Source organism: Pelophylax lessonae, assembly GCF_965119305.1.
Source record: "Pelophylax lessonae genome assembly, chromosome: 4".
Lineage (NCBI taxonomy): Eukaryota > Metazoa > Chordata > Amphibia > Anura > Ranidae > Pelophylax > Pelophylax lessonae.
In genome coordinates, this window is record NC_138771.1 from 249,961,579 (window position 1) to 250,536,792 (window position 575,214).

General features: G+C 44.9%; 1 protein-coding gene across 1 annotated transcript; it reads left to right on the forward strand.

Annotated features, from left to right (window-relative positions):
- Positions 1 to 189,312: 189,312 nt before the first annotated feature.
- On the forward strand, positions 189,313 to 487,145 carry PPP1R12A (protein phosphatase 1 regulatory subunit 12A). Its single transcript, XM_082254983.1, has 27 exons — positions 189,313 to 189,848; positions 256,535 to 256,665; positions 273,343 to 273,461; positions 297,982 to 298,141; positions 306,140 to 306,284; positions 316,435 to 316,509; positions 329,317 to 329,396; positions 330,183 to 330,340; positions 350,813 to 350,925; positions 366,269 to 366,385; positions 366,830 to 367,045; positions 367,319 to 367,413; positions 391,048 to 391,161; positions 393,289 to 393,447; positions 405,140 to 405,298; positions 411,448 to 411,538; positions 412,852 to 413,031; positions 413,929 to 414,097; positions 414,318 to 414,436; positions 419,365 to 419,430; positions 436,524 to 436,540; positions 444,026 to 444,155; positions 454,993 to 455,097; positions 456,444 to 456,491; positions 475,767 to 475,817; positions 479,876 to 480,033; positions 484,984 to 487,145. The coding sequence occupies exons 1-26, from the start codon at positions 189,612 to 189,614 to the stop codon at positions 480,008 to 480,010; spliced, it is 3,189 nt and encodes a 1,062-aa protein (XP_082111109.1). The 5' UTR covers positions 189,313 to 189,611; the 3' UTR covers positions 480,011 to 480,033; positions 484,984 to 487,145.
- Positions 487,146 to 575,214: the final 88,069 nt, after the last annotated feature.

Consider the following 575,214-nt stretch of genomic DNA (forward strand, 5'->3'; position numbering starts at 1 on the left):
TGTTCACTGTACCCCCCAAAGATTGTGTTCACTGCACCCCACAAAGATTCTGTTCACTGTACCCCACAAAGATTGTGTTCACTGCACCCCAAAAAGATTGTGTTCACTGTACCCCCCCAAAGATTGTGTTCACTGCACCCCACAAAGATTCTGTTCACTGCACCCCACAAAGGATTTTGTTCACTGCACCCCAAAAAGATTGTGTTCACTGCACCCCAAAAAGGATTTTGATCACTGCACCCCAAAAAGGATGTTGTTCACTGCACCCCAAAAAGGATGTTGTTCACTCCACCCCAAAATGATTGTGTTCACTGCACCCCACAAAGATTGTGTTCACTGCACCCCAAAAAGATTGTGTTCACTGCACCCCAAAAAGGATTTTGTTCACTGCACCCCAAAAAGGATTTTGTTCACTGCACCCCAAAAAGGATGTTGTTCACTCCACCCCAAAAAGATTGTGTTCACTGCACCCCAAAAAGATTGTGTTCACTGCACCCCACAAAGGATTTTGTTCACTGCACCCCAAAAAGATTGTGTTCACTGCACCCCAAAAAGGATGTTGTTCACTGCACCCCAAAAAGGATTTTGTTCACTGCACCCCAAAAAGATTGTGTTCACTGCACCCCACAAAGGATTTTGTTCACTGCACCCCACAAAGATTGTGTTCACTGCACACCAAAAAGGATTGTGTTCACTGCACCCCAAAAAGATTTTGTTCACTGCACCCCAAAAAGATTGTGTTCACTGCAGCCCAAAAAGATTGTGTTCACTGCAGCCCAAAAAGATTGTGTTCACTGCAGCCCAAAAAGATTGTGTTCACTGCAGCTCACACACAGAAAAATGGATGTGGATCACTGACACCTGCCTATCTCCAATCCCACACCACACAGCAATATCGATTGTAGTTTGTAGAACACAGTTTCCCTAAAATTCAGCAGACTCTGTCCCTAACAGGATTGAGAAGAGATCGTAGATCAGGATTGAGTGCAGATTCACCCCACCCCCCACACAGCAATATCGATTGTAGTTTGTAGAAGACACTGACCCTATAATTCAGCAGACTCTATCCCTAAAATGCCTACAACTCGCCCTGCCTAAACACTCCGACCTGTCCCTCAATTCTATCCGGACACAAATGGTTTTTTCCTGCCTATCTTTCCCTAATCAGCAGCCAGCACATTGATGTGTGCTCTGTCCCTTAGCTAAGCAGCAGAATGACGCTGCTGCGGCGGCTGCCTCGAACTTATAAAGACTTGGTCACATGCTTCAGACGGCCAATCACAGCTACTAAGACATTTGCAGGCATGGCTGGGATGGCTTAAGGCACACCAGTTAAACGATTGTTGATTGGCTGTTGAAAGCCCGCCATGAAAAGAGCGCCAAAGCATGCAAAACCCGGAAATAAAACGACCGAACACGGATTTTTACCCGAACATACAGTAAAGTGTCCGTGTCCGTGTTCGGGTAAAAAAAATCCAATTATTCGGTACGAACACGAATAATACAGTCCGTGTTCGCTCAACACTAGTGGGGAGTATTTACACTTGGCACTTTATGTACATTTATACTTTGTGACACGTTTGTACAAAAAATTATTGCACATTATTGATTTTTCTTGATGGTATCACCTTCATTGAATAGGAACATTCACTAAGGAATACCGTAATTTATAGAAGCTACTTACTCAATATCTATTATTATATTATACACTTTATCGCACAAAAAAGAATATTTATTTCTTCGGTGGAAGGTTAACCACTGAAGCACTGATCACCTTATCACCGCTAATTTTTGCACTAATATTTTTTATACAATTTTGTATTTATTCTATATGTTTTTTATGAGCGACTGTTTTAATTGTTTGCACACATATTGATGTTCACACATATCAAAGGAAACACACACATTTTCCAGTATCAGTTTTATTTCCAAATACAGTTGTAATATCATCCAGGTGTGGGGAGAACACACCACGATAGCACGCCCCTAAAGAGTAGCGCCATTGCCCTTATACACCCCCTTATTGGCTCTCCTCGCCTCACACTGTCAGAGTGCTCCCCCATAAAGAGGAGTCTAGGACAGGTAATCGGGGCACTGATCATCAGTGCTCTGATTACAGAAAAGTTAAAAAACAGTGCCCATTAGTGCCCACCATCAGTGTCCACAATCAGTGCCGATAGTGCTGCCAGTCAGTGCCCATTAGTGCCTGCTAATATGTGCTGCCCTTCAGTGCCCTTCAGTGCCACCCATCAGTGCCGCCCATCAGTGCAACCTCTCAGTGCAACCTCTCAGTGCCCATCAGTGCCGCCTATCAGTGCTCATCATTGCCGCCTATCAGTGCCACCTATCAGTGCCCATCAGGGCGGTATATTAGTACCTCCACATCAGTGCCCATAAGTGAGACCTATCAGTGCCCATCAGTGAGGCCTCATCAGCGCACATCAGTGAAGAAGGAGAAAAAATACTTATTTTCAAAATGTACTGACAGAAACTAAGAAAAACTTTTTTGTTTTCAAAATTCTCTGTTTTTTTTTTTTTTTGTAAGAAATAAAAAACCCAGTGGTGATTAAATACAAACAAAATAAAGCTCTATGTGTGTGAAAAAAAATGATAAAAATTTCATATGGGTACCGCGCAATTGTCATTCAAAATGTGACAGCGCTGAAAGCTGAAAATTGGCCTGGGCAGGAAGGGGGTAAAGGGCACTGTATTGAAGTGGTTAAATATTGTGCCTGGGGGGTCCCTTTAATTGTGTGATGTCAGAAAGGGGTAGTGCCTATAAAAGAGCGGTCAAAGCTGAAGAACAGCATGCGGCAGGACACCTCAAGAGGCAAAGCGTTTTTGAAATTTTTTGTATTTTTCGGATCGTCGGGCATCATAATTGACGATGGAGTTACATTGGGGGACACAATTATTTTATTTTTAAATATAGGATTTGTCAAAAATTGCATTGTGTGGTTTTTTTTTTTGTACACTTTTTTGGTGAATGGGTAGGGGTATGATGTGCCTGAAACCCATTCGCATGGGGGGGGCAGAATCTGGGGGCCCTTTTGGTAAAGAGGGCTTCCAGTTTCCGATAAGCCCCCCACCAGCAGACTCCCACAACCACAGCCCAGGGTTCATGGGAAGAGGCCCTTGTCCCCATCAACATGGGGACAAGGTGCTTTGGGGGACACCCCAAAGCACCCTTCCCATGTTGAGAGCAAGTGGCCTGATATGGTTCAGGTGGAGGGGGCACTCACTCATTCCCCCCCTTCTCTGGCATGCCAGGCTGCTGATAAGGGGCTGGTATGGATATAAAAAAAAAATAATAATAATAATAATTTTGGCATGGAGTTCCCCTTAAAATCTGTACCAGACCCAAAGGGCCTGGTATAGATTTTGGGGTGGGACCCCATGCTGTTTTTTTTTTTATTCTGTCATAGAGTCCCCTTTACCACTTAAATACAGAGCACTTTCACCCCCTTCCTGCCTAGACCAATTTTCAGCTTTCAGTGCTCATTGGCATCTATAGGAAATATTGGTCAGCTTGGCATGGCCTTGCTCCCTGTCTTTAACATTTGAGTTTTTATGGGAAATATTGGACAGCTTGACATGGCACTGCTCCCTGTCTTTAATATTGACGTCTTTAATACTGGCGTCAGCGAACACACGAACAGCTGATGTTCAAGTCGAACTTATGTTCAACTCAAACATAAAGCCTATCCCTAGTGGTTGGTGCAAACTGAAGACAGCGTTTCAGGAAATGAGCCTCATGCAACCTGTAAAACATAGCGGGAAATGTTATGTTTGGAGGTTTATTTGCTATTTCAGGCCATGGGCAGCTTGCAGTCATTGAATCCTCTGTATTTCTGTAGAGAATTGAAATGTGCTTGATGAAAATGTAAAGCCATCTGTCTGAAAGATGAACTGGAAATTGATTTTTGAAGCAATAATTACATGAATCACATTGGCAAATCCACTAAGAAATGGCTCAAAGTGAAACAAGGATTGGAATCCCACTGAAATGTTGTAGAGGGATTAGAAATGGGTAATTCATGTAAGGAAACCCACAAACATCTTGCAACTAAAAAACTATTTCATGGATGAGTGGTCAAACTTTTTATCGATTTGATGTCAGAGAGTGGTGGACAGTTTTCAAAATTCCTTTCAAAAGTAATTTCTACTACAGGAGCCAATACCAGCTTCTGAGGCCAAGGGTGTGCTTATTTTTCCTGCAGTACAATTCATTTATTGATATTTTCATTAAATAAATTTAAAAAAAGGCAAATCTTCCTTGTGTTTCCATTTAACTATATTACTTTTATCTGTAGGCAGTTTTATTGAAGATCTAATGTTGGCCCTTTTGCCCTCGCAAACTGCCACTGTCCATTTATGGCCTGTCCACTCCCCTATTTTCTTGGAGGACATACTGGTGTGTCCCCTGTGAACTGAGCTTCTGTGTGTGCCTGCACATATGCACAGTCCTGTGACCACACTGTGATTGGAGACAATGAATCACAAGAAAAGCCATGAGAGTGACTCTGTACAATGTAATCGTTGTAACCAATCACAAAATATACAGTGCCTTGAAAATGTGTTCATACCCTTTGAATTTTTCCACATTTTGTTTTGTTACAACCTAAAAAACGTAAATGTATTTTATTCATATTTTATGTGATAGACCAACACAAAGTGGCACATAATAAATATCCGAAAAGTGTGGTGTGCAATTGTATTCAGCCCTCCTGAGTCAATACTTTGTAGAACCACCTTACGCTGCATTTACAACTGCAAGTCTTTTTGGATAGGTCTCTACCAGCTTTGCTTGAGAGTGTAATTTTTGTCTTTTCCAGAGAGTGACATTTTTGTCCCATTCTTCTTTGCAAAATAGCTCAAGCTCTGTCAGAATGGATGGAGAGCGTCTGTGAACAGCAATTTTCAAGTCTTGCCACAGATTCTCAATTGGATTTAGGTCTGGACTTTGACTGGGCTATTCTAAGGCATGAATAGGCTTTGATCTAAACCATTCCATTGTAGCTCTGGCTATATGTTTCAGGATCGTTGTTCTGCTGGAAGGTGAACCTCCGCCCCAGTCCCAAGTCTTTTGCAGACTCTAACAAGATTTATTCTAGGATTGACCTATATTTGGCTCCATCCATCTTCCCATCAACTCTGACCAGCTTCCCTGTCCCTGCTGAAGAAAAGCATCCCCACATCTGTGAACAGCAATTTTCAAGTCTTGCCACAGATTCTCATTTGGATTTACTTTTGGACTTTGACTGGGCTATTCTAACACATGAATATGCTTTGATCTAAACCATTCCAATGTAGCTCTGGCTGTATGTTTAGGGTCGTTGTTCTGCTGGAAGGTGAACCTCCACCCCAGTCTCAAGTCTTTTGCAGACTCTAACAAGATTTCTTCTAAGATTGCCCTATATTTGGCTCAATCCATCTTCCCATCAACTCTGACCAGCTTCCCTGTCCCTGCTGAAGAAAAGCATTCCCACATCATGATGCTGCCACCACCATGTTTCACAGTGGGGATGGTGTGTTCACGGTGATGTGTAATGTTAGTTTTCCGCTACACATAACATTTTGCTTTTAGGCCAAAAATTTTAATTTTGGTTTAATCTGACCAGAGCACCTTCTTCCACATGTTTGCTGTGTCCCCCACATGGCTTCTTGCAAACTGCAAACAGGACTTCTTATGGCTTTCCTTCAACAATGGCTTTTTTTCTTGCCACTCTTCCATATAGGCCAGATTTGTGGAGTGCACTACTAATAGTTATCCCATGGACAGATTATCCCACCTGAGCTGTGGATCTCTGAAGCTCCTCCAAAGTTACCATGGGCCTCTTGGATGCTTCTCTGAGTAATGCTCTCCTCGCCCAGCCTGTCAGTTTAGGTGGATGGCCATGTCTTGTTAGGTTTCCAGTTGTACCATACTCTTTTCATCTTCAGATGATAGATAGAACAGTGCTCCGTGAGATGTAAGCTCATTTTCCTTCCACTTCAGAATTATGTTCCATTTTGTGTCACATAAAATCCCAACAAAATAAATTTGTTTTTGGTTGTAACATGACAAAATGTGGAAAATATCAAGGGGTATGAATACTTTTTCAAGGCACTTTGCTCTCAGACATTGGCTGGAGAGGAAAATAAGTCTCCTAACGAATAGCCAGCACCACTGCAATACAGTACAGTACATAAAAAAAATGCACCCCGCTGATGTCATTCACCCCTCCACAGTATATGCCAGTCCCATCCTGTGTGATCTGACCTATATATTAACACCTCACTTCCATAATCTCTACATTAACCCCCTTCATCGCCATGCTCTGATTGTTTGTGACCCATATATAACCTCTTCAGCTTCTGATCCCTCAATGTATGACCTGTTGCTTAATGTGTCTAGTATACTATTGCCAAGTGCCATGTTTTAACCCCCTCAATATTGGCATGTTTCTTCAATTTCAAAAAAAATTTGGTACAAAATCAGATCACCTTGGGTGTCTACTTTCCAAAATGAAGGCATTTCCTAGGTGTTTGTACTGTCCTGGCATATTTATTTGCTATGTTTTAAAAAAAAAAATGTCTTTCATCCAGTAAAAACTCCAATAAAAAAAACTCCAATGACTATTAAATACCACCAAAATAAAGCTCTATCGGTCTAAAAAATTAATTAAAAAAATAATTTTAGTACAATGTTGCATCACTAAGCAATTTTCAGTCAAAATATTCCAGCACTGCAAAAATGCACTGGAAATGAAGGGGGTGAAACATGCCGGTTCTGAAAAAGTCAACTATTTAGATAGAGTAAACGTATTCTTTCCCATAAAATATGTAAAACCATTATTAGTTGTATATTATACACCCATGTATCTCTAGTTACCCAGATGCAAGTAGAGGTTGCTGAGTAGAGATACATGGGTTTATAATATACAAATATAAAGGCCCAGTTGAAGCCTTTGCACAATTCTTTAACCAGTTCCATACCGGGCCATTGTAAAATGACGCCGACAGGAAGCTTTTGTCGATCAAGGATGAGGCTCGTCCCTCGGACTGAGCCCATCCCTGATCAAGGTAAACAGCCAATGAAATTGGCTGTTTACCATGTGATCGGCTGTGTCAATCACAGCTGATCACATGAGCGGCTCCAGCGCAAGCCGCACGTTCTCTCCGCAATGCGTGCATCCCTCGGACAGAGCCCATCCCCGATCTAGGTAAAGAGCCAATGAAATTGGATTTTTACCACATGACCGGCTGTCAATCACAGCCGGTCACAGAATGTCAACAGAGAACACGGTAACTAGCTGTTACCGTGTTCTCCTCCTCACACGCTGATCCTGTGTGAGGAGGAGATTGTGGTAACAGCTAGTTACCCATCATAGTGCACCCTTAAACACACTAATTGCCCCCACCAATAAAGAGGACCTGTCACTAGCCCATCAAAGTACCTGTCACCAGCCCATCAGAGTACTCGAGTACCTGTCACCAGCCTATCAGGTACTCAGTTGACAGGTACTCGGGTACTCTGATGGGCTGGTGACAGGTACTCGGGTACTCTGATGGGCTGGTGACAGGTACTCGGGTACTCTGATGGGCTGGTGACAGGTATTCGGGTACTCTGATGACAGGTACTTGGGTACTCTGATGACAGGTACTTGGGTACTCTGATCATGAGTACCTGTCATCGGAGTACCCGAGTACCTGTCACCGGAGTACCCAAGTACCTGTCATCTGAGTACCCAAGTACCTGTCATCGGAGTACCCGAGTGCCTGTCACCAGCCCATCAGGTACTCTGATGACAGGTACACAAGTACTCTGATGAGCTGGTGACAGGTACTCGGGTATTCTGATGGGCTGGTGACAGGTACTCGGGTACTCTGATGGGCTGGTGACAGGTACTCGGGTACTCCGATGACAGGTACTCGGGTACTTTGAGTACCTGTCATCGGAGTACCCAAATACCTGTCATCAGAGTACCCGAGTACCTGTCATCGGAGTACCCAAATACCTGCCATCAGAGTACCCGAGTGCCTGCCATCAGAGTACCCGAGTACCTGTCATCAGAGTACCCGAGTACCTGTCATCAGAGTACCCGAGTACCTGTCATTAGAGTACCCGAGTACCTGTCTCCAGCCCAGAGTGCCCGAGTACTTAACTGCACCCCATCAGATTACCCGAGTACTTGTCTGTAGCCCATCAGAATACCTGGGTACCTCTCTGAAGCTCATCAGAGTACCCGAGTACCTTTCTGAAGCCGATCAGTGTACCTGAGTACCTGTCTGCAGACCATCAGAGTACCTGAGTACCTATCTGCAGCCCATGCCTCTTACTAAATACCCTGGAATGTCTACTTTCCAAAAATGGGTCATTTGGGGGGTATTTGTACTGTCCTGACATTTCAGGGTCTCAAGAAATGAGATAGGCCATCGGTACATCAGGTGTGATCAATTTTCAATGTTTGGCACCATAGCTTGTAGACTCTATAACTTTCACACAGACTAAATAATAACCACTAATTTGGGTTATTTTTACCAAAAATATGTAGAAGTATAAATTTTGGCCCAAATTTATGAAAAAAATTACTTATTTGCAAAATTTTATAATAGAAACTAAAACAAAAAATTTGTTTTTTTCAAAATTTTCGCTCTTTTTTTACATATATCGCAAAAAATAAAAAACCCAGTGGTGATTAAATACTACAAAAAGAAAGCTCTATTTGTGTGAAAAAAAAATGATAAAAAATTTGATTGGGTACAGCGTTGTATGACTAATGACTGATTGTATGAGTAATTATCATTCAAAATGTGAGAGCGCTGAAAGCTGAAAATTGGTCTGGGCAGGAAGGGGTGTAACTGCACTGTATGGAAGTGGTTAATAAACAATGCTCATGTTCCTGGAGCAGTTTGTTAGGTACCTGTTAGGTAAAGTCCGAAGTGGAGTTTGAGTGCTGAGGATTCAGGCAAAAACGTAGTCAGGGATCAGGCCGGCAACAGATCGGGCAAAGCGATATCCAAACGTAAGCCAAAGAATGGTCAGGCAAGCAGAAGTCATACACAAGCTGGCGGTGAAGTAGAGATTCGGCAGGCTGAAGAGGGGTCAAGAATATAGGCAAAAGTTCATACATGAAAGTCTATCGAAGAGCAAGCAGCACACCCAGGAACAGGAAGATATTCCAAACAAACGGGCATTGAGGAACAGGAAGTGCTGCTTTTTGAAAGCTGAGTAAATTGTACATTGAAGTAGAGATTCAGCAGGCTGAAGAGGGGTCAAGAATATAGGCAAAAGTTCATACACGAAAGTCTATCGAAGAGCAAGCAGCACACCCAGGAACAGGAAGATATTCCAAACAAACGGGCATTGAGGAACAGGAAGTGCTGCTTTTTGAAAGCTGAGTAAATTGTACATTGATCACAGCTGGTTAAATTGTACATTGTTTGCAGCTGGCAGCAGGTGGAGCTAGTGAGTCCAAAAGTAAAGCATCAGGCTGGAAAATCACTGCACAAACTCCAGAGCTTCTCTGTGGCACAACAGATAAGACTGCAAGCCACGGAACAGGGAAGCTCCCGGTTCAAGGACACCCAGGTACATGACATAGTTAAGTTGATTAAAGTACTGTGCAGAGAAAGTGTCAGGCTGCTAGAGACCTGGAGAGGCCTCTATAAATTAAGCCCCACATGGGCAAAATGTGTTAGGGGGGTTCTTCTACGGGTGAAGAACCGAGATGAAGCCAATCCTAATCATCTTTTACTATTTTAAATTTACAGTCTGCTGATCCTGTGTGCAACCGGGTGCCATTTTCTTGTAGTCATGAAGACTGCAGCATACATTGTAGTACTTTGACATTTCTGTTGTCCTGCACCGAATAGAAGTTATGCTGAACCCTTGTGTATGACATATGCAGTATTTGTTATTGAACCAAAAGTTTGCTTGGCTGCCAGGTAGTTAATAAACATCGTAGAGATGCCCTATACAGCAAAATACCTGGGATTTACAGGTATATGTTTATTTCATTTAAGCCTCCTCTATGTTTAATTCCTTTAACTTAGGTAATTAGATGAATAGAAAAGAATATGCCAAGATGTAGGAATCAAGTCTTTATTCATTTCTAATGTGCTGTTATCTGAACATCTTACTATTAAATCATGTATGCTCATCTGCATGCACGCAATCTTGTAAAGTAGAAGTTATTTAAGAATGATAAGCTTAATATATATTCAAAGCCCAAGTTATTAGCAGGGTATGGTACTGAGATTTTCTGGCAGTGTTGTCATGGAGTTTATTGGGTTGGTATTAAGCTTACATTGTATTTATGTAAGAATATTTTTTAATCTTCTAAATAAAATGTGAACATTATAATCATTAAAGGTTTATGTGCTTCTATTGCACTTGGTAATTTGTAAATGGGGGTTTTGGTTTGTTTTCAGGACTTACAGGACAAGACATCACAGTAAGTAGACTGCTTTAACATTGTAAGAGACATCATCCAATCTTTCTGTGCTATTGAAAATAAATTACCCTAAAGGTGCTAGGGAAAAATATCAATTGTAACCGCACATAGTGTAACTATCTATATATAAATATTACCTTAAATCAAATAAATTCATCGAAATGTATCCTTAATAAATAAACATGTGCTTAAATAGTAATTCAACAAACAAAATCCTCATCAAAACATGTGCATAAGTAATAATCAATCATCCAATTATTATATTTAGTCTGTGCTGTAAAATATGTGTATATATGTACAGTACTGTGTGTAAAAAAAATACCTACAATAAAAAAAAAAAAAACCACTTTTAATAATAAGTCTAGTTAGTATAGACTTAGAACAGGGCCCCTGAGAGCAGAGGATATCCCCTTCCTGGGAAATTAACCAGTAATCTAAATAAAGTAATTGGGAGTTGAGAAGCTACTGCACCCAGCATATAACATTAACCACAAGTATATAGACACACACCAGTGTGGAAGTAATACAAACTTTATATGAAAGACTAGTGCGTACATCCACTCTACAAACATTTGCTATCAGCAAATAAACCCAACAGGTGTCCTGGTAGAGTTGTGCATATATACTGAAACCTGGTTATACTCTTATTTAGCAAAGATACCACCAGATGAAGGTTGCAGCAAAATTCAGTAGCAGGAGCCTCTGGGAGATGTTCACAGGTGGGACAGCTGTTCTGACTCTGAAAAGCTGAAGACTGGGTCAGTGGTGAGGATGATGTCCAAGCAGAATTTAATGAGCCTGGTATACAGTTTCTTACTGACGAAGTCTGTGGTGTGACACAGGAAATCAGTGTCAGCCTATCCACTCTGCCTCTCAGTCACTAACAGTTTATAATCTGTCATGCAACCAGACCTCTAGCTACCTATGGGCCTTTGGATGCATAACCTGGCTTTACCCTATGCTGTTTACTGAGCCTTGACCAAAAGCTAGCTAGACAATCCCAGACCAGAAGGGTCAGCAATTGATGAAGGTTACAGGAGCTGCATATAAACTTTTTTTTCTTTTAAAAAGGTTTTCCTAATTATATACTGCAAGGTGACCAATACCTAAATACAATAGCACAGACCTGACTATCTGGCAATGTGCGTGTGAAATAAAAACAATATAGCAGGGGTATTTCTGTCACAAGGTTTCAGATACACAAGAAGCTGCAATTTAACTATCAAAACAAAGCAACACTTGCCTAATAGTCTCTGCTTCTGGTCTGTATGAAATACAAAATACAACAGCAGCAGCTGCTGCTGCACAGATCATGAGGTCCAAATTCTGTATCTACTACCTGGAAACTCTACTTTTACAGATCTGTCCTCCAATATGGGATTTCTGAATCAGCTAGCAGGGACAGGAAGTACCTGTCTGATTCCAACTAATTGTGATAATCACCAAGAACAGCTATTTACAAATACGCACCCTAGAGGGAAGCAGCTCCCTACACATGTATTGCTAAAGAACTGCGCTATGGACTACAGTTATTATATTTACAAGAAGAGGGTTGCTTGAGGAAATAAGTCCTTCTGAGTTACTTTTTTCATCTACAATAATTTTTATGGGAAAGCAAACAAACACCTGTGTACTGTACATAAGCTCTGAGCAAAATTCTTCTGTTTTCTTACCAGATGCAAACTCTATGGCATGCTGTCATATTTATTGCAATAGTCAGTAAACAGCAGTGGGCTGTGCACATAGCCTTTCAAATAATACTTCACCCTGGGGGGGGGGGGGAGTTATTAACAGACTCTTCTGCTGTACCAGTTAAAGCAAACAAAATGCCACTATCAAACATTTAACAATAATGTTCCTGGAACCACTTTTAAACATTTTTGTCAGTAAAAGTCCTGGCGGCACTCTTAAACATTTAACAGTAAAGGTTCTGTAAGGAACACAAATGCCTGCTATTACCTTTGTAAGTAGAAAAATCTGTTTTGTAAACCACTAAGGTCCTGCTTTTATCTACTACCAAGTATGACAGCAGTGGTGTCAGATCCTTGTCATTGGTCCAATTTCACCACACAACCACCATAACGTGGCCATTCAAAACACTCTGTCTCATCCAAAAGCTCACAAGACCACTATCTATGTGTCTTTTTAAAGTGCATGTTTGTGCTTTTTTTGGAAACCCAAACTGTACAGTAATCACTGAAACAGATCTGACTGTTAAAGAAATGTCTGTAATACCCACTGTCACACAGACAGGGACAATGTAGTGCTTCATAATATAATAACACTATCCTAGCTGTCCAAACATCCTTTAGAATTCCATTGAAATTGGTGAACTACTTCTGATGACGTCAGTGAGACAAAATGCATAGGACAAAGCCAAAGCCACAATGCACTGGACAAAGTCACAAATGTGTAACGTCATCCCCGAGAGGTGGCTTGCATATTTGTTTAGAAACTGCAGTGGTCCTCACATCGATTTGGTTGTATGATTCTGAGTGCTGGGTGATAGCATTACACCAAATGATTGAGTGTTTTGTGCTATTTTATAAGCATTTAATAAATACACGTTGAAGTATAATTGTCTGGGAGTGTTGTGTGGAGCCTTTGACTGAATTTTCCTTTGTGGATCCGAGATATCGGGCCAGTTTATATACAACAATCGTTGTTTGACCAACTTATTAGTTTAGATGGTCAAAAACAAAAGGTGTGTGGTTCACTGATTGGGGTGGTTCATGAAAAGGTCTTATGAACTTCAGAAAGGAGCAAGCTTCCAATATATCACTGTGGGGTGGACGTATTGCACTTATTAGGCTGCACATTGCCCCTGCATACGTTTTTGGTTTCATGCGGGTTAGCTGTGATTTTCTATAGACTTCTACGATTTCCCACAATTTTGGTGAGGTTTCAGAAAGCGCACCTAAGATGCAGCCTGCAGGAGTTTTAGGGTGCTTCCTGAAACTGCATTAAAACCGCAGGAGCTCATTGAAGTCTATGGCAAAGCGCAGCTAATATGCACGAAAATCGTTGGTTAATTGCGCTTTAGCAAAAGCCCAGCATAGCAGTCTGAAGCCACCCTTAATGTGGTGGACTTTGATTTATACATGTTGCACATGATTTACATAAATTTAATAACTTTGCACTATCTTTGGACAGGCCGCCCTTTCATTAATGTATGAGTTTTGGTACATTCATTAATTAGAGATTTATGTATGGATTTGCACTGATTTTCAATTTATTGTATTTACACATATTTTTAATATGGTAAATATAGAAGTAATTATACTGATTTGAGGAAGATTGGTATAATTAGTATTGTCTAATATATTTCCTATTTTTACTCATATGAATTTTATTTTATTTAGTGTCGTTTTTTTAGTGTATGGCATTATGTTCTATACGTCTGACCACTGCAGTCTATAGCAAGATCAATTAAGGCAGCTCCCCCTAATAGTTGTGATACAAATAAACCAACATGTTACCGACAAACTACCCCATTTCTAACCAAAGTTCCCGATAGTGCTTATCACCTTTTTGAACTTTCAGTTTACGTTCACTCTTCATCCCAGCTCATTACAGGCATGGAATGTCCAGACAGGTTCATATTTCATTATACTTTAACATTACTTATTAGCAAATAATCCTTTCTTCACAAAGAGGCATTTCCAACATGGTAGCTTTCAAAAGAGAAAACATATTTTAGAATTGCTAGTACTCAGGTGTCATGGGTGCTCAGGTAGTCTACCAAAAAGGTGCAAACTATGCCTTGTGCATCCCCAGAAGGCTCTACTGAACCAAGGGCAAAGTCCTTAACAGCATGGGTTCTTGCAGCATTTTTAAGGATATATTCTGGTACACATAGGTGGCCCCCCAATAAAGAAACTCTTATGTAAGCTATACCTGCACCTACATCATGACTCCTGGTCTCACTTATTTCCTGTGAAAAAAATTCTACTCTGTTGGGAAGCAGACTTGCTCCCTTGTATAGGCAGCCATGAGGACAAAACTCACAGCTTCATATGGAGGGGACTGTTTCCTCTGCTTTCCCATCCAGGACTCTTCTGCTGTGATGCAGAGGTATTTATATATTATTTATATATCATGTTCATGCCAAAATGGCCACTAAAAACGTGCAAGAGCTTTGTGTCCAATTGTGACATGTCCATAGCCCAGGGTAGAGAAATATTAGTCCTTAAGAAAGCTCCTTCAGACAAAGTGATAATTGTTATAGTGATAGACAAAATTATCCTCTGTGGTAGGGTTTATGTGTGTCTGTGAAATTTTCACCTGTGGCTCATAAAACTACAGAATACCTTGTGGGTACAAGGACTGTGTCTTATGTATGTAGTATATACAGTGAATATGTCTGAACTCTATTTAATTATTTCCCTGTGAGCTGCACCCAGTATTCAGCGCAATGTGGCGGTACCCTATATTTTCCATGGGTGATGCGTGAATTTATGTTTGTACATGCATGGGGGAAAGGTCTCAAAACATTTTTTTTTTTTTGGGGGGGGGCGTGGGGTTTAAGTGCTTGGGTGTAACTTTAGTACTAAACTTTTTCCTTCATCACATAGGGATTGAAAAGTCCCCTATGTGATGATTTTTGGTTGCAGTTTCTCTTTAAAGAGGCATCTGGGGTCCAAAATACCCTGATGTCTCACCATTACAGGCTTTGGAAAGTGAAAGGGGATCCGGAAATTACATTTTACATGTCGCTTCTGGATCAGAAAGAAGAAGGGGAAGATAATGGAGGGATTTTGCTCAGCTCCCTCCTCTTTACCCTACAACACTTGCCACGCCAGTCCCAGGTGCTGTCGATGGGCACAGGGAGACCAGGATACATGACAGGGGCATGTGCAGGCTGGTGGCCCTTACCAGGGGTGTTTTCGAAGCGATCAGGCAGCTGCTGGATTTCTTCCATATGACAGCTGGCAGCTGACTTGTCAGATATAAACACACTTGCAGTGGCTGCTGCAGCAGTGTGTGTAAAGCCCCTCCACTGTTAGGTCCGTATTATGCATGTACTTGGCAGTAAGTGGGTTAAGTCACACCCTATATTCCAGTGTATTTAACCACGTCCACTTTTCGCCACATGCCACAGGTCCTTTTTTTCCCAAGGTGTCCTTTATTCTCAAGCTCTAAAGTTGCGATGTATACTGTTAGCCACAAACTGACATGACTAGTTGGCTTGAACGTGGAAATTACTTGTTTGTTTTATGCTATGAACTTGCCGAACAAAGCCCTCCTGCATTGCAACTGTGTTTGCTGCCTTGCTGAAAAAAAGTGCAGGACAAACCTGCTTGGACTGTTCCTGGATATCCCGGTTTCATGTGTGGTTTACTGCTGTCAATATCAGTTAAGCCTCTCCTCTTTAACATCTTGCCACCCACGTAACGCATATATGTTGCGGCAAAAAAGTGGTTGTAAAGTCAGAAGGCTTTTTATGTTAATGCATTCTATGCATTAAGATAAAAAGCCTTATGTGTGCAGCAGCCTCCCTCAGCCCCCCCCCCCCCATACTTACCTAAACCCATCTTGATTCAGCGATGTTGCAGGAGTGTCTCGGCTGCCTAGTACTCTCCCTCTTCATAGGCTGAGATGACAGCATGGCACCATTGGCTCCCGCTGCTGTCAATCAAAGTCAGTGAGCCAATGAGGATAGAAAAGGGGCGGAGCCAGGTCACTGCTCCGTGTCTGAATAGATGCACGAAGCTGCAGGTTGGCTTGGGTGCCCCCATAGCAAGCTGCTTGCTGCTTGCTGTGGGGGCACTCAACAGGAAGAGGGACCCGAGAAGTGGAGGATCTGGGCTGCTCTGTGCAAAACCACTGTATGGAGCAGGTAAGTATGACATGTTTGTTATTTTTACCAAAAAAAACCCCAAAACTTTAGTATCACTTCATTGCCTACATGCCACACATATGTGTCCATGGTAGGGTTGTCACCTCATCCCTTTAAAACAGGACACACATTAATTACACAGGTTCTGTGGCTGATTGAGGTGGTAATTAAACTCACTTGATGCCTTATGTGCATTCTATCAGCCTCAAGACCTGTGTAATTAATATGCCAGGAATAAAAGGATGAGGTGGTAACCCTAGTCCATGGGTGGCAGAGCTTTCTGTGCTCTGAGCATGCTGCCAGCATTGTGACTGAGCTGTCAAAGACAGCTTTTGGTTTGTACTAATGATCAGGATCCTGGTCCTCCCTGGGAGTACAGACCCCGTGAAAGGGACGCCATGAGCTGGGCAGGAAAGGGTTAAACAAGGTATAAAGAAACAATATACATAGAAAGGTTACTAGCTGGTATGTGTTTAAATGTGGTTTGGGGGCCTAGAGTTGCTATGCTGCCTTGGGCCTGGTGTGTGGTCTTAACCTGGCTCTGACAACACCTCTATAGCGTAGGTGTGTATTGAAAGATAGATATTGCAAGAGTCAGTTCCAATTTACTATATTCCTTTTTATTTATATACCAACAAATAGGACATATGTAATGAAGCTTTAAAAATGACATTAGATGATGCAGCTACATTGCTTACTGAAAAACCACCAGGGGGCACTGCTATAATAGAATATATCACTGAAGGTAAAACTAAGGTTTTCCAACAGAGGGTGATGCTATAATACAATATAATGCACAGATAGTACATGATTAGCATGTACATTGTCTGTTCGCTAGTAACACCAGCTTATTGATCATATTTCAAACAGCAGGAATGAGAACAGCGATGTGATCATAACACTTTACAGAATCACATTTCATTTTTTTCAATTAGCGGGATAATGGGCACCCATAATGTTTTTAAATATTTTAATTGCTTTAAAATTTATTTGAGGGTCTAGGGAATTATTTTTATTAATAATCACTCTTTACTCATGATACACATGGTTCATCTGTGAATTTTAGCCAGTGGCTGAATAGCCGTATGCGATTCCACTGTTACCTCATTGTAATCTGGCTGCTGCAAATCTCTCTGCAAGTCCTCAGCACCTGTTTCTCTGAACTGTTTCCGTTCCATAAGCATGAAGCCGAATAAAGGGTGCCTAACACATAATTTCCTGAACAATATTATATTATTATTCACATTCTTTTTCTGAGCTTTGTCTTATGTGTTTAATACACAAAACAGGGGTAAAGATAAAGCAAGGCATTCATTCTCAGCATACAGTAAGGTTTCAATCTACATTTTCTACCTGCTAGTTGCAATAAAAAATGAGCTTTTGGCAATAGTTCTATGCTTCTTTACAGCAGTTTTGAAGTGGCGTGATCATCTTGGCTCTCTATTGCTTAATCTGTTTGAATTGGGCTCTGGAACAGCTCTGTGGACACCCATGCGATCTGATTCTGGTGTGGCCAAAAAAAGGGGTCCTGCACATTTTTGGTGTGAATTCAGAGCGATTTGAGCCATACAGAATAATGGCTCAAATCGCACTGCTGAAGATTCGCATGTGATTTGAACAGGAACCGCATAGTGTGAACCAGGGCTCAGTTCTCTTTGTTAATGACAGGGTTGTGCAACTGCTCCATAATTTACTGTCTTCACTGTGCATGCAGCTCCTAAATTCAGTTGTAAACTAGTTTTGAACACCGTCCTAGGAAAAAATTCAAGGTTTAGAAGCTGGGGTTCTTTGTATGTTAACCACTTCTGGACCGGAAGGATTTGCCCCCTTAATGACCAGACCATATTTTGCGATTCGGTACTGCGTTACTTTAACGGACAATTGAGCGGTCGTGCAAATAAATAAATTTGATATCCTTTTTTTCCCACAAATAGAGCTTTCTTTTGGTGGTATTTGATCACCTGTGCAATTTTTATTTCTTGCACTATAAACAAAAAAAGAGCGACAATTCTGAAAAGAAAAAAAACAATATTTTTCACATTCTGCTATATAACATTCCCCAAAAAAAAAAAAAAAAATTAAAAATCAAATTGTTTTACCACTTTAGGTCAATTTGTTTTCTGCTGCATATTTTTGGTAAAAAAAAAAAAATCGCAATAAGCGTATTTTAAATGGTTTGCGCAAAAGTTATCGCATCTACTAACTATGGGAAAAATGTATCTCATTTTTATTTTTTATTTTTTTTTACTAGTAATGGCGACGATCTGTGATTTTTTGCGGGACTGTGACATTGCAGCGGACAGATCGGACCCCTGACTGACATTTTTGACACTTTTAGGGGGACCAGGGACCAGGGACATTACTACAGTAATCATTGCTAAAAATATGCACTGTTACTGTAATAATGACACTGGCAGGGAAGAGGTTAACAGTGTGGGTGATAAAGGGCGTTATATGTGTACCTAGGGGCGTGTTTCTACCTGTGGGGGGGCGAGGCTTGTGAAATGATCACTGTGACCTGTGTTCCTATATAGCAGGATGTGTTTACAACAGCTGATCATTCTTCTCTCTCAGTGGGGAACGATCGTGGGTGTCAGGCGGCCCCGTGCATAGGCTTCCCCGCTGTGGGGATGGGAGCGTGCCCTCGCCCCCTAGCCGCAGGCGCGTGACTGACGTATACCTACGTTGGTTTGCGCAGGAGCTGCTGCCTGTCGCAGTATAACTGCGGCGGGCGGTCGGCAACCAGTTATTAAAAATAAGACTCAGCCTGTCCTTAAGACAGACTCGCTATCCCATTGATAAGAAAAGTCAGCCATGAGGCCTTATCCTGCGAAGGTAACAAATATAAAAAAAATAATTTATGATTTTTGTACTAGCATACAAATTATGCTAATAAGGGTGTAAGTTTGGAGGAAGTAATGACTTCTTTTATAAGAGCGTAAGAAGCTTCTACAACATATTTCTAAGAAATATGTACTTGAAAAGTGTGCAAGTTGTCATTGCAGAGGAGCTCCTCCCGGCAGATGGCTTTGGCGGAACGTCTCTCCTCCACATGCAGCAAATCACAGCAGCTACTGTGTGGGGCTATGACTTTGTGACAAGAACAGGGGCATGTCAGTTCACAGAGGAACTACAGGGTGAATGTTGGGAGGACCTCATGGGAGGACCTCATGACCATACCTGCTTCACTTAGGAGTTGCTGCCCTGTTTGCCCTCTTTGTAATGAGGGTCAATGTGATCTGGTAAGAGGCTTCATGATTGGGTGCTGGTGATGGTTCCTCCACTACTTGTAGAAGATTTTTCAATTATTTGGACACTCTTTTTGCTTTCACTCCTTTGAGATATGGACACTGACCTTCTGTTATGTGTTTAGCGTTACACCTATTTTACTGTTTGATTGATCTTTTATTATATTCAGGATCTTGTGTTGGCTGCTTACCAGGGTTCATGGGGATTAAGTTTGGCGCAGTATATTATAATTTATACTATCAGTTGCTAGCACTTAGACAGGCCATACATTGTGAAAATGTCTTTCCTTCAACCATGCCGTTGCACATCGCTATTGTGTTCTGCCGGCGGGGAACATGATAAGCCCTCCCCATCGGCAGAATACTGCTGGCAGTTATAGTCGCCTGCAGTGATCAGGCAAACATAACCTGACAGGCTGGTTATACTGAAGTCAATTAATGGTTGGACTTCAGCACAACCTGCCTGCCCATACATGGATCTATCTATGGGCAGGCTGGTTGTACTGAAGTCGATCTATCAATCGACTTCAGTACAACTAGCCTGTCAGGGTTTTTAATCCTCCCTATGGTCGTCTTTGGAAAACCAATACCTTTGCCCTGCAGCTGAAAATAAAATCTGCTGTCTGTTTTTGCTAACAGGCGACAGCCCTTGCATTTCTGTAATTATAGTTGACAGTGGTTGCTGCCTGTCTACTGTCAATACTCTTTTTGAAAGTCCAGGGCTGCTAAGACTGGTTCCTTATACAAAGTCTTCTTTACTTAGCTGAATGCTGCTTCTGCTTCAGCATTCCAGTGTATGATGGTGGACGCTTTTCTCTTTGTTAGATTTGTCAAGGGGTTTGCCAACCTGGCAAAGTTGGGGACAAATCTCCTATAATATCCCACAATCCAGAGGGAATGATACCATTTTCAGATGGTTCCACCTTATTTAGCTGGGTTTTGATGGCAATTCTACCTACCACTACCTCCCCTCCACTCTAGTCTCTCTTTTTTCAGAGTTCATCATGTGCCCCACCTTCAGAAGGGCATTTAGTAGAATTTGGTTAGATGCTCTCTGAAAGATAGCTGAGGCCTTGTGAAACCCAAATGGCACTCTGGATATGTAAAACAACCTCTCCAGTTGAACAAATGCGTTTTTTTTCTCCTTAGCCCCTTTGGAAAGTGGGATTTGCCAATAACCCTTTAATAAATTGCGGGGGGTAATATATCTGGCTAAAAATTACCTTTTAATTATTTTTAACATGTTCCCCAACCTATAGCAATGCGGTATCATATCCCAACACTACGAAAGTATAAAAAATCACAGGAAAGAAAAGGGGAAACAGGACTTTAAGGTACCAGATAACAGAAAAAGTTAACAAGAAATATATAACATTTACAGATTTTTATTTAATATTATACCAATAAAAAGTTCTTAAAGCTGTATTGCATGTACAAACATTAAAACACTTTCATAGAAACATACAGTATAAAGATAGTTCTATATATGATATTTTTTTCACATCAAAGACACACAAGAGAACCCCAGCATGTTTCAACTTGTAAACAGCGTGTGTCTTCCCCAGGGTTTTTTGTTCTCTGTGGTAATTTCTGCTATATATATATATATATATATATATATATATATATATATCTCAATACAGTATATATCCTAATACAATAGTCTATAAAATACAATCAGACGTCCCTCCAAGGGGCACATAATTGAGCATTTCTTAACTCGCATCCAATATTAAGCAACAAAAAAACAAATATGGAACAGACCGGAGTTCTAAATAATTTAAAACATTCACTGATCTAGAAAAAATCCATACATTTAAAGATCCATAATTAGGCACAGATGTAGTTGCCATACCTGACCCTATAGAAAAGAATTTATCTCAGACTAACCTGAATTAGGTAAGTCACTGCGTGTCCAAAATAGGGATCAATTTTAGCCATTAATCTAGTTGGTCAGAGGATTTTCTGACATAAGTTATGTCTGAGTCAGAAAAAGCAAATCAAAATGACTGCATCAAATATCGGAGAAAAAAAAAAAACAAAACAAAGGGGAACACCACAATAAAATAAGGGGAAAATGTCAGGTGATAAACAGCCTATATAGGAAAAAAAGGGACTTTTTACTTTACCTGAAAAATTGAATTCTAAACAGATGATATCCAATTTTCGGTGTAAGAGAACTACAGCAACAGGTGTGTTTGGATCTCCTGAGGATACGTTACCCCAGCAAATGAACCCCCCAATAAGCAAGCCCTTAAATAGCAGATAAGGGCGGCCCCAGGGAAGCTGGGTGGATCCTTTCTCAATTGGGCAGATAGAATGTAGAAGGGAGTATAAAAATAAATTCAAAATATGGAAAAATTACCGTGCTAGCATCCAAAAAGGAAGGGACAGCAGCTTGCATTACACTTGAAGCAGTGCAAACAATATGTGGATATAGAAAAAATGTGCAGCGCTCATAGATAACTGGCATGTGATAACCAGTGAAAAACTCAACATTGTGAAGAGTACATATACAAACAAGTACATCATGATAAAAAAGTGAGTGAGAACAAAAAGTCCTTTTGAATGGGGTGAATATGAAAAAATTCTTCAAACGTGTGTTCCAGGGGTGAATAGATGAAAATTTGCTGCGACACCATCCACCACCAATATATACAGTATCTCACAAAAGTGAGTACACCCCTCACATTTTTGTAAATATTTTATTATATCTTTTAATGTGACAACACTGAAGAAATTACACTCAGCTTGTATAACAGTGTAAACGTGCTGTCCCCTCAAAATAACTCAGCACACAGCCATTAATGTCTAAACCGCTGGAAACACAAGTGAGTACACCCCTAAGTGACAATGTCCGAATTGGGCCCAATTAGCCATTTTCCCTCCCCAGTGTTATGTGACTCATTAGTATTACTAGGTCTCAGGTACGAATGGGGAGCAGGTGTGTTAAATTTGGTGTTATCGCTCTTATTCTGTCATACTGGTCATTGGAAGTTCAACATGGCACCTCATGGCAAAGAACTCTCTGAGGATCTGAAAAAAAGAATTGGTGCTCTACATAAAGATGGCCTAGGCTATAAAAAAATTGCCAAGACCCTGAAACTGAGCTGCAGCAAGCTGAGTTGCCAAGACCATACAGCGGTTTAACAGGACAGGTTCCACTCAGAACAGGCCTCGCCATGGTCAAGAAGTTGAGTGCAGGTGCTCAGCGTCATATCCAGAGGTTGTCTCTGGAAAATAGAAGTATGAGTGCTGCCAGCATTGCTGCAGAGGTTGAAGGGGTGGGAGATCAGCTTGTCAGTGCTCTGACCATACGCCGCACACTGCATCAAATTGGTCTGCATGGCTGTTGTCCCAGAAGGAAGCCTCTTCTAAAGATGATGCACAAGAAAGCCCGCAAACAGTTTGCTGAAGACAAGCAGACTAAGGACATGGATTACTGGAACCATGTCCTGTGGTCTGAGGAGACTAAGATAAACTTATTTGGTTTAGATTGTGTCAAGCGTGTGTGGCAGCAACCAGGTAAGGAGTCAAAGGCAAGTGTGTCTTACCTACAGTCAAGCATGGTGGTGGGAGTGTCATGGTCTGAGGCTGCAGGAATGCTGCTGGCACTGGGGAGCTACAGTTCATTGAGGGAAGCATGAATGTCAACATGTACTGTGACACACTGATCAGAGCATAATCCCCTCCCTTTGGAGACTGGGCTGCAGGGCAGTATTTCAACATGATAATGACTCCAAACACACCTCCAAGACCATTGTCTTGCTAAAAAAAGCTCAGGGTAAAGGTGATGGACTGGCCAAGCATGTCTCCAGACCTAAACCCTATTGAGCATCAGTAGGGCATCCTCAAACAGGAGTTCGAGGAGCGTAAGGTCTCTAACATCAACTAGCTCTGTGATGTCATCATGGAGGGGTGGAAGAGGACTCCAGTGACAACCTGTGAAGCACTGGTGAACTCCATTCCCAAGAGGGTTAAGGCAGTGCGGTAAAAAACTGGTGGCCACACAAAATATTGACACTTTGGGCCCAATTTGGACACTTTGACTTAGGGGTGTACTCACTTTTGTTGCTAGTGGTTTAGACATTATTGGCTGTGTGTTGAGTTATTTTGAGGGGACAGTGAATTTACAATAGTCGCAATATCCACATCGAAAAGTGCCTGTAGGGCGTGCTCCACATGGATGCAATTCCTGATGTCTATCAAAATGACTGGATGTGAGACTATCCCTAAGTGAGCGGCTCTTCCTAAAGGTGATCAGAACGCTAGGATCAATAAAGTGTTTGATGGTAGTATCCTGAGCAAGCAGATGCCAGTGCCTCTGCAAGATTGCCCTAATATCCTCACTCTGTTAAATATCATAATCGGTCTAATTTTAATATCCTCAGGCAGATGTGTCCCCATGGAATAATAAAGTTCACGTGGGCTTTCTAGTGCTTTTATATGCCAATTTCAGTGCCTTATGGCTGTATCCTCTCTTTAGAAATCTATCTCTCAATGCGTCTGCCTGCATTTTAAAGTCCTTAATGCTAGTACAGTTTCTCCGGATATGTAAGTACTGTGCCACCGATATCCCTTTAATTAGGTGTCTAGAATAAGCGCTCTCTACATGCAGAAGGGAATTCCCTACTGTAGGCTTCCTATATAGATCTGTTGCAATGGAACCATCAGGATGTTTGATAATTGTCAAATCTAAAAAGTGTAGTGATTTGGCATCAGCATTGAAGGTTAATCGCAGATTAAATTAATTGGTATTCGATCTTTAGAAACTCGATTAGCAAAACTTCTGATCCTGAAAAAAAAATCAGGACATCATTGATATACCTTCGCCACAAGGAAATATTGCGCAAGTAGATCGACAATTCCTCAGACCCAAAAATTGACTGCTCCCACTCCCCTAGGTATAAGTTGGCATAGGAGGGGGCACAGGTAGTACCCATAGCCACCCCCTGTACCTGAAAGTTGTAGGAGCAGTCAAACATACATGCATTATGCGTAAGTATGAATTCTAATAGTTCCAGTACAAACGCATTATAGTCCTGGCATACGTTACTTCTTTCATCCAGAAATCTTGAAATTGTAATAAGGCCCAATTGATGAAGTATAATTGAGTATAAAGCTTCCCCAACTATTGATACCAGTAGTTTGTTGGTCTCTACATGTGGACCATCTAGAATCGTTAAGATTTTAATTTTAAGGAGGAACCTAAAGATGGCACCAGCAAAAGGTCGGAAGTAGGCTTGAGGAATTCCCCATCCACATGCAACGTCGGGTGAATTTGTTTCTTTACTAGCCACCTGGCTGCCCCACCCCAGCCCCACTGGTCACCCACCTTGTTTGGACCGGGAGCAGCTTGTGGCCCCCTTATACTGTGGAACCCTGGATCTTTGGTCCCGAGGGAGCCAAGCCTGTGCAGCCGGAGGAGGAAGGAGATCTGGGCAGCCACTGGAGGAGAGCTCAGGAGGGGAGGAGTGCACCAGACCCACCAGAGCTGAGAGCAGGTGCCAAGGACAAGCGTGTGTCGCAAAGGCGCCTTGGCAGAGTTATTGAGGGAGGAGAGGATAACCGCAGCTCAGAACCTCCTAGCGGCCGGCTCAGGGCCAGTCGAATGGAGCCAGCCCCCCCCCGAAGGAGAGCGTGGAGGCTTCAGGGTCATAGCCTCAGGAGTGCAACAGAGGGGGCAGCTATGAAGAAAACTAAAAGCCAAATGCCACAAGGGAACCATCCTCCATGCACCACCCACAATATAGTTAGCCCGTGGGGGCATAGGTCTCGCTCCTCAACAGTCCTATGATCAGTATACAAACAAAGAGTACCCTTGGGATTATTCTGAGTGGAGTGGGAAATTTAGTTGACTTGTTCCAGTTTCTACATTGGGTTCTTCATTATTCAATAGGACCTCAAAATCAACTGCCCTCTTGTGCTAATTCGTTGAGTGTCTTGAGTGCTCTACATTCAGAAGGGGTAAATTCACGCCTTTTGAATCTCACTGCATCACCCAAATACTTTGAGCCATCAAACTGGTGCTTGAAATTTAACTTGCATGTAAACAGATTTAGATCTTTCACAACTTCAAAATGATCCTGTCACAAGTTAGCCTATAGTTTTGTCTGTATATTCTTACCTCCTTGCTGCAGTGCTTCTGTTTGTCTCCCTTCACATGTGGTGTTTGGGCTTCTCTGTTTCCTTTGGGCGTCGCCTGCTCCACTGTGGGTTATATCCTGTTTCTGTCAATTACTTCCTGGGTCACCTCCCTGTTTGCTTTCCTATATATACACAGGCTCAGTGCACTGTTCCGTGCTTGAGCAACATCCCTGTTCTCTGAGCTCCCATCCGTGTATCCCTTGGCTATTGTATCTGATCTCCTGTGTACCGACCCGGCTTTGTTTCTCCGTCTACGTTTGTCTGCTGCCTGTCCTGACCTCGGCTTGTCTCTTGGATCTCCTTATAGTCTCCTGTTTACCCTGCACACGCCAGCGGTCTCCACATTCTCAGCTGGGCCTACCTGGGGGCCGCGACCTGGTTCCAGTCTGCTGCAAGTCCATCCCCACCATCAGGGGCAAGGGTGAAGAAGCAGGCTGGGGCTTAGACTCCGCGCCCTGGGGAATCCTGAGCTGGGGATCTATAAGGGCTCACTACCACAGACCCGTGACAGATCCACATTGAATCCAGGGCAAAAATGTAATTCTAACCCTAACAATGCAAGCTCATTAGAGGGGGAGCTCATAAGGGGTCAGGTTAATGACCTGAAAATTGTTGTCATTTAGTGATCCAACCGGGTCACATACTGGTCCATCTTCTCTTGTACTGTATTCATCTAAAGGACTCTGTCTGTTGGAGGCAGTTTTAAAAAATCCTCATCCGTACAGTTTGGTTGTGACAGATGGCTCCTAGAACCCTGTTCTTCCTTCTTTCTTACAGACCAATCACCACTTCCCACACCCGTGTGCTTGAGTATCCTACCTGGATGTCCATCCCCCGAGGGAGGATCTTTATGTTTAGTAGGGAGAGGGGTACAATTATGATCACCACATGACCCTGAAAAGACAATACTGATGATACAGATGAATAATCAGAAAAATCGCTCTCAGATTTGTCATCAGCCTTATATGTATATGCTGTATTTCTCCTTGCATTATGCCATTTGTACCCCCGCCCCATCTGAAAAGCTATTGGGTCCTTTGTTAATTTCTTATCCTTGTTCTGTATTATCTGTTGAATATATCTTTCAAATTTTTTTTGCGTTTCGCATTTTCATTTTAATAGATAAGGGAATCCAAATAGTTTCCCAACTTGTTGGAAAATTAATTACATTTCCTTGTCAGGTCTGGAAACTTCTCCCTCATAATAGTGTTTCAAAATGCTCAACATGCTTAGAGAGCAAGCTGTCAGATTTTGTTCCCATTTGTCCTTCAATTCCTGTGGAGGATTCTGGACTGTGGAAAAAACCTGTATACGTAGTCCAAGGGGAACAACTTTGGCCTCAAGGTAATGTTGAAAATTAACACTGTGCCTATAAAATCTAGATTTTTTTTTCCAATCGTTTTTAATGTTGTGCAAGGTAAGTAACGATTTCATTGTCACTCTTGGAAGAGCCTGTTGCACTGGCTTTGATATGATCGGCAAAACCAGTCCAACCTATGCCCAAAAGTTCAGTCATATTTGACCAAAAACTCAGTTGTACAGTAGGGCTAGTCAGAAAATAAGTGGCATATACTCAAGATGAACGAAGTAAGATGAAAACAAAAATCAATAAAAATTATGATAATATTCTAACACTAATCTGTACACCATCGGGTGTTTTCCACCTTAAAATTAATCAAGGAAGTGTAAAAAGATATGGTATCTAGTAGAGATCATATAGAGGTGCTATAAACAGCCCAATACCAGGGGGGCACCAACCCAACAATTCAGAGAACAAGAAGGAACATAGAAAGCAATGGGTGTTTAGCTGGTGAACCCTCGGTATTTGAATCAACTCCACATCAATACAAAGCAATATCCAAAAAAATGTATTATTACAAACACATCAATTAATAGGCGGCAAACCTTTGCACTAACCCATTGGTTTGCAAAGGATACACAACAGTCATTAAGTGTTATATTTTAAATAGTTTGCAAAACTCTCTTATAACTTTAGACATAGAGGTTTCTTGCTCGGTCAGGATCTCTGATTGGAGCTCTGTTCTTGTGAACATTTGCATCTCCTGTGATATAACCCGGATGTTGGGTGGCAAAGTCAAGAACTTCTAAAATACTATTGGTGTCTCTTAATTTACTTAACTAAGGGGGCCACCAAGTCCATAGCTATGTGATCAAAGGATACCTAATTATAGAAGCCTCCTAATATACCCCAGAGCAGTAGAAACATTTCCATACTCCTGGTGGAGATCAGAGTGTGGTCCCTTAGAAAATTAAGTGTGATTCAGGGGAGGAGGCCTGAGTTTCTAGTTCCACAAACACCACCAATGGATCTGGGTCAGTTCTCCTGAGTTGTGGAATTAGATTTCCTCATATAGTTCCTTATTGTTGGAGGCTTCCAGGAGCTTCAGCTTTTATTCAAGTCCCAAAACACAGAGCAGTCTCGCTTCATCAAAGGTTTATGTCGCAGCCCAACCTTTAATGAGGCAGTCCCCACTGTTCTCCAGGTATCTGCTTTCCCTGTAACTCTTCAGTTTGGAGAAGGATAACAACCCTCCCACACTCAAGGAGTGCGACAACTTCCTTTTCATTAACTCGTACCACACAGTCATTCTGGTTTACTTTCTCAGCAGTACATGCTGTATACTCATACACAGACCATCATCAGCCCAAGTCATATTTCATCTACTTATGACCCAGTTGCTGAATGCTCCATCAAAAAAACCTAGTGGTGCTCTCTATTACCCAACCAGTTTTTGGGAGAGTTAGGTGATGGAGTGCTCTTTGAGGCAGTTTTACGCCACTGGGCAGACAGACTATAGTCCTCCGCTGATAGCTTAGGGTCAGAATGCACCTCCTTGCTCTGAATGGTTCTCTAGTAGAAAAAGGCTTCCCTAAGAAGCCCTATGTGCAATAAATTATTGGACTCACAATTGGTCTGGCACTCTTCATGCTATCTGTTTTTTCCTCTGAATGTGTACATAACACAGATCCAAAAGCCAGTACACACATCTGGGGGCATCAATGAAGTATGACAAGTGGGTAGAAATTAAACAGCTTTGTTGTACATTGTTTTTTTCTACCTGATATTGGTAATTATTTAATTTATATTTTTAAACCTGAACCTGAGAGTGCTTGCAGTTTGGTTTCTTTGAAACAATCACTTATGGCTGGAAGTGTTGCTTGCACATATAATTATGGCCTGAGCCATGCAATTTGTTACATTGTATAGTGAAAATGTCTCCTTGTTCAGCTGCCACAGGCTTGGCTCATTGAAGCACACACCTTCTGTTTGGCTACTGTGCTGCAAACATAATCTCTGACCTATTTATCTTGCTCAAGATAGAGGCAGTAAAACATCTGCAGTATGACATTGCAAGTCTTACATTCATAAGTGCTGATCAAATTCAGAATTGAAAGCCATTATGCTTTTACAAGGAAATATCAATGATTTTTTTACTGAAAATATTTTGCTGATGCTTGGAAAGCTTTAGTAATAATGCCTGGATACATTTTGTCCTGGTCATTATTTTCTCTAACAAAGAGAGTCAAGCTTCAATTCCCAGACACTTTTGCTTTTTTTTATTTTTATTTTTTACAAGACCAAGTGAAGAGACTCATCAATGATCATCTCTAAGCTAATATTATTAATGAAGCCAGCAAAGCTTCAGCGCAACAATGCACTTGGACCTTGACATTTTTCTTGATAGGTAACATGGAAGGGTTAACTTTGACTTTATATTCTTTTATTGTCTTCATGGGAGATGCAGCCATGTCTGATTGACATTAGTGGTGAGCTGAACAGCCCCAGGTTCGGTACGCACCAGAACACCGCGAACATGTGAAAAGGTTGTTAGAAAAATGTGAACTCCATTGAAGTCTATGGGACTCGAACATGAAAAATCAAAAGTCCTCATTTTAAAGGCTTAAATGCAAGTTATTGCCCAAAAAAAAGTGTATGGGTGTCTTGGGACTGCCCTGGGGGACATGTATCGATGCAAAATTTTTTTTTAAAAAACTATCGTTTTTACAGGTGCAGTGATTTTTAATGATGCTTAAAGTGAAACAATAAAAATTAAAAACTCCTTTAAAAAGCTTGCCTGTAAAGTGGCGCATTTGTCTGTAGCCTGCTGCAGCAATACTGACATTTCTAAAGGAAAAAATGTCATTTAAACTTACTCGCGGCTGTAATGTATTGTCGGCTTCCTGCAATACAGATAAAAAAACATGAAAAAACGGCATGGGGTCCTCCCCAAGTTCATACCAGGCCCTTATGGGTCTGGCATGGAATTGAAGGGAAACCCCAGGCCAAAATTGGAAAAAAAAACGGCGTGGGGTCCCCCCCAAAATCCCTATCCCCTTATCCAAGCAAGCAGCCTTGCTAGACAGGATAAGGGGGGGACAAGCGAGCACCCCCTCTCCTGAAGCATACCAGGCCAATTGCCCTCAACATGGGGAGGGTGCTTTGGGGTGCCCCCCAAAGCACCTTGTCTCCATGTTGATGGGGAAAAGGGCCTCTTCCCGACAACCCTGGGATGTGATTGTGGGGGTCTGCGGGTGGAGGGCTTATCAGAATCTGGAAGCCCCCTTAAACAAGGGGGCCCCCAGATCCCGGCCCCCCCCCCCCATATGTGAATGGATATCAGGTACATCGTACCCCTACCCATTCACCAAAAAAGTGTACAAAAAAAATAAAGACAAAAGCAAGTTTTTGACAAGTCCTTTATTAAAAAATAAAAATAAAAAAATAGTGCCCCCCAATGTAAATCTATCATCAATCACATCGCCCGCTGCCGCACCCGAAAAATAGAAAAAAAATAAAAAGAAGCTCCTGCCTCTTCAGTTGTCTCCCGTGTAATGAGCTGTTTGAGTTCGACAGCTCTTTTATAGGAATCTGGCGTCACGAGTGCCCTGTAATGCACTGCTCAGGTGCAGTGAATAAATTACTGACGTCATGTCACAGCTCCAGTAGCTCATTACGCCGGAGGCGTCTGAAGAGGCGGGAGTGTTTTTTTTTGGGGGGGGGGTTTCTTCTATTTTTTGAGTGCAGCTGGTGGCGTGATTGACGATGGATTCACATCGGGTTACACTATTTTTTTATTTTTTTTAATCAAGGACTTGTCAAAAACTGGCTTTTGTCTTTCTTTTTTGTACACTTTCTTGGTGAATGGGTAGGGGTACGATGTACCTGATATCCATTCACATAGGGGGTGCCGGGTTCTGGGGGCCCCCTTGTTAAAGGAGGCTTCCAGATTCTGATAAGCCCCCACCCGCAGACCCCCACAACCACAGCTTAGGGTTGTCGGGAAGAGGTCTTTGTCCCCATCAACCTCAGGCACCCCAAATCCCCCTCCCCATGTTGAGGGCAAGTGGCCTGGTATGGTTAAGGAGCCCCCTCTTAAAATCCGTACCAGACATATACACTACACTGCCTGATCTATTACTAGATACAATGCACAATCCACTAACTACCTGCCTAATCTCACTCCTATCTCGCCTAACACACTATACACGGCTGCAGTATAAGCAGCAGCTTTATATAGTGTGGAGCGTGGACTTAGCCCCTGAACCATGACTGGCTAAAGGCACCCTGCCTTTGGCCAATTTACAGACATTGTGCTGTCATTGGCCAAAGCATACAGGTCATGTGCATTCTTTGGCCAATCATCAGACAATCAGTAATTTATTCACTGCACAAGCGAAGTGCATTATGGGGCACTTAGCGGCGTGCCCCATTTATTAGTGTGTTCAGCGAACACATGAATGCCGATGTTCGAGTTGAACTTACGTTCGACTCGAACTCGAAGCTCATCCCTAATTGACATGCAAATCTCTCGGCGAAGCGCTCCGTCCGTCCTTGCCCTTCCCCTACGCGTGACGACACAAGGGACCACGTGTCTTCCTCAGGGTGATTTTCCCCCTGAGGGAAGACACGTAGGGGAAGGGCAAGGACGGACGGAGCGCTTCGCCGAGAGATTTGCGAGACTGTCAGGCTGTTGGACTGAATCCACTGCAGAGGATAGGACACAGCTGCAGCGTCTCTCACTATACCACAACGGTACTTTAAAGATTGTTACACCTGGATGGCTTTTTAAAGGTGCATGGATGCACCAAAGCATGTGAGTGCATTACCACATTTTTAATAAAATTAAAAGGTTTTTAAAAGGTATAAGCACCATTGTGAGCTTTTATATTTTTCATGATATGCTGATTACTACGGAGAAAGTGGCTGATATATGGGATATGATCACCTGGAGGCGTTAACCATTTGATATCCAGCATTTGAGCCCAATTGAATCTAACATAAGGTGAGCGCCCAATCACAAGGAGGTGCACGATTAGGAGTGAGTTGTGACACCCCGGTCACTCACCTGGTTTGGGGACACCGCCACGAATTAGTGGCTTGAGCACTTAGAACACACATAGAAGATGTATTTGCACAGATTGTCACAAAATACTTTATTGGACACTTGATTGCTATTTGCCGCATGGACTTATATATTTATTATTTTACCACAGATACTGCTTATCATTTATAGCACTTTATATATTGTATGGATTGATATGCAGTACATTTAGGCACAAGGATTTATTTTGATACACACTTGTCATTTAGCACTTTGCACTTTTTTCTAGCACAATTCATATTCATTTCTAGGAATCGCACTGTACACAACTATATGTATTTTTTTTTACCTTTCATCATTGGATTTTATTTATGATACAGCATTTTAAGATTATGAAATTGGAATCTTTTGCTTGAGGGATATACACATACATATTTATATTATTTTTAGGAATCGCACTGTACACAACTATATATTTTTTTTTTTTTTTTATATATATATATACTTTTCATCATTGGATCTTATTTTTGATACAGCATTTTAAGATTATGAAATTGGAATCTTTTGCTTGAGGGTTAGACACAAATATATATTTCTATAATTTTTTTTTTTTTTTTGCTACATATTTTTAATTTTTACACATTTGGATAGATTTTTATTTTGCGTAACACTAATTATATATTTTAAAAAAAGTTATGGACTGTTCTTTGGCTGTGCGGGGTGAGGAATCCCTTTCTACTTGCGGCTCCTTAGGGGGTGCGCCACAGTAGTAATAAAGAACAACAACGTATACTGTTTATTCTGTCCAACAACAATGATAAATTACTTCTTTTTTTTTATTCTTTGAACCACTTGACGACCGCCCACCGCAAATTTACTGCAGCAGGCGGCCGCTCCTGGGCAAACCGACGTAGTACTACGTGTATATATATGGTATGGTTCCTGTGCTATCGTGGATTCTGCTTGTAACCTTGATGATGCACCACGGAAACTGATACTATAAAACAGTTGTGGATATAAATTAAATGGGGGTTGTAGTGCGCTTCAAAGGTGTGAAAAAAACGATTTAAAGTGCTTGTGTGTAGTTAACGATTCAAAATAAATAATATTACAAATGTGTACTATATGTCCGTTTCACATAATTCAGCTGTATCTCTGATTTTTATATGTACTTCACTTTGTGTAGATATTGTTTCCAATGCGGTTATATAGCATATCACTGTGCTTCTTATAAGTGCTATTTTAAAAGTGCTCCGTGCTTTTAGTGTAGGTCACAATAAATTATAGATATAAATTTTGCTAGACAATTCATGAACAATGTCTCAAATATGTGAAAATAGACGAATACATATATCCTAGATTATCCAGTCCAAACAATCATATAACATAAAACTATACTTCTTATAGGTGCTATTAAAGTGCTCAGTGCTTGTAGTGATATTCCTCATAAAAATATAAATATATAAATATGACTAGACGATTCATAAAACAATGTATCAAATATGTGCAAATAAGCAAAACCACATATCTTTAAAACTTCCAGTCCAAATAGTGCATATAACCAATCTTCAATAAAAAAGCTGCTTCAAATTACTTAATATATAACAACAAAATTGTGAATAACGGTGAATAAGTGGTGTGACTTCTTTTCCTCCACCTTGTGCCACTTCTAGGTGTGCTAAATTCTCACCTCAATTGTGAGGGTAATACGCCTGTATTATGTGTCTGGGAAGGTAATGGTTCCTAATCCTCCTTTGCTCCAGCGTGGTATCTTGTTGACAGCGGGTCCTTCCAGGGGGATCCTGTATATATTCCCGGTCTCTTATAATCACTTAGGGCTCCTTTAGATGGTATCCTTCGGGTACGGTCTCCTTAGTCTATGCCTCCTCCTCAAGGGCTCATTAAAAGGATAGGACCATCATGGTGCAGTATTATAAACTTTTATTTAAACAATAATGTAGCAAACTTACAGTTAAGACTCTTAGTTCCAGCATCCAAACAATAAACAACGCTATGGGAGCTCTGTCCCATCTCACACGTCACTTCCGGATTCTGGGTTCCTCCTACGCGTTACGTCACAAGGTCACGTGACTTCCTCAGGGAAGTCAAAACAATAAAAATTACATAACTTTTTCCCGTAATAAGTAAACGCAATAACCTCTGTGCAAACCAATCAAAATACGCTTTTTGCGATTTTTTTTTTACCAAAAATATGTAGCAAAAAAACAAATTGGCCTAAAATGTTAAAAAAACTTTGATTTTTTAAATTTTTGGGGGGGAATGTTATATAGCAGAATGTGAAAAATATTGTTTTTTTTTTTTCAAAATTGTCGCACTTTTTTGTTTATAGCGCAAAAAATTAAAATCGCACAGGTGATCAAATACCACCAAAAGAAAGCTCTATTTGTGGGGAAAAAAGGATGTTAATTTTATTTGAGTACAGCCTCGCACGACTGCGCAATTGTCCGTTAAAGTAACGCAGTGCAGAATCGCAAAATAGGGCTGGTCATTAAGCAGCAAAATCCTCCGGGGCTAAAGTGGTAAATTGTAGTAGCAGACTGTGCCATTGAATGCCTTTAAAGTGAATATGCATTGTAGTTTAGAAGGTTTTAACCACTTCCCGCCCGCCCTATTGCAAAATGACGGCGGGAATGTGGTTGAGTTATCCTGACCGGACGTCATATGACGGCGGCCAGGATAACAAGCTGCTGCGCGCTCCTGAGAGCGCGCACCGCAGCGATCGGGCATGTAATGTGTCCCTCGGACACAGCGCATACCCGATCAGGGTAAACAGCCAATAAAATTGGCTGTTTACCACGTGATCGGCTGTGTCCAATCACAGCCGGTCACAATAACATTGCAGGAGCCGGCGGTTAGGATGACAGGCTGCTGCGCGCTCCCGAGAGCGCGCACCGCAGCGATCGGGCATGTAATGTGTCCCTCGGACACAGCGCATACCCGATCAGGGTAAACAGCCAATAAAATTGGCTGTTTACCACGTGATCGGCTGTGTCCAATCACAGCCGGTCACAACAATAACAATGGAAAGCTGATAGTACTGATCTAAGCTGTTCTCCTCACACACACCGATCGTGTGAGGAGAATAGCAGAGATCAGTGATCAGTGAGTACATTTACTGTGTAATTGTAGTAAAAAGTGCACTACACAGCCCCCCCCCCCCCAATAAAGAGGACCTGTCACCAGTGTCACTCACAGCCCATCTGGATCTGTCAGAACATCTGGATCTGTTGATCTGTCATCATATCTGGAACATCTAAAAACCCGCCAGTACCCATCAGTACCACCAGTACCCGCCAGTACCCACCAGTACCCACCAGTACCCACCAGTACCCGCCAGTACCCGCCAGTACCCGCCAGTACCGCCAATACCGCCAGTACCCACCAGTACCGCCAATACCGCCAATACCGTCAATACCCACCAGTACCGCCAATACCCACCAGTACCGCCAATACCCACCAGTACTGTCAGTACCGCCAGGACCCATCAGTACCAATCAGTACCGCCAGTACCAATCAGTACCGCCAGTACCAATCAGTACCGCCAGTATGGCCAAAAGGTTTTTCACAGCACAGGAGGCATTTGAAATGATAGCCGAGTCAGGTGATGAGAGCGCCGGGGAGCTCGCATCATCCGATACTGGTTCGGAATATGAGCCAGTGGAGGATAGTGGATCGGACCTTGAATCCGAGGAGGAAACAGTCCGTCCTCCTAAAAGGATAAGGAGAGTAAGCCCAGAACACTTTCCGTCATCTAGCAGCACCAACACCGCCGCAGCTAGACCCCAAGAAGAGGAGCCCAGTACCAGCACTGGAATAACTAGTGCAACCCGAAGAAGCCGGGCCCAAACCAACCTTCCCGATGCCCTGGCAAACCCCGTATGGTTGCCTGCCAGCTCAGGAACAGCGATAATCCCCCCTTTCACCGCACAGCCAGGTGTGCAGCCCAACACTTCAAATTTTTCGCTATTGGATTATTTTTATTTGTTTTTTCCCCAAGACTTGCTGGAGTACATTGTGGACCAAACCAACATTTACGCAGGTCAATTTATTGCCTCCAACCCCGATTCTTCCTATGCCCGCCCGTTCAATTGGCGCCGTCTTACAGTGGACGAATTCAAAATATTTTTGGGACTTACACTCAACATGGGGCTTTCTAAGAAGAATGAAGTCCATGCCTATTGGTCCAGCCACCCCATCCACCACATGCCTCTTTTTTCCGCTGTCATGTCAAGATCAAGGTATGACATGATCATGCGCTTCCTCCATTTTAGTGACAATTCACAGTGCCCTCCCCGAGATCATCCCAACCACGACAAATTATATAAATTGCGCCCCCTAATAAATTATTTTTTACAAAAATTTGCTGAAGTGTATGTCCCAGACAAAAACATCTGTGTGGATGAATCCCTGATCCATTATACTGGCCGGCTGCACTTCAAGCAATATATCCCAAATAAGAGAGCCAGGTATGGGGTGAAGATGAACAAATTATGCGAGAGAGCCACTGGGTATGTCTACGCCTTTCGTGTCTATGAAGGCAAAGACTCCCAGCTCCAGCCCCCCGAATGCCCAACATACATCGGAACCAGTGGGAAAATTGTCTGGGACCTGGCATACCCCCTGTTCAAAAAAGGGTACCATCTTTATGTGGATAATTATTACACCAGTCTTCCCCTTTTTCGCCACCTATACCTGGAAAAAACCCTGGCCTGTGGTACTAGCAGAAAAAATCGGAAGGGATTCCCACAACCTCTGGTCCAAAAAAACCTTCAACCGGGGGAAAGCGCATTTATGAGGAATGAGGAAGTGTTGGCCATGAAGTGGAGGGACAAGAAAGATGTCTACATCTTGTCCACCATCCACAATGACACCGTGGTGGAGATTCCCCGAAGACGTGGCCCCATTACAAAGCCTGAATGCGTCCACGAATACAATTTGTTCATGGGGGGGGGTGGATTTAAATGACCAGATGCTGCAGCCCTATTTATCAACCAGAAGGTCCCGTTACTGGTACAAAAAAGTTGCATTTTACCTATTTCATTTGGCCATGTACAATTCCTTTGTCTGCCATCAAAAAACACCCGGAAACCCACACCTCCACTACCTCAAGTACATTGAAGAAATCATCACTGCCCTAATATACCAACGAGGACCGGCCCCAGCAAGCATTCGCTCAGATAGTGTGAGTAGACTTCACGAGCAACATTTTCCCTATAGTATTCCCCCCACAGAATCAGGAAGAAGGCGCCAAAAGAGATGTCGTGTGTGCAGCAGTAATAGAATTCGAAGAGACACAAGTTATCATTGTCCCGATTGTCCCTCCCAACCTGGCCTATGCATTGGAGATTGTTTCAAAATCTACCATACAGCCATAAGATTTTAGATCCCCTTAATTTTAAGACTGCCATTTCCCTTTTTGAAATACCCTTCCAGATCACCATGCTACCATGTTTCTACGTTACCAGACCCTGGCCTGTTTACCGACGATGAATTTGCCTGCCGCTTTGAAAACCAAGTTTCTGAAATCCATGTGTACCGACCTCAGCCTGTTTACCAACGATGCCTTTGCCTGCCGATTTAAACCAAATTTCTGACTTCCAAGTGTACCGACCCGGCCTGCTAATCAACCACGCTTTTTGCCTGCCACTTGGACTGATCTTTTGCCCTTCTACTTCAGTAGACAGGGGTCTCACATATATGTGAGGGGCTTCAGAAGAGAGTTAGGAGTATGGAAAAACCGTTTTTGGTTTTCTGTGTTCCCATAACAGGGTCTGGAGTCCGGAGGCTTCAAAGCGATTTGGGTGGGAGAAGCCTCTACCCCTGTCCCCATTCTTTCCTGACAGAGGCCTAAGCGTGATGTTCCTTCCTGCTGCCTGGATCAATATTTTGTGGGGTTGAACATAACGCTGCATATAATGACCCAGGGCTTTATAGACCACATCTCTGCCTGCTACCTGGACCAATGCTTGGCTGTGCTGACACTATCCCTGCTTGCTGCCTGTAATGACTATGGACAGTATCCCTGCTTGCTGCCTGTAATGACTATGCACAGTACTCCTGCCTGCTGCCTGTAATGACTATGGACAGTATTTCTGCCTGCTGCCTGTCCGATTGCTTTTGCTGTCACGGACCACATCCCTGCCTTCTACCTGGATGCTCTCCTCTGTGGACCACTACTACAACCACAGGTAATCATTTATTTACCCTTTGCTCAGCAGAATATATTTTGGGGTGTAATTGGTATGTACATGCTATGTGTTAGAAATATGAAGGGCCTTCAAAAATGTAATAGGTTGTCAGGAAATTAGATGTAAAATGCATGCTCCTAGAACGTCTGAAGGTGTCTACTTGGATGTTGGGTCTCGGTTTATGGCCAGGCGGTGTAAAAGTCCCACACATATGGTATCGCCATACTCAGGAAGAGTGGCAGAATGTATTTTGGGGTGTCATTTTTGCTATGTACATGCTATGTGCTAGAAATATCCTATAAATTGACAACTTTGTGTAAAAAAAATAAGTTTTCTTTTTTTTTCCCACATTTTCCAAAAACTTGTGGAAAAAAATGACATGTTCAAAAGACTCACAATGCCTCATAGAATATACGTTGGAGTGTTTTCTTTCCAAAATGGGGTCATTTTGTGGGCAATTTCATTGTCTTGGTGCTCCAGGGCCTTCAAAAGTGTGATAGGTAGTCAGAACATTATGTGTGTAATTTATGCTCCTAGAATGCCTGGCGGTGCTACTTGGATGTTGAGTTTCGTTATGTGGCCAGGCTGTGTAAAAGTCTCACATATGTGGTATCGCCATACTCAGGAGGAGTGGCAGAATGTATTTTGAGGTGTCATTTTTGCTATGTACATGCTATGTGTTGGAAATATCTTATAATTGGACAACTTTGTGTAAAAAAAATGCGTTTTCATTTTTTTTCCACATTTTCCGAAAGATTCGGGAAAAAAATGACATGTTCAAAAGACTCATTATGCCTCATAGATTATACGTTGGGGTGTTTGCTTTCCAAAATGGGGTCATTTAGTGGTCTTTTTCAATGTGCTGGTGCTCCAGGGCCTTCAAAAGTGTAATAGGTGGTTGAGAAATGAAAAGTGTATTTTATGCTCCGAGAACGCCTGGAGGTGCTACTTCAATGTTGGACTTCTGTATGTGGCCTGACTGTAAAAAAGTCTCACACATGTGGTATCGCCATACTCAGGAGGAGTGGCAGAATGTATTTTGAGGTGTCATTTTTGCTATGTACATGCTATGTGTTGGAAATATCTTATAAATGGACAACTTTGTGAAAAAAAAATGCATTTTCATTTTTTTTCCACATTTTCCGAAAGATTCTGGAAAAAAATGACATGTTCAAAAGACTCATTATGCCTCATAGATTATACGTTGGGGTGTTTGCTTTCCAAAATGGGGTCATTTAGTGGGCTTTTTCAATGTGCTGGTGCTCCAGGGCCTTCAAAAGTGTTATAGGTGGTTGAGAAATGAAAAGTGTATTTTATGCTCCGAGAACGCCTGGAGGTGCTACTTCAATGTTGGACTTCTGTATGTGGCCTGGCTGTAAAAAAGTCTCACACATGTGGTATCGCCATACTCAGGAGGAGTGGCAGAATGTATTTTGAGGTGTCATTTTTGCTATGTACATGCTATGTGTTGGAAATATCTTATAAATGGACAACTTTGTGTAAAAAAAATGCGTTTTCATTTTTTTTCCACATTTTCCGAAAGATTCTGGAAAAAAATGACATGTTCAAAAGACTCATTATGCCTCATAGATTATACGTTGGGGTGTTTGCTTTCCAAAATGGGGTCATTTAGTGGGCTTTTTCAATGTGCTGGTGCTCCAGGGCCTTCAAAAGTGTAATAGGTGGTTGAGAAATGAAAAGTGTATTTTATGCTCCGAGAACGCCTGGAGGTGCTACTTCAATGTTGGACCTCTGTATGTGGCCTGGCTGTAAAAAAGTCTCACACATGTGGTATCGCCATACTCAGGAGGAGTGGCACAATGTATTTTGAGGTGTCATTTTTGCTATGTACATGCTATGTGTTAAAAATATCCTATAAATTGACAACTTTGTGTAAAAAAAATAGGTTTTCATTTTTTTCCCACGTTTTCCAAAAACTGGTGGAAAAAAATGACATGTTCAAAAGACTCACAATGCCTCATAGAATATAAGTTGGAGTGTTTTCTTTCCAAAATGGGGTCATTTTGTGGGCAATTCCATTGTCCTGGCCAGTCAGGGCCTTCAAAAGTGTGATATGTAGTCAGAAAGTTATAAGTGTATTTATGCTCCTAGAACGCTTGAAGGAGCTCCCTGGACGTTGGGTCTCTGTATGTGGCCAGGCTGTGTAAAAGTCTCACACATGTGGTATTGCCATACTCAGGAGGAGTGGCAGAATGTATTTTGGGGTGTCATTTTTGCTGTGTACATGCTAGGTATTAGAAATAGTTTATAAATTGACAACTTTGTGGGAAAAAAAAAGAAAAAACAATTTTTTTCTTCATTTTCCCAAGAATTGTGGGAAAAAATTAAAACTTAAAAAAACTCACCATGCCTCTTACTAAATACGTTGGACTGTCTACTTTCCAAAAAGGGGTCATTTGGGGGGTATTTGTACTGTTCTGACATTTTAGGGCCTCAAGAAAGGAGATAGGCCGTTAGTACATCAGGTGTGATCAATTTTCAGGAATTGGTACCATAGCTTCTAGACTCAATAACTTTCACACAGACTAAATAATATACACTAATATGGGTTATTTTTACTAGAGATAAGTAGCAGTATACATTTTGGCCAAAATGTATGAAGAAAAATTAATTTTTTGCAAAATTTTTTAATGGAAACTAAAAAAAAGTGTTTTTTTTGCAAAATTTTTGCTCTTTTTCTGCTTATATCACAAAAATTAAAAAACCCAGTTGTGATCAAATACCACCAAAAGAAAGCTCTATTTGTGTGAAAAAAATGATAAAAATTTTGTTTGGTTACAGTGTAGCATGACTGAGCAATTGTCATTCAAAGTGTGAGAGCGCTGAAAGCTGAAAATTGGTCTGGGCGGGAAGGTGTTTAACTGCCCTGTATTAAAGTGGTTAAAGTATATTTCTAGCCCAAATCTTTTTTTGATGTTTTGAATAGAACAGGAATACCCCTGTCATGTATTTGCATATGCTGTCTGTGCCCCATTGGGGAAATTTACCTTCAATTTCTGTCCTTATGACACAAATTGAGGTGACGTGAAATTTCTTTAAAGTGAGGAGTCCTGTTCTGGTAACAACTTTAAAATTCTGGATTACCCATCATCTTCTCTCCTAGTGATAGAGGCTTTAAAATCTGCTTGTGGTTCCTTCAATTTGATCTGAAATGTTGACATATTTTCTAAGAACATTGTCGCTAAATTGTACTCTGGGTCAACTTTCATGATGAAATCAGAATGGAGGTTCCACAGAGGAAGTTGTATACAGCATGTGTGTGCCAATTCAAAGAGGCTGTGGGGGTCGAAAGAAAAGAAGACTAACTACAGCACATGTAACCTGCCGTCCCCAAAAATGATCTATTACACATTTATATTTTATTACCCACCTTGCCTCCTCTATTAGTCAGAGCTAATGTTTTCCTGTGGTCCTACTGCACCCTGGAAAACATCTGTCTTGAATCAGGTAACGGCTCCTTTGATGTTCCATAAAACTTTAAATATCTCTCAATTTTAAAAGGAAAATCTTTTCCATTGGCCTGTCTGGTCCTAGTCTAAAGGTCCATAAAGGCTGGAAATTCATGTAAATGAACCAGGGTATTGAATTTGAAAAAGGGCTTGATTACACAAATACACACCACGACACACCCAAGGTCTGGCAGATGAGCATGACAACAATGACATTTTTCAGAGCAGTGCATGCTAGAAAGAAACAAATCACAGATTTGAATCCAGATGGCTTCTTGTCAAAGATTCGCACTCTCATCATGCTGCAGTTTTGAGACCTGTGTCTCAAAACGTAAAGGGTTTTATGGTAAGTCAAAATTCCTGTTTTCTTATTGTTCCCTAAGACCCCGTTCAGACTTGCTGGGGCGACCTGTGCAACCTCGGCGCGACATGCACGGACTTCATATCATTGAATTCAATGCAGGTCACCTCCAGGTCGCCCCAAAGTAGTACAGGACCCTTTTTCTAAGTCGGAGCGACTTGTGTCGCTCCTATTAGAACGGGTCCTGTGCTAATCAATGGCAGGCGACCCACCGCGACTTGTCAGGCGACCAAGTCGCCTGACAAGTCGCGCTAGTGTGAATGGGGTCTAAAGGATACAGAGTAGAAGTAATTCTATGATGTATTTGGCATTCAAAACAATTCAACTGACTGGTGGGCAAAACAGCAATCAAAACACCAACAGACCCACAACAATAGGGTAAACTGATCAGCTACTTGCAGCTGAAAAAACTGCCTGAAAGACCTTATGTCCAAAGCCTTCATTAGCAGAGGCACAAGCATCCAGCTGGTAAAACTTGGAGAACATGTGAACAGGTGACCAGGTGGTAGCCTTGAAAATCCCAAGAGGCACATTCTAATCTGGTCAAGTGTGCCTTGATAGGAAAAGGGTGGGAGTCTTGTGCTAGGAGACCCATCCTTGATCCACAAGCCCACCGATACAGTAGTGCAGGGCAGCTGGAAAGAGTTTGAATTGTTGGTCCATGGTTATGTCTACTGTCTAGCACTCCTGGATTAATGAGGAATGATCCAGGAGCTCTAGACATATCCTTGGATCAGACACCCAAGGTCTGGCAGATGAGCATGACAACAATGACATTTTTCAGAGCAGTGCATGCTAGAAAGAAGAAGTCTTTGGAAAAGGCTTCCAGTGTTTAATTCGAAGAATCTTAAAAAAAAAAAGAATGTCTGCAACAGGAACAGTCAGCGTTTTGTTATGGCAAGAAATGGCCAGGTCTACAACAAGAACAGTGCATTTCCAAAGAAAACTTGGGAGGAATAAATAGTTTCTCTGGACTAGATCAGTCACCCTACAAAACCAGTTGCAGTAGCAAGAATACTGGGAAGTTTTAACAGGCTGGGGATGCTTAAAGAACCCATATTGGTAACTTTAGTCAGAAGCAGTTTGCTCTAGTTCTAATCATGTGCACACCATGGGACTGAAAAGGTATCATTAAGACTAGAAGTTATTTCAGTAGACTAATGGGCCATACACACTATAAGATTTTCTGAAGACTTTTTCCTTCAGACTTACCAAAACCATATAATATGAGGTCAAACCTAAACACTTTCAATTTGTATGCAATCTGGCAGGCCCTTGCAGTACATAGAAAAGGTAAATCTGAAGGAAAAAGTCTTCAGAAAATCTTATAGTGTGTATGGCCCTTTAGGCTACTCAGGCACAACTCATCCAAAAGGATAGGTTATATTCCTCATCATCCTCAGCTGATGGCCACAGAAGCAACTGCAGCTCTAGGCAATGAGAAATGGATTTTTAAGGAAAGGTTGTAGAAGTTCTGAGTAGGCTAACAGCACATATAGCTCCCAAATTCTGACATAGCTGCGGAAGGAGAGGAGGGAGCTATGCCCGAAGAAGCTAATGAAGACTCAAGTAGGAGTGTAAGAACTCAAGTAGGAAACAGTTATCCAGGCTATTGGTGTCAGGTCCTTCAGGAGGAACACTGCAAGCGGTCCTGGAGCTGTTAGTGTATCATGAGCTTGAAAGCCCCACAGGATTGCTTCCCTTGCGCTTATGATCTGCCGTAGTGATAGTATGGGAAGCAAGACTATTTTAACAACAAGTGATACCAGACCAGCTGCAGAAGCAGGAGAGGTTAATGGCCTTTTGTGACCAAGTCCCTGTAAGGTAGTGACTAGATACACCCAGCACCTTGCAGGGAGTCAGTGGTGGTTCCCCTCACACAGAGAGAGGTAGAAGGAGTGCATGTGCATAAAAAGCTGTGTGAAATTGTTGGAGTATTGTGAGTTTCATTTCCTTTTTGTATTGACTAATAATAAATAAACTTCAAATGTAAAAAAAAAGCTGTGTGCTTTTGACACAACATGTAACTGACCAGGGTGCATACACAGGCCAGTATGGGGCAGAGAACTTCAATTTGCATGCAGCTCCTTGAGAAAAAAATGAGCAAAGTGTATAAGAGTATTTTAATGTACAGAGTGTCTAAAGCACATGAATGTGTCACATCTCACAGTGCTCCAAGTTAACTTCAAAGGGGGAGCCACAGTAACACATACCCTGCCACACACAAACAGTACTAATATCAGTGCCTAATCAGAACCCAGTGAAAAATGTACATACTTTACCCCTCCACTGGGCATACTCCCCAGGGAGTCTTCAGAAACAGGATTCCAATTAACAGGTGTGTCATGACCCTGGACCTGTAAAGTGCTCTGCAGCTAACTAACACAATACACCACATATCTGGAGAGTATTATATCAAAAAAATCTTCCTCACACAGCAACAGTAAATGGTTACACGTAAGTGTATGGCTTTGTTGTCTTTATACAAGTGAACAATTAATATGTTAACATTTAACTGGAAACTTTCTACCTACAGTATATTGCGATCACTAACAATAACAGCTAATTGACTTTACCAATGGGCAGCAGAGGGTTACAGAAACATTCCCAAAATAGATGCATGGAGGCAAGTGATAACCTGAAGGAGCTGACAGTGGATGGACAAGTTTTATCTGCTGCCAGATGGCACATTATTTTAAAAAGTGAGTGGGATAAATCTATTTTGGTAAGTCCCTTTCTATTTAAAGTAAGCAGAAGTCATTCATTTCTCTAACACATCTAAGCTAAGCCCATGTCTGGTTTCCACGTGACTATTTAAATGATTACATTTATGTTTCATATTCACATTGAAAGCTGACAATGGGGAGGTGATTCATTTATAAATTTTATGCAATTTTTAATATCCATCAGTTTTAAACATTTAAAACATTTTTTTTGTTTTTGTGTTATTTAAAAAAATCTATCTAGATCTATTAAGATGAAGCAGTGGATTTTGTTAATTATAGCTGAGGCTCAAAGAGGTGTGACTTTCACCTGTGCCATGGTCCAGGTTTACAGGTTTGCCTTTTCCTAAACGATGGCAGTCTTTTTCATGTCATCATCCATGCTCATCCTTAGAATCTAATTTTACAATGCTTCACTCTGACAGAGAGCAGTTAAAATGAAGGCCGGGTTACCTTGTATGTACGGCCACGGCTTCTAGCCTAGGGTCCAGTGCATTCCTGTTCACCGGTTCAGGTGAGATTCAGGTCTGAATTTTTTGCCTGAATTTGCACCTGCACGGGACCCAAAAACGCAAAGAATCCTTTTGGAATTCGCACTGCGGCCACCCCAGGACTTGTGTGATCCGGCTGCATTGAGAAAACCGCATCCAATTTGTACATATGTGAACCCAGCCTCATGGAAATTTATGAAACAGAAATGGGCAGTTGGCCACTTATAAAGGCCCAGCTTTGTTCCCCTAACTTCCCCCCCTGGCCCAAATGCCATCCCTACTCTGATCCTGATGATCACACAGGCTATACAGTATGGTTGCTATTTTTTTTATATCTATCTATTCCAAGTCTTTAGGACTGCAGAGTCAGCAGGGTCCTGTTTACCTTTTTTTTGGGGTTTAGTGATACTCAATGATGTTGACAACAGGTGGCAAACACAAGGCCCACGGGCCAAATCCGGCCCGCCAGGCCTTTTCATGCGGCCCACGGCTGCCTGCCATCTCTGTGTCACTGTCCGCAAAAAATACTTCCTCCGGCACCCTCTTAGCGCATGCGCGGCCGGTCTCCAAGGAGACATCTCACGCCTCCTCTCCTGGCGGCGCCGCTGTGTTTGTGCGCATGCACGGCCGGCTGGCCGGGCATGCACACTGCTCAATCTGCCGGAGCCGCTAGGACAGAGGGAGCATGAGATGTCGCCTTGGAGACCGGCCAGCCAATCTCCTGCTCTCTCTCCTCAGTCCCTCTAGCGGCGCCGGCTATTAGTGTCAGTGCCTTTTTTTTTTTCCTGTCAGCTAGCTGCACCCTGAGAGTGGGCTTTTTGCCCAATACACAGGCAGGGCTTGTACCAGAGCAGGGACAGATAGTAAGGTAGGCTTACAGATGTGAGAGTTTTTTTTTTTCTGGGGGGACCAGGGGGGGGGGGGTGGTGAGGGCTGTGGAGGCAGGTGGGAGGATGGGAGCAGAGCACACTCCTGAGCCCCGCACGCCAAAACTCTGCACACAACCCCGCACTCCATGCGCAGCGCACTCCTGAACCCCGCACTCCGTACCCAGCGCACACCAAAACTCTGCACGCAACCCCGCACTCCATGCGCAGCGCACTCCTGAACCCCGCACTCCGTACCCAGCGCACGCCAAAACTACAGATACCACCGGCCCCTTGAGGGCAACTATACTGCTGATGCGGCCCCCGATGAATTTGGGTTTGACCATACATTGTAGAGAGTGGCACTGACATAATGAGGTCATCACTGTTTTCTGCGCCATTACACAAATGCAAGGTGCTGTGGTGATGCCTGCTAGGGGACAGGGTCGTTCCTTGCTCTTCTGCACAGTGACATTGAGCATCATTTCACTTGAAACATTAAAGAAGCAGAGAAAAGACACAACTCTGGAGTGAAGGTAAGTATTGCTGCCTGAGCCAGGTTTTTTTTTTTTTTTTTTGCACAGGCTGCAGGACCTTCTTAAAAAAAAAAAACAAATGTAGCCCATTCTTAGACTTTAAAGAAACATGTACTGGGAGAAAAATGTAGACTCTCAGTGCTTACATCTTTTCTAAAAATGTTAGCAGTTTCAGTATTTTCTAAGCCACAAACCCAGAACAAGTCTGCACAACTGGAATTCAAGCATCACTCTAAAGGCCCGTACACACGTACCGATCGTCGGCATACAAACGTCGGTGGACGAAGGATCTGCCGATTGTACGCGTGTTAGTATGGTGCCTCCGACAGATGTCTGCGCACAATCCGCGGACAAAAGTCTTTCGTGCAAACATGAAAATATTTGTATGCCGACACCAGAACGGACGATTGTTCGCCTGTCAGTACACAATTCGGCCGACAGACCGCAGATTTGCAAGACTGGGCATGCTCAGAAAATAGAAAACACAGGGAAAGTTAACCATTACATGACATCACTTCTGCAGTCGGCGGACAAAATTCTTGTGCTGTCCTTGTGCTGTCTTTGCACTTTTCAGCAGACACCGACATCCCGGGGAGAAAAGAGGAACATTTGTAAGCCGACCATCGGTACGTGTGTACGGGGCTTAACTTCACAGTCTGCATACTTTTCCCAGGTCTGTGAGTGTTTAGTGAAACCAGAGGCAGCCAGGTAACTAAACTTTCAGAAGGCTCAGAATGATAGCCCCCATATTTCTGACAGCTACTCTTAAGAGGTCTGTACCAACATACAACAGAAATCAACTAGTAACTGTCTATTTCTCAATTTCGAAAATAAAGTACAATTATTGCACAATGTCCTTATTCAGCAACCATCACAGTGAGATAGTGAGCGCTTGTTGCAACATATAAACCACAAAAACCTATTTAGTACGCTGTGCATGATGCAAAATTTAGAACCAAGCATAAATAATAGTAAGCAAGCAACACTAGTAAAATCTAATGCTACCATTTTTTTACAGAAAAAAGGAGCATTCTTACATTTGTAGAAAAAATGTCCCTATGCCTAACCCAATGGAGAGACTATTGGAATTGGGGATTTTGAAGTCCCTCAAAATAGTGAACCTCGTATCACAATATTAAAAAAATCCACATTTGAATTTATGCAAATTAAAAAAATGATCTCCGTAGAAAATATTATATCATCACTATAGACATATAATACAACCGTCTCAACATCAATGGACAATAAGGGATACAATATCTCAGAAAAGTGAGTACACCCCTCACATTTTTGTAAATATTTTATTATATCTTTTCATGTGACAACGCTAAAGAAATGGCACACACTTTGCTACTATGTAAAGTAGTGAGTATACAGCTTGTATAACAGTGTAAATTTCCTGTCCGCTCAAAATAACTCAACACACAGCCATTAATGTCTAAACCGCTGGAAACTAAAGTGAGTACACCCCTAAGGGAAAATGTCCAAATTGGGCCCAAAAAGCCATTTTCCCTCCCCGGTGTCATGTGACTCATTTGTTTTACAAGGTCTCAGGTGTGAATGGGGAGCAAGTGTGTTAAATTTTGTATTATCACTCTCACTCTCTCATAGTGGTCACTGGAGGTTCAACATGGCACCTCATGGCAAAAAACTCTGAGGATCTGGAAAAAAGAATTGTTGCTCTACATAAAGATGTCCTAGGCTATAAGAAGATTGCCAAGTGTAACGCTCCTGCGTTTCATGTATGGTGTGGATTTTCAGCTGCAGAAATATTCCACTTCAGTAGTCATGTAAGAGAGATGCTGAGATACCATTCCCAACCTCAATGACTCATCATGTGTGGAAGGTCTTAATTCAGCTAGTAAATACACACACTCAACAAGCTGGTTCCTAGAGTGACTTTATGTATGTAGTAACACAGTGATGAAGATTTAAGAGACAGGTTGAGTGGAGGTGGTAGGTGACAGACACTTGAAGGTAAGACAGTAGCAGATGGATGCAGGTAGGTTTAGCAATCATGTATGGTAGCAGATGACAGAGTAGCAGGTGGACATACAAGAGAGATCAACCCAGTGCAGGAATAAGTAGCAGTAGTCTTAAGAGTTAGCAATCTAGATATGCAGATGTGATAAATAGTCTTTACTATGCAGAGCTAGATAGTGTAAGCTTAGTATAAGTTTATAGAGGGTTCCCCTGCGGGGTACTTAGCACTAATAGCAATACAGCCGAAGGTTGGTTCAGGAGGAGCGGATGATCCGGAAGCGGGATACAGGGATCAGCGCAGCGAGGTTCCGTCAGCGAGGTATGCTTGCAAGCACGAAAGCTTCAAGCCAAGTTAGCATCCAGGTAAGGGTGTTTGAACGAACACATGTGAGTGAGAACTGGCGATTTAAATAGCCATCTAGTCCGGCGCTGAGTGATGACAGCTTCAGTCTTAAAGGTGTATGCGCACCTTTCCAAAAGAGAATGGTGGGGCGCATACACTTGTGAAAAGAGTAATTTAGGGTACCAAAGGTACCGGAACATTACACCAAGACCCTGAAATTGAACTGCAGCACAGTGGCTAAGACCATACAGCGGTTTAACAGGACAGGGGTGGAGGTCAGCCTGTCAGTGCTCAGACCATACGCTTCATCAAATTGGTCTGAAAATTGGTCTGCATGGCTGTCGTCACAGAAGGAAGCCTCTTCCAAAGATGATGCACAAGAAAGCCCGCAAACAGTCTGCTGAAGACAAGCAGACTAAGGACATGGATTACTGGAACCATGTCCTGTGGTCTGATGAGACCAAGATAAACTTGTGTGTGGTGGCAACCAGATGAGGAGTACAAAGACAAGTGTGTCTTGCCTACTGTCAAGCATGGTGGTGGGAGTGTAATGGTCTGGGGCTGCAAGAATGCTGCCAGCACTTGGGAGCTACAGTTCATTGAGGGAACCATGAATGCCAACATGCACTGAGACATACTGAAGCAGAGCATTATCTCCTCACTTCAGAGACTGAGCCACAGGGCAGTCTTCCAACATAATGAACCCAAACATACCTCCAAGATGACCACTGCCTTACTAAAGAAGCTGAGGGTAAAGGTGATGGACTGGCCAAGCATATCTCCAGACTTAAACCCTATTGAGCATCTGTGGGGCATCCTCAAATGGAAGGTGGAGGACTGCAAGGTCCCTAACATCCACCAGCTCCGTGAAATTGTCATGGAGGAGTTAAAGAGGACTCCAGTGGCAACCTGTGAAGCTCTGGTGAACTCCATGCTCAAATGGGTTAAGGCAGTGATGGGAAATAATGGTGGCCACATAAAAAATTGACCCCTTTGCCCAATTTGGACATTGTCACTTAGGGGGGTACTCATTTTGAGGGGACAGCAAATTTACACTGTTATACAAGCTGTGCACTCACTACTTTACATTGTAGCAAATTATCATTTGTCACATGAAAAGATATAATAAAATATTTACAAAAATGTGAGGGGTGTAATCACTTTTGTGAAATACTGTATATGGTTCATGCGTTACGAAAAGGAGGGGCTTCTTTAGGATCCACTGGTCAGTAGTTTTAGATCTTTTAGCTGATAAGTAATACAAACAGTGTGTGAATACCAAAAAAGTAGAAAGATGCATCATTACATAGAAAGATATCATGTATAAGACATGTCCTATTATGCAAAAAGTAAAAACAAAATCATATATCTAAAGAGATCTGACTGACTGAGAAACAAAAAATAAAAAAATACATCCGCATCTCATCCCCCCCCCCCCAAAAAAAAATTCTGAAATATATGGAAGATGTCACAGTGGATCCTGAAGACTGCCCCCTTTCGGGCAAAACGCATCGATCAATATTTCTCCTATTGTCCATTGATGTACAATGTGATGATTCTCTATGGAGATCTTGTTTTAACTTTGTGTATATAAAAATTTGGATATTTTTTATATTATAAAATCCCCATTTCCCATAGTCTCTTCATTTGTGGAGGCATGGGGACTATTTTTCTGCAAATTCCTGCTTCATACAGGGGATGGTGCAAGATTTTTTTAGGCAAGGTCCCCCCATCTAAGACCTACTTTTGAGCAATCTTACATATTAAAGGCCCAATTAAATCATAACTACTGCCAGAAATATATCAGGGCATATAGGATGTTTGTGAAGTCATCTAAGCTTTGAAGTAGTTTCTGTAAGCCCTGCACTGCGTCTGCTGTTTGGACCCCTCTACCATGACCAACATCCTATTTTTGTCATAAGTTAGTATTTTTTTCCAAGTGCTAGATAACAGCTCATTTACTAGAAGGTAGATGCATCAGCTTAAACATCATAGAATGGCTGCTTTATGAGATTATTTTGTGAAGGAAATGAGTCTCTGGGGTTAACTGGTCAAATTCAGGTCATATTGGACTGGAGTGCCTAAAGGACAATTAACTCCATATTAAAGTGGCTGTAAAAGCAGAAGGTTTTTTATCTTAATGCATTCAATGCAATAGGATAAAAGGCCTTCTGTGTACAGCAGCCCCCCTCATACTTACCCGAGGCTCATCTAGATCCTGCTATGTTGCAGGAGTGTCTTTGCTGCCCAGGACCCCCATTGGCTCCCACTGCTGTCAATCAAAGTCAGTTAGCCAATGAGGACAGAAAGGAGCGAAAAGGGATGGGGCTGGGCCATGGCTCTGTGTCTAAATGGATACAGGGAGCTGTGGCTTGGCTTGGGTGCCCCCCATCACAAGCTGCTTGCTGTGGGGGCACTCTTCAGGAGGGAGGGGCCAGGAGCACCAAAGAGGAACCCAAATAGAGGAGGATCTGAGCTGCTCTATGTAAAACCACTGCACAGAGCAGGTAAGTATAACATTTTTGTTATTTTAAATAAAAAAACACGAGACTTTAGTATAACTTTAAAACACTGAAAATATTGAATACTGAACACACTGCTGAAAATATTACCCACAGAGATTTTACACAATATACAACAGTGTTTGTTCATCTCACTGTCAGTGAACACCAAGCAATGTAATCATTATATTCAACATCCATTAAATACATTGTATTACCAACTTAGAAAAAGAATGACATATATAGGCAATGCTGTTTACAAAGTTAAGTACCAAATAGTGTTTGCATTAAGAGCTAAAATCAGTAAAGTAGTGACTTACAGGATATCAGATGTGACTGCTTCGAATGAGTAGAAGATCATGATTGCACTTTTCTTTCACTTGAATTTTATATTATTTTTATAGAAATGACAAGAAAAAGTAAACTGTTTTGTATCCAAAAGTGTGTGCAAAAATATAAACAAGTACAAAAGAAGTTCCCCTCCGCAAATTTATAATATTCAACAATACCACAGGGGTTAAGGACCATTGGTCCCAAGCAATATCATACCAGTATATCATCAATTATCAGAGCCCTGCCTGGAAATGCCATGCACTTTGTTTTGTAAAAAAGCCTTTCAACTAGGGGCCCTAAGGCCCTGTTCACACCTGAGCCTTTTTCAGCTCAAAAACGCTCATCTGTGAAAATCCAAAACGCCCAACAATCAAAATCACATTCATTTCAGTGGCCCCTGTTTACATCTGAGCGTTTTGTCCCCTGAAGCAAAACGCCTGTTGCTTAAACGTACAGGAGCTTCTTTTTGGGCTGATCAAGAGCTATTCTGGTCCCATAGGAATGCATTAAAACGCAGTTATCGGCGTTTCACAGGCGTTTTTTAAACACCCAGGTGGGCTCCACCCCTTTTAACACACCCGTTTTTTTAAAAAACGCCCAAAAACGCTCATGAAATGCCCTAAAAAATGCTCATAAAATGCCCAAAAAACGCTTGAAGAGAAGCCTTCAAAAATGCCTGAAAACGATACGCCCAGGTGTGAATGCAGCCTTAAGTTATGGGGAGCAATGCAGTCATCCATAGGACCAAAAAGAAGTACCGCTCTTGCTAAAAGGCAAAAAGACAAAAAGAGAAAAGAGCAGTGCTTTACAGTAGTGGGGAGAGTCCAGAAAGAGATTGGAAACCTGGAAGGCCATTTCTGCCCCGGAGGATCATTGTAGGTATGTTGACCCATAATGTTGGATTACAATTCTAGAAAGAGTGTAGGTGGTTGCATTAAAGGGAAATAATCTAGCTAGGGCTGCCAAATGCGTAAAAATTTGTCATGTGTGTCAGTTAATATCGCAGTCATTTTCTCGTTCACCAGAATACCATGCACCTGGCTTTTCACCTCGTTGAAGTTGAGAATTGGCAACTTCCACGCTTTTGCAATCATCTGTTTCATGGCAGAAAATATGTGTCACTAGTTTACGCTCTCATTTAGTAGTGCCTTCTATCAGTTTGTGTAAGAGCGCTTCCCAAGGATCTTTGCGCAGATTTACATGTAACACTGAATTGACCATGTTATAGACTCGAATCCACAGGTGCTTAATCTTAGAGCACGTCCACTATATGCGCTTTATGTCTCCTAGGTCTGAGCACCCCCTAAAGCATGTAGAGGGGTAGGAGGGAATGCATTTTGCAATTCTAGCCGGGGTAAAGTATCACCGAGACAGAACTTTGAAAGAGTTTTCTAAAGCTATAACATTGCAGGAAGAGTGGAATAATGCCTATGACTGCGCTTTGCATACATGATAATACATGCTGTATGTTCTTTCAGGAATAGTTTTCAGCCAGTGAGGGCTCTCACTAAGTATTATTATTGTTATACAGGATTTATATAGCGCCAACAGTTTACGCAGTGCTTTACTATATAAAAATGAGACAATACAGTTATAATACAATAAAATACAAGAGGATTAAGAAGCCCTGCTCAGAAGAGTTTATAATCTAAAAGGGTGGGGCAGGTGGTACAAAAGGTTGTAACTTTGGGGAATGAGCTGATGGAAGAGGTAAAAGTTTAGTTGGAGGAGTGATAGGCTTCCCTGAAGAGAGCAGCAAGAGTAGAAGATAGCCAGAGACAGGTTGAGGTAGAGCGTTACAGAGGATAGTAGAGGCTCTGGAGAAATCCTGGAGACGAACATGGAAGGAGGAGACAAGGGAGCTTGAGAGTAGGAGGTCTTGAGAGGAGCGGAGAGCACGGTTTGTGTGATATTTGGAAACCAGATTGGTGATGTAGCTCGGGGCAGATTTGTGAATGGCTTTGTATGTTGTGGCTAGTATTTTGAATTTAATTTGCTTGGCAATTGGGAGCCAGTAAAGGGATTGGCAGAGAGGGGTGGCAGATACTGGGCAGTTGGTAAGGTGGATAAGCCTGGCAGCAGCATTCATGATAGACTGAAGAGGGGAAAGCCTATGGAGAAGTAGGCCTATGAGAAGGGAGTTGCAATAGTCGGGGCGAGATATAACAAGGGAGTGAATGAGTAGCTTGGTGGTTTCATTTGTTAAAAAGGAGCGAATTTTAGAGATGTTACGGAGGTGAACTCTACACGCTTTTGACAACGCTTGGATTTGGGGCTGAAAGGACAGGTCAGTCTAGGATTACAACTAGTATCCTGACACGAGGGGAGGGATTGATGGTTGCATTACTGATTTTGATGGAAAAGTCATGGAGGGTGGCATGGACAGGAGGGAGGGGAAAAATATTATGAGCTCAGTTTTAGAGAGATTTAGTTTAAGGAAGTGGTTTGACATCAATGCTGATATGTCAGTTAGTAAGTGTAACGCTCCTGCGTTTTACGTATGATGTGGATTTTCAGCTGCAGAAATATTCCACTTCAGTAGTCATGTAGAGAAACGCTGAGACACCATTCCCAACTCTCAATGACTCATCATGTGTGGATGATCTCAATTCAGCAAGTAAATACACACACTCAATAAGATGTTTCCTAGAGTGACTTATGTATATAGTAACACAGTGATGATAGGCTGAAGAGACAGGTTGGGTAGAGATGGTAGATGACAGACACTTGAAAGGAAATGTTCTTGAAAGTAAGATAGTAGCAGATGGGATGCAGATAGGTTTAGCAATCATGTATGGTAGCAGATGACAGAGTAGCAGGTGGACATACAAGAGAGATCAACCCAGTGCAAGAACAGGTGGTAGGAAGGCTCAAGAGCTAGCAATCTTAGATAATGCAGATGTAGTAATAGTCCTTAGTATGCAGAGCTAGATAGTGTAAGCTTTAGTATAAAGGTTATAGAGGTTTCCCCTGTGGGGTACTTATCACTAATAGCAATGTAGCAGAGGAGAGGTTCGGCAAGAGCGGATGATCCGGTAGCGGGATACAGGGATCAGCGCAGCGTGGTTCCGACAGCGAGGTATGCTTGCAAGCATGAGAGCTTCACGACAGGTTAGCATCAAGGCACAAAGCAGTTTGAACGAACACATGTGAGTGAGAGCCAGCGATCTAAATAGCCATCCAGTCCGGCGCTCAGTGATGACAGCATCAGTCTTAAAGGTGTATGCGCACCTTACCAAAAGAGAATGGTGGGGCGCATACACTTATGAAAGAGTAATTAGGGTACCCAAAGGTACCAGAACATTACAGTAAGTTAGTAATGCTTGAGGAGACGGAAGGAGTGAGGTGAGAAGTAGATGGATAGATTTGGGTGAAATCGTTGCATAGATAGTATTGGAAGCCGTAAAGTGACCAAGAGAGGAGGTGTAGATAGACAAGAGGTCCAAGAACAGAGCCTTGGGGGACCCCCACAGAAAGGGGAAATGGAGAGGAAGGATCGCTGTGATAGGTAGAAGGAGAACCAGGATAGAGCAGAATATTGGAGGCCAAGGGAACAGATTTTATTGAGAAGGAGCGGGTGGTCAATAGTATCAAAGGCCACAGAGAGGTCAAGTAATATGAGTAACATGAGTATGGAGTAGTGGTCATTGTTTTTTGCCATCTTTCCAGAGTGGAGCAGAGTTCTTGTTAGATCTTCATACAGATTTTGTTATCCTGCTTTAGTTAAACTGTGGCCGTGAAATTGTGCAACACTTGTGACTGAGACACTCAGGAAAGAGACATGGGGGTCTGCGCCTCCCCATAGGCCGCTTTCAATTTATAGGGAGATTGAGTAGGCAAGCATTTGTCAATTGATCAATATAGGATCTGATTTGAGGCAACTGAATATGGGAGGGGAGATGGACAATACCAGACTAGCCACATACACAGGCAAGGGTCGTAAAAGGTAATTGAGTCAAATTCAGTTAAGAATCAATCAGTTATGTTGCTAATGCAGTGTATTTGTTATAGAGCTAGCATTCAATATATTCGTATAAAGAGGATATTACCAAATAAAAAGTAGTGTTAGAGTCAGGCAGAGCAAGATGTGCATATGGATTGTAGAAGACATTTGCCAAAAAATTAGGAGCGGTGTCAGAGTCTGGCAGAGCAGGGTGTACATATGGATAGTAGAAGACATTTACCAAAAATGTAAGAGCAGTGTCAGAGTCTGGCAGAGCAGGGTAGCAGGGTGTACATATGGATAGTAAAAGACATTTACCAAAAAATAAAGAGCAGTGTCAGAGTCTGGCAGAGAAGGGTAGCAGAGTGTACATATGTATAGCACCCTCCTAGGTAGGTGCTAGGAAAACCTATAAGAGGGGGGGGGCTGCCTGCTTATCAGGGGGGCCTGGTTGTTCAGCTAGGCTGTCATGTGTTGCCAGGTGTGCCTGTTGAGCTTGGGGAGTCTCCCCACTGTGTCTAATGAGGGCTCTCATTGGAAAGTGGAGGAAATCTGGCCAATAGCACATCAGGGCTTGTATCTATCCCAGAGGGCAGAATCTGCCGCAATGCATCCTGGGAAGGGCTATAAATCTGAGGGGAGCACATGACAGGGTGGAGTGAAGGTGTCCTTGGCGGTCAGCCTGAAGGACAGAAGGTTGAGCTAAGCTGCAGACAGGGATCCAGGAAAGCAGTGTCGTGAGTACTATAAACTGCCCAGGGGTCTGCCTAGGATAGGGGACCACTCCTCGAGGGTCGGAGGGATCCAGGAGCCAGCTAACCAGTAAATGGGGCTTGGAAAGGGGGTGCCAGTGCTTAAGCCCTGAAGATAAGTGTGTGTGAAAGAGAGTGCCGGTGTGGGCCCTAAAGTGTTAAGCAATGCATCAGTCTTACAAGTAGCTACCTCAGTGAAGAGGGGTAAAGGAAGCTTCAACTAGGACTTTGTGCCGCAAGTGTCAGAAGTCAGTTTAGTGCTAACAGACAGCAAGTCAGCGTTAACCAGCGTCATCCGGCATTGACTGGCATCCAGCCAGCGTCAAGTCAGCGCTAATAGGTGTTTTTCAGTTGTCCCACTAAAGTTGTGCATAGTTGAGCCAGAGGAGTATCCCACTCATCCCTTCTCCCATTCAAAGTTCACATAAAACCGAAAAAACCCAAAGATACTGGACTGTTCCTTGTCTCAGTGCTCACACTTGGAGAACATGCTTAAATGTGCTGTTGTTGTTAAGCGGACCCAAAACCAGCAAAACGGCTGGGAATCCTAGTACATATGGATAGTAGAAGACATTTACCTGTAATAAATCAGAGAAGATATGATCAGAATTGACAGCTGTGGTGGTGAAATTATGCAACACTCGTGCTTGAGACACTCAGGAAAGAGACAGGAACATGGATAGAAGAAGTCTGTTTTTTGTTTTTTTTTTTATCATATTTTTATTGAAATTTTTCTTTACAAGAAAAAGCAATAACAAACATAAAATTGATAACATTGTAGGTAACAAGACAGCGCTCACCATATAAAGTAAAGGAATTGTCCACCAAACTATATGAAGGAGCAAGGTCTGTTTTGGGGGGGGGGGGGGAGATTATTATTATAATGTACATGTTATTGTACTAGGCCTTGTCCCAGATGGTCACTATAACTTAAGACTGTTCTAATTCTGTCAGTAAAAAAAGTAAATCTAAGGAACGGAAACAGTGGGGGTTGCCCAATGTCTCCAGCTGTGTTTAATAGAAGTTAGGGAGATAACAGTAAGTCTTTTGACTTATCCTCCCAGATGTTATCTTTGCATGCTGGTAATGGTGGTATGTTGGCTAGATTGTTTCAGAACACATTATGGGTGTGCTGATGCAAATGGAATGATGTTTTAAAGAGATCCATGCCAAAAAAATAAATAAAACTGCAGCCCCCTTAAAAGAAGCACCATAAACAAATTATATGGTCACAGCACACACTTTACTATTATAACATAAAGCACTACATTAGCAATACAAACAATAGTTATTCTTATTATAATACATGATTTATATAGTGCCAACAGTTTGCGCAGTGCTTTACAACACAAGGGCAGACAATACAGTTACAGTACAATTCAAAACGGGAGGAATCAGAGGGCCCTGCTCGTTAGCAATTTTTGACAATGCAATATAAGCTTACAGTACTTGAAAAATCTCCTTTTATGTTGTGAGTTCTGCCTGTCTGCTGGTCATTTCTTTCCACATCTTCCTGGATCCCCTGCATGCTTTACAGCTTCTGCTCTGCTGTTTTTTGATTCCTGTTCTGAATTCGCCTCCTGAAACGCTATCTCTCATTACATCTGTAGTTCAGAATGCTCTGTGAATTATGTGACACAGCAGTGCCTATGCCAGGGCATTGTGAATTCAAGGAAATGTGTGGGGAGCTTCACAAAATATATGATGGATATTTTTGCCGCATTTGGAACAGGGTGAGCCTATAGAAATCAAAAGCCGGCACACGATCGCTCCTTCTTATGATTTTTTTTTTTTTGCACTGAAGCAGTTACAACATCTTGGAAATGCTAACGCGTTTCGGCCTAAGCCTTCCTCATAGCACACAAAAAATGTAGTAAAATAAATTTTATATAGAGGCACACAACACCTGGTGACCAGGGGCGATACAATCTTAATTAAAATCAATTGTAAACACCAGGGGAAGAAGAGAAGCCAGAGAAACCAAAGAAAAAGGGAAATATACACACTGTGGAAGCTAGACAACATTAACCACATATATGCTGAGACTAAACTAAACTGATCACTTCAAAAACAGGTTAATGCCCATTCTGCTGGAGAGAAAAAGACAAAAAGGCAGCCTCTACAAACAAATGTTTTGTCCCCTCCTAGCTAATGTCCATTCTGCTATTCATTATGCTTGGAAAATATGGCGAGCCTCCCTTAGTTACTATGCAGTCACCAAATTACTTATACAGCTCATGCGTCAGCTCATTTCCACCCTCCTCCATCTATTGCTTTTAGAGATATCGTCACAATGTGTATGAAGACGTGAATTGCTAAAGTGACCATATGCACTGTGACTGTGCTTTTATAGTTATTTATTGCTAATGTGAACATGTACTGTAGATCATTTATTTGGACTTATTCATATATTTTATAATAGGCTATATTCCTAAATCCAAATAAATATCTACATGTTCACGTTAATAATAAATAAATTTAAAAGCACAGTCACAGTGCATATGGTCACTTCATACACATTATGATGATATCTCCAATAGCAACCTAATATCCTAGTGACAATCTTATCTCTGCTCACAGTACAAGCAAAGTCCCGGCCTTGCATCACTGTTTAAGCCAGGGACATTTTATCCCAGCATCCTCTTCTGCATTTGTGGTCATGGCAGTGAACATTAACACCCCTCCACCCGCATTGGTAGTCACACGGATGTTACACTTTGATGCTGTTGACCACCTATTTAATGCCGCTGACCACCTATTAACCCACCCAATGTGGGTTGGTTAATAGTACTGACAACAGTGCTGGGGGTTATAATTGCATCCACTGACACCAGTGCTGGGAGGTATTAATGTATTCACGGAACCAGTGCTGGGGGTCAATATTGCCTTCACTGAGACCAATGCTAGGGGTTATTATTGCGCCTACTGACACAAATGCTGGGGGTTATTAATGCGTCCACTGACACCAATGTTGGGTTTATTCATGAGTCCACTGACACCAATGTTAGGGGATAAAGGTACTTGTGTCCACCAATTCCAATGCTGGGGGTTATTATTTTGTCTGCTGACACCAATGCTGGAGGTTATTATTGCATCCACTGACTCCAATTCTGGGGGGGGGGGGGGTTATTATTGCACTCACTGGCACCAATATTAAGGGTTATTATTGTGTCCACTCAAACCAATGTGTGTTTTTATTGCATCTACTGACACCAATGCTAGGGGGTTATTATTACTGACACTGACACCAATGCTACAGGTTATTTTTGCATCCACTGACACCATTGTTGGAGGTTATTGTAATCTTCATTGTAACTTCTCCAGTGAGCATTGCGATACACTGCAAATAATACAGTAGGTGTGTTCTATATTGCATTCGATTTGCACTGCACTGCAATTGTGCAGCCCTATACGATTTTCAAGTTGACCACCACTGTTCTACAGTGCTCAGTTTACTGTAATTCCCAATATTCAGAGCTGACTGGAGAACCCAGAGCCAGAGAGGGGATGAGTGTGTGGGGGAGCCAACTAACTCTGCAAGCAGTTCGTAGACACTGGAGCTGTGTTCTGCTGCAGCCTGCCTTACTTGTTTCATCTGTGCATTCCACTGTCCATTGGCTTCTGCAGTGTTGGAACTCGCAATTTATAGTATAGTTTCAGGTATGGCTATAATATACATAGCTAGATTGTTCCAGCATGGTCCAATGTAACTACATATGTATATACCCTATCAATGTGTTTAAGTTTGAGTAAGAGATTGGAGACATGCAAAAGGAGATGGTCCGAGACTGCGGACATGGTACAGGAGATAGTCAGAGACTGAGGTCAGGATACAAGAGATGGTCAGAGACTACAGACCTAATACAAGAGAAATCAGAGAGTGAGGACATGATACAAGAGATGGTCAGAGACTAATGACGGGATACTAGAGATGGTCAGAGACTGCAGACAACATACAGGAGATGGTCAGAGACTGAGGACATGATACAGGAGATGGTCAGAGACTGAGGACATGATACAGGAGATGGTCAGAGACTGAGGACATGATACAAGAGATGGTCAGAGACTGAAGACATGATACAAGAGATGGTCAGAGACTACAGACATGATACAGGAGATGGCCAGAGACTACAGACATGATACAGGAGATGATCAGAGACTGCAGACATGATACAAGAGATGGTCAGGGACTGAGGACATGATACAAGAGATGGTCAGAGACTACAGACATGATACAGTAGATGGCCAGAGACTACAGACATGATACAGGAGATGGTCAGAGACTGAGGACATGATACAAGAGATGGTCAGAGACTGAGGACATGATACAAGAGATGGTCAGAGACTACAGACATTATACAAGAGATGGTCAGACACTGCAGACGTGATACAAGAGATGATCAGAGACTGCGGACGTAAAACAAGAGATGATCAGAGACTGCGGACATAATACAGTAGATGGTCAGACACTGCAGATGTGATACAAGAGATTGTCAGAGACTGCGGACGTGATACAAGAGATGGTCAGAGACTGCGGACATGATCCAAGAGATGGTCAGAGGCTGAGGACATGATCCAAGAGATGGTCAGAGACTGAGGACATGATCCAAGAGATGGTCAGAGACTGAGGACATGATACAAGAGATGGTCAGAGACTGCAGACATGATAGAAGATAGAAGAGCACTAGGGGGGCCAGAGAACTCAGGGCAAGCAGAGAGCACTGGAGGAGCTGAGAGGGCGGGGGGGGGACTGGAGAGAATTAATAGGGGTTTGAAAAGCATTGCAGGGGGGTTGGAGAGCACTGGGGGGGACAGTGAAAAACAGGGGGATGGAGAGCACAGGGGAGGGGGGAACTGGAAATGACTGAGGGGGGGGAGCCAGGGAGCACAGGGGGGTGGAGAGCACTGGGGAAGCCAGAGAGCATAGGGGGAATATGAAAAGCACTGTGGCGAGCTGAAGAGCACCGGGGGGGGGGTCTAAAGAGCACCGGGGGGGCTAAAGAGCACTGGGGGGGCTAAAGAGCATGGGGGGGCTAAAGAGCACAGGGGGGGTGGCTAAGGAGCACTGGGGGGGCCAAGAGCACTGGGGGGGGTTAAGAGCAGGGGGGGTTAAGAGCACGAGGGGGGTGTTAAGAGCAGGAGGGTGTTAAGAGCAGGGGGGTGTTAAGAGCACTGGGGGGGTTTAAGAGCAGGGGGGTGTTAAGAGCAGGGGGGGTGTTAAGAGCACTGGGGGGTGTTAAGAGCACTGGGGGGTGTTAAGAGCAGGGGGTGTTAAGAGCACTGGGGGGTGTTAAGAGCAGGGGGTGTTGAGAGCAGGGGGGTGTTGAGAGCACTGGGGGGGGTTTGTGTTAAGAGCACTGAGGGGGGAGGGGGCTGGAGAGCACTAGGGGGCCAGCAAAAGAAGTTGAATAGGAGAGGGGATTGGACAGCTGCATATTGATGAATTGATATTTCCATATTCCTCCTGCTGGCGCTGAATGGCTGATTCTCCTCTCCCTCCTACAGGTTTTCATCGGCAGCAGGAGGAATATGGAAAGATCAATTCATCTATATGCAGCTGTCTCATCCCCTCTCCTATTTAACTTCTTTTGCTGGACCCCTAGTGCTCTCCAGCACCCTCCCCTCCCCCCCTCAGTGCTCTTAACACAACCCCCCCCCCAGTGCTCTTAACACCCCCCCAGGAGGGAGAGGAGAATCAGCCATTCAGCGGCTGCAGGAGGAATACAGAATGATGAATTCCTCTATATGCAGCTGTGCCATCCCCTCTCCTATCCAGTCACACACACACTAGGCTGCTCACCTTCTTCCCGCCGGCCGCCGCCCCCGCAAGCAGCGCGGATTGAAGGAGCTGCCACTGCAGCTGCCTTCACACTGAGATGCGGGCCGGCCAGACACCCCCCCCAGTGCGTGGCACCCAGGGCGGGCCACCCCCCGTTGGTACGCCACTGTCCTATCTGACTGATGCCCCTGGAAGCTGGAAATCACTGAAATAGACACCAACTACCTCCTGTTCTCCACTTGCTTCTGGGTCCTGTGCTGCTGCACTGATGATATCAACATCCGGCCTCCCCACCTTGTCCATGTAGAGAATGCATTTTTTCAGAAAATACAAGGCATTCTCCTAATGGTGCCCGTTCAGACTGGCTTTCCTCATGTGGTCAGAATTTAGCAGGTCTTACTCTGCACGGGACCCTGAAATCTGAGATCACTGGAATAGTGGTGTCTGTTTCAGTGATTTCCAGCTTCCAGGGGCATTGACCAGGTATGGTATATGCATAGGTATGTTCGTCCAAGCTGGCTGATCGAAAAAAAAAAAATTAACTGTCTATGGCAGCTATAAGCTAGAGTTACAAAAATTCAGCCCAGCGCTCACTCCGAATGGGAAGACTGGCGTGCTGCTCTCCTCAGGCAGGGAACTCCAATACGGGTACATAGAAAAGAAAGAAAGAGGAGGCGCAAACACCTAGTGCATTACCCGTGGTCAATTTGCAAATTGTTTAATAAAAAAAGCTGAGCTCTGAGGAAGGGGGCCTGACCCCCGAAACGCGTTAACGGTCCTGACTGAAGGATGTGTCCCAGTTCACACATGGTGGATTCTTGTAACATGTTTTTATCTTTACGTCTGTGAGTATGCATTTGGCATTTTTTATTAAACAATTTGCAAATTGACCACGGGTAATGCACTAGGTGTTTGCGCCTCCTCTTTCTTTCTTTTCTATAAGCTAGAGTTAGGTGAATTGAAATTCAACCGGTTCAGCAGGGACTGGCTGGATTTTGATCTATGTGTGGTTGCTCCCATTCAACATACACTAAGTTTGCAAAAGTATTGGGATGCCTGCCTTTACACCCACATGAACTTTAATGGCATCCCAGTCTTAGTCTGTAGGGTTCAATATTGAGTTAGCCCAACCTTTGCAGCTATAACTTGGGTTGAGCGAACACGAACTGTATTATTCGTGTTCGTACCGAATAATTGGATTTTTGTTACCCGAACACGGACCCGAAAACTTTACTGTATATTCGGGTAAAAATCTGTGTTCGGTCGTTTTATTTCCGGGTTTTGCATGCTTTGGCGCGCTTTTCATGGCGGGCTTTCAACAGCCAATCAACAAGCGTTTAACTGGTGTGCCTAAGCCATCCCAGCCATGCCTAGAAATGTATCAGTAGCTGTGATTGGCCGTCTGAAGCATGTGACCAAGTCTTTATAAGTTTGAGGCAGCGCCGCTGCGGCGTCATTCTGCTGTTTAGTTCAGGGAGAGAGCACACATCAACGTGCTGGCTGCTGATTAGGGACAGACAGGAAAAAAAAAACATTTGTGTCCGGATAGAATTGAGGGACAGGTCGGAGTGTGTCAGGCAGGGCGAGTTGTAGGCATTTTAGGGAGAGAGTCTGCTGATTTTTAGGGTCAGTGTGTTCTACAAACTACAATCGATATTGCTGTGTGGGGTGGGGTTTGCAGTGACCGATCTACGATCTTATCAATCCTTTTAGGGAGAGAGTCTGCTGATTTTTAGGGTCAGTGTGTTCTACAAACTACAATCGATATTGCTGTGTGGGGGGGGGTTTGCAGTCACCCGATCTACGATCTTATCAATCCTTTTAGGGACAGAGTCTGCTGATTTTTAGGGTCAGACAGTGTGTTCTACAAACTACAATCAATATTGCTGTGTGGTGTGGGATAGGAGATAGGCAGGTGTCAGTGGTCCACATCCATTTTGCTGTGTGTGGGTTGCAGTGAACACAATCTTTTTGGGGTGCAGTGAACACAATCTTTTTGGGGTGCAGTGAACACAATCTTTTTGGGGTGCAGTGAACACAATCTTTTTTGCCCACTGAGGAGGAGGGAGAAAAGTATTTTTCTATCAGGCACTGTGTGCAGCATTTTTCCTTCAGCTGGGCTGTGCTGAGTGACTGATCATACACTGCTGTGTTCAGTTCACATGTGCTATTGAGTGGTTTCAAAAATCATACACTTTTTTTCTATTCCACTATTCAATATACAGCCTTGGGTTAAAAAAAATTAAATTGTGGCCTGCAGCAGAGCTGAATGATATTTGGGGTTTTTGGGGTTCATCTCATACTTCTGAAGATTTGAGGGTGCTGCCTGTTCCATACTCCTCCTACTCCTCATCCAGCCTTTTAGGGGTACAAACAATAGTAATTGGGGCCTAGTGTGGTTTTGTACGTGTGAGATACATACACTTTTTTTGATCATATTTTCTATTCCGCTATTCAATAAAAACCTTTGGGGATCAGTTAAATTGCGGGATAGTCTGTGTTGGTACGTGTGAGATCCACCTTTCCAAGTTTTTGGGGTTCATCTCATACTTCTGAAGATTTGAGGGTGCTGCCTGTTCCATACTCCTCCTACTCCTCATCCAGCCTTTTAGGGGTACAAACAATAGTAATTGGGGCCTAGTGTGGTTTTGTACGTGTGAGATACATACACTTTTTTTGATCATATTTTCTATTCCGCTATTCAATAAAAACCTTTGGGGATCAGTTAAATTGCGGGATAGTCTGTTTTGGTACGTGTGAGATCCACCTTTCCAAGTTTTTGGGGTTCATCTCATACTTCTGAAGATTTGAGGGTGCTGCCTGTTCCATACTCCTCCTACTCCTCATCCAGCCTTTTAGGGGTACAAACAATAGTAATTGGGGCCTAGTGTGGTTTTGTACGTGTGAGATACATACACTTTTTTTGATCATATTTTCTATTCCGCTATTCAATAAAAACCTTTGGGGATCAGTTAAATTGCGGGATAGTCTGTGTTGGTACGTGTGAGATCCACCTTTCCAAGTTTTTGGGGTTCATCTCATACTTCTGAAGATTTGAGGGTGCTGCCTGTTCCATACTCCTCCTACTCCTCATCCAGCCTTTTAGGGGTACAAACAATAGTAATTGGGGCCTAGTGTGGTTTTGTACGTGTGAGATACATACACTTTTTTTGATCATATTTTCTATTCCGCTATTCAATAAAAACCTTTGGGGATCAGTTAAATTGCGGGATAGTCTGTGTTGGTACGTGTGAGATCCACCTTTCCAAGTTTTTGGGGTTCATCTCATACTTCTGAAGATTTGAGGGTGCTGCCTGTTCCATACTCCTCCTACTCCTCATCCAGCCTTTTAGGGGTACAAACAATAGTAATTGGGGCCTAGTGTGGTTTTGTACGTGTGAGATACATACACATTTTTTGATCATATTTTCTATTCCGCTATTCAATAAAAACCTTTGGGGATCAGTTAAATTGCGGGATAGTCTGTGTTGGTACATGTGAGATCCACCTTTCCAAGTTTTTGGGGTTCATCTCATACTTCTGAAGATTTGAGGGTGCTGCCTGTTCCATACTCCTCCTACTCCTCATCCTGCCTTTAGAGGTACAAACAATAGTAATTGGGGCCTAGTGTGCTTCTGTACGTGTGAGATACATACACTTTTTTTGATCATATTTCCTATTCCGCTATTCAATAAAAACCTTTGGGGATCAATTAAATTGCGGGAAAGTCTGTGTTGGTACGTGTGAGATCCACCTTTCCAAGTTTTTGGGGTTCATCTCATACTTCTGAAGATTTGAGGGTGCTGCCTGTTCCATACTCCTCCTCCTCCTCATCCTGCCTTTAGGGGTACAAACAATAGTAATTGGGGCCTAGTGTGCTTCTGTACGTGTGAGATACATACAATTTTTTTGATCATATTTCCTATTCCGCTATTCAATAAAAACCTTTGGGGATCAATTAAATTGCGGGATAGTCTGTGTTGGTACATGTGAGATCCACCTTTCCAAGTTTTTGGGGTTCATCTCATACTTCTGAAGATTTGAGGGTGTACAAACAATAGTAATTGGGGCCTAGTGTGGTTGTGTACGTGTGATATACATACACTTTTTTTGATCATATTTTCTATTCCGCTATTTAATCAAAACCTTTGGGTTTTGCGTGATAGTCTGTGTCGGTACGTGTGAGATACACCTTTCCAATTTTTTGGGCGCATCTCATACTGCCGAGGATTTGAGGGTGCTTCAGTCTGCCTCCTGCCTGTTCCGAACTCCTCCTACTCCTCATCCTGCCTTTAGGGTAGAAAAAATTGTAATCGGGGCCTAGTTTGTGTTTGTACGTGTGAGATACACCGTTTTGTAAAATTTGTCCTATTCCGCTATTCAATATACACCCTTTTGGAGTGTAAAAAATTAAATTACGGCATAGTCTGTATCGGTACGTGTGAGATACACCTTTTAAATTAGTTTGGCGCATCTCCTTCCCCCGCCAAGGATTGCAGGGCGCTTCAGTTTGCCTCCTGTTCCCAACTCCTCCTACTCCTCTTCCTCATCCTCCCTTTGGGGTACAAAAAAATTTAATCGGGCCTAGTCTGTGTTTGTACGTGTGAGATACACCGTTTTTTATCCTATTCCGCTATTCAATATACACCCTTTTGGGGTAAAAAACATTAAATTGCGGCATAGTTTGCATATTTGACTGTGAGATACACCCGTGCGATGCTGTTGTTGTTTTGTTCCGCTATTCAATAAATACCTTTCTAGGGCAAGATCTTAAATTACAGAAATATGAGGAGAACGTCAAATTGGGGCCGTGGCCTGGGTCGTGGTGCTGCTGGTAGAGCTCCTGTTGCAAGGAGAGGACGTGGTCGATCTGTGCCAGCTACACGCACAAGTGTAACACCTTCCTCAAGTGTTAGTAGGCGACAGAACCTGCATCAGTATTTGGTAGGGCATCATACTCCTCTAGAAGTGATGAGGCCAGAACACAGAGAGGCGATAGTAGATTGGTTTGCTGCTGACAGTGCCTCCAGTTCCTTCACATTGTCTCCCACCCAGTCTACTGCAGAAAGGTCAGAGTTGGCACCTGCAGCCGATGTCTGAGCCCCAAGCCATACAGCAGTCTCTTGTTCTTTTTGAGGACTCTGTCAGCAGGGTTTCCCAAGGCCATCCACCTAGCCCTGCCCCAGAAGTGGAAGAGATTGAGTGCAGCGATGCCCAAACACTTATTTCTCAAGATGAGTACATGCAAGGACCATCGCAGCACGTCTCTGATGATGACGAAACGCAGGTGCCAACTGCTGCGGCGTTCAGCATTGTGGAGACCGACAAGGAGGGCAGGGGTGAAGACTGGGTGGAAGATGATGTGGAGGACGATGAGGTCCTCGACCCCACATGGAATGAACGTCATGCAGGTGACCTGAGTAGTTTGGAGGAAGAGGCGGTGGTCGCACAGAGCCACCAGCACAGCAGAAGAGGGAGCAGGGTGCAGAAGCGGAGCGCCCATGCCCTAGACACTACGCCTGCTACTGCCCAACGCAGCAAGGGAACAAGCGCACCAAAGTCAGCTCAAAGGAGTTCTCTAGCGTGGAAGTTCTTTATAAAATGTGTTGATGACAGGACACGAGTGGTTTGCACCCTGTACAATCAGAGCCTGAAGCGAGGCATAAACCTTCTCAACCTGAGCACAACCTGCAAGTTCAGGCATCTAAGTGCAAAGCACGAGCTGCAGTGGAGTAGACACCTTCAAAACCAAGAAACGTCTCTGGCTCATCCTGCTTCCTCTTCTGCTGCAGTCTCGGCCGCTCCAGCCACATCTGTAGTGATACCGGCACCTGCCACCCCGCAAACAGAGGATCTGTCAGCAACACCACCACCTGGGTCACCAACCATCTCCACAATGTCTCGTGGAAGCGTTCAGCTTTCCATCTCCCAAACACTTGAGAGGAAGAGGAAGTACCCCCCTACCCACCCACGATCCCTGGCCTTTGAAATGCTGTCATTCCGTCTGGTGGAGACGCACAGTTTTAAAAACCTTATGTCGGTGGCTGTCCCACAGTATGTCGTGCCCAGCCGCCACTACTTTTCCAAGCCATCCCTTCCCTGCACAACCAAGTGGGGGAAAAAATCAGGTGTGCACTGCGCAACGCCATCTGTGCCAAGGTCCACCTAACTACCGATACGTGGACCAGTAAGCACGGTCAGGGGCGTTATATCTCCCTAACGGCACACTGGGTAAATGCAGTGGCGGATGGGCCTGAGGCGGATAGCAATTTGGCGCATGTCCTTCCAACACCGAGGATTGCAGGACGCTTCAGTTTGCCTCCTGTTCCTAACTCCTCCTACTCCGCTTCCTCATCCTCTACCGCCTCCTCATCTGGACAGTGTAACACCTTCACCACCAACTTCAGCACGGCCAGGGGTAAACGACAGCAGGCAGTTTTAAAACTTGCCTGTTTGGGGGACAAATCACACACCGTGCAGGAGTTGTGGAGGAGCATGAAACAGCAGACAAATGAGTGGTTGCTGCCAGCGAGCCTCAAGCCCGGCCTGGTGGTATGCGATAATGGGCGAAATCTCATCGCAGCTCTGGGCCTAGCCGGTTTAACGCACATCCCTTGCCTGTCGCATGTGCTGAATTTGGTGGTGCAGAGGTTCCTTAAAAACTACCCCGATATGTCAGAGCTGCTGCAGAAAGTGCGGGCCGTCTGTGCGCACTTTCGGCGTTCTCACCCTGCTGCTGCTCGTCTGTCAGCGCTGCAGCGTAACTTCGGCCTTCCCACTCACCGCCTCATATGTGACGTGCCCACAAGGTGGAACTCCACCTTGCACATGCTGGAAAGACTGTGCGAGCAGCAGCAGGCCATAGTGGAGTCTCAGCTGCAGCACGCACGCGTGAGTCGCTCTGCGGAACAGCACCACTTCACCACCAATAACTGGGCCTCCATGCGAGACCTGTGTGCCTTGTTGCGCTGTTTTGAGTACTCCACCAACATGGCCAGTGCCCTTGACGCCGTTCTCAGCTTAACTATCCCACTTCTATGCCTCCTTGAAAAAACTATTCGGGCGATGATGGAAGAGGATGTGGCACAGGATGAGGAGGAGGAGGAGGAGGAGGATGAAGAGGTAACATTTCCAAGGCTTTCAGGGCAGTCATTCGCAAGGGGCTCCGAGGGTGGGTTCCTGCACACACAAACGCCAGGGACACAATTGTCCAGCAGGGGCACAGTTCTGGAGGATGAGGAGGATGAGGAGGAGGAGCTGGAGGAGGAGATGGAAGCATGTTCACAGCAGGGTGGCACCCAGGCCAGCTCATGGCCATCACTGGTGCGTGGCTGGGGGGATACAGAGGACACAGACGATACACCTCCCACAGAGGACAGCCTTTCGTTGCCTCTGGGCAGCCTGGCACACATGAGCGATTACATGCTGCAGTGTCTCCACAACGACCGCCGAGTTGCCCACATTCTAACTTGTGCTGATTACTGGGTGGCCACGCTGCTGGATCCCTGTTACAAGGACAACGTACCGTCCTTAATTCACTCACTGGAGCGCGATCGCAAGATGGGCGAGTACAAGCGCCCGATGGTAGACGCGATGCTGCTGGCATTCCCACCTGACAGCGGGGCCACAGTGGAAGCACAAGGCAGAGGAGGAGGAGGAGGAAGAGGTCGCCAACGTAACCAGGGCACCGCCAGCACCTCAGAAGGCAGGGTTAGCATGGCCGAAATGTGGAAAAGCTTTGTCAGCACGCCACAACAAACAGCAGCACCAGCAGCTCATATGGAACGTCTTAGCAGGAGGCAGCATTTCACCAACATGGTGGAGCAGTATGTGTGCACACGCCTACATGTAGTGAATGACGGGTCTGCCCCCTTCAACTTCTGGGTCTCCAAATTGGGCACATGGCCTGAGCTTGCCCTTTACGCCTTGGAGGTGCTGGCGTGCCCTGCAGCCAGTGTATTATCTGAACGGGTATTTAGCACAGCTGGGGGCGTTATCACAGACAAGCGCAGCCGCCTGTCCAGAGACAATGAGGACAAGCTCACGTTCATTAAAATGAACCAGGCATGGATCCCACGGGACTTTTCCGTACCTTGTGCAGAATATTGATGGATACCAACCTTACCCACCCATTGTTCCATTTTTGCTCTTTCTCACTCTTTTGGGGTGTACCCTCATTTAAAATTTGTGAAAAGAAGCAGTGTTGGCTACCTCGTCCTCCTCCTCCACCGCCGCTTCCACCTACACCGCCCATAGGTGTGCGCAGCCTATTGCATTAGGGTGTGCACCCCAAAGTTTAAATACACATGCATGTGTTTGCCTACATGTACATGGCCCCGATACATTACTCTCCCTGCTGGCAAAGTGAAATAGAGCAGAGCAGGTCAGAGGGAGATCTTTCCCATCTCCTCACTGGCAAACAGAGCGATAATGCTAATGTGCCCTAGGTGATTAGGGTGTGCCCAGGTACACCTGGCACACCCTGTGCGCACGCCTATGACACCGCCACATCCACCACCACCTCAACCTCCCTCCTACTCCATATGGGCCTCGTCCTTCAGAGATGAACATTGTTTTATTTTTCTGTTTTTTTTTGTTGTTTTAAGTTATTTCCCTATCCACATTTGTTTGCAGAGCACTTGCCATGCTCTTAACTACATTTTGCTGCCATTTGCAGCACTCTAGCCCTTTCCATTGGTGTTTTAGAGCCATTTTAGTGCCTGGAAGTTCGGGTCCCCATTGACTTCAATGGGGTTCGGTGTCCGGGAAAAGTTCGGCAAAAGTCCGGGACACGGACCCGGACTTTTTTTTAAAGTTCGCCCGAACCCGCCGAACACGGACATCCAGGTGTCCGCTCAACTCTAGCTATAACAGCTTCAACTTTTCTGGGAAGGCTGTCCACAAGGTTTAGGAGTGTGTCTATGGGAATGTTTGACCATTCTTCCAGAAGGGCATTTTTGAGGTCAGGCATGGATGTGAAGGAGAAGGTCTGGCTCACAGTCCCCGCTCTTATTCATCCAAAAGGTGTTCTATTGGGTTTTCTGGGGTTAATACTGTGTAATAAGATATCAGACACACTATTTTTAATCTTCTATGTAATATACACTGCCTGGCCAAAAAAAAAAGTTGCCTCAAAATAAAAGGTTATACATTCTAATATTTAGTTGGCTTTGATTACAGCACGCATTCGCTGTGGCAATGTTTCGATAAGCTTCTGCAATATCACAAGATTTATTTCCATCCAGTGTTGCATTCATTTTTCACCAAGATCTTGTATTGATGATGGGAGAGTCCGACCACTGCTCAAAGCCTTCTCCAGCACATCCCAAAAATTCTCAATGGAATTAAGTTCTGGACTCTGTGGTGGCCAAACCATGTTTGAAAAGGACGTCTCATGCTCCCTGAACCACTCTTTCACAATTTGAGCCAGATGACCCCTGGCATTGTCATCTTGGAATATGCCCGGGCCATCAGGGAAGAAAGAATCCATTGATGGAATAACCTGGTCATTCAGTATATTCAGGTAGTCAGCTGACCTCATTCTTTGGACACATGCAGTAACTATCCAATTGGATAGTTACTGCATGCTTAGTTTAGTTAGTTGCTTAGTTAATTCCAGATGGCAACTTTTTTTTTGGCCAGAGCAGTGTATTTTTGTACTTTTTATCTGGGACATGCTTTGTGCATTAAATTGTATATTCAAACATAACTAAAAAAGCTCTAGCCAACAAGTACCAATATTATATTCACGGACCTGTTGAATTGCTACCTGATATTTACCACAATACATTACAGTTATTATATGTTGGAAAATTTCTTTCAAACCAAGGTTTTCCAGAATCATTATTAAAGGTGCTATGTTTGAATATACAGTTTAATGCACGAAGCATGTCCCAGATAACAAGTACAAAAATACACTGCCTGGCCAAAAAAATAAGTCGCCACCTGGAATTAACTAAGCAACTAACTAAACTAAGCATGGAGTAACTATCCTATTGGATAGTTACTGCATGTGCCCAAAGAATGAGGTCAGCTGACTACCTGAATATACTGAATGACCAGGTTATTCCATCAATGGATTTTTTCTTCACTGATGGCATGGGCATATTCCAAGATGACAATGCCAGGATTCATCAGGCTCAAATTACCTAATGGGTGGTTTAATTACCTAATGGGTGGATGTATATGAGATTTATAACACAGAAAGCAAAATAAAGAGCTTCAGTATATAAAAAGTATTTTGCTTAATTTTTTTTATTTTCTAGATTTCCTGAATAGATTGTGAAGTGCTATAGGTTTCGTAAGGTTTCTATGGATATTTTTTACACTTTGGTAAGGTTACCAGACATTTAAAACATGTACAATTTTTAGATGCATTTTATCGTTTTGATTTCAGTGTTTAAAAACTTTGCAATGTGAGTAGAAATTTTGTACATGAAAAGAAAACATTGTGGAATGTGTCTGTTTCTATCACTAGTTACACTGAATGGTCTAATTATCAGCAGAGAAACTCAAATGCCATTTCTCGGCAGATAATCTGCAGGTACACAGTCACCTTGAACTGGACATGCACGCCCATATTACCTTAATGGTATGCTAACAGTCTTACTTAAATAGATTTGTAAAGGGTAGGTGATTCAGGAGAAGCATTCATGGTAAATTCATGGTAAATAACTTTACCAAGCTTTGTACAAGAAATATAATTTTTAGTACTTTTATAAAAAAAAAAAAAGGATAATTTTTATTGAGCTATCTGGGTCTCCAGATGGAAGAAAAAATGGGTTATCATAGCATTATGGAAACCTTAAAAAAAAACATATTTAATTGCACTGTCCGCAAAGCATGTTTTTTTTTTTTCAATCAAATCATACATGTAAACAGATATATAATAAACTTTATGGAATGACGTCACGTATGAGGCCCTTCCAACCACGTTTCTCTGTAACAAGCGTTGTCTTGGAAACTGAGGCTCCCTAGACGAAGCATGTTACAGAGAAACATGTTGGGAGCAGACTTACACGTGACGTCAGTGCCGGGACAAGGCCATCCAGCTCCCTGGGCAAAGATGGCAAACTGCACCCCCCCCCCCCTCCCAATGTGTATTCACAGTTCACATCTCGGTGTCACTGTGACACCTGCTGGTAGTGAAGACAGCTTATCTGTCTTCCTGTCTCCAGTCATGTTATTTGTCACATGATAGGGCAGTCTATCCCTACTCCCTAGTGGTGGCCCTGTGCTGAGACTGAGGTGTGTTCTCAGCAGGCATGCTCTTTGTTCTGCCCACTGTAGGTATATGTGGGGGCAAGGTGTTGCCTCCTCACCACCTGTTTTACACCCCCTCATGCTGCAATACTGCACTGCAACTGTGTGCATTGCAGACAGTTCCTGGGAGGTTGCAGTGTTGCCCCATTCACTTGAACAGGTTGCCTTCAGCTGATGGTAGTGCATGCTGAAAGTGATGGATGGTATAATTCCTGCCACAGTTGCAAATCAAAATATTGCAGCAGTGGCATCTGTACACCTCCAGCTGCTGCCTCTGCAGCTTAAATGGGGGAGTGATGGGGATCTGTAAAATGAGGGTCAACAGCACGTTTTATTGCCCGCCAATCGCAAGTGTAAATGAGCCCAAGGCAAGGTTCACACTGTTGCGGGTAGTTGCATGTGCAAGACAGCGTGTAAATGGCACCTATTCCTGCACCCACAACCACCGGCAGGCAAAATCCCCTGTTCTTTTACAGATGTGCAAAGCTGCCATTAATTCTTATTGGCACCCCCACACCTCTGAAAATGCAGCACATTTTTTGGTGCGGGAGATCGCATGGTGCTTTGAGGTTGCATTTTCATAAAGGTACAGGGACCTTTTTTCCTGTGTTTCCTGCAGGTACAGCAGCCCATTTAAATGAATGAGCTGCTGTGTCTGCGCAAATGCGAATCACAGCAAACGCATTAGTATGAACCCGTTTTACAGGCGTTTTTTGTGCAGGCATTTTTAGATTGAATAGAGACCAATGGAAAACGCCTGTAATCTGCCCAAAAAGAAGCTCATGTACTTTTTTGAGCGTTGGGCGTTTTGCTCACGGCGTCAAAACGCTCAGATGTAAACAGGGGCTATTGGAATAAAAAAGGATTTGTCTTGTTGGGCGTTTTGAGAGCTGATCCTAGAGCAGAAAAACACCCCCAAAACGCCTACATGTGAACGAAGCCTTAGTTTTGCCGGGGATGTAGTCCCAACAATTTCTGCATCTTCTGCCAGCTTCTATCCCCACCCACTGGCCCGCCCACCACCTGTTACACTTCCCTAGACCATGTTCTACAGGTCTGATAGGAGGTGGGCAGGGACAGAAGATGCAGAATATTCCAGGACTCAACCTGGACAGAGCTAAGAATTCTAAAGCAATGCAGGTGGTGGGCGGGCTGGCGGTCAGGGACAGAAGCAGACAGAAGATGTCGAGACTAAACTTGAGCAGATCTAAGCATACAAAAGCCTTACAAGTGGTGCGCGGGCTGGTGGGTGGGGGCAGAAGCCGACAGCTTTGATCCTGTCAGTAAGATGCAGGAGGAGCTGAAGTGTCCACTGCACCACCCCTCAACACTGCTCTCAGGGCAGGTTCCCAGTCGCCACCCCCCCCCCCCCTTGTACCGGCCCTGCGTGATGTCATTTGGTAATCCAGGTTATAGCTCGGATATGCTGGCCATTTTTTGAATACACGCTGTCTAAGAATTTGCACTGTGTAGGGTTCTTTTTTAATTTTTTAATAAATTAGTTTTGGTAAAATTATTACACTATGTGGTCCTCCTGTCGCTCTTAAATTCCTTCTTCTGAGCCTATTTACCTTAGGAGACTGAGGAGTTTTATCTTTTTGGATCATGCCACATTTAGCTGCTAGGCAGCAAGGCAATGTTGGATCTGCTTATAGGATCATATCATCTGGTAAGAAGTCCTATTAACTGTTTGTGATGAAGAGGCACTGTGAGCTCTTTCTTACGGTGAAGTATTCTGATTTTTTTTTCACACTAAGAGAAGAATACCAAGGACTATGTCTTTAGTACTATTGTTTGCACTTTGTTTGAACATTTTGTTGCTTCATGGACGTTTTTTGCACTTTGTTTGTTGCACTTTGCCCTTTTTTTGTCTATTAATGAATTTTATCAAGTTTATTATATATCTGTTTACATGTATGATTTGATAGAAAGAAAGGTTTTTTGGACAGTGCACTTAAATATGTTTTTTTTATAGGGTTTCAATAATGCTATGATACCCATTTTTTTTCTCTTCCATCTGGAGACTCAGAAAACTCATTTAAAATGATCATTTTTTTATAAAAGCACTAAAAGTTATATTTCTTGTACAAAGCATGGGGAAGTTAGTGTTTATCATCATATTTTACACAGCAAGCGGACGAATATGTTTTGGTTTTGGGGATTATAAAACCATACTTCTGTTTTATCATGCTAACCATAACTAAATCCCACTGGTATACCCTGTTCCATTTTCTATAAACCCAAAGCTTACAAGGCTAGAGCCAGAGGACAGCAGCTGTTATTTCTGCACACTGTGCTGCTAACGGTATGTGAAGGAATGGAAGCACGTCTTAGCATCTTTGCTTGGGTTTCAGAGGACCTTGTTCAGGCGCTGTCTTCAGCACTGGTCATGTAACACAAAGCTAGGCCTTTGTTCACATTTCCTTTGCTAAAGGGGGTCAGATAATTTGACATCTGGTCCTCCACTTCAACAACTCTAGCAAATGTGTAGGCTTTTGGTTCTATGAGTGGCACTATAGGTAACATTCCAGAAAGACATCTTTGGTTATTAAAGTGATATTATGGGAACCTGTCACTGGATTTGATTGACAGCAGCAGGAGCCAATGGCTCCCTCTGCTTTCACTGAGTCCAGTGAGGAGAGAGAGAGTGAGAGAGAGAGAGAGCAACATTGCAGCTCTCGAGCATAGTCCTGAACTGAGATCAGGCTCAGGTAAGTATTTAGGGGGAGTGGTGGGAGCTGCACCTAAAACGTTTTTTACCTTAATGCAGAGAACCACAATAACTTTAATTTTACCAGCAACTTAGACCAAACTGTTGTACAGTTTTTTTACCTATTCAAGTTTACTTAGAGTATCTAACCATGAAGTGTAGGAGCAGTGGCAGATCCAGGGGGGGGGGGGGGGGGGCATCGAGGCAATTGACCACCCCCCCCAACCCCCCGAGAAAATAGTACCAGATTTAAGTTTACAGAGGCAATATCTAAATGCAGCTGCAGGTACTTTATTTCTGCTTCCCTGGCTCCCAGGAGACCTAAAATATAATCCCTGAGCCCCATCAGTTCATTTAGAGGGGCCCAGGATGCTGTTTCATAGAGAGAGTTTTTTTTTTTTTTAATTCCCTGCTCAGGTGGATTAATACCACCAGGAGCCGCACTTTGCGACAATAAAATGAAGGTTCCGGCCAGGCGGAGTGATATGAGTCAGCAGCCTCATCACTGCCTGACTCCTGCAGCCAATGGGTGCAGAGAGGAGAGGGCGGGCTCAGTCTGAGGGGGAATTAGCCGGAGACACAGCAGCGTGTGTCAGTGTGTGTGAACACACTGAGAGGGACAGGTCTTCACAGCAGGCTGGGGCGGTGAGGAAAACATCTAAACTGCAATGAATTCATTTGTCTCCAAAAAGGTACAGTAACATCCTTCACCTATGCCATGTCCTTGCTGCTGCCCAGCCACCATGAGGAATTATACAGCAGCTAAGTGTGTTTCATCATCATTATCATTATGTTAATCACACAGTACAGGGGCATTGAGCCACAGCACCTGTATTGTGTGATTATCATGATGATAATGATGATATAGCATGACAGTGAAAATAATCTTTCTGCCTCCTTTACACATGGTGTGCTGCAGACATGAGTCTAACATGCAGGGCTGTCATTTAATGGCTTTAGGATGCATAAAGTGTTGCATATATCCCTGTGCCGGCATCCCATTTATTTCTACTGAGACACACAGCCACTGTGTCCCAATATGTCATGCTTCCGGGTGTGCATGCAGGGTGCTTTCATGGACCTGCACCAGCATGTCATATCAGGACACTGCACAGCCATGTGTCAGAATACAAATAAATGGCATGCCGGCATGGGGATGCATGGAACACTTTAAAACAGTGTCACTGTTTTAACCACTTGCCGACCAGCCGCCACAGTTATATGGCGGCAGGTTCTCGCAAATTGTCGTACCTGTACGGTGGTGTGCGGGAGCGATCCTGAGGGGGCGCATGCCCACTTGCCAGCGGGGAAGCCGAGGCGCAGGGCCATCAGCCGCGATTGGCGCCGGGCACCCGCGATCGCTCCCTGTGAAGAGAGAATGACGGTCTGCAGTTGTAACCGCAGCAGACCGCTGTTGTCTCAGGAATCACTGCAGAGCTCCTGTGTTCCTCCTATTTAGGAACACAGGTCTCTGTGTTGATATTACAAGCCCGACCCCCCCCCCCACAGTTAGAAAGCACCCCCCAGGCTCACACTTAACCCTTTGATCGCCCCTGGGATAACGCCTTCCCTGCCAGTGTCATTAATACAGTAACAGTGCATATTTTTAGCAGTAGTAATGTCACTCACTGGTTCCCCCAAAAGTGTCAAAAATGTCAGTTAGGTGTCCGATCTGTCTGCTTCAATGTCGCAGTCACGCTAAAAATCCCTGATCGCCGCCATTACTAGTAAAAAAATAAAAATGACAGTGCCCCTCCCGAGATTAGACTCTGGATCCGCCCCTGTGTAGGAGTGTATGTATATTATCACTAAAGTCGGGTACACACATACTGAAACATCAGTGGATGACATGACTGATGTTTTGTTTATGTAGGACTTTGATTTATTTTATTTTTTTAAATCATTTTTTTTTTTAAATAAGTAACAATATGCACTTAGTATTCATTCACTTATCAGATTTTCATAAGTCTGTTTCTTAACAGCCCCTTATAGCTTTTCGGGGGACAGAATGTTAACAGGATGTGGGGATGAGGCCCTTGTCCCCTCAACATTGCAATGTAGGAGAGGATGCGTACCCAAGCTGCATGTTTAAATTAATTTTAAGGAGGGCTTCATGCCATTTTTTCTTTTTGTTTGTTATTTCCTAATGGGTCAAAAATGCCCTATATTCAGTCATGCAACCTGGGAAACCAGGAAATATGGGTAGTGAGTGTGCATACCCCCAACCTAAACTATACAAGGGCTCATGCCTTTAACATTGGAAGGGTACCTTTCAAGGCAGGATGACAAAGCCACCCCTGCAGGGCACCTAATCCCCAGTGTTAAAGCAACAGGGGTCTCATCCCCACATTCTGTATACTAAAAGAGGTGTAGGGGTTTGAAGGAGTCAACATATTAGAATCGTGAAGCCCTCTTGAAATAGGAAGGCCCTCAGACATCTGACCCCTTCGGGTGAGTGAGTATGGGGTACATAGTACCCTTTTTTACCCATTCACAAAAAACTCTAGTGCTAGTAAATTAGAGATGCCTGGTCACTGTTTGTAAATAAACACTTTAAATAGATTGAATCATAGTGCATTCACATCTTCACCAATGATATTTAAAGAATTTGTTTATTTTTTGTGTTGCTCATTAAGCTGCTTCTTTTTAATTTTTTTTTTTTTTTTGCTATTTACTTGACCCACATTGTACCACATTAGCCATCAATTAACGGAGAAATGTATGAAACTTTCTGTGCTACATCAATCGCACACACTACAGAAAAGAAACACTTAAACATACAGTATGTGCTAAATCCTCAGGTGCTACATTAAAATGTGCCAAGCCCTCCTGATACAAATGTTTAACATAGAAATAATAGATAGATCCTTTCTATATAATTAAATCAATACACCCCACCACCACTAGTGATGGAGTAAGGTGAAGGGTTTAATATTGAAGATTCACTGAATACAAGAATGACTATTTTGATCTGGGCAGTTTTGGCATTGCAACGCTTGCTACTAATCTTGCTCTAGGGAGGCTTAATCTTGAAATGAGAAAATAACTTTTTTGAATTAACATATTAATAGATTTTCTTAAATTCATTTTTTGGTAAAATTTTGTAATTTTTTTCAAATAATCAAGAAATTTAGCAGATTTCCAACCAGTTTTGACAGGTATCCGCTCCCACTTCTAGGCGACTCAAACTGAAATTTTCCTCTCCTGCTTCCTCCCTGCAATCTTCTGGGACATGTTACAGGTCCCAGAAGATTGCTCCGGCCATTCAGGAGGCGCAGTCGGGTGCCCACACTAGTGATGCCGGCACCGTCGGGAGGAGAGGGAGAGGAGCAAGGCTTCAGGCGGCCATATCGCTGGACCATGAGACAGGTGAGTGTGTGTTTATTAAAAGTCAGCAGCTACACTTTTTGTAGTTACTGACTTTTAATAAACACAGAAAGTTGGAATTCCGATTTACTATCACTAGTTGTGGTGGGAAAATGTGGACTTTAGCCTATAAAGGGTATCACCACACTTCAAACTTTCTGTATTAAATACTAGCAAGACTTCTAAGATAGCATGAAAGTGGAAATTACAAGCAGCACACAATAGAGAAGAAAGGACTGGGGTAAGGCAAGGAGATGAGTGATATTATGCTACCTGTTCAAATGCAAACTAAAGAAAAGAAGCAACAAGTAAACAACAGCCTGAGAAGCTGTGACTCAGGAGTTAGGGCTTATAAGGTGAAGATTGTGTAGTTGGGCATTTATGTAAGTATCCAGCCTAGACTATATTACTCCCAAATGCTGCACCTGGGAAGATTATCTTACTTACCTACCCAGCCCTGGCTACTCAGCACTTCGTCCAATCATATATACATGATTAGATGTTTGAGCATAGATACATTTCATGTCATCTCACTTTAATAAATCAGGTCCTTCATATGATAATTTGCACTTTGGTAGGCAAAGAACAGTTTGTAACCCATTGGAATGAGCAATGATTTCTTATTGTTCTGCTTGTTCCAGACTGATAAAAGGTCAACTTATGATCTGCTGCACTTTCCACATCAGCTCAACTCTTTGTAATTGTCTTCTCTGCATGCAATATTTGTATTTCCTCCCTATGTAATCTTGTGGTGTACTGAAGCAGCAAATGTAAATTACTTTTTTTTTTATTTACTTAAGTCAGTAAACATAATTCAAAAACTTTAAACATAATTCACATAATTTAAGGGTTGAATAGAATACATTTAAAGTGTCAGTAAACTTAAAACAATATACACTGATGGAAGAAAGTATTTGATCCCCTGCTGATTTTTGGAAGACCAAGAAATTGGTCTTTGGGTGTCTGTGGCGCCTTCACACCATAACCCTACAGAGGTACTCTTGATGAAAGCAAGAACTGCCTTGCTGTCAAAAATTGAAATGATATTCACCTGTCAAACAGGTGCGGAAAAAAAGGTCTTTGGGTGTTAATCGTGCCATTGAAACCTACACCAAAAAAGTTCTTCCAGATTAAATCTGGCAACCTAGAAGTCTTGCAGAGATACCACATTCCAAAACACTTAATCAGTGACATCAGCATCAGGGGCTTCATAGCTGCTGGTAACCTAGGACTGATTCATTTTAATAAATGTTAGATGGTCCACAAAGTCTATTCTATCTGGCATTCTATTATTGGTAACAAAACCTCCAGCACCACTGAATGCCCGTTTGGAAAGCACACTGGATGCAGGGCAGCCCGCCAGCTCAATCTCATACTGAGCCAGTTCTGGCCAGTGGTCTTTTCTCATGACCCAGTAACCCAGTGGATCGACAACTGGAAAGCTCTCCATCTCTGTTTTCGCTCCTAGATAATCGTCCACCATATGATGCAGACGCTGCTGATGGGATCTGAAAACTGAAAGCCCTGGGCAGCGAGGGCTAAAAAAAATTTGAAATGCATCACTTAGGCGGTCCCCTTCTCCACCGCTCCTCTCTTGACCAACAGAAGCCTCAAAACTACATTTTCCATGACACTGTAACCTACCAGAGTCAGGAAAAGCATTAGATAAACTTCTCTTTAACGTGTCCTCAAGAGATGTAATCTTCTGCACCCTCTGTGGGGAAAGGATGAGTTCTGACACTTTCACATTAAACTGAAGAATGGCACATGTGTCAACTTTCCCTGTATAAGAGTGGACAAGAGGTTGGTGCCATTATCACACCCCACCATTCCTGGCTCCAGCTGGCATGGCGTGAACCACCTCTGGGCCTGCCCCTGCAGAGCTGAAAGAATCTCTGCTCCTGTGTGGTTCCTGTCCCCTAGACACATCAACTGAAGCACTGCATGGCACCTTTTAGCCTGACTTATTGAATAGCCCCTTGAATGCTTAGGGGGTACTTCTGGTTCGTAGGACAATTCAGCAGAGGAGGGCATGGAGGAGGAGGAGGAGGAGGAGGGAGTAGAGCTGACAAATCTCGCATCATCACCATGAGCTGTATGGAGATGTGGCAGCACAACAAGCTACAGCACTGAGCCCTGTCCTGCATCCTTCTGAATTGCAAGCAGAGTTATTCAGCTGCTGTGAATAAAATATAGCGTCCCTGACCATACTTACTGGACCACGTGTCAGCAGCATTGTGGAATTTGGGGCTTACTGCCTTGCCCAACGATGCCACAACTAGGGATGATCGAACGGTTCGGGTCGACCATCGGTTCGACCCGAACATTGGATGTTCGATATTCGGCCGAATACCGAACTTTTTGCGGCAAAAGTTCGGTATTCGGCCACCAGAACCGCCCAAAATGCACTGGGACAGGAACTGGGTTTTAAAAGCCCGTGATTGGCCCAGAAACGTCTGCAAAAGCCAATGAGGGGGCAGGAGTCTCCTAGGAACGTGATTGGAGTGACTACGGGGACCAGAGGCCAATCAGGAGTGAATACGCCCCACACTATATAAGATGGCCCCGCCTAACCCCTAGCACAGTTATCCAGAGCCTGTTGAAGAGAGTTGAAGCAGTTCTGTCTGACTCCTGCTTGCTACACTACATTTCCTATATATCGAGTGGTTCTAAAGCTCCATATAGCAGAATTGTATTTAGCTTACAGCCAGTGTAGTTAGATACAGCGATTGTGCTGGTTCTTAGAGTTACAAAAAAAAAAAAAAAACTTAAGGGACAGTGTCAGTCTTCTGCTGTATGGAGCTTTCTATTTAGTGGAAAGGGATATCTAGTGTAGTTAGGGAACTTTGTACTACATTAGTTAGATTTGAAAATTTTGTTTCTGTAGGGAAAGTGTGAGGGTTCTGTTTAGTGAGCACGTGGCACAGTGCTGCTCTATCACAGCAGGTGTACGTGCTTGCTAGGCAGCAAACTACAGTGACAACTTAACGCCTGTTGTTCAAAGCGTTAGGTGCACTGTACAAAAGCCTTTGCAACTGTGCGTGACACGCAACTGCTGTGCTGTATCCAGCGACAACTGTGGGTCGCATAGCAGTGTGCGTTTTTCACCGCACACAGATGCCAACGCATCAGTGACAACCTAACGCCTGTTGTTCAAAGCGTTAGGTCCACTGTGCAAAAGCCTTTGCAACTGTGCGTGACACATCTGCTGTGCTGTATCCAGCGACAACTGTGGGTCGCATAGCAGTGTGCGTTTTTCACCGCACACAGTTGCCAACGCATCAGTGACAACCTAACGCCTGTTGTTCAAAGCGTTAGGTCCACTGTGCAAGAGCCTTTGCAACTGTGCGTGACACATCTGCTGTGCTGTATCCAGCGACAACTGTGGGTCGCATAGCAGTGTGCGTTTTTCACCGCACACAGTTGCCAACACATCAGTGACAACCTAACGCCTGTTGTTCAAAGCGTTAGGTCCACTGTGCAAAAGCCTTTGCAACTGTGCGTGACACATCTGCTGTGCTGTATCCAGCGACAACTGTGGGTCGCATAGCAGTGTGCGTTTTTCACCGCACACAGTTGCCAACGCATCAGTGACAACCTAACGCCTGTTGTTCAAAGCGTTAGGTCCACTGTGCAAAAGGCTTTGCTACTGTGCGTGACACATCTGCTGTGCTGTATCCAGCGACAACTGTGGGTCGCATAGCAGTGTGCGTTTTTCACCGCACACAGTTGCCAACGCATCAGTGACAACCTAACGCCTGTTGTTCAAAGCGTTAGGTCCACTGTGCAAAAGGCTTTGCTACTGTGCGTGACACATCTGCTGTGCTGTATCCAGCGACAACTGTGGGTCGCATAGCAGTGTGCGTTTTTCACCGCACACAGTTGCCAACGCATCAGTGAGAAATATGCCTGGTAGACCAAGAAAAGGCATACGTGGCCCTGCTGCGGAAAGGGGCACAGCTTCTAGGGTGTCTAGAGGCAGGGGTGGACGTGGTGGTCAGTCCTCAGCCAGGCCACCATTTGGATTGTTCTCCGGCAGTGGCCAAGCTATACGTCCACAGTATGTACAGGAGGTGGTGGACTATATGAACAAACCCTCATCATCGGCATCATCTGCAACTACAGTGACCCAGGCAGAGAAAAGTGGTCAGTCTTCTGCAGTTGTCAGAACAAATACAGATGAGTCCATGTCCACCTCATGTCCTCCCTTAGACCCAACTTCAGACATGGCAGAGGAGTCAGCTGAGCTGGTTGACCACAGTGTCGGCCATCTACTCCAGCCTGATGCTCAGTCCTTTATGGAGTCTGATGTTGGGTCTGAGTTTGAGGAGGAGGCAGAGCAAACAAGAGGGGAGAGCAGACGGCCCGCTCCATCTAAGGCCGCACCTGTTGTCTCCCAGGCCAGGCCTGATGCTCAGTCTTTGATAGAACCAGATGTTGGGTCTGAGTTTGAGGAGGAGGCAGAGCAAACAAGAGGGGAGAGCAGACGGCCCGCTCCATCTAAGGCCGCACCTGTTGTCTCCCAGGCCAGGCCTGATGCTCAGTCTTTGATGGAGTCAGATGTTGGGTCTGAGGTTGAGGAGGAGGCAGAGCAAGCAAGAGGGGAGAGCAGACGGCCTACTCCATCTAAGGCCGCACCTGTTGTCTCCCGGGCCACTATACACACCTCATCTTGCTGGGCCTTTTTTGAGACATCCCATGCAGATAAAACAGTTGCGATCTGCAAGATTTGTAAGAAGGGTATAAAACGTGGCAAAAATGTCAACCACCTGGGTACAAGCTGCCTAAACAGGCATTTGACAACCCACCACTCGGCCCATTGGCAGGAGCATTTAAAGAACCCACAAAAGGGCCAAAGATCGGTCAGTCGGCCTCCTAGTTCTCCTCGCGCTCCTCCTCATGCTCCACCTGCTCCACCTGCACATCAGTCTGTTCCTGGCCCTGCTATAGTCACTCGTCACCTGTTGGCAGCCTCCACTGGCAGGGATGATGATATAGCAGGCAGTGTCGCATCTACCTCCAGCACACCACCAGCTGTAACATCTAGACGCCAAATTTCGATTCCACACATGCTGGAACGAAAAAAAATGTATACTCCCCGCCACCCACATGCCCAGCGTCTAAACAGTAGTTTGGCTAAACTACTGGCTCTGCAACTATTACCATTTAACCTGGTAGAGTCTGCTCCCTTCCGTGACTTCGCAAAATGTGCAGTTCCACAGTGGCAGGTGCCAAGTCGGCATTACTTTTCCCGTAAGGCCCTGCCATCCCTATACCAACATGTGGAAGGCAATGTAGTGTCGTCCCTGGCCAAGTCAGTCAGCCGTAAGATACACTTGACGGCTGACACTTGGTCAAGCAAACATGGGCAGGGACGGTACATTTCTGTCACTGCTCACTGGGTGACACTGCTTGCCAGCGGAAGGGATTGTAGCCAGGGCTCGGTGCTGCAGCCAGTGTTGCCCCCACGTCTGCAAACAGCTGGTGGTGTTGCTGATCCGGGTAGATCGATCACTTCTACCCCCTCCTGCTCCTCCTCCTCTACCTCCTCCATGCCCTCCTCTGCAGAATGGTCCTTTGAATATGATGAGGTACCACGTAAACGTTCAAAGGGCCATTCTATGTCTCAGGCCAAAAGGTGTCAGGCTGCAGCTTGTGTGTCTAGGGGACAGGCAGCACACTGCCCCTCAGATTCTTGGGGCTCTGCAGGCACAGGCCCAGAGGTGGTTGACACCACGCCAGCTGCAGCCAGGGATGGTGGTTACTGATAATGGGTCAAACCTCCTAGCCGCCCTTCGTCAGGGAAAGTTAACCCATGTGCCATGCCTGGCGCATGTCCTGAATCTCGTGGTACAGCGGTTTTTGAACTCGTACCCGGGAATGCAGGATGTGCTAAGGATGGCAAGAAGGGTGTGCAGTCACTTCAGGCGGTCGTACAGTGCCACTGCACGTTTGGCCGAAGTGCAGCGCGAGTTTCACCTGCCGGTACACCGCCTCATCTGTGACATGCCCACCCGCTGGAACTCCACCTTGGCTATGCTGCAGCGCCTGTACATGCAGCAGAGGGCCCTCAATGAATACCTATGCGAGTACGGCACCAGCACTGGCTCTGCGCGCCTGGGCTTCTTTTCACCACGGCAGTGGCTTTTGATTAAGGATGCATACGCTGTCCTCTCGCCATTTGAGGAGGCCACAAGGATGGTCAGCCGGGACAGCGCATGCATCAGTGACACCCTACCGGTACTGTTTTTGTTGGAGCACACTCTGCATGGCATTATGGACAGGGCACTGGAGGCAGAGCAGCAGGAGGAAGAGGAGGACTTCCCTGCCTCTCAAGGCCCCCTTTATCCTGAGAATCCTGACCCCATTATGCCTAGCTCCCAGAGGCCCGAGCAGGATCCAGGGGTGGAAGAGGAGGAGGAGGACGATTCTGCGGGAACTTTTGCAGGGTTTGAGGAGGAGGAGGAGGAAGACATGCGGCAATCTGCAAGGCCTAGTTTGACTCCCTCGGGACACTTTGGAGTAGTACGTGGCTGGGAGGAGGAGGAGCCCGTTGAAGATAATGTCGTTATGAGTGACCCCGAGGAGTCAGCTTCTCAGGCCTTCGCTAATTTGCGACGCATGGGAAACATCATGCTCCAGAGCCTGCGAAAGGACCCCAGAATCAAGGCCATTAAAGAGACTAACCACTATTGGTTGGCCACCCTACTTGACCCCCGGTACAAGTGTAAAGTCTCGGAGCTTTTCCCATCCACCCAGAGAGTCCCCAGGATCAAATCCCTTGAGGACAGTCTCAAGAGGAATCTGGTGAACATGTTCCCCGACTCCCGTAGGGTGCAGGGGCGGGGACAACCTACCATGGATTCTACTGGTGGTCACGAGAGGAGCGTTGGAGAAGGCGTGCGGTTGACGGATGCCTTTCGGTCTTTTTTTAGTCCTCACCGCCCAGGCCTCTCAGCTGCCACATCGCATCGACACCGTCTGCATCACATGGTGGACGATTACGTGAGGGCACAAAGTGACACAGAGGGCTTTTCATGTGACGAATCCGATCCACTGGCATACTGGGTCTTAAGATTAGACCACTGGCCAGAACTGGCCCAGTATGCCATGGAGTTGTTGGCCTGCCCTGCTTCCAGTGTCCTATCGGAACGGGCATTCAGCGCAGCAGGAGGATTCGTCACAGACCATCGAACGAGACTCTCCACCGACTCAGTCGACCGTTTGACATTCATTAAGATGAATCAGTCGTGGATATCAAGCTTTGATGCACCTGATGCAGACCTTGTAGACTAGGCTATCGTTGTGATGTGGCAGTTGAGCCTCAGTTTAAGCCTGGACCATGGTGCCACCCTCAAACCCTCCTCTCATTCTCTTTACGTTCACAGAACCTCATTTTGGCTATGACAAAAACGACAATGTTTGCGCACCTGTTCCACAGGTGCACACCTTTACAATTTTTGGGCCTCCTTCAACACCAGCTCTTTGGGGTTAAGGTGGGGAGGCTATGCTAAAACAAAAACTACAATGTTTGCGCACCTGTTCCACAGGTGCACACCTTTACAATTTTTGGGCCTCCTTCAACACCAGCTCTTTGGGGTTAAGGTGGGGAGGCTATGCTAAAACAAAAACGACAATGTTTGCGCACCTGTTCCACAGGTGCACACCTTTACAATTTTTGGGCCTCCTTCAACACCAGCTCTTTGGGGTTAAGGTGGGGAGGCTATGCTAAAACAAAAACTACAATGTTTGCGCACCTGTTCCACAGGTGCACACCTTTACAATTTTTGGGCCTCCTTCAACACCAGCTCTTTGGGGGTTAGGGTGGGGAGGCTATGCTAAAACAAAAACTACAATGTTTGCGCACCTGTTCCACAGGTGCACACCTTTACAATTTTTGGGCCTCCTTCAACGCCAGCTCTTTGGGGTTAAGGTGGGGAGGCTATGCTAAAACAAAAACTACAATGTTTGCGCACCTGTTCCACAGGGGCACACCTTTACAATTTTTGGGCCTCCTTCAACACCAGCTCTTTGGGGGTTAGGGTGGGGAGGCTATGCTAAAACAAAAACTACAATGTTTGCGCACCTGTTCCACAGGGGCACACCTTTACAATTTTTGGGCCTCCTTCAACACCAGCTCTTTGGGGTTAAGGTGGGGAGGCTATGCTAAAACAAAAACTACAATGTTTGCGCACCTGTTCCACAGGTGCACACCTTTACAATTTTTGGGCCTCCTTCAACACCAACTCTTTGGGGGTTAGGGTGGGGAGGCTATGCTAAAACAAAAACTACAATGTTTGCGCACCTGTTCCACAGGTGCACACCTTTACAATTTTTGGGCCTCCTTCAACGCCAGCTCTTTGGGGTTAAGGTGGGGAGGCTATGCTAAAACAAAAACTACAATGTTTGCGCACCTGTTCCACAGGGGCACACCTTTACAATTTTTGGGCCTCCTTCAACACCAGCTCTTTGGGGTTAAGGTGGGGAGGCTATGCTAAACAAAAACTACCATGTTTGCGAACCTGTTCCACAGGTGCACACCTTTACAATTTTTGGGCCTCCTTCAAAGCCAGCTCTTTGGGGTTATGGTGGGGAGGCTCCGCCAACACCAAAACTACCATGTTTGCGCACCTGTTCCACATGTGCACACCTTCATAATTTTTACGCCTTCTTCAACACCAGCTCTTTGGGCTTACAGTGGTATGGCTCCGCCAACACCCAAACAACAATTTTTGCGCACCTGTCACACAGATGCATATCATTGTAATTTTTTTCCTTACAAAGGCAATTATTGCTTTCATTACCAGCACTTTCATAGGGATATGGTGTCAAGGCATCGTCCGCACCACCAAATGCCCAATTTTTAAGCATCCTTTACTTCTATTCAAAGTCAAGAGACAACAGTATTCATCCAAAACATCTCTAATCTTGTTCACTCTGCACTACATTGTGGCCCCTACCCCTAACCCTCAATGTATCCGTGCATATATGTCTGTTTCTTGTGAGATTTCAAGTTAAAGTGCACCAAACACCATTTTACATGAAATAAAGTGCATCTACATACATCTTTGGACTTCTTGAAACATTTGGTAATAATAGCCCCATTGTGGAAATACACCCGTTAATTATATGCACATTTAAAGAGACAGCACCTTTTTCCAAAAAAACCTCTAATCTTGTTCCCAGTGCACTGCATTATGTCCCCATCATACACATTGGCTGAGCCGTTGATTAGGAGCAAAAGAAAGGTGCGGTTAAGCAAAAAAGTCATTTTTGAAGGTTTAGTATGCTGTAATTCTGGTTCTGGACATGCTACAGAGCTGAAACTTCACAGATACACCTTTTAGAACCCCCAGACACTAAATCCAAAGAAATCTCTTTTTTTTTTTTTTTTTTTTTTTTTTAATTTTTTCAATAATTGGCTATCTATCAAAAACGACAATTTTTAAGAACTTTTTTTTGTGTGATTAATAGTCCCTGGGGCATGACCCAGAACCCTAGGCACTTTTTAGGGGCATTTATTGGGTTTTAGGGCTTAAAAATGGTGTTTTTTGATTACAGAAGTTCGGGTCCCATTGATTTCAATGGGGTTCTGAAATCCGAACCGAACTTTCGTGAAGTTCGGGTGTTCTGGTCGAACCGAACTTTTCAAAAGTTCGATCATCCCTAGCCACAACATTGCCTTCCATGTGATGGTACAGAGCTGGAATGGCCTTATGTGAAAAGAAATACTGACTGGAGCAGAATCCACCAGACAGAAAGGCAGGCGGCTAATGTAAACAAAGCATTCTCCCTGGTGTAACAACAGAGATCATACGATCCTGCTATGTAGGATCGTATGTCTCTGTGGTTACATGAAAAGCCACACCCCCTTTACAGTTAGAAGCACGCCCCTAGGGACACATTTAACCTCTGCATCTCTAATAAAGTTAACCCGTTCCCTGCCAGTGTAATTTTTACAGTAACAGTGCATATGTATAGCACTGATTACTGCAGTAATGTCACTGGTACCCCCAAAAGTGTCAAAAATGTCAGTCAAGGGTCCGATCTGTCCGCCGCAATGTCGCAGTCCCGCAAAAAAAAAAAAAAAATTGCAGATCGCCGACATTACTCGTTTAAAAAAAAAAAAACAATAAAAATTACCTAAATCTTTCCCTTAGTTAGTAAACGCAATAACTTTTGCGCAAGCCAATCAAAATACGCTTATTGCAATTTTTTTTTTACCAAAAATATGTAGCAGAAAACAAATTGGCCTAAAATGTTAAAAAATTTCGATTTTTACATTTTGTTTCGGGAATTTCATATAAAAAATGTGGAAAATATTGTTATTTTTTCAAAATGTTCGCTCTTTTTTTTGTTTATAGCGCAAAAAGTAAAAATTGCACAGGTGATCAAATAGCAACAAAAGAAGGCTCTGTTTTTGGGAAAAAAAAGACGTCAATTTCGTTTAGGTACAGCGTCGCACGACCGCGCAATTGTCCGTTAAATTCACGCAGTGCCGAATCGCAAAATAGGGCCTGGTCAGGAAGGGGGTAAAATCTTCCGGGGCTGAAGTGGTTAATAGGGTGGCTGCTCTCTACTCTTCCATGATGACTGCCTCGTTGGGGTTATTCCTCACCCTTACTTTCTTCCTCTGCTTTATCCGGCACCCAAGTCGTGTCCTATTCATTATCATCTCCTTCATCCTCATTACCACTGGAGACAACTTGGCAATACGCTGCAGCTGGGGGAACATGACTGCCAATCAGTGTTCTCCCCTCTCTGTAGGCTCAAGTTCCTACCTTCTTCAACCTCAGAACCAACATCTGAATCAAGTAATGACTGTGCATCGTCAAAGAGCAAGTGGTCAACGCTGTGTTCAAATAACTCAGTTGACTCATTCATGCCTGATGCTGGGGCTATGGCAAGAAAAGCTGTGGACAAGGAGGCAGATTTAGCCACTCTGGCAGCTGCAGTGGACTGCGCACTAGTCTCTGCTTGGGTGACGAAGGATGAGGATGGTTTAGTAAGCCAGTCCACCACCTCCTCTGCATGCTGTGACTGGATAGCATGGGCAACATCACAAAACAGAGGAAATTATGCTCTGCCTGAGAACTGACCACATTCACCTTTGCCTGTGGACACATACGCTCAGGCCTGGACTGGCCATAAGGCAAACCGTGCAGCTGCCCGGTGGGCTGGAGCCAACCGTCCCATGGTCTGTTGAGCAGCCTGAGACACTGTTATGGCCGCACAAAGGTAGGTAAGCGGCAACCGTGGCCTGGACAGGATTAACACAGACAGCGGCCTCCGCTTACCTCCCATAACAGTGTCTCCTCCAGCAGAATGAGGTTGATGGCTGCAGGGCTGAGCTGTGTATCTCTCTCACACACAGCTCAGCCTCAGAGCCGGTGCTGACAGTTCCCCCACCACCCCCTCTCCACATGGATGTGAGAGGGGAGAGAGAGCTTATCTGCTTCTCCTCCTCTTGCCCCTCTCCTCTTGGGTTTGCCACTCCCTGGGGATGTGGGGCCGGGAAGCTTAAACACAGAAGAGAAAGGCTGCAGACAGCCTGTGCCTAAGCCTCTAACCTGGGATGAGTAAGCTCACCCTCTCTCCTGCCTCTCAGTATATAAAATTAATTTAAGGAGTGCTCTGTGGACTCTGATGCAAAGGGGGGCTTTGGTGAGCAGAGACCCCCTTACATCAGAGTTCCTCTATACACTGGAGCATTTCCCCTTAAATCAGAGTTCCCCTTTACAATCAAGTCCACAGAGCTCCCCCTTACAGTGTAAATGGAAATTCTGCAGACTCTAAGGGGGTCTGTGCGGACTCTGATGTAAGGAGGGGGCTCTGTGTGAACTCTGATGTAAGGTGGCTCTGTGCAGACTCTGATATAAGGGGTGTTTTGCGGACTCTGATGTAAGAGGGGGCTCTGTGGACTCTGATGTAAGGGGGGACTCTGCAGACTCTGATGTAAGGGGGGGCTCTGTGGACTCTGATGTAAGAGAGGCTCTATGGACTTTGATTTAGGGGGGGCTGTGCAGACTCTGATGTAAGGGAGCAGGGGGCGGGAGGAGCTGGAGATCTGCACAGTGAGCAGAGATTAAAAGGGGGGGCATGATGGTTAGGGGCACTGTAATGGGGGGCTATGATTGCTAGGGTCACTGTAATCATTTCAGTGCCCCCTTACAGTGCAGGTCCCTTTATATCACAGTGTCCCCTGTACATTAAAGTGTGGAGGACCAACTCTGAATATCCTGTCACCAGCCCCCACAAATGCCTAATTCTCCCCCCCCCTCAGGTCCCTGGAAAAACTGGCTGCTCAGCCTAAAATGCCCGGGCCTACTTTTTGTCCCAGTCTGGGCCTGCCTATATACTACCTTCTGAGGAATTAACATTGCGAGGTCGCATATGCATTGACATCATCAGGAGGATTATTCCTCTACAAACGCAACTGACCACACTAGAGATAGGTGGTCACGCAGTGTGGTAAGTGTACATCTATGTGGGGCACGTTGAGCACGGAATCAAGCACTGAAAATTGTCCTTAGAGCACAAGCACTTTATCACGGGATTGAACAATTGAATTTATTGATTTTTAATGGACTATGATTCACTATATGGAGTATTAATATAGCGCGTTGTCCTTTTCTGTATTCATTGACTGTATTGCTAGATTGAGTATAATTACACTGCAGCTAATACTAAACATTTGTAGTGCACATATACTGTATAGAATTTTTTTTGTATGGCCAATCCTTTTCCATTGGTACAAAGTCTGTTGTTTTAATTTGATAAATAATATTTTATTACATCATCCTCAGCATATTTGACTATTTTCTGCCTATTTAAATATATGTATAGTATACTTTCTTTTATTTTTATTGCATAACACTAAGATCTTTTCATACACTGTGTACTTTAGCAAACCTACAAAATGTCATGCTTGCAAAAGTCAAAACTTAGCTTTCCCTTGTTTGATATTTTTCCAGAGCTAGCAGAAGGAAGACAACTTGACTATGATATCATTATTTCCAGGAACAAGTCCAAGACACCAGATTGTCTTTTGTTTTTTCCAAGTGACATAAAGCATTTGTAGTTATGCACTAGAAGTATGAAAAGAAACTCCGTATTGTGGTGGCATTGTCTTTTGCGTCACTTATAGCATTCACTGATGCATTTTTTCCATAGTAAAGCTGAGTACATCATATTTATCCGTTCATGATGTTGTCATGTACAGCAAAGGCAAACAACAATAAAAATCGTCCAAGGAAATACAATGTAGTAGTTGTTTTTCTTTCTCTTTCAATACATTAAAAAATGTATTCATGAAATTGCAGAGAGGGCTCACATTTACCATAATGTAATTTCCTTGACAAAAACCATGCTATCTGACTAATTTTAGTCAAATTAGTACAGATTAAATTACAAACTAGGGATGCATCAATATATTTGCGGCCAAAAAATGATCGGTTAAAAATAGGGTTATCAGCATTTTGCTGATAAACAAAAAAGGTCCTGATAATGGCCACTGAAAAATGCAATTTTCATAGGTCATGTGACAAAAACTGCATCAAAAACGCAACACGGGTGCATTTTTTATGCATTTTTGCTGCGTTTTCAATGCATTTCAAGAAGGAGGTGCGTTAAACCACAACGGAAGTGCTACAAACCAGTGTGGAGACATACAAAGAATTTAAAGGACTGCATTTTTCTTGAGTTTTTCTTGACGCAAAAGCACTTCAAAATCTGTTAAATAAAAAGTTGAACATAATACAATTATATAAAAACGTCATTTTGATTTCAATTTCTTTTTTCGGCCAAGTGAATCCTGAATTTTCGCTTTCGGTTTTGGTCTTGAATTTTCATTTCTGTGCATCATTAGTACAAATCATTACTTCTTGAGTTCTCATACATGAAGTCTATTGCATTCAGCATCTCTCCAGCCTGAAATGTGAGATAACTAGTGATGACTGAATTGCTTATACGTCAGTTTTTGATTAACCGTACTTTAATGTAAATGTTCCTGATCTGTCCTGAATCCTGCATTTTAGGAAATCATTCATGGATTGAATATTTTACAAATTTTCATGCAAATGTTGCATTTTATTGCTGAATTTCAGTAATTACTAAAGATAACATGTGACAACTGGCTTCACTGAGCAGCACAACAGGTATAAACACATTGTAAAACATCTCATGTGTGCTTCCAACCGATGACACCTTACTACACACCATCCTGAGTATCAACTAGTTTCCAGGGAATCCAATACTTGAATCCAACCTGAGCACATTCATTATAGTCTTAGAGTTTCAGGGATGGAGTCTTTCAGGTCTCAGTGACACCTGTTTTCCACACTTGTGGCTGTTTTACCACAAAAAATTCTAAAATTCTACAATTACAACTCCCCGCCATTGTTTTCTTATGAACGAGCCTCATATAGGGTATCAAAAATTGGGTGGACAAGCAGAAGCTTCAGATTTTGTTATTAAGAGGATTACGTGCAATGCCATGTGATTGACTTTAAGTGACACCTCCCATACCCCTGATGAAGGAGAGTGTATTCACAGTCCATCGTAATATATATACATTGTGCCGTGTGAACCTTGTCGTGTATTTTTTTTTATATATTTAATAACCAATTTTTTAACATGTATTAATAAAATATACAATTTTTTATAAAAAAAAATTTCATTTGTATGATGAAACATAAAAGTCCCCAAAAAGTCCCAATATTCAGGGGAACAATTTTGTTGAACTACTTTACTAAACTTTGCTTTATTCGTAAACATCAAAATATCATTCTGAAGAAAAAGAGGTCAATCAACTTTGTTTGTATGCAACAAATGAAAGGTGGATTTCTTGCCTACACATCTCATCCAACCTGCCTGGGTTCATGCGGACAAGTAGTAGGCCACATCATCACAGATACAGCTCTCTATCTCTCTTCACTAGCATTCTCTTTTTCTTCTAAGATGAACCCAGGCTTAAAGTGATATTAAGCTCAAAACAAGCATTTATTATATTGCAGCTTACTATTTCTTAGATGTGATGGCCATATTAGTTTTCTTTTTTAGGCTCTGTTTTGTTTAAATTTTACCTGGTGATCCTACCAGAAAGTCTGATGTTTCACAACAGAACAAGCTGTCCTGAGGATGTAGTAGTTTTAGGGTTGAGATAAACCATTTCCTGCTGACAGGGATGCTTACGATGATCAGCTTTTATTTTTTTATGTAAAACCTTTATCCCAAAAGGAAAAAAAAAAATAGTTGCTGTAACTCCTGGAGATTGGTTGAAGTCTAAAAAAAAGAAAAAGAAAACGAATGCAGCCACCACATCTAATGATTAGTAAGCTGCAATATATTACATTTTTGGTTTTGGGTTTAATACCAATCCCAAAGTTTAACTTTATCTACAGTTATCCTTATGGCATTCCCAAAACTTCATTTTAAAAGGGATGCTGTTTATTATAAATACCTTACTTTAAGCTTCAATAGTTGACTTTAATTATGCTGTATGACTTTTTTAAAAGAGTTATCATGCTGCTTCTTGGATGGATTTCTTTTTACCCCACAAAGTTGTGTCACCTCCTTTACAATGTAACAGCCTTCTGCATGTTCATCTTCCAGAAAGCCATCCTACCTAGAATGACGTAAGAAGCACTATGGGGAAGAAAAACGTTTTTGCTGCATACAAAAGAGGTGTGTTTGGACGGGGTAGGGGTTGAACAACATAGGTGACCATTGCAGCTCTTCTAAAAAAAAGCACCCCGCTCACAGACAGTGTGGGGCTACCTGAGCCATTTTAGAAAAGTATCATTAAACCAGAAAAGAAAAGTGAGGAAGACATTTTAATGTAGTAAATTTCAGTGGATGCAGCTTATACATACAGCGGGGCTGCTCATTTACTCATTACCAAGTGTCACTAAGGCTGGGTTCACACTGGTGCGATCACAGACCTCGTATTTGATGTCTGTGCGATACAGCCATACAGCTGAATTTGCACTGCATTCAGATGAAAATAGTACAGGACCCTTTTTTGATCCACACAGGAATCGAATCGCATGGGTGTGCACACCCGTGCAATTGGATTCCTGTACCATTTCACAGTTCGCACTGCGATCTGTGAACAGATCTGGGGATCTGGGGGTGTCAATAACTTTACATTGATGTCAGTGTGAACCGCCTGCAATTCAGGAGCCATGTGGGAACCCGCACAGGGATCCAGGGTTTCCCGCATTGCACCAGTTGGAACCCAGCCCAAAGGGAAAGCTTTTTTTTTATCATTTTGCATAGAGTAAGGGAGGGTTATAACCCCTGTCAATCTGTGTTCCATTGGGGAGATTACCTTTTACTTTCTGTTACATATCAAAAATAGGGAGTGAGAAGAAATCCCTCCTAACTGATGGAATCCCAGTGTGTCACCAGAACTAGTGTCCCCACTGAAGCATTTCTCCTCTACTCCTGTCCTGGTGTGAAACGCAACATTTTTTGGATTTTATATATATATATATCTTTTTAAACCAAAGAAGAGATCGGCACTCACGGGTCTTGAAAGGTGAATGGACAATGACTGTTTAATCAATGTTTCGAGGAATCCTGAGGAAGATGTGCCTCGTTGAAACGTCGATTAAACCAGCACTGTCCGTTCACCTTTCAAGACCCGTGAGTGCCGTTCTCTTCTTTGGTTTATATGCACTGTCTCTGCTGTGCACCGGGGCCCATTTTTTATCCCTGATTTGTGTGCGGTGGCAACCGTTGGATATTATATATATAGAGTGAGTCTCCTTAATAGAAGCAAAGACACCAATAAAACCTGACAAGAGTTCTTATCCCTCTGCACTTTCATTAATTGGCTTCAAGCCGCATCTATGAAGTAATACATTGGAAATATTATACTCATTACCTTCTGGGAGAGACTGCTTAAAGAGTAACTCCACTTTTGTTAAGAAAAAAACACTCCCCTCTGGGTGATCTCTGTACATTGCAAGGATTTTAGCAAACTTTGTTGAAGATTCCTACCTTTTGTAGGAATCCTACCTTTTGTAGGAACCTAGAGAAATTGTTGTTTGTTTGTCTGTGTCCAAGTGAATCTGTATGGGAGTGGTTTTATAATTATCAATCAGCTGATGCACTTCCGGGGCTCTAATAAGGAAAATTGAAGGGTCTGCCGCCTTTAGACATGATTTCCCTTAGGGAGTATTTCACCAAAAATGAAACTTTCATTGCAGGGGATGATCAAAATCGCATTAATATCCTAGTGCAGACTTCTAGGAAAATCCATAAGCCAATCACACAAGCAGGAAATGACAATTGTGTACTATCTGTGTACCATCTGTGTACAGAACACCTCCAGGTAGCAATAATGCATTGCCTTTAACAGAAAATACAGAGCTGCAGATTGAAAAGGATTAATTACTATATGACTATATGACTTGTGTCGCAATTGTGCATGCTTTATTATTTTGTTTTTATTTGCTAATTTTTTTCCCCACAAAAGTGGACATTAAACAAATTACTTAATTTCTGTCCAGTCAGGCAAGTCCCTGCCCTATGTAGTGGTTATTCGGTATAAAGAAAATTGTGCAATATGTTTGTAATGTGTATGACCATCTTATGAGTTATGTGGGCCCAAGGCAAATGCTATATTTGTGGTTGTCCAGTGCCCTGAATAATAGCAATTAATTGCATAATGAAAATTATTCTGAGCCAGGAGCTTTGTGTCATCTTCATAAGTTCAGCTTTGATTGCCTAAAAATGACAAATGGTAAAAGAATATGATATTATTTGGCTATATTATAATTTTTTTGGAATAATACATCTTGTTTGTCAGATTTTTAGTTCATTGTGGGCTAAGCAACATTTATTAATTGTTTTACTAAAAAGCAGCGTCCTACTTCCATATAGCTTGAACGAAAGAAAAGGTCTGAGCAGGTCACCTGACAACAGTAAACAAACAATACTGTTGCATTGTTATGTAGCCCGTCATTTCAAAAGTTTTCCAGTCTGGCCCCTTCGTCTCTTCTAACAACACTTAAACCAGAAACTTGTTGTCTAGGGGTCAAGTTTAACTCCTGCTTGTCAATTTTTTTCCCCTCAAAATTCAGATTCAGAACTTATGTTCCTGGTATTTCACCATGTATGCCTGATTTGTTTCTAATTTTTCAATTCAAAATGAAATAATACTCATCATAGTTAGTCTGGTTAAAAAAAAAAGACACAAGTCCATCTAGTTCAACCAATAAAAGGGGGAAAAAATAATACAATCTTATATACACAATCCTATGCCTACAGTTGATCCAGAGGAAGGCAAAAAAAACCAGCAAAGCATGATCCAATTTGCTCCAGCAAAGGGAAAAAATTAATTCCTGATCCCAAAAGGAGAAATCAGATATTCCCTGGATCAACTTTACCTGTAAAGCCCCGTACACACGTACCGATGGTCGGCATACAAATGTTCCTCTTTTCTCCCCGGGATGTCGGTGTCTGCTGAAAAGTGCAAAGACAGCACAAGGACAGCACAAGAATTTTGTCCGCCGACTGCAGAAGTGATGTCATGTAATGGTTAACTTTCCCTGTGTTTTCTATTTTCTGAGCATGCCCAGTCTTGCAAATCTGCGGTCTGTCGGCCGAATTCTGTACTGACAGGCGAACAATCGTCCGTTCTGGTGTCGGCATACAAAAATTTTCATGTTTGCAAGAAAGACTTTTGTCCGCGGATTGTGCGCAGACATCTGTCGGAGGCACCATACTAACACGCGTACAATCGGCAGATCCTTCGTCCACCGACGTTTGTATGCCGACGATCGGTACGTGTGTACGGGCCTTTAGTGTTATTGTCTAGTTATATTACGTGTATCTAGGAAATAATCTAGGCCTTTTTTAAAGAAATCCACTGAGCTGGCCAGAACTAGCTCTTGAGGGAGTCTATTTCACATTTTCATAGCTCTTACCGAGAAGAAACCTTTCCGTGTTTGGAGATGAAATCTCTTTTTCTATTCAGAGTGCCCCTCATTACCAAGTTCACTATATCGACCACTTATGTATTTATACATGTTGATTAGGAATGGGCTCTATGTTTGAGTCGAATGTAAGCAGTCGTGTATAATGTGTGTTAATGGTGATTAGGCAGGGTATTTAGTGGATCGTGTGTTCAGTCAGTTTAGTGCAGTCGGTGTAGTGTTGTGTTGTGATTCTTGTGAATAACATCGTGTAGTGGTGCCACTGAAGTGTTGGTGTGTACAACACTTTTTTTTTCATTGATTTTTTTGTTTTTTTTGCAGCATGAGGTTCTGTTGCTGCAATATTAGTACTCCCCCATCTGTTTCGCAGGTGCTATTCCTTCTGCATCATCAGTGGTTTTCTTTTTTTTTGTGGCGCAGCAGCACCTATAATATTTAGGGTATAATTGCTGTCCTGCCTTCTTTCTGCGTCGCAGGTGCTATTCCTTCTGCATCAGCAATGATTTTCTTTTTTTTGTGGCGCAGCAGTACTCATAATATTTAGGACATAATTGCTGTCCCTCCTTCTGCGCCGCAGATGTTATTCCTTCGGCGTCAGCAGTGTTTTTTTTTTTTAAATAAAGGACTTGTCAAAAACTATTTCCAGTGTTTCTTACCTTTTGACGCTTTTTTTGGTGAATGGGTAGGGATACGATGTACCTGATACCCATTCACATAGAGGAGGGGTGGGAAATGGGGGCACCCTTGTTAAAGGGGGCATCCAGATTCCGATAAGCCCCCCACCCACAGACCCCAACAACTACAGCCCAGGGTTGTGGGGCAGAGCTCCCCCTGCCCCAAAGCACCCACCCCCCCATGTTGAGGGCATGTAGCCTGGTATGGTTCAGGAGGGGGGACGCTTGCTCGTCCCCCCCTTTTCTGACCTGGCAGGCTGCATGCTTGGATAAGGGTCTGGTATGGATTTTGGGGGGGACCCTACGTGTTTCTTTTCTTTAATTTTAGCAACCCAAAGGGCCTGATATGGACTGAGGGGGGCCCTACGCTGTTTTTTTTTGTTTTTTTTATCTGTTGTTAGGGATCAAAGGGGTAAACAGTCAGCTCAGAGACAGTCCAGTAAAATTAAAATGTGCTTTTATTCAAAATGTGCTTTTATGCAAACAAACAGAAATAAACAACAGGCTTGTCTTGAAATACATTCCCATCCAGGAGTATAGTACAGTCTCTGCAACAAACAGGCTTATAGGCAATACTTCAGAGCTCTAACCAGAGCGACAGTCCTTTACAGAGGTTTTATCTCACCCAGCAGGTCACAATCCATAAGTGGAGCCTTCCACACAGCATGCTGATGTCTCTCTCTCTCTCTCTCTCTCTCAGCAAACAGCTCCACTGACACTTTCGGACCAGCTGATTAATAAGCTGGTCTGAAAGGAAAGTACCTGTCCCAGGCTGACCCTCTACACTGTATTGCAGAGAGCCAGCAATACATTACAGCCATGAGCAAGTTTAAATTAAATGTTTTCCTTTAGAAATGTCAGTATTGCTGCAGCAGGCTCTATACATCGTACTGTTGCACCAATTTACAAGCAGACCGAGGGGACCCCCCAGGCACAATATTTAAAGGAATTTTTCATTTTTATTGTTTCACTTTAAGCATCATTAAAATCACTGCTCCTTAAAAATCTATAATTTAAAAAAAAAAAATTTGCATTGGAACATGACCCCCAAGGCAGTACCCAGGTCTCCATACATCTTTTATGGCTATAACTTGTATATAAGCCTTTAAAATGAGGACTTTTGATTTTTCATGTCCATGTCCCAAAAACTTTAATAGAGTTTGCATGTTCGCTAGAACTTTTTCCATCTTTGAGATGTTCTGGTGAGAACTGAACAGGGGGGTGTTTGGCCCATCCCCAATGTTGATCATATCCCCCCTAATCTCCTCTTCTTAAGAGAGAATAAATTCAGTTCTTCTAATCTTTCCTCGTAGCTAAGCTCATCCATGACTCTTTTCCAGTTTGGTTGTCCTTCTCTGCACTTTCTACAGTTCCCCGATATCCTTTTTGTGAACTGATACCCAAAACTGAACTGCATATTCCAGATGAGGTCTTACTAATGATTTGTACAGGGGTAAAATGAAATCTCTCTCTCTATTGTCCATGCCTCTCTTAATACAAGAAAGGATTTTGATCACTTTGGAAACTGTAGCTTGGCATTGCATGCTATTGTTAAGCTTATGATCTACCAGAACACCCAGATCCTTCTTCACCAGTGACTCCTCCAGCTGTACTCCCCCTAGTATGTATGATGCAGGGCAGGAGCAGGGCCTATATGTAACACCTTTACGCTATCTGACTGCCGGAACACCGTTGTTTGGAGATTGCCTACTCAGGAAACCGCTCTGTGCATCTTTTAATGGGATTTTTTTGTGTAAAATATTTATGTGCACTTCTATTATTAAAGATACAGATTTTTTAAACATATTGCGCTATGAGATGTAATTTTCTTGCTTTGCATTACATTGCTGGGAGAGTCCGCATCAAGGGCATGGGGAGTGACAGGAAGACATCCTGGTTGTTTTAAATGTGGTGTTGACCATTTAACCACTTACCGACCGCCCGGCCCGCCGAAGTTTTGCGTTGGTCCTTTGACGCTAAATACCGGGGTTATGGCAGCAGATAGCACAGACAACAATAAAAACCTGGCTGGGGTCAGAAACCTTCTTCCCTCAAACAAAAAGAAAAATATTCAGGATCAAATTTTCCTTGTTTGGAAGTTTACAATTTTTAGTCTTTCTTGGCTTCTCCCAATTCTTTTCCATTGTTTGATGTTTCTAATAAAATTCTATAGACTTGTAGCTCTCAGCTTCCATTTATAGGCCATAATTCTTACTGTAAGAAGACCTAACTGTCAACTTCCATTCATATTCCATAGTTCCTACTGTTAAAGACTAATATTTTTATTAGAAATTCTGTAAGAACACTTTTTTTTTTGTTTACAAACTTTTTATTTTAAAATTAAAAATAATGGTACAAAAGAGCGATCAGATGCCATGAAAATGACATAGATATATAAGTGTCGGTTCACACTACCGCGACTTGTCAGGCGACTGGTCAGCCTGACAAGTCGCGGTCCATTCTGTGCTACGGGAACCGTTCTAATAGGAACGACTCAAGTCGCTCCGACTTGGAAAATAGTATCTGTACTACTTCGGGGCGACATCGGAGCGACTTGCATTGACTTCCTTTGTGTGAAGTCCGTGCAAGTCACGCCAAAGTCGCGGTGCACGCGACTTAACATGACGCCCCCGAAGTCATGCCGCGGTAGTGTGAACCGGCACTACAACATCACAGTAATATTGTAGAATAGGTGATACATGTGTAAAGAGCCATTCAATGTAAATGTTGTAGAAGTAGAATCACCAAAAAGGGATTGTCCAAATGACAAAAATCCAAGAGGTACATTAGAATAGAATAAGTATGGGCAATGATTATGCATCGTATAAGGTCTCCATACCATAAAAACCATCAGAAAACAGAAAACCCAAAAAACAATAAGAAATAAAAACAAAAAAAACCCTCACAGCAATTACATAAGGTCAGATTGTCATGAACCCTATACAAATTCAGAAGCAGTTAGAGCCACATTAATCTGAGTGGTGGTAAATGAACCATGGGTCCCATTTCGCATTTGGTTAATTCTTGCTCATTGTTCACAATCAATGAACATCAATAATTTGATATGTCATGCATTCTATACCAATTATGCACTGTATTGTACACAGTCCTCTTTTTTTTTTATAAAAAATAAACCTTCATTTATAGAAGATGTGACATCCTTAATGAGGTAAGTATGCACCTTTCATAAAACCGTGTCAAAATAATTTATTTTTTAACTTAAAAACAGCCCTTAGGTGCACAACACGTAATATATTTTGAAAAGAGCAATCCCCTTAAAACTGGTTGTCTAGTACTACATGTAGCCTTTGCTGAGTAATTACGTTATTCCAGACTTGCCTACAGCTTAGACTATTATCTCTTGACTTAATACTTTAGTCAAGCTTCCAATAGTAACATACCCTTTTACACTAATATTGAAAAATTCTTTGCTAGAGCTTTTATATCATGTCTGGTCTAAAACTGGATGAGGTCATAATATATGAACTCAAAAAAGGCTTGCAGGAACTCCAGTGGTTAAATCTTCCTACAAGAGCCTCAAAGATTGCAAGTAATTGGTATGTGCTATAATTACCCATAATCCTCGCATTATATATCCTAGCTATTATAAAATATTTCCATTTTATATTAAATGAATTTAACAGGCTATTGTTAACCATGATTTCATCTAGATTCTTTGTCATGTTTGATAAAAGCAGAACTGCTCATGCTGGAAAATATTTCAAACATTACAGCAGTAAAAATGTATAGTATGTATTTATGTAAAGTGAACAATACTTTTACATAGTAATTACACAATAAATCAGCGTAAAAATGCTTTGTTTTTAACAAATATAAATATTCTAACACAAAACTCTATGACCTTCACCAATTAGGAAAGGTCAGTAGAGAGTGACAGCATACTAAAGGCATTCCATGACCATATCACAAAATTGTTCTCTTTGCCAGCCGCATAGACATATGGCATTTAAAGTGTGATGTCATATGTTCCTCAAAATAAAACTGATATACTGTATGCCTCTATATATTCATAAGCCACTTAATACTTTACAACATTAACACCCTACAATTTTACAAAGCTACATTTTTTTAATTCCAATCCATATATCCAAAATGGCCTAGAGCACTACAACCCATAAATATATGGTGGAGAAAAGAAAACAGGCATAAAAGCAAGGCTGTTGTTTATACTGTAATGACCACTCTGGACAACATATATTTTTTCCTAATTTTCTTTCCCTGGCTTTCCATAAATGGTCCCTAATATTGAAAGGTCATGTACTGACATTATGTATCAGCGTATTTCACAGTAGAAGTTTAATGTATTTTGCAATCCTAGAAATATTGGTTAGTATATGAACCATTTATTAGCAAATACTGCTACAGATATGATTTTATTTCTGTATGCAAATGTATCTGGTATTGGACACTAGTGATGTCGCGAACATAAAATTCGCTGTTCACAAACGGCGAACGCGAACATCGGCGAATGTTCGCGAACCGGCGAACATTGCGAACTGCCATAGACTTTAATAGGCAGGCGAATTTTAAAACCCATAGGGACTCTTTCTGGCCACAATAGTAATGGAAAAGTTGTTTCAAGGGGACAAACACCTGGACTGTGGCATGCCGGAGAGGGATCACACAAAAAAAAGTTCTTAAAAATTTTAATTTTTTGATAGAGAGCCAATTATTGGAAAAATTAAAAAAAATAAAAATAAAACATTTCTTTGGATTTAGCATCTGGGGGGTCTAAAAAGTGTACCTGCGAAGTTTCAGCTCTGTAGCATGTCCGGAACCAGAAAAAATTACGAGATAGGGTTAGGGCTAGGGTTAGGGTTAGGGCTAGGGTTAGGGCTAGGGTTAGGGTTAGGGTTATTTTTATGGCTAGGCTTAGAGGGTTAGGGTTAAGGTTAGAGGGTTAGGGTTATGGTTAGAGGGTTAGGGTTAGTTTAGTGTTAGGGGCTAGGGTTAGGGTTACGGTGAGATACTTAGGGTTAGAGTTAGTAGCCCTACCCCTACCCCTCTAACTCTAACCCTAAGCACTAAAAATAACCCTAACCTTAGCCCTGGCCCTAACCCTAACCCTAGCCCTAACCCTAACCCTAGCCCTAACCCTAACCCTAACCCTAGCCCTAACCCTGATTCTATTTTTTTTTCTGGTTCTGGACATGCTACAGAGCTGAAACTTCACAGGTACACTTTTTAGACCCCCCAGACAATAAATCCAAAGAAATTTTTTTTTTAAGTTTTTTTTTTTTTTTTTTTTTTTAAGTTTTCCAATAATTGGCTCTCTATCAAAAATGACAATTTTTAAGAACTTTTTTTGTGTGATTTAGTGTCTAGGGGGTCTAAAAAGTGTACCTGTGAAGTTTCAGCTTTGTAGCATGTCCAGAACCAGAAAAAATATATAATTTTTCAGTAGAGCAGGGATGGTGGGAACCCCTTTTACACCTATATGATCTTTTTTTCCTGGTTCTGGACATGCTGCAGAGCTGAAACTTCACAGGTACACTTTTTAGACCCCCCAAACAATAAATCCAAAGACATTTTTTTTTTGTTAAGTTTTTTTTTTTTTTTTTCCAATAATTGGCTCTCTATCAAAAATTACAATTTTTAAGAACTTTTTTTGTGTGATTTAGTGTCTAGGGGGTCTAAAAAGTGTACCTGTGAAGTTTCAGCTCTGTAGCATGTCCTGAACCAGAAAAAAAAAAGATAATTTTTCAGTAGAGCAGGGATGGTGGGAACCCCTTTTACACCTATATGATCTTTTTTTTCTGGTTCTGGACATGCTACATATATATATATATATATATATATTAAAAAAATACTCAAATACCAGCCCTCAAAGGGGCTTTTGGGGACAATATATATATATATATAGATATATATATATATATCTATATATATATATATATATATATATATATATATATATATCACAGAACAAAAAAAATTACACAAATACCAGCCCTCAAAAGGGCTTTTGGGGACGATATATATATATATATATGTATATCCAAAAAAAACCTCAAATACCAGCCCTAGGAAGGGCTTTTTGGGGTGCTGTCCTTACAGCAGGAGTGTACCAAGAACACTGGCTAACAAGACCGGGAACTGTCCCCAGCTATAACAGCAGCAGCAGCAGCAGCACTTTCCCTGCTCTCAGTAACACAGAAATGATCTAAGATGGATGCTGCCCTTGCTTATTTATAGGAGGTGGGAGGGTGTGGGAGGGAGGTATGCTGATTGGCCTGGAATGTGTCTGCTGACTGTGATGTTCAGGGTCAAAGTTTGCCTCAATGATGATGTATAGGAGGCGGACCGAACATCGCATATGTTCGCCCGCAGCGGCGAACGCGAACATGCGAAGTTCGCCGGGAACTGTTCGCCGGCGAACAGTTCTGTACATCTCTATTGGACACCTAAATAAATGTATTTTTGGAACAAAAATCATGCCAACTTAGAATCAGCATGTATGCTCAGGGTTTTGAACTGATTCCTAGAAATGGTGGATTTTTGTTTGTACTTGCAACAATGAATTTTCCAGGACAAGCTTTCAGGACCTACTCTCTTCTCTAATGTCCAAGCAGGTACAAACATTTTTCAACATACAGTATATGATTCCTCAGTTCATGTTTATGGTATATGAAAGCTTTCAATAAGTATAGTAGGTTAGTACTGTCATACATGTTGGCAAACACAACCTCCACCATCAGGCCCAGACTGGGACAAAAAATAGGCATTTTAGGCCGAGCAGCTAATTTAAAAAAAAAAAAACTTACAAATAATGACAACTACTGGTTTTTCTATGTATTTTCTATGTATTTTAGTTATTTTAGTTATTTATCCTGCACATAATATTTATTGCAGTACATTCCTGTGCGAAATACATAAGGTGTCTCTGGGGTGTGATTTGAGCCATGGATTTGTATGGCTCAAATCACATTGCTTTTGCACCAAACTGGCGCATGACCCTTTTTTTGTCTGCACCATGATCGGATCGCATGGGTGTTCACACCCATAACAAACAAAATGGCCCCTGTACCCACCTGTAACTGGCCTTTACAGCAAGGAGCACATGGAAGGTCAATGCATGCAAGACAAAACCAGAAAAATTCCCAGCTCAACTCACCAACCAGTCTGATTACCAACTGAATTAACCTGTCTAACAGTATGTGTTAATATCAGCGGTTTAGTTAGCACACATTTGCAAATGCATGCATAAGCTGCAGGGCCACTTCATGGCACCCTATATTACCTGCAGTCCTAGCTCCTGTAGATCTATGAGAGTCTCTACAGTGGGAGCACATGCAATGTAATAGATAGATAGCGGGCAGGTGGGCCTGGAAGTAGCCCAACCCTCCTTAAAGGCACAGGGACACAATGGACGCCCAGCACATAGCACAATGGCAACAAAGCCATCCAGTGTGTCCCCTCTCCAGTATACATCAATAACAAACAAAATGGCCTCTGCCCCACCTATAACTGGCCTTCACAGCAAGGAGCACATGGAAGGGCAACGCATGCAAGACAAAACCAGAAAAATTCCCAGCTCAACTCACCAACCAGTCTGCTTACCAACTGAATTAACCTATCTAAAAGTATGCATTAAAACAGGGGTTTAGTTAGTTTGCCATGAATTGGCCCCGCATCTAGTGTGAACCTAGGCTAAGAGATAATAGGTAATTTTAGGGCACATTTAAAATATATTACCCAATTTATGGGTAAAATATAAAAGATGAGTTTGTGTCAAGTAAATAAATACCCAATGTGTCAAACCTTAAACATACGCATGCCCGAAAATAGCAACACATTGCAGTACCCTTTATTTTCTATAGGCAATGCTTTAAAAGATCATAAAGGTCATCAGTTCAGAGTTAACCATAAAGAATGATCCTAGAATTATTGCTCTCATTCCAGTGTGTAGGGCGATATGTTACTCGTGTAGTGCAATCCATGTTTTTGTGCACAAACGCCCCCAATATATGTATTTAGTTTCGTATGTAGAAATAGGGGCTGAAAACATTTTTTGAGGGGGATTTTATGTGCTTGGGTGGAACTTGAATGTTTTACACTTTCTAATTTTTTTTTAACCTAAACGGAAAAAGTCTCTTATGTGAAAAGACCCCTGATGTCTCACCAGTTCTCCAATGAAACTAATGCAGTGCAGATGGCACTAGTTTATTTCCTAACCATACTGGCAGGGGAAAGTGACCCCTGGGACCCAGGAGTAACATTTTACACCGCGCCTCCTGGTCCACTGGGACTAGGGTGTGCGGAAGCGATCCAAGGCTGCAGACATAGAATGTTTACAGATGACAGTGAGTTTATCAGCTGCCAGGAGTGTGTGTAACCTTCCCCCTTCCCAAGCTGTGACTGATAAAGTTTTTTAATTGGTGGCAGTGAAAGGGTTAAATCAGTCACAGCATTCACAGCTTGTGGGGTGGTAAAAATGCATGTTTTTTCTATTACCACCCCCCACCAACACATGTGTAAAAAAAGGCCTAAAGGAGAATCTCTCTGAGCTTTTGTGGTCATCATCTTTATAACAATGACGATGATACAATAGCTGCTGTATCATGACTGATGTGTTTGCATTTGACTTTACTCTTTAAAGCCTGTGTTGCCTCTGTGAACCTGACACCAGGATCTGGATCCTTATTCTGTGCCACACTGTTGATAGCTCCTGCCGATCGCTCACACACAAACACTCACTGTCGATTTGTCAATGCCGACTGTAGCCTGCCTACTCTACTTCACCCCAGCATTTACTTACTGAAGGAGGCAGGCAGCTAGCTAGTGATATAAATGAGTCAGTGACAGGCTGAGGGCCAGAACTTTCATTTTAGTATCGGCTTTTGTTAATCCACCTGCCAGTCAAAATTAATAAAAAAGTTCCCTCTCTGCTACAGCTTCCTGGGCCCCTCTGATAAACTGATGGGGCCCAGGTAAATATAATACATCTGAAATCAATAACCTTGGAGCCACAGGGAAGCATATACAGTATGTCACAAAAGTGAGTTCACCCCTCACATTTTTGTAAATATTTTACTATACTTTTTCATGTGACAACACTGAAGAAATTACACTGCTACAATGTAAAGTAGTGAGTGTAGAGCTTGTATAACAGTGTTAATTTGCTGTCCCCTCAAAATAACTCAACACACAGCCATTAATGGCTAAACCACTGGCAACAAAAGTGAGTACACCCCTAAGTGAAAATGTCCAAATAGGGCCCAAAGTGTTAATATTGTATGTGGCTACCATTATTTTTTTGCACTGGCTTAACCCTCTTGGGCATAAAGTTCACCAGCGCTTCACAGGTTGCCAATAGAATAGTTTTTCACTCCTCCACGATGACATCACGGAGCTGGTGGATGTTAAAAGCCCTGCGCTCCTCCACCTTCTTTTGAGGAGGCCCCACAGATGCTCAATAGGATTTAGGTCTGGAGACATACTTGGCCAGTCCATCACCTTTACCCTCAACTTCTTTAGCAAGGCAGTGGTCATCTTGGAGGTGTGTTTGGGGTCGTTATCATGTTGGATTACTGCCCTGCGGCCAGTCTCCGAAGGGAAGGGATCATGCTCTGCTTGAATATGTCACAGTACATGTTGGCATTCATGGTTCCCGCAATGAACTGTAGCTCCCCAGTGCCGGCAGCACTTATGCAGCCCCCTGACACTCCCAACACCATGCTTGACAGTAGGCAAGACACACTTGTCTTCGTACTCCTCAACTGGTTGCCGCCACACACTCTTGACACCATTTGAACCAAATAAGTTTATCTTGGTCTCATCAGACCACAGGACATGGTTCTAGTAATCAATGTCCTTAGTCTGCTTGTCTTCAGCAAAGTATTTGCAGGCTTTCTTGTGCATCATATTTAAAAGAGGCTTCCTTCTGGGACGACAGCCATGCAGACCAATTTGATGCAGTGTGCGGCGTATGGTCTGAGCACTGACAGGCTGACACCCCACCCCTTCAACCTCTGCAGAAATGCTGGCAGCACTCATACGTCTATTTCTCAAAGATAACCTCTGGAGTTGACACTGAGCATGTGCACTCAACTTCTTTGGTCGACCATGGCAAGGCCTGTTATAAGTGGAACCTGTCCATGGGCCCAGAGTGCCCTATGGCCAGTCTGGGCCTGTCCACCATGCTGCAACCTTGTTTCCAATGAAGTAAATGGATGTTACATAGTTAGTCAGGTTGAAAAAAGACACAAGTCCATCTGGTTCAACCAATAAAAAAACAAAAACAGTAAAGAAAACACAACCATACAATCCTATATACACAATCCTATACCCGCAGTTGATCCAAAGGAAGGGGAAAAAAACCCAGCAAAGCATGATCCAATTTGCTACAGCAGGGAAAACAATTTCTTCCTGATCCCCCAAGAGACAATCGGATATTCCCTGGATCATTTTTACCTATAAATATTAGTACCCAGTTATATTATTTACACCTAGGAAAGAATCCAGGCTTTTTTTAAAGCAATCTAGTGAGCTGGCCAGAACCACCTCTGGAGGGAGTCTATTCCACATTTTCATAGCTCTTACTGTGAAGAAACCTTTCCGTATTTGGAGACAAAATCGCTTTTCGTCTAGACATAAAGAGTGCCCCCTCTGTGATGACCTTAAAGTGAATAACTCAACATCAAGTTTACTATATGGACCCCTTTGTATTTATACATGTTGATCATATTCCCCTTTAATCTCCTCGTCTCAAGAGATTATATATAGTTCCTCTAATCTTTCCTCATAGCTGAGCTCCTCCATGCCTTTTATCAGTTTGGTTGCCCTTCTCTGCATTTTCTCCAGTTCCCCGATATGCTTTTTGAGAACTGGTGCCCAAAACTGAACTGCATATTCCAGATGAGGTATTACTAATGATTTGTACAGGGGAAAAATTATATATATATATATATATATCTCTGGAATCCATGCCTCTGTTAATACAAGAAAGGACTTTGCTTGCTTTGGAAACCACAGCTTGGCATTGCATGCTATTATTAAGCCTAGGATCTACCAGAACACCCAGATCCTTCTCCGCTATGGATTCCCCCAGTTCTACTCCCCCTAGTATGTATGATGCATGTATATTCTTAGCCCCCAAGTGCATAACTTTACATTTATCAACATTAAACCTAATTTTCCACATATTTGCCGAATGAAACAGTGCATTGAGCTCAAGTTGTAAGTTGCAGACATCCTGTAAGGAAGTTATTCGACTGCAATGCTTGGTGTTATCTGCAAAGACTTATATGGTACTTTTAATCCCAGACCCTATAAATTTATAAACATATTAAAAAGTAAGGGTCCCAACACTGAATCTTGGGGTACACCAAGTAAGAATTATCACCACTACTCTCTGAATTCCATCTTTTAGCCAATTTTCTATCCATTTACAAACTGATCTTTCCAAGCCTATAGACCTTACCTTACACATCAGCCGTGTGTGGGGAACTGTGTCAAACGCTTTTGCAAAATCCAAGTATACTATGTGTATAGCCACCCCTCTGTCCAAGGTTTTACTTATATCCTCATAAAAAGAAATCAAGTTTGTTTGACAACTTCTGTCTTTCATGAATCCGTGCTGTCTGTTGCTTAAAATATTTTTTTTCCAGCAAGAATTCATCTATGTGGTCTTTTATTAAACTCTCCAGTGTATTTCCGACTATAGAAGTTAAACTAACAGGTATAGTTACTTGGCAAAGACTTTGATCCCTTTTTAAATATAGGCACCACATTGGCCCTATGCTAATCCAGTGGTACTATTCCAGTCCTTAACGAGTCCCTAAATATTAGAAACAAAGGCTTTGAAATGACAGGGCTCAATTCTTTTAGGCTGTGTGGGTGGATGCCATCTGGTCCAGGCACTTTATCCACCTTTATTCTGTCTAAATATTTCTGGACCATATCACTTTTGAGCCATTGTGGATCATTTGGGGCTGTGGTGTCAATACCATCCTCATTATGGTCATGAGCTCCCCCATGCTCCTTTGTATACACAGAGCTGAAGAAAGTATTTAACTACTTCCCGCAAACCGACGTAGCTCTATGTCGGCTGCAAGAAGTGGTTGTACCGGGATGTTGTCTGCAGCTAGAAGCATCATCCCAGTACCATTTTTTAGAGCCGGCAGTCGGCTTTCAGGCGGTTTACGGCCGATGCAGCTCGGGAGCCGCTCAATCATTACCCCAGCGAATGGGAGGGGATGCCCCCCTCCCGCCGCCTTCCAAGGCTCTGCCCGGGTCTCCTGTCCCACCGGGAGACCCGAGCAACCAGCCAGCACATCCGCCGGCTGGTTGGAGTCCCGATCAAAGTAGGATTCGGCTTTGATCGGGTCTCCAATGATGTAATCCGGAAGCGGCGTCCATGACGTCACATTCGGGTTATTAGGCGGCTAAAAGCGCCAAATTTGAAAAGTGACAGTATTCAAAAATGCCATTTTCGACATTTTGAATACATTCAAGTGCAGTGGAGGGGTCTAGGGTCTTTTAGACCCCCCGATCGCTCCATAAAGAGTACCTGTCACTGCCTATTGCTGTCACAAGGGATGTTTACAGTGCTTGTGACAGCAATAAAAGTGATCAAATTTTTTTAAAAAAAAACCTGTGCTAAAATTAAAAAAATAAATAAAATAAATCGGAAAAACATTTTTTAAGCACCCCCCCCCCCCGTCGCCGTGAGCTCCCGCACGAAAGAAAAAGTATACGGAAGTCGCGCCCGCAAATTAAATCGCTGTTCATACCACACCTGTGAGGTATCGCCGCGATCGCTAGAGCAATAATTTTAAAAAAAGAGCTACTCTATAACTCTAAACTGATAACCGTTAAAAATGTTTAAAATGTTTCCTATGGAGAATTTAATTGACCAAAGTTTGTTGCCATTCCGCGGGTGTGTGCAATTTTAAACTGTAACATGTTAGGTATCTATTTACTTGGCGTGACATCATCTTTCACAATATACAAAAAAAATGGGTTAACTTTACTGTTTAGTTTTTTTTAAATGCAGTGAAATGCATTTTTCCAAAAAAATGGCGTTTGAAAGACCACTGCATAAATACCACGTGACAAAAAAAATACTCCAACGACCGCCATTTTATTCTACAGATTCTTTGCTAAAAATATATATATATATATATATATATATATATATATATATAATGTTTGGGGGTTCTAAGTAATTTTCTATCAAAAAATACTGATTTTAACTTGTAAACAACATGTGTCAGAAATAAGCTTGGTCCTTGAGTGGTTAATAAATGTGCCTTCTCTTTGTCCCCAGTCACCCACTCCAGAATATTTTGTATAGGGCCTACATGCTCAGACCTAACCTTTTTACTATTAATATATTTGAAGAATTTTTGGGGGTTTGTCCTACCATCTTTTGCAATCTGTCGTTTATTTTGAATATTTGCTTCCTTGATTTCCTTTTTACATATTCTGTTATATTCTTTGTAACAATTAAACAATGATAGTGTTCCTTCATTTTTATATTTTTTAAAAGCTCTTTTCTTATTATTTATAGCTTTTTTTAACTTTGGCCGTGAGCCACATAGGTTTTATTTTTAGACTTTTAAACGTATTGCCCATGGGAATATACTTTGCAGTGAGTTTTCATGCAGTCTTTTTGAAGAATTCCCATGTCTGTTCTGTGTTCATCGATGCCAATATTTCTTCCCAGTCTAAGTCTTGGAGAGCAGCCCTCATCCTTGGAATATTTTCTTTTTTAAAGTTAAGTGTTTTTATATTTCCTGCGACTTGTGAAGTTGTGAGTGACTTGCTCTGAGTGTACGTCAAAATTACCATTGACCATAGAAATGAGTCAATTGCATCCTTCAACCTTGAGTACATGTCTGAGCAGAAATGATGTACCGCAGCTCCTGCTATTGGGGCTTTGAAACTACCTACCAGTCAACTAGTCCAGTAATCCCCAACCCCCGGGCCGCGAACCGGTACCAATCCATGGATCAAATGGTACTGGTCCGCCCAAAGAACATTACATTATTTCCATTTTAGAAAAAAAAATTCAGAAAAGGGTGGACCCGGGGCGCAGAGCAGTGCGCCCTGAGCCCACCCATTTGTGTGACAATAGCGAATGAATATTTGCTATTGTCACACGGATCCTCCTCCTGGCCAATCAGGAAGCGGGTCCGAGACCCGTTTCCTGATTGGCCGAAAGGCAAACCCATGCCATTGGCCAAGGAGGAGGAGGAGGGAGGACTCGAGGAGATGCAGGGAGACGCGGGGGACTGAGGAGAAGCCGCCGCTACAAATCAGGTAAGTGCACTGGTCACTCTGCATTGATTGGGGGCACGCTGTTGCACTCTGCATTGTTTGGGGGCATGCTGTGGTCACTCTGCATTGATTGGGGGCCCGCTGTGGCACTCTGCATTGATGGGGGAACGCTATGGCACTCTGCATTGATTGGGGGCATGCTGTGGCACTCTGCATTGATGGGGGCACGCTGGTCACTCTGCATTAACGTCCCCCCACCCCCCCCCCCCCCAGCGGGACTTCCAATACTCGACCTTTGCCTCAAATGTGGCTTGCACAGATGGGCACAACATTGAGGTTAGAAAAGCTGATATATCAGCATAAGGGCAGCTTTTCCAAATTTGAGAAGGTATGGGGTAGTTGGGTGGCTTCTCCTGGTTTGGCCCCAGCTGATTTAGTAATGCACAGGTTATTGTTGGTAAATATATCACAAAAATGGATATGTTTAATTTAGCTGGTAATGGTATGGCTGAAATTTGCATGCCCTTGCTATCCAAATGTTTAATGCTTGTCTACCTGCTTTGTTATGGTGGCACTAGTATCCCGGTTGTGCACTGCCCTAAAAACGGCTCTAAAGGGCACTTAAAGCATCCCCGTGACGTGAACTACAATACTGGTATGCTGAATTGACATCTGATGTGAACTACATGTACTTTTAATATAAAAAGAAATGGAAAAAGTAATGATGTGCCGGGTGCCGAGCTGTATGTGTTTTATGTCCATGTATGCAAATGTTTAAACTAACAAGACAAAAAGATTTCCAAGCTCTCCTTACCAACCAATCTGCCACCAACCGAATTGACCTGTCCAACAGTAGGCGTTAAAAACAGGGGTTTAGTTGCACACATTTGCAAATACATGCGTAAGCCACAGAGCCCCGTCAAGGCACCCCATTATCTGTGGTCCTAACTCTAAATTCTGAGAGTCTACAACAATGGAAGCACATGCATTTAATGGACAGGTGTAGGACAGATATACCTGAAGGGAGCCCACCCCTTCTTAAAGGCACAGGGGCACACTGAACATCCAGCCTATTGCACAATGGCAGCAAAGATGTCAGTGCGTTGCCTGGTCAATATAGTCTAATGTTTAAACTAGTTGTGATGTATGGGTTTTGTAAAAACAATAGCCTGTGCGCATCTCTGTAAAAATGGACTAAAAAAGAGTATTTATGTGCAATTCTGCCGAATATGTTAGTGCGAAGAAATATGTATATATTATATTTTTGTAGCCTGGTCACAAGGCTGGAGTTGTTCTGTTATTAAAGTTTCTTCAAGTACTGACTTATTGAATTATGGGAGATGTAATTCTGGGAGGAGTAAGGGCCATGGAATGTCCGTGTGATTGAACTATTCTCCCAGGGAGCAGTGGGTCTCGCAGGGGCAGTTGGGAGTGTCTTTATAAAGGGGGTGGGACGAAGAGTCGCTCTATTGCCTTGAGGACAGTGCGCTGTGAGGAGGGAAAGAGCTGCTGCGGAGGGCAGAGAAGGATCTCGGTTGCTGACCGAGCGGAGGGACGCCCTGAGAGGGCGTGAGTGTTGCTGAGGAGAGCAGGACACTGACGATGTGGACTGCGGGACACAGAGCTCATCACATTGGGTGAGAGAAATCCAATTCAAAGTATTTATGTACTACTAGACTGAGCCAGGGCAGGCCTGCAGAGCAGTTCTAGCAGAAGGCCACACTTGTTCAAACGGTCACCACAGGACACTACAGTATTGAATAGTGTGTGGCGGATCAGAAGGCCTTGCCCCTCTTTTCAGTACTAGATTGGTTACCAGCTGTGGAGTACAGGAATCTATCTTCTCCCTTTCTGTTTGGATTACAGTTTATGGTTATTCCTGTGGTGGATCACAGGTAATTAATCACCTTTACCGTGGATTACAAATACTTTCACTGGATTGGTTGATGACACCTTTGCCGGCGAAGACTAGCAAGGCCTTGCTCATCCAGGAGACTCTTGCAATCTAATGTAAAGGGGGCCCCCTACAGAATCCAGAGTGCACTCTAATAGATAGTTCAGCTTCTGGACCTTCGAGTTAATAAGACAAGCCAGTAATAGTTGGAGTTACTTTTATTTATTGTACAGCATTGATTTGTGGTCACTCTTGCATTACATTTAAGGAGTAGTGTATTTAAAGATTACCAGTATCTATATTAATTCCACATTATATAACAATATATATATATATATGTTTGGATTGCCCTTTTATCCTGAGTGCTGAATCTTATTCAGTTCTAGATTGAGCATTCAGGATCTTTCTTATTATTGGTGTTCTTGTATTGACTGTTTTATTGAAACGCAAGTTAAAGATAAGTAAATCTGATTCTTTACTGCAAAATTGGTAGTGTGTTATCATTTACAATGACAGAACCTATAGTGTCAAGTGGGTTGGACAACACTCAGGGCAACAGAAGTGAGGAGGATGTGTGTACACTTAGCCACTCCCCAGGGGGCAGGGCTACATTTTTATATATAAATTCATTATCCTGTCATCTACACACACCAGTATACCATGATAGTACCTTGATCCATGTATGCAGCACTGGATATACCAGCCTACAGAAATTGACTGTAAAACTGTAATGAAATGGGCTCCCTCTGTTATTTTTGAGTGGAGAAGGTTGATTCCACTCAAGCACTAAATCTCCGGGCTACCAATGACAATAGGAACTGGTTCTTATAGGCACTGGTCACTATCTGAGTCTATACAGAGCTCCAAAGAAAGAGATAGGAACAGCTCACCATGTAAAAGCCTTGAAACAGTTTTTTAGTCTTCTAACACATGGACTGATCCATTCAATATACAGACCCCCTTCACTTGGTTAGGCACCTAAACTGGGTACACACTATAATTTTTTTTGTTCAACCCAGTGAGTTGAACGAAAAAGAAAACTGACAGCCCCAGTCAAAGCCGCTATACTAACTATGCAAAGTTAATATAGCGATCTCCCCCACTGAGATTGTGTTCTGAAAAAGGGATGGCCCCCCTCCCCACCAGAAAACTCCAGTCACCACTCTCTGCCATTGGTTGAAAGCTCTGATCGGGAGTCGGTCGGCTGCTGATTTCCAGCATGCCCATCTGACAGTAGCCAGCTTCTGTTGGACAAACCGACATACACACAGACCAAATGTCAGACGTTTTTTTTTTAACTGGTAAATGTCTTCTGACATTTGGCCCATGTGTACCTGGCTTTACTCATATCGTGTTCCACTCTGTCAGGAGCTTACTCCTATGAAAAAGCTACTGACCGAGTGAAACGTGTTAGGGTCTGTCTATCAGATAAATCCCTTTATGTGTTAGGCCTCTTTCACACGGTCCGCCTCCGTAGGCGGATCCGTGTTGCTCAGTGGGGATCGATCCGCGATCCCCGCTGAGCCGGCGGATGACAGCTCCGTCTCTGCTTGCAGAGCGGAGAGGGAGGTGTCTCAGCCCCCGCTGCCCTCTATGGGGGATCGGATGAGAGCGGACCGCCTGTCCACTCTCATCCGATCCGATCCGATCACTGAACGGATGGAAAAATAGGGTTTCCATCTGTCCAGATTTCATGGACAGGATCGGATACGGATGGCAGCCGGTGTCAGCGGAGGTGGCTCCGCTGACATCCGCTGCCCCATAGAGCTGCATGGAGGATACGATCAGATCCGCCTAAAAAACTGACAGGCGGATCTGATCGGATCGCCCGTGTGAAAGGGCCCTTAGAAGATTAAAAAAACAGTTTTGAGGCTTTTTCTTGGTGAACAGTTCCTCACTCTTTAGGACTGTTATTCCTATTTACTGTTTGTCCACAATAGTGTGATCATTAAATACAAGGCAGAAGATGTTTGTTGATATCTGTTGTAGAAAGGTTTCTCTTCTAGTGATGTTGGCTTACCTTTACATAACAGCTTCTAAATAAACTAAGTATGACCTTCATTTTCATTCTCACTTAGTTGTGAGTCATGAGAAAAATAGCAAACTCTATAAACAAGAAAACTATGTGACATAATCATCAAGCTATACTGTAATCATTCATCGGCAATACAATGACACTACGCATAAAAGGATTTATGGGGATTGATTTTATAAAGGCAAATAGGCTGTTCATTTTGCAAGTGAAGTTGCATTTTTGCAAGTGAATGTGCTTCAGAGCTTTGTGAATGAGGTCAATCTCTGCTGACTTCCATCATCCAATCATGTGCAAGCAAAAATGCTGTTTTTTATTTATTTTTTTCCTTTTTGCATGTAATTGGGTATTTTTTGCACATAATGGAGTTTTCTTTGCAAAGTGAAACTTCATTTCATTCACCAAACTCTGGGGCGAATTCCCTTGTGCAATTTCCCTTGTGAAGTGAATAGCCAGTTTACATTTATTAAATCAACCCCCTTTTTTGAAAAGATAGACTAAGGCTGGGTTCACACTGGTGCGAACACAGACATCGTATGTGATTTGCACCGCATTGCTGTGCAGATCACATGCGATGTCTGTGCAATGCAAATTCGGCCATACAGTTTATATGGCTGAATTTGCATCGCATTCGGACCAAAATGGTACAGGACCCTTTTTTTGGTCCGCACTGGAATCAGATCGCATAGGGGTTCAACTTGTATTCAGATACCATTTCACAGTTCGCACTGCAACCTGCAAACCGATCTAGGGGTGTCATTAACTTTACATTGACATCCGCAGCTGCTCGCAGTGGGCGGGTGTGATCTGCCTGCGAGCGACATGCGATGTGGGAACCCGCACTGAAATTGCGCTGGTCCCCCATCACACAAGTGTGAACCCAGCCTAATGGGCCATACACACTATACAATTGTCTTTAGATTTTTTCCTTTTGATTTACCAAAACCATATAATATGAGGTCAAATCTAAACACTTTCAATTTGTATGCAAGCAGGTAGGCCCTTGCACTACATAGTTAAAGGTAAATCTAAAGGAAATCTAACAACAAAAGTCGTATAGTGTGTATCCAGCTTTAGAGTACAATATACAAGCAAGATTGAATTTGTTGCTCTGTTTAGGGTTATGAAAAGCCTTCTTTGTGCCATACAATATTTATAGGGGCCTGAGTTACAGGATAAGTCATTACTAAATACCTTAGCATGAGTTACATGTTTTACAGCTCTATACTCACAGTCTATAGATCTGTAAATGTATCCAAGCAACAGCTCTTAACCTTTAAATGAGCTCTTACAAACTATTATTTTAATCTTCCTGTGATCTCTACAGAAAATATATACTGAAAGAAGTTCAAACAAGAACATGTTGCATGCATGTTTCAGCATATGCTCCATCTTGCATTTTCACTACAGTCTACTTGTATGGACTAGCATAAGAATCAGCAGCTCATATTTCAAGCTTCATATATGTATCATGTGCTAAACAGAATGTGGAGCAGATGCAGGTGAAAGGATTGTAAACGTAGCCTAAAGGGTCAGTTACACAAGTGGATTGCCCACACATGATCTGCATCCTTTCAGTTGCATAGATAGCAGACTAAAGCCCGATGCCAGAATCTTTTTGATTTTAAGTCATTTTGTTTCCATCTGTTCCAGGCCACTAAAATGTGAAGCACAAATAGAATTGGAAATTTGATGAGAACAAGGATAAAAACACTCTACAATAAATGATAACACACCCACTCTCTGCGTGACTCTGGGAATATGGCCACAGTTGTTTTATTCTGAAAAGCAACACAGCATTTGTAACAAAAATGAATATAATTACCTGTAAAAGCGTAAAATCTTACATTTTGTAAATTTATACTGTATGTACACCATATGACATACTCTAAGGCAATTATTATTTTGTTCTTTAAATGAAGCATCTGTGCAGCATGTGCACATTATGGTAAAGTAGGGATCAACCACTATCACAGTTCTATACAGAGCTCCCTTATCCATAACCGTTTTTTAACACTAATGTAACTTAACCACTTAAGCCCCGGAAGATTTTACCCCCTTCCTGACCAGGGCCTTTTTTGCGATTCGGCACTGTGTGATTTTAACGGACAATTGTGCGGTCGTGCGACGCTGTACCCAAATGAAATTGATGTCCTTTTTTTTCCCACAAACAGAGCTTTCTTTTGGTGGTATTTGATCACCTGTGCGATTTTTTGATCATGCGCTATAAAAAAAAAGAGCGACAATTTTGCAAAAATAACAATATTTTTCACATTTTTTATATGAAATTCCCCAAAATGTAAAAATCAAAATTTTTTTATCATTTTAGGCCAATTTGTTTTCTGCTACATATGTTTGGTAAAAAAAATCGCAAAAAGCGTATTTTGATTGGTTTGCGCAAAAGTTATTGTGTTTACAAACTAAGGGAAAGATTTTTGTAATTTTTATTGTTTTTTTTTTTTAACGAGTAATGGCGGCGATCTGCGCTTTTTTTTTGCGGGACTGCGACATTGCGGCGGACAATTCGGACCCTTGACTGACATTTTTGACACTTTTGGGGGTACCAGTGACCAGTGACTATACATATGCACTGTTACTGTAAAAATTACACTGGCAGGGAAGGGGTTAACTTTATAGGAGAGGGAGGGGTTAAGTGTGTCCCTAGGGGCATGCTTCCAACTGTGATTGGATGTGGCTGTGTGTGTAACAGCACAGATCAATGGTCCTACATAGCAGGACCGTATGATCTGTGCTTTTACACAGGGAAGAATGACAGGCGGCTTTGTTTACATTAGCAGCCTGCCTTTCTCCCTCTCCACCCGACGATCGCGAGTGACCGACGGACATCGGGTCTGCCGGTCACACGCCTGGGCTTCTTAGGGTACGAGCGGGGGCGGAATCGCGCCTCCGGCCATGCGCGCTCGCCCCCTATTGGCTCCCAGGCTAGTGACGTACCAGTACGTCACTTTGCCTGGGAGGGGCTGGCCGCCGCCGTATATAGTCGGGCGGTGGTCGGCAAGTGGTTAACAAAAAAAAAAAAAACATTCCACAGTAATATTTAGGCTACCAAAATTGGTGTGTATTGTAAATTGCCTCCAGTGTTGCTTCCGTTTCTTCTTGCCAGAGGCCACCATTTAGTTGAAGCCCAGAGCAATCAGCTTATTGTAAACTCTCCCCCTCTCCTTCAAGCGGAACTTTACCCATAACAACTTGATTCTTGTTGGAGGCTGCCATTTTACTGAAGCACAAAGCCCCCAAACAGCACTAAATCATAAAGTGGAGCTAAACCCATTGATTTAATGGTTTGAAAAAAACAGTTACATTCCTGGAGTGCCGGGGATTGCTAACTCACATTTGCTTGTGTCCTTAACCAAACTGCCAAATCATCAAATGACTGGTGTCATAACTGATCACATGTGCAGCACCATGGCAGTTGCAATTTAAACAGAAGCAGCGTCCTTGGCTCTAAAGGGTAGGGGGGTTTAATTTTTCATCAAGGCTGTCAGCAGTCCGGCCTCTACAAACTCAGCGGTGCCTATAAATGCCTAAAATGGAGAGCAACTGAGCATGTGCAGAGCAGATTGTATTAGTGGATTTTAAACAGTATAGACACTTATTTTTAATGTTTTACATAGCTATATCTGCAAAATGGGCCAGCCTGAAGGGATCTATCAGGACTTTATTTTCTGACTAAAGTTCCATTTTAAGGGTCGTACACACAGGCCGATTATCAGGCAGTGTGCACGGCAGGTGGTCCGACAGAAGCCGTTCCCTTGGCTTCTGTTGAAGGGGCATGACCGAAAAAGGTCTGCCAATCAGCATCAGTTGGCTGAGAGCACTGACCGATGTGTTCTGGTGGGGGCAGTCCCCCTGTCAGAACACAATAGCTTAGTGAGGGAGATCATTGCACTAACATCAAATTGTTAGTACAGCGGCTCCTCCCGCGCTCCTCAATTAATTTTTTCGTTCAGCCTGCTGGGTCGAAGAAAAAAAAAAACGAATAGTGTGTACTAGGCTTTAGTTGATTTACTAATATCGGAGAATCTGGTGCAGTTGTACATATTAATCAATCAGCTAACGGATTTTATTGTCAAAACTTAAATAAACAAGCTGAATTTGGAAGCTAATTGGCTACCATGCACCGCTGCACCAGATTCGGTGTGCTTCAGTTTCAGTAAATCTCCCCCTAAATGTCACTTTCTGCAACAAAAATGTGTGCTTTTCCCACCTTGATTTTATGTCATGGCTCAGGTAGAGAGGAAGGCTGCAGAAGCTTTACAACGCTAAGGTTCATAGGCTGCTGCCAAAGGAGAAAGGAGAGAATATTAGGTAGATAAGTAGATAAGATAACACACTATCCTTGTAAGTTTAAAGTTATACTAAAGTCTCCCTTTTTTTCCCCTAAACATAACAAACATGTTATACTTACCTGCCCTGTGCAGTGGTTTTCCACAGAGCAGCCTGGATCCTTCTCTTCTCGGGTCCCTTTTCCCTGCTCCTGGGCCCTCTCCGGTTGAGTGCCTCAGCTTGCTATGGGGCACCCTAGCTGCAGCTCTGTTTGTCCATTCATACATGGAGCCGCGGTTCTGACCTGCCCCTTCTCTCTCCCGATTGGCTGACTTTGATTCACAGCAGCAGGAGCCAATGGTGCCACTGCTGTGTCTCAGCCAATCAGGAGGGAGAGTGCCGGACCACCCAGGCACTCGTGCGCATAACTTCTGCCTTTACAACCACTTTAAGCTTTTGACCTGCCAAATTCCCAGTGGAATTTGACTAGTTGTCTTTCCTGCTCTTCTTTTCTATATCCCTAATCCATGTTTCCTCAGCACAGTCTGTGTTATTCCTGTTTTATCCTCCCCCTCAGCAGCAGTAATTTTTTAGGCTTTCAACAGATTCGCCTCTAGTGACTCACTGATTATTGGCACAGTGTCAAGAATGCAGGACAACTGAGGCTGTGCAGAGCAGGGTGAACTACTGGATTTTAAACAGTATAGGCACCAGTGGCGGCTGGTGCTCCATAAGTGGGGGGGGGGGGGCTGGGGGCGGCAGACAGACCCCCCCCAATCACTTCAGCCCACACCACCATATCCCCCTGTGCCAGTTTACTTACCTTGCTCTGCTGGATTGACAAGCAGCAGCTTCTCCCTCAGTCTCCATGTTCCCTCTCAGCGGCCATCTCCTCCCTCCTTCTTGGCCAAAAGGATGCCTTCTCCTTTCGGGAAACAGGTCTCAGGACCAGCTTCCTGATTGGCCGGGAGGAGAATCAGTGTGGCAATAGTGAATATTCATTCAATATTGTCACACAACTGGGTGGGCTCAGGGCGCAGTGCTCTGCACCCTGAGCCCATCCTTTTTTGAAGCCTATTAGAGCCTCTGGCTCTAATCACGTGCTTAAAAAAAACAAAAATCCCCCATTGGAATCCATGCATCCAGCGCCCTGCATGTAGATTAGGCCCCTAAGGTCCCTAATGGACGGGCCGCCACTGATAGGCACTTACTTTTAGTTTTACATAGCTATACCTGCAAATTAGTTCAGCCTGAAGTGATCTAGCAGGACTTATCCACTTTAAGATAAACCTGCTTTGTTGAAAATAATTTTGAGATTAACTATATGCATTGCATTGATTTTAGAACCTTTCATTGCTGATCTTTTTCCTCTCCTGTCTAGAAAAACCTTTGTAAGCCCTACTTTTTTCTTTCTCAAATTGACTGTTAAGTGGGAGAGCATGCCTTATAATCACCACCAAAGCAGTCTCAGTATTTCAATAAAGAAAGAAGTAGTTCTCCAACATCCCTTTCAGCATTCTTTGAAAATTATCTCACCAGAAATCATCAAAGTGTGTGATAGGGAACTTACTAAGGCCATAAACAGCTCAACGGCAGTCTGATTCAATCATTGTCTGCAATGTTTGCAAGAAGATTGTTGCCACTGCTGCTCTGCAATGGTGTTGATTTATTAAAGAGCAGAGGCTTTACTTAAAGCGTTACTAAACCCACAACAGTAAAATCAGTCTGTATATGCAATAAAGCATGCTTGTTATACTCACTGTGGAACCCAAAGGGTTAATGCTCTGCATTGTGTAAAAAGGCTGTTTGATCCTGTCTTCTCTGATCCTCCCCTCCTTCCACATTACTCAGTCCATCCCCTGATAGAACAGAGCCTTGGGGGCACTCTGCACATGGTCAGTTTAGTGTGTATTGCTAGAGAGTTTTTTTCCTGGGAGGGTGCATGTGATCAGCACAGGGCCAGATCAGCACTGTCCAGACAGAGGGTCAGAGGGGTCCTCCAACCTCATAGGACAGTCAGAGAAGAATGAAAACTAAAATCTTTAACCAGACACTCATTAAAGTCATAGGATTGCTATATACTGGTGATGAGAAAAGGTAAAAATAATTGCATTTCCATGTGCTGTGTACTGTGGGAGACCAGATATAGTCAATGCAGGGTCCTAGGTTTAGTAACACTTTAAAACAGGGCAAATATATATATATATATATATATATATATATATATATATGTGTGAAAAAAATTCCGCGCTATCCCTGTGTATTAACCACCTATTACTCAACTCTATATACAATATGAAGCAGCTAGCGCCATTATGCATCCAACTACCTGCACAAAATGCAATGAATATACATTGTCACAAAAAAAGTGCAACGCTCTCCTTCAATAAAGTGCATTCAAATTTATAGTGCATACATAAATATCTGAAAACAGTGTAAAAATCATCAATATAAAATAAATTAATTAATAATGTGAGTCCATATTTTCTTTTAAATATATACACAATCCATTAATAAACGATTCAATGTCTGCGACGAAAGAGGGGTGCAGCCCCATACACCAGAAACTCTTCAGCAATTGCCTCTGATCACCACAGTGCTCTTTACCCCACCTATGGGTGTCTTCTCACCTGCTTGAATGGACCTCACTAATTAAAGGAGGTCTATATGCGCTTTGCAGTGTTATAAGTGGCACCGCTCCAACTGGCCATACACTCAAAATCCATGGCTCTCAGCAGCTCTCAGCGTGGTGTCAATCATATAGGAGGCAAGAGGAAAGAACCATAGTGCAAATCGTTAATGAAAAGCATTTATTTCCGGGCCGGAGAGTACGTGTGACGTCATTGGGACTAGCTAGACGGGTGACACCGCCGCTAGAGATACCGACTCATGCTTTAATTTTTTAACCTCAATGTAAGTGTAACCTTGTTTTTAAATAAACGTCTGGCTGATTTACACTATGAGGCTTCTCCCTGTTTCATATACCATCTCTGGATGAGTGGAGCCTATCCCTGGAAGGTTTTGGAGATTCAGCTTTGAATTACCTACGTCTTTGGTCATGTCCTCATAAGCTGCTTTGATCTCTGTAATAGGGATCAACTGTATCTGGTAAGAGGCCAATTTATCTGGTTGAAGGACCACTTTTTTCAACTCTTGAGCACCGGTGAACATGGAGAGGAGTATTTGACTTTTATGCACCTTTTATCTGATATGTGCACTTTACAAAGCTGTGGACTTGATATATGAACTTTCATACAATGCACTGAGAGTTTGACAATTTTATTTATGCACATGTTTATATTATTGTTTATATATTGTTTTGTGCACCTTGTTGTGTACACTTATGATCAGAGTTTGACGCATGCATCACATGACGAGTCGACTCATTTACACTTTGTTTGATTCACTTTGATTGTTTTTCAATTCTTGTTATTGTAACAATTAGTTACAATTGTTCACAATCTTTTAGGAACAGCGAACCATTCATTTTTAGATTGTTTTTATTTGAGACATGTTCTTTAAAACAATGTACACTTTTCACAGTCTTTACTGTTTCAAAAGGACAGTGAAGCAGCATAGCGATACTCTCTTTATAAGTTCTTTAAAGCGGAACTAAACCCTTCTATCTATTACATCCAAGGAAACTGCCATCTTTGTCTCTGTTTGATCGATGGTTGCCATTGTGTTGCACATGTGATGAGCTACAACACCAACAATTTGATAGCTTGACAGTTTGGTTGCAAGAACAAGTAACTATGACAGTTATCATTCATAGTACGATTGTCACTGTTTTAGGAAACATTTAAATTGATAGGTTTATTAATTCCTTAAGCGGTAGTAAAGTTTCTGAATTAAAAAAAAAAATCTCCCAGCATGGTAATGTCATAATGTGCTAGTATGCATCATAAGGGTATGGTGGGAAGAAAATGGCGCTAAGTAGAAAGAGGTTTATGGAAATGGTCTTATAAATAGTTCCTGGAAAGGGTTTCAATAGAAACAGTGTATAGAAATTGTCAGGCATTTAAGATTCAACTGCAGCTATCCTCCCAAAAAAAAAAGATTGGAGAACCTTGTAGTCTGTGTGGAGAAGAGATTAGGGGAAGCACCACCATTTAAGTGCAATATGTTGTTATCAAGTAAAAATGAGTAGTCATAAAAGTATGCACTCACATTTTATTAGAGGGTTAAAAGCATGTGGTCCTGAGAAAGAAACCGCAGAGCTCGGCAGAGTCGCAGCTGGATCTCCAGGATCAGGCTGAGGAAGCCACTTGGAACATGGTATAGGGTGGCGGGGGATCAGCCATGAGGTGGAGAGGCAGCGATAGTCAGCTGGCAGGCTGAAGCAAGGGAGCAAAAGTCCAGGCATGCAGTGGCCAGCTGGCACGCTGGAGCAGAGGAGCTGAAGTCCAGGAGCGAGCCAGGGGTGGAGCCAACAGACCGATGCAGGCAAAGTCTGGATGGTTTGAGAAAGAGGCCGTCCTTGTTGCCCCGAAATGCATAGCCATGTCCCCACACCTTTCACGTCATCCTGTTGGACTTTGCCTGCATCAGTGTCTCGGCTCCATCATTGGCTTGCTCCCAGACTTTGGCTTTGACTTTTGACTTTCTTCTCCAGCGTTCCAGCTGGCCGCTGCATGCCCAGACTTTTGCTCCCTCGCTTCAACCTGCCAGCTGACTATCGCTGCCTCTCTGCCTCGTGGCTGATCCACCACCACCCACGGCGCCTCCACCACCAGACCTACACCAGCTTCCACAGCCTGATCCTGGAGATCCAGCCGTGACCCTGCTGAACTCTGCAGTCTCTCCCTCAGGACTACATGCTTTAAACCCTCTAATAAAACATGAGTGCATACTTTTATCACTACTAATTTTTACTTGATAACAACATATTGCACTTAGATGGTGGTTCTTCCCTTACCCTCTTCTCATCATAAGGGTATGCCTTTCCTTCAGATCGCATGCCTGTGATATAACTGACTGCTGCTCACTATCTAACTACTAATGTTGCACATTTAGGAGCTATTAATTAATTTTACCTACAGGTAAGCTTTATTATAAAGAAAAATTGTAAACAACTGCGCTAAACCAAAAATAAAAGCGGCAACTTCAAGTGTGACTATCACCTTAAAAACAATATATAAATATAAGTTGCGCTAAAATGTGAAAAACATATGTGATAATGTAAAAGTGTCCAAAATAAAGTCCATGTATGAGTGAACAGCACGTCTGGCGAAATTTTCTGTACAGGTACCGCTTACCAAAGGCAAATGATAAATAGGCCCAAAGAATCCAAGGGGTCCACAGGAACCAGATGTCAGACGGACTCCGTATTTTGAGTGGATCTCCTCAGTGTTGGGTGATCATGTGAAATCGAAAGGAAAATAAATTGAGCACATAGATCCCAACCGTGTCACCGAAGAGGGCTGACATACATATGCCCTTACCAGCTCCAAATGATGCAAAGCAGAGAGAATCCAATTCACCTAGGCACTTCCACTGAGGGCAAAGCTCCAGATGCTAGTGTCTAAACACTCCAGACCAGACGCTTCCAATGGGAACGCTGAATACAGGCTCAGCATACAGATAGTAACAGCCGTAAATTGAAAGAGAGGTAGACCGTAGCGTAAAACCCACGGACAATTTATTAAAAAACAAAGGGCAAACACTTACAAACATAAAGATCAGAACAGCCAAACGGAAAAATGTAGGGAGCCGCCGGCCGGACGGCTCTGCTCGCCCGCTCCTTCGTAGGACTGTAGCGTATAGGTGACGTCAGCACGCCGTGACCTGACGCGTCAAGGTCACGGCGTGCTGACGTCACCTATACGCTACAGTCCTACGAAGGAGCGGGCGAGCAGAGCCGTCCGGCCGGCGGCTCCCTACATTTTTCCGTTTGGCTGTTCTGATCTTTATGTTTGTAAGTGTTTGCCCTTTGTTTTTTAATAAATTGTCCGTGGGTTTTACGCTATGGTCTACCTCTCTTTCAATTTACGGCTGTTACCATCTGTATGCTGAGCCTGTATTCAGCGTTCCCATTGGAAGCGTCTGGTCTGGAGTGTTTAGACACTAGCATCTGGAGCTTTGCCCTCAGTGGAAGTGCCTAGGTGAATTGGATTCTCTCTGCTTTGCATCATTTGGAGCTGGTAAGGGCATATGTATGTCAGCCCTCTTCGGTGACACGGTTGGGATCTATGTGCTCAATTTATTTTCCTTTCGATTTCACATGATCACCCAACACTGAGGAGATCCACTCAAAATACGGAGTCCGTCTGACATCTGGTTCCTGTGGACCCCTTGGATTCTTTGGGCCTATTTATCATTTGCCTTTGGTAAGCGGTACCTGTACAGAAAATTTCGCCAGACGTGCTGTTCACTCATACATGGACTTTATTTTGGACACTTAAGCTTTATTATAAACTTACCCGTAGGTAAAAATAGGTAAAAAGAGTTTACTACCACTTTAATAAAGGCCAATCATTTAATTCATTTCTTTTTTCTTTTTTTCAAATTTTTATTTTCTTTTCAAATTGCTTTATTAATGTTTAGACAAATGAAAAGCAATGCAGGTACAGTAAATGGGTCATAAATGGGCAAAAGGAAACACCAGCATAGAAAAGTGATGATAAAAAAGTAGTGCATAAATCAAATTCAGGTATAACACTAGCTGGAAATGGTTATCATGAAGCTACTGTAAATGAGGCTGCAGGAGTGGCTATTTAAAAATAAAGATGAAGAAGTTATGGTAGGGTGCCAACCTCACAGCCTTGGAATTAGATAGGCACCAGCTGTGACGATACTGTATTTTAAATAATTTCATTAAAGGTTATCACTGGTAAATTCTTTAAATTAATTTGTGGTAGTATGAATACAAATGCGACATGAGGTACAGTTTTTGCTACAGCATGTGCATAACCCCCTCTGGCCACTGTGATTACCTAAAGGGGGCATTTGGGGGCTTTCAAAGCATGGCTCATCTGCCTAGTTTTACCGCCCCCAACCAGCCCCCTTTCCCGCTACTGGCCATAAGGTTAACTGAGACTTTACTGAAAAGCTCATTGTTTTTGAAGCAACATCTGTAATAGTCATTCCATTTATTACAGTTAAAAATCAATATTTCTATTCCACTTCTCATATAGAGCCCTTTTATTACTATTTTTTTTAACAGACAGCTTTTATCAGCTAGATAGTAGTTTATATGAAAAGACCATGCACGTTGGGAATAGTTAAAAAGTACGGTTAAAAAAAAAAACAAAAAAAACAACCAAACAAGTTAGCAGTGGCTGTGGTGTGTCTGAAACCCACGGCTTTGCAGGTATAGTGGAATGGACCCTTAAACACAGCAGGATGGCAACTGTGGTATGCTTCTAACCTCCATCCATGGGCAGAGTGTAATAGAGCATTAAACACTAGAGCACAGAATGATAGTGACGGCTGTGTGCCTCAAACCCATGATACGTATTCTGAATTCCCCCTGCCCTTTGTGGATTGGGCAATCCTGTTTCAAATGTAAAGAAAAAGAAGGCAGGTTGGCATTTTTTTTTTTTTTTGACTGAGATGATGTAGCCCACAAAACCTTGCAAACAGTACATATGCACCTTTTATTTCCATTTCAGGTCATTCTTAGTGGCAGTTGACGCTAGCAGCAACCCTTGCCCCTATGAAAAGCCTACTGTAGTGCAACGCTTTTAAGAGGAAAATTGACAAGCGGCTGGTATATCGCCTGTTTTATCCCTTTAAAGCCCACACCACTGGATTGCAGCCGTGTGCAAAACATCATGACCAGGACATGTGTACTACCGCCAGGACCGCTGATAGGGGGGACCACCAGTTCTCCTGTAGGGGGCCTGGGCACACAGGGGGGCCCGGACAGCAGAGGGAATCAGTGCGGTCGGAGAGAGGGGCAATTACAGGATGTCCTGTGTGGCTCTCTGCAGCAGCTGAAAGCGCGCGACAGAGGGTGACACAGACACTGGGCCCCCTGCTGAAGCTGCTGGCTTCCCTGTTCCGTAAAAAAAAATAACAAATTGTAAAAAAAAAAAAATAAATAATAATAATAAAAAAATGTAAAATAAAATTTAAAGTAAAACATTTAAACATTTTCTTTTAATTATAAAATGTTTTTTCAAAAATGTAAAAAAAACTATTAAAAAAGGACTAATTCACACAGCTTCTTTGCTATCTTTGTGTCCTCTAAGATCTTTTTTAGTATATTTTTAGTGAAAATGTTCTTTTGATATATTCGAGGGGGGCCCTGCCAGGTAGGCTATATGGGGCCCTGTGATTTCCATCAGCATCACTGACTACCGCCTCCAAATTCGGCCTTATTATAGGGGGGTCGTAAAGGCTTGGCTCAACTGCCTATTTTCAGCCTCCTTTGGTGTGAACTAGCTCAGTCATTTTTTCATAATGACATCTGTCATTTCCATTCAGTTTTTTATACCTAAAACTCACATTTATTGCGAGGCTGTCAATGCATAGGTGCTTAAGTCTTGTGTATAATCATATTTTAATTGTATAATTTATTTCAGATCACTTAATTTGAATTTATCACGTGCATTAAATCATTTTGTTCTAATTAACACTTCGGCAATATGCCAGTGTAACATACTGTTATCTCCTTGCTGTAAACTGTGCACCAAACATTGCATCCAAACTTCTGTCAAAAAAAGATTTATTTTTTCCAGTACTTGCTTTGTAGTAGTATGAACTATTGCACTTCTCTTTTAAGTTCACATTTAAATGTAATGGTCCATTGTTTTCAACAGCATTTTGAATAATGTCTAACTGTAAATATACTTTATGTTTTTGATGTTAAATACCTGGGTTATGGCAACAGCTAGCTAGAGGACCTTTCCTGCTTATTTCTATTACAAGGGATGTTTACATTCCTTGTAATAGGAATAAAAGTGATCAAAAAATAAATAAAAAAAAAAAAAGGAACAGTGTAAAAATAAAGAATAAAAAGTAAAATAAGAAAAAGGTATCTATTTACTCGGCGTTACATCATCTTTCCCATTATACAAAGAATTGAGCTAACTTTACTGTTTTTTTTTATTTTATTTTTTTTAATTCACTAAAGTTTATTTTTTCCAAAAAAACTGAGTTTGAAAAACTGCTGCGCAAATACAGTGTGACATAAAATATTGCAACAACTGCCATTTTATCCTCCAGGGTCTCTACTAAAAAAATATATAAATAATGTTTGGGGGTTCTAAGTAATTTTTTAGCAAAAAATACAGATATTTACTTGTAAACAACAAATGTCAGAAAAAGGCCTGGTCTTAAAATGATTGTAAAGGCAGAAGTTTTTTTTTATCTTAATGCATTGTATGCATTAAGATAAACGCCTTCTGTGTGCAGCAGCCACCCTCAGCCTCCCTAATACTTACCTGAGCCTATCTCAGTCCAGCAGTGCCCGGACAAGGTCATCCAGTGCCCAGGGCGAACATGACAAGCTGCGCCCTCCCCCCCCCCACCTTTAGATAGGGCTAATAATGGTGTAAGGTTTGTTGCAGGCAGTAAGGAGGCGATACCATGGCTCCTTACCTCCTGTCAAATGCTCTCTGAAAATAAATATAAATGCTGGTTGCTTTTCAGAGACCAAAACACGTGTGAAGAAGCCATTACTTATTTATTTTTTACAAATGTTTTACAACATATATGTATATCATTTTGAGAATTTATATATACAGTATATATATATTTTTTTACATTTTTAACTGCCCTGTTGGGGGGCTTTGATGAAATATCAGGGCTCTAAACAGACCCCAGATGTTTCACTTTTGAGTTCCAGTTCACATTTGTGCGATGCTGGAACGCTGCGAATATGTAGTGTGATCCCGCATCGCATCCGCACCTCTGGCAGTTCACACTGCCATATGCGATACGCAGGGGGTGGCAATTAAAAGTTAACGACACCCCCAATTGCGATCGCATATCGCAGTGCGATCTGCAAGTTCGCACAGAATCGGATTGCACTAGTGTGAACCACTATTCGATCCGATTCTGCTGCGGATAAAAAAAAGCCTCATGTGCGAGTTTAGTGTGGATGCGGTGCAAATTGAGCCATACAAAGTGTATGGTTGAAATTTGCACCGCACATGAGATCGCATGTAATTTAGGAGCAGTGCGATCACACTAATGTGAACCGGGGCTGAAACACTATGGGGTTTGGCGCATGTAAAAATGCATGTGTTAGAAGATGTGTGGGTGTGCCATTAACAATTAATGGCACTGTCGTACATCTACTAATAGACACTGACAGTATGTTTCTGTGTGTGTGTCAGGAAAGCCACAATTTTGCAAAGGTGTGAATAGCATTATAGTGGGCTCGCACTGGGGCTCTGCGGTTTGGCCACAGTGTAATTGTATGTGCATTTTACCTGGATTTTAGGTGCATTTCTATTGAATTCTATTACACAGTGTGTTTTATGCAGCATGCAAGACTTTGATGCGCTTTCATGAAAACGCACTTTGTAATAGAAATTCAATAGAAGTCCACCGAAAACCCAGGTAAAACACATATACAACCACACTGTGGCCAAACCGCAGTGCACAGGTTATTAGGGATAAGAAAGAGTGAATAGGCGGGGGGGGGGGGGTCTGGGTAGTAAGAATATGTGTTAATCAAGAGCAGAGTGAAGGACTGTAGAGAAAGTGCTAAAGCTGCATTTTGGGACAAGACAGGGTCATCTAAATGGCTGTGTGGAATGCCCAGAGCTGAGACCAAAGGCTGCAAGACATACAGTACAGATTTATGGAGGGGACAGCTGATAGAAGGTGAAGGGTTAATGTGAACAGGAGAGCAGAGCAGGAGAATTAGTGCTGACTTACAATTGTGTGAGGAAGGTAAAGAGACATGCTGAGCCGGACAAAGTACCAACAAGGAAGACTCAAGTGACCTGGCCGGGAAGGAGAACAAGCCTACAGGGGGGGGGGGGGGAGCTTGGAAGGAGATAGGGAGAGATAAGGCAGAGTGGAAGTGGTTGGAACGGAGGAGTCCGGAATCATACATTGTACAGTAACAGGAGGGAGAACAACATTTACTCCTGTTAGGCAGGAGAAGCGGAAAAAGCTCCCAGTGCAGCCCCCTCATCACAGATATGGACACCGCCCAGGACAGATGTCCCTCTCGCCCTCCCCTTTTACCGGGCCTGCTTTCCAGTGTTGCAGGAGAGACTCCGCTGCCCAGGACTCTCCTCCTCATTGGGCTGACACAGTGGCAAGCCGCTAATTGGCTCCCGCTGCTGTCATTCAAAGTCAGTGAGCCAATGAGGAGAGAGAGGGGATAGAACCTATCTGGGCTCTGTGTTTGAATGGACACACAGAGCTTCAGCTCGGGTGCCCCTATAGCAAACTGCTTGCTGTGGGGGCACTCGTCAGGAGGGAGAGGCCAGGAGAGCAGAAGAGGGACCCGAGAAGAGGAGGATCAGGGCTGCTCTATGCAAAACCAACTGCACAGAGGAGGTAAAAAATAAAATAAAACAAAAGAGACTTTTGTATCACTTTAAAGTGGTTTGGTGATTTTAACTGACTTCATTGACTTAATGTACTGGACCACAAGATATTTAAATCAAGCATTAAAGCAGAAAAAAGTTGTTAGAAAGGATTTGGATTGCAAAGAACAGTAGCTTAGAAAATAAATTATCTTAGGGATCTAAAATAGGAAATTGGTTACTAATCAATTTTACTCTTTAGAGCATTTTTATTAGGCTTGCTAATGATCCAAAATGGACCAAAAAAAAGGTGAATGTATGCTTTTTTGTAACTCAAAGCATGTATATTGGCAAAGTTTGTTGGGTGCCATTCAGAATGAATAGAACCTTGTTGCACCAATGCTCATAATGTGTGTTACTGTGCATCACAGTAATGCGAGTGTTACTGAACTGCATTCGTGTGGATTGGTCCTTACGATACCTTGTAAATAAAAAGAATAAAAAGTAATTACAGAGTCTTTTTAAAGTAACTTTTTTTACTTTATAAAAGTTGCAAGCAGTGACTAATAATAGTCAATCTCAACAACATCAAAAATAACAAACAATCACACATACACAAGTACTTATTGTACTCACATGATCCCTAGAATCATGTATGTATAAATAGAATATTGCATGTATAAGCTGAGTTAGGCCCCTTTCACACTTGTACGATCTGAAAGCCATGCGACTTTGCCGCGACTTTTACACGACTTGAAGCAATGCCTGTGTAATCTTGAGTTCTATGGACCTCAAGTCGCATCAAAGTCAGACCAAAGTAGTGCAGGGACTACTTTGAAGTTGCACAGATATGAACGTTACTCATTGGAAATATAGGGTATGACTTGTCGTGCGACTTTGCAGTCCCAAGTCGCAGGACAAGTTGCACAAGTGTGAAAGGGGCCTTAAATGTATTGTTTTAACACACAGCATTATACTGTATATGTACTGTTCTTCGAGCTGAAAAGAATGCCCTGCTCGACATGTTTTTCTCTTTGCTTGGACTGTGGTAAATAAAGATTAGTTCTTACCTATTCAGACTCCACTGTTGAGTCAGGGCAATTATGAAGTATGCTTCATCACACAATATAGGAGTATATAAGATTTTATAACCCAACACAGTACATGACTAAATTTGTATTAACATTGTTTATGGGCAATATAATTTCCATGTGCGGTTTCTGCTTATTAAATTGTTTGCTAGTATGTACTCTACAAATTAAATGGTAAAGCAAAAAACAAAATACCATTTAAACAAAAAAATCATATCTTTTATTTTAGTTAGACTTAGGAAGATGGGTTTGTGAGCTTTTTATTTCTGCCCATTGAGGAGATTTCACCTCTCTTCTTGTCCCTGTGATGAAAGAACTGAGGGGAACTGTCACTAAAGATAGGAAAATACAGACTGCTTACAGAAGTTCTTTACTTTCCCCACTTTACCGGAAAACTGTTTTGGTGCCATCTGTGTCACCATTGTAGAGATTTCTCCTTACTCCTTGTCCTAACGGGAGGGGGGGGGGGAGACCTCCCCAATGAGGACACAGACTGCAGGAAAAAAAAAAACACAAACCAGGTTCTATTCTTTCCCCGCTGTCAGGGTTGCCAAACGCTGTTTACTTTTTTTCTGACAAAACATGAAAAATTTACTGATAAGCACATTGTTTACTGACAGCCTGAAATATGACAGAAACTTCTATGAGAAACTATCAACCGATATTTAAAGGCTATATTCAACTGTCCATTTAATTTTTTTCCTACAGGAGCCTGCAAAGCATTGCACCCAAGATCAATGGATTGCAGGTGCAGTATCCAGCTCCTGTAGTTACTTCCTCCAGCTTTTTTAGTTTTAGGTAGAAATCTGGAGGAAGTGTCAAAAGACTACAAGTGCGTTGATCAGGGGGTGAGGATTGGAGTGCTTAGCAACATGTTACACCCTAACTGCGGGTGTAATGTATACCATGTTCCTAAAGATGAATTTGGCTTTTAAACAGTATAAACAATATGAAAATATTAACAATACTCATAACACTTTGACTGCCTGCATAAAAAGAACTTTGGGTGCCGCTCCAGGTTTCAATATTCAAATCCGATGACTCAAAATGGGGGACGGGGCTTGAAAAGAGCCCATCTCGGCTTAATGCAAACAGTAGAAGAGGAGAGAACCCCTGACCTCCATCAAAAAGCCCTGGGGATGGGGGAAAGGCATCGAGGGCATGGCCTGGATGGAGTTTAGCTGAGACAGATTTTACTCCTATGACTGTTGGGTCTTTATGGTATGCAGCGATTGGGGGTTCTCTCCTCTTCTTATGTATGTAAACTGCCTGGCTTTACAATTAAAAAGTAAACAGCATGACAAAATGTGAAAAAGACTAGGATTATGAAAGACAACGGGGCACCCAGCAACCTGGAAAAGAACAGAAAAATAAATTTGTGGCAAACAATGGACATGGTAAGTGGAAGGGTCTTAAAGAGTAGTTCCACCCAAAAGTGGAACTTCCGCTCATTTGCTTCTTCCCCCCCCCCCCTCCAGTGCCACATTTGGCACCTTTCAGGGGGGGGGGGGAACGGGTACCTGTTTTTGACAGGTACCCTTCCCCACTTCTGGGAGACGGCGCCATGGCGATGTCCCTCAGAAGTTTGGCCCCCTCCTCCTTCCCCCACCGCCGAGTCAATCTGAATGTGCTGCGCACTTCATGCATGCACAGTAGGGACCCGCCCGTGAAGCTGCAAGGCTTCACTGCCAGGTTCCTTTACCGGCAATGGCGGCGACAGCACCCGACAGCCAATGGAAACATCGGCTGCAGCGCCAACATCACGGGACTCCAGGACAGGTAAGTGTCCTAATATTAAAAGTCAGCAGCTACAGTATGTGTAGCTGCTGACTTTTAATTTTTGGAGGGGGAGGCTGGAACACTGCTTTAAATGGAGACTGAATAGAATGTGCACCTGCTGTATACACTGCACAGATATACCTCAGTCCTTGCACCAACAAAATACTAACAACTTTGCCACAACTGAGAGTCTCAAGGTCACAAATAAACCTCAGTACAAAGGATCATTTTTTTAACATTTCCATTACATATATTTTTATGCACACCAAAGGATGTTTCTGTTTTACTGAGCCTACCTTAGAGAAGAACTTCATTAAAACCAGCAACTTTTGAGACAACGAGCACCCTCATCAGCTCTATGTACAGCATTATGTATAAAGTACAGGAGTCAGGAGTAAGTAACAAACAAAACAACATATAAAATGTAGCAGTTAGGATAAGCACCACGTTCACATCAAAGTCCTCCTTTACATCAAAGTCCCCAGCATTCCTCCATTTCCCCTATAAATCAGAGTTTGCAGAGTTTCCTCTTGCTTCTCTGTCCCTAGAGTGCCAACTACAGCTTACACATCAAAAATGCAGTAAAAACACATCAAAAATGTATTGGAATGCATCAAAAATTAAAAATGCATGCAGAAACACACCTAGAATGCAGAAATTGTGGTGTACACCGGTTCTTAAAGGAGTTGTAAAGTCAGGAAGGTTTTTTTATCTTAATGCATTCTATACATTAGGATAAAAAGCCTTCTGTGTGTAGAAGCCCCCCCAGCACCCCTAATACTTACCTGTGCCCCCTCTCTATCCAGCAAGAGGGAGTGGCCGGGAACAGCAAACAGGAACCCAAGAAGAGGAGGATCTGGGTTGCTCTGTGTAAAAATAACTGCACAGAGGTAAGTAAAAAATGTTTGTTATTTATTTATCTATTTTTTTAAACGAGACTTTACAATCACTTTAAGCCTAAGTTCGCCTTAAGGAACATGATATATGGTACACCCATATTTAGGGCCCCCTGATCAGTCCTTTCTACCTGAAAAAGCTGGAGGAAGTGTCTAGAAGAGCCTGACACTGTACCCATGATCCACTGATCATGAGCAAAATGCTTTGTAGCTCCTGTAGGAAAAAACACTAAATGCACATTTGCCAAAATACAGTATGTGCATTTGCTATTTTTTACTTAAAGGTTAATTTAGCCTTTAAATATTGATTGTCCTAGTTTATAATAGGAGTTTCTGTGATGTTTCAAGTTGTCAGTAAAAAAATGTGCTCTGTCAGTAAATTTTTCATGTTTTGTCAGCAAACAAATGAATCCGTAGTTGAAAACCCTGATGCCTCCAGAGTTTCCCCTTACACATACTGTCCTCCACCATTAAAGGACCGCGAGCGGCTGGCAGGAAAACAATTTTTTAAAAATCCTTGTTGTTTGCTCTGAACTGTGCATGCACAAGTTCTGGCTGTAACGGATAAGCTGGCAACCCGACTGGGTACCTCCGTTGACGGATGCTCCTAGTGCTTCCCGAGGGTTCCAAGCACTCCACCAGACACCATAACCCCCTCAGACCCCACGAACTGCCACAGCTTGGTTGGGGTCTTGCTGTCTCCTACCCACCTTGGACCTATGACAAGGCTCCAGGTTCCAGTGGGTGAACCTCTCTTTCCCCTGAGAGTGGAACAGGAACAAGCTCTTACAAGACTATAAAACATGTAATTGCTGCGCTAAAATATAATAAAAATTCAGTATGCGAAAAGCAGCCAACACAAATCTTTGGAACAGAAAGATCAATAATAATAAAAATACAAATGTGGCGCTAATCTGGTAGCTATAATCAAAGAAATGTCCTTGATATGTGTGGATGAAAAAGCAACAGTTCAAATTCTTTCTCATGCATAAACAAAAAACTTCACAAAGAAGGGGAGAAATGTGAAGATCCTCAGCAAGGGAGACCACCACCAGGCACCCGCACACACTGATCCTTACCAGATCGCATTGACCCTCATTACAAAGGTCAAAAAACACCCATGGTACAAGCACTGGAAAGCCGGGATCATTCACTCCTCCTCCTAAGAAATCTTCCACCAAGCGGACAGTCCTTAGGTCCTTACAGGGTCCCCATGTGAGGAAACAAAATGCCAACACATAGTGTACACTGCTAAGAAGTTTATTGCTCCCCAAGGATAATAAATACACTTACAGGATAGCCGCACTTAGAGAGCGTTGCTTTATCCACCTCCGAGCGGTCGGGTGCTCGCGCATCCCACCAGAAATATGGCCGCCGTGTCTCTTCCTGGTGTGGCGTGCGTCGCCACAGGCTCCACCCAACGCGTTTCGTCAGAGTTGACGTCGTCTAGGGGTCTCTAAGTGCGGCTATCCTGTAAGTGTATTTATTATCCTTGGGGAGCAATAAGCTCTTACAAGAGCTTAGTGATTATTTAAGGGAGTATGAAGAGCATAGCAATCCCTTGTAGCAGATTCCCCCAATGAGAGACAGGACTCTAGATTGAGGGTGAAGTAGAACTCTATTGAACAGTCACACAGAATTTATATACAGCATGGACCTCCCCCTCCTGATCATATTACCACACACATGTTAAGGGTTGCATGATTACATTATCATATGCAGATGAAATTGTATACAGAAACAGAATTAACCTGAACTAATTATCTGGCCATCTGGACAGAACAATGTGAGGTCATTAACATTTAACAATGGGACAGGTAGACTTTAACACAATACACATTCCCTCTCAAAACAGACAATAGGACAAGACTGCAATGACAGTCTGTGTGTCTCCTCCATTGAAATACATGGAATACACATCAAGCAATGCTCTGACCATTTAGGAGTCACAGACTTCATGGCAACAAGCTATAGGTCTCACAGTGTAAAATGGGACCAAATCCTCAAATTTCAGCAGACATATTGCTGACAAATATTACTGTCCCACTTGAAGCAATCCAAACCATTAAGTATCTGTCTTTCACTCATAGTGACAGTTAGTACCGTCATACTGGCATCAGCTGATTAGTGAACTGCCAAGCTTGTCCTCAACTCATGCTGCAGGGCATATGAATGTAAACCACACCCAATGAGAACCATGCTAGATAGAAAAGATAACTTGCCACAAATTTGTGGCAGTGTTGAATTGTAAAGGCCCGTACACACGTACCGATCGTCGGCATACAAACGTCGGTGGACGAAGGATCTGCCGATTGTACGCGTGTTAGTATGGTGCCTCCGACAGATGTCTGCGCACAATCCGCGGACAAAAGTCTTTCTTGCAAACATGAAAATATTTGTATGCCGACACCAGAACGGACGATTGTTCGCCTGTCAGTACACAATTCTGCCGACACACAGCTACAAATCCCAACACGCATGATCAAACCAAATGAGTTCCCGGAAGAATTTTCTCTAGTAAACTCAACATTTTATTCAGAAAGAACTTTCGGCTCGCGGAAGTCCAAGAAATAGGTGAAATGCGGAGCACATGCTCATCTTGATAAATGTGAGAAGAAGGAAGATGCTGCTCATAATGCCATACTTTTCTAATAAAAAGGCATGTGTTCTGTTATGATGAAGATAATGTTTGTCTATTCTATCTGTTCTATCAAATTTTAGAATTAAATAATTTGAACTCTTCACCATTATTTTTGTATTTTCACACCAAAGATCTAACTATTGATATGACCCTTTATTCTTGTATGAATTAATGTCTAAAACATATTTTTCAGGTTATGCACAATATTAAACATGTTAACAAATTCAGATAGGCCATTTTTTATTTTCAATTTTCTTTATTTTTTGGATCTCAGCAAAAAAAAAACAAAGCAAACATCAATACTTTCCGTATAACTAAACATAAAAAAGGTCCATTTGGACAAAATTAAACTAGAAACTGGCAAACAGGGGTAAAATAAATAATAGGGGGTTACAAAAATTAAAGTTGCTGGTAACTGAAATCAGGTTGCCATGAGGGCAGGTTTGGATCCTGCTGGCCATATTGCCACTGGCCATGTGGCATTTGGCGAGGTGGTGGGTGTTGTGGAGGTGGAGGTGGAGGTGGAGGGCACGGGTGCTCCTGGCATGCATGGCTGTGCTCATTAAGTATGCCGTTTTCAGCCTTTTGCAGCACATCGAGGATGATTTTTCTGGCATACTGACACTGCCTGAGGTCCACCTTATCTAAAATTTTTGCCGTCATGTTGCCGAAGGACTCATTGGCCTCCGGTTTCCGACGTAGGGCTATGGTGGCCTCCTGGATAAACTCGTCGGTGATGTCATCCACGTGCTTCCTCTTTTGCCTCCGTTTGGCAGGAGGAGGTGGTGGTGGAAAGAGTTCCGCAGGCTCCTCAGGCTCCTCAGGCTCCGCAGGCTCCCCAGGCTCCTGGCTGCAACCTGGCTCCTCCTCAGTGACACTTCCCTGTTGATGAAATGAACAATTGATTAGAATGTTATAGTGTATATAAAAAGTCATGTTTGTTATATTATTGTGAACAAATAGCAGACTTTACATACAGTGGCATATCTAGGGTCTCCAGTGCCCTTGTTGAGGAGCTGTATTTGGCAACAACCCCCCCCCCCCCCCCCCCCCAAGATCAATGTAAAACTGTAACCCACCCCCCCAAAAAAAATTAAAGGGCATTAAAAGTTTCTAATTTGCCCCTTGTTTGCCCAGTGTAGAGCTCTCTAGTGGGCAATCATTGTCTCAGGTGTGAAAAAGAAAGAGAGGGTTGAGAGATAGAGAGAGTGAGAGAAAGAGGGGGTGTGAGAGAGAGAGGAGGGGGTTGCAGAGAGAGAGGGGCCTGAACTTGCAGAGGACTTGATGTAGGGCATTGAGGGTGAAGCAGTGCAGGGAAACAGGAATAAGGAAGCCACCTGCCTTGCTGACCCAGAGTGAGAGACCAGAGACATGGAAGCAAGGATGGATGGATCATTTGCAGGAGCTGTTAGTTTTGTATTAAAAAAGGTTGAGCCAGAGGAATGCTGAGGCTACAGCAGTGTTTGTTAGGACCAGAGGTGTGCTGGGGATGCAGCAGTGTTTGTAAGACCAGAGGTGTGCTGGGGATGCAGTGAGAGGCAGTCTCAGTCTCCTGGTCTTTTGGCTCAGCTGCTCTCAATGTTTTACACCTGCATGAAGCAGCTCTCAATGTTTTACACCTGCATGAATCCGCCTGCAAACTGGGGGTTCTGGGGTGTGCAGGCTGAGTGGATTGTTAAAATAAACAATAAAACAATGCCAATGTTTTTGTGACCCACCCCCCTTGGCCTGCGCCCCTGGCGGTTGCCTGTCATGCCAACCCCTTGCTATGCCCGTTTACCTAAAGGGTCAATTATGGTTTAGCTTCTAATTTTGTTACATGATTACATTTTAGCAGACAATATATTGTGAAATGCCATACCTGAGTAAAACTCTCCTCCAGGAAATCCTCATCCTGGCTTGGATCTACCGACACTGAGCCCTCTGCCGAAGTAGAAGGCAGTGTTGAAATTGACGGCCTGGATTCCATGGTGTCTGCCAGGAACCGCATGTTATCAAAGTACCACAGCCGTGGTACATATACATTCCGTGCCCCTGCTCCAGACTGGGTGGACTCCTCTATTTTTTTTAACTCCCGCCTGTAGGCAGTGCGAATACTGTTTATTTTTTTGCGGATATAAGTAAAATTTGCCCCAGGACAGACGGGCTTGTAGAAGGCCACCAAATGTTCCATGGCCTGTTTTCTGAGTTTTCTATTTTTATAATCTGCGGACTTGACTTGCCACAAACAGGGCAGTTGCCTGAATTCATCAATGAAACTGATGAGAAAGTTGTGGGTGGTGAAATTGTCCACCATATTGCAGGACAGTATATGCCTGCAAGACACAAAACAACACAAAACATATTAAAAGAGCATGTATTTTGGCACATAATAAAGATATTCCTAATAAAAGCTGTATAGGGCCCAAAACACACACTTTCTATTAAAAGAGTCGTACCTTTGTTTGTGGGGAAAAGTCGTGATTCGCCGCTCGATCGTGCTCCAACTCTCGATATGTCCGCTAGCGAATCGTTGGCCGAACGATCTGGCGTCCTTTAAATACAGCGCAGGCGTCAACTCCTCCTCCAGTGGCGGGCTTGTGCAGGGGTGTGTACGTGCCGAAGATCAGGCCTACATGCGACACTCACACCTGAGGCAGTGGAATAATCATTGTTTAATTACGAACCATGTCTCAACAATCTGGGAGCTCAATTAGTGGGGGCCGAAGTGATTGGGCCACCCGAAAATCAAGGGCTACACCCATGTCAAAGCCAGAAATGGTGGAGATGGTCTCCATTTTAGAAAAAATGGATTACGATGGAAAGTTGGCAAATTACGATCGGCCCAATGCCAGGAAAGATGGCATCATGGACAAGGTGGTGGCCTGTTTGGTCAAAAAATTCGGTGTCGAGCGATCGAAAGATCAGATTCGGAAACGGTGGTCTGACCTCAAACACCGTGAGCAGGATCAGCTTTCCCAAATCCATCGGATTTTGAAAAAAAGTAAGTTTTATTTTTTCTTTATTTTTTTAATCATGCAATATGTTTTTTATAATTTTGTGTATGTTGTATTAACATGTCTAGATTATAATGTCTATGTAAAAAGTTAGATTACTCATTTTAGTTGTCATGTCGTGATTTGATCGATCTATTGTTGATGTTTTAGTATATGACATTAAAAGTCAGGAAGCCATAGTTAAAAATATATGTATTGTGTTGCAACGAACGTTCTTTCCTGCACGAATCTTCTCAGCAAACATTCCTATTAATCACAGATTATTATTCAAACCTTTAAATAGGAGAAAAACGTAAACTCCGTGCCAAACTATGGGAAAGGAGGAGGAGAGGTCTGGCAGCTCCATCGGCAGTTGCCGAACAAGATGAGGACATGGGCACAGAAGGTGGCACAGATTCCACTAAAGGTAATTGGTTCCTATGCACTGTCAAACATTAATGTACCATATTTTTCGTAGATAACCATGTACATGTCTTCATATTTGTTACTAAAAGAGCTATCAAGCAGGGCACCATGTCCTAACAAATGTACCTCTTGTGACTTTTATGATATGGCCAATGTTTTGTATTATGTAGATGAAGACATTATTCCGGAAATAATCCTGGTGGAGCCAACAAGTGATGAGACACCAGAGCAACAAGAAGGTTGGTAGTCACAGATTTTTGTGTAGTGGGATCATAGAAATATGTGTATTTGCAATGATTGTTTAACCTTATATTCTTGTATTCCCTTACAAATTTACATTGCAGATGTTGCATCATGCCAGGATGTGGCATCCCCAGCCAGGTCAGAAGCCCGATCTCCTGGCAACTTGCCAAGCAGCATGGAAGCCAGTTCCGAAACTGTGGAGGAACCAGGACCAAGTGTCCAAGAGCCAATTGTGTGCCCACGTAGGTTTTTGCAGAATGATTTTTATCAGTGTTATTTTTAGCCTCCAATTTACAACACTAGTTCCCTATGGGAGCCTCTTTATTTGAATGGAAGTCGCACCGTAAGTCGGATCAGGATGCTCTGACTTGCGGGGCCACTTGCGTTGTGAAGATTTTTGAGGGGGAACTACACCAAAAAATTGAACAACCCACCGTGGGTGTCCCCCCAAGTTCACAACCAGGCCTTTTGTGTGTGGTATTGAGTTTGAGGGTATGCCCACAACAAAAAGACAGCGTGGGTTACCCCCAAAACCCCTACCAGACCCTTATACAAGCATGCAGCTTGTCAGGCCAGGAAAGAGAACGAGCAAGCGGACCAAACACCCCCTGGACCACAGCAGGACACATGCCCTCAACATGGGGGGGTTTTGTTGCTTTGGGCCAGGGGGCCTCTGCACCGCACACCCAAAAGCACCTTACTCCCATGTAGAGGAGGACAAGAGCCTCATCCCCACAACCCTGTCTGGTGGTTTTGGGGGGTCATGCGGCCAGGGGGTTCCTAGGACTTTGGAAGCAACCTTTAACAAAGGGTGGCCCCCAGATCCCAGACCCCAATCACTATGTGAATGGGTATGGGGTACATAGTACCCCTACACATTAACCACATAAATGGAAGTGTATGTGAATAACGACAGGAGACGTTTATGAAATGTTCTTAAAGATCTTCATCCGGTCTTCTCCACTCTGCTCTTTGGATCTTCTCCTCTCCAGTCTTCTGCTGTCCAATCTTCTGCTCTTATGTTGTCTGCTCTTTTGCCCTAGGCTCTTCTTCTTCCTCCTGTCCTCCTCCAATGCTGTTGCCGTGCATTCTGCCCGTCTCTGGTCTCTGCATCTTAATATATATACATTACAACCATGCCCTCACAATGACGTCATCATGCGTTCACACCCCTAATGAATATATAGTAAGCTCAGGAGACCGGCAGAATCATCAGCAACAGCATCGGAGGAGGACAGGAGGAAGAAGAAGAGCCTAGGGCAAAAGAGCATAAGAACAGGGTAGGTATTAACTCGAGAGGAATTTAAGATTACCTGGACACCAAATGTTTCTCTATTATTATGACCTCATGTAGGTGATTCACATTGACTCATTTTTTTTTATTTTTTACAGACCATGTTTTACATAGTTGCACATTAGCCAAATTGACCCGTGAGGCTCTCCAATGCTGCGCAGACCTGGAACAAATAAAGGAGACTGCAACGGCATTACAAATCAAAATGCGCAATTTTGTGGACATGATTGGCAAATTTTAAGCCACAATTTTACTAGGTTTTTAATGTTTGTATTGGGATGTTCCTGATGTTACAAATTTTTTATAATGTTTTAGGGCATTTTAATTACACTCAGATGTTAAAGAGTGTACCCAAGTTTGGGAAAAGCACTTTACAACACCCTAACCCTAACCCTAACCCTAACCCTAACCCTAACCCTAACCCTAACCCTGTGAATGTTTGATACTAAAACGTTTTTACATTCAACAATGTGTGTTCAATTCTTTATTAGACTTTCGTTGGGGGGTCGAGGTCTAAAGCTGTGTAAAGAAGCACTAAATGTATGATGGCTGTCCTATTCACATATTTACATGTTAATGAAAGCATTTTGGACACTGCCATATGCGAGTTGCTGGAGGTGTCAATGAAATGTTAAAGATACCCCCAGTTTTAACGCATATCACAGTGCGATCTGACATTTCACACAGGATCGGATCACACAAGTTTGAACGATTGTGCGATCCTATCCTGATGCGGCTGAATAAATGCATCATGTGCGACTTTTGTGCGAGTGCAGTGCGAATTGAGCCATACAAACTGTATAGCTGATTTTCGCATGAACATCTGATCGCATGTAATAAAGGAGCAGTGCGCTACGATATTACATGCCATCAGATGTGCAGTGTGAATTGAGACATACACTTTGTATGGCTACATTCGCACTGAACACGCATACAAGTCGCACATGACCCTTTATTTCTGATGTATCTGGATTGGATCGCACAGTGCTTAACACTTGTGGAATACAATCCTGTGCAAAAAGTAAGTGGCGGGTCACCCTTATGCAATGCTGGAAGGCTGCAAAGTCGCAGACTTCCCGCATCGCATAAGTGTGACTCAACACTCAAGGTACTAGCAGTCCTAGGATTCAATATGGCATTGATATTGCCAGTAGCAATCAGTGTAGGGAGATCAGTGTAATCTATAGTGTATTGCTTGTTCGTTGCTCTAGTTCACTTTCCATTACCTATATATATAACACTTTGAGATGAACAATGATCAAGTTTCACATAACACTGACATATCCTAACATTGGTGGGCAGTGAGAAGGATGTCATAAATGAACACAACATAACAGGTGTAGGTACTTTGTTAATACCCTAATGTATTATATGAAATATATAGTATGGGCAACTTCTGGACAATGAACACCAATGTAAGGTGACATTAGATGAACCTTGGGTGTGACCTAGTTCTCAATGTGACAGGGTTTGTGTACATTTTGTGGGGTGCAGAAGGCCCTTGTATTTACACCACTGGCTAAAAAATAACACATGGCCATCATCACTTTGGATCAGCTGGTGAGAGACTACAGTCAAGAAACACACTGATGAATGTATTAACCCTTCCAAAGTCACACATATATAACACATGATTAACCCAAATAATTGTGTTTGGCATATGTGCCCAAATGATTATAATCCACAATACAGAATCATTGCAATTTTTGTTTAATGTGTTGAAAAATAATATATCTCTGACATTTATCTTGTGTGTCCAATCTTTAACAAGATTAATGGGTGTGTGACAGTGATTGCTGCCAGGACACAGCTCCTCTCCCCACGAAATAGTCCAGATATTCCTGGCGGATCTGACGGGCCCTGTGTGATGCCAATGCTGACCGTCCAACTTCCATTGACGGCATGGACTCCACTTGGTTAGAAGGTTGGGCCTCTCCACTTGTACCTGGCATAGCAGGGTCAGTATCCAGTTGCTGCAATACATAATTTTGTGCATTCCTGCGTAGGAAGTTGTGCAAAATGCAGCAACACAAGACCACATTATCCACTTTGTACAGTGCCAGGTTTATGGACGTCAGGAATATCCGGAACCGGTTGGCCATTATCCCGAAGGCATTCTCCACAACTCTGCGAGCTCTGGACAACCGGTAGTTGTAAATCCTTTGGTCTGGGGTGAGGTTCCTCTGAGGGTAGGGCTTCATGAGATGCTCCCCAAGCGCAAAAGCCTCATCTGCGATAAACACAAAGCTCATACCCTCAACAGTTTGCTCCCTGGATGGCAGGTTCAGAGTGCCGTTCTTTAGACGACGAGCGAACTCCGTCTGATCAATAACTCCCCCATCCGAATTGCGGCCATTTTTGCCAATATCCAAAAAAATAAACTCATAGTTTGCATTAACTATGGCTAGCATGACTATACTAAAAAAACCTTTATAATTACAAAAAAATGTGCCGGAAATCGGAGGGGGGACAATGCGGACGTGCTTCCCATCAATAGCACCCCCACAATTGGGAAAATTCCACTTCTCCAGAAATTGATCAGAAATCTCCAGCCATTGCTCTGCGTTTGAAGGAAACTGTGGGGAAAAAAAAAAAAAAAAAAAATTAGTGCTTGAGCACATCACATTATTAATTACACACACAGTTGTCTGTTAAATGCTTATGCAACTTGCTAAAAAAATATACAACAGGAAGGCAAAGGTTTGGATATGGGGATGTAACATCTACATACATTTATTTTCAACCTCCTATTGTTCTTATATTGTAAAGGGCCATACACACTAGAAGATTCTCTGAAGACTTTTTCGTGCAGATTTACCTTTTCTATGTAGTGCAAGGGCCTACCAGATTGCATAGGATTTGAAAGTGTTTGTTGGACCTTATATTATTTGGTTTTGGTAAATCGGAAGGATAAATTGTTCTGACAATCTTCTAGTGTGTATGGCCCATTATACTCACCAGCTAGAGCTGAGATTTACAAACTACGGCCATCCAGCTGTTGCAGAACTACACATCCCATGAGGCCTTGTAATTCTCTGACATTCACAGACATGACTAGGCATGATGGAAATTGAAGTTCGTGAACAACTGGTGGGCCATAGTTTGAAGACCTCTGAACTTGAGCTTTGGTATATGCTGACTTTGAGATTTAGCATGTGGGTGGGGGATGGGTAAGTAAAACTGGGCATTTATACATCAATAAGGGCTTGTGGTCAGTGAAGGTTTTAACATCATTACATAAACATACAGAATCATAGGTGGGAATGGATGGACTGATGTATTTTAGATAAATCATTAACTAGGTACTAAAACATTGGCCAAGGAATAATTGTTTGAGGGAAAGCAATAAAATTAGATAAATTCGACATACTGTTAACAGGCAATGCGTTTAGGGACACATAGGAGAGAATGGTGGGGTGGTTAGTGGGTAATTTTACAAATGGTTAAAGATAATCTACATCTTTACTACTATGTGCATGCGGACAGAGGGTAGTTTACAAATAATGGCCTGTGTCAATTGCTGTACATCCAAAAACATCATAATTCAGGTGAAACTAGTAATACATGTAATGTAATGTAAAAAATCAAACATACCTTGATATAGTCCTTCTGCAAGACCTTGATGATGGCAGAGCAGGTCTCAGGGATGATGACTCCAAGAGCTTGGGGGGAGATGCCTGTGGTGAACTTCAGATCCTGCAGGCTTCTCCCTGTTGCAAGATACCTCAACGTCGCAATTAACCTTTGCTCAGGAGTAATTGCAAGCCGCATACAAGTATCCTGCTTCAGAATATAGGGGGACACCAGGGCAAGAAGACGGTAAAAGATGGGATCCGTCATCCTCAAATAATTCCTGAAGTCATCAGGATTATTTTCCTGGAGCTCCCTCAGCAAGGACATATGAGAAAATTGATCACGGTTAAGCAACCAATTTTTCGTCCAGGAGGTCCGCTTCTTCTTCCTATTGCTCGTACGTCGTCTCAGAGCCAAAACTCCAACACTAACGACAGCAACGGACGAATTCACGGTCGCCATAATAAATTCTCGAACGATGTCTCGGAAAATAGCGAAATGTCGTCAACCAAACAAATGCTACCGAAATCAGCGCGAGATGCCCAGAAGGGTCACGGCCAAACACTCACTTCCTCTTTTGTAGCGGCGAACGTGCGTGGAACGTAGTGACGTCATTTTCTGTCGGAAGACAAATGTCCTGGGCAAGTTTTGAGCACTTTTCAACAGACAAACAACAAACACACCAGCCGCGAACATTTGTAGGACGTTCCGTCGGCCGACGATCGGTACGTGTGTACGGGGCTTAAGTCTGTTAACTTGCTGCACATTTTCACTGGCAAGTTGTACACCTGCAGAGCACTTGAAGCACAAGTTCTAGTTGACATTTTTCCAGTTTTTAGAAAATTTGCATGGCAAGTCTCTTGAAAGAGCAAAGTTGCAGTGGTGATTCTACAGCAAGAGCTTTTCAAGTCACAGTGACCCCTGCGGGATGACTATTGCACAACATAACTGAACCAGAACTTGCAGCAGACTTACAGAATGTATGCAAAGAAAGTTGATCTGGAGTCATGCAATGTGGACTTGCTGCAATTGTCTGACAAGCTTGTGAAGCCTGGCAAGTCTAGCAATAGCTTAGCAAGTCATTATCAAACGTACAGCTCAAATGCTTGCTATCTGGGATGATGTCACTGCGCAGGTATTCAACCCAACCCGCTTATCCGCCCAATCTGAGGCCAGAGCTGGTACAAGGATTTTTGCCACCCTAGGCAAAATATAAATTGACGCCCCCCCCCCCTCCCTTATGCTCAGCCCACGATGTGACATCACAAACCCATATGATCTGCCCATATCATTACATCACATGTGTCCCACCCCTTCCTCAAAATTTAATTGAATGATCAATTTCTGATAACTACGGTCAGCTTTTCCCCTTAATGAGATAAGCAGCTTGCTGAACATTCATATGTATGTTGCATCCAGCAAGGGTATTTGACTGTAAGCAGTTGGTTGGTGCCTGCATGTCTGATGGTTCTCCTGAATCTATAGCACTTTTTTCCACAAAAAAAAAAAAAAAAAAGATCAGCTGTCTCCAAACTGGTCCACTTATAGTGCACTTGGTAGATTTTATGGAACTAAACAATTAAAAATCGAACTGTAAAACTTCTCCAACCTGGGTTATTTTCCAATGCTTCTTTCATTTTCTTGCACTCCCTGCCAGCTGCGGCTTCCTTTACGAGACTATTGACTACGTATGAAAAAGAGTGCTGGATTGAAGAGACATCCAGACAAGCCCTTTTCCTCTCTTACAAACTTTTACTCACAAAATCTTCAAAGACCCCCCTCCTTAGGTATCTAGATAAATTACCTCCACAAATGCTGGACCCCAGGCCAATTGTACATTTAATTAAGAGACTTAAGTGCCCCTCTCTCCATCCCACCCCACCCCCCAATCCCAAGTTGCTGAAGGGGTTAAAACCCCTTCAGTGACTTACCTCGGCGATGGGTCAGGGCAGGCTCTCTCTCCTACTCTCCTTTGCCGCACAGGGGAAACCTATTGCGCACGCGCACTAGACCTCCCCATAGGAAAGCATTATTCAATGCTTTACTATGGGGATTTCGGCGACGCTGGAGCCCTCAGCCCTGAGCCTTCACAACAACATTGTGGCTTACTGTGTAGCACTTAGGCCCAGGCGGCACAGGCACAGCATGAGGAGCGACGCCCGCACCTGCCAGCGGTCCATTAATTGATTGATTCCGGGTGCAGGAGCAGGATACTGGCGCTACCTGCTGAGTTGCGCTCTAGGCGGCTGCCTGGGTCGCCTTACTGGTAGCGCCGGCCCTGTCTGAGGCCAAGCCCAGCAGCTCTCTTATCAGCTGGCTCGGGGACTGTGCATGCGCAGTTCAGAGTCACCGACAAGGGTATTTTTTACAGGCACTTTTCTTCTGTTCATGAACATTTACTGACAAGAGAAAAGAGCCTGCTTTTTACAAACTGTCTGTAAATTTACAGACGGTTGGCAACACTGCCCACTGTGTCTAAAAAAAAAAAGAAAAAGACAATTTAATTTTAAGTGAAGAAGGGCCCAGACGTGGCCCAGACTTTTTTTTATCAAATGGTATACAACATAGATATGGACCACACAATGAAGATCACAGTTAATAACTGCCATTCAGGTTAGTGGGGAAAGAATTAAAGCGGTATTAAATCCCAACTTTTTTTAATTAACCAGGCCCCCATGTGGTTTATGTTATAATGTGCTAGTATGCACCTATGCACATATTAGCACATGACAGACTTACCTGCCAAACAAAACCCTCCAGAGCTGAGCGGTCACCGCTGCTGCTGCTGGCCACAGGTGCTTCCATCTTTGTTTGGTCTTCCTTTCAGTTTCGCTTTCTCCTGCCACTGGAATGGGCGGGCCACGAAGACCTCATACACATGGGAGTACATCATTATGGCACAGAGTGGTGCCATAAATGCATGCTGAGCTGTGCATGGGCAGCTCAGTGTACATTACAGCTGACAGGCAGGGGAAAGCAATTATGACAAAAGACATAGGGTCTCTTCTGTTATAGAAACTATACCTATTAGCAATTTTTTTAAAAATGAGACTTTAACCACTTCAGCCACAGAAGGTTTTACCCCTTAATGACCAGGCCATTTTTTGCGATAAGGCACTACGTTACTCTAACTGAAAATTGTGCAGTCATGCAAAGCTGTACCAAATACAATTGATGTCCTTTTTTTCCCCACAAATAGAGTTTTCTTTTGGTGGTATTTGATCACCTCTGCGGTTTTTATTTTTTGCACTACTGTATAAACAAAAACATTGTGATAATTTAAATAAAAAAAAAACAATATTTTTACTTTTTGCTATAAAACATCTAATAAAAAATGTAAAAAATCGAATTTCTTCATCAATTTAGGCCAATATGTATTCTGCTACATACTGTATATTTGGTAAAAAAAATCCCAATAAGTGTATATTAAATGGTTTGCGCAAAAGTTATTCTGACTACAATCTATGAGATATTTTTATGGCATTTTTATGACATTTTTATTTTTTTATTTTTATTTTTTACTTGTAACGGCGGCGATCAGCATTTTTTAGCGGGACTGCGACATTGCAGGGGACAAATTAGACACCTAATTGACACTTTTGACACTTTTTTGGGGACCAGTGACATTATTTTTAGTGATCAGTGCTAAAAAATATGCACTGTTACTGTACTAATGACACTGGCATGGAAGGGTTTAACATCGGGGGCGATCAAAGGGTTAAATCATGTGTTTGTAGGGGGTGCTTTCTAACTGTGTGGGGGGTTGCTCTGACTAGGGGAAGACAGAGATTCATGTTCCTTCTTAGCAGGAACACAAGATCTCTATCTTCTCCCCTGTCAGAACGGCAATCTGCCTTGTTTACATCGGCAGACCGCCATTCTGCCTCTCTCAGGAATGATCGTGGATGGCAAGCGGACATCGGGTTTGCTGGACCTGCTGATCGGCTCACCCTCTGGTCAATCAGTGCACGATTGCGCCTTCTGTAGCACACACACACGCCATCCAGTGGCTATTTCACGAAATGACATACAGGTACGTGATTTCGCGCAAAAGAGCCACTTTGCCGCAGTAAATGTACGTTAGGCAGTCGGCAAGTGGTTAATACCACTCTAAAAGGGAAGTTTTCCTTTAACTCTATTATTGGAAACATGCCTGTTTTCTGCTGGGCACTGGTTCAAACAAGATAAAGGGCAGGTATGTCTAAACTGGATTGACAATGTTGCTTCTGTGTGTCAATAGCTCCTAAAATTTTTTTTTTTACTATAAAATTAAAACAAAAAAGTAAAATAAAGTTAGGAAACATTTACCTAAATTCCCTACAATACACAAAGGCACATTTGCCGCTTTAGTTTTTGTAACCACTGATTCTTGTCTCTATTCACTTTATGTAAAATAAGCAAAACCGTCAACTAATCTTCAGCCATCTACAGGTACAGTATATTTTAAAAGTTCACTATATGACAAATTATATAGCACTGAGATGTTGACAGTGGGAGCTATGTATGAAAAGCTGAAGAGAAGAAAATGATAACAAATATGGAGTTGTTCATAGTGACGAATCTGAATTATTGTTGTATTATAATATAAAACATGATAGGTCACTATGGACAGCAGCTCTACTTTCAATCCCATGTTCTTTTTTTAAAATAGCCATCTGATTTTTTAATCTATATATATATTTGTACATGCTTCAAGAGTGTTAGTACATGTGAGGTGACACTAATATTTGATTGACAATCCTACTGCATATTGCAGATAGTTCTTGGACTTTAATCATTGTTTGCATGGAGACACATTTGTTGGTCCCCATTTATCTTCAGACCATACTTTAGACTGTCATCACCTGGCCTTTCCTAAAATGCTATGTCTATACTGTGCCAAATATACTGAATATATTGAGGGGCTTTCCACATGTCTAAATCTCAGGTTACTCTTTAAAGCAGAATCAAAGCTGAATTACACATAAAATTACAGGAAAATATTCGATTTCCCTATAAAATCCACAGTCATCATCCATAATTTCCTGCATAGATCTGTCCTAAAACAAATGTTTCATCAGTGTTATTTTCCTTTTACTGCAGCATACATACCTCTACTGTACATTCTTTTTACTGTACATTCTTTTCCACATGCTGTAACTATTCGAATGTTAATGTGTCAAGAAATTAAAAATTTCCACTACATCCATTACATCATTCTGTAGCTAAGCAACATATTTCTGTGACATTTCTAAACCTTTACAGTATAATTTATGCTGGGTTCTCTAACTATATCTGTCAGAGAACAGCTATTTGGCAGCTCAAGACAGGAGTGGGTGTAATACAGAATAGACCCTTATACTTCATGAAGAGCTATAACTGCAAGTAAGTACATAAGTGTGCTCAGCTAGTCCTATGGTGTTTTTAATCAAGACAACCACACAATACCAAAACATTGCACAAATTTCAGCCAACATTAAACTGCATCTTTCAGCAGCCAGAATAATGAAAAATGATTGGTTGCCAATGGTTATTACTCTTTTTATATTGTTCTTTGTCTTGAAATCAGTAGGGTTGGGCGCATGTGCGGAGGACTCCAAGATGGCATCTTAGTCTTGGAGCTCCGCACCGCTCCGGTCTTCTCTGATCCCCACCAAAGCCTGCAGAGCTCTAGCCCCTGACCCGCTCCACCAGTAATCGACCTGGGAACACCCAGCAAATAATCTGATGTCCGGAGGCTCTGCTAGGAGGAACCTATCCAGTCAGCTGGACCACATCACGCGGCAGGCCGGTCTATCCAAGATGGCGGCTACTACCACACGAGGCACAGACTGTGATACAGAGAAATCCATAGCTGACTAAGATGCCTCGAGCCCTGCAATACCTCCTATAGTACATGTCACAGTGAGTAATCAGCCCTAAGCTGCACCTTCCCCAGCATCTACTGAATCACTGATTACTTAGACCTTATCCTGACATCCATGAGTGACTTTCTGGTCACCCCAAATGCATGTGAGAAGGGGGCCGACAATCCCCATATCACCCCTACTGATTTCCCTTCCATGATAGCCGCTTTTTCCACAGCTGCACTGATCACCTCCTCTATCCATGCTGAACTGCAGCATTTGGGATCACAGATGGAAGTCATGGAAAAGAAGGCTGATCAATCTGTAGCCAGAATTAACCAAAATACTTCCATAAGACAGGATATCCAGGATCAGTTAGAAACTGCATTGACCAAAACAGATGACCTTGAAAACTGTTCAAGATGATACAACTTCGGAATCAGAGGACTCCCTGAATCAGTGAAAGAAGTTAATCATGCAATTTTGTTCCTTCATCAAGGATTTAATCCTAGACATCCCAGAACATCATTTTGAATTTGACAGAGTGCACAGAGTCTTGCAACCAATGCAATCTGATGGTCTACCGAGAGACATTATAGATAAATCCCAACTTTTCTCTGTCAAGGAAGAGGTGATGAAATTGTCCAGGAATTCAGATGGGTTCACTATTCAGGGACATTGGATGCAGGTCTTTTCGGGACCTCTCCCGTTTACCGTACAAAGACGTCGCTCTCTGAAACCCCTCCTTCAAGTTCTGGCTCAAAAGGACATAACATACATTTCCATTTCGCCTAAACTTTTCGTAACGGAACAAGGCCCACAGCTTTTCATCATTTTCAGAAGGTGAACGCCTGCCCCTACACCTGGGGCTGATTACCCAAGAGATCTCTCCGTCTTCCACTGCCAGAGGTCCCTTATCTGCCAAAAGGCCTTCTCCTCCTAGTCCACTTACTCCGGTTTTGCAGAAACAACAACCGAAGAGGTCAAGGTACTCTCAACCTCTCTGAGGAAGTCATTTGGATTAAGGACAACTGTTTTGCACTTTCTGGAACTCATCTTTCAGACGGCTTTCCTCTCCCCACAATTCATGCTAGCTTTTAGCATGAAGTTTCCTCTTTGTTTCCTGGGGACTCCTCCAAGTGGGGGGGGGGGTGGAGGGGAAGAGGGGCCTGGAATTTCTTTTTCCCAATGTTTGATGGGTTCAAAGTCTAATTTGTCTTAGTTATCAAGTTTTTTCTTATTCAAAGTCTAATTTGTCTTAAAGTTATCAAGGTTTTTCTTATTCCTTCCCTAGGGCATATTTGTTGTTAAGATACAGCTGGGATGTCATTCAGGATGGCTCCTAGTGTTCTTCCCTTTGGTGGGGCGAACTCTGAGACCCACTATACTCACTGGATACATTATTCTACGGAATATTATGATTGGCCCTGTGCATTTGCTTCTTTGATGCTCCAGGCGGGTAACAAAGAAACCTTTGCTGTCCGATTGCTTAACAATGAAGAGTGATAACATCACTCAGGCTAGTCAAAGTCCACGATTCACGGTGGGTGCTTAACCTCGGCTTGCCTCCAGGAGAAGCATGAAAGAAGAAAATGGTCTCACAACACCACAGAATCCAATGAAGAAAAGTTCCTTTATTCACAGCATGTAGCAGTCGTGTGAAATGCATTTACTTTCCTACCCTGCTGTACCTTGTACCAATTATGTGATAAAAGGAACTTTTCTTCATTGGATTCCGTGGTGGTGTGCGACCATTTTCTTCTTTCATGTCCGCTTGCTTGACAGGGGTTAAGGAGCAGCAACAATCGGTCAGGCTCTATTCCTTCCATGTTTTAAGGACCAGTGCTCTGTTTATTTGAAATTGTTTATTTTATGTCTAGGCGAGTAGCCTGAAGTGGATACATTGCACCTCCATCTGCCGCTGATGTGTTTATGTTTTACTCTTAGTGGCAGATAGATGTTCCCCAATTTTTAGGGATGTCACCATTCTTAGGTTTTTTTGGTGGAAAGTGGCTGGACCCTTCCTCACCTGGGTGGGTTGCTGGGTTTTTTGGTTTCATTGTTTCTCTAATTATTGTCTTGTAATCTTTTTCTTCCCCATCTTTACCTCTTTTCTTTTTCTTTCTCTAACCTCTCCCTTTCCTATGGTCTGCCTGGAACCCTCCCACATCGATTCGCAGGATTGAGACATTTGGAAAGGCTGTGTATGCACTGCTCAGCAGGGTGACCTGTCTCTAACTGGGTGAGATTTGTTTCTATTTTGAGTTGTCCAAACCTCCGATCCATGGCTAGTTCTAAACCTTCCAATATGATCATGCAGATTTTATCCCAAAATGTACAGGGTCCTAATTCCCCGGTAAAACAGCAGAAATTGTTTCAATTATATCATACCCTAAAGACAAATGTTATTCTCCTACAGGAAACTCATTTCCCAATCTCTTACAACCCCCTCCTTCCTTCACCAGAGCTTCCCCGAATTCTACCTAGCCAATGCCATAAACAAGACACGTGGAGTAGCAATTTGCTTTTCCAAAATACTCAGGGACCTGGAAGGTCATTACCTGTTGGTGGTGGGTACCATTGATGGAAAGGTCTATACATTTAAAACCATGACACAAACACTGAAGCTTTTTTTTACAGGGCACCATAATTTTTGGAGGCGACTCCAATATAGCATTTGATCTCTCATTAGATAACTCAAGTAAGGGGATCCCAAAATCAAAACGCCCACCCCCCCAGACAAAGCCTAAAAATAGCGAAGGTTCTTTACTCCCGTAGCATGATAGATATCTGGAGGGAATTAAAACCCCATGTCAGGGACTACATGCACTTCTCGGCCCCACATCACACGTACGCCAGGATAGACCAGGATAGATCTACCTCTTTTCCCCTAGCTATAACATCCAAAATTTGAGACACACCCTTATCAGACCACTTCATGCTGACACTTTCCCTCCTACACTCTTTATGGGAGGAAGGCCCATTCAAATGGCATCTCAATGAGGGCCTCCTGAGTGACCCTATACAATGTCCAATCCTAGAAAAAGCCCTAATGGAATATTTTACAGACAATGAAAATAACAGCGTTTTGCCAACAACACTTTGGGCAGCTCACAAAGCAGTGCTGAGAGGGAAACGCATTCAAATGTCTTCCCAACTGAAACGTGAACGCAGAGCTGAAATCCAGAAGCTGAATGAAGAATTCATCCTTTCCCAAAATTCGCACTTCATTGGGGAACTTAACTCAAACCCTATCCGTATCATGGAAACCTTTCAGACTTTCTATTCTAATTTGTATAACTCACAATCTTCTCTTGCCCCACATAAATTGGAGACTTTGCTGAGGGATCTCCCCCTACTCAAAATCACACAAACACATAGGGAACTCCGCAATAAACCTTTCACACCAGAGAAGATATTGGGGGCCATTAAATCTCTCAGACCAGGCTCAGCGCCTGGGCCTGACGGTTTTTCGGTCACCTATTATAAAAAATTTGGTCCCTCCTTGTCCCCCTATATGGCTTGATTTTTAAACTCCCTTTGAGATGGAAACCCCCTGGACAGTGATTTCAACTTAGCATATATCTCCATTATTCCCAAACCTAGGAAAGATGTAAGTGATGTTAGTAACTATCGTCTGATATCACTTATTAATAACGACCTCAAACTTATGATGAAAATTCTTGCATTGAGACTGTTTAACTTTATAGCAAAATATATTCACAAGGACCAGGTGGGTTTTATCCCTGGGAGGCAGGGCCCAGACCAAGTTAGGAGGGCCATAGATATAGTTTTGTTGCTACACTCTCGTTGGGATGGGGGCGCCCCACAGGAAGGCTTGTTTTTGTTCATTGACCTCCAAAAGGCCTTTGATTCCGTGTCTTGTCCCTACATTTTTGAAATACTAGGAAGATGGGGTTTCAGCTCTAAATTCTTGGGAATCATTCAGTCTCTTTACTTTGCTCCGAAAGCACAGGTCAATTTGATGGGTCATTATTCTAACTCTTTTGACATCAAAAAAGGGACCAGACAGGCCTGTCCCTTATCTCCTCTAATTTTCGCAATAGCTATTGAAACCTTAGCAATCGCTAATTAGATTGCACCCTGATATTAAGGGAGTCTTGTGTGGCCCCCAGGAACATAAATTAATGTTGTTCGTGGAAGACCTGCTGCTCTTTATCCCATCCCCCCTGATCTCCACCCCTAATGTATTTCCACAGCACCAAGACTTAAAAGTGAATGTCTCCAAGTCTGTAGCACTGAACATCTTGGTTCCTCTGCAGCTAGTAGACCAGTTGAGGCACCACTTCCCCTTCTCCTGGTCCTCTGACTCTATTACCTATTTGGGAATTAATCTTCCCCACAACATTGTCAAATTGTTCTCTGTTAATTATTCCCCCATGTTCCGGAAACTAGAGGAGGATTTAAAACAATGGGCAAAATGTGATCTATCCTGGCTGGGAAGGGCTAACTCTATCAAAATGGCTCTTCTACCACGTCTTCTGTACCTCCTCAGGTCCCTCCCCATTCCGGTAAAGAAAAACGCTACTTCTTAAATTTCAATTGAAAATCATCCACTTTGTCTGGGGGAGGAAGGGTTTTTGCTGCCCTAAAGAAGTCCTCTACTGACTGAAAAGTCAAGGGGGGCCGGGCCTACCCAAGTTATGGTAGTACTATCAGGCTGCGCAATTAGCTCAAATCTCCACAGTATACTCTAGGGGTCCCAAACCTGATTGGATTGCTATGGAAAGACAGGCAGTTTCCCTGCACACTATAGACTTTAAACTCTCCCTAAACGGAGACCCACAGTCCTCACCCCCCCCCCCCCACCTTTTCTCACTCCCTGGCATTGTGTTATGCTTTATATAAACAAGCTTCTTTATTCTCTAGTACCAAACCACTTTCCCACCTGTTCAATAACCTTTCCTTTCCCCCGGGTTTGAATATACAAGCCTTTCGTTGGTGGCTCAACAAAGGACTCTTCAGAAAAGGATACTTCTTTAACCCAATGGGTCCCATTTCTCTCGGATACTGTATGAGTAAACTCAAAATGCCTCCCATTCAGAAATTTAGACTGTCCCAGATATCACACTTCCTACACTCTATCTGGCTAGACAAACCTGAACCCCCAAACTTACAACCTATGAACAATGGCGTTCCAAAATTATGGATCAGAGGGGAAGCATCTCTACTATCTATTCTGCCCTGGCTGACAAGGCAGATAAACCATCCTATGCTCAGTCCTAGGAATCTGATTGGATATACAGTGGGACCCGGGCGACTGGTTCCAGTCACTCCAAGGCTCCTGTAAAGGTATCATGAACATTTCTCTAATAGAAGTGAATGTTAAAATATTCACTAGATGGTATTATGTCCACGTCAGATTAGCCAGGTTCTACCCAGATGCTTCTCCCCTGTGCTTCAGAAGGTATAATCTATTCTCCCCTGTGCTTCAGAGGGTGTAATCTAGTTGGCTCCATGTTTCACACATGGTGGTCTTACCCCCGTATTAGAGGCTATTGGAACAAATATCTCCACCTAATACGGCAAGTTACTGGGGTTGTTGTTCCCCAGGATCCCACTATAGCCCTCTTGAACCACAGGGTAGATAAAACCCCTAAACATACCCAGACCTTGATCTTCTTTATGTTTTTGGGAGCTAAAATTACAACAGTCAGGGCTTGGAAGAAGCCCTCAGTCTCAATATCAGCAACAAATCGAAAGTCTCCTGGATCATGTCCCAGGGACAACTTGTTGCTAAACTTCAGGATAGAGTGAGAAGGTTTGAAGCAGTCTGGGAAACTTGGGTGCTTTATGTTGGAGTACCCTTGTACCCGGACATGGAATTCCCCCAAATGGACTCTCCTGGCAGAGCTACTTCTCTTCCTTTTGCTTTTTGACTTTTCTTTCCATAAAAGCCACTTGGCTTCTCCCCTCTTTCATCTCTCTCTTCACTCTCCATCTATTCTTTTTGTTCCAATTGTGAAATCCTTTTTTCTGCAGCTCATGCTACCTAATGGAGTGCTCAGAAGGTTAAACACTTGTTTCCAAAGGCGAAACCTTTTTTTTCCTCTCATTTTCTTATATTTTGATAGACAAACACAAGTTTTTTTTAGACACGAGAGTGGTTCTTTGAATTTTCGTCTCCCTCTCTGTATAATACAAGTGGCCCTGGCTTTGAAATTAGCTAGACCGGTGGCTCTAGACAAGGGCCGGAGGAGGAGAAGCCTTCCAGGTCTCTAGATGCCCTTGATGGGGTCACAACATCCACAGTTTGATCCCATAGGGGTGGCGTACCTGACTCTCACCAGGTTGGAGGAGCCCTGGCGTTGCTCTCTTCCCCTAGCAGAAGGATCTCCTGGGCCTTCTACAACAAGAGGCTTAGAGGATGCAAGAAGCTTTTACTACTTGTTGTGTTCATCTGTTTAGTTTGAATTATACTCTCTCTGTCTCCATATATTTAAACAAATCACTCTAAAGGGTTTTGATTCTTTGCATTGTACCTGTTCATTTATACCTTTTGGCCTTGTCGGCTAATTTATTTTCTGTATGTCCTTTTTTATTACGATATTCAACAAACATATTAAAAAGAAATCAGTAGGGTTGATTTACCAAAGAAGTTGAGACTGTTCACTTAGCAAAGTGAATGTTCACTTCAAGTGTATGCTTGTAAATAAGGTGAACATATGTTTACTTTGAATTCATATTATTGCAAGGGAAATAATGAAACAAAACAAGATTTTTACAGTTGTTGTTAAAGGGGACAATTATTCAACCTATTTACTTAGCTTAGTGAATTTTTACTTTGCTAAGTGAACAGCCTCTTTTCCTTTAATATGTCGTCCCCAATGTGTATATTGTAGCATGAGGTCAAACAATTAAAAAGGGCAGCAACTGTCACACCTAAGAGAGTTTTTAGCCTGAGGGTCATCTGCAGATAAGTATGCAAAGTTAAGGAGGCAATATATTCAAAGTAACCCTGAATGAATAATAATATTAATAATCCTAATAATGTAATTATGCCTGCGCAAGTTTTTGTATAAATCGAATTATGCCTTGTTACACATGAAAATATTTCTAGAATGACAGTAATACATGAGTTACCGTTACTGAACTCTTTTTAAAAGTGTTAAAATGACTGACTTAAATATTTTCTGAATCAATGACCATGAACAATTTCACATCAAAACTTCTGATCTGTGCTTTGTCCCAGGTCAGTGGCCAAAAAACATATTAAAGCCAGAGGCTAAGCATGACTAACAGTGAACACTCTGGGTTCCTTTTAAGTTTATTATACAAAATAAATATTACATTGAAGATGAAAAAAACCTTAGAAATGTAACATTTCATAAAGTTAAAATATTGTAGCACAGACCTCAAACAATACTGGCTGTTTGATCCCAGGTTCCATTCTTTGGAAGGCACATGGCAGCCAAGCACCAGATATTTTGCAGTCTCTAGAGTCAGTAAGTAAGCTGGGCATGTCTTTCCATGGTTTATTTGCTGGCTTAACTTGGGTGCGGTGGGGTGAGCCTTGCAATAGTCCAAAACTAGCAAATGTTTAAAGAAGGACATTTGCAGCTACTCTGCATCTCCAGGATGTAGGCACCCTCTTAAATTGAGAAGATAGAGAACTGTAGGCAGGGGAACCTATCACTACACTATCATAAAATACAATTTTTGATTCATAATTGAAATTACACAGAGTGTCTACCTAAACCTTATCCATCCCACATGCATACAAGTGACTCCACATACTGTGGTATGTATACTTCTGCTTTCAGTCACCTTATTATGTGCACAGGACAGCTATTCTAGGCATTGCCATTAAACTTTCAGAGATTTAAATTCTCTGTTGCAGCTCAGCCCTATTTGATCCTAAATTGCCTAATAATGCAAAGTACAAAAATACAATTATATTGTAAAATCATTCTTCATATATCAAATGATTATTGTCTAATGAGATAATAAAATGTATCTTTAGCCAAAACATTTTTTTGTTTTGGATGGAGCAGGGAAGGGTAAAACCTCCCAGCAGATCTTTTTTTTTTTTTTTGCTGTCCGTGTACCATTCAACAGACAACAGATGCAACAGAAATGTAGAGGAAATCTCAGGAAGGTGCCAAATTAAGACATAAGTCAAAATTTAAAAATATTACAATTTTTTTTTAATTTGATACACTATGATTTAAAAGTGAATTTCCTATGTTTTTCTTTGAAACCTTTGATTGTGGGGAAAAACCTTTCATCCCCTCAACGACCTCTATCTATAAATATTGTCACAGACCATACCAATATACTTATATGCAGTGTGCCAAATATATTACATTCATTACATTAGTTTGCGTGGTCTACATCACATACAGTGGGTACATAGAAGTTAGTATTTGTATTCTCATACTGGGGAACCGTGAAGTGGCTCTGCATCTTACGCATGTATTTTCAAATGTGTGCAAACGAAACCCCTGTATTTAACACAAACTGTTAGACAGGACAATTCGGTTGTTTGCAGGTTGCTTGGTTGGTGAGTTGAGCTGGGAATTTTCTTTGGTTTTGTTTGACATGTGTTGCCCTTCTATGTGCTCCTTGCTGTGAAGGCCAGTTATAGATGGGGGCAGTGGCCATTTGTTTGTACTGTTGGAATGCTGGGGTGGGGGGAAGCAATGGACACCTTTACTGCCATTGTGCTATATGCTGGGTGTCCGGTGTGCCCTGTGCTTTTAGGAGGGGTGGGCTCCTTCCATGCTTACACATGTGTTTGCAAATATGTGCAAATTAAACCCCTGTTTTTAATGCAAACTGTTAGACAGGATAATTCATTTTTTTATAGGTTGTTTGGTGAGTTGAGCTGGGAATTTTCTTTGGTTTTGTTTGACATGCGTCACCCTGTGTTCCTTGCTGCGAAGGCAAGTTATAGGTGGGGGCAGTGACCATTTGTTTGTACTGTATTCTCATATTACCTCCTATGTACTTATGTGAAGTAGACCTACTGTATGTGAGAATATTTGTAATTAGGTGTACATTCAGAGGCGGAGGGATTTTTCCATAATCATAGGTTTAAGTGCATAAACTATCATTGTAGAGTTTTTTCAAATTTTTATTTTATATGTTTACATGTCTTAGGATGTGACAACATGGATACGAAGAGTATACAGGAGAATGAGCCAAAGGAGGAGTGGTCCAATGGGGCCCATATGAAAGTTTCCAGACAGTCACGTGATACAGCAGTTAAATGTTCCAACACTCATACATCAGTAGCAATGTCCCCATAGGGCTTGCTGTATGATGACTTGTTTGGCCTCCTCTGACTACCAGCAGACAGTCACTTATGGTACAGTTCACACATTCAGCCTTACTCCCAATGGCTTGTCACTCAATAAACAGTCCAGGGGTTTTGGTTTTTGGTATTTATTGTGGAACTTCGATGGGAGAAGTGAATGGTGGGATACTCCAACTGGAACTCTATACATTTGACGAGGACAATTCTCACTTGGCTCCACCAGGTTGCTTTTGGAAACTGTTACACTGATTTGACCATACTGCCATGTGTAAAGAAAGGGTTAAGTCTCCTTGCTCTCTCACCAGCAATAGACTTGGTGAACAACATTATCTTCAGGATACTCTCTAGCATCCCTTTACTGACACCCGTCCTCTGACTCTTCTAGCTGCAGGGATGTCCCCCCTGAGGTCAGGCCCCTTGACACAGACCTGTACCCACTGTATGCACAATCAGATCCTTCCAGTGTCTCCCTTCAGGTCAGCTTTACAGGACCTCCAGGTTCAGTTCCTCTCTAGCTCTTTAGGCCCTCAGGTCAACCACCTGAGGCCGCATGGCAACTTCTACAGAGGAGGTGGCAGCCGCCCCCTCCCTTCGTGATTTCACTCTCCAGCTGAAAGACCCTGAGAACATGTGCTCCTGGCATTTATACAGTATCCCAGGATGCACCAAGGCACTTTACCTGTGCCAATCACCAGGGCTGTACTAAATGCATATGCACTCATTCGTCAGGTTTCCTCCCACTGTCCAAAATACCTCCCTTTTAGACCAGTGTGAAACAATGCAGACAAACTGAGTTGCACCTGAGCACATTGAGCAGACCTCACTAGCACATCCTGCTCTCTGGTAAGCAGAGAACAATGTAGATTTACTTGGCAATTTTTCTGGTAAGCAGACAGGATCCAAAGCTTTACTATCTCTCTCTAGTACCTACCTAGGAGGGTGCTACACATCTGTGATGGTAGACAGGAGCTATGCATGCGAGGGAAGTTTAGTAGATAGTTAAATGTTGGGGAATAAGTCTCCTAGCTACTGTTAGAATGGAGGCTACAAGCTTTTTGGAGTTTCTAGATATGCCCAAAAAAGACAAGCCTAGGGGGTAGTGTAATGGGTCAAGAGGCAGATCATTGTAGATTCTGAAGCGCACTTTTAATTCATTGTGTATCAACTAGAATACAATTGTAATATTTTATTATTGGGACTTATGTCTTGATTTGGTACCTTAAAAGTCCCAATACTAAAATGTTAAGGATTATGTTTTAATATATGAATTTAGGGATGTGGTACTCCAGTCCCCTATCATATCAAAATGAAATGTACTATTAACTGGAAGATTATCATTTAATGTTGCTGGTGAATTTCAAAATTCCAGAACAAGTGATCACCTATTTACCAAAGAGATGATCTGAAAGGTCTCCCCTATTATGTTTAGATAATATGGATGCAATGCAGATGTTGCAGCTGGCATCCATGACATTAAGGCTTCTCCTCAGTAGCATAATAACAGCCATAGCAGCTCTCACAGCTGCTATGGGGCCTGGGGTAGGAGGGGCCCCATAAGGAAGTTCTGCTTTTCTTCCTCCTCCCCCCACTGCGCCACATACAAAGAACCCCCAACCCTCTGTCCCATATTTGACATTTTTTTGGGGGGACAGAGTACCTAGCTAATCGGAGCAGAAGTTTGCCTCCCCCCTTTTGTCTGTGGCCATCTGGGACTCGTCACAGGTCTCAGGAGGCTGCAGGACCATTCACAGCCAGCTTCCCACTGTTAACATGGTGGGGTTGGGGACCTGAAAACTGGCTGGCAAAAAAAAGACTTTACATTTTTTTGGAAATCTGACTGAAGCTCTACTTTAAGGATTGCAGAAGTTTCTGTTGACAATGCCTGTGCTTCCCCTGTGTCTATTCCAATCACGAAGAGTTAATGTCAGACATACAGCAGGAGGCGAGGAGGTCACTAGTCACAAACCCACTTTGCAGGCTGTGCAGTAAGGAGAATTTATTTAGCTGTTTTAGTACTGTAGATTTATTGCCCTCGGGGCATATGGTCATCCCAGCCAGCACTGAAGCTCACCCAGCATGCCTAATGCAGTCTTCTCCAGGCTGTAAAAAGATCCCAGAACGTCTCCTTAAACAACATACTGATAATACGATTATCGTACAATGTGTTATAATACGATCAAAATTTTTATGCTTGCACGACCGGATAATATCGGGCGTACTGTCGTGATCGCCTCTCGTAAGCTGTGTACTAACGATCAGATTATCGTCCGATCTTTTCGCAAGCGTTTTTTTTCGCCCGATTTTCGGATCGTGTGTACGGGGCATAAGACATGGTAGCTGTTTTATAGTTCTTCAAAAAAGCCCACAATTTAAAGATGTTTGTATTAGGATTATAGAATAATTGTGTGCAGGAGTACTGACAATAATGTCATAATATAAAATGTTGTGATGGCCATTATTATTGATATTACACCAACTCTTTCAACACCTGCTGTGGCAGTCGGAAAGGTGAAGGGGCTTAGAATGTACATTGACACCCTAATATCTGACATGCAAATAAAGTCTGGTGATCTAGTGAGTGACTGGTTAGGTGGAAAATGGTGGCTAAAAGAGAATTTCCTTCACTGCTGCCCACTCTTCCCTGACAACTTCTTTCCACGGCTCTGGTCCTTAGTAATGTACTGACTGTGATGACAGTTCTCCTGCTACCTGGTGGGGGGGTGGTTATCAAAATTTTGCTATGGAGTGCCATGATCTATGGTTACGCCCCTGCTTAACCATTGCTTCCCCACATCTTTTGTTTTTTTCTTCTTTTTATTGTTTCTCATTCTGAACGGGACAACAAACAAGCCTCACAAGTCTGTGCAGCCTTTGGAAGACCGGGATAATGAATTCACTGCCATTGACAGTTGCAAGGCTGTCCAATGAAATTACGAAAGATGAATGACTCCGTTTCAACCTGCTAATGTTCAGAATACAATGCAATCTACAATTAGGTACCCGCTGGTAAATGTTATTAGCTAAGCAGAGAACACATATGCATATTTCGCATGACATTTTAATAAAACTACTCTTTCATTTTAATCTGTTAAGAGAAAAAAATATATAACAGAAAAATACTTATGACGAATGTTTGTTCTTAGCTCACAATGATTCATAGTTGCCATGGAGCTTGCTTTGATTTATAATGAAAATCATTTCTGTAGGAGATAAAATTAACTATTTCATTCCACCAAAGAATGTAGCATTATAGGCCCCTTTCTCACGGCCATCCTCTGCTCCATGTCAACAAAGGATCTGTAAACAGATCTTGTGCTGAGTCACATCAGGATGGAACGGATGTCACTTTTGTGATATCTGTGTCCATTGCAATTTTTCTTCTAGCTTGTGATGGAGGAAAAACAGTCCCATGCAATCTCTATGGGTGGGCAGACGTGGGCTGATGTGCATCTGTTTGCATCAGTGTTCATCCAATCCATACTGTTTGCCTGCATTTTCTGTTTGTTTTTGTGGACCTAAATGGATTTGGATATGGGCAGATGTAAACGGACACACATTGGTTTACATTTACCCACCCATAGAGATAAAATTGTATTGTGTTCTATCCAGATTTGTATAAAAAAGCAGCAGAAGAAACAATTTTCTGAAAGGGGCCTGAAGCTGAAGTATGGGCAAAAGCTTTATTGGGGCATTAGCAAGGTACTAATAAAGTACCTCTTGCCATGTGTGCTCCACTGGAGGCTGCTGCATTTTTTTTTTTTTTTTTGGAAAAATGTTACTTACATGCAGCCTCTGATGGTGATGTCTCTGCTGAAGTTCCAGAGATTCAACTAACAGCCGGAGCTGGAGCACAGCGATCACAGCTAGTCGCTCAATATACAGCTCCTCTATTCAGAAACCATCATGTATTATTTTTAAAGGATGCAAGACATGAACCCCATGATCTCCCCAGTGGGTGGTGATTGATCTTTTGCAGTCATAGTAGAAGCTAGCAGCTTGTGTTGTTTGTCACTGAGCAAAGAGTCAGTGCAGACACAGCAGCCGCATCCATGGGCTGACACTCCACTCGGTGCCGGCAGGACAGTAATACACAACACAAGCTGCTAGCTATTGCTAGGACTGTAAAAGATGAATCCCCACCCCAACAGCACTATACAGGAAGTCCGACCATTTATACCTCTGCTTTGTCTGCACCTATAGAAAAAAAAATATAAAATATTATAAAACAGCGCTACCAGCCATGTGAAAATACTAAATAAACATCATTTACAAATCCATGATGTAATAAAGTGCACTAGTGACAAATATCTGAACCATTCATTAATACTGCTAATAATAATAAAGTGCCCTAGTGACAAAAATCTAATAACATACAGTCTTAATTAATAAGATTAGGACAATAAATATTCTAAAATGCAAAAAATAGGACAATAAATATTTTAAAGTGCTAAAAAATTTGTGCAATAAGTGCAAAAGTGCTAAATCCAGTGCAGTCCAAAAAAAAAAAAAAAAAAAAAAAAATATATATATATATATATATATATATATATATATAGTCCACTCAAATTAGATAATGTGCTGAATAAAGTGCTTGAAGTGCTCCACACAAGTGCCAGTGCTTCCAAATAGACCCTTTTGGGGATCCACTCACCAGACTTAGGATAAATCTGAGCCTCAAGTGTGCAGTGGTTTCCAAACAGATAGCCAGTAGGGATGGAGCCTCCAAATAAACCTCCAGCCTCTATGTAAAGTTTCTCCTCGATCAAATAATCAAAAAAGAGGGAAGGAGCCAGACATAGTGAAGCCCGTAGAGCATTTATTCAATAGAAGTAAATAAAAACTACTCACAAAGGTATAGCATGTACTAGCGTTTGATAATCACAACGATTCCGTCCACTTCCGGGTACGCTGCCGGCGTGCGCTCCATGGTGTATAGGAAGTGACATCGTGTGGTTCTCGTCTGCCAGGAAGTACGTCGACGCGTTTCGCCCGCCTACAATGGGCGTTATCAAAGACATCTCGTCATTTTCTTTATAGAAAAAAATAGGCACCCTACCTGTCTGGTATCTCTTTACAGCCAGCCAGCCAGCAACATCCAGCCTCCTCTGAGCAAACCCAGCCTAGAGTCTGTGTATATAGGGAATCCGACCCTATCCACTGTCACCACTGTCAACGGCCCTCTTTTTTGTGCCTATCTGTCACAACTCCTTCTTCTCTGTGCCTGGCTGTTACCACTCATTCTACTCTATTTTACTCAGTCCTTATTCTGTATTTGTCTTCTTGCTGGCAGCGTGGACAAACAGTGGTGGAAGAAAGAGGAAGACCAGATGCTGACCATGCTAGTTCAGCAACAGTAGCACAGTTAAGAATGGGACCAACTGCTCCATGCATTAGGTCCCCTATGGAATTCTATACGGTTTTACAATTTTGAATTTATTGCATGTGCAGGTAAACACCAATGCTAAGAAGCATTGCTGTTTACAAGAGTATGGCTGTGTACAGCCATTCATTTGTATGTTAGGCTTTACACGGCAAGTGCAGCTCACCAGGTGCAAGAAAACACTGGGAAATGTACTGAAAGTTCAAATGCAGCGCTAAAAGTGAGGCACATAAATGCTTATAGTCCAGAAAGAAAGATGACATCCTGTCACCAGCATTCATGTGAAATAATGGCACACAACATCAAAGTGTTCAACAGAGGCTGCTTACCAGACCTCCAATAATATGGAGCATGTAGAGAAACAAAGGGGTCAGCTGTGTTAAGAACAAAAGTTCATACAACTCCTCTCCACTTTTCTCCACCCCTCCTTACAGATGCCACTGATGTATGGAAATTGATGCCTAAGCCCTCATGGATGGGAGAGCCACCATCTGCAAAACAATGGAGTAATGATAGTGAAGTCCCGTTTAGAGGTTTATTAAAAATTTACTTACAAAAGTAAATATTGAATAAGCATCCAAAACTTTTGTGTAGGGTAGCCGCGCCTCAATGACATGCCGGTGTAATAGCGTCCCGCCTCTGGGAAATTTACGCTAAGCATAAAAAAATGCATATAACTTTCCGTGTGCATGAACCTTTAGGCCCCTTGCACAATAGGCGCTTGCCCTGTGTGTGTGTCCAATCCTGGCATTTTAAATTGATGCAGCCTGCCAAAGGAGAGGAGGAGGGATGCGAGGGAAGAGTAACAAGTACTGTTCAATTTTTTACCTTCATGCAGAGAATGCCTTAAGGTGAAAAAAATTGACTTTAGAACCACTTTAGGGACACCGCAGTGCACCCAAAAAAGGAGGCAAATTTATTTGCGAGATTTTGCTTCAGTTCCTGCTTTGCATAAATGTGAACAGAGTTTCAGTTGGATTCCAGCTTAAAAATACCTGGTTTCTAAGATTGAATGTTAACAGGCTGCCAAGATTCTGTTTCCTGGCACTTTGAAAACAAGTTTCTCCCCAATGTTTATAGATACAGAGGTGAATGAAGTTTGTTTAAGTGTTTTTACTTCCTGTTCAGAATACATAAATACTTTATTATGCATTAGCCTGGACACAGGTTCACTTTAGGAGAGAGCACAACTATTTTATGTCATTTGCAGCTGCCTCCTCTGACTCAAGCCTTGGATTGAGCTGTCACATAAGGGATGAGTCACTGAGTTACCGTTCTGTTGACTCATTCATCTAGCGCTATTATAAACAGGCTTTTTGCAATGAAGTGTTTAGCAGCAGATGTACAGCATGTAAAAATGGCCATGTAAACAAACTCACAGCCCTATTAGCAGCTTGAAATTGTTTACTTTTTAAGAATAAGCTGCCGGCTATATTGCAGAAGCAATCTGATGTCTATACAGCTGTTTTTATGGTGCCTTTTTATGTGCCCTCATCTGGATGCCCCTTTCTCCTCGGTTCCAGCCTTACCTGCTTCTCTGAGGAGCTCAGTACTGACAAAAAAAAATAAATCAGGATGGTGGGGGGGGGGGGGGTTATTAGAAAACATCCAGTCCTCCATTTCATCTGTGAAATATGAACTCAGCTCTGAGCACTTCTAGAAAGAGAACCAAATCTCCTGCGCTTGAGAGAAATGCGCGGCTGGATGTGGTAGTTTGTTCCGACTGGTTCAACCTCCACATCAGTTGTGCTGCCACTTAAAATAGGCTGCTCTGAGGAAGAGGGGACACACCTCGAAACACATCATCAGCTCCTTTGGGCTCTTTCACCTCACTATTGGCACTTGTCAACAGACCACGCTGGGTGGAGTACTAGGTGGACTGTATTTTGCTTGAAATGTTAATTTGTTTATGAGTATAATCTTATATAATTTTTTAACAATAAACTGTCGCAAAGGTAATGCGCTGGGCTGGTGTGCCCTCTGTTCCTTTTTGTTCCTTTCTTTACCGAGCAATTCTAGGTTTGGAGCCATCAGTTCCCAGCTAGACAGGTGAAGCAGTGGACTGAGGATGCAGTATCCTCAATCAAATTTACCTAAGTACTGGGTCTTCATTAAGAATACCTGTCACGCAAACTTGTGCTTTAGGGGCTTATTTGTCCCTAAAGCACTGAAAAATCAAAATGGTGCAAAAAGATAAAAATATATTATAAAATAAATGAAAAAAATGTTTTAAAGCCTCTCTCCCCCCTCATTCAAGCATGTATACACACAAGCATGTGTACATGGTGTATGTGTGTACATGAATAATGATTGTGCAACACGTGTATAGCCGTGCATGCCAGGATGGACATCACTAATGGTTAACTCTAACTTAATGAGCTCCGAAGGCCTTGCCTGTGTTTGTGTACACTAAAATTTATTTGAATTAATTTTTTACTAAATACATACTGTAGATTTGATAAATAGTTTATTCCAAATAATATGTATTTATTCTATGGGTTAGGGAAATATATGATGTTATTGGGTTTTAAGCATGTTTTTTTATGTAAAAAAATGTGCATTTAACATGTATGTAAAAAATGTTATCAAGTTTAATCTTAAAATAAATGCTAGCAAATATTTATTATTTCTGTTCTGAGAACAACTTCTATAGCTTTAAAACATTTTAATTGCAACTTCAAAAACCAAGAAAGTAATTACAGCTATCTGCACAGATTCACTTTAGAGCAAACCTGTGCTTTTCAGAAAACCACTGTCATCCCATCTAGGTTTCCAAGGGACTATTCTCACCCTAGCACAGGAAGTATGGTAATGCTAGGATTACCAAGTTAAAATAAAGTGTGAAAAAAGAAAACAAATCCCCCCCCCCAAAAATAAACAGTTTACTATGCTTCAGTTAGGAATGAACACAGTGAGTGATTGGTAACGATCATTTATTGTGTTCATTAAGGAAAGGAAGGGGCTGGTAAGCGTGACATATTTACCAGACCCTTCCCCCACTCTGCATGCTGAAGGATCCTATTATGTGCTTGCAGCTGACAATGGGAAAGAGAGGAGAAAAGCCAGCAGCACTGCAAGGGTGGGAGGCATGCAGGGGGGGCCTGGGTAGCAGGGGGAAATGTATGCTACCCAGGGAGGGTAATCAGTGCGGAGTGGGGGAATTACTGGAACCAATCCCCTGTATGGCTCGCTCTGCAGCAGCTGAAATCCGGCTGGAGAAAGAGGAGATGAAGCCAGCTTTCAGCTGCTGCAGAGGGAATCATTCCAGTAACTAACCCCCTTCCCGCTGTGCAAACCACCCACCCTGCCCACATCTGTTGCACCCAGCTGCCTGGGCCCCCCTGCTGGCCTAGGCTCTGTACAGGAGGACCGGTGGTACCCCTCTATCCATGGCCCTGCCTGCAAGTGCAAGTGCAAGTGAGTGACCTCAAATACAGACCTATTATAGAGTGGAAAAGGATTAGAACTCTTATCCCCTAGACATGTTTAAAGCTACTGAACATGGTGGCAGGGATTTCTGAATCTGGTGCATGCCATTTTACAGCGCCCATAGTGCCAGAAAAGTGTTGTAAGTGCTTTATTGAATTCCCATGTACAGTACTATGCAAACGTTTTAGGCAGGTGTGAAAAAAATGCTGTACATTAAGAATGCTTTCAGAAATTAATAGATTTTTTATCAATTAACAAAATGGAAAGTAGAAGAACAGAAGAGAAATCCAAATCAAATCAAAATTTGCAGTGACCACCCTTTGCCTTCAAAACAGCATCAATCCTTCAATTCTTCTAGGTACATTTGACCACAATTTTTGAAGGAACTTTGTTGGTAGGTTGTTCCAAACATCCTTGAGAACTAACCACAGATCTACTGTGGATGCAGGCTGCCCCATATTCTTCTGTCTCTTCAAGAGATTGTACCTTTAGAAAATAAATATGAACAAAGCATATCCCTCTATTGTGTTTGGACTTGTCTCAATTAAGAGCATTAAGTGTCATGTCTGTCTACTGCTTCATTCCTTTGCTATCTGCATGAGTCACTTTTGACAGATTTTCCTGATACCAAGAGAAAAAAGGTGACAGGGGAGGGACCTCCAGCTCGCAGCCTGTGATTGACGGCATCAGCTCTGTTCCTGTGTGCTGTGTAAAGAGGGAGGGGGGGGGTATTATCCCTTCCCTCCAATCAGCTCTCCTCATTGATCTCTGCAGTGTGTAATTTCAGCTTTGCACCCCATTTTTTGAAAGTGAACACAAACTTTACAAACCATGGAATTTGAACAGACGTACAATAGAAAAGACTGCATATAAACAGGTACAACTTAAGTAGAAGGATATGTTTCATCTCTGTGTATCACCTGAGGCTAGTCATGTCACTGGGTATATTCAAGGGTTTACAACTATTTTATGTATTCTCTGAATGCAAGTGGAAAATTTATGTAGGAAAAAAAACATTTGGCAAACAGGTAGGATTTAAGTGCAGGACATACATTACCAAGCTGGTAAGTATAACTCCTTTTTTATTTAAAAAAAAAAAAAATTGCCTTTAGCCCATGTTCACATTGGTCCGTTTTGACATGCGATTTGACATGTCAAATCGCAGCCAATTGCCGACAATGGCACCGTCCGAATCGGTGCGATGCCGGCTTTGCAGCGCCTCACCTATTCCCAAAAGTAGTTTCTGTACTACTTTTGGCCACTTCAGGGCGATTTCAGTAGACATCTGTGCAGGAACCCGCACAGGTGTCTGTAAAATCACCTCAAAGTCGGACTGAAAATGTCAGTTTAAAATCATGCAATGATTTTAAATCGGCTTCAGTGTGAACCTAGACTTAGGGCTAATTCACACCACATGCGTTCCAGTGCTTTTTGTTTTTTTTCTTCATCCAAAACAAATAAAAAGTAGGTTACATGGTTTTCAATGGCATAGTTCACACCAGTGCTTGCAGTTCCAGTGCATTCCAGTTCCAGAAAAAAAAATACACAAAATTGTACTAAAATGCGGTAAAACACATAAAAAACGCACCAGAATGCATCTACGTGTATCAAAAGTGCATTAAAAACACACCGGACCCCAGTACAGAAGAAAAAAAGCATCTGAAAATGTACATGCCGAAACGCATTCGTAACGGATCTGGAGGACGTTTTTGTGGTGTGAACTAGCCCTAAGAATCACTTTGAAGTAGAATTCCTGCCTAACCATAACTATTCTTAAAAAAAGGTCTATATATACTTACCTTTTTTCAGCCCACTCTGGCTCAGACACGTGATCCTGCATCTCCAGCTCCCCTGTGTCAGGAAGGGCTTTATAGCAGCTGGGAATTCTGGAAATAGTGACATCACCCAGACACCCATAGACACCCATAGCCCAGTCATTGTCAGAACTCCCTCCTCTCCCCCATAGACAACTGCTCACTGACACAGAGGATCATGTGAACACACCCGAGCAGGCTGAATAAAGGTAATGCCCCATACACACGTACCGATGGTCGGCATACAAATGTTCCTCTTTTCTCCCCGGGATGTCGGTGTCTGCTGAAAAGTGCAAAGACAGCACAAGGACAGCACAAGAATTTTGTCCGCCGACTGCAGAAGTGATGTCATGTAATGGTTAACTTTCCCTGTGTTTTCTATTTTCTGAGCATGCCCAGTCTTGCAAATCTGCGGTCTGTCGGCCGAATTGTGTACTGACAGGCGAACAATCGTCCGTTCTGGTGTCGGCATACAAATATTTTCATGTTTGCAAGAAAGACTTTTGTCCGCGGATTGTGCGCAGACATCTGTCGGAGGCACCATACTAACACGCGTACAATCGGCAGATCCTTCGTCCACCGACGTTTGTATGCCGACGATCGGTACGTGTGTACGGGCCTTAAGTATACACTTCTTTTTTCCATAGAGCATACAGGATAGGTATCAGAAGGGAGAGGGAACAGGTTTAAGAATAGTTAGAGTGGAGTAGAAATGTATTTATTTATTTATTTCAGGTACTTATATAGCGCTGTCAATTTACGCAGCACTTTACATATACATTGTACATTCACATCAGTCCCTGCCCTCAAGGAGCTTACAATCTAAATTCCACTTTAAACACTTGCTGACCAGCCACTTTAGTTATACGGCGGCAGGTCAGCAGGTTTCTGCGAAGCGTGTAGCTGTACGGTGGTTCGCGGAACCGATCCTGGAGGCACGTGTGCGCCGCTGGAGGCACGCGTGCGCGCGCCCTCTCGCCAGCGGGTAACCTGATTCACAGCGCCGGGCACCCGCGATTGCACCCTGTGAAGAGAGAACGGCGGTCTGCTGTTGTAAACACAGCAGACTGTTGTTCTCTCAGCTATCAACACAGAGCTCCTGTGTTCCTCCTATTTAGGAACACAGGTCTCTGTGTTGATTTCAGAAGCCCATCCCCTCTGCGGTTAGAAAACACCCCCTAGGCTCCCATTTAACCCTTTGATCACCCCTGGGTTAACCCCTTCCCTGCCAGTGTCATTATTGCAGTAACAGTGCATATTTCTAGCAATGATGACTGTAGTAATATTACTAAAGAAAAGAGATAGCCCTAATGGAACTTTATATGAGGTGAATACAATAGTCACTAGGAGTAAAAAAGTAGATTTTATTGTAAAATACAATGCATAATAAATATATATGTGTGCATGAACACAAGCATAATTGCAAGACATGTAAGGCAGATTGAACACATTGAAGAAGTAACAACATTGCAGCATATTGAACATAATAACAGCATATCAACATCAATGTAACATGACGATAAATAATTTGTAATGGAGACTCTACGCGTTTCGTGGGTCCTTATGCCCACTCATCAGGAGTATATAGATAAATCTGTATGAAAATAATGAAATAAGATGTCAATGTCCACTATGCATTATTTGGCCAGCAAATATGGAATTTCAAAAAATGAATAAAAATAAGAAATGTGTGTAGCCCAAATGGGGAAACCACACTTACTTCTGGCTAAATCAGACTGGAAAACACTACCATAGAGTGGGGGTATATTCGTCTGATCCGGGAGCTGAAGGGGCAAGGATATGCTGCACCACGGCGGAGAGCCAGGAGAGGAGACATATGTGGTTAGAAAAGGTGAATCAAGGTGGATGAAGTGACACTGGCTGGAAATATATAAATATGTATGAATAAATGAGTATATCGGTACATTTATATAAATGAATCAATCAGTATATCATAATATAAAGGTATGTACTGTATCACGAAGTGATACCACAAAGAAAGAAGAAGTATTTATATATGGAAAATGTATTCCAACAAAACCAGTGTCAGAATCAAAAAAAGGGAGAAAACAGGCAATTTGCCTGCTTTCATGCTGCTCATGCGTGAGATGCGCTGAATGTGCTGAATGGTCTGGCAGTCTTCTGGAACCCGTGACGTGTCCCAGAAGACTGCAGGGAGGGAGTGAGAGAGGAGAACTAGGTGATCTGAGCTGAAGTGGGAGCAGGTACATGTCAAAACTAGGTACTCGCGGGGGGGGGCGTGGTCGCCACGTAGCCGCATGGACGCTTGAGCTCGCAGCTCCGCCGGACCAGAGAGAATATCGAGCTCCATCGGCGCCCTGACATCGCCTAATACCGCTTCTCAAACCTTTATGGCACCTCTCTTGCTCCCTGTTACCGTAGCCATGGCCAAGAAGAAGAAGGATAGTGGACAGCCGAGACAACTGCAACACTTCTTCATGACCCAGGAAAAGCATCGAGGGCAAGATGGCGCCGACAGCAACTCCCTGGCCTCATCCAGCGGTGCTTCCAACTCTCCACACAGCCCTTCGCCTCCTCTCTCCCAGAAGGCGGGTCAGCCCCGATCTCCCTCGGCATCGACCCGCTGTTCAGAAGCTCGGCGAAGAGCAGGCCCAGACTGTCTGAGGATACGTCCGCAGCGGAGGTAAGCCATGGGGACTCATCCTCTCTGAATTCTACAAGGGAGCATACGGCAAATATTGACTCATTCCCTGCAAGTGACCGACCGGTCTCTGAGACGAAACTAAAAGACATGATGATGTCCTTACGGGCCTCCATGCATGCAGATTTAATGGAATGTGTCAGCTCCTTCAGAGTAGAGGAAATCGATAGACTTAAGAGTAAAATAGCGGACATGGAGGACTGCTCGCGGCGTAATAACGTCAAAATTCGGGGGGGGGTACCTGAATCGGTCCAGCCCAGTGACTTAGAGCAATACGCCCGAGACCTCATCCAAGCGGTCCTTCCATCCACCCCTTCTTCTGAATTGGTGATAGACCGCATACACCGCCTCCATAAGCCATCTCACCTATCTGAAGACATCCCTAGGGACGTCATTATGAGGGTTCACTTTACCATGTAAAAGATCACCTGATGTCAGCATTCCGGAAGATGACCCCCGTGCTAGATAAATATGCCAGGATCCAGCTTTTAGCTGATCTCTCACAACATACCTTGCAGAAACGGAGGAACCTCCAACCGCTTACTAAAGCGCTCAGGAACCATGCTATCACCTATAAATGGGGGTTCCCGGTCAAACTTACTGTGACTTACCATAACAGGGCACATGTTGTCACATCTCTGCAGGAAGGCTTGGATCTTCTACAATCCTGGGGCTTCCTCCCGACACAGGGCTCAGCTCCACCTGAACCCTCCAACCGTGTCTCCCCAATCCCGGAGGATTGGCAGACAGTTTCTTATGGGAAAAAAGTGAAGAAATACTCAAAGGGCTCGCCGCCTCAAAGCAACCTTCATTAATTCTCTCAGTGCGTCTGGCTACTCAGACCACTGTTCGTTCCTTACCCCTCAAACAAGATGTGCAGCAAGACTGCTTTCGAGTTCATTCTCTTTTTTTTAATGACTGTTTTTGTGTTTCTCACCTGTGCTCTTTTTCCCTCTGTTTTTTTATTTCCCTTGAGTTTCCTTGGTCAGTTCACCATCCGGATGCCTACACGTCATACCCTTCACCTTGACTCTCTGCAGCCTGGAAACCACCCGCCTCCTGGAGGTCATGAACGGTCTCCATCGAATTTTCTCCTGATGCATCATGCTACAGGTAAATTTATTGTTTCTTTGATACGCATACATGACTATTAAGATCACCTCCTTCAATGTCCGAGGCCTCAATCACCCGGCCAAACGGCATCTATGTGGAAAGAGGCATTGAAGCTCCAAAGCGATTTACTATGTATTCAGGAGACCCACCTACAGGTGCTATCTGCGCCCACCATTGCACATAGGAACTTTCCGCATGTTTTTTAGGCATCAGCCTCTCAGAAGCGTAAAGGAGTTCTAATTGCAGTTAGAGACTCTGTGGCATTCTCCTTAGTGGATCTTATTACCGACCAAATGGCCGCTACCTAATTTTGATTTGTGAGGTGAACAACATGCCACTTACAGTGATTAACGCTTATTCCCCCAATACACATTAGCTCCGCTTCTGGAGGAAGATGTTCCGCCTGATGTCTAAGCATGGGAAGGGCTCCACTGTAGTGTGTGGAGATTTCAACCTTACATCTGACCCTAAGCTGGACACCACTTCCACTCTCTGACGCTCTCCTGGTGCTTTACAACCTCTACTCCACTCGGTGGACATGTATGACTCTTGGAGGTGTCTCCACCCAGGAGAACGAGACTACTCCTATCACTCCCAACGCCATAATTCCTATTCCGGTAATGACATGATATTGGTTGATAAACACTTGCTACAACTTGTGCACACATCTGAGATCAACGCAATTACCTGGTCAGATCACGCCCTGGTTTCCGTGGTCTTGCATGAGTCGGGTTCCCCCGGCCCAGCCTACTTGTGGAGAGCGAACAGTCAGGTCCTGGACTCTCCTCGGCATACGTCATATATTGAACAATGTTTGAAAGACTATTTCATAACTAATGCCGGCTCTGTATCGGATCCAACAGTGGTCTGGTGCGCACATAAAGCTTTCATATGAGGAATCCTAATCCAATTGTGTGCTAGACTTAAAGCGGAGTTCCGGGCACAAAATCAATCTTTTTGTTTTGTGCCCGTCCGCTTGTTCTCATTCACCTGAAAAGGAATTGGATAGTTTTTTTTTTTTTTTTTTTTTTAATCACCTTGTAATTGGAGATCGAATATACTCACCTATTCTTTACTTCCTCCCTCTGCGCCGCGGCTCCGTCGTCACTTCCTGGCTTGCACTGATTCCTGGGAGCTGAACGTCATCGCTCCCAGGAATCAATGCGACGGCACCGGCCCCGCTCGTCACTTCCGGGGCGACGCCGCATTCCCTGCTAAACAGCTTCTGGGCATGCCCAGAAGCTGTGGAGGAATGCGGCGCCGCACCGGAAGTGACGAGAGGGGCCGGTGCAGGCGCATTCTGGGAGAAGAGGATGCGGAAGAAGATGCAGAAGAGGATCGCGCCGGCTTCAGCTGCCCACAAGAGAGATGGCAACGCTGTGGAAGAAATTTTATAAGTGAGTATTTCTTCTGGCAGGTAAGTGCGAACCGGGACAGATCAGAGGCTAGCCATTGTGGAATGTACTAGCCCTGACTGTCCCGGGGGTATGTTCATTAAAAAAAATTTTCTGTGCCCGGAACTCCGCTTTAAGAGGCAGAGGAGTCAGCGGCTCGACCACCTTTTAAATGAGATTAAGCGGCTAGAGCCCTTGAATAAATCCTCTCCTTCACTGACATTAGCTCTCTAGCTTAACCGCCTTAGGTCGGATCTAAGACAATTTTTAGTGGAACAACAGGATAAACTTTTCAGGGCCCTGAAGATTTCTCACTACTCAAATGGCAACAAGGCAGGCAAATTGTTAGCTAACAAGCTGAAAGCGAGACAGGTCAAAAACAAATTCGCATACTTACTGGACCCTACCACCAAGTCAAAACTTATGAACCCACAAGATATTGCTGACTCCTTTGCCAGCTATTACAGTTCCCTGTATAATTTGAAGGATGACCCCTCCAATGCCCAGCCCACCGATCAATCCATCTCTGATTTCTTGACTTCTATACATTTACCACAACTTACTCCTGCTCAACTTCAAGATCTAAATGCCCCTATCTCTCAACTGGAGATTGCAAAAGCCATACACACGTTGCCTAGTGGAAAATCTCCTGGTCCTGACAGCCTGCCTAACCTCTACTACAAGAAATTTGTGGATATACTAAGTCCACATCTGGCCTCGGTGTTTGAGACTGCTGTGTCCTCTGCCTCTCTGCCTACAGAAATGCTTCAGGCTTATGTTGTGACACTGCCTAAACCTGGGAAGGATCCCATGTCTCCTCCCAATTCTAGGCCTATATCTTTGTTGAATACAGATGTCAAGTTGTATGCTAAGGTTATTGCACTTACACCCTATCTTACCTGATTTGATCCAGGCAGACCAGACTGGGTTCGTGCGGGGCCGTCAGGCCTCGGACGCGACGAGGAGAGTAATTGGTATCATTGATAGAGCTGGGTCCGGACGGGTGCCTTCTCTGCTGCTGTCGTTGGATGCAGAGAAGGCTTTCGACCGGGTCCACTGGACCTATATGACCCAGGTGTTGATGAAGTTTGGCTTTAGAGGTCCTATCATCTCCACAATTCTGGTGCTGTACACGAACCCGTCCCCCAGGGTGTACACCTTCAATATGCTTTCCCAACCATTTGCCATTACCAACGGCATGAGGCAGGGCTGCCCGCTGTCCCCTTCTATTTTCAACTTACTAATCGAGCCACTCGCGGAGGCGGTTCGGTCCTCGGGGGACATCAGGGGCTTTCACATTGGTTCACGACATCATGTGGTCAATTTATTTGCAGACGATGTTATCATTTTCTTGACAGACCCTGCAAAATCCTTGGCTGCCACTCATGCGATACTACAATGCTTTAGCTTAATATCTTATTACAAGGTCAACTTCTCTAAGTCCCTGATCCTCCCGATGGCTGTCCCCCCAAATTTATGCCATACACTGCGCACGACATATCCCTACTCGTGGAAAACACATAGTATCCCCTATCTGGGTATTCACCTGACTCCCAAGGTTTCCCAATTGGCAGATGCCAACCTACCCCCCTTGATCACTAAAATGTCAAATGAATATCCAAAACTGAACTTACCTGGTCGGGCCGCCTTGCCTCGTTCAAAATGCTCCTCCTGCCCCAAATTCTTTACATATTTAGAACGCTACTAATTCCCATCCCGTGTAAATATATTCTACAGCTTCAGATTGCCCTCAAGGTTCTGGTGTGGAGAGGCAACGGCCCAGGAGCACTCATGCCCTCCTGGTCAGGCACTGGTCCGCAGGGGGAATGGGCATGGTAGATATTAGAGATTACCTGTTGGCCTCACAACTGGCCCAGTTGCATTCATGGGTGTCTCCTGCACACGTGACCACCTGGAGTACCATGGAGGCGGAATTCTGTGCCCCTTCGTCCCTGCGGTCGGTGCTCCTGGCTGATAGGTGGAGCCCCTTACCCTTACGGGACTTGCCACTGTCGATTCAGGCTTCCCTCCTGGCATGGAGGGAGTTTGCCTCTCTCGCACTCAAACCTCCACTGTTGTTAAAAGTACCCATCCCACTCCACGTCCTGGAACTGGTGTTACCCCATGCCTCTCTTCGGAGCTGGACTGCGAGGGGATTCTCCACAGTGGATGACCTTTTGTTTAAAGATTCCCTCAAACCATTCCCCCGGTTGCAGAAGGAATTTGGGCTTCCCCAACATGAGTATTATTTGTATATGCGGATTTCCCATCTGTTCCGTACTCTGCCATCCCCACATATCTACCTACCCTCGTCTGGTTGGTTGTTTCTATTGGGTGTCCCACGTTCAGCTAGAGGTACCTCTCTTTTTTATAACTGCGTACAGCAAAAACTGGTATTCAGTAAAACTCCCCCTTTGGAGAAATGGGAAGCGGACTTGGTGGAGACGTTTACTGATGAACAGTGGCGTACTGCACTCCGCTCCATCAGATATGCTTCCTCCTGCACGAATCACTGGGAACTTTCCCAAAAAATAAATTTACGCTGGTACCTTACCCCTTACCGCCTCTCTAAATTTGTGCCAAACTACTCGCCTTTGTGCTGGAGGGGCTGTGGAGAGGTGGCCCATCTCAAACATGTGTTTTGGTCATGCAAAAACTTGACTAGCTTCTGGAACAAGCTATTCTCTATTATCTCGGACATCACGGGCGTTCTTACCCGCCCCTCTCCAGCACTGGCGATTCTAAATGTGGGTATTGACCGCTCTCCTAGGGATTGTTGGCCTGTGGTCACACATATCCTTCTAGCTGCAAGAAACTTAATAACCCGACAGTGGAAAGTGGATGAGACACCTGGGGTGTCTGCAGTTCTAGACCTGGTTAAAACTAACCAGGCATATGAAGGTATCCTGGCTCGTAAAAAGCGGGTAGAGGACAAGAGTTTGATAAACAATAGATGTTATGGTGTTCATGGATATCTGATAATTGAAATGTGCACTTATGGCTTCCTCTGAGCTGACCTCCCCTTCCCTTCCTCCCCCCCTACTGTCTTATTCTCTTCTTTCTCACTTTCTACTTCCCACCTGCTTCAGCAGTAGTTATTTGACACGTTAGTCGTATCGAGACATGAGATTATTGTGTAATATTGTTTATCATCTCCCAGCCGGGTAACATGGTCCTTGTGCCACTCCTCTATTCCTCCTCTCCCCTGTATTTCCTCTCCCCCCTTCTTATTCCTCCCCTTCTTCTACTCACCTCTCTCCCCTCTTTCCCCTCCCCCTCCTCCTCCCTCCTACTCCCTTCCCCCTCCAGGTTTTCTCCCATTACCTCCCCCTCCCCCCTCCTATTCCTCTCCCCCCCCTCCTTCCCCCCCTATCTCCCTCCCTATCTCCCTCCCCTCCTTTCCCCTCCTTCCCTCCTCTTCTCTCTACCTTATCACTTTCCCTTCCCCCTCTCTCCCCTCCTTCCTCCCCTCCTATTCCCTCTTCTTCTCCGCTCTTCATGCTTCTTCCCCCTCTTCCTCTCTCCCCCCCCTCTATCCTCCCCCCTTCCCCTCCCTCCCCTCCCCTCTATCCTCCCCCCTTCCCCTCCCTCTTTATCTCTTATCTCCTTATCTCTCTTCTCCCTCCCCCCTCCTCCCTCCCCCCCTCCTCCACCTCCCCCCCCTCTTCCCCTCCTCCTTACCTTCCTCTCTCCTTCTCTTCTCTCCCCCTCCCCTCCATATGCCCCCTTTTAACTGCATCTTGGATACGGCCACCATGCATAGAGCTATGTCTGATACACTGTGTACCTACTGTACTGATGCTAATAGACCACGCAAGTTGTAACCTATTTTGTAACCGTTACTCTTCATTCTATATCTGTTATGTACTGTACCATTGTACTTTGTAAAACTTTCAATAAAAATTCAATGGAAAAAAAATAAATAATAGGTACTCGCCTCCCCCCCCCCCAAAAAAAAAAAATGACATGCCAAATGTGGCAGGGGAGGGGTTGAGGAATGCTTAAATTGGTACTTTAGTCAGAAAATGAAGTCCTGCTAGATAATTGGTCCCTTTTGTAGATATAGCTATGTAAAACATTAAAAATAAGTGCCTATACTATTTAAAATCCAGTAGTACACTGTCTCACCCTGCCCTGCACATGCTCAGTTGCTCTCCATTTCGAGGCATTTTTAGGCACTGCTAAGTCTGTAGAGGCCAATTTGCTGACAGCCTAAAAAGCTGAATTAAACCCTTCTATTCTTTACAGCCAATAATGCTGCTTCTGTTTGATCTGCAACTGCTATTGTGCTGCACATGTAATCAGTTATGACACCAGCCATTTGATGGTTTGACAGTGTGGTTACGGACACAAGCAAATGTGACAGCCATCCCAGCATTCCAGGAATGTAACTGTTTTTTGAAACAATTAAAGTGGAACTTTACCCATAACAACTTGATAAAAAAGAATGTTCTTTAGCAAGGAACATACATTACACATTAATAATTATGCTAACAGTTTCAACAGTTACATTCCTCAACCAAACTGTCAATTCATCAAATGGCTTGTGTCATAACTGATCACACGTGCAGCACCCTGGCAGTTGCAGATCAAACAGAAAAAGCTTCCTTGCCTGTAGGAGGAATTAACTCTGCTTTAAGGCTGTCAGCAGATCGGCCTCTACAAACTCACAGTGCCTAAAAATGCTTTAAATGGAATGCAACTGAGCATGTGCAGAGCAGGGTGAGAGAGTGGGGGAGATTTACTAAAAACAGAGCATGCAAAATGTGGTTCAGTTCTGCATAGAAACCAATCAGCTCCCCTGGTTTATTGTCGTAGCTTAACTGAACAAGCTGAAGTTAGATGAATGGCTACCGTGTACAACCCAGGGGCTCTGTGCTTTAACAAAATGGCAGCTTCCAGCAAGAAGAAACAGAAGCAATGCTGGAGACAATTTACAGCACTTACTAATGTTGGTAGTACATGGACATCCTCCTGTTCTCGGGCTGCCTGCGTGTCCCCTGGGGTGCCTGGGCGGCTCACTCTGTGATCACTGAGTCCTTGGGACTTGGCTGATCACAGATCGGGGTAAAAGGCCAATCACAGCGAACCCTTTACCACGTGATTAGCTGTCAGCCAATGACAGCGGATCATGTAAGTAAACGTAAGCCGGTCATCAGCTTTTTTTTTTTTTCTCACGCTGTCAACCGGCTTCAGTTAGAGGGACATTGGTCCCCCTAGGGCCTACCTGTGCTGCTAATTAGTGCCCTCCAGTGCTGCTAATCAGTGCCCAACAGTGCCATCTATCAGAGCCAATCATTAGTGCTAATCAGTGCCCACCAGGGCCACCTATCAGTGCTGCCAGACAGTGTCAATTAGTGCCTTATCATCAGTGTCACTTATCACTTATCAAAGAATCTTCTTGGCCATGGTGTACGATAGAAGCTGAATTTCATTCAATGATGCTTTCTATGCTCTGGGTTCTTGTAGTCATCACACAGTGTTTGTGTTTATATGTGATCACCAATTACCAATTGAAATATAAAGCTCCAAATAATCCTCTTCTCAATGAAAATTCACCAAAGTGCTCCAGCAACGTGAATACTTTACCACTCCCACTAGATTAAACTAACCAGATCAATAGGCTGGTCCGATTATAGACCAGCATACATGCCAAATCTTTCCAAATCATTGCTGAATGCGATCTTCCATAGCAGTCAGAATTCCATCTCAAACACCAATGAGGGAAATAAAAGAAGGAAGAAGGCTTCCATTGTGTAAAAAACGTACAGGTTTTTATTAAAATATATAAATATTCCACTCACATGTTTGTAGTGTATACCCAACACTAGGGAAAGCATGCTCAGCTGTGTTTGTCGTTCGCCTCTGGTCAGACCACAGACCCTGACCCGGCATATGTGGTGGTGTCAGAGCGCACTGCTCTGCAAATCACATGCAGTGTCTGTGCGATGCAAATTCAGCCATGCAGATTTTATGGCTGAATTCGCATTGCATTCGGACCAAAGTCGCACAGGACCCTTTTTTTTTGGTCCATACCAGAATCAGATCGCATGGGTGTTCACACCTATGCAATCCAATTCATGTCCAAACTGACAGTCCGCACTGCCATATGCGAACTGATCTGGGGGTGTCGTTAACTTGACACCCATAGTGATTTGCGTATGGCAGTGTGAACTGCCTGCGAGCTGAGTGCGATGCGGGAACCCGCAGTGGATTCGTAGGGTTCCCGCATCGCATATGTGTGAACCGGCCTTATAGGGGAAGTGAGAGGCTTGATCATCATCACCTGTGCATAATCTTTCACATTTATTCCAACAACTGTTTCTGTCAACTAAGCACCCATCCTCCTGAAGTTTGAAAACTTTAATACTTTTATTTTCACTTTAAGTTTAAAGCAGGTTTATCAATTCCAATTCAGAATGCCGCAATCACGACCAGCCTGCAAACAAGTGAATTATCCTAACAGTATCCGTTAAAAACAGGGGTTTAGTCTGCAGCAGAGTTGTATAAAGTACTCGAAACCCATACTTGAGTAAAAGTACAAGTGCTCGATCAAAAAGTGACTTGAGTAGAAGTGGAAGTGCTCGATCAAAAAGTGACTTCAGTAGAAGTACTAAAGTATTCAACATTTTTTGTACTTAAGTATTGCAAGTAGTTTTTTTTTAAAAATGTTGTTACTCAAGTACTGAAAGTAAAAGTACCAGTAGTTTTGAAAAAAAAATTGCTACTCAAGTACTGAAAGTAAAAGTACCAGTAGTTTTGAAAAAAAAATTGCTACTCAAGTACTGAAAGTAAAAGTACAAGTACTGTTATGTAGTTATTAAAGAAAGAAGTCAAAAGTTTGAAAATCGTATTGGTTTTTATTATTTCAAATGCAGCTTTTATTTATACATACAGTAGCATTTATTTTAGTATGCGCTGATAATACACATGTTTTGAGCTTCATGAAACCTGCCATCTACTGTTCTGGCAGTGGTAATTTTTATAATTGTAACGAGTAACTATGCAGCACAAAAAAAAAACAATATCGGAGTAGAAGTATTGAAATCATTGAAAAAATGTAGTGAAGTAAAAGTGGAAGTAGGAGAAAAAAATTATACTCCAGGAAAGTACAGATACCGCCTTTTGGTACTTAAGTACAGTAGTGAAGTAGTTCTACTTAGTTACTATACATCTCTGGTCTGCAGACATTTGCAAATACATGCGTAAGCTACAGAGCCCCACCAAGGCACCCTAGTATTTTCTGTAGTCCTGTCTGCCAAGTCTCAAAGTTTGGAGTTAGGGACTGCAAAAAATACTGGGGTGCCTTGGTGGGGCTCTGTAGCTTATGCATGTATTTGCAAATGTCTGCAGACTAAACCCCTGATTTTTTAACGCATATTGTTAGGATAATTCACTTGTTTGCAGGCTGGTTGTGATTGCGGCATTCTGAACTGGAATTGATAAACTTGCTTTAAATTTAAAGTGAAGATAAAATTAGCAGGATTGCCAGGTAAATCTATATTGTTCTCTGCCTACCAGAGAGCAGGATGTGCTAGTGAGGTCTGCTCAATGTGCTCAGGTGCAACTCAGTTCGTCTGAAGTGTTTCACACTGGTCCATCAGGGAGGCATATTGGACAGTGGGAGGAAACATGACAAATGAGTGCACAGGCATTTAGTACAGCCCTGGTGATTGGCAGAGGAAAGTGCATTGGTGCATGCTGGGATACTGTATAAATGCCAGGAGCACACATGCTTGGGGATTTTCAGCTGGAGAGCAGAGTCCTGGAGGGATGGGGCTGCTGCCTCTTCCTCTGTAGAAGTTGCCATGCTGCCTCAGGTGGTCGACGTGAGGGCCCAAAGAGCTAGAGAGGAACTGAACCCGGAGGTCCTGTAAAGCTGACTGGAAGGAAGACACTGGAAGGATCTGATTCTGTATACAGTAAGTAGAGATTTGTGTCAAGGGGCCTGACCTGAGGGGGGGGGGGCACCACTGCAGCTAGAAGAGTCAGTGGACGGGTGTCAGTAAAGGGGATGCTAGAGAGTATCCTGAGGATAATGTAGTTCACCAAGTCTATTGCTGGAGAAAGAGCAAGGAGACTTAACCCTTCCTATACATGTAGCAGTATGGTCAAGCAGTGTGACTGCTTCCATAAGCAACCTGATGAGCCCAAGTGAGAGCTGTCCTTATCATCTGTATATAGTTCAAGTTGGAGCATCCCACTATTCTCTTCTCCCATCCAAGTTCACAATAAATACTAAAAACCAATACCCCTGGACTGTGTAGTGAGTAAAAAGCCATTGGGAGTAAGGATTAAAGTGTAAACTCTACCCTAGGTGACTGTCTTCTGGTAATCAGAGGAGGCCCAACAAGTGACCATAAGGCAAGGCCTATGGGTACAGTGCTACATTAGTATACACTTTAGGATTGTATGATTTTGAACAATGGTGTTGGAGAAGACTCTTGAAAGTCCCTTGGATGGTAAGAATCAACCAAGAATATTCACTGGAAGGACAGTTTCTGAAGTTGAAACTCGAATACTTTGGCCATCTAATGCGAAGAGAGGACTCATTGGAAACTACCCTGATGCTGGAAAACACAAAAGGAAAAAGGAAAAGAGAACGACAGGAAACAAGATGGATAGATAGCATCATAAAAACGATGAACATGAAGTTAATCAAGCTCCGGGAGGCAGTGGAGGACAGAAAAGCCTGGCGCGCTATGGTCCATGAGGTCACTAAAGGCCTGTACACACGATAAGAAATTCGGAAGGGAAATTTTGTCCGACGACCGATCTGCCGATTTTCGGATTGTTAGTATGGTGCTTTCGACAGCCGACTCCTACTTTTTGGCTGACAAAATCCTGATGTGCAGGCATTAAAAATTTTGTCCTCCATCAACACATGTCTGATTTTCGTATCATTAGTACAGATTTAGACAGGGAAAAATCTTAAGAGCAAGACTGGGCATGCTCAGAGATGAAAGAACACATACAAAGCAATCCAACAGATGACATCACTTCTGAAGTAGAATTCTGTCGTACGGGAAAATTCGTATGAAAATAACCTCTTCACTTTCCACTTTAGACTAGCATGCCATAAAAAACGGACAACAGATTGTTCGATAATCTGATCGTTTGTACGGGGCTTAAGAGTCGAACACGACTAATCAACAAAAGGATTGTAACAGACCTAGGACACCTTTAGGTGCCCAAAGAGAATAGTAAAGTGGCACGCATAGTGCCCTCTCACCCTCCTGTCAGGCCCTGTGCCGAACCACATTCCTGTCTTTATAATTTTGGACAGTTTGGGTTTTAAATAACATGCCCAGGTTTCAGTCCACCTGATATAATTCGATATCCGGACTGTCCGGGTGAATCCAGTGGTGTATTTTGGTTTTGTGCTGCCCTAGGCAAGACTAAGATTTGGCGCCCCCATTCCCCTCCTATGTAAATTTGCCCACCCCTTCCTGTTTAACGGATGTGACTCCTCTCCACAATCGAAGGACTACAAGTCCCAGCAAGAATCCCTGAGATCTCATGAGAGGGGGTGGGCGAGAGAAGGGGGTGGGTGAGAGAGGGGGATGGCTAAGAGGGGATGGGTGAGAGAAGGGGATGGGCGAGAGAAGGGGGTGGGGGAGAGAAGGGGGTGGGTGAGAGAGGGGGATGGCTAAGAGGGGATGGGCGAGAGAAGGGGGTGGGTAAGTGACGTAACATCACTAGTTGCTAGACACCAGGGGGTTCTAGCAACCAGTGGCCAGTAGAGTCTCGGGTGGAGGCGGGGGTGGCTATTTTGCTGCCCCCCTGCAAAGTGCCGCCCTAGGCCTGGGCCTTGTTGGCCTAGGCCAAAATACAGCACTGGGTGAATCTTGAACAGGTGACAACCCTAACAAGGCGTCTGCGCATGTAGACAGGAAATGGCTGCAGGAGACTTGCAGCACTGCTAGGCAATAAAGGATGTGACACAAAGGTTAGTATTTTATTGAAAGACATGGCCATAGAAGCGGAATGTCATTCAATGATGCTTTCCATGTGCTGGCTTCTTGTAGTCATCACACAGTGTTTGTGTTTATATGTCATCATCACATGTTGTCTATAAAGTTTTCTTCTTTTTTTTATGATGGTTCTTCGCAGATTCCCAGCAGAGCAATCACCGTGTGCCTTGGAAAGCAGTGACGGAGTGTTCCCCGGGATCAGCTGGCTCTCCGCCCAGCACACAGACATCAAGCCGCTGCCTTCACTTACTACAAGTAACAACTCATCCACCTCCAAACAAGGCACGGATGACGCCAGGGCCGCCGCGGCCAATCGCGCCTCTCCTTCACCCACCAAAGCTCCTCCCAGAACCAGAGGCGGTGGCGGCGAGCCATTTCCCCACCGCTGTCCATAACCTCTCGAAGCTCCGGGCTCTCGCGAGAACATGCAGATGAGCGTCGCGGGCGCGCGTCGTGTGTGCGCAGCCGGTCGGGGCCTGCAGACGTCTGTGTGACAGTGAAGAGAAGTTGGGTGTGGGCCCCCCGGGAGCAGGCCGAGACACAGCCTCTAAGGGGACGGAAGGAGCCTCCTGGGAAAGGCCTAGGCCACACGGGGAGGAACTGAGGAGAGCTTCGGAGAAGGGAGGGCAGCACCCGGGGGGAGGGAATGAAGATGGCGGACGCCAAGCAGAAGAGGAACGAGCAGCTCAAGCGCTGGATAGGCTCGGAAACCGACTCTGAGCCGGACGTCGTGAAGCGGAAGAAGACCAAGGTGAAGTTCGATGACGGGGCCGTGTTTCTGGCCGCCTGCTCCAGCGGGGACAGCGAGGAGGTGCTCAAGCTGCTGGACCGGGGGGCTGACATCAACTATGCTAATGTGGACGGACTCACCGCCCTGCACCAGGTACAGCTCTGTCACCCTTCACCGAGGCCTGCTGTCTACTCATTGCACGACACACAGAGCCTGCCATGTCACTGGAAACCAAACACATCCCTCTTCTCACACTGCTACCTGGGCAGTTATAGTGGATAGTCACAGGAAGGCTTAGTTTACCCTTGGGGGGGGGGGGGGGGCAACAAAGTAGTGAGATAAGCCCTACTTTTACACCCCCCCCCCCATTAAGTTGCAAAGTAGTCAGATCGTGATATACACATGCTTGCAGTGTAGCAAAAATGATCACAAAATTGCATTCAGCGGAAATGTGTGGCTAGGACTCCCAAATTGCGCCAGCACCCCATGGATCTTCCAATGTTTCACTAACCCCCCCTCATCACCTGACACTTGCACCCCCTTTTTGCCCAGGCCGATTTTCAGCTTTCAGTGCTGTCATACTTTGACAATTACTCAGTCATGCAGCACTGTACCCAGATGACATTTTTATTTATTTTTTTTTTTTTTTGAGACCGAGCTTGATTAGATCATGACAGTAGAAAAGTTCAATGTTAAGTCCTGCCCGCCCCCTCTGAAACGTTGACTTTTCCCACTGTGATGTGATCATCTTGAATAAAGCATTATGTATTTGAAGATCCATGGGAGGTGCTGGTAATATATATGTCAATGATGTTACATACAATACTAAAATGTAGCTATGGATTTTTTTTCAAGGGATGTATTTATATAAAACATGAAGTTTATTATACATCCAATATTATTATACAAGATTAATATAACACTAGCTGTTTATGCAGCACTTCTCAATGTAGAGGGGGGGCAGTACATTTACAATACAGTTCTTCACATTGTAAAGCGCTGCGCAAACTGTTGGCGCTATATAAATCCTGTATAATAATAATAATACAGAAGGAATAGGAAGGCCACTGCTCAGGGAGCTTATAACACAAGGACAGATGACATCTAACTCAGTGTTTCTCAACCAGGGTTCCTCCAGAGGTTGCTTGGGGTATCTTGAGTAATTTCTGCCTCTCAGATAGGTTCCCACTTCCTCCAGATGTTGCCAGGGGTTTCTTGAGCAATTTCTGACTCTCAGATAAGTTCCCACTGACACCATTGATCTTTTTAGCTATCTGGAAGAAGGTAATTCTTCCCAATGTCCACAAGTGTAAGGAGCATTCATCCCACTGACCATCACACTAATGTGTCATGAGTTGTAATCTAGTCATTTTATAGCAGGGGTTCTCTGAGACCTGAAAATTTTCAAGGGTTCCTCTGTGTTGAAAAGGTTGAGTGGCTGTTCTGACATATCTAAAGCTGGATACACACACTACAACTTTTTGTTGTTTGATTTCCTTTAGATTTACCTTTACTTTGTAGTGCAAGGGCCTGCCTGATTGCATACAAATTAAGTGTTTAGGTTTGCCCTCATATTATATGGTTTTGTTAAATCTAAAGACAATTGTACAGTTTGTATGGCACATTAGGGTTCGCACATTCATTCACATGTGAATTATTTGGATGTAAACAATGTGTGAACTCTTACAGTGGACGTATATGTCCTTGTTTTATATTGGATGTATAAGAAACGTCATGTTTATGTAGAGCTGCACGATTAATCCTTAAAAAATTGCGATCTCGATTCACCCCCCCCCCCCCCATCTAAAAACGGCATGTCCTCGATTATAAGGGCCGGTTCACACTATAGCGAGTGCGGCGATCGCATGTAATTTGGAGTGCACTGCTCCTTCATTACATGCGATCGGATGTGCGGATGCGAATTCAGCCATACACTTTGTATGGCTGAATTCGCACTGTATCCGCACAAAAGACACTCAGGACCCTTTTTTCCAGCCGCATCAGGATCGGATCGCACGGTGGTTTACACTTGTGCGATCACATCCTGTGCGAACTGTCAGATCGCACTGTGATATGCGATCAAACAGGGGTGTCAACATTTCATTGACACCCCCTGCGTATCGCATATGGAAGTGTGAACTGCCAGATTCGCGTTTGCGAAGCGGGAACAGGCTGCGAATTCGCAGCCTTCCCGCATCGCACAAGTGTAAACCGGGACTTGGAGCCCATTCACATTAGCGCGACTTGTCAGCCTGACAAGTCGCGGTATGTCACGGTCCATTGATTAGCACAGGACCCATTCTAATAGGAGCGACACAAGTCGCTCCGACTTAGAAAAATGGGGCCTGTACTACTTTGGGGCGACCTCGGAGTGACTTGCATAGACTTCCATTATGTGAAGTCTCTGCAAGTCGTGCCGAAGTCGCGGTGCACGCGACTTCACAGGTCGCCCCCCCAAAGTCGTGTCGCGCTAGTCTGAATGGGCTCTTATAGAGCGGTTCTCTGCTCACTCAGCTGAAAAAAAAAAAAAAAAGCCTCCAGTGTTTATCAACATTAGGCCTACTGGATAACTATAAACACAATGTTTTACAATGTATCATTTCCTCCTTTTGGATCTAAAGAATGAACTTCCATCTGTGAGGGCACTTTAACCTTTTTAAAGACTAGGCCTTTTTCTGACACTTGTTGCTTACAGGTTAAAATCAGTATGTTTTGCTAGAAAATTACTTGGCATCCCCAAACATACATATATTTAGCAGAGACCCTAGAGAGTAAAATGGCAATCGTTGCAATCTTTTGTGTCACTGTATTTGCGCAGAAGTCTTTCGAACGCAGTTTTTTTTTTTTTGGAAAAAATACACTTTAATGAGTTTAAAAAAAAAACAAAAAAAAAACGAAATATTAAAGTTAGCCCAATTTTTATGTATAATGTAAAAGATGATTTTACGCAGAGAATCGTGCTCTTTATTCGAAGCAAAAAAAATAGTTGATTCACATTTTATCTAGAATCGTGCAGCTCTACGTTTATATGTACATGTATGTAGTGCTCTTTATATGTTCCTTTAAAAGTCCATGGCTACGTTTTAGTATTGTATGCAATTCAAGTGAGTAGATGAGGGCATATAGCACACTGAACCTAAACATACCAGTGTTCAATAGTTCCATGATGTTACCTGCTGGCTGTTGCTGCAGCAACCATCTACCACTGGAACGTGCACAGTAGGAATGCTGTTCCCAGTTGCAGGGACATACCCCAGCATCTGCAGTCACAAGGGTAACTCAGATCAACATCTGGCTTGTCAAGTTATGAGTAAAGTCTATGTATAGTCATAGCATTTTTTTTTTTTTGTATAAAGCAGGGAATTTCCTGCTAGGTTGCTGTCTGTGATTGAGTGGGGAAATGTCCCATCATCTGTCCCAGAGATGCAGCGCCAATTAGGCCTCGATGCATGCTGTGTGCAGGACAGCCCATTCTTTTCAGTGGGCTGCTCTACCTGCAGGGAAAGAAATATTGGCACCCTGTGCTTCACATTTCTCTGCATTCCCAATACACAGAGATGTGAACCTGGCCTTAAAGGCAATCTAATCACCAGAACAGGTGTCCCAATTGGGAGATTTCCCATTACCTCTTGTTCTAGGGACAACTTCAAAATTTTGGATTTCTTTTTCTTTTTTTTTTTTTTTTGGTGACAATGATCTCCCTTGCAAATAGTTTAATTTGTATAGTGGATATCTCCCTAAAGACTTAAACCACTTAGGAGGTGAGGCAGCCATCTTGGGTGCATTCAGTTTAGCCAGGTAACCTTTCAGGATGTCTTTTTTTGAAATGTGGCGGGAAACAGGACAGCACAGGGAGAACCTGCAAACTCCATGCAGATAATGTCCTTAACCACAAGGACCCTAGCTCAGCCAGGCAGAAGTGTTAACCACTAAGCCATGGTGCTGCTATAGAGGTCAATCTTTCCATTGGAGAGACATGACAAAATTACAGAAGGTCTAACTCTTCCCTTCCGATGGAGTTGGACCTGATTTAGGTCAGATTCAATCAAATTGCCAGGGCATAAAATTACCAATGGCGCCAGCCATGAGATGTATTTATGAATTTGTGTCAGATCGATCAATCAAATCCTCAGATTGCATGGGGATAACGGATCTAATCGATTGTAATCATATCTTCCAACTACTGATCAAAATGCACTTCTTCGTGTGGCACATTGATCTAATGGATTGTCACCTAGAAGTAGATGCTCCTATCTGGAGAGATCAATTGGAAAATCAATTCATCATTTAGCAAAGAGTTTGCCACCATTGCTTGTGTGGCTATAAATGCAGGGGTATGTTCTGACACTATAGATGCCACTTGTTCTGTAAGTTTGAAGACCTTTTTCCTTTCATCCAAGTCTAGATGAATATGACATAGCAGGTCATGCTACATAGTTGTAGCATGAGCTGCATAAAAAACAACCTGTGGCACATTGCATACATTTTTTACAGTAAGCTTAGCAGTTCATTGTCACTTTAGATTCTGTGAACCCTTCTAAGAAATGTCATCCTAGGCGTGGTATGTTTACAAATAGTTTTTCCGTGTAATGTAGTTGAATGCTTTGGTTGGGGGTGTGTGATTTTTATCGGCCCACTTTATTTTCCTTAGTTCTTTGACACCCTGTTGTGATAATAGTTTTAACAAGTCCAGAAATAAGTGCCTAATGCTAGATGGAAGTAGAGAAATTGGCAGCTGGCTCCCAACTTGTTGGTTTCAGTTGCATTTCTGTTTGCTTAACGTATCACACAAGTGAATTTTGTGGTTTGTAATTTGTGTGGTCATTTGTGTTTTGATGAACCTGTATAATTAGGGCATCATTTCTTTTTACAGGTAGTGTAATGGTTAGTTGCTACACACGGTGTGTCTTATTATTTATTTATTTTTTACAAATGCTTTTCTGCTTGATGACATTTGGGCAGTATATTTGCTATCTTCCTTTTAACGTACAAAGAAATTAAGCTGCAGTATGTTGATGAGATGTTAAAACATTACAGTACACATTAACCCCCTTAAGAAATTTTTCCATTACACAGAACTTTCATTCAGACTGCATGCCAGTAAATTGTTATAGCAAACGTTGAATAGTATTTTCACTGTTCAAGGGTCTAAAAACATTGTCATACTTGTCTAAACTTGTGGTCCTAATGCTGCAATATATTTGGTTTTCTAGGCTCCAATGCATAGAAGAGTTGTTTAAAAATGTTAGCAATCAAATTTTCCTCAAAATGAATGTGTTGTGTATGTTATGTTTGTAACTTGCTGATTGGAATCTCTGTGTTGGCCAAATAAGGGCAGGTTAGCAATAGGAGATAATGCATGAGGTGCTGAGCACTTGCGAGAGCCAGGCTCCTGTTGCATTACAGATATTTGCTCAGTGACTTTGATTAGGACTGTAAAAATGTTTCGAATTTTTTTTTTTTTCATTTTTGGTATTGCCTACATTCTGAACTTTATTTTAGAAGGTTTCACTCACACACAATCTTCTGAAGGAAACATTCTCCTTTACATGTATCTAGTGCACTGTAGTTGCTGACTGGGTGCTGTAAACTTTCTAAAGGTTGGTTTTATATAGTAATTCCTTTATATTAAAGTCTCAAAGAAACGGTCTCTTCAAGGAAACGGGTTATAAGAGAAGCATTAATGCTGCCATTGTCGCCTTCTCAAAAGGTGCACGTGAGTCATGTGGACAAAAAATGATTCGAAGGTAAGAGCTTTGGTGAAAAAAGCACCTATGTTGGTCTTCAAAGTAATTTTGATTTGGGCAGAACTTAGTGGAGTTCCACCCAAAAGTGCGACTCGCAGTAGTGATGCCGGAAAGAACCAAGGCTTTGGGCGGCTGCATCTCTGGATCGTGGGACAGGTGAATGTGTGTTAAAGGTCAGCAGCTAAACTTTTTGTAGTGGCTGACATTTATTAAACACAGAAATGGCTGGAACTCTGCTTTAAGACCCAATATACATCCTAGTTCTGTAATGCAATGGGGATCGAACAAGACACGGGTTGTTTTGAATTCTAACCAAGGTACTTGCAGGTACCACAAGATGCCTGCCCTTCAGCACTATTACCTTAGAAAAAGTTTAGGCAATGTCGGGTTCATTTTGGTGAATACGTCCATGTTATAGGGCAGGGGGTCTCTAGATTATGGCCTTCCAGTTCCGGAACTAGAATTCTCATCATGACTAGTCATGTCTTTGAATGTCAGCGTTTTACAATGCCTCATGGGATATGTAGTTCTGGAACAGCTGGAGGGCTGTAGTTTGGAGATACCTGTTATATGTACCAGATGTCAATTGTATAGAAATTAAATTCTGTTTAAATGACAGCAGCTCTCGCTGGTCCCCCCTGGCTTTTATATAGCTGTCTTCTACTGTGACATTGATGTCAGCTGTAGAAACCAGGCACTACTGCATGGGACCCAGGAGGTAATTTCTCAAACTGGTCTTTTTTTTTTTTTTTTTTTTTTTTTTTTTAGAAGACATCAGGGAAGGAACCATACTCGCCAACAGAGTATTCTGTTTCTACTTTACATGAATGTGTTTGAAACTTGTTGATGTGACAAGGTCATTTTTATGTGCTTTTCCTGGTGTGAGATATAATCTTTCGTTAGAAAGTTTAGTGAACAGTTGGAGGAACTGGGGAAGATGATGCAATAGATTGGGGCACAAGCTTGTAATCTTGGCCTGGATGCATTTGCACTATGAGCCAGATATAGAAGGGAAGGAAGTGCAGCATGTTCCTGGGCTTATCACTGGGTGAACGGTCTGGCTCTTGGTTAATATCTTGTCTTTGGGTTGTCTTATTTTTTTGAGCATTGTATATGTTCATGTGCCAAATAAAATGTTTTTGCTCCCACTGACATTGGTACGTGTTATACTTTTGTGGTGGTTTCCCCAGTATATCAAAATGGTCATTTGCTGAGAACCAGCAGAGTCAAAACTTTAAGTCTGGGGCCAGACTATGGGCATTCATGTATTTACATATTTTTAACAAGCCCTCACTGATTTCTGTAGCTGCAGGTACTGTGGAATTGTTCATCCTCAAAGCTTACCGCAGAAGCGCTGAAGTCCTCCAAGTAATTTCTTTTAGGGTGAGCTTAGCTACTGCAAGAGTGCTTTGAATGACACTATTGCTTATGCTGGGAGATTTAAAGAATAAAGTGGTATTAACCTTCCTGGCGGTATTCCCGAGTGTGGCTCGGGGGTTAATTTTTAGTACCAAAAGCGGTAACCCAAAGCCACACTCGAGATTACCCCAGAACGTTACTCACCTTCCCTGCTTTCCCCCACCGTCCTCCCCGGCATCCTCAGTCTCTCCCCGCTCTGTGCTAGGCCGATTGCCGGCACTTGCCTTCCGGTTCCCTCCCTGCGAGCGTTGCAATGCAGGGGGTTGGAACCGGCGGCAAATTCTAAAGTGTAAAAACACTAAATGACATGACACAAAGCTGTGATCCTAATGGATTACACTGTATCATGCCATTTCACCTGGTGACTTTTCCAGTGCCCTGCCTGTGCTTTTCCAGTTCTTTGTGCCTGGAAAATAGAGAACGACCATGGCGTCCAAAAAGCTTTTTGCGCAAAAGCGCTTTTAGATGAACTGGATAACAGCGACAGTGAAACTGAGTTACTTGAAAAAAATGAGCGATAGCGATTCATGGGAAAATTTTTCATCAGGTACGGAAGTGATGACAGCGACGATTCTGATGTCTTTCTGGCACATAGCTTGTGGAATTTGGGAAGTATATCAAATGATTCTTCACAATTTCTAACGGAGCTATGTGCCAGAAAGAGACAGAATCTTCGCTGTCGTCACTTTCCGTACCTGATGATGAATTTTCCCACAAATCGCTATCGCACAGTTCTTCAAGTAACTCCATTACGCTGTCGCTGTTTTCCAGTTAGTCTAAAATCGCTTTTGCGCAAAAATAATGCTTTTTGGACGCCATGGTCGTTTTCTATTTTCCAGGCACAAAAAACTGGAAAAGTACAGGCAGGGCACTGGAAAAGTCACCAGGTGAAATCCTGTGGTGAAATTGCACGATACAGTGTAATTCATTAGGATCACAGCTTTGTGTCATGCCATTTAGTGTATTTACATTTTGAATTTTCTGCCGGTTCTACCCGTTGTGTCGCAACGCTCGCAGGGAAGGGAACCAGAAGACCGGTGCCGGCATCGGCCGAGCACACAGCAGGAGGATGGCGGGGGGATGACGGCGGGGGGTCGCAGGGGAAGGTGAGTTTTAAAATGTAAAACAGATTTCTATGCAAAACAATGTACCGCTTTTAGCACCTAAAATCTGAAATAATCATACCGCCAGGGAGGTTAAAGCAGCGTTCCACCTGTTTTTGTGTTTATTAAAAGTCAGCAGCTACAAAAAGTTAAGCTGTTGACTTTTAATAAACGCTCACCTGTCCCACGATCCAGCAATGTGGCTGGCGGGAGCCTTGGTTCTCTCCCTCTTCTCCCCGCGGTGTCGGCATCACTAGTGTGGGCACCCGGCTGTGACAGCTTGCGGTATCCCAACCGGGTGCGCACTGTGCATGCGCAAGTAGCGCTGCGCATCCTGAGTGGACAGACAATCTTCTTGGGTCTGTGATGGGTCAAGAAGATGGGAAGGAGAGTAGGAACTTCCGCTTGAGCTGCGTAGGTGGCCCGAGTGGAAGTGTGAGCGGGGTACCTGTCAAATGTAGGTACCTGCTCCCCCCCCCCCCCCCCCCAAAAAAAAAATAAAAATACATGCCAAATGTGGCATGTCAGGGGGTCAGGAGTCCTTAAAGCGTAAGTTCCACTTTTGGGTGGAACTCCTCTTTTAAAGGTTACCTTTTTATTTTTAATAACAAACATGTAATTCGTACCTTCTCTGTGCAGTGGTTTGCCCAGAGCAGCCCCAATCCTCCTCTTCCCCCGCAATTACTCCTGGCTCCTCCCCCTTGACCAATGCCCCTAATAGCAAGCCGCTTCCTATGGGGGTACTGGTGTGTGCCCTGCTCGCTCCCGAGGCCTGCTCTCTGCGTCCATTAGACAGAGCTGCGGCTCGGCCCTGTCCCCCGTTCTTTCCTCATTGGCTGTGATTGACAGCAGTGGCAGCCAATGGCTCCTGCTGCTGTCTCAGTTGGCAGTGCAGGGGAGTGGTATCAGGCTGGCCGCCCCGCCACTCCTGGCCCTGGGACAGCCCTGCCAGCATACTCTGCAGTTAAGAAAAATCCACCGCCAGCCCCTTTTTATAGATCCTTCCTACATTATATTGCATCACGTCACTGTCATTTTAAAAGCAGTGCCTCAAAATAAATGTAAGCTTCCTTCTGTGTCCGATCTCCTCCTCCTGAGTAGCTTAAGACTGGAGGAGGACAGCGATCACATGACCGGCCATTAAACGTCACAGGAGAGCGGTCACATGATTGGATATGAAAGAACGGCGCTAACCAGGTATTTAGAGGCATAGCTTTACATGCTTGTTCGTTGATTCATCTGCAATACAAGCTGGTATCAATTTGTTCATCTGCTGCTTGATGTTGCTATATCTCTGCCTTATGTGACCACTCTGAGGGTCATATACGTCCGGTAAGCTGCTTGAAGTCCCACAGGGTAACTGCTGTGTTTCAACTGCTCTTTCACACTGGTGTTGGACATCTTTTCTATATACATTTCATATGGACTTTATTTATTTTATTTATTCAGTTTTCTATCAGTTGTTGGATGAATTTTAATGTTCATATTTGTATTGGGGCTATCTTATATTTTTATAAATTAACAATGACACTGACACAATGTAGGAAGTATCTATGAAAAGGGGCGAACAGTGATTTTTTTTCTTTTTTACTTTAGAGTACGCTGGCAGGGCTGTCCTAGGACACTGGGTTTCTCCTGGGAGTGCAGGGGAGCTGTGCAGTTTAAAGGGGGGTTATAATAAAAGGGGGCAAGAGGAAGAGGCGGCCGGCCATCCATCACAGCCCCGGAGGGGGGTTTCCTTTAAAATCCATCTAAAATCTCACAATTTACAATTGTAATTTATTATAATTTGCTACATTTTAGTCCTGTTATCTTCCGGCCCCGGGTGAGGGTCGGGGCTGTGTTGCGGATCCCAGGTTCCGGGGCTGCGATGGATGGCCGGCCGCCTCTTCCTCTTGCCTGTCTCTGCTTCCGCATCCAGGCAGAGGGCGGATCGTCACGCCCTCCATCGGCGCCATGCCGGATATGCCAGATGCGTGGCGCCCTATGGCGTCATATCACCATGGCAACTCCGTTGCTTTCCACCTACGTCAGGGGCGATTTGTACACACCCATGTCCGGTCTGACTGACCGGATGTGGGAGGTACATCTTTCGCCTATATATATCTGATGTTAGCATGGCGTTGGCGTGGACTCATCTCTACATATCGGGGCATATAGCTTTGGAATCGGTTCATCTTGATTCTCACCGCTACTACTTCACACCTGACTACTTCACAACTCTGGTAATACGTTTATTTATTCTTTCTACTCACTCTTTATTCTTTATCTCCAGTTATATATGCACTGATATTAATAACTCTGGTAATATGGTTATTCTTCTTATTCACTCCTCAATTTCAGCTATATATGCACAGTCATTAGTATCACATTTTCGGCTGTTATAAGCATGTCATGTTCCTTAAGACAATTTTTGTATTTCACCTATTCATTCCCTCTACTTCTCCTTTCTCCACACTCACTGTATATCAAGTACCTCTTTGGGTCTTAATTATGGTTCTTTACATTCTACGTGCACTATTTCACTTACACTTTGGTATTTCATACTAAGATGGCATTCTATGGCTGTATTCCTGGCATCTATTTCTGGGCTAAATTATCTTACTGGTCCTCTTGAATAATTAATCTCCTTCCATATATGGATATACCTATACATATATACCTATACATATATACATTTTTATCCTTTTATCTTTTTGACCCCAGTGTGCCCTTTGTGCCATATCTTGGATTGCTGCAAATTCTTGGAGTGCGATTTTCCAAATTTCTTCCTATTCCAGGCAGCCCCCTATGTTGGCTCTGTCCATGCCTCAAACATATTATATTACTCAAGGTAGTGTGGTTTTTCTACCATTTTTTTTTTTCTCCCTTTATTGTTTCAATGCATTACAATGAAACCCTGCCCCAACTATTTACTATTTTTATTACAATTACCAGTTTCACATATGCAACCTGCAATTAGGGTCCTTTCACACGGCCGCTCCGTGTGAAAGGTCCGCTGCGGGACTTTTTTTTTTTTTTTTTCCACGGAGCGGATGACATTTCTGTTTCTGACATTTTCCGTTTGCGGATGATATGCGGACATAATGTAAGTATATGGCACTGCGGATGTCAGCGGATGACACCGCTGACATCCGATTTTCCTTCCTTTCCGTTTTTTACACGGAAGAAAAAATGGGGTTCTGTTCCATTCGTAAAAACGGAACAGAACTGAAAGGAGGAAAATCGGGTGTCAGCGGATGGTATTCTGCTGGCACCCGCAGTGCCATTCACTTACATTATGTCCGCAAACGGATGGGATGATTTGCGGACACACGGAGCGGCCGTGTGAAAGGACCCTTAAGCTCCTGATGAATGGACGGAGGTCCAAGAAACGCGTCAAGCCTAAAATAACTCGTATGTATTTTCAAGTCTGATCAAGTAAAGAATGTTAACCTACAAGGAGCATGATGTCAATATAAATTGGTTATACTTTTTAGAGATCCTAATGTGATCCATGTGAAATTGTATTTACTTTTATCTAATGTGAATCTTACCAAGTTTTTGTATGTCAATCCTCTGTATGTGTTTTCATAGGTTGTATATGTGACTCTTTTTAATAAATTAATTATTTATTTTTCATACAACCCAGTTGCTCTCACTCAAAGTCCCACTTTTTATCCTTGATTTTTTCCTGGATGTTTTCTTGCATATGCATATAGGGATGGAGGCAACTGGACGGATAAAGGGTGGCAGACCATATTTCCTTTTGTACTGTTTTTTGGTAGATGATCAGAGCTGGTAATGATTCTACCCTGCACATGGTAATTTCACCTGAAATTAGGCGTTATCCCTCATCTTGCTCTAAAAAAAACAAAAAAAAAAAACATGTGAGCGTTATCTCCATTATGCCATGTTGTAGATATTACATTGTCACATAAGGCTTCATTTGTGTATAGCCTGTTGCCTTTGCACGTTTTTTCACTGTACATGGTAATTATACAGATACCTCCACTTCCCTGTCTATCCCAGTAGCACAGTAGCTTGATCATCTTCCTGCTTTTCTTGACACAGCACCAGGTAACATTAGCTTACCTTAAAGCATGGGTGCTCAACCTGTGTCCCTCCAGCTGTTGGAACTACAAGTCCCATCATGCCTCTGCCTTTGGGAGTCATGCTTGTAACTGTCAGCTTTGCAATGTTCATGGGATTTGTAGTTCCACAACAGCTGCAAGGCCACAGATTGAGCACCCATGGCTTTGAGTAATCTGTGGGTATGCACTCCTGGATGGCTGTAAAGATTACATGATGAGATGTTGGTTTAGAGCACAGGTGTTAAACACAAGGCCCGCGGGCCGAATGCGGCCCCCCAAGCCATGTCGTGTGGCCCTCGCACCTCTCCTGCAGCTGCAGCACCCCCCTTGTCTCTGCCCCCACCTTGTCTCTGTAGTCAGCAGCCAGAACAGAACTCCTATGCCAGATCCGGCAACCCCTCTGTGCAGCTGCAGAAAGGCTCGTCTTTGATCACCCCCACATCCAGCAGCCTGCACCAGAGAGGAGGGAAGAACTACTCCTACAGTTCCTGCACCTTCTGTGCAGCCACAACACCACCTTTCCATTGCCTCCCCTGGTCTGTAAGGGGGTGCATTGACGTAAGGAAGGGTGGGTGACTCTTGACTTCTGATGGTGGGGGGCTCTTGACATCTCATGTAAGGGTGTAGGGGCGTGGGGTGCTCTGGACATCTGATCCTACAGATAAAACTGGCCCTTTGGGGGCAACCATAATGCTGATGCGGCCCGCGATGAAATTGAGTTTGACACCCCTGGTTTAGAGGGATGGATGGCAGATAAGAAATGTGAAGGAGGCTAAGAAATCTCTGCATCTTTGGAAACTAATAATTATAAGGTAAACATGGCAGTTCTGTTAGAACATCAGTGCCTTTTTGACATACTAGACTCCTAAAAAGTTTTGAAGAATTTCTCTTTGCAAACTAATCCAAACAAAAAATGTAGGAATTGTATGCAAAATCCCTAAAGCTCTGTACGCATGTCGAATGGCATGGGCCAGTTCAATAGAAACTGGCTGACATTCGGGCCGTGTGTACTGCAGCCGGTCCGACAGAAGCTGGCTTCTTTCGAAGGGGCATGACCGAAAAGGGTCTGCTGACTGGCTCGTGATCAGCCCTCTCAGCCATGACCGGAGTATTCTGGCGGGGTGGGCTGCCCCCATATCGGAACACAATAGAAAAGCGGGGGAGATTGCTGTACTAACATCAGATAGTTAGTACAGTCGCTCCGACCTGAGCGGGGTTTTTTTTCTGTTCAGCCAGGTGGGTTGAACGAAAAAAAAAAAAAAAAAACTTGTACTGTGTACTAGGCTTTAGAATTAAATTGCTTACTCACTCCTATCCAGAAATCCAAAGTACAGGTGTGTGTGCTGGGGGGGAAGATGATTGGTTGCTCTGCACAGCTGCTGCAGATTCTTCTCCACTTTTAGTAAACTCCCCTCACTGTCTGGTATTGGCCTTCAGTATACAATAAGTCATTAATGCATTTAGTGCCGGTTCACACTAATACAACTTGTCAGGTGGCTTGGTCAGCCTGGCAAGTCGTGCAACGTCGCTCCCATAGTGTAGTACAGGACCGGTTCTAATAGGAGCGACACAAGTCGCTCCGACTTAGAAAAAGGGTCCTGTACTACTTCGGGGTGACCTGGAGGCGACTTGCATTGACATTCATTTTATCCGTGCAAGTCGCGCCGAAGTCGTGCGGCACGCGACTTCACAGGTCGCCCCCTAAGTAGGAGCGACCTAGTGTGAACCGCCACTTACAGTAGGTACTGATATCTCAAGGAGTCCTAACCTAAATGGCTATCATTGATGATCCTCTCATAATGGTGTTTTCAGCTGAATTTGATTCAGGTTGACATTGTTTTAATTTGTATGATGCGTAGGTTGCATATAGTGAAGTTGCCTGGAGCATACATGGGATCTTAGTTCTAGAGATGTGTAATGTAAGGCATTGGTGTATAAATATGGGAGTTGTCCTTGCTGAATTGTTAATAAAGGTACATTTGCCTGTGCAAGTTTATTTTTTGGCTTGATGACTTGAAACAAACATGCATGCCTGGTGCCCCAGTACTTTACTGCTAATTCCATATCAATGATATCAATGACTAAGTAGTGAAATGAAGATAAGTGCTCCGAGTCTGCAGCTTCATTAAGAAAATGGCAATGACACCTGCCATATATCTATCATGGCAGGTTCCTATGCAAATCTCCTATAAACGTTGAGGCAGCCCTACCCCCTTCTTTCTCACATGTTCAAAGGGGCAAAGGGAAAGTCGAGATTTATTTAGAATTTCATCTGCTATTAGACCTTATACATTTCAATCTACTGATCCACAGGTTTGCCATCCTATGTTCTTTAAAAATTTCATAAGTTTTGTGATAGGTTTAAAGGGAATACTTTTAATTTTTCTGTGTTCTTGGCTACTTTTTTTTTTGTGCTGCCGTCTCTGAGCCTATTGACAGCGTGGTACGGCCCCACTCCCTCCTCACATTTTATTATTGGCTATCAATCTGCCCTGTGAGGAAAAAGAGAGGGGAGAGCGATGCAAATACCTGGATCGAAATCCGCCTTAGGGCTCAGAATGCACTAGGGTAAAAACCTTTAGGCTTTAGAACCACTTTAAATTGTAAGGAAACTTCCAAAAATATCTTATGAAAGTTTCCTAACACTTCTCTCCCTTCTCAGCTGCTGACTTGCTGACTTACTGGGTTCTAGAATAAAGTCTCCCCGCAGCTTACCTGTGGATGGCCTGTTTTCTTCTTGCACTTCTCAGACAATGGAACCAAGCAGGAAGATGTATCTTGTTTGGGGGCTGTATTCCAGAACTTGCTAATTCTGCATCTAAGAAGAGAGGAGGGTTGACTACATCTGTGCAGTACATTGTAAAGTACACCTGTCATCTGCTGTTATCTGCCTCCTTAAAATTCTAGATGCATCTTATAGCACTTTTCCACTGCAAGAACCAGCTCGGCTCCACTCGTCACTGCTTGGCTCGGTTTGCTTTTCCACTGCGTGGTACGAGTCGGCACCTTTCGGCACTGTATAGGCTCTACTCGGCTCGGTTTGCTTTTCCACTAAAGTAGTAAGTGGGTAGGATTACAACAATTCTCTGACCAATCAGTGGCTAGTAGTGACAAACAATCAAGGCTGCATGGGAAGGATTGTGGGATATGGTATCGGTATGGAATGCTTGGAACCACAACCGAGGTGGTACTGTTTAAGCGAGCCGTACCAAGTAGTGGAAAAGCACTGCCGTACCAAACTGAACTGTTCTAACACGTACCATGCAGTGGGAAAGCGCCGAAGCGAGCCAAACGGATCCGTTCCATGCAGTGAAAAAGCGCCATTTCTATCTGCTTTTGCTAATTTTAGACTGTGTTCACACCATGTGCAGAGACATCAGTTTTTCTACTACACGTTCTGCAAGGGCACAGAAAAAAAAGTTCACACCACACCACTGGTATCATGCAGATTTTTTTTCTGCACAGGAATCGGCAACGTGTGTACAGTTTTCTGCGTGGACAAAAAACTGACAACACTGTGGTGTGAACAGGGCACATAACTGATGCATGTGAAAACTGATGTCAACATGTATAAAAGTTTACTGAAATAAGCGTGAAAACTGAGGTAAACTCGAAGTAAAATCTGTGTGATTTCCCCATCAGTTTTCATGCACATATGGTGTGATTGAGTCAGAGGCCTAAAAGGAGCATGGAGAAAAGTGGGGAAAAAAAAGTTAATCAATCAGACTAGAAGTCAAAGTATCTATACGGCAAGTAATTGGCATTTTCAGAAGTGTTGGTCTAAAATGGAACTCTACAGATTTTTATCTTGGCAGACTTCTTTATTTATCTTGTTTTATTGGGGGGAGGGGGAGAATCATGTTTACAGAACCTTATTGCTGAAGCTAATTTTTTTTTTTTTTTTAAAGGTTTTACTTTTTTATTGTACAAAACATTTCAGCAAAAGTATTAAATAGAAAAAGAACGAATAGTCCAGTCTTTGTATATAATTCATAATGGAAGGATCCAAGAATGGGGGATCCAACATAATCCTATATAGCAACAGAGGTCCCGTAGACTGGACATGTTATCCACCATTAACATTACATTATGGCAAGGTGTATGTCGTGCTTTTTCATTCATATTATCTCGTCGCGGTCTATGTTGGCAGGCTGGCTCTTGTCCTTCTCTCAAATGTTACTGTATGGATATTGTGTTAAGCTAGCCATACAAGGCTAGATCTTTCTAAAATTCCTGTTCAGGAACTTACAGTTCTGGTTACTGTAGTATTTAAGCAGCTGCAGTACCTGCGTCTGGCTGGATAGTCACTGTTGGACCAATTATCTGATCCTACAGTTGAGTTTTTCCGAGCTGGGTGGTGCCAACAAGACCATCCATAACTCAGATTTCATCATTCTTAATTTGCCAAAATTTGTGCCAATGGCTGCAGAGGAAATTATGTGTATTTTAATAGTCAAGAAGTCTCCCTGCTGTCGGATTTAAAAAAATGCAATAGAGAGGGTTCCCCATCGACCTTGAATGTGTGGATGGGGAAGTTGGTTCAGCTTGCTGGCTGAATAGAAACAAAAGCTGAACCGTGCATGGCCAGCAGCTTTAGCCTTTTGTCTACCATGGCAAACACTATAGCTGAATGGCTACAATCCAAAATTATATCTATTTTCCACAGCTTTTCCAACTACATATTTTCTCTACATGGCATTCCGATCTGTCAGCCTCAGCTATCACATGGTGTACAATTTGGCTAGAAAATGTTACTGTTCCAGTAAAACCTATCCAGAAAGACAATAGTTCTTACGCTTTCTGGACCTACAAATAAAGTGGTGGTAAAGAGTTTTTCCTCTTTCTTTCATTGATGGACACAGCTCCTGGTATTCAGAACCATTGGGTTATACTGCCCCCTACAGGAGACGGACACTAGGCAGGAAAGAATTCTGGCTACACCCATGGGCAGTCCCAGGGGATATACTCCCCTCTCTATGCTATAGCCGCTCAGTTTTTTTACTGCCTAGTCAGGAATAAGGACCTACACCCTGTTCGAAATTATTATGCAAATTATATTTTTCTCATTTACCTAAATAATTGATGTAAATAACAGTCAGCATAATTCACATGTTATCAACTTAAGAGTACTACTATTAAGAGTACAATTCAAATTTAATTGACCAAACCTAACAGTATTTTTTTTAAACATAAGCTTGGCAGAGTTCTTCCTTCTGTAACAGGGAAGAAAGTCGTCAGTCAGAAACTCCACATACTTTGCAGAGGTTATCTTTACATCTTCGGGAACCCTAAAGGGGCCGACCAGCTCTTCCCATGATTCTGGCCCAAAACATGACCCCCACCACTGCCTTGCTGACGTCGCAGCCTTGTTGGAACTGGGTGGCCGTCCACCAACCATTCACTACACTATCTGGACCAGCCAGGGTTGCACAGCACTCATCAGTGAACAGGACTGTTTGAAAATTAGTCTTAATGTATTTTTTCTGCCCAATGCAGCTGTTTCTGCTTGTGAGCACTGGTTAGTGGTGGCCGAATAGAAGATTTATGCACAGTTGCAAGACTCTGGAGGATTCTACACCTTGATGTCCGTGGGACTCCAGAGGCACCAGCAGCTTCAAATATCTGTTTGCTGCTATGTAATGGTATTTTAGCAGATGCTCTCTTGATCCGATGCATGGATCTGGCAGAAATCTTCTTCAATGTGCCTTTATCTGCACAAACCCGTCTGTGCTCTGAATCAGCCACGAATCTCTTAATAGTGCGATGATCACGCTTAAGTTTTCGTGAAATATCTGTTTTCATACCTCGTCCAAGGCATTGAACTATTTCACTCTTTTCGGCAGCAGAGATCCTTTTTCTTCCCCATATTGCATGAAAATGGTGCTCTGCTTAATATTGGGGAACACCCTCCTTTAGTAATTTTTCCTTAAATTGGGCTCACCTGGCAATCTAATTATCACAGGTGTCAGAGATTGTTTTCAGTGATCAAAAGAGCCCTGAAACATAATGCCATCCATGAGTTAAACTGAAAAACAAAATATTTAATGTTTGTGACACTTAAATATAATTTGCATAATAATTGGAACAATTTGCATAATAATTTGGAACAGTGTATAGTTCCTTGCTGGGATCTTTGGTCCTGGCAAATTTTATTTATTTTTTTTCTTTTAGTTAGAAATTATTTCTCCTGGATTTTTCCTGTGAGATCTACAATCAACTGCCGGACTGGGCAGTGGGCTGGATAATCTAGATCAAGTGGTCACCAGTCTGGCCAGCGAGCGTGTACAGACCTCACCCCTGCGCTAGGCAGGCCGTGAAATGGCCCCACTGGACAGGGGCCGGCCTGCTCAGCTGTCCCATGGCCAGGTGTGTTGTTCCCTCATTATCCCATTTACAAGGGGCAGATAAAAGGTCCAGAGTTATTTTAAGTGTGCTATTTGCATTTGGAATCTGTTGCTTTCAACTCTCAATATATCCAAAGAGCTGTCACTATCAGTGAAGCAAGCCATCATTAGGCTGAAAAAACAAAACAAACCCATCAGAGAGATGGCAAAAACATTAGGTGTGGCCAAATCAACTGTTTGAAACATCCTTAAAAATGCACCGGTGAGCTCAGCAACACCAAAAGACCTGGAAGACCACGGAAAACAACTGTGGTGGATGACCGAAGAATTCTTTCCCTTGTTAAAGAAAACACCCTTCACAACAGTTGGCCAGATCAAGAACACTCTCCAGGAGGTAGATGTATGCGTGTCAGTCAACAATCAGAAGAAGACTTCACCAGAGTGAATACAGAGGGTTCACCACAAGATGTAAACCGTTGGTGAGCCTCAAAAACAGGAAGGCCAGATTAGAGTTTGCCAAACATCTAAAAAAAAGCCTTCACACTTCTGGAACAACATCCTATGGACAGATGAGACCAAGATCAACTTGAGTGATGGCAAGCGAGTATGGAGAAGGAAAGGAACTGCTCATGATCCAAAGCATACCACCTCTTCAGTAAAGCATGGTGGTGGTAGTGTCATGGCGTGGGCATCTATGGCTGCCAATGGAACTGGTTCTCTTGTATTTATTGATGTGACTGCTGATAAAAGCAGCAGGATGAATTCTGAAGTGTTTTTCGGGCAATATTATCTGCTCATATTCTGCCAAATGCTTCAGAACTCATTGGACGGTGCTTCACAGTGCAGATGGGACAATGACCCGAAGCATACTGCGAAAGCAACCAAAGAGTTTAAGGGAAAGAAGTGGAATGTTATGCAATGGCCAAGTCAATCACCTGACCTGAGTCAGATTGAGCATGCATTTCACTTGCTGAAGGGAAAATGCTCCAAGAACAAGCAGGAACTGAAGACAGTTGCAGTAGAGGCCTGACAGAGCATCACCAGGGATGAAACCCAGGGTCTGGTGATGTATATGCGTTCCAGACTTCAGGCTGTAATTTGACTGCAAAGGATTTGCAACCAAGTATTAAAAAGTGAGTTTGATTTATGATTATGTTAATCTGTCCTATTACTTTTGGTCCCTTTAAAAAGTGGCAGGAACATATACAAACAGTTGTAATTCCTACACCGTTCACCTGATTTTGGATGTAAATACCCTCAAAGCTGAAAGTCTGCAGTGAAAGCACATCTTGTTTGTTTCAATTCAAATCCATTGTGGTGATGTATAGAGCCAAAAAGATTAGAATTGTGGCGATGTCCCAATATTTATGGACCTGACTGTATATGTACCATATGTATATAGTGTTCAGATCACATTAACTGCTGGCAGACTGGGAGAGGCATTTTTGACAGAAGAAACCACCAAGGGCCTCATTTTTCTCAGGGGGGCGGAATTTATCCGCCGGTCCCCCGCTGAGCAGGCGGATTTCAACTGTGTCTCCGCGCTGTGTGCGGAGACACAGCTGTTAGGTCCCGCTGTTCTCTATGGGGGAATCGGATGAGAACGGACTGTCTGTCCGTTCTCATCCGATCCGCTGGACGGATGGAAAATAGGGTTTCCATCCGTCCAGATTTGACTGATCGGATGTCAGCGGACATGTCTCCCCTGACATCCGATGCACCATGGAGATACATGAGGCATCCGTTCAGATCCGCCAAAAAAAACGGACAGGCAGATCTGAACGGTCCGCCTGTGTGAAAGGGGCCTGAAGAGTACACATTATATTTTTTGGACATATTTCTTCATCTAAATACATGATGTACATATTTCCACCAGATTTTCTTATACTCTTACTAGATGCTTTTATTAGCCATATACCTTGTCTGGTTTTATCCCTTATCATTTGGTGGCAATTTTATATTTTAAACCAGTAATTTTAATGGTCTTTTATATTCTAAAATGTGGAATAATTCTTATAAATTACTGGAGTTTAATGAATGACTGGAGTTTTTTAGTTCTAACATAACGTATTTTAAGAACTGGTAAATGAGTTACAATTCTGAAGAATTAGGTTAGGATTGCTATCCTATGATATTGTTTTGAATAAACTTGATTTTATCCTATTTGATGCATCTTTAGAACTCAACTACTGTATTATGGGTCTTGAGTAAAATGATATCTTATGAGATGTTCAGATTGAGCTTCATCCTTTTTTTGATCTCCGTTCTGGCGATCCTCCATAATAATGTTGCCGCAATTTTTAAATGTAGTGTTATTAGAGTATGACTTAACTAGTATTACATGGACAATGGACATTCTCCACTAGATTTGATTTTAACTCAGTGCTTTTTTGATAACAGTAGTTTTTTATATATGCATGACTAATTTTTCTTACATTTTTTTTTTTTTACATACCCTTTTGATGGTTTTAGAAATTTTTTTAAGGTTTACTTGTGTATTGTTACATAGTAGTTGAGGTTGAATAAAGACAGAAGTCCATCTAGTTCAACCTGTGTAGGTGTGTATGGCCGTAATCTCTCATTACCCCTTAATGTTCTTATCCTTGATGTACGGCAAAGAGTCTTTTGAAAGTAACCATACTTCCTTCAGCAACCACCTCTTGTGGTAGAGAATTCCACAATCTTGTAGCCCTAACAGTAAAGAACCCCCTGCGTTGCCTGAGGTTAAAGCGCTTCTCCTCTAATCACATTGTATGCCCTCGAGTCCTCATGCAATCCTTGCGACTGAATATTTTTTTTTCTATGCTGAGATCACCATTGAGGTATTTTATAAATTGCTATCATGTCCCCTCTCAGGCGTCTTCTCCAGGGAGAATAAATCAAGCGATTGCAGATGCTCTTCATAATTAAGGACCTTCAATCCCCTAATTAGTTTAGTTGCCCTTCTCTGGACTCTCTCCAGCTCCAACACATTCCTCCTGAGGACTGGCGACCAGAACTGGACAGAATACTCCAGATGCGGTCGGACCAGAGTTTTATAAAGTGGTAGGTTTATAGTTGGTCCCCAAGTGCAAAATCTTACACTTCTCCACATTAAACCTCTTTTGTCATGTCGTTGCCCACTCTGTTATATTCAGGTCATTCCGTAGGATATCTGCTTCATGCTGTGCAGTTATTGCACTGCCCAATTTTGTGTCATCTGCAAAAACTGATATAGAACGAATGATCCCATCCTTAATGCTGTTGATGAATAAATTGAACAAGGTTGGTCCCAGGACTGAGCTTTGGGGGACCCCACTTACCACCCCAGACCAGTCTCAGTATGTGCTATTATTACCACCCTTTGGACACGCCCTTTTAGCCAGTTCCGTATCCAAGAGCAAACCTTGTGGTCGATGCCTGCAGACCTTATTTTATAAATGAAGCGCTTGTGGGGAACTGTATCAAAGGCCTTAGCTAAATCCAGGTACACCACATCCACTGGTCTCCCCCCCTATCACAGCTCATTTCCTCGTAGAATGTTAAGAGATTGGTTTGACAAGAACACCCATTTGTAAACCCGTGCTGATTACTGCTGCTGATGTCTCTAGCAAACTCTACCATATAGTCCCTTATCATCTCCTCCAGAAGTTTACCTACTATCGATGTCAGACTGACTGGCCTATAATTTCCCGGGACATGCCTCTGCCCTTTTTTGAATATCGGTATCACGTTAGCTTTCCTCCAATCCCCTGGTACATTTCCTGTCATAATACTGTCAGCAAAGATCAGGAACAGTGGTCTAGATATAGTTTTACAAAGTTCTTTGAGTACTGTGTATGTGGAAAGAAAAAAAAAAAATTATTTATTTTATATTTATATATTGATAGAGAAATAGAGAGATTAGTGTGTGTATCATTTATTTACGGTTGAGGTTACCCTAGCCCAGTGATGGCGAACCTTGGCACCCCAGATGTTTTGGAACTACTTTTCCCATGATGCTCAACTACACTGCCGAGTGCATGAGCTTCATGGGAAATGTAGTTCCAAAACATCTGGGGTGCCAAGGTTCGCCATCACTGCCCTAGCCACTTCCCACCCGCCCTATAGGCAAATTAGGGCGGGAAGGTGGTTACATTATCCTGACTGGGGGGCGCGCAGAGCGGCGTTAGGTGATGCGGCGTGTCACTCTGACACATCGCATCTCCGATCTTGGTAAAGAGCCTACTCACGTAGGCTCTTTACCTTATGACCAGCTGTGTCCAATCACAGCTGGTCACATAGTAAATAGGTAGTGCCGTTGATCGGCTTTCCTCAGTTCTTGCCTGACAGGCACGAGTAGAGGAGAGCCGATCTGCGGCTCTCCTGACGGGGGGGGGTTTCTGTGCTTGTAAAGCATTGATTACCAGTGCAGACCCTTGGGGGGGGGGGGGGTGCCACTAGAACCACCAGGTATGCGCACCCAAGACTCCAGGGATGCCCACCCAAGACTCCAGGGGTTGCAATCGGGGCTCAGGGAGCCCGCCAGTGCCCTCCCCATCAGTGCCACCCACCAGTGCCTATTATTGCCGCCTATCAGTGCTGCCGCCTATCAGTACCCATCAGTGCTGCATATCAGTGCGACCTCATCAGTGCTCATCAGTGCATGGAAAAAAACGTATCCATTTACAAAATTTTATAATGTAAACAAAAAAACTTTTTTTTTTTTTCAAACTTTTCGGTCTTTATTTGTCTAGCAAAAAAGAAAAAAACCTTGCGGTGATAAAATACCACCAAAAGAAAGCTTTGTGGGAAAAAAATTACATAAATTTGGTTAAGGTACAGTGATGCATGACTGCGCAATTGTCATTCAAAATGCAACAACGCTAAAAGCTGAAAATTGGCCTGGGCAGGAAGGTGACACAGATGCCTTGCAACTTCTACCTCTGTTTGGTCTGATGCTCTACTAGCACTCTGTTGCTCGGTACGTTGAGCTGCAATGAAAAGGGGAAAAAAAAACTTAAGATATTTAAAGGCTTAACTTTGTTTTCACGTTCTATAATCTGTAAGTCCATAAAGCGACAGTTTGCATTTAGGCTACATTCACATCTAGGCCTTGCTAGTTTTTTCCAGGTGTTTTTGTTACATCGATTACATCATTTGTTATGTTTTAATATTTTTTCATCTGCTTCCTGGGTGAATTTAAGTACCGTAGTTTGTCGCCATTCTATTGGTGTGCACAATTTTAAACCGTAACATGTTAGGTATCTATTTACTCGGCGTGACATCTTTCACAATATACAAAAATATTGGGCTAACTTTACCCTTTAGTATTTTTTAAATACGGCAAAATGTATTTTTTCCAAAAAAATGGCATTTGAAAGACCGCTGCGCAAATACGACGTGACAAAAAATATTCCCACGACCGTCATTACATTCTCTAGAGTCTTTGCTAAAAAAAATATATAATGTTTGGGGGTTCTAAGTAATTTTCTAGCTAAAAATATTTATTTAAACGTGTAAACAAGAAGTGTCAAATGGGCTTGGTCTGGAAGTGGTTAAAAGAGAATATTTGCTATACAGTAAAACCTTGGTTTGAGAGTAACTTGGTTTAAGAGCGCTTTGCAAGACAAGCAAAATTTTCAAATAAATTTTGACTTGATATACAAGCGATGTCTTGATATACAAGTAGCCTCAAGTCACAGCTGAGTATAAAAGAGAAGAGAAGCGCCTCTAAGTGTAGCAATATGGTTAAATTTTAAGGAAGGTTCAACATTTAGCAACTCACATGGTTGATGATTGGAACAGGCACATCTAAGTATGCAGGCATCTGGGGTAAAGCTGTCCACATAGACCATCCTCCACACTGCTATCTACGTCATCCCTTCCATGCTGCCCCTCGCTTTCAGATCGCTTTACTCCAGGGTGGTCTTCCCGGTCAGGATTTTAGACTGGCAGGCGGAGGTGCAGAAGATAGTCTATGTGGATAGCTTTACCCCGGATGCCTGCATACTTAGATGTGCCTGTTTTATTCATCAACCATGTGAGTTGCTAAATGTTTAACCTTCATTAAATGGAACCATATTGCTACACTTAGAGGCGCCTCTCTTCTCTTTGATACTCTGTAGCTCCTGCTGCATTTTGCTTCTAATCCCCTTGTGGAACCGGCTATTTGTGGATGGACATTTTATGGTTACACAACCTATCGCAATGCTATAATCTTTTTATATGGACTATAAACTGAAGGATTTATGGTTGTGGAACGAATCATCTGAGTTTCCATTATTTCTTATGGGGAAATTTGCTTTGATATAAGAGTGCTTTGGATTACAAGCATGCTTCCGGAACGAATTATGCTCGCAATCCAAGGTTTTACTGTATTTACCTATAGGGGCCTGTCAGGGTAAGCTGTATGGGGTACAAAGATTAATAAAAGCAGCCTGCATGCTAAACTCAGTTCTAACATGCAAACCGATTCAGTGACATTAATAAACATATGCAGAATGATTGCTAAACTTTATTTTTGTCATCTTTTACATTTGCATCAAAAGCATTCCAGTCTGTGAAAACCTGATGGCCAATATTGTCCCAGGCCCTCCTCTTCTTGGCCCTGCTTTTGTAATTTGAGTCCTTCTTGTCGTATACACAAGGGTGCTCCTTGACCATGCGTATGATTGACTCCGCATCAAACAAGGTTAAATCCTCCATTTTTCCATGTGTGATATGGCTGCTTTGGGACTTCCTGCTAAAAATGTAATTTCCTTTTTTGGAGGTAAGTTTCTCCATTTGTGCAAAAAAGCACCAAGTTGTGCGAAAAAACGCGCAAATTGCGCGTTTCAATGTTCTATGGAAGTAAAAACGCTCCAAATCTGCCCGATTTGAGCTACAAAAAAAGTTCCAGAACTTATTTTGAGCTTCATGCTTCAGGGGACTTGGAGTGGAGATGTGAACCATCTCCATAGAGAATCATTGATTATTTCTCCTCCAGCGTTTTGTAGCTTTAAGCTACAAAACGCTCAGGTGTGAATGGGGCCTCACATAACTTGTTTTCTCTACACTTCTGTTGTTCAGAAGGCAGGCTCTGGAGTGTGACACAGCACTGCCTACTAACAGGGCAGAATAAATGTTATAGAATTCAGGGAAATAAAATGTTAAGTTGCCTAACTTCAATATCATTCAGATTTATTTACGTGGGCTAATTAGAACTGAAATACTATGCGGAAATGAATAGGATTTAAAATTTTGTTTGTAGATATTTATAGAAGCAGAACATTTGAAGCAACTTAGAAATTTAGGCAGAAACCTCCGGTGTGCTTTACTGTAAGCTTTTGTCTGTTAACAGCACTTTTTATATATTGCTGTGGCCTTGAGATAGAGCAGTCATCATACAGGAGTATATGGGCAAGCAGCGAGAATTCTTAGCATTTTTAGAATTCCAAAGGTAAAGCAGCTGTCCTAGCATAGCCTCCTTTTTGATTGTCATCTTAAAAATATCTTACAACTCATGTTTTACTAGTATTGTAAAAAAGAGAGCTCAAGGTAGGAGCTTCTCCCCCCCCCCCCGTTAAACATATCTTTTGGTCATGCTCACATATAGTGTGGTGACTTTTTTTGTTTTTCTGCACTGGATCAATGATCCGTTTCCCTGTTGTGGAACGGCGGTCTATCTGATGTGAGTTATTGGCCATTTTTTGCTGTGATATGTACATGTTTTTTTTACTTCAATTTTTAATAAATGCTACTCCAATATAAGCTTTTTTGGCTCCATTTGACGAGCATTTATTTAGTAAGTCTACCATTCCATGATTGAGAAAATGTTCCCGCACCACAGAGGGGTTTTCAAGTTCCTGATGGGATTGTAACCTATATTCTCAGGATATCTGGTGAGCACTTAACTGTTGGTGGAGGAGCACTGTCACTGATTGCATCATGTCACTGGAGGTGGATTCACCGTTTCTTTGAACTTTATTTGTTTACACTGCATTTTTTTGGGGTGTGCATTGATACGCACACATCGTGGTTTATTTTTCACTGTGGACCACGGACTACTGTAGAGGATTGGACATTTATCTTCTAATTTGTTTTTGTTCCATGAGCTTATTCATACTGTTCTCATTGTCCTTTACACACAAGCACTGCACTTTTTTGTTGGCCTGTTGAGTGTTTAGCAATCTTGTTGCCCACTCGATTGCTTCAGAATGTCCTGCGGTCATTTCTTGTATAATAAAGATAAGAAGAATATTGCCGTAGCTGTAAATATCCCATACAGTACAGGTCCCTCCCTCTTGCTCTGTGATCTCACTATTGCTTTCTAATAAAGCTGTAGCCTCACGGAGTAGGAGGGGCTATGTGCGGACATTAGGGGGTGGACCCAGCGAAACATTTGCCAGTGTCTAATCTGAAGATGGATGCCACCTCTTGTCACTGTTGCTGTGTGGAGACATGGGGAAAAGTGTCACTGTGTGTAAAGGTTAATGGGGAACAAAAAAGTGCAATGCGTTTGAAATGGCAATACACTGCTCCAATGACTTATTACCATGCAGGCTGCTGTGAACCAGCCCTTTATAGCACCAGTTAATAGTAAAAACACCATAGTCTTTTTCCACACAATAGGGTATAAATATGAAGTACAAAATATGTTCCTATTTACTGAACAGATAATGTTGAAATGTTGGCAGCAGTTTACAAGATTGGTGCACGGTGCACATCAGAAGGATTTTGTATGCAGAGAGTAGGAAACCGCTATGAATAACGTGGGCCAATCTGATTGGACATAAATTGAATGACTCTGTTATGTAGGTAATTGCAGTATTCAGTTTGTAAATCCTAAATCTGAACTAAAGGCTGGAATCGGTATCTCTCTAAAGAGGTTCTCAACTGGCTGTGGCATCTTTTGTGTTGCTTCTTCCAGATGACAGTCGTCTTCACCTGTCTTGATTGGCTGGTGTGTGTCACCTGCACATTTGTTAGTTGTTCATCTGGCATGTGTCAGAAATGTAAACTAAGCTGCATATGCGCAGGTCATTGTACACGCTACAGAAGATTGTGCACAGGCAGATGAGTTTATTTTATTTTGCAAGGGAACTTTGCATGTCTCTTATGCAATAAAGAGCCTGCCTCTTTGTAGTTTAAAGTGATAATAAAGTCCTTGTGTGTGTGTGTGTGTTTTTTTTTTTTCAAAAAACCTGTTATACCTACCTGCTCTGTGCAGTGGTTTTGCACAGAGCAGCCCAGATCATCCTCTTCTCGGGTCCCTCTTCAGCTCTCCTGGCCCCTCCCTCCTAAGGCAGCATTCTATGGGGGCAGCCGAGCCGCATCTCGCTATGTCCATTCAGACACAGAGCTGCGGCCTGGCCCTGCCCCCTTCTCTCATCATTGGCTCACTGACTTTGACAGCAGTGGGAGGGAGCCAATGGCGCTGCTCTCTCAGCTAATCAGGAGGGCACTCCTGCAACATCGCCGGATTGAGATGGGCTTAAAGTGGAGTTCCACCCATTTTTAATAACTTGGATTACATAGATGTATGTAATCCCCTTTAAAACTAATTTTACCAATGGAAACTTTTTTTTTTTTTTTTTTTTTTTTTTTTTTTGCTAGGAAATACCTTTTTTTTTTTTTTTTCTTCTTTATTCATCCTCTACTTACTTCCGGGTCCGGCCACCAATCGGCGATTCGCAAGGGCTGCGGGACTATTCACAATGTGCAGTGCGGTTCGCACATGTGCGGATGTCACAGCTGGGGGGACAGAACACCGATGGAAAGAATGGCTTGAGTAAGCACATCGCTAAATCCTGGGACGGGCAACTGTCAGCTAAACATTTCCCTAGGAATGGTTTCAATGGTTATAACTGGATTATGCCTGCATCTACAGGCATCATTCTGGCACCATTGTTTGCAGCTGGCGATTCTGTAGAGGGCAGAAGTGATGGGAGTGGCTAATTAGCCACTTGATCACTTCTGCGAGTGGCGTAAAGGGGTCCCACCCCCTCCTACTGCTGTCTCTCCCGGTCTTTACTGTCCCATCGCAGAGGCCGGGAGCGATGGCTGCCTGGTACAGAGAGGAACTGATGTATAATAGACCCCAAATCTCTCCATAAAGAGGCCCTTTCATGGCCCATGCTGTCACATGGGATGTTCATCCCTTTGCCACTCAAAACTGGTAACCCGTGAAGACGTTTAAATCGTTACCTATGGAGAATTATAAGCACCGTCCTTTTCTTCCGATCCACGGGCAGACGCAATTTTAAAGTGTGACGTGTTAGGTATTTACTCAGTGTACCGTCCTCTTTCACATTATACAAAAAATTGGTCTACCCTTTTACGTGTTTTTTTTTTTTAAATTCATGGATGGTCCCCCCCCCCCCCCCAAAAAAAAAAAAACAAATGCTTTTAAAAAACCGCTGCGCTATTAATACCCTATGACAAAAAAAATGCAACACACACCATTTTATTCTATAGGGTCTCTGCTAAAAAAAAAGGGTGTTTTTTTTTATATATATATATATATATATATATATATATATATATATATATATATATATGTTTGTGGGTTCGAAGTAATTTTCTAGTAAAAGTAAATTTTTTACTTGTAGGAGCGAAGTGTCAGAATATGCTTGGGAAGGGGGTGGTTAAAAGTCAACAGCTACTGTATTTGTAGTTGCTGACTTGTAATGAAAACAAATGACTGAGTCACACTAGCGCGACTAGTCGCCTGACAAGTCTCGGTCGTTCGCCATTGAGTAGTACAGGACCCGTTCTAATAGGAGCGACACAAGTCGCTCAGACTTAGAAAAAGGGTTCTATACTACTTTCGGGCGACCTGGAGGCGACTTGCATTGACTTCAATTATATGAAGCCCGTGCAAGGCGCGGTGCATGCTATGCACCACGACTTCACAGTTCGCCCCACAGTCGTGTCGCGCCAGTCTGAATGGGCTGTGTAGCTCCTCTTTAAAGTGGAACATTTTTAGCATGCAGCTAGTGTGAACAAACCTCAATGCTGCAGTTTTCAAATTCTGTTTATAGAAGTATTATTAGACTTCATATACATATTCTCTTGACTGCACCATTTTTTTTTTCCCCAAGGATTTATGTAGTAAAACATACCACTTTTTGAGTAAGTAGGAGCAGGTGGGACCGAATAAAAGCCATCTGAAACCTGTCTCTCCTGTTGGGGCACATTATATATCTACCTTGGTGATGAAATGCAAACCCAGCAGCCTCTTCTTGTAACTATGAGAATAAGTGCAAATTAACCCTTTCTACCCGAACGGTAGACATCAGTTAGACCTGGAAGGTAGCAAAGCACCGATTTGGTTACTAAGCAGTTTTAATAAAAAGGTAAAAATGTTAAATACCTTTATCAGGCTTGTGATGCAGGAATACTGCACATCTGCAATAGGGAATATTGTTACTATCATAGCTATGCAGTTAGAAGCCTGTGATTCCCAAGAGTAAATCAACAGAAGTTTTTAACAGTTTATATATGTTGTAGCCAATTATTCTTCTGTACAGTATTTTTTATCTCCTGTCAACACATGCTTAGAGTATGACGTAGCTATTCATTTTTTGTGCACACTAACAGGGTTATAATTTTATATACATTAATTTATAATGTAGTAAAGATTTTTTACATTTCTCTTTAAGGCCTCATGCACAGTTTTTACAGCTGCTGTTTTTGGCTTCAGGCATTTTTTTTTTCCCCTAAAGCCAGTAAACTCCCCAACGTGTTGTGTCCATGCGCACATAGGCTTTTATCAGCGTTTATTTTTGACTGGAAGTGGGTTTTGAGAAGAGTTTCAGCTGTAAAAACGCTCAAACTCTGAAAAAAGCCCAAAAACGTGGCATTTCGCTGTTTAAGCGTTTTTGAGCCATAAGCTTTTGTGGGAGTATAGTTTTTGCTACAAAACCCTGAAAAATGCTACTGCAAAAAAATGCTTCAAAACTCATTCTACAGCTAATGCTACTGGTGTTTTTTTAACATCCATTGTGCATAAGGCCTAAAGTACAACGTGGGGCCAATAGGCTAATCCACATTAAAGCAGAATATAAGACCCAAACTAATGCAACTACATAATCCATTAAAGTCGGTTCCAAGAGGTTTCTCCTCCCCCCCCCCCCCCCCCCCATACATAAAATACTTACCTGAGCCCTGTATTGATCCAGCGCTGTGCTCATGTGCAAGTCTTCTCCCCCATCTTCCCCTTCTTACAAGCTTGGCTGAGAGCCATTGGCTCTGGCTACTGTGTCTTTTAAATCCAGTGAGCGGGGTGGTAGGCGGGGCTGAGCCTTGCTGTGTTTCAGTTGATGCACACAGCCTGGCTCGGGAGAAAACCCGCCTTTGTGCCACCATAAGAAGTTGCTTCCTATGGTGCCACATGGAGGACGAACCAAAGGGGACCCCTCAACCAAGACAGGGGACCCCAGAAGAGGTTTAGGGCCACTTTGTGCAATACCCTTGCACAGAGAAGGTAGGTAACTATAACATAATTTTTTTATTTTTTTGTAAAAAAAAAAAATGTTCCCCCTACAACTGCTTTTAATACATAAAAAAGAAAAAAGTTTGCAAGCAGTGAAAGTACCTTTTAATGTGAAATAGCTGGACCATGAGAAGGAGAAGCAGTACAGGGAGCCAATTTTTTCCTTGTGTTGGCAAAGAAACCTGCTGATTAGGAAAAGAAAACCATGACTGATGAGCTCCTCACTGTTCTGCACCTTCTTTTCACTGTGCAGTAAAAGGCTAGTGTGTATGTACAGGATAATAACCTTCAACATGTTTGTAAAAAAGGAGCGAAGAGCCTCCACTGCAGATGAAATTTCATGCAATAGTTAAAGTAAAGAACTTTTTTTTTTTTTTTTGTTTCATTTAATTTTTATTTGGTTTTAAACAGATAACAAGCAAATGAACAGAACAGAACATCATAGATTGTTCAGGTATCAAAAGTACACGCTTGAAGGCACAGATACTACGGTAGCAAGTCTGCACAGACTCAAAAAGGCAACATACAGAATATAGGTACAGATAGAAAATGTTGCTAGAGAGCCCCTCTAACGACCTCTCCGATCTCTCGCATATGGCCAGAGAGGAGCGTTGGAGAAGGCTCATATACATGCAAGGCATATAATCATATCTGTCCAACACACCAGTAGAGATTACCTGAGAAATACCGACCTTAAACTGTCAGAAACAAGTATTGGGATAGGGAGAAGGGTAAACGTCACAGTTCTGTCATAGATTTTAGTAGGGAATACCAGAAGGGTATTTAGTAGTCAAAGGTTCCCACATTAAGCCTATCATTTTTTTTTTGGTGGGTGGGGGGGGGGGGGGGGGGTGTGGGGCAGTTACCTAGTTTTGACAGGTACCTGCTTCCGCTTAGGTGGCTTGAGCAGAAGTTCTGCTTTCCCCCATTCTCCCTACAATTTTCTGGGACACATCGCAGGTCCCAGAAGACTGCCCGGACAATCAGGACGCACAGGGTGGCTCACGCATGCGCAGTGCGCACCCGGCTGCTGTGATGCCACAAGCTGTCACAGCCAGGTGCCCACACTAGTGATGCCGGAGAGAACCGAGATCGCTGGATCATGGGACAGGTGAGTGTTAAGTCAGCAGCTACACACAAACGGCTGAAACTCCACTTTACCAAATTTATATGAATTTTATTTACCTGTAAAAGCCTCCCTTGTATAGACATCCTAAAGCCCAGAGACTGCTTCTGGGTGCTGTTTTTGAGTCGGCAGCTCCAGTATACTTGACTGTCACTCATTTGACACTCCTTTTTGTTCCTCCCCTAGTGGTTATATGTTTATGTAGAGAGGTGAGCGTAGGGGCTGAAGAGCTGGGCCAGCACAGAGTAATTGGATACTTTTTGAGAAGAGAGCATTCTTATGTGCAAGGGGGGGAGGGGGCTGTGAGCAGCAATTGACTATTAAGAGTATTACATTTTTCTAGCAATTTTCAAAGACTTATTGCAAGTAGATAAAATCATTTATGGAGAGAAACTAAATACATGATACGTCCTACTTTATTTTTCTGCGCCATTTCATACAATTGTTTTAGTTACCAGTGTTTCTGTAACACTTCAGCATAAAACGTCAGTGTAACAGTTCAGCGTAAAATGTGGGCGGCACAGTGGTGTAGTGGTTAGTACTTTGGCCTAGCAGCAAAAGGGTCGCTGGTTCAAATCCCAACCACCACACTACCTGCCTGGAGTTTGCATGTTCTCCGCGTGCCTGCGTGGGTTTCCCCCGGATACTCTGGTTTCCTCCCACACTCTAATCACTGATGTGAATGTACAATGTATATGTAAAGCGCTATAGAAGTACCTGAAATAAAATAAATGCGCCAGAATGTTTGACGTTTATTACTCTAAGCCCCAGTTCACATAGGCGTGATTTGACATGCCAAATAGCGGCCTATTGCTGCCAACAGGACTGTCCCAATCAGTGTGGTGCTGACTTTGTGGCACCACACTCCATTTCTAAAGTATATGTACCCAAATTAACACAGCGCTAGCATAACTTATATTAAAAATATATTTATATATTGTTTTTATACATTTGTGTAAAAAATGGTAATCAATGTGTCCCAAAAAATGAATAAACATATAAATATCACTAAAACATATGCAAACAGTGTTCAAAAAAATGATCAGAGAATATTCAATAAAACATATCTAAATGTCCAAAAATTGGTGATCAATCAATAAAGTGCAAGATGCTCCAGTGCAAACTTAAACAACATATTCGTGCTCCAGGGGACTGTGCCCCTCCAGGAACCCTACTCACCAGAACGAATGGACCCTGGTGAGTAGGGTTCCTGGGGGGGCACAGTCACCTGGAGCACGAATATGTTTAAGTTTGCACTGGAGCACACAAGCAACCAGCCGGCACATCCACTGGCTGGTCGTGGACCCTAACAAAGCCGCATTCGGCTCTGATTGGGTCTCTGATGTAAAAACCCGGAAGCGATGTCATGACATCACTTCCGGGTACTGGAGCCTTAAAGGCTCCAGTTTTTAAAAGACTGCATTCAAAACAGCCAAACTTGACGTTTTAAGTGCAGAGGAGGGATTTTGGGGTCTTTCAGAACCCGGATCCCTCCATGAAGAGTACCTGTCTCTGCCTTTTACTGTCACAAGGGATGTTTTTATATTCCTTGTGACGGCAATAAGTGATTAAAAAAATATATATATAATTTTTGAAGGGCACTGTAAAAATAAAAACATTAAATGTGCAGAATATCAGCACCTAATATCGGCTTGGAAGGTGGCCGGAAAATCGGTATCGGTTGATCCCTAAAACACATGTAAGCTTCATGTGTTGGGATTAAGGCTTTATATAGACTAAAACGCGTCAACTGTTCTTATCTGCAGTCGGGTTACAAACAAGATAGGGACTGTAGGTTTTTTGTTAAGTCAAATTTGTAAGTCCGAGCAGGTACATTTTTAAAGTGTAGCCCCAGCCAAAATCATTTGTTTTTTGGGATAGTATATGGAAGGGTTAACACCCCTGTACCATTTTGTTTTGCTGCCTGTACCCCCTGTTCAGAAGATTTCCCCTCACTTTCTGTCCCTATGACAACTGGATTTTGAGAATTTTGGGTTGTTGTGGAAACAAGGATTGGTGATAAAGCTTCAGTGGAGACACCTTTTTCCCATGAGAACTCTTACAGGAGTGAATTTTCCCTTCCTAAGGTTAGATTTCTCCACACTTCCTGTTGTCTCCCTCCATTTTGTAAGTAGGAGTCATTTGTAAGTCAGATGTTTGGAACCTGGGGACTGCCTGTACTGTGGTTTTTGAATAAGGGTAAAGATTTTTTTAAGAGCAACTACTGACTGGTGTGTGGATCACCTTTCTATATAAACACATTTGTAAGTACGTAAAGTAAGGTTTCATTCACATAGCTGTAAAGATTTTACTGATCTTACAAGTGTTTTCTAGAAGGCCCTGTGTATTCTGTAAAATACTTGGGAATTGATGCACCTAAATAGGTAAAGATGCATATGCGTACAAAATGTATTTTTCTCATTTGTTTAGACTAAATGTAGTGAGCTTCAAACCTGAATACATGCTTTTACATGTGTAGGGGGGCCAAGCACATGTTTTTAGACACAAATTTTTGAATTCTGTGATCTAAAGCTTGGTTCACAATGCCTAAAAATAAAAAATGCTTATACAAGAGCTTTTTAATTACAGATCTGAACTCAGCTGCATTGTTTTCAATGCAGCCATTCAGAGATGCGTAAACATGCACTACATACAGATCCATAACCTAGAATTTATGCATTCCAGTACTATCTCAGCAACTTGCCTTCCTGGGAGACAGGACTTGGTGTTCATCACTGGTATGTACAGAAATTTTGATACCCAGTTTAGGATTGGAAACCTCTTGCAATATTTGGGAGATTATTGGCTTAGAATTATCCCTTTTTGGCTGTATGTTTTTTTGCAGTTTGACTCTACTACACAAGGCTGTTTGTTATACATCCCCATCGACAATGTGCTTGTAGTTTTTTTTGTCACAGTCCTCTAGCAGCATAAGCTGTTTCTACATTTGATTGTGGGACAGGACTCCCCCAGCACTTAAACACACGTGGGATTGTGTTTAAAGCGAACCCGAAAACCAAAAAAAAAAAAAACCTGCAAGACAAAGGCATAATGAGCTAGTATGCATCGCATACTAGCTCATTATGTATTGCTTACCTTAGAACGAAGCCCCGACACGGACCCCCAGACATCGCTGTGGGCGCTGCCATGATTCCTCGACGTCTTTCGGGTTCGGCGGCTCCGGCGCTGTGATTGGCCGAAGCCGCGATGACGTCACTCCCGTGCATGCATTTTCCGGCAAGCTCCCGGCAAGGAAGGCTGAAGGTCCCCCCGGACCTTCAGAGCGCATGCGCCGCTCGCGTGAGCGGCTGCATGCACTGCAAATATCTCCTAAACCGTGCCGGTGTTCAGTGAAAAAACCATACCCGTGAGAAATGCATACCCTCGTCACTTCCGATGTACCTACGTCGGCACCTAACTCATTGAACAGCTGAGGGCCTGACAAGTGTGCATGCTTGGAGGGTATGCATTTATCACGGCAGTGGGTGTAACGTTACACTTGCGGCGGTTACATTAAAACAGCTCGGCTGCAACATGAGTCATCTCCGCTCCTATCCCTGTCACTTCCCTGATCTCGGCTAATAAATATAAAAGCAGTTCACGGAGCCGAGATCTCCGTCATTTAGATTTCATACACCCGCCGCCGCTTTTACATTTACTAGCCGAGATCAGGGAAGTGCCAGGGATAGGAGCGGAGAGGACTCATGTCACGTGTAACGTTACACACAATACCGAGATAAAACCATACCCTCCGTGCATGCGCACTTGTCAGGCCCTCAGCTGTTCAATGACGTATCCGGGGCTGTGAGCATGCGCACTGCTACGCTGCTCAGCTGTTCTGACAGGAAGTGACGGGGGTATGGATTTCTCACGGGGTATGGTTTTCTAATGTTACACCGGTTTAGGAGGTATTAATTGTACCTACAGGTAAGCCTTATTATAGGCTTACCTGTAGGTAAAAGTGTCAAAAAGCGGGATACTACCGCTTTCAATTTTTAAACAAAGCAGACCGGTATGAGATTGACTACCAATATAAATTTAATATATTTTCAATGCTATTCTCTGCGAGATGTATATTGAAATCAGCCATTCATAGCTTTGTTTATCATTTTTTTTATATTTGCTATACATCTAAGGCAATGAGGCCCTGATGGGTAGGTAATTTCCTATAGTCCCTGTCTGCTTGGGAGGCATTTGATGATGAATGAGTATACTCCATCAGTATTTTGTAAGTAACAAGTTTGGGGGAAGCTATGCTGCTTTTCACAAGATTCCAAAATAGTTTTAATTGTTTTATATGATTATTTGATACAGTGCCTTGCGAAAGTATTCGGCCTCTATGAACTTTGCGACCTTTTGCCACATTTCAGGCTTCAAACATAAAGATATAAATCTGTAATTTTTTTGTGAAGAATCAACAAGTGGGACACAACCATGAAGTGGAACGAAATTTATTGGATATTTCAAACTTTTTTAACAAATAAAAAACTGAAAAATTGGGCGTGCAAAATTATTCAGCCCCCTTAAGTTAATACTTTGTAGCGCCACCTTTTGCTGTGATTACAGCTGTAAGTCGCTTGGGGTATGTCTCTATCAGTTTTGCACATTGAGAGACTGAAATTTTTGCCCATTCCTCCTTGCAAAACAGCTTGAGCTCAGTGAGGTTGGATGGAGAGCGTTTGTGAACAGCAGTTTTCAGTTCTTTCCACAGATTCTCTATTGGATTCAGGTCTGGACTTTGACTTGGCCATTCTAACACCTGGATATGTTTATTTGTGAACCATTCCATTGTAGGTTTTGCTTTGTTTTGGAACATTGTCTTGTTGGAAGACACATCTCTGTCCCAGTCTCGGGTCTTTTGCAGACTCCATCAGGTTTTCTCCAGAATGGTCCTGTTTTTGGCTCCATCCATCTTCCCATCAATTTTAACCATCTTCCCTGTCCCTGCTGAAGAAAAGCAGGCCCAAACAATGATGCTGCCACCACCATATTTGACAGTGGGGATGGTGTGTTCAGGGTGATGAGCTGTGTTGCTTTTACACCAAACATAACATTTTGCATTGTTGCCAAAAAGTTTGATTTTGGTTTCATCTGACCAGAGCACCTTCTTCCACATGTTTGGTGTGTCTCCCAGGTGGCTTGTGGCAAACTTTAAACTACACTTTTTATGGATATCTTTAAGAAAAGGCTTTCTTCTTGCCACTCTTCCATAAAGGCCAGATTTGTACTGTATACAACTGATTGTTGTCCTAAGGACAGAGTCTCCCACCTCAGCTGTAGATCTCTGCAGTTCATCCAGAGTGATCCTGGGCCTCTTGGCTGCATCTCTGATCAGTCTTCTCCTTGTATGAGCTGAAAGTTTAGAGGGACGGCCAGGTAGATTTGCAGTTTTCAGATACTCCCATTTCAATATCGCTTGCACAGTGCTCCTTGTGGTGATTAAAGCTTGGTAAATCTTTTTGTATCCAAATCCGGCTTTAAACTTCTCCAACAGTATCTCGGACCTGCATGGTGTGTTCCTTGTTCTTCATGATGCTCTCTGCGCTTTAAACAGACCTCTGAGACTATCACAGTACAGGTGCATTTATACGAAGACTTGATTACACACAGGTGGATTCTATTTATCATCATTAGTCATTTAGGTCAACTTGGATCATTCAGAGATCCTCACTGAACTTCTGGAGAGAGTTTGCTGCACTGAAAGTAAAGGGGCTGAATAATATTGCACGCCCAATTTTTCAGTTTTTTATTTAACAAAGTTTGAAATATCCAATAAATTTCGTTCCACTTAATGATTGTGTCCCACTTGTTCTTCACAAAAAATTACAGTTGTATATCTTTGTTTTGAAGCCTGAAATGTGGCAAAAGGTCGCAAAGTTCAAGGGGGCCGAATACTTTTGCAAGGCACTGTATATACCTAATTGATGATTGTGTTCAGCAGAATAGAAATTCCTCCTTCCCTTTTGAGGTCCTGTAGAAGCTACGCTTACGAAACGCATTGACCTACATAGGTCATCTTTACCGAGGTTATTTTGACCTATTGTAACCTCCATTTGGGGCTCTCCAAGACATTAGCCCTATTTGGGGAAGGTGCTACAATTGACCCCTCAAATTCATGGGTTTCATTTGTCTTTTTGCACTGTTGTAACAGGTTTTTAATATGTATCAATGCTTGTTTCCATATCATGTGATACACTTTTTAAATATAGTTGCATAGTAGGTGAGGTTGAATAAAGGCAATAGTCCATCCATTTCAACCTGTGTAGGTGTGTGTGGCCATAATCATCTCTCATACCCCTGAATGTTCTGATCTTTGAGATGTACGTCCAAGAGTCTTTTGAAAGCCACCATACTTCCCACAGAAACCACCTCTTGTGGCAGAGAATTCCACAATCTTGTAGCCCTAACAGTAAAGAACCCCCCACGTTGCCTGAGGTTTAAATGCTTCTCCTCTAATCGCATTGTATGCCCTTGAGTCCTCATGCAATCCCTCCAATTGAATAGCTTTTTTTCTATGCCGAGATCACCATTGAGATTTATAAATTGCAATCATGTCCCCTCTCAGACGTCTCTTCTCCAGGGAGAATAAATCAAGCGATTGCAGATGCTCTTCATAATTAAGGTCCTCCAATCCCCTAATTAGTTTAGTTGCCCTTCTCTGGACTCTCTCCAGCTGCAACACATCCCTCCTGAGGACTGGCGACCAGAACTGGACAGAATACTCCAGATGTGGTCGGACCAGAGTTTTATAAAGTGGTAGGATTATAGTTTTATCTCTGGAATGCATCCCTTTCTTTATGCATGCTAATATTCTGCTGGCTTTGGCAGCTGCCGCTTGACATTGCATGCTATTGCCTAGTCTATCCTCTACCAAGACTCCCAGATCTTTCTCCATTTTTGATTCCCCCAAGGGTTCCCCCCCAACGTGTATTGTGCTTTTATGTTTTTAGTCCCCAAGTGCAAAACCTTACACTTCTCCACATTAACCACTTTGCGTCTGCTCACAGTAATACTACTGCGGCAGAGTGGCTCGTTATCGTCTGACGACGTAGTATTAACGTCGTCAGACACTCCCCCTTCTGGGTGGCGCTTGCGCGCCGCCGGAGGCTCGCTCCTGCTGTTTTCATTCACAGCGGGAGTCGGGCCAGGGGAGGAGCAGCGGCGATCGCCGCTGCTCTTACCCGATCGTCGGGGATCGAGTCTGGAGATCCGCCCGCTGTGTATAAACACAGCGGGCGGATCTCCATAGTGACAGGGAGTGACAGATCGGACTGTTCAGCATAGCTGGACATCCGATCTGTCCATGACTCACACAGTCCCCTCCCCCCCTACACGTCAGTAAGCACCAGGCATACATTAACCCCTCCCTCTCCAATAAAATTAACCCCTTCCCTGCCAGTGTCATTTTTACAGTAACAGTGCATATATATAGCACTGATTACTGCAGTAATGTCACTGGTACCCCCAAAAGTGTCAATGTCAGTCAAGGGTCTGATCTGTCCGCCGCAATGTCGCAGTCCCGCAAAAAAAATCGCAGATCGCCGCCATTACGCGTTAAAATAAAAAACACCAAAAATGACATCTTTCCCTTTGTTAGTAAACGCAATAACTTTTGCGCAAACCAATCAAAATACGCTTATTGCGATTTTTTTTTTTTTTTTTTTTTTTTTTTTTTTTTTTTACCAAACATAGGTAGCAGAAAACAAATTGGCCAAAATTTTTTAAAAAAAATGGTTTTTACATCTTTTTTGGGGGGAATTTCATATAAAAAAAATGTTGTTATTTTTTCAAAATAAACGCTCTTTTTTTGTTTATAGCGCAAAAAGTAAATATCACCAAAAGAAAGCTCTGTTTGTGGGAAAAAAAGGACGTAAATTTAGTTTGGGTACGGCGTCGCACGACCGCGCAATTGTCAGTTGAAGTCGCACAGCGCCGAATCGCAAAAAGTGGCCTGGACGGAAGACAGCAAAATCCTCCGGTGGTAAAGTGGTTAAACCTCATTTGCCATGTCGTTGCCCACTCTGTTATTTTGTCCAGGTCATTCTGTAGGATATCTGCTTCATGCTGTGCAGCTATTGCCCTGCCCAATTTTGTGTCATCTGCAAAAACCGATATAGAACTACTTATCCCATCCTCAATGCTGTTTATGAATAAATTGAACAAGGTTGGTCCCAGGACTGAGCCTTGGGGACCCCGCTTACCACCTCAGACCAGTATGAGTATGTGCTGTTACCACCCTTTGGACACGCCCTTTTAGCCAGTTCCGTATCCAAGAGCAAACCCTGTGGTCGATGCCTGCAGACCTTATTTTATAAATTAAGCGCTTGTGGGGGAACTGAATCAAACGCCTTAGCGAAATCCAGGTACACCACATCCACTGGTCTCCCCCTATCTAGCTCACAGCTCCCCTCCTCGTAGAATGTTAAGAGATTGGATTGACAAGAACGCCCATTTGTAAACCCGTGCTGATTACTGATGTCTTTAGCAAACTCTACGATATAGTCCCTTATCATCCCCTCCAGAAGTTTACCTACTATCGATGTCACACTAACAGGCCTATAATTTCCCGGGACATGCCTCTGCCCTTTTTTGAATATCGGTATCACGTTAGCTTTCCTCCAATCCCCTGGTACATTTCCTGTCATAATACTGTCAGCAAAGATCAGGAACAGTGGTCTAGATATAATCTTACGGAGTTCTTTGAGCACTCTCGGATGTACGCCATCCGGGCCTGGTGATTTTATTTGTGTTAATTTTATCCAGCCTTTCCCTGATTTTACCCTCTGTTAGCCATAGCAGCAAGTCCTGTGTATTACTACTAACCATATAGTGGTGGTCAGTGTACCCCTCATTTTCCTGTGTGAAGATTGACGAGAAAAAAGCGTTCAGCACGGTTGCTTTTTCAGTGTCCTCCGTAACCATCCTCCCATCATCATCAATTATGTGTGCAATATGCTCTGCCCTAGCTTTTTTGCTGTTGATATTTAAAGAATTTCTTTGGATTCTTTCTACTATCCTCCGCTATTTGTCTCTCAAAGTTGATTTTAGCCATTTTGATTTCGTATTTACTTTTATTTGCCTCCTTGTATTGCTCGAAAGCCGATACTGTGCCCTCTTATTTATATTTCTTGAAGGTCATTTTTTCCCCCCTAATAAGGTTTTTAACATTACGGTTTAGCCAGCCAGGTTTGGCTTTGTCTCTTCTAAATTTATTTCCCATAGAAATGCACTGCAAGATGCATTTGTTTAATATGTTCCTAAAGCATTCCTATTTTTTCTCCGTGGTCAGTGTTCCCAGGGTTAGGTCCCAGTTTACCCTTTCCATCATTGAGCACAATTTTGGAAAGTTTGCCCTTCTGAAGTTTAGGGTTCTTATGTTCCCCACTTGCCTTGTTATATTGTTATTTACGCTAAATGTGATCATCCTGTGATCGCTAGAGCCCAGGTTGTCCTGGACTCCACCTCCGAGATTACGTCTGGGTCATTAGTGATCAATAGATCCAGGACTGCATTTTCTCTAGTAGGAGAATCCACCAACTGTGACATGTAGTTGTCCTGTAAGGTTTCCATGAATAGACGGGCCTTCTGTGAGTGTGTAGTCCCCTCTTCCCAGTCAATGTCGGGATAATTGAAGTCCCCCAAAATGATGACTGATCCCAGTTTTGCCACTTTACCCAACAGTGATATAAATTCCAGCTCTACCTCCTCCCTTTGGTTGGGTGGCCTATAGCAAACCCCCACAATTGTTTCCCTTTTTTTCTTCCCTATGGAGTTCTACCCACATGGATTCTAACTCCTTACTCATCCCTTCCATTATATCACTCCTCTCTATCACCTTTACAATATTCTTGACATAGAGACATACCCCTCCCCCTCTTTTTCCTACCCTGTCCTTCCGGTACACTGAATACCCTTGGATATTGGCCAGTCATGTGAGGGGTCGAACCAAGTTTCCGTTATTCCCACAAGGTCTATGTCCTCCTCATGTACTAACATTTCCAATTCATCCATTTTTTTAGCTAGGCTCCTGGCATTAGCATATAATCCTCTTAGTTTTGTGGAAGTTGATTGTGAATGGTGATTATGTTTGTTCCTGTTAGGTCTGAAGTTTTCCCGCACAGACCCCCCAATTGACATTATGGAACTACTGTTGCTGCTGACTCAAATACTGCCTTCTGTCCTTTTCTCCCTCCCTCCTGACTCTTCTTCTGAGCCCCCCCCTGTCTCCTAATTTAAAAGCCCCTCCAACTTGGTGGCTATCTTTCTCCCCAAAATAGCTGTACCGTCCCCATTAAGGTGCAGCCCATTCTTACTAAAGAGCCGGTAGCCGACTGAGAAGTCAGCCCAGTTCTCCAGGAACCCAAACCCCTCCTTCCTACGTCAATTCCTCAGCCACTTGTTAATTTCCCTAATCTCCTTCTGCCTCTCCTGTGTGTGGCTCGAGGTACTGGCAGTAAGAAAACCACCTTGGAGGTCCTATTCCTCAATCTATTCCCGAAGTCCCTGAAATCGTTCTTTAGGATCCTCCACCTTCATTTTTATTTGGTCATTAGTGCCCACATGCACCATGACCGCTGGGCCATCCCCAGCCCCGCCCAATAATCTGTCTACCCGATCCGCGATGGGCCGAACTCGAGCTCCCGGTAAACAACATACTGTCCGGCTACCGCGATCTTTTCGACAGATTGCCCTCTCTGTCCTCTTGATGATTGAGTCCCCAACTACCACAACCTGTCTAACCTTTCCTGAATCTCGACCCCCCCCTTCTTCCTGGGGCTGCCACTCCCCTGGCAGCTGGGGGGAGGGCGTCTGCTCCAGCACTGCCACCCCTGAGCTGATATCCCCCTCAACCTGCAACTTGGCAAATTTGTTAGGGTGTACCAACTCAGGACTGGCCTCCCTGACACTCATCCCTCTACCCTTCCTAACGGTCACCCAACTGCCTACCGCTGATGCCTGCGTCTCCCTTACTCCTCCCTCCTCTATGCTGGCCCCTGCCAGCGCCTGATGGGTAATTTCCAAGCTCCTTTCCAGGTTGTTGATGCTACGCAGTGTTGCCACTATGTTTTCTAGATACAGGATCTGGGCTTCCAGAGAAACAAGTCGCACACATCTTGCGCAGCAGTATTTGCCCTCGATTGGTTCATCAAGGAATGCATGCATGGAGCAAGAAGTGCACTGAGTGGCATCCCCAATCCTGTCGGACATTACCCACTATTCAGTGGGGATAATGGTAACAACCTGCTATTTCTTACCTACACTGCCTCTATCTCCCCTGGTACTAAACCTGGGATACTCGCCAGTTGCTGCTAAGATACTCGCCAGTTGCTGCTAAGATACTCGCCAGTTGCTGCTAAGATACTCGCCAGTGGCGGGGCACAGTCAGAATTATCTGCGACCGATAGCGTTCTGTGACTAATATCTTTTTTTAATACCTTAATACGTTTGATAGTCTCATATCTATGACAGTAAAGTCCTCCTGATACAGGATAGGGTTCTGTTTCCTTTTTCGTTGCAACTATACTTGGATGTGGCATAATTGGTGGTCTACGCTTTTTTTATATGACAATATAATTCAGATTTTAGCCCATCCTCTGCAGCAAACATTTCAGTTTTGGTTAGATACTCATAAAGGGTTGCGCACTTCTAAAGCAATGCCACCCTTTTGAAATTTGACCCATGTATGGCCAGCCTTACTCTTTAAAGTAGAACTTAACCCCTTCAACCTTTTTCAGCCAAGGAGGCAGTCACCTGAAAAGGAAAGCCCCAGGGGTTTTCAGGCAGCAAATTGAATTAGACTAAGGATTTGTAAAAATATTCATCTTCAGAAAATATTAAAATATTCATGATGAAAATCAAGACGTAAAATATGAGCTTTGGCTACAGATATACAGTCGGGTCCATAAATATTGGGACATTGACAGCATTCTAATCATTTTGGCTCTATACACCACCACAACTGATTTGAAATGAAACAAACAAGATGTGCTTTAACTGCAGACTTTCAGCTTTAATTTGAGGGTATTTACATCCAAATCAGGTGAACGGTGTAGGAATTACAACTGTTTGTATATGTTCCTCCCACTTTTTAAGGGACCAAAACAAGTAATAGGACAGATTAACAATCGTAAATCAAACTTTTACTTTTTAATACTTGGTTGCAAATCCTTTGCAGTCAATTACAGCTTGAAGTCTGGAACGCATAGACATCACCAGTCGCTCAGTTTCAACCCTGGTGATGCTCTGCCAGGCCACTACTGCAACGATCCTGCTTGTTCTTGGGGCATTTTCCCTTCAGTTTTGTCTTCAGCAAGTGAAATGCATGCTCAATCGAAATCAGGTCAGGTGACTGACTTGGCTATTGCATAACATTCCACTTCTTTCCCTTAAACTCTTTGGTTGCTTTCACAGTATGCTTCGGTCATTGTCCATCTGCACTGTGAAGCGCCATCCAATGAGTTCTGAAGCATTTGGCTGAATATGAGCAGATGATATTGCCCGAAAAACCCTTCAGAATTTATCCTGCTGCTTTTGTCAGCAGTCACTTCATCAATGCTAGAGAACCAGTTCCATTGGCAGCCATACATGCCCACGCCATGACACTACCACCACCATGCTTCACTGATGAGGTGGTATGCTTTGGATCATGAGCAGTTCCTTTCCTTCTCCATACTCTTCTCTTCCCATCACTCTGGTACAAGTTGATCTTGGTCTCATCTGTCCATTGAATGTTGTTCCAGAACTGTGAAGGCTTTTTAAAATGTTCTTTGGCAAACTCTAATCTGGCCTTCCTGTTTTTGAGGCTCGCCAATGGTTTACATCTTGTGGTGAACCCTCTGTATTCACTCTGGTGAAATCTTCTTCTCTTGATTGTTGACTGACACATACACCTACCTCCTGGAGAGTGTTCTTGATCTGGCCAACTGTTGCGAAGGGTGTTTTCTTCACCAGGGAAAGAATTCTTTGGTTATCCACCACAGTTTTCCGTGGTCTTCCGGGTCTTTTAGTGTTGCTGAGCTCGCTGGTGCATTCTTTCTTTTTAAGGATGTTACAAACAGTTGATTTGGCCACACCTAGGGTTTTTGCTATCTTTTTTTTTTTTTTTTTTTTTTTTCATCCTAATGATGGCTTGCTTCACTGCTAGTGACAGCTCTTTGGAGCTCATATTGAGAGTTGACAGCAACAGATTCCAAATGCAAATGGCACACTTGAAAATAACTCTGGACCTTTTTATCTGCTCCTTGTAAATGGGATAATGAGGGAATAACACACACCTGGCCACAGAACAGCTGAGCAGCCAATTGCCCCATTACTTTTGGTCCCTTCTAAAAAGTGGGAGGCACATATACAAACTGTTGTAATTCCTACACCTTTCACCTAATTTGGATGTAAATACCCTCAAATGAAACCTGAAAGTCTGCAGTTGATCTTGTTTTATTTCAAATCCACCGTGGTGGTGTATAGAGCCAAAAATTACAATTGTGTCGATGTCCCAATATTTATGGACCTGACTGTAAATCCATCATATTGAATATCAAACTGGTAAACAATGGACAGTGATCAATGAATTATCACACCCAATATGGTGGACCCCAACTTGTTTGGACCTGTACAGTAAGGTCTTCCTCAGGGGGTATGTGATGTCCTATATGTGATGGATGACTGTTAGCCAAAGAACTCTTCCATAAATAGAGTCCTCCCTGGAGGGAGATCGACCCATACCCCAAAAGGGTGAGTGGGACACACTAGCTTACAGGGAGTCACAAATAAGGCTCACCATGTAGAAACGAGACACTTGTCTATAACCGGATATAAGTGATGGTATCCAGTAATACTCAATGTAATTGTGTGTGTGTAGTAAGATACACATATCTATAAACAGTCCAGGAGCATGGAGAGCAATCCCCCACTGACCAGCATTCCAAGGCAGTGACCTTAGCCTCTGATCTGCAACTGTCATGATGCTGCACGTGGTCAGTTAGGACACAAGCCATTTGATGGTTTTAACAGTTTGGTTAAAAGCACAAGCAAATAGGACAAGCATTAATCAGCATGCGGGCCATACTCCCATGAAGTCTGCAAGAGCCAATTGCCTCTGTGTCCTGTGAGGAGAGAGAGAGCAGTGCTGCTGCAGATGGGCACAATGCTGGATTGAAACGGGAGTCTGGTAAGTATTTGGTGGGCCAGGGAAGCTGATTATGGAAGGTGTTGTTTTTTTTTTTTTTTTTCCTTTATGCAGTGAAAAAAAAAAACCTTATGCCTTTACAACCACTATAAGGATGACCTTTCCATTTCAGTCTGCAGTTCAAATTATTTTTAGGCCTGTCCAACATTTTAAATGTTGCTTACATTCCTCAAGGGGTTCTATTCACTTTTGCTGTATAAGATGCCCCTAGAAATGTCTGGTTCTTGTGGTTGATTCACTGCTTTTCCTTTCCTTTTCCAGATGTCTGTATTGGGAATAAGTTCAAATTTAGCCATCCCCTTCAAAAGTAGTTTTTTTCCTTCTAAAGGGCTCTTGTGCTCTGCATCTCAAAGCAGCTGCGCCTACAGGTTTTTTTAGCTTTTTTTTTTCTGCCTGGAAACTCCCCACCATGTTGGCCAGTGTGTCCATGCACACTAAGGCTTTTTCAGGAGTTTACAGGCATATGCTCTTAGGCTGCATTCATACCTGGGTGTTTTTGAGCGTTTTTTCAGCTCCAAAAACGCTCAAACGCCCAACAAGTAAAACCCCATTCATTTAAATGGCCCCTGTTCACATCTGAGAGTTTTAACGCCTGAAGCAAAACGCCTGTGGCTGAAAAAAGTACATGAGCATCTTTTTTGGGCTGATTACCAGCATTTTTGATGTCAATGCCTGCCTCCAAAAACGCCTGAAAAAAAATGCCTGAAAATCGCGGTAAAAAACACGTGAAAACGCTATGCTCAAATGTGAATGCAGCCTTAGTCAACCCCCCCCCCCCCCCCACACCAAGCTCACACATTTTGAGAGGAGCTTTTGAGCAGAAAAGACACCCCAAATGCGAAAAAAAAACCAAAGGAAAAATTAGCTGAAGGAAAGTTTGTTGTAAAAAAAAAAAAACCCTTATGCTCAAAGAAGCTCTAAAAAATGTGCAAAAGAGCACACAAGCACAAGGTTCCTCAAGCTTTTGGCAGAGAAATAAAAGATCAAATGCCTGTAAAATAAACTTTTTTACTTTACGTCCTCCGACAGTCGCCGCCTCTTCATATTCGTCACATATGGGGTATTAGACTTTGCTCCGAAGGAGTAGCTAGGCAACAGAATATGTTAACATTAAAGCTTTTAACATATCCCACCCTCAAGGGGTGGTCCCCTCAGTCAATACCCTTCTACTTCCTGCAACCATATCTCAGTTTTAATGTCTAGCTTGTCAGGAGTGGCTGGCTTTCTCTGTGCTGGGGCTTTCTGCCCCAGACTCTTTTTCTTCTTTTTTTGAATTTTTGTTTTGAGTTTTCTCTCTACCTTTACTTAGCTGTTCTTTTTGTCAGCGTTAGTTAGTTCTTCTGATGAAGAGGATCATGCGGGCTGGGTCTCGGGCTGATCCTCCTGGTCGCAGGTCGTGGGTCAGTGGCTTCCAAGCCTGCCATCGAGCATCCAGCCAGGTAACGCTCCTGGCACAGTGAACGACCCATCCCTGTTCGGTGCAGGGATGATTGGTGAGGTGGCTACCTCACTGGACGCTGTGCGGTTTCTTAACCCCCATTCTGTGCGTCTTGTATGCGACTCTCCCTGCCTCATGTGCAGCGGCTTGTTCGCCTGTGCGGGTCCCCCACGCCATGTGAGGTAAGTGTATTTATGTGGGGACCTGTCTGTCTGGGGGGGTGTCAGTCTGGGACTGTGTAACCTGCCTCTATTCACACTGTTTGTCTCCCTATCTCTCGGCTGCATGCTGTGGGCTGCAAGGGGGGGGGGGGGGGAGCTGTGTGACACTGTGTGTCAGCCTTGTCAGTGTGAGAAGCTGTGTGCTGTGGGGCATGTTTTTGTGGCATGTTTGGGCATTGTACAGCGATCGCTGCGGCGATCTGACATGTGTTCTTATACATGGATGACATGTGTGCTTTACTGCACTGTGGAGCGGCGGTTTCGGCGCCAAACGGCGCCATTTTGCCTACACTCGCTCCGGCCGCATGTTTTAAATGCATGGCGGCCATTTTCTTGTAGCCTCCCATAGGCTTTCATAGAGCGCCCTGGCAGCATCACTTCCTCTTCTCCAGGAACACCGATCGAGGCAGCAGCAGCGGCGAGGGTCTCCTCAGGTTTTATCCTTCTGTTCTTGCTATCCATTGCCTGTGTTAAGTTTAAATATTCCCTGTGGGGGTCTCATTGTGCTTGTGTGTGGTGCGGTGGGCTGCGCTCGCCGCGCTTGTTTAAAGGGGCAGTTAACCCTTTATTATCCGGCATTATAGGGGCAATGGATTCTCAGGAGGGCAAATTTCCTACCGCCTTGGTGGAAAGCCAGGGGACCGCTGTTTCCCCCCCAGGGGGGGATTTAGCCACTATTGTGGCTGGCCTTGCTGCTCAGGTGCAGATGCTGGTGGCTGCTCAATCTACTAAGAGACCCAGAGTTGCTCTTTCCTCTGATTCTGAGGGTGAGGGTGATGGGGCTGTTATGGCGGGGGCCTCCTTATCGGGGTCCCGCTCCTCCCTGGATCTAGTGGGGTCCGAGGTGGAGGCTGAAGTTGAAGGGGTTGATAATTCTCCCCCTGGCTCGCCTGAAGAGCTTGCAATCATGGATGAATTGATTGCTTCCATAAAGCAAACGCTGCGTTTGCAGGATGAAGTGTGTCCCCCCGCTGCCTTGGCGGCCTATGGGACGCAGAGAAAATGCAGGACGCCGCAGGTTTTTCCCTGCAATGATGATTTTCAGCGCGATGTTAAGGAACAATGGCGCAATCTGCGCAAACCTTTTGCTGTACCAAGTAGGTTCAAGCTGCGTTATCCTTTCTCGCCTTCCACTGATGAAAGGTGGTGTGTGCCTCCCCCAGTGGATCACGCAATTGCGGTTTTAAACAAAGCCACTGCGATTCCTGCAGAGGATTCCCCTGTGTTCCGTGATGCCACGGATAGGAGATTGGAGTCTCTTGCCCGTCATACTTATTCTGTTATGGGTTCTATGCTTAAAGCGGAGTTCCACCCAAAAGTGGAACTTCCGCTTTAGGGAGTCCTGACCCCCGACATGCCACATTTGGCATGTCATTTTTTGGGGGGGGGGGAGCGGGTACCTCGTTTTGACAGGTACCCGCTCCCACTTCCGCTCGGAGCGCCGCGGCGCCCTGAGCGGAAGTTCTCCTCTCCCCCTCCCTCCCTGCAATCTTCTGGGACACGTCAGAGGTCCCAGAAGATTGCCGGCCAATCACGGCGCGCAGCGCGACTCGCGCATGCGCAGTGGGTACCCGGCTGTGAAGCCGCAAACTGTAACAGCCGGGTGCCCACAGCAGTGATGCCGGCGCCGAGGGAGAGGATCGAGGCTTCCGGCGGCCGCATCGCTGGACCGTTGGACAGGTGAGTAAATGGCTGGAACTCCGCTTTAAGGCTCTGTTTGCTTCTCTCATGGCGGCCCAGGCGATCGCAAGTTGGACGCAGATGCTTAGGCGCGTCCTAGTGGCCGATTCGGCCTCGCCGGCGACCCTGGATATGGTGGATCAAATCCACCAGGGTGTCATGTATCTGTGTGATGCGGACCTGGACCTGGTTCCGTTGGTTGCACGTGTGCACAGCGTGGCGGTGTTGTCTCGCCGCCTGGTTTGGTTGAAATGTTGGTCGGTGGACCAGTCCTCACGTAAGACCTTAGCCAATCTACCTTATGATGGGTCTCTCCTTTTTGGGGAGTCCTTGGATGTGTTGATTAAGGGGATCACCGGGGGTAAGAGCACTCTCTTGCCCCATTTCCCCAAGGCTAAGGGGGCTTCTGGGAAGAAGCATGCTAATTTTCGGCCCCCTCAGGGGTCCTTTCGTGCCTTTCGGCCGCACTACAAGGGCAAGCCGTTCAAAGGTCAAGGCTCTCAGAAGAAGCCCTGGTCTGGTAAACAGAAGTCCGGTCAATCCGGATCTGCAGCCCATAACAGTGCGGCCTGAAGGGGCGCCCTCACCCAGCTTTGGGGTGGTCGGACGCTTGCTCGGTTTTCTTCAGCCCTGGTTGGCCCGTGTGCGGGACAGATGGGTTCAGGAGATAGTTCGATCTGGTTACAAGATCGAGTTTCTCTCTCGGCCGGAGAGCAGATTTTTTCCCTCAAATCTTCAACTGTCTCCAGAGCGTTTGCGGGACCTACACCTGGCGGTGCGGGACCTGAGGGCTCAGGGAGTGGTGGTTCCGGTGCCTCATCGGGACAGATTTCGGGGGTTTTATTCCAATCTGTTCACCGTGCCCAGAAAGGAGGGCAAGGTTCGTCCAATTCTGGACTTGAAGGCTCTGAACCGCTCTGTGCGGGTTCGCAAGTTCCGCATGGAATCCCTGCGGTCGGTGGTGGCTGTCCTGGTTCCGGGGGAATTCATGGCCTCCATCGATTTGAAGGATGCGTATCTTCACATCCCCATTTTCAAGGGTCACCAGAGGTACCTTCGATTTGCCATTGCGGAGGATCACTACCAGTTTGTGGCGTTGCCTTTTGGTCTCGCCTCGGCTCCGCGGGTCTTCACCAAGGTGCTTGCACCGGTTCTGGCATTGTTGAGAGCCCAGGGCATTTCTGTCCTGGGGTATCTGGACGACATTCTGGTTCGGTCTGCGACCAGCCAGGGTCTGGAGGAGGACCTGTCTGTCACGATACAAACTCTGCAGGAGTTTGGTTGGACGATAAATTATCCAAAGTCGACGCTGAGTCCGTCGGTTCGTCTTCCCTACCTGGGAATGATTCTGGACTCGGTACAGGCGAAGGTCTTCCTGCCGGAAGACAAACTCAGGACTCTCCAGGAGGAAGTCAGGTCCCTCAGGGACGTTCCGCACTCGTCTCTAAGGACGTGCATGAGATGTCTGGGATTGATGGTCTCTGCTTTCGAGGCGATTCCCTTCGCCCAGTTTCACACGCGGGGTCTCCAAGCGGAGATCCTGTCCATGTGGGACGGGCGACCTCAGTCTCTGGATCTTCCAATCTCGTTGAGTCATCGCACCAGAAGAGCCCTTCTGTGGTGGCTCCAGTCCCCGATGGTGTCCGGGGGCAAGTCGTTTCGTCCTATCTCGTGGACGGTAATCACCACGGATGCCAGCCTGTCGGGCTGGGGTGGTGTTCTGGGCGTTCTGTCCGCCCAGGGGACTTGGTCAGAGGGGGAGTCCTCCCTTCCGATCAACATTCTGGAATTGCGTGCGATCAATCTCTGTCTTCATCGCTGGACGGACCGGCTGCGGGGCTGCCCGGTTCGGGTGCAGACGGACAATGCCACGGCGGTGGCCTACATCAACCACCAAGGGGGCACCAGGAGTGCCCGAGCGGCTCGAGAAGTGGCCGACATTCTGACTTGGGCCGAGACTCATGTCCCGGCGATAACGGCGGTTCACATTCCAGGGGTGGAGAACTGGCAGGCGGACTATCTGAGTCGCCAGACCCTGGATCAGGGGGAGTGGTCTCTCCACCCGGCTGTCTTCCAGATGTTGTGCGCGAAGTGGGGTCTTCCAGATGTGGACCTGTTCGCGTCTCGTCTCAACAACGTGAGAAGGTTCGTGGCAAGGACGCGCGACCCTCGGGCAGACGCGTCGGACGCGTTAGTGGCCCCGTGGCATCAGTACAGGCTGATGTACGCGTTTCCACCGATTCAGTTGCTGTCCAGGTTCCTTCGCAGGTTACACTCGGAACGCAGCACGGTGATTCTTGTGGCACCGGACTGGCCTCGCCGGTCCTGGTACGCAGACCTCGTGAATCTGGCGGTCGACGCCCCGTGGCGTCTGCCTCTTCGAGACGATCTCCTGTCTCAAGGGCCGATATACCATCCTGCTTTAGTCGCTGGCTTTGACGGCCTGGCTGTTGAGACCGAGGTCCTGAAGGAGAAGGGTCTCTCCCCAGAGGTCGTTCATACCTTGATCAACGCGAGGAAGTCTTCCTCGGGGAAGGTTTATTACCGTACTTGGAAGGCCTATTTTGCTTGGTGTGAGTCCAGGGGATTTTCTCCCCGCACTTACTCGGTTTCCCGAGTGCTGTCCTTCCTTCAAACGGGTGTCGATCAGCGTTTGGCGCTGGCTACGATCAAGGGTCAGGTGTCTGCGCTGGCCGTTCTGTTTCAACGTCCCGTGGCTTCCAACTCCTTGGTTGGCACTTTTGTTCAGGGTGTGCGACATCTGGTTCCTCCTAGGAGGGATCCTTTGCCCCCTTGGGACTTGAATCTCGTTCTGTCTGTGTTGCAACGTGCTCCTTTTGAACAGATCAGGGAGATCTCGTTGTCTTATGTTGTCCAAAAAGGTCGCCTTTTTGGTGGCGATCACTTCGGCTCGCAGAGTGTCGGAGCTGGCAGCTTTGTCCTGCAAGTCTCCGTATCTGGTTGTTCATTTGGATAAGGTGGTCTTGCGACCTAATCCTTCTTTTCTTCCGAAAAGAGTTTCGGAATTCCATCTTAATGAGGATATTGTCTTGCCTTCGCTGTGCGCGAAGCCTAAACATCCAAAGGAGGTGAGGTTACACTCTCTGGATGTTGTTCGGGCGATAAGGGTTTACCTTAAATCGACTGAGTCTTTTCGAAAGACGGATTCCTTGTTTGTTCTTCCAGAGGGTCCTCGGAAGGGCATGGCGACGTCGGCCTCTACCATCGCCAAATGGATCAGGCAGACCATTGAACAGGCCTATGCCTTGCAGGGGAAGGTTCCCCCTGTGCCTGTGAAGGCGCACTCTACTAGATCTTTGAGTACGTCTTGGGCCTGTCGTCATGGGGCTTCTGTAGCCCAGGTGTGTAAGGCGGCGACTTGGTCGACCGTACACACTTTTACAAAATTCTACAAAGTAGATGTTCAGGCATCGGCGGATGCTTCCTTTGGCCGCAAGGTTCTTAGTGCGGCAATTCCCTAGGGTCCCTTATTGGGGACCTCTGGCTGTTGGGATAAAATTTTTTATCCCATGGTTATTTGTCTTTTCCTGGGTTGTTGCTCCTGTTGAGCACTTGTTTTTTCCTGTTGCCCAGCTGGTTTCCTTCCTTTGGTAAGGTTCCTTTCTTTGATGCGGAGACTGCGTTGCCTTTTCGGCGCGGATGCGTTTCCCACCCCTCATGTTTGCACTGCTTTGGGACGTCCCCATATGTGACAAATATGAAGAGGCGGCGACTGTCGGAGGACGTAAGAGAAAACGGAATTTTTGTAAAATCTTACCTGTAAAATTCCTTTCTCTGAGTCCTCCGACAGTCGCCGCCCCCGCCCCTCTTTTGGGGTTTGGTTGTATACTCTACTGCTATTCCACTAAAACTGAGATATGGTTGCAGGAAGTAGGAGGGTATTGACTGAGGGGACCACCCCTTGAGGGTGGGATATGTTAAAAGCTTTAATGTTAACATATTCTGTTGCCTAGCTACTCCTTCGGAGCAAAGTCTAATACCCCATATGTGACGAATATGAAGAGGCGGCGACTGTCGGAGGACTCAGAGAAAGGAATTTTACAGGTAAGATTTTACAAAAATTCCGTTTTTTTTTTTTTTTTGAGCTGCAGTGGATTCCCAAACTACGGCCCTGCAGTTGTTCAGGAACTACAATTCCTATCATGCCTAGTCATGTATGTGAATGTCTAGTCATGTATGTGAATGTCAGTTTTACAATGTCTGGATTTCGGCCTCAACACTCCACTGAAACTGCACTCCTAAAGCTGACAAACGATCTGCTAACGGCCAAAACCAATGGACAGTTTTCTGTACTCCTACTTCTGGACCTTTCTGCTGCCTTTGATACGGTTGACCATCCCCTCCTCCTCAAAAAACTCCATGCCTTTGGTCTCCGTGACTGTACTCTTAACTGGTTATCTTCCTACTTATCTAACCGCACCTTTAGCGTTACCTACAATTCTACTTCCTCCTCTCCTCTTCCCTTCTCTGTTGGAGTTCCCCAAGGCTCTGTTCTTGGACCCCTCCTATTTTCAATCTACACCTCCTCTAGGTCAGTTGATAGCCTCCCACGGCTTCCAATACCACCTCTACGCTGACGATACCCAAATCTACCTATCCACTCCTCAGCTCTCTCCCTCAGTCTCCTCACGTATCACTAATTTACTATCAGATATATCGGTCTGGATGTCTCACCACTTCCTCAAACTCAATCCATCCAAAACCGAGCTTATAATTTTTCCTCCACCTCGTGCCCCTTCCCCTGATTTCTCCGTCAATATCAATGGCATTACCATCAGCCCATCCCCACATGCCAAGGTCTTAGGTGTTGTCCTGGACTCTGAACTCTCCTTCAAACCCCACATCCAATCGCTGTCCAAATCTTGCCGCCTCCGCAACATCTCCAAAATACGCCCCTTTCTAACCAAAGACACAACAAAACTCCTAGTTCACTCCCTGGTCATCTCGCGCCTCGACTACTGCAATTCCCTTCTCATTGGCTTACCTTTACACAGGCTATCCCCCCTTCAATCCATCATGAATGCTGCCGCCAGACTCATCCACCTCACCAATCGCTCAGTGTCCGCTGCTCCTCTCTGTCAAGCCCTCCACTGGCTTCCGCTCACCCAACGAATTAAATTCAAAATACTTACAACATCTTACAAAGCAATCCACAGCCTAGCCCCCAGCTACATCACCAGCCTCATCTCAAAATACCAACCTAATCGCTCTCTTCGTTCCTCTCAAAACCTCCTGCTCTCTAGCTCACTCATCACCTCCTCCCATGCTCGCCTCCAGGACTTTTCCAGAGCCTCTCCAATCCTATGGAACTCCTTACCCTTATCTGTCCGATTATCCCCCACTCTATTAGCTTTTAGGCGATCTCTGAAAACCCTCCTTTTCAGAGAAGCCTATCCTACCAACCCCTAACAAATGTACCTCCTTTTCTCCATCAACCCATCCCCCACGGTTATTGCCTTTTGTTTCACTTGACCCTCCCTTCTAGATTGTAAGCTCTAACGAGCAGGGCCCTCTAGTTCCTCCTGTTTTGAACTGTATTGTAACTGTATTGTCTTCCTTCACATTGTAAAGCGCTGCGCAAACTGTTGGCGCTATATAAATCCTGTATAATAATAATATAAATCCTGTATAACAATGCCTCATGGGATGTGTAGTTCTGCAACAGCTGCAGGGCCGTCGTTTTTGAATCCCTTTGTAACGTTAGAATTCCATACCCTCGTCACTTCCTGTGGGAAACAGCTGAGCAGCGCAGCAGTGCGCATGCTCAGAGCCCCGGATACCTAATTGACAATCAAAGAATTTGACAAGTGCGCATGCTCAGAGGTTAGGAAAAACTCACGGCACTGTGTGAAATGTAATGCTTGCGGCGGGTACATTAAAACACTTCGGGTGCAACATAAATCATGTCCTCTCCTATCGCTGTAACATCCCTCATCTCCGGTAATAAATATAAAAGCGGCGGCGGGTGTATGAGACGTAAATGTGATGGCGATCGCGGCTCCGTGATCCCCTTTTATATTTATTACCGGAAATGAGGGATGTTACAGCGATAGGAGAGGACATGATTTATGTTGCACCCGAAGTGTTTTAATGTACCCGCCAAAAGTTTAACTACCGTGAGAAATCCATACCCTCCGTAGTGGAACCGAAAGTGACGAGGGTATGGTTTTCTCACGGGTATGGTTTTTTCACGGAACACCTGCCCTAAAGGAATGCAGGTACTTTATTTCCTTTTAATGTGAAAATGCAATTGACTATAGGAGGGGCCAGTTAAACAAAATAACGTACATTTTTGTTAGTAGAGCTTGGTGACCAAGCTAGCAGCGCTGAGAACAGTGCTAAAAGGCAATTTTTCAGTTTTATTTTAATTACATATATGGTTTTGTTTTAGTAAGTGTTATCTGCTTTCTTTAGCACATGCTCTAGAATGGTGCACATGGCAAGTATATGTATTTTTCTTTATCGTATGCCAACACTCCACACACTTTTCCTAACTTCCTAGTCATGGGGAAGCCCACACCATGTATAGTCAGAGCTAAATTTGTATTGCCTCTAATAAAGTGATGTCATTCCTCCAGCTGTCCTGGACTTTTGTCTTTAACACCCGCTGTACCTGATATACCAGCACATAGAGGAACTAATAACAGAATTCTCTTGCATCATTGTATCTGGAGTTTGTAAAGCAGTTTGTACGGATTTTGGTTGCCCAGCTGATTTGGTCTACTGCACTTTTTTTAACAGCCTTTACATAGCTGAGATATGTAAAATAAGTAATTGATGCAAAGTTTCCATTGTGCAAAGTAAGAACCGCGACTTTGGCCCGACTTGCAGGGACTTCACATAATGGAAGTCTATGCAAGTCGCTCCCAGGTCGCCCCAAAGTAATACAGGATCCTTTTTCTAAGTCGGAGCGACTTGTGTCGCACCTATTAGAACGGGTCCTGTACTACTCAATGGCGAGCGACCGACCGCGACTTGTCAGGCTGACAAGTCGCCTGACAAGTCGCGCTAGTCTGAATGGGGTCTAAATTAGGGGGAATGTTGCTATAGATTTTTTTTATATATATTTATATAGTTTGTACCTTTTTTATAAATTTCTGATAGCTGGTGACATCAGTGTTGTGTTACCCCTTCCATTGCAATGTTAAGAATGACTGACCAGTATTTATTTAGAAAAATTTGTATTTTAGACTTACTGTTTAGATGCTGGAACATGTAACGCTGATCCTAAGGCCCCCTTTCACATGGGCACCTCAGTTTTGCGGGATTCGCTTGCGTAGCTGGGGATCGCTCCACTAATTCTCACTGAGCAGATGGATGATATGTCTGTCTCTGCTCACTGTGCAGAGCATAGGCAGACACAGTCCCGCTCTCCTCTTTGGGGAGATCGTGTGAAAATGGACCAACTGTCCATTTTCCATCCAATCATATCTGATCTGCCAGGTAGATGGAAAATAGGACCACCATCCACCTGGATTTTGTGGGCATTATCAGATAGCCGCGGGTGTCAATGGACATGTCACTGCTGACATCCGCCGCTCCATAGGAGTGAATGGAGGGTCCGGTCAGGTCCACCTTTAAAGACTGACAGGCGGACCTGGTCGGACCGTCCTGGTAAAGGGGCCCTAAGTCGTATTTCTGGTTCACTATTCATTTTTAAGCTGGCGGTAGGTTAAGTGTTAGGTTCACCTTTAGTAACTACAAGGGCACCCATCTGTAGACCACAGCAGACAAGACTTGTAGTTTACAGATCTCTGAATGAATGATGTGGCTGTGTAAGTGGAGCCCTGCACACACGCACAGCTTTGAAAATGTGACACAGCACCTGTCACAGGGAAGGAAGGGTAAAGTGAATGAGGTGGGGGGTGCTGAACATGTTATACTGTTATACTATCTATATATATATATATATATATATATATATATATATATATATATACACACACACACACACAGCCCTCAAATTTTCCGCTCGCATTTTGCGAGTGGAAAATTATTTATGGCGAGCTAGCGTGGAGCTGCTCCGGGAGCCGATCAGGTGAAGAGAGGAGAGGAGGAGGAAAGCCGGCCAGCCCAGCCGATGCATCAGACAGTGGCTCCTGGGCATGAGAGGATATATCGATCATAGATTCACCTCAGAACCTGGCCGGATAATGACAGAGCGGCGGATCATCCCGTTGTTACAGTTTTAATTGTAATTGCCGGGCGCTCGGTGACACGCACAGTCCCGCCTCCTAGCCCGGCTTCTTTGATAGACAGAACACCTGGCCAACCAGGACGTGAGACGTCTATCAAAGAAGCCGGGCTAGGAGGCGGGACTGTGTGTGTCACCGAGCGCCCGGCAATTACAATTACAACTGTTACAGCGGGATGATCCGCCGCTCTGTCATTATCCGGCCAGGTTCTGAGGTGAATCTATGATCGATACATCCTCTCATGCCCAGGAGCTTCTGTCTGATGCATCTATGTAAATGGACAGTTGTAATTGTAATTGCCGGGCGCTCGGTGACATACACAGTACCGCCTCCTAGCCCGGCTTCTTTGATAGACGCTTCACGTCCTGGTTGGCCAGGTGTTCTGTCTATCAAAGAAGCCGGGCTAGGAGGCGGGACTGTGTGTGTCACCGAGCGCCCGGCAATAACAATTACAACTGTTAGGCCCCTTTCACACATGCTGTCCGTTTGTCCGTTTTTCATCCATCCGTTGACGGATGAAAAACGAACATCAATGCATCTCTATGTAAAAACGGATGACAACTGATGATCATCAGTTAACATCCGTTTTCATCCGCTTCCGTCAATGTCCGTTTTTTTGAACGGATGAATGCCCTATTTTCCATCCGTCAAAAAAAACGGATGGGACGAAAAACGGATGACAACGGATGAAAAACGGATGACAACTGACGAAAAACGGATGAAAAACTGATGAAAAGTGGATGAAAAACGGATGGAAAACTGATACATTTGACGTGACTGAACTGATGAACTGAATGGACCGTATGTGTGAAAGGGGCCTAACAGTGGGATGATCCGCCGCTCTGTCATTATCCGGCCAGGTTCTGAGGTGAATCTATGATTGCACTTCCTTTCTTCTCTCTTGGTTTTCCCAATTCTCACTTCCTTCTTTTTGGTTTAATCGAAAGCTTGTCTATGATTCATGTATATTCATGCATCATGTTGTATACATTTTTATATACACCCCAATGTATCTGTATATGTCCTCTGTATCGATACCATGTTTTCTCTTGCTGGAAATATATCTGCCTGGTATCTGTAAAGATGTAAGAGTTAGTCTGCCGATATTTACTCGTGCTCACTTTCACTTTACTATTTATTCGTATTATTTTTTACCCATCTCATTTTTGTTTCCTTTATTTTTGTCCTCTATGGATCCACCTCCAATATTTGGGGATGGATATATGCTTTGCTTTTCCTTCCCTGGCTTTTCTTCATCCCAGCCACATATATATTGGGGCTGGATGCTGTTTACAATCTCTATCGTTTGTCACTGGGTATTATACTACTTTGGCACTATATGTCCTGGTATAGGGCTGGCCTGCTCCCCAACATGTGCATGCCCCATTGTCACATGCGGGGTCTGCAATGGATTGAGCCATGTGACACGTGCATCCTTCTGATGTGAGGTTGCATTGACATGCACTGGCGAGGCTGCATTGACATACACGGGTGAGACTGCTTTGATGGGCATGGGTGAGACTGCTTTGATGGGCATGGGTGAGACTGCTTTGATGGGCATGGGTGAGACTGCTTTGATGGGCATGGGTGAGACTGCTTTGATGGGCATGGGTGAGACTGCTTTGATGGGCACGGGGGAGACTGCTTTGATGGGCACGGGGGAGGCTGCTTTGATGGGCACGGCGGAGGCTGCTTTGATGGGCACGGCGGAGGCTGCTTTGATGGGCACGGCGGAGGCTGCTTTGATGGGCACGGCGGAGGCTGCTTTGATGGGCACAGGGGAGGCTGCATTGAAGGGCACAGGGGAGGCTGCATTGATGGGCACAGGGGAGGCTGCATTGATGGGCACAGGGGAGGCTGCATTGATGGGCACAGGGGAGGCTGCATTGATGGGCACAGGGGAGGCTGCATTGATGGGCACAGGGGAGGCTGCATTGATGGGCACAGGGGAGGCTGCATTGATGGGCACAGGGGAGGCTGCATTGATGGGCACAGGGGAGGCTGCATTGATGGGCACAGGGGAGGCTGCATTGATGGGCACAGGGGAGGCTGCATTGATGGGCACAGGGGAGGCTGCATTGATGGGCACAGGGGAGGCTGCATTGATGGGCACAGGGGAGGCTGCATTGATGGGCACTGTTGAGGCCGCCGCACTGATGGGCACTGTTGAGGCCGCCGCACTGATGGGCACTGTTGAGGCCGCCGCACTGATGGGCACTGTTGAGGAGGCCGCACTGATGGGCTCTGTTGAGGAGGCCGCACTGATGGGCACTGTTGAGGAGGCCGCACTGATGGGCTCTGTTGAGGAGGCCGCACTGATGGGCTCTGTTGAGGAGGCCGCACTGATGGGCTCTGTTGAGGAGGCCGCACTGATGGGCTCTGTTGAGGAGGCCGCACTGATGGGCTCTGTTGAGGAGGCCGCACTGATGGGCTCTGTTGAGGAGGCCGCACTGATGGGCTCTGTTGAGGAGGCCGCACTGATGGGCTCTGTTGAGGAGGCCGCACTGATGGGCTCTGTTGAGGAGGCCGCACTGATGGGCTCTGTTGAGGAGGCCGCACTGATGGGCTCTGTTGAGGAGGCCGCACTGATGGGCTCTGTTGAGGAGGCCGCACTGATGGGCTCTGTTGAGGAGGCCGCACTGATGGGCTCTGTTGAGGAGGCCGCACTGATGGGCTCTGTTGAGGAGGCCGCACTGATGGGCTCTGTTGAGGAGGCCGCACTGATGGGCTCTGTTGAGGAGGCCGCACTGATGGGCTCTGTTGAGGAGGCCGCACTGATGGGCTCTGTTGAGGAGGCCGCACTGATGGGCTCTGTTGAGGAGGCCGCACTGATGGGCTCTGTTGAGGAGGCCGCACTGATGGGCTCTGTTGAGGAGGCCGCACTGATGGGCTCTGTTGAGGAGGCCGCACTGATGGGCTCTGTTGAGGAGGCCGCACTGATGGGCTCTGTTGAGGAGGCCGCACTGATGGGCTCTGTTGAGGAGGCCGCACTGATGGGCTCTGTTGAGGAGGCCGCACTGATGGGCTCTGTTGAGGAGGCCGCACTGATGGGCTCTGTTGAGGAGGCCGCACTGATGGGCTCTGTTGAGGAGGCCGCACTGATGGGCTCTGTTGAGGAGGCCGCACTGATGGGCTCTGTTGAGGAGGCCGCACTGATGGGCTCTGTTGAGGAGGCCGCACTGATGGGCTCTGTTGAGGAGGCCGCACTGATGGGCTCTGTTGAGGAGGCCGCACTGATGGGCTCTGTTGAGGAGGCCGCACTGATGGGCTCTGTTGAGGAGGCCGCACTGATGGGCTCTGTTGAGGAGGCCGCACTGATGGGCTCTGTTGAGGAGGCCGCACTGATGGGCTCTGTTGAGGAGGCCGCACTGATGGGCTCTGTTGAGGAGGCCGCACTGATGGGCTCTGTTGAGGAGGCCGCACTGATGGGCTCTGTTGAGGAGGCCGCACTGATGGTCACTGAAAACGTTGTTATTAATTTTTATTTTTGTAACTTCTGCATTAAAGCAAAAACATTTAGCAGTGTAATTTTATGAGATAATTTATGAGGGCGTGTTTAGGGGCAGAATTAGGGGCGGGGCAGGGTAGGATTTGGGTGGGACAACTGGTGGCGAGTAACCCTTAAGGCCTGGCTAGTAGCTCAGGACTTTAAATTTTGAGCCCTGTGTGTATGTATGTATATGTATGTATATGTATGTATATGTGTATATGTATATATATATAATATATGTATATATATATAATATATATATATATATATATATATATATATATATATATATATATATATATATATATATATATATATATATTAGTGTGTGTATTCTTTGCTAAATATAACGTGCACTTTATTTTGCACGACAATGTGCTGCTGCCCAAAAAATTTTTTAAGTGATTCACCACCAGCTTTAAGATTCCCTATGAAATTGGTGAAAGCACATAAAAAGGCATGCTACAGTGGTTATATGCACCTTTTGTGACAATTTTACACTTGGCAAAATGCACACACAAACATAAGTAAAACATGCATCACTACATGACAAAGTGCAATAATGCACCTGTGCACCAATAACACCCCCCTTTTTTCTTCCATGCTTTAAAATCAATGCAGATACTGTCTATCTGCTTGGGCTGGGCATGTACAATCACCCCTACAACTGTCTTACTTTTTGGGCGAAACATCCAATCACCAGAAAAATGCTAGGATAGTTCACTGTTTGGCGGCTTTCACACTCAGGAGTTTTTACAGCGATTTTGCGTTTAAAAAATTAAAAAACCTGAAAAGTTCAAGAAAAAAGCTTCCCTTTAAATTTTATGTATGTGTTCACTATGGGGCTACGCGCTTCCATTGCGATGTAAAAAAAATCCTGCTTGCTGCCTTTTTGGAGCATGTTTGGGGAGTGAGGAAAAAATGCACCTCCCCATTTAAATGAATGGGAAACGCCTCAAAAACACACTAAGCAGCTTTTTAGTCGGGTGTCCTTTAAAAAAACGTACCACAGAAGCCCAGCAAAAACCCTCCTTTATTGCATAGGTGTTTTTCAGACCGCTTTGATGCATACCAGTGTGAAAGAAGCCTTTTTTAAGAAAACTTTGCCCAGTGTGACTTGTGGTATCCATTCTATAATCCTTGCTGGTTCTGCCTAAATTGCCTAATGTCTGAGTTTCTATAGTGTGTCCTGCCCTGGTAGTCTGAAGTGGTCCCAGTGTAGGAGACCCCTAGGTGCATGCCCCACTGTTTGCAGGGTGGGTATAGTACAGGGGTCCCAGTGCATTAACTGGTGCAGAGTGTGCAGCGCAATCTCCGCTGACGTGTGCCCTACCTTGCAGAGAGTGCAGCGTTGCAGAGAGCACAGGGAAGATCCTGGCAGCATGCTGTAGCTGATGGTGGCCATTTTCCCTTAGTCTGGTTGGTCTCCAGTTGGCGGCCACGTTTGTGTAGATGGATGATATCATGGGGGCAATTTTCACTTAGTCTGGGGGATGCTGGAGATGACTGAAGTCTCGTGGGGATGCCGACGCTCCTCCTCTTCCTCCTCAGTTTCTACTTCCTGTGTCTGGGACGTATGAACGGGGATAGCGTCCATGATGATGCTGAGTTAGAATTCTCGGCGCTCCTCCAGTCGGTAGGGTGAGTCTTTGGGGGATCCCTGTTATCGCTCTCTGCTGAGAGGTACCCTGAGCCTTGAGGGGATCCTTTAGTGGTGCCAAAAGATCATTTTTTTACTGCAAGGTCTTCTTTTTTCTTATGGAGCCTCAGGGTCACATCTTCCCCACTGACCACCTCATGGAGGTGAATGTGCCAAGCTTTTTTCATCAGTGCCTGGGGGGGTGAGCAAGTCCCCCCTGCTTATGTTGATTTAGCAGACCAGTTGGTCCATGGGCTGCAGGATATTTGTGATGCAGCTTTGGATACAGCTCCTGTGCTGTCCAAACTTTGTTTCCACAGTGGTGATTAGGCACGTGCTTTGGCTTAAGAATTGGTCCTCAGACCAAGCATCTAAGAAAGTTTTGATTGATTTGCTCTTTCATGGCAATCGCCTGTTTGGGGCTACCCTGGCTGACATTAAGGGTATCCCGGGGGGGGGTGGAGAAAGACCTAGAAAAGGGCTGGCCGCTTCTTCGGCTACCATCTCCAGATGGATCCGACAGATGGTGACTCAGGCCTATTCCATTAAAGATCAGGTTACACCTTTCCCTGTCACAGTGCATTCTACTCGGGCGCAAAGTGCCTCTTGGATCTTCCGTCATCAGGCATCAGTATTGCAAGTTTGCAAGGCGGCCATTTGGTTGTCGGTGCATACCTTTACAAAGTGCTAGAAGGTAGATACTTTGGCATCTCCAGATGCTTCTTTTGGCTGCTGTTTAAGAGGGGCTGTTCCCTCTTGAAGGGTGTTTTTTTTTTTTTTTTTTTTTTCACATTTTTATTTTAGAAGGGGCTCCTGTGACCTAGTTAAGTAAGGCTCCTGTGTCCTGAGAAGGGCTCTTACGTTTAGCTTTGGGTTATTATCCCCACCCCTCATTTTTCCTTTTGGCACTGCTTATGGATGTCCTAGTAATTATGATTTATGGAGCGCTTTATCCGTTGAACTCAGAGAAATGGTTTTTACGATTTGAAATACAAAAATCCAATTACCCCCCCCCCCCCCCAAAAAAAGCATGATTTTGATACTTTTTTTTTTTTTCCGCTCTCTAGCTCTCTAACTGTAAACTATTTCTGTTTCTGATTTCAACTTACTGTGACAGTGGTGGGTGGCATAGGGATGACATCAGTAGCGGTTGTGGGAAAGGGATGACATCGGTGGCGGTGGGATAGGGAGGGAAAAGAGTGATTTTCTTTTTTCACTATAAAACTGTAAAACATTTCCGTTTTCTAATTTCAACTTACTGTAACTGTGGTGGTGAGGATAGCGTAGGATTGAAATTAGTGGTAGTGGGATAGGGATGACATCAGTGGCAGGTATGGTGGGATAAGGATGACATCAGTGGCAGGTATGGTGGGATAAGGATGACTTGAGTGGCAGTGGTGGTGGTGGGATAGGGATGACATCAGTGGGATAGGGATGATATCAGTAGTATTGGTGGGATAGCATGACGAGAGTGGCAGTGGGGGGGGGGGGTTAAGGGTGACATTAGTGGCACTGGTGATGGGGGGTGGTAGGGATGACATTAGTGGCACTGGTGATTGGGGGGGGGGGGTGGGGGGATAGGGATGACAGTGGCACTGGTGATTGGGGGGGGGATAGGGATGACAGTGGCACTGGTGATTTGGGGGGGGGGAATAGGGCTGACATTAGTGGCACTGGTGATGGGAGGGGGGGATAGGGATGACATTAGTGGCACTGCTGATGGGAGGGGGGGGGATAGGGATGACATCAGGCCACTTTCACCGTCACCCCCCTTTCCCCATCGCCACTGCCTGATGTGGGAGGGGGATGGAATCAGTCAGAGGCAGCAGTGGTGGGGGGGGTCAGTCAAGAGGCAGTGGTGGTGGTGATGGGGGGAGGGTCAATCAGGGGAAGCAGTGGTGGTGAAAGGGGGAGTTCAGTCAGAGGCAGCGGTGATGGGGGGGGGTCAGTCAGAGGAGGCAGTGATGGTAATGGTGGGGTTTGGGTGTCAGTCACAGGCAGCGGTGATATGGGGGCACTTGCTCTTGGTGTCATTCGTGCCTCCAGTGATGCTGCTCCTCCTTTGCGCTATTGTCTGTCAGCGGTCGTCTTGACGTTCTCGTCCAGCACCTGCCTTCTGCCTATGGCATCTGTCTGCAGCAATGGGTGAAGCAGGGTGGGCAGGCAGTTTGCTGTGTGAGTATGGCAGTGAGTGCCCTGCCGACTCCCATCCATGTCTTTAACAGCAGTAGGTCCTTGCACAGTGGAATAATCCGTTGGCGCCCCCCCCCCTCGCACAGTGGAATAGAGGTGGCTGGTGGAACCGCCCCCCTTTGCACAGTGGTTTAATCGGCTGGCGGCGGGTCCCCTCGCACACTGGAATCCACGACCCCCCTTCTCAGTGGAATAAGTGGCCGTCGGCGCCCCCCCCCTCCTCACACAGTGAAATAAACGGCTGACGGCGGGCCCCCCACAGTGGAATAAGCAGCAGGTGGGGGCAGGTGGGCCCCCCCACAATGGCAGACCTCTATGGCCTGGTTGTACTTGCGACCATTGCAACCCTGGTAGTTCCGCCACCGACTTTCAGAATTAATGATTTTTTATAAAGCAGAAACTTTTTTTGCACAGTAATATTCAACCCGTCTTTTGTATGTCAACATGATTTATTTAGGCCTAGATTTCCATGACTTTTAATAGCAAAATGTTAGAATTGTGAACATTGCACCGTATTTTACTTGACTAAATTGTATTGATTTTTTTTTTTTTTAAATCAACTTGTGTAATGTGATGATGGGGAAGGTCATTGGTGGTCTAGTGATGAGTTAGTTTAGTTGTCAAAACTAAATTGAATACCAAAGAAATCAAATTTGTTCTTTGAACACTTCTGAATGCTAGACCTTCCCTGAAAAGAAACTCATACTAGCTAACCACATAATGACTAGTAAAAAGAATGTTTGAGCTGTTCAGGCTCATTGTTGCCAAATAAGGCACAATCAGCTGACCAAATTTGGTCAAATAACTTAAGACGGCTGGCTACTCCTTTGCCTTGAATGTGCAGCATGCACTGTTCATTCTCTCAGGAACAGCTATGGTCTGAATGCATAGTGGCTGCATTTTTCAGTCTTGCTATGTGTATTACAGTATGGAAGAAGGATTTTCATTGCTACTAACATTGACATTAAAGCTTGCAATGGTTTTCATATAAACCATACCTGTCTTGTTCAGGTTGTAGGTATCTTTTAAATTGTTTATAAAAGTCCTTTTAAACTTAAAAGTCCCCCCCCCCCCTGTGCACCACAATTCTCGTATGTGTGCTTGTTCACTGGCAGGCTCTGTTTGGCCTTTTTGGGGCCTTACCGTGGAAATGTTACACATGCACAAAGACAGGGAAGGTTTTCTGCTTCTTTATTGGCCATCTTTGCCCATGTGCCAAGATTGGTAAGCTGCAATGTAATCTTTGCATTCGGGCCCAATAGCACTTTAAGATCTCCTTTACTGTTAACAGTGCTTTATATATATATATATATATATATATATATATATATATATATATATATATATAGTGTGTGTGTGTGTATATATATATATATACTGAAAATATTGCATTTGGGATCTTTTAGTGTGAATGGTACCAGCTGTGCAAATTGCTATAGAATCTACTTGCACTTGAACATGTGAAGAAAGGGAGAGGCTGGCTTGTTTTGTACCTTTTTTTGTTTTAATACTTTACATTTCTTTTTCAGGCTTGCATCGATGATAATCTTGAGATGGTCAAATTTCTTGTTGAAAATGGAGCCAGTATTAATCAACCAGACAATGAAGGTTGGATACCACTACATGCTGCTTCTTCCTGTGGATATATTGACATAGCTGAGTGAGTCTTTTTTTTTTCTTAACCCTTTTGCCGCTATTAGATTTTGCGTTTTTTTTTTTTTGCACACGTTTAAACAATCATTTTAAGCCTAAAGATTGCATAAACCCCTAAAATATATTTTCTATTTCGTTCACTGACGGACACAGCTCCGTGTCTTCTAGACCTTTGGGTTTATGCTTCTCTCTTCAGGAGTAGGACATTTTTTGCTACGCCCCTGAGGCAGTCCCAGGGGGTATACCATCACTTCCTGCTAAAGGACTTAAGTTTGATGGTATACCCCCTGGGACTGCCTCAGGGGCGTAGCCAAAAATGTTTCCGCCTAGTCCTACTCCTGAAGATATAGCAGCATAAACCTAAAGGTCTAGAAGACATGGAGCTGTGTACGTCAGAGAAAAGGATTTTACGGTAAGACAAAATCCATTTTTTTTTTTTTTTTTATAGCAGACACCCTAGAGCAGGGGTAGGCAATCCAAGAGATGGAGATCTACCTGGACAACATTGAAGTGATCAAAGATCACACTTGGACAAATCTCTACTAAAACTGTCACTGTAAAAATGTAAACTTAGCCTACCTTAAGTTGGTTTTAGTGAGAAACTCGGCATTCACTTTCATGATTTTTTCATGTCTGGGTAGTAATTGGTTATCTGGAGTCTGATGCCGGAGTTCATAATGAAAGCGGAACATCTGGTACTGCAGGCAAATTGACTAGTTTCAGGCCTGGCTATCTGCTTTGATTTCTGGCCAGTGCAAGCCATATGTAGGACAGCTTCCAGGGCTCAGTAGGTAAGGCGCAGTGTACAGAGGTCAGTAGGATGTAGGGCGGCTTTCGTGGGTCAGTAGGATGTAGGGTGACGTATGGGGGTCAGGTGGGCATGGCACTGGGGGGGACAGGAGGGTATAGTATTGGGGGGGATTAGGAGAGCTGAGGTGTCATGCGATCATCCTCCTAATGCTGGGGGTTAAGAGGGCTGTGGTGTCAGGAGGGCATGAGGAGGGCTGGAGTGTTTAGAAGGCACAGACGTTTTTTAATGTAGAGTGGCACAGGGAAGGTGTCGTGTCGCTGATTCCTCTTTCACCTTCCCACATGGTATCCTTGGATTGGGGAAGAGGGACGGTGGTAAGCATACAATATCCATTGGAAGAGCTTGGGCGTGTTCGGAGAAGAGCCAAACCTGCCCTAGCTTTTCTGGAGGATTTTTCCACCACACGTATGCCAAGGGTGGGGCTGCCTCTGTAGCTTTGAACTGGGTGAGCGTGCACATGCACCGCTATGGGCAAAGGACTGGGTCGGCAGCAGTGGGACGCCTTTGCGGTCTACCCGTCACCTGTTGAAGATCAGGTTACTAGGGATGCACCGAAATGAAATTCTTGGCCGAAGCCGAATAATAATAAAATATTTGGCCGAAGGCCGAATACCGAACGCGGTGTTTCGCATTTTTTCCATTTATTTTGCCAATTTTTTGTCCTCTCGTGTCTCTCTCTCTCTCTCTCTCTCTCTCGTCCTCTCATGTCTCTCTCTCCCTAAATGTTACTGTAGGGAATGGGATTCAGTGCACACTGCAGCCTTGTACCATAGGGTTAATGTTAGTGACACTGTAGGGATTGGGAAGGATGCTGGGAATGGAAATCAGGAAGCATGCAGGCAGCCTTGTAAATTTTAATTGCAGATACAGGGCACTGGTCAGGTCAGGGTTAATGTGGTAACATCAATTACTCAGTGACAGTCAGTCAGTGTCAGTGTGGACTCGATCAGATTATACAGTGACAGACAGTCTCTCATAGTGGTGGTAGTAGGAGGCTGGAGGTGGACTAGTAGGAGCCTGGAAAGGAGCACAGCCGCATACATACATTACTCACACATTCAGTGAGTCTTACTCTCCTCCCTAGTTTTTTCAATGGCACATTCAGGAAGCCAATCACGCCGTGAGTAGCGGCACAGCGGAACCAATCAGGTGTGCAGGCACGCGTGATTGGTTCGCTGTGCAGCTAATCACGGCGTGATTGGCTTCCTGAATGTGCCATTGAAAAAACTAGGGAGGAGAGTAAGACTCACTGAATGTGTGGGGCGGGCTGCAGTGCACGAGTGAGTAATGTATGTATGCTCACCGCTGAAGTGTCCCGGCTTCCCCTGCCTAACACGGAAGTCTGTGAGTCCTCCTGTCCTCCTCAGAGTCCCTTCCCCCTGTAAATATCGTGACCTCGGCGATATGAATATCGCCTACGGCCCTATTATTCGGCACAAAATTATTCGGCCTTTTGACTTATTTGGCCGAACACCGAAAGTGCTATTTTTTCTATTTTCGGCCGAATAATGTTCGGCCGCCGAATATTCGGTGCATCCCTACAGGTTACCGTCCACCCCCCCCCCCCCCCCCCCCAGAGAAGAAATATTTTTTATATCACAGGGTATTACCCCAGGTCTAGGAAATGCAATAATTTAGTAAAAATACACAAATTATACATTTCCTAATATTTTGGTAAAATATGAGGTTGTAAGTAAATGCATACCCAACATGTCAAACCTTAAATTTGTGTGTGCCCATGAAATATGTTAGTACTTTATATTTGTCATAGGATAGACCCCTGTAGGTCATCAGTTTAGCCTTACGGAGGAGGTCTAGCATTAGAAATATTGCTTACTCCAGCATGTGTGATTTGAAAAGTGTACTGCAATAAACGTTTTATTTGTAGGTGCCCATGCCGCATGCACTTATGTTAGTACGGTGGGGGTGGGGTTCTTACATGTTTTGTGGGGGGATTTTATGTGCTTGGAACTTTAATATTTCAGAATTAGAAATTTATTTTTCTCTTGCGTCCTCCCACAGTCGCCGCCTCTTCATATTCGTCACAATGGGTATTAGACTTTGCTCCGAAGGAGTAGCTAGGCAACAGAATATGTTAACATTAAAGCTTTTAACATATCCCACCCACAGGGGGTGGTCCCCTCAGTCAATACCCTCCTACTTCCTGCAACCATATCTCAGTTTCAATGTCTAGCTTGTCAGGAGTAGCTGGATCTCTCTATGCTGGGGCTTTTTGCCTCAGCCTTTCTCTTCTTTTTTGATTTTTTGTTTGAGTTTTTTCTCTCTCTTTACTTAGCTGTTCTTTTTGTCAGCGTTAGTTCTTCTGATGAAGAGGATTCGTGCGGGCTGGGTCTCGGGCTGATCCCCCTGGTCGCAGGTCATGGGTCAGTGGCTTCCCAGCCTGCCGTCGAGCGTTCAGCCAGGTAACGCTCCTGGCGCAGTGAACGACCCATCCCTGTTCGGTGCAGGGATGATTGGTGAGGTGGCTACCTCACTGGACGCTGTGCGGTTTCTTAACCCCGATTTTGTGCGTCCTGGATGCGACTCTCCCTGCCTCATGTGCAGCGGCTTGTTCGCCTGTGCGGGTTCCCCACACCATTATGAGGTAAGTGTATCTATGTGGGGACCTGTCTGTCGGGGGGGTGTCAGTCTGGGACTGTGTAACCTGCCTCTGTTCGCACTGTTTGTCTCCCTATCGCTCTGGCTGCATGCTCTGGGCTGCAGGGGGGGGGGGGGGGCTGTGTGGCACTGTCTGTGTCAGCCTGTGTACAGTGTGAAGGGCTGTGTGCTGTGGGGCATGTTTTTGGCATGTTTGGGGCACGATACAGCGATCGCTGCGGCAATCCGCCATGTTTTTTTTACATGGATGGTGTTCTATGCATCACAGTAGTGGGGGAGCGGCGGTTTCGGCGCCAAACGGCGCCATTTTGCCTGCGCTCGCTCAAGCCGCATGTTTTCACTGCGGGCGGCCATTTTCTTGTAGCCTTCCATAGGCTTTAATAGAGCGCCCTGATTACATCACTTCCTCTTTCCTGGGTGCACCGATCGAGGCGGCAGCAGCGGTCTCCTCAGGTTTTATCCTTCTGTTCCTTCCTATATCCATTGCCTGTGTTCAGTTTTATCCCTGTGGGGGTCTCATTGTGCTTGTGTGTGTGTGTGCGGTGGGCTGCGCTCGCCGCGCTTGTTAAAGGGGCAGTTAACTCTTTCTTCTCCTGCATATTTTTTTGGGGCAAATGGATTCTCAGGAGGGCAAATTTCCTGCCACCTTGGTGGGAAGCCAGGGGACTGCTGTTTCCCCTCCAGGGGGGGATTTAGCCGAAGTGGTGGCTAACCTTGCTGCTCAGGTGCAGATGCTGGTGGCTGCTCAATCCACTAAAATACCCAGAGTTTCTATTTCCTCTGATTCTGAGGGTGAAGGTGATGGGGCTGCTATGGCTGGGGTCTCCTTATCAGGGTCCCGTTCCTCCCTGGATCTCGTGGGGTCCGAGGTGGAGGCGGAGGTTGAAGGGGTTGATAATTCTCCCCCTGGCTCGCCTGAAGAGCTTGCAATCATGGATGAATTGGTTGCTTCTATAAAACAAACGCTGCGTTTGCAGGATGAACTGTGTCCTCCCGCTGCCTTGGCGGCTTATGGGACGCAGAAAAGACGCAAGACATCGCAGGTCTTTCCCTGTACTGATGATTTGCAGCGCGCTGTTAAGGAACAATGGCGCAATTTACGCAAACCTTTTGCTGTGCCAAGTAGGTTCAGGCTGCGTTATCCTTTCACGCCTGCCACTGATGAACGGTGGTGTGTGCCACCCCCGGTGGATCACGCAATTGCGGTTTTGAACAAATCCACTGCTATTCCTGCAGAGGATGCCACGGATAGGAGAATGGAGTCTCTTGCCCGTCATACTTATTCTGTTACGGGTTCGATGCTTAAAGCTCTGTTTGCCTCTCTTATGGCAGCCCAGGCTGTCGCAAGTTGGACGCAGGTGCTTAGGCGCGTCCTAGTGGCTGATTTGGCCTCACCGGCGACATTGGATATGGTGGATCAAATCCATCAGGGTGTCATGTACCTGTGTGATGCGGACTTGGACTTAGTGCCGTTGGCGGCACGTGTACAAAGCGTGGCGGTGTTGTCTCGCCGCCTGGTTTGGTTGAAGTGTTGGTCGGTGGACCAATCTTCGCGCAAGACCTTAGCCAATCTGCCTTATGATGGATCTCGCCTTTTTGGGGAGTCCTTGGATACGTTGATAAAGGGGATCACGGGCGGTAAGAGCACGCTCTTGCCCCACTTCCCCAAAGCTAAGGGGGCTCCTGGTAAGCATACTAATTTTCGGCCTCTTCAGGGGTCCTTTCGTGCCTTTCGGTCGCACTACAAGGGCAAACCGTTCAAGGGTCAAGGCTCCCAAAAGAAGCCGTGGCCTGGTAAACAGAAGTCCGGTCAGTCCGGACCCTCTGCCCATAACAGTGCGGCCTGAAGGGGCGCCCTCACCCAGTTCTGGGGTGGGGGGACGCTTGCTCTTTTTTCTTCAACCCTGGCTGGCCCGCGTGCGGGACCGGTGGGTTCAGGAAATCGTTCGATCTGGCTACAAGATCGAGTTTCTCTCTCGGCCGGAGAGCAGATTCTTTCCCTCAAATCTTCAACTGTCTCCGGAGTGTTTGCGGGACCTGCACTTAGCGGTGCGGGACCTGAGGGCTCAGGGAGTGGTGGTTCCGGTGCCTCATCGGGACAGATTTCGGGGGTTTTATTCCAATCTGTTCACTGTGCCCAGAAAGGAGGGCAAGGTTCGTCCAATTCTGGACTTAAAGGCTTTGTGCGGGTTCGCAAGTTCCGCATGGAGTCCCTGCGGTCGGTGGTGGCTGCCCTGGTTCCGGGGGAATTCATGGCCTCCCATCGATCTGAAGGATGCGTACCTTCACATCCCGATTTTCGAGGGTCACCAGAGGTTCCTTCGATTCGCCATTGCGGAGGATCATTACCAATTCGTGGCGTTGCCTTTTGGTCTCGCCTCGGCTCCTCGGGTTTTCACCAAGGTGCTTGCACCCGTTCTGGCTTTGAGAGCTCAGGGCATCTCTGTCCTGGGGTATCTGGACGACATTCTGGTTCGGTCTGCGTCCAGTCAGGGTCTGGAAAAGGGCCTGTCCGTCACGATGCAAACTCTACAGGAGTTTGGTTGGACGATAAATTTTCCAAAGTCGACGCTGAGTCCGTCGGTTCGTCTTCCCTACCTGGGAATGATCCTGGACTCGATCCAGGCGAAGGTCTTCCTGCCGGAAGACAAGCTCAGGACTCTTCAGGAGGAAGTCAGGTCCCTCAGGGACAGTCCGTGCTCGTCCCATGAGATGTCTGGGATTGATGGTCTCGGCTTTCGAGGCGATTCCCTTCGCCCAGTTTCACACGCGGGGTCTCCAAGCGGAGATCCTGTCCAAGTGGGACGGGCGACCCCAATCTCTGGATCTTCTAATTTCGTTGAGCCTTCGCACCAGAAGGGATCTTCTGTGGTGGCTCCAGTCCCCGATGATGTCGGGGGGCAAGTCCTTTCGTCCTATCTCATGGACAGTGATCACCACGGATGCCAGCCTGTCGGGCTGGGGTGGTGTTCTGGGCGTTCTGTCCGCCCAGGGAACTTGGTCGGAGGGGGAAGTCCTCCCTTCCGATCAACATTCTGGAATTGCGTGCGATAAATCTCTGCCTTCGTCGCTGGACGGACCGACTGCAGGGCTGTCCGGTTGGGGTGCAGACGGACAATGCCACGGCGGTGGCCTACATCAACCACCAAGGGGGCACCAGGAGTGCCCGAGCGGCTCGGGAAGTGGCCGACATTCTGTCTTGGGCCGAGACTCATGTTCCGGCGATTACGGCAGTTCACATTCCGGGGGTGGAGAACTGGCAGGCGGACTATCTGAGTCACCAGACCCTGGATCAGGGGGAATGGTCTCTCCACCCGGCTGTCTTCCAGATGTTGTGCGTGAAGTGGGGTCTTCCAGATGTGGACCTGTTCGCGTCTCGTCTGAACAACAAGGTAAGAAGGTTCGTGGCAAGGACGCGCGACCCTCGGGCAGACTCATCAGACGCGTTGGTGGCCCCGTGGCATCAGTACAGACTGATGTATGCGTTTCCACCGATTCAATTGCTGTCCAGGTTGCTCCGCAGGCTGCACTCGGAACGCAGCACGGTGATTCTTGTGGCATCGGACTGGCCTCGCCGGTCCTGGTACGCAGACCTCGTGAATCTGGCGGTCGACGCCCCATGGCGTCTACCTCTTCGAGGCGATCTCCTGTCTTAGGGCCCGATATTCCATCCTGCTTTACAGTCGCCGGCTTTGACGGCCTGGCTGTTGAGACCGAGGTCCTGAAGGATAGGGGTCTCTCCCCTGAGGTCATTCACACTTTGATCAACGCGACGAAACCTTCCTCAGGGAAGGTCTATTACCGTACTTGGAAGGCCTATTTTGCCTGGTTAGAGTCCAGGGGGTTTTCACCTCGCACGTACTTGTTTTCGAGTGTTGTCCTTCCTTCAAACGGGTGTCGACCAGCGTTTGGCGCTGGCTACGGTCAAGGGTCAGGTGCCTGCGCTGGCCGTTCTTTTTCAACGTCCTGTGGCTTCTAACTCCTTGGTTGCCACTTTTGTTCAAGGAGTGCGGCATCTGGTCCCTCCTAGGAGGGAACCTCTGCCTCCTTGGGACTTGAATCTCGTTCTATCTGTGTTACAACGTGCTCCTTTTGAACAGATCAGGGAGATCTCGTTGTCCATGTTGTCCAAAAAGGTCGCCTTTTTGGTGGCGATCACTTCGGCTCGCAGAGTGTCGGAGCTGGCGGCTTTGTCCTGCAAGTCTCCGTATCTGGTCATTCACTTGGATAAGGTGGTCTTGCGACCTAATCCTTTTCTTCCGAAGCGGGTTTCGGCATTCCATCTCAATGAGGATATTGTCTTACCTTCTCTGTGCCTAAACATCCGAAGGAGGTGAGGTTGCACTCTTTGGATGTTGTTCGGGCGATAAGGGTTTACCTTGAATCGGCTGAGTCTTTTCGCAAGACGGATTCTTTGTCCTTCCGGAGGGTCCTCGGAAGGGTATGGCGGCGTCGGCTTCTACCATCGCCAAATGGATCAGACAGACCATTGGACAGGCATATGCTTTGCAGGGAAAAGTTCCTCCTGTGCCTGTGAAGGCGCACTCTACTAGATGTCTGAGTACGTCTTGGGCCTGTCGTCATGGGGCTTCTGTGGCCCAGGTGTGTAAGGCGGCGACCTGGTCGACCGTACACACTTTCACAAAATTCTACAGAGTAGATGTTCAGGCAACGGCAGATGCTTCCTTTGGCCGCAAGGTTCTTAGTGCAGCAGTTCCTTAGGGTCCTTTGTTTTGGACCCCTGGCTGTTGGGATACGTTTTTATCCCTGGGTTATTTGTTTTTCCTGGGTTGTTGCTCCTGTTGAGCACGTTTTTTTCCTGTTGCTCAGCTGGTGTCCGTCCTTTGGTAAGGTTCCTTTCTTTGATGTGGAGACTGCGTTGCCTTACGGCGCGGCTGCGTTTCCCACCCCTCATGTTTGCACTGCTTTGGGACGTCCCCATTGTGACGAATATGAAGAGGCGGCGACTGTCGGAGGATGTAAGAGAAAACGGAATTTTTGTAAAATCTTACCTGTAAAATTCCTTTCTCTGAGTCCTCCGACAGTCGCCGCCCCCGCCCCTCTTTTGGGGTTTGGTTGTATACTCTACTGCTATTCCACTGAAACTGAGATATGTTTGCAGGAAGTAGGAGGGTATTGACTGAGGGGACCACCCCCTGTGGGTGGGATATGTTAAAAGCTTTAATGTTAACATATTCTGTTGCCTAGCTACTCCTTTGGAGCAAAGTCTAATACCCATTGTGACGAATATGAAGAGGCGGCGACTGTCGGAGGACTCAGAGAAAGGAATTTTACAGGTAAGATTTTACAAAAATTCCGTTTTTTTTCATCATATAAAGGACAGTTACTGGGCGAGGGTGGGTGCAGATAATCTTGCGCCTCTGTCTGACAGCCAGAAGTCTGCTTGTCAGATGTACACACACACGCGCCCGGTGGCTGAAGCCATCAGGAGTGTATGCAACCCCCCCAATCAGGTCCATATGATGTGTGATACAAACAGTAAGGCTTACTACATTGTTCAAAAAATTACTCATTTCAGATTATATATAGGGGCTTACTGCAGCTCAAAAAAAAAAAAAGAAAAAGCTGCTTTTACAGGCATTTGAGCTTTAATTTCAGCTTGAAGAAGTTTTTTTTTTTTTTCTGTGCACTAGCTCCTCTCAGAAATGCAAGTTTGGGGTTTTTCTGCCTGTAGGAGCTTATGCCTGAAAAGCATAGACACATTGGCTAACATGGAGGGGAGTTTATAAGCAGAATAAATGAGCGCCCAAAAGCCTGTAGGAGCGGCTTCTCTCAACTTCTTTGAGCTGCAGTGTGCATGAGCCTAAAGGTTAAATATGCCTTCCTAAGTGATTCTAGAGCCCTTTTGTGCATGATCTTATTCAGTCACTAGTGCAATATTGTGATAAAATGCATTGTAAGCTGTAGGGCAGATGGGAAATTGTAATTTTTACCCTCAATTTTTTTTTTTTGCTTTTGAGACTTTCATGTAGTATTTAGAATTTACTGCACAAATAAAATGCTGATAAATGTCTCAACCTGTCCGGCTATTTCCTACTCCTACTATCTGCCTGGCGATCCCTGAAAACTCATCTCTTCAGGGAAGCCTATTACGCTTCCCACTAATCTTTTACTACAGGGCTCGACAAACTCCAGGCGCCAGGTTGACCAGAACGTCCTGGCGCCTGGGCATCCACCAGCCCACTCACCAACTCTTATCGCCAGACGTGCCAAACATTCAGCTCTGGGTGCCGGCCGATCCTTCTCTCTCCTCCCAGCTGGTCTGTGGTTGCCCGGAAACCAGGCAGCAGGCTGTGCAGAATGCCGATGTCTGTGCCATGTGAGTGACATAATCAGGGCACCAGGCCGTGCTCCTGTTCTGAGGTGGCCACTGTCTCCTCCTCCGCAATGCCCGAGCAGGAAGCTGTTTGCTCTTCTGCTTCATGCCATGCCCAAGCCTCATAGCCGCCAAGCTGGTCTTCCTCCCCTTGTAGCCTCCCCCCACCCCCCTTGTAGCCTACCCCCCAACAGATCAGTGGACTGTCATTGCCCTGGGGAGCCGCTACTTGCATCTTCTCCTATCATTACTCCAGGTAAAAAAAAAAAAAATATATATATATATAGTATGTGTGTATATAGGGAGGGGGTAGGGTGAGCAGGCCCAGTGTGTATGCAAAGGAGGGATAATCTGGGGTGTATATGGGGGGGGGGAGGTTAAGGCGCAACAAATCACTGGTCGACAGGCAGCTGATCCAGCTCCAATACCTGAAAAAAATTTAAAATAAACGCAAGCCGCATCAGTCAATATTTCTCTCTCCCTCTCCACACTGGCAACCTCCACCAGCAGACCCACCACGCTCCCCTCTCCCTCAGCACCAGCCAATCCATGTGCACTGTGGCCCACCCCTTCTCCTTCCTGCCAGTCCTCGTGTGTGGCCTTGGAGACCAGCAGGAAGGTGAGCAGAGTCCAGCCCACATAACCTGCCACACACCATAACACACATTAAAAATTTCAGCACCAACAACCTCAAGTGTCAAATCCCCACATTCCGGGAAAAAAGATACACCTCCCCTGAAATCACTCAGTGAGAAAGCCTTCCCACCCAGCAGAATGCCCGGCTCCAGTCCCCTCCATGTGCAAATTCAAGATCTGCCATCTCCGTCATAATTAAACGCTGCTAGACAAACTGGCTCCTAACTTTTTTTGCTGGCTCTTAGATTTAAAGTAAATTTGTCAAGCCCTGTTTTTACTACTTCAGTAAGCTCATTCTCCACAGTTACAACCTTATGTACGACTTGCCCCACCATATTAGATTGTAAGCTCTTCTGAGCAGGGCCCTCTTAACCCTGTTGTATTTTATTGTAACTGTATTGTCTCTCTTATAATATAAAGTGTTGCATAAACTGTTGGCGCTTTAAAAATCCTGTGTAATAATAGAGGTAGTTGTTCTACATGTGTCCTTTTACCCATTTTTAGCCTGCCCATATTGCTGCAAGGAGCTTCTGATCATGTCCATCTAGGTCAACTTGATTGGAAAGCATGTGTGAAAGGGCCCTTAAGTCGGCTATAGACAATACAATACAATTTGTCCTTTACAACAAATAGCGCTTTCTTTTGGTGGCATTTGATCACCTGTGTTTAATTTTTGCACCATAAACAAAAAAGCCGACAAATTAAAAAAAAAAACAAAAAAAATTTACATTATGCTATAAAACATATCCAATAATTTTAAAAATCCAGGTTATTCATCAATTTACGCCAATCTGCTACATGTTTGTGGTAACAACCCAATAAGCATTTATTGGTTTGCGCAAAAGGTTTTAGCATCTACAAACTGATATTTTTATGGAATTTTTATGTTTTTTTACTAGTAATTGCAGTTTTCAGCCATTTTTAGCAGAACTGCAACATTGCGGCAGACAAATTGGACACCTGATACTTTTGACACTACTTACCAGTGACAGTAATACATTGATCAGTGCTAAAAAAAAAAATGCACTCAATGTATTGATACTGGCAGGGAAGGGGTTAACCTCAGGTTAACCTCAGGGGTGATCGAAGTGTGCTCCTAGGGAGTGTTTTCGAACTCTGTGGGTGTGGCCTAACTGGAGGAAGACAGAGATCAGTGCTTAGCAGAAACGCAAGATCTCCATATTCCTTACTGGCAGAATGGCGGTCTGTCTTGTATACATAGGTGGACTGCCGTTCTGCCTCTTGTGAACGATCCGCGGGTCCCAGCAGTCATTGCATCTGCTGGACCCGCTGATTGGTTCCCGATTTGTCTAAACAGGTATGTAATTTCCCGCAGGAGGGCCATCCTGCCGCAATATATCTGCATGGGGCAGTCCTCAAGTGGTTAAAATTCTTTATAGGCAACGGTTTAAATTCCTTTACATGTTATCGGTTTAGAGTCACGCAGGAGGTCTGATGGTAGAATTACTGCTCTCGCAGCAATACCTCACGTGTGGTGTAATCAATTTACATATGTATGCGGGAGTAATGTATGTGTTTGCTTTGCGCTTAAGCACGGGGGAATGGGGGTTGCTTTCTATATAGATGTAGCACCCTACAGGGTAGGTGCTAGGTAAAAGTATGGTGGGCCTTGGCTGCTTAACAGCAGGGCCATAATTTCAGCTGGGCTGTCATTTCTCCCAGGAGCCTGCCAAGTTTTTGGTTTATGTCCCTGTTCTATCCATTTCAAATTTTTTTTGGGGAAAAAGTCATTTTCGGTTTCGGTTTCGGTTTTCGGCCAAGGGCATCCTGCATTTTCGGTTTCGGTTTCGGCCCAAAATTTTCATTTCGGTGCATCCCTAATCACAAGGGATGAGCAACATCCCCTGTGACCGCATTGGCCATGACAATTCCTCTTTAGCCTATTAGACCCCAAAATCTCTCCTCTGGCCTCCAATGCAGCTGATCAGACACAGATCAGTCTTGAGTGGCTAATTTTCTGACCACTAGTGGCCGGTAAACAAAGAGGCGGAACAGTTGACAGTCGTCGCTTCCTGTTTCCGGGGTCATAGAGAGAGGGGAACGTCGTTGGTTCCTCTTCCTGTTCCCTGCAGCCGATACTGCTGGTCGCATCATTCCGGGGCTCTGTGATTGGACGGCGGGAGGGGAATGAGACCCCCTTCCGCCACATGCAGAAGTGATCGGGTGGCTATTTAGCCACTCTAATCACTTCTACAAAGGGAATCGTCTGCTGATCAATTCAATACCGGAATGATGCCTGTATCATCTGTGCAGGCATCATCCCAGTATACTTGCTGCCACCAGGGGACGTCCAATGGGTGGCAAGTAGTGAAGACCAAGTTAATTTATCCATTTGCCCTTTTCCTCTTAAACCCACAGTTCCCCTCCAGATGTATATCTACAGTTCATAAAGTATTCAGACTCCCTTCACTTTATCAATTTTATTATGTTGCAGCCTGATAATACTGCCCCCCCCCCCTTAATCTACACTCAGTACCCCATAATGACAAAGTGAAAATAGAATTTTAAAAATGTCTGTGAATTTTGTTAAAAAGAAAACACCTGAAATATCAACTTCGTGTGCAGGAGCTGGCATATTGGGTAAGGGAAACCAGCAGTAAACCCTTCCTACTGTGCATGTGCGAGCTGCACTGCACATTGTGAATGGTCCTGCAGTCTCTTGAGATCTGTGCGTGTTCCAGAAATATGTGCAGGCCAGTCAAGTTCCTCTAATCCGACCTTGCTCATCCATCTTTTTATGGACCTTGCTTTGTGGACTGGTGTGCAGTCATGTTGGAACAGGAAGGGGCTGTTCCCACAAAGTCGGAAGCATGAAATTGTCCAAAATGTCTTGGTACGCTGATGCCTTAGAGTTACCTTCACTGGAACTAAAGGGCTAAGCCCAACCCCTAAAACAACCCCACACCATAATCCCCCCTCCACCAAATGATTTGGACCAGTGCACAAAGACAAGTCCAAAAAGACATGGAGGATAGTTTGGGGTGGAGGAATGTGACTGGTTTGTGCAGAGTCCTCACCTTAACCTGATTGAACACCTTTGGGATGAATTGGAGAAGATACTGTGACCCAGGCCTTCTCGGTCAACATCAGTGCCTGACCTCACAAATGCGCTTCTGAAAGAATGGTCAGACATTTCTATAAACACACGTCTAAACTTTGTGGGACTGCCTTCTCAGAGTTGAAGCGGTTATAGCTGCAAAGGGTGTGCTAACTCAATATTGTACCCTACGGACTAAGACTGGGATGCCATTAAAGTTTATGTGCGTGGAAAGACAGGTGCCCCAATTTTTTTGATAATCTAGTGCATCTCTGTACTTATTCTCCATTCGGCTTCCCCTCAACCCTACCAAGTCTCTCAGTCCCTGCTGCTGAAAAACACCCCCACAGCATGATGCTGCCACCACCATGCTTCACTGTTGGGATGATATTGGGCAGGTGTTGAACAGTGAGTTTTGTGTTTTTAGAATTGAGTTTCCTTCAGACAGAACATTTAGAATTGAAGCCAAACAGTTCAGTCTTGGTTTCTTCAGACCAGAAAATCTGGTCCTTTAATTGCTTCTATGCACAGTGCGCTTTTATGTGTTTTACACTGAGAGGCTTCTGTCTAGCCACCCATAAAGCCCAGATTGGCAGAGGGCTGCAGTGATGGTTGTCCTTCTGTAACTTTGTCCCATCTCCACAGGATCTCTGGAGGTTAGTCAGAGTGACCATTGGATACTTGGTCACCTCTTAAGGCCCTTCTCCCCCTATTGCCCAGTTTGTGAACTGCTCTTGGAAGAGCCCTGGTTGTGCCAAACACCTTCCATTTCAGAATTAGAGGCCACTGTGCTCTTTGGATCCTTCAGTGCAGCAGACATTTTTTTGTAGCCTGCCCCCAGATCTTTGTCTTGCTATAATCCTGTCTTTGAGCTCTGCAAGCAGTTCCTTTTCACCTCTATGGCTTGTGCTCTGTTAAGGTATGAATTGTCAACTGTGAGGCCTTTTATAGAGTTGTTTGCCTTACCAAATCATGTCCAATCAAGTTGCGTAATTTGCCACAGGTAGACTCCTATCAAGGTGTAGAAACATCTTCACAACCATCAAGAGCAATGGGAGGCACCCAAGATAAATTTCAAGTGTTGTTGCAAAGGGTCTAAATACTTATGCCAATGTGATATTTTCGTTTTTGCTTTTTCATACATTTGCAAACATTTCTAAAATTCTGTTTTCACTTTGTTAGTATGAGGTACTGAGTGTACATTAATGAGAAAAAAAAATGTTTTTAATCAACTGTACTATTAACCTGCACCCTGAAAAAGTGTGAATACTTTATGAATTTACTGTACCTCGAACCATTGTCTGCAGCCTTAAGTGTTTATATCCAGCACCACAAGTTGCACTGTTCTGGCCACACCTGCACATTACAACCCCATGGGCTTCTATGGAGCTTTGTCCTGAAGGGAAACTGCCCCATAGCAGTCTCTGGTGCTTTATTGTGCCCAGGAGAGACTAATGGAGCTGGATGTAAAAAACAGAGGCAGACACTGGTAGAACAAGGTTCTTCTACATCTGTGGAGGGTGGGTTAAGGCCCGTACACACGATAAGAAAATTGGAAGGGAAATTTCGTCCGACTAACGATCTGCTGATTTTTGGATTGTTTTCGTTTCATTAGTACAGTTTTTGACAGAAAAAAATCTTGAGAGCAAGGCTAGGCATGCTCAGAGACGAAAGAACACATACAAAACAATCCAACACATGACATCACTCCTGAAGTAGAATTCTGTCGTATGGGAAAATTCATATGAAAATAACCTCTTCACTTTCGACATGAGACTAGCATGCAACAAAAAATGGACGACAGATCGTTCGATAATGATCGTGTGTACGGGGCTTTAGTCTAGGACTCTGGGTCAGTGTTTCAACTCCGGTCCTCAGGGCACACTAACAGGCCAGGTTTGCAAGAAAACTGAAATAAATCACAGGTGATATAATTTGCTGCTCAGTGATTGCAGTATTCTAGTCTGCATCTCTCCCTGAGGACCGCAGTTGAGAAACACTGCTCTAGGTCATGGCCAAAATGATAGTACACTTTGTCTTAATGTGCAATAATGCTTTAAAGTAAGGCAGTCATGGGAGAAACATGAAGGTTGCACTGCTATCACTATTGTGTTGGTCACTGTTCTCTGTGCTGGAGCCCTGACATAGAAAGCAAAGCCCTGCTTCAATCAAGATGGCTGCCTCCACACAGTGTGCCATCAAAGACATGATAATTCCTAAAAGGGGTAATGATCAGCTGCAGGGCGACCGCAGGCACTTCTGGTGACTAGCCCTTTTGCCCTCTGCCCTTTTTGGGCACAGCTTCCAGAGTTTACTTCCTCTTTAAGAAGTTGGTTGAATTAGTGATTTGGGTATAATAAAAAAGGGCTTTTGCCACTAGCAACAAATCAGATTTTCGCCTTAATGCGGTTGTAACCACAAAAAAAAAAAAAAAATCCTGTTGCTTTTAAAGCGTGTTCTACAGCACAGTGCTTGTGCTGTGAAATTTGGCCCTTTCTATCACCTAAAATACCTGGCTGAACCTGCCTGGTGCTGCCCTCACCTCTGTAAACTGACCACATTTTATCATGGCTGCTGAGTCCTGATACCATGGTCACTTTACGTGCCTCCGTCATACTGCTGTCTCTCCTTTGTCCTCTCTCCCTTTCTGTCAGCTGTCAGTGCCTGCCCCTCCTTTCCTGCTACTAAAATTATGTGTTTTGTTATGGAATCCCCTGTGTTGGATTACATTTTGTGCTCCAATGTATGTTGTTTATGAAAATATGTAGATGTATACCTTATTTCAAGAGCGCCACTTGGCGCTCACGTGAGCACCTGCCTCTCTTGCTGAAGTCAGTGGGGGATTCTCAGCCCCGCCCGCTATAGTTATCGGATCGGGGAGGACCATGGTGGGTGGTCATGTGAGTGGCGCTCTGAAATTGGGTATACAGCTACAGATTTTTTTTTTTAAATATACACTGGGGCACATAATGTAATATAACACGGGATTATAGCAAGAAAAAAAATTGCTTAACCCCTTCAACCTCAAATCTGCACTGGCAAAAAAAAAGAACCCCCTTGGTTGCTTTAGACCACACCTCTATTTACGTGATTCAGGTTAATTCCTCTTTTGAGGTAAAATGATTGAATAGTGGTACTAAAAGCTTCAGTAATTTCCAGCATGTTTTTGGAAATGAGCAGTTTAGTTTTGGGTATATTTATAATGTTGGTTTCTTTCTTTTAGGTATTTAATTAGTCAAGGAGCAAATGTAGGAGCAGTAAATAGTGAAGGAGACACTCCACTAGACATTGCTGAGGAGGAGGCAATGGAGGAACTGCTTCAAAATGAAGTCAACCGTCTAGGTAACAAGCTTATTTGTTACTTTGAATATATAATTGGCGTAATTGCTTTAACTGATGAAACGTTACATAGACATTGGATCCCTTATATGCAGAGCACTTGTCCAGAATTTCAACAGGATAAACAAAATCCTTTTTTAGAAGACCTTTTCTTTCTACTGTAATGTGACATGTTAGATGGTGAAAAGGAATAGCTACAATGTAAATTGTGTGGTGGAAGATTTCCTGAAATTTAGAAAAATGGATTAAAAATGTAAGAATAACCTAATTTGAATGTTAGGATAATCTAATAGGCTTTTATGCAAAATGTAAGAGACCTGATTTATAGGTGTAGTGTTAACAATTTACAATTTTTTGTAGGAATTAAACGGTTATAACACTACTTAGCATGTTGCAAATGTCTTTTGGTGCACATTAGCAAATGTGTTAAAGTAGATCTAAATCCAAGAACAAAATGTAATCTTGCAGCTTCTATGTCCTTGTATGTGGAGGCTGGATTGGATTTTTTTAGGCTATTCACTTTTTCAAGTACAAGATGTGGATCTTGAATTCGAGTGGTGGTGTTACTTTCCATGGATTGAATTAAGATCTCAAACAATGTCCTCTTTCTCAGGTATTGTATGTAAACTGCAAAGCAGTGTTTTCTCTATGTAATAGAGATGAGGAGTGGTGGAAATGTTTTGTAATCAAAATCAACTGAGCAGCCGGCCATACATTATGCAATTTTCTTGTTCAATTTCCCTCAGATTTACCTTCAACTATGTAGTGCAAGGACCAGCCTGATTGCATACAAATTAAAAGTGTTCAGGTTTGACCTCCTAGTATATGGTTTTAGTAAATCTAAAGAAATATTGTACAAGAAAATTTGTACAATGAATGTCCAGCCAAATCTGCCCCTTGATAAAGTGCAGTGAAAGAGTGTTGCCACCGTATGAAGTGTAATGTTGGCAGAATCATCAGATAAAACTAAAGAGGGAAAAAGCCTCAAAGAAAAAGTAATACCACATTTTAAGAACGAATAGGCTTTAATATGTATTATTTTTGTATTTGGATACACTTTACCTGTGGCATCCCTCAGCTTACATATCTAAATAGACAATGCAAATATACTAGGGATAGTCAACAGTTTGATAGGCACCTTAGATAAGCTGGCAACACAGGCCTCCAGCTATTATTTCACTTGCTTGCTCCCTCCCTCCCCCTGGAGGGTTTTGGGGTGGACAAGGGCCCTTCCTTGGGACAGTCGGACCCCCGGGTTCCCCTCCTTCCCGTCCAGCACCCCCCCTGCTGAGTCCCTCACCTGCCACCCCCCACCTCCACATACGCTGGGGCTGTTTGGGTGGTCTGGCAACTGTTCTGGGGTGGGTATAGGATGCTCACTAGCGATGGGGGCCAGGGGGTGCACCGCCAGCAACCTGACAATCAATGTGGGGGCTCCTGCCAGGCCCCCCCCCCGCCTGGATCTGTCTTTGAGGCCTGGTCTACTTCCTGGATCTCTGTATGCCTTATGGTGCCACCATTTTTTTGCAGCCTGTTTTCCCATTACACGGTGGCCATGTTTGTGTAGTTCAGCGGCCATTTTGCTGTAATTTGCCATTGAAAATAGCGACGGCCATGACAGTGGAGACCTATGGCTGCCTATTTCAGTGGTGGGAGCCCTTCCTCATCCCCCTGGTGCTGACATCTGGATCATTTTACTTCCTGACCGCCGGGGATCTGGATGCTGGAAGAGTCCACACTACCGATCAATGTCCTGGGAGTCCGCGCGATCAGACTGTCTGGATTGTCGGACAGATCGTCTTCAGGGTTGTCCAGTGTGTATTCAATCGGACAGTGCCACAGCCGTGGCTTATGTCAATCACCAAGGGGATACGAGAAGTTTCCTGGCAGGTCTGGAGGTGTAGCCGGCATTCTAAGGTGGGCAGAAAGGTTCGTTCCAGCCCTCTCTGCCATACACATTCCCAGGGTGGAAAATTGGCAGGCAGATTACCTCAGTCGGCAGGCGTTGGACCAAGGGGAGTGGTCCCTTCATCCAGAGGTCTTTCATCAGCTGTGTCCTCGATGGGGCACCCTTGAGGGGGATCCATTGCCGTCTTGGCTCAACAGAAAGGTGCAGAGGTTTGTGGCTCAGTCAAGGGATCCTCTGGATGCCACAGAAGCGCTGGTGGCCCCATGGGGGTCAGTATTTTACACCTTCCCTCCCAGACTTCTACGCAGGATCAAGGCAGAAGGGACTCGATCAACTTAGTGGCTCCGGACTGGCCTCATCAGGCTTCGTACGCCGATTTGGTGCTGCTGGTCTCCGAGGTTCCTTGGAAGCTTCCTCTCAGGAAGGATCTGTTGTTCCAAGGACCAATCTTGCATCCTGCTTTACAGCTGGCTGTGACGGGTTTAATTGTGGAACGCCAGGTGCTGAAGGATGGGGGTTTATCTGAATTGGTGATAGCTACACTGTTGAAAGCTAGGAAATCCTTTTCTAGCAAGATCCACAATCATACGTGGAAGACGTACATTGTGTGGTCAGTCGCTTGGGGTTCATCCTTGCTCCTTCTTGGATGCTCGGATCTTAGGCTTCCTTCAATGGGGGGTTTAACAGAAGTTGACCTTGAGTACCATGAGGGGCCAGGTGTCGGCTTTGGCGGTCGTCTTCCTTTGTCCACACACTCCCTGGTCCGTACCTTTCTTCATGGTGTCCGACATTTGGTCCCTCCATTGCTGCTTTGGGATCTCAATTTGTTGCTTTCAGCTCTACAGAAGCCTCCCTTTGAAAATGGAAGGGAGATTCCCCTGCTTACGCTGTTCCAGAAGGTGACCTTTTTGGCTATCACCTCTGCATACAGGGTGTCGGAACTGGCGGCGTTATGTCATTCACCCTATCTGGTGATTCACAGGGATAAGGTGGTTCTTCGCCCCTGTCCGCCTTTCCTTCCTTCCAAAGGTTGTCTCTGATTTTCATTTGAATGAAGACCATATGTTGCCTTCCCTGTGTACCAGGCCTAAACATCTGAAGGAAATTGCTTTGCATGCCTTGAATGTGGTCCGGGCAATTAAAGTGTAGCTGGCAGCTACGGAGTTTTTCAGGAAGTCTGACTCACTATTTGTGCTCATGGTTGGACCTTAAAGGATTGTCAGCTTCCTCTGCTACCATTTCCAGATGGATCAGACAGACGGTGGTTCAGGCCTTTTCCATCAGGGGTCAGGTTCCTCCTTTCCTTGTCAAGGCGCACTCAACTAGGGTGCTTAGTGCCTCTTGGGCCTTCCGTCATCAGGCATCAGTGACGCAGGTTTGCAAGGCGGCCACCTGGTCGTCGGTGCGCACTTTTACTAAATTGTATAAAGTAGATGTATTGGCATCTCTGGATGCTTCCTTTTGGCCGCAAGGTTTTGCAGGCTGCTGTTTAAGAGGAATACAAATAAGAAAAATCCACGCTTTAAAATGAAATGTATATAAAGAAGCTGCTGGCTTGATATAATATTGACGATATTATAAATATAGTTCATAAAGCAGCGCTTAAAAAAAAAAAAATAGAGCAGAAAGATCTGTCACCAGCTTCCGTGCAGATGGACACTGAAATACTCACCTTGGTTAAAACTGCTTACCAGAAGGTAAAACATAGGACTCCTGACAAATCCTCTTCATCAGAACAGGATCACTTCATATAGGGCAACACAACGTCCATAGATTCACTCAAGAATGAGGGAGAGAAGGTAAACGAGATCCAGCAAAAAGGAAAAATAAAACTCATGGTGTAGTATTGATAAAATGAAGGGTCATATCACCAGATAGTAATGTAGAACGCTGGAAGATGTCACCAAATATAAACAGTGCAAAAATTACTCAGCACCACAGCATCAAACTGCTTACCAGAAAAACAAAATATAAGGCAACCTATCAATGGACTCCTGGCCGTCTGGATTTCCTCACATGGAATCGATTTGACTCATAGATGCATGCATAACAGGGTGATCCAAACAAATCCATGCATCAAAGGTAGCCAGCAAATACCAAGAAAATAAATAGCCTCATAGCGCAGTATGTTGATAACCGCATATGAAGATTTATTGCGAACTACTTACAATCAGTAGAAGATAAGAGTAGTGTACACAATCCAAATCGAATTCTGCGTTTCCCAGCGTGTCTATGCTTGTGTGGGAAGGTCACCTGATGTGTTCGGCCAATCAGCTGTTGTCTGACCTCAGTTTGAAATACTCACCTTGGTCAACAGTGTCCATCTGCACAGAAGCCGGTGACAGATCTTTCTGCTCTGTTTTAAGTGCTGCTTGTGAACTTTATTTTGCTGTTTGAGGTCCTGATCCTCTTTGAGGGTGTTTTTCAGGTGGGCTTCGGTTGTTTGGTTGAGCCCCTTCTGCCTGGTTGCTTAGTGTTTAGCTTTGGGAATTTTTCAGTTCCCAATCCCACCCCTCATGTTTAACACTGTTTTGGGACGTCCTAATGGTTATGAATACCAGGAGCTGTCCAATGAACGAAAGAGAAAATGGGATTTTTGACTTACCCTAAAATCCATTTCTCTGATGTTCATTGACAGACACAGCACCCACCCCTCTGTGGAGTTATTCTCCTGACACTGCTTGTAACAAAACTGAGTTTGCTATAGCAGAAAGGGAGTATACTCCCTGGGACTACCCATGGGTGTAGCCAGAATTCTTTTCTGCCTAGTGTCCTACTCCTGTAGGAGGCAGTATAACCCAATGGTTATAAATACCAGGAGCTGTATCTGTCACTGAACATCCGAGAAATGGATTTTATGGTAAGTCAAAAATCCCCATTTTTTATTTATTTTTTTTTATTTTTTTTAGAATTGTTGCTCTTTCTGTTTATAGCGCAAAACAAAAAAAAAAAATTGCAGAGGTGATTAAATACCACCAAAAGAAAGCTCTTTTGTGGGGAAAAAAATGACCGCACAATAGTCAAAATGATGCAGTGCTGTATCGCAAGAAATGGCCATGTCATAAAGTGGGTAAAACCTTCCGGTCCAGAAGTGGTTAAAGGGTAACTTTTGTGTGGGGGCAAAAAATGCGCATAATTGCGACACAAGTCATTTTGTAATTGAAGGTTACTAAAAATTACCTTTCCCTTTCAATCTGCTGCACTGTAATTTTCTGTAAAATGAAATGTGGCTACCTTGAGGTATTCTGTACAGAACACCCCCCCACCCAGAAACATTTCCTGGTTGTGTGATTGGCTTTACTGATTTTCTCAGAAGTCTGCGCAAAGATACAAGTCAGATTCTGAGCATCCCCTGCAACAAAAATGTAATTTTTGGTGAGATACTCCCAAAGAGAAATTACGTCTAAAAGAATAGACCCTGCCACTTTCTTCATTAGAGCCCTGCTGGTGCAGCAGCTGACTGTTAATCACAAAACCACTCCCATACAGATTCATTTTGCACATGGACGCAGACAAACTACTATTTCTCCACAATAACAAAAGGTAGAAATCAGCAACTAAGTTTGGTACAATCCTTGCAATTTACACATCACCCAAAAGGGAATTGTTTTTCTTTCAACAAAAGTTTGAGTTACACTTTAAACCCACTAAAACCACAAACCAAGTATTCAGACGCTGGTAAAAAAAGTGTGGAAAAGTACTGGATATCCAGCTGCGGCTGAGAGGAAAACGTGAACACCAAGAAAGGTGCATAAAAAAATAAACACAAACTTCCTCAATATGGTAGCGCTGGGGGTGTAAGTTTATGCAACTAAAACGTACCCAAAAATCTCCAAAGGTGACACTTTAAAAGCCAGTATGAATGTAGCTCTTAAAATAAATAAAATAAAAAAATGTCTAAGCCTACAGTTCTAAAACTTGCTGCTACTTCTACTTCAAAAACTCATTCCTTTCGCTGGTCTCTGGCGTTGGGACTTAAAGCTCAGACCCCAGCTCCAGTTCCATAAGAAACCATAGAGGCCAAAGCTCACTATGCCAGGAAACAAGTCCTCTTCATCCTAAAGGGGCACACCCACTCTCTCGAGTGGGAGAATGTTTGCAGAGGTGTGACAGGGAGAGCTTGCGGACAGTTGGGTCTGCAGCATAGTGGTTTGCGACTTACGGCTGGGGATTGAAGAGCTTCCCACTGCATGCTTTGTAATGTTTTTGAATCCGCAAAAAGGTTTGCTCCTCTGCAATCCCTGTTATCTTTGTGTAGTGATCATTCCAGTTCCCGAGGACAAAAGGTTTCCTAGTTTCTACTAAAACCTTTCATGGTTCAGAAACAGGGTGGTTAATGTTCATCCAATCTTGGATCTCAAGAGACCTTACAAGTTTGTGAGTGCAGTAGTTCTGGATGTTGTTGATGCAGTCAGTGATGGCCTCTTTCCAGCATGGAGATTTTCTTTTTCCATCAGTTGATACCAAAGACTCTTATCTGCACCTTCCAGGTTTTCCACCTCACCAAAGGTTTTAGTGGAGGACAATGCCTTTTTGTGTTAGCCCTGCCATTTTGGCCTGTCTGCAATTCTGAGTGTTCACCAAAGTTCTAGTTCTGGGGTCCTGCGTACTCGGGGTATCCCTGTTATAGGATACCTGGATAACTTTTGGAGGAACAATTCACTATGCTAGAGACCAATGTGTCTCAAATGGCGCAAACACTGGGAGAGGTTCAGATGGGATCTGAATTTACAGAAGTCGCCTTGCCCCAACCCAGAGGGTGAGATATTTGGGTGTATTTAGGACCCTAGATACTGTCCAGGAAAGAGTGACTCTCCCTCTGGATGCAGGTGGACTTACTAAAATTCCTCAATTTGCTTTTGCATTAGGGTTCTGGAATAGTAGCCTCCTTTGAGATGGTGCCCTTTGCCCTGTTGTGTTGGAATGTCTGGGTGGCAACAGAAGGACCTAGTTAGTCCTTGGAGTCCCTAATGTAATACAACCCCAGCACAAGACTTTGCTTGGAGTTGTGGATCTAATCATGGATGCTGGGAGGTGGGTAAAATCTTTCCTCCAATATTCTGGAGTGTCCCAGTAATTTTCACGAGCCTCATGAGCTGGAGTTGGATTTCTGGACAAGCTCAGTCCAGAATTCCATGTTTCTGCACGGTTTGCTGTTACAGCGTCTACATCACTGGATTTGAGTGAGATGCCGATAATTGACGGCCCCAGCCTGGCCCAGGAGAACTTGGTATTCTGATGTGAACATGTCTGTGGATAACTCTTTGAATCCTTCTGGATCGATCGACCTTTTGCCCTATGGTAACTGGCTGTTAAAGTAATGGTAAAGACAGACCTTTTTATCTTAATGCATTCTTTGCATTAAGATAGTCTTCTGTGTGCAGCAGCCGCCCTCAGCCCCCCTTATGCTTACCTGGAGCCTCCTCTAGATCCAGCGATGTTGTAGGAACCCGGGACTCCACTCATTGGCTGAGACAGCAGCGGGGCGCCATTGGCTCCTGCTGCTTGTCAAATTTAGTCAGCCAATGAGGAGAGAGGGGGTGGGCCGTGGCTGTGTCTGAATGGACACGCGGAGCTGTGACTCAGGTGCCCCCACAGCAAACAGCTTGCTGTGGGGGCACTCAATAGGGAGGAGCCACAAGCCACAGAGGGAGGATCTTGGCTGCTCTGTGCAAATCCACTTCACATAGGAGGTAAGTGTTACATGTTTGTTATTTTGAACAAAAAAAATACAAAAAAAAATTTACAATCAATTTGAAGCCATGAGAGTCTCTAATTCAGTCATTTCTCCCCTATTGAATGCTTGGTAGACAAATTCATGGGAGATTTAACATTAGAATTTGTAAATCTTATTTTGCTAAATGTGTGTAGTTGGAGGGAGTTCATTCTCGCAAGTATGTTGTGGATCACATTCTAGCTTTTGTCCAATCTGTTGATATGGAATATGGTTTGAGTATTTTCAAGGGTCAGATTTAGACTTTGTTGGTTTTGGTTCAGAGACCGATTGCTTGACATTATGTGGTGTGTTGTAGGAATCGAACAATATCTGTTTTTTTAGGGCCGATACCGCTTTTTTTTTTTTTTTTTTTTGGCCACCCTTCAGGCCAATAGATTTTACGTGCTGATATTTTGTACATTTACCGTTTTTTTTATTTTTACAGTCCTTGTTAAAATACTTTTTTTTTTTTTTACTTTTATTGGTGTCACAAGAAATGTAAACCTCTCTTGTGACAGTAATAAGCAGTGACGGGTACTCTTTATGGAAGGATCTGGGGTCTATAAGACACCAAACTCCTCCTCTGCACTTAAAGGCATTAAAGTTTGGCTGTTTTGAATACTGTCCTTATTTAAAAAAAAATAAAAAAATCTGGCGCCTTTAAGGCTCCATGTACACGGGACGCTGGAAATGGCCGTTTAGGAGCAGTTGGGCGTTTTTTTTCCAGAAGCCCCTGAACGCAGCTCCATGTTATCTTATTTGTCCGTGTACACATGGTCGTTTACAGTCATTTGCAGGCAGTTGCGTTCAGGGACTTTTTTTAGAACACAATTATTTGCGTTCGAACGTGTGTTTCCCGGCGTTTCAAACGCAGAAACGGGGCCGAACGTGACTAAACGTGATGAACCTACGTTCAGCCACGTTATACGTTTTTTTTGTTTTTTTTTCCATTCAAAATCAATGGTTCCCTATGGGAGCCTATTGATTTGAATGGAAGTCGCACCGCAAGTCGGATCCGACTTGCGGCGCGACCTGCACTGTGAGAATCTTGAGGGGGAACTCCACACTAAAAATGGGAAAACTGCGTGGGGGTCCCGCCCAGGTTCCAAACCAGGCCCTTCGGGTCCGGTATAGAATTTGAGGGTAGCCCCACGCCGAAAAAACGGCGTGGGGTCCCCCCCAAAATCCATACCAGACCCTTATCCTAGCATGCAGGCCAGGAAAGGGGAGGGGACGAGCGAGCGGCCCCACCCCCCCTGGACCACACCAGGCCACATGCCCTCAACATGGGGGGGGGGGGGTGTTGGTGCTTTGGGGCAGGGGGAGCTCTGCACCCCCCACCTCAAAGCACCTTGCCCAGGAGGCCCCACCCCCTCATGTCACAGATGACGTCATCTGTGACATGAGGGGGCGGGGCCTCCCGATGACATCATCGGGGGCCACACCCCTAATGGCTGTATAATAAGCTGCAGAGACCGGCATAATCACCGGAGACGTCGTCGTCGGAGGACCGGAGGAAGAAGAGCCAACAGCAAAAGAGCAGAAGACCGGAGAGAAGAAAAAAGAGAGGACAGCAAAAGAGCAGAAGACCGGAGAGGAGAAGACAAGAAGAGCCGGATGAAGATTTTTAATAAACTTTCCAAAATGTCTCCTGTCATTTCCATACACTGCCTTTTATGTGGTGAATGAGTAGGGGTACAGTGTACCCCATACCCATTCACATATGGAGGGGGTCCGGGATCTGGGGGGCCCCCTTGTTAAAGGGGGCTTCCAGATTCCAATGAGCCCCCTGCCCGCAGGCCCCCACAACCACCGGCCAGGGTTGTGGGGATGAGGCCCTTGTCCTCATCAACATGGGGGCAAGGTGCTTTGAGGTGGGGGGTGCAGAGCTCCCCCTGCACCAAAGCACCAACACCCCCCCCCCCATGTTGAGGGCATGTGGCCTGGTGTGGTCCAGGGGGGGTGGGGCCGCTCGCTCGTCCCCTCCCCTCCCCTTTCCTGGCATGCCGGGCTGCATGCTCGGATAAGGGTTTGGTGTGGATTTTGGGGGGGACCCCACGCTGTTTTTTCCGGCGTGGGACTACCCTCCAATTCCATACTGGACCCGAAGGGCCTGGTTTGGAACCTGGGGTGGGGGGGGGGGGCCACGCAGTTTTTTTCCCATTTTTGGCGTGGAGTTCCCCCTCAAGATTCTCACAGTGCAGGTCGCGCCGCAAGTCGGAACCGACTTGCGGTGCGACTTCCATTCAAATCAATAGGCTCCCATAGGGAACCATTGATTTTGAATGGAGGCAGAAAAACGCTGCTAAAAGCAACGTGGCCAAACGTGCAATAACGCAAATGGAAAAAGCTACTGAAAGCACGTTTAACAGCTGCTTTTTCCCGGCGTCAGAAATAGCTTTGCAGGACATTTTTTCTAACGTCCCGTGTACATGGAGCCTAAGGCTCCAGTAACCGGAAGTGATATGAGATTGCTTCCGGATCACTATATCTGGACCAGATCCGAGCCGATTCTGGCTTTGCACGGGTCTTCGGGCAGCCGAAGATTTGTCGGCTTGTCGCTTGGGCCTCCCGGGTGAGATGGGAGACCCGGGCGCAGTGGCGGAAAGGGGGGGGGGGGGAAATCTAGCGGGTCTTCAGCTGCTTTGTACTAGCAGCCGACTGTCAGCTCTAAAAAAAAAAAAAAAAAAAACGGTACCCGGATGATGCCTGTCGCTGCTGGCATCAATACGGTACAACAACTTGAAGCAATATCGGTCAGAACGGCAAGTTTCTGACTGATACCGATACTTAAAAAAAAAAAAAAAAAAAAAAAAAAATTGCATATTGGCCCGACCGACAATCGGTCTATCTCTAGTGTGTTGCTTTTGTGCAAGGCATGGACCCTCAGCTTGGTACTTTCTGTATTGCAGAACTCTCCTTTTGACCCATCCAGTGTATTTCTTTTGTCTTTCTGACATGTAAGGTAAATTTTCTAGTTGCCATTACTTTGACTTCAGGAGTTTATGAATTGGCTGCTTTTTCCTGTAAGGTATCATTCCTGGTGCTCCTCCATGACCAGGCACTACCCCCAATTCCCCAAAAAGTTGGGACACTGTAAAATCTACGTAAAAAAAATAATTTCAAACGTCAAACTCATATTTTATGCAGTGTAGAAAATAAAAATCTCAAAAAGCTGACAAAGCACAACCCAGTTCCAAAAATGTTGAGAGGGGGCAATATTTTTCACTGTGTAATATCCTCTCTTAACACTCTAAACATCTGTGAACTGAGACCAGTTGCTGTAGTTTTGGTATAGGAAGGTTGTCCCATTCTCGCCTGAACATATGCTGCTCTAAAACCTGAATATATCTTTCAGCATCGATTTGGTATTGTGCCTTTCTAGTTGTGCAAGCTGCCCATTAGATGTGTGTTAATGGGCCCCATTACTGTCAGAGATGCAGGCTTTTGAGCAAAATACCAAGCCGGAAGGGGCCCTCCCCTCTTTAGTCTTGAGGACGTGGCACCCAGAGTTCCTAAAGTCTTTCTCTTTTTTGTTCATTTACAGACACAGCTCCTGATCGTCTTAACCATTGGGTTATACTGCCCCCTACAGGAGTAGGACACAAGGCAGAAAAAAAGTCTGGCTATGCCTATGGGCAGTCCCAAGGGGTATACTCCCTCTCTCTGCTATAGGTACTCTGTTATTCTTCTGCCTAGTCAGGAGTAAGGACCTTGTTCCTTGCTGAGATCTCTGGTCCTGGCAATTTTTTCTTTAGATAGATTTTTTTTTTTTCCTGTTTTTTTCCCTGTGGGAACTACAATCAATTGCCGGACTGGGCGACGGACTGAATAAACTAGATCCAATGGTCACCCCTGTCTGGCTAGCGAGTGCACACAGACTCAGCTCTGCGCTAGTTTGGCCGTGACATAGCCCCACTGGACGGGGCTGGCCTGCAATTTTAACTCCTCACGAGGTCGCAAACAACTGGGTCTCGGCCCGAGTCGCAGCATTCCTCCTGGCCAACAGTCCCCCAATATAGATGGAGAAGAGGTTCTGTCTGGAGCGGTGCCTGTCTGGTTCCTAGTATGGTAAGGAACTGTCCCCCCCCCTCTCCCCCCTGGAGCGTTTTGGGGTAGACATGGTCCCCTCCTTGAGACGGTCGGACCCCTCGGGTTCCCTCTCCTTCCCATTGGGCACCCCCCCCCCCCTCATGGGGCTTCCCCTCCACTTGCGCTGGGGCTGTAGGGGTTGCCTGCTCCACTTCCTGGGGTGGAGGCAGGGGGTGGTGCTGGCAATCGGTTGGGGGGGTGGGGTGCGCCGCCGGCGACTGGGCAATTGACTTTGCGCTGGGCTGTACCTGGTGGGGGTTCCTGCCAGGGGCCCCCCTTCCTGCTTGTCCCGTTTTCTGAGGCCTAGGGATCCCTCCTGGGTCTCCCCTGAGAGCCTTGTGGTGCCTTGCAGGGCTGCCATTTTGCTGTAGCATGTGTGCGCCATGTTTTAGTCCAGCCATTTTACATTGGTTTGCTGTTTGAAAATAGTGGCAGCCATGACAGTGGAGCCTTTTGGGTGGCGATTTCTGCAGTGGGAGCCCCTCATCCCCTGGTGCTGACTCCTGGATCTTGTCACTTCCTGATCACCACACGTGGAGTGCAGATTATCCTGGTGGCTGCAGGTGCCTGTTTCTGCTGGGTGGGGAGTCTGGTGGGGTCCTCTCCCTCTGCTGTTGGGTCGATTAGGGGACTCAACCATGGTACCTGTTGAGTCCCAGGCTTTTAAGGTCCTAGCTGACTGGAAGGCAGAGGCTGTGGCCCGCAATATGTACACTGTGGCTGGTTCGGCACTGAGGCCAATATTTACCATTGCACTGGTGTCGCAGACTCTGAGTGGGCTAAGCTTTTATGCTGTGACGTGGAGCTCGCTCCCCCCCCCCCCACCTTTGCTGAGCTGGCAGACCAATTGGTCCAGGAGCTGCAGTTTATCTGTGATACCTCCTTGGACGCGGCTCCCCTAGTTGCTAGGCTCTCTGATTCGGCAGTGGTCCTTTGGCGTGTCATTTGGCTCAAATGCTGGTCTGCTGACCAGACTTCTAAAAAGGCCTTGACTACCGTTCGATGTCTTGGAACAGCGAGCGATTAGACTGTGCCTGGAACATTGGAAGGATCGTCTTCAGGGATGTTCATTGCGCATTCAATTGAACAATGCCACGGCTGTAGCTTATGTTAATCCCCAGGGGGGCACAAGACGTTTCCTGGTGTCTCTGGAGGAAGCCGGCATTCTGGGGTGGGCAGAAAGGTTTGTTCCAGTCCTCTCAGCCGTACACCTTCCTGGTGTGGAAAGCTGGCAGGCGGACTACCTCCAGTAAAGGGGAGTGGTCCCTTCCTCCGGAGATGTTCAGCAGTTGTTTCTGGTGGGGCATCTCCGAGGTGGATCTGTTGGCGTTCGGTTCAACAGGTGCAGAGGTTTGTGACTCTGTCACAGGATCCTCTGGCGGGATGTCGCAGATGTGCTGGTGGCCCCGTGGGGTCAGTATAGTCTAATTTATGCTTTCCCTGCCAAGACTTCTACACAGGATCAAGGCAGAAGGGATTCCGGTTATCTTAGTGGCCCAGGCTGGCCTCGCCTGGCTTAGTACGCCGATCTGGTGGGGCTGTTTGCCGACATGGAAGCTTCCTGTCAGGGAGGATCTGCTGTCCCAAGGACCCATCTTCCATTCTTCATATCACCTTAATGAAGACACGAGGTCCCTGTGTCACGTGTAGGGGAGGGGCAAGGACGGACGGAATGCTGTACTGACCGAGCCTGTGTCTGAGAGGTTGGCTGCTGCTTTCGCCAGGCTGTTAGTCTCACCACACCTCCACAATATCTACCTATTTATGGATGCCTGTGATAGATTGGTGCACTGTAGCACCTTTTAAAAATGCGAGTAAGATTGACACATTCATTTAATACAATTTTAAAAGGATTTTAGCACTATATAGTTTCTTTTCCTTCTATATATGATACGATTGCTGTGTACCTGAAGGAGCTATTCCCTATGAAGGATCCCCATCTGGGGGGATTGAATAGATTCCATCCAAGGAGTTACTAAGCGCTTTTTGACTTAAAGGGCAAAGTCACACTTATCAAGGTGAGCACCCAATCACAAGGGGGTGCACAGGTTTTTGGGAGAGCTCTTCGCTGTCACCTTTGGAGCACTTGTCACTTTGTGGCTTTATATCTGCTCGTATTCAGCACTACTGGCAACTTTGAAGAATTGCCTGCCCAAGAATACAGTTCTCCAGCCTGCCCTAAGCCCTCTGCCAGGCATTTAGCAGTGCAGTGTCTTTCTGGAATTTTTGGTGCCCTGACGAAGCAAAAACTGCGAAATGTGTTGGCTTACCGGGGACCGTCAGACTGCACACATGTTTAGATCCCAATGATTTTGGTATACTGTATCTACCACCTACAGTGGAAAATTATGGATCTAATTTTTATGTTCATGTAATATGTGGTGTTATGTTTTCTGTCTTTTTCTGTCTTGTTCTTAATAAAGCTGTATATTTTTTAACAAAAGTGTGAATACTTGTTTGCTTCCCCTCCACTGATGCTGATATAGTCCCGATTTTCTGTCCTTTTTTTAATTGAATTTTTTTTGGCTAAATGTACATCTACACCTTTGTATATTGGGACTTCTCTGCACAAAACGGGACTTTACACACGTGTGTTTTATATTAATTTATATAATTTATTTTTATTTGTAATTATTTTACACAATGGTATTTCACATATTTTCTCACTTTTATAATATCTATTTGAGTCACATTTATATTTGGTCACTGATTGATTCACTATTAATTGCGCAGCATTTTTATATATATATATATATATATATATATATATATATATATATATATATATATATATATATTGTAATTGCACTTGTGAGATAGTGGAGTGCTTGCAGCAATTAATCATACCCTGGTTGTTCGTGGGATTTTACTGATTGCATCTTTCATCCTGCTTTGCAGTCGCTGGCTTTTGAAGGCTTGGCTGTGTAACGCCAGGTGCTGATAGAGGTTTATCTGAGTCAGTGTTTCCAACGCTGTTAAGTTGGGAAATCTACTTCTGGAAGGATCTACCATCGGACGTGGAAGACGTACATCCATGGTGTTAGTCTCTTAGGGTTCATCCTTGCTCTTTCATTGGTTCAGCTCTTTACCTTCAATGGGGTGATTGAGCAGAAACTGGCCTTAAGTACTATCAAGGGCCACGTGTCGGCCTTGGCGATCTTTTTTCAACGGCCATTTATTCAATGAGTTAGCCACTTGGCCCCTCCAGTGCGGTCTCTGATGCCGTCTTTTGGACCTCGTTTTGATGCTCCAGAAGCCTCCTTTTGAGAATCTTCAGGAGACTCCCCTGCTTGTGCTGTCCCAGAAGGTGGCCTTTTTGGTGGCTGTCTGCTCTGCGCGCAGGGTGCCGGAATTGGCGGCATTATCCTGTCGTTCACCTTACTTGGTGATTTACAGAGATAAGGTGGTTCATCGCCCCTGTCTCTTTCCTTCCAAAGGTTGTCTGATTTTAATTTGAATGAAGACATTGTTGCCTTCCCTGTGTCCCAGGCCTAAACTTGCCCTGCACTGTTTGTGCTCACGGATGGGCCTTGGAAGGGGTTGTCCACTTCCTCTGCGACCATTTCCAGATGGATCAGACCGACGGTGATTCAGGTCTATGAACATCAGTGAAATGGATTTTATGCTAAGGCTGGCCATACACTATACAATTTTCTTATTCAATTTCCTTTAGATTTACCTTAAACTATGTAGTGCAAGGGCCTGCCTGACTGCATACAAATTGAAAGTGTTTAGGTTTGACCCTATATTACATGGTTTTGGTAAATCCTAAAGGAAAGTTGAACAAGAAAATTGTATAGTGTATGGCCAGCCTAAGTCAAAAATACCATTGTTTGGGTTTGTCTAACCACAGAACAGTTTTTTCCACTTTCTGGATCATGTTCAGTGGCATTTCTGGATCATGTTTAGATATTACTTCTTCTTTGCATGAAAGAGCTTTAACTTTTTTGGATGGCATGGCGAGGTTCAATGATTTTTTTTTTTTTGGGGAAGTATTTCTGAGCCCATGCAGTGATGTCCATCAGATTCATACCTGGTTTTTAGTGCAGTGCTTTCTGAGGGCCCGAAGATCATGGGCAGACCATTGTGTCTCGGCCTTGTCCCTTGCGTACAGATTTCTTAAGATTCTCAATCGTTTCATGATCTATATTACTGTAGATATGTAGAGAGATATTTAAAGGCTTTGCAATGTTACGCTGAGGAACATTATTCTCAAATGCTTTTCTAGACCATTCAAATTCAGCTTTTCAGATTGGTGAACCTCTGCCCATCTTTACTTCTAAGATACATTACGTTCTTTTTTTATGTAGATTGTACACTGCTTTCTAACTTTTGAAAATTGAGTTTTTAGTTGCATGGTCTCAGCCATCATTTTCACCCAAGATGGTTTCTTCTATTTTATTTCAACCAAGACATTGTGTTCCCATCTTTCTGTTCTAAGCAGCAGATGCCGGTTGGATGACAAGACTCTTTACACTTAGATGTGGTTTGTGCTGTTAGGTGTTATCAGTCTAGTACTGTGATTCGCCAGATTTCCTTTGTGCTTTCTGAAGGCCCAAATTAGTTGCTTGCAGCTTCCAAGTCTATAATTTCTCGATGGATCCGTTGGCTTATACCTGGGGCTTTTTGTTGATATTGGCCATGCTGAGGGATACTACCTCCGATCGGTAGTTACAGGCTGCTATGTGAGGTTCTAACCTGTTTTGGTTTAGCTGTTTTTGGCCAGTTGGATTCTTCTTTCACTTCCCTCACATTCAGTGTTTTGGGATGTTCCTATCATTATGGATATGAAGATGCTTTGGTCTAAGAACCCCTAATCTGGGATGCTGTCTGGTGGGACTTTGTTAGAAACTTCTCCTCACGTACCATCCTGCTAAAACTAGCCAACAGACAAACATAGTAAAAATCTGATTGTGGTTATAGACTTCCCCTATTCTATTACTACTACTACTACTACTACTACTACTAAAATGTTTGATGTTTATAGCTGCTGGAGAGTTCCCCTCACTTTAGAAAAAAATTTGGCTTGACAGTTTAATCATAGTTTAATCACTTTTGTTCTTCCAAATCTAGCATTTCTCTACAGAAACAAACCTTAGGGCAGGGATATGCAAACTGTGGCCCTCCAGATGTTGCAGAACTGCAAGTCCCATGAGGCATAGCAATACGCTGACATCCACAAGCATGACACCCAGAGGCATGTTTAGTTTTGCAACAGTTGGAGGGCCACAATTTGCATATCCCTGGCCCTAGGGGATGCCCAGTTGACATCCAAATATAATTTTTGTGTTCCTGGAACATCTTTTGTAAGGTTCTAAACTGAGTCAGGGAAATAGATGCTTTGCTTTGAACTAATCCTATCACCTAATTCTTATGTTGGTTATTCTGCGCTAATATGGGTACACACAAAGTGAAATGCATTTTTATGGGCTACATAGTCTACATGGTGGTGCAGTTTGATGCCTGTAACATCGCTGATGTGTTGGTGTGTGAAAGATTGCCTACATTTCCCTTTTTTCATGTAGAAATTTTCATGTAGAAATTTTCATGTATATATGCTTTAGACCTGCGTTGTGACTCATTTTCAAGACTGACAACATACCCACTGCTAACCGGCAATGTGTGGCCTGCCTTCTTTGAGCACTATGTATTAACCTGCATATCGGAGTTCAATTTTGAACATCAGATTAGCCATCACTTTAAGACTCCATTCACACTGCCGCGACCAGAAAGTCACCTCATAAGGGGCGACTTGTTAGCGAGACTTTCAGTGCGACTTGTATGATAGACGACTTTGTATTTGGCCAATCAGAATATGATGGCTCTGGGTCATGCTCAATCACACAAAAAAAAGTTCTTAATTGTAGTTTTTGATAGAGAGCCAATTATTGAAAAAATTATTTTAAAAAAAGTTTTTGTCACCCTGGCATAAAAGGAGCGGAGCCCCATCCCTGCTCTACTAATAATTCTAAGAAAAATTATCTTTTTCTTATGGCGGTCACCCTGACATGGATGAGTTCTGTCACCCTGGCATAGCAGTCAGTTCACCCTAAACTACACTACGGTCACCCTGACACTTAACATTTTCCCTACAGAAACTAGATTATTGAATCGAACTATAGTGGTATATAGTACCCTAACTACACTGCATATCCCTTGCCTCACACTAAGTGTCCACCAGTGCCACGTATTAGTGCCACAAATCAGTGTCCACCAGTGCCACATATCAGTGTCCACCAGTGCCACTCACACAGACCGGCAGGAGATAATGGTATATAGGAACTGTAGGCATGGCTGCAGTGTGGGGCATGCCTGGTTAATTTTTCCTTCTTCCTGGAAAGTCGGATCACAAGTCACTTCAAATAAGATAAGGATCCAACTTGGAGACGACTCCCATTGAAGTCTATTGGGACAAGTCGGATACAAGTTGCCTCAAAGTAGTACAGGACCCTTTTCTGAAGTCGGAGCAACTTCAGTAGTGCCAATTAAGACGGCTCTCATTGATTTACATTGCTATTGTTATGTCAAGCGACTTGGGGCGACTTGAGGGCACACAAGTCGCCTGACAAGTCACGGCAGTGTGAATGGACTCTAAAGGCTCTAGCCTGGCTCATGCATACAAGTTTTTTGTTTGTAAATTTGTTCATCTGAATTTTCACAATGTAGTGCAGTGAGATTAGAACGCTTGTTGGGCTTCTATTGCGGTCTGTGCCCATTTAGGGAGATTCTCCTTCTCCCCAAAGTCTGGGTTTTTGGGATCTCAGGCAGAATCACTGCTATTCTGCCCACAATCCCAAATCGCACTGCAGTAATGGCAAAACGCACCTCGTGTATTCGGGTGCCATTCCTTTTCAGTGGCACCTAAATGCGGAGCACTTTTGCTGAGACGGTCGCTTTACAATCGTGGCAAACCACATTGTGAAGCTTGTCTCCCAAAAAAACTCCTTCTCCTTTTTTGTGCTGCAAGCTTGACGTGATGTGGATTCTCGCAATTTTATCACGCTGCAATCGCTGCCAAAGTGCACCACATTTAGGTGCCTTTGAAAATTAATGACACCCAAACATGCATGTTGCATTTTACCATAATTGCAGTGTGATTTAGAATCGCTGGCAGAATTGCAGCGATTGTCTGAGATTCCAAAAGGCCAGATGTGAATGGGGCCTAATAGTTATGTTTACCAATATAACCATAGATGACCGTAAAAGAAAACCCTTTATTTTGGGTGGTTAAAAAAATAAAAATAAGCCTACCAATGGGGACATTTTAGTTCTGGGGATCCTGGTGAGAACTAAGGATTGCCTCACTTCGGAGTAGGGCTCAAACAACCAGTCGAATTATTTGAATAATCTATAATAATAAAAAAAAAAAATGTTCTTTTTTCATTATCTATTGATCAGCCGTTAAAGCGGTAGTATACTCATTTTTGTGACTTTGATCTACAGATAAGCCTATAATAAGGCTTACCTGTAGGTACAATTAATATCGCCTAAACCTGCATGGTTTAGGAGATATTTGCCCTGCATGCAGCCGCTGACGCTAGCGGCACATGCGCTCTGAAGGTCTGGCGGACCTTCAGAGTTCCTTGCCGGAAAGTGAAACTCCCGTCACCGTGCCTCCGGCCACTCACGGCACCGGAGCCACCGAACCCGGAAGAGACACAGAGGGAGCATGTCAGCTCCCACAGCGGTGTCCGGGGGTCCGTGTCGATGCTTCGTTTTAGGGTAAGTATTTCATAATGAGTTAGTATGTGATTCATACTAACTCATTATGCCTTTGTCTTGCAGAGTTTTTTTTTTTTTTGCGCTTTAAGTTGGCATACATACTGCATTATTTACATATCCGAAAACACAGTGCAGCACACAATACAGCACAGTACACCATTGAGAGCCGGTTCACATAGGGGCTACCCGACTTGCCGGGGCGACCTGTGATCGGCATGCACGGACTTCATATCATTGGAGTCAATGCAGGTCGCCCCAAAGTAGTACAGGACCCTTTTCTAAGTCGGAGCGACTTGTGTCGCTCCTATTAGAACGGGTCCTGTGCTAATCTATGGCAGGCGACCCACGGCAACTTGTCAGGCGACCAGGTCGCCTGACAAGTCGCCCCAGTGTGAACCGGCTCTTATACCATGGGTATAGAAAATAACCCCCCCCCCCTTTTTTTTAAAAAATCGCATTTTGTTGCTTTGCAGCCTCAAATGAAAACCGTTTGTTTTTATCACGTTGTATTTACCCAGAGCAATTTTTATAACCTTCAAGTGAAAGCATGTCAGAAAGAAAAAGTCAAAAACCGAATCACTGAGTTGGACAATAATCACCCACCCACCTCATTGAGTTTACAAGTCATTTCTATCCGGTATAGCTAATCAGTCCCTGTGGTAGTGTCCCTGTGTGCAACTGAAGTAATCAGTCAAGTATGGGTGGCAAGACACTGTCAAAAGATCTCCTGGCTAAAGTTGTAGACAAGGCAGGATGGATACAAAAAAAGTCAAATGCTTTATCAATGCCTAGAAACACAGTGAAGTCTATTAAAAAAAAGGGACGATATTTGGTAAAACATAGACCCTACCTGGATCAGGATGTCACTTAAAACTGGATGAAAGCCAGAAGGAAACTGGTCAGAGAGGCTATTGAGAGGCCCTACAGCAACTCTGAAGCAGTTGCAGAAATTTATGATGGTGGTCATTGTGTGCATGTGACAATATTACAAATTCTCCACAAATGTGGGTTGTATGGGAGGGTTGCAATAAAAAAAACCACATGCAGTCCTGACTGAGCTTTGCCAAAACTCACCTTGAAGATTCTGTAAAAATTTGTAATGGTCAGAGGAGACTAAAATTTTATTATATGGCCTCAACACCAAACAATATGTCTGGTGAAAATCCAATACAGCTCACCATCCAGATAACACCATTCCTACAGTAAAGCATGGAGGTGGTAGTATCCTGTTATGGGGGTTTTTCTCTGCAGTAAAGACTGGAGCACTTGTCAGGATAGAAGGAAAAATGGATGGGCAATATAACATCAAATTCTTGAGAAAAAGAGGCCCTCTGCCAGAAAGTGGTCAATGGGAAGGTTTACCTTCCAACATGACAATTATCCATAGCAAACAGCAAAAATGACCACACAGTGGTTGAAGGAGAAAAAGGTGAATGTCCTTGCATGGCTTAGTCAGAGCCCAGACTTAAACCCCATTGAAAATCTGTTGCATGATTCGAAGACTGCAGTCCACAAACGGTGACCATCAAAATTAACTGAACTTGAGCAGTTCTGCAAAGAGTGGGCAAATATTGCAAAATCTAGCTGTGCAAAGGTTAGTAGACACCTAGCAAAACAGACTTAGTCCCGGCTCACACACATGTGATGCGGGAACCCTGCAAATTGACTGTGGATTCCCGCATCGCATTCACACTGCCATATGCGAACCGCTGGGGGTGTCAATACAAAGTTAACAACATCCCCCAGTTCAGTTTGCGTATCGCAGTGCAGATTGTCAGTTCGTACATAAATCGCATCGCTTAGGTGTGGACACCCATTTGATCCGATTTTTGTGCGTACCCAAAAAAAGGGTCCTGTACGAGTTGTCCGAATCTGATTTGAATTCAGCAATACAATCTGTATGGCTGAATTTGCATCACACAGACATCGCATGTAATTTGCAGAGCAGTGCGCTCCAAATCGCATGCTAAAGGCTGTAATTAAATGCTGACACAAGGGAGTGATCCTTTTTCGAAGTGATATTGTTTTTCCTAATTTTTTTTTTTTTGTATTTTTTTTCTGACCTGTTGGTGTTATCTTTCACTTGGATGTTTGAGTTGCACTGAGTTAAATACAACTGGTCAAAACAAAAACTGTCTTCATTTCAGTCTGAAAAGCAACAAAAGGTGATCATTTAACAGGGGGTGATTCTTTTCTATACCAACTGTACATGTCAGTATACACAGTGCAGCGTGCATACAGCTCAGAACACTGCCATACAAGTGCAAGTGCCTGAGAACTTTTGAATGTGAGGCACAATTGCTCGTGGGGCATGTAGTCCTGGGCAACAGATGGATGTGATTTAAAAAGATTCTAAAGGCAGAATGTTTTTTTTGCCCTTATACATTCTATGCATTAAAGCGATTTGTAAAGGTGGCGGATTTTCTAACCCCTTGCGGACCGTCCACCGTGCATATACTGCGGCAGGGCGGCCGCTCTCTGCCAGATCACATACCTAGTGCATGATCTGACACTTCCGGGTCTGAGGGGCACAATTGTGTCGCTAGCTGTGATTGGTCAATGTGATCACATTTCACGGATGACCAATTACAGCCAAACTGTACCATGTGATGAGCTTTGACCAGTCACCGCTAATCACAACAAAACAATCAGTTTCATTCAGTAAAATGCTTGCTTATAGCAATATAATTCACTACTGCTATAAGCAATCATAATGTGTAAAAAAATAAAACTGTGTTTTTTTTTTTCGTACCAGTATTGCGTATCATATATAAAATGATTGTATCCATGCAAAAGACTCAGGCTTTAGTACTACTTTAATATAAAAACTTTATATCCCCCTTCCACCTCCCAGTATATCCTTCTTCTGGGCGTCCATGTACACTCACCGGCCACTTTATTAGGCACACCTGTCCAATTGCTTTGTAACACAAATTGCTAATCAGCCAATCCCATGGCAACAGCTCAATGTATCTAGGGGTGGTTAAGACAACTTGCTGAAGTTCAGACCGAGCATCAGAATGGGTAAGAAAGGGGATTTAAGTGACTTTGAACATGACATGGTTGTTTGTGCCAGGCTGGCTTGTCTGAGTATTTCGTAAACTGCTGATCTGATCCACTCGAATTTTCACGCACAACCATTTCTAGGGTTTACACAGTGGTCCGAAAAAAAAAAAAAAAAATCCAGTGAGCTGCAGTTGTGTGGATGAAAATGACATGTTGAGTTTAGAGGAGAATAGGCAGACTGGTTCAAGATGATAGGCAACAGTAACTCCTCACTCGTTATAACCAAGGTATGCTGAATACTTTCTCTGAATGCACAACGCATCTTATTTTGAAGCAGAAGGGCTACAGCAGCAGAGGACCACACCGGGTGCCACTCCTATCAGCTAAGAACAGGAAATTGAGGCTACAGTTCCCACAGGCTCACCAAAATTGGACAAAAGAAGATTGGAAAAACATTACCTGGTCTGATGAGTTTCAATTTCAGCTGGAGCATTCAGATGGTAGGGTCAGAATTTAGCATAAACATGAAAGCATGGGATTAAATAAGTAAAATTGGTTTTCCTGTTCCCTAGACCTAAATGAGTATTTCTTAAATTTAATTTAATTTTTTTTTTCAATATTGTCCTTTTTTTGTTTATAGCGCAAAAAATAAAAATTGCGCAGGTGATCAAATACCACCAAAAGAAAGCTCTATTTGTGGGAAAAAAAGACGTAAATTTCATTTGGATACAGCATTGCACGACCGCGCAATTGTCTATTAAACACAGTGCCGAATCGCAAAATAAGGCCTGGTCAGGAAGGGGGTAAAATCTTCGGGGCTGAAGTGGTTAAACATGACAAAGAGGTCACTGTACTCCCAATGGCCTCCAGTCACCAGATCTCAATCCAGTAGAGCACCTTTGGGATGTGGTTGGAACGGGAGATTCACATCATGGATGTGCAGCTGACAAATCTTCAGTAACTGTTATGTCAATATGGACCAAACTCTGAGGAATGTTTCTAACACTTTGTTGAATCTATGCCACAAAGAATTAAGGCAGTTCTGAAGGCAAAAGTGGTTCCAAACCGGTACTAGCAAGGTGTAACTAATAAAGTGGCCAGCGAGTGTATATTTACCATAGCCTAAGGATATTCAAGAATACATTTTTTTTTTTTTTTTTTTTACTTATTAGCTAAATTTAAACACACTTTTTTTTTTTTTTGGATTCATCGAAACTGTAATCGGCCAACTAATTGATTTCAAAAATAAGTTTAGTACGATTTGTCATGCAAGGGTTGAACACTATTCCACTTTTTTTTCTATAATTTTTCTATTATACAAAGTTGTTGAAATTTTTAAGAAAACCAGGTAAAAGCCAGTAGAGTAATTTCTTTAGTCCTTCGCTACAGATCATTAAGTGAACCTGTGCTTTGCGTTTGCATGGCTTAGCCACTGGTTCACTTTAAAGTGATCCCACAGTATGTTTACGTGCCTTCCTTCTTTCCTCCTTTGCAACCAGGAGGAAAGCAAAGTATTGAATTCTGGCATTTTACATCATGTTGGGCCTGTTTGCAAGCTTTTGTTCACTTCAAGCAGGTTTTGCGTTCTCCTGCAAGTCCTATGGGAATGCAAAACTCCCTTGAAGCAGGCCAGGAGGAGTTCAACTGCAGGTCAAATGCTCTTGTCAGTTATAAATTTTCCTAGTCTCCATCTGTTGCTATATTTGCAGTCCCAAAGCTCTTCAGCACAACCCCTTACCTAAATTACCAGTGCTGGTGATTGAACTAGCACTGTTAGATCTGGGTGGAGAGAAAATTCTCAGCCCTGTGTAAGCTCTTATTTGGCATTAGCTTGTTACACGGGGCTTCCTCTAAAGCAAACGGAGCAGCTCAGAAGTGAAGCAAAGTGTTACAAGGGCCAGCTTATTATTTTTTTGCTTTGCCCTGCATAGGCAAAGCACATGTTCATTTTAAGCTTATACCTTGGCCAGCACCCCATCTTGATATTTCTATTTTAACCAATAAAAATCTTCAAAATCTTAATTGTGATTGTTGTTCAGCTGCATATAATTTTGCTTTTATCTCACTGTTGCATTTAGGTATTGATGTGGAAGCAGCAAGGAAAGAAGAGGAGAGGATAATGCTTCGAGATGCAAGACAGTGGCTAAACAGTGGCCAGATTAGCGATGTGCGACATGCAAAATCAGGAGGCACAGCTCTGCATGTAGCAGCTGCAAAGGGTTACACTGAAGTTTTAAAGTATGTTTACAGAAAGAATAACTCAGTAAATTGATCTTTTGTAGTAGACACATGAATCTTTTGTAGTAGACACATGAATGTAGTTTAATTGCCAGCTTCAGGAAATGTAGACTATCGATCAAAAAAATAAGCCAGCCCCATATTACCTTGCCTCCAACGTTCATGCTTTTGCTAGTGTCCTAGGAGGACTTTTCCTCCTCCCCAGCTCTACAGAGAAAAATGTAACCATTTTTTGCTAGCCATTTTTCTCCCTTCAACTTAAGTGCTGTTTTTCTTAAGTCACCTGTAGGCTACTATGTGTAGATTTTTCCAGTCATCTGTACAGGTCTCCATGACTCCACCCCCCAGAGTCCAGAGTCAGGAAACACAATAGGAAAGGCTTTAAAGCTCAACCCCAGGGACTGTAAAAACCCTCCTTTGCATTGCTCAAGTTAAATGCTGGTTCTGGTCTAAGAACAAGAAAAGCAATTTCACTTGCCCGGTCCTCTCCCAGAGGCTCCCTTTGCACTGCAAGACTGGCCCCTGCAGGCCCTTCTCCCCTGTGCTCCAGTGGTTAGATTTTCTCTGACATCAAGTTCAATGCAGATCCCGTTGCAGCCCTACATTGGATATGAGGACACAGAAGGGCAGTCCTTTGCTGAAGCACAAGGATTGTGTGGGATTAAATAAAATTGGTTTTCCTGTTCCCTAGACCTAAACAAGTATTTCTTTCATTCACTGACGGACACAGCTTCATGTCTCCTAGACCTTTAGGCTGATGGTCTCTGCGGAAAATTTTTTGATTGCACCCCTGAGGCAGTCCCAGGGGGTGTACCATCACTTTCTGCTATAGGACTTCAGTTTTTTCTGCCTAGTCAGGAATAAGGACCTGGCTCTCTGCTGGGATCTGCGTCCTGGCATTTTTTTCCTTTTTTCTTTATTTTTGTTCTTTTGTGAACTACAATCGACCTGTTCCTGTGTGAACTACAATCAACAGCTGGACTGGGCAACGCACTGGATATGCTAGATCCTTATGATCTTTCCACGCTAGGTTGGCCAAAACATAGCCCCACTGGACTGGGGCTGGCCGGCGAGTGAAACACCTCATGAGGTCGCATAGCCATGGTCACGACAGTCAGGATCAGAGTCGCAGTGTACCTTGGGCCCCAGCACCCTCACTCCAAGATGCTGCGGTGGACTTCTGGGAGTTGTGCCCGCTGGATGCCAAGGTGTAGTGAGTAGTGTCTTTTCTTCTTTCTCTGGGAATTGCTGGGTTGGTCGCAGCCCCCCTGTGTCCTTTCTCCCCTCACGTTACACCCCCCCCCCCCCCAGTGGTGTTCCTCTGCGTTGGTCGCCCTCACCTGCCCCCTGTTTATCCCCCTTAGTCCCCTTTTGGGGGCTACGTGTGTTTTTTGGGGGTGGGAGGGGCTTCACTGGTGCTAAGCCAGAGGGCGGTGGGGCTTCACTGATGCTAGGGCGGTGGGTGTGTCGCTGACAGCCCCCCTTTGGGGGTGCCTGTACCTTTTGGACCCTGGTGGGGTTCCCCCCTGGTGGATTTTTATTTCCCTGGGGGTCTAGTGGGGTCCCACGCAGCACCACCATTTTGCCGTGGATGGTGTTCACTGGCTTCGGCGGCCATGTTTTGGGTTTCCCATTGTAAATAGCGCCGGCCATTTTCATGTAGTCCGGTGATGTGCTCCGGGGACCTCTAGTGTCAGTGTCGGCGGTTCCTCTTTCTCTTTGATCGCAGTGTGGTAGGCTCTTTGGTGCTCTCCAGCTCTGGGGTAGTGAGTTCTAGTGGGTATACGATCCTTCCTCTACTATTTACAGCGCTGCAGGTGTGTTGATTCTTGTGGTGCTCCAAGCGGGGTGCGGGAAGGCTATTTGCACAAAAAAAAATTCTTTTTTTTTTTTTTTTTTTTTTAACAGCGTGGCTCCCATTAACCATGGATCCTCTGGAGGCGTGTATCCCCACCTAACCCACTCCTTGAAGCTGCAGGACCCTCTGGGTCACAGTCTGCCTTGACAGCCATGACGGTTGCCCTGCAGTCACTTGTGTCTAAGGTTGATATGGCCCTGCAAAGGCAGCCTACCAAAAGGCGCCCCCCCCCCCCCCGCCTTCACTTGTATCCTCTGTCTCCTCAGAGTCTGAGATGGATTTGGCCGCTGTGGGATTTTTGTCTTACCGTAAAATCCTTTTCTCTGAGTTTTGCTGACGGACACAATCACCTGCCCCTCTGTTGGGTTAAGTTATGTATTCTTCTGACTTTACTTGTTACAAACTGAAGTCCTATAGCAGGAAGTGATGGTATACCCCCTGGGACTGTCTCAGGGGCGTTACCAAAAATATTTCTGCCTAGTCCTACTCCTGAAAAGAGAGCAGCATAAGCCCAAAGGTCTATAAGACATGAAGCTGTGTCAGTGTACCTCAGAGAAAAGGATTTTACGGTAAGACAAAAATCCAGTTTTTACATTTGCAGTGCAGGGCAACCCTCTACAAGGGAAGATTTTGCTTTTTTATTTTACATTCCCTGGATTTTGGGCTTTAAAAAGGGTGATTCCCCAGCACAGTCCACCATCCACCTTGCGGATCCTGACTTCCATTGTCGTGATGACACGGTGCCTGGACCCCAACATTTGTGACGTCAGCAGAGAGCAGACTTTAGACCGCTCTCTGCTGAAAACGGGTCACAGGAGTGCAGAACGAACTGCACTCCTGTGAACCATAGATGTACAGCCAAACAAGCTTTCTCTTTCATTCGTTGACGGACACAGCACTCCATATTCAGAACCATAGGGTTATATTGACTCCTACAGAAGTATTGCACTAGGCCCAAAAAAGTCTTTGCTACACCTATGGGCAGTTCTAGCTGTTATACATCCCCCCTCTCTGCTATAGGCATTCAGTTTTTTCTGCCTAGTCAAGAGTAAGGACCTAGTTCCCTGCTAGGATCTTTGGTTCTGGCAAATGGGCACCCCCTGGGACTGTCGGACCTGCGTGCCCCCCTGCCCCCTTTTTGTGTGGTCCCTTTGGGCCATCCTTGTTTTTTCCAAAACCAGCGGCCATGTTTGAGTAGTCTGGTGGCCATTTTTGGTTGGTCCAGGGTGCATGGAGCGGCCGCCATGACAGTGGAGTCTCTGGGTGGGGATTATGGCTGTGTGGGCTCCTCCCTTTTTGCCCGGTGTTGACTCCTGGGTTTTCTTTTCCCTGGACACCGCACATGGAGGTTTGCTGTTTCTGGTGCAGAACGGCGCTCCTCTGGTGGGGTGATGAATTCTGATGGGGTCCCTCTCTCCCTCTCTCTGGTGCAGGTTGTGGGGTGCTCTGCTTTCAGGTGCCCCTGTGGTGATACAGGTGCGGTGCCTGAGACCTTTTTTGCTGGTGGGCTTCACTTTTCACTCATTATGTCTCAGGAGCAGGTTTCCCCACCTGACCCCCCTCTCAAAGGCAGCAGGTCCCTCTGGTTCCCAGCCCTCTATTGATGCACTGATGGTGGTCCTTGAGTGGAGGTGGCCTTTGGGTGGCGGGCTAGCAGAAAGTGCCACCACGGACGTGGCCCACCCTGTGGGGTTTGTTGCCACGCTTCCTGATCTCTCAGATAGTCAGGATAATTCCTCCACAGCTGTGGTTGCGGATGAGAAGGAGCTGGTTACAACACGCGTGCGGGAGGCATGGAAGATGGAGGATGCAGCTGAAGTGGCTGCGGAGGTGGACATCCCTTTTGGCACCCACAAGCCATTTCGCACAGCAAAGCTGTTCCCTTATCTCTCCTGTTTTGACAAGTTGGTCTACAAAAATTGGGAGCGTCCAAAACGTCTTTTTGTGATTCCTAAATGCTTTGCGGTGAGGTACCCCTTTTGAGGAGTCACTCCTCAAGAAGTGGACTGCCCTACCAGTGGTGGACCCCTGTCTCCAGGTTAAACAAGGCAACCATGATTCCAGTAGAGGATTCCCTGGCCTTTAAGGATGCAGCGGGACAGGCAAAGTCTGTGGCCTGCAATATGTTCACTATTGCTGGTTTGGGGCTGAGGCCGGTCCTGGGCATTGCCCTTGTGTCGCAAACACTAACTTTATGTCATGATCTGGGGGGTGAGCAGATTCCCTCCCTGCCTTTGTTGAGTTGGCGGACCAGTTGGTCCAGGTGCTGCAATTTTGTCTGTGATGCCTCTCTGGACGCACCTCCCTTGATTTCGAAGTTGAATCTGATTTCTAAGCTAATCTGTTACGGCAATGGTGCTTAGGCGTGTGTTGTGGCTCAAGTGTTGGACTGCGGACCAGACTGCTTACAAAAAAAAAACCTGACTGATTTGCCCTTTCAGTGCAATTGCCTGTTTAGGACTACCCAGGGTGACCTCAAGAGTCTCATGGGGGGAACCGGGGGAGAGCACCTTGCTTCCACAGTCTGGGAATCAAAAAAAGCCTTGTCTCAAACTCATCCCTTGGCTCACAGTTTTTTTTTTTTTTTCTCCATCCACCAGGGTCCACTGACAAGGGTTCAAAACCTTTCAAGCCCTCATCGGGAGGTTAAAAACGGACCTGATCGGGCAAGCTAAGAGTGGGCTTCTCTAGACCCACGGACAAGGCTCCTTCAGCATGAAGGTGCGCCCTCACCCATGCCTGGGGTGGGGACTTTACTAAGAAGGTCCACAGGCCCATAAACAAACAACAAATGGGTCCACAAAGTGATTCTGTCCGGTTACAAGATAATTTCAAAGGTTGTTTCCAGTGTGCATCTGTCTCAGGACCACTTGCAAGCTTTCTTCAGGGCGGTGCAGGACCTGTTGCTTCAGGGAGTGATTGTCCGGGTTCCGGTATCGGAACAGTTGCAAGATTTTTATTCAAACCGGTTTACGTTATGGAAGGAGGGGGGCAAGGTTTATCCAAACCTGGACCTCAAGGCCCTGAACCTCTTTGTGCGGGTACAGAAATTCAGAATGGAGTCTAGTGGTGTGGTGGGGGCATCGCTACATCAGGGGGATTTTCTAGACTCTTAAGACATCAAAGAGGCTTACTTGCACATTCCTATATGTGCCCAACACCAGCGTTTTTTGCATTTTTGCTGTGGGAGAGGATCACTAGCAGTTCGTGGCATTGCCCTTTGGTCTTGCCTCCACTCCTCAGGTCTTCAGGAAAGTGTTGGCCCAGGTTCTGGCGTTACTACGTCAGAGGGGTTTGCTGTACTAGGCTACTGGTCAACCTCCTCTTCTGCTTTAAAGCATCGAAAGGAGAAGAGATCACTAGACCTTGAAGGAGTTCGGTTGGCTTCTAAACTACCATAAGTCTGCCCTGATTCCATCCAGAAAATTTGGATTATCTGGCACTGACTCTGGGTTCAGCTGTAGCCTGAGTGTTCCTTCCTCTGGACAAACTCCAGAAGTTGCATGCTGCGATTCATCTATTGCTGTCTAGCAGGTGGTCCTCCCTTTGGACTTGCATGTGGGTACTGGGCCTGATGACGTCTACCTTCAAGGCGGTTCCGTTTGCATAGATCCATACGAGGCCCTGCCAAGGGAGATCCTGGTGAAATGGGACAATTGTCCAAAGTCTCGAACCGAGAAAGCAGGGGTTCCCTGGTCTAGTGGCTTCACTCTCCAACTCTTCTGAGACTGAGCTCCACTTAGGGTGGTTGAACGCTGGAGGAATCCAAACTACCAATTAATGTCTTGTAACTTTGGGCGATCAGGTTGTGCCTGGATCACTGGACAGATCAGCTCTGGGGGCTCCTGGTAGAGATCCAGTCGGACGCCACGGCGGTGACTTATGTCAATCACCATGGCAGAACAAAGTGTTTGCTGCTCTGTAGGTAGCTGGCATTCTCTAGTGGGCAGAACGTTTTGTTCTGGTCCTCTCCGCCGTACGCATTCCAGGAGTGGAAAATGGCAGGCAGACTAACTCAGTTGGCAGGCGTTGGACCCTTCATCCGGACGGGTTTCATCTGATAGGTCTGCAGTGGGGCACTCCTGTGGTGGATCTGTTTGCGTCTCAGCTCAACAGAAAGGTACTGAAGTTCTTGGCAAGGTCATGGGATCCTCTGGTGGACCCCACAGACGCTCTGGTGGCCCTGCGGGACCAGTATTGTTTGATCGACGCCTTCCCTCCTTTGCTTCTTCCGTGGCTCCTGTACAGGATCGAGGCTGAAGGGATTCTGAACATTCTGGTGGCCCTGGATTGGCTTAGGTGGGTTTGGTCACCGACGTCCCTTGGAGACTGCCTCTCAGGGAGGACCTGCTTTCCCAAGGGCCGATCTTCCATCCTGCTTTACATTCGCTGGCTTTGACAGCCTGTCTGTTGAAAGCCAGGTTCTAAAGGATAGAGGTTTGGCTGGGTCAATGATTCCGATGCTGCTAAAAGCTAGGAAGTCTACCTCCTAGAAAGATTTTACCATTGTACGTGGAAAATGTGTGAGTCAATCAGTGTTCACCCTTGCGTTTTCGGGGGTTTGGATTTTGACCTTCCTTCAATGAGGTGTTGAGTAGAAGTTGGCCTTGAGTACCATCAAGGAAAAGGTGTCTGCCTTGACTGTATTTTTTTCAGGGACCCTTGGACATGCGTTCTTTGGTGCGTACGTTTATTCAAGGGGTTCGACACCTGACTCCACCAGTGCTGTCTCCTCTACCGCTGTGGGATTTGAACTTGGTGCTCTCCATTCTCCAGAAGCCTCTCTTTTAAAATATTTGGGAGATTCTCCTGGTTACGCTGTCTAAGATGAGGACTTTTTTTTTTTTTTTTGATGGCTATCACCTCTCGCAGGGTGTCTGAAACTGGGGGCATTATCTTGTCGTACACCCTACTGGTGGTCCGTAAAGACTGGTTGGTTGGTTTTTCATCCACTTACATCGTTCCTACTGAAGGTGGTCTCTGACTTCCATTTGAATGAAGACATTGTGTTGCTTTCTTTTGTTTCCCAGGCCTGCTCATCCCAAGGAATTTGCTTTACATGCCCTGGATGTGGTTTGGGCTATTTGGGTGTACCTGGCAGCCATGGAGTCTTTTCGGAGGTCAGACTCACTGACTGTGATCAAGGACGGGCCAAGAAAAGGGCTATCCGCTTCTTCTGCGTCCATTTCCAGATGGATCAGAAAGACTGTGGCCTATTCTATCAAGGGTCAGGTTCCTCCTTTCTGTGTCATGGTGCACTCTACTCAGAAGCTTAGTGCTTCTTGGTCCTTCCATCATCAGGCGTTGGTGGCGCAGGTTTGTAAGGTGGCCACTTGGTCGTTGGTGCACACTTTCACTAAATTCTACAAAGGAGATGTTTTGGCATCAGCGGATGCTTCCTTTTGGCCGCAAGGTTTTGCGCGCTGCTGTTTAGACGGTCTGTTTCCTCTTTGAGGAAGTGCATTGTTCAGGTTGGGCTCCAGGTTTTTTTTTTTTTTTTTTTTGAGCTCCTTCCTATTACCTGGTTGGCTTCTTGTGTTTTAGCTTTTTTTTTTTTTTTTCCCCACCCCTCATGTTTGGCACTGCTTGTGGATGTCCCTATGGTTCTGAATATGAAGCGCTGAGTCCGTCAATCAACAAAGGAGAAAATAGGGTTTTTGTACTTACTGTAAAATCTATTTTGGAGTTAATTGACGGACACAGCACCCACCACTCTATGAAGTTTTGACACTGCTTGTTACTAAAGGTCTAAAGCAGAGAGGGGGATGTATACCAGCTAGGACTGCACATAGGCGTAGCCAAGTCTTTTTTTTTAATTTTTTTTTCTCCCTAGTGTCCCTCCTCCTGTAGGAGGCGATATAACCTTATGGTTCTGAATATAGAGTGCTGTGTGCGTCAATGAACTTCAAGAAATAGATTTTACTGTAAGTACAAAAATCATATTTAATCAGTTTAAATTTACTAAAATGATTGCATTTCCATGTTCTGAGGGAGACCAGATATAGTGAATGCAGGGTCCTGGGTTTAGTAACACTTTAACTTGCGTTTGTCCCTTTCAGTACAATATAGGGTTTAGTCTTAGCATGTAGAAGATGCTGCAAAAAAAAAAGCTGATTTTTTTTTTCTCCTTTTTCTTGCAGACTTTTAATTCAAGCAAGTTATGATATTAATGTTAAAGATTATGATGGTTGGACGCCACTCCATGCAGCTGCCCACTGGGGCAAGGAAGAAGCTTGTAGGATCCTGGTAGAAAATCTTTGTGACATGGATGCTGTCAATAAAGTGGTAAGTCTTGTTCCTGCAGCTCAGCAGATTTTTAAGTATAAAGATACTGTAGACAGGTGCAGCGTGTTATTTTGGAAAGGGAAAGACCACATTGATTTTGATAGTCGTTTTAAAAATGTGTTCACTTGTTTTTATTCTTTGCTTGTCAGCTCATGTATATAGCTGGGGTGCACTGGGCTGCTGCAGAAAAAAAAAAAGTTAGATTTAAACCTTGGCACTACGAAACATTTAAGGAATGCGACCGGTATAATGTGCTATATATAAAGAAATCATGCTGCATTTCTTAAACATACTCAATAGATCAGCTGGAACTTTTATGCCCTCTTAGCACATGCACAGTAATACCTCTGCTCTAACTTTTATTGCTCTTTTCTAATCCTAATTTAGAAGCAAATGCATTTCTTAATTGTACAGGATACTGACTCCTTAAGGTCTTGACCATGGGTTATGCTGCCACATTTCATGGACACTGGCAAACCAGTTGCCAGGACAGCCCTAATAACCCCTCCCTCTCCCATCAACAATGCTCAGTATGTTTCTAGTGCTCTTAGATGGCGAAATAAGGGAAAATGGAAGAAGTGATTGGCGCTGCCCAGTGGGGTATTTGGGAAATCAATCTATGGTTGCTTCACTCCTGAGTTGAGTTTAATATAAAAGTTTGTGCAATTTAATTTATATTAAAACATATGTGTAACCTTATAAAATCATGAAACAAATGACTAAACTGTGTAAAATCAGAGGTGGTCCATGTGCAAAATCTAGACATAAAATCAGACACCTTAAAAATTAAATAAACATATACATCCAATGCGTGCAATTAGTGAATGTAAAGTGCAAAAAGTGCAATGGTGAATATCAGGAGTGGAGTGATAAATAATTTAAATATCTTATTATAAATTAGCAACCATGGAATCACAATCAATAAATATAACCATAATAAATATAAGTGCAAATGATATATAAATATGTAGCTGCCAGTAGATAAGTGAAATGGTGCAAAGGTGAAAAGATTCTTATATATAGCTGTGCAAAAACGGCAGCACAAAAAAGAAAAGTGTCCGTATAAATTATCAAACAAATCCAAAAACGTGCAATCTCGGGGGTTTGATAGATCCAAAAAAGTCCTAAATATGTATAGTCCGTATATGGTGGGTAAGGTGCTCTTTTTTCTATGCCCAGAGTGTGGTGAGTGGGCCGAAGGAAAAAGTGTTCCCCTGAGCCTGGGGTCCTGCGCTTACCAGATTCCCTTACCCCTACAGGGGTAAACAGCGGGTCGATAATAAGGGATCGCTCCCATACACTGGCAATCAGGATATCCCTAGACCTCGGTCTCTCTCCGTTATTGGTAATCAGATGTCAGCTCAGTAGATATAATAAACTCCAGTGCAGTATCCGGGTATGGAGAAGAAAAGGGAAGGAGCCTCCGATAGTGTGTTATCGTTTTAAAATTAGCTTTAAAAATAAGACATGTACTCACATAATAGTGGAACCTAACGTACGCCCGTCTGGCATAGGGGCCGCAACCTCCTCTCTCGCGGTGCACGCTTGGGAGTAGCGTGCGTACCAACCGCCGGATGTGCGATCCGAGCCTCGGGTTCGATAGACGGAAATGACGGGGTCACGCTCTCATATGCCAGACGGGCGTACATTAGGTTCCACTATTATGTGAGTACATGTCTTTTTATTAATAAAGCTAATTTTAAAACGAAAACATACTATCGGAGGCTCCTTCCCTTTTCTTCTCCATACCCGGATACTGCACTGGAGTTTATTATATCTACTGAGCTGACATCTGATTACCAATAACGGAGAGAGACCGAGGTCTAGGGATATCCTGATTGCCAGTGTATGGGAGCGATCCCTTATTATCGACCCGCTGTTTACCCCTGTAGGGGTAAGGGAATCTGGTAAGCGCAGGACCCCGGGCTCAGGGGAACACTTTTTCCTTCGGCCCACTCACCACACTCTGGGCATAGAGAAAAGAGCACCTTACCCACCATATACGGACTATACATATTTAGGACTTTTTTGGATCTATCAAACCACCGAGATTGCACATGTTTTTGGATTTATTTGTTTGATAATTTATACGGACACTTTTCTTTTTTGTGCTGCCGTTTTTGCACAGCTATATATAAGAATCTTTTCACCTTTGCACCATTGCACTTATCTACTGGCAGCTACATATTTATATATCGTTTGCACTTATATTTATTATATTTATTATGGTTATATTTATTGATTGTGATTCCATGGTTGCTAATTTATAATAAGATATTTAAATTATTTATCACTCCACTCCTGATATTCACCATTGCACTTTTTGCACTTTACATTCACTAATTGCACGCATTGTGGATGTATATGTTTATTTAATTTTTAAGGTGTCTGATTTTATGTCTAGATTTTGCACAGTTTAGTCATTTGTTTCATGATTTTATAAGGTTACACATATGTTTTAATATAAATTAAATTGCACAAACTTTTATATTAAACTCAACTCAGGAGTGAAGCAACCATAGATTGATTTCCCAAATACCCCACTGGGCAGCGCCAATCACTTCTTCCATTTTCCCTTATTTATCTAAATGCTCCCCTTCTATGGTTGCATTTTTTGAAGTGGGCAGCAGCCAGGTGCGGTGTCATTTTTTCCATATATACTCCCTATCCTAAGCGCGGAATCACATAAACTCTTTCTTAGATGGCGAAATGCCCCCCCTCCCTTCCCAATTGCGTCAATGCTACTGCAGCAAAACGACTGCAGCTTTTGGGTTAGTCTTCCTTTGGAAACTCATCTGAGAACTGTACCTTCACCCCGCCATGTGGCAGATGTTGGGCCAGCCAGTAATGTTGCCTTTGGCACAGGACACTGCCTTTGGGTATTGCCTTCAGGTACTGCATTGCAACACAGCACTGATAGCTGCACAGTGCTTTATAGTTCCAGGGAAGTGGCAATCTTAATGCCAGTAGTTCCAGTCCCTAAAGACCCTTTGCTGCTGTAGGGCATACCCTCTCCTCCATGGAGAGAGTCCCCACCTGTTTGCTTCTCCCCTGTGTAGGAGCCAACATCCTAGTGTGGGAAGTCTGGGTCTTGGCCTCTTCCCCTGTGGGCTCCCCCCCTTTCCAAATCCCCTCACACCAGCTCCAAGCTCCTCCCAGTTTGGAGGTAGTCTGTGGGCGAGCAGCATTTCCTGTTTGTGGTTACTGCCTGTTCATGACCCCTTGGGTTTTCACCAGTGTACTTGTTCTGATCCTTATGCTGTTGATCCTTTCTGAGAATTCACATTTTCGATATAGATGACGTTTTCTTAAACAATCTCTCTGCTGTGGCAGCCAATACAAACATTACAGAGTTTTGGTTAGGTTTTCAACCTACAAAATTCTGAATTAGATGCAGCCCACCATTTGGAGTGCCTAAGCATAGTCTTGGACACACCCCAAACCTGGGTTTTTCCTCCCCAGGAACGAATGTTGACCCCCCCCCCCCCCCCCCAAATTCCTGTCCAGATTTTGCACGCCAACAAACTTCTAGCTGTCAAATTTTGCATTAGGGTATTGGGCTTCACGGTGTCCCCCATTCCTTGTAGTGTTAATCACCCAGTTTGATTGCAAGCCTCTGCAGCTCAGTGTGCTGACTGTGTAGGACAAGCTTCTTCAGCCTGTACAGGCCCAAGCACCTATGTCTCAAGGCCAGGATATGTCGACCTGGACCTGGTGGCCATCCAACCTTGTGCCTGAATCCGAAGTCCCTTTTCCGATTAACCAGGATGATGCTCACAACTCAAGCCAGCCTGTCTGGCTAGGGAGGTGTCCCAGGGGAAGCAACAGTCCAAGGGACATAGTTATCAAGGGAGTTCCCACTCCATCCTAACATTTTCAAGCAAAGGGCCTTTCGTCTCCTGCTACGATGGACCAACCAACTTTAGGGGTGTTTAGCAAGGGGTACAGTTGGGTGATTCCACAGCCATGACTTGCAGCAATCAGAGGCACCAGAAGCAGCGCAGACCTTCAAGAAGTGCAGACAATTCTTGCTCGATCCAAAAGAGATGTTCCAGACTTCAGTCTGCAGACTGCATTCCTTTTTTCCGGAGTAGACCTTAGGCTTTATCTGTTGTCAGTGCCTAGATGTGGGTAATGGTCTTGTCACTCCGAGGTGTTCAGACTTATGTCACATCTGGAGGATGCCAGTCAAAGATCGGGTCTCATCCTTCACAACAAGGTGGTCAGGATCCAGGGATCCAAACATCTTTGCGCTGGACATACTGGTGACCCGGTGGGATCAATTCCATCTTAATGATTTTCCGCCACTACCAGATTCCTTGAAACAAGACAAAAAAAAAAAAAATCAATTGTTGGCGCACTATTAGCTGGATGCGGAGGGCGTGAGCATTCAGTATAATGGTAAAACATTGGTCCATTTTACAAGAGGATTCACTCCTCAAATCCTATATCACAGATCGACTTCTCATTTCATATAGACGTGCCAGAAACGTAAAAACCCAGACGGCTCCTAGTAAAGTTAAACCAAAATCCACCACAGTCAGTGCCCCACTAAAGTTTTTTTTTTAACATCAAAGGCATGTATTAATGCTGTAAGGCTTTATGCCTCACCTGCCAACATGTCCCTCATAGACAATAAGAGTTCCAGTCTAAGGGTAAATGTTATACCATTTCGGACTTTCATACATGTTCATCAGAATTTGTAGTTTATTGTAAGTGCTATCCTTATGGCTTGCTTTGTGTTGGTCGCGCTATTTGCATACTTCGAAAAAGGTTTGGTGAGCACAGGCAATTAGTGGAATGCAGGGTCCGATCGGCATAGCATTCCCAAACCCTTCTACAGTCCTCTCAAGAACTCCGTTTGGGTAAAAAATCTCCCTGCAGCACAATGCTTTAAACGCCTGTGCCCGAGAGTCCCATTGCCCGAGAGTCCTATTGGATTTACTGTTTGGACACTTTGGCACCTGGAGGGATAAATGAGGAGTTGGAGGTCAGCCCCCTGCTTTAACCCATCTTATTCAGATGGGTTAAACGCCTGACACCCGTGATCATTCCCCACTGAGAGAGGACGGGCAGCTGTTGTAAACACAGCTGAGCGTTCTTCTCCCTCGAATGATCATAGAGCCCCTCTATGGTCATTTCAGAAGCCACGCCCCCCCAGTTAGAATCACTCCCCTAGGCTCGCATTTAACCCCTCGATCACCAGCAATGTTAACCCCTTCCCTGCCAGTGTCATTATTACACTAACAGTGCATATTTTTAGCACTGATTACTGTAGTAATGTCACTGATCCCCCCCCCAAAAGCGTCAAATATCAGGGGTCCGATCTGTCCACCGCAATGTCGCAGTCCCGCAAAAAATCGCAGCCATCGCCGCCACTACTAGTAAAAAAAATAAAATAAAAATTACATAAATCTTTCCCGTAGTTAGTAGACGCGATAACTTTTGTGCAAACCAAAATACAATTTTTTTTTTTTTTTAACCAAAAATATGTAGCAGAAAACAAATTGGCCTAAAATGTTAAATTTACATTTTTTTCGGAATGTTTTATATAGCAGAATGTGAAAAATATTGTTTTTTTTCAGAATGGTCGCTCTTTTTTTGTTTATAGCGCAAAAAATAAAAAACGCTGAGGTGATCAAATACCACCAAAAGAAAGCACTATTTGTGGGGAAAAAAGGACATCAATTTTATTTAGGTACAGCATCGCACGACCGCGCAATTGTCTGTTAAAGTAACGCAGTACCGAATCGCAAAATGAGGCCTGGTCATTAAGGGGGCAAATCCTTCTGGTCCAGAGGTGGTTAAGCAATGTCATTTTTTTTAAACAATGTGATTTGCTTGTTTCAGCTGTATATTATTATTGTGTCACCTGTATGGAGTTATTCCATTGATTTTATTTTATACTGTGTAATTTATGACCCAATTTAGTTATCTAGTCTTGTATTTAAACACACTCCCCAGCGCTTGTAAGCCTATTTTAGTGGAGAAATGGGGGCAGTTTGGAACCACTCCCTTAGGCTACATTCACACCTGAGCGTAGCTTTTTTGAGCGTTATTACCGCGATTTTTACGATTTTTTTTTTTTTTTTTTAACCGATTTACAGGCGTTTTTACAGGCATTTTTTGTGCAGGCATTTTTAGATTGAATAGAGACCAATGGAAAACGCCTGTAATCTGCCCAAAAAGAAGCTCGTGAACTTTTTTGAGCATTGAGTGTTTTGCTCTCAGCGTCAAAACGCTCAGATGTGAACAGGGGCCATTGACATGAATAGGATTTGTCTTGTTGGGTGTTTTGAGAGCTGATCCTAGAGCAGAAAAACTCCCCAAAAACGCCCCAAAACGCCTACATGTGAACAGAGCCTTAGTGTTACTCTGACACGCCCAGGGTCACTGGTTCTCTACTACTTACACCTCTTCCAAGATGGCTAGTCAGATTGCCTGATGGAGCACGCATGCTCCAAACTCACGCACCTTCCCGCTTCACCTGACATCCAGATAGGACCTCCGTCTGCTTCTCTAGAGTGTGCCCATGTCCCACAAAGCGTTGGGAGCCACCATGGCAACTGTGACGAGAGGCACTCTACATTGTATCGCAGCCCATCCTCCCCCAGAGTGGAGGAACACTTTATAGCTATTATCCTGTGAGTTTTATTCATCTGTTGGGAATAAACATACCCTATTGCTGCACTTAGATGGCGCTGCTCTTTCTTTTTATTTTACCAGATTACTTGTCAGCTACTTTGCAGGATCAAAATAGTTAGGGTTATCTTGTTGACACCAAATTCATCCAGAAGTGCTTGTACATTCTGTAACTCAGGAGAGAGACCCTCTGTGGGCACTTTCAAACTGATCTTCTGTCTGAAGGAGCCATCTACCATCCTGTTGCACAGTCTTTGGCTTTCCAAATCCTGGGAAATTGGGGTCTCTGACTCCATTTATAGGATGGAAAATCGACTTCTCACAATGCTTTGTCATTCTTGGAAGGGGAAGGGGTTATATGGGCTAACATGGAAACTTTTACATTTGCAAATGCAACTTTCAGCGGCAAGAATCTGCCGATTTCTTTCAGCTGTTTTTGCCACCTGTGAGGGCTAGCACAGCAAACGATTGTGTGGATCCAGCAGCAATCACCCCAGATAAAGTACTCGGTGGCCACAGCTAACCACTCGGAGGTGGGAAAAATGGTTGCAATTAACAGGTTCCTGCCATCGTCATTTGCACCACGGCTAGTAGCCTGAAGACTAGGTTCACACCTGTGTGGGACTGCACCAGTGAGTGCACCTGCAACCAAAACCATACTGCAGTTTAGATGTGTGGGGGTGACATTAATCCTAATGGAGCCCCCACACATTTGAAACCGCAGCACAGTTTCCCTGTACTGAGAACCTCCCTGCACTTGCCATTTTCATTTCCATGCGGGCTGCGTTTTCAGAAAAGGTGCAGGGACATTTTACCTGCATTGTCACAAGGCACAGCAGCCCATTCAAATGAATAGGCCGCCGTGCCCGTGCATAACATGGCTCTCACAGCCTCATAAGTGTGAACCTAGCCTAAATGAGCCTGTATTTTGTAGTGTACCCCAAGAAAAAGATTTTATAGGCAAGTCAAAAATCCAATTTTTTGCCTTTATACATACAGTTGTGTATGTAATGAGAAGGAATTATACATTTTTTCAAGCCTTACCATAGGCTGGTAAAGTATGTGTTCTCAAAATGCATTATCCATATGGTAGTGCAGCGCTGTAAAAAAATCTCCAAATCATATCACCTAATAAAGGGGCATCCACTCTCTATCAATGCACTATAGAAGTATATACAAAAAAGTGAAATCTGATTGATCTTTGCATAGAGTTCCTGCAGTAGTCTACACACGGTGTCGGCAAGCAGTCTTTCGCAATCTACCTATTGACCAAGGGCAGCCAACGGTGTAGATCTTGAACCCAGCCCTGCATTGCCGGTCCTTTCTCCCCCCAGCCTCCACTGCTCCCCTCTTCTCTGCAGAGCAGTAGGTATCACAGTATTGGATGGAGGGCGGGAGCTGGCCGAATAAACTTTTCACATTAACCAGCAGATGATTGGTTGCTAGGACTGCTTGGCATCCCAGCAACCAATCACCAGCTTGTTAACGTGAGACGTTAACTCCGGCAGCTCCTGCTTCCACCCTCTATCCAATACTGTTGCCTCCTGCTCTCTGCTCTGCTGTACATCTGTGTAAGGTAGAAGCCTACACTTGGACAGAGGACACTGCTATGAAGGCAGAGGAAAGTACAGTTTGGGTGTGTGAAGGGGACACTACTTTGGGAGGGGGGGCACATGACACAACAGTGGGGGGCACTGCAGGACAACATATGGGGGGGGTTAATGGTGTGATGTGAAGGGGGTCTCCCTTTCTCTAATAACGTTTTTATATATGGGGCAAAGTTAAATTACTTTAGCATGGACACCCACTCTTATACTTTCCATCAGGGGTAAATGCTCCTCTCAGGGCTCACTGCAGTGACACGTTAACCTTTTGCCATATACTTATACTTCAGGAGGAAGAGAATGCAGAGCAGCTGTAAAACCATCACAATTGCTTTATTAAAAGTGTAAAAATTACTTGCATATATAAGAAAACCGGCGCTACGTGTATCTGCCTTTTAAATTTATAGAATATGAAAAATTATTGCTGCTGTTCATCACACAATGAAAAACTAAACCATAAAACACAGCGCAAAACAGTACCCCTTATAGTGCAAATATAACATAAACGTAAATGTGAAAAAAGTCCCATGTGCAAAACAAGCAAGTGGCCAATGAAAGTCCATCAAAGTGAACACATTATTCCAAGAAAGTGCTTCTGTGCCAAACTGTTGGATTCCTGTGAGGATCTATAAATCTCATACAGTGATCTGTGGGTCACACTCCTATGTTCCTGAACTTACCAGCTAATGTGGACCCCTTAGCAGTACTGTGTGGGTCTGTCAGGCTTAGTCTGGTAAGTGAGGAGAGGTCACTTCCTATGGATCTTTAAAAGATCACAACTTAACTCTCCAGGCTGCTCAGCACAGAGTCTACAACAAAATGGCGAGCTGAGAATGTGACTTTGTCCACTGAAAGATGGTGAAAGACAAAGCTGGCCGTGAAGCTGAAAAAAAAAATTAAACCTTTCTCAAATCATAGCCAGTACCACTACAAGGTGACACTAAACTCTGATTAAAAATGTTTAGTTCACGAAAATACCTTATATTGCTCTTAGCCACCTCCAGATTTTTGTGCGCTACTGTGAACTGACTTCCTGCGTTTTTTTCCTCTCTCATTAATGGTCCCCCTTTATGTGGGAACCCAATCACCCTCTCTTGCTTGCTCCAGAGATGGACTAGGGACTATGGGATTTTTAGTGTGCATATAGCAGTGCACATGACTGCAATTTATTCGTACTAAATGGTAGTGAGAAGGGAAAAGGAAAGGGTTCGGAGCTCAAAGGACATTTGAAGGTAGAAAAACGCAAGCCGTTTCATGAAAAATGGAGCCACTAAAGTGTTACCAAACCCAGAACCTACATTTACTATATTTGGTCTCCCACAGTACACAGAACATGGAAATGCAATTTTAGTAAATATAAACCTATAAATGCCTTTTCTCATCAGCAGTATATAGCAGCCTTGTGACTTCTATCAGTTCCTAGTAAAGCTTGTAGGAGTTTTCATTCTCCCCCCTCTGTCTGGACAGTGCTGATTGGCCCTGTGCTGATGCACTCTCCAATGAAAAAACACTCTCTAGCAATACACACCAAATTGAGCATGTGCAGCCTGTCCCCTGGCACTGTAAATATCAGGTTATTTTTTAGAGACAGTGAAAGAAGAGGATCAGAGAAGACAGAATCAAACATCCTTTATACACAATGCAAAGGAGTAACCCCTTAGGTTCCATGGTGAGTATAACAAGCATGCTTTACTGCATATACAGACTGATTTTACAAGTGTTCAGTAACACTAAGTAGTGGATGTGTATAGATAATTTTTGGAGAGTGAAATAATTTAGTGTCACATTAAGGCAGAGGGGTCACAGCCAAAATTGGTAAGAATTTGCCATATTTCTGCTTTCAACACTCTTCTGCTGTATAGTTCCTAGATAATTCAGTTTGCATGTTTTCATTTCTGTTAAAGGGTCAGACTGCATTTGATGTTGCTGATGAAGATATTTTAGGATACTTAGAAGAACTTCAGAAGAAGCAAAAATTGGTAATTTTCTAACAGCTTATTCATTTTTTTTTTTATTCTATACCCTATTTATTTTAAGTACACAAATTTCATGTCTGCAAGTGTTTTATCAGTACAATATTTTTTTTTTAAAATGTTTTACATATGTTGGCTAATTGTGCGAGTTAATCCGACCGTTCTTGCTGTAAAAAGTCAGTAAAATGAAATGAACTTATTTTTCCTCTTTTATCTGATTGCTAAGGAGGTGATAGAGCTTACTATCAGGCAGCGCACCTGGAGTGTGCACTGTGTGTACATAGACAGGCACAGCGCCAGTAAACTATGATCCCTGCTCCCTCCTCACAGGAGTTGGTCTGATGGCATCAGGAGCATATAGCTCCGCTGCAGTAATTTTTCTTCTGAAAATGAGGGGTGAGTGGGAGACCATGCTGGAGCAGTGACGTGGTGCTACGTAAGTGTTTAGGAATAGGGTAGGAAAGTTAGTGGGGAATTTTTTTTTTTTTTTTACCTTATGCAGAAAATGCTTTAAAGTAAAACTAAAGGCAACATTTTTTTTTTTTTTTTTACTTTTGGATGAAGTGGAGAGATTAGAACACCTGTCAATTTTTATTGCGGTGTGTGCCCCTGTTGGAAAGAATCACCCTCTCTATATGTCCTGTTTTACCATCACCGAAAGTGAGAGTAAAATAAAATCCCAAGTTTTAGGTTGTTCCCCAGAAAAGTAATAGAAGGGCAATCTTCCAATAGGGACGCTAGTTCTTGTGACCTTGGGAACTCTCTTAATTTACAGGAATTTCCTCTTCCTGTTAGGCTATGGGACAGGAAGTGAAAGGAAATCTCTGTAATGGGACAGGGATGGCAAAAAAAAAAACACCCAGCAGTTTATAATCCTCCTTTCTCTATCGCTCATTGACAGACGTAGTCCTCGGTGATACAGCACCTTCGGGTTATGTTGCCTCCACAGGAGTAGGACTAGACAGGAAATGAAAAATGCTCTGGCCACACCCCAGGGGCAGTCCCCGAGGGTATATCCTCTCTCTCTCCGCCATAGCAAATCAGTTTTTTTCTGTCTAGTCTGGAGTAAGGACCTAGATACCTTGCTGGGATCTTCGGTCCTGGCAGGATTTTTTTCTTAGAAAAGAATTTTTTAAGACAGCTTTTTTTTTCTCCAGTGTTCCTGTGAGATCTTCAAGCAAGAAAGCTGAACTGGGCGACGGGCGGGATGTTGAGATCCAGTGGTCACCCCAGTTCAGCCTACGAGCGCGTGCAGGCCATAGCTCCGCGCTGGGTCGGCCGCGACATAGTCCCACTGGACGGGGACTGACCCTGCGAGTTAAACGTCTCGCTGAAACGCCAAAGACCATGAGTCACGGCGCCCGTATTGGTCGACAGCCCTCCTACCTCGGTGGAGAGGGGTACTGTCAGGAGTTGGCGCCCGCCTGGTTCCGGTATGGTGAGTAGTATGTTCCCCCTTTCCCCCTGACGGGTCTTGTGGTGAACGCGGGCCCCTCTCTGTAATGGTAAGGATGGGTTCCCCTCTATCCTACAACATGTCACAGATCCCCCTAATTGAGTGTGATTTTTGTGTACAAGAAGCCAGGAGGCTTGGTTTGGGAGCTGACAATCTAATTGTAAAAATGTGTAAATGATTGTAGTCAGTGGCAGTACTAGAACTTTACTGTGATAGTATAAGGTATCCTACCTGTCAGTAGCCACAGGGCGATGTCTATACATGTATACTGCATTCCAGATCATTCCTCCAGCTAAGCAGATGCCTCCCGACGGCCACGCACCGCATACGGCCCGCTAGGGTCCGGTACCTCCGACCACGCTGACCACCATGAGGGTGAAGGGTTGTGAGGCCGAGATCCTTCTGCAGACATGCCGCTATTCTGTGCAGGCCGCCACCATTGTCTGGTAGATCGCACGAGGCCGCCATTTTGGTGTAGCCTCGTGTCTCCAGCATGGGGGCGGCCATGTTTGAGGTGACTCAAACACCTCATGGAGCCAGGGGGAGGAGCCGGCAGGCGTGTTAAGGGGCGGAGCCGCCTCTTTTACCCAGGAAATAAGTTTTTTTTTTTTTTTACTTTGTCATTTTTTGTCGCTGGCAAGTGTCTTGTATAATCATTGACCCTGCCGCATAGGTATCCCCACCTGATCCCCTCAAGGTGGCCGCAGGACCCTCCAGTACCCCACTTGTTTTTAATGCATTATCGGCAGTTTTGGAGTCTTTGGTATCCCGGGTGGAGGTGGCCTGTCAGGGACGGGGGTCAAGTAGCGACCCCCGCCTACCCCTTTTGTTTATCAGATACTTCAGATACGGATTCGGAACTGGTCAATGCAGTTGCAGGTCCCTCTTAGAGGGCTGTTGTCTCAGGTAATATCTCCTCAGCAGTGAGGAGCACGTTTCTGCCTCCGCCATAGCACAAGAGTGGTGGATGCACTAGTTGTGTCCGTCCGGGAAACCTTTAGTCTTGAGGTTACACCGGCAGAGGTAGCTGAGACTGAGATTCCTTTTTGGTACTTGTTAGCCTACCAAAAGGGCGAAGGATTTTCCTTTACCCAAATGGGGTCGTTTTGAAACGAACCCCTGTTATTTCCAAACGCATGGCTAGGTGCTATCCGTTTGAGGAATTCCTCTTTATGGGATAGACGGTACCACCTGCTGTCTTGCCACAGACTGTTAGGATAAAAAGACCTCGTAACTAACGAGGACCTTCCTTTTCTGCTCATATAGAGTTGTTCGTTCTGCGAGGGCGGGCGATAAGGCGAAACCCTCCAAAGCCCCTTTAGAGGGGTTTCAAAGGGCGCTGGTCGGGTAAACAAAGAGTCCGGCTCAGCCAAGCCTGAAGAATATAGCCTGATGCGCCCCTACCCATCTCTGGGGTGGGGGGGGGATGTCTTCACCGGTTTCTGGAGGACACAGGATCGAGTTTCGATCACTTCCACCGGTGCGATTCTTCCCTTCTAACATTGAACGGTTTCAGGGGTTCTATTCGAACCTATTCACAATGCCCAGGAAAGAGGGCAAGGTGCGTCCAAATCTGGACTTGGGAAGAAAGAGTCCATCGGTACAGTGGTGGCCTCCCTGCATCAAAGAGATTTCCTGGCGTCCATAGACATATAGGATGCCTATCTTTATATCCCCATCATCGCAGGACATCAGCGTTTTTTTTCGCTTTCCCAAAGATCATCCCTGGTTCCCACCAGGAGACTGAACTATCTGGGCCTAAGGTTGGATACATCCTGGGCAAGAGAGTTTCTCCTTGCTGGGAAACTCCAGAAGGTTCAGTCAACGATTCGGATGTTGCTGTCCGTCAATTGGCTGGGACTGATGGTGGCCTTCTTAGAGGCAGTACCGTATACCCAGTCTCATACCCGAATTCTCCTGAAGGAGATTCTTTTTTAATGGAATCAGAATTCCGATTCCCTGGACAATCGTATCCGGTTGAGCGAGCGGACCAGGAAGTCTCCGATGCTCAACCAGGGGAAGTCATTTCTTCCGATAGTATCCAGATTACCAATAAGAGTATCGGAACTGAGAGCGATCAGATTTTGTCTGATTTACTGGATCGAGCAGCTCTAGAGCAGCCCGATTCGGATCCAATCGCATATGGCCTCTTCATCCAGAGGTTTTTCCCTAGCTGTCCCTTCATTGGGACATCCCGGATGTGGATCTGTTGGCACCTTGGCCTAACAGGGAGGTGCGGAGGTTTGTAGCTCGCGCCACGATCCTCTAGCGGACGCAGCAGAAACGCTGATCGCCCCGTGGGGGCAGTATCAGCTACGGCATGCCTTCCATCCTCTCAAGTTGCTGCGGGAACTTCTTCGCAGGATAGAGGTGGAGGGAATTCCAGTTATTCTGGAAATTCCGGATTGACCTCGTCGAGCCTGGTACGCCGACTTGGTGAGACTAGTCGTGGACGCTTCTTGGAGACTTCCTCTCAGGGAGGATTTGCGGTCTCAGGGACCGATCTTCCATCTTGCTTTACAGTCGCTGGCTTAATGGCCTGGCCATTGAGACCCAGGTACTGAAGGACAAGGGAGTGTCAGCTTCAGTTATTCCTACCTCCAGTTAAAGCAAGGAAAGCGACTTCCAGCACATGGAAGTCTTATATTGCATGGTGTGAATCTATTGGATTTCCCCCACAGACCTATTCGGTGACCCGAATTTTGGTCTGTCTGCAACAAGGGGTTGAGCAGAAACTATCCTTGAGCACAATCAAGGGTCAGGTTTTCGGCGTTAGCTATCTTCTTTCAAGAAACCTTTGGCTAATCATTCCTTGGTGCGGAATTTCATCCAGGGGGTGCGACATCTGGCTCCGCCAGTGTGCGCACCCTTACCGCCTGGTATCTTAATTTAGTGTGGTCGGTTCTTCAGAAACTTCTCTTTGAAGATATTAGGGAGATTCCCTTGCTTACATTCCCAGAAGGTGGCCTTCTTGGTGGCCATTACTTCTGTACGCAGGGTGTCAGAACTGGCCGCATTATCCTGTCGTTCCCCAGATCTGGTGGTTCATAGGGATAAGGTGGTTCTTCTTCCGAATCCATCCTTCCTTCCTAAAGTGGTTTTCGTAAGACGGACTCACTTTGTGTGATCACGGATAGCCCTTGAAGGGGGTTGCCTGTGTCTGCCGCGACCATATCTACATGGATCAGTCAGACGGTGGTACAGGCTTATTCTATTAAGGGTCGGAATCCTCCGTTCCCTGTTAGGGCGCACTTCACTCGAGCGCTCAGTACTTCCTGGGCCTTTCGCCATCAGGCGTCAGTGGTCCAGGTATGTAAAGCGGCCACCTGGTCGTCGGTACATACCTTTACAAAATTTTATAAAATTGATGTGATGGCATCGGCGGATGCCTCATTTGGCCGCAAGGTTTTGCAGGCCGCAATTTGAGGAGACCGGTGGTCTACCTCGAGGGTTTTTTTCTGTTTGAAAAATTTTTTTGTTGAGTCTCATCATTAAGGATGAGCATTGTAAACTTCTAGTTGGCACCGGTTGGGCCTTCTAGATTTGGATTTGATTTCCATTTTCCCACCCCTCATTTGTGATACTGCTCTGGGACTTCCCGAAGGTGCTGTATCACCGAGGACTACGTCTGTCAATGAGCGATAGAGAAAAATGGATTTTTGTAAAATCTTACCGTAAAATCCTTTTCTCTTAGCTCATTGACAGACGTAGTACCCGCCCCTCTGTTTTTGAGTTGGGTTAAATTCTCTAAGCACTGCTTTTGTGACATAACTGATTTGCTATGGCGGAGAGAGAGAGGATATACCCTCGCGGACTGCCCCTGGGGTGTGGCCAGAGCATTTCCTGTCTAGTCCTACTCCTGTGGAGGCAACATAACCCGAAGGTGCTGTATCGCCGAGGACTACGTCTGTCAATGAGCTAAGAGAAAAGGATTTTACGGTAAGACTTTACAAAAATCCATTTTTGCTCTCTCCAAAATGGGAAAAAGTTTTTAGCTTTTTTTAGTTCTACCTTTAGGGTAAACATGTAAACATTTAGACTTTTAGTACCACTTTAAGCTGGCCATAGACGGAAGACAGTAGGGCCTAGATATGACTGCTGTGCTAACCACCAGGCACTTGGTTTTATACATAGCGGATATGCACACTAAAGATACCTCTGACGCTCGCTTACTAGGAAAAACATTAGCTTTTTTTCTACCCTGTTCATTTGCTATTACCCTTGAAGCATAGTCTAGAAGTTTAGTGTCGGCTCCTCAGGCAAACTGCATTATCTCTTCCATCTGTGAGCAGTTTTTTTGGGAGACAACTAGCCTTTCGTCAGTGGGCACCTCTAGTTTCTGGCCCAGTGACATTGTTTAAGGATTCTGAGAGATCTGCAGAGGCCAACATTAGAAACGACCGTGTTGAGCATTGTTTTTGCTCAACAAGACTGGCAAGCTTTTCCTTGCAGTATAATCAGAAGAAGCCAGCAGTGCCTTTTTGTTGCAAAAAAAATGGGCAATTCAGGTGACTTTTTCTAATGTTCACAATGTTCTCTGCAGTGCTGAGATTACTCTGTGGGTCGCTACAGGTTCCAAACCAAGGTACACAGTCATAAAATGTAGGCAGAGCTTAAAGTAAACACTGCAGTGTCCAGTGGATAGTGTTGTTGCTCTTTGTTATGGATAAACTACTAGAGTTACTAATTTAATCTCCTGCACAGATGGGACCTCAGCTGTCAAATGGACAGCAGCTTCTGCCAGCTATAGCCATGTGTCTATTGGGGAAGCATTCTAGGACATGAAGTGCTAAATCCTTCACTGGATACATTTCCTTTTTATGTTTCTAAACGAACATTACACTTGATTTAGCAAAAAGACTTTAAATGTTGAGAGTAGAATCTTTCCTGGCAGTAAAATCCGAAGAAGCCAGCAGTGCCTTTTTGTTGTAAAAAAAATAAGGGATTCAGGTGTCTCTCTATTATTGGTAACCATAATAAGGGACTGTGGAGTCTGGGTGCAGAGACAAAGGTATCCAATGGAAGGGAATGTTTTCTCTTTTGTTCAATGACAGACACAGCGCCTGATCTTCATAACCACTGGGTTATACTGCCCCCTATAGGCAGAAAAAAAATCTGGCTACGTCTATGGGCAGTCCCAGGGGGTATACTCTTTCATAGGTACTACAGTTTTTTCTGGCTTATCAGGAGTAAGGACCTAGTTCTTTGCTGGGATCTCTGGTCCTGGCAAATTTTTTTCTCCTGGTTTTTTCCTGTGAGATCTACTATCAACTGCCAGACTGGGCGATGTGGTGGATAATCTAGGTCCAGTAATCACCCCAGTCTGGCCAGCGAGTGCGCGCGGACCTCAGTTCCAGGCTAGGTTGGCCCCGACATAGCCCCACTGAATGGAGGCTAGCCTGCGAGTCAAACGTCTGGGGAGGACGAATGCGACCAGGTCTCGACCTGAGTCGCAGCGTTCCTCCTGACCGACAGCCCCCCATTTAGATGGTGAGGGGTTCTGTCTGGAGCTGTGCCTGCCTGGTTCCTGGTATGGGGAGTACCTGTACCCCTTCTCCCCCTGGAGGGTTTTGTGTTGAACGTGGGGCTCCTCCTTGGGACGGTTGGACCCCTGGGGTTCCCCTCCTTCCCATCAAGCACCCCCCTATCCTCCCTCCACTTATGCTGGGATTGTGTGGGTGGTCTGGTCCACCTCCTGGTTTGGGGGCAGGGCCTTGCACTGGCGATGGGGGCCGGGGGGGTGCGCCACCGGGGACCGGACAATTGACTGTGCAGGGAGGGTTGTTCCTGATGGGGCCCCCTGCCATTGTCCCCCTCCTGCCTAGGTCTGTCCTTGAGGCCCAGGGATTCCTCCTGGGTGCCTCGTGGTGCCGCCATTTTTCTATAGCCTGTGTTTCTATGCACGCCATGTTTGTGTAGTCCAGCGGCCATTTTGCGATTTGCCATTGAAAATCGCGGCAAGCATGTGTCTGTGCTTAGTGCTTTTGTCTGATGACCAGGTGGTGCTGTCAGCGCTGTGGGGGTTGTCCCTTTTGCAGTGCTATACTTTTTGTCGGGTCCTCCTGGTAACTCATGGAGTCTTTGGAGTACATCTCCCCACATGACCCCCCTCTGAGGTTGCGGGGCCCTCCGGGTCACAAACCATCCATCGACGCACCGATACATCGGTCCTGGAGTACTTTGTGTCCCAGGTGGAGGTGGTTTTCAGGCGATGGGCTATCAAAAAGCACCCCCGCCTTCCCCTGCCTCATCTGTCTTATCAGATCCGCGGACGTGGGTCAACCTGTTGGGTCTGCGACCACGTGCCCAGAATCCTCAAGATAGTGAGGATGATTCCTCCAAATCTGCAACGGTGCACAAAAAGGCTCTGGTGGACGCACTGGGTGTATCTGTGCGTGAGACCTTAAAGATGGAGGACGCAGCTGCGACGGAGGCATAGGTTCCCTTTGGCACTCACAAGCCATTCAGAGCGGCAAAGGAGAATTATCGCTAAAGAGTGGGCATGACCAAAGCGTCACCTTAGGGTCCACAGGCAATTTACTCCGCGTTACCCCTATGAGGAGTCCCTTTATTAAGAAGTGGACTGTTCCACGGGTGATAGACCCTCCGGTTTGAAGATTGAACAAGGCAGCCATGATTCCGGTTGAAGAGTCCCTGGCCTTTAAAAATCTGTCTGACAGAAAGGCGGAGGCTGTGGCCTGCAATATCCACTGAGGCCGTATTCACTATTGCATTGGTGTCGCAAACTCTGACCGAGCTCCCCCCTGCCTTTGCTGAGCTGGCGGACCAAGCTGTATCAGGGGCTGCAGTTTCTGTGATGTCTTTGGATGCGGCTCTCTGTTTTGGCAGTCGTCCTATGGTGCATCTTTTCGCTTAAATGCTGGTCTGATCAGACTTCTAAAAAGGCCTTGATTGACCGCCCCCCCCCCCCTCCTTTCAAGGGGATCGCCTGTTTGGGGCTACCCTGGATGACATCATTAACGGTCTCATGGGGGGAAAGAGCACTTTTCTTCAGCAGGCTACGAAGGACAAGGAACCTCGTCGTAGACCTGGGTCCCCTCCTCGGGTCATAAGAAGTTTTTTCCGTTCCACAGAGTCGGACGAGGGCTCGAAGCCTTTCCAGGGCCTCTTATGGAGGATCGAAATGAGCCTGGTCTGGCAAGCCGAGAGCGAGCTTCTCCAAAGCCATGGACAAGGCTCCTTCAGCATGAAGGTGCTGCCTCACCCGTATTGGGGTTGGGGGGCGTCTTGGTTGGTTTCCGGACCTGTGGACTACCCTGGTACAAGACAAGTGGGTCCACGAAGTTGTTCAGTCCGGCTACTAGATTGAGTTTAACTCTTGTCCCCCGGCAAGGTTCTTTCCTTCACACTTGCGCCGGTCCCCAGACCATTTACAGGGTCTGTTTGGGGCTGTACAAGACCTGTTGCATCAAGGGGTGATTGTCCCGGTACAGACTTTTCAGGACTTTTACTCAAACCTGTTCACAGTTCCCAGGACGGAAGGCAAGGTGCAGCCATTCCTGGATCTCAAGGCACTGAACTGCTTTGTGCGGTTGCAGAAGTTCAAGATAGAGTCCGTTCACACCGTAGACGCATCCCTGCATTCCAATATGTGCCGGTCACCAGCGCTTCCTCCGCTTTGCTGTGGGAGAGGAGCATTATCAGTTTGTGGCATTACCCTTTGGTCTCGCCTCTTTTCCTCGGGTCTTCACAAAAGTGTTAGGCCCGGTCCTAGCGTCGTTATGCAAACGGGTGATCGCCGTACTGAGCTACTTGGACGACCTCCTTCTGCGAGCGGAGTCCCATACTGCTTTGGTGGAAAACCTGGAGATCACAATATGTACTCTGAAGGCGTTTGGCTGGATTCTGAATTTTCACAAGTCTGCTCTGGTTCTGTCCCTTAAGCTGGACTATCTGGGCCTGACTCTGGACCCGGCCTTAGCCAGAGTGCTCCTTCCTCTGGACAAACTCCAGAAATTGCAGGCTGCAATTCGTCTCCTGTTGTCCAGCGGATGGTCATTCCTCCTCACTTGCAGGCAGGTGCTGAGCCTGATGGTGTCTATCTTCGAGGCGGTTCCGTTTGCACCGTTCCAGACAAGGTCCCAGACAAGGGAGATTCTGGCCAATGGGACAAGATTCCAGTCTCTGGACAATCCTTCTACGGCTGAGCCGGGGAACGAAAGAATACCTGATATTGTGGCTTAGTTCTCCGGCGCTTCAGCTGGGCAAATCCTTCCTCCCCTTGTATTGGACAGTGGTCCCAACAGGTGCTAGCCTGTCCAGCTGAGGAGGCGTTCTCTGCAAAAATTCTGGGCTCTGGACGCTAGAAGGGTCCAGACTACCAACCAATGTCTTGGAACTATGAGCGATCAGACTGTGCCTGGACCATTGGACGGATCATTTTTAGGGATGTTTCCAGTGTGCATTCAATTGGACAATGCCACGGCCGTAGCTTATGTCATTTACTAAGGGGGCATAGTGTCCTGGCGGCTCAGGAGGTAGTCGGCATTCGAAGGTGGGCAGAAAGGTGCGTTCCAGCCCTCTCCGTCGTGCACATTCCCGGGGTGGAAAACTGGCAGGCGGATTACCTCAGTCGGCAGGCATTGGACCAAGGGGAGTGGTCCCTTCATCTGGAGATCTTTGATCAGTTGTCTCCTCGGTGGGGCACTCCTGAGGTGCATCTGTTGGTGTCTCGGCTCAACAGAAAGGTGCAGATGTTTGTGGCTCAGTCACAGGATCCTCTGGCAGACGCGCTGGTTGCCTCGTGGGGTCACTATCGTCTGGTTTACGCCTTCCATCCTCTCATGCTTCTGCCAAGACTTCTACACAGGATCAAGGCAGAAGTGATTCCGGTCATGTTAGTTGCTCCGGACTGGTCTTCACGGGCTTGGTACACCAATCTGGTGCGGCTGGTCTCTGACATTCCTTGGAAGGTTCCTCTCGGAGGATCTGCTGTCCCAAGGACTGATCTTCCATTCTGCTTTACAGTCTGTGGCTTTGACGGCTTGGCTGTTTAACGCTAGTTGCTGAAGCATAAAGGTTTATCGGAGTCTGTGATTCCTTCACTGTTAAAAAATAGGAAACCTTACTTCTAGGAGGACCTACCATCGTATGTGGAAGAAGTACATTGCGTGGTGTGGGTCTCTTGGGGTTCATCCTTGCTGCTTCTCGTGGCTCGGATTTTGACCGACCTTCAATGGGGATTGAACAAAAATGGGCCTGGAGTACCATCAAGGGCCAGGTGTCGACTTTGGCGGTTTTCTTTCAACGACCCTTGGGCCACACACTCCCTGGTGTGTACCTTTTTTATCCAGGGTGTCCAACACTTGGTTCCTCCAGTACGTTCCCCATTGCTGCCTTGGGACTTCAATTTGGTGCTTTCAGTCCTCCCTGAAGCCTCTTGGGAGATTCCCTTGCTTGCGCGCTGTCTCAGGTGGTGGCTATTACCTCTGTGCGCAGGGTGTCAGAATTGGCTGTGTTATCCTGTCCACCTTGGTGATTCACAGAGATGAGGTGGTTCTTTGCCCCTGTCCGTCATCCCTCCCAAAGGTCGTCTCTGATTTTAATTTTAATGAAGACATTGTGTTGCCTTTCCTGTGTCCCGGACCTAAACATCTGAAGGAAATTGCCTTGCATGCCTTGGATTTGGACTGGGCAATTAGGGTGTGCCTGGCAGCTATGGAGTCTTTCAGGAAGTCGGACTCACTATTTGTGCTCACGGATGGACCTCGGAAAGGGTTGTCTGCTTCCTCTGCGACCATTTCCAGATGGATCAGACAGATGGTGATTCCGGCCTATTCCATCAAGGGTTAGTCAGGTTCCTCCTTTCCCTGTCAAGGCGCACTCTCTACTCAGGCACTCAGTGCCTCATGGGCCTTCCGTCATCCTGCATCAGTGATGCAGGTTGGCAAGGTGGCCATCTGGTCAGTGGTGCACACTTTCACAAAGTTTTAAAATGGATGGCTTCTTTTGGCCGCAAGGTTTTGCAGGCTGCTGTTTAGAGGACTTAATCCTCGGGTGTATTTTTTTTTTTCACATGGGCTCCAGTTGTTTTGGTTGAGCTCTTGTTGCCTTGTTGACTACTGTTTAGCCTGGGGAATTTGGGACGTCCCAATGGTTATGAAGATCAGGAGCTGTGTCCGCCAATGAACGAGAGAAAATGGGATTTTTGACTTCGGGTAAAATCCATTTCTCTGATGTTCATTGACAGACACAGCACCCACCCCTCTGTGGAGTTCTAATTTTTCTGACACTGCTTGTAACAAAACTGAGTGCCTATAGCAGGGAGAAGGAGTATATGCCCTGGGACTGCCCATAGGCGTAGCCAGATTCTTTTTTTTTTTCCTAGTGTCCTACTCCTGTAGGGGGCAGTATTACCCAATGGTTATGAATATTATGAGCTGTGTCTATGAATGAACATCAGAGAAATAGATTTTATAAGTCAAAAATCCCTTTATTTCTCACTGTCCACCAATTTAAGATTCTGGTCAGAGGCAGCAGTCTGCAAAACGGCTTGGCAGTAAAGCCAGCAACCCACCAGTCTTGCCACAAGGGTGATTCCTCTGCAGCTCTGGTGTACTGGATATTCACAGTGACACAAGGTCACACTTTAGGAGTAACTCAGGGCCTACTCTGCCTGCATGAGTAATAGTCTGTCAGCTTTTGTGTGTGTGTGTGTGTGTGTGTGTGTGTGTGTGTGTGTGTGTGTGTGTGTGTGTGTGTATATACACACTTTTTTTTTTTTTTTTTTTCGTTTTAAAGTGGTTAAGGCTGAAGGTTTTCTTTATCTTCTTGCATTCTATGCATGAAGGTAAAAAACCTGTGTGCAGCAGCCCCCCGCAATACTTACCTGAGCCCTATCATGATCCAGTGATGTGCGCGTATGTCTCTGCTTTCCGGGGCCTCTCCCTCATTGGCCGAGATAGCATTCCTGCTTCTATCTGTCAGTGAGCCAGTGAGAGGAAGCGTGGCTGAGCCACAGCTCTTTGTGAATGAACACAATGCCCCCCACCAAAATTGCAAACTAGGTGCCAGGAGCACCAACAGGGAACATGAGAAAAGGACTATAGGGGCTGCTCTGTGCACAGCCACCGCACAGCAGGTAAGTAGAACGAACAGTGACCTGTTTTAACATGTTTCAATTTTAGATGTTTAGGTTTGTGGTGATAACGTCTGTTGTAATATATATTTTTTTAATTGTTTAAATGCCATATTAACTTTAGTCTTGATTAAACAAAAAGCTATGTTGAGTTGTAATAAAAACAACATAATGTCCATTGTATTTGCTGACTGTTATCTGCCATGTTTATTTATGACTACTGTTCATGTTGTTTTTTTTTTTTTTTTTTTTTTTTTAGCTTTTAAGTGAAAAACAAGAGAAGTCGCCATTAATTGAATCTTCTACTACCGAAAACAATCAGTCATTGAAAACACTGAAGTACGTTTTACAATTTGTATTTATACTTTTTGCATTGGCCCATTGTGTTGACCTGCAACAAATTTAGTCTACAAACAAGAAGAGCAATCACAGAATATGAACTATATCCCCAAAAACACTACACCAAAAAAAAAAAAATGTTTATACCATACATACCGACACTTTAGTGTATATACGTACATAGCTGCCATGTAAGGTGTGTGCTTAGAACATAGTGTTCAGTGCTAACAAGCTGTATACACCAGCTCAATGTCAGGGTAAAATATTTGGTGGTGATGTCTTGGCCTTCTCCATTTTCTGATATATTTGAAACACACGAGGAAGAGGGATATTTTTAAAGCTACTTCTTAAAAAAAAAAAAAAAAAAAATGCTTTACAAGTGTGCTTAGTGCTTTGCTTCCGTCAGGAGCAAGTTACGTCCAATTCATTTCAATGGCTCTTTTCCAAGAAAAGTCTAGCCTCTCGAGTAACAATGTTCCCTGTGGTTCTGGGATTACTTTTTTTTTGGCCACCACAGGGTCTGAACTGTCACATACAGCCATGAAATGTAGGCAGAGTTTGGAATACACACTGCAGTGCCCAGTGGGTAGTGTTATCACTTTTTTTTTTTTGAGAATTAAACTACTTGTGTTACTAATTTAATGTACTGCACAGATGAGTCTTCAGCTGACAGCAGCTCCTGGCAGCTTTAGTAGGTGTCTATTGGAGGAGGATTCTAGGACATTAAGCACTAAATCCTTTGCTGGACACATTTTGTTTCTAAAACTAACTTTATACTTGATTTAGCAAAGAGACTTTAATTATTGAACAAGAGAAAAACCTATCAACTATTGAGTCTCTTGAACAAGAGAAGGCAGATGAAGAGGATGAAGGAAAGAAGGATGAGTCTAGCTGTTCTAGTGAAGAAGAGGAGGAAGAAGACTCTGAATCTGAAGCAGAAACAGGTTAGTACCTAGTAGCGGGTTTCATTTTAGGAGTGTGATTGCTTTTTTTTTTTTTTTGTTATTCTTCAGATCTAATCATATTGGTGTGCAGGCTCCTGGAAATTGTTTGGTCATCCTTAGGCTGTTCAGAGGTAGACTGGTATCTTTGCAAGAATAGCAGGCAAGGAGACATCTGCGGATTCATTGGGCAAAAAATGTTCAAAAAATTGGAAGTTGAGAATTTCTATTAATGACTGGAGGCACTTATTGACATCTAGAGATATCCTTATGTGCAAGCAATAAATGAGAAACCTGATTTCTCATTTGGTTGTTTATGGTTACCCTTAGTAGATCTTTTGATGTGCCTTGCTTTAGATGCTAGCTGGGTAATCCAATCCCAATTTAAGTGATTCTGGCAAAATAAGTAGATATTTATGTACCTAAATTCTTTGCTTGTCTCCCAGGCTTAGTAGTGGGTTTGAATATGTGCTGTGTAATCCATTTATTTTCTCCTTCTTTGTGAAGGAGACCGTTCTACAAAATGTAGTATGTATGTTTTCCATTATTAGTCATATAGCTTCTTAAACTACCCATGAAACCTAAAATTCAACAGGATTTAAAATGTTTATGATCTGTGTTCAGCCTAAACATTTATTGATTTATTTTTTAGTTTTGATAGCATGGTAATAGGAACTTCTGTCAGGTGTTTACTGCTATCTGGTGCTCCATTAGAGCAATCCTCCCACCCTCCTACCTTCTTAGTTTTTTACCAGACAGGAAATGAGAGGAAATCTCCAACAAGAAGTCTGCACTCTGGGAACCTGAGCTGAGCGACAAACAGGCATTTCTCTAGCGCTCATTGACAGACGTAGTCCTCGGTGATACAGCACCTTCGGGTTATGTTGCCTCCACAGGAGCAGGACTAGACAGGAAATTAAAAAGCTCTGGCCACACCCTAGGGGCAGTCCCAGAGGGTATATCCTCTCTCTCTCTGCCTCAGCAAATCAGTTATTTTCTGTCTAGTTAGGAGTAAGGACCTAGATACCTTGCTGGGATCTTAGGTCCTGGCAAGATTTTTTTCTTAAAAGATTTTTTTAGACAGCTTTTTTTCTCCAGTGTTCCTGTGAGATCTTCAAGCAAGAAAGCTGAACTGGGCGACGGGCTGGATGTTGAGATCCGGTGGTCACCCCAGTTCAGCCTACGAGCGCGTGCAGGCCATAGCTCCGCGCTGGGTCGGCCGCGACAAAGTCCCATTAAAGGACTGACCCCGCGAGTTAAAAGTCTCGCTGAAACGCCAAAGACCATGAGTCACAGCGTCCATATCGGTCGACAGCCCTCCCGCCCCGGTGGAGAGGGGTACTGTCAGGAGTTGGTGCCCGCCTGGTTCCAGTATGGTGAGTAGTATGTTCCCCCTTTTCCCCTGACGGGTCTTGTGGTGAACGCGGGCCCCTCTCTGTATGGTAAGATAGAGTCCCTCTCTATTCTATAAATGACACAGATCCTCCTACTTTGAGTGTGATTTTATGTGCAAAAAGCCAGGAGGCTTGGTTTGGGAGCTAACAATCTAATTGTATACATGTTAAAAAGATTGTAATCAGTGGCATTCTGGGAATCTTACGGTGATAAGAATAAGCTACCTACCAGTCAGAAGCCACGGACATGTAGACTGCCTTCCTAATCAGATCTCCAGCTATTAGCAGGCCTCCCGAATGGCCATGCGGTCCGCCAGGGCCGGTACCGCCAACCACGCCAAATCCCCATGCAGAGAGAGTGTTGTGTGCCCTGCAGCACACCGCTATTCAGTACAGGCCGCCGCCATTTTTTTTTGCTGGATCGCACGAGCCGCCATTTTGGCGTAGCCTCGTGTCTCCAGCATGGGGGCGGCCATGTTTGAGGTGATCCAAACACCTCGTGGAGCTAGGGGAGGCGCCGGAAGGCGTGCAGAGGGGCGGAGCCGCCTCCTTTCTTCCTGGGCAGCCAGCCAAAAGACTTCCTGTTTGTCAAGACAGCGCTGTAACCTGTTGCAGTTAAACTCTGAGCATCAAGTGGTGAGCCTGGGGGTCTATCTCTCTCTCTCTCGATCGATAGGGATCCCTAGCAGGTAACACTAAGGGGCTTTTTGTGGCGCTGGGGGTCTGAAAAAAAAAAAAAAAAAAGTTTTTTATTTTTGAATTATATTATCCAGGAAGTGACTGGAATTATCATGGACCCTGCCACACATATTCCCCCACCTGTTTCCCTCGAGGGGGCACGGGACCCGCCGGTGCACAGAGTGTAGAGTCATTTACAGCAATTTTGGAGTCTATGGTGGCTCGGGTGGAGGCGGCCTGTCAGGGACGGGGGTCAAGGAAGCGACCCCCGCCTACCCCTATACTATCTGACACCTCTGACTCAGATTCAGATATGGTCACTGCAGTTTCAGGTTCCTCTGCAAGGGCTGTTGTCTCAGATAAAGCCCCCTCAGACAGTGAGGAGGACGTTTCTTCTCCCGCTATAATTCAGGAAGAAGCATTGGTGGACGCACTAGTTGTGGCAGTGCAGGAAACCTTAAAACTTGAGGCTTTACCGGCAGAGGCAACTGAAACAGAGATTCCTTTTGGTACTAATAAGCCCATCAAAACGGTGAAGGTTTTTCCTGTACCCAAGTGTTTCGGTAATCAGATTAAAGGAGAATGGGAGCACTCTAAACGTACCTTTACTATTTCCAAGCGTATTGCTAGACGCTATCCGTTTGAGGAATCCATCATTAAGAAATGGACGGTACCACCAGTGGTGGATCCACCTATTTCCAGGCTGAATAAAGCCACGGTTATACCAGTGGAGGACACTTCGTCCTTTAAGGATCCGGTGGATCGAAAGATGGAAGCAGAGTCCCGCACCATCTTCTCTCTGATAGGGTCAGCATTTAGACCAGTAATTGTTATTGGTCTAGTTTCCCAGACACTTACGGAATGGGCGAGAATGGTACGCCAAGACCTTAGGGGAAAAGATATTCCCCAGGAGACATCTGATTTGATGGAACAGATTATACAAGGGCTACAGTTTATCTGTGACGCAGCCTTGGACACTACTCCCTTATTAGGGCATGCATCTAGGTCAGCGGTCATCCTCAGACGTGTGCTGTGGTTAAAATGCTGGTCAGCTGACCTAGGTTCCAAAAAGACCTTGACAAATCTCCCTTTTCAGGGGAATCGTCTATTTGGGGCCAACCTAGATGAAATCATGAAGGATGCCACTGGGGGCAAGAGCACTTTTTTGCCACAGGCTGCTAAAGCTAAGGGACCTCGCAACAAGCGAGGACCTTTCTTTACCGCCCATAAAGGGCGCCCGGCTGGTACAAGCGGGAAAGGCAAGACTCCTCCAGGAGGGTTCAAGAAGGGCTGGTCGGACAAGCAGAGGACCAACCCAGCCAACCCTGAAGCAAAGGAGTACACAGCCTGAAGGTGCGCCCCCACCCGGTTTCAGGGTGGGGGGACGTTTTCACCGGTATTCAGGACATTAGATCGAGCATCAACCACTACTACCGGTGCGATTCTTCCCTTCCAACATTTAAGTACTACAGGAAGCGGTAGTTACCGTTCCCTGAATAGATCTTTTCCTTTACCTTTTCCTAAGATTAGTCCCTATACCTCACAGGAATCGGATCTGGTTGACCAGAATAGGCCAAGTAGCCTCTAGTCGGGTGACTTCGGTCCCTGAGGTTCAACCAGAAAAGATCACCCTTCCTGATAACAATCAGGTATCTGATAAATGTGTGGGAACAGAAAACGACCAGACTTTCTCGGATGGTCGGGGCCAGATACCTCTAGGGACGCCTGGTTCAGATTCTATCAGCGCCAGTGGTCCTAGAAATTCTAGGCTGGCCTCCTCAAGCCGGCCTGGCCGACTTGGACATGCTAGTCGCAGACGTTCCGTGGGAACTTCGTCTCAGGGAGTGTCTGTGGTCTCAAGGACCAATTTACCATCATGCTTTACAGTCGCTGGTTTTAATGGCCTGGCCATTGAGACCCAAGTACTGAAGGACAGAGATTTGTCTACTTCAGTCATTCCTACCCTTATTAAAGCAAGGAAAGCGACTTCCAGCAAGGTCTATTATCACACATGGAAGACTTATATTGCGTGGTGCGAATCTTTAGGATTTCCTCCACGTACCTATTCGGTGACTCGAATATTGGCCTTTTTGCAACAAGGGGTTGAGCAGAAGCTAGCCTTGAGCACCATCAAGGGTCAAGTTTCAGCATTAGCAATCTTCTTTCAGAAGCCTTTAGCTACCAAGTCCTTGGTGCGGAATTTCATCCAGGGGGTGCGGCACCTGGCTCCACCAGTCCGCGCGCCCTTACCGCCCTGGGATCTTAATTTGGTTTTGTCGGTTCTACAGAAACCTCCCTTTGAAAACATCAGGGAGATTCCCTTGCTTACTTTATCCCAGAAGGTGGCCTTCTTGGTGGCTATTACTTCTGCTCGCAGGGTGTCAGAACTGGCTGCATTATCATGCCAGTCCCCATACCTAGTGATTCATAGGGATAAGGTAGTACTTCATCCTAAGCCATCTTTTCTTCCTAAGGTGGTTTCAGATTTTCATCTGAATGAAGATATTGTACTACCTTCCTTGTGTCCTCAGCCCAAGCATCATCGGGAACATGCATTCCTTAGATGTGGTTCGGGCAATCAGGGTATACCTGAAAGCTACGGAATCATTCCGTAAGACGGATTCACTTTTTGTGATCACGGATGGCCCCAGAAAGGGTTTGCCTGCATCTGCCGCGGCCATTGCCAAATGGATTAGACAAACGGTGGTACAGGCTTATTCTATTAAGGGTCAGAGTCCTCCGTTCCCTGTTAGGGCGCACTCCACTCGAGCGCTCAGTACTTCCTGGGCCTTTCGCCATCAGGCGTCAGTGGTCCAGGTATGTAAGGCGGCCACCTGGTCGTCGGTACATACCTTTACAAAATTCTATAAAATTGATGTGACGGCATCGGCGGATGCCTCATTTGGCCGCAAGGTTTTGCAGGCCGCAATTTTTGTCGACCGGGGGTCTACCTCGAGGGTTTTTTCTGTTTGGAAAAAAAAAAAAAAAAAAAAAAAAAAAATTTTTCTCTTTTTTGTTGAGTCTCATCATTAAGGATGAGCATTGTAAACTTCTAGTTGGCACCGGTTGGGCCTTCTAGATTGGGATTTGATTTTCATTTTCCCACCCCTCATTTGTGATACTGCTCTGGGACGTCCCGAAGGTGCTGTATCACCGAGGACTACGTCTGTCAATGAGCGCTAGAGAAAAATGGATTTTTGTAAAATCTTACCGTAAAATCCTTTTCTCTTAGCTCATTGACAGACGTAGTCCCCGCCCCTCTGTTTTTTGAGTTGGGTTGGGTTAAAATCTCTAAAGACTGCTTTTTCACATAACTGATTTGCTGAGGCAGAGAGAGAGAGAGGATATACCCTCTGGGACCGCCCCTAGGGTGTGGCCAGAGCTTTTAATTTCCTGTCTAGTCCTGCTCCTGTGGAGGCAACATAACCCGAAGGTGCTGTATCACCGAGGACTACGTCTGTCAATGAGCTAAGAGAAAAGGATTTTACGGTAAGATTTTACAAAAATCCATTTTTTTAGGGGTATTGGAGGCCTTTTTACAGGCATTTCTGCTCATGTATCAACTAGCTTCAGGAGTTAGCTGAGCAAAGGGAGGAGAGCAGTTCCTCTAGAGAAGAGGAACTCTTCGGGCATAAAAATGTGCAAAAAACATGAGCGTTGTGCATTTTGCAGGCATTCCCATTGACATCTATAGGATTAAAAACACTGGAGCATGCTAAAAAAAAAGTTTTACTTTTTTGGGCGTATGGCGACTGAGCTTAAGTATGAATAGGAACAATTAGAAAGAATGGGGTTCTGCATAGTTGGACATAGGTGTAGGGAGATGGGTAGAAAAACACTCCAGTGTTAATTGGGTCTAACACTGATAGAAATATTAAAATGCTTTTCTTAAGTAGAGGTAAGGGTAGACTATTCACTGAGAGATTAACTCAGTTTAATGCAGTATTTATCTCAAAAGTCCACAAAAAAAAACATTAATTTACCAAATGTGTTAAATATTTGTTTTGCATTTATTTATTACCAAAATTTAGCGCTTTTTGGTAGCTTTTCACAACTTTTTTTTTTTTTTTTTTTTTTTTTTTTACACGCTAGCACTGCACCAGCAGAGGAAGATAGTTCTGTAAGTAAATGCACATGGCAATATTACAAAATTGTGAAAATTGTCTAGTGCAGGGATAGGCAAACTGTGGCCCTCCAGATGTTGTAGAACTACAAGTCCCATGAGGCATAGCAAGACTCTGATATCCACAAGCATGACACCTCGAGGCAGAGGCATGTAGTTTTGTAGTTTTGCTACAGCTGGAGGGCCACAGTTTGCATATACCTGGTCTAGTGTATTTTCATTAACAGAACCATCTCCCTTTGGTGAAATGTTGCAATTTCCATTCCTGCATTCAGTGCAGAACATTTTAACACTGATAGATTTGTATACTTTTAACTTACTGGCCAGTGCATAGTTCCCTTCATTGTTTTTTTTTTTTTTTTTTGTTTTGTTTTGCACAGTGCTAAAATAGTGACTGCCTACTGGCAGGTGACAAATAACAAATGTGTGTGTTCTTAGTAAATTGACTTTAATTTATCTTTGTTTTTTCTTTTTTGCGATATTTACCTCACATTCAATACTTTACTTTGATGAATTGAAAAAAATGGGTCACGTGACCTTTGTCGCATGCAAAATCATTTAGTGAATTGACTCCTGTGTCCCTATTGCAAATTTTCCGTTGGCTCTGTCTTGTAAAACTGTTGTCAGTAACACAATGTGAGCTAAATTCTCTCAAACTGAGCCAACTTGGATAGCTACTATAGGGATTTCTCTGTCGCTCATTGACAGACGTAGTCCTCCTTGATTAATATCAACTCGGGTTATACTGCCCTCTACAGGAGTAGGACTAGACAGGAAAGAAAACATTCTGGCCACACCCTAGGGGCAGTCCCAGAGGGTATATCCTCTCACTTCCTGCTAAAGCAAATCAGTTTTTTTCTGTCTAGTTAGGAGTAAGGACCTAGATTCCTTGCTAGGATCTTCGGTCCTGGCAGGATTTTTTTTTAGAAATACTTTTTAGACAGCTTTTTTTCTCCAGTGTTCCTGTGAGATCTTCAAGTGAGCGCCCCGTTGGGGAAGTATCAGCTACTGTATGTCTTCCCCTTTCTCAAGTTACTGCTGAGATTTCTCCGCAGGATAGAGGTGGAGGGAACTCCAGTTATCCCGGTAATTCCGGGCTAGCCTCATCAAGCCGGGTACGCCGACTTGGGCAAGACTAGTCGCGGACGCTCCTTGGAGACTTCTTCTCAGGGAGGATCTGCGGTCTCAAGGACCGATCTTCCATCGTGCTTTATAGTCGCTGGCTTTAACGGCCTGGCCATTGAGACCCAGGTACTGAAGGACAAGGAATTGTCAGCTTCAGTTATTCCTACTCTAATTAAAGCAAGGAAAGCGACTTCCAGCAAAGTCTATTATCGCACATGGAAGGCTTATATTGCGTGGTGTGAATCGTAGGAGTTTTCCCCCACGTACCTATTCGGTGACCCGAATCTTGGTTTTTTTCTGCAAAATGGGGTTGAGCAGAAACTATCCTTGAGCACTATCAAGGGTCAGGTTTCAGTGTTGGCAATCTTCTTCCAGAAGCCTCTGGCTACTCATTCCTTGGTGCGGAATTTCATCCAGGAGGTGCAGCACTTGGCTTCGCCAGTGCGCGCGCCCTTACCACCCTGGGATCTTAATTTGGTGTTGTCGGTTCTTCAGAAACCTCCCTTTGAAAATATCAGGGAGATTCCCTTGCTTACATTATCCCAGAAGGTGGCCTTCTCGGTGGCTATCACTTCTGCACGCAGGGTGTCCGAACTGGCTGCATTATTGTCATTCCCCATATCTGGGGATTCATAGGGATAAGGTAGTTCTTCATCCGAAGTCATCTTTTTTTCCTAAGGTGGTTTTCAGACTTTCATCTGAATGAAGATATTGTGCTACCTTCCTTGTGTCCTAAGCCCAGTCATCCTCGGGAATGTGCGTTTCATTCCTTGGATGTGGTGCGGGCAATCAGGGTATACCTGAAGACTACGGAATCGTTCCGTGAGACGGATTCACTTTTTGTGATCACGGATGGCCCCAGAAAGGGGTTGCCTGCATCTGCTGCGACTATCTCCAGATGGATTAGACAGGCGGTGGTACAGGCTTATTCTATTAAGGGTCGCAATCCTCCGTTCCCTGTTAAGGCGCACTCCACTCGAGCGCTCAGTACTTCCTGGGCCTACCGCCATCAGGCGTCAGTGGTCCAGGTGTTCAAGGGGGCTACCTGGTAGTCGGTGCATACCTTTACAAAATTTTATAAAGTTGATGTGATGGCATCGGTGGATGCCTCATTTGGCCGCAAGGTTTTGCAGACCGCAATTTGAGGAGACCGGTGGTCTACCACAAGGGTTTTTTTCCGTTGGAATTTCTGTTGAGTCTCATCTTTTGATTGATGAGCCTTTTAAACTTCTAGTTGGCACCGGTTGGGCCTTCTAGATTGGATTTTGATTTCCATTTTCCCACCCCTAAATTGTGGCACTGCTTTGGGACGTCCCGAGTTGATATTAATCAAGGAGGACTACGCCTGTCAATGAGCGACAGAGAAAAATGGATTTTTGTAAAATCTTACCGTAAAATCCTTTTCTCTTAAGCTCATTGACAGACGTAGTACCCGCCCCTCTGTTTTTGAGTTGGGTTGGGTTAAATTCTCTAAACACTGCTTTGTGACATAACTGATTTGCTTTAGCAGGAAGTGAGAGGATATACCCTCTGGGACTGCCCCTAGGGTGTGGCCAGAATGTTTTCTTTCCTGTCTAGTCCTACTCCTGTAGAGGGCAGTATAACCCGAGTTGATATTAATCAAGGAGGACTACGTCTGTCAATGAGCTTAAGAGAAAAGGATTTTACGGTAAGAATTTACAAAAATCCATTTTTAAGTAGCTTGTACCAGGGGCTTCAGACCAAGGCAAGGAGGAGATGGAGTCATTTTGTGATAGTTTGTGCCTTGGATAGCAGTAAAAATCTGGCAGAAGTTCTGGTTCTTCCAAATCCATTGAAAACAAGAAAAAAATGTTTTGGCTTGACATTTTTATTTTTTAATTTGAAGGGCTTAGCCACGCTTTTCGGGTTTATTGCAGTAAAATGTATGTTTGTTACTGCGTGTGAATCAGTCTTAAAATTTTAATGAGGTAGTAGGTTTGTCCTGCTGCTAATGTGGTTGCAGGCTTATGTCCTGCTCTTCTTCTTTTTTTTTTTTTTTCTTTTGCATAATGGTGGAGGGTGGGTTAGGCACTCTGATTCTTATTGCTAACATTTCCATTTCCCAACCTTGCTGGGATCTTTGGTTCTGGCAATTTTTTCTTTTTAGATAGAAATTTTTTTCCTCCCGGATTTTTCCTGTGAGATCTACAACCAACTGTCGCACTGGGTGACTAGATCCAGTGGTCATCCCAGTCTGGCCAGCGAGCGCTCGCAAACCGTAGTTCAGCGCTAGGTCGGCCGCAACATAGCCCCACTGGACAGGGGCTGCCCTGCAAGTTAAACTCGCGAGGTCGCATATGACCGGGTCTCCGCTCGAGTCACAGCGTTCCTCCTGGCCAACAGCCCCCCTATTTTGATGGAGAGGGGTTCTGTCTGGAGCGGGGCTCGTCTGGTTTCTGGTATGGGGAGTAGCTGTCCCCCTCTCCCCCTGGAGGGTTTTGGAGTGGACGTGGGCCCCTCAGGAAGGTCGGACCCCCGGTTCCTCTCCTTCCCATCAGGCACCCCCTTGTCATCTGTCCCCCATCCTTCTCCCCCCTCCACATATGTTGGGGCTGTTTTGGTGGTCTGATCCACCTCCTAGTTTAGGGGCAGGGTGCTATGCTAGCGATGGGGATCGGGGGGTGCGCCAAAGGCTACCGAATGATTGATTGTGCGGGGTTGGTTGTACCTGGTGGGGGCTCCTTCCAAGGATCCTCCGTCCTGCCTGGGTCTGTACTTGAGGCCTGGGTTTCCTCCTGGGTCCCTGTAAGCCATGTGGTGCCGCCATTTTGTTGTAGCCTGTGTTTTTATACACAGTGGCCATGTTTGTGTAGTCTGGCAACCATTTAGCGGTGGTTTGCCATTGAAAATAGCGGCGGCCATGACAGTGGAGCCCTGTGGGCAGCAATTTCAGCCATGAAAGCCCCTCCTTATCCCCTGGTGCCAACTCCGGGATCTTTTCACTAGTCTGGGGTTCTCGCGCCCTCTGAGGATCGCTAGGTGCTGCCTGCGCGGTGGGTGTTGCCCAGTGTGTTACACTTTTTATGGGGTCCCCCTGGTGACTCATGAAGTCTTTTGGAGCACATCTCCCCACCTGATCCCCTCTGAGGCTGCAGGGCCCTCCGGGTCCCAACCATTCATCGAGACACTGACGGCGGTCCTGGAGTCCTTTGTGTCCGAGGTGGAGGACATCTTTGGGCAACAGGCTAGCAAAAAGCGCCATACGATATTGCAAAAAGTGGTCACCTCCTCCATCTTACCAGCCAGCAACCAGCCAAATTAACCTGTCTAACAGTATGCGTTAATAAACGCATACTGTTAGACAAGTTAATTTGGCTGGTTGTTAAGTAGTGACTGGAAATCCCTTCGTTTTTGATCTGCGTTTGCCCTTCCAGTGCTTCTTACTATCTAGACCAGTTATAGATGGAGGAGGTGACCACTTTTTGCAATTTCGTATAATGTTTATATTGGTCAGGCAACGCACTGACACCTTCGCTGCCATTGTGCTATGTGCTGGGTGTTCAGTGTGACCCTGCGCCTTTAAGGAGGGGTGGGCTCCCTCCAGTCACCTGTCCTCCATCTATCTCATCAGAATGCATGTGCTCCCATTGTGGAGACTCTTTAAAGGTAGAGTTAGGGACTGCAGATATCAGGGTGCCTTGGCGCGGCCTGCAGCTTACGCATGTATTTGCAAATGTGTGCAACTAAACCCCTGTTTTTAACGCATACTGTTAGACAGGTTAATTTGGCTGGTTGCTGGCTGGTTGGTAAGTAGTGACTGGAAATCCCTTCGTTTTTGATTAGCAAAAAGCGCCCCCCGCCTCAACTCTCTCTCTAGATTGTGAATCTGATTCTGCCGTCGCAGCCGTGGGTCACCCTGCTGGGTCTGCAACCACGTGCCTGGAATCCTCTGATAGTGAGGATGATTCCACCACGTCTGCAACAGCGCACAAAAATGCGCTGGTGGAAGCACTGATTGCATCTGTGTGAGAGACCTTGAAGATGGAGGATGCAACTGCGACAGAGGCGCAGGTTCCCTTTGGCACTCACAAGCCATCCAGAACGGAAAAGGTGTTTTCTTTCCCCGCCTATTTTGACAAAATTGTCAAAAGAATGGGGATGACCAAAGCGTCCCTAAGCACATTACTAAGCGCTACCACCAATGAGGAGGAGTCCCTTCTTAAGAAGTGTACCGTTCCACCAGTGGTGGACCCTCGGTTATTCAGATTGAACAAGGCAACCATGATTCTGGTTGAAAGAGTCCCCAACCTTTAAGGATCCAGCTGCCAGGGAGGCGTAGGCTGTGGCCTGCAATATGTACATCTTGGCTGGTTCGGCACTGAGACCGATAATCACCATTGCCCCGGTGATGCAAACTCTGAGCAAGTGGGCTAAGCTTTTACACCATGACCTGGAGGGAGAACGGCTCCCCCCTGCCTTTGCTGAGCTGGTGGATCAGCTGGTCCAGGGGCTGCAGTTTCTGTGATGCCTCTTTGGATACAGCTCCCCTAGTATCTCGGCTCTGTTTTGGCTGCGATCCTTGAGCATGTCTTTTGGCTCAAATGCTGGTCTGTGGAACAGACTTCTAAAAAGACCTTGACTCAGAGATCACCTATTTCGATCTACCTTGGATGGCATCATAAAAAGGTCTCACAGGGAGGAAGAGTACCTTTCTTCCGCAGTCTACTAAGGGCAAGGAACCTCGTTGTAGACGTCAGCCTCTCTTTTCGGCTCATAAGGTTTTCGTCCCTCAGGGTCGACTGACAAGGGCTCAAAGCCTTTCAGGGCCTCCTCTGGAGGATCCAAACTAACCTGGTCTGGCAAGCCGAGAGCGGACTTCTCCAAACCCGTGGACAAGGCTCCTTCAGCATGAAGGTGCGCCCTCACCCGTATCGGGAGTGGGGGGACGTCTTTGTTGGTTTTCGGACCCTTGGACTTCCCTGGTGCAAGACAAGTGGGTCCACAAAGTCATTTGGTCTGGCTACAAGATCGAGTTTGGCTCTTGTTCCCCGGCAAGGTTCTTTCCTTCCAACTTGCGCCTGTCCCCTGACCGCTTACAGGGTCTGTTTGGGGCAGTACAGGACCTGTTACATCAAGGGATGATTGTCCCAGTTCTGACTTAGGAACGTTTTCAGGGTTTTTACTTAAACCTGTTTACAGTTCGAAGGAAGGCAAGGTGCATTCAATCCTGGACCTCAAGGCGCTGAACTGCTTTGTGCTGGAGTCCTTTTGCACTGTGGTGGCATCCCTGCCTCTGGGATTTCTGCGCCTCTTTTGACATCAAGGATGCTTACCTTCACATTCCAATATGTGCTAGTCGCCAGCGCTTCCTCCGATTTGCCGTGGGAGAAAAACATTATCAGTTTGTGGTATAACCCTTTGGTCTCACCTCTGCTCTTCTGGTCTTCACAAGAGTTGGCCCCGGGGCTAGCTTTGCTACGCCAACAGGGGGATCGCGGTACTGGGCTACTTAGACAATCTACTTCTGCGAGCGGCATCGCCTTCTGCTCTGGTGGAAAATCTGGAGATCACAATAAGAACTCTGTTGGAGTTCGGCTGGATTCTGAATTTTCAGAAGTCTGCTCTGGTTCTGTCCACAAAGCTGGACTATCTGGGCCTGACTCTGGACTTGGCCTTAGCCAGAGTGCTCCTTCCTCTGAACAAGCTCCAGAAATTGTAGGCTGCAGTTAGTCTCCTGCTGTCCAACAGATGGTCATCCCACCAGACTTGCATGCGGGTGCTGGGCCTGATGGTATCCACCTTCAAGGCGGTTCTGTATGCACAGTTCCATACGAGGTCCATACAAAGGGAGATTCTGACTAAATGGGATAAGACTCCCCAGGCGCTGGATCATATGATCCAGCTGAGTCGGGGAACAAAGGGTCCCTAATAATGGTGGCTTCGTTCTGCGGAGCTTTGGCTGGGCAAATCCTTCCTCCCCTTGTATTGGACAGTGGTCACCATGGATGCCAGCCTGTCTGACTGGGGAGGTGTCCTCGGCAAGCATTCTGCTTGGGGGATCTGGACGCTGGAAGAGTCCAGACCACCGATCAATGTCTTGTTACTCCGAGCGATCAGACTGTCTGGACCATTGGAAGGATTGTCTTCAGGGTTGTCCAGTGCGCATTCAATCTAACAATGCCACGGCAGTGCCTTATGTCAATCACCAAAGGGGCACAAGAAGTGTCCTGGCGGCTCTGAAGGTAGCTGGCATTTTAAGGTGGGCAGAATGGTTTTACAGCCCCTCTACCTACACATTCCTGGGGTGGAAAACTGTCATGCGGATTACCTCAAGTCGACAGGCGTTGGACCAAGGGAGTTGTCCCTTCATCCAGGGGTGTTTCATCAGTTGTGTCTCTGGTGGGGTACCCCCAAGGTGGATTTGTTGGTGTCTTGGCTTAACAGATAATATGCAGAGGTTTGTGGCTCGGTCAAGGATTCCTCTGGTGGACGTCAGACCAGACGGTGGCCCTGTGGGGTCAGTATCGTCTGATTTTTATGCCTTTCCTCCTCTCAAGCTTCTGCCAAGACTTCTGTGCAGGATCAAGGCAGAAATGATTCCGGTCAGCTTAGTTGCTCCAGACTGGCCTCGCCAGGCTTGGTACACCGATCTGGTGCTGCTGGTCGCTGACGTTCCTTGGAAGCTTCCTCTCATGGAGGATCTGCTGTCCCATGGAACGATTTTTCCATGCTGCTTTACAGTCGCTGGCTATGACGGTTTGGCTAGGTGCTGAAGGATAAAGGTTTATCTGAGTCTGTGATTCCTACACTAATAAAAGCTAGGAAATCTACTTCTAGGGGGGTCTACCAACGTACGTGGAAGACCTACATTGCGTGGTGTGAGTCTCTCTTGGGGTTCATTCTCCCTCCTTCTCGGTGGCTCGGATCTTGGCCTTCCTTCAATGGGAGGGGGGGTGGGTTGAACAGAAAATGGCCTTGAGTACCATCAAGGGCCAGGTGTCTGCTTTGGCCACACACTACCTGGTGCATACCTTTCTTCAGGGTGTGCGACATTTTGGTTCCTCCAGTGCGGTCTCTGTTGCTGCCTTGGGACCTCAGTTTGGTGCTTTTGGTCCTCCAGAAGCTTCTCTTTGAGAATCTTTGGGCGATCCCCCTGCTTACACTGTCCCAGAAGGTGGCCTTTTTGGTGGCTATCACCTCTGTGCGTAGGGTGTCGGAACTGGCAGCGCTATCCTGTCGATGACCTTAGTTGGTGATTCACAAAGATAAGGTGCTTCTTCGCCCCTGTCTGTCGTTCCTTCCAAAGGTTGTCTCCAATTTTCAGTTGAATGAAGATATATTGTTTTTCCTTCCCTGTGTCCCAGATTTAAACCTCTAAAGGAAATTGCTTTGCATGCCTTGGATGTGACCGGGCAATTGGGGTGTACCTGGCAGCTACGGAGTCTTTCATGAAGTCACTCTTTGTGCTCACGGGTGGGCCTCGTAAAGGTTTGTCTGTTTCCTCTGCAACCATTTCCAGATGGATCAGACAGACAGTAATTCAGGCCTATTCCATCAAGTCAGGGTCCTCCTTTCTATGTTAAAGTGCCCAAGTAGAGTGTGCCTTGTGCCTCCTGGGCTTTCCTTCAGGTGTCAGTGACACAGGTTTGCAAGGCGGCCACTTGGTCGTCGGTGCACACTTTAACAAAATTTTATAAAGTGGATGTGTTTTGCCCCTGCGGATGCTGCTTTTGGCCGCAAGGTTTTTCAGGCTGCTGTTGAGAGGACCTGATCCTCTTCGAGGGTGTATTTTTTTTTTTCCAGGTGGGCTCCAGTTGCCTGGTTGGCTGTTTTTGCCCTGGGAATTTTTTTGCTTTTCCCACCCCTCTTGCTTTGGGATGTCCCAAGGGTTATCAAGATCTAAAGCTGTGTTCGTCAGTGAACGAAAGAGAAAATGGGATTTTTGACTTGCCATAAAATCCATTTCTCTGATGTTCGATAGACACAGCACCCACACCTCGGTGGAGTTGTAATTCTTCTGACACTGCTTGTAACTAATCTGAGTGCCAATAGCAAAGAGGGGGAGTATACCCCCTTGGACTGCTCCAAGGGCATAGCCAGACCTTTTTCTGCCTAGTGTCTTACTCCTGTAGGGGGCAGTATAACACAATGGTTAAGATCTTTTTTAAACCAAGGTGTTCACTTACCAGCTGGTCAGCTGAGCCACGGTTTTACTATTTTACTACCTCCCTGACTGCCCATTAGAATTCTAACATTACAGCCTGACATGGCTGCACACATGCTGTGGTTGGATGCTTTGCTTCGTGGTCGTGACAATTTTTGCTCACGCTGCAGCGTTTTAAAGGCAGAACCGCCTTTCAAAATAGCCTATTGAGATCAGTAGGGCCACATCGCAACCACAAGTTTTTAAATGCTTTGAGAGGTGGCAATAGTACCTCTAGCTAGCTGCTACTGTGACACCCTCTGTAAAGCAGTCCACCGCAGATTGCTTTGTAGAGGACGTAAACACTGCCACCTGTTTGCCCAAAGTGAGAAGCCAAAATTTCTCTCATTCATTGACACACAGCTCCTGATCTTCTTAGCAATTGGGCTATAGTGCTACCTACAGGAGTGGGACACTAGGCAGAAAGTCTGGCTATGCCTATAGGCAGTCCCAGGGGCTATACTCCCTCGCTCTGCTATAGGGTACTCATTTTTTTTTTTTCTGCCTTGTCAGGAGTTAGGACTAGTTCCTTGCTGGAATCTTTGGTCCTGGCCTTTTTTTTTCTTTAGATGGGTTTTTTTCCTGGTAGGTCTACAATCAACTGCCGGACTGGGCCATGGGCTGGATAATCACGATCGCTGGGTCGGTCGCAACATAGCCCCACCAGATGGGGGCTTGCCTGCGAATTAAACGCTTTGCGAGGTCGCATACGACCACTTCTAGGCCCAAGTCGCAGTGTTCCTCCTGGCAGAGAAAGTTCTGTCTGGTTCCTGGTATGGTAGGTAGCTGTCCCTCCTCTCCTCATGGAGTGTTTTGGGGTGGATGTGGGCCCCTCCATTGGACGGTCGGACCCCTGGGTTTCCCTCCTTCCCGTTAGGCACCCCCCTCATCGGTCTGGTGGTCCCTTTAGGCCATCTGCCCCCCCCCCCATATTCACTATGCTGGTGGTGTAGTCCACCACCTGGGGTCGGAGCAGGGCATTCTGGCGATTGGGCGGAGGGACCTGTTGATCGTCGGTGCCGGGGGGGGGGGAGCTTGGGGGGGTTTGCTGTACCGGGGGGGGGGGTTGCTCCTGCCAGTGCCTCCCTTCCTACCTGTGCTGTTTTCTGAGGCTTTGAGTGCCGCCTTTTTCTTGTAAACTGTGTGCTCTATGCATGGTGGCCATGTTTTATATAGGCGGCCATTTTGCGGTGGTTTGCCAATGCAAATTGCGACCACCATGACAGTGAAGCCCTCTGGGCGGCGGTTTTGGCAGTGGGTGCAGACTCCTGTATCTCTTCCTATTTTGACAGAATTGTTGCTAAGGAGTGGGAACAACCAAAATGTCCTCTTGTGGTCCCTAAGCGATTTGCTATGGGGTACCCATTTGAGGAGTTCCTTCTTAAAATGGTCTGTTACACCGGTGGGGGACCCTCCTATTACTGGATTGAACAAGGCAACCATGATTCCGGTTGAAGAGTTTTCTGCCTTTGAGGACCCAGCTGACAGGAAGGCGGAGGCTATGGCCCATAACATATACACTTGCAGGTTCGGTACTGAGGCTGGTATTCGCCAATGCCCTGTGTCGCAAACTCTGACCAAGTGGGCTAAGCTTTTACGCCGTGACCTGGAGGAGGGAGCAGCTCCCCCTGCCTTTGCTGAGCTGGCGGACCAGTTGGTCCAGGGGCTGCAGTTTATCTGTGATGCCTCTTTGGGTGCGGCTCCCTTAGGTGCTAGGCTCTCTGTTTCGGCAGTGGTCTTTAGGCTTATTTTTTGGCTCAAATGCTGGTTTACGGCCTTGACTGATCTTCCCTTTTGAAGGAGATAGCCTGGAACGTTGGACGGATCGTTTTCAGGGATGTCCAGTGCGCATTCAATCAGACAATGCCATGGCCGTGGCTTATGCCAATCACTAGGGGGGGCACAAGATTCCTGGTGGCTCTGGAGGTAGCCCGCATTCTAAGATGGGCAGAACGGTTTGTTACAGCCCCCTCCGCATGCACATTCGGGGGGTGGAAAATTGGCAGGCGGATAACCTCAGTCGGCAGGTGTTGGACCAAGGAGGGTAGTGGTCCTGTCATCCAAAGATGTTTAATCAGTTGTTTTACCGGGTAGGACCTCACCCGAGGTGGATCTGTCGGCATCTCGGCTCAACAGGATCAGAGGTTTGTGGCACGGAATCCTCTGGCGGACGCCACAGATGCCCCCGTGGGGTTAGTATCGTCTGATTTATGCTTTCCCTCCTCTCAAGCGTCTGCCAACACTTCTACGCAGGATCGAGGCGGAAGGGATTCCGGTCATCTTAGTGGCCCTGGACTGGCCTCCCCAGGCTTGGTACGCCGATCTGGTGCGGCTGGTCGCCGACATTCCTTGGAAGCTTCCTCTCTGAGGATCTGTTGTCCCAAGGGCCAATCTTCCATCCTGCTTAACAATCGCTGGCTTTGATGGCTTGGCTGTTGAACGCCAGGTGCAGAAGGATAGAGGTTTGTCTGAGTCGGTGATTCCAACGCTGTTGAAAGCTAGGAAATCTACTTCTAGGAAGTTCTGCCTTCGTACGTGGAAGACTTGCATCACGTGGTGTGAGTCTCTTGGGGTTCATCCATGAACAAAAGAGAAAATGGTATTTTTGACTTACAGTAAAATCAAATTCTCGGAGTTCATTGGTGGCTTACGTCAATCACCATGGGGGCACCAAGAGTGCCCGGGCGGCCAAGGAAGTGGCCAAGATCCTGTCTTGGGCCGAGATACAAGTTCCAGCGATTTCGGCTGTTCACATTCCGGGAGTGGGAAACTGGCAGGCGGGCTATCTGAGTCGCTAGTCCTTGGACCAGGGGGAATGATCCCGGCATCCTGAGGTTTCGCCTCCTGTGTGCCCGGTGGGGGAATCCGGACGTGGATCTGTTCGCGTCCCGTCTCAATGACGAGGTAGAAAGATCCTCTGGTGGTTGTCATGGACGCGTTGGTGGTGCCCTGGCACCAGTATCGGCCGTTTTATGCATTCCCTCCGATTAAATTGCTGTCCAGGTTCCTCTGCCGGTTGGCGTAGGAACGTGTGCTGGTAATTCTGGTGGCCCCAGACTGGGCCTGTTGGTCTGGTACGCAGACGGATGGTCGTCGAGCCTCCCTGACGGCTTCCACTGAGAGACGATCTGCTGTCTCAAGGGCTGATCTTCCATTCTGCTTTCCAGTCTCTGGCTTTAACGGCATGGCTGTTGATAGCCAGGTTTTGAAAAACGAGGGCTTCTCGAATGCTGTCATTCCTACCTTGCTGAAGGCTCGGAAAACTACCTCCAGGGAGATTTACAATCGTCCTTGGTAGGCGTATATTGCCTGGTGTGTGTCGCAAGGGTTTCATCCTCGCTCCTTTTCGGTGGCGAGGGTTTTGGCCTTCCTGCAGGAAGGTGGGAATCAGCGCTTGGCGCTAACTGTGAGCAAAGGTCAGTAGGTAGGCCTTAGCCATTTTCTTCCAGCGTCCCTTGGCAACTAATTCCTCGATTCGCACCTTTGTTCAAGGGGTGCATCATCTGGCTCCCCCGTGGGGTGATCCTTTGTCTCCCTGGGGCCTGAATTTGGTTTTTGTCCATTTTACAACGGCTTACCCTTTGGGAACATCAGAGAAATAGCTCTGCCTGAGTTGTCCCAGAAAGTTGCTTTTCTGGTGGCCACACCTCTGCTCGCAGAGTGTCCGAAATGGCAGCTCTATCTTGCCGTTCTCCTTCTCTGGTGGTTCTTAGGGATAAAGTGGTCTTGCGACCCAATCAGTCTTTTCTCCCCAAGGTGGTATTCGCTTGGGCGAAGCCCAAGGAATTTGCCTTGCATTCTTTGGAAGTGGTCCAGGCAGTCAGGGTTTACCTGTCTGCCACGGTGTCTTTTAGGAAGTCTGATTCCCTGTTTTGTCCTTCCTGAGGGACCTCGGAAGGGTTCGGCTGCGTCCACTGCAACCGTTTCTAAATGGATCGGACTGACTGTTCAGGCCTATTCAATCCAGGGTTAGGTGCCTCCTTTCCCTGTGAGGGCTCAGTCTACTAGAGATGCCAGTGCCTCTTGGGGCATTTCACCATCAGGCTTCTGTGGCTCAGGTGTGTAAAGTGCGACCTGGTCGTCTGTGCACACTTTCTTAAAATTCTACAAACTTGATATGATGGCATCCTTCAGATGTTTCCTTTGGTCGCAAGCTTTTGAGCGCGGCGGTTGTTAGAAGAGACGTGTTATGTCTCTTTCTGGGGTATTTTTTTGTTCTGTGTTGGCTCCTGTTGAGCTTCTGTTGCCCTGTTGACTCAGTTTTTTTCTCTGGCCTGGTTGACACGTTGCCTTTTCTTTGGTTACGTCTTCCCACCCCTCACACGTACACTGCTTTGGGACATCCCACATATGAAGGATTACTGAACGGACTGCGACTGTCAGAGGGCATAAGCGAAAATAGAATTTTTGTAAGAACTTGGTGTAAAATTATTTTCTGAGTCCTCTGACAGTCGCAGCACCCGCCCCTCTATTTTTTGGGGGTTGAATGTTTTCCTGTACTGCTTGCTACGAAACTGAAGAGCAGCACCTAGTGGCTGATGGGTAATGGCTGAGGGACAGCCCCCTAGAGGTGTGTCGTGTAAAGTTTTGTTAACCTTTTCACTGCCTAGCCTACTCCTGCAGAGAGGCGCATTACCCACCCGTGAAGGATTCGGGCTTTGACTGTCAGAGGAATTTTATGGTAAGTTCTTACAAAAATACTATTTTTCCTAAACCTCTGCTGAGCAGGTTGAGGCAAAATCATCCAATGGGACAGATGTTAATTACCTGTCTAAAATTTTTCAGTTTTGTGATGGCGTGCTACCGGAATGTTTAAGTGCAATTTGACAGGTTTTTAGGATTATTTTTAGCCATTTTCAAATCTATGCTCATATGTTAGATGTTAAAATTATCTGATTTAATGCTGCCCTCTTCTGGTTAAATGCTTTTGTAATAAAAAATGTCCTTAATTTACTAATGCATTTTTTCTCTTGACTTCTTTCCAAATGTAGATAAAACCAAACAGTCTACAAATAGTACAAATATCAGATCTCAAACTACCACTGGAACAGCTGTACCTTCTGTGGCATCTGGACAGATCACACCAACATCACCAGTAAAGAAGGTAAATCAGATGTGTGATATGTGAAGATTTGTCTTTGTTCCCTAAGCTTAAATGTGCCTTAGAGAGTTGTGCGTTTCCTTGACCCTGAATTTCATATTTGTATGCGTTACAGTCCATTCACACTAACGCGACTTGTCAGCCTGACAAGTCGTGGTCCCTCGCGGTGCATTGACTGCTACAGGACCCGTTCTAATAGGAGCGACACAAGTCGCTCTGACTTAGAAAAAGGGTCCTGTACTACTTCAGGGCGACCTCGGAGCGACTTGCATAGACATTCATTATATGAAGTCCGTGCAAGTCGCTCTGAAGTCGCGGTGCACGGGACTTCACAGGTCGCCCCCGAAATAGTACAGAGTCGTGCCGCGGTAGTGTGAATGTGGGCTTACAGTATACAGTGCTGTTTGGAAACGTATAGTATTTTATTTTTGTATAGGCCTACAAAAGGGCATTTCTAGGTTTCATTTAAATCTCAGAATCCTCTGATTTTCACCCCATCATTTGCATTGTCTGTTTATGGATACCTTTTTAACCATTGGCTTTCTGCCTCTCTGAATTCTATTCACCCTTGACCCTTTCATTGCTCTTTCACTGTCCCTTGCCTCAGACTCCCACCACAAGTGTGTTGTAGTAGTTGTACTGCACGAACTGTTAAAATGATCGATGGCTATACAGCCGTCGGGTCACTTTTACTTTAAAGCCTGGTAGTCAGCTAAAGAAAATCAGCACAAACTAATGGCTGCTACTACAGCCATGTACTACGTACATCGAAATAGCTGAGCTGGTTAAAGCCTCTGTTTTCAGCACCTCTATGATAAATGAATGCATTGAAGAAACTAATTTTTGTTAAAGTATGCAAATGGTTAAAAAAAACCCATATGTTATGCTTTTTGTGAGTGTGATGTTTCTTGTACCATACTTCAAACAGCGTTTCTATTAAAGCGGAGTTCCAGCCATTTACTCACCTGTCCAACGGTCCAGCGATGCGGCCGCCGGAAGCCTCGATCCTCTCCCTCGGCGCCGGCATCACTGCTGTGGGCACCCGGCTGTTACAGTTTGCGGCTTCACAGCCGGGTACCCACTGCGCATGCGCGAGTCGCGCTGCGCGCAGTGATTGGCCGGCAATCTTCTGGGACCTCTGACGTGTCCCAGAAGATTGCAGGGAGGGAGGGGGAGAGGAGAACTTCCGCTCAGGGCGCCGCGGCGCTCCGAGCGGAAGTGGGAGCGGGTACCTGTCAAAACTAGGTACCCGCTCCCCCCCCCAAAAAATGACATGCCAAATGTGGCATGTCGGGGGGTCAGGACTCCCTAAAGCGGAAGTTCCACTTTTGGGTGGAACTCCGCTTTAACTGAAAGGTCTGGCTGTTTCAACGTTGGGCTACCCAGTAGGATACTTTTGTTTTTCACTGCTAAATTTTGTCCTAAGTATGACACAGGACTTGTTTTAATAGAGCATGGGTTATATACCTTTTAGGGTTTGGATACTAGTAAAAAAATTAAAATCTTGCGAGGGCTGCCCACATAATACACCCATATAACTCTGCTCACCCTAGCTTTTTTGCTAGTGTTTATATGATGGTCATGTCTCTGCAGCTGCTAGAAATTAGCTAGCTTCTCAATCACTCCAGCTGGGATTAGGAGACTGACTTCATATGGACATTCTTGTCTTCCGGCTTTTCATTTCTCTCAGAAATTATACCTGAACCCTCGCACTGGACATGCGATGATGGCCTGCAATGTCACCAATTAGCGCTGGACAGTGCATAACAGGACCCTCTGCAATAATATTGCCTTGCGGGGACTGGTCTAGGGCAGTGATCTTTTTTCAGAGAGTAGAGACCCTGAAGGCCCCTGTGGTGAAGCCTGCCGTGATGAAGATTGGAGCTCGGGGGGGGGGCCCTGCAGCAGAAATAGTGAGTGCCCTGTGGTAGCCCATGCTGGTCATGTGCCCTGGCCAGTGATCCCCAACCTCAGGTGGAAGGCAAGGTGACTAGGCAGTGTTTTTTTTTTTCCCCATGGGCTCTTTAATTGTAAGGGGTTGCTGCTGGTGATGCAGGCAGCATAGGAGGCTCTACATTCTCTCTGCCCCTTAATCGCTTTGCTCTCTGAGCTGCATATAGCTTGGACAGAATATGTCGTCACAGATGGGCGAAAGTCCCCTAGCAGCCTGTTGTGACACATGCACCTGGGTACAGTGAAGGGGCAGAGGCTGTGAAACTACATGTCACAGCATCTCCCAGTGGTGCAAGGCTAAAGCTTGCAGTGGTAATGGTTGATTTCAGGTCGCAGCAAATCTCCACCGTGTGGGACTACAGTTCGCAAAAGTGCCTTGTGATGGAATTTCTCGTCACAGTAAATTCTTTTCATTACCTTACTGTTGGGGGTGTCGGGGCACTAGCCGAACAAGGATTCTCTTTCAGACCACCAGCACCCTAGTGGTCTTTTGACTTGGTGCCTCTCAGCTGACAGATCACTATTTTTCCAGGGTCCCTGTAATTTGTCAGCGGGCCGTATCTTAGAGAGGTGGTTTTGAATGGGGTATGGGGGCCTTAACACCTGCATGTAGGAAGGATCCTGTGAGAAGCCTCTGTGCAACATTCCCTGGGGTTAAGTTTGTTCCAGATGTCTGACTCTCACTATCTGGTATGTCTGCTCCTTTTTGGGGCACTTTTGGGGCTCCAGTTAATTTGCTACAATAATTGAATTCTTATCTGCTATTGCTGAGGGTGCAGCAGCCGCTTCCTGGAATACTTGTCAACTGGACCATGATTGCAAACCTAAACTTCCCCATTGTCTCCCTCCTTATTAACATAGGAGAAACCAGTAAAAGAATCTACTCTGAAGAACCCCAGGGTCAGTTATTCTCACACTAAAAGGTCTTTGAGTTTTCTTAAAAAGTTGGCTAAACTAATTTGACTTGACCAGTTCCTGAGTCTTCTGCTCTAAAGTTCACATGATTTGGATTGTGGCAGCCTCCGCAAAATCCACAATCCTTTCCTTTTACATTCTCATTTAAATCATGTTTTGTACACATGTGAGGGATCTTAAGTGTTGATCAGCAGAGTTAATAAAAAAATATGCTCTGCGCTTTTGGATATTTGAATATGTATCAGTTCTAATGTATGTGAATGCTTCAGCTTCATATATGCCTACACAAGACATAAATTCCGTAAAACTCTGTATATAGACCGTGCATTGTACAATTTAATCAGTGAAAAATTGAATATAAAGGGAAATATAGTGAATCAATAAGTGAGTGCCAATATGCAGTTTTAAAGTGTTACTAAACCCAGGACCCTGCATTCACTATATCTGGTCGCCCACTGTACACAGAAAAGGAAATGCAATCATTTTAGTAAATATCAACTGCTAACCTTTTCTCATCAGTAGTATATAGCAGTCTTGTGACTTCTATGAATGTCTGGTTAAAGCCTGTAAGAGGAGTTTTCCTTCTCCCACAATTGTCCTATAAGAATGCAGGACCCCTGACCCTCTGTCTGGACTGTACTATTTGGCCCTGTGCTGATCACATGCATTCTCCCAGAAAAAAAAAAACTCTGGCAATACACACCAAACTGAGCATGTGCAGCCTGTCCCCTGGCTCTGTAAATAACAGGAAATATATTGTTGTGCCCTATAACCTGGCACTGGGTGTAAACAACGTGTGTGGGGATGACAGTGGGAGGAGCGGCCATCATCCCCACACACAACCCTGTTGACACCCAGTGCCAGGTTAAAGGGCACAACAGCAAGCAAATTCAATACCGTATACCACTTTTTTTAATAAATAAAGCTTACGGTTTTACTCTAAACCTTTTTCCTGTTACCCTTCCTTTCCAAGCATGATGGTCGATTAGAGTATACAAGCTATTGGATACAGATAGATTTACCAGAGGATTGCCCCTCAAGCATATATTGACCATACTATAGATAGGTGTTCAAATAATTCTGGTGAGTTTACATCTGTGTGGGGCACAAAAAAGCACTTTTTATGTACTTAAGGAGCACCTGCACTTGATCACGGGAGGCCATTGAAGCACTGTCGATTTATTGAAGTTTAAATCTGAATATTGGGACTCGCTTATTGATTCACTGTTATATTTTTTTTATATTGATTTTTGCACTGTATTTTGATTGTGGAATGCATTGTCTATTTACAGAGTTTTACTTTCAATCATTTTTATTGAGTTTCAAGAAACATACAGTAACAAAACATGGTAATATGAGTACACAATTTACAATGTATCTGGTTAAAAATTGCAATGAGAAGAGCGTTAAAGTCCATCCAGGAGGTGAAGATCTTATCTACCCTAGGCTGATTGAGGATCCAGTGGGTGCCGTGAGAGCGTCCCCATATGGAGTAGGGGGGCAGTATCTGCCCAGAGACCACAGCTCTGACATCCCTAGGAGTGGGCCCACAACGGGGGGTAGCATCACTCACCATACCATGGACCACGGGCTCCGCTCCGATACAGCTTGCCTCCCACCCTCAGTGGGGGCACTGTCAGGCAAGAAGGGACGCTGCAACGTTCCAGGGTTGGTGCATCCCGGCGAAGAAAAAAATCCCCGTAGGCTCGTCCCCATCTGTCGGGGCACCATCGTGGCGAGGCCTGGGCAGACCACAACCTGTGCACGCTCGTAGGCCAGGCTGGGGTACCATAAGGATCGTGATTATCCAGTGCGAAGCCCAGCCCGGCTGTTGCTTGTAGTTAACTAGGAGGATCCCCCTGACTAGCGTTAGTGAGTGGGAAAATAAAAATAAAAACGGAGACCGGAGTCCCAGCAGGGGTATTCTAGGGCCTACTCCTGAGATAGGCAGCAAGAAACTGATTAGTAAGCTCTAAGTGTCTGCTCCTGTGAAATAGTGAAAAAACTATTGGGTAATGGCGCCATCTTGGATGTGGGCAGCCTCATTGTAAGGTCAACGGCCATTTTTCCTGTTTTCCCCCATATACTTTCTATTTGCATCCATGTTTGTGTAGCTCAGGGTGCTGTTCGTCCTCTAGTGGTTTAGGTAATTTCAGCCATCATTCAGTTGCTGCAGTGGAAGCGTGGAGAGCAGTTTGTTTTCTCTCTCTCTCTGGCACTATAGGGGGTTTTATTGCTTTTTGGGCATTTCTTCTTAGTCACATTGCTTTCTCAGTTATCTAGCAATATAAAGGGGAACTCTAGCAGCGCGGGATGGCGGTGTGCACCGCAATCGCCAATTTAAAGGGCCAGTGTTCCTTTTTTATATTTCTGCTAATATGGAGTCCCAGGGTGACAATTTCACCCCTGATCTTGTTTGTACATCCGGATCACCTTCCCTAGCTTCTTTATCTGCAGCCATTGAAACTTTGGCGTCCAAAGTTGATCTCATGTCACAAGGTAATGATTAAAAACGTCCAAAGCCCTCTGTCTTATGATTCAAAGCCTGACATGGTTGCCACGGACATTGCCCTCCCTGAGAGCACCCTGTCTGTACTCTCAGATGGGGAGGAGTCCTCGTCCGCTGCAGCGAGGGAATGCGCTTTGGTTGAAGCACTTGTTCGCTCCGTTAGGGAGACTTTGAACATTTGATGATGAGCCCACCCTGTCAGGTATGCGGGTTTCCTTCGGGGTTCCGCAAAGCCCAGAAGTCGGGTCAGGTTTTCCCCTGCCCTGAGGAGTTTCACGATATCGTGAACGAACAGTGGCGTCGCGTTAAGCATGTGCTGGTGGTTCCTAAGTGTTTTCAACGCCGTTACCCCTTTGCAGACCCTGTTTCCAATCGCTGGACGGTGTCACCTAAAGTGGACCACACTGTTTCCAGGTTGAATAAATCCACAGTGGCTCCCGTGGAGGACTCCCCGGTGTTTAATGACCCGATGGATAGGCGCATGGAGTCACTTTCCGGCCACATGTACTTGGTGGTGGGCTCACTCCTCAAGCCGGTGTTCGCTTCTGTGCTGGTCTCAGACGGTTACGGAATGAATTAAGGTGCTTAGGCGCAACTTGGTGGCTGAGTCGGTTCCTCCGAATCTCATTGGGCTCACGGACCAAATGGCCCAGGCCATGGTGTATCTGTGTAACGCGGCCCTGGACGAGGCTCCCTTGGTCGCAAGATTGTCTGCGGTGGGGGTTGCACTCCGCTGCATGGTGTGGCTGAAGAGCTGGTCGGCAGACCATGCCTCTAAAAAGACCGTGTCTGATATCCCCTATTTGGGGGGAACGTCTTTTTGGAGACTCCTTGGATGATATTGTCAAGGGTCTCACAGGGGGTAAGAGTACCCTCCTGCCCCAATCCGCGAAGGGTGAATCCCCCCGCATGCGGCAGGGTCCTTCCTTCAAGGCTCATTGGGGGCCCTTTCGTGTCTCACGGGTGCTGGAAAAAGGAAAATCCTTCAAGGCCTCCGGCGGTTACAAGAAACCCTGGGTCTGGTAAGCCCAAGGCCATTCAGTCCAGTGCTGCGGCCCAGTCGTCTTCCGCATGAAGGGACGCCCTCGCCCGTTTTCAGGGGTGGGGGGGACATCTGCGTTACTTTAAGGAACCCTGGTTGTCCCTAATTCAGGACAAATGGGTTTACGAACTGATTAGTTTAGGGTACAAGATCAAATTTCGATCCCGCTTCGCGGATAGGTTCTTTCTATCAAATCTCCTTCTGTCTCCCGATCGCCTGACGGCTCTCAAAAAGGCTGTGCAAGATCTTCTTACTCATGGCGTTATTGTCCCGGTTCCATAGCAGGAGAGATTTTGTAGGTTTTATTCAAACCTGTTCACAGTGCCCAGGAAGTAGGGCAAGGTTCGTCCGATTCTGGACTTCAAGTCACTGAACCGCTTTGTGTGGGTGCAGAAGTTCCGGATGGAAGCCATCCGGTCGGTGGTGGCGTCTTTAAGTCAAGGGGATTTCTCTTACGTCCTCTGACAGTCGCCGCCCACTCAGTCTTCACCAATGGGTATTGACCTCTTATCCATAGGAGCAATCTAGGCATAAGACTTGTTAAAAACAAAGTAATTACATACACACCTATGGGGGCTGTCCCACTGGTCCAATACCCCCCTGCTATCAGCCATCCCAACTCAGTTTGTCTTCTGCCTAGTTAGGAGTGAGAGAGGCTCTCCCTGTGCTGGGGCTACAGTCTCAGCCGCCTTCTATTTTTTTTTTATGATTTTATTTCTGCAAATGCGTTTTTTTCTTTGCATTACTAGCTGTTTTTCTCAGCATTTAGTTAGTCACTTCAAGAGGATGACGGCGTCGTGGAGCTGGGAGTCGCACTGGAATCCCATTCCGCCATCGAGCGTTTAGCAGGCTATGCGTACGCCCTTGCCTCGCAAACGACCTGTCCTCAGGGATGCAAGCCTGCGAGGTGCCCACCTCGCTTGGACGTCTCACCCACGGTTCCGTGCGTTGCTAGCGTCCTGCGTTTTTTGGCTGACGGCACCCCCGCCATCTGGGGTGGGAGGTTTCCCGTCGATGTGAGGCACCCACGTCATCGGGTACGGTAAGTACATTCTATGTGGGACCTCTGTCTGGGGCTGGCAGTCCTGTGTCTGTGGTATCCCCTAATGTCTGTGTTTTTGGGGCTCCCTTTCTCCCGGTCCCTGCGGGGGCTCTAACTCAGCTAGTTCGCTATGTGGGTTTGTTTGTGGGGGTCCCTCTCCTAAGTGACACTTTATGGTGTGTGTGGAGATGCAGACACGTGCGGCGACCGCTGCGGGGTTAAAAACCGCCGGTCCGCCATTTTAGGTGTGGGCAGCATGCTGGCTTCACTGTGGGCGCTTCTGCAGCAATGTAGTTTATTTTGGCGCCTTACGGTGCCATCTTGTGTGTGGCGATGTGTTCTCCTGAGCACATGTCGGCTGCCGTTTTCCCGGAGCCTCCCATTACTTCTATGGGCAACCATGTTTCTTTAGTCTGAAGTCCTAGTTTAGCCTCCTGCGGTGGCATCACTTCCCTTTTCTGTACAGAGGAGATCGGCAGGCAGTGGTAACACTTGTGGGGTCTGTCTTTGCTGTTTTTTTTGTGGGAATACCTCCTGGCTGTCAGCTTATTCCTGTTTGGGGGTCTGCTTGCAGAATCCTCCATAGCGGTGTAATGCGGGGGATCGCGGTGCGCATAAAGGGCCAGTACCTTGAAGAAAAAAACATTTTTTTTTATTATGGATTGCCGGGACAGCAAATTGTCCCCAGCTTTGGTGGATGATTCAGGTTCCTCTGAATCTTCTGCTCTGACTGCCGCACTTGCGACTTTAGCATCCAAAGTGGATCTTTTGATGACTGAACGGGATACTAGAAAAAGGCCTAGGCTTTCTCTTTCTCTTCTGAATCTGACATGGTTGCCGTAGATAGTGTGCCCCTTGAGTCTTGCTCTTCTCAGTCTGAGGGGGAGGCGGAGGTTGCGGGGGTGGATGATTTCCCCCCCTGGGTCGGCCGAGGCCCGCGCAGCTATGGATGCGCTGATCATTGCCGTTAAGGAAACACTACAATTAGAGGATGAGCCCAATCCTCCGGGAAAACGGTACTCTTTTGGTACCCACAGATCCCGTAAGGCGGCGCAGGTAGTCCCTTGCCCCACTGAGTTTCACGAAACTGTGAATGAACAATGGCGCAACTTGAAGCGCACTTTTGTGGTGCCAAAGAAGTTTCAACTCCTCTACCCCTTTGCGTCTCCTACGGATTTGTGCTGGTCTGTGGCTCCCAAAGTGGATCACACTGTGGCCAGATTGAACAGTGCCACTCTGGTTCCCAACGAGGATTCTCCGGTGTTGGGGATCCTACGGCTAGGAGGCTGGAATCTCTTGCCTGACATTCCTACATGGTGGCGGGTTCCATGCTGAAACCTATTTTCGCCTCTGTCATGGTGGCTCAAGCCGTGGTGGATTGGACCAATGTGCTCAGACGCACCCTCGTGGCTGATTCTGCCCCCCCTCCTACTAGCTTGGAGATGGTGGACCGGATTTATCAAGGGGTCATGTATTTGTGCGATGCGGCCTTGAATCAGGCCCCATTAGCTGCGCGCTTATCTAGTGTCGCAGTACTTAATCGCCGATTGATTTGGTTGAAAAGCTGGTCCAGATATCCAGGAAGACGGTGTCTGACATCCCTTATGCTGGGTCTCGTCTTTTTGGAGAATCCCTGGCTGAATTGGTTAAAGGTGTTACTGGGGGCAAGAGCACTCTGTTGACCCAGAATCCTAGGGGCCCCTCCTTTAAATCAAATCAGGGGTCCTTTCGTGCCTTCAAGGCGCAGGACAAGGGGAAACCTTTCAAGGGCCAGGGTGGCCAGAGAAAGCCCTGGGGGTGCAAGCCAAAAGCCGCCCAGGTTGGTACGGCGGCACAGTCCGCCACTGCTTGAAGGGGTGCCCTCACCCGTTTCAGGGGTGGGGGGGGACGTCTGCGTGGTTTCCTCCAACTTTGGCTGCTCCCGATTCCGGACAGGTGGGTTCAGGAAATTATTCAATCAGGTTACAAGATCGAATTCCTTTCGCGACCAGGGGACAGATTCTTTCCCTCAAATCTTCATTTGACCCCAGATCGGTTGCAAGATCTTCATCTGGCAGTGCAGATCTACTCGCCCAGGGGGTAATCATCATGGTGCCGCATCGGGACAGATTTCGGGGGTTTTACTCTCAACCGCTTCGGGCGCGTCCAAAAGTTCCGCATGGAATCGCTCCGCTCAGTGGTGGCCTCCCTGATTCCAGTAGACTTCCTGGCTTCTATTGACCTGAAGGATGCGTATTTACACTTCCCCCATTTTCAAGGGTCATCAGAGGTACCTCAGATTCGCTATCGCGGAGGAACACTATCAGTTCGTGGCGTTGCCTTTCGGTCTCGCTTTGGCTCCAAGGGTATTTACCAAAGTGCTGGCTCTTGTTCTGGGCCTGTTACGGGCACAGGGCATTGCCGTCATGGGTTATCTGGATGATCTCCTGTTAAGCTCGAGTGCCAGTCAGAGCCTGCTGCGCGATCTGTCCACTACGGTTCAGACGCTACAGGAGTTCGGATGGACCATCAACGTTCAGAAGTCGACTGTCTCCGGTTCGGCTCCCATATTTGGGAAAGCTCTGGACACTGCAGAACGAGGTCAGGTCCCTCAGGGACAACGAATCCTAGTCACTCAGGACCTGTATGCGGTCCCTGGGATTGATGGTATCCAGCCTTCGAGGCGATACCGTTTGCACAGTTTCACACGCGGTCTCTCTCCAGGCGGAGATACTGGCCAGATGGGACAGGCTTCCTCAGTCCTTGGACCTGAGGGTGTCTGAGTCGCCAAACCAGAGTGGTTCTTCTGTGGTGGCTCCAGTCCTCGGCTGTAGCGGATGGGAAAATCCTTCCGGCCGTTGCTGTGGACGGTGATTACCACGGATGCCAGCCTGCCGGGCTGGGGTGGCGTCCTGGGCAACCTGTCTGTCCAGGGCACTGTCCAGGGCACTTGGTTGGTGGAGGAATCTTTTCTACCGATCAACATGTTGGAATTGAGAGCGATCAGGCTGTGCCTGCTCCATTGGTCAGAGCGTCTTCAGGGCCGCCCTGTACGGGTGCAGACGGACAATGCCACTGCGGTTGCTTACATCAATCACCAAGTGGGCACCAGGAGTGCCCGGGCGGCCCAGGAATTGACCAGTATTCTGTCTTTGGCCAAGACTCACGCCCCGGCGATTTCGGCAGTTCACATTTCAGGTGTGGAGAATTGGCAGGCCGATTATCTGAACCGCCAGACCCTGGACCAGGGGGAATGGTCCTTGCGCCAGGAGGTATTTCAAATGCTGTGTGCGAGATGGGGATCCCCGGATGTGGATCTGTTCGCGTCCCAGTTAAACAACAAGGTTCGTGGCAAGAACGTGCGATCCTCTGGCAGATGCCTCGGATGCGCTGGTGGTGCCTTGGCACCGATATTGTCTGATATATGCCTTTCCCCCGATTCAGGTGTTGTCCAGGTTCCTCCGCAGGTTGGTCTCGGAACCGAAGTTGGTGATTCTGGTGGCACCGGACTGGCCGCGCCGGTCTTGGTACACAGACATCATTCAACTGGCCGTTGAGCCTCCATGGCGGCTGCTGTTACGAGACGATCTACTGTCTCAGGGGCCGATCTTCCATCCTGCTTTACAGTCGCTGGCTTTAACGGCGTGGCTGTTGAAAGCCAGATCCTGAGAGTCAGGGGTCTCATCTGAGGTCATTCCTACTTTGCTTAAGGATAGGAAAGCCTCGTCCGGTAAGATCTATTACCGTACCTGGAAGGCTTATTTTGCCTGGTGGGAATCCAGAGGTTTCCCTCGTTCCTACTCGGTGGCGAGGGTGTTAGCCTTCCTACAAATCGGTGTGGACCAGGGGGCCTCTACCTCCTTGGGACTTGAACTTAGTTCTGTCCGTTTTTGCAACGTCCTCCCTTTGAAAACATCAGGGAAATTTCTCTGCCTCTGCTGTCGAAAAGGTTACTTTTCTGGTGGCGATCACTTCTGCACGCAGAGTGTTGGAGTTGGCGGCCTTGTCCTGCCACTCCCCTTACCTGGTGGTTCATAGGGATAAGGTGGTCTGGACCAAACCAGTCTTTTCTTCCGAAGGTGGTTTCTGATTTCCACCTTAATGAGGACATTGTTCTGCCTTCGCTTTGTGCGAATCCTAAACATCCTAAGGAGTTTGCCTTACATTCCTTGGATGTTGTCAGGGCGATCAGGGTTTACCTGTCGTCCACTGAATCCTTTCGGAAGTTGGATTCTCTTTTTGTCCTTCCTGAGGGACCTCGGAAGGGTATGGCTGCGTCTGCGGCGACCATTTCAAAATGGATCAGACAGTGGTGATTGCGTCCTGGGCCTTCCGGCATCAGGCTTCAGTGGCCCAGGTGTACAAGGCTGCGACTTGGTCGTCAGTGCACACCTTTTCAAAGTTCTACAAACTTTGTTCTGGCATCGGCAGATGCCTCCTTTGGCCGCAAAGTTCTGTGTGCGGCAGTGCCTTAAGGGGGACCCTAGTTTTGCGGATCCCTGGCTGTTGGGGTTGTTTCCCCCTTGTTGTTTGCTTTCCTGGGTTGTTGCTCCAGTTGAGCTTTTTCTGTTGTCCATGTAGTGGACTGTTGTCCAATGTAAAAACAATGTTTTTACATTGTGCTATATAACAGTCCCAAAAATAAAAAAAGTAAAAATCAAAATTTTTTAACATTTTTGGCCAATTTTTCTGCTACATATTTTTTGTAAAAAAAAAAATAGCAATATGCATATGTTGATTGGTTTGCGCAAAAGTTATTGTGTTTACCAACTATGAGAGATTTTTTTTTTTTTTATTAGTAATGGCGGCGATCTGCCTTATTTTTTTTTGCGGGATTGCGGCGGACAGATTGGACCCCTAAATGACTTTTGACACTTTTGGAGGTACCAGTGACATTACTACAGTAATCAGTGCTAAAAATATGCACTATTACTGTAATAATGCCATTGGCAGGGAAGGGGTTAATACGATCAGTGATCAATGGGTTAAATGTAAGCCTATGGGAGTGATTCTAACTGTAGGCGGGTTAGGCTTGTGAGATGACCATAGAGACATGCGATCCTATATAGCAGAATCGCATGGTCTCTGTGATCATCTCAGGGAAAAGGACAGACGGCTGTTTACATCAGCCGTCTGTCCTTCTCTGTCAGCGGGGGGAGATAGCGAGTGGCTGGCGGCCATCGGAGCCGCCTGTCTCACGCACTGGCTTCCCAGCTGACGAGCAGGAGCGCGGCGCACACTCGCCCCTCAGCTCCTCCCAGGTGAGCGCCATACATGTACTGGGTCGGCTGGTCGTTTATATGGTTAAAAAAATGCGTATCTGCACATCCGTGTCCATGAAGGTCATCAGCAGTATCGCTGATTCACAGTGGCAGAGGAGCACTTTCAATTTGTGGCATTACCCTTTGGTCTAGCTTCGGCTCCCAGGGTCTTCACCAAGGTTTTGGCCCCAGTGCTGGCTCTGCTGCGCAAGGAGGGGATTGTGGACCTCGGTTATCTGGACGATCTCTTGTTGAGGGCGAGCTTGTGTGCCACTCTGTCGGGCGATCTGACGGTCACGGTTCAGACGTTCCAGGAGTTGGGGTGGACCATCGACTTCCAGAAGTCGGCACTGACTCCGTCAGTACGTCTGCAATGTCTGGGAATGGTCCTGGACTCTGCTCAAGCGAAGGTTTTCCTCCCGGAGGAAAAACTTCAGACTTGGCAGGGCGAGATCAGGTCCCTCAAGGGACAACAATCTTTCCTTCCTGCGGACTTGCATGAGGTCCCTGGGGCTGATGGTTTCGGCTTTCGAGGCGATCCCATTTGCCCAGTTTCACACAAGGACTCTGCAGAGACTCTTGTCAAATGGAACAGGGATCCCCAGTCCTTGGACAGGATGGTGTGTTTGAGCCATCTCACGAGGACGGAGCTTTCATGGTGGGTTCTGTCAACCACTCTGAACCAGGGCAAGTCCTTTCTGCCCCTGTTGTTTACAGTGATCACCACGGATGCCAGCCTGACGGGCTGGGGTGGAGTACTGCTCCATTGGGCGACTCGGTTGCGCGGTCGCCCTGTTCAGGTTCAAATCGACAATGCCACGGCTGTGGCTTACATCAATCACCAAAGGGGTACCAGGAGTGCCTGGACGGCCAAGGAAGTGGCCGAGATTCTGTCTTGGGCCGAGGCCACGTTCCAGCTATCTCTGCTGTTCACATTCCTGGAGTGGTGAACTGGCAGGCGGACTATCGGAGTAGTCAGTCCTTGGATCAGGGGGAATGGTCACTGCACTCGGCTGTGTTTCGGCTCCTGTGTGCCCGGTGGGGGACTCCGGATGTGGATCTGTTAGCGTCTCAACAAAAAGGTGGAAAGGTTCGTGACCGGGGCTCGAGATCCTCTGGCAGACGCCACGGACGCTGGCCTTGTTGGCACGTTACCGTTCTGTTGGTTGCGTCTTTTCCCACCCCTCATACCTGCACTGCTTTGGGACATCCCAATAGTGATGAAACTTGAAAGAGGCTGTGTCTGTCAAAGGACGTAAGAGAAAATAGAATTTTTGTAAGAACTTACCGTAAAATTATTTTCTCCGAGTCCTCTGACAGACGCAGCCCCCGCCCCTCTATTTTGGGGTTGTTTGTCTTGTACTACTTGATACGAAACTGATTAGTAAGCGCTAAGTGTCTGAGGGTAATGTCAAGAGGGACAGCCCCTAAGGTGTGTCTAGTTAAAGTTTTTTTAATGAAGTTACCTTGCCTGCTCCTGCAGAGGGCGTCATTACCCAATAGTGATGAAACTTGGAAGAGGCTGCGTCTGTCAGAGGACTCAGAGAAAATAGTTTTACGGTAAGTTCTTACAAAAATTCTATTTTTTCTTACCTGTAAATTCCTTCTTGAAGCACAGTGGGCTACAGGCCCCTCCTCCATTTTGATCACTCCCTATTGCTTGCTAAATAAAAAACCCTGGAATCTCAGGCAGTTATTTGGTACTTTCTGGGTGGCCCTGGTACTCTTGGCGGCCCTAGTAAATTTGTTTTTGCCAGTATCCAATTACCTGAAGGTAGCTGAATATGTAACCCATGGTCGAAGAATACAAGTACTGCACTGCAATATATATTTTTTCTTTTGGGTAGAGTAGGAAAGACTTATCCCTGTCTATTTTGTTCGGTCTTTGTCCCGGTGGGGAGATCTCTTCACTTCCTGTCGTGAAAATGCTGTAGGAAGTGAGAAAATTTCTCTAAAGTTGGGGTATTCCCCACTTGCACAGTTGTCACCAATGTCCTCAATTTTTTTTTTTCCTAACGCATTCTCTGCATTAACGTAAAATCCTTGCCAGCCCCCTCAATTCTTGAGCCCAATCTCGATCCAGCGCTGTGCCTTAGAGCAGTGGAACACCATTGTGCCCAAGAGCAGTGGTTACTGTTGGCCCCTGCTGAGGGCAGAGCAATGGACACACAAGGCATGGCTCTGGATCGAGCCCACACCTCACCATAGGAAGTGGCTTCCTATGGTGTACACAGGTTAGATGAGCCTAGAGTGCTGGCCGGGGACACATTGCATGAGGCAGATAAGTTTGAAGTCTTCCAATCACTTTAAGGGTTTCCCCTTTTCTGTGACAGTGGACAAAAGGGTTGAATCTCCCTAGCAGGGACAAAGACCACAGTACAATTTATGAGGGTCTAACGCCTACTAACCAAAAATACTTTTAGTTACATTAGGGTTCCCACTGAATTTTTTTTTTTTTGGTGTTTGTGTAATGCTCCTTTTTTGCTTTTGATTTACTGCATCTGTCTTAATGGTTCTACCAAATATCTTAAATATGGTGCTTTTAAAGATGTGGATAGTTATAAGCAATAAAAGATATTGGTACTTTTTTCGGTTTCTCATTCTTTACTTTCCATCTTATTCTGTCTTGCCTATTTTGGGTTCAGTTTGATTTCATTGCCCCTTTCATGCCAGTGGTGGAGTCGGCACATCCTACTTCATGGAGACAGGGCTTGCGCAAAACTGGCATAGTCCTTGTGCCAAATAAAGGTGACAAGTCTATGGTGAGGAATAGTGTGCGCACTTCTGTGGTTCCAGGTTGCAAAATGTATATAATCAGATTTACCTCACTGTGCATGGTTTTGACTTTTAACTGTTTTAATCTATATGGTGATAAGTGCTGTACATAATGACTTATCTAACATTTAAAGTGGTAAATTCATTTCAACAGTGGGTTTTCTATTTTTTTCATTAACAAGTTTTCCTGTGTGTTTAGATTTTGTTTCAAGTGATGTTTTAACACCATTTAGATTCACACTTGGGTTTTTAAATCATAAACCTCTATGCCAAAGATTATTCTGTTGTATAGGCCTGAATTAAGTGACCATCAAAGAACCTGCAGCAAATGATCAAATGCCTTTGCAAATCTAGTTGATTGCTTTGGTGTTGGGTTCCATTAGCATCAGGCTACGCAGCAAAATCAAATCTTTACTATTCTGTTTTTGCAGTTCCCCACTCCTGCCACCAAAATATCACCTAAAGAGGAAGAAAGAAAAGATGAGTCTCCAGCCTCATGGCGCTTAGGACTTCGTAAAACAGGAAGTTATGGTGCTTTGTCTGAGATTACTGCATCCAAAGAAGCTCAGAAAGAGAGAGACTTTACTGGTGTCATGCGTTCTGCCTCAAGTCCAAGACTTTCTTCTACACTAGACAATAAAGAAAAGGTATTTTTGCTGTCTGATTGAAGGACTTGCAAAGTACATACAAACCTTTTTTAGGGAAAACTTTAAATAGACATTTTTATTTTTAAAATTAAAGCATACCTTTAGGCAGAGATACACAAATCCTTGTAAACGAAGGTGTGAGGATCTGAATATGGAAATCCCATTGCCATTTTTTTTTTTTTTTTGTGGTGTGTATTTTAGGCTTTAATCATGATCCTTGCTTTGCCTCTTATTGAGCCATGGATTAACTCAAGCTTTTGCTTTGGTTTTCAGGAGAAAGATGGTAGAGGGACACGGCTTGCATACGTAGCTCCAACAATACCTAGGCGCCTTGCAAGTACTTCTGACATAGAAGAAAAGGAAAATAGGTAATGTATGCTATTGAGAGAATTCAAAGCATATGACCAGGCAAAATAGAATAAATGCAACAAATCTTTCAAATACATCCACATTTCTTTTATCATTTTAAAATCTCAAGTACAAAAAATACCTATTCTGCCAGATATCCAGTGTGTTTCCAACTTTGGATTAAACAGTGCCTGTTGCACTGAATCCCCAACGAGTATTGTCATAGCTGCCTGCTTGTCTGCAGCACTTTTTTTTGGCCCATCCCACATACGTGCATTGATTTTGAGTTTTTTCATTTCTCAGCAAAACAGTGCTGTTGCCTTGACTTCCAAGCATCTACCCACATTGCTGTGTAGGTGAAAAAGGCTCTTGGTAAATGTATTTTCAGGGGTGTGCCCTGGTCAGTAGGAACAGACTTTAGACCAGCTTCACCTGCAAGAATTTTAGAAGCCTAATATATTGAAGACTGATGAAAGCGGTTTCTCACTACAGGATAAAAGGTTAAAGCGGAACTATAGTCTCCTTGAAACCAGTGATGTGCCATCCACAGAGCTCACGCAGGCCACTGACATATTTGGGCAGCCGGCTATAGGGTATTGCTCCCTGGCCACGGTCATTGGCCAGGCCGAGACTACGTTACTCTAGTGCATATGGTATTGCCGAATTTGTGTAATGAGCTTAATGCAGAAGAGAACACATGTCTCTTCTGCATTTAAAATCCAAAATCCTGCCTATCTGCCCATTTTCATTTTGAAGCCTAAAGTTCCACTTAAAATGCTGGCACATGCTTTAGAGGGAGAGAGGTTGGAAATGTCGGCAGTACTTTCACATACATATTGATTTGCAGTGGAAACAGTATTTGTTTTATTATTTTATTTTCTTCTAAAGTTAACGCCTGTCTTCTAATGCCTATATAGAAGCAGAGTATCCCACTAGGTGCAACCTCTGTAAAACTTGGTAGTCATACCCAGATCTCAAGCTGTGGGGACAGCCCATATAGTTTACTTCGGGCCCTGAATCCTGCATGGTTTCTCACTTTGGCACCTGGTGCAATGTGTTGTCACCAGCAGGGTGATATACAGGTCCAAGAATGCGGTCCATCACCGTGGAAACCCTGAAGGCCCTGTAGAGATATGCCCAATATGATGGCAAAGCCATATCTTTATATTGAGTCCATAGTTTAACACATGGTTACGGTAAAAGCGAGGCTGTGTTTAAAATACATTCCCTTCACAATGCAGACTTTACACTAAATTTTAAACCAATCTGCAGTCTGATGTCTGAATCACACCAGAAAGGATTTGCACTTTCCCAAAAGTCTTTGCTGATCTCTGGTGGAAAACTGTTAGCAAAAATCAACCACAGGAATAGCCCACATTTCTGCAGTCTGTTATATAAACAAACATCCTGCTGTACATTGGGCTTTCACATGGGCACCGTCCGTTTAGCCATGTTGAAAACACATCAGTTATCACCCATTGCCTCATCTGTCTTAAGTTACGTTATTCCCTGTTTACATCCATCTTCCGTTCCATTAACATCCCTTATTTTACCCGTTTATACATACTTTCTCATCCGTTTTTGCATCCATTTCTGCATCTGTTTCGATACGTTTACAGCAGTTTCTGTGGCTTTGATGACATTACCCAGAAAGGTACATTACTCACATGTTTCCATAATCTCATGATTCCATAAACATACTGATGAGAGCGTTCTGCAGTAACTTACCACGTGCCTCACGGTGGACCAATTTAGTGTCACAATGTTATAGATTTCTTCCCATAGTTGCTGTGTTGCCACTCCTGTCACTGTGGTCTCAACATGTTGTGTCCCACAAACCTGGCCTTTCATGCACCAGGTTTATTAGGAGCTCCTGAGAGACATCTCTGGCCATGTTTCTCCTGGGGGATGTACTTCCTATTGTCCAACTACTACCTAGGGGCATAGGTTGACTTCACATAAAAATACTTAATTTATTCCAAACGGATCTTAAACTGAGCAGACGTTGACCGACATTGTCCGTTAAGGTCAGTAAATATCCTTTTTCACATATCTCGACAATCCTTGAACATTAAAAAAAAAAAACTGACCAGAGGCGGAGGTAAACGGATGGTAACGAATGGTCTTCCGTTAACACCCGATTGCCCATAGGAACGCATTGTCATCCGTTGACGGATAGATGAAAAACGGATAGATGGGGGTCCGATCGCGTTAAAGGAGCCTTAAAGATCCTGGTTCTGCTACGACAGAGAGGAATAGCGATTCTAGGGTACCTGGACGATTATCTTCTTTAAGCGGTTTCGCCTGTGACATTGGAACGGGATTTGGAGGTGACCATTCATACTCTGAAGCAGTTCGGTTGGAATCTCAACCTTCAGAAATCTGCCCTGGTTCCAACAACCAGACTGGCATATCTAGGGATGATCCTGGATTCAGCTTCGGCAAAGGTATTTCTACCTCCTGTGAAGTTAGAGGTTAAGGGAAGCGATTGTCACTGCTGGCTTGCGACCTGGTGTCTCTCAGGTCATCTATGCAGGGGCTGGGCCTGATGATGTCCTCCTTCGAGGCCGTACCATATGCTCAGGCCCACTCGAGACTTTTGCAACAGGAGATCCTCCTCCCTGGACAGTCTGATTAGTTGAGTCGGAGATCCAAGGACTCCCTGAATTGGTGGCTCAGCTCTCCGAATCTTCTCCATGGGAAATCCTTCCTTTCAGTGTTCTGGACAGTGGTGATGACAGATGCCTGTCTGACCGGTTGGGGGGGGGGGGGGGGAGTGCTGGGCACCCTTAATGTTCACGGGACCTGGACATTGGAAGAGTCCAAGCTCCCGATCAACATTCTGGAACTGAGAGCAATCAAGTTGAGCCTGTTTCACTGGACGGACAATCTCAAGGGGTGTTCTGTCCGAGTCCAGTTCGACAATGTCACAGTCGTGGCATATGTCAATCTAGGGGGCAGCAGGAGTGCCCTGGCGGCTCTGGAGGTAGCAAAGATCCTGCGCAGGGCAGAGGACTACGTCCAAGCCCTATCCGCCGTGTACATTCCCGGCATAGACAATTGGCAGGCGGCAAACCCTGGATCAGGGAGAGTGGTCCCTGCATCCACAGGTGTTCCACCAGCTTTGTCTCCGGTGGGGGACCCCGAATGTGGACCTGACAAAACAGGAAAGTTTGTGGCTTGGTCCAGAGATCCTGACTGCCGCAGTTGCCGCCTTGGTGGCTACCTGGAGCCAGTACGGGCTAATTTATGCGTTTCCTCCACTGAAATTTTTCTCGTCTGCTATGCAGGGTTAAGTTGGAGGGGATTCCAGTAATTCTGGTGGCTCCCGATTGGCCCCGGAAATCCCGGTACACCGACTTGATTCGGCTGAAGGTCGCAGGTCCGTGGACACTTCCTCTGCAGGAAGATCTATCTCAGTGTTCTTCCATCCTGCTTTACAGTCGCTGGCTTTAACGGCTTGGCTGTTGAGTGCAAGGTGTTAAAGGACAGGGGTCTGTCCGATTCTGTGATCCCTACCTTACTCAAGGCTAGGAAGTCCACTTCTCTGAAGATTTATTATCGTACGTGGAAAGCGTACATTGCTTGGTGGGAATCGCTGAAGCTGCATCCTAGATCCTTTGCGATCAGCAGGATCCTGACCTTTCTACAGAAAGGGGTTGACCAACATATGGCACTGGGTACTCCTAAGTGTCAGACCTCCACCTTGGCTGTGTACTTCCAATGCCCTGTGGCTACGCACTCCGAATCGTATGTTTCTTCAGGGAGTTCGCCATTTGACTTCCCCCCCCCCCCCCCCCCCCCCCATGAGGTCTCCGTTACCTCCATGGGACCTTAATTTGGTTCATTCGGTTCTTGAAAAATCACCTTTCGAAATGAGACACATTTCCTTGCTCGCTTTGTCGCAGAAAGTTGCCTTTTTTGGTGGCTATCACCTCTACGTGCAGGGTTTCTGAACTAACGGCGCTATCTTGCCGCTGTCCTTATCTGGTAATACACAGGGATAAGGTAGTGTTACGGCCTAATCCGTAGTTTCTTCCTAAGGTGGTTTCAGACTTCCATCTGAACGAAGACATGGTGCTTCCGTTACTCTGTCCGAAACCTTCACATCCTAAGGAAATTGCCTTGCAATTCTTGGATGTGGTTCGGGTGATACGGATGTGGTTCGGGTGATAGGGGTGTATCTGGAGACTACGGAGTCCTTTCCTAAGTCGGACTCTCTTGTTTGTGAATACGGATGGACCCCGTAAGGGTCAGGCTGCGTCTGCGGCAACCATCTCTCAATGGATCAGACAGACGGTGGTGACGGCGTATTCGCTTAAGGGCAAGGTCCCTCCTTTCCCTGTCATGGCTCACTCTACGCGGGGATTGAGTGCCTCTTGGGCTTTCCGCCATTAGGCGTCAGTGATGTAGGTTCGCTTGGTCATCCTGTACATACATTCACCAAGTTTTACAGAGTGGATGTGTTGGCATCCTTGGATGTGTCCTTTGGCCGCAAAGTTTTGCAGGCCGCCGTTTAAGGGGCAGTCTACTTATCCTTCTCCTTTATAGTTTTGCTACAATTGAGCCCCAGTTGCTGCTTGTTGGGCTCCATGTTATATAGTTGGCTATGTTAGCCGTGGGAATTACATTCTTTAAGTTTGTCCTTTCCCCACCCCTCATTGGTTACTGCTTCTGGACATCCCATCCGTCTATGATTTAAAGCAGCAGCTATGGCCGTCGGATGAAAGAGAGAATTGAATTTTTTACTTACTGTAAAATCCACCGACGGACGTAGCTCCCTCCCCTCTTTTCTCTAAAGAGTTGGGTTTTGGTTATTATTCACTGCTTGCAACTAAACTGAAGATGGAACGGTGAGGGCAGGGGTAATAACCCAGGGACCCCGCCCCTGGGCGTGTCAAAGCCTATGGCTCTACCTGGTCATTCCTAGTGGGAGGGGCTTATTACTCAGTCTGATTTAAAGCCGCGGCTACGTCTGTCGTGGACTCAGAGCAATGGATTTTATGGTAAGTAAAAAAATTAAATTTTTGTACTTTCCAGAAAATTGACATCTTGGGTATAATGCAACTGCTTTCAGGCAATGGACCCTGGCATACTGAAAAACCATTGAAGGCCCACCCAGTTTAACCCCACCCCTAACAATCATGATCACTGAGTAAGTAGTTCATAGGGCCTGTGTCCTGCATTAGACTTCTGGAAAAATACTTTACAATAAGAACACAAATCTAGTTTTCTCTGTCGCTCATTGACAGACGTAGTCCTCCTTGATTAATATCAACTCGGGTTATACTGCCTTCTACAGGAGTAGGACTAGACAGGAAAGAAAACGTTCTGGCCACACCCTAGGGGCAGTCCCAGAGGGTATATCCTCTCACTTCCTGCTACAGCAAATCAGTTTTTTTCTGTCTAGTTAGGAGTAAGGACCTAGATTCCTTGCTAGGATCTTCGGTCCTGGCAGGATTTTTTTTTTTTTAGAAATACTTTTTTAGACAGCTTTTTTTCTCCAGTGTTCCTGTGAGATCTTCAAGCAAGCACGCTGAAACTGGGCGACGGGCTGGATGTTGAGATCCAGTGGTCACCCCAGTTCAGCCTACGAGCGCGTGCAGCCCATAGCTCCGCGCTGGGTCGGCCGCGACATAGGCCCACTGGACGGGGACTGACCCTGCGAGTTAAATGTCTCGCCTGGACGCCAATGACCAGCAGAGTCACGGCGTCCGTATTGGTCGACAGCCCCCCCACCCCGGTGGAGAGGGGTTCTGTCAGGAGTTGGCGCCTGCCTGGTTCCGGTATGGTGAGTAGAATGTTCCCCCTCTCCCCCTGTCGGGTTTGTTGGTGGACGCGGGCCCCTCTCTGGGATGGTCGGACACTCGGTTTTCTGGGTCTCCCCTCTATCCTATAACAGGTCACAGATCCCCCAATTTTGAGTGTGATTTTGTGAATAGAAACCAGGAGGCTTGGTTTGGGAGCTGACGATCTAAAGTCACTATATGACTGTAAGGGCGACTGAAGTCAGTGGCAGACTACTAAAAGGCATTACTATTGAGGTATAGAGGTATCCTACCTGTCATAGTGTGTACACAGGCCGATGCCTATGCCTGAGTACTGCAGCCACAGATCGCTATCCCTCCAGAAAGCCGGTCACTCCCACAGGCCGAGGACACCTCCCGCAGGCCGAGGACACCTCCCGCAGGCCGAGGACACCTCCCGCAGGCCGCTGCTAGCTTGCAAGCCGCCGCTATCCTATACAGACCGCCGCCATTTTTTCTTGCAGATCGCACGAGGCCGCCATATTTGCGTAGCCTCGTGTCTCCAGCATGGGGGTGGCCATGTTTGAGGTGACCAAACACCTTGTGGAGTAATTGGGAGGCGCCGGAAGGCGTGTAAAGGGGCGGAGCTGCCTCCTTGGCCCAGGGAAAGCAAGCCAAAGACTTCCTGTCTGTAACAGACAGTGCTGGAAGCAAGTTGATAAGAAACTTCTGTGCATCAGGTGAGCCTTGGGGTCTCTCTCTCTCTCTCTCTTTCTGAGGGGTCCAAGCAGGTAGACTGAGGGGCGCCATTGCGCTGGGGGACTAAGTTATAAAAAAAAAAAAAGGAAAAATGTTTTTTTCTTGCAATTAATTTTTTTGTGTTTGCTGGCAAGTGTCTTGTTACATGAACCCTGCCACACATGTATCCCCACCTGATCCCTTCGGGGTGGCCGCAGGACCCTCCAGTACCCCATTTGTGATGATGCATTATCAGCAGTTTTGGAGTCTTTGGTATCCCGGGTGGAGGTAGCCTGTCAGGGACGGGGGTCAAGAAGAGCGACCCCCGCCTACCCCTATGTCATCTGATACTTCAGATACGGATTCTGAGTTGGTCATTGCAGCCCCTTTTCTGGGGTTGTTGTCTCAGGTACGGTCTCCTCAGACAGTGAGGAGGACGCTTCTGCCTCCGCCATAGCACAAGAAGCGTTGGTGGAAGCACTAGTTGTGTCTGTCCGGGAAACCTTAAATCTTGAGGTTACACCGGCAGAGGTAGCGGAGACTCATATTCCTTTTTTTGGTACTAGCAAGCCTACCAAAATGATGAAGGGTTTTCCCTTGCTCAAATGGGGTCGTCCGTAAACGAGCCCCTGCTATTTCCAAACGCATTGCTAGGCGCTATCATTTTGAGGAATCCCTCATTACTAAGATGGACGGTACCACCAATAGTGGACTCAACGATTTCCAGACTAAATAAAGCCACTGTTATCTCGTTGGATTGACCGAATGGGCCCCACCCATCTCTAGGGTGGGGGGACGTCTTCACCGGTTTCCGGATCCAGGGCTTTCCAGAATCCTGGATAAAGGGGTTCGCAAAGTCATATGGTCGGGATACAAGATCGAGTTTCGATCACTTCCACCGGTGCGATTCTTCCCTTCCAATATTCGACATCCCCGGGTCGCTTAAAAAGCTTTGCGGGGGACAGCTTGATGCAACAAGCAGTAGTAGTTCCCATTCCTTGGAGTTCTAGTCGAACCTGTTCACAATGCCCAGGCAAAAGGGCTAGGTGCGTCCAATTCTGGTCTTGGAAGAGATGGAGTCCATCCATACAGTGGTGGCCTCCCTGCATCAGGGGGATTTCCTGGCGTCCATAGACATTTAGGATGCCTATCTTCATATCCCCATCTTCGCAGGATATCAGCGTTTTCGTTGCTTTTCCCAAAGATCATCCCTGGTTCCCACCAGGAGACTGAACTATCTGGGCCTAATTTTGGATACATCCTTGGCAAGAGTGTTTCTCCATGCGGAGAAACTCCAGAAGATTCAGTCAATGATTCGGATGTTGCTGTCCGTCAACTGGCTGGGATTGATGGTAGCCTCTTTAGAGGCAGTACCGTTTGCCCAGTCTCCTACCCGAATTCTCCAAAGAGGAGATTCTTCTCATATGGAATCGGAATCCCGATTCCCTGGACAATCAGATTTGATTGAGCGAGCGGACCAGGGAGGCTATGGTCTGGTGGCTTCAGTCTCCGATGCTCAGCCAGGGGAAGTCATTTCTTCTGATAAATTCCAGGTTACCGATAAATGTGTTGGAACTGAGAGCGATCAGACTTTGTCTGATTTACTGGACCGAGCAGCTCCAGGGCAGCCCAGTTCGGATCCAATCGGACTATGCCTCGGTCATGACTTATGTCGATCACCAAGGGGCACCAAGAGTGCCCTGGCGGCCATAGAAGTGGCCAACATTCCTATTGGGGGAACAGTTGTTCCAGTTCTCTCCGCGGTATTTATCACGGGGGTGGACAGGCAGATTATTTCAGCCGTCAGATTCTGGATCAAGAGGAATAGTCTCTTCATCCAGAGGTATTTCACCAGCTGTCCCTTCATTGGGGCACCCCGGAGATGGATCTGTTGGCAGGTTGGCTCAACAGGGCTCGCGCCCGCGATCCTCTAGCGGACGCAGCAGACGCGCTGAGCGTCACGTAGGGGAAGTATCAGCTACTGTATGTCTTCCCCCCTTTTCAAGTTACTGCTGAGATTTCTCCGCAGGATAGAGGTGGAGGGAACTCCAGTTATCCCGGTATTCCGGGCTAGCCTCGTCAAGCCGGGTACGCCGACTTGGGCAAGACTAGTCGCGGACGCTCCTTGGAGACTTCTTCTCAGGGAGGATCTGCGGTCTCAAGGACCGATCTTCCATCGTGCTTTACAGTCGCTGGCTTTAACGGCCTGGCCATTGAGACCCAGGTACTGAAGGACAAGGAATTGTCAGCTTCAGTTATTCCTACTCTAATTAAAGCAAGGAAAGCGACTTCCAGCAAAGTCTATTATCGCACATGGAAGGCTTATATTGCGTGGTGTGAATCGTAGGAGTTTTCCCCCACGTGGTGACCCCGAATCTTGGTTTTTTCTGCAAAAGGGGGTTGAGCAGAAACTATCCTTGAGCATTATCAAGGGTCAGGTTTCAGCGTTAGCAATCTTCTTCCAGAAGCCTCTGGCTACTCATTCCTTGGTGCGGAATTTCATCCAGGAGGTGCAGCACTTGGCTTCGCCAGTGCGCGCGCCCTTACCACCCTGGGATCTTAATTTGGTGTTGCCGGTTCTTCAGAAACCTCCCTTTGAAAATATCAGGGAGATTCCCTTGCTTACATTATCCCAGAAGGTGGCCTTCTTGGTGGCTATCACTTCTGCACGCAGGGTGTCAGAACTGGCTGCATTATTGTCATTCCCCATATCTGGGGATTCATAGGGATAAGGTAGTTCTTAATCCGAAGTCATCTTTTTTCCTAAGGTGGTTTTCAGACTTTCATCTGAATGAAGATATTGTGCTACCTTCCTTGTGTCCTAAGCCCAGTCATCCTCGGGAATGTGCGTTGCATTCCTTGGATGTGGTGCGGGCAATCAGGGTATACCTGAAGACTACGGAATTGTTCCGTAAAACGGATTCAGTTTTTGTGATCACGGATGGCCCCAGAAAGGGGTTGCCTGCATCTGCCGTGACTATCTCCAAATGGATTAGACAGACGGTGGTACAGGCTTATTCTATTAAGGGTCGGAATCCTCCGTTCCCTGTTAAGGCGCACTCCACTCGAGCGCTTAGTACTTCTTGAGCTCATTGACAGACGTAGTACCCGCCCCTCTGTTTTTGAGTTGGGTTAAATTCTCTAAACACTGCTTTGTGACATAATTGATTTTCTGTAGCAGGAAGTGAGAGGATATACCCTCTGGGACTGCCCCTAGGGTGTGGCCAGAACGTTTTCTTGCCTGTCTAGTCCTACTCCTGTAGAGGGCAGTATAACCCAAGTTGATATTAATCAAGGAGGACTACGTCTGTCAATGAGCTTAAGCGAAAAGGATTTTACGGTAAGATTTTACAAAAATCCATTTTTTTTTTGTCCATTAAGGGACACAGGTTTAATAGACGTATAGGATGTCGAAAAGCAATCCAGCTGAGGAGTGGGCAAAGCCATTGAGTGATCCAACAGATGGGGAATCCTTCCTAGACTAGTATCGAAAGGAATGGGACAAAGAAAAGTGGGGAGCAATATTGAATTTGCCTCTTTAAGGAAAAGCACCAAGCCTAGGTTCACGTTTTCCAGAAAACAGCCTATGGAGTCAAGGGGCTAGAGTAGATATTAAAAATCAGTGCTATCTTTCACTTGGCTGTTTGTGGCACTAGTAAATACAGCTGGATAAAACAAAAACTGTGTGGGTCTTCATTTCAGGGAGCAAACTGTGATTATTTTAAAGGGGTGATTCTTGTCATATTATATATATATATATATATATATATATATATATATATACTTTTTTGCTTGGCTGCGGAGGAGACCCAAATGGCCTACAGGTTAAACAATAAAGATAGTAAATATTTTAAAAAGCTGCACAGATTTTTTTTTCATCTACTCAGGCCCCTTGACTGCATTGGCCATTTTCTTGAAAAGATGAACTTAGCGTTTAAAGGATAATAGACCTTAACCCTAAAATGCATTACACCTCAGGAACCACTATAAGGAAAATGGGATGGGAGGAATGCAAACCTAAAATCAGAAACAAGGTGATCAAAAAAAAAAAAATTCTAGCGTAAAGGCTGAAGCTTAGGATACTTAACCACTTCCCGCCCGCCCTATAGGCAAATGACGGCGGGAATGTGGTTGAGTTATCCTGACCGGACGTCATATGACGGCGGCAGGATAACTCCGCTCTGGGCGCCCCCCGGGGGCGCGCAGAGCGGCGATCGGTGATGCGAGGTGTCAGTCTGACACCCTGCATCTCCGATCTCGGTAAAGAGCCTCTGACGGAGGCTCTTTACCATGTGATCAGCCGTGTCCAATCACGGCTGGTCACATAGTAAATAGGAACAGCCGTTGATCGGCTTTCCTTAGTTCGTGCCTGACAGGCACGAGTAAAGGAGCGCCGATCGGCGGCTCCCCTGACAGGGGGGGGGTCGGCACTGGTAATCAGATCATTGATTACCAGTGCAGACCCTCGGGGGGGGGGGGGGGATGCCACTAGATCCACCAGGGATGCCCACTATGACCCCAGGGATGCCCACTATGGCCACCAGGGATGGCAATCAGGGCTCAGGGAGCCCCCCATTGCCCACCCCATCAGTGCTGCCCACCAGTGCCCTCCCTATCAGTGCTGCCCACAAGTGCCCATCATTGCCATCCTTAAGTGTCGCCCACCAGTGCCCATTATTGCCCACCGGTGCCGCCTATCAGTGCCCATCAGTGCCCACCAGTGCCGCCTATCAGTGCCCATCAGTGCCCATCAATGCCGCCTATCAGTGCCCAGCAGTGCCGCCTATCAGTGCCCACCAATGCTGCATATCAGTGCTACCTATCAGTGCCGCATATCAGTGCCGCCTATCAGTGCCACCCCATCAGTGCCACCCCATCAGTGCCTCCTCATCAGTGCCTGTCAGTGCAGTCTCATCAGTGCTCATCAGTGCAGGAAAAAAATTATTTATTTACAAAATTGTATAACATAAACAAAAATTTTTTTTTTTTTTTTTTAAACTTTTCGGTCTTTTTTTATTTGTTTAGCAAAAAGTAAAAATCGCACAGATGATCAAATACCACCGAAAGAAAGCTCTATTTGTGGGGGGAAAATGACATAAATTTGGTGTAGGTACAGTGTTGCATGACCGCGCAATTGTCATTCAAAATGCAACAGCGCTAAAAGGGGAAAATTGGCCTGGGCGGGAAGGGAGGGAAGTGCCCTGTATTAAAGTGGTTAATCTTGACCGCCGAGAAGGATTGTCGGACAAAGTGAACCTCGACCAAAATCAACCAGCGCATTGCAGGGTTTGAATGAGTGCCCTTAATCCTTGAATTCAGGTAAAGGGAAATCCAAAATTAAACAGCCCACGATCTATGATAATTTAAAGGGAGAGCGGAAAGGAGACCTTTTAAAGTTAATTGAAGGAGAGAGACGTATAAACTACCTTGGAGGAAACTAAATGAGAATACACAGTAATGGAATAGACATAACAGGAACCTCCGAACAAAAGGATTTATTAGGAGGAGATCTTTCAGCTCATGCCAATAGCTGACACAGGAGTGTGATAGCCACAATACAACTTGTGTGAAATAATACATAAAGCATAAGACCGATAGACGTAGGACATGCTCAGGAGAGGAAATGGCACGCAGTTTAACAGGAAAGCTCTGAACACTAGGACACTAAAAAAATTTAATGAGTAACTTTAAAGCATTCCACAATGCACAATCCACAAGAGACCCAAGTATTCAGGAAGCACAATAATTGGAGAAGTCTCAACCGTGTAGGTCAAGGGGTGCTTCTTGAGAGAAGCGCCATGTGTAGTAACCTGTAGAACTGTAGACACTAGAAGAGAATGGGGAAAATATAATTAATAGGACTCCTCAAATAGAGGGGCAAAGTCCCAGCATTGCTTATACTGGGGTACCCACATCCAGAAAATAAAGAAATGTCTGCAGGTGAACCTGAGCAAAGCATTCTCACTGAAAGGTAGATTCCAAAAGAGCATTAGAAACGCAAAAAAAAAAAACACCCTAATGTAGGCATGTATAATTTTTAAATAGGTTTATGACTGCAAACTGTGGGCTACATAGGAAAAAGGTTTTGACCATCTTAATCATTGTAACTGTACCAGTAGTAGGCTGGTATTTTGCAGCATCCTTTAAAATATCTAGTGCGGGGAAGCTGATGACCCAGAACAGGAATCAGAAGGCTTGGGCTTGCTAATGTTAGGAGCATTATCAAAGCGATTCTTTCGCCAAAAGGGCTAGTTAATAAGACTGTGTTTAGGTGCTTTATTCTCGAAGCAAGAACAGCGCCCCTGCTCAAATAGACACATAGCTGCCATGTGCTACTTTTAGAGCAGTGGTTCTCAACTCCTGTAAATAAAAGAATAGTAGCGCAAAGTACAATCTAAAATTGTATTCCAGGACTGAAAGTAATCAGTGAGGAAATATAAAAGTGTCACATAAAACCAGCATCACCATTAAAACATTTAAAATAATTAAAACGTCCCTCAGTCCATTCAAACTAAAATGTTTGAAGAAAAATCGTCCAATAAACAGCCAATGGATCGTGCAGTCTATGGGGATCACCCGTAGTTCCACCACCAAGTGTCGGGGAAAAAAAAAGGAGAAATGGCAACTCACCAGATCCTATTGCTCATTCATTCTCACAAATGAGCAAATATCGCATAATGTAACTGGATCGGCAGGAAGACATGTAACTGGAAACATGTATAAGCCACTCTATGCTGACTTGCTGTCCACTCCTCCTTAGATTAGTCTCCAGATAACCATGGCATGTAAGGATAAAAAGATCTCCACTAGTGTAGTATGTCTGCACAAACTTTATTATCACACAGTACGATCAAGTTACACTCACTTTTAGTAGGTGAAATACAGGCACATCACATCAAACCAAAGGGCAAGTGCAGAGAAGATGACCGATAATCCTGAATGCCAGCTCCACGCTAGCGCAGACAGTTCCAGACAATTCTTCCGCTTTGCTCGTCACCCGGCTACGAGCAAAGCAGAAGAATTGTCCGGAACTGTCTGCGCTAGCGTGGAGCTGGCATTCAGGATTATCGGTCATCTTCTCCGCACTTGCCGCTTGGTTTGATGTGATGTGCCTGTATTTCATCTACTAAAAGTGAGTGTAACTTGATCGTACTGTGTGATAATAAAGTTTGTGCAGACCTACTACACTAGAGATCTTTTTATCCTTACATGCCATGGTTATCGGGAGACTAATCTGAGGAGTGGACAGCAAGTCAGCATAGAGTGGCTTATACATGTTTCCAGTTACATGTCTTCCTGCCGATCCAGTTACATTATGCGATATTTGCTCATTTGTGAGAATGAATGAGCAATAGGATCTGGTGAGTTGCCATTTCTCCTATTTTTTTCCCCGACACTTGGTGGTGGAACTATGGGTGATCCCCATAGACAGTACGATCCATCGGCTGTTTATTGGACGATTTTTCTTCAAGCATTTTAGTTTGAATGGACTGAGGGACGTTTTAATTATTCTAAATGTTTTATTGGTGATGCTGGTTTTATTTGACACTTTTATATTTCCTCACTGATTACTTTCAGTCCTGGAATACAATTTTAGATTGTACTTTGCGCTACTATTATTTTATTTACATGTGTCTTATCAAATATTGTAGTAGTGTAAGTAGCAGCATTCATTATTCAATCAGCTATTAGCTGGTCCTCCTAAAGCGCAGAGCTATTTCTAAAGTCAGTGCTGGGCTTTGGAATTTTACGGTTCTCAACTCCTGTCCTCAGGACCCACTAACAGGCCAGACTTTGTTTTACCTTGGGGAGATGCAGACTAGAATACTGCAATCTCTAAGCAGCAAATGATATCACCTCTGATTTCTCTTGCAAACCTGGCCTGTTAGTGGTTCCTGAGGACTGAGAACCACTGCTTTAGAGGCTTCTAAGAGCCCAGCACATCTAAGTTGAGATCTTAATGCATGTGTATGAAGCTGTAAATGATGAGACTCTTTAAGCATCTGGACAGTGCTCTGCAATTAACTGAGATGGGACAGAGGTCCAGAAAGGAAAACCCCACAATCAGAGCCCAAAATGAAGGTCCTATTTTAAGCATCTTTGGTCCAGTGGGGTCCAGGTATGGGTCTTTCATGGCTATGTTAAAGATTGGCTGATCCAGATAGCTGCAGTATAGAAACTAGCTCATGCAACATCATTTTAGAAACCCATTATGTTGATAGAAGAACAAATTCAGTAAACAAGTCACAAAGAACATCTAGAATTTTCCTCAGCAGAGCTCTGGAAACAAACACACAACCTTATAAGACACAAGCAAAAAAATGGATGCATAAATGATGGGGATGGGGTTATAGTGGGCAGGCCAGCAATTGTTTCTCTATTTGCCAGTGTGCAGCTATTTGGGGCATCTGTATGTAATCCAGATGTCTGTGAATTACTATATCCCTATGTCCCTCAATGGACGATAAAGAATTCTATTATGTAGTGCAGGGATCCTCAAACTACGGCCCTCCAGCTGTTGCAGAACTACACATCCCATGAGGCATTGTAAAACTCTGACATTCACAGACATGACTAGGCATGATGGGAATTGTAGTTCCTGAACAACTGGAGGGCCATAGTTTGAAGACCCCTGATGTAGTGTATGCTGCAGGGTTTTTTTTCCTCTGACCTATAGGTAAGTTGATGAAAATAACCTTTTTAGAAGAAATTGTTTGCAACACTCTATTGCATTTTTTTTTTATGCTGTGGTCTGCTTTTTACTTGTAAGAGAAACACCTTATTCAGTATCTTTATTCTGGATTTTAATTTGTTTCCAAATTGAAAAGCTGCCATTACAAATCCAGTGTGTAGGTGTTGTGATATCAGCATATGTATGTATAAAAAGAAATTGTAACCTATTTTATGTTTTGGCTTCTAAAAATTGCATATTAATGTGGTTCTAGGTTTAAATGTTTTTTTTTTACCTTATGAATTCTTTGCATTAAAGGAGCTGTAAAGGCAGAAGGTTTTTTTTTTTTTTTTTTATCTTAATGCGTTCTATGTATAAGCTAAAATGCCTTCTGTGTGTAGCAGCCACCCCAGCACCCCCTAATACCCGAACTCCCTCTCTGTCTAGCCATGTCCACGAGTCCCTTGGCAGTCCGGGACTCTCCCTCCTGATTTGCAGACATGGCAGCAGCGCCATTGGCTCCTGCTGCTGTCAGTTAGCCAATCAGGAGAGAGGGGGCAGGACTGAACTGCAACTCCGTATCTGAATGGACACACAGAGCTGCAGCTCGGCTCGGGTGCCCCATAGCAAGCTGCTTGCTATGACACTCGACGGGAGGGAGGGGCCAGAAGCATTGAAGACCTGAAGAGGAGGATCCAGGCTGGCCTGTGCAAAACCAACTGCACAGAAGAGGTAAGTATAACATGTTTAAAAAAAAAAAATACGAGACTTGACAATCACTTTAAGGTCTAAAGTCAAAAGCTCCTCTCTGCTTGTTCTTCCCCTCCCCCATCACTAAACACCTACCTGGCTCCTCTCACCAATCCAGTGCTGTCCCAGCTGCAGCACCGCAGGAGCTGTTGGCTCCTGCTACTGTCAAACTCCTATAAGGCAGGGGCATAGTTTACGGTCACTATCTATGAACATGCACAGACCCGTTCAGGAGTTTGCCTGCATGGGTGCCCTCTTAGTAGGGATGCACTGAAATGAAAATTTGGGCCGAAACCGAAAATGCAGGATGCCCTTGGCCGAAAACCGAAAATGACTTTTCTCTTACGTCCTCCGACAGTCGCCGCCTCTTCATATTCGTCACATATGGGGTATTAGACTTTGCTCCGAAGGAGTAGCTAGGCAACAGAATATGTTAACATTAAAGCTTTTAACATATCCCACCCTCAAGGGGTGGTCCCCTCAGTCAATACCCTCCTACTTCCTGCAACCATATCTCCGTTTTAATGTCTAGCTTGTCAGGAGTGGCTGGCTTTTCCTGTGCTGGGGCTTTCTGCCCCAGACTCTTTCTTCTTTTTGAAATTTTGTTTGAGTTTTCTCTCTACCTTTACTTAGCTGTTATTTTTGTCAGCGTTAGTTAGTTCTTCTGATGAAGAGGATCATGCGGGCTGGGTCTCGGGCTGATCCCCCTGGTCGCAGGTCGTGGGTCAGTGGCTTCCCAGCCTGCCATCGAGCGTTCAGCCAGGTAACGCTCCTGGCACAGTGAACGACCCATCCCTGTTCGGTGCAGGGATGATTGGTGAGGTGGCTACCTCACTGGACGCCGTGCGGTTTCTTAACCCCCATTTTGTGCGTCTTGAATTGCGACTCTCCCTGCCTCATGTGCAGCGGCTTGTTCGCCTGGGCGGGTCCCCCACGCCATTAAGAGGTAAGTGTATCTATGTGGGGACCTGTCTGTCTGGGGGGGTGTCAGTCTGGGACTGTGTAACCTGCCTCTATTCACACTGCTTGTCTCCCTATCTCTCGGCTGCATGCTGTGGGCTGCAAGGGGGGGGGGGGGGGGGAGCTGTGTGACACTGTGTGTGTCAGTCTGGTCAGTGTGAAAAGCTGTGTGCTGTGGGGCATGTTTTTTTGGCATGTTTGGGCATTTACAGCGATCGCTGCGGCGATCTGACATGTGTCCTTATACATGGATGACATGTGTGCATTACTACACTGTGGAGCGGCGGTTTCGGCGCCAAACGGCGCCATTTTGCCTACACTCGCTCCGGCCGCATGTTTTACATGCATGGCGGCCATTTTCTTGTAGCCTCCATAGGCTTTCATAGAGCGCCCTGGCAGCATCACTTCCTCTTTCCAGGAACACCGATCGAGGCAGCAGCAGCGGCGAGGGTCTCCTCAGGTTTTATCCTTCTGTTCTTGCTATCCATTGCCTGTGTTCAGTTTGCATATTCCCTGTGGGGGTCTCATTGTGCTTGAGTGTGGTGCGGTGGGCTGCGCTTGCCGCTCTTGCTTAAAGGGGCAGTTAACCCTTTATTGTCTGGTATTACAGGGGCAATGGATTCTCAGGAGGGCAAATTTCCTACCGCCTTGGTGGAAAGCCAGGGGACCGCTGTTTCCCCCCCAGGGGGGGATTTAGCCACTATTGTGGCTGGCCTTGCTGCTCAGGTGCAGATGCTGGTGGCTGCTCAATCTACTAAAAGACCCAGAATTGCTCTTTCCTCTGATTCTGAGGGTGAAGTTGATGGGGTTGTTATGGCGGGGGCCTCCTTATCGGGGTCCCGCTCCTCCCTAGATCTAGTGGGGTCCGAAGTGGAGGCTGAAGTTGAGGGGGTTGATAATTCTCCCCCTGGCTCGCCTGAAGAGCTTGCAATCATGGATGAATTGATTGCTTCCATAAAGCAAACATTGCGTTTGCAGGATGAAGTGTGTCCCCCCGCTGCCTTGGCGGCTTATGGGACGCAGAGAAAACGCAGGACACCGCAGGTTTTTCCCTGCAATGATGATTTTCAACGCGCTGTTAAGGAACAATGGCGCAATCTGCGCAAACCTTTTGCTGTACCAAGTAGGTTCAAGCTGCGTTATCCTTTCTCGCCTTCCACTGATGAAAGGTGGTGTGTTCCTCCCCCAGTGGATCACGCAATTGCGGTTTTGAACAAGGCCACTGCGATTCCTGCAGAGGATTCCCCTGTGTTCCGTGATGCCACGGATAGGAGATTGGAGTCTCTTGCCCGTCATACTTATTCTGTTACGGGTTCTATGCTTAAAGCTCTGTTTGCTTCTCTCATGACGGCCCAGGCGATCGCAAGTTGGACGCAGATGCTTAGGCGCGTCCTAGTGGCCGACTCGGCCTCGCCGGCGACCCTGGATATGGTGGATCAAATCCACCAGGGTGTCATGTATCTGTGTGATGCGGACCTGGACCTGGTTCCATTGGCTGCACGTGTGCACAGCGTGGCGGTGTTGTCTCGCCGCCTGGTTTGGTTAAAATGTTGGTCGGTGGACCAATCTTCGCGTAAGACCTTAGCCAATCTACCTTATGATGGGTCTCGCCTTTTTGGGGAGTCCTTGGATGTGTTGATTAAGGGGATCACCGGGGGTAAGAGCACTCTCTTGCCCCATTTCCCCAAGGCTAAGGGGGCTTCTGGGAAGAAGCATGCTAATTTTCGGCCCCCTCAGGGGTCCTTTAGTGCCTTTCGGCCGCACTACAAGGGCAAGCCGTTCAAAGGTCAAGGCTCTCAGAAGAAGCCCTGGTCTGGGAAACAGAAGTCCGGCCAATCCGGATCTGCAGCCCATAACAGTTCGGCCTGAAGGGGCGCCCTCACCCAGTTTTGGGGTGGGGGGACGCTTGCTCGGTTTTCTTCAACCCTGGTTGGCCCGTGTGCGGGACAGGTGGGTTCAGGAGATCGTTCGATCTGGTTACAAGATCGAGTTTCTCTCTCGGCCGGAGAGCAGATTTTTTTCCCTCAAATCTTCAACTGTCTCCAGAGCGTTTGCGGGACCTGCACCTGGCGGTGCGGGACCTGAGGGCTCAGGGAGTGGTGGTTCCGGTGCCTCATCGGGACAGATTTCGGGGGTTTTATTCCAATCTCTTCACCGTGCCCAGAAAGGAGGGCAAGGTTCGTCCAATTCTGGACTTGAAGGCTCTGAACCGCTCTGTGCGGGTTCGCAAGTTCCGCATGGAATCCCTGCGGTCGGTGGTGGCTGCCCTGGTTCCGGGGGAATTCATGGCCTCCATCGATTTGAAGGATGCGTATCTTCACATCCCCATTTTCGAGGGTCACCAGAGGTTCCTTCGATTTGCCATTGCGGAGGATCACTACCAGTTCGTGGCGTTGCCTTTTGGTCTCGCCTCGGCTCCGCGGGTCTTCACCAAGGTGCTTGCACCGGTTCTGGCATTATTGAGGGCCCAGGGCATTTCTGTCCTGGGGTATCTGGACGACATTCTGGTTCGGTCTGCGACCAGCCAGGGTCTGGAGAAGGACCTGTCTGTCACGATGCAAACTCTGCAGGAGTTTGGTTGGACGATAAATTTTCCAAAGTCGACACTGAGTCCGTCGGTTCGTCTTCCCTACCTGGGAATGATTCTGGACTCGGTGCAGGCGAAGGTCTTCCTGCCGGAAGACAAACTCAGAACTCTTCAGGAGGCAGTCAGGTCCCTCAGGGACGTTCCGCACTCGTCTCTGCGGACGTGCATGAGATGTCTGGGATTGATGGTCTCGGCTTTCGAGGCGATTCCCTTCGCCCAGTTTCACACGCGGGGTCTCCAAGCGGAGATCCTGTCCAGGTGGGACGGGCGACCTCAATCTCTGGATCTTCAAATCTCGTTGAGACATCGCACCAGAAGAAACCTTCTGTGGTGGCTCCAGTCCCCGATGGTGTCCGGGGGCAAGTCGTTTCGTCCTGTCTCGTGGACGGTGATCACCACGGATGCCAGCCTGTCGGGCTGGGGTGGTGTTCTGGGCGTTCTATCCGCCCAGGGAACTTGGTCGGTGGGGGAGTCTTCCCTTCCGATCAACATTCTGGAATTGCGTGAGATAAAGCTCTGTCTTCATCGCTGGACGGACCGGCTGCAGGGCTGCCCGGTTCGGGTGCAGACGGACAATGCCACGGCGGTGGCCTACATCAACCACCAAGGGGGCACCAGGAGTGCCCGAGCGGCTCGAGAAGTGGCCGACATTCTGTCTTGGGCCGAGACTCATGTCCCGGCGATAACGGCGGTTCACATTCCGGGAGTGGAGAATTGGCAGGCGGACTATCTGAGTCGCCAGACCCTGGATCAGGGGGAATGGTCTCTCCACCCGGCTGTCTTCCAGATGTTGTGCGCGAAGTGGGGTCTTCCAGATGTGGACCTGTTCGCGTCTCGTCTCAACAACAAGGTGAAAAGGTTCGTGGCAAGGACGCGCGACCCTCGGGCAGACGCGTCGGACGCGTTAGTGGCCCCGTGGCATCAGTACAGGCTGATGTACGCTTTCCACCGATTCAGTTGCTGTTCAGGTTCCTTCGCAGGTTGCACTCGGAACGCAGCACAGTGATTCTTGTGGCACCGGACTGGCCTCGCCGGTCCTGGTACGCAGACCTCGTGAATCTGGCGGTCGACGCTCCGTGGCGTCTGCCTCTTCGAGACGATCTACTGTCTCAAGGACCGATATACCATCCTGCTTTACAGTCGCTGGCTTTGACGGCCTGGCTGTTGAGACCGAGGTCCTGAAGGAGAGGGGTCTCTCTCCAGAGGTCGTTCATACTTTGATCAACGCGAGGAAGTCTTCCCCGGGGAAGGCTTATTACCGTACTTGGAAGGCCTATTTTGCCTGGTGTGAGTCCAGGGGGTTTTCACCCCGCACGTACTCGGTTTCCCGTGTGCTGTCTTTTCTTCAAACGGGTGTTGATCAGCGTTTGGCGCTGGCTACGATAAAGGGTCAGGTGTCTGCACTGGCCGTTCTGTTTCAACGTCCCGTGGCTTCCAACTCCTTGGTTGGCACTTTTGTTCAGGGTGTGCGACATCTGGTTCCTCCTAGGAGGGATCCTTTGCCCCCTTGGGACTTGAATCTCGTTCTGTCTGTGTTGCAACGTGCTCCTTTTGAACAGATCAGGGAGATCTCGTTGTCTATGTTGTCCAAAAAGGTCGCCTTTTTGGTGGCGATCACTTCGGCTCGCAGAGTGTCGGAGATGGCAGCTTTGTCCTGCAAGTCTCCGTACCTTGTTGTTCATTTGGATAAGGTGGTCTTACGACCTAATCCTTCTTTTCTTCCGAAACGAGTTTCAGAATTCCATCTTAATGAGGATATTGTCTTACCTTCGCTGTGCGCGAAGCCTAAACATCCAAAGGAGGTGAGATTGCATTCTCTGGATGTTGTTCGGGCGATAAGGGTTTACCTTAAATCGACTGAGTCTTTTCGAAAGACGGACTCCTTGTTTGTTCTTCCAGAGGGTCCTCGGAAGGGCATGGTGGCTTCGGCCTCTACCATCGCAAAATGGATCAGGCAGACCATTGAACAGGCCTATGCTTTGCAGGGGAAGGTTCCCCCTTTGCCGGCGCACTCTACTAGATCTTACTAGACTAGAAGTACGTCTTGGGCCTGTCGTCATGGGGCTTCTGTAGCCCAGGTGTGTAAGGCGGCGACCTGGTCGACCGTACACACGTTCACAAGATTCTACAAAGTAGATGTTCAGGCATCGGCGGATGCTTCCTTTGGCCGCAAGGTTCCTAGTGCGGCAGTTCCCTAGGGTCCCTTGTTAGGGACCTCTGGCTGTTGGGATAAGTTTTGTATCCCCTGGTTTTTTTGTCTTTTCCTGGGTTGTTGCTCCTGTTGAGCACTTGTTTTTTTCTATTGCCCAGCTGGTTTCCTTCCTTTGGTAAGGTTCCTTTCTTTGATGCGGAGACTGCGTTGCCTTTCGGCGCGGATGCGTTTCCCACCCCTCATGTTTGCACTGCTTTGGGACGTCCCCATATGTGACGAATATGAAGAGGCGGCGACTGTCGGAGGACGTAAGAGAAAACTGAATTTTTGTAAAATCTTACCTGTAAAATTCCTTTCTCTGAGTCCTCCGACAGTCGCCGCCCCCGCCCCTCTTTTGGGGTTTGGTTGTATACTCTACTGCTATTTCACTAAAACTGAGATATGGTTGCAGGAAGTAGGAGGGTATTGACTGAGGGGACCACCCCTTGAGGGTGGGATATGTTAAAAGCTTTAATGTTAACATATTCTGTTGCCTAGCTACTCCTTCGGAGCAAAGTCTAATACCCCATATGTGACGAATATGAAGAGGCGGCGACTGTCGGAGGACTCAGAGAAAGGAATTTTACAGGTAAGATTTTGCAAAAATTCAATTTTAAATTAGATAAGAGGAGCATACACCAAAAACAGGCAGCGACGTACACCTGTCGCTGCCACCCTGTCACAGTATATGTACTGTGACAGGTTGGCAAGTGGTTAATTTAATTACCAATGGTATTTGTATTATGCAGCATGTGGGGGTTAATGTATTGTCACTGCTGGTCACTGATGCATTAGTGACCGACCAGTGACAGTTAATTAACCCCTTTGTCCTGCATTAGAGCAACCAGTATCAACACTGGTTGCACTGATACTGGTTGCACTAATGCAGCACAAAGGGGTTAATTAACTGTCACTGGTCGGTCACTAATGCATCAGTGACCAGAAGTGACAATACATTAACCCCATCATGCTGCATATTACGAATACCAATGGTAAGCTCGTCTGAGCTCCCCCCGCCGCCTCAGCATCCCTCTCCTACTCACTCAGCTCCTCCGGTGTCCTGACTCCTTCATTCAAGACGCGCCTCTGGCCGGCGGCCCGCCTCCCAGTGATGTCACTACTACCAAGATCTGTGCAACTGTGCATGAATGAAGTGACACACCAGGAGGGCGGGCGAGCGGCCGCTAATAACTGTAACTATAACTTTTTGGAAAAAAAAAAACTAACTATGCGAGCCTTCACTTCCCTTCCCTGTCAGCGGACTATGTTCATGAATGAACTGACACTCCGGGCGGGGGAAGCGGCCGCTAATAACTATAACTATGTGAGCGCTTCACTTCCCTGTCAGAGGAGATACCCGCATGATAGGGAAGTGAAGCTCTCACATAGTTATAGTTATTAGCGGCCGCTCCTCCCGCCCGGTGTGTCACTTCAGTTCATTCATGCAGATCGTCCGCTGACAGGGAAGTGAAGGCTCACATAGTTATTAGCGGCCGCTCCCCCCGCCCTCCCGCCCGGAGTGTCTGTTCATTTATGCAGATCGCAGTAGTAGGGACATCATTGAAAAGCGGGTGGCCGACCAGAGGCGCGTCTTTTCAAACCTGCCCTGCGCCCTCCTCCTTCCTCGGCGGCCATTAATTTCGGCATTTTTAACCCATTTTCGGCCGAAATGGGATAGGCCCATTTTCGGCCGACAATTTCGGTGGCTGAAATTTCGGTGCATCCCTACCTCTTAGCAGTGCACTTGCTGAAGGGTTATCTGGAGGAAGGAGAATGGACCGCTCTATGCAATATCTTTGCACAGAGCAGAGAAGTATAACATTATTAGTGTTTTTTTTAAAGAGGGCAAAAAAGCTTTTAATATCACTTTTTAAATCCCGTATGTTCCTTAAATGGAGGTAAATTTCAAAAATGATCATAAAGTAATTGATTTTTTTTTTTTTTTTTTTTTTTTTTTTTAATTTATGGTTTTAACAGTTAATTGCAAATTACAATTTTTTTTATCTACAGGGAATCCTCTGTCGGTTTGTCTCGTATTGGTAGTTCTTACACAAGGAGAAAATGGGAAGATGAAAAGAAAAATAGTCCTGTGAATGAGATTTTAAGTACAACCTATCAACGAAGGTAAAAACCAAAGCTATTGGGGGTTTAACGAAGTAACTTGTATCTATATGCCTTGGTATACAATCATACACTGTATACTTGTAATTATTGTAGACATGTAGTGGGATAAGCTGTCTGTAACATAAGTATTGAACATGTCACCATTTTTCTATGTAAATTGGTTTCCAAAGGTGCTTTTGAAATAAAATGTTCACCACATGTTGGTAACAACCCATGCAATCCATACATACAAAGAAACAAGTTCAGAAATTAGGTTATGTAAAAAAAAAAAAGGAATGACACAGGGAAAGTATTAAACACACGAAGAAAAGGTGCAAAAAGGCATGAAAAGCCAAGACACCAGCTAAAATCAATCAGTAATTAGAAAGCAATCCTGCCCCTTGTCAGTGCTGGTTCAGTTTCAGCTGATGAACTATAAAAAGGTGTCATGATGGGTAAAAGCAAAGAGCTCTCTCAAGACCTCCACAACCTTATTGTTTTAAAACCTACTGATGGCATTGGTTACAGAAGGATTTCCAAACTTCTAAATGTTCCAGTGAGCACTTTTGGGGCCAAAATCCGAAGTGGAAAAAACATAATTTCACCATACTGCAGGCATGACCAGGTGCTCCTTGCAAGGTTCCGGACAGATGAGTGAAAATAATTATTAGTGTTCCAGGAGCCAAGGACCACTTGTGGGGAGCTTCAGTTAGACCTGCAATTAGCAGGTACAATTGTTTTAAAGAAAACAAGTAATGCACAAAAGCCATAGCCTGTATGCAGGCTCACCACAAGACTCCATTGCTGAAGAAAAAGCATGTTTAAAGTTTGCTGCACAACATTTTGAAAAGCCTGTGAAATACTGGGAGAATATAGTCTGGTCAGATGAGACCAAAATTGGACTCTTTGGATGCCATAATGCGCACCATGTTTGGAGGTCAAATAGCACTGCACCTTGCCCCAAAAACACCAACAGTGAAGTTTAGAGGTGGGAACATTATGGTGTGGGGTTGTTTTTCACAATACAGTACAGGATAACTTCATATTGAATGAAGGATGAATGTAAAAAGACATTCTTGATAAAAATCTGCTGCCATCTACCAGGATGATGAAGATGAAACGAGGGGTGGACATTTCAGCAAGACAATGACCCCAAACACAAAGCCAAGGAAACTCTCAGTTGGTTTCAGAGAAAATAAAGCTGCTAGAAGGACCCAGCCAATCACCTGACTTGAATCCAATAGAAAATCTATGGAAAGAACTAAAGATCAGAGTTAAGAGGCCCACAGAACCTTCAAGATTTGAAGACTGTGTGTGAAAAATGGGTCAAAATCACACCTGAGCAGTGCATGCGACTTGTCTCTCCATACAGGAGGTGTTTGAAGCTGTCATTACCAACAAAGGATGTTGTACAAAGTATTGAATATTCAGTTCAATACTTTTTCCCGGTGTCATTCATTTTTATTGCACATGACCTAATTTCTGAACTACGGTGTTTGTTTCTTTGTATGTGTGGATTGCATGGGTTGTTACCAACTTGTGGTGAAAATTTCATGTCAATAGCACCTTTTATAAATATATTTACCTAGAAAAATGCTGACGTGTGTTTTATATTTATATTTATATATATATATATATATATATATATATATATATATATATATATATATATATATATATATATATATACATACATACATACATATACATACATACATACATACATACATATACATACATACATATACATACATATAGAGAGAGAGAGAGAGAGTTTTGTGAATGAACTAGAAGCACCCGACAGCCTTTTGCGGCTGACTGCTTGTAGTTCTCAATAAACTACCAGGGCTCTGGTAAATGCTCTAATAGTTCATTGATTCTTCTTCACATTCAGTAACTGCCCGTGTGAGCTATGGCAGACAGTTACACAGACAGCCTGCCGGAGCCTGAGTTTGCTCTGCTTTACAGGTTCCTGAAAGAAAAAGTAATTTTATTTATATTTTTTAGTCTCGTCTACTTGCTGAATTTAAAATGGCTCTTAATTTCTTTGTTAGAATTCTAATTTAATCTATTCTATACACAGTTGCTTATAGATGTGATATGTGAAGATGTTTGTGTCTTATGTGTCTCGTGTATCCTTTTTCTTAGTAGTTCTTTTGGTAGACGGCAGGATGAACTAATTAGTTCAGGGGTTTCCAGTTCAACCTCGGGATCTACACCAACGATCACATCATCTGGGATTACAAGAAGTCTTTCTAGCACTATTAATGCAAAAAGCACACTGGCTTCTTCTGGCTTATTAAGCAGGTACCCCTAAAATTCTATTCCGTATATATTTTTTGTGGAATGTCCAAGGCTTTGCTGTAATGTTTGTTTCTTCACTAGCTCTTGCTGTGGGTGCTTCACAAGTAACATGTAGTTAGCTGCAGGATACTGAATTGGTTTTTGACTGTGGTCTGTCAGGTTAGGTGTCCCGTCCCTGAAGACATCTGCTTGGGTAAGACCATTGTGGAAGGCAAAACTAGAAGAGGTGCTAAACCCCTTGCTTATCCAGTCTGCATAAATTGTGGTGAGTACACGGCAGACGTCCTTTGAAAATCCAGTCCAGGGTGCCCTTCTTAGACACCCTTGGAGTGCATGGGAATCTATCAACAACCCTTCCATTGAGAATAGTGCCTGGACCTTTGACCTCCCTCCCTATATCCGCCTTTGATTTTGCTTTGAGTCACTCACAGTGCCTGAGGAGAAGGATCCCATTGCCTTATGGTTCATCGGGACGAAATGCCTGGTACAGAGATTTCATCCAAGCTAAAGGATACCTTAGCTACCCCTACTGATGCTGTACGTTCTTGCTTCGCATTGGTGTAGCCGGAATCTGCTCACCCTGAGTATATCCAGTATGGGGTTCTGATCTCTTTCTGCCCCTCCCAGATTATTCATCTATTTTGCAGAATCAAGCTGAAAGGAATTCAAGTGATTCTGTCTCTTATCTAGACAAAACTGTTGCCTTAATTATCATTGAAGAACCAATCTCAGCCTTGGCTGTTCGGTTTCAGAAACTTTTGGTCTCACTCCCTAGTAAAGGCTTTTGTTTAGGGCATGCTTCACATCTCTCCCACCCCTGTTATGGTTTCCTATGCTCCCTTGGGGATATTCTCTTGTCTGACATTAGACATTACACATAAGATAGGAAAGTCTCTGAATTGGTGTTCTTATTCTGTAAGGCACCATTAGTGCTGCACAAGATCAAAGTTGTCTTCAGGCCTAACACTTCTTCCTCCCAAAGGTGGTCTCTTCCACTTTAACCACTTGCCTCCTGGGCACTTCAACCGCCTTCCTGCCCAGGCTAATTTTCACCTTTCAGTGCTGTTGCACTTTGAATGATAATTGCGCGGTCATGTAACACTGCACCTAAACAATTTTTATTATATTTTTTGATCCAGATAGAGCTTTCTTTTGGTGGTATTTAATCAGCACTGGGTTTTTTTCTTCTTTTGATAAACAAAAAAAATTTAGCGTTTTTTTTCTTCTTCCCTGATGTGCACTAATGAGGCTGCACTGATGGTCAGTGCCCCCCACCAGTACCTGTCAGTGCCTTGTTGAGGCAGCACAGACAATCAATGTAGATTTCCCCAGTGTGGATTTGCCAGTTATCGGCTTTCTTCTCCTCCCACTCCGAAGTACACAGAGATTAGATCACTGCTGATGCACACCACAAGGGCCGCGCCAGAAACTCGATCATGGGAGGACATCCTATGCCACCCTCCCAGCATTGTGCGACTGCACTGTAGCCGTAAATAGTCTATAGCGTAGTCACGAAGACGTTAAACAAATTATTCTTCTTTCTTTGTGTTCTGCTCTGAAACATGCTAAGTACATTTCTCTCCACTGTCTGGATGGGATTCACACTAATAATTTACTACTTGGCTACAGCTTCCTGCCTCTTGCGCCACTATTGCTTGGTGACTCAGACCTGTTATAATCCAGTCTTAGTCTTAAGCAGGGGTTCCCAACCTGTGGGCTGGTGCTGCACAGCAGGAGATGAACGGCAACCGTGGTCCGTCCAGACCTATCACAGACCCCGGTCATGCTCACCTCCTGCTCTGCAGCCGTGCCTGTGTGTTCTCTCCTGGCTCCTCTGCCCTCCTGGCCGATGTTATCCGATGGCTCCTCTGCCCTGCGAAAGGTAGCCATTTGTGCAGTAGAGGCAGAAATTAGAATAGAAAACTGACGTTAAAGAGGAAAGGGGGGGGGGTGGGGGGGCCAGCAGAAAGACTACAGGGGCACAGTGATGGAGGAGGCTGTGATGGCTAGGGTCACTGTTATATAAAGGGGCACTGTAATACTGTAATCATTACAGTGCCCCTTTACTGTGCAGTCCTTTTTTTTTTTTTTTTTTTTATCGCAGTGCCCTTTTTAGGCCCCTTTCACTGTCCATTTGTTCAGGCGGACTCAATCGGACCACCCATTGTTCTCTATGGGGGGGCTGATGTAAGCAGGCATGTGTCCACTGACACCTGCTGGCATCCGATAGCCGCCATCTGTCCACTGGATCAGATGGAAAGCAGGCTGTGTCCGTGTCAGCGCTGCATAGCGGAGTGGAAACAAAGCTGTCTTCAGCCTGCTCAGCGGAAATCAGCGGAGGGCCCCGCTGAGCAAGCGGATTTGCCCCTTTTTTAAAGTGCAGCCCCCCTTTACAGAGCAGCCCAGGTTACACTAATGGAAAGGGGACTGCACTGATGAGGGGGGGCTGTAATGTGAAAGGGAAATGAGGACACTGATAAGGGGGGAATGTGGGCTGAGGACAGACTCCGTGAATATCCCCTCCCCCAAACTCCAATTTCCCCTCCATCCCTGGGAAAATTGGCTGCCATGAAACTGGTCCCTGGTGCCAAAACAGAAAAGAATAGAGATGCTTTCTTTTAGGATTAGGCTTATTCTACCAGATTTGTTAGTGCTTCATAGGCTGTTTAGCATTAGGCATGTTTCTCAATTTTGCCAGGCTGCCACTTGGGCATCCGTTCACACATTAATTTCTACCAGGTGAATGTTCAGGCTGCCTCTAAAGCCATTTTTGTGCTTTAGATGTTACAAGCTGGTCTTTCTGAGCCTTTCGTGACCTAGTTATTTGGGACTGTTGGTAATGTTTGCTATTTTGCTAATCCCTCAGTTGGCCTGCATTTGGATGTCCCAGTTGTAATGATAAAGCCTGTGTCCTGTACTGTATGACTAGGAAAGAAGGCTTCTTTTTTTTTTTTTTTTACTTGCCACTAAAATCCATTTTCTGGAGAACAGCAGAGGGCAAAAGTCCACCCCTTTTTCTTTCTCTCATTTAAATCGTTACTGCGATCTGGTTACGTGATTGACTCCCAGCGGCTGCATCAGGGGAGAGGAGGGACAGCGCGACAACAGATGCCCCATAGCAAGTCTATGGGTGATGCAACGGTACAGGCATTTCAGTCAGTGATTTCTCCTCTTTCCTGAAGCCTGCCACTGGGGATATCGCATGACCTGACTGTAGCGCCCTCAGAATAGCTAAGTATCAGAGTTGTATAAAGTATTCGAAACCCATACTTGAGTAAAAGTACAAGTGCTCGATCAAAAAGTGACTTGAGTAGAAGTGGAAGTGCTCAATCAAAAAGTGACTTGAGTAGAAGTACTAAAGTATTCAACATTTTTTGTACTTAAGTATTGCAAGTAGTTTTTTTTTTTAAATTTTGCTACTCAAGTACTGAAAGTAAAAGTACAAGTACTGTGTTATGTAGTTATTAAAGAAAGAAGTCAAAAGTTTGAACATCATATTGTTTTTTATTATTTCAAATGCAGGTTTTATTTATACATACAGTAGCATTTATTTTCGTATGCGCTGATAATACACATGTTTTGAGCTTCATGAAACCTGCCATCTACTGTTCTGGCAGTGGTAATTTTTATAATTGTAACGAGTAACTATGCAGCACAAAAAAAAAATATTGGAGTAGAAGTATTGAAATCATTGAAAAAATGTAGTGAAGTAAAAGTGGAAGTAGGAAAAAAAAATTCTACTCTAGGAAAGTACAGATACCGCCTTTTGCTACTTAACCACTTTACCACTGAGTACTGGAATAGTACTGCGGCAAAGTGGCACGATCCCGTCTGACGACGTAGACCTACGTCGCCAGACTCCTCCCCTGTAGGCGGCGCTCACGCGCCGCCCGGAGGCGCGCTCCCGCTGTTTTCATTCACAGCGGGAGTCGGGCCAGGGGAGGAGCAGCGGCGATCGCCGCTGCTCTGCCCCGATCGTCGGGGATCTAGTGTGGAGATCCGCCCGCCTGTGTAAACACAAGCGGGCGGATCTCCTCAGTGACAGGGAGTGACAGATCGGAGTGTTCAGCATAGCTGGACATCCGATCTGTCCCTGTGTCTCACAGTCACCTCCCCCCCCCCCCCACAGGTCAGTAAGCACCAGGCATACATTAACCCCTCCCTCTCCAATAAAATTAACCCCTTCCCTGCCAGTGTCATTTTTACAGTAACGGTGCATATTTATAGCACTGATTACTGCAGTAATGTCACTGGTACCCCCAAAAGTGTCAAAAACGTCAGTCAAGGGTCCGATCTGTCCGCCGCAATGTCGCAGTCCCGCAAAAAAAATCGCAGATCGCTGCCATTACTCGTTAAAAAAAAAAAAACACCAAAAATGACATAAATCTTTCCCTTTGTTAGTAAACGCAATAACTTTTGCGCAAACCAATCAAAATACGCTTATTGCGATTTTTTTTTTTTACCAAACATGGGTAGCAGAAAACAAATTGGCCAAAAATTTTAAAAAAAATTGGTTTTTACATCTTTTTTGGGGGGAATTTCATATAAAAAAAATGTTAAAAATATTGTTATTTTTTCAAAATAAACGCTCTTTTTTTGTTTATAGCGCAAAAAGTAAAAATCACACAGGTGATCAAATACCACCAAAAGAAAGCTCTGTTTGTGGGAAAAAAAGGACGTCAATTTCGTTTGGGTACGGCGTCGCACGACCGCGCAATTGTCAGTTAAAGTCGCACAGCGCCGAATCGCAAAAAGTGGCCCAGACGTAAGACAGCAAAATGCTCTAGTGGTAAAGTGGTTAAGTCCAGTAGTGAAGTAGTTCTACTTAGTTACTATACATCTCTGCTAAGTATTCACATCTTCCTTTTACAGGGTAGTTGGTTAGGAGTTAGAATGGGAATTTATGCATATAGTAGTTAGGAAAAGCCTGAGATTAAAAGTTCTACCCCAGTGGTTTCCACGTTCCAAAACTCTTCTCTTCAGGAACCTATACCTCTTCAAAAGAGGTAAAGCACTTTTACACTCTACCCAGGCTTTAACTTCTAAAACCAAGTTCAGTCCTCCCTTTGGTGCAAGATTTGGCCTATTATGCCCACCAAGTCCTCATCAAAGCCCTCTTCCCAACTATAAGGGGTGTCCTCACTCTTAGGCGCTGAAGAAACTCCCTAGTTTGGATTTCCAGCCAAGCCTTGGTAAAGCAGCTCTAAAGTAAGCCCCGGTGACGGGGTTAAATGCAACGGAGGGGCGTGGATTAGGAGGAGTTCCAGGTTACATAGGTTGAAAGACACAAGTCAAAGTTTAACATCTGGCACCATTCACATTCCTTTCCTCCTGTTGAGCTAGTGGTGTGCGGTGCCTCTCATCCGGTCATGCTACTCTGCTTTCTGGATCCATCACAAGACAGCCTGCCCCCTAACTGCTGTGAGACTCCAAAATCTTTACCAGCAGAGCACCTTGAGCATTACTAGAAGTGGTTACAAAGTTTTGCGAGTATCTGTTTTGTAGCCAGACCCAAAGATCCTCTAGAATTGGCACCAGATGCATTGATAATTTCCTGGTCTCAATTCTGGCTAATTTATGCCTTTACTCTGTTTGCCTTTGTTGCTCCAAACTGTCGCAGAAGATGATCTCTCCAGTAAAGTAGCCTTCTTAATGGCTCTCAGGCGTGCAGCTCTCTTGTAAAGAACCATTCCTCCTGGTTTACAAGGACAAGGTAACCTTGCGCTCAAGACCTTTCTTCCTTCCTGGTGGTGTCGGTCTTCTAGCTTAATGAAGACCGAGTTCTCCATCTTTGTGCCCTACGCTGAAGCACCCCAAGGAGATCACTCTTCACTGCCTGGATGTAGTCAGTCATCAGAGTCTACCTCTAGCCTACAGCTTTATCAGACATACTCCCTTTTCATCTTGTCCCCAGGAGTTTGTCAAGGACAGTGCCTCAAGTAATTAATTGCTAGATGAATACGTCCACTCAATTTTAAGAGCTTCTATAGGACACAGACTTGTATAAAGTATTCAAAATTTCTACTTGAGTAAAAGTACAAGTGCTCGATCAAAAAGTGACTTGAGTAGAAGTGGAAGTGCTCGCAGAAAAAGTTACTTAAGTAGAAGTACTAAAGTATTCAACATTTTTTTTACTTAAGTATTGCAAGTAGTTTTTTCCAAAAATTTGCTACTTAAGTACTAAAAGTAAAAAGTACCAGTAGTTTTGAAAAAAAAATTTCTACTCAAGTACTGAAAGTAGAAGTAGAAGTACTTTGTTATGTAGTTATTAAAGAAAGAAGTCAAAAGTTTGAACATCATATTGTTTTTTATTATTTCAAATGATTTATTCAAATGATTAACCTAAAGGACAATCACAATTCCTTAGGCTGTAACTTTTTGTAAACAAAAAACAGATAAAGTATGTCCCTCCCTTCCCCTTTTAAAGCATCCACCTTTTAAAGCCAGGGGTGGTCTCCTTCCTGAGCTTCCTCACTCTCACAGCCAGGCAGATCACTTGAAGTTGAAGGGCCAGGGGTGGAAGGTGGTGTTTTTGGTTCGTCCATCTTTTCAGCTGATCAAAAGGCAGAACAGGAGCATGCGCAGTCTTCTTAATCGCGGTTTGATTTGATTTGCTCAATTGATGATGATGTGCCAGGCCAGCTTCATCAAACCTACAACGCTTAAAGTGAAAAATGCATCAAAAACTACTAACAAAGTGGCTGTGCTAAAAATGCTAATAAAGTGCCTGCAAATATATATATATATATATATATATATATATATATATATATATATATATTCTTCTTGTATTCAAAATCATCGCCCACAGTATCAAAAATAAAGTGACATGTCTGTGCTAAATGCAGTGCAAATTATTCCCACAATGTAAATGTAATTCATATAAAATATATATGACAATACCACAATAAAATAAGTTGTGATTGTGAATAAGTTAGGTGCAAGTTTAAGTGTGTAAACTAAACTTTATAAGGAAAAGTCCATAACTGAATAACAGTGTGCAATCTAAGAAGTGCTGTCACTTGCTGTCAGTTGCTTCCACCTTTCTTCTGTGATCTGCTCAAGTAAAGTGGTGAACTGGATAGCCTCTCTCAGTCTCACCTTAGTAGCACTGGCACTGCACTGGTTCAAAAAGCTGTCTATATTATTTTCATTATAAGAACTTGTCAGAACATGCTTCCACCACCTGTCCTTCACACTAGTAGTGCTCATTTGCTTTGCTCAAGTCAAGTGCCACTGCCAGTGGCCACTGCAGTGCGGGCACAGCCGCACAGGCAGAGGCAGGCCGCAGGAAGCACAGGCACCACCACAACACAACACTTATGGTCCATGGACCATGGATGGTCGGATAATCATCATAGCCGTCAGTCTCACTCTTCTTGGTTCAAAAAAGCCACCCATGACCCGTGTGTATATAATATATTAATATTTTATATTGATTATTTGATTCTCAAATGGCACATTTGCCATGGCAAGGATTAGGCCCTCTCCACGGTCCACCTCACTCACCTCATAGAGAAGAAGATGAGATAACGAAGAAAATGCTCCCACGTCCCGCCGCCCGTGTCACAACTCCTCTCAGTAAGGGCCCTAAGGGGTGGAGTCTGAGTGACACACAACACGTTTAGAGGCGGAGACCTCGAGCGGGAAGACGGCAGCATGGCTCCTCCTGTGCGGTCTTAACTTGATGATCATGACAGTGATTCCGCGGGCCGCGGCGCGAGCGAGGCTGTGGGATTGATTGAATTGAGTTGTGCTGCCTACTGCTACACGCTACCTACTACTAAATTGTGAGTCAGTATATTTTATTTCATTTTTATATATAAAAGCGCTATTGTTGAGCACTACTAGCCACTAGATCTCCTGGCTGTCACTTTGTCACATGTTGGGGAATCACAGCGGCTCGGCTCCAGAAGCGGCGGGTGTCCCTGTCATCCTACCAGGGCCGCCAAGCAGTTCTTCTCCTAATCTTAACTTATTAATATATTATGAGGAAAGGACCTATGAGATTGAGAATTGAAATAATTAAATATATATGGCTTTTTGAACCAGTGCAGTCAGTGCCAGTGCCACAGTGCCACCCAGACGCTATCCACCAGTGCCACCACCATTAAGTGTGTTGGTCGGTCACTCTAGCACTGAAGGAGGTGGAAGCATCTGACAAGTGATGTGACACTTTAGATTTGCACACTGGAATTCATTTATGGACTTTTCGTTATAGATAGGTTTACACACTTCAACTTGTTGCACGCACCTGACCTAACTTAGTTCGTAACTTATTTTATTGTGATTTTATTGTCATATTTTATATGAATTGAATTTACTGTTACATTGTGGGAATAATTATTTTCACTGCATTTAGGCTTTAGCACATTCATGTCACTTTATTTTTGATACTGTGTGGAGTGTGGGCAGGGCACTGGGGGCAACGATGATATTATATCGATTGCACAGGCACTTTATTCGCACAGCCAAGTTGTGTTTGTTAGTAGTTTCTTGATGCACTTTAAGCGCTGTAGCACCATTTATTTGTTTGTTTCATATTTCCTTTTTATTGGAAAGATTTGGTATAGCAGCTTTTATTATACACAGCCTTTATTTTCGTATGCGCTGATTTACAAATGACATTATACACATTATTTTGAGCTTTATGCAACCTGCCATCTACTGTTCTGGCAGTGGTAATTTTTTTAAAAGTAACGAGTAACTATGCAGCACAAAAAAAAAAATACTTGAGTAGAAGTATTGAAATCATCGAAAAAATGTAGTGAAGTAAAAGTAGAAGTAGGAGAAAAAAATTCTACTCTAGGAAAGTACAGATACCGCATTTCGGTACTTAACCACTTTACTACCAGTCACGTAACCTCTACGTCATCAGACTTTGCGGGGTTATACCGGGATGATGCCTCTAGCTAGAGGCATCATCCCGGTACCGTTGTTTGAAGCCGACGGTCGGCTTTCCGTCGGTAACGATCGATGCGGCTCGGGAGCCGCTCGATCGTTACCCGGGGGGGCGGGAGGGGACGTCCCCCCCCTCCCGCCGCCTTCCGCGGCTTTGCTCGGGGCTACCGTCCCACCGGGAGCCCCGAGCACCCAGCCGGCACGTCCGCCGGCTGGATGGAGTCCCGATGAATGCCGGAAACGGCATCGATCGGGTCTCCGATGACGTAACCCGGAGGCGGCGTCCATGACGTCACGTCCGGGTTACTGTGCTGCAAAAGGCGGCAGATTTGAAAAACGGCTGTATGCAAAAATGCCGTTTTCGGCGTTTTGCATACAGGGAAGTGTAGTGGAGGGGTCTAGGGTCTTTTAGACCCTCGATCCCTCCATAAAGAGTACCTGTCACGACATATTGCTGTCACCAGGGATGTTTACATTGCTTGTGACAGCAATAAAAGTGATCAGATTTTTTTTTTTTTTAAAAACCTGTAATAAAGTTTAAAAAAAAAGAAAAAATAAATAGGAAAAAAAAAAAAAAATTTAGCCGTCCCCGTCACCGTTAGCTCGCGCACAAAAAAAAACGTATACGCAAGTCGAGCCGCAAATGAAATCGCTGTTCAAACCACACATGTGAGGTATCGCCGCGATCGCCAGAGCGTGGGCAATAATTAAAAAAAAAGAGCTACACTCTAACTCTAAACTGGTAACCGTTAAATAAATTTAAAGCGTCGCAGATTGAGATCTCTATTGACCGTAGTTTGTCGCCATCCCACGGGGGGGCGCAATTTTAAACCGTAACATGTTTGGTATCTATTTACTCGGCGTGACATCATCTTTCACAATATACAAAAAAAATGGCCTAACTTTACTGTTTAGTATTTTTTAAATGCAGTGAAATGTGATTTTTCAAATTTTTTCCAAAAAAATGGCGTTTTAAAGACCGCTGCGCAAATACCGCGTGACAAAAAATTTTGCAATGACCGACATTTTATTCTCCAGAGTCTTTGCTAAAAAAATATATATAATGTTTGGGGGTTCTAAGTAGTTTTCTAGGAAAAAATACTGGTTTTAACTTGTGAACAAAAAGTGTCCGAAATAGGGCTGGGGCTAAAGTGGTTAAGTACAGTACTTAAGTAGTTCTACTTCGTTACTATACATCTCTGATAGGACAAAACCACTCCTTCAGTTCTTGGGCATTGCAGCATCAAGCTTCTGTTGCCCAACTTTGTATGGCCACCACCTAGTCTTCTCTTCATACGTTTTCATATTTCTTCCAGGTGGTCATCCAATCCTCTGCGGAAGCAGCTTTTTGCCACACGGTTTTTGCAGTGGCAATCTGAGGTTGGGGCTGTTGACGTTTTGTGTGAGTTGGGCCTTTTTAGTTTGCCTGTGTTATTGCCCAACTTTCTTATTCAATCTTTGGGGACATTTTAAGGTTTAGGGACATCTCAAGGTTTATGTACATCAGGCTTGGCCTGAAATTTCCATATCTTGGAGTACAGTACAGGACACGGGACACTTTTCTCTTCTAATGCCTAGGGTTCTCTGCATTGCTTGTTACAAAAGGAATAGGGTAGATTTATATAGGGGGGCATCTGGGGCTTGTCCTTTTTGTCAGTTCCATTCACCTGAAAGTATGAGCATTTAAAGGAGTTGTAAAAGCAGAAGGTTTTTTTTTTTTTTAACCTTAATGCATTATAGGCATTAAGATAAAAAGCCTTCTGTGTGTATCAGCCCCTCTTAATACTTACCTGAGCCTGATCTCTAGCGAGCAATGTCAAAAGACCCTCGGCTGTCCAGGAATCTCCCTCCTCATTGGCTGAGACACAGCAGTGGAGCCATTGGCTCCCGCTGCTGTCAATCAGTCACTTAGCCAAACAGGAGAGAGAGAGCGTGGCCAAACTGCAGCTCCCTGTGTGAATAGTTACCCCATAGCAAGCCGCTTGCTGTGGGGGCACTCAACAGGCGAGCGGGGCCAGGAGCAGCGAAGAGTGACCCGAGAAGAGGAGGATCTGGGCTGCTCTGTGTAAATCCACTGCACAGAGCAGCTAGTTTTACCGTGTTTTGTTTAAAAAAAAAAAAAAAAAAGAGACTTTACAATCACTTTAAGTTCTATGAATACCAAAACTGTGTCCTGTACTGTACTCCCAAGATATGGGATTTACAGGTAAGTTGAAATTCCTCTTTCTACTGAATACTTTTCATTACTAGTTTATCTGTCATTTAATAATCTAAGCAGAATGTTTGATTGCTATGCAGGTCATGTATTGCCTGCATTTTCCCATGTTTACAAGACAAAGAACTTTAAAATTTTCTGGCCATCATGTCCCTTTTCGTCTGGATACTTTTTAGGATGTAAAATCTGTTTTTGGTTAAAACAATATATTTTTTTTTTTTTTTTTTTTTTTTTAGTCTTTACACTTTTAATTGTTTGTAAACTGTCTTGTATAGCTAATCATTTCTATAAAATCTTTGTTGTACAAATAAACATTTAATACATGACAAAGAACTCCCAAAACAGGATAGTAGCTTAATTTCAGATACCTTTCTCGCTGAAATTTTTTAGTGGCCTGGAAAGGTGTAAGTGATTGCTCTAAATCTTCTTTCCCCCTACAACTTTCATCAACCATATAGCCAAGCCTTTTCACTCAATTTTTAGAGAAGAATGTTTAACCATTTCCTTTCATGTGAATTAAAAGTTTTTAAAGGAATGGCTTTCATTGCCTTTTCTTTGTGTTTTGCTGCTCACATATAGTACCTCAAACCGTTTGTGGACAGAAGAAAGTTCCGAAAAAGAAACTGTCCCCACAGCAGTCACCATTCCAGTTGTAAATCCTATTCCTGCATTCACATCTTCGACCACAACGTCCACTGGCACTGTTCCTTCCACAGCAGAGGTCAGAGAGAGACGAAGGTATGTACATAGAAGTATATGTCATTGTTTGTATTTCACATCTGTAGTAAATAAAACAAAACACCAAAAATACCTTGTTTTTTTTTTCTTTCTCTTCTGTTTGACGGACACAGCCCCTGATTCTTCTTAACCATTGGGTTATACTGACCCCCCCCAGTAATAGGACACTAGGCAGGAAAAAGCTTGACTACGCCTATGGGCAGTCCCAGGGGGTTTACACCCACTCTCAGCTATAGGCACTTTTATTCTGCCTAGTCAGGAGTATGGACCTAGTTCCTTGCTGGGATCTCTGATCCTGGCAATTTTTTTTTTTTTCTTTGAATCTATCTTTTATTTTGTTCCTTTTGAGAATCTACAATCAGGTGACAGACTGGATAATCTAGATCCAGAGGGTCCCCCCAGTAAGGCCAGGGAGCACATGCAGACCGCAGCTCTGCACTAGGTCAGCCATGACATAGCTCCACTGGACGGGGGCTGGCCTGCGAGTTAAACGTCTCGCAAGGACGCATACAATCTCGCGTTTCTCCTGGCTGATGGAACCCAGATGACGATGGAGTGGTGGTCTGTCCTGAGCGGTGCCCACCCTGTTCCTGTTATGGTAAGTAGCTGTCCCCCCTCCACCCCAATACCGTCCAGGAGTAGATGTGGGCCCCTCCTTGGGACGATGGGACCCTCAGGTTCTTATCCCTCCCCCCAGGCCCCTCTAAAATTTCTTTGGTCGCTGTGGGTTTTTGGCTCCTGTTTGGGCATCCACCCTCCACTCCGCTGCCCCTGGCTGGTTGGCTCTGCTGGGGCTTGCATCCAAGTGGCTGGGCATCCACAAAAATTTGGGAAGCAGCATACTAGGCTATGCGACTGATTCGGGCGCCACCGTTCGGAGGGCGGCCCCAGCGCATTCAGCTGAAGCCTCCACTTTTCTTTTGGGCATGTGCTGGTCTGGGATCCGTGCACTTGTGGCCAGGCCTCCACAAAAATTTAGGCTGCAGCCTGCTAGGCCATGTTGTCAGCTTGGCACCTCCCTTGGAAGGGGTGGCGCTTCGGGGGCGCTTCATTTTTTTACAGTCTTGCTCCCATTGTGTGGGGCACCTGCCCCTTTTAGAGCTGCGGGACCATCAGGGTACCCTGCCTGTGTGTCCGCTTCACGGCAGTGGCCCCTTTTTAAGGGGGCTATTTCCTATTATGCCCTTTATGGAGGGCGACCCCCCCCCCCCCCCCCCTCCACCTTGTTTTTTTTTTTTTTTTTTTTTTTTTTTTTGCGGGATCCAGTAGGTGGTCCATTCGTGGGCACTTGGTCTGCGTCCCATTGCGGGATCGCAGTTGGCGGCCTCCCGATTGTGATGTTTTCCAAGTGAGCTTAGTATATAGCAACTCTTGAGTCTGCGTCCACGCACCCTGAGTACTCAGATAGTGAGGATGCTTTCTCTGCTTCTCTAGCCGCGCATGAAAAGGCGCTGATGGATGCACTGACACATCAGTGCGTGACACTTTAAAAATGGAGGTTTCGGCTGATGATGTTTCGGAGGCGCTGGTCGCTTTTGGCACCCACAGGCCCTCCAAAGCGGCGTGGGTGTTCACTTTTCTGCTTATTTTGGCAACATTGTCACAAAACAGTGGGGTTGTCCAAAGCACAGTGGTTCCTAAGCGCTTTTTGCTTGCCGTGTCTATATGAGGATTAACTGTGTTAAAGGTGGATGGTCCCACCTGTAGTGGACTTGTCGGTTTCCAGGTTAAATAAAGCTACCTTCATTCTGGATGAGGAGTCCCCGGCCTTTAAATATTCAGCTGATACGAGGGCAGAGGCTCTGGCCCGCCATATGTTCGCTGTGGCTGGTTCGGCACTTAGGCCGGTATTTACTATTGCCCTGGTGTCACAAGCTCTGACCGAGTGGGCTAAACTTTTACGCCGTGACCTGGAGGGGAAACCACTTCCCCCTGTCTTTGCTGATCAGTTGGTCCAGGGGCTACAGTTTTTCTGTGATGTCTCTTGGATGCGGATTCTTTGTTTTCTAGACTCTGTATCAGCAGTGGTGCTTCGGCATATTATCTGGCTGAAATGCTGGTCTGTGGACCTAGAAGGCCTTATCTGATCTCCCCCTTGTAGGCGATTGCCTGTTTGGAGCCTCCTTGGATTACATCATTAAGGGTCTCACGGGGGGTAAGAGTACTCCTCTTCCACAGGCTGCCAAGGGGAAGGAGCCCAGTCAGACTCGAGCCCTTCTCCTCCGCTCAGGAGAGATTTTTTCGTCCCTCAGGGTCTCAAGACAAAGGCCTCCACTGGAGGTTCCAAGAGGACCTGGTCTGGCAAGCCACAAGTGGTCTCTTCCAGACCTGCAGACAAGGCTGCCTCTACATGAATGGGCTCCCTCACCCGTATCTGGGGTGGGGGAGCATCTTCGCTGGTTTCCGGATCCATGGACCTCCTTGGTATAGGACACGTGGGTCCACAAAGTTATTTGGTCAGGCTACGAGATCGAGTTTGGTCTTATCCTCCAAAAAGGTTCTTTCCTTCCAACCTGCACTTGTCCCCAGATCACTTACGAGTCTCTTTGGGGTAGTGCAAGACTTGTTCCTTCAAGCAGTAATTGTTCTGATTGTTCGGACTATCTGGATCTGACTCTGGACTTGGCCTTGGCCAGTGTTTTTTCCTCTGGAAAAACTCCAAACATTGCAGGAGGCAATTCAGCATCTGTTCAGCAGACGGCCATCCCTCCAGGCTTGAATGCGGGTGTTTGGGCCTGATGGTGTCCACCCTCAAGGCGGTCTGTTTTTGCAGTTCCACACTGGATCTCTGCTAAAGAGATTCCGGTGATATGGGACAAGGATCCACGGTCTCTTAGAGGTGGCTTTGTTCTCTGGCTCTTCGACCAGGAAAATCCTTTCTCCCCCTGTACTGGATGGTTGTCACCATGGATGCCAACCTGTCCAGGTGGGGAGGCGTCCTCAGTACAGATGTGCCCCGGATGGTCTGGACTCTGGCAGAGTCCAGACTGCCGGTTTAATGCTATGGAACACCGAGCGATCAGCCTTTTGTCTGGCTCATTCGACTATTAGTCTTCAGAGGTGTCCGGTACAAATTAATTTGGACAATGCCATGGCTGGGGTCTATGTCAATCACGGGGGCACAAGTAGTGTCCTGGCGGCTCGGTAAGTAGCCAGTATTCTAAGATGGGCTGACCGGTTCGTTCCAGCGTTCTCAAATTTCTGCCATGACTCCTGTTCAGGATCAAAGCAGAAGGGATATGGGAGGCTTCCTCTCAAGGAGGATCTGCTGTCCCAAGGACCGAGCTTTCATCCTGCTTTACAGTCGCTGGCGTTGATGGCTTGGCTGTTGAACACCAGGTCCTGAAGGATGAAGGTTTGTTTGAGTCAGTGATTAGTATGCTGTTGAAAGCTAGGAAATCTACTTCTAGGAAGATCCACCATTGTACATGGAAGACATACATTGTAGTGTGAGTCTCTCAGGGGTCATCCTCGCTCCTTCTCGGTGGATCGGATCTTAACCTTTAACAGGGTGTTGGAACAGAAATTGGCCTTGAGTGCCATCAAGGACCAGGTATCCGCTTTGGTGGTCTTTTTTCAACGACCTTTGGCCCCACTCTCCCTGGTGCGTATTTTTCTTGAGGGTGTCTGACATTTGGTTTCTTCAGTGCGGGCTCCATTGCCTCCTTGGGATCTTAATGTGGTGCTTTCAGCTCTACAGAAGCCTCCCTTTGAAAATGTTCGGGAGGTTTCCCTTCCGCTGCCCCTGGAGGTGGCCTTTTTTGGTGGCTTTCACCTCTGCGCACAGGGTGTCTAATCTGACGGCGTTAGCCTGTTGTTTATCTTACTTGGCGGTTCATTTCCCCCTTTCCGTCGTTCCTCCCAAAGGTTGTCTCGGATTTTCATTTGAATGAAAACATTGTGTTGCCTTCTCTGTGTCCCAGGCCGAAACATCCGAAGAAAATTGCCTTGCATGCCTTGGATGTGGTCTAGGCAATTGGGTTGTACCTGGCAGCTAAGGAGTCTTTCAGGAAGTCAGACTCCCTATTTGTGCTCACGGACGGACCTCACAAAGGGCTTCTTCTGCGACCATTTCCAGATGGATCAGACAGACAGTGGTTCGGGCCTATTGCATCAGGGGTCAGCTTCCACCTTTCCCTGTCAAGGAGCACTCCAGGGTGCTTAGTGTCTCCTGGGCTTTCCATCAAGTGTCTGTAACGCAGGTTTTTACAAAATTTCTATAAAGTGGATGTGTTGGCATCTGCAGATGCTTCTTTTGGCTGCAAGGTTTTGCTGCCTGCTATTTAGAGGACCTGGTCCTCTTTGGGCATGTATTGTTTTTTCAGGTGAGCTCCAGTTGTTTATGGCTGAGCTCAATCTCACCTGGTTGGCTATGGTTAGCCTTGGGAATTTTTTTTTTGTGCTTTTTTCCCCATCCCTCATGTTTAACACTCCTTTGGGACGTCCTAATGGTTAACCACTTCTGGACTGGAAGGATTTGCCCCCTTAATCACTAGGCCATTTTTTGCGATTTGGCACTGCATTACTTTATAACGGACAGTTGTGCGGTCGTGCGACGATGTACCTAAATAAATGTGATGGTTTTTTTTTTCCCCACAAATAGAGCTTTCTCTTTTTGGTATTTGATCACCTGTGCAATTTTTATTTTTTGCTCTAACAAAAAAGTGAATTCTGGGAAAAAACTATTTTTCACATTCTGCAATGGAACATTCCCAAAAAAATAAATAAAATAAAACTAATTTTTTCATCTTTTTAGGCTAATTTGTATTCTGCTACATATTTCTGGTAAAAGAAAAATCACAATAAGCGTATTTTTGTTTGTGCAAAAGTTATCACGTCTACAAACTAGTGGAAAGATTTATGTCCTTTTTATTTATTTTACTTTTTTTTACTAGTAATGGTGGCGTTCTGCGATTTTTAGCGGGACTGTGACATTGCCGCGGACAGATCGGACACCTAACTGACTTTTTTGACACTAAAAATATGAATGGTTACTGTAATGACACTGGCAGGGAAGGGGTTAACTCAGTGGTAATCAAAGGGTTAAGTGTGAGACTAGGAGTTTTTTCTAACTGTATGGGGGAGGGACTTGTGAAATGAACACAGAGACCTGTGATCCTATATAGGAGGCACACAGGTGCTCTGATCATTTCAGATAGAATAACGGTCTGCTTTGTTTACAACATCAGACCGCCCTTCTCTCTGTGGGGAGCGATTGCGGGTTCCCGGTGGCAACGGGTGCCGCGGGTCCTGTGGATCTGCATCCCCGATGCCTAGTGGGGGCGGGCGCTCGCCCCCAAGACCACTGTCATGAACCGCTGTGCAGGTACGGCGATTCGCGCAGCTGAGCCAGCCTGCAGCAGTATATATGCGGCAGGCGGTCAGCAAGTGATTAAGAAGAATCAGGAACTGTCAGTCAATGAATGAAAGAGAAAATGGGATTTTTGACATACCATAAAATCCATTTCTCTGATATTCATTGATGGACACAGCATCCAACCTGCTGTGGATTTGGCTTTCTTCTGACACTGCTTGTAAAAAAAAAAAGGGCGTGCCTATAGCTGAAAGTGATTGTATACTCCCGAGGACAGCCTATAGGCGTAGTCCAGATTTTTCCTGCCTAGTGTCCTACTTCTGTAGGGGGCAGTATAACCCAATGGTTAGGAAGAATCGGGAGCTGTGTCCATCAATGAACATCAGAGAAATGGATTTTATGGTAAGTCGAAAATCACATGGTTTGCCATCCTATAACTTGCAGTGAACCGGTGCTTTGCTCATGCAGTGTAAAGGAATAGGGTGATCAAACTGCTGCTCTCCCCAGCTGTGTATTTTACTTTTGATCTTCTACCATCCATGAATCCATTAGGAGTGAAGACATGAAGCCCTGTGTATGCTCAAAGTATGAATTTAAATCTTGCACAGGAAGATGCCCCGGGGCGTGTGAAGGGGCTAGGTACCTCAACATCCAAGGTCCACAGCAATCACATATAAGATGAAGGGGAAAGTCAGGCATTTCTCTTTTCTCCAGCTGAACATAACTTCCATTTGCTCCCCTTCTGGAGTGGTCAACAGTTTAGGAGAATCTGCAAGGGCAAAGCACACATTCATTTTATTATATGTACTGGTACAACTGATATGTTTGTGTTCAGGTCATACCTTACTCCAGTTCGTGATGAAGAATCAGAGTCTCAGAGAAAAGCTAGATCAAGGCAAGCCAGACAGTCCAGAAGATCAACACAGGTTTGCTCTTCTTGAAATTTTTCTACGGTTTTACGCATTAGAACATTCTTAAGCCTTTACTGATGATACTGTACACTGCAGTGTGCATCATCTGAACAGTCATTTATATTAAGCTGTATTGAGATGGGCTGGTGGTTGGAGCAGATACTGGTGTGGCTACCCTTGGCAATAGTGCTCTAGAGCAGCACATTTGTTTGCAGTGTATGTGTTTAAGCACTGATTTTAGAGAAGGGCTCAGGCTGCATACAGTCTTCTGCGTCCATATTTGAAGATAGTCCTGCAAAAATTCCCTGATTCATTTCAAGCATACATAATCCAGTACACCAACTTTGGTAGGCTTATCTTTGCTGTCCAGAACTGTGATGCTCCAAGTCTGGGCATGGCTGCTTCCTGATCTTCTCATACAGGTTTCTTGCTCAATTATGTATCTTCTTTAACTTGACAAGCCACCTAATGAATCTCACTGATGATTTAAGCCCATATTATATTTCTTGCATAATAGATTGCATTGATTTTATTTTGCCATCTCTGCTGCAAGTTTACCGAACATTTAAAGCTGCCCTTCAGTCATTTTTTCATCTTTCCATTTATTAAACCTGTCCTTGTGTTGACTTTAGATAGTAAAACATTTGTTCTGACAGTAAATACCTTATACACCCCACTTCCTCTTTCTTGTTTGATAAAAATAATAGGCTAATTACATCATGCACAGCTTTCTAACACTCGTGAGAGTTTGCCTGCAAGGGAGGGAGTGATTCCTTTAGGAATACTTTTTTTAATGAATTAAAAAGAAAAAAAAAACTAAACAGTAAAGTTATCCCAATTTTTTTGTATAATGTGAGCCGAGCGTTCAGTGAATCGTGATCTTTATTCAAAGAAAAAAAATTGTGATTCTCATTTGATCTACAATTGTGCAGCTCTAATTCCAGATATCAGATAAAATTACTACCTGTTCATATCATGGGTTCGGTAGGTAGAGGTATGTGACCCAAAATGCAGTGCAAGATGTTAGAGATTGTCACTGCTGGTTTCAGGACTTGAGATCCTGTACTATTTTTAGGTGATGCATTTTAAAGGCAAGGTATGAAAGTAAAAAAACAAAACAAAAAAGTGTTACACTGCAGTTGTCCCATGCCTCCACTGTTCTCTAAAATGCTTATCTAATAAACTTATATGGTTGTGGCTGGCTCCAGCTATCAGCCACAGTTTAGAGCCACTCTCCGCAGACCCTGGGTTACCTTTTAGAACTTAGGGTATAGAATTAAAGTATTTCTACTTTTTGTCTTTAAATTTATTTTTCACACTTATATTAGGGAGTCACATTAACAGATCTTCAAGAAGCAGAGAAAACAATTGGCAGAAGTCGTCCTACACAAGCTAAAGATCAGGAAAGTGAAGAAAAACAAGACAAAGAAAAGCAAGAAGACAAAAAAGAATCTGAAAATAAAAATGATGATTACCGGTACAGATTCTCCCGCACCAGCATGGAGGAGGTATTTAAAATATGAAGGCTGTCATGTGTGTCAATATAAAAGTAAGCATACATGGTCCTCTAAATAGAGAATATAGAGTATGGACAAATAACTCCTGATACCATTTTATTGTGGGAGGAAAAAAAACAGTGGATAGAGAAAACTTTCATAGCTGTCTGGTCACTTTTCCCACTGAAAACAGTTGGCTGGGGGATTAGTGCTGCTGCTTTAGGCCCCTTTCACACACTCCGTCCGTCGGACAGACTCTGTTTATCTCAGCAGGGGATCAATCCACCGATCCCCCGCTGAGCAGGAGGATGACAGCTGTACTCCGTGCAGTGTGCGGAGACACAGCTGTCAGTTCCCCATGCATCTCTATGGGGGAACCGGATGGGAACGGACGACCGTCAGTCCGTTCTCATCCGATCCAATGGACGGATGGAAAATAGGGTTTTCCTCTGTCCAGATTTGACGGATCGGATGTCAGCGGACATCTCTCCGCTGACATCAGATGCCCCATAGGGATGCATGGGGGGACCGTTCAGATCCGCCAAAAAAACTGACAGGCGGATCTAAACGGTCCGCTTGTGTGAAAGAGCCCTTAGACGTGAGGCCGTCCTGCAACCCAACCAAAACCACCTTGATCAGGTGAGGATCATTTCATGTCTTAAGCCAATGTAACTAACGATGTTTGGCAAGTTGAAATACAAGCTAGTATCCTGGTTTGCGCAGTATTATCTTATCAGAAGTCAGATCTTAAAAGAAATCCAAAGACAAGGTAGGATATTGGTCCAGACCATGTGTACTGTGATTGTGTTCACTAACAATCTGTTAGTGGTAGCGGCTATAGGGATAGTGTTAAAAATTATGAATCTGATCTTATTTCTTGTCTTTTTTTATTTAATTATTTTTTTCCAGAGGTACAGACCGTTATCTACTACTACTGTCACATCGTCCACACCGTCACTTTCTTCATCTACTGGTTCTTTATATTCTTCGAGTCAGTTAAACCGACCGAGCAGCTTAACTAGTCTCTCATCTTCATATTCAAATTTCTCAAGGCTTACTGCAAAAGAGCCGGAGAAAGGTAACGAATTTTGTTTTTTTTAAACAAGATTTCTCTGTTTTTGTGATCTATTTGCAAGTTGTATGGTCTGCTGTGTTACAGATCTTTATATTGTGTTCACTTTCTGTCCATTTATCATGGCATAAAGTCATTTGTAGTGCAGGTCTGCCTGCTGTTTCTATGGGTAAATCTGTCTCTCTAAAACCTTAGCAGGCACTTTATGAATAATTTTGTTCTTCAGATGAAAGGAAAGAGGAGGAAAAAGAGTCGGAGGACAAGTCTCAGTCAAAATCAATACGAGAAAGACGGCGACCGAGAGAAAAAAGACGTTCTACTGGGGTTTCCTTTTGGACGCAAGATGTAAGTGTAGTTGATATATTTTGATCTCCTGACTCATTGTTTTTTGTTTTCCTACTTGAAATCCCAAATTTACAAAGATCTTTAAGCTTTATTACCTAACCTTATATCTGTTTTGCCATGTCCTTTGGTATTGATTCTGAAGGGAAGGCTCTGGTTCATTAAATGGTGCACCGAAATCGAAAATTCAGAATGCACTTGGGCAAAACTAAAATAGACTGGTTTTAAAAAATATATATTTTTATTTTTGACTTTTGACACTGGATAGGGGCTGGCCTGCCAGTTAAACGCCTCGTGAGGTCGCATACGACCGGGGTCTCGGCCCGAGTCGCATTATTCCTCCTGGCCTACAGCCCCCATTTCGATAGAGAGGGGTTCTGCCTGGAGCTGTGCCCTCCTGGTTCCTGTTATGTGAGTAGCTGTCCCCTCTCCCCCCTGGAGGGTTTTGGGGTGGACGTGGGCCTCTCAGGACGGTCAGACCCCCAGGTTCCCCTCCTTCCCGTCAGGAACCCCCTTCCTCTGTCCCTCCACCCTACCCCCTCCACATATGTTGGGGCTGTTTGGGTGGTCTAATCCACCACCTGGGTTGGGGAAAAGTCACTATGCTGGTGATGGGGTCCGAGGGGGTGTGCTGCCGGTGTCAAGGTGATCGACTGTGCTGGGGGGGTTGAACCTTGCTGGGGCTCCTACCAGGGCCCCCTATCCTACTTGGGTCTTTCCTTGGGGCCTGGGTTCCCTCCTGAGTCCCTGTAAGCCTTGTTGTGCCGCCATTTTGTTGTAGGCTGTGTTTGTATACACGGTGGCCATTTTGTGTAGTCCAAGAGTCATTTTGCGGTGGTTTGACATTGAAAATAGCGGCGGCCATGACTGTGGAGCCCTGTGGGCAGTAATTTCAGTGGTGGGACCTCCTGTTCATCCCCTGGTGCTGACTCCTGGATCCTTTCACTTCCTGATCGCTGCGTGTGGAGTGCAGATTATCCTGGTGGCTGTAGGTGCCTGTTTCTGGTGGGGTTCTCTCCCTCTCCAAGGATCGCTTGGTACTTGTGCCTGGCGATTGGGTGGTCCTGCCAGCGCGGTGAGAGTTGGCCCTTGCAGTGTTTTACACTTTTTGTAGGGTCCCCCTGGTGACTCATCTGATCCCCTCTCTGAGGCTGCGGGGCCCCTCTGGGTATCAACCATCCATCGATGTACTGACGGCGGTCCTGGAGCCATTTGTGTCCCGGGTGGAGGTGGTCTTCGGGCAACGGGCTAGCAAAAAGCGCCCCCAGCCTTCCCCTGCCTCATCTGTCTGATCACATCCTGAATCTGACTCGGCCGCCACTGACGTGGGTCACTCTGCTGGGTCTGCAACCGCACACGAAAGGGCGCGGATGGAAGCGCTGATTGTATTTGTGCGCGAGACCATGAAGATGGAGGCTGCGACGGAGGAGCAGGTTCCCTTTGGTACTCACAAGCCATCCAGAGCGGCAAAGGTGTTTCCTTTCCCCGCCTATTTTGACAGAATTTTCGCTAAAGAGTGGGGATGACCAAAGGGTCCCCGTGGGGTCCCTTAGCGCTTTACTAGGCGTTAACCCTATGAGGAGTCCCTTAAGAATTGGACTGTTCTCACCGGTGGTGGACCCTCCGCTTTTCAGATTGATCAAGGCAGCCATGATTCCGGTTAAAGAGTCCCCGGCCTTTAAGGATTCGGCTGACAGGAAGGCAGAGGCTGTGGCCCGCAATATGTACACTCTGGCTGGTTCGGCACTGAGGCTGGTATTCACAATTGCCCTGGTGTCGCAAACTCAGACTGAGTGGGCTAAGCTTTTACGTCGTGACCTGGAGGGAGAACAGCTCCCCCCTGCCTTTGCTGAGCTGGCGGATCAGCTGGTCCTGGGGCTGCAGTTTCTGTGCCTCTTTTGCATGTGGCTCCCCTAGTGGCTCGGCTCTCTGTTTTGGCAGTGGTCCTTCGGCGTGTCTTTTGGCTCAAATGCTGGTCTGCAGACCAGACTTCTAAAAAGGCCTTAACTGATTTTCCCTTTCAAGGAGATTGCCTGTTTGGAGCTACCCTGGATGACATCAGAAAACTTCTCACAGGGGGGAAGTGTACCTTTCTCCCACAGGGTACTAAGGGCAATGAACCTCGTTAGACGTGGGCCTTCCTTTTCGGCTCAAAAGAATTTTTTTTTGTCCCTCGGGGTCATCTGACAAGGGCTCAAAGCCTTTCAGGGCCTCCTACGGAGGATCCAAACGAACCTGGTCTGGCAAGCCAAGAGTGGGCTTCTCCAGACCTGCGGACAAGGCTTCTTCAGCATGAAGGTGCACCCTCACCCGTATCAGGCGTATGGGGGCATCTTTGCTGGTTTCCAGACCTGTGGACTTCCCTGGTGCAAGACAAGTGGGTCCACAAAGTAATTTTGTCCAGCTACAAGATCGAGTTTTACTTTTGTCCCCCGGCAAAGGTTCTTTCCTTCCAACTTGTGCTTGTCCCCGGACCGCATACAGGTTCTGTTTGGGGCAGTACAATACCTGTTACATCAAGGGGTAATTGTCCCGGTTCCGACTTTGGAATGTTTTCAGGGATTTCACTCAAACCTGTTTACAGTTCCCAGTAAGGAAGGCAAAGTGCATCCAGTTCTGGACCTCAAGGCGCTGATTTGCTTTGTGCGGGTACAGAAGTTCCGTATGGAAACCATTCGCTCAGGGGTGGCATCCAGGGGGATGGAAGTCAGGGGGATTGCCTCACCTCTATTGACATCAAGGATGCTTACCTTCACATTCCAATGTGCCAGCCACAAAAGCGATAAAGCGAGTACTAAAATCATATTACATGTAAATTACTTGGGTGCTTGGAACAGGTATTATATGGGCACTAAAGAAAAACAAAGGTCAGATTTAGGACTCGTTTACACCATAATCTCTGTGCTCTCTGTGCTCTCTGTGCATTCCTGCATGCCTGTTTGCAGTGCATTTTTTTCCATAATTTTTATTTTCTTTACGAAGTTGAATTTACATGTGTGTGCATGCACGTTTGTGGTGTGTTTGCGTCTATGCGCATTTGTGGTTCATTCACTTGCATTCATATTTTTTTGGTGTGTTGTGGTCCAGAAAAAATGCAGCATGCTGCACTTTTTTCAAAAGCATTAGTAAGTACTGCAATTATGTAAACTAAGCTCATTGGAATACAATCATTTTTCTTGCATATACTGTTCATTTGTACTGCGATTTTTTGCTGCATTTAAAAACACAAGTTACTGCATCTGGTGAAAAGGAGCCCTTTAACTTTAATATATAGTGCATCCAGAAAGTAATCACAGCTCTTCACTTTTTCCACATTTTATGTTACAGCATTTTTCCAAAATAAATTAAATTCATTATTTTCTTCAAAATCCTACAAACAATATCCCATAATGTCAACGTGAAAAAAAGTTTGCAATATTTGCAAATTTTAATAAAACTAAAAAAATCCCATGTTCATAAGTATTCACAGCCTTTGCTCAATACTTTAAAGCACCTTTGAGTTGGATAGGGAGCGGTTGTGCGCAGCCATTTTCAGATCTCTCCAGAGAAAGTCAATCGGGTTCAAGTCTAGGCTCTGGCCGGACTACTCAAGGACATTCACAGAATTGTTCTATTGCCACTCCCTTGTTATCTCGGCTGTTTGCTTAGGATTTTTGTCCTGTTGGAAGATGAACCTTCGCCCCAGTCTGAGGTCCAGAGAGCTCTGGAGCAGGTTTTCATCTATGATGTCTATGCACATTGCTGCATTCTTCTTTTCCTCGATCCTGACTAGTCTCAGTTCCTGCCGCTGAAAAACTTCCCCACAGCATGATGCTGCCACCACCATGCTTCTCTGTAGGAATGGTATTGGCCAGGTGATGAGCGGTGCCTGGTTTCCTCCAGATACGACGCTTGCCATTCAGGCCAAAGAGTTCAATCTTTGTTTCATCAGACCAGAGAATTTTGTTTCTCATGGTCTGAGAGTCCTTCCGGTGCCTTTTAGGCAAACTCCAGGTGGGCTGTCATGGCTTTTACTGAGTGGCTTTATTCTGGCCACTCTACCATACAGGCCTGATTGGTGGAGTGCTGCAGAGATGGTGGTCCTTCTGGAAGGTTCTCCTCTCCACAGAGAAATGCTGGAGCTCTGTCCGAGTGACCATCAGGTTCTTGGTCACCTCTGACTAAGGCCCTACTCCCCGCTGGGCGGAGTGCTCTAGGAACAGTCCTGGTGGTTCCAAACTTCTATTTACGAACCATGGAGGTCACTGTGCTCATTGGGACTTTTAATGCTGCACAACGTTTTCTGTACCCTTCCCCAGATCTATGCCTTAATGCAATCCTGTCTTGAAGGTCCACAGACAATTCCTTGGACTATATGGCTTGGTTTTTCCTCTGACATGCACTGTTAACTGTGGGACCTTCTATAGACAGGTGTGTGCCTTTCCAAATTGTGTCCAATCAACTGTATTTACCAAAGATGGACTGCAATCAAATTGTAGAAACATCTCAAGGATGATCTGTGGAAAGGATGCACCTGAGCTCAATTTTGAGTCATTGCAAAGGCTGTGAATACTAATGTACGTGTTTTTTTTTTTTTTTATTTTTTTTTTAATTTGCAAAGATTTCAAATAAACATCTTTCACGTTGTCATTTTGGGATATTGTTTGTAGAATTTTGAGGAAAATAATGGCTTTAATTCATTTTGGAATAAGGCTGCGATGTGAATACTTTCCAGATGCACTGTAACACTGAAAAATGGTAGCTGGAGTCTGGTTGTTAGGACTGACATTGACTACTTGCCAGTAAACAACTCATTTTATTTTTTTTTTTTATTGTTTAGCACTAAATGTACAGCTGTTTAAAAATGTATGCATGTTTTTCATCTTACTAACTTAGAACTTTTTGTAGCCAGCAAATTGTATGAATTTTATTTCCTTATTTTTCTATATTAGAGTGATGAAAATGACCAAGATCATCAGTCGGACACAGATGACAGCACCAACAAAAAAGACAGCAAAGTAAGCTTGCGTGTTTTTTTTTTTTTTTTCTTTCTTCTTAGTCCTGCATTAGAATTTCTTGTTCTATTTGAGGTTGGAGGTGGATGCCTAACTATTTTTAAGGAGATGCAAGCATAGCTGATACATGATTGCGGGTAGAAGTATCTGAAGGCTACTAAGTAGATCTTGCTTTGCCTTGATTCTTTTCTTTGCATCTTCCTGTGTCTTAATATCATGGGACAGTTAGCCTTTCTGGGGTTTGCCATTTCAGTTTCTCCAACCAAATGGTTTTGAGGTTTTTATTGCAAATCTGTTTGCAGCTTTGAAATCCAAAGGAAGCCATAATCCCATCATGAACTTTTACATTCGCTATGTTCTCTAAACTTTTGAATACATTTTTATTTAGTTATTGCCTTCCTTTATCATGGAAACTTCTGTGGGATCAGATTGGCTTAAGGAATTGTGGGATACCAGCCTCCATTCTTTTCACTGTGGTCTCATGTGTCCATATCGAACATCCCATGAACCAGTCTTCCGCCCTGCTTATTACTCATTGGCTGTTGAAACATAGGTTTTAAGAGGCAGGGGTCTTTTAAACATGCTTACTCTGGCCATGCTTAACCCCTTTTGCTGCTAGAACCATTTTTGTACAGTTTAAAAAAAATCATTTGAGGCCTGAAGATTATGAAAAACCCTCCAAAACATTTTTTCAGGAACCAATAGTCTATAGAATAAAATATGGGTAGTTCCATTTTTGTATGTCACACTAAAAAAAAAATACACAAAAAATAATTTTAGTGGATATAAACACAATATATTACCCAACAATGATAAAATATAAAAGATGAGGTAGTGCTGAGTGAATTGATATTGATTATGTTTAGCCCTAAAATGTTATGCACCTATGAAACAGCGCCAAGCTTCTATACCCTATATTTTCCTTAGGTGATACTTTAAACCCCCTCTACAGGTTATCCGTCTAGCATTTATCATGAATGATAGGCCTTGAATTTTGGGGTGGAGGTGGATTTTTGGTGCTTGAGTGTAGGATGTAACATTAAATTTTTTTTTTTTCCCCCCCATTAAGTAGGGGCCATAAAGTCCCCCCTATGTCATGCTTGTATTTGGTAACGCTCTTTTATGAGACATCATGGACGTAAAAAAAGCCCTAATGTCTCACTTGTCCTCCAATAAAGCTAATGTTGTGCGGACCTTTCTACATTAGCTTTGGGACACCAAGAACCGGGAAGTGATGTTGCTTTCAAGAGATTTGCAGATCTTCCATCTATCGGCTGGCTTGTCAGATTTACTCACATCTCCGGCTGCAGTAAAAGGGTAAAAGCTTGTTAAATTCCAGTGAGATTTATTGTAGACAATGGAAAACCTGTTTTTCCACTTGTGTCAGTTTAAGGGGATTTCCCCATGTGTCTAAAGTGGAGTACACACTAGTAGAAAATCTGCCGAAAATTCCCGTCCGAGGTAAAATTGTACGATTTTCGGCTAGTGTGTACACAACTTTCAGCAGCTGATGCAGACATTTTCAATGAAAAAAAAAACGGAGGGACAAACACAAAAATTTTCATCGTCTGTCCCCAGCACGACCAACTTTGATTTAATGTGTACGCAGTACGTCCGCAAAAAATTGGATACGAAAGACCGCGCCTGATCGGAAGTTGCTGATGCCTCGTCAAGTTGCCTCGGGGTCACACGTATACGTACTTGCATAACACTCTACGAACAAAAACGTCCCAAAAAAAAAAAGAAAATCTGACAAAATTTCGTGATTATGCACTGTCAACTAAAAATGGTAATGAACGCTTAGCAAGAGAGAAAAAAATCAGAGGATATTTTGTCCGATTTTAAGTGTGTACGAGCCTTATGTGTTCATTCTTCAGTTAGGAGTAGAACAATATTTGTCCCTTTAGTACAGGCAGGGGTCTGATGTCTGCCCTATATGTTGTTTTTTTTGATAGTCCTCTTGCTTGTACATTCATTTAAGGGGCTGCACATGTTGCTCATCCTTTTTGGACCCCCACTCTTAAGTGTGAGATTTTAATTTAGTATTGTCAGTGTAAAAACATAAATTTGGACTTATTTACAACATTTCCATAAATTTGTTATCCTGTAAAGTAGCTTTTCTTGTGGCCATCACATTTGGCTGGAAGGATTTTCACTTCTAAAAGGATATACTGTAATGTGTTACCTTTTTGTTCACCCCAAGGAGATCCCTCTCTATTTACTGAATGTGGCTAGGGCGCTTGAGGTTCTTTTAGGCAGTTTGATTCCCTTATTGATTTTCCAGGTGGTCCTAAGATGTTCTCAGACTTCTAGGTCCAATTTTTTTTTTTTCTGTTATACAGACCTATGGGTTACAAAATATAAAAAAAAGTCTTTGTTAAAGAAGACTCCTCAAGGGCAGTGAGTGCTTCTAGGTAGGGATGCACCGAAATGAAATTCTTGGCCGAAGCCGAATAATAATGAAATGCTTGGCCGAAGGCCGAATACCGAACGCGGTGTTTCGCATTTTTTCCATTTATTTTGCCAATTTTTAGGGGGCACGCTGATGGGCACATTTTATGTTAGGGGGTACTCTGATGGGCAAAACAAAATATTTAAATCAGCGTTGCTCTTAACATAATATGCCTATTAGCGTGCCCCTTAAAATAAAATATGCCCATCAGAGTGCCCCTTAACATAAAATATGCTCATCAGCATGTCCCTTAGCATAAAATAAGGGGCACGCTGATGGCCACATTTTATGTCAAGGAAGCACTCTGTTGGGCACATTTTTTTTCTTTTTTTTTTTTTTTTAAGGGGCACTTTATAGGGCACTCTAATGTAATGAGCATGGCAAGTGGCAACAACATATGGCAGTCTGCACACTGCTTGTGCAGCTGCCAGCTACCGTATTCTCCCCCAAATGTGCTCAGCTCCACATCACATACCTGAACTGCAGCCAGAGCCAAAAGCCACGAACAGGGGGGCGGGGCGTGGACCTAGTGTGAAGGAGCCGCAGTCAGGAGCAGGGGGCGGGATGCGCACGTGACGTCACACCCCCTACTCGCGGCCGGACAGGACACCGGCGGCGTGTGAGAAGGGAGCCGCGAGCCGCAATGAGGAAGGTGAGCGGTCAGGGCGGAAGCTGACATTGTTCGGCTCAAAATTATTCGGCCTTTTGACTTATTCGGCCGAACGCCGAAAGTGCTATTTTCTCTATTTTCGGCCGAATATTCGGTGCATCCCTACTTCTAGGATATTTCATCATCGGGTTTGTCTCCGTTCTTGAGGACTGCCACCTGGTCTTCTGTTAATATGTTCTGGCCCTTCTAGAGGACAGATTTAAAGCAGTCTATTAAAACATGATATTGTACCAAAACCCAACACAGGTGTTTGTGCTATTCTGAAGCTAAAATACCTAAACATGTACCTTTTTGTATTTCTATGTTATGTGCAAGGTCAGTTATTGTCTCTTTGAGACGAAGGAATACTCGGCATCAGTTGGACCCAAGATGCCTACCTCCATGTTACCTACCGTTTATCCAGCTCATCATCATTTGCTGTGGTTCACAGTAGGAGGCAGACCTGTTCAGTTTGTCTAATTGCTGCTTGGCCTATCCGAATACCAGAGTATTCACAAAGGAACTTGACCCTTACTTAACCTCATCCAAATTACAGGTTACCTAGACACCTTCTGAAGCATTCCTCTTCCAAAAAACAGTCTTCAAATGTCCAAAGCACTATTCACATTTTTCAGGTTTTTGGTTAGGTAATCAGTTTTAAAAAGTCTGCCCTCTAGCCTCCTATTCGTTTTTTTTTGTTTATTTTTATTTTTTTTCAGGCTAACCAGGTTCTCCTTGAAATGCAAAATCTCATTTTGGGACCTTAATATCCAAAAGACATTTCTCAGTGGGATCAGAGCCTTTGGCCTCAAGGTTGCCTCATTTAAGGCTCTTCTCTACACTCCATTCCACTTAACGTCTCCCCAGTACAACCTTCTGTTGGCCTGGAACAAACACACTCCACCTCTGATCTTTCCTATATTTCTCTTTAGTCAAGAAATTAATTTCAAGTCTAGCCTTTGAAATGGATAATTTGTTTCTCTACAGTTATGGTAGGTGATAACAGATGCCAGCCTCACAGGCTGGGGAGTGTCCCAGTCTCACAGTTCACGGAACCTGTCAGCCCAGGGAAGAAAAGCTCCCCATCAACATGGGATGGTCTGGTAATTTCATGAAGAATACATCTTTAATTCTCGTTGCACCAATTTAGCCTAAAAGAACTTGGTACACAGACTCAAACCTTTAAATGTCTAGAAAAAAGCCTATGGCTTCTTCCAAACAGGACAGACCTACTGTCTCAATGCCCCCTGCTCAATTCTGCTTCTCAGCCACTGGCTTTAACAGCAAGGCTATTGAAACCCATGTTTCGAAGGACCATGGTATATCTGAATATCATTCCATCATTATTGAAAACCAGAAAAACCAATGGCTCCTTCTGCTGCCTGTCAGTCCCTGTGTAAAGAGGGAAGAGAAGATTGCAGCTGGGCACGGCACTGGATCGAGGGAGGGAAGTGTTTAAAAGGGGAGTGGGGGCACAGCAAGTCCTAAAACGTCTTCTGCATTAGGGTAAACATTTTGGCTTTAGAATCACTTTAAATTGTAAGTAAATTTACCTTCACTTCAGCTGTCCCATCCCTTGTCAGCACCTGCTGTGTGGTGGTCTTTGTCCACCTTCATTGGACAAATTAGTCTTCCATCCCAGACCCTCCTTTTTACCAAAGGTAATATCGCCTTCCTTGGTAAAGACATTTTCCTTCCTTGTGCCCTGCTTCTATGTATCCCAAAGAAATTGCACTGAATTGTCTGGTTGTGGTGTGAGTTGTCCGTTTACCTGAAAGCCGCAGCCTCAATGTGGAAAATGCACTTGCACTCTTTTTTTTTTTTTGTCTTGCCAACAAAATCGTGAAAGGGGCAGCCTACTACCAAGTCAGCTATTGCTAGTTGGGCAAGACATCACATTGTAAGTGTTAAAACTCTGAAGCATAAGGTACCTCCAGTACTCCATCGGCTCAGTGGGAGTTTCCTAGCCATGCTGACATCAATAGTCTCTTGCTCAGCTTTGTAAGCCAGCAACTTGGTCTTCAGTTCATACCTTCCCTGGGTTGTACTAGGTTGGATGCCTAGGTCTATGTGGATGAAGCTTTCAGCAGCGAAACTCCAAGTCTTGGATCTTTAAAACTTGTTTGTTTTTTTGGGTCCATTCTTGGCATGTTTGCCTAGTTGCCCACCCCAGGGTCTATGAATATACGGTTTCTGTTTTCTTTTTTATTATTTAAACATTAGATACCTAAAAATCAAAGGATTATATCCTGGAATGTATGTTTGTAGGTAAGCTGACATAAACTTTGGCAGGGTTGCCTACATGACAGGATCTTTCAAATAGTTGTATGATTTATTCTTTCTGCAGGTTCTTATGTAAATAAGATGAATGCAAATTCCTACTTTACAGGTTCCTTTTAGAAGTACAGTTCTAATGGTGTGTAGAGCATACAAACCTGGCATCTGTACAAGAATGCTGCAAGTAGACAAGATCACTAGTTAGTCTCATTGATCCAAGAGAGAAACTCAAGACCTACCTGTGTTGCCAAGTTATTTTCTGGGAACTTGACTAACCAGTTAGTGATTTACCGCTACAGACTTTTGGCAGTCATTTAAACAAAGTTTAGTCATGCTTATAAGTGTCTTACTGTATAACTCCTGGGTTTTGATAAAGTAAGTTAAACTAAGCAGGAACTTGTGCTGCCCATTGATTTTTATTAAAGACATCAAACTTTTTTTAAAATGTTCATTTGTGAATAGCAAGTCTTGTAAACCAAAGAAACATCGTGTGCAAGCTGCTCAGGCTTAGAAAGGGGTGCTGGTCCTCAGTCCACTGCTGTGCGTGCTGGCTGGGGAAGGTGCTCATCTCTGCTCCAGATGTCAATGTGTGTGAAAATGGATGTCCCTGTAGCCACACATCGAACCAAACCTACTCGTGATGGTACATGGCAACCTCAGCCTGGGCTCCAACCAGGCCACGCCTCCAATACAACACACTCCGCCCCATGCATCTCCCATGATCAGGCTCCAAGGGGCAGAGCGCGATGTAAACTCTGGAAGCAAGTGTTCAGCCCACGTTTAGAAAAAAATAACTTTTCTCTGTCGCTCATTGACAGACGTAGTCCTCTTTGATTCTCATCAATAGGGTTATGCTGCCCTCTACAGGAGTAGGACTAGGCAGAAAGAAAACGTTCTGGCCACACCCTAGGGGCAGTCCCAGAGGGTATATCCTCTTCCTGTCTGCTACAGGAAATCAGTTTTTTTCTGTCTAGTCAGGAGTAAGGACCTAAGTTCCTTGCTGGGATCTCTGGTCCTGGCAAGATTTTTTAGAAAATTTTTTTCCTTTTAGGTAGTTTTTGTCTCCAGTTTTCCTGTGAGATCTTCAAGCAATCACGCCGGATCTGGGCGACGGGCTGGATGTTGAGATCCAGTGGTCACCCCAGCCGGCCTACGAGCGCGCGCAGACCATAGCTCCGCGCTGGGTCGGCCGCGACACATTCAAGTAAGTATGCGGGGCCGGGTGACGGGCTGGATGTTGAGATCCAGTGGTCACCCCGGTTCAGCCTACAAGCGCGTGCAGACCATAGCCCCGCGCTGGGTCGGCCGCGACATAGTCCCATTGGACGGGGACTGACCCTGCGAGTTAAACGTCTCGCTTGGACGCCAGGAACCAGAGAGTCAAGGCGTCCGTATTGGTCGACAGCCCCCCACCCCGGTGGAGAGGGTACTGTGAAGAGAGGGTGCCGTCAGCCGGTATGGTGAGTAAATGTTCCCCCTTCCCCCCTGTGGGGTCTTTGGGATACGGGCCCCTCTGTGTATGGTCGGATCCTTTCTAACATTAAAGTTCCCCCTTGTAGCCTATGACATGTTCACATATCCCCTGTGATAGTGTGATCTGGTTTGGGAGCTGACACTCCAGCAGGCTTGGTTTGGGAGCTAACACTTTAAACAAACCTTGGTTTGGGAGCTGACACTCTAGCAACCTTGGTTTAGGAGCTGACACTCCAGCAGGCTTGGTTTGGGAGCTGATACTTTAGCAAGCCTTGGGTTCTCTAGCAAGGAAGCAGAGTTCGATTTGCTATAGTAAAACACATAGGAGGTATAGCCTACCTTAGATCGCCATACTCCCGCAGGCCGACAGGCCGCCATCAGCTGTTTTCAAAGCATGCAGGCCGCTGTACTGGAGGAGCCACGCTAGATCGGCAGTCCGCCGCCATTTTGTTGTAGACCGCATGTCTGCATTGTCTACACAAGCCGCCCGCCGGTCACGCAGGCCGCCATTTTTTCGTAGCCTATTGTCTCCTGCATGGGGGCGGCCATGTTTGTGCCCAGCAAACCTCGAGGAGCAGCTGGGAACGCCGGAAGGCGTACACAGGGGGCGGAGCCACTTCCTTTCACCCGGGAAACCTAGTGCAAGACTTCCCAGTCTGCACAAGACAACGCTGACAGCAGTTTTAATAAGAAACTTCTTTGCATCTGGTGGTGAGCCCTTGGGGTTTCTCTCTCTGTGGGGGTCCAAAGCAGGTACGCTGAGGGGCGCTATTGCGCTGGTGAATTAAAAAAGGTATTCTTTTTATTTAAAAAAAAAAATATATATTTTTTTATTTAAAAAAAAAAAAAAAAGAAAACATTTTTTCCTTTTTTACTGGCAAAGTGTCCTGGATTAACATGGACCCTGCCACACATGTATCTCCACCTGATCCCCTCGAAGTGGCTGCAGGACTCTCCAGTTCCCCACTTAATAGTGAGTCATTGTCAGCAGTTTTTGGAAATTTTTTGTCTATCCCGGGTGGAATTGGCTTGTCAGGGACAGGGCGCAAGGAAGCGACCCCCGCCTATCCCCCTTTTTCATCTGAAACTTCAGATTCAGAGTCTGAGCCTATTCCTGCAGTTGCAGGTACCTCATCTGGGGTTTGTGACTCGGGTACTGTCTCTTTAGACAGTAAGGAAGATGTTTCGGCATCTACCATAGCCCGAGAGGGTTAGTAACGCATTAATTGTATCTGTTCGGAGGTTACACCATCAGAAGTAGCTGATACTGAGATCCCATTTGGTACTAATAAACGCACCAAAATGACGAAAGTATTTCCCTTACCCAAGTGTTTCGGTAATGTAACTAAGGAGGAATGGGGTCATCCAAGACGAGCCCCTACTATTTCCTTAACGCATTAATAGGCGTTATCCGTTCGAGGAATCATTCCTCAAGAGATGGATAGTACCATCTGTGGTGGATTTTCCAATCTCCAGAATGAACAAAGCTACGGTTATCCTATTGGAGGATGCTCCATCCTTTAAAGATGATCGTAAGGTGGAAGCTGTGTCTCGCGCTATCTTTTCCCTAATTGGGTCAGCTTTCAGACCAGTAATTGCTATTGGTCTAGAATGGACCAAGTGGCTTAGGTGGGAGAGATATCCCCCAGGCGGTATCAGATCTGGTGGAACAGATGATACAAGAGTTAGTTTGTCTGCGATGTTGCACTAGACGCCACTCCACTATTGGGGCGAGCATCAGTTTCAGCAGTGGTCCTCAGGCGTACACTGTGACTAAAATATTGGTCGGCAGACCAAGGCTCCAAGGAAGCTTTGGTTAAATCTCCCTTTTCAGGGTGTGCGCCTATCTTGGGACCAATTTAGATGAGATTATTAAGGATCTCACTAGAGGAAAGAGCACTTTCTTGCCACAAAGTACTAAGGGTAAAGGATCCCGTCAGAGACGGGCGCCTTCTTTTTCCGTTCATAAAAAGTTTTTTCGCCCCACGGGCGAAAAAAGCAAAGTCCTCCAAAACTCCTTCGGGAGGTTTTTTAAGGGGCGTTGGTCGGGCAAGCAAAAGCCCGGCTCTTCCAGACCTGAAGATGAGACTACTAAAGCCTGAAGGTGCGCCCCCGCCCATAGCTGGGGTAAGGGGACGTCTTTGCCGGTTTCCGGATCCATGGCTTTCCAGAACCTTGGACAAATAGTTTGCGAGGTCATACGGTCAGGTTACAAGATTGTATGTCAATCTCTCCCAGTGCGATTCTTCCTTTTCAATATTCGACTATCCCCGGATCGCTTAAAAGCTTACGGGGGGCAGTCACGGATTTAATGCAACAAGGAGTGGTGGTCCACGTTCCTTGGACAGAGCATTTCAAGGGTTCTATTCGAACCTTTTCACAATACCCAGAAAAGAGGACAAGGTGCGTCCAATTCTGGACTTGAGAGCATTCAAACTTTTTTGTCAGGGTACAAAAATTCAAGATGGAGTCCATTCGCACAGTAGCGGCCTCCCTGCGTCAGGCGGATTTTCTGGCGTCCATAGACATCTAGGATGCCTATCTTCACTTTCTTATTAATGCAGGACATCAGCGTTTCCTGAGTTTTTCCGTAGAAGAGTACCATTATCAGTTTGTGGCGTTACTCTTTGGTCTCGCCTCGACTCTCCGGGTCTTCACAAAGGTGTTGGCCCCAGTCTTGGCGTTGTTATGACAACGGGACATATCGATTCTAGGTCACCTAGACGATCTTCTGCTCCGAGCGGCTCTATTACTAAACTTAGAGATCACCATGACCTCTTTTGCAAGAGTTCGGGTGGCTGGTGAACCTGCAGAAGTCCTCTTTGGTTCCCACCAGGAGGCTGGAATATTTGGGTCTAATTTTAGACACATCCAGGCTTGCATGAGGGTCCTGGGTTTGAGGGTGGCTTCCTTTGAAGCAGTACCATTTGCCCAGTCCCATACCCGAATCCTTCAAGGAGAGATTCTTCTCAAGTGTAACCGGAATCCAGATTCCCTGGACAATCTGATCCGGCTGAGCAAGCGGACCAGGGAGTCCCTGGTCTGGTGGCTTCGGTCTCCGATGCTCAGCCAGGGGAAGTCATTCCTACCAATATGTGGACGCTTATCACCACGGATGCCAGTCTATCCGGGCGAGGAGAAATTCTCGGCTCAGGGGCTTTGGTTCCTGGAAGAGTCCAGGTTACCGATAAATGTATTGAAACTAAAAGCGATCAGACTTTGTCTGATTCACTGGACCGAGCAGCTCCAGGGCAGCCCGGTTCGGATCCAGTCGGACAATGCCACAGCAGTGGCTTATGTCAATCATCAAAGGGGCACCAGGAGTGTCCTGGCGGAAGTGGCCAGCATTCTTTGTTGGGCGGAACGATTGTTCCAGCTCTCTCTGCGGTATTCATTCCGGGGGTGAATTGGCAGGCAGATTATCTCAGCCGTCAGATTCTGGATCAAGGGGAATGATCTCTTCATCCAGGGATATTCCACCAACTGTGCCTCCGTTGGGGCACCCCCGAATGGGAGCTGTTGGCATCTCAGCTCAACAGGAAAGTGCGGAGGTTTGTGGCTCGCTTCCACGATCCTCTAGCAGACACCGAAGACATGTTTATCGCCCCGTGGGGGCAGTATCAGCTACTTCCCTCCTCAAGTTACTGCCGAAGCTTCTTCGCAGGATAGAGGTGGAGGGAATCCCAGTTATCCTGGTAGATCAGGACTGGCCTAGTCGGGCCTGGTACGCCGACCTGGTCAGGCTGGTCGCAGACGTTCCTTGGCGACTTCCTCTTAGGGAGGATCTGCTGTTGCAGGGACCGATCTTCCATCCTGCTTTACGATCGCTGGTTTTAACGGCCTGGCTATTGAGACCCAGGTGCTGAAGGACAAGGGATTGTCAGCTTCAGTTATTCCTACTCTAGTTAAAGCAAGGAAAGCGACTTCCAGAAAGATTTATCATCGCACATGGAAGTCTTATAATGCGTGGTGTGAATGCCTTGGGTTCCCTCCACGTTCTTATTCGGTGGCCCGAATATTGGTTTTTCTGCAACAGGGAGTTGAGCAGAAGCTGGCCTTGAGTGTTATCAAGGGTCTGTTTTCAGCATTAGCTATCTTCTTTCAGAAGTTTTTGGCTATTCATTCCTTGGTGCGTAATTTCATCCAGGGGGTGCGACACCTGGCTCCGCCAGTGCGCGCGCCGTTACCACCCTGGGATCTTAATTTGGTGCTGTCGGTTCTTCAGAAACCTCTCTTTGAAAATATCAGGGATATTCCCTTGCTTACTTTATCCCAGAAGGTGGCCTTCTTGGTGGCTATCACTTCTGCACGCAGGGTGTCAGAACTGGCTGCATTATCCTGTTGGTCCCCATATCTGGTGGTTCATAGGGATAAGGTTGTTCTTCATCCGAATCCATCCTTCCTAAGGTGGTTTCAAGGTTTCATTTGAATGAGGACATTGTATTGTCCTTCCTATGTCCTAAGCCCAATCATCCTCGAGAATTTGCGTTGCATTCCTTGGATGTAGTTCGGGCGATCAGGATATATTTGAATACTACGGATTCAATTTGTAAGACTGATTCACTGTTTGTGATCACGGATGGCCCTAAGAAGGGGTTGCCTGTTTCTGCCGCGACCATCTTTAGATGGATCAGACAGATGGTGGTATAGGCTTATTCTATCCAAGGGTCGGGATCCCCCGTTCCCTGTTAAGGCGCACTCTACTTGGGCGCTTAGTGCTTCCTGGGCCTTCCGCCATCAGGCGTTAGTGGTTCAGGTTTTCAAGACGACTACTTAGTCGTCGGTTCATACCTTTACAAAATTGTATAAGGTTTATGTGAGGGCATCGTCAGATGCCTCTTTTGGCCGCAAGGTTCCTGCAGGCCGCTGTTTGAGGAGACTGTTGGTCTACATCGAGGGTTTGTTGGGTAGGTCTCATCTGTTTGTCCGATGAGTCCCTTGATACTTCTGGTTGGCTCCGGTTGGGCCTTCTAGATTGGATTTTGATTTCTGTCAATCCCACCCCTCATTTTTGGCACTGCTTTGGGACGTCCCTATTGATGAGAATCAAAGAGGACTACGTCTGTCAATGAGCGACAGAGAAAATTAGATTTTTGTAAGATCTTACCGTAAAATCCTTTTCTCTTAGCTCATTGACAGACGTAGTACCCGCCCCTCTATCATTGAGTTGGGCTGGGTCAAATTCTCTGACACTGCTTTGTGACATAACTGATTTCCTGTAGCAGACAGGAAGAGGATATACCCTCTGGGACTGCCCCTAGGGTGTGGCCAGAACGTTTTCTTTCTGCCTAGTCCTACTCCTGTAGAGGGCAGCATAACCCTATTGATGAGAATCAGAGGACTACGTCTGTCAATGAGCTAAGAGAAAAGGATTTTACGGTAAGATCTTACAAAAATCCATTTTTTTGCGGTTAGAAAGTCTGGGCACGTAATTTACTGAATTTGCCCTGCATTTCACTGAGATAAGTGGGCAAAGCAATGCAGAATATTTAATCTGTGGTCAAGTGTAACAAAAAATAGAAGGAATGCATTTCATTGTTAGGAGCCTGACATTCCCCTTGGGCATCTCTATGACCCTCTTCAGCTAACTGCTCAGTAGTGTTAATTTCGTCAACGAAAACATTTTTGTCACAATTTTCGTTAGCTGCCTTTTTACAGCGATGAAACAAAAAAGAAAAATAATTCCATTTTCGTTAGCACATGAAAATGTGAGGGAGGTTTACCCTCCGAACTTCTGGTTTCGGTTTCCATGGAACTCCATTCCTAGCAGTTAGCACTAGAGACGTTGGCTGCATGTTTAAGTTGCTAGGAATAGTCCCATAGACTATTAGGTTGCATGTTTTTGTAGAGTTTTCTGAAAGTGCACCAAAGATGCAGCATGCAGGACTTTTGGTGCGCTTTCAGAAAATGTGGCAATAATGTACAACCTAATAGAAGTCTATATGAATGTGGCTAAAACCAGGAGTAACCTGCAGAAAAACTGCGAGGTACACCACCACTGCGGCCAAACCACAGCAAGTGATCCATGCTCAGGTCACTTTTCAGAGGCATTAACCACTTAAGCCCCGGAAGATTTTACCCCCTTCCTGACCAGGGGGTATTTTGCGATTCGGCACTGCGTGACTTTAACGGACAATTGCGCGGTCGTGCGACGCTGTACCTAAACCAATTTGATGTCCTTTTTTTCCCACAAACAGAGCTTTCTTTTGGTGGTATTTGATCACCTGTGCGATTTTTTGATCACGCGCTATAAACAAAAAAAGAGCGTCAATTTTGCAAAAATAACAATATTTTTCACATTTTTTTATATGAAATTCCCCCCAAAAAAAAAGTAAAAATCAAAATTTTTTAAAATTTTCGGCCAATTTGTTTTATGCTACATATGTTTGGTAAAAAAATCGCAAAAAGCGTATTTTGATTGGTTTGCGCAAAAGTTATCGCGTTTACTAACAAAGGGAAAGATTTTTGTCATTTTTGTTGTTTTTTTTTTTTTAACGCGTAATGGCGGCGATCTGCGATTTTTTTTTTTTTTTTTTTTGCGGTACTGCGACATTGGGGCGGACAGATCGGACCCTTGACTGACATTTGTGACACTTTTGGGGTTACCAGTGACATTTCTACAGTAATCAGTGCTATACATATGCACTGTTACTGTAAAAATACACTGGTTGTGAAGGGGTTAACTTTATTTGGAAGGGAGGGGCTGTGTGTATCTCTAGGGGCGTGCTTTCTACTGTGATTGGCTGTGGCTTGAGCTGTAAGGACACTGATCAACGGATCTACATACTAGATCCGTTTTATCAGTGTCTTTACAGCGAGGAGAATGACAGGCAGCTTGTTTACACAAGCTGCCTGACATTCTCCCTCTCCCCCGCCGATCGCCGAGTGACCGGCGGACATCGGGTCCGCTGGTCACACGCGCGGGGGGGTCCGTGACCACGCCTCCGGGGGCGCGCGCTCGCTCCCTAGACCCTCACAAGCTAGTGACGTAGCCCTACGTCACTTTGCCTGTGAGGGGCTGACTGCCGACGTAGATCGGCGTTAGGCAGTCGGCAAGTGGTTAAACAGACTGAGGAGGTAATATCACATTTCCTTTCATACCACTGTCAAGAGCACTGTGTGCATTACAGGCCTCTTTAGACAGACCACTGTCCAGAGTACTGTACATTACAGGTCTCCTCACACCATCCAGAGAGGCTAAATCTGTATCTGTGAGTTTGTTTAAACCTTAACACAAAAAATAACCTCATAGAATTTTTTACTCCAGTTGTATGTAATAAGTTTGGAAATTCTAGAGAAATGCTTAAATAATGCATGACAATTTAAATCCACTAGATTTTAGTTGACTAAAATGTAGAGCATTTTAGTTGACTAAAATGTAGGGCATTTTAGTTGACTAAAACGTAGGGCATTTTAGTTGACTAAAATGTAGGGCATTTTAGTTGACTAAAATGTAGGGCATTTTAGTTGACTAAAATGTAGGGCATTTTAGTTGACTAAAATGTAGGGCATTTTAGTTGACTAAAATGTAGGGCATTTTAGTTGACTAAAATGTAGGGCATTTTAGTTGACTAAAATGTACTGCAGATTTAGATGACTAAATACAACTAAAACTTAAACAATAGCAGATGACTTTAATGGGACTAAAACTAAAATGGCATTTTAGTCAAAAGACGAAGACTAAAACTAAATTGAAATTTGCTGTCAAAATTAACTCTGCCTGTCTTTCCCCCCATAACTGCCATTGCTATGATGCCTGTCCCTTTGCGTTTGGCTGCTGCTCAGCCAATAACATACAGTTGGCATCTATGGAGAGACAAAGAGTCTGGCGTGGTTGAAAGTACTGAGTGGTGGGCTGAGGAGGGGGAGAGGAAGAAGGTGGTGTGTCATTCAACCCTCTGAAGCCACCCCACAAGCCAATGAAGAAAGTAACTTTGGGTTGGTTCCAGGGGAACTCTGTTAGAGCATGCACAATGAGAATAGTAACATTGCAGCTACTTGATTGACTGTTTTATGGCTGCCACTAACAAGGAAGTTCATGGATACAACCAGAACCAGGTATTTACTTACAAAGAAAAGTTACATGCTGGAAAGATTTTGCACTCCACTTTAGAATACAGTGGAAATAAAAAGTCTACACACCCCTTTTAAAAATGTTAGGTTTCTGTGATGAAAAAAGTGAGATTATCATAAATACCAATAAACATATTGAAGAAAAGAAAAAAAGTGACTCTAAAATTAACGCAGCATTGTTGTTCTTATTTTTCATGAGCTGAACTCAAAGATCGAAGACTTTTCTTCGTACACAAAAGGCCTATTTCTCTTAAATATTAATCACAAATCTGTCTAAATCTGTGTTAGTGAGCATTTCTCCTTTGCTGAGATAATCCATCCACCTCACAGGTGTGGCATATCAAGATGCTGATTAGACTGCATGATTATTGCACAGGTATGCCTTAGGCTGGCCACAATAAGTGCCGGTTCACATTTGTGCGATGCAGGAACGCTGCGAATATACATAGTGTTCCTGCATCGCATCCGCACCCCTGGCAGTTCACACTGCCATATGTGATACGCTGGGGGTGTCAATTAAAAGTTAACGACACCCCCAGATAAGATCGCATATGGCAGTGCGATCTGTAAGTTCGCATAGAATTGGATCGCACTAGTGTCAACTACCATGCAATCTGATTCTGCTGCGGACCAAAGAAAAGGGTCCTGTGCGTCTTATTGCGATTAAACTAAAATCTGGTTGCATAAGTGTGCAATACCCTCCTTATAAGGGGGATGTAGCTGTGTTCAGAATTTAGAAATCACATTCAGACTCATGTTAAATAGGAGTTAGTACACACCTGCCATCATTTAAAGTGCCTATGATTAACCCCAAATAAAGTTCATCTGTTCTAGGTCTTTCCTGACATTTTCATAGTCTCATCCTACAGCAAAAGCCATGGTCCGCAGAGAGCTTCCAAAGCATCAGAGGGATCTCATTGTTAAAAGGTGTCAGTCAGGGGAAGGGTACAAATTAATTTCCAATTCATTAGATATACCATGGAACTCAGTGAAGACAGTCCTCAAGTGGAGAAAATATGGCACATCAGTGACCTTACCAAGAACTGGACGTCCCTCCAAAATTGATGAAAAGACAAAAAAACTGGTCAGGGAGGCTGCCAAGAGGCCTACAGCAACATTAAAAGCAGCAGGAATACCTGGCAAGTACTGGCTGTGTGGTACATGTGACAACAATCTCCCGTATTCTTCATATGTCTGGTATATGGGGTAGAGTGGCAGGGCGGGAGCCTTTTCTTACAAAGAAAAACATCCAAGCCCTGGTAAATTTTTTAAAAACACATAAGCATGTGGGAAAACGCGGTATGGTCTAATGAAACCAAGGTTGAACTTTTTGGCCGTAATTCCAGAAGATGTTTGGCGCAAAAACACTGCACATCGCCAAAAGAACACCATACCCACAGTGAAGCATGGTGCTTGCAGCATCATGCTTTGGGGCTGTTTTTCTTCAGATGGAACAGGGGCCTTAGTCAATGTAGAGGGAATTATGAACAGTTCCAAATACCAGTCATTATTGACACAAAACCTTCAGGCTTCTGCTAGAAAGCTGAACATGAAGGAGGAATGTCATCTTTTAGCATGACAACGACTCAAAGCATACATCCAAATCAACAAAGGAATGGCTTCACCAGAAGAAGATTAAAGTTTTGGAATGGCCCAGCCAGAGCCCAGACCTGAATCTGATTTAGAAATATGTGGGAAGATCTGAAGAGGGCTGTGCACAGGAGATGCCCTCGCAATCTGACAAATTTAGAGTTTTTGCAAAGAGGAGTGGGCAAATATTGCAAAGTTAAGATTTGCCCTGCTGATAGTCTTTTTGGATATAAGTCTGAGTGCTGTAAAAGGTGCTTCAACAAAGGTATTAGGTTAAGGGTGTGCACACTTATGCAACCATGTTACTTTGGTTTTTACTCCTCCCCCCCCCCCCTTTTTTTTTTCTGAAATGATTTGTCTCACTTTTTTACATCACAGAAACCTGACATTTTAACAGGGTTGTGTAGACTTTTTATATCCACTGTACATTAAAAGTAATACACCCAAAACCTATTTAGGGTTAAATGACACTTCAATTGTCGTACCCTAGCTCAAATTTAATAACTGTACATTTGCCTTGCATTCTAATATTCTGTTCAATTGTGTGATTTTCTTTCCCTTTTCTTTTTCCTTCATATGTAGATGGACAGCCTTTCAAGGTATGTATTTTTTTCCCTTGTGTAGCACATTATGAGCCTTTCTACAGTACTGTATTCTACATTTTAATGAAGGGGGCATATAGACTTTATGCATTTTCTACACGCTCTTTACCAGCTCCCCGCTTTTTATTGTGCATTGGTTTGCTCATGGTACATTGTTTAGCGTGTTGAAAAGCAGGGTTAAAAAATATTTTCAGCTTGCTATACATTATGCAATTCACTTGTATAATTTCCCAAAAACCTCATATGTCGTCAAACCTAAACACCATTTATAACTACTATCCAGTCAGGCAGGTCCTAGTCCTTGCACTACGTAGTTGAAGGTAAGGCCTCATGCACACAGGGCGTTAGCAAGAACGAACTGCAGAGTCACTACCAACGCCAGGAAAAAGCAGCTGTAAAAACACGCTTTTAGTAGCTTTTTTCCATTGGCTTTTAGCAGCGTTTCTCTGCCTCTTTTCTGCCTTTTTTCCATTGGCTTTTAGCAGCGTTTCTCTGCCTCTTTTCAAAATCAAGTGTTACCTATAAAGCCGTCTTTGAGACCCCTTCGTGTCTGGTATGGACTTTGAGGGGAACCCCACGCAAAAAAAAGGTGTGGGGGTCTCCCCCAAGATCCATACCAAACCCTTATCCGAGCATGCATCCCGGCAGGTCAGGAAAGGGGAGGGGACAGGCGAGCGGCCCACCCCACCCCCTCCTGGACCATACCAGGCCACACGCCTTCAACATGGGGGGGTGAGTGCTTTGGAGCGGGGGGGGGGGGGGGCTGTGCACCCACCCCACAGCACCTTGTCCCCCTTGTTGAGGACAAGGGCCTCTTCCCAACAACCCTGGGCAGTGGTTGTGGGGGTCTGCAGGCTGGTGGCTTATCAGAATCTGGACGCCCCCTGTAGCGAGGGGGCCCCCCAGATCCCGGACCCCCCATGTGAATGAGTAATGGGGTACAATTTTGAGAAGTCCTTTATTAAAAATCTTCCTCCGGTCTTCTTTCTCAGATTTTCTCCCTCCGGTCCTCCAGTGTCTCCTATGATTATGCCGACTCCGCTCTTTGCAGCTTCTTATATAGCCATGGGGCGTGGCCACCCGGTGACATCACTCGGAGACCCCACCCCCTTGTGCCGTCACCTGACGATGCGTGGCGACACTGGGCGGGGTCTCCAGGTGATGTCACCTGGTGGCCACGCCCCATGACTATTTAAGAAGCTGCAAAGAGTGGAGCTGGCATAATCACGAGAGATATCCTTGGAGAAGGACCAAAGGGAGAAGGTTGGAGGAAGATTTTAAATAAAGGACTTCTCAAAATTGTCTCGTCATTATTTACACTACACTGCCTTTTTTGGGGTGAATGGGTAAGGGTACAATGTACCCCATATTCATTCACATAAGGGGCTCCGGGATTTAAGGGGCCCCCTTGTTACAGGGGGCGCCCAGATTCTGATAACCCCCCTGTCCAGACTCTCACAACCACCGCCCAGGGTTGTCTGGAAGAGACCCTTGTCCTCAACAGGAGGACAAGGTGCTTTGGGGCAGGGGGTGCAGAGCCCCCCTGCTCCAAAGCACCCCCCCATGTTGAGGGCGTGTGGCCTGGTATGGTCCAGGAGGGGGGGGTGTGGCCGCTCGCTTGTCCCCTCCCCTTTCCTGACCTGCCGGGCTGCACCCTCGTATAAGGGTCTTTTATTTTTTTTGCGTGGGGTTCCCCTCAAAATCCATACTAGACCCGAAGGGCCCACGCCGTTTTATTTTTTCTATTTTGGCGTGGAGTTCCCCCCTCCTCAGAGCGCAAGTCGCACCACAAATCGGATCATCCTGATCCGACTTGGATGCGAATTCCATTCAAATCAATGTGCTCCCATAGGAAACCATTGATTTTTACATTAAAAAAAAAAAATGACGTGGCTTAACGCTGTATAAGCAACGTTAAGCAGCCTTTTGCTGCGTCAGACGTTGACAGCTGTAACGCTGGCCCTCAAAACGCACTGGCCCAGGGTTTTTTTTTTGCAGCTTGAAAGCGCCTATGTCACTTACAGCTTCGAAACGTCTGTGTGCATGAGGCCAACAGATAACCTGGAGGGGCGTTTTTAAGCTGCAAAAAAAGAAAAGTCTGATGCTTCTAAAAGCAGCTGCAAAAACGCCCTGTGTGCATTAGGCCTTAATCTAAAGGAGATTTTACAATGTATGACTAGGTGCAGTGATTACATGCTCTCTAATTTTGTGGTTACATAATAATACTGACCATTTCTAATATCTTTGTGTATTAGAAACTTATGAGACAAGAATGATATAAGTTTTTGTAGAATCATAATCCAATTTGAAAACAATTATGTAAAGCATATGCTTGGGTTTTTGCTAAATGCATATGCTGCAAAAGTTTTGTCTGGTGCAGGAAATGCATACACATCAGTTATAACTATAGGTGCTTATTACAGATAGCCTCTTTTGTCCTAAAGTGGATGTAAACTCTCACACATAACCCAGTGAAGTGAATGGCCTAAGATGATACAAATCCTCCCTACATACGTTTTGTTTTTGTATCTGCAGTCTTCAGCTTTCTACACTGTTTAGAAAGTGAACATTGTGCTAGAATTTCTCTTACGTCCTCTTGACAGTCACCGCCCACTCATACAGTCTTCACCAATGGGTATTAACCTCTTATCCATAGGAGCAAGCTAGGCATAAGACTTGTTAGAAACAAAGTAATTTACATAGACACACCTATGGGGGCTGTCCCACTGGTCCAATACCCCCCTGCAATCAGCCATCCCAACTCAGTTTGTCTTCTGCCTAGTAAGGAGTGAGATAGACTCTCCCTGTGCTGGGGCTACAGTCTCAGCCTTTTCTTCTGTTTTTATGATTTTATTTCTGAAAAATTAGTTTTTTTTATTTGCACTGCTAGCTGTTTATTTCTCAGCATTTAGTTAGTCACTTCTTGAGATGATGACGGCGTTGTGGAGCTGGGAGTCGCACTGGTCGTCCTGGTGTTCCAGGACAGTGGGCCTTATGGAATCCCAGCCCGCCATCGAGCGTTTAGCGGGCTATGTGTTCGCCCTGGCTTCGCAAGTGACCCATCCCTGTCCTCAGGGATGCAGCCTGCGAGGTGGCTACCTCGCCTGGACGTCTCCCCATGGTTCTCCGTGCACTGCTAGCATCCTGCGTCTTTGGCTGACGGCACCCCCGCCATCTGAGGGTGGGAGGTTTCCCATCGATGAGAGGCACCCCACGCCATCGGGTACGGTAAGTACACTCTATGTGGGGCCTCTGTCTGGGGCTGGCAGTCCTGTGTGTCTGTGTTATCCCCTCATGTCTGTGCGTTTTTGGGCTCCCTGATCTCAGTCCCTGCGGGGGCTCTCTCACAGCTGGTACGCTATGTGGGTTTGTGGGGGTCCCTCTCCTATGTCACTTTATGGTGCTTTTGGAGGTGCAGACACCTGCAGCGACCGCTGCGGGGTTAAAAACCGCCGGTTCGCCATTTTAGGTGGGGGCAGCATGCTGGCTTCACTGTGGGCGGTTATACAGCAGTGTATGTAGTGTTTTGGCGCTTTGCGGCGCCATCTTGTGTGTGGCAAAGTGTTTTTTGCTGAGCACATGTCGGCGGCCATTTTACCAAAGCTTCCCATTACTTTCTATGGGCAACCATTTTTCCTTGGTCTAAAATCCTAGTTCAGCCTATTGCGGTGACATCACTTCCTCTTTCTGCATAGAGGAGATCGGCAGGCGTGTGGGGTCTGTCTGGCTGTCTTTTTTGTGGGAATACCTCTGACTGTCAGCTTATTCCTGCTTGGGGGGTCGTTTTGCATAGTCCCTCATAGCGGTGTACTGCGGGGGATCGCGGTGCGCTTAAAGGGCCAGTACTTTAAAAAAAAAAAAAAGTTTATTATAGAGTCCCAGGACTGCAAATTTCCCCCAGCCTTGGTGTAGGGTTCAGGGTCCTCTGAATCCTCTGCTCTGACTACTGTCTGCTGCACTTGCGAATTTGACGTCAAAAGTGGATTTTCTGATGTCCGCACAGGGTGCTAGAAAAAGGCCTAGGCTCTCTTTTTCTTCTGATTCTGAATCTGACATGGTTGCCGTAGGTAGCATGCCCCTTGAAGGGTCTCGCTCTTCTCTGTCTGAGGGGGAGGCGGAGGTTGTGGGGGTGGATGATTCCCCCCCTGGGACGGCCGCAGACCGCACAGCTATGGATGCGCTGATCCTTTCCATTAAGGAAACACTACATTTAGAGGATGGGCCCAATCCTCTGGGGATAGTGTCCTCTTTTGGTACGCACAGATCCCGTAAGGCGGTGCAGGTTTTTCCTTGCCCCGCTGAGTTTCACGCAACTGTGAATGAACAACGGCGTAACTTAAAGCGCACTTTTGTGGTGCCCAAAAAAGTTTCAACTTCTTTACCCCTTTGCGTCTCCTATGGATTCGCACTGGTGTGTGGCTCCTACTGTGGATCACACTGTGGCCAGGTTAAACAAGGCCACTCTGGTACCCACCGAGGATTCTCCGGTGTTTAGGGATCCTACGGATAGGAGGCTGGAATCTCTTGCCCGCCATGCTTACATGGTGGTGGGTTCCATGCTGAAACCTATCTTCGCCTCTGTAATGGTGGCTCAAGCCGTGGCGGATTGGACCAAGGTGCTTAGACGCACCCTTGTGGCTGATTCTGCTCCCCCTACCACACTGGAGATGGTGGACCAGATTTATCGTGGGGTCATGTACTTGTGCGATGCGGCCTTAAATGAGGCCCCGTTAGCTGCGCGCCTATCCAGTGTCGCGGTGCTTAACCGTCGCCTGATTTGGCTGAAAAGTTGGTCTGCTGACCAGACTTCCCGGAAAACAGTGTCCGACATTCCCTATGCGGGGTCTCACCTTTTTGGGGAATCCCTGGATGAGTTGGTTAAGGGTGTCACTGGCGGCAAAAGCACTCTGTTGCCCCAGAATCCTAGGGGTAAGTCTTTCCCCGGTAAGCGGGGCCCCTCCTTTAAACCAAACCAGGGGCCCTTTCGTGCCTTCAAGGCGCAGGGCAAGGGAAACCCTTCAAGGGCCAGAGTAGCCAGAGGAAGCCCTGGGCAGGCAAGCCAAAAGCCGCCCAGGCTGGTGCGACGGCCCAGTCCACCACTGCCTGAAGGGGCGCCCTCACCCGTTTCAGGGGTGGGGGGACGTCTGCGCGGTTTCCTCCAAGAGGTGGTGTTTCAAATGCTGTGTGCAAAATGGGGATCCCGGACGTGGATCTGTTTGCGTCCCGGCTAAACAACAAGGTGGGAAGGTTCATAGCAAGAACGCGCGATCCTCTGGCAGACGCCTCGGATGTGCTGGTGGTGCCTTGGCACCGATATCGTCTGATGTATGCCTTTCCTCCGATTCAGTTGTTGTCCAGGTTCCTTTGCAGGTTGGTCTCGAAACCAACGTCGGTGATTGTGGTGGCACCAGACTGGCCGTGCCGGTCTTGGTACGTGGACATCATTCAACTAGCCGTCGAGCCTCCATGGCGGCTCCCGTTGCGGGACGATCTACTGTCTCAGGGACCGATCTTCCATCCTGCTTTTACAGTCGCTGGCTTTAACGGCGTGGCTTTTGAAAGCCAGGTCCTGAGAGACAGGGGTCTCTCCTCGGAGGTCATTCCTACCTTGCTCAAAGCAAGGAAGGCCTCATCTGGTAAGGTATATTATCGTACCTGGAAGGCTTATTTTGCCTGGTGTGAAGCCAGGGACTTCCCCCCTCGGTCCTATTCGGTGGCGAGGGTGTTGGCCTTCCTACAAACTGGTGTGAACCAGCGCCTTGCGTTGACCACGATTAAGGGGCAGTTGTCTGCACTGGCAGTTCTTTTTCAGCGCCCCTTGGCGTCTAACTCTCTGAGTTATCCTAAGGAGTTTGCTTTGCTTTCCTTGGATGTTAGGGCGATCAGGGTTTACCTGTCGTCCACTGAATCCTTTCGGAAGTCGGATTCTCTTTTTGTCCTTCCTGAGGGATCTCGGAAGGGTATGGCTGCGTCTGCGGCGACCATTTCAAAATGGATCAGACAGACGATTGTACAGGCCTATTCGATTAAGGAATGGGTTCTGCCCTTCCCTGTTAAGGCGCACTCTACCAGAGCGGTGAGTGCGTCCTGGGCCTTCTGGCATCAGGCTTCAGTGGCCCAGGTGTGCAAGGCTGCGACTTGGTCGTCTGTGCACACCTTTTCAAAGTTCTATAAACTTGATGTTCTGGCATCAGCAGATGCCTCTTTTGGCCGCAAAGTTCTGTGTGCGGCAGTACCTTAAGGGGACCCTAGTTTTGCAGGACCCTGACTGTTGGGGTTGTTTCCCCCCTTGTTTATTTGCTTTCCTGGGTTAATTGCTCCAGTTGAGCTTTTATGTTACCGGAGGATACCTTTCTGTTCACGTAAGGTTCCTTTCTCTGCTGTGGGTGCTGCGTTGCCTTTTCTGACGGTTGCGTTTCCCACCCCTCATGTCTACACTGCTTTGGGACATCCCACTGGTGAAGACTGTATGAGTGGGCGGCGACTGTCAGAGGACGTAAAAGAAAACTGAATTTTTGTAAAATCTTACCGTAAAATTCCTTTCTCTGAGTCCTCTGACAGTCGCCGCCCCCGCCCCTCTATTTGGGGTTCTTTGGACTTTAACTGCTTGCTACCCAGCTGAGTTGGGATGGCTGATAGCAGGGGGGTATTGGACCAGTGGGACAGCCCCCATAGGTGTGTCTATGTAAATTACTTTGTTTTTAACAAGTCTTATGCCTAGCTTGCTCCTAGGAATAAGGGGTCATTACCCATTGGTGAAGACTGTATGAGTGGGCGGCGACTGTCAGAGGACTCAGAGAAAGGAATTTTACGATAAGACTTTACAAAAATTCAGTTTTTTTTCTTCCTCTGTTCCAGTACTGGGTGTGGAGTCTTGGCATACACTGTGAGACAGCTGATTAAAGGGAAGGCGCTCACCCCCTTTCCACATAGGCAGAGGAAGGAAGAAACCTGCAGAGCTGTGCTGTGAAAACACCAACTCTCTGCTAATCTATCTCTATGCACCCATCCTGACTCAAGTTTCCAGCCTCCTGTGTCGGAGAACTTGTCAGAAGTTATGCTGATTTCTATAAAAAACAAATCAACCCCAAAAAAAAAAATAGGGAAGTTAGGGTGAGAAGAGCCCATTGGAATTTAACTGTGGTACGAACAGATTGAGGTAGAAATATATTTGAACATGGTATGTTTTGTTTATTGGACTCACCCGGAAACTTAATAAAAATTATATTTGAAAAAAAAAAAAAAGTTATGCTGATAAGAGGAACCGAACAGCAGAAAAACACAGGACTTGGGGCTTTAGAGAGAGATAGGTAAACACTACAGATATGTGCCCAGGTCAAATTTCATGAATGGGGTTTACATCCACTTTAAAATCCCTATGTTCCTTGGCTTCCAGTATCTTGTCTAAGGAGTTTTGAGATTTAATTTTTCCCCCCTGTCAATATTTATTGCATGTTTAAACTGGTAATAATTGATTTGCAGGTATCCAGGAACTTCAGGTGTTCTAGCCAGTGATCGATATGAATTAAATATTGGATCTTCTAGTTATTTAGAAAGAGGAAGACTTAGTCACAGCAGACTAGAAAAGGATGACCCTACTGATTTTAAAAAGGTAATGACTCCATTCTGCAACAAAAAAAAAACAAGTCTTTTGCAATTGATTTCCACACTTCAAAACTATTTCTGTTCAGTTTCATAGTCTGTAGTCTTTAAGGATTTTTCTCATTGTAGGCTGATGTCACGCAACTATAGGCACATCTTTCCTGAACTTGTTCTATGTCTATGCAGGCACAATTTACGGATTTCAAATCTGTAATGGGAGACATGTTCTAATCATTCCTATGCCTTCAAGTGATTGTAAAAGATCACCTTGTAAAACTACCCATTCAGTTTAAAACCAAAATGAAAGGCAAACATTTTTGTATAGATCTAAAAAAAAAAAACCTTTCTCTAGCGCTCATCGACAGACGTAGTCCTCGGTGATACACCACCTTAGGGTTATGTTACCTCCGCAGGAGCAGGACTAGACAGGAAATTAAAAAGCTCTGGCCACACCCTAGGGGCAGTCCCAGAGGGTATATCCTCTCTCTCTCTGCCTCAGCAAATCAGTTATTTTCTGTCTAGTTAGGAGTAAGGACCTAGATACCTTGCTGGGATCTTAGGTCCTGGCAAGAATTTTTTTCTAAAAGGATTTTTAGACAGCTTTTTTTTTTTTTCTCCAGTGTTCCTGTGAGATCTTCAAGCAAGAAAGCTGAACTGGGCGACGGTCTGGATGTTGAGATCCGGTGGTCACCCCAGTTCAGCCTACGAGCGCGTGCAGGCCATAGCTCCACGCTGAGTCGGCCGCGACAAAGTCCCATTAAAAGGACTGAACCCGCGAGTTAAACGTCTCGCTGAAACGCCAAAGACCATGAGTCACGGCGTTCGTATCGGTCGACAGCCCTCCCGCCCCGGTGGAGAGGGGTACTGTCAGGAGTTGGTGCCCGCCTGGTTCCGGTATGGTGAGTAGTATGTTCCCCCTTTTTCCCTGACGGGGTTTGTGGTGAACGCGGGCCCCTCTCTGTATGGTAAGAAAGAGTCCTTTCTATCCTATAACATGTCACAAATCCTCCTACTTTGAGTGTGATTTTATGTGTGCAAAAAGCCAGGAGGCTTGGTTTGGGAGCTAACAATCTATTGTATACATGTTTTAAAGATGTAATCTGTGGCATTCTGGGAATCTTATGGGTTAAGTATAAGCTACCTACCAGTCAGAAGCCACGGACATGTAGACTGCCTTCCAAATCAGATCTCCAGCTATTAGCAGGCCTCCCGAACGGCCATGCGGTCCGCCAGGGCCGGTACCGCCAACCACGCCATATCCCCATGCAGAGAGAGTGTTGTGTGCCCTGCAGCACACCGCTAGTCAGCACAGGCCGCCGCCATTTTTTTTTGCTGGATCGCACGAGCCGCCATTTTGGCGTAGCCTCGTGTCTCCAGCATGGGGGCGGCCATGTTTGAGGTGATCCTACACCTCGTGGAGCTTGGGGGAGGCGCCGGAAGGCGTGCAGAGGGGCGGAGCCGCCTCCCTTCTTCCTGGGCAGCCAGCCAAAAGACTTCCTGTTTGTCAGGACAGCGCTGTAAGCTGTTGCAGTTTAACTCTGAGCATCAAGTGGTGAGCCTGGGGGTCTATCTCTCTCTCGATCGATAGGGATCCCTAGCAGGTAACACTAAGGGGCTTTTTGTGGCGCTGGGGGTCAGAAAAAAAAAAAAAAAAAAGTTTTTTTCTTTTGATTTATATTATCCAGGAAGTAACTGGAGTTATCATGGACCCTGCCACACATATTCCCCCACCTGTTTCCCTCGAGGGGGCCTCGGGACCCGCCGGTGCACAGAGTATAGAATCATTTACAGCAATTTTGGAGTCTATGGTGGCTCGGGTGGAGGCGGCCTGTCAGGGACGGGGGTCAAGGAAGCGACCCCCCCGCCTACCCCTATACCATCTGACACCTCTGACTCAGATTCAGAGATGGTCACGGCAGTTGCAGGTTCCTCTGCAAGGGCTGTTATCCCAGGTAAAGCCCCCTCAGACAGTGAGGAGGACGCTTCTTCTCCTGCTATAATTCAGGAAGAAGCATTGGTGGACGCACTAGTTGTGGCAGTGCAAGAAACCTTAAAACTTGAGGCTTTACCGGCAGAGGCAACTGAAACAGAGAGGCCTTTCGGTACTAATAAGCCCATCAAGATGGCGAAGGCTTTTCCGGTACCTAAATGTTTTGGTAATCAGATTAAAGAAGAATGGGAGCATTCTAAACGTACCTTTACTATTTCCAAGCGTATTGCTAGACGCTATCCGTTTGAGGAATCCATCATTAAGAAATGGACGGTACCACCAGTCGTGGATCCGCCTATTTCCAGGCTGAATAAAGCCACGGTTATTCCAGTGGAGGACACTTCGTCCTTTAAGGATCCGGTGGATCGAAAGATAGAAGCAGAGTCCCGCACTATCTTTTCTCTGATAGGGTCAGCATTTAGACCAGTAATTGTTATTGGTCTAGTTTCCCAGACACTTACGGAATGGGCGGAAATGGTACGCCAAGATCTTAGGGGAAAAGATATTCCCCAGGAGACATCTGATTTGATGGAACAGATCATACAAGGGCTACGGTTTATCTGTGACGCAGCCTTGGACACAACTCCCTTATTAGGGCATGCATCTAAGTTAGCAGTAATCCTCAGACGTGTGCTGTGGTTAAAATGCTGGTCAGCTGACCTAGATTCCAAGAAGACCTTGACCAATCTCCCTTTTCAGGGGAATCGTCTATTTGGGGCCAACCTAGATGAAATCATTAAGGATGCCACTGGGGGCAAGAGCACTTTCTTGCCACAGGCTGCAAAAGCTAAGGGACCTCGCAACAAGCGAGGACCTTTCTTTACCGCCCATAAAGGGCGCCTGGCTGGTACTAGCGGGAAAGGCAAGACTCCTCCAGGAGGGTTCAAGAAGGGCTGGTCGGACAAGCAGAGGACCAACCCAGCCAAACCCGAAGCAAAGGAGTACACAGCCTGAAGGTGCGCCCCCACCCGGTTTCAGGGTGGGGGGACGTTTTCACCGGTATTCAGGACATCAGATCGAGCATCAACCACTACTACCGGTGCGATTCTTCCCTTCCAACATTTAAGTACCACAGGAAGCGGTAGTTACCGTTCCCTGAATAGATCTTTTCCTTTACCTTTTCCTAAGATTAGTCCCGATACCTCACAGGAATCGGATCTGGTTGACCAGATAGGCCAAGTAGCCTCTAGTCGGGTGACTTCGGTCCCTGAGGTTCAACCAGAAAAGATCACCTTTCCTGATAACTATCAGGTATCTGATAAATGTGTGGGAACAGAAAACGACCAGACTTTCTCGGATGGTCGGGGCCAGATAGCTCTAGGGACGCCTGGTTCAGATCCAATCAGCGCCAGTGGTCCTAGAAATTCTAGGCTGGCCTCCTCAAGCCGGCCTGGCCGACTTGGACATGCTAGTCGCAGACGTTCCGTGGGAACTTCGTCGCAGGGAGTGTCTGTGGTCTCTAGGACCAAGTTACCTTTGTGCTTTACAGTCGCTGGTTTTAATGGCCTGGCCATTGAGACCCAAGTACTTGAAGGTTTGTCTACTTCTGTCATTCCTACCCTTATTAAAGCAAGGAAAGCGACTTCCAGCAAAGTCTATTATCACACATGGAAGACTTATATTGCGTGGTGCGAATCTTTAGGATTTCCTCCACGTACCTATTCGGTGTCTCGAATATTGGCCTTTTTGCAACAAGGGGTTGAGCAGAAGCTAGCCTTGAGCACCATCAAGGGTCAAGTTTCAGCATTAGCAATCTTCTTTCAGAAGCCGTTAGCTACCAAATCCTTGGTGCGGAATTTCATCCAGGGGGTGCGGCACCTGGCTCCTCCAGTCCGCGCGCCCTTACCGCCCTGGGATCTTAATTTGGTTTTGTCGGTTCTACAGAAACCTCCTTTTGAAAACATCAGGGAGATTCCCTTGCTTACTTTATCCCAGAAGGTGGCCTTCTTGGTGGCTATTACTTCTGCTCGCAGGGTGTCAGAACTGGCTGCATTATCATGCCAGTCACCATACCTAGTGATTCATAGGGATAAGGTAGTACTTCATCCTAAGCCATCTTTTCTTCCTAAGGTGGTTTCAGATTTTCATCTGAATGAAGATATTGTACTACCTTCCTTGTGTCCTCAGCCCAAGCATCATCGGGAACATGCGTTGCATTCCTTAGATGTGGTTCGGGCAATCAGGGTATACCTGAAAGCTACGGAATCATTCCGTAAGACGGATTCACTTTTTGTGATCACGGATGGCCCCAGAAAGGGTTTGCCTGCATCTGCCGCAACCATTGCCAAATGGATTAGACAGACGGTGGTACAGGCTTATTCTATTAAGGGTCAGAGTCCTCCGTTCCCTGTTAGGGCGCACTCCACTCGAGCGCTCAGTACTTCCTGGGCCTTTCGCCATCAGGCGTCAGTGGTCCAGGTATGTAAGGCGGCCACCTGGTCGTCGGTACATACCTTTACAAAATTCTATAAAATTGATGTGACGGCATCGGCGGATGCCTCATTTGGCCGCAAGGTTTTGCAGGCCGCAATTTGAGGAGACCGGTGGTCTACCTCGAGGGTTTTTTTCTGTTTGAAAATTTTTTTGTTGAGTCTCATCATTAAGGATGAGCATTGTAAACTTCTAGTTGGCACCGGTTGGGCCTTCTAGATTGGGATTTGATTTCCATTTTCCCACCCCTCAGTTGTGATACTGCTCTGGGACGTCCCGAAGGTGGTGTATCACCGAGGACTACGTCTGTCGATGAGCGCTAGAGAAAAATGGATTTTTGTAAAATCTTACCGTAAAATCCTTTTCTCTTAGCTCATCGACAGACGTAGTCCCCGCCCCTCTGTTTTGGAGTTGGGTTGGGTTAAATTCTCTAAGCACTGCTTTTTCACATAACTGATTTGCTGAGGCAGAGAGAGAGAGGATATACCCTCTGGGACTGCCCCTAGGGTGTGGCCAGAGCTTTTTAATTTCCTGTCTAGTCCTGCTCCTGCGGAGGTAACATAACCCGAAGGTGGTGTATCACCGAGGACTACGTCTGTCGATGAGCTAAGAGAAAAGGATTTTACGGTAAGATTTTACAAAAATCCATTTTTTCTTGATCGTTCATTGATGGAGCCAGTTCTCTGATTCATATTAGTAGGAGAATACTGCCCCAGGAGGAGGACACTAGGCAGAAAAAAGTTCTGGCTACACCTATGGGCAGTCCCGGAGGGTACACCCGCTCTCTTCCTGCATAGGATGCCAGTTTTAATCTGCCTAGTCAGGAGTGAGGTCCTAGTTCCTTGCTGGGATCTTTGGTCCTGGCATAAAAGTTAATTTTTTTATGTAGATTTTTTCTAGCTAGTCATTTTTTTCTCCGGATCGTTTTTCCTGTGAGATCTTCTAGCAATTATGCTGGGCTGGGTGACAGCCTGGACCCTCATATCCAGTGGTCACCCCAGTCTGGCCATCAAGCGCGTGCAGACCTTAGCTCCACGCTGGGTCGGCTGCGACATAGTCCCGCTTGGCGGGGACTGGCCCCGCAAGTTAAACGTCTCGCCAGGACGCACACGACAGGGTCTAGGCTGATGTCGCAGCGTTCCTATTTGGCCAACAGCCCCCCTACTCCGGTGGCGCGGGGTCCTGTCATGAGATGGCGCCCGTCTGTGTTCCCGGTATGGTGAGTAAACGTTCTCCCCCCCCTTTCCCTGGCGGATTTTGGGGTGGATGTGGGCCCTCTCTGTTATGGTCAGACCCTCTCACTCCAGGATTCCCTCTGTCCTGTTGTGACCCCCTCCTCTCCACCCCCCACTTGGGGGACTGTTTTGCCTGAGGCTGAGGCCTAGTGTGCAGTCCGCATTGGGGGCCGGGGGAGTGCTCCGTTCGTGACGCTCGACCGATCCTGCGGGGGGGGAGGGCGGGCCTTGGTGTGGTTTTCTGCTGTGGATGGGCGTTTGGGGGGTCCCCCTGTGGGTCCCGATTCCCGTGCGAGGCCACCATTTTGTTGTAGCCTCTGCCTGCTTCTATGGGGTGGCCATCTTGGTACACCCATTTTCGGCCATTTTGCAGTAGATTTTTTTTGCTGTGAAGGCTGGTGGGAATGCCTGGAGGACAGTGTGTCATGAGGGTGGTCTCTACCTCTCTGTGGGGGTCTGTTTGCGCGTGCCTGACCTAAAGTTGCTGGGGGGTTCGGTTCCTCAGGTTCAGTATGGACCCTGCAGGCCATTTGTTCCCACCTGACCCCCTCACGGAGGCCGCAGGGCCTTCCGGATCTCCGCTGTCTGTCGATGCCTTTTCGGCACTTCGGGAAGCATTTGGGCCCGGTCGAGGGTGGTAGGTGCGCTGAGACATTTCTCCGCCTACCCCTGCCTCATCTGATGTCTCGGAGTCAGAGTCTGGCTCAGCCACCGCAGACGTGGGGCCTCTCTGGCGGGTCTGTTACCTCGTACCCTGTCTCCTCAGATGATGATGATATTTCTACCTCCCCTGCCGCGACAGGCACTGGTGGATGCACTGGCTGTTTCGGTTTGTGACACCCTGCAATTTGGGTGTCGCAGCGGCTGCGCCTAGGGTGCAGGTGGCATCTGGCACTCACATGCCCTCTGGAGCTGCTCTTTTTGCTGACTGCTCATGTAGGAGGGGACCGTCCTGAGACGTACCCATGGGGTGTCTGAGCGGCCATTAGACCTTGCCCTTTTGGGGCAACTGTTCCGCCTTTGGTGGACGTACGGTCTCTAGCTGAATGGGACTACCGTTGTTCCAGTGGAGGAATCCCCGTCCTTTAGGTACTTGAGGAATAGGCGCGGGCTGTGGCCTGCGCTCTGTACTCCCTGGCGTAGTCTGCACTGGGAACAGTGTTTGTTTTCCCTTGCCACGCAGACTCTGCCTGATGAGCGGAGTTCCACTGCCGTGACTTGGTGTGGGGCATGTCCCGCTTGCCCTTGGGGAGCTGTTGGACCAGCTGGCACAAGGGCTGCAATTTGCGATGCCGCGCTGGTCGAGGCTCCCTTGTATAGGTCATCTTGTCGTTTTTCGGCGGTGGTTGTCCAGTGTGTTCTTAACCGTAGTGTTGGTCTGCGGATCAAACTTCTATGACTGTCTTAATGAATCTCCCTGTTCAGGGGGATAGCCTGTTTGGCGCTGCCCTGGATAACATTATATAAGGGTCTCACAGGGGAAGAGTGTTTTTCTTCCACAGGCTAACAAGGGTAAGGGCATTCATCGCGGTCAGGGTTCTTCCCTTTCGGCTTCCAAACAGTTTCTTCGTCCCTCGGGGACGGTCAATGTGGCGAAGTCCTTCCAGACTTCCGCGTGTGGTTCCAAACGACCCTGGTCTGGAGAACATGAGATTGTTTGTTTTTTTCTAGACTTGCGGACTAGGCCTACTCGGCCTGAAGGTGTTTCCTCACCCATCTAGGGGGTGGGGGGAGGTCCTTGCCAGTCGAGGACCTGCGGCTGGCCCGGATCCCAGGCTGCTGGGTTCAGGGGGTCATGCGACCCAGTTACAAGATCGAGTCCCGATCCATTCCGGATAGCTTACTGGCGCTCTGTGGGGCAGTTCAGGCTCTGGTTCAACAAGCTGGACCAGCTGGTCCTTTGATGGTTCCGTGCAAATCAAAAATTCAAGTTGGTATCGGTTCACACGGCGGTGACTTCCCTGCATCAGGGGGATTCCTGGCCTCCATAGACATCAAGCTGCCTAACTTCACATCCTGTTATGTTCGGAACACCTACGGGTTCTTCGTTTTTTGCTGTGAGGAAGGATCTCTATCTGTTTGTGGCATTGCCCTTGGGTCTCGCTTATGCTACTAGGGTCTTCACAAAGGTGTGGCTCCGGTCCTGCCGCTATTGCGGCAGCAGGATGTATCGGTCCAGGGTTCCTGGCCAATCTGCTTCTCCGTGTGGAATCTCCTACGGTGCTGACAAACGAATTTGGAAGTCACGAGAACTCTGGAGGATTTCAGGTGGGTTCTGAACCTTCAGAAGTCATCCATGGTCCCTTCCATGAGACTGGACTATCTGGGGCTGACGTTGGACTCTCCCTTAGTCAGGGTGTTTCTCCCTCCGGGGAAAAAAAAATCTTGGAACTTCAGACTGCGGTTCATGTCCTGCACATGGTCGTCCCTTCGGACCTGTATGCGAGTTATAGGACTGATTGTGCCATCTTTCGAGACGGTCCCTTACGCTCAATCCCTCTCGGGATCCCCCAGAAGACGATCCTTCTCGAATGGGACTAGAATACAAACTCTCTGGACTTTCAGGTCCGGCTGAGCTGGCTGACCAGGGAGTCTTGAGCTGGAATCCTTCCTTCCCCTTTTTTCTGAACACTTATCACCGTGGATGCAAGCCTGTCTGGGTGGAAAGGAGTACTTGGAGAATTCCTCTCAGGGAGGAGTTATTTTCTCCAGGGGCCATCTCCCGTCCGACTTTGCGGTTGCTGACTTTACCGACTTGGCTGTTGAATGCCTGCCAGGTGCTGAAGGATGGGAGTTTGGCTGCTTCACTGATTCCGACCCTGCTTGAGGCGGGGGAAGCGACTTCTAGGGTGATTTTTGTTCATTATATGAGACATTCGTATATTGCGTGGGCTCCCCCTCGCTCTTACTCGGTGGCCCGGATCTTGGCGTCCTGCAATGGGAAGTTGATCACAAGTTGGCCTTGAGTTCTGTCAAGGGTTGGGTTTCGGTTTTGGCAAATTTCTTCCAAAGCCAGTTGGCCGCCTCTGCCCTGGTGCGTGACTTCTTCCAGGGGGTGCGACACTTCTTGCTTCCGGTGTGACCTCCGTCACCCACTGGGGACTTTGATTTGGTGCAGTCGGTTCTTTTAGACCCTCTGTTTCCAAGTATTCGAGGGTATCCGCTGCCTACCTTATTACAGAAGGTGGCCTTCTTGGTTGCTGTCTCCTCTGCGTTCAGGTGTCGGCACAGGCGACATTGTCCTATCGTCCTCCCTTTATGTTGATCATGGGGCCATGTGGTACTTCGCCGGATCCGTCCTTGCCTACAAAGGTGGTTTCTGGTGTTCACTTGGCATGGGGACATTGTATTCCCATCTTGTGTCCTGAGCCCTCACAGCCTAAATGTGTATTGCTTACTCTGTTTAGAGTGCGGGCACTCAAGGTGTACTTGGCATCTGACTCTTTTCGTGAGTCAGGCTCGCTCTCTGTACTTACGGATGGCCCGTGAACGGGACTGCCTGCGTCTGCTGCGTCTATTCTTGGATGGATCGGACAGACGGTGGTGCAGGTTTATTCAATTAAGGGTCAGGTCCTACCTTTCCCTGTTTCGGCATGTTCTACTCGGGCACCTAGTGCTTCCTGGGCTTTTTCCTTGTAGGCATCTGTGCTCCAGGTTGTAAGTCGGCTACCTGGTAGTCTGTTCACACCTTTACCACATTTTATAAGGTGGATGTGCTGGCATCTGCAGATGCCTCTTTTTGGCCGCAAGGTTTTTTGCTGGCTGTTGTTTGAAGGGCTTTTGGCCTTCCTTGAGGGTGTTTACTGTTTTCAGGTGGGCCTCATCTTTTGTGCTGATGAGTCCTATGTTGCCTGGTCGGTTATGTTTGGCCTTGGGGACTTGTTCTCTTCTGCTGTTCCCACCCCTCATTTTATGGCACTGCTTTGGGACGTCCCTACTGATGTGAATTGTAGAGAACTGCGTCCGTTATTGAACAAGAGAGGAAAACTGGATTTTTGACTTGCCGTAAAATTCTTTTCTCAAGTTTGACGGACGCAGTACCCGCCCCTCTATTTTGAGTTGGATTGGTGTTACTTTTCTGACACTGCTTTGATACAAAACTGGCATCCTGTGCAGGAAGAGAGGGTATATCCTCCGGGACTGCCCATAGGCATAGCCAGAACTTTTTTGCCTAGTGTCCTACTCCTGTAGGGGGCAGTATTTCCCTACTGATATGAATCAGAGAGAACTGCGTCCGTCAATGAACTTAAGAGAAAAGGATTTTACGGTAAGTCAAAAATCCAGTTTTTTTTTTCTTTGATTGTATTCCCTTTGTTTTTAGCTGCAGAAGTGCTGGAGGGAGGAGAAGCAGCAGCACACTGAGCTTGTTGGTGAATGGCTGTGAAGGGGGGCAGGGCATGTCAGGACAAGTCTGATCATTCAAGGAAATGACATAGAGACCCTAGCATAGCTAGAGAACCCACCACTGTGTGCTCTCCTGTTTAGTTTGGTCAGTTTTTAATAGGAAAGCAGATGGACTGGCAGGAACACCAGGGATTTCACATAAAGAAAGCAATACAAAGAGAACAGGATACTTTCTCATACAATTACATAGTATAGTAGGCACATATCAGGAATAGAGTGTTGGGGGTAACAAACTCTTCAACAGCAGAATGTCCTAATGCTTGCCTGACAATACATTCAGTGTACAGGCAGTTCCCGGGTTACAAACAAGATAGGGTCTATAGGTTTGTTTTAAGTTGAATTTGTATGCTAGTCAGAACAGGTCAATTTTTTAAGTGTAGCTCCAGCCAAAAAAATTATTTTTAAGTTTTTTTGGATAGCATAGGGAAGGGTTAACACCCCTGTAACGTTTGTTTTGCTCTCTGTCACTGTTGAGAAGCTATCACCTTACTTTCTGTCCCTATGACAATTGGATTCTGAAAATTGTGTGGTATTGTGCAAACAAGGATTGGTGATAAAACTTCAGTGGAGACACCCTTTTCCCATTCTAACTCTTACAGGAGTAAATTTCCCTTCCTCGGGGTAGATTTCTCTTCACTTCCTGTTGTCTCCCTCTGTAAGCAGGAGTCGGATGTTTGTAACCCTGGTACCGCCTGTACATAGAATTTGATAATATTGTGCTTTATATTATTGAATTCCTGCAAAGTATCAAATTTTTCTGTTTTTTTTTTTGTTTTTTTTTTCCCCAGTTGTATGAACAAATTATAGCAGAAAATGAGAAGCTAAAGGCCCAGTTGCATGACACCAACCTTGAATTAACAGAACTGAAGTTACAGCTTGAAAAAGCAACACAGGTTTGAATATACTTTGAAACATTTTTTTTTTATGTTTTTTACAATGCTAGGACATGGGCATATCCAGATAGTGGTTTTATCTGCCTCATCAATTTGATGTATTTACTAGCTTTTAACCCTGTTCCTGCCACTGATCCAAGGCTTGCGTCGATAGCAACATAGTGGTTTTACACACTCCTGACTGTTACAGGTGGGCATCTATACACGAAAATGTTAATTGTGGTACACATGTTATATCGCTGGAGTGAGTTCAGTAATTCCGTGCCATTGTTTAGTCATGACCTGTAGGGGCGTTTAAAATTGTCACCTATGGAAAATGTAGGGTACTGAAGTTCGTCATTTTACAGCCGTGCAGTTTAACCACTTGACGTCTGCGCTATAGCTGAAAGACGGCTACAGGGCTTTAAATGACAAGGAGCGCCCCATTCTCTCGCGTGTGCTCCTTGGGACTCGGCTGATCAGAGCAAGGTAAAAGGCCAATCACAGCGGGCCTTTTACCAGGTGATCAGCTGTCAGCTAATGACAGCTGATCACGAAAGTAAACAAAAGCCAGTTAGCGACTTTTTTCCTCTTTACACTGTAGTGTGAAGAAGAAAGCCGTTAACCGGTTTGTTAGAGGGACATCGGTCCCCCTAAGTGCCCTCCAGTGCTGCTAATCAGTGTCCACCAGTGTCGCTTATCGGTGCCACTCATGAGTGCCCATCAGTGAAGGAAAAAAATGTACCTGTTTGCAAAATTTTATAACAAAATATGAAAAACGTTTTTTTTTTTTTTTTTTAAATTTTCCGTTCTTTTGTTTAAGCAAATAATAAAAAACCCAGTGGCGATTAAATACCACCAAAAGAAAGCTCTATTTGTGTGGGGAAAAAAGATAAAAATGTCATTTGGGTACAGTGTTGCATGACCATGTACTTGTCATTCAAAGTGTGAGAGCGCTGAAAGCTGAAAATTGGCCTGGTCAGGAAGGGGTTTTAAGTGCCCAGTAAGACAGCCGTAAAGGGGTCTGGAGCTACTTTGGAGTGTTGGCCGTGTGTAGGGCAGCCCTGGGCTCTCCTAAGGGCGATGCATATTAACGCATGAAAAACATGTAAAAGGAAAAAAAAAATGGGTGTGCAAAACACACAAATATGGCACTGGAGGCAAAGAGTTAAAGTATTATCTTTGTAGGAACTAATCATTTCTGCTGCTCCTTTTTTTTTTTTTTTACCAGTAGAACTTCTGTTCTGTAAAGGAATAGCCTGTATTTTAGATTGACTTTGAGTAACTTGACAAAATTCTGAGGTCAGGGACCCTTCTCATACTTTCGTATACATCCTGCTGATGGCAATTTGGCTTTTCTGTTTCAGCGGCAAGAACGATTTGCAGACAGATCACTTCTAGAAATTGAAAAAAGGGTAAGTGTAATTTTTTTATTGGTCAATGGTGTAAAAAATGTCACTGGTTAACCACAACCTGTGGTGGTGCAGTTAGTCACTCCTGGCATTCCTACAGTGACTAAAGCGAATATCAGATCCCTGCACTCCTCACCAACTCATGACAAAGGACTGGCCAATCTCACACCGTGCTGTCACTTGCATAACAATGCCACGCTCAGCTGCACCCTTCACAAAGATTTTCCAGCTTGAGGGACACAATCCATGTGCCAGCAGCCTCAGAGTGATTGTCACTGGGTTACGTTAAACAATTTACTGACTGGGGACAAAAAGAAGGCAAAGTTATTAAATACTTTCTTCAGCTCTGTGTATACAAAGGAGCATGGGGGAGCTCATGACCGTAATAAGGATGGTATTGACACAGCCCCAACTGATCCACAATGGCTCAAGTGATGTGGTCCAGAAATATTTAGACAGAATAAGGGTGGATAAAGCACCTGGACCAGATGACATCCACCCAAGCATCCTAAAAGACTTGAGCGCTGTAATTTCAAAGCCTTTGTTTCAAATTTTTAGGGACTTTTTAAGGACTGGAATAGTACCACTGGATTGGCGTAGGGCCAATGTGGTGCCCATATTTAAAAAGGGATCAAAGTCTTTGCAAAGTAACTATATATACCTGTTTAACTTCTATAGTCGGGAAGATACTGGAGAGTTTAATAAAAGACCACATAGATAAGTTCTTGCTGGAAAAAAATATTTTAGGCAACAGACAGCATGGATTCATGAAAGACAGAAGTTGTCAAACCTTATTTCTTTTTATAAGGTGTTAAGTAAAATCTTGGACAGAGGGGTGGCTGTGGACGTAGTATACTTGGTTTCTGCAAAAGCGTTTGACACAGTTCCCCACAAACGGCTAATGTGTAAGGTAAAGTCTACAGGCTTGGAAAGATCAGTTTGTAAATTTAATAGAAAATTGGCTAAAAGATAGAATTCAGAGGAGTAGTGGTTAATGATTCTTACTCTGAATGGGTCTAAGTGTTAGGACCCTTACTTTTTAATACCTTTATAAATTATATAGGGTCTGGCATTAAAAGTAGCATTTCAGTCTTTGCAGATGACACCAAGCTTTGCAGTGGAATAACTTCCTTACAGGATGTCTCCAATTTACAAGCCGACCTCAATGCACTGTTTCATTGGGCAACTATGTGGCAAATGAGCTTTAATGTTGATAAATGTAGTTATGCACTTGGGGGCTAAGAATATGCATGCATCATACATACAAGGGTGAGTAGAACTGGGGGAATCCATAGCGGAGAAGGATCTGGGTGTTCTGGTAGATCCTAAGCTTAATAAATGCATGCAATGCCAAGCTGAGGTTTCTAAAGTAAGCAAAGTCCTTCTTGTATTAACAGAGGCATGGTTTCCAGAGAGAGATATAATTTTGCCCCTGTACAAATCATTAAGACCTCATCTGGAATATGCAGTTCAGTTTTGGGCACCAGTTCTTAAAAAGGATATCGGGGAACTGGAGAAAGTGCAGGGAAGGGCAACCAAACTGATAAGAGACCTGGAGGAGCTCGGCTATGAGAAAAGATTTGAGGAACTGAATTCTCTCTTGAGAAGAGGAGATTAAGGGAGGATATGATCAACATGTAAAAATACATAAGGGGTCCTTATAGTGAACTTGGTGTTGAGTTATTCACTTTAAGGTCAGTACAGAGGACAAGGGGGCACTCTTTACGTCTAGAGGAAAACAGATTTCGTCCCCAAATACGGAAAGATTTCTTCCAGGTTTCTGCCAGACATATTTACGAACGAATGAAGTCAGTATTTTAATACTGTCTGCAGTGTCAGACATATTTACAAAATAATGAAGTCAGGATTTTAAAGAATACAGGGGGGGACCAGGAATGGTATCATTTGGAATAAAAATAAGTCTAGGCAATACATTCATTCTAATTACATTAATTCTACTCAACCATGAATGGGCCAGAGAATTCCATTTGCCGAAATCAGTACAGATAGCATTGAGTAGGGGTAGGTAATTCTCACGAAACAAGCAACGAGGACAAGCTGTGAGGCCAATATCCAGGTACTGTAAATAACCTTTTTTGCCAGGCAAAGGGGAAAGCCAGTTTTAGGGAAGCAGTGAGTTTGGGAGGTAGCGTCACATTTCGAATTTCTGATTTGGATAGGTTTTTTTTGGAGTTAAAGTTCCCTATGAGGTAAATGCCGACATTACGTTAGGGAATGTAACTGTGGGCTGCTGGACATAAAACAAGACATGTTCCGCGTACGCAGCATATTTTATGTTCAGATTGGCGGACCTTGATACCATGAATGTTGGGGTTCAGCCTAACCATGGGAAAAAAGGGTTCAAGGGAGAAGGCGAATAATAAGGGGGACAGGGAGCAGCCCTGACGAGTACCATTATGGAGGGTGAAGGTATCACTCAACGTGCTGTTTACCCGCAATTTCGCTGTCGGGGTAGCATACAACGCTTTTATCCTGTCCAGCATCCGCGGACCAATGCCCAGGGAGGACAGGGTTTCCAAGAGGAACACCCACTCCACCCTGTCAAATGCCTTCTTGGTATCAGTAGAAAGCAATAGGGTGGGTTCCGCGGTGCGTCTAAGGTAAGAGATTAGGGATGACGTACGAAGGGAGTTGTCCCTCGCTTCATGGCCAGGAATAAATCCGGCCTGGTCTTTCGAGATCCATTGCGGCATTAGGGGCAACAATCTATCAACGAAGGCTTTGGCATAAAGCTTTAAATCTATGTTTAGAAGCGAAATTGGTCTAAAGCTGCTAGATAAGCTCGGATCCTTCCCATGTTTCGGTAGAATCATGATATGGGTGTGGAGGGTTTCAGGGCGTAGGCTCCCCGGGATGGGAGGGCCGCATACGCCTGGAAGTGTGGAAGAAGTTGATCCTGGAAGAGTCGGTAATTGACTGAGAAGCCATCCGGGCCAGGGGCCTTACTGGAAACAATTGAGTCCAGAGCGCGCTTAAGCTCCTCCGTCGTGATCTCACCCTCCAGAGCCTCCAAAGAGGCACCGGGAAGGGTGGAGAGTTGGGCAGCGGCTAGGTACTCACGGATTCTGTCTCTACGCTCTAAGGTATTGGTCCAAGTTGCATGGACTTGGTACAGTTGTTGATAAAAATGGCGGAATTCTTTAGCAATAGAGGTAGTGTCGTGGGCCATAGAGTTCCCAGACGTTTTAATTTTAGGGATGAGCGATGCAGATTTTTGTTTGCATAGCGATCGCGCCAGGACACGGCTAGCTTTATTCCCGAATTTATATAAGCATTGCGAGAGTAAGTGAAACTGCGTCTTATGGTCCGGAAACAAAAAGGACTTTAATTCCTCACATTTAGCGGTAAGGTGTCAGAGAAGAGCAGAGGATTGTGACTGCTTATGATTGAGTTCCAGCGAGGCAATAGCACGAATCGGCGAGCTCTGTCGCTCACTGCGCTCTTTTTCCTAGCACCTAATTCTATCAGCTTTCCCCTAATGTGAGCCTTGTGGGCCTCCCAAATCGGCCCCAGGGATATGTCAGGATCCATATTGAAGGCAAAGAAGAGCGACAAATCATCGCTCGTCCATTGCTTTTCAAGCAGATCATCTAGCAATGTGTCATTAAGTCTCCAATTAGTGATTTTTACAGGGAGAGAAGGAATCCTAAGGGTCAGACATATAGACACGTGATCCGATAGGGTAGTTTCGGCAATAGTAGTTCTTTGGATCAGCTCCAGGTGATGGTGGTCTATAAAAATGTAGTCTAACCTGGAATAGGAAGTATGCACATGTGAGAAGCAAGAGTAGTCGCGTCCCGTCCCCCCCCCCCCCCCCCCCCGGGTGCATAATTCTCCAGGTGTCCATGAGTTGGTCATGAAGGAGGAATTTGCACATATAAGATAATCGTTTAGCAAAAATTTGAGAAATACCTTTTGGAGGTGTCAATTTTCGGCTCCAGGGGGACATTCAGGTCTCCAGCAAGGATCACACAACCCGAAGCGAACTCACTGAGCTTAGAGAGGGTGGAGGCAATGAGGCTGGCCTGGTCATGGTTGAGAGCATAAACATTAGCAATAATACACAGAAAATTACAAACAAATAAAAACCTGCCATATTTGTCTGACATGGAAGAGCTTGGAGTAAAGGCCACATTCCTGTGAGACCCTATCGCCACACCCTTAGCCTTATGAATGTCCGAGGGTCTGTAATGCCAGGTAGGGAAGGATGAGGAATATAGTTTAATTTTGAAGATGTATGGAAGAGGAGTTTCCTGAAAGAACAAAAGCCACGTCGCCCTTAAGGCATTAAAGGTCACGGTACAAGTGATGCTGTTTTCCAGGTGCGTGGAGGCCCCAGACATTAAGGGTCACAACGTTAACCGAAGCCATAGGCAATCACAGGAGCGATAAAGCGCATGTAGCTTACCTTCAGCTGCCACCGGACGGGTAACCAAGAGAAGGATGGGGGAAGGGCAAGAATAAGAGCAGAAAGAGAAAAAACGAAAGTAGAGAAGGGCAAAAAGCCCAGCACTGCCAATCAAGGCCTGTGCATGCAGAATACTGCGGTGCTGTGCAAGGAGAGGAAGCTGGTCCCCAAGCCCCCTACCCCTAGGAGTAGGGAGACAGGGGGCAAGCGAGAGGGAACAGGCCCTCTCAAAGGAATGCGGAGCCATGGGGGGTCTGGAAAGGTCAACATCCATATGGGGTGGACCAGCCAAGCGCCCCTCATCAGCACCCCTAAAAGAGAACCTAAAAGCAACAAGTCAAAACATGAGAAAAGTAAGACAATCAAACCTTACAGCCTAGCAAGCCTGTGTGAAAACAGACACTAGAGGATGCTGGCAGACAAACTTCGTGAGGGGGATCTGAAAAATATCGCAGGCGAACTGCAGATGTCAGAGCAACAAAAATAGTACAGTTAGCCACAAGAGGGAGAGGATCCTGGGGTTGGGGAGTGCCTTTTCTTGGATAGTTTTTTCCATTGGGCATCAGCCAGGAGAGTGAGGGATGGGATGTCATCCTTACTGCAGAAAACCAGTTAATTTCAAAGGGTTTGTGTACTTTTTTGCTACGGTTTGTTCCCAAAGGGGATGGTGTCTATCCAAATTTTGGCCTAAGGGCACAAGTCTGTCCTAAATCCCCCTCCTTGTTGGAGAACCTGGGACTCTTTAACACCTCTAAAGGCTTGGGTTTTGAAGCTGTATCTTCAGGTCTTTTAATCTCCATGCGAACTGCGTCCTTCCATGAGCATTCTGGACTTCATGATGCCTTTTCACATGAGGTGCATGTGCACAAAACCATTCCAGGCATCTAAATCGAGAGTTGTGACCAAGGGAACAGAGTTCCTGGGTCACTGGCTCTTCCCATTTGCTGTTCTTGCCTGACCAATGCATCCTTAGTTTGAGTTTATTCTGCCGTCGTTCCTAGTTCTTCCTCTTAATTGCCAGATTATCATCATACACTAGCTTTTTCAGGTGTGGGGGTGTGATCACTTCTCTGTTCAGGACCGATAGTTTCTGAAGGAGACTAGCTTTGCATTCAAGATTCTGGAGCTCCGGACAGTTCTTCTTCCCCGCTCACATGGATGGCTCTACCTGGGTGTTTTCTAATCAGACTGCAATCTGACTATGCTATGACTTTGGTCTACATCAATTCTTAGGGCAGCACCACAAGCTCCCTGGTGGCCCTGTGGGGTGATTGGGATTCTCAGTTGGGCGAATCCTAATGTACCAGCCCTATCTGCGGTTCACTTCATGGCAGTGGACAACTGGCAGGCGGATAATCTTGGCCACCAGAATCTAAACCAGGGTAATGGCCTTGCCCCTGAGGTTCTTTTTCAAATTTGTCTCCATTATGGCTCTTCAGAATGGGTCCTTGAGCAAATGCATTGAATGCTCTTGTTGCTCGTGGCTCATGTACAACCCAAATTCCACAAAATTGGGACAGTGTGTGAAATATACATACAAACTGAATGATTTGCAATTCTCATAAAACCATGTTTCATTCACAATAGAAAATGGAAAACACACCAAATGTAAGCTCCTTGTGGGCATGGACTGATATGAATGTATAATTTATATGTAAGGCGCTGTGTAAATTTGGCTGCGCAATAGAAGTACCAATGTGTTTAAACTGAGAAAGTGTACCATACAAAAAAGGTAATTTTTTAAATTCATGGCAGCAACATGTCTCCAATAAGTTGGAACAGTACAACAAAAAGCTGGCAAAACAGGTGGTACTAACAAGGAAGAACTGAAAACATTGAGCAACTAATTAGGTTAATTGGCAACAGGTCCATCACATGACTGGGTATAAAAAGCATCCTAAAGAGTCGAGAGTGTTTCAGAAGTAAAGATAAGCAGAGGTTCATCAGTCTGTGAAAAGCTGCATTCAACAATTAACAATTTCAGAATAATGTTGCACAGTATAGAATATCAAGATTCTGAGAATCTAGAGCAATCTCTGTGCGGAAGGGACGATGCCGAAATACAATATTGGATGCCGTGCTCTTTGGGCCTTTAGACAGCACTGCATTAAAAACAGGCATGATTCTGCGATGGACATCACTGCATAGACTCAGTAATACTTCCAAAAATCACAGTCTGTGAATACAGTTCATCGTGCCATCCAGAAATGCAATGTTCTTTCATGCAAAGGAGGAGCCATATCTGAACATGATCCAGAAATGCCACCATCTTCTATGGGCCAAAGATCATTTAAAACAGTCTGTTGCAAAGTGGAAAACTGTTGTGTAGTTTGAGGAATCGAAAGTTTACCTTCTTTTTGGCAACCATGGGTGCTGTGTCCTTGGGAATAAAGAGGATAGAGGCCTGGCTTTTTAAAAGCGCTCAGTTCGAAAGCCTTTATCTGATTGTATGGGGATGCATTAGTGCGTATGGAATTGGCAGCTTGCACATCTGTAAAGGAACCATCAATGCAAACAGATATTTGAATGGCAGCATATGCTGCTCTAAAACCTGCATACGTCTTTCACAGCAGGCCTTGCATATTTCAGCAGAGCATTGCTAAACCACATACTACATCTATGACAACAGCATAGCTTGATAGTAGAAAAGCCCTGATGCCTAACTGACCTATATCTACAGTCCAGACCTTTCACCATTTGAAAATAAATATTTGGTGCATATTGAAACAAAAAATATGATAAGACCCAGGACCGTTAAGCAGTTAGAATCCTATATCAAGTAGGAATGGGATAACCTTTCTCTCCCAAAACTACAGCAAATTGATCTTCTCTGTTCCCAGACATTTACATAGTGTTTAAAGCGGGGATGCTATGCCATGGTAAACATGGCCCTGTCCCAATTTTTTTATGATGCTTTACTGCCCTCCATTTCAATTTTTTTTTTTTTTTTTTTTGTAAATCATTGCATTCTGTTATGTAGATTTTACACAGCTTTCCAACTTTTTTGGAATTTGAGTTGTACTCCCTGCTGTGGCTTCCTTCCCTCTGAAGCCCCTTTCCCAGTTGCTACCAGGAATAGACTGGGAAAGGGCTTTCTGTCTTTTTTCTTTGGGAGTCTGGATAGGCCATGCACGGATTGGTTTGCAGATCTTGACCGGTTGTGATCACTCCATGGCACCATGCCAATGGATCTTTTATTACCAAGGTCCAATTTTCCACCCTACGCTCCAATCACTGGCTTAATGGCTTGGCTGTTGTCAATTGGGTTTTGTATTAAATGTCTCTTTCACACTAAGGCCCCTTTCACACTATCCGTCCGTCGGACGGATTCAGTTTTTCTCAGCGGGGGATTGAGCCGCGGATCCCCCGCTGAGCAGCAGGAGGACAGCTGTGTTTCCGCGCTGTGTGCGGAGACACAGCTGTCAGTTCCCCATGCATCTCTCTGGGGGAAATCAGATGGGAACGGACCGTCTGTCCATTCTCATCCGATCCCATCCGATCCGATCTGCTGGACGGATGGAAAATAGGGTTTCCATCCGTCCAGATTTGACGGATCGGGTCGGATGTCAGCGGACATGTCTCCGCTGCCATCCGATGCCCCATAGGAATGCATGGGGGGACCGTTCAGATCCGCCAAAAAAACAAACAGGCGAATCTGAACGGTCCGCCTGTGTGAAAGGGGCCTTAAGCTGTCATGTTCACAGTGCCTAGCACCTAGAAGTCCACATCTTTTTATTTCACACACCTGGGAGGCTATTTTGCTTGCTTTTAAACACCTGAATGGTCTGCTTCAGGTACTGTGAGTCACAGGGTTCATTCCTGCAAGTTCTCAATCGCTTATTTTTTTACTTCCCTTGAGGGTTGTGGGGGCCATGTGTCTGCCTTTTCCCACGTTCTGTGGCATCCTTCTCCCTGGTGTGTACTTGTATCCAGGGGGTAACCCTGTTCTCCTCCTCTGCCTTTTTTGATACCATGGGACTTTAACGTTAACCCATAGGCCTTGTTTAAGTCCTTTTTAGCAGACGTCTGAGTCGTTCCTCTGTCTTTCACTATAGGTGACCTTCTTGGTGGCCATCTCTTATGCGTGTTTGGGTGTTTGACCTTGCGGCTCCTACCTGTAAACCCCAAATCATCACGGACTCTAAGACCTTAATTTTCAAATGAAATGCAAAATTTTTCAGAGTCTGGAGGAAGAGGGGAGAGGCACAGAATCCAAGTTGCATGAGGTCCAGTGTAAAGTTTCCACAGTCAGTGATTTGGGGAGCCATGTCATCTGCTGGTGTTGGTCCACTGTGTTTTATCAAGTCCAAAGTCAGCGCAGCCCTCTACCAGGAAATTCTAGAGCACTTCATGCTTCCCACTGCTGACCAGCTTTATGGAGATGCTGATTTCATTTTCTAGCTGGACTTGGCACCTGCCCAAAAGTACCAATACCTGGTTTAATGATCATGGTACCACTGTGCTTGTTTGGCCAGCAAACTCGCCTGATCTAAACCCCATAAAGAATCTGTGGGGTATTGTCAAGGGGAAGATGAGACACCAGACCCAACAATGCAGACGAGCTGAAGGCTGCTATCAATGCAACCTGAGCTTCCATAACACCACAGCAGTGCCGATCGCCGCCATGCTGCTTTGATGCAGTAATTCATGCAAAAGGAGCCCTGACAAAGTATTGAGTGCATACTATACTGTACAGGAACATGCTTTTCAGTAAGCCAACATTTCTATATTAAAAATTCATTTTTTTTTTATTGGTCTTGTGTAATAATCACATTTTCTGAGATACTGACTTTCGGGTTTTTGCTAGCTGTAAGCCATAATCCTCAAAATTAAAAGAAAGAAATGCTTGAAATATATCACGCTGTCTGTGTGTAACGCATCTATATGAAACCTGAATTTCCATTTTTTGAATTACTGAAACAAATTCACTTTTTGATTATTTTCTAATTTTATGAGATGCATCTGTATATAGTATTATATACCTTATTTAGCATTATGAACGTTTCAGCAAGAACTTCAGTCTAGAGTCTACTGGCTTCTTTATTTGTGCTAGAATGGATTTTTATTTCTTGCTTCTACGCAAGTACAAGATGGTACTTTGTCTTGTGCGTTCTTTCTTGGAACGTGCAGAAGCCACCCTATTGAAATGAAGTGAAATCTCACCTATTGGACACAGGTGGCAAAAAATGTACAGGCTATAACCCATACATTATAAAGGTTTTGCCTTCAGTTAACTTGGAGTTTTTTTTTTTTTTTATACTTCAGTTGTAGGTGGCAATGAGCAGACTTAGTCTCCCCCTTAGAAACTCATATCGCTTTGAGACTACAGTGGCACAAATTCACTACTGTTATTTCTGGCTTTTTTACTGCAAGGCCTGCAGCATTCTAAATAGAATTAAAATTGCTAAACAATATGGTACCCTGCTGTATTGGCAATGGCAGTTGTGCAGATCAGAAAGACCACCAGAGATTAAGATAATTTGGATAAACATTTATTCTGACATTTATTAAAAATAGAAATATTCGTTCTCTGTTGACCCTTTAAATGCATTGATAGAAAAACTGAAAATTTCAATGTCTAATTCAAATATTGATAACACTGGCACCGCCTACGTACTTTCTGCAAAGCAGGATCTATTGGGAGTTGTCTAGTTTGTGAATGTATGGGTTTGGATGGCCTCTTGCTCTGAAGCTATGTCAGGATCTATGATCTGAGTGCTTGGAGTTCCAAGGGTATTCTGTATATGCTCCTGAGAATTTATGACAAAGCAGTGGTATGTGGGTACCTTTTTTCTACTTATCACATTTTATCATGTGATCTAGTAGCAGATGGACTTGAAAGTGGTAGCAAAGTTTTTTTTTTTTTTTTTTTTTTTTTAATACCCTGGAAGTAATAAACATGTTATACTTGCCTGCTCCGTGCAATAGATTTGAAAAGAGCAGCCCTGATCCTCCTCTAATGGGTTCCCCCACTGGCAATCTTGGCTCCTCCTCTTCTTCCATTGTCCCTCATAGCATGCCATTTTCTGTGGGAGCTGAAATCCAATTGGGAAAAGACCGCTCCAGGTGGGCTGGATGTCAGGTGCTGGTCGGATCCGTCAATCCGGAATCACATATAGCAAAAAAAGGAGATGACCGCACTCCGAAGTAAATCAAAAATTGGAGTAAAATTTATTCCACATCAAACAAATAGGCAAACTGGAACAACACACTGTGGATGCAGGACACAAAGGCAGACGCGTTTCACGACTTAGGGATGTCGCTTACTCATTGCCAGCTCCATTCTGTGTGTGCAGCTACCACAGATAAACCCATACAAGCAGCTGTAAACATTCAGGTTCATTGATTGATTGATTATCTGAATAGGTGTCGGCTACAAGTCTGTGGATTTAAAGTGCACAAACAGAATGGCCCCAAACGAAAACAAATACAAATTCAAATACACAATAATAGTGATATATGTACAAAAATACATCAATGACAAAATATTCATTTAAGACAAAAAATGTGCATTTGTGTTGAACAAAACTCAGTATTATTAAAAATACATAAATGTAATCGTGCTAAAATAAACCTGTATACAATATATGTATATGTATACTTATGTGAACTGTGAAATATTCAATATACAAAAAACATATTCAATAGTGTGAGTATGTATCAACAGATCGATACTTGATCAGAAAAGTTTTCTAACCGATGTAAATAAATCCCCAATATAATGATATAAGAAACGAAGTACGTGTACCCTGTTGGAAAAAACATGTGAAAAAAAAAATATATATATGGTACTGGGTAGACTTCGTACATGAAAACACTGTTTAAAGTGAAGAATTATTGAAAAAGTGTATATATATATATATTCAAAAGAGGAAAAATTATATATATTGAAAAATATATATGTGAAAAATATATAGAAAATTCATGGAATGTGTATAAGAAATAATTAAACAAATAAATGTGTATATATATAGTGATTAAAAATATCATGTTTTGGGGGCGGAGCCGGCGAGCGAGGTGAATGGCAGCGTGAGCTCACAGCTCCTCGCTACACTGACAGTCCGGAGCTGATAAGGACGGAGAGGGTCACTCCACACATACCCAGCTACGATCCGCACACCCGTGGGCACACTCCGGTCATGCATCGGAAGAGGAAGGATCGTGGAAAGCCGGGTAAGATGCTGAATTTCTTCACCCCGCACAACAACAGGCCGCGCAGCCAAGATGGCGCCGGCCCGCCGCGCTCCACACATCCCATGCCCGTACAATCCCCATGCTCGGAGGAGAGAGGGAGTACCTCGGGCACACTGAAAGGAGGTATGGGGACCTCTCCACAGTCTTCCCCGGCATCGCAATCTAACAGCCCCGTGAAGTCAAAGCAAAAGACTGATCACACAGCTGCGGCCTCTCAGCGAGGCCTCACCATAAATGACACTCTAGAATTTCAGGAGACAATGGCTGCTCTCCCTGCAAACGACCAGCCTGTCATGGCATCTATGCTAAGGGACATGATGCTTTCACTGCGCTCGGCTATCCACTCTGATATGCTGCAGTTGATGTCCCAATGCAATACTGCGGTAGTTGCAGTGACTGACAGGGTGTCCACTATAGAGGACAAAATGGGGGAGTTTGCCACCACGTTCAATGATATGGTTGATGCCCATAACGAGCATGATGATGAAATAACATGGCTGAAATCCAAAGTTGCAGATCTTGAGGACCGTTCCAGACGGAACAATGTCAAGATAAGAGGCATCCCTGAATCTGTTAAGCCCCAAGATCTGGCAGACTACCTCACCTCCATAATGCAGGAGTTGCTACCGAATACAGCCATCTCTGATCTAGCAATAGACAGAATTCATAGGTTGCCTAAACCTAAACATATACCAGATAAGTACCCCAGAGATGCCATCGCTAGGATACATTTCTATACTGTGAAGGAGAGACTGATGGCACGGATGAGACGGGCTGTAGATCTCCCAGACAGCGTGAAAGGCCTATCCTTCTTTGCAGATCTATCAGCACACACGATGAATCGCAGACGGAACTTAATGACCGTAACGAAACCGCTGAGGAATCATCATATACAGTACCGTTGGAACTACCCAGCTACGCTTTTGGTCACAAAGGGAGACAGGGAATTTAAAATAACGACCTTGGACTATGGACTTACACTGCTCCGCCAATGGGGCATTCTGGACTCTGATGACCAAGAAGATCAGCCTAATCCCCAGGGGTCTGATCACTCTCCTGCTACTTAAACAGGGGGTGCTCCACAAATGTGCCCCATTGGCTCACACAGGAGTTGACCCTCCATATTCAAAACATGTCTACCCAACGGCATCCGGCAGTTCTGTTCGGCTTTTTGAAGAGTGTTTTATTCTAGTTGCCCCAAGTTAGCAGATTCCTAGTCTGCTCAGATTTCCATTCGGATATCGTCTAATTTTTACCAACAGGCGCGGCCTCTTTGGGCGCCTCTCGTTTTATGTGTTTTTGTTTTCTTTTTCCCTGTTCCCCTGTCTACTTTGAAGGTTTAATTTTTTCTCTTCTCCTGCCTTGTCACAAGAGACCTATCACCAGTGATCTTCCATAAGGAGACCTTCGGCTGGCTTACATACACCAAGTCCTCCACGCAGAACCCTAGAATATCCAGCTGCTGAGCTCCTCATCCAAACCAAGGAGTGGGGTAGGGGCCGTCGTTTTTATTTTGCTTTGTACGTTTTTATTTTTCTTTTTTTCTTTTTCTCTGTGAATTTCTACAGAAGAGTACACAGCACTCTTTTCCACCATGGCTTTTAAGCTGACATCTCTGAACGTCCGCGGTCTCAACAGTCCCTTTAAGAGACATATGTTGTGGAGAGAACTCAAGTCGCAAAAATGTGATGTCATACTACTACAGGAAACCCATTTCTGTGCTGCTGCACATCCCCTACTTAGAGCTAAGCAATTCCCTCATGCCTACTATGCTAACAGCCCCAAGAAAAAGGGGGGCGTGGCCATCCTCATCAAAGATACTGTGGTTTTTAAATATATCTCACATCAGTCTGATCCAGATGGCCGCTTTCTTCTCCTTACATGTGAAATCAACAATGTTGCCTACTCCATTCTCAATGTGTATGCCCCAAATGTAAACCAAAGTGCCTTCTTGAGAAAATTGTGGAAACGCCTTAAACCTGGTATCAGGGGGTATGTACTTCTTGGGGGAGACCTGAATACGGTTGCAAATACCCGCCAGGACATATCCAGGGACAGCCCGATACACTCCCGCAGATCAGACCTCTCCTATTTTTTAAGGACCTCAGACTTACAAGATGTCTGGAGGTGTCATCATTCTACTGAACGGGACTTTTCATTTTTTTCTAAAGCACATTCCTCCTATTCCAGGATTGATATGATCTTAACAGACAAATTTTTGCTTCAGAAGGTGGTGGACTCGGCCATAGGCCAAATCACGTGGTCGGACCACGCTCCAGTTTCAGTGACTATTGGCCCCCAAGCATGCACGACTAGAGCCAATAGATGGAAAAATGATACCAGTATATTTTGTGATCCGGAGTCTTCCTCTGAGGCCCGTGGGGCTCTGGAGGAATTCTTCCGTATTAATGATGATGGGGATACGTGTCCACTCATAGTTTGGAATGCCCATAAGGCGTTTATGCAGGGATTTCTCATGTCTAAAAGCGCAGCTAAACGGAGGCAGAGGAGGCAGCAGATGGAGGACCTTTTAGCAAAAATCCAACGTTTAGAAACTATTAATAAGCGTGCCCCACTCCCTAACATTAGTGACCAACTATCCCACGCCCAAAATGAATTGCGCCTGCTTTTAATAGGACAGTACCAGGCTCAGACCCGTAGACTTAAAGCTAACTTCTTTGTTCATGGGAACAAGGCTGGTAAACTTTTAGCTAACCACTTAAAAGACGAGCGAGCCCGCCATCGCATCTCTAAACTGACTCACCATTCCACTGGAGTGTCGTTAACCAACCCCAAAGACATTGCGGACGCTTTTAGCCACTACTACGGCTCACTTTACAATTTAAAGGACGACCTATCCACTCCCCAACCGTCCCCGGAGGACATAGATGGATTCCTAGCATCTATCTCCCTACCCAAATTGAAATCTTCGGATCTCGACGAATTGAACCTCCCTATATCTGAGGCAGAGATATCCAAAGCAATTCTATCACTACCTCTTAATAAGGCCCCTGGCCCCGACGGGTTTTCGTCAGAATATTATAGGCAATTTGTGCATATTTTGACTCCGAAACTTCAAGGGGTGTTCCGCAGGGCTGCCTCGTCTGCCTCCTTTCCTCCAGAGATGTTGGAGGCTACTGTGATAACGTTACCTAAGCCGGGGAAGGTCCCGGACTGTGCGAAGAACTTCAGGCCCATATCCCTATTGAACGTGGACCTGAAGGTCTATGCAAAGATCTTGGCTAATCGAATATCTAGGTTCTTGCCGGACCTTATAAAGCAAGACCAGGTGGGCTTTGTCGTGGGCCGTCAGGCTACTGACGCCACGAGGCGCCTCCTGAATCTTATCCACCATGCCGAATCCACTCAAACGCCCACTGTATTCCTGTCCCTTGACGCCGAAAAGGCTTTTGACAGGATACATTGGGGATATCTACGCAAGGTCCTGCAACGTTTCGGCATGGTGGGTGGGATTTTGGACGCGGTCATGGCTCTATACACTAGACCATCTGCATATGTTTACACGGAGGGCCTGTTCTCCTTGAAATTTGATATTACTAATGGGACCAGGCAGGGATGCCCACTTTCCCCGTTGGTGTTTGCCCTCCTGATGGAACCCCTGGCAGAACGGATTAGAAGTCACCCTGGAATCCGGGGGTTAGACATTAAAAATATACCAAATAAGATCTCATTGTTCGCGGACGATGTTATCCTGTCGTTAACATCCCCCTTAACATCGTTAACAGCGGCTCAGGAAATCCTTCAGGAATTTCACTCTATTTCATACTACAAAGTTAACGATACTAAGTCACACATGCTGGGGGTAGCAATCAACAGCAAATTACAACAAGAGATCCAACACTTAGTGCCTTTCCAATGGGAGAAGGATCATATTGACTACTTAGGCACCAAATTAACTAGTAGCACGAAAGATCTATTCAAATATAATTTTGCACCGTTTCTTGCCACATTAACTAGCGACTTCAATAAATATGGTAAACACTTTCTCTCTTGGTCAGGCAGAAATGCAGCATTTAAAATGCTGACATTCCCGAAGCTCCTATACTTATTCAGGGCGCTCCCCATCAAGATCCCACTATCGTTTTATCAAACGGTACAATCCATGGTATCCAAATTCCTTTGGGCTGGAAAAAGACCCCGCTGTTCTCACAAGCACCTAGTTAGGCATCCCCGGGTGGGGGGAATGGGTGTCCCAGATGTCAGGGACTACCACATGGCAGCTATTCTAGCTCAATCTCTTCATTGGTTGAATCCAACTCACGCACCCAACTGGAACCAGCTGGAGCAATCGGTGGTTGCACCTGGAACGCTGGCCGATCTTATACTTAGTATTCCTATATCTAACCATAAATACTCTGTGACGCACCCGACGGTATTAGCCACGATATATGCGTGGCAATACTTTTTCGCCCACAGCACTACAGCAGTTCAGAGAATGGACATCCCTGTCCCTCTGACGGCTCTTTCCTTCCTTTCCCCGAACTTGAATCTAGCACACTGGTCCTCGTTTGGCCTGCATACAATTCAGGACGTCGCACGAACCCCCATGGGTTTTTCATTTATGGATTGGTGTGATAAATTCCCCTCATTTGCCAAGGAGTATCTCACATTCCACCGGGCTTCCCATTTAATCTCTGCCCTGGATACAACTAGCTTTTCTGTCCCAGCGCAGATCCACTCCCTATGCTTCGGGACTAACAAAAACTTGAAGGGTATAGGCACATTCTACACTGCTCTTCAGGACAAAAATTCGTTTAAGAAAAGCACCTACCATCATAAATGGGAGGGCGAACTTAGGCAGGAATTCTCGGAAGAGCAATGGCTGAGGTCTTACAAACTCACCTATGCACATACTAGATGCTCTAACTTTAGGGAAGGGCTTCAGAAAATACACCTCAGGTGGTATAAAACGCCATATACTATAGCCAAATTCTGTCAGGGGGCGTCCAGTCTTTGTTGGAGACAATGTGGGCAAGTGGGCACCTTGCTACATGTGCTGTGGTCGTGTGTCTCCTTGAGGGGCTTCTGGACATCTATATCCAAACTTGTAGCAGGGGTGACTGGGATGCTAAACAGAGTGACAGTGGAGCAGGCCCTTCTAGGAATCAACATTGACAGATACCCTCCCCAATTCAGAACGGTGGTCCAGAATATTCTCTTTGCCGCTAGACTTTCTATAGCTCGTAAGTGGAAAAGTAATGATCTCCCTTCCCAGAGGGAAGTTATCCAACTAGTGGGAGAATCATATATTTATGAAAAAACTTTAGCTATCAATGATTTTAAGATGCGACAATTTCAGGCCAGGTGGTCTATCTGGAATGAATTTATTCAAAAACCAGATTCACACTAGATATAATTGATATCTGGCGAAGTGAGAGGTTGAGCCCGGGTGGGAGGGGGGCCCATGATGTAGTCGGGGGGCGCAGCATGTTCCCTATGTGGGGCGCCCACCTGATGGTGTTGAAGGATGTGGCTGAGCCCACTGTGTAAAATTGGAAAGTGGCTTCCCCCCTCCTCCCTCGGGCAGATGTGCAACTATGTGCAACTTACTGCTTTAGATGACGGTACCTTACGGTGTTCGCTTGAGAAGGTTAAGTAAGTCAGAGGTTTACTCTCTTTGGGCCATATTCGTGGCCATATGCCATACATGTTTGTTTTACTGCATTGATGCTTTCTTTTTCTTTTTCCTTTGCTATGTGACATTGCAATCTATGTATTTGTATTCACATTTGCCTTGTTTATTTTTCTTGAAAACCAAATAAAAAGATTTGACTAAAAATATCATGTTTTGAACTGATTAGATGTAAAGTATACATACACATATATATATCATGTTCCAGTATTTCACAATTATAAAGACCACATAGAATATCTTGCGTATTAACACAAGATATACTCTTTCAATTCATTCCACAAACAGTGTTTAAAACCATAATAAAGAATAGATAGAACTCACAGTGTTACAAATGTTATTGGAGCTAATTAGCAACCCAAACATATATGATTCTGTGAGAGGGGGAAGGGGATTTTTAACACTGTTTGTGGAATGAATTGAAAGAGTATATCTTGTGTTAATACGCAAGATATTCTATGTGGTCTTTATAATTGTGAAATACTGGAACATGATATAATCAGTTCAAAACATGATATTTTTAATCACTATATATATACACATTTATTTGTTTAATTATTTCTTATACACATTCCATGAATTTTCTATATATTTTTCACATATATATTTTTCAATATATATAATTTTTCCTCTTTTGAATATATATATATATATACACTTTTTCAATAATTCTTCACTTTAAACAGTGTTTTCATGTACGAAGTCTACCCAGTACCATATATATATTTTTTTTTTCACATGTTTTTTCCAACAGGGTACACGTACTTCGTTTCTTATATCATTATATTGGGGATTTATTTACATCGGTTAGAAAACTTTTCTGATCAAGTATCGATCTGTTGATACATACTCACACTATTGAATATGTTTTTTGTATATTGAATATTTCACAGTTCACATAAGTATACATATACATATATTGTATACAGGTTTATTTTAGCACGATTACATTTATGTATTTTTAATAATACTGAGTTTTGTTCAACACAAATGCACATTTTTTGTCTTAAATGAATATTTTGTCATTGATGTATTTTTGTACATATATCACTATTATTGTGTATTTGAATTTGTATTTGTTTTCGTTTGGGGCCATTCTGTTTGTGCACTTTAAATCCACAGACTTGTAGCCGACACCTATTCAGATAATCAATCAATCAATGAACCTGAATGTTTACAGCTGCTTGTATGGGTTTATCTGTGGTAGCTGCACACACAGAATGGAGCTGGCAATGAGTAAGCGACATCCCTAAGTCGTGAAACGCGTCTGCCTTTGTGTCCTGCATCCACAGTGTGTTGTTCCAGTTTGCCTATTTGTTTGATGTGGAATAAATTTTACTCCAATTTTTGATTTACTTCGGAGTGCGGTCATCTCCTTTTTTTGCTATATGTGATTTTCTGTGGGAGCACTTGTGCAGGCTTGACCCCGAGCAAAGCTGTGGGCATTCATACACACACAGTGCGGCTTGGCCCTGCCCCTCATCACAAGATTTGACTTACTGAAGCGGGAGCCAGCGGTTCCCACTGCTGCCGAGTCTCCTGTGAGAAGAGAGAGGGTAGAAGAGCTGCTGTAGACAGGCACAGCACTGGATCGAGATCGGGCTCAGGTGTTTAACTGGAGCTGAGAGAAACATCTTTTGAAAGGTTTTGACCTTATTGGAGAGAATGCTTTAAGGTAAAAAAAAAAAAAAAAAAATTGTTTGCCTTTAGAGTCACATTAAAAGCAGTATTTGAGTTATCTTTATAGACTTCTTTTTAAACTTTGCAGATAAGGGTATAGTTTGTGCACCAAATGAGTCTTAAAGCTTGCTGCACAAACCTACAGTTCAAGACAAACCAGTGGAAAACAGAGGCCCTGCTAAGAATTTGTTATGGATGTTAAAGGAACCTTTTATTCTATGGAAGACAGACAGCTAGCCCTTATGGATGTTAAAAGGGTTTTTTTTATGCTAATATCGTCATCTAGACTACTTACACATAGTATATCTTCTCTTCTCTTTAGGAAAGAAGAGCTCTGGAAAGACGAATATCTGAAATGGAAGAAGAGCTTAAAGTAAGTATTCAGAATAAAAAGTAAGTGTTCTAAGCCATACACATTAAAATGGCTACTTTAAAATTCTAGCAGACTGCTGTACATATCTGTTAAGTATAAATATTTCTAGAGTATGTACTATACTACACTGATCAGTGAGAAGTCATAGTATCCGTCCTTGATCAGAAAACTTGAGGACAGCGACACTGCAAGTGTACACCCTCAAATAAGATACTTCGAAAAACAAAGGGGCAGTAAGACTCTTGCAACCATGTTTCTTATGCACAGTAATTTTCTTTCTCTCATGATTCCACAAGCAGTGATTAAACGATCTATAAATTTAATGTGTGGTATAGCCCCCCTTTAACTATGTAACTTTTTTTTTTTTAATATATGCGGTTTTTTCAGTCTCCCTCAACCTCCTTGGCGGTATTCCCAAGTGTGGCTCTGGGTTAATTTTCAAAAGCGTTAACCCCGAGCCACACTCGGGATTACCCCACAATGTTACTCACCTTCCTTGCGAACCCCCAGAGTTCTCTCTCTCTCCCCGCTCTGTGCACGGCCGATTGCCGGGAAACTTGCATTCCGGTTCTCTTCCTGTGAGCATTGTGACGCAGGGGGGAGGAACCGGCGGCAAATTCAAAAGTGTAAATACACTAAATGACATGATACAAAGCTGTGATCCTAACGGATACACTGTATTATGCCATTTCACCACAGGATTGCACCTGATGACTTTTCCAGTGCCCTGCCTGTGCTTTTCCAGTGCTTTGTGCCTGGAAAATTTTGAACGACCATGGCGTCCAAAACGTTTTTTTTTTTGCGCAAAAGCGCTTTTAGACGAACTGGAAAACAGCGACAGCGAAACAAAGTTACTTGAAGAACTGAGCGATAGCGATTCGTTGGAAAATTCGTCATCAGGTACAGAAAGTGACAGCAACAATTCTGATGTCTCTTTCTGGCACATAGCTTGTGCAATTTGGGAAGTATATCAAATGATTCTTCAGAATTTCCAACGGAGCTATGTGCCAGGAAGACACATCAGAATCGTCGCTGTCGTCACTTTCCGTACCGGATGACGAATTTTCCCACAAATCGCTATTGCTCAGTTCTTCAAGTAACTCTGTTTTGCTGTTTTCCAGTTCGTCTAAAAGCGCTTTTGCTCAAAAAGAACGCTTTTTGGACGCCATGGTTGTTCGCAATTTTCCAGGCATAAAGAACTGGAAAAGCACAGGCAGGGCACTGAAAAAGTCACGAGATGAAATCCTGTGGTGGAATGGCATGATACAGTGTAATCCGTTAGGATCACAACTTTATATCATGTCATTTAGTGTATTTACATTTTTGAAATTGCTCCCGGGTTCCACCCCCCTGCGTCTCAATGCTCACAGGGAAGGGAACCGGAAGACAGGTGCCGGCATCGGCCGAGTACACAGCGGGCAGACGGCAGGGGATCGCAGGGGAAGGTGAGTTTTAAAATGTACAGAACAGATTTCTGTGCAAAATAATGGTAACTCTTTCAGCACCTAAAATCTGAAATAATCATACCGCCAGGGAGGTTAACAGACCAAACTGCTGCAAAAGTGACTCTCCCGCACATATGCAAACCAATGCTGAATATGTCTTGGTACCTTTTGCGCATAGATGTGATATCCCCGTGCATGTGCAAATGTGCCGCAGCTGTTTGCGGGGTCCTGAAAACCTGCGGCACATCTGCACACATGCGGCCGCTTTGTGTCAGATTACTTGCTTAGTAAGTGATCTGACACTCCCGGGTCTGGGGCACACCCGTCACCGGCGACCTGCTCCCACTGTGATCACACACAGCGGACTCTGTCCACCAGCACCAACCAATGACACAGTCAAAATTATAATCTCCCTGTGTAAAGGCAGATTGCCGTTCTGTCAGAAGGAAAGGTATTGATCCTGTGTTTCTGCAAAGCAGGAACACGTATCTTTGCCTTCCCCTAGTCAAAGCACCTCCCACACCGTAAGTAAGCACAGGCTAGGCACACTTTGATCACCCCTGATGTTAACTCCTTCCCAGCCAGTGTCAGTACAGTGACAGTGCATATTTTTAGCACTGATCACTGTATTAGTGTCACTGGTGCCCAAAAAGTCAGGTGTCTGATTTGTCTGCCGCATTATCACACACCCACTATAAGTTGCTTATCACCGCCATTACTAGTAAAAAAAAAAAAAAAAAATATCCCATAGTTTGTAGATGCTATAACTTTTGCGCAAAGCAATAAATGATTTTTGGGATTTTTTTTTTTTTACCAAAAATATGTAGCGGAATACATATTGGCCTAAATTGATGAAGAAATTTTTTTTTACATTTTTTTTATTGGAAATTTTTATAGCAGAAAGTAAAAAATGTGTATAGCACAAAAAAAAATACTGCAGAGGCGATCAGATACCACCAAAAGAAAGCTCTATTTGTGAAGAAAAAAAGGACACATTTTATTTGGGTACAGTGTCACATGACCACACAATCGTCAGTTAAAGTTGTGCAGTGTGCCTGGCCATGAAGGGGGGGGGGGGTACACCTTTCGGGGGTCAAGTGGTTAAAGTTAAACTGGCTCCTGGGATGACTGACATTGACATCTCAGTGGGAAGAGACACAATGCCATTCTCGCCTAGGCATGAAACAAACAAGGAAATCTAGTTGTAGGAGAGGCTGTGATGAGCCAGGAGGCACAAAGTTATTTAGTTTTATGTATAATTTCCTGTGGCTGAAGTTTCTCTAAGGATATTGTGTTAGTGATTTGTAAAAAAATCTTGTGTTTTTTTTTTTTTAATAACAAACGTTATACTTGTTCCCTCTGTGCAGTTGGTTTTGCACAGAGCAACCCGGATCCTCCTCTTCTCGGGTCCCTCGTTGCTTCTCCTGGCCCCTCCCTCCTATCGAGTGCCCCCACACAAGCAGCTTGCTATGGGGGCACCCAAGCCGAGCTGCAGCTCCGTGTATCCATTCAGACACAGAGCTGCCGTCTGGCCACGCCCCTCTCTCTCCTGATTTGCTAACTGACTTTGACAGCCACAGGATCCAATGGCGCCACGGCTGTATCCCAGCCAATCCGTAGGGAGAGTGGCCGAGGGACTTGTTAACATCGCTGTATAGAGATGGGGGCTCAGGAAAGTATTAGTGGGTGCTGGGGAGGCTGCTATACCCAGAAGGTTTTTTTTTATCCTAATGCAAAGAATGCATTAAGATTAAAAAAAAAAACCTCTAATTTTCCTTTGGTACCAGGTCACCCCAAGGTTTTCTTTCTCTGTGTTGCCTGGATGTTGGTAAAGGCTGTCAAGGTTTTATTTCTTGCCACTGCTTCCCTGTTAAAAATTTCAAAAGGACCTAAAAGAGGTTCCTTGGTTTCCAGATACATGTCTTCTTCGTCTAAGTGGATTTGACCAATTGAGTTGCACAAAAAAAACTGCCTTGTTCTCCTATTAAAACCACTAGAGCGATGAGTGTTACTTGGGCTTTTCCTCATCAAGCCTCTGTGTTCTGTAAGGATGCAACCTCGTCCCATGTAATTTGATTTAGAAGTTCTGTAAGGTTGGTGTGTCTGATATTAAATGGCTTTAGCTTTTTTTATTCTAATTTTTTTCTGGGGGGGGGTAGTTACTCCTGTGTTTTGTTTTGGCATGCCCACTCTTCAGTTTGGGCTGCTTGTGGACATTCCTAAGTTTTATCAAACTGTGTCCCTCAACAGATGACAGAGAAAATAGGATTTTTGTAGTCACTGTAGAATCCTTTTCTGGGAGTTAATTGGGGTACACAGCCCCCTTCCCTTGTATGCTACCATTCTCTGGTTGGTTTGCTGCAGTTTCAGATGGGAGGGGGTTTAGAGCCTCAAGGGGGCCTTCAGTTTGTGCCTAGTACCTATTTTTCCTGTAGACAACAGTATACACATAAGTTTTCCTATTGTCCTCAAGCTATGTCCTTCAGTGGACTGCAAGAAAATTATTTTATGGTATGTATAAAAAAAAATGTTGTTTGATTAGTATACATCCTTAATTTTCCCATTTATTCTTTATAAACTTTTCACTTCTGTCATGTCTGTTTAAATTTGCAGAACCTCCGTCAAGTAAAACAGATACATACTTTGAGGCAGTTAAATGAACGATTGATGGCTGAAAACAGGGCTTTGACCAGAGTTGTTGGCAAGCTCTCAGAGTCCTGTAGGCAGCTACAGTCTGTGGACTTATAATTCCTTCTCCTATGGCTAGTCAGGCAGGTGCCCTGTTTGAGCCAATGCATTGCTTTGATCTGCTGATAGTGCATAAGTATGCCTGGGGATTTGCTTGTTAATTACAGTGTGGCTTTTTGCATGCAGTGCCTAATGTTTGAAGTAGTGATCCCCAGTGCAAACTCTCAACTTTGATCATTTCCCCTCATTTGAATTAAAACCCTATGTAATTGCCAGTGTGTTCTAAAGGAGATATTCTCTAGTCAGAATGTAGATTTAGCCCAGTGTCACATGAGTGCCTTTAAAATCCACTGTTAAATTAAAAACAATGTAGTGTGTGCCTCCCATCTTGCATAAGTAGAAACTGCTGCATGTGTTCAGGATACTCAACAGGAGCTGGAAATTTGAGCAAGAAGTACTTTGTGTTTTTGTAGATGTCCTCATTTTGAATTGGCCCCGTTAGGTTTCTTAAACAGATGCAATAGGTTTGTCTCTATAACCAAACAGTTCAGTAATAGAGCTACTTTAGGAATTTAAGTACTGTTGTTGGTAATAAACGTCAAGATCTTTAATTGCTACAAAGTATTTTGGCCCTTTACATATCTGTGTTGCTGTGTTTTTTTTTTTTTTTTTTTTTTCTTGACTGCTCCAGTCATATTTTAGGCAGTTACCCAAATATACTGAATGTCTGAACTGTTATTCCTTGCGATTTGTGATTGTTTAGCCAATCTTGTGCTCCAGGCATCCTGCTAGACAGTATATATTTCAAAGTCTGCCGTTTAGGAGGTTATATCACCAAAGTCATAGAGTACATGTATTTTGGGGCATTGCCTCAACATGCGGTTTTCTTCAAACTCTCTCAGGCTTACTCCGCGCTGTGGCGTGATCTGTCACCAGTTGTGTCCATTGAAAACAGCCAATGACTGATCATTGTACTGCCTCGCTGCCTATACCATGTGAGCACTGTAATTAATCACAGCAGATCACATGACAATTGTAAATAATTGATGCCTTCCTTTCATGCCATCCTTTGTATACAATTGTGTATCAAGCTGTTATTGGTCACAATGATCACATGGTACAGACAATGGTTGCCTATAGCTTGATGAAATCCTGCCCTGTACTTGTGCGCCTATGTGTATATCGGTAACAGTGTGTGCACTTTACTGCGCCTATGTGTATATTGGCAACAGTGTGCACACTGACTGTTATGAACAAAGGAGGAGTTTTAGCGCTCACTAACACAGAAAAATACACCAAGGCTAAACATGTTGGCATACAATGTCACAGTTTAATGTGATAAAATTATTAAAAACTTGTCCACAGAAGCTCCAATGGGAAGATGGCAAAGAGAAAAAACCCCATCCGCAAGTCACCATAAGAAACATGGACAATGGAACAATACCTTCAGGGGTGGCTGTTGCTGATGTATCCAGGAAAGCCGATGGTAAGGTGCGGTCTGTGATGTAGGTGAAGGATCACACTAGGGAGTGCATCGCAGAGGAGGAGGATGCAGTCCACGGCATCCGCTCGAGCTGGATGTGGTGACACCACTGTGTGCACAGGAGGATCAGCCACACAGACAGGGCTCGCCGGCTGCTCCAGCACTTCCTGTGTCCTGAGCCGCGCCGACTGATGACGTCATCGGATAGTTATGATTAAGCAAATTTAATTTTGTGAAACGCGTCCACTGTCTTGTCCCCTGTTTCTATTTTTGTCAACTATGGATTTTTGGATTCTTCAACAAATATATTTTTAATTATCAAGTCGGAGTGCAGTTTTCTACTTCTAATGAATACGGGCAGACCGGGGACACAGCAACACATTGCAGATGGTATAAACAGCAAGGGTCCACACATGAAGTATCAGTGAGACAATGGGGGAAAGATTATAAACGCCAAATTTGAGATGACATGTTTCGGGGACACGCCCCTTCCTCAGATCCCAAAATGGCATGCAGTAAGGGAAAATTTATAGGAATAGGGGGGAAGGGGGAGGAGGAAACATCAATAACAGCACTGGCTCCCCCGGCTGGAATAAAAACTGCTGGCAGCAAACGCATGAATAAATAAAAATGAAATAAAATAAACATAGGACAATGAACACAACGCCTAAAAACTTACTAAAAAAAAGGAAGGAACACAACACACTACTTGAATTGTGCGGGAAATGTGTAGGAAAGTGTATATGTATAAAAAAAAATGATGACTAAAGGGTTAGTCTCTACATCAGTGTATTTCTAAATCTTCATTCAACCCATAGGGAGAGAGCGTATGGAGTCTGTATATCCAAATGGTTTCCCTCTTGCATAACAGGGAAAACCGCTCATTGTCTGTTATGCAAGAGGGAAACCTTTTGGATATACAGACTCCATACGCTCTCTCGCTATGGGTTGAATGAAGATTTAGAAATACACTGTGATATAGAGGCTAACCCTTTAGTCATCATATTTTTTTTTTTGATACATGTACACTTTCGTACACATTTCCCACACAATTCACACTCTAGTAGTGTGTTGTGTTCCTTCCTTTTTTCTTTTTTTTATACTAAGTTTTTCATGCGTTGTGTTTATTGTCCTATGTTTTTTTTTTTTTTACTTTATTTCATTTTTATTTATTCATGTGTTTGCTGGCAGCAGTTTTATTCCAGCAGGGGGAGCCAGTGCTGTTATTGGTTTCCTCCTCCTTTTTCCCCCTATTCCTATAAATTTTCCCTTACTGCACGCCATTTTTGGATCTGAGGAAGATGCGAGGCAAGTCCCCGAAACATGTCATCTCAAATTTGGCGTTTATAATCTTTCCCCCATTGTCTCACTTGATACTCCGTGTGTGGACCCTTGCTGTTTATACCATCTGCAATCTGTTGCTGTGTCCCCGGTCTGACCGCTGACATCCGATGACGTCATCAGCGCGGGTTTAGGACACAGGAAGTGCTGGAGGAGCCGGCGGGCCGTGTGTGTGTGGCTGATCCTCCTGTGCACACAGTGGTGTCCCCACATCCAGCTCGAGCGGATGCTGTGGACTGCATCCTCCTCCTCTCCTCTGTGATGCACTCCCTGGTGTGATCCTTCACCTACATCACAGACAGCCCCTTACCATCGGCTTTCCTGGATATATCAGCAACAGCACCAGCCACCCCTGCAGGTATTCCATTTTCCATGTTTCTTATGGTGACCTACGGATGGGGTTAATTTTTCGCCATCTTCCCATCGGAACTTCTGTGGACAAGTTTTTAATCATTTTATCACATTAAACTGTGACATTGTATTGCAACATGTTTAGCCTTGGTGTATTTTTCTGTGTTGGTGAGTGCTAAAACTCCTTTTTGTTCAGTGTTTCTATCATTTGGGATTGATTGAGACAGCTGCACCCCCGACTCAGGACCCAAGGCTATTGCTTTCATACAGATTTTTTCCATGCTATTTTTTTACTATGTTTTTAACACATTTGTGGCCATGTGTTAACCTTTTGGGTTTCTTCTTTGGTAATTAGTTCCCAGCGGCAGGTTTTTCTGTTGTATGTACACTGACTGTTATGCATCTATGTACATACAGATTGTTTTAAAACAGAACTTCACCTAAATAGGGAAGTTCTGCTTTTCTTCCTCCTTTTTCTATGTGATGACCTTCCCTCACACCATTTTGAGTGCTGCTGTACAGGGGATTGCAGAAGCTGATTATCATAGACCTATTAAGGGGTTTATACTTGTTTCATTTAATAAAATCTTTTTTTACCTCTTATTGAATTCATAGTGGCATTAGTTAGGTATTATACATTTACCAGATATTGAGCTTTTAGAAAACTTCCATTATATTTAAAGTGATTGTAAACCCTTACATATTCACAGTGAAGTTACTAACTTCTGGTGATGGATATGAAAAAAGCCCTCCTACATAAGTGGTACCTGTTTATCTACAGCAGTTCATTGAGAGCTACAAGGCCTCAGCTGCAATGGCTGACGGTGCTTGTAGTCTTTGCTCACGGAAACGTGATGTGGCCGTGTGCTTGGAGTCCCCCCAAACCCCTGTGCTGTTTGCAGATTGTGACAGCAGGTACAGGGAGAGCATCCTCTGCCCACTGTCACAGGGCTTGGGGGAAGAGGGGTTGCATGCTGAACATGTATTATGTTACACCCTAAATATGGGTGTAACATGTTCAGAAAGGTCAACTTGGCCTTTAAACTGGCCATACACATTGAGATTACTTGTTTATACACGCCGGCAGAATGAGGGAAATCACTCGCTTCTCACTAAAATAGAATCTGTGGTCTAATCTGCCGTGCCTGTTGTTTTCTGACAGCAGGCACCTCTGTCACATTACCCAGCCCGTTACTATTTTTTCCCCAGCTCCTTCAACAAAGGTCGATTTGAAAAATATACCTTTGTCAAGCTCGGGGGTGCCAACAAACCGGGCCACCCATAGAATGAATTTTGGATGATTCAGCAGGAATTGGCCAAAAATCTATCCCCGTTTGGGTAAAACCCAACTCAGCATGACCTATATGATCTGGATGAATATTCTATTTTCTTTGTAAAAGGGGGATATAAGGCTTTAAGCATGTATTATAAGGCTTGATGCTAATAGTTGTGGAAATGTTTCTGTGCCTTTAACACCATCCAGTTTTATTACCTGATATCATGTACAGCTTTTCCTGAGCTTAAAAAAGTTTACATTTTATCATGTTATGCATAAATGGGTGGATTTGTAGCATCCTCCTCTGTCTACATGTTTATTTTCCCAATACCGGATACTGCAACGCAATAATATTGATTATGTCCTAAAGTGACAATATGGTTTAATTTTAATACTATATACAGATATTCCTCCCTGCAAATACACAGTTCCATAGTATATGATTTCACCAGCAGTTTGCTAAATTGCCCCTCTACTTGGAGACTTGGAAGACTGTACATTTATCTATTTAGATTTTAGACCTAAAAGTGATTTTTAATGAATGTGTTCTAAATATCAATCCTTTTTTCTTTCTTCAAACAGATGTTACCTGACCTGAAAGCAGACAACCAGAGGCTAAAAGATGAAAATGGAGCCTTAATCAGAGTTATAAGCAAGCTTTCCAAATAGAAAATGGTTTTACCACAGCAGCAGTTTAATGGCATTGCACATATTACCTCCAGTGGACCATAACGTGGAAGTCACTGGATACATGGGGGGGAAATTTCCTTGGCAACTGTAACTTTCAGAAATCCTGCCAAACTCCCTCTTCTTTTTTTTTTTTCTTCATTTTGTACAAAAAAAATTTTGTATTAAAGTGCGGCTGCTGAGGAGAGAAAGTGACTATGAATTCTTGTTTACAGTTACAAAGTGCAAGAAAAGTGTTCAAGGCCAGAAGCCTCCTATATTTAACCAGTAAGCCTTAGTTGTACATATGCCTTTTTGCTATCGAAAAGCTTTCTGCTACCACAGACAAGTTACCACACAGTTTATGTTGTGCCACACATGAAATCTTTCAGTTCACTTTATTTTTACTTTTATATAACATTCTCTTGAAATTTTAAGTCGCTGAGTGTCACAGCAGTTCCTTTATATAGTTTGTAGACCTCTTATTGAAGTACTGTATGTAGCCTGTAATGGTCATGCTGATGTACTGATAGCTTACTGTGATGTCAGCAACAGAAAAAGTTACAGGTTGACTAGGCCTAATGTATAGGTTTACAAAATATACTAGTCTCACAGTTTGATCATTAGGAATTCACTTTTAATGACTTATTTGACTACTCAGATACTAGTGGGGAAGTTTTATTTACCACCTGTGCTAAGCTAATCTCTGGAAAAGAAGGTAAACTTTCCCTTCTAGCCATCACTTTTATAAGGTTTGAATGAGATGTTCAGTACTATATCCTCCACACTCATTTTTAGCAGATACGGATTTTTTTTTTTTTTGCATGTGTATATATTTGTGTGCGTGTATATACAAAGGTATATAGATATGCTAGCTTATATCTATATATTGGTATATATGGAGAAGCTGTATCGTTCCCAAACCACTGTGTGGCATGCTCAGATCCACCTCCTTGTCCGCAACGTCTGTTACTCCAGGTTAGATTATTCCTAAGTAGTAAGTGATCTTAATAAAGTTCGGTCATTTTATGGTATATTGTCTATTTTATGGAGGCGTGACTTTAGTTATAACTGTAAAATATTCTGATTTTGTTATTTTTCTTTTTAAGTCACAACTATTAAAATTATGTTATTGTTTCACTACATTTCATGTTTCTTTTGAGTGCTGTCAATATCATTTGTGCTAGTCAGAGTGAAGTCACTTATAATTCTAACATGCACTCTCTTGTGTAAATGCACTGTTACCATGTCAGAAGGCATGTAATTTAATACCACCGTCATATCTATTTTCTACATTTCAGTGGCCTTTTTGCAGAAAGTAACAAATATTATAAATATGTATGTGTATACAGCTAAGTGAGAGTTGCTGCTTTTTTTTTTTTTTTAAGCTTTTATATTTTCACTGACCTATGAGAATGACAGCGTAACAATGGCACATGAATTATCTAATCCACTGAAACAGCTTGGTCATTAAAACAAAGTTGTAAATTGTAAAGCTTTCAGCAGCTATTGTATTGTTGAATATAATGTATACTATATTAAATGTGAATTTGTACCCCTTTAATTTACAAAAAAAAGGTCATTGTGATCTACTGCCTATTTTTGGGGGTTTTTGGTTATCCAGACTTGATGTCCTTTTTGTTTTGGTTTCTAAGTTTTATGAAGATACAGTGTCTTGCTCTTACTGCCAACCTCAGGATTCTTGACTTTTTAAGGTACAAAAATAATTGTGGGGTGTTGCTGTTCATTTATTGTGTATGTGAGGGTCTATGCATCTTGAGGATGCAAGTAAAAAAGAACTGTACAGCAGATGAAGCTGCACGATTGTGGAGATGCTAGATTGCTTAAATTATGGGTTATACTTGGCAAAGTTTGGGTGTCTGTGAAGAATGATTAAATATTTCTAATTTAGTATTTTATATTTACTTTATTTATTCTTTAAACAGATTGGCTACTGTGCTACAGTGATTTTATTGGTGGTAATGAGCAGGCTCTGTATCTGCATGAAACTCATAACAAACCTAGTCTTTTGAGAAAAGTGTATTTTGACATATACAAATAAAAATGAATGAAACTATTTTCCCTGTGTGCGTAAACATGTTAAAGGAGTAATTGCATTGAAGGCTTTTTAACGCTGGCATTAACGGGTATCTAATACCTTGAGTCTCTACCATAGTGTTTTGGGTCAAATGTCTGCATTTACACATGTTTAAAATGCTTCGCTGTCTAGTTTGGGTGAATCATCCAAATATTTATACCACTTGTGAAATAAAGGTCATTAAATACAAGCTTCAAGCTCAGCAGCGTGACTTCTCCCATAGTCTTTACAAGGTCACATATTGTTACACAGAAAACATTTAAATTAGATTTACTGTAATGAGTATTACTAATGTTTTTCCTAGAAAAGAAAAGTTTGTTGGTTATCAAAATTTATTCCTGTACTAGAAAATACAAAATGACACTTGTTTGTACTTTTCAAAGATTGCTGTATTTTGTCATTTACAAGGGGGTTTCTTCTAAAGATAGAAAATGTTTTTTAAAAGTACAATGTAGTACAAGCAATGCAGTATACATAAAGGTAATGAGCAATGGAGACACAAATATAGACCACCATAACCATGTATACTGTCCTTAATACATTGACTACATACGAAAAACACTTAAAAAGATTTTCTTCCAATAAAAGGTCAGGAGCAAAATCGTAGCAAATGAACAGCTAAAAGCATGCCTAAAAGAAAAAATTTCAATCTGCGTGGAAGGTGACATTGTGACATTCTCAAAGCTGTGTGAGGAAGGAGAGGAGAGGGAAAAGGGGAATAGATCAGTATAAGAAAGGAGCAGAAGGGCTACATAGTCACACTGTCTTATTAAAATACAGGATTTATATAGCGCAACAGTTTGTGCAGCGATTTACATTAGGTCAGACAGTACAGTCATAATACAATTAATTACAGGAGGAATCAGAGGGCCCTGCTCTATAGAACTTATCTAAGGAGATTGGCTGAAAACCCAAGAGTCAATCCAGGCGGACCAAATTTTATGAAATGTTTTTGGACAGTTTCTAGCGTAGATTAACTTGTTTATCGGTAAAGCATTATGCAATAGTGCCACACCATAAAGACCAATTGGGAGGGTGAGGTAATTTCCACTCCAAGAAGAATCTCTAACTGGCAAAAAAAACATCATAAAAGATGAAAAACTTAATACAGACCCAGTTATACCTCATCTACGATACCCAGCTAGAACACATTGGGGTCCAATCTGAGGGTTTAGTAACAAATTATTTTAAATTCAGCTACTACTGCCTTCCATAAGGACCTAATTAAGGGTTATGTCCATGTCATATGTAGGAAGGAACATACAGAACTGCAGCATGTGCGGGAAGAATTAGCCAAGTGTGAAATGGCTGCCTACCGTTGCGGGGTAAAATAGGCCCTATGGAGAAACTTAAACTGCATACACCTATCACCAGCTGAGATCATGTGTGTAAAATAATGGCTTGTGTTGACTTAGTGCCATCGGCTGGGGAGAGTCTAAGGTACAGAGAGGATAACTTCCCCCAGCATGCTCAAGGTGAGCAGCCTCCCAAATGGGGTCATACTCAATAAAAAGAGTAGAGAATTGTGCCTGGACCGCGTGTCTCAACTGAAAATACCTGAAGAGCATACTGTTGGAAAGATTATGCTTCAGGACCACACTACAAGCCATCCACAACTGTGATCCTGGATGCTTTGCAGATGAGGAAGAGTAGGGTTACCTTATAGGGGTGTTTGTGAGAAATGGGACAGGAGAGAACGGTATTTTGCTCTGGCATTATGCCATACCAAAACAAATGTTTTTTTCTCTAGCGCTCATCGACAGACGTAGTCCTCGGTGATACACCACCTTCGGGTTATGTTACCTCCGCAGGAGCAGGACTAGACAGGAAATTAAAAAGCTCTGGCCACACCCTAGGGGCAGTCCCAGAGGGTATATCCTCTCTCTCTCTGCCTCAGCAAATCAGTTATTTTCTGTCTAGTTAGGAGTAAGGACCTAGATACCTTGCTGGGATCTTAGGTCCTGGCAAGAATTTTTTTCTTAAAGGATTTTTAGACAGCTTTTTTTCTCCAGTGTTCCTGTGAGATCTTCAAGCAAGAGAGCTGAACTGGGCGACGGGCTGGATGTTGAGATCCGGTGGTCACCCCAGTTCAGCCTACGAGCGCGTGCAGGCCATAGCTCCGCGCTGGGTCGGCCGCGACAAAGTCCCATTAAAAGGACTAAACCCGCGAGTTAAACGTCTCGCTGAAACGCCAAAGACCATGAGTCACGGCGTTCGTATCGGTCGACAGCCCTCCCGCCCCGGTGGAGAGGGGTACTGTCAGGAGTTGGTGCCCGCCTGGTTCCGGTATGGTGAGTAGTATGTTCCCCCTTTTTCCCTGACGGGTTTTGTGGTGAACGCGGGCCCCTCTCTGTATGGTAAGAAAGAGTCCTTTCTATCCTATAACATGTCACAGATCCTCCTACTTTGAGTGTGATTTTTTGTGTACAAAAAGCCAGGAGGCTTGGTTTGGGAGCTAACAATCTATTGTATACATGTTTAAAAGATGTAATCTGGGGCTTTCTGGGAATCTTATGGGTTAAGTATAAGCTACCTACCAGTCAGAAGCCACGGACATGTAGACTGCCTTCCAAATCAGATCTCCAGCTATTAGCAGGCCTCCCGAACGGCCATGCGGTCCGCCAGGGCCGATACCGCCAACCACGCCATATCCCCAGGCAGAGACAGTGTTGTGTGCCCTGCAGCACACCGCCATTCAGCAGGCCGCCGCCATTTTTTCTTGCAGGATCGCACGAGCTGCCATTTTGGCGTAGCCTCGTGTCTCCAGCATGGGGGCGGCCATGTTTGAGGTGATCCTACACCTCGTGGAGCTTGGGGGAGGCGCCGGAAGGCGTGCAGAGGGGCGGAGCCGCCTCCTTTCTTCCTGGGCAGCCAGCCAAAAGACTTCCTGTTTGTCAAGACAGCGCTGTGAGCTGTTGCGGTTTAACTCTGAGCATCAGGTGGTGAGCCTGGGGGTCTATCTCTCTCTCTCTCGATCGATAGCTAGCAGGGAACACTAAGGGGCTTTTTGTGGCGCTGGGGGTCAGAAAAGAAAAAAAAAAAAAAAAAAGTTTTTTTCTTTACTTTTGAATTATATTATCCAGGAAGTAACTGGAGTTATCATGGACCCTGCCACACATATTCCCCCACCTGTTTCCCTCGAGGGGGCCTCGGGACCCGCCGGTGCACAGAGTATAGAGTCATTTACAGCAATTTTGGAGTCTATGGTGGCTCGGGTGGAGGCGGCCTGTCAGGGACGGGGGTCAAGGAAGCGACCCCCGCCTACCCCTATACTATCTGACACCTCTGACTCAGATTCAGAGATGGTCACGGCAGTTGCAGGTTCCTCTGCAAGGGCTGCTATCCCAGGTAAAGCCCCCTCAGAAAGTGAGGAGGACGCTTCTTCTCTTGCTATTATTCAGGAAGAAGCATTGGTGGACGCACTAGTTATGGCAGTGCAAGAAACCTTAAAACTTGAGGCTTTACCGGCAGAGGCAACTGAAACAGAGATGCCTTTTGGTACTAATAAGCCCATCAAGACGGCGAAGGCTTTTCCTGTACCTAAATGTTTTGGTAATCAGATTAAAGGAGAATGGGAGCATTCTAAGCGTACCTTTACTATTTCCAAGCGTATTGCTAGACGCTATCCGTTTGAGGAATCCATCATTAAGAAATGGACGGTACCACCAATCGTGGATCCGCCTATTTCCAGGCTGAATAAAGCCACGGTTATTCCAGTGGAGGACACTTCGTCCTTTAAGGATCCGGTGGATCGAAAGATAGAAGCAGAGTCCCGCACTATCTTTTCTCTGATAGGGTCAGCATTTAGACCAGTAATCGTTATTGGTCTAGTTTCCCAGACACTTACGGAATGGGCGAAAATGGTACGCCAAGATCTTAGGGGAAAAGATATTCCCCAGGAGACATCTGATTTGATGGAACAGATCATACAAGGGCTACGGTTTATCTGTGACGCAGCCTTGGACACTACTCCCCTATTAGGGCATGCATCTAAGTTAGCAGTGATCCTCAGACGTGTGCTGTGGTTAAAATGCTGGTCAGCTGACCTAGGTTCCAAAAAGACCTTGACCAATCTCCCTTTTCAGGGGAATCGTCTATTTGGGGCCAACCTAGATGAAATCATTAAGGATGCCACTGGGGGCAAGAGCACTTTTTTGCCACAGGCTGCAAAAGCTAAGGGACCTCGCAACAAGCGAGGACCTTTCTTTACCGCCCATAAAGGGCGCCCGGCTGGTACTAGCGGGAAAGGCAAGACTCCTCCAGGAGGGTTCAAGAAGGGCTGGTCGGACAAGCAGGGGACCAACCCAGCCAAACCCGAAGTAAAGGAGTACACAGCCTGAAGTTGCGCCCCCACCCGGTTTCAGGGTGGGGGGACGTTTTCACCGGTATTCAGGACATTAGATCGAGCATCAACCACTACTACCGGTGCGATTCTTCCCTTCCAACATTTAAGTACCACAGGAAGCGGTAGTTACCGTTCCCTGAAAAGATCTTTTCCTTTACCTTTTCCTAAGATTAGTCCCGATACCTCACAGGAATCGGATCTGGTTGACCAGATAGGCCAAGTAGCCTCTAGTCGGGTGACTTCGGTCCCTGAGGTTCAACCAGAAAAGATCACCTTTCTTGATAACTATCAGGTATCTGATAAATGTGTGGGAACAGAAAACGACCAGACTTTCTCGGATGGTCGGGGCCAGATAGCTCTAGGGACGCCTGGTTCAGATCCAATCAGCGCCAGTGGTCCTAGAAATTCTAGGCTGGCCTCCTCAAGCCGGCCTGGCCGACTTGGACATGTTAGTCGCAGACGTTCCGTGGGAACTTCGTCTCAGGGAGTGTCTGTGGTCTCAAGGACCAATTTACCTTCGTGCTTTACAGTCGCTGGTTTTAATGGCCTGGCCATTGAGACCCAAGTACTGAAGGACAGAGGTTTGTCTACTTCAGTCATTCCTACCCTTATTAAAGCAAGGAAAGCGACTTCCAGCAAAGTCTATTATCACACATGGAAGACTTATATTGCGTGGTGCGAATCTTTAGGATTTCCTCCACGTACCTATTCGGTGTCTCGAATATTGGCCTTTTTGCAACAAGGGGTTGAGCAGAAGCTAGCCTTGAGCACCATCAAGGGTCAAGTTTCAGCATTAGCAATCTTCTTTCAGAAGCCTTTAGCTACCAAATCCTTGGTGCGGAATTTCATCCAGGGGGTGCGGCACCTGGCTCCTCCAGTCCGCGCGCCCTTACCGCCCTGGGATCTTAATTTGGTTTTGTCGGTTCTACAGAAACCTCCCTTTGAAAACATCAGGGAGATTCCCTTGCTTACTTTATCCCAGAAGGTGGCCTTCTTGGTGGCTATTACTTCTGCTCGCAGGGTGTCAGAACTGGCTGCATTATCATGCCAGTCACCATACCTAGTGATTCATAGGGATAAGGTAGTACTTCATCCTAAGCCATCTTTTCTTCCCAAGGTGGTTTCAGATTTTCATCTGAATGAAGATATTGTACTACCTTCCTTGTGTCCTCAGCCCAAGCATCATCGGGAACATGCGTTGCATTCCTTAGATGTGGTTCGGGCAATCAGGGTATACCTGAAAGCTACGGAATCATTCCGTAAGACGGATTCACTTTTTGTGATCACGGATGGCCCCAGAAAGGGTTTGCCTGCATCTGCCGCGACCATTGCCAAATGGATTAGACAAACGGTGGTACAGGCTTATTCTATTAAGGGTCAGAGTCCTCCGTTCCCTGTTAGGGCGCACTCCACTCGAGCGCTCAGTACTTCCTGGGCCTTTCGCCATCAGGCGTCAGTGGTCCAGGTATGTAAGGCGGCCACCTGGTCGTCGGTACATACCTTTACAAAATTCTATAAAATTGATGTGACGGCATCGGCGGATGCCTCATTTGGCCGCAAGGTTTTGCAGGCCGCAATTTGAGGAGACCGGTGGTCTACCTCGAGGGTTTTTTTCTGTTTGAAAAAAAAAAAAAAAAATTTGTTTTCCCTTTTTTTGTTGAGTCTCATCATTAAGGATGAGCATTGTAAACTTCTAGTTGGCACCGGTTGGGCCTTCTAGATTGGGATTTGATTTTCATTTTCCCACCCCTCAGTTGTGATACTGCTCTGGGACGTCCCGAAGGTGGTGTATCACCGAGGACTACGTCTGTCGATGAGCGCTAGAGAAAAATGGATTTTTGTAAAATCTTACCGTAAAATCCTTTTCTCTTAGCTCATCGACAGACGTAGTCCCCGCCCCTCTGTTTTGGAGTTGGGTTGGGTTAAATTCTCTAAGCACTGCTTTTTCACATAACTGATTTGCTGAGGCAGAGAGAGAGAGGATATACCCTCTGGGACTGCCCCTAGGGTGTGGCCAGAGCTTTTTAATTTCCTGTCTAGTCCTGCTCCTGCGGAGGTAACATAACCCGAAGGTGGTGTATCACCGAGGACTACGTCTGTCGATGAGCTAAGAGAAAAGGATTTTACGGTAAGATTTTACAAAAATCCATTTATTGAACTAACAGCTGGGTGGGACCTGAAGCCCCTGAAAACAAAATGTAGAGTACCATAGGAGCCTAATAAGGCAGACTCCAAGGTAACTGCAGTATTGTTTGTGAAAACCCGCCAGTGCACCATTAGCAGCACCGCCGCCCAATAGTACAGCTGAAAAATGTGTGAAGGAACGACCACCCTGTGATAGAAGTTGTAACATTGATTTTGCAAGACGTGGGGCTTATCCGATTTACTCAAAGGATAAGACAATCCTGTCCAGTTTGGAAAAGCCTGATTTCTGTAGGGGAACCAGAGTATTTCTAAAATTAGAAAAAGTTTGATAATTAAGCTGCCTTAATGAGACCTACTGGATTATTTTCAATAAGAACATATCCTGAGATGAAGGGTATCAGAATGTAAGGACAACTTGTCTTCAATCCCACCCACTTCAATTTGAAACCGGGAGGTTAGCTGGTCAGAGTACATTTTATGAAAATCCTGTCTGGAAACCAATCCCGCCTTGGCATTTTCCCCTTACTGAAGGGTGGCTATAGCCTTGTGCGCCGCCTCGTGCGTGATGAGGGCATCTCGTCTTTCCCTTGAAGTGTCCTTAAATCATGGGAGATCAGTGTGTAAAAGGTAAGCAAGTCCTCCACTGCATAGGCCGCTATAGAGGCCTCGATAATAGAAGGTAAAACTGTCAATGAAGTGGGAATCAAATGTTACCTTATAATGAAAGACGGCGGAAAACATACTAAAATTGTAACATGTTTTAATTTGTGCATTTTGCAAGTCACACTGCCGTTTTCCTGGGAATTAGACTCGCCTAAAGTGCATTGTTACATTATGATAAAACATTAATGTGCTAAAAACGCATTATGCTCTTTGAGGAAAATGCATGTGTGTTTTCTAACACAATTGGGCCTTAGCAATTGAAAATACCACTTTGTATTGTAGTGGGTTTGTTCACCTGCTGGCTATCAAAATTGAGTGCACCAGTACTTGCAAAATGTACTCTGACCAGCTAACCTCCCGGTTCCGAATTGAAGTGGGTGGGATTGAAGACAAATTGTCCTTACATGCTGATGATACCTTTCTTTATCTCGGGATATGTTCTTATTGAAAACTTCACTACAGATAGTAGTAGGTTCACCCTTATGATCAGTGTAGAAAAGGTTTGTGAATTACTAGATTGGTTAACCACTTGCCGACCGCCGCACGACTATCTACGGCGGCGGTCAGCCCCTCACAGGCAAAGTGACGTAGGTCTACGTCGCTCGCCTGTGAGGGTTTAGGGAGCGAGCGCGCGCCGCCGGAGGCGCGCTCCCGCTCCCGCGTGGTCACGGACCCCCGCGCGCGCGTGACCGGCGGACCCGATCGCCGCCGGCCACTCTGCGATCGGCGGGGGAGAGGGAGATAGTCAGGCAGCTTGTGTAAACAAGCTGCCTGTCATTCTCCTCTCTGTATGAGAGCTGATCACATGGATCTACTATGTAGATCCATTGATCACTCTGCATACAGTTGAAGCCACAGCCAATCACAGTTAGAATCACGCCCCTAGGGACACACACAGCCCCTCCCTCTCAAATAAAGTTAACCCCTTCACTACCAGTGCATTTTTACAGTAACAGTGCATATGTATAGCACTGATTACTGTAGAAATGTCACTGGTAACCCCAAAAGTGTCAAAAATGTCAGTCAAGGGTCCGATCTGTCCGCCGCAATGTCGCAGTACCGCAAAAAAAATCGCAGATCGCCGCCATTACGCGTTAAAAAAAAAAACAACAAAAATGACAATCTTTCCCTTTGTTAGTAAACGCAATAACTTTTGCGCAAACCAATCAAAATACGCTTTTTGCGATTTTTTTTTTACCAAACATAGGTAGCATAAAACAAATTGGCCGAAAATATTAAAAAATTTTGATTTTTACATTTTTTTTGGGGGGAATTTCATATAAAAAAAAGGGAAAAATATTGCTATTTTTGCAAAATTTACGCTTTTTTTTGTTTATAGCGCGTGATCAAAAAATCGCACAGGTGATCAAATGCCACCAAAAGAAAGCTCTGTTTGTGGGAAAAAAGGACGCCAAATTCGTTTCGGTACAGCGTCGCACGACCGCGCAATTGTCCGTTAAAGTCACGCAGTGCCGAATCGCAAAATGCCCTCTGGTCGTTTAGCAGCCAAATCCTCCGGGGCTTAAGTGGTTAAAGTCCCATATAGTCATGAAAAAGCATACCTCGTGGAAATTGTTTTCCAACATTATTGAACAGGTAAATTGGATTGTATTTTCAATCGGTGCCTACAGATAAAGGTAATGCTTCAACAAATGACACATGAAATTGACATGGTAAGTTCCAACAAATGACACACACAATTGACTGACATATATTCGAACTCCTCCTCAAAATGAAAAGTGATTAGACTCCTTAGGAAGTATGTAGGTGGAGCCTGTATTTAAACATCACATTTCTAGAGTCTGTTCACTTTGCTAATGTATGCAGTGTCATCAAGCCACGGTACAAATAATTCGTCAAAGGCTCTCAGGATGAAGGTTGCAGATGGCATAAGTCTGGTTAAGAATTGAAATGTTATGGCTTGGGTTTGTGTAACCCCTTTACAAGCTTTTAAATGCTGGGAGGTGGGCATTCAGATCATGTGACTGCTATGATTTGGCTGTTGCAGTTGTCACATGATCGGAGAGCTCCTGTCTGCAAGTATGCAACGGGAACTTTCCAGTCCCCGTCGGCAACTGCTGGGAGTGGGCAGAGCGCACGCTCACAGCACAGGAATGTTTACATTGGCAGTAAAGCCCATCTACTGAGAGGCCACATATATGGGTACAGCCGGCGGGAAGAGGTTAAGGAATTTCTTTCGTTCATTGACGGACACAGCTCCTTATCTTCTTGACAGTTGGGTTATGCTGCCCCCTACAGGAGTAGGACATTAGGCAGGAATAAACTTGACTGGGCGACGGACTGGATAATCTAGATCCAGAGGGTCCCCCCAGTCTGGCCAGCGTGTGCAGGCCTAAGTCGCAGCATTCCTCCTGGCCAACAGCCTCCCCTATTCCGATGGAGCGGTGGTCTGTCTGGAGCAGTGCTGTCCCCCCTCTAACCCTGGAGATTTTTGGGGTGGACGTGGGCCCCTCCCTGGGACGGTCAGACTCCCGGGTTCCCCGCTTTCCCATGCAGCGTTCCCTCCCCTTCTCGGTGGTCTTCTGCGGACTTGTTAGTCCCCATCTGCCTACACCCTCTTCATGGGGTAGCCATACCTTTTTAGGTCAGTCTGCAGTGTTGAGCTGGCGAAGGGGTGGGGGGAGCGCTCTTTGGGAGGGAGCTGTACCTGGTGGGGGCTCCTGCCAGGGCCCCCCATTCCTGCTGGCCATTTTATTGTTTTTTTATTGACAATAGCGGCGGCCATGTTTTTGAAGCTATAGGTGCAGTGATTTTGGTGGTGGGAGCCCCTCCTCATCCCCTAGTACTGACTCCTGGATCTTTCACCCTGATCACTGCATGGTGTGCAGTTTGGCTGGTGCTGGTAAGTGCCTGATCGGTGGTGAGTCTTTTAGTGGGGTTTTCTCACCCTCTCTCTGCTATAGCAGCAGTAGTGCTCTGTGCTGGACCCTGTGGTACCACCAGTGAGGTGGGGTTGCCTCTAGCAGTGTTATACACTTTTTTTTGTTTGTTTTGTGTGTAGGTTGTCCTCTTCTCTAATGGAGTCCCTGGAGCACATTTCCCTATCTGATCCCCTCTGAGGCTCCGGGTCCCACCAATCACTGATTGCACTGACGGTGGTCCTTGAGTCCTTAGTGTCCAAGGTGGATTTGGTCCTGGGGAAACGAGCTAGCAAAAAGTGTCGCCCGCCTTCCCCTGCTTCATCTCTCATCAGATCCTGAATCTGATTCGGCTTCCGCAGATGCGCGTTACCCTTCTGGGTCTATGTCCATGCACCCTGCATGCTCAGATAGTGAGGATGATTCCTCTGCTCCTCTAGCCATACATGAAAAAGCGCTGGTGGATGCGCTGAATGTCAGTGTGTGAAATTTTAAAGATGGAGGATGTGGCTGATGCTGCGTTGGAGACGCTCATCCCTTTTGACACCCACAGGCCCTCCAAGGCAGCGAGGGTGTTACCCTTTCCTGCTTACTTTGATAATATTGTCACTAAACAGTGGGGTTGTCCAAAACGCACCTTTGCGGACCTTAAGCTGTTTGCAATGCAGTATCCTTATAAGGATTCCTTGCTTAAAAAGTGGACGGTCCCACCTGTAGTGGACTCGCCGGTTTCTGGGCTAAATAAAGCCTCCTTAATTCCGGTTGAGGAGTCCCCAGCCTTTAAAGATCCGGCTGTTAGGAGGTCAGAGACTCTGAGCTGCCATATGTTCACTGTGGCTGGTTTGGCACTTAGGCTGGTATTTACCATTGCCCTGGTGTCAAACTGACCGAGTGGGCTAAACTTTTATGCTGGGACCTGGAGGGAGAATAGCTTCCCCCCTGCCTTTGCGGAGTTGGCGGATCAATTGGTCAAGCGGGCTACAGTTTCTTCGATGCCTCTTTGGATGCGGCTCCCTTGATTTCTAGACTGTCTGTCTCAGCAGTGGTCCTTCGGTGTATTATCTGGCTGAAATGCTGGTCTGTAAATCAGACTAAGAAGGCCTTCGCTGATCTCCCATTTGTGGGGGTTCGCCTGTTTTTTGAGCTTCCTTGGATGACATCATCAAGGTCCTCACATGGGGGCAGAGTACTCTTCTTCCACAGGCTTCCAAGGGCAAGGAGCCCCCTCGTAGACTGGGGCCACTCTTCTCGGTTCATAAGAGACCTTTTCATCCCTCAGGGTCTCAAGACAAGGGATCTAAGCCATTGGAGGTTCCAGGAGGACTTGGTCTGGCAAGTCATGAGTGGGCTCTTCCAGACCTGCGGACAAGGCTTCCTCTGCATGAAGGGGTGCCCTCACCCGTATCTGGGGTGGGGGGGGGGGGGTCTTTGCTGGTTTCTGGATCTGTGGACCTCCCTGGTAAGACAAGTGGGTCCACAAAGTCATTCAGCTCAGCTACAAGATCGAGTTTTGGTCTTAGCCTCTGGAAAGGTTCTTCCCTTCAAACCTGCGCTTGTCCCTAGATCACTTACGGGGTCTCTTTGGGGTGGTGCAAGACTTGTTACTTCAAGGGGTGGTTATCCCGGTTCTGACTTTGGAACGCTTTCAGGGGTTTTACTCAAACCTTTTCACAGTTCCTAGGCAGGAAGGCAAGGATGTCCAATTCTGGACCTCAAGGCGCTAAACTATTTTGTGCGGTTACAGAAGTTCCGAATGGAGTCCATTCGCACAGTAGTGGCGTCCCTACATCGGGGATTTTCTCGCTTCTTTTGACATCAAGGATCCCTACCTTCACATTCCAATATGTGCCGGTCATCAGCGCTTCCTCCGCTTTGCCGTGGGCAAGTAGCATTATCAGTTTGTGGCATTACTCTTTGGTCGCGCCTCTGCTCCTCGGGTCTTCACAAAAGTGTTGGACCCGGTACTAGCATTGTTGTGTCAGCGGGGAATCGCGGTACTGTGGTACCTGGACGATTATCTTCTGTGAGCGGAGTGTCCGACTGCTCTGATGGACAACTTGGTGATTACTCTGAGGGAGTTCGGTTGGATTCGGAACCTTCAGAAGTCCTTGTTCCGTCCACAAGACTGGACTATCTGGGACTGACTCTAGCCTCAGCCAAACTCAGTGTTTCTTTCTCTGGAAAAACTTCAGAAACCACAGGAAGCAATTCAACTTCTGTTGTCCAGCAGATGGTCATCCCTCTGGGCTTTGCATGCGGGTGCTGGGCCTGATGGTGACTCTTCCAGAGTCCAGACTGCTGATCAATGTACTGGAACTCCGAGTGATTAGACTTTGTTTGGATCATTGCACAGTTCACCTTCAGGGGTGTCCGGTGCGCATTCAGTCGGACAATTCCACGGCTGTGGCCTATGTCAATCACCAAGGGGGCACAAGAAGTGCCCTGGCACCTTGGGAGGTAGTCGGTATTCTAAGGTGGGCAGAACAATTTGTTCCAGCCCTCTCAGCCATACACATTCCATGGGTGGAAAATTGGCAAGTGGATTATCTAGCGACAGGCGTTGGACCAGGGGGAATGGTTGCTTCATACGGAGGTGTTTTATCAGTTGTGCCTCCGGTGGGGTACCCCTGAGGTGGACATTGTTGGCCCCCTCTTGTCAGTGGGAAGGTACAGAGGTTTGTGGCATGGTCTCGGGATCCTCTAGCCTTGGAGCCAGTATCCTCTGATTTTACACCTTCCCCCTTTCAAACTCCTGCCAAGACTCCTGCGCAGGTTTGAGGCAGAAGGGATTCTGGTCATTCTAGTGGCTCCAGACTGGCCTCGCCGGTCTTGGTATGCCAATCTGGTATGGCTGGTCGCCTATGCTCCTTGGAAACTTCCTCTCAGGGAAGATCTGCTGTCCCAAGGGCCAATCTTCCATTCTGCTTTACAGTCACTGGCTTTAACGGCTTGGCTATTGAAATCCAGGTGCTGAAGGATAGAGGTTTGTCTGAATTGGTGATTCCTACGCTGTTAACCACTTGCCGACCGGTCACGTTGACCGTACTGCGGCAAAGTGGCTCGATTCCATCCAGCAACGTAGATCTATGTTGCTGGACTCCTCCCCCTGTAGGCGGCGGTCCCGCTGTTTACAGTCACAGCGGGAGTCGGGCCAGGGTAGGAGCGGCAGGGATCGCAGCTGCTCTTCCCCGATCGTTGGGGAATCGAGTTTGGAGATCTGCCCGCTTGTGTAAACAAAGCGGGTGGATCTCCTCAGTGACGAGGTGTGACAGATTGCAGTGTTCAGCATAGCTGAACATGTGATCTGTCCTTGTGTCACTGTCACCTCCCCCCACACACGTCAGTAAGCACCAGGCATACGCATACATTAACCCCTCCCTCTCCAATAAAATTAACCCCTTCCCTGCCAGTGTCATTTTTACAGTAACAGTGCATATTTATAGCACTGATTACTATAGAAATGTCACTGGTACCCCCAAAAGTGTCAAATGTCAGTCAAGGGTCCGATCTGTCTGCCGCAATCCCGCAAAATAATCGCAGATCGCAGCCATTACGCGTTAAAAAGAAAACACCAAAAATTACAGAAATCTTTCCCTTTGGTTTTTTGCGCAAACCAATCAAAATACGCTTATTGTGATTTTTTTTTTTACCAAACATATGTAGCAGAAAATATTTGGCCAAAAATTAAAAAAATTTTGATTTTTTTTTTGGGGGGGGGGGGGAGAGAATTTCATATAAAAAAATATTTAAAAAAGTAAAAATCCCACAGGTGATCAAATATCACCAAAAGAAAGCTCTGTTTGTGGGGAAAAAAAGGACGTAAATTTGGTTTGGGTACAGCGTCACACGACCGCGCAATTGTCAGTTAAATTTGCACAGCGCCGAATTGCAAAAAGTGGCCTGGACAGCAAAATCATCTGGTGGTAAAGTGGTTAAAGGCTAGAAAATTTACCTCTAGGAAGATTTAACATTGTACTTGGAAGACATACATTGTGTGGTGTGGGTCTCTTGTTTCACCCTTGCTCCTTTTGGTGCCACATCCCTTGGTGCCCACCTTTTATCCAGGGAGTTGGACACTCCTCCAATGCGGTCTCCATTGCCGTAGTGGGACCTCAATTTGGTACTGTCTGTTCTTCAGAAGCCTTGATTTTCTGGTGGGGTCTCCTCCTGGGGACCATCTGATGCCTTTGTTTGCTGACCTCTCTGGCGGTCCTGGAGACCACATGGCGCGCCATGGGGGACCACCATTTTGTTGTAAACTTGCTCTGCATTGATGATAAATTGTCATTGTAATGCATAGGCAGCCATTTCCTTAAATGCCCCAAAGGAATGCATGGGGCAGCCATTTTCTTGTAGTCTACATGCTGGACAGCACAGGCAGACTCAGGATACTCTAGGCATGACTCAGGGGAATTTCACTTCCTGTGTCAGATCGTTTCATTCTGCTGTACAGATCATTTCTGCAAGCCACCTGATAGGTTTGGTAATGTTCTTTTGGGGTCTCTTGTGGGTTTACACACACACACACACACACACACACACACACACACACACACACACACACACACACACACACACACACACACACACACACACACACACACACACAGACTGTGTTAGGCTGGGACTGTGCATTTTTGTGACTTTTTAGCGATACTGCATTGTTTTTACTCCAGTGTAAATGGAATCCCAGGATAAAGTTTCACCTACAGCCCCTCTCAGGCTGGCTGCGGAACCCTCCCATATCAGATTTTACAGCAGTCTTGAAAAGCCTGATATCAAAATTGGATTTGGTATTAAATAAAGCTAGCTGTAAACCCCCCTCTGCCTCCTTCTGCTGTATCTTCATATTCTGAGTCGGATATGGCTGCAGCAGATGCATCGCACCCTGCTGGCTCTGTGTCATCGCATTCCTTTTTTTTGTTTACAAAATATTTTTATTAGAAAGTCATATCAAAAGAAAACATAGCTCATACAATGCAAGAGAATTTTTTTTTTACAGTTGTACCCTCAAGATAAAATAGTGAATACAGTAAAGAGCATTGAACATGTTATGCAGGCAGATCAGAACAGGAATGCAATGACAGTAAACATAGGCACAATATCAGATACCACAACATATATTTCACAGCACTAATCAGTTAATTAACGGAATGCCATGGATTCCATTTGCCATGGTAAGCTAGCATAGAACCGTGCAAAGAATGAAATACTTTCTCTGAGAGCCTGATATTATCCATTCTAGATAAAACGTGAGACCACACAAGGGTATCAGATCTCCAGTTCAAGGCAATCATCCAATGAATGGAGAACATTAACATGTGGAATAGCCTAGAGACAGGAATAGGAACCCCAGGGACATGTGAAAAAAGGAGGCAAATTTTTGGGGAAAGGGCAACCCACAATCCTGCTATTTGTGATAATTTCTGTTTAGCTCTATCCCAAATGGTCTGCAAGTGATTGCAATTCCAAAAGAGATGCAGAAGAGTACCCTCCTCTGGACAGCCTCTGAAGCATAAGGGAGGGACTGAACTGTAGAAGGAGTGTACCAGGGGAGGGGTCAAATACCACCTAGTAAACCGTTTAAGGGGGGATTCTCTGCTAGCACTAGAGCACGTACACTTGCGCAGGTTACCAATCATACCCTGCCACTCTGGGACAGAAAATGTACAACCCAGATCCTCCTCCCATTTAATCATATATTTGTTTATCTGGTAAAGGGGAGCAGTTAATATGGCTATACAACATTGAAATCAAGCCCCTGCCCCTGGGAGAGGTGCAACAAATGGTTTTGAATGGTGTGTAAGGTGGGTGTAGGGTCAGAGAGCATTGAGATTGAAAGAATTCTTTTATAATACCATAGTGATCTACTTATGAAATAGGGAGTCTATGTATACGCCTGAGCTGATCAAATGTACAAAAAGTGTTGCAGACGGATAAGGCTTTAAGAGAGACTAGGCCTCTGGATATCCAAGGTTCCAAATCTTCCCTATTTAAGGGAGGAGTAGGGGTGTCTATATAGGCCAGAAATGAAGTTAAGGGGGGTACCTGGGATACCAACCTATGAGTATCTTTACACCTAGACCACAGTTGATATAGATGATTAAAAACCTTGTTGGATTGAGTGACCTATCTAGGGGTAGCCAAACTATTCCATAAAGTAGCCTGTAAAAAGTAAGGAGCAATAGAAGCCTTCTCAAATACCAGCCATGGTATATCGTTCTCCTCAGAATGCCATTGTGCAACCTGCGCAAATTTAGCAGAAAGGTAGTAAGACCATAAGTCTGGGAGACCAAGACCCCCTATTGATTGAGGAGCATGAAGAACGTGTTTGTTGCATCTGCGCCTCCTCCCGCTCCATACAAATCTAGATAAGTCGCGCTGAAATGTAACAATGTGGGACTTGGGTACATTAATGGGGAGGGCTCTAAAAAAGAACAATATCTTAGGGAGAATAATCATTTTTACTGCCATAATTCTACCCAGGAATGAAATAAAATATGAAGACCATGTCTTTAAGTGTGCTCATTTTTTTAAATATTGGGGGAAAGTTAGATAAGTATAGGGAGTCAAAATGAGGGGTAATATAGAGCCCTAAGTATTTGAAAGATTTTGTGCACCATGAAAAGCTTCCAGTTCCACCAGCAACTGAGGTATAGACAAATGTGGGTTTGATAAAAATAACAAAACATCATCCGCATAAAGGCTAAGTTTGAATTCTTTACCTTCTTTAAAGTAACCATTTATCTTATTATTATTCCTGATAAAACAAGCCAAGGGCTCAATGGCCAAGGCAAAAAGCAGAGGGGAAAGGGGGCACACCTGCCTGGTACCCCTTTTAAGCTGGAAGAAATCTGAGTTACACCCAGGCAGGCGGACCCTCGTTTGGGGGGAGTCATACAGGGCCTTGAAGCCATGGATGAATCCATCTCCCAACCCAAATCTAGGCAATAGATTTTCCATATAAGACCAACTAACGCTGTCAAACGCCTTGTGGATGTCTAAACTGACTAAACATGTTGGCATTTTGGTAAAATTAGCATCCTGTATGATATTAGTGACCAGTCTAATGTTGTCCGTGAGCTGTCTGCCCGGGATGAATCCCGTTTGGTCAGGGTTAATGTTACAGGCCAATCTATTATCGAGAAAGCGACCAAATAACTTAAGATCATTGTTCATGACTGAGATAGGTCTGTAGTTTTGAGGAAGGGAATGATCCTTATCGGGCTTGGGGATGAGGGACATATTGGCAAGGAGCATCTCCTCAGGAAAACTACCACCTTGGAGAACCCGTTTAAAAAGTTTGGTTAGTCTAGGGACCAGGAAAGAGGAGAAGGTCTTATAGGATGTGGAAAAGCCATCTGTGCCAGGAGCTGTGGAAGACTTTAATGAATTAATTATAGCCAATATTTCTGCATCCGTACAGGGTGCCTCTAACGCCTCCCTCTGCGCAACCGTAAGGGATGGGAGGTGTAGTTTATCAATCCACGCGTCAAATTTAGATAGGGGCACTAAAATAGACTCCGTAAGGAGGTTCTTATAGAAGTTTGTAAAGACTTCCAATACTTCCTTAGGATGAGAAGCCATCCTACCATCCTGTCGTCTAAGCTTATAGACATGGGTGGGTTTAACTGCTTGTGTAAGTTTCTTGGCAAACATTGTGGATGATGTAGTACTATTGAGTATAAATTTGACTCTAGCGGTCCTCAACCCTGGTCCTCAGGGCCCACTAACAGGCCAGGTTTGCAAGAGAACTGAAATACATCCCGGGTGATAGAATTTGCTGCTCAGTGATTGCAGTACTCTAGTCTGCATCTCCCCAAGGTAATACTTAAAATCTGGCCTGTTAGTGGGCCCTGAGGACCACTGCTCTAGACCAGTGGTCCTCAACCCTGGCCTACAGGGCCCACTAACAAGCCAGATTTTAGGTATTACCTTGGGGAGATGCAGACTAGAGTACTGCAATCACTGAGCAGCAAATGATATCACTTGGGATGTATTTCAGTTATCTTGCAAATCTGGCCTGTTAGTGGGCCCTGTAGGCCAGGGTTGAGGACCACTGCTCTAGACCATCTAAGTGCTTTTTCAATATCATTAGAAAGAATCTCATCCAAGGCCTTCCTCTTTATGGAAATCTGATCTAAAAGGGCAGGGGAGGGAGAAAGGTTAAGTAAGTTATAAAGATGGTCTAAATCTTTAGTTAATGATTTAATATCAGCTAATCTAGATTTATTCCTCGCAGAAGCAAGAGCAATGAATCTACCTCTGATTACAGCTTTATGCGCTGTGCAAACAGTAGAAATAGGGGTGTCTTCATTCTCATTAATTGCAAAATACTCATCTAAAGAGGAGGAAATCTGGGCAACCATAGTGGGATCATTGATCAAAGAATTATTTAATCTCCAATTAAAGGATGATCTTCCCATGCCTATGCTACAAGCATCAAATGTAACAAACTGATGATCAGACCACGGGCAAGTGTGAATGCGAGCATTAGATGAGTTTGCCAAAAGAAACGGTGTGCAAAAGATATATTCCAATCCAGCAAAACTATCATGAGGGTGTGAATAAGTATATGTCCTAACTCCAACATTATGGTCTCTCCAGGCATCCACCAACTGCGAGTCACTGAGCACACAAGTTAAGCTCTAAGGGAATGCCTTAGAGGATGCCACCACCCTACTCCTATCAAGAAGTGGATGAGCCGTCAGATTAAAATCCCCCCCAACAATCATATGAGGGGATTCAAACCTGCCTAGTGTATCGAAAAAGTGTTTATAAAACGTAGCTTGAGCGTCATTAGGGGCATATAACAACGCAATTGTGATCAGTTTACCACAAATATTACCTTTGAGTATCAGGAACCTACTTTCTGGGTCACAATATGAGGAAGAAACATCAAACATGATATTATTACGGATGAAAATTGCAACACCCCTCGTTTTATTATTAAAGGTTGAGCACCTAAATTGTTGGAAGGATTTATTAAAAAATTTAGGATGTTTATCTGTGGCAAAATTAGTTTCTTGTAACATTATTATATCTGCACCCAAGCGCTTGTACTGTTTGAAGGCTTTATGTCTTTTATTACGGGAGTTAAACCCCTGTACTTTGTGTGATATAACTTTAAGCCCCATGGTAAGTGGTTTGAGGGCAAATATCACTCCTAGAGAAGAAAAAAATTAGTAGCTGTATACACATAACCGTAGCCTGAACTAAGAGGAAAAATAGCCCTTTGAAATTATGGAAAACCAAGCCTGTGGAGGCAAAATCTGGTCGGGGCCTTGACCCAAATGCCAGAGACCAGTGGATCAAACCCAGTAAATTAGAAAGCATTGTATAAATCTGAGTAAATGACTTTCTCTTTTCTATTCTTTTTTTAAGAAAAAACAACAAACCATAAGTGAGAACAGAACAAAAATCTTCAAAGATCTAAAACCTTTATGGGGGGTTGGTATAAAGTGTAATCCCATCCAGTAAATCACGTACCTGTGGACATCAACGTCCAACAGCCATTCGTGGGGATCCGCAACCCGCCTGCCAAATGACATGAGCCCACTAGTGAGCTGATGTATGGCCCGGGTGCGCATCGACATGAAACGGTCCAGTAGGGACAAACCAGCGGGAGGGGAGAGAGAAAAGTATGAAATACTTAAGTTGTAAGCATGCTATACATAATAATCCGGTTAGCATATAGTTTATGCAAAAAAAAAAAAACGCAGCGCACAGACCCTAGGGGCATAAATCCCCACATTAAATTGCAACCCTGGCAGGCACGGCCGTCACACCGTGCCCATCCCACCAAATGCAGGGCGGCCATGCGGCGATGGGAGCCCACTCAATCACACCAAAAACACCAAGGCGCAAAGTGCAAGACGCATGTAGAAAGTTCAGGAACAAAAAGAGATTCAAAAAGTTAGAGATCATAGAGAACCGTCCCTGAAGGGATTACGCCATCTACGTTGATCACGCCTCGTTGCAGGAGTAGCCCAGATGGGTGAAGGTCTAGGGGTCACTTGCTGGCGAACTTCTGGTTCAGCCTCCAAAAGGCCTAGTTTGATAAGCAGTTCTTTGCCTTCTGCGACATTATAGACAACATAAACTGAGCCATTATGTGGGACAGTAAGCTTAAAGGGGAAGCCCAATCTGTATCTGATCCGAGCCGCTTGCAATACTGAAGTGATCTCTTTCATTTTACGGCGTTTTTCCAATGTGGCCTGACAGATATCCGGGAAGATTTGGATCCTGTTTCCTTCCAACAAGATATTTGAGGTGTTTCTGGAGGCACGAAGGATATCTTCTTTAACTAGGAAGTCTTTGAGGCACAAGATCACATCCCTGGGGGGCTTATCAGGTGGTGGCTTGGGGCACAGGGCCCTATGAATCTTGTCACAAATAAATGCAGATTCTGGCCTGTCAGGCAGCAGATCCCTGAAGAGCTTTGAAACTGCAGGAAAAAAGCTCAGCTATGGATTCAGGAATTCCCCTGAGACGCAGATTGTTCCTGCGATTCCTGTTATCCAAATCTTCCATTTGAGACTGGAGCAGGTTATAATTATCAGACAAAAGCTCAAAAGCTTTCCTGAGATCATTATGAGCTATTTAAAGTTCATTATGTTTTGTCTCAAGTAAATCTGTGCGGCCTCCTAATGCAGCGATCTCTAATGTCAGGGTGTTAGTAGACTTATGAATGTCAGTCTGAATTTTATCAGCCAATTTCTCATAAATGGCTGCAAACCCCGCATCCAAGTCTGCTTTAGTAATGCTTTGAGTGTACTCACGATCCCCCGACAGAGTGGTGGATGAGGAGGGCGGCAAAGAGGACTCTGCAGGCTGCGTGGGTTGTGACTGGGCGCCATCTTTAGTCATCCTGGTGACCTACTTGGTGCGGAGCAGATAAGTTGTCAGGGAATGCTGCGGCGGGCGGCCCCGTTGCTTCTTTTTGGCTGACGGCATGCACGGTGAGTTCCTACGGGGGTGCGGGAAGTAAAGTGCTGAAAAAGTATCGTTCTGGCCCCGAGGAAACAGCTTTTCTCTCTCCCCTACGGCGGAGCTGAGACACTAGCAGCCGTCCAGCCTCGCACCACGCATGCGCCCCTGTGTCATCGCATTCTGATGGTGAAGAGGACCTGTCCTCGTCGGCTGCTGCGCGGCAAGGCGCATTGGTAGAAGCACTTAGTTTCAGTGTGTGAAACTTTAAAAATGGCAGGATGAGTCTACAGTGTCAGGAATGCAGTTGTCTTTTGTTACCTGAAAATCTCAGAAATCGGGCAAAGTGATTCCCTGCCCGGGGGCACATCAAGCACAAGTTGGTGGTGCCCAAAAGTTTTAAACGCCGTTATCCCTTCGCTTAATGTTTCGACTCGGTGGACCGTGCCACCAAGGGTGGATCACCTTGTTTCCAGACTGAATAAGTCTACTGTGGTCCCAGTGGAAGAATCCCCGGCTTTTTACGGATCCTGTTGATAGACGGAGTGAGTCTCTGTCCCACCATTTACATGTGTTAGCGAGTTCAATATTGAAACCAATTTTTGTGACCACCCTGGTGTCAGACTGTCACTGAATGGGTGAAGTTATTAAGTGTCTTGGAAACGGAACAGCTCTCTCCTGGGCTGATTGAGCTCATGGATCAAATAGCTCAAGCCCTGATATATATATATATATATATATATATATATATATATATATATATATATATATATATATATATGTGTGTGTGTATGTGATGCGTCGCTGGATGCGGCTCCCCTGGTCGCCAGAGTTTCTGCGGTGGGGATTGCTATTAGACACATGGTGTGGTTAAAGAGCTGGTCTGTGGACCAGGCTTCCAAAAAGGCTCTATCTGACCTTTCCTTTACGGTGGAGAGGTTGTTTGGATCCTTCCTGGATGAGTTGATCAAAGGCATTACTGGGGGGGAAGGGTACTCTTCTCCCTCAATCCTCTAAGAGCAGGGCACCACGTACTAAACAGGGGCCGCCTTTTACTGCTCATAGGCGGCTTTTTCATACCTCCAGGTCCCAAGAAAAAGGAAAGTCATTCAGGTCTTCTGGGAGTTTCAAGAAAACATGGTCAGGTAAACCAAAGCCAGACAAATCTGGATCTGCAGACAAATCCTTGTCTTCATGAAGGGGCGCCTTCACACGATTCTGGGGTGGGGGGATGTCTTCACTTCTTTCTGGAGCCATGGACTTCCTTGTTTCAGGACAAATTAACTGATCCAATCAGGGTACAAGTACGAATTCTGGTCTCGACCGTCGGACAGGTTCTTCTTGTCCAACCTGCACCTGTCTCCAGGCTGTTTAAAGGATCTCCGAGGGGCTTTACAAGATTTGCAAAGGGTGATTGTGCTAGTTCCCTCTCAGGAACATTTTCAGGGGTTTTATTCAAACCTGCTTACTGTGCCTAGGAAGGAAGGCAAAGTAGGTCCAGTCCTGGACCTCAAGGCTTTGTGCGGGTACAGAGGTTTCGAATGGAGTCCATTTGCACGGTAGTGGCATCCCTACACCAGGGAGAATTTTTGGCCTCAATAATTATCAAGGACGCATATCTACACATCCCTAGTTACGGTGGACACCAGCATTTTCTCTGCTTCGCCATAGGAGAGGAGCATTATCAATTTGCGGCGTTACCCTTTGGTCTTTACCAAGGAGCTGGCATTACTGCGTCAACAGGGGGATTTCGGTGCTGGGGTACCTGGATTATCTCCTATTGAGGGTGGACTCTCACTCAGCCCTGTTGAGTGACTTGACGATCACTGTCCGAACACTGCAAGAATTCGGTTGGAACATCAGTTTCAAAAAATCTGCCCTTATACTTTCAATGAAACTGGATTATCTGGGCCTGAATCTGGACCCTGCCTTGGTGCCGGTCTTTCTCTCCCCCCCCCCCCCACAGGAAAAATTGCAGGGGGCGATCGGTTGTTGTTGGCAACAATCTGTTGTCTTTGTGGACTTGCATGTGGGCCTTGGGTCTGATGGTAACAACCTTTGAGGCGGCTCGGTTTGCTCAGTTCCACATGAGACCCTTACAAAAGGAGATTCTCGTAAAATGGAACAAGGATCCAAAGTCCTTGGACAATTTAATTTGGTTGAGTCGCAGCACAAAGTCTGCTCTTCTGTGGTGGATTCACTCCTCAGCACTTCGTCAGGGAAAGTCCAGATTCTGGATTGGGTGGAGAAGTTTGTCCCAGCACTCTGCTGTGCACATCCCAGGTGTGGAGAACTGGCAGGTGGATTACCTGAGTCATCAGGTCTTGGATCAGGGGGAGTGGTCTCTACACCCAGAGGTGTTTCACCTCCTGTGTGTCTGGTGGGGGATGATCGATGTGGACCTGTTTTTTGCCTCCCGACTCAACCAGAAGGTACAGAGGTTTGTGGCCAGGTTGAGGGAACCTCTGGCCGACACCACAGAATCACTGGTGGCTCCTTGAGCTCTGTATCGGCTGATCTATGCGTTTCCTCCGCTGAAACTCCTGCCGAAGCTTCTGCGCAGAATAGAGGTGGAAGGCATTCCAGTCATTCTATTGGCCCCGGACTGGCCTCGCCGGTCTTGGTATGCAGACCTAGTAAGGTTGGTCACAGATGCTCCTTAGAGATTTCCTCTCAGGGAAGATCTGCTGTCTCAGGGACTGATCTTCCATCCTGCTTTAGTCGCTGGCTTTAACGGTGTGGCTGTTGAAAGCCAGGTATTGAGGGATAGAGGTCTTTCTGACTCTGTGATTCCTACACTATTGAAGGCCGGGAAGCCTACTTCCAGGAAGAGAGCTATCATCGTACATCTCATGGTGTGAATTGCTGAAAGTGTACCCTCGCTTGTTTTCGGTAGCTAGGGTTTTGGCCTTTCTTCAAAAAGGGGTTGAACAGCATTTGGCTTTGGGCACTATCAAAGGCCAAGTGTCAGCTTTGGCTGTTTTTCCAACGTCCTTTAGCTACGCATGCCCAGATTCGCACCTTTTATTCGGGGGGTGCGTCATATGGCGCCTCCAAGGCGATCTCCGTTACCTCCGTGGGATCTGAATTTGGTATTATCTGTTCTTTAAAAACCTCCTTTTGAGAATATTAGGGAGATTCCCTTGCTTACATTATCTCAGAAGGTTGCCTTTTTGGTGGCTATCACTTCTGCCCATAAGGTGTCTGAACTAGTGGCTTTGTCTTGCCGTTCACCTCATGTGGTGGTACACAGAGATAAAGTGGTACATCAACCTAATCAGTCGTTTCTTCCTAAGGTGGTTTTTGATTTCCATTGAATGAAGACATTGTGCTGCCTTCACTATGTCCTAGACTCAAGCATCCCAAGGAAATTGCTTTGCATTCTTTGGATGTGATTCAGGCAATTAGTTTACCTGGCGGCTACTGAATCTTTCAGGAAATTTGACTATGTCCTTACTGAGAGACCTTGTAAAGGAATAGTTGCGTCTGCTGCAACTATATCCAGATGGATCAGACAGACTGTGGTCCAGGCTTATTCACTAAAGGGTTAGGTTCCTCCTTTCCCGGTGAAGGCGCATTCTACTAGGGCGCTGAGTGCCTCTTGGGCTTTTCGCCATCAGGTGTCAGGGATGCAAGTTTGCAAGGCAGCAACGTTCACAAAATTCTACAAGGTAGATGTATTGCCATTTTCAGATGCTTCTTTTGGCTGCAAGGTTTTGCAGACTGCTGTCTAAAAGAGAATTTTTTTTTCTCTTTTTTGAGGGTGTATGGTTTTGCTAGGTGAGCTCCAGTTGTTCCTGGATGAGCTCCTTGTTACCTAGTTGGCTACGTATAGCTTTGGGAATTTACGCTCTTCTTTGCCTGTTTTTTCCCACCCCTCATACAAATACTGCTTTGAAACGTCCCAATGGTCAAGAAGATATGAAACTGCGTCTGTCTATGAGTGATAGAACTGGATTTTTGACCTACGGTAAAATCCTTTTCTTTTAAGTTCATTGCTAGACCCTGCACCCACCCCTCTATGAGTGGAATGGGTTGTTGTCTTAACACTGCTTGCAACGAAACGGAGGGCTGTAGCAGAGTTTGTGGTGGTTATGGCTGCAGGGAAATCCCCTGAAAGCTAAAAGCTCTTTCCTGCCTAGTGTCCTACTCCGGTAGGGGGTAGCATAACCCAATGGTCACGAATATATGAAGCTGTGTCTGTCAATGAACTTCAGAGAAAAGGATTTTATGGTAAGTCAAAATGCAGTTTTTTGACTTACCGTAAAATCCATTCCTCTGATGTTCATTGACAGACACAGCACCCACACCTCTTTGGAGTTGGTTTTCTTCTGACACTGCTTGAAACAAAATGAAATGCCTAAAGCAGTAGGAGGGTATCCCTGAGACTGCCCCATAGGCATAGTCAAGTTTTCCTCTCACCTTCCAGGACGGCAACACATGAGAGATGAGAGGCTCCACCCTTCAGGAAACACAATCAGTTCACAGCTGTTAAATGCCCCACACTTCCCCTTGTCCTTCAGTATTGATTGTGTTTCTCCTACAGCAAAACTTTTTTTTTTTCTGACCAGAAGACCTAGAGAGTCGAATGGTACTCCAGTGAGGCAGGTTCAAGAACGCAGGTGAAGACCGCACTCTACCTGCACGCCTTTTAGGCTTCTCACAAGTCGCCTCTTGTGGCACAGGCAAGTCAGACACCGCGTGGTGGTCCCTCCGCTTGTTGCCCCACTCAGCTCAGGTCTCCTCCTGTCCTCCCCTGCAAACAGTGGGCGCCATGCTGTAAACGGCCAGCTGCATAACATCAGCAGAGATGAGGGGAGGACCCAGTACTCTCCAAGCCTCGTTCTGGAACCAGGAACTTCCCGTCTGAACGGGGAAGATGCCGAGCATGCACAGCACGACCCGGGAGTGGGTGTAAGGCAGGGAGGAGACGCGGTACCTGCATAGCGGCGCAAAAGAAAAGGCTCTTCAGCTAAGAGCCAGAAGGCTGCTAAGAGTGTGAACCCTGTCTGGACCCACCTCATGGAGAAGGAGGGAAAGATAGCACAGTTGGTTGCAGGCAAAGCAAATCGGGGGGCCAGTTAAGTGCTTTTTCTGAGGTGAGTTAAGAAAATGGCAGAGTGCCTTAGGACAGCATAAGAAGAGAAAGGCTGCCTGCTAGCCCCCCCCCCCCCCCTTCTCCAACCACCTTTTCTTTTTTGTTTACAAAAGATTTTATTAGAAAGTCAGTACAAAAAAGAAATGTAACTTTTACACAGGTCGACAATGTAACATCGCATATATATATAAAAATATATTGCATAGAAAAATACTCTGAAAACATAGCAAGTGTGCAACATACGTTGGTCATAGTATAGCAGAATATCAAGTAGTCAAATACACATGAGGGGTCAGAACTGTCAAGTTAGACATATCATATAGATTAAGAAGTACTAACTGGTCCGACACAATTGTCCCAAGAGTCCCATTTAGCATGGAATGTCATCATGGAGCTATGAAGGGAATGAAAGATTTTTTCTGTCAGTTTGATGCATTCCATCCTGGAGAGCACCTGAGACCATAATAGAGTATCTGATTTCCAATTACAAGCTATCATCCATTGAATGGAACACATCAAAGTATGAATCAGATTGGATGTAGACTTCGGGACACCAGGGACTTTTACAAAAAGCAAGCATGTCTTAGGGGAGAGAGAAACCACTGTCCCAGCCAATCTAGTCACCAGTCTCTGTGCATGATCCCATATGGGTCGCAAACATTTGCAGCTCCAAAAAATATGTAGTAAATTACCTTCTTCTGGACAGCCCCTGAAACAGAGGGGAGAGACTGACTCCCTCCTTGATTCACTCCTTCTACGATTCAAATACCATCTTGTAACTACTTTTAGGGGTGTCTCCCTGCATGCACTAGAACGTGAACATTTACGCATGTTTGAAATCATGTGTTGCCACTCTGGAATGGAGAAACTACAGCCTAGGTCTTGTTCCCATCTAGTCATATACTTATGTTTGTCTGGGAGGGTGCTAGTAACAATATGAGAGTAAAGGCTAGATATAAGCCCACGATCCCTAGGTGAGGCGGAGCAAATGTTTTCGAAAATGGTAAATGGAGGGTTTAGTGTGAGGAGGTCCTGTGATTGAAAAAATGCCCTCACAAGAGTATAGTGGTCCCTTTCAGAGCTGGGAAGACCGTATAAATCTACCAGTTGTTCAAATGTACAAAAAATATTGCCTATTGAGAGCTTTTTGAGGTTCACCAGGCCTCTGGTTATCCAAGGGGATAAGTCCTCTCTGCTTAGAGGGAGCAAACCGGAGTCAAAGTGTCCCAAAAAGGATGTTAGGGGAGAGACTCGCGACAACAGACCCAGGGGGTTTTTAAATTTTTGCCACAGCCTGAATAAATGAACAACTATTTTGTTCGCAATTGTGTTATAACTAGACGGCTGTGCACAATTCCAGAGACCCGCCGAGAGAAAGTTCGGAAAAACTGTGGCCTGTTCGAACGAAAGCCATGGAATATTCTCGGGGTCTGCATTCCATTGAGCCATTTGAATGAGTTTGGCAGAGAGATAATAGGACCATAAATCTGGAATGCCCAGGCCACCCTGGGATTGGGGGGCATAAAGTATATGACCGTTATATCTGGATCTCTTACCGTTCCAAATGAATTTAGAAATCTCCCGCTGAAAAGAGCTGATATGAGATTTAGGGACATTAACGGGGAGGGCCCTAAAGAAGAACAAGACCTTAGGTAAGATAATCATCTTAATGGCTGTAACTCTGCCCAGAAACGAGATGTGGTACGAAGACCACGTCTTCAACCAACCACCTTTTCAAATAAGGTTGGATACCAGAAGGTGTGTTGGTGTGTATGCTGCTGCAGTGTGAAGCATGCAGCCTAACTTTGCAGCTCCCCAGTCAGGACAGCAACTTGCGAAGGGGTCATTTTTTGCCGATATCCTCCTCGTGATCATAAGGATAGAAAATCAAGCCCTGTGGTTGTGATAAAGGGGAAAAACCACAGTGGTGAGTACTTCCCTTTGCCTTGGGAGCTTAGCAGCAATATCCCTTATAGCAGCCAGGTGGTTTCTTGGGCTTGTCATAGTACTCCCTCCCTTAACCACTTAAGCCCCGGAAGATTTTACCTCCTTCCTGACCAGGCCCTATTTTGCGATTCGGCACTGCGTGACTAACGGACAATTACGCGGTCGTGCAACGCTGTACCCAAATGAAATTGATGTCCTTTTTTTCCCACAAACAGAGGTTTCTTTTGGTGGTATTTGATCACCTGTGCGATTTTTACTTTTTGCGCTATAAACAAAAAAAGAGTTACAATTTTGAAAAAATAACAATATTTTTCACATTTTTTTCATATGAAATTCCCCCCCAAAAAAAAATGTAAAAATCAAATTTTTTTAACATTTTAGGCCAATTTGTTTTCTGCTACATATGTTTGGTAAACAAAATCGCAATAAGCGTATTTTGATTGGTTTGTGCAAAAGTTATTGCGTTTACTAACTAAGGGAAAGATTGTTGTCATTTTTATTGTTTTTTTTTTTTAACGAGTAATGGCGGTGATCTGCGATTTTTTTTTTTTGCGGGACTGCGACATTGCGGCAGACAGATTGGACCCTTGACTGACATTTTTGACACTTTTTGGGGTACCAGTGACATTACTACAGTAATTACTGCTATACATATGCACTGTTACTGTAAAAAATGACACTGGCAGGGAAGGGGTTAACTTTATTGGTGATGCAGGGGTTAAGTGTGTCCCTAGGGGCGTGCTTCTAACTGTAAAGGGGTGTGGCTAGTGGTGTAACCACAGAGACATACGATCCTACATAGCAGGATTGTATGATCTCTGCAGTTAGATCAGGGAGAATCACAGGCGGCTTTGTTTACATTAGCCGCCTGCCTTTCTCCCTCTGAACCGGGAGATCGCGAGTGACCGGCGGACATCGGGTCCGCCGGTCACACGCGCGGACATGTTGGGGAACGGCGGGAGTGCGCCTCTGATGGCGCACACTCGCCCCCTAGAGGCTCTCAGGCGAGCGACGTAGTGCTACGTCACTTTGCCTTACGGGGCTGACCGCCGCAGTAAATAGTCGTGCGGCGGTCGGCAAGTAGTTAATGAAGGTACTACTATCTTTTCCCTTAGGCCTGGGAACAAGTAACCCAGAAGCTTCAGCTAGACCAATGTCCACAGCTTCCTTTTAAATCAGGAGATGCTGTGGTTAGTGCAACATTAAGTTTCCAGTCTCTCACTATAAGCCCTATTGCACATCAATAAGGGTAAATCTAGTGAAGGAGTGACACCCGTTAGTCTTACAGGCTATTTCTGCCACTGAACAAGTTAGACATTCCTAAAGAGTTAATCGTTTGGAATTCTAAGGTGGTTTTCAGGATCCTGGAGATTACATGATTAATCCCAGATTTTTCCCTGGTCAGCAATGCACTCCAGATAATCGTCATATATTAGGCCAGCTGCTAAGATTCTGGCACGTATCTCCAAGATGGTTCATTTAGAGTCGTCTTCCTCTTAAAGCCTGCATCCTAAATTCTCTTTTGTTGGTTACATGGCTGTACCTGGGTTCAGAAAGGCACAAAGGTTCCCAGTGTCATTTCTGTTATGACTACACTGGTACTAACCAAAGTGCACAACTTAAGTGTTAGTAACATTTCTGTTACATGTCTGTACCAGGTTATTATTCAGAAATGCGCAACATTAAGGATTGCTAGTGAAATTTCTGTTATGACTACATTGTTACTAATCAAGTTGCACAAACTTTGACATTTTGTTAGTAACATTTCTGTTACATGGCTATACCATGTTACTATTCAGAAATGCACACCGTTAAAACATTTGTGTTATGTTTGCATTGTTACTAATCAAGATGCACAACTTTTAACATTTTATTAATAACATAAAAAAAAATATTACGTTTTGTTAGCGACTTTTTTTGTTGGTCTTATGACTGTACCCTGTTGCTAATCAGATTTACGCAACATTGACGTTAGAAGTGTATTTGCGCTATATGACTATACCTTGTTGCTAATTGGAAATGCACAACATTGACGTTGTTAGTGTCTTCTGTTATGACTGTACCTTGTTGACAATCAGAAATGCACGACATGGAAGTCTAGTGTCTTTCTGACATATACAGTTGGGCAAAAAAAGTATTTAGTCAGCCACCAGTTTTGCAAGTTCTCCCACTTAAATAGATGAGAGGCCTGTAATTTTAATCATAGGTATACTTCAACTACGAGAGACAAAAGGAGAAAAAAAATCATTGTCTGATTTTTAAAGAATTTATTTGCAAATTATGGTGGAAAAATAAGTATTTGGTTAATAACAAAAGTTCATCTCAATACTTTGTTATATACCCTTTGTTGTCAATGACAGGTCAAATGTTTTCTGTAAGTCTTCACAAGGTTTTCACACACTGTTGCTGGTATTTTGGCCCATTCCTCCATGCAGATCTCCTCTAGGGCAGTGATGTTTTGGGGCTGTTGCTGGGCAACAAAGACTTTCAACTCCCTCCAAAGGTTTTCTATGGGGTTGAGATATGGAGATTGGATAGGCCACTCCAGGACCTTGAAATGCTTCTTACAAAGCCACTCCTTCGTTGCCCAGGCGGTGTGTTTGGGATCATTGTCATGCTGAAAGACCCAGCCACGTTTCATCTTCAATGTCCTTGCTGATGGAAGGAGGTTTTCACTCAAAATCTCATGATACATGGCTCCCTTCATTCTTTCCTTTGCACGGATCAGTCGTCCTGGTCCCTTTGCAGAAAAAACAGCCCCAAAGCATGTGGTTTCCACCCCCATGCTTCACAGTAGGTATGGTGTTCTTTGGATGCAACTCCGCATTCTTTCTCCTCCAAACACGACGAGTTGAGTTTTTACCAAAATTCTACTATGGTTTCATCTGACCATATGACATTCTCCCAATCCTCTTCTGGGTCATCCAAATGCTCTCTACCAAACTTCAGACAGGCCCGGACATATACTTGCTTAAGCAGGGGGACACGTCTGGTGCGACGAGCCAGAACCGCAGGGGCGACACGTGAGGTGCACGGTGGGCCGATGAGAGACAGCAATAATACAGTTCATCGGTTTACTCACGGTTAGCAGAAAGCCTCCCTGGGCTGGTCGCACAGTGAAGAGGAAGACAGCACGAAATCCTCCGGGGCACGCTCTGTGATAGGGAAACGCCAGCCAAGATGGTGGTTGAGGTGCCCGTGATGACAGGGGTGTTTAGAGTGCTTGTGGTGGCTGGGTCCCTTGATGGTATTTGTCGTGACGCCAGTACCGTTAATGGTGGTACAACCAGTTGTAGTAGCAATAGTGAAGAATGAGGTAGACAGTGGTAGGATACAACTCACAACTTTTACTGTGACTGGTTTTGATTGCAGTACAAACATCCAGATAGAATACAGTCTCTGGGTAAATAGAGGAATTCTGCTTATCCACTGTTAATAGGTTTTGGTAGGTCTTGTCTCAGGCTGTGGTTCAGTATAATGCTTACTTGTTCCTGGTCCCTTTAGAATCCAGTGAAATTTGGTGAGGTTGCCAGTGGCTAAGGAAATCCTTCACCTTTATTCTCAAAGGTCTTGCTGCCGTTTGGTGGCTTTTACCCTTTGATTTAAGCAGTTCCAATTTGTCCCTTCTCTGGACTGACCTTCTGTCACCTTCACATTCTCCTCTGTACACTCACTTCCTGAACTGAACACTGACCACAGATAAACCTGAGCTGGGATAGATATCCCAAAGTGGTGCTATCCCCATCTTGTGGTGGGAAGTATGAAGCACACTTGACCAGCCTATGAACAGGGATTAACAAATGTCAAATGCAAAATGACATGCAAAATGACATGCAATACAGCGATGACAAAGAAATAATACATTTGCAGTTCCCACGTGTCCTGAGTGGGATGCTGCATACCCCCATGGTAAAACGTGTGTCGACCTCGACACATTTTTGACTCGATGTTGTGTCTTCCTGTAAGATATAAGAGAAAGGGAAAGGCATGCATGCATAGGAAATAACAACATAACCCCATTCTTGTACTTCTTGTATCTGCAAGTAAAATGGGTTAGGCAAACATATCTCAGGCAACAACGAAATGTGTCAAAAGGTGACAAAAAGGGGTGTAGTTTTTCCTCTGAAGACTGGTGATGTATGGCAAAACCAGAATAGTCCACGATGAGATGGAAAAAGGAAAACAAAACAAAAATAACATCTCAGGAGGCTCACAGGGTATGAGTCCGTTCCCTGGGCACAGAAAAATGGCAAAAGAAGAATATCACGGAGGCTCAGGTACGTGAAAGTCTATCTCCGGGTGCAGGCTTGAACGTTGCAAAACAGTAGGTAAGTAGTCCTTTTAAAAAGTCCTTTAAAGGAAATGAACATGACATCACAAAGTCAGTCTTCTCACTCTGGAACTTCCGACGATGTAAGGATGCACTCAACGATGAGATGGCAGGGCTGGTAGTTGTCTTCTCGGCTGCTGGTGTAGGAAATCCTTAAAACGGACAGGTGGTTGTCCTCTTGTAGTCCTGTCGGATCTTCGTAGTGGCTGAGTTTCTACAGGCCTTGTTTCAAGGGAACTTGGTGTCTCTTGAGCTGTAGTAGACACTTCTTGAGATAGCTCCTCTGGTTGAAGTGCGTTTGTATTGGTCTTGGCAGGCACTAAGATATTGAGCCATGGTGTAAGGAACCATTGTAAAGGATCAGAGTCTAATAATGCTTTTCCAAAAGACTGTAGTGGACCCTCTGAATCAGATGATTTTGTAGGCTCTGGTTCTATGGATTGTGTCTCCTCTTGGACTGCTTCTTCTTGAAGAGTTTCTTCTTGAGTACTTTCCTTGAGACATAACTTAAGGCGATTGCGATGTACTACACGTGATTTGTTTTCTTTGGTGATCTCATAAGTATGAGTCTCTGGATTGCGAATAGCTGTAATGGTGTAAGGTTCTCTCTCCCATTTGCTATCTAACTTGCTGGTGCGATGGTCGTTTTTTAACCACACGTGGTCACCAATTTTGAGAGGTTCTGCTTTGGCAGATTGGTTATAATCTTTTTGTTGCTTTTCATGAGCATGTTCCATGCGATGTTGAACAATTTCTTGTGCATCAATTAGACGTCTTTGGTGCTCACTCACCCAATCAGTCTTTGGTAGAGGGTTGATTGCATCAGGCACTTGTACGCCCAAAGTATGGTCAGCAGGTAGTTTACCTTGTCGGCCAAACATGAGATAGTAAGGTGTATACCCAGTAGAACAGTGAATGGTGTTGTTGTAGGTGTACATCAATTGAGGCAATAGAGTAGGCCAATCACTTCTTGTAGCAGGCGGTACTGCTCTTAACATCTCAATTAAAGTTTGGTTCATTTTCTCACAAAGTCCATTCCCTTGGGGGTGGTAGGCTGTGGTCCTGATTTTCTGACAATTGTGAAGTGTACACAGTTCTTTGAAGAGTTGTGACTCAAAGGCAGATCCCTGATCTGTAAGGATTCTTTCTGGGCATCCATATGGCAATAGGAAATGTTTCCAGAAGGCATCTGCAGTTGTTTTAGCGGTCAAGTCCTTGACAGGTACGGCTACAACAAATTTGGTATAATGATCAATGATGGTCATGGCGTATGTGTAACCTGAGCGACTTGGTTCCAGCTTCACATGGTCAATTGCAACTATTTCTAGCGGTGTTCGGCTTACAATGGGATGTAAGGGTGCTTTTTGGTCATGTTTTTCATTTCTTCCAACAGCACAGGTGGAACATTCTCGACACCACTTTTCAATGTCTCCTCTCATCCCAATCCAGTAGAATCTCCTACGGATGGTGGCTTCTGTCTTCTGCACGCCAAAGTGTCCCGATTGGTCATGGTACACTTCAAGAATGATTCTTGCATCTCGGCGTGGTATTAAGATTTGGTATAGACGATCCCAGGTAATTGGGTCTAAAGTTCTTCTTAATAGTAGGCCCTTCTGTAGGAAGAGATGTTTTCTGTGTCTCCAAAGTTTTGACAATTCTGGATCAGCATTTCTTCTGCGAATTCTTTCAGGTGTTCTTCCGCTGGTGAAGAAATCTTGCAGTTCTCCCAACACTCTGCTTTCATTTTGCAGCTTGATCCACCTTTCTTTGTCCACTTGGGATCTTGGATCCACTTGTTGTTGAAGGTTAAGAACTTTTCTTCCTTTGATGGTGATAATGTCTTGTTGGGCAAAATTTTTGTAAAAAGCTGGCATTTCTACCTCTTCCCAAACATCTTCCTGTGTGGTAGGGTCTTCTTGGGTAGGCAGACGAGATAATGCATCCGCATTTTCATTTGCTTTTCCTGCTCTGTATTTTATGGTGAAATCGTAGTTAGCTAGGCGTGAGGCCCATCTTTGTTCCAATGCTCCCAACTTGGCGGTATTAAGATGTGCTAGCGGGTTGTTATCTGTGAAGGCCACAAATGGTGTTGCGGCAAGGTAATCTTTAAATTTTTCTGTAACAGCCCACACGAGTGCGAGGAATTCCAATTTGAAGGAACTATAGTTTTGGTCGTTTCTTTCAGTACCTCTAAGTAGTGTTGAGCGAACACGGACTGTATTATTCGTGTTCGTACCGAATAATTGGATTTTTTGTACCCGAACACGGACACGGACACTTTACTGTATGTTCGGGTAAAAATCCGTGTTCGGTCGTTTTATTTCCGGGTTTTGCATGCTTTGGCGCTCTTTTCATGGCGGGCTTTCAACAGCCAATCAACAATCGTTTAACTGGTGTGCCTTAAGCCATCCCAGCCATGCCTGCAAATGTCTCAGTAGCTGTGATTGGCCGTCTGAAGCATGTGACCAAGTCTTTATAAGTTCGAGGCAGCCGCAGCGGCGTCATTATGCTGCTTAGATTCAGGGACAGAGCACACATCAACGTGCTGGCTGCTGATTAGGGAAAGATAGGCAGGAAAAAACCATTTGTGTCCGGATAGAATTGAGGGACAGGTCGGAGTGTTTAGGCAGGGCGAGTTGTAGGCATTTTAGGGATAGAGTCTGCTGAATTATAGGGTCAGTGTCTTCTACAAACTACAATCGATATTGCTGTGTGGGGGGTGGGGTCTGCACTCAATCCTGATCTACGATCTCTTCTCAATCCTGTTAGGGACAGAGTCTGCTGAATTTTAGGGAAACTGTGTTCTACAAACTACAATCGATATTGCTGTGTGGTGTGGGATTGGAGATAGGCAGGTGTCAGTGATCCACATCCATTTTTCTGTGTGTGAGCTGCAGTGAACACAATCTTTTTGGGCTGCAGTGAACACAATCTTTTTGGGCTGCAGTGAACACAATCTTTTTGGGCTGCAGTGAACACAATCTTTTTGGGGTGCAGTGAACAAAATCTTTTTGGGGTGCAGTGAACACAATCCTTTTTGGTGTGCAGTGAACACAATCTTTGTGGGGTGCAGTGAACAAAATCCTTTGTGGGGTGCAGTGAAGACAATCTTTTTGGGGTGCAGTGAACAAAATCCTTTTTGGGGTGCAGTGAACACAATCTTTTTGGGGTGCAGTGAACACAATCTTTGTGGGGTACAGTGAACAGAATCTTTGTGGGGTGCAGTGAACACAATCTTTGGGGGGTACAGTGAACACAATCTTTGTGAGGTGCAGTGAACACAATCTTTGTGGGGTGCAGTGAACACAATCATTGTGGGGTGCAGTGAACTCAATCTTTGTGGGGTACAGTGAACACAATCTCATACTTCTGAAGGTTTGAGGGTGCTGCCTGTTCCATACTCCCCCTACTCCTCATCTAGCCTTTTAGGGGTACAAACAATAGTAATTGGGGCCTAGTGTGGTTGTGTACGTGTGATATACATACACTTTTTTGGGATCATATTTTCTATTCCGCTATTTAATCAAAAACCTTTGGGGATCAGTTAAATTGGGGCATAGTCTGTGTTGGTACGTGTGAGAGAGATCCACCTTTCCAAGTTGTTGGGGTTCATCTCATACTTCTGAAGGTTTGAGGGTGCTGCCTGTTCCATACTCCCCCTACTCCTCATCTAGCCTTTTAGGGGTACAAACAATAGTAATTGGGGCCTAGTGTGGTTGTGTACGTGTGATATACATACACTTTTTTGGGATCATATTTTCTATTCCGCTATTTAATCAAAAACCTTTGGGGATCAGTTAAATTGGGGGATAGTCTGTGTTGGTACGTGTGAGAGAGATCCACCTTTCCAAGTTGTTGGGGTTCATCTCATACTTCTGAAGGTTTGAGGGTGCTGCCTGTTCCATACTCCCCCTACTCCTAGCCTTTTAGGGGTACAAACAATAGTAATTGGGGCCTAGTGTGGTTGTGTACGTGTGATATACATACACTTTTTTGGGATCATATTTTCTATTCCGCTATTTAATCAAAAACCTTTGGGGATCAGTTAAATTGGGGGATAGTCTGTGTTGGTACGTGTGAGAGAGATCCACCTTTCCAAGTTGTTGGGGTTCATCTCATACTTCTGAAGGTTTGAGGGTGCTGCCTGTTCCATACTCCCCCTACTCCTAGCCTTTTAGGGGTACAAACAATAGTAATTGGGGCCTAGTGTGGTTGTGTACGTGTGATATACATACACTTTTTTGGGATCATATTTTCTATTCCGCTATTTAATCAAAAACCTTTGGGGATCAGTTAAATTGGGGGATAGTCTGTGTTGGTACGTGTGAGAGAGATCCACCTTTCCAAGTTGTTGGGGTTCATCTCATACTTCTGAAGGTTTGAGGGTGCTGCCTGTTCCATACTCCCCCTACTCCTAGCCTTTTAGGGGTACAAACAATAGTAATTGGGGCCTAGTGTGGTTGTGTACGTGTGATATACATACACTTTTTTGGGATCATATTTTCTATTCCGCTATTTAATCAAAAACCTTTGGGGATCAGTTAAATTGGGGGATAGTCTGTGTTGGTACGTGTGAGAGAGATCCACCTTTCCAAGTTGTTGGGGTTCATCTCATACTTCTGAAGGTTTGAGGGTGCTGCCTGTTCCATACTCCCCCTACTCCTAGCCTTTTAGGGGTACAAACAATAGTAATTGGGGCCTAGTGTGGTTGTGTACGTGTGATATACATACACTTTTTTGGGATCATATTTTCTATTCCGCTATTTAATCAAAAACCTTTGGGGATCAGTTAAATTGGGGGATAGTCTGTGTTGGTACGTGTGAGAGAGATCCACCTTTCCAAGTTGTTGGGGTTCATCTCATACTTCTGAAGGTTTGAGGGTGCTGCCTGTTCCATACTCCCCCTACTCCTAGCCTTTTAGGGGTACAAACAATAGTAATTGGGGCCTAGTGTGGTTGTGTACGTGTGATATACATACACTTTTTTGGGATCATATTTTCTATTCCGCTATTTAATCAAAAACCTTTGGGGATCAGTTAAATTGGGGGATAGTCTGTGTTGGTACGTGTGAGAGAGATCCACCTTTCCAAGTTGTTGGGGTTCATCTCATACTTCTGAAGGTTTGAGGGTGCTGCCTGTTCCATACTCCCCCTACTCCTAGCCTTTTAGGGGTACAAACAATAGTAATTGGGGCCTAGTGTGGTTGTGTACGTGTGATATACATACACTTTTTTGGGATCATATTTTCTATTCCGCTATTTAATCAAAAACCTTTGGGGATCAGTTAAATTGGGGGATAGTCTGTGTTGGTACGTGTGAGAGAGATCCACCTTTCCAAGTTGTTGGGGTTCATCTCATACTTCTGAAGGTTTGAGGGTGCTGCCTGTTCCATACTCCCCCTACTCCTAGCCTTTTAGGGGTACAAACAATAGTAATTGGGGCCTAGTGTGGTTGTGTACGTGTGATATACATACACTTTTTTTGGATCATATTTTCTATTCCGCTATTTAATCAAAAACCTTTGGGGATCAGTTAAATTGGGGGATAGTCTGTGTCGGTACGTGTGAGAGAGATCCACCTTTCCAAGTTGTTGGGGTTCATCTCATACTTCTGAAGGTTTGAGGGTGCTGCCTGTTCCATACTCCCCCTACTCCTCATCTAGCCTTTTAGGGGTACAAACAATAGTAATTGGGGCCTAGTGTGGTTGTGTACGTGCGAGATACATACACTTTTTGATCATATTTCCTATTCCGCTATTCAATAAAAACCTTTGAGGATCAATTGAATTGCGGGATAGTCTGTGTCGGTACGTGTGAGAGAGATCCACCTTTCCAAGTTGTTGGGGTTCATCTCATACTTCTGAAGGTTTGAGGGTGCTGCCTGTTCCATACTCCCCCTACTCCTCATCTAGCCTTTTAGGGGTACAAACAATAGTAATTGGGGCCTAGTGTGGTTGTGTACGTGTGATATACATACACTTTTTTTGGATCATATTTTCTATTCCGCTATTTAATCAAAAACCTTTGGGGATCAGTTAAATTGGGGGATAGTCTGTGTTGGTACGTGTGAGAGAGATCCACCTTTCCAAGTTGTTGGGGTTCATCTCATACTTCTGAAGGTTTGAGGGTGCTGCCTGTTCCATACTCCCCCTACTCCTCATCTAGCCTTTTAGGGGTACAAACAATAGTAATTGGGGCCCAGTGTGGTTGTGTACGTGTGATATACATACACTTTTTTGGGATCATATTTTCTATTCCGCTATTTAATCAAAAACCTTTGGGGATCAGTTAAATTGGGGGATAGTCTGTGTCGGTACGTGTGAGAGAGATCCACCTTTCCAAGTTGTTGGGGTTCATCTCATACTTCTGAAGGTTTGAGGGTGCTGCCTGTTCCATACCCCCCCTACTCCTCATCTAGCCTTTTAGGGGTACAAACAATAGTAATTGGGGCCTAGTGTGGTTGTGTACGTGCGAGATACATACACTTTTTTTGATCATATTTCCTATTCCGCTATTCAATAAAAACCTTTGAGGATCAATTGAATTGCGGGATAGTCTGTGTCGGTACGTGTGAGAGAGATCCACCTTTCCAAGTTGTTGGGGTTCATCTCATACTTCTGAAGGTTTGAGGGTGCTGCCTGTTCCATACTCCCCCTACTCCTCATCTAGCCTTTTAGGGGTACAAACAATAGTAATTGGGGCCTAGTGTGGTTGTGTACGTGTGATATACATACACTTTTTTTGGATCATATTTTCTATTCCGCTATTTAATCAAAAACCTTTGGGGATCAGTTAAATTGGGGGATAGTCTGTGTTGGTACGTGTGAGAGAGATCCACCTTTCCAAGTTGTTGGGGTTCATCTCATACTTCTGAAGGTTTGAGGGTGCTGCCTGTTCCATACTCCCCCTACTCCTCATCTAGCCTTTTAGGGGTACAAACAATAGTAATTGGGGCCCAGTGTGGTTGTGTACGTGTGATATACATACACTTTTTTGGGATCATATTTTCTATTCCGCTATTTAATCAAAAACCTTTGGGGATCAGTTAAATTGGGGGATAGTCTGTGTCGGTACGTGTGAGAGAGATCCACCTTTCCAAGTTGTTGGGGTTCATCTCATACTTCTGAAGGTTTGAGGGTGCTGCCTGTTCCATACCCCCCCTACTCCTCATCTAGCCTTTTAGGGGTACAAACAATAGTAATTGGGGCCTAGTGTGGTTGTGTACGTGCGAGATACATACACTTTTTTTGATCATATTTCCTATTCCGCTATTCAATAAAAACCTTTGAGGATCAATTGAATTGCGGGATAGTCTGTGTCGGTACGTGTGAGAGAGATCCACCTTTCCAAGTTGTTGGGGTTCATCTCATACTTCTGAAGGTTTGAGGGTGCTGCCTGTTCCATACTCCCCCTACTCCTCATCTAGCCTTTTAGGGGTACAAACAATAGTAATTGGGGCCCAGTGTGGTTGTGTACGTGTGATATACATACACTTTTTTTGGATCATATTTTCTATTCCGCTATTTAATTTAACTGGGCCTCCATGCGAGACCTGTGTGCCTTGTTGCGCTGTTTTGAGTACTCCACCAACATGGCCAGTGGCAATGACGCCGTTCTCAGCTTAACTATCCCACTTCTATGCCTCCTTGAAAAAACAATTCGGGCGATGATGGAAGAGGATGTGGCACAGGATGAGGAGGAGGAGGAGGATGAAGAGGTAACATTTCCAAGGCTTTCAGGGCAGTCATTCGCAAGGGGCTCCGAGGGTGGGTTCCTGCACACGCAAACGCCAGGGACGCAATTGTCCAGCAGGGGCACAGTTCTGGAGGATGAGGAGGATGAGGAGGAGGAGGAGCTGGAGGAGGAGATGGAACCATGTTCACAGCAGGGTGGCACCCAGGCCAGCTCATGGCCATCACTGGTGCGTGGCTGGGGGGATACAGAGGACACGGACGATACACCTCCCACAGAGGACAGCCTTTCGTTGCCTCTGGGCAGCCTGGCACACATGAGCGATTACATGCTGCAGTGTCTCCACAACGACCGCCGAGTTGCCCACATTCTAACTTGTGCTGATTACTGGGTGGCCACGCTGCTGGATCCCCGTTACAAGGACAACGTACCGTCCTTAATTCACTCACTGGAGCGCGATCGCAAGATGCGCGAGTACAAGCGCACGCTGGTAGACGCCATGCTGCTGGCATTCCCATCTGACAGCGGGGCCACAGTGGAAGCACAAGGCAGAGGAGGAGGAGGAGGAGGTCGCCAACGCAACCAGGGCACCGCCAGCACCGCAGAAGGCAGGGTTAGCATGGCCGAAATGTGGAAAAGCTTTGTCAGCACGCCACAACAAACAGCAGCACCAGCAGCTCAGATGGAACGTCTTAGCAGGAGGCAGCATTTTACCAACATGGTGGAGCAGTATGTGTGCACACGCCTACATGTAGTGAATGACGGGTCTGCCCCCTTCAACTTCTGGGTCTCCAAATTGGGCACATGGCTTGAGCTTGCCCTTTACGCCTTGGAGGTGCTGGCGTGCCCTGCAGCCAGTGTATTATCTGAACGGGTATTTAGCACGGCTGGGGGCGTTATAACAGACAAGCGCAGCCGCCTGTCCAGAGACAATGTGGACAAGCTCACGTTCATTAAAATGAACCAGGCATGGATCCCACGGGACTTTTCCGTACCTTATGCAGAATAGCAATGGATACCGACCTTACCCACCCATTGTTCCATTTTTGCTCTTTCTCACTCTTTTGGGGTGTACCCTCATTTAAAATTTTTGAAAAGAAGCAGTGTTGGCTACCTCGTCCTCCTCCTCAGGGCCAGATTAATGTAGGGGCTATTGGAGCTGCAGCTCCAGGCCCCTACCTTTTATATAGGCCCCGGGTTGGCCATATTCACTGTTACCGCTCTTCTGTCACTTGTAAACACAGAAGTCTGGCTTCTATGCTCGCTTCCCCAGGCAGCACCCTCAGAACCTCCCCACACAGCGTGAAGGCCGGACAAGGAGGGACAGTTGGCGATGCATGGATGTGTTTATGGGCTTCAGAGACAGCATCCCATGTTGAATTAGGCATGCATGGCTGCACCCTTCCTCCTCTGGGTGCATGGCAAGGCACGGCCCTTAAGGCCCTTCAAAATCCTCAGCACCAAGCCCATGATGCTGTTAATCCGGCCCTGGTCCTCCTCCACCGCCGCTTCCACCTACACCGCCCATAGGTGTGCGCAGCCTATTGCATTAAGGTGTGCACCCCAAAGTTGAAATACACATGCATGTGTTTGCCAGCAGGGAGAGTAATGTATCGGGGCCATGTACCTGTAGGCAAGGAGAAATAGAGCAGAGCAGGTCCCAGGGAGATCTTTCCCATCTCCTCACTGGCAATGCTATGTGCCCTAGGTGATTAGGGTGTGCCCAGGCACACCCAGCACACCCTGTGCGCACGCCTATGTCACCGCCACATCCACCACCACCTCAACCTCCCTCCTACTCCATATGGGCCTCGTCCTTCAGAGATGAAGAAGAACATTGTTTTATTTTTCTGTTTTTTTTTTGTTGTTTTAAGTTATTTCCCTATCCACATTTGTTTGCAGAGCACTTGCCATGCTCTTAATTACGTTTTGCTGCCATTTGCAGCACTCTAGCCCTTTCCTTTGGTGTTTTAGAGCCATTTTAGTGCCTTAAAGTTCGGGTCCCCATTGACTTCAATGGGGTTCGGTGTCCGGGAAAAGTTCGGTAAAAGTCCGGGACACGGACCCGGACTTTTTTTTAAAGTTCGGCCGAACCCGTCGAACACGGACATCTAGGTGTTCGCTCAACCCTACCTCTAAGAGATCTACTAGCGTAGGAAATAACTCTTTCTTTACCTTCTTGTACTTGCGACAGGACAGCTCCCAGACCTTTCTTACTAGCATCTGTGTAAAGATGAAATGGCTGCTGGTAATCTGGATAGCCTAGGATTGGTGGTTCTGTCAACTTCTTCTTTAGGAGCTGGAAGGCAATTTCTCTTTCTGTGTTCCATTCAACTGGTATTGGAGACTTTTGGTACCTCTTAGGATGTCCTCTCAGAAGTTCTAGTATTGGCCCCGCAATTTGGGCAAAATGAGGAATAAAGCGTCTGTAGTATCCTGCAAAACTGAGAAAACTCCTCACTTCTTTCACTGTAGTAGGAGTAGGCCAATTTCGGACTGCGGCTATCTTCTCTGGATCCGGTTTAACACCTTCAGAGCTTACAATATGCCCTAAGTATTTGACTTCTGACTTTAGTAGATAGCACTTAGATGGTTTGACTTTGAGTCCATGTTTAATGAGGACTTGAAAAACCTCAGACAAATGTTTCAAGTGATCTTCATAAGATTTGGAGTAGATGATGACATCATCTAAGTACAACAGGACGGTTTCGAAATTTTTGTGTCCTAAACAACGCTCCATTAATCTTTGAAAAGTTCCGGGTGCATTGCAAAGTCCAAAAGGCATGCAGTTGAACTCAAATAGGCCCATAGGGGTGGTAAATGCAGTCTTTTCACGATCTTCAGGTGCCATTGGTATTTGCCAGTATCCACTTGTTAAATCAAGGGTAGAGAAGTAGGCTGAAGATCCTAAAGCTGTCAAAGATTCCTCTATGCGTGGTAAAGGGTAAGCATCCTTGTGGGTGATTTGGTTAATTTTTCTGTAATCCACACAGAATCTGATGTTTCCATCCTTTTTACGGACAAGGACTAGAGGTGCAGCCCATGGACTATGGCTGTCTCTAATGACATTGGAGTCCTTCATCTCTTGGATCATTTGCTTTACGGATTGGTACATAGTTGGTGGTATAGGCCGATATCTTTCCTTGATCGGTGGGTGTGAACCTGTAGGGATGGAGTGCTTGATGATATCCACTTCTCCATAGTCTGTGGAATGCTTACTGAAGGCACAGTGAAGCTCCTTCACAATTTTTAGTACGCCCTCAATTTGGTTTGCTGGTGTGGAAGCATCTCCCACATGAAGTTCTTTCCACCAGGATGTGTTTACATTTTGGTCCTGTGGGTTCTGTCTCTTGGTAATTTGCTCTGTGGTAGCTGTAGCCACACTGATGACATCTTGAAAAGTGACTTGGATTAGCTGTGCAATAGGACGGTGTTTTGTTAGTGTTACACTGCTATCACTCAAGTTTAGGAGTCGTATAGGCACTTTACCTTCAGAGACAGTTACTAGGCTCCTTGCAGCTCTAACTAGAGGATAGTCTTCCAAAACAACAGGCTCTACCAGGGCTTGGTAGTCTTGACCCTGAATTCCGACTACAGCTCGGCACCACAAGAGAGTTTCGGTGTTGGGTTTGAGGATCACAGGTTGCTTATCTCGGATGCGGGCACAGCAAATTTCTCCTTTTTCGTTGGTGAATCTCTGTTGCGCATTTAGTACACGGATGGTTTGTTGGATAACCTTCTTAGAATCAGGAGAGGCAGTAGGCACTAACTGGTGCAAGGCTTCTAGCATCTCAACATAACAGTTCCTGAGGACATTCATTCCTAGGACGATTGGAGGGTTAGGGTTATTGTCTCTGACTCGTACCACAATAAGGCCTTGTCGAGGTAGTGTAGTTCCTCCTACTTGAATGGTAGGTTCCCAATAACCATGGACTGGTACGGGTTTGCCGTTACTGGCTATGAGACTCAGCCAGGATTCTGGAGGCTGGGTAAGCTGATTTTGATCCCAGTATTTTTCAAAGGCTGCTTGTTGGATAGTGGTAACTTGGGATCCGGTGTCAACTAGGGCAACAAAAGGAACTCCATTTATTTGAAGTGTCACTTCTGGACGGGATCCAACGTATCTTGGCATCCAGTGGGGATCTTCTGGACCTATTGGTTTAACTCCCGAGGGGTGGTCCTTGGCCTCGGGAGTTTCCCTGTTTAACTGCCAGCAGGTTGCTTCTGTATGGCCTGGCTTGTGACAGTATGTGCAGATTGGCCGCTTAGGGGTACTAGTGCGGTCAGGGGGGCGTCCGCCAGAATTTCTGGAATAAGTCTCTCTATAATTAGAGGGGAAGAGTCTTCTGGACACAGGTTTCTCATCCTCTAGCATTAATGGTTTCTCCCATTGTTCCAACTTTTGGTGGACTTTCTCCAGACTTTTAGTCAGGAAATGGACTTGCTCAGTCAAGGCAGCAACTGCGTCAGGAACTGGAGCTTGGGTTGCCTGACTGACTATAGGTAAAGACTTTACAGGGGTAACCAGCTGTGATACAGGCACTTCAAAAGATCTAACAGGTTCTGTTGGTGGGCTTTTTCCCAGTATGCTGATAGCTAGTTCTTTGAAATCTAAGAAGGTAGCTCTTGGATGTTGGGCGGCTAACATTCTTAGTTGGCTCTTTAGATTGTCTGTATTGACGCCTTCAATAAATTGTTCTTTCAGGGTTTTGTCCTGATTCTCTGCCTCACGGGGGTCTACTTGGACAACAGCTCTAAGGGCTTCCTGCAAAGATAATGCAAAGTCTCTGAGTGACTCACCAGATTGCTGTTTCTTGCTGAAGAACCTCATCTTGACCTCTGACACGATTCTGGGTTCAAAGGTGGTGTAGAGACGTTCAAAAATCTGCTCCATGGTCTTTCTCTCTGAGCTCGGCCAAGATTTCACTTCTCTGAGCGCAGCTCCTTCCAATTGCGCAAGAAGAATCTCCATCTGTTGCTCTGAGGATACCGGGTACAATCTGAACACAGCAAGAATTTTTTCTTTAAAGTCCCTTAAAGTATGAATTTCTCCAGAATATCGTGGGAACCATGGGGCCCCAAAATAATAAGGCATGGTTAAAGGCATTAAGCTTGGTGCTGCAGAGGTTGGTATTGTACTGGGACCGACTGCGGCTGCTGCAGGGGGTCCGCTGAGGTCAGGCTGCACGTCATCTTCCTGCACAGACATGGTGACAGCAGGTGAATTATAGTTAGGTAAGTCAAATGCGTTTTTAGACACTTTTTGTGCGGCGTTGCTATGGGCGACCGCTGTCTTGCGGGTGTATGGCCCTTTAAGAATTTAATGTCAGCTGAATACAATGCTGCAGCAATGTTGATTTTGGGTCTCTGGCAGAGTTCCTGCTATTAGTGCTCCTTATAGTTTGTAGAGGCAACTGCCAGGTTGCGATTACTGCTCGGACGGCAAGCAATGCGATTATTTTCTCTTCTTTTGCTCGCATGCGAAGTCTGGCGACTTCTGGGGCGTGCACTTGTCACACTCAACTCCCAGGATTGACACAGCAAAAGGTAAGGCGGGCTGGCCGGACAATTTTGCATAAATGGGTGGCACCAAACTTTCCCGCTCTTCAGGGGGTGTCACTAACTTATCCACAGTGATGGCGCAGAAATTTTTGAACAAGAAGGTCTCCGGCAGCCATTTTAAGTGAAAAGAAACAGTCAATTCAAATACAGCAAGCAGTTTTGTTGACACACAAATGTCTGATTTCCTCTCTTTGGATGCTGCGATTTTTATGCTGATAACTGGAAAAACACTCCATGCGACTTTGAAACAGTTTAAACAGTTCTGTGGCCCCACACAGTGTGCAATAAGTAAACAGTCTCTCAATAAAGCAAAGGGGCTTATTCTGATGCAACAGTCTTTTAGATAAGGCGCAGGGGTTAATATCCTGTTCGTGACGCCAAATTTTTATGCGACGAGCCAGAACCGCAGGGGCGACACGTGAGGTGCACGGTGGGCCGATGAGAGACAGCAATAATACAGTTCATCGGTTTACTCACGGTTAGCAGAAAGCCTCCCTGGGCTGGTCGCACAGTGAAGAGGAAGACAGCACGAAATCCTCCGGGGCACGCTCTGTGATAGGGAAACGCCAGCCAAGATGGTGGTTGAGGTGCCCGTGATGACAGGGGTGTTTAGAGTGCTTGTGGTGGCTGGGTCCCTTGATGGTATTTGTCGTGACGCCAGTACCGTTAATGGTGGTACAACCAGTTGTAGTAGCAATAGTGAAGAATGAGGTAGACAGTGGTAGGATACAACTCACAACTTTTACTGTGACTGGTTTTGATTGCAGTACAAACATCCAGATAGAATACAGTCTCTGGGTAAATAGAGGAATTCTGCTTATCCACTGTTAATAGGTTTTGGTAGGTCTTGTCTCAGGCTGTGGTTCAGTATAATGCTTACTTGTTCCTGGTCCCTTTAGAATCCAGTGAAATTTGGTGAGGTTGCCAGTGGCTAAGGAAATCCTTCACCTTTATTCTCAAAGGTCTTGCTGCCGTTTGGTGGCTTTTACCCTTTGATTTAAGCAGTTCCAATTTGTCCCTTCTCTGGACTGACCTTCTGTCACCTTCACATTCTCCTCTGTACACTCACTTCCTGAACTGAACACTGACCACAGATAAACCTGAGCTGGGATAGATATCCCAAAGTGGTGCTATCCCCATCTTGTGGTGGGAAGTATGAAGCACACTTGACCAGCCTATGAACAGGGATTAACAAATGTCAAATGCAAAATGACATGCAATACAGCGATGACAAAGAAATAATACATTTGCAGTTCCCACGTGTCCTGAGTGGGATGCTGCACTGGCACTGCAGGATTTGAGTCCCTGGTGGCGTAGTGTGTTACTGATGGTAGCCTTTGTTACTTTGGTCCCAGCTCTCTGAAAGTCATTCACTAGGTCCCCCTGTGTGTTTCTGGGATTTTTGCTCACCGTTCTTGTGATCATTTTGATAGGGTGAGATCTTGCATGGAGCCCCAGATAGAGGGAGATTATCAGTGGTCTTGTATGTCTTCCATTTTCTAATAATTGCTCCCACAGTTGATTTCTTCACACCAAGCTGTTTGCCTATTGCAGATTCAGTCTTCCTAGCCTGGTGCAGGTCTTGTTTCTGGTGTACTTCGACAGCTCTTTAGTCTTGGCCATAGTGGAGTGTGTGACTGTTTGAGGTTGTGGACAGGGTTCTTTTATACTGATAAATTCAAACAGGTGCCATTAATACAGGTAACGAGTGGAGGACAGAGGGGCCCCTTCAAGAAGAAGTTACAGGTCTGTGAGAGCCAGAAATCTTGCATGTTTGTAGGTGACCAAACACTTATTTTACCAAGGAATTTACCAATTAATTCATTAGAAATCCTACAGTGTGATTTCCTGGATTCTTTCCCCCCATTCTGTCTCTGATAGTTGAAGTGTACCTATGATGAAAATTACAGGCCTCTCTCATATCTTTTTAAGTGGGAGAACTTGCACATTTGGTGGCTGACTAAATACTTTTTTTGCCCAACTGTAACTATACCTTGTTGCTTATCAGAAATGCAAAAACTTTGGAGTTTGTATCTTTTCTGTTAATTTTTGTTATTTGAAGGTACCTTGTCAGGCATCAGCAATACACAGCACGGAAGTTCGTCTCCCTTCTGTCTTTATATTGGTTTTATTGCTGATCTTGCTGCACTTAAGAAATACACAACATGGATGTTTGTGTCTTTCTGTCTTTACATTTGGCTGCGCACCTGAATATTAAACAGTTTGTGTCTTCCTATTTATATTATATAGCCCTAGCTTATTGCACTTTTAAAATACACAACTATGAAGTTTTTTTTTTTGGTCTCTTCTGGGTTGGTCTATCTAGCTGCACTTCAGGAATACACAACATTGTTGTCTATGCTGATGTCCTCTGTCTGCATCTATTTTCTGGTGCTGTGCGTCAGTAATGCACAATCTGTGATCTTCTATATTTGTGATCTTAGTTATACATGTATCAGTTTTTTTGCAGACCTTATTTTCCCAGGGACATGCAAGGGCCAGGAGTTCTGGCTGCAGAAATGTCAGATGTCAGAATACGCAGTCTTACATTCGCGCATACAAGAGCCATTCCCTCTTCTTAAAACCTGTTAAGGTTGTAGGACACTAGAAGGTTATAAAAAAAAAAAAATCCCTTTGTTCATAGAGGTATTGTGGCCTAAAGATGCGGTATCAGAACTCATCTGGCCTGTATACCCACCTCAATAGGTTTACAATTCTATATGTATCCCTCATATCACTCTCTTAGCATAACTGGTTGCAGTAAGCCAATGTGAGTGTTCTGCTACTGTTATGGACTTACGCTGAAGTAGGATGTATCCCTCATCAGTACCAAAAAACACCCAATGGAATTGAAGTGGATTATGGTTCCAGGCATCAGGTAGGATGCCTGATCTCTATGATATGGTTAAAAAAAATTGGATTTTTCTCTGTCGCTCATTGACAGACGTAGTCCTCCTTGATTAATATCAACTCGGGGTATACTGCCCTCTACAGGAGTAGGACTAGACAGGAAAGAAAATGTTCTGGCCACACCCTAGGGGCAGTCCCAGAGGGTATATCCTCTCACTTCCTGCTACAGCAAATCAGTTTTTTTCTGTCTAGTTAAGAGTAAGGACCTAGATTCCTTGCTAGGATCTTCGGTCCTGGCAGGATTTTTTTAGAAATACTTTTTTTAACAGCTTTTTTTCTCCAGTGTTCCTGTGAGATCTTCAAGCAAGTACGCTGAAACTGGGCGACGGGCTGGATGTTGAGATCCAGTGGTCACCCCAGTTCAGCCTACGAGCGCGTGCAGGCCATCGCTCCGCGCTGGGTCGGCCGCCACATAGTCCCATTGGACGGGGACTGACCCTGCGAGTTAAACATCTCGCCTGGACGCCAATGACCAGTTGCAAACTGGGTCACGGCGTCCGTATTGGTCGACAGCCCCCCCAACCCGGTGGAGAGGGGTTCTGTCAGGAGTTGGCGCCCGCCTGGTTCCGGTATGGTGAGTAGAATGTTCCCCCTCTCCCCCTGTCGGGTTTGTTGGTGGACGCGGGCCCCCCCTGGGATGGTCGGACACTCAGTTTCTGGGTCCCCCCTCTATCCTATAACAGGTCACAGATCCCCCAATTTGAGTGTGATTTTGTGAATAAGAAACCAGGAGGCTTGGTTTGGGAGCTGACTATCTAAAGTCACTATATGAGTGTAAGGGTGACTGAAGTCAGTGGCAGACTACTAAAAGACATTACTATTGAGGTATAGAGGTATCCTACCTGTCACAGTGTGTATACAGGCCGATGCCTATGCCTTAGCTACTGCATCCGCAGGTCGCCATCCCTCCAGAGAGCCGGTCACTTCCACAGGCCGCAAAGCCTCCCGCAGGCCGCACAGGCCGAGCGCACACTCCCGCAGGCCGCACAGGCCGAATGCACACCTCCCGCAGGCCGCTGCTAGTTTGCAAGCCGCCGCTATCCTACACAGGCCGGCGCCATTTTCCTGCAGATTGCACGAGGCCGCCATATTGGCGTAGCCTCGTGTCTCCAGCATGGGGGCGGCCATGTTTGAGGTGACCAAACACCTCGTGGAGTAATTGGGAGGCACCAGAAGGCGTGTAAAGGGGCGGAGCCGCCTCCTTGGCCCAGGGAAATCAAGCCAAAGACTTCCTGTCTGTAACAGACAGTGCTGGAAGTTGATAAGAAACTTCTGTGCATCAGGTGAGCCTTGGGGTCTCTCTCTCTCTCTTTCTGAGGGGTCCAAGCAGGTAGACTGAGGGGCGCTATTGCGCTGGGGGACTAAGTAATAAAAAAAAAAAAAAAAGTTTTTTTCTTGCAATTAATTTTTTTGTTTGCTGGCAAGTGTCTTGTTTCATGAACCCTGCCACACATGTATCCCCACCTGATCCCCTCGGGGTGGCCGCAGGACCCTCCAGTACCCCACTTGTGATGATGCATTATCAGCAGTTTTGGAGTCTTTGGTATCCCGGGTGGAGGTAGCCTGTCAGGGACGGGGGTCAAGAAGAGCGACCCCCGGCTACCCCTATGTCATCTGATACTTCAGATACGGATTCTGAGCTGGTCATTGCAGCCCCTTTTTCTGGGGTTGTTGTCTCAGGTACGGTCTCCTCAGACAGTGAGGAGGACGCTTCTGCCTCCGCCATAGCACAAGAAGCGTTGGTGGAGGCATTAGTTGTGTCTGTCTGGGAAACCTTAAATCTTGAGATTACACCGGCAAAGGTAGCGGCGACTCATATTCCTTTTTTGGTACTAGCAAGCCTACCAAAATGGTGAAGGGTTTCCCTTGCCCAAATGGGGTCGTCCGTAAACGAGCCCCTGCTATTTCCAAACGCATTGCTAGGCGCTATCATTTTGAGGAATCCCTCATTACTAAGATGGACGGCACCACCAATAGTGGACTCATCGATTTCCAGGCTAAATAAAGCCACTGTTATCCCGTTGGATTGACAGAATGGGCCCCACCCATCTCTAGGGTGAGGGGACGTCTTCACCGGTTTCCGGATCCAGGGCTTTCCAGAATCCCGGATAAAGGGGTTCGCAAGGTCATATGGTCGGGATACAAGATCGAGTTTCGATCACTTCCACCGGTGCGATTCTTCCCTTCCAATATTCGACATCCCCGGGTCGCTTAAAAAGCTTTGCGGGGACAGCTTGATGCAACAAGCAGTGGTAGTTCCCATTCCTTGGAGGAGTTCTAGTCGAACTTGTTCACAATGCCCAGGAAAAAGGGCTAGGTGCTTCCAATTCTGGTCTTGGAAGAGATGGAGTCCATCCATACAGTGGTGGCCTCCCTGCATCAGGGGGATTTCCTGGCGTCCATAGACATTTAGGATGCCTATCTTCATATCCCCATCTTCGCAGGACATCAGCGTTTTCGTTGCTTTTCCCAAAGATCATCCCTGGTTCCCACCAGGAGACTGAACTATCTGGGCCTAATTTTGGATACATCCTTGGCAAGAGTGTTTCTCCATGCGGAGAAACTCCAGAAGATTCAGTCAATGATTCGGATGTTGCTGTCCGTCAACTGGCTGGGATTGATGGTCGCCTCCTTAGAGGCAGTACAGTTTGCCCAGTCTCATACCCGAATTCTCCAAAGAGGAGATTCTTCTCATATGGAATCGGAATCCCGATTCCCTGGACAATCGGATCCGATTGAGCGAGCGGACCAGGGAGGCTCTGGTCTGGTGGCTTCGGTCTCCGATGCTCAGCCAGGGGAAGTCATTTCTTCTGATAAATTCCAGGTTACCGATAAATGTGTTGGAACTGAGAGCGATCAGATTTTGTCTGATTTTACTGGACCGAGCAGCTCCAGGGCAGCCCGGTTCGGATCCAATCGGACTATGCCACGGTCATGACTTATGTCAATCACCAAGGGGCACCAAGAGTGCCCTGGCGGCCATAGAAGTGGCCAACATTCTTTATTGGGCGGAACAGTTGTTCCAGCTCTCTCCGCGATATTTATCCCGGGGGTGGACAGGCAGATTATCTCAGCCGTCAGATTCTGGATCAAGAGGAATAGTCTCTTCATCCAGAGGTATTTCATCAGCTGTCCCTTTATTGGGGCACCCCGGATATGGATCTGTTGGCAGGTCGGCTCAACAGGGCTCGCGCCCGCGATCCTCTAGCGGACGCAGCAGACGCGCTGAGCGCCCCGTAGGGGCAGTATCAGATATTATATGTCTTCCCCCCTCTCAAGTTGCTGCTGAGATTTCTCCGCAGGATAGAGGTGGAGGGAACTCCAGTTATCCTGGAAATTCCGGGCTGGCCTCGTCAAGCCGGGTACGCCGACTTAGGCAGGCTAGTCTCGGACGCTCCTTGGAGACTTCCTCTCAGGGAGGATCTGAGGTCTCAAGGACCGATCTTCCATCGTGCTTTACAGTCGCTGGCTTTAACGGCCTGGCCATTGAGACCCAGGTACTGAAGGACAAAGGATTGTCAGCTTCAGTTTTTCCTACTCTAATTAAAGCAAGGAAAGCGACTTCCAGCAAAGTCTATTATCGCACATGGAAGGCTTATATTGCATGGTGTGAATCGTTGGAGTTTTTCCCCCACGTACCTATTCAGTGACCCGAATCTTGGCTTTTTCTGCAAAAGGGGGTTGAGCAGAAACTATCCTTGAGCACTATCAAGGGTCAGGTTTCAGCGTTAGCAATCTTCTTCCAGAAGCCTCTGGCTACTCATTCCTTGGTGCGGAATTTCATCCAGGGGGTGCGGCACTTGGCTCCGCCAGTGCGCGCGCCCTTACCGCCCTGGGATCTTAATTTGGTTTTGTCGGTTCTGCAGAAACCTCCCTTTGAAAATATCAGGGAGATTCCCTTGCTTACATTATCCCAGAAGGTGGCCTTCTTGGGGGCTATCAATTCTGCACGCAGGGTGTCAGAACTGGCTGCATTATCATGCCATTCCCCATATCTAGTGGTTCATAGGGATAAGGTGGTTCTTCATCCGAAGCCATCCTTTCTTCCTAAGGTGGTTTCAGATTTTCATCTGAATGAAGATATTGTGCTACCTTCCTTGTGTCCGAAGCCCAATCATCCTCGGGAATGTGCGTTGCATTCCTTGGATGTAGTTCGGGCAATCAGGGTATACCTGAAGACTACGGAATCATTCCGTAAAACGGATTCACTTTTTGTGATCACGGATGGCCCCAGAAAGGGGTTGCCTGTATCTGCCGCGACTATCTCCAGATGGATCAGACAGACGGTTGTAAAGGCTTATTCTATTAAGGGTCTGAATCCTCCGTTCCCTGTTAAGGCGCCCTCCACTCGAGCGCTCAGTACTTCCTGGGCCTACCGCCATCAGGCGTCAGTGGTCCACGTGTGCAAGGCGGCTACCTGGTCGTCGGTTCATACCTTTACAAAATTTTATAAAGTTGATGTGATGGCATCGGCGGATGCCTCATTTGGCCGCAAGGCTTTGCAGGCCGCAATTTGAGGAGACCGGTGGTCTACCTCGAGGGTTTTTTCCTTTGGATTTTCAGTTGAGTCTCATCCTTTGATTGATGAGCCTTTAAAACTCCTAGTTGGCACTGGTTGGGCCTTCTAGATTGGATTTTGATTTCCATTATCCCACCCCTCATTTGTGGCACTGCTTTGGGACGTCCCGAGATGATATTAATCAAGGAGGACTACGTCTGTCAATGAGCGACAGAGAAAAATGGATTTTTGTAAGATCTTACCGTAAAATCATTTTCTCTTAAGCTCATTGACAGACGTAGTACCCGCCCCTCTGTTTTATGAGTTGGGTTGGGTTAAATTCTCTAAACACTGCTTTGTGACATAACTGATTTGCTGTAGCAGGAAGTGAGAGGATATACCCTCTGGGACTGCCCCTAGGGTGTGGCCAGAACGTTTTCTTTCCTGTCTAGTCCTACTCCTGTAGAGGGCAGTATAACCCGAGTTGATATTAATCAAGGAGGACTACGTCTGTCAATGAGCTTAAGAGAAATGGATTTTACGGTAAGATCTTACAAAAATCCATTTTTAACCGTACAATCCATTGCGCTGATGTTCATTGACAGACACCTTTATCTTCTTGACAGTGGAGTTATGCTGTCCCCTGCAGGAGTAGGGCACTAGGCAGGGAAAAAAAAACGTCCGTAAGACTTAACGGTAATGGTATTTCTACAAACCTTCCAGGACGGCAACACATGAGAGGCTCCACCCTACAGGAAACACAATCAGTTCACAGCTGTTATAAGGCCCCACTCTTCCCCTTGTCCTTCAGTTGTAAAAAAGTAGTTCTCCAACCGATTCACAAGAATAATCACTTAGGAACTTACCACCTATTGTTTACATTCTTTCCTCACCCTTTTAACAGGATGTCCTGGAAGCTACGTAGTAAAAACGTTACCGGTAAGTCTAACGGACGGTTTTCTCCTCTCACCTTCCAGGATGGCAACACATGAGAGGATAATAAAGTAACCACAAGCCTACCTTAGAGTGGGACCACTGCCTGCAAGATCTTCCTGCCAAATGCCAGGCCTGCAGCGCATTTTACCTCCACTCCATTAGGAGTGATACTGATATCTTGTAACAAGAGGCTGATCAGCAGGTTTGTCCCTCCGAAGTCTCTACCTTCTCTGCTTCGGATGCAGAACCTATCTGGAGTGGAACTTAAAGATGATATCAGAAAAACCTGTGAAAGCAGTAGGTTAGCAAAATTGACTGTCTAAATCAGTGGTCCTCAACTCCGGTCCTCAGGGCCCACTAACAGGTCAGCTTTTAACCACTTTACGTCTGCTCACAGTAATATTACTGCGGCAGAGTGGCTCGTTATCGTCTGACGACGTAGTACTACGTCGTCAGACACTCCCCCTTCTGGGCGGCGCTTGCGCGCCGCCGGAGGCTCGCTCCCGCTGCTTTCATTCACAGCGGGAGTCGGGCCAGGGGAGGAGCAGCGGCGATCGCCGCTGCTCTTACCCGATCGTCGGGGATCGAGTCTGGAGATCCGCCCGCTGTGTGTAAACACAGCGGGCGGATCTCCATAGTGACAGGGAGTGACAGATCGGACTGTTCAGCATAGCTGGACATCCGATCTGTCCATGACTCACTCAGTCACCTCCCCCCCTACACGTCAGTAAGCACCAGGCATACATTAACCCCTCCCTCTCCAATAAAATTAACCCCTTCCCTGCCAGTGTCATTTTTACAGTAACAGTGCATATATATAGCACTGATTACTGCAGTAATGTCACTGGTAACCCCAAAAGTGTCAAAAATGTCAGTCAAGGGTCCGATCTGTCTGCCGCAATGTCGCAGTCCCGCAAAAAAAATCGCAGATCGCCGCCATTACGCGTTAAAAAAAAAACACCAAAAATGACAGAAATCTTTCCCTTTGTTAGTAAACGCAATAACTTTTGCGCAAACCAATCAAAATACGCTTATTGCGATTTTTTTTACCAAACATATGTAGCATAAAACAAATTGGCCAAAATTTTTTTTAAAAATTGGTTTTTACATCTTTTTTGGGGGGAATTTCATATAAAAAAATGTTAAAAATATTGTTATTTTTTCAAAATAAACGCAGTTTTTTTGTTTATAGCGCAAAAAGTAAAAATTGCACAGGTGATCAAATACCACCAAAAGAAAGCTCTGTTTGTGGGAAAAAAAGGATGTAAATTTCGTTTGGGTACGGCGTCGCACGACCGCGCAATTGTCAGTTGAAGTCGCACAGCGCCGAATCGCAAAAAGTGGCCTGGACGGAAGACAGCAAAATCCTCCGGTGGTAAAGTGGTTAAGTATTACCTTGGGGAGATGCCAACTAGAGTACTGCAATCACTGAGCAGCAAATTATATCACCTGAGATGTATTTCAGTTATCTTGAAAATCTGGCCTGTTAGTGGGCCCTGTAGGCCAGGGTTGAGGACCACTGGTCTAAATCATCTAGCAATCGTAATCTCTCCTGTCTGTACCACTTCTTAGGGCCACTGACAGGACTAATCTAAGACTTGTTCTGTGAAACAAAGACACTACTTTGATTAACAAAGTGGATCTGGCTTAAAGACTATTCTGTTCAGGAGCATGATTTAACAGGAGGCTCCCAGACAGACACCCCTTGCAGGTCCCCTTTAAATTACTATTTCTTTCATAGTGATGGGTAGAGGGAAACCCGCTTAAGGGAAATTAATTACGGTAAGGTTATTACGTGGGCTCAGAAGCTGGACAGGTATATACCCAAAGAACACCAAACCTATGACTTCCCTCACAACTGAATATTGGCATGTCAGTTGTGAAAAATGCTCTATATACCAGAAAACTTCTTATACACCTGCCTGCAAATGCAATAAATTTAAGTGGAAAGGAGCTTGTTAAAAAGAATGCTTTAAACCATATCGTAGCGAGCAGGTGTCCTACCTGATGCCTAGAACCATAATCCCCTCCCTATAGACCTGTCTGCAAATATAATAAAAGTAAGTGGAAAGGAGCTAGGTAAAAATGTTTTTTTCCCCCTGCCCCATAGTTCGGTGTCAGAGACTATACTACCTACAAGAAGTAACGTTGCTCAAGGGAACAACCAGCTTCTGAGGTTAAAGATGTACTTCATTATCCTAATCTTACAGGACACAGGCAGAGTAGTCATACACTATGGGTTATTGGTGCGTACCCTCAGGTGGTTGGACGCTGGCACCTCCCCTATAACCCTTCACCACTCTGAGAGTCCTCAGTTTTGTGCTAGTGTCCTAAGGTAAGGGAGCTTTTCTCCTTAGAGAAAAATCACTCTTTGCATAACTAGTTTATGATTTTATCTTTCGATTCTTCAGTCAAAATCTCACAGTCTTCTAATGCCAACAGGGAACAGTGTATCCAGATCAGCATAACCTTGATAAAACCTTGAGTCGTACCCACACCCCACACTCGGGCGGCCTCTAATGTTGCTTTGGGCCCTGGAGTCTGCATTGGCGCTCACCTTGGAATTTGGAGCAGCACATTGTTTGCGGCAGGGTGCTATACAGGTCCAGGACTGTGGTCCATGGCTATGGAACCCAAACCCCTAAGATCCCATCGGCGGTATGTTTACCATGAAGGTAAAGCCTGGATTTTTTTTAAAGTCCATTGTCGTGGACAGGTAAGAGAGGGTCACCCCTATATCTGTGACTTAATATTAATGGGGATGTTTGAAATTTAGGAGTTTGAAGTTTTGAAAAAGTTTACCCTGTAAGGTAAATACATTTCAACCACCTAGAGCTTACTTTTGGTAGATGACCAGGTGTTACATCACTGGTTGCAAACTTTGCCACCACTTCTGCCACTTCCGCCTAGAGCTTTTAAAAGGTATTTGAGTGCTTCTTCCTGTCCTTCATGAGGATTTGTTTCTCAATGGTTTACACCTGGGTTATTGTGTACTCCTTATGAACATGCAAACCCTATGCACCGCAGCACATTCTGTGAGATACAAGTGAGGGTATTTCCCTTCGGGGTACTAAGTCAGAGACCAAGCGAAAGGGAATAATTCAAAATCACAGGTGCACATTCACTCTTCCGAAGGCCCAAACCACCCTAAGTGAGTGACAATGCACCCCTTACATGGGAGTAAGAACAGACTTTAAAGACTGGTCTTGGCATCCGATTCTAGCTTAATTTCAGGTATGCAACAGGAGGCCTGTTTGACCAAAGCAGAATTCCCTGCATGTGTCACATTTCCTCAGACAAATTTTTACCTAAGTACTGCCATCTTTGGCCAGGGCCCAAGAACGCCATGCCACCTCATGACCCCGTTTATCAAGCTAAGTCAGCTCTATGCCAGTGCTAGAGGACACAGACACTGATGGGAATGAAGAGGATATTGATGCTATATTGGAGAAAGCTGCGCAAGATTTTTCTTTCCCAAACTGTCACTGTATTGAAGAAGGAGCTTCAAGCATGCCTGCTAATATTGAAAAACACATAGCCTGCCCACAACAATCTTTGCTGAATTTAGTCCAGCCTGGTAGAGGTTAAAATAGGGAACGAAGAGCAGTGTCTGAGGAGGCAGCTGAACATTTCTCACCCCCCCCCCCCCCGTTGCAGAAATCTCAACTTTATGCAGTAGGTTTGATATGCTCACTTTGCTCCACCCAAAAGCTTTGCCATTAACACATACAAGTATCCTTTTCGCCATGCCTCTTTGGATACAAAGAGACCTGCAATGCATTCCCTTTTTGTGAACAGAGGGACTGTATATGATTGGGTTATGCAGAATGAATTTCCATTCCCCGCAAAATCTTTGCTGAATTCTATCTAGTCGAAAAGGAGTTTGCAATGAAATGGGCTTTCCTGTAATTTACATCCACATCCACAGGCGGTTTAGAATCTTGTCCATCTTTTTGTATCTTTGAAAAGATTTTCAGATTCCATTACTCCCTGTAGCTTGTATTAGCATTTACTTCCTGTTAGGTCATCTCCCAGAAGCCTTCACTTCCTTGTTGCGTCACAAAAGAGGGCATGATAGGGTGGGTTCACCACTGTGGACCACACCTCCCTCATTAAATACCACCTTCCACCTACTTCCTATACATTTTGATTTCACAATCTCCTTTAGATCTCCCATCAGCTATGTAGTACAAGGACCTGATTAATTTGATGCAAATGTAATAGACTGTTCAGGTGTGTCTTTCTATTCCATAGCGCTGCTAAACCTAAAGAATATTGTACAGAGATTGTACAATCAAATTGCATAGCGTAAGGCCATCTTTCTACAAGTACATAGGAGGGGGTTGATGGGGGACACTCAGTTGTCAGGCCTTGTTCACATCTCCACGTAGTGAAGACTCACACACCCGCATGCGTTTGTTTTGGAGCGTTTTGACTCGCTACTCATAGTGCAGCCTATTCACTTGAATGGGTTGCCCTACGTGCAACAATTGCCCCAGAGAACTTCCAGAACTTTCTTTAGAGCGGCGCATGGTGAGTTACCACAGTTTTCGGTATGTTTGCCGCACTTGGAGAGCCTTTACATGGAATGACAACACAAACATGATGCAAATTTTCAACATTTCTGAAACCCATGGCAAAGCCTGCAGCTTGAGCCTGTCTTGACAGCACACTAGGGAAACCAGGCAAATGCGCACATGGAGAAATGCTGGGCGGGCATGCTGTGAAAACGTAGTTGATGGGTGAAGATGTGCTAATGCGGTCAACTGGTAAACTCCTTCATTAGTCTTACCGGCTTGTCTGTCCTGTCTGAATACCAGGAAGTTTCTGAAGTGATCTGCAAAATACAGCCATGAATAAGGTAAGCCTTGTCTTCAAAATAAAAGAAAACTTGCATTTTTGTGCAACAGAGCTCTGGTACATTCATGGTATATTGGTACATAGGGGAGCTGGATTGGGAAAAAAAAAAAAAAAGGTTTACTTGGCCTTTAAACAAACAACTCATTCTTCTTAGGGAAGATGTTCGTTCTTTCAAAGATTCTGCAGATTAAAAAGAGTATTTATGAGTGTCTGAATGTTTTCTTACAGGTCCAGCCCTGCAACCAGCTTTTTTTTTTTTTAAACTGTAGCTAACTGGCCTGGGACAATGAATAACCAACATGAGCCTGTATTTCAGGATCATGCTCTTAGAGAGCAATTTCACCAATTGCCTTTTGCCCTGTTTGTCAGTGTGGCTTACCTGGCATATATTAGGAGACAAATTTCCAAAATGGCTTTAATCCACATTAACGTGCAGTATCTTATGTCTAAGAGCTTGGACAGCTGACACTGAGCACCTGTCTGCTCTAACCAGACTTAAACCTCAAAGCCTAAATTCATTCCTTCCTTTCAACACCAAGCTTGGCCCAAACCTTCCCCCAAAGCCCTCTTCCTATTGAAGGGACACCCTTACTCCTAAGAGTGACAGTACATCTGTTACAGCTTTGCCTCTCTCTGGGTCACACATTTTTCAGGACTGTGGATTAAATTGCTGGCTTCAATGGACTACAAAATCAATGCTTGATGCAAACGTGTCTCCACTTCAAAACCCCCCCATTTTCTCCTTCATTCCACAGTTCTGTCGTGGGCAGAAAGCTCCAAGAGTCATCTTCTGCTCCACACTGCTTGCAAATGAAACTAGACAAACATCAATGATATCCTGAATGTCTAGCTTAGTTTATTAGGCAGGCTAGGATGACATAACAGCCCAAACTGCACTGCTCAAAACTTTGCCAACTCACTGCTTTCTTCTTTCAAATCAACAAAAAACTGCCCAAGGGTAATTGTATTTCCAGAATGCCCTGAACCTCCTCTTGTCCCAGGGAGTCATGACAGTACTGCTACAAGACTGGTTCAAATGATTCCACTCAAACTTGTTCACGTTATCAAAGCCCAGCAGGGTGATTTCTCCTGTTTTGAACTTCCCTCGACTTTCTTAAAATTCCAAAATTTTGCATGAAATCCACAAGGTCAGTAATTTGTCTCTCTGACAAGGAGAAATCAAGGCATCCATGGATATCTGAGATGCCTATCTGCATGTTCCCATTTTTACCACCTCATCTGCATTTTCATTGCTCCACATTGGCAGACAACCACCTACAGTTTGTCACTCTCCAGAGTGTTCACAAAGGTCTTAGCACCTCTAATTACCCTTCTCAGAACTCAGGGTATCCAAGTTGCAAACCATCTAGACATCCTGCTTCTGAAGGACTCTTCTTGCAGCTATCGAAAAATGCCCATGACAATTCAGATGCTCCAAGCCTTATTGCAAACTTCCTATTGCCTGTAATACATGGGTCTGGTCCTGGACACATCCTGAGAAAAGTAAGTTCTTTTCCTAGAAGCACATGCTTCAGAATTTAGATTTAAGGGGCATCCCACATTGAGATTCACCATGAGAGTTCTAGGCCAGTGGTAGCCTCCAAGGCAATATTATTCATTTGCTCAGTTACTTTCAAGAACTCTCAAACTAAACATCTTGTTGATCTGGAAAAAGCAGTTTACTTCTCTTGATTTACCAATTCTCCTGTCTAGCCAAGCAAGGAATGCCCCCAATTTGGTGGATTACCACCCCAGCCCTAACAGCGGGGAAGTCCTTCTCTATCACTTGAAAGTTATTACAACAGATGCAAGTCTCTCAAACCTGGGAGGAGTGTTCCAAACCCTAACAGTCCAAAGAACATGGTCAATGGGGAAAGCCAAGCTACCCTTCATTATCCTGGAGCTCAGAGCAGTCAGGTTGACACTGAACCCCTGTTCTGGAGGGGAACCTAATCAGGGTGCAGTCAGACAATGCCACGGCGGTGGCCTACATGAACAATAAAGGGGATCCCAGGCTGCCTTGAAGAAAGCACACCAGATCATCTCTGCGGTCCACATTCCAGAAGTGGACAACTGGAAAGCAGATTATTTTGGCTGCTTTCACCTAGATCAATGGGAATGGGCCCTTCACGCAGATGTCTTCAGTTCTTCAGTTTGATCTTCAAAAAATGGGAAATTCCAGTTGTGGACATTCTAGCTTTCATAATCAACAACACACTACCTCTATTTGTTTCCATAACCAGAGATCTTCCAGCTCTAGTCTAGTATGTTTTGATATTCCCCTGGTCTCAGTTCAGGCGAACTGACACCTTCCCTTCCATGTGAATCCTACCTACTCTGCTCTTAAAAAAAGGCTTTCAAATTGGCCCAGAAAAAAACAGTTACTCAGACTTCTAGCATACGACCCTTGGCTTCTTCCCAACAGGCCAGATCTGCTATCTCAAGGCTTTCTTTTTCATCCTGCTTCCAATTATCTGGCTTTAACGACATGGGTGTTGAAACCTAGGTATAAGAGGAGTTTTTGAGTCTGAGATTCCCACCTTGTTAAAAGCAAGAAAGTCAGGAAGATCTATTATCGCACCTGAAAATCTTTTTTTTTTTTTGCCTGGTGTGAAAACGGGCACTTCATTCCCAGAAATACCTTTGTAACTCGCATTCTGGCCTACCTTCAATCAGGTCTTGACCAGAACTGGGCTCTAAGCACTCTCGAAGGTCAAGTCTCGCCTTAACTACAATTTCAAATGCATCTGACTTCACTTTCCCTTGTAACCACCTTTTTTTTCAAGGTGCATCTCATGCTAAGCCCCATGGCAGCACCTTGTGCTTACTTTGGATCTAAGCTTGGTTCTCTCTGCCTTGTAGAAACAACCTTTGAACCTGTCAGGGATATCCCCCTAGAGGATCTCACATGCAAAGTAGTCTTTTTTGGTTTCTCTTGCATCTGTCAGATGTGTTTCTACACTGGCTCCCCTTTACTGAAAACAGGCTTTCCTCATACTTCACAATTAAAGGAAAGCCCAAAGACATCCTCTCTTCTGAAGCAGGTTTCAGCATTCTCCCATCCTTACGCACTGCTTTTAAGCAGGAAATCTCTCTACATTGCCTGGACATATGCAGAGCCTTTGGAGTAATATTGCTGTGATCAGATGAATGGATTCCCTATTTGTGCTGTTCTCAGGGCCCTTGCACAGAACACTCTGCTTCAAAGCCCATTGCACAATGGATAAGAGCTTACACTCCAAAAGCACTTCCTCTTTTTTGCACCCTTTCCACCGGATTAATGAGAGTGCTCCACACTCACCATGGCACATGGTGCTAGATATGCCAGGGTCATGTTTAGTCCTATGGCACTCTATACACCCCTTCCTGGAGGGGGGGGGGGGGTATGCCTAACGTGATGGGGGAAGTTTGGTCTTCTCTGGGGGTGTGCAATGAGGATTGAGTAAAATAGGATTTCCTTGTATTCGTTACCAGGTCCTGTCATGTGGGTGAGAGCAGCAATGTGGCATGTGATGGCCCAATTGCACAGTGGGAAGGGGGGGGGGGGTCTTAGGGTGGGTGTTTAACCAGTTTTCGCCCACTCTATAGCCGAAAGACGGCTACAGCGCTGGATTACTTTGCCGGGAGGGTGTCCATGGGTTTCCTCCTGTGATTGCGTTGCCCGCACCCCCCTGCAAGCTGAACGCTCTGTGATCGCTGAGTCCTTTGGACTCAGCTGATCACAGATCGGGGTAAAGGGCCAATCACAGTGGCCCTTTACCACGTGATGAGCTGTGTCCAATGACAGCTGATCATGGATGTAAACACAAGCTGGTTATCGGCTTTTCTTTCCTCACGCTTGCAGGAAAGAAGAAATGAGCCGATAACCATCTTCTGTTAAAGGGACATAAGCAATGATTAATTAATGCAGTCTCAACAGTGCCCATCAGTGAAGGAGAAAAATTACTTGTTTGCAAAATCTTAAAACAAACTATAAAAATTGTCTTTTTTTCATTTGTTTAGTAAAAAATAAACGCAGTGGTGATTAAAAAACACCAAAAGAAAGCTCTATTTGTGTGAAAAAAATGATAAAAAATGTCATATGGGTACAGTGTTGCATGGCCTGGGCAGGAAGGGGGTAAAAGTGCCCAGTAGGGAAGTGGTTAACAGTGTCAGGGTTTGGGAGTGCATATCTCACAAGCCAGTTTACAACAAAAATAAAATTACCTCCCCCCAATATTGAATTCTCACCCCAAATTCCCCGACTACAAAGTCGCTGCATTACATACTTGATCACTGAACTCGGACTCATTCTGTGCTGTTCCTCCCCACCAGGTAAAAAATCTCCCCCAGTGAAAACCCCCCCCCCCCCAAAAAAAAATAAAAAAAGCTACAGCTCACCTTTGTACCCTACTGTCCATAACTCACATCTTCCACTGTCCAAAGCTTACCTCTCTACCTCCCTGTACATAAATTGCCTTTGAACTCCTGTCCAAAGCTCACTTTTGCACAATCACCCACCTGTCTGCAGCTCCATAACTTAACTCTTGTTTCAAGCTCACGTCGACACCCCCTGAGCGCAGGTCACCTCCACACATTTCCTTCCCTGCCACAGCTCACCTTTGCACCCTTCTTCCACAACTTCTCTCTGCAACCTTCTCCTAAACTGCTAAGCTATGTAGCTGTCTTCCACAGCACCTTACCTTTGCATCTTCTCTGCTCTGATCTCTGCACCCCTACAGCTGTCCCCTTTACAGGTGAAAGTAGATAGTAGTGAGCTCAGGATCAATGCCAGAGTTGGCAAAACTCTGTTCTACCACATTTTAGCTGAAGAACAGTCCTGGTAGTAGTTAACAGTAAAATAAATAAAGCATAAAAACTGAGACACAGCCTGATTAGCGTGGCACCACATCCATAAACTATTCAGAGATAAAAAGTATAGAGAGAGCATAAGACTTGAACGGTTGCTAACGATAACCCCAAGTAAGGAAGTGACTACATTTTATTTCACAACATCAATAGAATATTTTCCTAAAAAACATATTCAAAATTCAGCTAAATGCATTTAAAAAAATCCCAAATGGGCTAATATTGGTATTCTAAGGACATTAAGACCTGCCTGAAATGTCCTAATCTGCTTTGTATTGTATGAACAGATAGATATAATGAAGATCTTCCATATGCGGGACCAGGTACATCTGTATAACCAGGTGAATCTGTATAACATCACTAATAGTGATCACTACGCATTTTGCCAAAGGCTTTGTCAGGGATCCTATTAGTGCTGGGAGATGCATCACAATTAGTATTCAAACTCAAATAATCATGAAAATGCACAGAAAATATAGTAAATACAAAAATTGTGTAGCACAAAAATATACAATATTTATATATATTGTATCACCATATGACTAAAGAATCAGTATTAATGTTGAGTACTCGCATCTGTATAAAAAGCCAGGGTTTAAGCCAAAATGAGGGAGGAGGAGAGAAGGCACCTAGGTCCATTCTCTGATGAGCTCACTGAAGCATATCTTTACCAAATGAATGAAGTAATGGATAGTAACCTTTATGTCGTATATATAAAAAATTAGCTTTTACAAGACAGAGCACCCCTGAACAGGAGTGCAGGATTAATGAAACATATAAGGTGAAAAACTAATAAACATTGAATATCTGTGTAGCAAGGTTTCCAGGCCTGAGGCCTGATGTGGGTCTAACATTAGTACCGGAATCCTCTCCAGCCCATGTGAGCCTGAGTCCCTGGGTGTGACAACTGAAGCAGCAACCACTCCGGCATCTTTGTTTGTGGTTTTTATTATAAGTTAAAGGGGATGGGAGAAGGGAATGAGTGGGATACTCCTTTAGGCTTCAACTAATTACAATTGAGACTTTGTTCCTGAAAATGCCCGTTGGCGCTTCCTTGACGCCAGCCAATGCTCACTAACACTGAGTACACACTGCAACTTGATAGTAGTGCTGAATCCTCGACTGAAAGTCCAGAAGATCCAGGACTGAGAAACTGTAGAACTCCTGACACTGTTAGGCTGTACAATTCACTGAATACTGTCCCCGCTTAGACCAACTTAGTAGGTAGTATGAAGTAGAACTCTGCAAATCTGTACTTGCAACTGACACACTCTATACAATTCAGGGCCCAGATCCAGGTGCCCCCTTGACTGTAACTCTTCAGGGTCCACTGACTATGTACCCCCTTGGTTACTTCAGGGTCCTCAATCTAGGTACCCCCTTTGCAGTTAGCTGACACTGGATCCCAGAACCTCTTCCGGAGTGGTCCCCTCTGACTCTAGGCAGACCTCCAGGGGCAATCTTCAGTACTCACGACCTGTGTAGGGTTTCCTGGGACTGGACCCCTCTCGCTCTCTGCAGGCTCTCGGCACACCGGATCCCCTCAGCTCAACTCAGCACTCTCTGAATACTCAGGCGACACCCCGAGATATCCTCTTCCTCAGACAGGAGGAGAGACAGCCGTACTCTCCCTCCTGGTACTCTGCTCCCGCCAAAGACACCGTGCCACACACTTCCCCTCAAACCTATATCCACTCCCAGAATCCTTTGCAGCCTAATCTGCCTTCTGGGATAGAAGCCTCTCACAGGAGCCAGTGGGGATACTTCTCCCTTCAGCAGGCACACCTGGAAGCCCTGACATCCTAGCCAAATAAATTTCAGCCCTGCTGTTAGGGAGACAAGGCCCACTATGCATTTACCTAGCACCTACCTGTAGAGTGCTACACCTGCATGATAACAAAACTCACTTCAAAGAGGATGCAAACAATGAGCTCACAAATCCAAAAGTTGGAAAGGTAACATGTATTAATGGGTGGGTGAAATTCACGTCCAGAAGATTCCCCACTAAACTAAAGCAAAATATAGAAACTTCTATGAGGCCATCATCTCTATGGGGTGTCCAAGCCAAAAAAGGGGGGGAGTGAGCACTCCCACCCCCGAGGGAACATTTCTTATGTATATCAAACTGACCTGAAGTAGTCAAAAGATATTGTCTCCAAATCTGGTCCTGGTTGCTGCCTCCATAGGCTGTAGAACAGCGATTCCTAAACTCCAGCCCTCCAGTTGTTCAGGAACCACAATTCCCATCATGCCTAGTCATGTATGTGACTGTCAGAGTTTTACAATGCCTCATGGGATGTGTAGACTCCCTGCTCTAGAAGAAGTGAGCTTTTAATGATGTTGTAAAATAAACATTTTTTTTATATACTTAGAGTACTCACTTCCCAGCACCTGGGTTACCATGGTTCTTTTCCTGGACACACTCAAACCCTCTCATTCTGCATCCATTTTGTGTGTACCCCACAGGGAATTCAGTTAGCAGATGCAGAGACAAAGTGCAGAGGAGCTGAAAAAAAAAGAAGGGCTACTGTACACACTGACGGAATGTCAGCCGGTTTCTATTGAACCCTTGAAAAACAGAAAAAAAATATATATACCAAAAACAAGTGCATCCCTAATATGCAAATAACATATCATGAATTATAAAACACATGTCTACAGTGCCAGTGAAACAAAAACAAAACAAAAGTCCAATCATACATAGTAGTCCATAATCCACAGTGAAAAATACCAGTGATGTGTGGGGTGTTAAAACATTCGCCAAACAATATGATTTAAATAGAGGATACAAAGATGATGAATCCACCTCCAGTGAATATTGCAATGGGTGACAGTGCTCCCCCACCACCATTCAAATGCACTCACCAGAAATCATGAAATCAAAAGCCTCGATTACAATCCCATCGAGAGCTGGATAACCACTCTGTCCTAAGGTACGTCCTCTCAATCACGGAGTAATAGATGTGCTAAATAAACGCTCATTAAATAGAGCCAAATATGCCTATATAGCGTAGCATGTATTTAAAATGTTGGAGTAAAAGCACATGTACAGCGGTGATCGAAAGTTTGGGCACCCCAGGTAAAAATTTGTATTAATGTGCATAAAGAAGCCAAGGAAAGATGGAAAAATCTCCAAAAGGCATCACATTACAGATTAGACATTCTTATAATATGTCAACAAAAGTTAGGTTTTATTTCCATCATTGACACTTCCAAAATTACAGAAAACAAAAAAATGGCATCTGCAAAAGTTTGGGCACCCTGCAGAATTTATAGCATGCACTGCCCCCTTTGCAAGGCTGACACCTGCCAGTGTCATGGATTGTTCTCAATCATTGTCTGGGAAGACCAGGTGATGTCAATCTCAAAGGTTTTAAATGCCCAGACTCATCTGACCTTGCCCCAACAATCAGCACCATGGGATCTTGTAAGCAGTTGCGTAGAAAACTGAAACTGAAAATAGTTGATGCTTACAAAGCTGGAGAAGGCTATAAGAAGATAGCAAAGAGTTTTCAGATGTCAATATCCTGTATTCGGAATGTAATTAAGAAATGGCAGTCATCAGGAACAGTGGAAGTTAAAGCAAAATCTGGAAGACCAAGAAAAATATCAGACAGAACAGCTCGCAGGATTGTGAGAAAAACAATTCAAAACCCACGTTTGACTGCACGATCCCTCCAGAAAGATCTGGCAGACACTGGAGTTGTGATACAATATTCCACTATAAAGAGATACTTGTACAAATATGGTCTTCATGGAAGAGTCATCAGAAGAAAACCTCTTCTACGTCCTCACCACAAAAATCAGAGTTTGAACTTTGCAAATTAACATATAGACAAGCCTGATGCATTTTGGAAACAAGTTTTGTGGACCGATGAGGTTAAAATTGAACTTTTTGGCCGGAATGAGCAAAGCAGAAGGGGCACAGAATTTATTGAAAAGAACCTCTGTCCAACTGTTAAGCATGGGGGTGGATCAATCATGCTTTGGGGTTGTATTGCAGTCAGTGGCACAGGGAACATCTCACGAGTAGAAGGAAAAATGTATTCAATAAAATTTCAGCAAATTTTGGATGGTAACTTGATGCCACCTTTGAAAAAGCTGAAGTTAAAGAGAGGATGGCTTCTACAAAAGAATAATGATCCTAAACATATCACGAAATCCATGGGGGATTACATCAAGAGGCCTAAACTGAAGGTTTTACCATGGCCTTCATAATTTCCTGACCTAAACTTAATTGAAAATCTATGGATAGACCTTAAAAGAGCAGTGCGTGACAGACAGCCCAGAAATCTCAAAGAACTGGAAGACTTTTGTAAGGAAGAATGGGCAAAGATACCTCTAACAAGAATTGAAAGACTCTTGGCTGGCTACAAAAAGCATTTACAAGCTGTGATACTTGCCAAAGGGGACAGTACAAGATATTAACTCTGCAGGGTGCCCAAACTTTTGCAGACGCCATTTTTTAGTTTTCTGTTATTTTGAAAGTGTAAATGATGGAAATAAAATCTAACTTTTGTTGGCATATTATAAGAATGTCTAATCTGTAATTTGATGCCTTTTGGAGATTTTTCCATCTTTCCTTGGCTTCTTTATGCACATTAATACAAATTTTTACCTGGGGTGCCCAAACTTTCAATCACCTGTACATGTTACAACGATATTTGGCCAATAACTCACATCAAATAAACCACTGTTTCCGATCCAAGGATACAGCGATCTGACACCAGCGTGTAGGCTACATGCCTTTGGTAAAAACCAAACTGCATTATTGGGGACACTGGTATAGTTCTGGTAATGATTAATATACTGATCAGCACAGATGCTATACTAGTAATGATGGTGATAGATGGTGGGCAATCTGGCGCTAACACTGGCTGGGAGGGACACTAACTGATACTAACCTTGCTAGTGACACTAATACAATGATCACTGATAATACTGTACACTGTCACTGTACTAATGACACCGGCTGGGTAACAGGGCACTCAAAGGATTAAATGTACCTAACAAGTGTATGCAAGTGCACATGTGCTGCTTGTACTCACACAGAATCTGGCTGGCTTTTCTCCCTGAACGAAAAGAGCTCAGGGAGGAAGAAACTGGCTAGATCCTGTGTGTTCTGTTTACTAACACACAGAGGTCTTTGCTGTGATTGGCCACTGCCGATTAGCAGGTATACATCCAAAATAATTGACTGTAACCTGCTGACAGACTCGTGCTGAGGTTAATCACAGCACAGAGTAGCAGGGGGCGCATGCAGCACACCTGAAAACCAGGAAGAAAGCACGATGTACCCGCCTGGAGCTGCCATCTGCCAGCAGTAAATGTACTGTTTGCAGAAGAAAAGTGGTTAAAAGACTTGGTTGATAAGACTGGAATCTGCAAACTTCCATTGCTGTCTTGGCCATTTGCCAGACCTTGGGGGTCTGAATCAAGGTTATGTCTAAGACTCTTGGCAAGATTTTAACTGATCCTGAACTTATGCCTGTTGTCCTATACTACTGTGTTGATGAGCTTGTAGATATGACCGATCTCCTATCCAAATTAGTCTGCTCCCTGGTCATATGCAGGAAAACTCTTTGTCTTAAATGTTGGTCTGTTAAGCAGCAGTGTCAAAAATGCTTACTGTGTATGCCCTTGGATGAAGAACACCTCTTTGGTTTGACCAGGGAAAAAAAACAAAAAATCTAAACGCTCCAAGCTTCTGGAATTAAGTAAAGTTCCTTTTGTCTCTCCCAGGCCTTGTAAGCATAAGTCCCGAATTCAAAAGACTCAGTTCCCTCACAAACTTTTGACGCTAAAACCTTCTAAACCTATGGTGCAGTCCTTCTCACAATGAATGCCCAAACTGTGTGTATGTCTCTTAGTCTTGGCAAACACCTGGACCGAAAGCATATAGGATGCATAGGTGAGTGATATGGCTTTCGGGGGCTAAAAACTAGAATTTCTAAATTTACTTGCACCCTGCTTATGCTGTCTTAGCTACTAACGTACAAGAATTGATTATCAGACCTCTACTCTTCTCTCTCACAACTCCTCTACCAAGGAGTCATTACTCCCATTCTGGAAAAATAAAGGTTTTAGAGTTCCTATTCAAACTTGTTCACCATTACCAAAACACTATTCCCAGTTTGGACCTGAGAAAACTCAATTCTTTTATTCAAGTGAAAAAGTTCTGTATGGAATCTACCCAATCAGTTTTTGCTTCCCTCCTTCTGGGAAACTTCCTGGCCTTTGAGGACATCAAGGCTGCCTACCTGCATGTCCCCACTTTACACCAAGGTGCTGGCTCCTGTACTAACACAGCTACGCTCTTAGGCTACTTCCATACAAGGAAACCTGGCGAATATCAAACTGGAACCTTCAAAGTTATGGCTGGATCCTTCAGAAGTCAGCCCTGGAACCGTGCTGGGACATCTAGGTGTGCTTCTAGATGCTGCTCAGGCCAGGGTTCTCCTTCAACAGGAAAACCCCCACCCCTTTATTCAAATGTTTAGAATCAGCATAAGAGTTGTGAAGTTGATGGTGGCCTTCTTCTACAATCATGTGCATCGGACACCTAAGGCCAGGTTTTCCCTGGCCTGTTGGCTCACAAATCCAGCCTTAGAGCTGGGTAAATCCTTCCCCTATTCTATTGGTCTCAAAGATTCTTAGGCCAGCGGAGTCCTGGACAATTTCACGGTGCTGGGGACAAGCAATTCAGTTGTCCCTCCAACGCTGGACCTCTCGACTGCACATCATCAGGTCTGGATTCAGCTAAACAATGCCAAAGCCATGGCATACATCCATCAATCAATCATCAGGGAGGAGCCAGAAGACTATTGTTTTTGCCGATAATCGGTGGATCCCTAGTTAAAAAGCCTTTAGAACCACTTTAATAGAAAATGGTACAGCTGCATGTTAAGATAGGCTCAGAAACGCTACATTCTGTGTCTTTTTATTAAGTCTGTGAATCTGTCGTTTGTGGCACTGTAACTAAGACATAGTTTGGGTATACAGATACAGTGGTGAATACTGCAAACAGGCTCAAGCTATACATGCTGAAGACAGAATTACTGTTACTGCTATGATTTACAGTCAACACCCCTGGTAACTGAATACTATTTTATCAATGAATATAGTCGGAGGATCAACATAACAGCCAGGGAGCACCCTGCATTCTTGTCATTGAAAGGGCCACATAAAAAAAGAAAAAAATCTTGCAAGAAAAATTGTAGTTAAATCTTTTTACTAAAAATATGTATTTCCTGAATTATGCTTTCTGTCACTATCCTGTATATTTTCATTATCGTTGCTTTTTGATTTCAGATGTATCCTTTATTAAATAAGCAAAAAAAGCAGTACTAAATATATGTAATGTTTTAGTTGTGCATTTATTTTCATTGTTTCTTATAGTGAAAAACACATTGATATAGACACCAGGCAAACTAAACCTAAATATGAGACTTAAAGGCAAGCATTGAGACTGGTAACTTGTGCTTTGCATCCAGTAGATGGCGCTACAGAATTCAATACCACAGACTGGATTTTTGACACTGATATACAGTATACCAGTGTAACTTAATAAGTCTATCCTAAGTAAAACCAGAATGTAGTGTATTTTGCAGAAAGATAGTACTACTAAATAGCAACATGAACAGTTCTCACATATAAGCGTTTTGAATTGCATCAACTAACAAACTATTGTTTGTGTTTGTAGGCGGTGAAGAGTTTTTTTTTTTTTTTAACCCCCCCCAGCATATGAGTTATTCATTACAAAGGATTCATTATACCTTGACATTATACCTGACATGAATGGATTTCACAATTTTTCTGTTTCAGTTAAAGGTAGATTATAGTGCACTTCAAGTATGTCTTTTTTTTATTATTTTAAAGTTTACCAAACAATATTTTTTATTTTGCTTTTACATTTTAACATGCTCACTGTGCCTTTTTTGTGATGGTATTTGATATATGGATTGATAACAGACAGTAGACTAAATTCTCAAAGCTTTACCCAAGGTCAATTATATTAAATCGTCAGTTTTTTTAAGCACTTTCATCAGCTGTTTTAATCACTTATTGGATATGCAGCTTCTTCATCTTTGCCTATGTTCCTGTTTATGCTGGTGGCATGACTTCTGCCCTAGGTTTCTTGTTTCAAGGTGGCTCCTTCATCTTACAGCTTCCTAGGGAGCCACTCTTGCATGCAGGGACTAGAGTTGAGCCTCCCCACACTGTTTGCATCAGTAGAAACACACTGCCCCTTAGTCTAGGCAAGGCACTCCCCTGCTTCTCCCTCCTCCTCCCTTGTCTAAGCAAACAGACTGGCTACAGACTGCACTGTCCACTACCAACTCTTATCCATGTATACCAAAAGTTCAGGGTAGCAGCACTGAGAGACCAGAAGCCCACAACATTGAAAGTTGTAAACGGAAAATTGCTGCGGTAGCAATTTAAAGCCGAGCTTCACCCAGAGGGGGAAGCGCCACTTGTTTGCACTCTCCACTGCCACATTTGGCACTTTTTGGGGGGGTTTGCTAGGTACCTGCTCCCATTTTATGATCATGTTCAACCCTACGTCCTTTCCTCTGCAGCCTTCTGGGACACACACAGGTCCCAGAAGACTACGGGAACATTCACAAAGCACAGCGCGACTGAAGGCTTCACTGCCGATTTCCCTTACTTACAATGCCGACGCCTGCACCCGAAGCCAGTTGAAGAATAGGCTTGGGTGCCAACATCGCTGGATCCCTGGACAGGTAAGTGTCCTTATATTAAAAGTCAGCAGCTACAGTATTTCATTTTTTTTGGGAGACTGAAACTCCACTTTAACAAATAGTTTACTGGAAAATGTTTATTTTATTGTGCTTAACTACTTTTGGACCGGAAGATTTTACCCCTAAAGACCAGGCCATTTTTTGCGTTTCGGCACTGCGTTATTTCAACTGACAATTGCGCAATCGCGTGACACGGTACCCAAATAACATTGATGTCCTTTTTTTTCCCCACAAATAGAGCTTTCTTTTGGTGGCATTTGATCACCTCTGTGATTTTTATTTTCTGTGCTATAAACAAAAAAAGAGTGACAAATCACTTCCTGCTATATAACATTCCCATTAAAAAATAATAAAAAATCAAATTTTTTCATCATTTTAGGCCAATTTGTGTTCTGCTACAAATTTTTGGTAAAAAAAATCCAGATAAGCATATTTTGATTAGTTTGCGCCAAAGGTATCGCATCTACAAACTAGAGGAAAGATTTATGTCATTTTTGTTTATTTTTTATTTTTTTTTTTACTAGTAATGGCGGTGATCAGCAATTTTTAGCAGGACTGCGACATTGCGGCGGACAGATTGGACCCCTAACTGACATTTTTGACACTTTTGGGGGGACCAGTGATATTACTACAATAATCAGTGCTAAAAATATGCACTGCTACTGTAATAATGACACTGGCAGGGAAGGGGGTTAACCCAGGGGTGATCAAAGGGTTAAATGTGAGCCTAGGGGGTGTATTCTAACTGTGGGGGGATGGGCTTATGGAATCAACACAGAGACCTGTGTTCCTAAATAGGAGGAATACAGGAGCTCTGTGTTGATTGCTGAGAGAACAACGGTCTGCTGTGTTTACAACTCCACGGGGAGCCATCGCCGGCCCCGTAGATTGGCTTCCCCACTACGAATGGGCACGCACCCCCAGGATCGCTCCCGCGAACTGCCGTACAGGTAGGGCGATTTGCGGAAACATGCCGACCTGCCACCGTATATCTGCGGTGGCTGGTCGGCAAGTGGTTAATGTGTTCAACTAAAAAAATGCTGAGGGTTTAATAGTACTTTAAGCATATTTTAGCCATGTGACTACAATTTTCAGATCTCATTGGATCGAGCTAAAAAAAATTTAATTTTTTAAAAATAATTATTCTTATCCTGGTTTGAAAAAAACAATTGAGTACTGTCCGCAATACTTTTTTTCTTTTTGCTTACATTCAAATTTTCAGGACAAGCTTTCGGGAGTACCCCCTTCTTTAAGGTCAATGAAGTACTAATACACAAAGGTTTAGTAAAATGTTGATAAGAATCACTGAAGGAAAAAATAATTCCTGGTGTGATAGCTTAGTGACTGTCTTCTGCACTAGAGAAGAGAACCACAATTTGACATATATGCATTGATTTGTATGGCTATCTATGAGCATCTGGCATATTGTTTTTGTTGCTGGTTCACCCGCACTGCTTTGTATGGCCACCCATCCCCCTTGTGCCTACATCCCCTTTCCCTAACCAGTCAGATGGTGTAGTGGCATCAGACAGAAGCCCAAATAAATGCCGCCATTGGCTGAATGCAGTGTCACATATGGTTTTCAGATAATGGGATAACTGAATTGCATCTTCACTTACTTTGAGTGAAAATTCTCAACTCCTTCAGTAAAATCAGCTTCATTATCACGGAGCCAGTACCCCCCAAGTTTCCTGTGACCATAAAGCAACGCATATCTTCAGAAACAACACTTAAAGCAGTATTAACCCAAAAGCAAACATTTTTTAGACTGTAATTTCTAACGAGCACGGCCCTCTGATCCCTTCTGATTTTACTAAACATGTCATTTAAGAAGTTGTGTAACCTGTATGAGAGCTCCAGTTTTTGAGAAAATACATCCACCATATATTGCAACAACAATCATTCCACAATCAATTATGGTTACATTTTCCGCATTCTAATGATTAATGAAACAACAATCTAAGGACACTAACTCACATTCATACATTGATTGCATGATAAACTGTATTTCTCTATCGTTCATTGAAGGACGCAGTTCTCTCTGATTCATATCAGTAGGGTGTATGTAAGAATGTGAGTTAGGGACCTTAGATTGTACGCTCCTTGAGGGCAGGGACTGATGTGAATGTGTAATGTATATGTAAAGCGCTGCGTAAATTGACAGCGCTATATAAATACCTGAAATAAATAAATAATACTGCCCCCTACTACTTGTAGGACACTAGACAGCAATAAAGTAGATTTTTTTTAGCTAGCCTTTTTCTCCGGAATTTTTTCCTGTGAGATCTTCAAGCAATTATGCCGGGCTGGGGGATGGGCTGGATCCCTATATCCAGTGGTCACCCCAGTCTGGCCAGCGAGCGTGTGTAGGCCTTAGCTCCACGCTGGGTTGGCCGCGACATAGTACCACTGGACGGGGACTGGCCCTGCGAGTTAAACGTCTCGCCAGAACGCACGCGACAGGGTCTAGGCTTATGTCGCAGTGTTCCTAATTGGCCGACAGCACCCCCAATTCGGTGGCATGGGGTCCTGCCAGGAGATGGCGCCCGCCTGTGTTCCTGGTATGGTGAGTAAACGTCCCGTCCCTCCCTCTTCCCTGGCAGATTTTGGGGTGGACGCGGGCCCCCTCCCTGGGATGGTCGGACCCTCACACTCCAGGGAGGGGAGGGGGGCCTGCTATTCTGTTTTGGACCCCCTTCTCCCCCCTTTCCCCTCCCCTCCCCCCTCCACATGGGGGACTGTTTGGGTCTACCTGGGACTGGGACCTCTTTTGCAGGCCGCAGGGGGGAACTGGGAGTGCGCTGTCCACGGCGCTCGACCGATCGTGCGGGGGGGGATGGGGCCTTGGTGGGGTTTTCTGCTGCTGGATGGTGTAGATGGGCTGTTGGGGGTCCCTCTGTGGGCCCCAATTACCGCATTCCGCCATTTTATTGTAGTCTTTGTCTGCTTCTATGATGGCAGCCATCTTGGTACATCCATTTTCGGCCATTTTGCGGTGGATTTTTTGCTGTGAAGATCGGTGGGAGTGCCTGGAGGCGTTCTTTTGGTGGGAGGATCCCCTCCCTTCACCCGGGCAGTTCCCTGGCTCATTTCCTTTCCTTCAGTCACCGATGAGGCCCTCCTAATCTGATTGCTATACTGGTGACAGTGAGTCTTAAGGGTAGTCTCTCCCTCTCTGTGGGGGTTCATTAGCTTGCGCCTGACCTCCGGGGGGCGCTGTAGCACTGTGGGGCGGTTTTTTGGTGGTTCGGGAAGCATTTGGGCCCGGGTGGAGGTGGGAGGTGCGCTGAAACGTTTCTCCACCTACCCCTGCCTCATCTGATGTCTCGGATTCTGAGTCTGACTCAGCCGCCATAGACGTGGGCCTCCCTGCCGGGTCTGTTGCCTATCTCCTCGGATGATGAGGATGACATTTCTACCTCCCCTGCCACGCTTGATACAGGTGCTGGTGGATGCACTGGTTGTTTCGGTGCATGACAGCCTGCAATTGGAGGGTGCAGCGGCTGCTGCGCCTGGGGCGCAGGTAACATCTGGCACTCACATGCCATTCAGAGCAGCTTATTTTGCTAGCATGCTCATGTAGGATGGGACCGTCTGAGACGGGTGTCTAAGGGGCTGCTAGATGTTACCCTTTTGGGGAGTCTCTGGTACAGAGGACTGTTCCGCCTTTGGTGGACGTACGGTCTCTAGCTGAATAGGGCTACCATTGTTCCAGGGGAGGAATCCCCGTCCTTTAAGGACTTGAGGGAAAGGATGGCGCGGGCTGTGGCCCGCGATCTGTACTCCCTGGCGTAGTCTGCACTGGGAACAGTGTTTATGTTAGCCCTTGCTACGCAGACCCTAATGGGCGGATTTCAAACCCCGTGACTTGGTGTGGGGCAAGTCCCTCTTGCCCTGGGGGAGCTGTTGGACCAGCTGGCGCAGGGGCTGGAATTCATTTGCGATGCCGTGCTGGACGAGGCTCCTTTGTATGGGTCACCTGTTGGTTTCGGCGGTGGTTGTCTGGCGTATACTTGCCGGAGTGTTGGTCTGCGGATCACACTTCTAAAAAGGATTTAATGGATCTCCCTTTTCAGGGGAATCGCCTGTCTGGCGCTGCCCTGGATGATGTTATACAAGAGGTCTCACGGGGGGAAGAGTGCTTTTCATCCACAGGCTAACAAGGGTAAGGGCCTTCGTCGCAGACGGTTTACCTCCCTTTTCGGCTCACAAAAAGTTTCTTCGTCCCTCGGGGACAGTCGATGTGGCGAAGTCCTTCAGGACTTCCTCTGGTGTTTCCAAACGACCCTGGTCTGGGGAACAAGAGATTGTGTTTTTTTTTGTTTTTGTTTTGTTTTTTTTCCAGACCTGCGGGCAAGGCCTACTCGGTCTGAAGGTGCACCCTCACCCATCTAGGGGGTGGGGGCGCCCTTTCTGATTCTCAAACCTGTGGCTGGCCTGGACCCCAGGCAGCTGGGTTCAGGAGGTCATGCGGTCCAGTTGCAAAGTTGAGTTTTGATTAATTTTATTTTTTACGGTGAGGTTTTCCCTTCTAATGTACGGCTGTCCCTGGGTCACTTGCAGGCGCTCTGTGAGGCAGTTCAGGCTCTGGTTCAACAAGCTGGACCTACTTGCCCTTTGATGGTTGCGTGCGGATCAAAAATTCAAGTTGGTATCGGTTCGCACGATGGTGGCTTCCCTACATCAGGGGGATTCCTGGCCTCCATATACATCAAGCTGCCTACCTTCACATTCTTCTATGTTTGGTGTCCCCTATGGTGCTGACAATGGAGTTGGAAGTCACCCTGAGAACTCTGGAGGAGTTCAGGTGGGTTCTGAACCTTCTGAAATCATCCCTGGTTCCTTCCATGGGACTGGACTATCTGGGCCTAACTTTGGACTCGTCCTCAGTCAAGCATTTTGTCCCTCAGAGGGAAAAACCTCTTGGAACTTCAGACTGTGGTTTGGCTGTTGCTGTTCCGCACATGGTCGTCCCTATCGACCTGCATGCGAGTTCTGGGACTGCTGGTGTCGTCTTTCAAGACGGTTCCTTTCGCTCAATCCCTCTCGGGGTTTCCCCAGATGGCAATCCTTCTCAAATGGGACTAGAATCCAAACTCTCTGGACTTACGGATTCGGCTGAGCCGGGTGACCAAGGAGTCTTGTTCTGGAATCCTTTCTCCCCTTTTCACTGGAGTCCTCGGCAGGTTCTCTGCTTTGGGAGTATGGTCCCTGGAGGATCCAGGTTACCAATTACTGTCCTGGAGCTGAGAGCGATAAGGCTTTGCCTAGTTCACTGGTTCGGGCACATGCAGCTGTCCGATGCACATTCACTCGACTACGCCTCGACCGTGGCTTATGTCTTTCACCAAGGGGGCACCAAGGGTGTCCTTGCGGCCTTGGGAGTGACCATTCTTCATAAGGCCGAGCACCTTGTTCCGGCTCTTTCTGATGTTTCCTTTCCAGGTGTGGAAAAATTGGCAGGCGTATTGCCTCAGTTGACAGGCCTTGGATTCAGGGGAATGGTCTCTGCCTCTGGAGGTGTTCCAGCAGTTGTGCCTTCGTTGGGGGCACTTCAGCCGTGGTCCTGTTGGCATTGTATCTACAGGATAGTGCAGAGGTCGTGGCCCGCTTCCCGGGACCCTCTGGCGGGTGCAATGGTGGCACCATGGGTTCTGTCATAGGCAAGAACATTCCCTAGGTTCACCATGAACAATGCTGAGAAGTTTGGCATGGTCACCTGCGCAAGGCTGACGCTGGCATGGTCGTGTGAGAGTGCTCATGGATGGGCCAAGGTCAGTATCAGCTGCTGTCTGCCAAGAATCCTTCACAGGATTGTGGCAAAAGGGATTTCGGTCATTCTCGTGGCTCCGGGCTGGCCTCGCCGGGCTTGGTACTCTGACCTGATCAGGCTTGCCACTGACGCTCCTTGGGGAATTCCTCTCAGGGAGGGTTTATTATCTCCAGGGCCAATCTCACGTCCGGCTTTACGGTTGCTGGCTTGCCGGCTTGGCTGTAGAAAGCCAGGTGTTGAAGGACAGAGAATTGTCTGCTTCAGTGATTCCCACCCTGCGTAAAGCATGGAAAGCTTCTTCTAGGATGATTTTTTTTTATCATATGAGAAAGTGGTGTATTGCGTGGTATGAGTCTCCTTGAGCTCCCCCTCGCTCTTACTCGGTGGCCGGGTTTTGGTTTCCTTCAACGGGGAGTAGATAAAAAGTTGGCCTTGAGTACTGTCAAGGGTCAGGTTTTGGCTTTGGCAATTTTCTTCCAAAGGCCTTTAGCTGCCCGTTCCCTGGTGCGTAACTTCTTCCAGGGGGTGCCACTCTTGATTCTTCCGGTGCAACTGGGGACCTTGATTTGGGGCAGTTAGTTCTTCAAGACCCTCCTTTTGTGAGTTTCGAGGGTTTCCCCTGCCTACCTTATTACAGAAGGTGGCCTTCTTGGTTGCTGTCACTCTGCACGCAGGGTGTCAGCACTGGAGACATTGTCCTGTCATTCTCCCCTATATGTTGCTTCATGGGGCCAGATGGTACTTCATCCGGATCCGTCCTTCCCTCCAAAGGTGGTTTCTAGTGTTCAATTGCACGAGGACATTGTATTGCCATCTTGCGTCCTAAGCCCCCTCATCCTACGGAATGTGTGCTGCATACTCTGGATAGAGTTCGGGCACTTGAGGTGTACTTGGCGACTACTGAATCTTCCCGTAAGTCAGGTTCGCTCTCTGTGCTCACGGATAAAAAAGGAAGAGGAGTGGGACTTAAAATGAGATTGCAAGGTAATTGCATCTCCATCCCTGTAATCGAAAGACAAAAGGAAGGTTTGGGACTTTGAATGAGGTGTGTGACCTAAGGATGACCATAATGACAAAAAGAATAGAAAAAGTATGCACGTGATGAAACAATACACCTAAGGTAAAATCAAAAAGTAGACTGTTTTATTGCAATGCAAAAGATGGTAAAAGATAATAAATAAAGACAGTGGGTTGCATGAATGTGATTCAAAAAGGACAAACACATGTAGAAAGAGGTACAGTAATGAACACAAATGTGAAGACAAAAATGGTTGTAAATCATGATACAAATACATAATTCGTAGAGATTGCATCCATATATGCTCTACGCGTTTCGTGTTGAATACACTTCCTCAGGAGCTGATACAATCGGTAGTCTACAGAAAAAATATATATGAAAGTAACAATGCATATACAAGTATAAACGCCCAAAATTGGGCAATGTCAATCACAATTCATAAATTGCTTACAGAACAGTCCAAACTGTTGCCTCATGGAACACGTGATGGGGGGTACTCTGGGACCGTTCAACCCGGGAGCTGAGGAAGCCATGTCGAGCGCACATGAAGTGGAAGAATGAGAATATAGTGTGGAAGTCATATTCACTGGCGGGGTGACAATCCCCTCAGTTGCCCGTCCAATGTTATAGTATATGCTATAAATAAAGTAGCAAAGTGACTGTTATTGAGAGACTGTGGTGAAATCCCAAAGCCAGGAAGAGAGCAAAAAAAGGAATGGTGAAGGCTGCATGGTCAGTACGTGCATGAGAGTAATAATAAGAAATAGCACTTGGAGAGTGAATGAAAATGGGCAGTACTGGATAAGAACACCAGAGGATGTGAAAAAAGTGATAAGAAAACAAGAAGCCCTCATTTTATGGCACTGCTTTGGGACGTCCCTACTGATATGAATCAGAGAGAACTGCGTCCGTCAATTTACATTTACAGCATTTATTTCTTTTAATTTTGATGATTATGGCTTACAGCTAGTGAAAATCCAAAATTCAGTATCTCAGAGAATTTGAATATTACATAAGACAAATAAAGAAAAAAAGATTTTTCATACAGGAATGTTGGCCTACTGAAAAGTATGTCCATGTACAGTATAGTATGCACTCAATACTTGGTGGGGGCTCCTTTTGCATTCATTACTGCGTGGCAGGGAAGTGGGCAGCCTGCGGCACTGCTGAGGTGTTATGGAAGCCCAGGTTGTTTTGATAGCGGCCTTCAGCTAGTCTGCATTGTTGGGTCTGGAGTCTCTCATCTTCCTCTTGACAATACCCCACAGATTCTCTATGGAAATTAGGTCAGACAAGTTTGCTGGCCAATCAAGCACAATAATACCATGATCATTAAACCAGGTATTGGTACTTTTGTTAGTGTGAACAGGTGCCAAGTTCTGCTAGAAAATGAAATTAGCATCTCCATAATCTAGTCAGCAGATGGAAGCATGAAGTGTTCTAGAATTTCCTGGTAGAGAGCTGCGCTGACTTTGGATTTGATAAAACAAAGTGGACCAACACGAGATGACATGGCTCCGCAAACAGACCCGTTTTACCACATGGGCATGCTAAAGGGGTAAAGGGGTCCTATGGGGGGGCTGTGTAATGTAAAGGGGTCCTTTGGGGGGGCGGTGTAATGTAAAGGGGTCCAGGGGGGCCTGTGTAATGTAAAGGGGTCCATGGGGGGGCTTTGTAATGTAAAGGGGTTAATGGGGGGGGGGGGCTGTGTCATGTAGAGGGGTGTATAAAAAAATTACATCCTGAAGACCATTGACTTAAAGCCAGTTATAAAAGAATTCTCTACAAAGAAGTATCGCAAATTTAATAAATAATTCATAGTGCTTTCGTACTGTGCCATTTCAGTCTGCAATTTCTTGTTTTTCAATTTCTTGTTTTTCAAGCTCGTGTTATATTGTTTAAACATTGTACTAATATTTAAACACTGATTTTGTTGGAGTTACCAATAAATATAGCCTTATCGATAATTTGCATTTTTATTCTTATGGGTGATTGTGAAGGCAGGGCCCCAGTGGACTGCATTGCCCGGGGGCCTAATAATACTCTTAAGATGGCACTGTTCCAAATCATCACTGACTGTGGAAACTTCACTGGACCTCATGCCACTTGGATTCTGTGCCTCTCCACTCTGGGACCTTGATATCCAAATGAAATGCAAACATTTCCACAATCAGTGATGATTTGGGGAGCCATGTCATCTGCTGGTGTTGGTCCACTGTGTTTTATCAAATCAAAAGTCAGCGAAGATCTCTACCAGGAAATTCTAGAGAACTTCATGCTTGCCTCTGCTGACCAGCTTTATGGAGATGCTGATTTCATTTTCCAGCAGGACTTGGCACCTGCCCACACTGCCAAAAGTACCAATAACTGGTTTAATGATCATGGTATCACTATGCTTCTTATCTATCAGAGCGGCACCACAGTTGTCCCGGGCAACCTCTGGCTCCAACACACAGAGCTCCCTGGAGGTTCCTAGGGACACCTCTGCAGCCTTATATACTGTTGCTAGGGGGAATAGCATATCCTGCTAATCATTTACCCCTACCTCATTAAACTCAGAACCTTTTCAAGCTGACAAAGTAGCAATGTTTTTATCTCTAGTGAGCTGCAATAGCCCATTAGCAAAAGGACCATCAACTTTAGCTAACACATTAGCAGTTTTACACATCACATTGTCACCTTCAATTTTAACACTTGCCTCCCCACTGGACAGGGCACTGCAGCAAGGCAAGTCCTTTTCTGCACCAACAGTGGATCTCCCAGTTGGGATCACATTTAGTCCAATGTGAGCACTCTTTCAGTCTTTCCCATGACTTCAACAGCAACAGTCTTACCCATCAGTGTAACAGGTCTTGCCATGTTCACTTGAGTACGTTGACTTTCTTCTGCACTTCTACTGGCCAACTCTCTCTGGCGGCCATGGGAAGAAACTACAGCAGGGATCTCCGGCTGTTTAGCACCCCCTGTAGGCACAACAGGAATTTCCCCTCTGTTGCCAGGGGTGACTGCAAACATTTTTAAACAGTCTGAGCTTACAGACAACAAATTTTGCCCAGCAACATCATCTCCAGCAGTATTCCAAAATGTAGGACAAGAAAAAATGCCATGCACAAGTTGACCACATTCCAGGTATGATAAAAGAAAGACAAGCTCCAAAACAGAAATATATATCCTAGATGGATGTTGAAGTAAAGGTATCCACGTCCCAAAATTCATTAAAAAATAGGAACAAGGAGGGGCAGGGGGACTTTTAAGGGGATACCGTCATTAGACCAATAATCAAAGTACATATAGGGTAAAAAACAATCTTTATTGGAAGAAACCATCATCATATATAGAAGAGATTGCTGTATTAAAAAACATAGATACTGTATTGCAAATATTGTAGGTAGCATGCACAGAAACCCAAGGGGTAACATAGGTTTGATGTAGTGATGAACGTTGATGCCCATACACTGGCCCAACATGTTTCGCGGGTGACCGCTTCTTCAGGGGCATATACACAGATAAGGGACATCACAGATGCTACCAGAACAAGAATGAAAAAGAACATGATGAGTGGAACAAAATATCACACAAAACATAATACATGCAGTACACGAGTATTCATTTGAGATGTAGGGGTCAAAAGGAGAGGCTCACATGGGGCCATAACACCCACCTGAAACCAGACCAATCCCAATCCCAATCCCATTTTTGGGATTGGTCTGGTTGCAGGTGGGTGTTATGGCCCCATGTGAGCCTCTCCTTTTGACCCCTACATCTCAAATGAATACTCGTGTACTGCATGTATTATGTTTTGTGTGATATTTTGTTCCACTCATCATGTTCTTTTTCATTCTTGTTCTGGTAGCATCTGTGATGTCCCTTATCTGTGTATATGCCCCTGAAGAAGCGGTCACCCGCGAAACATGTTGGGCCAGTGTATGGGCATCAACGTTCATCACTACATCAAACCTATATTACCCCTTGGGTTTCTGTGCATGCTACCTACAATATTTGCAATACAGTATCTATGTTTTTTAATACAGCAATCTCTTCTATATATGATGATGGTTTCTTCCAATAAAGATTGTTTTTTACCCTATATGTACTTTGATTATTGGTCTAATGACGGTATCCCCTTAAAAGTCCCCCTGCCCCTCCTTGTTCCCACATTCCAGGTATGGTATTTGGCGACTTTCTCCTGTTGCTAAGGGAGACAGCACTCTCCCAACATGCCAAAACTCACGTGCATCTCTATGGGGATGGTGGGCCACCTCTTCGCTGTAGCTCCTCCTTCCGATTTGCACATTTTCTCCCCCGTTGCTATGGGAGATAGCGCTCTCTCAGCTGCACTTTGCTGGCTCTCCCAAACGCAACGACTTCTCTCTCCAAGCAGCATCATTTTCAACTTGCCATAATCCTCTGCAGCCAATCTCTTTCTCATGCGGTCCACAGCCTTGACATCACAGGCGTTGCTATGGGCAACTGCACTTCTTTCAAACTTCTGGTAAGCCCCGTTGCTCACTTCTGGCACTCAGAGCAGGCTTCCCAAACACAGATACAGACCTTTGCTTTGCTTGATAAGTTTGCACTGGGGTCTGAGACAAAGGGCACTTGGAGACAGCATGCCCCCACTCACTGCACCGCAAACAGCGCTCTTCCCTCCGTGCCTTATCCAGACTTTCCACACTGCATCCTCTTTCCAGCTGAGAACAATGCATCTCCATAACTGGTCTATTTGCCCCAGTGTTGCTAGGGACAACAGCCTTTCTCCTCAGCAGACTCTGTTCAGGCATGTATGGGGCCCGTTCAGGTGGTAACAACCCTTCTAGCCATAGAGCTCTGTCTATCATCTCAGCCATCCTCGCTTCTTTTTTGAGTTTTGACCGACCCATCTTCAGTCACTCCACAACAGTTTTTTTTTTCACAGTCCAGCAAAAAAGAATTAGATCACTGTCTCTTTAAAGCAAGTAGCTTTTCTCTTGCATGTTCTGCTCACCTGCACACACAGATTGTGCAGTCTCATGCACCAAACACAGTTCATATAACAGATGAACTTACTTCTTTGCTAGGATCTCCACTTCTGCCCGCATCCTCCACCATATGTGAGATTCGCATCAAATGTAGAGCTTTAAGGACACCGCCACTCGCTGTTTCTTCTTTAAGGGCTTTCTTTGCCCATGTTTATTAAAAGAAAGCTCGGTACACAAAACAAATGTTTCCCTCGCAGGGGTTTTCAGCATTCTATGGTCATCAACACAAACGCTGTTGAGCCCTTTTGCCTCTCACTTGCAGCACTGCTGCTCTGGCCTTAACACTTCAGGCCCTTGTCTGTCTCCTACAGACTTAGCTCCCACAAGGAGCCCTCCTGTCTGCCAAGGTGGAGCCCAGAACCATGGTCAGGTTACTACTAAAAGCACAGCACACACCTGACCAATTATTATGCTGGCTATACTGAATAGCTGGACCCAGGATTGGAGATTCCATCCCACCTGGATCACTTAGAAATCTTCAGGCTCCAGGTCCCAAACTGGACTTTTTAAAACACAGAGGACACTGAAAAGCCAGTTTCCTTTTCATGTTACAAGCTCCCTGGAGCCCCTCAACCTGCCTGGTTGAGAATTCTGGGTCACGTTTACTTTTTAGACCCTGACAGGGCAAACGCTCTGCAACAATAGACATTTTATATTATATTATATCTTTCCTAACAATTTTGAGGATTTTAAATGTGGGTACACATATTAAAAATGCTTCAACAAAGCTCCTAGGATGCATCTTCTGTGCTCAGCTGCTTTTCCCCTGCGCTATCACTGATAATTGCCAGCTGTCAAAATTACAGTAGGGAGTTTCTATGTGTTATATAGCAGGTGTGGCTGTAGGAATGCAGCCACATCTGTGTAAAATGATAATCTGCAAGTGTTATTGAGTAAATTGTATATAACAATGTATTGTTTCATTGTATTTACTATTCCATTCATATGTAGAGCAAGGTTTGACCATTAGTTAAAGAAACCTTACAAGTGAAATAAAATAAAATAGAATGTATTAGTATTTAGGTCCTTATTATCTCTCAGTTAAGCTTAATCAGCCCTAACTAACTTTTTCTTGCCCTTCTCCCCTTAGCTTTTCTTTTTCTTTTTTTTTCAGTGTTGCATATCATCATCATTTCAATGTAATGGTAAATGAGACAAATTATAGGATAAAATGTATAATTTATATTTACATTAAGCCCTGGTTCACACCAGTACAGCTTTGAAATCACGCTACTTCAGCACGATTTCAAAGTCGCAAGGTGTCAAGCGATTTTCAGCTGCCAAAACGCATTGGTGTTAACCAGGGCTACAACTTCTATTATAAACACTGGTTAGAAAAGAAGATATTACATGCTTTTTTTTTTACATATTTTTGTTTATTGATTACATTGAAAATAAAATAGGTTCTTTAAGGCAAGATTGCTACAAAAATGCTAGTTTGTTTAAAAAAAGACAGTGTATTACTTTATTGCACTGGTCCATAAAGAGCACACAGCTGTGAGAGCTAAAATGGGTAATGACAAGTACAGCCAGGATTGGATAGGTACAACCTTGCTAGTGTTGCTATCTGCAGAAAGCGAGAGGTCAACCCACATATCGTTTATCACAATTCCTATGTTTCTCATGTCCATGGAAAGAGTAAATCAGTGTTCCCCAACCCCCGGGCCGCGGACCAGTAGCGGTCCGTGGATCAAACGGTACCGGTCCGCCCAAAGAACATTACATTATTTCCATTTTAGAAAAAAAAACATTTTCAGAAAAGGGTGGACCCAGGGCACAGAGCAGTGCGCCCTGAGCTTACCCTTTTGTGTGACAATAGTGAATGAATATTCGCTATTGTCACACGGATCCTCCTCCTGGCCAAACAGGAAGCGGGTCCGAGACGTGTTTCCTGATTGGCCGAAAGGTGAACCCATGCCATTGGCCAAGGAGGAGGAGGGAAGACTCGAGGAGATGCGGGGAGACTGAGGAGAAGCCGTCGCTGCAAATCAGGTAAGTGCACTGGTCACTGTGCATTGATTGGGGGCATCCTGTGGCACTCTGCATTGATTGGGGGCATGCTATGGCACTCTGCATTGATTGGGGGCATGCTGTGGCACTCTGCATTGATTGGGGGAATGCTGTGGCATTCTGCATTGATTGGGGGCATGCTGTGGTCACTGTGCATTGATTGGGGGCACACTGTGGTCATTGTGCATTGATTGGGGGCACGCTGTGGTCACTGTGCATTGATTGGGGGCACGCTGTGGTCACTGTGCATTGATTGGGGGCATGCTGGTCACTCTGCATTGACGTCCCTCCCCCCCCCCCCCCCAGCAGGCCACGGAAAAATTATCAAACGTTGACCGGTCCGCGGCAATAAAAAGGTTGGGGAGCACTGGAGTAAATGATACTACTGGTCATATTTTTAAAAATCTTCAACCTTTCAACCTATGAAAGTAATTGAACATTTTTTAAAAAAACAAGCTAGTTAGTACAAGTTAGTATTTCAAAAGTATACATTTGGGAGAAGGGAATCCAGTAATGGAACCCTTATAGATATAAAATATAAGTAGCCTGGTACCACATCCCAACCCTAAATAAAGAATTCTAGTACTTTATCAGTACCACAATTCCACATGTATAAATATTATTGCATTTTTTTAGTACAAATTTAAAAACATTGTCAAATAAAATAAGTCAGAAATTACTCATCATGTAATACATATGCATATACTGTATCATACAAACAGCAAAAAATAATTTTGAAATTGATGTAATAAATTATGTCATTGGTAGCTTGTTACTTCCTCCAATGTGTTTCTTGGGTCAAAGCCTGCTTCTTTAGGAAGATATAAAGTGACAGAAGCTCTGAAATGATAAAACACTGAATCAACGACACTGGTTCAGATGTTAGCATGCGTATTTCATCTGTTAAATTTAGACAGATGTGTTATACCTAGTATGGATGAGAACACTGATCATAAAAGCACTGGAGTAATACAATCAACAACTGAGACCCCCATAGATAGAACAGATCCACAAAATTCAAAGTGTTTAGTAGAGTTAAAGGAGGTTGAATAAGGTCAACTTTCCACTATCTGACGTTCAGCCTGCCCCTGGGAAGATGTCACCGATAATAAAACGCGTCGGGATTGGCTGTTACTGAAGACATCACCCTTCTTTAGCCATAACTCACAGCGTTCCTTTCTCAAGAGCTGACACTCTGCTGGTTTTTGACTTGTTTGTGCCTATTTACAACTTATCAAAGGTATTTCTTACATATTTTAAATAAAAATACCTAAATGTTAGGCTTCACTATGCTTGTTCATTTTTTTTTTATTCCTGATCTAGTTGGAGCTGCTGCAATGCAGCCACCGTCTATGTCAGGTGCCAGGTTATTTTGTACTTTTATGACCATTTTAATTTATGGTCCACGCTATCTGGTAAGAAGCGTATGCTAAGTGTTAGTGCTTGGTGGTGGATTTCATCAATCAATGTTACTTATATACCTTTTTGCACTTTATGGACACTCTTGTTTATTATTGAAAAGGACTTTCATTGAAAGGACTTTTTACGTTCACTTAACACTGGATTTTGCACCGATTTCAATATATTACTTTCAGATGATATATTTTGCTCATATTTTATATACTGCATGTTTACTTGTTTCATGACACATTATTTACTATATGATTATTCATGATTGCACCATTAGGATTTAGCACAGCTTCTTTATATTTTTCAACTTTCCACTATATTCGAAGAAATATAGTTGTAAAAAATATAAATAAGAATTTATATACCATGAGATAAGTTCGGAGCAGATTGCAAATGTAAATAAAGATATTGTAATC

Coding starts and splice junctions, on each gene's coding strand:
- PPP1R12A (XM_082254983.1), top strand. CDS start 189,612: ATGAAGATGGCGGACGCCAAGCAGAAGAGGAACGAGCAGCTCAAGCGC. Junction 273,462..297,981: donor AAATGAAGTCAACCGTCTAG/GTAACAAGCTTA, acceptor TGTTGCATTTAG/GTATTGATGTGGAAGCAGCA. Junction 444,156..454,992: donor ACCCTACTGATTTTAAAAAG/GTAATGACTCCA, acceptor TTTTTTCCCCAG/TTGTATGAACAAATTATAGC.